General features: G+C 43.1%; 5 protein-coding genes across 14 annotated transcripts; 3 read left to right on the top strand and 2 right to left on the bottom strand.

The window, feature by feature from the left end:
* The first annotated feature begins 59,904 nt into the window (after positions 1-59,904).
* On the top strand, positions 59,905-364,901 carry LOC128902463 (urea transporter 2-like). Of its 4 annotated transcripts, none has more exons than XM_054185530.1 (13): positions 59,905-60,006; positions 64,434-64,549; positions 107,041-107,193; positions 236,820-236,925; positions 345,840-345,997; positions 350,570-350,735; positions 353,133-353,322; positions 353,806-353,934; positions 356,413-356,605; positions 357,462-357,609; positions 359,169-359,303; positions 362,602-362,651; positions 364,224-364,901. In XM_054185530.1, the coding sequence occupies exons 5-13, from the start codon at positions 345,920-345,922 to the stop codon at positions 364,491-364,493; spliced, it is 1,359 nt and encodes a 452-aa protein (XP_054041505.1). In that variant the 5' UTR covers positions 59,905-60,006; positions 64,434-64,549; positions 107,041-107,193; positions 236,820-236,925; positions 345,840-345,919; the 3' UTR covers positions 364,494-364,901. The 4 variants fall into 4 exon arrangements, with proteins under 4 accessions (XP_054041505.1, XP_054041507.1, XP_054041509.1 ...); XM_054185532.1 differs by having other exon boundaries at positions 107,091-107,193; XM_054185534.1 differs by lacking the exon at positions 345,840-345,997.
* A 12,595-nt stretch (positions 364,902-377,496) lies between these two features.
* On the top strand, positions 377,497-393,062 carry LOC128902464 (urea transporter 2-like). 2 transcript variants are annotated; one of them, XM_054185535.1, is made up of 9 exons: positions 377,497-377,612; positions 383,426-383,588; positions 384,309-384,498; positions 384,860-384,988; positions 386,154-386,346; positions 387,720-387,867; positions 388,481-388,615; positions 389,566-389,615; positions 390,335-393,062. In XM_054185535.1, exons 1-9 carry the CDS (start codon positions 377,502-377,504, stop codon positions 390,509-390,511), a joined length of 1,296 nt encoding a protein of 431 aa, XP_054041510.1. In that variant the 5' UTR covers positions 377,497-377,501; the 3' UTR covers positions 390,512-393,062. The 2 variants fall into 2 exon arrangements, with proteins under 2 accessions (XP_054041510.1, XP_054041511.1); XM_054185536.1 differs by lacking the exon at positions 383,426-383,588 and having other exon boundaries at positions 377,498-377,612.
* A 16,874-nt stretch (positions 393,063-409,936) lies between these two features.
* EPG5 (ectopic P-granules 5 autophagy tethering factor) lies at positions 409,937-481,584 on the bottom strand. Of its 5 annotated transcripts, none has more exons than XM_054185054.1 (44): positions 481,462-481,584; positions 477,226-478,164; positions 475,186-475,429; positions 474,186-474,322; positions 473,485-473,592; positions 472,386-472,459; positions 470,946-471,054; positions 470,286-470,400; positions 469,553-469,703; positions 468,407-468,562; positions 467,893-468,050; positions 463,666-463,820; positions 462,918-463,058; positions 462,535-462,699; positions 461,204-461,323; positions 459,371-459,630; positions 457,599-457,739; positions 456,719-456,863; positions 455,662-455,859; positions 455,024-455,134; positions 454,084-454,203; positions 452,272-452,438; positions 451,837-452,064; positions 449,863-449,986; positions 448,810-448,951; positions 447,588-447,759; positions 446,491-446,653; positions 445,748-445,890; positions 444,044-444,200; positions 443,022-443,216; positions 441,865-442,078; positions 440,921-441,081; positions 440,586-440,793; positions 439,832-439,907; positions 438,824-438,927; positions 437,548-437,723; positions 436,643-436,828; positions 431,783-431,992; positions 431,509-431,653; positions 428,725-428,967; positions 427,664-427,883; positions 425,902-426,117; positions 425,030-425,144; positions 409,940-423,758 (listed from the first exon to the last, which is right to left on the bottom strand). In XM_054185054.1, the coding sequence occupies exons 1-44, from the start codon at positions 481,513-481,515 to the stop codon at positions 423,576-423,578; spliced, it is 7,749 nt and encodes a 2,582-aa protein (XP_054041029.1). In that variant the 5' UTR covers positions 481,516-481,584; the 3' UTR covers positions 409,940-423,575. The 5 variants fall into 5 exon arrangements, with proteins under 5 accessions (XP_054041031.1, XP_054041029.1, XP_054041028.1 ...); XM_054185053.1 differs by having other exon boundaries at positions 409,941-423,758; positions 461,204-461,326; XM_054185056.1 differs by lacking the exon at positions 477,226-478,164 and having other exon boundaries at positions 409,937-423,758; positions 461,204-461,326; positions 481,462-481,565.
* SIGLEC15 (sialic acid binding Ig like lectin 15) lies at positions 410,156-419,252 on the top strand. The gene is made up of 5 exons (XM_054185058.1): positions 410,156-410,207; positions 412,925-413,308; positions 416,461-416,820; positions 417,855-417,885; positions 419,156-419,252. Exons 1-5 carry the CDS (start codon positions 410,156-410,158, stop codon positions 419,250-419,252), a joined length of 924 nt encoding a protein of 307 aa, XP_054041033.1.
* Positions 481,585-484,009: 2,425 nt separating the features above from the next.
* Positions 484,010-507,663, bottom strand: PSTPIP2 (proline-serine-threonine phosphatase interacting protein 2). 2 transcript variants are annotated; one of them, XM_054186618.1, is made up of 15 exons: positions 507,565-507,624; positions 497,293-497,393; positions 494,948-495,025; positions 493,962-493,996; positions 492,220-492,326; positions 491,458-491,520; positions 490,895-490,993; positions 490,648-490,693; positions 490,005-490,084; positions 488,337-488,435; positions 487,719-487,815; positions 487,325-487,406; positions 486,238-486,272; positions 485,648-485,705; positions 484,010-485,450 (listed from the first exon to the last, which is right to left on the bottom strand). In XM_054186618.1, the coding sequence occupies exons 1-14, from the start codon at positions 507,595-507,597 to the stop codon at positions 485,656-485,658; spliced, it is 1,005 nt and encodes a 334-aa protein (XP_054042593.1). In that variant the 5' UTR covers positions 507,598-507,624; the 3' UTR covers positions 484,010-485,450; positions 485,648-485,655. The 2 variants fall into 2 exon arrangements, with proteins under 2 accessions (XP_054042593.1, XP_054042592.1); XM_054186617.1 differs by lacking the exons at positions 484,010-485,450; positions 485,648-485,705 and having other exon boundaries at positions 485,722-486,272; positions 507,565-507,663.
* Between the last annotated feature and the right edge of the window lie 3,211 nt (positions 507,664-510,874).

Consider the following 510,874-nt stretch of genomic DNA (forward strand, 5'->3'; position numbering starts at 1 on the left):
TTTCCTGGAGAAGGCAGCGATGCTCAGGCAGGATAGATAACTTAGTGTCCTCTCATGTTAGTCCCTTCTGAATCTTTGCGTGGTGGGTTGGATTGGCGGGAACAACTCATCCAACTACAAAGATGACCCCTCTGACTCTGCTGTTACTCACTGTTACTGAAGTAGAGCTGCTCCAAGGATCTCAAACGTGAAGAGGCTTTTTTCTTTCTCCTCTTTCTCACTTTAACATATGCACGGCCTCAGCGTTTGACAACAGTTTGCAAAAGCGCTGACATCTTCGCTCACTGTTTTTATCCAGCTCTGTGATGTATAAGCCACTGGTCTCCAACTCTAACCACATTTTTGTAAAAGGCCTGTGGTAAGACTCCCTTGGAAGCATCTGCGAACTGTCAAGTTTCATGCTTGCCGCTGTAGTAGCTCAGGACTCATCCACCCTCCTGCCAGCTCTTTTCTGAGATTTACCTCCCACCACCACTGAGCTCTGCTGTACTTTTGTGGTGTCACCTTGCAGGCGTGATGGAGCAAGGCTGGGAGAGCAGCTGTTGTGAGACCGAGAGCCGGGGATGCCGGGTTTCTGTCATTCGGGGGCTGGATGGGTGAGGGACTCCATTTGTGAGTTTTTCATGCTTTTTTGCCGCTGATCTCTTTTTCACCAGGCCGTTGACACCACGTACAGCATCAGAGCACTATATTCCTCACCAGTCTCCTTCTGGACAGGGAGGAGTCTTTGATCAGCATCCCCATCCACTTTCCCAGGGTAAAGTCAGGCTCTTGCTAGGATCTCTGCAGCTGTTTCATCCCTGGTAACTGCTGCAGCACTGTCTGCTCCTATGGATTAAACCACCTCTGAGAAAAACCTTTGAAAGTCTTAGAAACAAAGTTTAGGAAATTCACAAGCGCTGGTAGGTTGTAACTTTTTTGACACGCTCTTTGTTCAATGGGATATTGTTCTCTTGTCTTATTTTGCATGAGTTCAGTGCTCTCCAAATTCACTTAGAATGCTTTCGTTATTAATCTCTGCCCTGAAATAATTGAAAATAATGAAAACACCAAATGTGTCAGAAACAGCTGTCATCAGAAATAATGTTCTTTTCTTATTATCCTCCTTTTTTTCTGAGCATCCTTTGCTCATGGAAGTAATGAAGCTCTGTTCAAGTCTTCTTTGGTCATACTCCATACTACTAGAAGGGATTTCGCACCCCATCCTCAAGGTACGTATGAGGAGATGGGTATTATCCCTTGGGGCAAACCATGATCTTAATTCACTTTTGATAGTGGAGGTTGCTCATGTCCTCTCGGATAAGAAGTCTGACCACGGTGACCTTAACTTACCCTCAGTTGGTGGAGAAAAGCCTCATCCTCAGCGTCACTCTCCCCCATGCTATCATTTGCAAGCTGTGTGAGCTCATGAGAGCATTATTGCTATTCCATAATACAAAGAGTGCACACAATTTTAGAACAATTCTACTGTTACTGACCAAGTAGAAAAAATTTCCAGTGACTTTGAGGGAATCAGTGACAGGACCCTACTCAAAGCCCTTCTGTACGTACCATCTGGAAAGTTCTAGAAAGCAAAGGGAAGCATGGATGTCAACTGAAAAAATGTATGTTTGGCCCTCTATGGGCAATTAATGAACCACATCACTAGTGCACTAACAGAGAGGTTTCAGAGCTAATAGAAAGTACGGAAAACACAGTGAAGTGCGGCTTATCAGACGATCTATGCATTTTTTACTGTGTACTGCAGGAATAACTGGTGTGAAAGCACCGCAGGAGTTGTAAGAGGAGTTTAACAGTATGTTAGAGCAATCATAAGTCATTTGATTATGACAATTAACTTTCTCTATAATACAGAGCAAGACCCACTGGTTCACATTCTTAGCTTACGCAGTTCAGCACTATCAGTTTCAAATGTGTTAAAGCAGTTTACAGGAGCAAAAGATCTGGTTTCATTTTCCTTAGGGAAAGTATTCATCCCTAAGTGGCTTTGGAGTGCTGCTAATAGTATGACGTAACACAAACTACTGTTGTTTTTTGCCAGGAAGAAATATCATATTGATAATATAGAACTTCATTAAAAAATCAAATGTTTGGAAAACTGGTTCGGCAGCACTTGTAGTCAGATCACCATGGTTTTATAAGAGCTGTGATGGAAAGTGGGAGGGAAAAGAAGTGGAGAGACTTCAAAAAAGGTGAGACAGTTTTCTGTGGATCGGGAAGATGTTCAAGTATTAGTATCTACTTCTTCTCAGGATTCCGTTGGGCTTCAAAAAAAATTCTGAAAAAACGTTCACCAAGACCCAGGTAGCAGGCAGTACGTCACCCCTGCCTAAATGAAGCTTATAGGAAGCCCAGTGTTTCCTCTGCAGTGCTGGAAACACATACAAGCTTGTGGCTTGTGTGGCATCTGTTTGCCTGGCGGGATTTATCCCCTTCTGGATCTCCCCCAGTCAGTGACGCAAAGCATAGAACAGGGACCCTATCATCTCTCTGTCCTCTTCTGGGTGACCTGCTCCAGATGAGGGGAAAAATCACTTCTATAATTGTTTGATTGGCCTTGAACATCTTTGAAAAGGTGTGAAAAATTTCTTGCCTGTCTCCCTCCTACTCCCACACATGCTCATATATCTGGCAGTTCTTAAACTGCCCCGCAAATGTTATTGGTAAACAAGGCTCCAATTGAATCCATAGAAGTTTTGTCCCTGACCCAAAAGGAACGAAATTCCCTGCTGCATCTCCCTGATTTAGCATGCTGCAATACTATTTGTGGACTCAAATAGCTCTTAGTGTCTTCTACTTGACTTGCCCAATATTCTGTTTATATACTCAAAGAACAAGCACGTCAAGCAGAAAATTAGTTAAAAAGGGCAAACGGAAAGCCTCTGCAAGGTAAAGGCAAGGAAGAGAGCACATGAGGAGCATCTGCGGGTGAGCATTTTCAGAGCATAGCAAGAACACAATTAGAAAAGGGATGAAAAGTGATCTCTGAAGGAAGCAAATGATGATGTGGCAGAGCTGTAACGAAGATAATGACAAAGGAGGGCACTCCTTAGTTTTCTATAAAACAGCAAAAAAAAAATAATAAAGCAGCACACTTGAAGGGGAAGCAATGAGTTCAGAAACACAAAAGGGCATTCATTGGAGGGAGGGAGGGAGAGGCTGGAGGATACGAAGATTTAGGTCATGGAGAGAGTATAAAAATGGATCTTGCGACAGAAGATGGAAGAGGCAGCCTGCTTGCTTACTGGGACTTTATTGCTGCTTTCTAAGCTGACACAGCACTCATCATTTATCCTCATTAAACAGCTCCCATCAGGGCATAGTTAGTGACCATTAGTCCTCATTTCTCTCTCTTTAAGCTGCAGATAAATAGACAGTTATTGCACGAATTAAAACTTTCCTTGCTTGAATTATTGATACTTACAGTTTCCCCAAATCCCCGTCAAGGATCAGCAAATGACAACAAAGGTCTGACAATAAAGGCTGCAGCTGTGCAGAAGTCTGCTTACAAAGATGGGAATTCAAGGAGATGCCCTCTCTGGCACGAATGGACTTAGCTTCATTTACTTTGAAGATACTATAATAATGTTTAAGTACTGCTCATCCCACAGCTTCTCATGGACAACTTATGCTGATTGAACATCTACTCCAAGTATCTGAGGGTCAGATACTTCCACCTGCTAGGAGTCTCAGCAACTTACTTTCTCATGGGGATGCAAGGTGCCCTGTTCCCAAGAACAAGCCATCATGCAATCCCTTTTGTTAAAAGAAGCAACTGAAATACTGAGAAAATGTGGCCCATACGATTCAAGTTGTCCAGTGCTGTCAGGTACTTCCATTTTGAAATACCATATGTAGCTCTGTGCTGCCTGAATATTTTAAAAAGAGGCCATGGAGGTAGTTGAGGGGCTTATTAGACGCAAATTTTCCAAGATGTGGATCTTGGTGACTTCTGTAAAACTGTGAATAAAATAAAAATGAAGAATTTGGCCTGAAGCCAGCTATTCGGTTTTTGCTCAGGATATTGCGAGAAGTTTTTTTGTTTTGCTTTGTTTTCAAATGGTGGTTCGCCAGAATGTTATCATCAGAATGACCAGGGTGACCCGGAGGGACCAGATCCTATCAGGCAAGAATGACTGTGCTTTTTCTTCCTGAAAAAAAATGGGGGGAGCAAGGTGACATAATCTCTCTGTGGCCTGAATCGCTGTCGTCTCAATTCAGAAAATCACATGAGCACACCCTTACGGAAATTCAGAGCATAATATAAACAAGAACTTTCATTTAACCTTTGGTTTAGTCCCACTGACATCAATACGATTTAAACACTTTTAAAATTAAGTAGATGATTAATTGCTGTTAGAACAATGAGCACTTACCTCACTTGCAATTCCGAAACCTTGTCCCAGTCGACCAAACTGAAGTTTAATTATTTCATTGAGTGGAAATAGGAATTGATCAACTGCTGTTTTACACAATCTCATACAGTGCTCCTAGCCCCAGGCCTCAGTTTACCACGAGTAGTGCTTGCATACATTGAAGGACTATTTGCCAAAAGCCTGTGAATCCCTTGCAGGAAAGGCGCAATTTGTACAAGCGAACATCCCTATCAAGACTTTCATGACAGAACATTCTTTCCAAGTCAGCTTTTTTCTTTATTTCTTTTAACCATGAAAAATGAGGCCATGTCATTTACACGGCAAAGTGAAAATGAATCTTTAAACCAGGGCAAGGGTTTCTTTGTCCTTCTTTACTGCATCCATATGTTTCTGTCCATCCTTCATTACCTCAAAAAATAACATGAAATACTTTCTTTTTTCAGCTTTCTATAATAGTTCTCAAGAACGTCTGCTCACATTGGGCGGGTGTCTGAAGATACTAGCTATGTAGTTTTGGATCAGTCGTTTATTTATATCTCCACTGATAAGGCTGTCCCAAAAACGATGGCTGCCTGGTCTGACTGCTTTGATATTTGGACCGCAGGCTGGGCAAAGACGCTGCGGGTGAATCACTGGAGGTGAAGCATAAGCGTGCTCCATCTGCCTCAGATCAGGAAAAAGCGTATGAATCCCCTGACACGGCAAGAGAATCCTGACTTCTTTCTCGCTGGGTTTCTAGATGTGCATGTCTGGGATCTTCTGAGAGTTATTGCATGCACATAAACCCAGTGGCCTTTTCCAGGCTTAGCCAACCTGTGTTTCTGCCCCCGTTCCAGGAAGTGGCAGCTCTGAAAGACCATATCAAACTAGTACATTGTGTTTCCTGCACATCCTGCTTTATTGGAGGTTAATTCCTTCTGACGCATGCAGTCTGCTGCTGCCAATTAAGTCAAATGTATTTTACGCTTTACTTTTCTGTTGCCTTACAGGCTTTTGTTGGAAAATATTTAATAAATAAAACTTGCCAAACATTGTTAAATGATATGGTCTGATGATTTGGAATAAGCACCCAGACTTTAATACATCAGAAGGGTTGAGAGAGGGGAGGAGGAAATTCTGGAACGACACCCAGCTGGATGCCAACCACACAGTATCCAGCCGCCAGCCACAGCGTTAATCTCCTGCTAGAGGACTGTTGCAAAAGCAGAAAAGGGGACCGCAGGTCAAGCAAGGCATATAGAGTTGTTTCTCACGAAGTGACACTGCAATGTCACTTGGTAGGGGAGGACAAAATCTGACTGCGCTGGAAGAGCGGTACAGACACAGGACTCTTCCATTGCAGTCCCAGCTCTGCCAGCTCACATTTTCCATCCATTTCTCATGGTTCCTGGGTTTATTCCTATTTTCTGTTTCTCTGTGGGAGAGTAGTCCAAGTAGTCTCTCTTTCAAGCTTTAGAGAAACAGCTGGGACTGCTCAGACTTAAGATCTGGTAAGAGAAAGTACATTCACTCAGGGTCAGCAGAGACACCAGAATAGCCAAAATAAGTGAAAACCCATCATATTTTCTGAATTAATTAGATTTATTTTGTTATTATCCAGTGATCCCACTCAACACAGGTACCGCTGTGATAGGAGACAGTCAGTTAAGTTCCTGGGTGACATTATATTCTAACTGGAAAAGATAGGCAGCAGGTCAGAAGCAGCAGAAATACAATCAGGACGATGAAGCATCCCAGTATAGTTGACACTGTCTATCAATGACACAGCTGAGAACACTATTTCAGGTTCCTAATGGCTCCACGGTTCCTTATCCCCGTTACATTACTTTACTGTAGAATTTTAGAGCAGCTTTCACATACAAAATCAAGACCAAGGGAAGAGAGCCTTCCGCTCCCTTTCTTAGGGAGCAAAAGAAAAACCTAGCACTTGGGATCTTCCTATACAGCAACTTGAATGTGCTTTACCCCAAATTACACTTTTAGATCTTCCATGGCATAAATCATGACTGCCAGAGGCACTAAACAGAGTGCCCAAAGCAGTTTAGCTTGATGAGAAAACAATGGTTAACTGGGCTCGGCTTGCAAATCCACACGAAGATCCTTCCAAGGAGTGTTCATAGCAAGAGTCTTCTTGAGAAAAAAATTATCACTGATGAAAGAGGGTTATATAGTTATGGGAAAATCCTTGACACAAGAAAAACAAAATTTTCATTTTGTAGCCAGAGACAGGGCTGATGCTCCAATTAGAACACAGCTTGGAGAAATTCAAGGCAAATGTATCATACTTGAATGACATAGTGTCAGTATCAACATAATTCATCAGCATCAGCTGGGGATCTCTGCATCATAGCTAAAGTTGATTTTTAAATTTAAACAAATTCTCTGTCAGGGAAGTACCTTCAGCAGTGGTTGGTACAGATTGGCACCTAACAATGAGGGAAAGAGACAATCAGCACTCCTTTTATCCAGAAAGCTTCTTTTTAAATCTTTACAAAATTGTATAAGACAGGGCTGAGATACTAACTCAGAAAACACATCTGTCCACTGCTTCCATGAAAAAAAGATAGATGATAGCATCCAACACATTGAGTGTGGCTAGCAGTACTGGATTGCATGTTTGTGATTACAACAGGAGGGGGAAGATTTTTTAGATAACACTGGGGTCCTGGTCAGTATTTTTCACTCTTTCTCTTTAACCACACTTGCCTGTAGATCTTCCTCACATGTTCGGATTTCCTGGGATTCTCAAATATATTCCGTTTGTGAAATAATTGAAGGGAAAACGCATGTGCTCTTTGACAACAGCAACAATAGTTACTGTAGATAATTTTTTTAATTCATTGACATTAACCCATTGAAACAAGGTGTCTTCTAAGTTATTCTGTACGTAGTTCACTTTGTTAAGTAACTAGGAATACATGATGAAATGGAAGCCACACGGCAAACATATGCTTGCTCTGCTGCAAAACTGTTTCTGGTTTTGGTAGACTGACAGACAAATTTTCGCTCAAATTCTCTTATATTTCCTTCTTATATAATTCTCTTGTATTTCCATCTTTCCCTCCAAATTCTTTTATGTATTAGTTAACAGCTTTTAATGTTATGTTTTAATGTAAAGGCTCACTATGGTAGTAAGCTCTGCCTGCTGCATCTCTGGACTCAGTTCATAGAACCATAGAATTGTCTAGGTTGGAAGGGACCTTTAAGATCATTGAGTCCAGCCATTAACCGAAACCACCACTAAACAGTGTCCCCCAGCACCACATCTACCCACCTTTTAAATAGCTCCAGGGATTTGAAAGACAAAAGATTGTCTTTTAGAAGGTTCTAAATAATTCCAGTGCAAAGGACAGCATATAAGTACAATACGATCTAGTTATCTGCATAGAGAGTCTTGTGAAATGACCCCAGGCTATGCATCAAGAGAGCTGGATCTGAAATGAGAAATGGTGTAATTATGTATTTAATTATGTCACCTAAGGGACAGACTCATGCAGTCTGGTTGTATTGTTGCTATCTAAACTAATATCTCTACACCAAGGTGTACTTGGGTTGACACCGTCTTGGAAGTTTTTGATCTTTGTTGTTAAAAAAACATATGTATATAACTTAGAAGCAGATTTTAGAGTTGTATTTTCTCTCATAGTTTATCTGTAAGACTAAATTGGACCTAGGACTAGAGGCCCATGATATCAATATACCTTTATAGTGTGCCATTGTTCTCCAATACTCTTATTTTTACTCTTCACTTCTTCCTTATGTTTATTCACATATCCAGTCTTGTCAATATTTCTTCCACCTCCTTTCATCCCTTTTACTAGCTCTAATTTCTCATTTTGATACTGGTGAAAAAAGCTGTAAAGCAATAGCAATTGGTTGTTCCCTCATTCTGGCCCACAAGTTGTGTTCCAGGTGCTTAAAGAAAGGTATTTATTTACTATAGTTGATCCCAGTTTTATCTTTCTTTTATGTTATCATCCATTTCTATAAGCAGGTTAGGTTTTTGGTAACATTTTTACAGAAGAAACATAATATTACTTGGGGGAATAACTTATGATCTTTGAGACTACTTTCTTTCTTGTTTTTTGAAGGAAAAATGAGGGATGTTCATGGGTGTAGAGGGAAGCAAAAAGTAAAATTTTTAGCTGTTTTCTGAGACTAAGTTGGTCACATAGGTGGTAGTGAGTCAAGAATGAATTATCATCAGGACACCAAGAAGTTTTTTATAAACATTTCTTTAACATTTAAGGTTGAAGTAACTAATGATAGTATTATGCCCTTTTTAAAATGGAGAACGGCCCTATGGTATATAGTTCAAAAATAGGTTCTCTGAAATATTTCTTATTAATCTGTGTAATTACTCCAATTATTGCAGTCAACAGCACATTGATTTCTGTCCTGTGCATCTGTACTGTGAGTTTTCTTATATCAGGTGCCCTTATCACTTCCCAAAACTTAGGCCATGAATCAGCACAATAGAGGTACAACAATTTGAGGGAAGGAGGAAGACTTTGAACAATTGCACTGATAAATCATGATATGCCTCTGTGCAGGGATGGCTACGGTGCTATACCTGTCACATCAACATCAAGAGACCTGAACAACATCCCAATCACGTAGATATACCTTGAGACAAAGCACGAGCTGAATCCCTGTAGAGTCTATTTTCTTCTGCTTCCGTGAAAGCTGAACAGAAGCTGCAAGGAAGATTAGGAGGCTAGCAATGACCCTGAAGGTGTAAGGGTGCTGCATACAAAGATGAACATTTTCCTGCGCGTGGAACATACAGAGATGTTCAGAGATGTGTCATATAAGTCAAGGGAAGAAAGAGGGCTAAACCTTTTTTTCGTTAAATGAAATTTAAGACTGTATGGCATGAGTGAACCGGGAGCCAGTTCCTCAGCCTCCTGTGTATCACTTAAGGATACCTGACAACACTCATTAAATTCTGAAATTAAATAATAGTGCTGAATCTGCAATTATATTGAAACCAGTAAATTCAATTAAACGGGAGGAATATACTTTATTTGAATGGCTCACTTGGTGGTTTTTTTTGGTACGTGTAAGTAAGTAGATAAAGAGAAAATGCCTGTTAAATAGCTTTTTGGTCAGATTATGCTGTGTCACGTGAAGGGCACACTCAGAACCTTGCACAGAATCACACAGTACAACAGAGTTCATAAAGAAAGAGCAAGCCCTCACAGAAGATATGGGGTTTTTTTGCTCCAGATTCGTAGCTTTTCTTTATTTCTCTGTCGTCATTTGCATAATTTGTATTAGTCTTTCCCAAACCACTTATCTTATGGTCTCATTATACTAGATAATGTGTAAATACATAGTCCTCCAAAGAGCAGCAATAAACTTAGACATATCAAGTAGCTGCATTTTAGAAGAGAAAGACTTAGGAAATGGGATGCTAGAAAACTAGGTTCCCTGCTCCACTCTTCCAGGGGGCAAATGATATAAACCTAGAGAAAATCTAGAGTAGTCCTGGGGTAGTCTTTGGCAAAGTGCAACCTCTTAATAGCCTTAAAAAGCCACACCCTCGCCCCAAAGTGGTGGTGGTTTCTTTCGATTTTAGAAGCTCCCCAGCTATGCAACACTGGATTTCAGCACATCCCCACCTGGCTGGTCAGTCTCCATCGACATTCACAGGTAAGGTCTTTCCCTCCCTGGTTTGTTGTAGTGGGTTTTGAGGTGATGGTTTTATTATATGTCTGTTAGAAAAGATGTCTGTCAGAGGAAGTTTCGTCTACTACTTTCTTTCAAAGCATGGTAGAGGCTTGGATGTTCTCCGGCATGTCAAGAAAGCGAGTGTGAGTCTGTCAGTTCTTTTTCCTGGCCAGAGAGCTGGTGTGCAAACACATGGCATCAGCTGCAGCTGCTGTTACCGCTTCCTTCTATTGTAAAGGAAAACAGTTTTCTTGGCTTCTTTCCACTGGAGGCTCTGGGCTTTGATCAGAGCACGGTGGGCGGCGTGTCCCCGAAGCTCCAACTAAGATAACTAAGACGTGAAGACTGCGGTGATTTTTCAGATGCGCACCAGCCCTTAGCAGGTTTGAAAGCTGCCTGTTTGGCAGGCTAACGTTAATCATCTCCTTGTTCTGCTTTTCGCAGTCAGTTGTATTTTGACTTGCCTGTGTCTTCCCATGCCTGCATTGGGAGTTTAGGTGCTCACTTTGAGGTTGCAGAGTTGGCTTCAGGAGGCAGATACTTTAAAAAGCTTTTACATTCTTAGCATCTGCTTAGCCATTTGCAGCTGCCATTTTACTGTGGGCCTTGAGGGTAGATTGGAAGGAAAAGAAAAATGGCTTTCAGGATGGATTAGTTTTGGGAAGAGTATTCTGTGCCAAGGGCAGTGCAGAAAGAAGTAAACATTCAAGCAGACAAGGATGACATCATTTATTCAGTGGAACTGACAGGGGCAATGTGAGAAGCTGTAAAAGCAGATAAGAGGACTGAGGTTTGAGGGCAAGGCATTAAAACTGGAGAAGGGAGAACTAAGCAGCCATGTGTGTCTTTCTGAGCAATCCTGTGTCTAATCTGTGCCGATCCCGGCTACACGCCCCCACTCGAAAGCATCTATCCATGCATTCATGTTGGAATATCACCTGAACTGTGTTTTTCGTAGGGTCTTTACTGGTTCATCTTGATACTCTGAGCTTTCAGAAGAGTGGAGCAGAAGGAAGAAACGTTCAGCTATACTTTTAGGAGAAAAAACTGCATGATAGGGATGTGGAATATTGAGGCACTGCTTTATTAGTTAAAATCAGAGGTGGAAAGAATTCTGATAAAGTGGGATGAATAAAGATACCTGAGTTTGGATTTGAAGGACGAAGTGACATTTTCAGAATATTTATGAGTTTAATATTTAATAATTTAAGAATATTTCATAATTTTCATGTCTCGTGCAAAAGAGGGATAACAAAAGATTGTCCAGGGAACTAGACTATGATGTTCTGAGAAATAAGGGTAGTTATTTTGCTTGTGGCTGTAATAAATTTCAAGTGCCAGCAAGATCAATAAGAGAAGCTGGAATGACACCAGCTGGAAGATGAGACCCAAATACGGAAAAACAAGAAGAAGGCTAATTCTGTAAATCATAGGTAATAGCTGTCATGAGTAAAATTAATCTCTGTGCAAGACTTGATATTTCTCATGGAAACCAGCTCACTTCAGTCCCCACTGTTCCAAGTAACGATACGTCCTCTTCTATATGTCCTACTTGTGCTGCAGTATAAGTGGTCTTTAAAACATTTTTTCCTTTCTTCTTTGACCTTGATCTTTTTTGATAAAGTGACTTCATTCATTTTTAGACTTTTATGTGCTTGATTCATATTGATTTAGATGTGCCTATTTATTTTTAGTGTATGTTCTAACTAAAATATTATTTGTATAATATCCTGTGGAAAAAAACATATAAGATCTCATGATTTCCCTAGTCCTTAAAAGGGAAATGAATTTGGCCTTATTTAATATTAGAGAGGTATCATGTTAAACTACCAGTAGTAGTACGAATAGTAGTAGTCGTGTTTTGTCCTTAACTATAGGGACTGAGATATTAAATTAAGGAGCAAAGTTGGCCTAGGAGCTCCATGGACTAGAAAGAAACTCTTCTGGATGCTGATTTAGAATCCTGGTGATCTGGATTGCTTATTGTTCTCATTGATTATAGGAGACATTTGGTCCAATATCTACCCCAAAAAGAAGGACAGTGATGTAGAGTTTGGGTATTCACAATCTTTGGCTGCTCTTCAAACTCAATAGCTCTGACATACTGCCGCCTTCTACAATCTATACATATATACCCAGTGCTACAATTAGTCATTATTTTACAGGGGAAAATAGTCACTTCTACAACAGATACATAATCCCCTACCCACTTTCTGCCTATAAATATTTTGCTGGTTGCACTGGGAAAGATGAAGAAGAGCGAAAGAAGTGACTCGCTGGATGCCTCACATACTTGAAGTACGCTTAACAGAGACAACCCCTGGGCAAAGGTCCTCTTTCCTGCCACAACCCTGAAAAAAGGGAGCACTGGTGAATTGGTACTTCTGCACGGAGGTTTTATCTAGCTTTTCATTAGAAAATTGTGTGCTTGGCTGAATTCAAAACAGGTTATAAACATGACTCATGAGATGTGCCTGTCGTTGTAGCCATTGGCTGCACATAGACTACTTCAGTCACGCTTTGTAAGGTATTTTTCTGGCTGGGTGGGTGGGGTTTTTTTGGTTTGAGTTTTTTTTTTTGGTTGGGGTTTTTTTTAAGCTATTATGAGAAAGGAGGAAGGATGAGGGTTCATGATCCTGTTGATATGCAAGTACCTAGAGAAATATGGTGTAAGTGTGCATGCAAACAGAGCAGATTAGTCCAGGAGATCTTCCTCAGTAGGCACAAGTGGTCATCCTCCACTGATTGTTTTCTATGCAACCAGGTCAGGTAGAGAAAGATCATTTTTTCACAAGTTTGTATGATATAATTTAAGTTATTTCATTTTTTGTGTTAATGCAAGATTAACCAAAACTAGAAATTAGGTGGTTTAGGATGTTGGTATACCTCTTACTGAGTAGCATTTGCTATTGCACTGGTTAGTTTACCACAACTGTCTGCTGTGGCTGGTTCAGTAAGGCTTTTATCACTGCAGTAAATATTCTTATCTGTGATTTAAAGAAATGGCAACAGCCCCTGTGTTTGTTTAGATTTTATGGCCCATTTATTGTTTCTCATTCTCCTAGCTGAGGATAATTATTTTTTAATTAATCATACGTAAACAAAACATATCATCTCTAAAAATGACTATTAAAAACCCCCACATTTATAATGGCAAGTGTGCATATGCTGAATTGCAAATCACATACTCTGATTATTTAGTTATATTGACCATATGTTAATTTTTTTTGCCTGTTATTTGTTAGGTGCGTTGAGGAAAGGAGAGAAAAGGTGTGCAAGGTATCAATTCAACATTGTTTTGTTCCTGTAGAAAAGGCCAGGGAAAAGAATCTGGCAACTTGCCTTGACATCAACCATCTGTAAATTCATCATTTTTTGGCTCCCTAGGTAATTTAGTTTCAGCCAAAACGAGCATTCTCAATGTTGACAAATGGTCTTGCTATATTTCCTCAACAAAAGTAGTTTTGTAGGAGATTTGACCTTATGGAACTCTTGTTTCCCTTGAAAAAACTAGAAGTACAAGAAAAAAATTCTATGATTAATTGCCGCTACTGCCACTTTTTCAGCTATTGGTTCAATTAAGAACATGACAATGTGTAGTTTCACAGCACTGCTATAGTTCAGTAACTGATTCGTAAACTCGAGAGAGTTCAAATATGCATTTTTATAGGAAAACTTTTCCTTGGTGAGGATCAAACAAGATTTCCTGACACCTTTCTTGGCTCTCCTGTTAATGTATGCATTACTTTTGTTCCATAACCACGTCATATCCCCAAAATATAGAAGAGTGACAAGCTATATTCATAGAGTCCTGGATCATATTCAGCTTCTACACTGTAGGGTATCCATCTTTGATCTAATGACTCACAGAAATTGTTAACTTCCGCTGAAAGGTTTCTCTTGCAGAGTGCCTGATTTCCCATTTCACCATTATAATTGTACAGTTGAGGGTAAAAAAAGCATCACAGAAAGACTGCATAGTCCATTCCCATGCCTTAAACAGAACTAAATCCATTATGTCATTCATGCAGATGTTTGCCTAACTTCTTATTGAAGACTTTCACAACATCCCCAGGTAATATAATACAATAATAAATCCCCTAATACTATTAGACTTTCAGAAATCTTGCTGCAATTCCAGCCCATTATTACTCATCCCACACCTAGGAAACAAGGGCAACAGCTCTTATTTTCCTTCATCCTCCTAACATAGTATTTTTTATGTGTTTGAAAATGGTTATGATATCTACCCCTGGTCTCTTTATAAATTAAATAGCTTCAGTTATGTCAGTTTTCCCCAGGTGTTCCAATCTCTAAACCTCCGACTGTTTCTGTTCCCCTCTCCTGAATTTCTTACAGCCTCCACTTGATTCCCAGCTTCCTTTGTTTGTGATGCTCAAAACAGAACAAATTTGTCCATTCAACAATGCTCGTTAGATATGCTCATTTCTTCTCTTTATGCATCCCAATAAGATAACTTCTTTTTTATCACCAATAATGATATTGATTTTGTTCAGCTTGGTATTTGCTATGACAGATCTTTTCTGCAGGGCTGGACCAGTCATTGTCCATCCTGAAATTTTACAGATTACTTTTTTTTACACAGTCATTGCCTATTTTTTTTGGCTGAAGTGTATCCTTTTTCTTCAGGTCATTACATCAGTTTTTACAAGATCAGCTTGAATTCTAAACCTCAGGGAGGCTCTCATCCTCCATTTCTCTTCAGCTTCACATCATTTGCAAGTTCAACAGGCATATCTTTTCTTCTATAATTCAGGTCATTAATTAAAATATTACAATGCTGGGCATATCCCTGCGAAACTTCACTAGCTATAAATCATTGATAACTTTTTGGTTCACTCACATCACAGAAGCTTTGTTTGGACTGTACATCCTTTAGTTGCCTTTAAAAAGTATCATGTTAGCGTCAAAGGTACAATCACACCTCATACCTGTCATATCCTGGTGCGTCACAGCGGTTAAGTGTAGACACAGTCTAGATCTCACAGAGAGTCAGACTTTGGAAGATAGGAAATTTCAATTTATTTCACTCTAGGATTAGCAGCTTTGACACAATTATAGACTGATGTGGCTGCTTCAAAGACATCTTAAATGATTTTTGTTGGAACGTTTTCCTACTCTTGTAGTGGAATGTATAGCAAAGTTGGCAATAAATTTATGGTTTGACACATTATCTAAATGAGTTCTGAGAAAACCTTGTATTCTAAGAAATTTTTTATGTGCTTGGCCATGTCTCCTTCCTGATCAGTTCTGTTGGATACGTTCTACAGAAGATTTGGTTTATGTGCTTCATTATCCAAGATGTATCTCTTTTCTTGTTCATCTGTCTTGCTTGTGTACTTTCCTTAACCTCACTGTTGGCCTGGTCTTACTATTTGGTGTCTCCTGCTTAAAAATCAAACATATATATTAGTCATAGTATTCGATGTAATGTTGAATCATTTTCATGTAGTTCATGCTTTGCTATGAACAGCTCAAAGACATTAATCCATAGATGTGTAAAGGAAGTTATTTTCAAACAAACAATCCTAAATATTTATTCTTTTTCTTTGGTCCACTGGCAGCTATTAAGCAAACCGGTCTCAATTCTATGTTTGGCCCAAAAAGTACCTTAGGAAGACGATTGCTTTTTTTTTCCTACGCTTTTTCCTTGGTCATCTGCTAGTAGGCACTGTTGGAGGATAATTAGTGGTTCACTCAATACCCAAATACAGCATATGGATTTGTAAACTGCTCTTCTCAGACTGTGCATCTCTTCATATGGCACCTGTGCCATTTCAAACAATAAACTGATTTTTCCAGCAACATGAAATTTCGGTAGAGAGTAAGTAATGAGTAAATTCCAAAGGGCTCTGATTTACAAATTCATTCTCAGTCTAAACGTGTTCCCTACTAACCAGCCCTTGTGATTAGGTACTTGGACTGGGGAAACAGAACTGGCCATGTCTGAATGCCACATCCTCCACTGTTGAGATGCAGATTAACATAGTGATCAGACCTCATCCGAGGTAGTCATCTAGGCAGAGAGGTGTTGTGGATTCGTTTTTATGCAAAATAAAACCAGCTATCTGATCATAGGAAAACTAAGCACCATTCTACTTCAGCAAAAATAGTGCATGGTACCTTAGTAATTTCCAAATCCTTCACCTTCCTTCTTTGAAGGGGACTGTTGGCTCTTTCAGATTCTTTTCTTGCTTGTAATTTTCTTTTTGTTCTGTGATTTTTTTCACAATATTCTTTGTCTCTTTGTATAAAGAGCTGCTCTTGGCCCTTCTCTTCCTGATGATGATTGTGTCTGGCTCTGACTTCGGGTGGGTGGTGTGGAACAGCAGTCATGGCCAGCAGAAAGAAAGACTTCTTTTACATGCTGTCCTGCTCAGCTATACCTTTGTGCTCACCTCTGCCACCAAAAATTCAGTTTAATACGAAATGAAGCATATTTCTAAAACACTGCACATTAGCTGCATAGTTAATGTTGCAAATCCATTTTCATTGTACACTCGGAAGAAATCAGTGCTATTAATTTCTTATTTTCCCCAAGCATTAAATTTACACAAGACCAAATTAACATTAAATTCCTCCTCAAAAGACTCTGTAATAAATGAATAGGAAAGTGCAGTTAAAAATTTGCCCATAATAACATTTTCACTATTTACAAAGGTCAGTCTTTACCCACAGCATGTTTAGGTAATTAACTACTGGAACACCTTGCCCAGAATGAAGGAGATTTTCCTCTCCTTTTTGGTTATTTCTCAATGTTTTGACAGCAGAATTTAGAACTTGATGTAAGAATTACTGAGTAACTCTCCACAGCCCATGGTAAGCAGGAAGGAGATGAATCCCATCATTCTGCCTCGCCTTGAAATTTATGACAATAGAACAATAACAGTGATTTTAAAAAAAAATTTATAGTGCAATTTTTCCATTTTGTTTTAAGGAATTTATTATCCAGAATAAGGATCCTGAAATGTAGGGAGCAGACCACAAATAAGCACATAAATTTCTATACAGGCACATCCCCTCTGCATTACGAACCTGCTGGCCACTTCTTTTTTCTCAGTCCCTAGGATGTCTCTGTGCCAACTGCTATAAATGCTTCCAGCAGAAAGTACCATTAAAAAGCTATAAGTGTTTTAGTTTTCCTTAAAACAACCTTAGAAGCTGGAAACAAACAGAATACTAATCAGCATTCAACGAGCCACCGCTCTGTGGGCTAGACGCGAATGCTCCTCCGACGATAGATTCCCATGGACTGCAGTCTATAAAGTTCCAAAGTGTCAGACATCATAAAATAATACCTTAGTTCCCCAGTAATTTCAGGGCTCCAAGTTACTTGGGCCGTGTATGATAACATCCAATTGTGACAGTCAGCTTCATTCATCTCTATTAGCTGTGGATTTAACCCATTATCACTGATTTTCAGCTTTCTCCTTAAGTCAGTTAAAGGAAGGGCTTAGCTATATAGAAGCATTAAAACCTACTACCTCGTGTTGAAAGGAAACAGTACCATCCTTAGTTAAGGCTGGCCACTGCTCTTAAATAGCTCAACCACAACATCCGAATGGGAAAGCAGGGAAGTGGCTCCATAAAGTATAAGAAACATCTAAGGAAAAACTAATTCATTTCAACCAGAAAAAAAGGAAAAGAAAAAAAAAAGAAAAAAAAAGAAGACAAAACCAAGGCATGAATCACAACTGGGGAAAATAACATTATTTTATTGAAATAGGCTTGGATAAGAAATAAAGCTTTATCTAAATTATGTTCTAGTGTTGCTAACACAACACTATGACCTTGTGACACAATTTGTGGGCTGCTTTCTGGGTTCATACAACTCTGTACTGGTTCTGGAAGAAATTCAAAATAAGTGCAAGCTTCCAGTTGGCAAAAATCAAACCCATGGAGAGCTAAGGCATAGAAATGCAGTATCCATGCAACCAGCTGGAGGTGTGAACGCACTGGAGTTTACACTAGCAAGTGCATTGTGAACACAGCTCAGGAAGTCTATTTAGAAACAGCCATTAATAAAAATAACTCAGGAAAATAAAACACAGCGATTTGATGCGAACCATGTGCCGGCCCTGGCCTGCGCCGCCGCTCGCCGCGCGGAGTCCAAGGCTACGGCTGCCGAGCCGCATGTGGCTCTTCATTGCTCAGCATGGGGCTCTCGCTCAGGTCTGAGCAGTCAGTGTTTCGCAGCCGCTGCCTGGAGGAAAACCAGGCAAACTCGAGGAAAGATTCAAAGAGACAGCCCGAGACCTGCGGAGGGGCACGGGAGGGTGGCAGTGAGCGATGCCGAGGGAGCCGGATGGAGCGAAGCCGGTAGCGGAATGATAATGCCATATCTCCAGGACAACAGGAACTGCCATCCAGCCCTGCTCTTGCAACCGCTGGACCTAGTAACCCAGTGGCAAGCCACGTTGGAAAGAGAAATACATCAGCCTCATGTTTCACTGCCGAATTCAGCCAGTTTTCACGCCAGTGGAATTAACACCGGCATGAAACGAGCCGTCCAGGCACGGTGAAGGCATGTGGGTCCGGAGCGGCCCTCGTAAACCTCCCTGCAGGACTTGGTTCAGCGCTGCTCAGCCGCACATCCGAACCAGGGGCGTGAAACGTGACCTGCTTGTTATTCCTGACTTGGCAAAGCAGCTAACCATGCACTTAAATTAGTTCGTGCTTTAACTTGCGCTCGACCGCTCGGCTGCACTGCGGGCTCGGCGGCGTCAGGAGTTGCAGTGTTTCCTCCAGAGGCCCCGCGCCATGTATCTGGAATGGTTGTGGGATTTCTTGGGGCTCCTGACTTGGAAGGGGCTCTCCTACCCGCTGCTCCCGAGCAAGCCACATGGCTGGATGTGAAAAACATTTGCAGGTTCGCGTGGAAGAAAGTTTGCTAGGTTTCTTCCCTCGGTCCCTAGGGGGACAGAGACCACCACTCCCCAGAGCTGCCACTTCACAGCAGCATCAAATTCACACTTTCAAAAGAGAGAGTGAGGGATAAGACAGAAATCAGGATTTTAGCACGCAGTAACGTTTGTTTGGTTTTTTTACTGCAATTACCGTAAGAGCATCTCTTACTCTCACTCTCTCCCCCAGTCTTTCTGCCTCCATGGGAGTTCCCCCCTCCATCTCCAGGCTGAGCCTTTGGGTCATGCTCCCTGCCAGGGTCTCCAACCTTCCATGGTCACAGGAGCCACAGCCAGATGGTCCTGCCAGTAAAGGCAATGAGATGCCGCCCACAGCATGAATGCTGCAGACAATATCCAGCGGTGCTGACCAGCCCTGTGCTCCCAGGGGTGATTTTCTGTAATATTTCTGTTTCTCTACTGTGCTCAAAGCATCTTGAAAGTGCATAATCACTGCTGTGGTAGTGAGCTGTCAGAATGGAAGTGGGATTTATAGCATGGGCATTTTGGGTAGAAGATTGCGATGGAGAAAGATCTCTTGGGTCACCACTGAAGGACTTAGTCTGGTGTTGGGGACCAAGGGGTTGGAGTCTTAGTAAGAGGCCAAAAAGTTTAATTTGCACCATCCCAATCAGCGTCAACCTGGAACACTAATACAGGCTGTTACCCCAGCTACCTTCAAAGAGAGACCCTTTAGAACATAATAAGAAGTTTTCTTTTACCAGCATGACATGTAAGTTACCTTGGCGTTCCTGCCTTCCCACCTCTGGGATTTGGGTTTCGCAAAGGACTTCTGAAGTAAAAAGTTGATTTTCTCTCCCTTATTACTCATTTGAGAAGTTTAATTATTAATGTGAGGTGTCTCTGAGCATACTGAAGCTGGTCTGCAACCAAAAATAAGATGAACACATCTGAAGGTATGAGCTAAGTTTATTTTTTCAGTGCTGCATCCAATTAAAATAGAAATCCAAATGACTTGCCTCCTTTCCCATTGAGAGCCTGCAGAGGCTCTGCATACAGAGGCACAGTGAGTAAATTGTGTGATTACTGCTTTTCCCAGAGAAATTGTTCGCTGTTAAGATGACATATTAAAGTCAGGGCCTGCTGTGCAGAAAACAGGCTGAAGCCAGCCAAGCTTTTCGATGTTCTGCGGTGGTTTGTATTATTTCCCAGCAATATTGTCATTCTAGCGGTGATTGCTAGTTGACAGGAAAGAAGCACTACCTACAAATATTTTTTGGGGAAGAGTTAGGAGTTTTATTAGTTACAACAAGAAAAGTAGAATTTTACTAAGAAACAGAACCCTTTGATCATTAGTCCATTGTGTATTTCAATTTTGCGGTGACTTTATTGTTCATGAAATTTGCCAAAGTGGCACTGCAGCCATTTCATCCTGGGCTCTCCGAAATATATTTGTACTCAGTGCACGTGCTGAGGGGGAGGGACTCACCCTGCAAGGCGGGAGCCTGGGAGAGCTGCTACCCTTGGGCTGGGGATGGGGACAAGCCACACAAAGCTGCACGCCATCACAGCAGCCCCTTCTCTCCCCGTTGATGCGGCTGGGCAAGTGACTCTGAGAGAGAAGCATGAAATGGTGATCAAATGAGTGGGCCTCATGCATAATGCATGAGTTGAAACAAACCTTTGTACCAGACAAGATCACCCATTGAATTTCTCTTCAATGGACCATTGCTCGGTTACACCACGCAAGATCCATCTCACTCCATACTGTCTGAATGGGAGCAGCACCAGCCTTTCTTACATTATTCTGAAACAATATGCTGATCTTTCTTTCAGTGGCAAGTAGGCAATTTGGGCTACAGAGCCCAATCAATCCCTACTTCTTCTTCTAAGGATGCCAGCAGAGAAGCTAATTACCACCTTCTCTTCAAGGGTAGGTTCATTGTCAGCTAGGGACCAGGATGAGACCTCTATTCACTCCCTAATATATTATGTTCAGGGACTAACCAGACTGACATTAGTCAGTACTGACTTACAGAAACTCTTTAACAGTCCTGGAACCAAAGACACGCTAATGCAGTGAGGATGGGGCCAAGGGGGAAATGTCCCACTGCTCATTAGAGAGGCCTGGTACGGTTCATTTCCCCAGCTCCCTCTCCAAAGAGAAACTGCTTATGGATCGAAGAGGGAAGAAGGAGAAAAAAAAGCAGGATAAAATATGGACTAGAAAGAAACACAATGATTTTATTCTAACACCTGAGTGAAAAGTCCAGTTCTGATTTGTAAAATAAACCACCTCCACAGACTCTTGAAGACTTCAGTTAAGTCACGGTTTCTGTTTCAAATGAAAATAAATTTATTTCCTTTTTGTTTTTTTTTTTCCCTAATCCTTCTTCTCTCAAAAAAAAAACAGAAAAAAGATTCAGCTATCCTATTTTTTCTTCAGACCTTTGTGCTCGGGTCACCACAGCCAACTGAAATGCAAGTCCAAATGATCTCATTAGAGACACCCAACGTGGAGCACAGAGTGGGGAGATGAAATCCCACATACACAAAAAGAGCAGCACCAAGCTGGTACACCAGAAGGAGGCACCTTAGAGAAGAAGAAAAGAAAATAACAACAACATCTTCAACCTGCCCTCCTGCCGTGAAGCTGTATCAGGGAACGAACAGTTTCCATGACGTGAGCCAGTCTTGCCGTAATGCAATCAGGTGGGGGCAACTCAGTGTAGAGAAAAACGTCTGAGCTGTTAATTAGCTGGATTTACTTTATTTTCTTTTCCCCAGGCAGAGAAAATAAACATTTTCTCACATTAGATCAGGAACCCTACACATTTATCATCTGTTCTCTGCTTGCAATAAAATGCCATTTATCTTTCCTTTTGTGCTCTGGTTGGGGTAAGAAAGGATTTGAAATCTGCAAGTCTACATGCACTTTCATGTTGCTGTTGTCTTATTGTATTTTCATTAATGTGTGTTCTTTAAAAGCTCCCGAGGCTAAAGGTCCAAGTCTCCTGTTGGGGCATGTTCACAGAGGTTAATGTAAATGTAATGCAATGTAAAATGTTGCCTCTGGTTTACACCAGCAGGGGATTTGGCCCATTCTACCTGAACGTCGTATTAAGCGTAGTGCAGGTTTTCAGGATCAAGCAGGATGCTGCTACAAAAGTTTCGGCAGGCTTCAGAGGCTCGTGGGGAAGTGGCAGGCAAGGGAAGCGAGGGTTTTTTTTGCTTTGCTGATGAAAGATGCTCCACTGGCAGCTCCGGACATTGAAGTCCTGAGTTTACCCAAAGAACACGCAGGGATTGATCAGAGGCAAAACTATACTTGCTCCCACCAGCCTGCCTGGCTTGGCAGGCCCCCAGCCAAAGTGCCCTCAACCCTGACCTGAACCCTTCCATGGGGGAGGAATGCTTGGTCTCCACATTCATTTTCATCTGGCCTCTCGGGTGAAGGCAGGCAGGTGATGGGTCAGCTCTTCGTGGTGTTTTTTTGTGGTCTGACAGCTGCCCAATGAGAGAGAAAATGAGGGAGAAAGCCAAACATCTCCCGAGCATTTTTCACTTCACTTCAAAGCCGTCTTACAGGCATGAGGTGGTGGCAACATATCCCTGGTAATACCCTGGGACAACCAGATGGAGTAGGCTAGAGGTCAGAGGTTGGGCAGACATCTTCTGTCCCTGAGGTGTGCCAGCTCTGGTACAATACTAGTGTCACCATTAGTGTTCTCACAAACAGACGAGTGTCCCAGGTTCTCCTAAGGGTCTTCAGGGAGTTATCGCGGATGCCTATTGAAAGGACCATTGCTTTACTTTGGTTAGAAAAGACAGAGAATATTAATTGTCCATTAAGAGTAAAATCCAAATATAAACTCAAGCGTCTGACTACAAAATCTCCTCACTTTGGAAAGTGGAAAGTATTACGTTCCCTCACCACTGTGCTTATGCTGTTTCACTAGTTGGTGATACCGGTGACGGCCTAAAGATTGAAATTTCTGTTTTTACTAATACCTTTTTCACCTTAAAAGTGAAAGGGCCTTTCATGATCTTTTTAAGCATAGGTGGAACCTTAATTTGGTGTCTCAGAAATAAATGGAAAAGAAGAAAACACTAAAAATAATATCCTTTAAAGGAAATACACTTTTGGGTCGGACAGGGTTGCCCTTTGCTGATCATCCTACACAGTTATCTGTGAGGTTCCTTGAATGAACAGGTCTGTAAAAATAGTCTTCAAAGTGATATGGGGAAATGTAATTTCTTAACCTCAGAAAATTTGTAACTTTGGTTCCATTAACCGAACTCACCCTCTGAACGTACAAGTTTATCCTTCAAACATTAAAAGGATATTCAGGAGCTGTTAGTAACACCATCTACTTATCAGCACAACATTTCTTCATTAAGGTGGTAATTAATTTGCATCTCCTGTATTTGGGAACATATGTATGTATCTCAAGACTAAAGACATTCAGGGCCAGCTCATATCTTCAGCCTTGCTTACAAAACTCTTAGCTGTAACAGCCAACGTACTATATGGCGGTATATAGGTACTGCACATAGCAACGGCCTGGCAAAAGCATGGGGAGAAGCTTGCATGACAGCTGGCTCTATCTAGTCACATTTGACTCATTTCATAACAACTGAAAAGCCTTATGTTGAAATATTTGTAATCAAACTCCCTGGTTTGTTAAAGCTAGTTAAAGACAGTGGCCGAAAGCTGAAGGAATAGCTCCGCTCAGCAACTCAGAAATCATAGAATCTTAGGATCACAGAATGGTTTGGGTTGGAAGCGACCTTAAAGACTATCTAGTTCCACCCCCCTGCCCTGGGCAGGGACACCTCCCACCAGACTAGGTTGCTCCAAGCCCCATCCAACCTGGCCTTGAACACCTCCAGGGATCAGACATCCAAAACTCACCACCCGCACAGTAAAGAATTTCTTCCTAACAACTAGTCGAAATCTCCCCTCTTTCAGTTTAAAACCATTCCCGCTTGTCCTTTCACTCCACTTTCTGATAAAAAGTCCCTCCCCATCCCTCCTGTAGGCACCCTTTAAGAACTGAAAGGCTGCTATAAGGTCTACCCAGAGCCTTCTCTTCTCCAGGCTGAACAACCCCAACTCTCTCAGCCTGTCCTCACAGCAGAGGGCCTCCAGCCCTCCCAGCATTTTCATGGCCCTCTGCTCAACTCACTCCAACGGGTGCATGTCCTTCTTTTGTTGGGGGCTCCAGAGCTGGGCAAAACCCCCAAACCTCATGATTCTTTGCAAACCAGCACATTTAATGTTTTGTGATATATCAGTTTGTTTCTTCGCATCCATACTTTTTCCAGCTGAGGGCACAAGCTGGACATTGCCATCCCCTGTCTTCCGCAGGCAGAATTATATGGCACAGTCAGTGCTGGGATGTCTCCTGGCAGACAGCAAGGCCACACACGCAACTGTCTCTGGCATTGAGGGAAAGGGTCTTTGCTTGGGTTTCTTCACAGATTGCATGAAACCGTCACTGTCTTGACTCCTTTGCTTTCTGGCCGTGACTAGAACATTCACAGTTGGCTTATGCTAACCACAGGTTGTAAAGCTTCATAATTTTTTTGTGATTTGGAGACACCAAGGTGTAACGGCCCGGCTCCGTTGAAACGATGGGGGAACTGCCAAATCGTGTTACATCTCTGTAGCTCCCGCTTGCTGGGGAGCCTGCCAAGGCAGCAACCCCAAGGGCTTCCCTCTGCACCCTTCACGGAGGCAGATCTCTGTGGAAACGGTAAGTGTTGAATGCTATTGCAGCTCGTAGAGTGGGATCCTTCTGTCATGGAAGGGGCCGGAGGAAAAAATCTCACTCTTCAGCAAGTAAATAACTAAGAGAAAAAAGACCACATTACAGCCTCCTGTCAGGATGTTCTTCTTGCCATTGTTTACAAACTGCAGGCATCTTTACTGCTAGTTTTCTCCTTAGAGATGACACCCGGGGACCTAAAAGTGTCAGACTAGATGTCTGGAAAATTTGCAGGCTGCTTCAGGACACTGATTTATATTCAACCCAGTCCTTTCCAAGAAATTGGTTCTTCTGAAAAGAATAAAGCTAAAGCTACCTCAACAACAATAAAAAAATGTCATTGTCACTAAACCAAAAAGAATGTGACTGAAGCTCCATGTCATCCTGGGAACTTTTGATGTATCACAAGCTTCTGTGGAGAGCTAACTACTCACTATTTCCCTCAGGCCGCACAAAAATAGGTTACCACAAAATAAAAAAAAAAAAAAAGAGAGAGAGGAAAAAAGCAGATAGTATCATCATCATATCATCTGGTTAGGAGTCACATAGGCTTACATTTTATTTGATTAGTATCTTTTGCATGTGATACAAGGAAAAACCTGAATGACACTCAAATAAAGCAAGGCTTTCTTCTGCTCTCTGAGCTCCAAAGTCACTATTTAAAAGAAATTATTGAGGGAGAGGGGAGTGCCAGTGTACAGTCATTGGCCTGATTTCCTTCCTTGTACCCACTGAGAGTAGAGTGTGGGGAAGGCAGCTGTAAAAACTTTTTAAATTTCTACAATAAGTATGCATGAAGCTCTTTCTACACCATGCAACTCCATGTCATAGAGACATATTTCTTTTTAGAATCCGCATAGATTTCAAAGCTTTTGTAGGTTCCTCATGCTTTGCTGCCCTTCTTTGAACTTGTGGGAGAAGGGGAGGAGCCATTTATGGCTCTCTCATCTGGGCCATCAGTGTTATGTTAGAGGTGCACTGGAGCCACCTTAACTTACAAAATTATAAGTTTCCCTGAGAAACCTTTCACCACTAGAAGATACTGACAAATGCATGGCTCCCATGGCTTCCCCTTTAGCTGAAGGTAAGACCAGAGAAGAGTATCAATCTTATCTTCTTCTAAAAATACACATATATATACTTTTAAGCTGAAAAACACTTGCTTTTGTAGAACTGAATTGTCTTTGTTACTGTCTGAATCAGTAACATAAAAAAATACTCTCAATAATATATTTACTAGTCTTCAGTTTTAGCATTTCTAACATCTTGAATTGGAGATCAGGTAAATCTACAATTCTACCTGCAGGGAAATACATATTGAAACTGTTTGTCCACTCCACCACAGATTTGGGGAACTTCCTGTTCTTTGTTTTTTGGGAAAACTAAGAACATCAGGAGTTCTGCTCCCATGGGCTCTGGCCCAATAACTAGGTAGTGCATCTATGTGAAAGCCAAGGACGTGCCACCCAGATACTCCAAATACTCTCAGAAAAGCCCCCTCCAGGGGTACGTTCTCCTCTGGCTTCTTGTCTCATGTCCCTCATCTCTTACTCTGTCTGTACACCGGACTCTATTGGGAGAGAAGAAATTCATGCATGCTGGAAGCAGCCAGTGTCTCCAAATTGTCTTTGCAGCCACAGAAAATAGCTCTTTCTCCCTGGACCTCAGCCACCCCCTTTGCTAGGCGAGGCTGGACCAGTCCAAACAGTGGCCAGAGGGAGAAGCTTCGCCTGGCTTCCCTTCCTGCAGAAAAAAGCATTGTTAACATTCAATACCGGCTCTGTTCCTGATGTGGTGATGGCTGATCTGACTCTCCACGCTTCTTCTAGGGGTAACCTAGAAGTGCTAGGATACTTCAGCCTAGGTGTTGCCTGCTCCTTCCCAAGGTCTTTGGCTCCACCTTGGAGATCACTTCCCGTGATCGCACCTCTTCTTCTACCATTGCTGCCTTTTAAGCAATACCTTTAAATCTGCCTGTCTTTTTTATTTCCACTAAGGGTCCTGTGTTTGTAAGACTATATAGAGGGTTGAGGGTTTTTTTTTATATAGAGAAATGTCTTTTATTGTTTCCTTTTGCTTTTCTATTGCAAAGCCTCTAATGTGTTGTGCTAAAGGTGGGTGGCTTTAAAAGAGGCTGGTTTCATTAGGTTTTTATTGTGTTTAAAATGTGGTTCCATTTATTGTGCTAAACACTTGGCAGCCTTTGTCACGCCATGTCTCATGAAGGCACTTGGAAACGAGCACACACATAGAAAGCTGCATCAATTTCCCCCTCGAGCAAGATAGGCAGGAGATCATGAAAGCTTTGTTTCTTTAGCTGGCAGTTAATCCTTCCAAACTTGGCCCCCTTTCTGAAATTAACTCATCGAATAATGGACATGCTCCATTAAAGTGATGAAGATAAAAACTCTGCCAGTGCCTGACTTAGTAAGAAAACCATCTCACTCCCAGGCCAAAAGAACACACTTGAGCTGTGACAAAGGATCTGTGTAATTGAGAGCCAAGACTCCCCTCCCGTTTATTTCCATGAGTTGGTATTCTTTGACTGTCCGCATTTCTTTTTGTACTTAGGAAATGGGTCATGCAATGCCGGTGGAAAGATTTAAAAAAAAAATTAAAAAAGAAATTACAGAAACTTCCAGATAGATTTTGCTTCATCCATCTTCAGACACGTATGTTTTTCACATATACGGTGCTATTAAGATTTTAGTTTACCAACAGTTGGTGCTTTGATTACAGATCTTGACAGGGAGTCAAGTTCACGTATGTTTGGTTCCCAACTCTGTGATTGACTTAATGTGTACTATGAGGCAAGACACTTATTCCTTGATTTCCATCCAAAAAAACAAGAATAGATCTTGTTCATGTGTCCTGGGAGCTGCAAAGAAAAATTCACTAATACCTGTCAGGAAGCATTATTATTGGTACACTACTGCAACAAGGTGCACGTATACAACAAAATGTCGCATTCAGTCCATATTAGGAAAAAAACCCAAACAACTACACCCCTTATGATTAAACAAGGGTTTTTTTGGGTGGAAACAGAAATAACGTGAAAAGTCTTTTGTTAACGCTTCTCAGTCTTTTTCCTGGGACACTGTCGTCATCTCACATCTCACCATTTAGAATTCTTCTTAAAACCCTAACAGAGATGAAAAAACCTCCTCCTTACTAGTCCAAGAAAGGAAAGATGGGCCTGATACCTATGTGTGATCCTTCTTCCCGAGAAGCCATGTATTAGAGCAACAGCCTCTGACCTGTGATTTGCAGTCTATATTCCGCCCAGGAGATGTCCTGACTTTCCTCATGGCCATAGAAAATTAAAACCCCTTAAAATTAAGGAGACTGTGGCTGTGGTCCAGGTTGGCAGTGAGAGCAGAGAAAGATTCTGCTCACATTACTCACTCATTACTTCTGCCTATGAGCCCACAAAGGCTGGGAGCTGCAAGGACAGAAAATCCAATAATGGAAGTGAAATAAGAGCCTGTGAATTAAAATGACCCCAAATACCAAAAGTCAGATATAGCAGATATCTTGCTAGGCATCTACAGGCACAAGAGTGTCCTCTGGAGTCATTTTATCGGTTTTTATACACTTTAAGGCCATAAAGGAGGATTATCTCATTGAGTCTGACCTCTGGCATAACGCAGGCAATAAAAAATGTATTCAGTTACTGCTTCATGGAGTCCAATAATTTGTGTTGACTAATGTAGTTCTTTTGGTAGAGCAGCCCTTCTTGGCCTTGAAGATTCAGTACTGGGAGAGGCCACTTCTCTGCTGAACAGACAACAACCTCTCAGCTTGGCCAACACACAGAATGGAATAAGTGCTCAGTTACAGCTACTTCCCCATGCACAACCCATACAGTGTAGGCGGAAGAGTAGTGCCTACTATTGGTGGATGTCTCTCTGTAGGCAGTATGATCTTCGGTCATAACTTCGTGTTCAACTTCAAGCCAGCGTGAGCTAATGCAGCAATTAAAGAGTAAGCCAAATCCTCCTCTGTCCCTGTGGCACCTCCTTCCATATGCCAACACAAGCATTGTGCAACCACATGCTGAACAGGTTAAGGGAGCTGGTTAAAACTAAATAATTCAATGCTTGGGTTTTTGTTGGCCAGATTGTACAGCCTGGGTAGGAATAAATGATGGGAGCTGTGACTACCTCTTTCAACAGCAGTGTTGGTTTAGGCCAGTTTAGACTGGCATATGTGAATCTGCTGGTTTGCATTATTTGGCCATTTCTAATGGTTTCAGGTCTTTTTGCACCTCCTGAGTGATGCAAAGAGGCTGAATCTCAAGAGGCAATGCCACCCAATGTTCATAAAGTATTACACTCAAGGTAAGTGCTATCAAATGTTAGCTATTTTAGGTATTATATGTGTAGGCTCACCAATCCATAAATAAACTATCCTGTATATTTTTATTAAACGAAAACACAATGTCTTGTCTACCTAATAGAAATATAAACCAAAATGATAATCAGAACACATACTGAAAATTCACTGTTTCTTCACATAATTTAAAATTGAGTATGATCGTCCCTTTCCCTCCTCCCCACTTGCGGGTCTTATGCAGTAACACGTTCTCAACTGTGTAATAGCCACATTTCCATGATATTCATAATTCATGCCGTGGGAATGGCCTGGAGGAATAAAAACTTCCTTTCTCATCAGATCCTCCTGAATAAAAAAAGTTCTTATGCTACCCGTTGCTGAAAGTAGAGCTATTGCCTCCATTTTCTCTTGCAGACACAGCCCAAGGCAAAACAATACAAGTGTCAAACTTGGTGTTCTTGTAGCATTAAAAAAGGCAAGGAAAGAAAGATGAAGATAAGGTAAACTCTATGCTACTTTGGCATCCAGGAGAGGGAGAAAATAAATACGATAACCCACGGCAGCACAGTAAAACAAGAAAGTATATCCCACCTTCTATTCCCCTTTCTATAATAGTTTTAATTAGGTACAAATACTTTTTTTTTTCCGCTCCATGACATGCCGCTGCCCCACCTCACAAGCTAATTGATCAAAAGTATAACTCATCTCACCACTGTATTTATTCATACAAAAGTCAAAGATTCAATCAGCTTTGAACCAGTCATCTCAGTTCCTTCCTCCATCAGCATGGAGAGACATCAGCGGGCGCTGGTTCTTTCCGCCAAGCCTCTTACCTATTTCAGGTAACTGCAACCCCTTCTCTCCTTCCCCATCCACCCTGGAGGATTTATCTAAAGCTCTTGGTTGTAGAAGATGGTCGTTTAGCTACCTCAGTTTAGGCACCTAACCTATGAGGTGGCTGAAGTTAGGTGAAACTAATCCCATTTGATCAGATCAATGACAAGCTTGACCAGGTACAAAAACCTTATCCAGAATTCATCAATACTATTGGAAACTGTACGATAGGTTTGGTATCAGGTTATCACATTAGAGTTTGGGGTTTTTTTTTAGACAGTAGAGATGGCTAAAATTTCATTCATTATGAGTTTTCAATTATACGTTTCATCAGGTTTTCATGATGGGAGAAAATTGGAATTTTTAGCAAATAAATAACTATGGGGTTCAATCAGCTGTGCAGGACAACAATTCACAGTAATATAAAACTTGCTGAATTCTTTTGTTTGCATTTTTATACGTTTAGTATCTGCTTTACCAAAATATAAGGATTACTTTATCATCATCATCATCATCATCATTATTGATCTTCTTTACCTTTGTGTATGTATTTGCAGAATAGAAATTAAGCATCAGGGACAGTGCTCTACCAGAACACAGAATGGTGTTTTTCATCCCTGAGACAAGAATCTTAATTGTACGATAAACTTTAAAATCCTATAATACTTTTTCTATAGGAAAAGATAATGCAGTGATCATGCCAATCCCTAAATTAAGTGCCTCATCTATTTTGTTCAAGAAATGTTGCCTTCATGATTAAACTTGACACTAATTCTTCATGTCCCTTTTTTCTGCTCTGAAAGGTTGAATTTAAACAATTTCTATTTTGGTGGTAATTTTGGTTTATAGCCTCTAAAGATCTTTGGGAATGTGGGATGAAAATAATGTTATCTTATCTTTTGCTTATTATTATTGAGTGGCGTCTGTTGAAGCATTATCCTAGATTATATCAACCTTCTGAATAGAGCTTTTCTTGGAAGAGGAATGTATTGCCCATTCATTAATTCCAGGTAAGGACTGATTTTGCAGGGCATTAAAGGGGATCCAAATCCTGCCGGTGTCATGCCATGTTCACCCACCACACCGCTCTCCTCTAATGCAAGCTGGCATGAGTCAACTTCAAACACGGCACTTCTCCCGACACTTGGATGTGAGTGGGATTTCCAGCACTCACTCGGTCACTCCCTCCGTATTCCAGGTGCACCTTTTCTGCTGGGCTGTGAGCCCTCAGTGTTCCTTTCGCGGTGGAGGACGTGATAGGCTCTGACACCTATCATCTCAGTAAAGAGCCGTCTCAAACAATATCAGAAGGCGTCACTTAGAGCCTGCCAGATAAACTGGATGGCACTGATGCAGAGGCCTATTTATATCAGACCAGTTATCTTAGAATCATAGAATCATAGAATCATTTAGGTTGGAAAAGACCCTTGGGATCATTGAGTTCAACCATCAACTCCACTCTACAAAGTTCTCCCTTACACCATATCCCTTAACACCACATCTAAACAAGTCTTAAACACATCCAGGGATGGTGACTCCACCACCTCCCTGGGCAGCCTATTCCAGTGTCTGACCACCCTTTCTGTGAAGAATTTTTTCCTAATGTCCAGCCTAAACCTACCCTGCTGCAGCTTGAACCCATTGCCTCTTGTTCTATCACTAATTACCTGTGAGAAGAGACCAGCACAAACCTCTCTACAATGTCCTTTCAAGTAGTTGTAGAGAGTGATGAGGTCTCCCCTCAGCCTCCTCTTCCTCAAACTAAACAGTCCCAGCTCCTTCAATCGCTCCTCATCAGATTTATTCTCGGGGCCCTTCACCAGCTTCGTTGCCCTCCTCTGCACTCGCTCCAGCACCTCGATATCTCTCTCGTATTGAGGTGCCCAGAACTGGACACAATACTCAAGGTGTGGCCTCACCAGTGCTGAGTACAGGGGGACAATCACCTCCCTCCTTCTGCTGGACACCCTATTTCTAATACAAGCCAGGATGGCATTGGCTTTCTTGGCCACCTGGGCACACTGCTGGCTCATGTTCAGCCGCGTGTCAATTAGAACCCCCAGGTCCTTTTCTGCCAGGCAGCTCTCCAGCCACACTTCCCCAAGCCCGTAGCGATGCATGGGGTTGCTGTGGCCCAAGTGCAGGACCTGGCACTCGGCCTTGTTGAAGCTCATACCGTTAGCATTGGCCCATCGATCCAACCTATCCAAGTCTCTCTGTAGAGCCTCCCTCTCCTCATGTAGATCAACACTCCCGCTTAGCTTGGTGTCATCTGCAAACTTGCTGATGATACACCCTATGTCCTTATCAAGATCATTAATAAAGATGTTAAACAGAAATGGTCCTGACACCGAGCCCTGAGGGACACTGCTTGTGACCGTCCGCCAGCTGGATTTAACACCATTGACCACCACTCTTTGGGACCGCCCATCCAGCTTGATCCAGCAGATCGTATGCTCATCCAGGCCATGAGACACCAGTTTTTCCATGAGAATCCCATGGGGGACAGTGTCAAATCCTTTTCAAAAGTCTAAGTAGACAATGTCCACAGCCTTTCCCTTATCCAATAATCTGGTCATCTTGTCATAGAAGGAAATCAGGTTGGTCAGGCAGGACCTGCCTTTCATAAACCCATGCTGACTAGGCCTGATCCCCTGGTTGTCCATTATATGACTTGTAACGGCACTCAAGATGATCTGCTCCATGACCTTCCCTGCTACCGAGGTCAGACTGACAGGCCTATAGTTTCCTGGATCCTCCTTTCTGCCTTTTTTGTAGATGGGCGCTACATTTGCTACCCTCCAGTCCATTGGGACCTCCCCAGTTAGCCATGACTTCAGGTAGATATTGTAAAGTGGCTTGGCGAGCACGTCTGCCAACTCTTTCAGCACTCTTGGATGTAACCCATCCGGTCCCATAGACCGGTGTGCATCCAAGCGGTGTAGCAGGTCACTGATCACTTCCTCTTTAATTGCGATGACCTCGTTCAGCTTCCCCTCCCTGTCTCCCAGCTCACGCGGCTGGGTGCCCAGGGAACAGCTCGTTCCACTGCTAAAGACTGAGGCAAAGTAGGCATTGAGCACCTCAGCCTTTTCCTCAGCCTTTGTGACTATGTTTCCCTCTGCATCCAGTAAGGGAGGGAGATTTTTCCCTAATCCTCCTTTTGTTGTTAATGAATTTATAGAAACATTTTTTGTTATCCTTAAGAGCTGTAGCTAGGTTGAGCTCTAGCTGCCCTTTGGCTCTCCTAATTTTCTCCCTGCATAGTTTCGCTATATCCTTATAGTCTTCATGAGAGAGCTGCCCCCTCTTCCAGAGGTCATGGACTCTCCTTTTGTTCTTGAGGTCCAGCCAAAGGTCCCTATTTAGCCAGGCCGGTCTCCTTCCCCGCCTACTTGTTTTTTGGACACAGGGGTACAGCCTGCTCCTGTGCCTTTAAGACTTCTCTCTTGAAGAATGTCCAGCCTTCCTGGGCTCCTATATCCTTCAGGGCAGCCTCCCAAGGGATTTTGTCCAGCAGTCTTCTGAACACGTCAAAGTTTGCCCTCGGGAAGTCTAAGGTGGCAGTTTTACTAACCCCTCTCCTTGTTTCCCCAAGAATCAGAAATTCGATCATCTCATGATCACTGTGCCCTAGACGGCCACCAACCTTTACTTCCCCCACAAGTTCTTCCCTGTTCACAAGAAGCGGGTCCAGGAGGGCACCTTCCCTGGTCGGCTCACTTACCAGCTGTGTGAGGAAGTTATCTTCCACACATTCCAGGAACCTCCTGGATTGTTCCCTCTCTGCTGTGTTGTATTCCCAGCAGATATCCGGGAGGTTAAAGTCCCCCACAAGAACAAAGGCAAGTGACCGCCAGATTTCCCCCAGCTGCTTACAGAAAGCTTCGTCCGCCTCACTGCTTTGGTTGGGAGGTCTATAGCAGACTCCCACAGCGATATCAGCTTTATCGGCCCTTAACCTAATCCAAACACTCTCCACCCCATCATCACTGCACTTGATTTCTGAGCTCTCATAGCATTCTCTAACATACAGGGCCACTCCTCCGTCTCTCCTTTCCAGTCTGTCCCTCCTGAAGAGCTTGTAGCCATCGATTGTGGCACTCCAGTCGTGTGAGGCACCCCACCACGTTTCTGTGATAGCCACTATGTCATAGTTTTCCTGGTGCATCATGGCTTCAAGCTCCCCCTGTTTGTTGCTTATACTGCATCCATTGGTATAGATGCACTTCAGATGAGCTAATGATTCCAACACCTTCTTGTGAGTGTGGGCCCCATTTCCCACCAGACCCCTTTCAGGTGCTTCCATGATTTCTAAACATCTATCCCTTCTCTCAAATGAAATGGCCGAGTGAGAGTCCTCGCTAGTCAACCATCCTTCAAGCCCTGGCATGCCTCCTTTGGGTTTATTCCTGACAGGCCCAGTTATCTCCCCTTCCCCCCTCATATCTAGTTTAAAGCCCTGTCAATGAGACTTGCTAACTCCTGCCCCAAAATTCTTTTCCCCTTCTGGGACAGGTGTGTCCCACCTGCCACCAGGTGACCCATGTTGAGTTCTCTGAAGTGCAAGCTATACCATGGGGCATGACGAGGGCTAAAAAAATTAAATTCTTTCGTAGTTAGGAGTATTTTTGCTTTCTTTGTAGTACAACTGTATGATTTTACATGATAGTACTGGAACATGGAACACTACTTTGTGAAGAAGGCTTCTTCTGCCCAGCCCAAAAATGAAACACATTGCTCATTTCTCATATGCCATGGACACAGCCCCATCCCTGGGCCTCCTCAGTCTGTGGTAAAGAAGTTAAGCTGTTTAACACCTAATCTGGTGACCTGACATATACCACCAAATGTGTCTGTTGCCCTGACTTTGTCTGCTTCCTCCTCCCTTGCATGCTTCAGCTGTTCTTCATAGCACATTAGAGGGTTGCTGTCTTTATTAGTCACCAATAGCACATTAATACATTCCTTCTCCTATTACCTCGGACACTAATTTGGTGGAATTGGATACTGACAGTACATTGATGTTGTTAAGGTTAATGACCCGGAGATTTACAAGAAAAGTCGCATTAGAAGTCAAATTGATTGTAATAATTGTTTCACTGAACAGTGTCAACATTAAGTACAGTATGTTGTGCTATGCCATCCAGGGAGGCTCTGTGGCCGTTACAATAACTACAACGCTGTCTACACACACTCCTTACAAGACAATTCACGCTGAAATATGTTTAGGTAAATGCAGCTCTAATAATGGATGCCTAAGATGTTCTAAGATATGAGACACTCTCTTCCTAGTCTCTGCACATTACTTTGCCTCCAAGCATGTTTTGTACTTGCATCCAATTCTAAGGAAATTGTTGCTTTTCTCAGGCAGGGATGAGCAGAAAGCAAAATTTGGTGGCTGTTGCCTCCTTTTGGCCTGAATTGTGAGGCAATGCAGAATATCTCTGCTGTTCAGTCCTAAATTTTGCTCAGACAAGTGGCTGTATGGCAGTTCCGATGCTCTGCAGTTAGGCTGCTTTAAATATTTAAGCTGCAATATACCGTATGAAATAATTTTTCTGTTAACATTGCCTTCATATTGACAGTGGAATGCAGAAATCACAGCTGAGATGCTATGGGAATCCCCCAGAAATGTCACGCTTGATGAAAAAGTTGCATGATTGTCTCTGCAACTATTTCTGCTCTTTCTCTCTCTTGCTCTCCTCCTTTCTCCACCTCTTCTTATTCAGCATATTGATCTTGCAGCTGAAGCGGTCACTGCTAAGTGCTGGGTGGCACCGTGAACAGTGAAATAAAAGGTGCTTGTCATGCAGGAGTCCTGTACAGTCACCTGTACACCCACAGGACTTGACTCACCCATTCCTGCTATCGTAGTGTCGGCTCTGACTGCAGGGTGCTCACGGCACTGCTGACGGTGGTGAGGTATGGCTAGAGCTGAAGGTCAGGAAATTAACCTCTCATACTTGTCACTGATGTTTTCTCCACAAGTCTTGTGTTGTTTCCTGACAGTATTTGTAATATCTCAAGACCTCAGCCAAACAATATATTTTCCAAGAAAATTTGAAACAAATTCTGTGGAACAAACATTCTGTGGAAAGAAAAGCTCTCAACAGAAAATTCCTGTTTTCTTTGGCTCTGATAATCATAGAATCATAGCATCATCTAGGTTGGAAAAGACCTTTGAGATCATTGAGTCCAATGGTTAACCCAGCACTGCCAAAACCACCACTAACCCATGTCCCTCAGCACCACGTCTTTTAAATACCTTCAGGGATGGTGACTCCACCACTGCCCTGGGCAGCCTGGTCCAATGCTTGATAACCCTTTTGGTGAAGGAATTTTTCCTAATATCCAACCTAAACTTCCCCTGGTGCACCTTGAGGCCATTTCCTCTTGTCCTATTGCTTGTTCCTTGGGAGAAGAGACCAACCCCCACCTTGCAGCAACCTCCTTTCAGGCAGTCGTAGAGAGCGAGAAGGTCTCCCCTCAGCCTCCTTTTCTCCAGGCTGAATGACCCTAGCTCCCTCAGCCGCCCCTCATAAGACTTGTGCTCCAGACCTCTCCACTCTCCCTTCTTTCTTTCTGCCAGTCCCAGTTTGCCTTCTTCCTCAACACATTTACGAACCATATGCTTACTTGGAGAGCTAAAATTTTAAGAAAGGACATAGAAAACACAGAGAGATTGGTACACTGGTGGGGTTCATGTGACTAAGTGAAGATACTTGAAGCATTGACATCTAAGCTAGTCACCTTTTGGCTCCTCTTACAAGCAGTGGGAAAAAGATAAAACCTTTTGGCATGATTACTCTCATCCTAGGGTGGATGGACTGCCGCCTAAAAGTAATGCAGATGCTGGGTTCACACCCTGGCCTTCTAGGTACCTGCAGCGCGGGACATATGGTTTATAGTGATCATAAAGGTAGCTGGGGTGAAAAGAATGCACTTCGTGCATGGACTCCTTGTGTAACAAGGTTGTATTATGCCTTCTCTTCTGTGTCACACGTACAGACATTTTGGTTTGAGGTACCAGGCGCAACATGGTGCGACCATGTGGTTGCACTCTGCTCCTGCCTAGAAAGGCTGAAGTGTTTGCCTGATGCAGTGGCAGGTTGTATTTATTTAATGGTGAAGGTCCACGGCTAAATCTTTCATCAAGCAGATACAGTACAGGCACCCAGATTTGAAGAATTGGCCTATAGATTTGGTTCATCTGTAAATACCATCACACATAAGAAGTAAACCCAAAAGTCAGCATATTTTGGATCTTACCACTGTTTATATATCACGTCAATAACATGCCAAACACTGTCTTTTGCTCTATACAGCATATTGTACAGCTTGCTCTTTACACTACCGGCTTGTTTTGGGGCTGATGTGTAAGCTGGGATATTACTTTTTAAATGTATTTTAGTGGCATCATGTATTCTACAACAGGCCTGTCAAAATACAGTGTCAAGCTCTCATATGTCACATAAAAACTGTTTGATGTTCTCCTCACTTGAACTCCTACTTTGCATTGTAATTAGGAGAGATCTTGACTGGGTGAACTTGTTAGCTTTTTACATGCACAAGCCTGAGGACACTTTAATTAAAGTCAGAGGGAAACTTGAAAGCATAGGCAGCAAGAAATAATAATAAGGCTAAAAATAACCCGTTTGAAACTGCCATAGAGAAGCCAAAGGGAGAGGACATGTCACAGAAAGGGAACATTATGAACTGGGGGATTCTAACCATTCTTTCCCCAACAGTAGCGCATGATAATTATAAATATAAATCATGCTTCACTTCTTGCAATATGACAGCACTGCCAAAACAGAATGACAACATTAGTGACCAGTAAAGCTGTCTGAGAAATAGAAAAGGCTTTTTTTTGTAAGATCAAGTTTTAACTCTTTTAGAGGGGAGGGTAGTTCCCCAAATCAGTGTGGAAACCCCCACCCCACCCCCCAACCTCCCAGCTTGTCTTCTTTTATTTTGTGGAAATAATCTTCCATAAATTACCTGTACAGGAAGTAAGAAACATCAGAACTGCCCTGAAAGAATATTGTAATTTTCATTTTTCCTTATTTTAGTTTCCTCATGGAAAAGCAGAGTTTTAGAGTAAATCTGAAATTTTCTCATAGAAAATATGGCTTTTATTCCCTTTTAAGAATATTTTAATAGGTCAGGGAGTAGACAATGATTTCCTGACTTTTTTCTGTTGGGTTGGTTTTGTTTTTGTTTTTGTTTTCCTGAAACCAATGTGAGCATTTTCCCTTTTTTTCTGATTTTTGGGCTGTGTTAATTTTTTAGTTCTTGCCTGGCTAGTTCTGTCTGCTTGAGTGCCCACATTCACAGTCTCTTTCTAAATAAATAGATTAGACGGTATCCATGCAAATTCTGTTTTCCAAAGCCACAGATACATACACCTCACACATTCTCTTTGTTCTGCTTTATTTCTTGTACTGTGCTCTATGACTCACAGACTAGTTGATAAGAAAGGCACCCTGCTGCGAGGCTTAAACGTCTGTATGTTCCTACTTGTACAAGTCCCACTTGCATGAGGAGTCTAGAGTTCAAACTAACCTCGGTATAATTGATTATTTAAAATGGGATTCAGATCACGGATTGAGACACCTGCCATTTAGGTGTCTACAAGTGAGATAAGTACCTGCAATCTCTGTACAATTCAAAGACCAATTCAGTGGACTGAAGGAATCAGACACCATCTTAAATTTTCAAGAATATAACATAGTCTCTAATTTTTGATCTAGAGGAACATGTATCTTCCATGGGTCATGTATCCATCCTGGGTCATATCTGCCGGACCCACAGAATGTCTCAAAAAATATAGGGCATCCCAGACGGCACAAAAAGCCCATATTTTGGTAACCGAATCAAGCCTCTCAGTGCACTAGGCTGAATAGAGACTGTTCAGGCAACCAGTGCAGCTGTACAATGAGCTGAATTTTATACCAGCTGAATTTTATACCAGTATATTGACTACATTGACTCCCTCTCCATTGACTTTAGTTTATTACTGATTGTTTAGTCACCTAACTCGCCTTCATATGATCACCAAAATTAAATCGTCTTAATGTGGGAGCTGTTCTCTCTCCCTTGAGTCCCCCCGAGCTGGTTACTCTTCCATTTCTCCCTATGCCACTCTTAGCTTTTTGACTGCCAATGACTTCACTTTATTCCTAAGCATAAGCTCTTCAAAATCTTCAGTTTTCAAGGATAGTACAGCAAATCTATAACCTTGTCCTTATTCAGAAACAGCACTGACCTCGTCATTCCCTGACTTCTCAGCTCTTTCAGACTGTAGCATTGAATTTGACAGCTCTGTTTCCTCTCTGTGCTTGCACACGTCTTCAGTTTCTCAGAGCGAATGTCTTGCTTTTACAGCACATTCTTGTGCACCAGGAGTTAGACCTGCTTATTTGCAGATTTAAGCAGGCACAGTTTGAGGTGTTTGTTTTCATCTTCTGTGCTCTGACTTGTTTGGACTATTCTTGGCTTTGTGGGTTCAGGATCCATTTCCATTTTCTATTTCTAAAGCTCTCCTTGGGGGTATGTTTTAGCTCTTAGTCTCTTTACCTTCTTTTGTCTGGAGGAAATAATGGGATATCATCTCACTGACAAGCAGTGCCAGAGTGTCCAAGAAGCAAAGGCATGCTTACACGAGCGATGTGATAAAGTGCTGCAAAGCTATACACAGTTTTGCAGATATGTCCCCCCCGGAGTCTTTGGCAATATCATGACATTACAACTTCTTTACCTTTGCTACAGAAATATTGCCATACCTCAGTTAAGTTCCTCCAACAGGTTCATCCCCGCTTCTTTCCATGACTGCGCAGGAAAACAGGCACTAGAAGCCCTGGCTGGGAGTTGTTCTGAATCACTCATCACTGTCTCCAGCTTAGCACTTATGTATGTATGTAAATCCACCTACATCCATGCATAGCCCACAGAGGCAGCGTGACAGAAGCTGTGGCAGGTCAAAATCACGACCCCATCTGTTTGCAAGAACGAGTCACCGAATACATTTGACATTGAATACAAACAATATTAAGACAAGGCTGCAACTGTCTGAGGTACCATAGATCGAACACTTCATCTGCTCCAACGGCTTCCAATACTCCCAAAATATAGAAGTGCTATAGCAAATATCTGCTCAGAAATACATTAAAATGATTATTACTATTACTACTGTTAGGATTTATAAAGTTAACATTTTCTAAGATTGTCAAATGTCTTTGGATCCTTGATACGTCAACTGGATAAAGGTGCTCCATAAAATGGTTACTTGATTCAGCTATCTCGTCTCAAAAAAGCTGCTGGCCGGCTATCCACGCTGAGGAGATGGTATGGAGAAAGATGCTACACGGAGTGGCTTGAATGAAGCATACATCATCGTTGCCTCCAGAGGACATCTGGTAAAATTTGTACAGATGTTACTGTGCCCGGCACAAAGGTGTGCCCTTTTCAGGGAAGGGAACCGTTTGAAATGAAAATGGTTAAAACTAATTTTCAGCATGAGTTCAGTGTGTGCTACTGTGTCTGCAGCATCACATGTAATGAAATGAGATGTATAAAGTTGGTTTCTCATCCAGAAAACTCTGCACATTGAAAATATGAAAATAAACTAGCAGATGAGATTCTCAACTGGAGGAAACTAAAGAAAACATGAAAAGATATGGAAATCCTCAGCCAAGCTGGCTGGTGTGTAAAAGATTTGATGATTATCTACCAAGAAATACATCCAGCTGTTGATGTACTATTCTCTTAGAGTTGACAGTCACACAGAAGAAGGCCAAGTCAACTCTCAGAAATGCTGGAAGCATCGTGATGTGTGAATAAAGGATACACAGTACCGTTGCAGATGTAGTCAGCTGAAATACGCACTGATCACTGAAAGCAGAGGCTATCTTGGGAATCCAAAACAGCAGTCTATAAAACCAGTATCCTGGCTAAATATGGCCAAGGACATCAGAAATCTGACTAGCATTGGTGTTGCGTGGGTGTCACATGGGCAAAAAGCAGGGCAAGAAAAGAAAAGAGAGAGGTGTAAAGTGCAAAGCCTCCCCAGAAAATGAACAGAAGCAGGGCAGGGAAGGGACCATTTCGTTCCAAGTTATTCGAAGTAGACTAATACTCAGACATCTGGGAAATACATGAACTGCTAGACATTACTACTGGGATACTGTAAGGCAAGCAATGTAGTACTTCAGAAACCAAAGCATCCCAAACTATTTAATTTCAGACTGCAATCCCAGTTTACTGGCAGAGAGCAATGTTATTTATATGAGAGTGGGAATTCGGTCACATCACATCATGTCCATACTTAAGCCATCAGCTTGACAGATCAAATTGCTAAACTGCTCATAAAGAAACTCACAAAAGTCTTTAACAGAAGCCTTGTCCAACACTCAATATTGGGTTGTAGAGACTTTTCCATGCCTATAGCTAGAAATTTTGTTAGGATTGACTTATTTCCCCAGGACAAACCACACATTGTGAAGCAAGCTAAACAGCTTGAACAGGTTAAAACTCAATCTTCTAACATGGTAATGGGCAGTAAGATTATTTAATCAAAGATTCCAACAAGTTCGTTCCCACCAAACCCAAGACTAAACCACAGGGAGTATAAACTTACAAAATGTACTTTCCCATGAGACGTGATGAACAGGACATTGAAAGTAGAGCATTTTTACGGTGACTCCAAATTACCTGAAAAGATCTCAATATCACCCTGCTCAGGAGGCATCTTGCTGTTGCAGGAAAAATTCCCACTTAAATCTACTTCAAGGTACACAGGACAAGTCTTTGATACTCAGGGAGGAAAAAACAGCCCTCCAAGCCTTGGAGAACTGTGTCTTAGATCTGAAGTTAAAATATACTAAAATGATTTGGTACTTTGTTGTCACTTTATTATTTATGCAAACACAGTCACACCTCTAAATTGATAGGAAATTTAATATGCATTTTAAATTTAATTGTCGGGATGTTATATTGTTTTCCCAGTGTTGTCATTACAATATGACAGTCTGTCAGGGAAAAACTCTGAAATTAGGACTTTGATACCCTGTCTTTGGTAAATCTCAGTCAAGTGGATTTGGACATTGGTGCCACTTAGCTGCCTGCCACAGCTCTGCCCTAGAAATGGTTATGCTGCAGCAAAGTTGGCAGGAGGAGTATCGGGCCATGAATCAGCGGTAGACCAAGCTTGCCTTCACTCTCCGGTTACATAGAATCATAGAATGGTTAGAGTTGGAAGGGACCTCCAAATCATCTATTTCCACCCCCCTACCATGGTCAGGGACACCTTCCACTATGAAGGTGGCTCTTTGTGTGTGGGAGATGCTGAAGAAAGGGAACCCATTTCCCATCTTCGTGGGGTGAACCAGAGACCTTGGAGAGTAAGAGGTGAAAACACAGGGATACCTGCTCCACTGTTGCACACACCAAAAAGCATCACGTGCATTCGAAATTCCCATGGCAGATAAGGTGAATGCAAGGGTTATGTACACTGCTTAGGTCACAGGAAGGTATATTACGACACTTAATTCCTTAGTAACTGTTTTCTTATTAACAGGTAAAGACCTGACAAGTCACGTCTGTTGTTGCATCAGAACCATCAATCGTAGGCCATCAGAAAGAGCCTGAGAGATAAAGTATGAATAGAGAAGTGGAAGAATCTAACTGTACAGCTTGTCAGCATGAAGATTGTATCACAAAAGTAGTTTATGGGACACTTTGCACACGCATTTATTATGCCAGGACAAGGAGTGGCCCCTGGGTTAGTTAAAAGTTGATCCTCTCTTAGATAGTTACATTCTGGCATTTACAAATCTATAACTGTCTGCTTATACCCAGAATTTGTAATAAATATGAAATTAAGTTCTGTCATTGTTCTGAGGATAATATTTTAGATCTGTGCTGCAAAAGTTATTGTGTCCAATATGAAAAAGAACGCTACGTATTTTATCTGGTTCAGAGTCAACATACAATCCATCCATTCAAAATGTTAAAGTAATGGTTAAAACTCCCAAATAAATCTTCAGTAGAGGTATCTGTTATGTTCAGGTTATAAAAACTACTGCTAAGGCCTTGTTTTATTTTCCAAGTCTTCTTCGAAAGGGTATTTTTTTGTTCATTGGTTTAATCCTTCCTCTTTTCTTGTTGTAACTTTACAGCCACAGAACAGAAAGCTGGAACTTTACTTTCCGCAGCAGCCTTTGACTCCTTTTAGCACTGACTTCATTCTGTCCTTTCATATTCTTGGTGACATGAAGTTGCCCCAGAATCCCATTGCAAAGACTTTTTGCAGCAAACAAATCATCATCAACCATAAATCTCCAAAGAGCCCCAGGAGACACATAAATTAATAGATAAACAGAAGACACTCTGGTAGATAAAAAGCGAAGAGTGAAGGATAGGACAGTGTAGTAGTGTGGTTTGCTCTCCATAAAGGTTCATCTAAGGGTGGAGAGGGAAGACAACCTGATGTGGCTGGATGTGGCAATCTCATATGGCACCAACAGTGATGGCTGCATGCTAGAGAGACAGAAAGAATGGGAAATGGGTTCCGCAACAAAAGCCTGCAATATTCTGATTTCTTTAGTGTGGTTCAGCTTATGTCCTTCACTAATACTGATGGATGCTGGGTCCTTCTTTTATTGGTTGTGGACTTGTGAGAAACAGATGGACTTAAAAGATTAATAGTGATCAATAGCCTTGGCACCTGAAGCACTGAAATTTGGATCCTTGTGAAAAGGGGAGCTCTGAACTCAGAAGTAAATCCATTGCACCTGTATCGTTAATTTTCATTGATATTCCTGATGTTCCCTTCTCTGGAATTCCTCAATCTAACTTTTATGATGATATTCACTGCTTCAATGAAAAAAAAAAAAAAAGCGTTTACCAATAATATCATCATTATATTTCTAAAGTCTTTTTGTGTGTGTGTAAGGAGGGAAGAGGAGTTATTGCGAGCTGTGAAGGTCAGTATGTCCATCTCTGGAAAACATGAACACTGACCCAGAAGGACTACTGAAAACATCAGTCCACTATTGCTATATCAATTTAGATCTTATTTTGCACGTGGGTCAGTAGCCATCAGGATATTCTTTCCCTACTTTGCGAGGTGATGGCAACACCAGGTTTAGATGTCCCTTGCGGGTACTTGGCAAAATAAAGAAAAGAAGTCTCATGCTCTGCTCTGAGGAGTCAAACATCAAACCAAATTGCCATGACTTACAGTTACCATAGAGTAACCACCCTTGTGTGTGGTGTTAGTCTACTGCTAGTGTGGGCTCCTCCATCTCGCCTTAGACTGCAATGAGGAGCAGTAAAATGACATGCATTATCTTCTGTTGGATGTGGGCTAAAAGGGTGCACACGGACAATAACCACAGCTCAGCTGACCCACACAAACTTGTTAAACTGTGGTAGCTCCCTTAAGTATCTGAGTCATAGAATTTAACCAAGATAGAAATTTCTGGGTTTTACCACACGTTTCCTGTGTGACTCAAGAATTTTAGTCCCGTTTCCAAGTTTTTAAAATTACTATGCAATTCTCTAGCTACAGCATTTTTTTTTCCATCTAAAGGTGTTTATATCCAGAATATAAAGTATTCTGTCCCAGAAGCTTCTTTTTAAAATATAATAACAAAAAAAAAAAAAAAATTCATTAAGGTCACAGTGTATTTACTTTCTTCGAAAGTCCAGAAATACTATGGTCATCAAATATAGCGCTGAAGTGGAGGAGCAACAGTGTCACTATATCTCATAATTTGATGCTAAACTGAATTAATTTTTATAGTCTTTCCCTAAATAATGTAAAAGTAGGGATTTGAAAAATGTTAGGGTGTAATCTGAATGTGTCTCTCTCCATTTAGTCATTTTATCAAAAGAGATATTTCATTCCAGCTGTCCATCTGTTTCTTAGCCTCATTATTGACTCTCTTGCTAGGACCTTGATTAGCAAGACTTGTACAACTTGTGATGGTTTCTTGTATCTAGCACAGCAAGGCAGAGATCATCTTGGCCATTTCTCCTGGCAGTTTATGAGAAAAAAGAATAAAAAGGTGTTACTGTTTTCAGATAGAAGTTGCATTAAAACATTTAATAAGTAAGTTTATTGGATTCCCACACATACGTAGAGACCAAGAAAGAGAAAGATTAATTATTTTGTCAGGAAATCCATAATTCTATATATGTACCTAAAGCGAGAGCAAGTTCAGCAAGTCAAAGGTTTTTATCAAAGTCAATAAAGCTTGAGAAATGGGATCTCAGTATCAGGGCCCTGCAACAACAGAAATGGAACTAGAGAGCGATTATCCATCCCCTTCCTCCCCCTTCTTCCAAGGAAATGAAATCTTCAAGGCAAAAGGATTAAAGTGAAAACTACTGGTACAGAAATGGAAATTTCTTCCTGAGGATGATTTGCATATTTTCCACATACACTTTATCGCGTCTGGAGGTTTTGGCACCTGTGTTCAAGGCTTTGATGTGGGTCAGCATGTGGCAGGGACCAAAAGACAACAACGCTGAAGACACTTTGACTCCTTGCAAGTGCATCAGACTCACATAAATGATCATAATCATATTAGAGCATGGTCGCATTGAAACGGTCACAGTTAAGTAAGTGCCGGGAAGTCACTGAGCCTAAAATGTCATCAACCACTTTTATAGTCAAGATTTCTACCTTTCAGCTTCATTCTCCCACGGGAGAGGGCCTAATCTGCATGACTGGTATTTGCCACCACATCTCTTAGTTTTATCTAAGTGATTAGTTTGATTTAAATCAACAGGATGACTTTCAAAGTTTGAGCATAAGTGTGTAAAACAATCTCTGCAAGATCTGCTCACTTTTAGCGATGGCTACAGATAGAAAAATTAATGTCTGAATCTGCATCAGATGCAGCCAGCCCTAAAATGCTTCTTCAATATTAATATTCTAGAGAAGCAACTTATTCTTTGTAACTTTCCATATTAATTATTATTATTATTATTATTATTATTATTATTATTATTATTATTATTATTATTATTATTATTATGTTATTTAGATTATAAAGCAATACCTAGTGGTATCTCTTTCTCTTTCTTTCTCCAGTATCTTTAAAAAATAATCAAATAGACAAAGTAGACAGGCCTAAACTTACAGGAAGATCACAAAACTAGAAAACAACACAAATGAAAAAATTTTTCTTCTCCTTCTTTAAGTCTTGCCTTACTTGAGTTCTCTTAAGAGTGCATGCCATATTGAAGTTCCTGGAGGACAATGTGTTTGTTATCTTGAAGGAGAAGGGAGTGAAGGAATGTGTGCCAGGGGGGAAAAAAAGAAGCTATTAAAGAGAAAACCTTTCATGAAAAAAATACCTTTGTTGTCTATAAAATATAAATACTTCAGGTGAACTAATTTGCAGTAATGTGTCATGCATAGAGGTGGCAAAAAACTGCATGAATGCTATTATCTTCATTATTTTCATCACAGTGCAGGATAAAAACTCAAAATCTCAAATACATTTGTAAATTGAAATACAAATGCATCAGTACCCCTCAAATGAAGAATTTTGTTTTAACAGCTCTAAAATTTGACCTTATATTGTTTTTAAGTACAAATATATCCAAATTTCAAAACACAAACGTAGGCTAGTAAAATTCAGAATATTTTCCTTTGCAAATGTTCAAAAATGTATTTTGACAATGGTCTAATATTTGACAAAAAAAACCTACCCCAATCTCAAACCAACTCCCAATCCTTTCAAGCTCCAAGGATAGGAAGATCTGTCAGCTGAGAAGATCCCAAATTCTCCCAGGCTCACAGGGTAGAATTGAATCTCCTTATAGTAAAATATTTTGATGTCTCTTTTACATATTATCTGCTTTTTTCAAGGCACCCCATAAAAATGATCAAGATGGGTCAGACTCTGCAACCGAGTCCGTTAATTCACACGCCCCTTTGGGCACCCTGCATTGCCACAGAGCCAAGACACAAGATTTGTCTGTTCAGAGATGACTCAGAATTATTTCACCCATCTACAAAGCAGACATGAATGGGAAGAGACAGTAGCCTAGGACAAAAAAGCCAAATATCAATGTGTTATGCTTTGCTTGTGCTAGATAATACCACACTGATAACATTTAATTGCTTTTGGTTCAGAAAAAATGCACTTGGTCATGAGAAGCCATATATAAAAGGTTGCTGGCAATTCTTTTTCATCAATGCCAAGTATTACTATTTAGTTCTGATTTTAATGTGCTCCTTAAAGTTATTATTTCTTAATCTAGTTTAAATGTAAGTGACTCAATGAGAAACAGAAAGAGACCTGTTTTTGCATTTTCCACCAGGTCTTTAGGGTAAGATGGTTTAATCATCACAACATAAGACAACTAAGGAAAAAGCAGCTCCTTATCAGTGCACCTCTGCTAATCTTCAAGGCTTGCAGCTGTAAGTTGATATGGCATAGGTAGATATGCAGGTGTGAGGGAACACAACTTCTCCCAAGTCTCTCCATCGAACCTGTCTGCTCCCAAATGAGAGAAGAAATAAGTGATAAATCTAACCTGACTTGGACTTCCAGACTGTATTTCTTTATCTAGTGCTAAAATAGGACAAAAAATGATTCATGCAGCCCACTCAGCCCGCAGACTTAAATAGAGGACTCTTGGCCATACCAGCGTTGGCTTTCCCCTTTGCTTTGTAGATTTTAACGGAGTAAGTGACTTTTACCTTTTTCTTTTTTTTTAATCCTTTCTGTGTGTTGCACTGTTGTCTGTGATAAACCATACTAATGACTCACTTGACTTTCTTTTTAATTAGAGTACTGCCGATATGCATTTGAAGCACAATAGCGCCCTTTCCAAGGTTGTATACAGCTATTATGCATTATCTTAGGTGAGGGAAGGAAACGGCACTGTCACGTATCATTCTCCCATCAAAAATTTGGCAAGCAGCACTGAATTGTCAGGGAAGAGGTCATCCTAATCTCTAGATAAATTCACCTCAGGGAATTGTATGCAGAAATAAAAACAGCCAAGATTATATTCCTGATATAGTCTTTCACAATGTATAATATAGGAAAAGGTAATTTTTATTAGCTGACTAAAAAACCCCCAAAAAACCAACCAACCAACCAAACATTAATGCTTATCTAAGATTAAAATTTAGACAACCAGTTTTCTTTTGATTTTGTTTTTGTTTTCATTTTCAATTGGGCATCTTTCTTTGTTTATTATATAATTTGAGGAAAGCCTTTGGCAGTCAGTGCAGGAAGTTAATTTTTCACATGGGGAATTTTTTACTGTAAAATGTATTGCACAGGAGACAGAATTCTATACATTACCTGAAAATGGAAAAACCTTGACAGAAAAGTTCCCAGACTTGCAGAATACTTACACGTCTGTTATGCATTTACAGACCAACCTCAGCAAAACATTGCAAATTTAAGCACCTGCACAATCAAGGCCTAAGTAGCAGATATAAATGTTTAGCTAAAGGATTTGCAAATCTCGAATTTCAGGACATAAGACGGGCTTCTTAGGAGGGAGATATGAATCATATCTATGTAACAGCACTTTCAGACACTGTAATCATTGTTCCTAGTAGAAAAATGCTTCTTAATTAGAGCCAGATGTTGAAAATTCTGAGTTATATGAAAATGTCACGAGCCAAGTCCCTCAAAGAAAGTAATAGGTTACTTGTTGGACTCTGTCTTTTTAGAAATAAAGAAACATGGAAATGATAAAATTACACTTAAAAATGTGTGTTTCTTTTCTGTATTCAGCAGTTTTGGTTGCTTTGAGCTGGGCTGCAGTCAAGAGTATAGGATTAAGTATAGTTTTGTGATAGTCGGGAATCCTCTCCTGGAAATATTAGCCTTATAACCAACTGAGCAACTGAAACAGACACTCACAAAAAGCAATTTCTCTCTAATATCTTGCCCTTTTACCACATTAAATCCATGCCATGTGCTCTCCCTTGCAACATAAAAGAAATAAGTTCTCTTTTTTCTATTAAAAGTCTCTCCTACATGGTCTTTGCAGACCTGGCCACTTCGGTTTGACTGCAGTGAAGTGCTGCAGCCCTGGAGCAGTCCCTTTGGAAGACACAACTCTGGTCTCTCTTCCCTGTCTTTTACCAGTCAATACCTTTAATCCCACTGTTTCTCCCCTCTTTTCCCCGAGGAAATGACCCCGTAGTCTTTAGAGTTCTTTAAATCTGTTTGGCAGAATACCAGAGAACCAATTTTAGGGTCCGGCTGATGTCATTCGTAATGCAACCAAGCCACACTGTGATGTCATTCTCTTTGTAGCATGACATCCCTATGTGTCAGTAGCTGTTAAACTACGGCCTAATGCAACCATTGTCGTTTATCCCACAGAGCAGTATTAAAACACATTTTACAGAGTTGAGATCTATGTACTGCAGTGCTTTCCAGGGTCATGGGAGGGAAGGGTCGTGTCTTCCCTACCACCTGCATCAACAGAATAACCATCCCTCTGTCCTGCTCCTCAGTAGATGTATGGCCATCCCCAAATTCAATATAAGTGACTGGCCTGGGAGATTTCATTCTCTTCCGTTTCAAATTTTAAGAGTCCTTTCCAAAATTATTTATTTTACAACTCGCAATTACCAAATCTTTTTTGTTTGTTGTTTTCTTTTTTTCACAGAAACATGGAGCTGCGGTTAGCTGTTTAGCAGCAACTGAATTTCACCTCATAAATGGTAATTTGAGCCCACTTAAATGTACAAATATACACAGAAAGTTTATAACTGATCCTGTGATCCATGAATGGCAGTCACTGGTGACCAGGAATAACTCTCAGTGGGAACTTGTCATCTAAATATGCTTGGATTGCGCTCTGCCAAGTGGTGATACCCTCATTTGGATTCAGTACTATATTTATTCAGAGTGTTTTCTAAGAGCAGAGGTGTGCTTGCTGCTTTCCATCCCAGCAAACTGGAGTTGTTTCTATCTGAAAACCTTGTTCTATTCCATGGTCTAGTAAAACATAGCATGAGAGACCCAAAACCTTCAGGTGGATGGTTTCATCTTGCCCAAGGAAAGACAAAGACTCCAGGCTCTTGTGGCTTCGTGATCCAAGTTAATTCTCAATTTTGTCAGCGTTGTTAGAAGGCTCGATTACCAGATTATTTTAACTACTTGAGGAAATAGTTCTGTTATTGCCAGAGGCTTATAGTTGTCCAGATTATCCATGAGTTATCCTCATGTTATCCAAGATGATCTTGTTTATAAAAAGACCCCTAGTAGCTGCGTACAAGGAATCTGGACAGAGAAATACCCTAGATGGCTGCTCTAGGGAGGCAGGTCTTTGGGAGAACCGCTGGGAAGGTGTGAGATAGGGACAAATATTGTTTTAGTGTTGAAAGAAAAAAAAAAAGATGAACATAAACATCTGATTAAATACTCTTCATTGAATGCTGGAGTTGCATCCTGGCCAATTAGTGATAATTACGGAACAATTTTTAGCCTGGTTTCTTCAGGAAATGAGGCTTGGATGATCATTGTGTCTGTCAGTCCCACTTAGTGACTGATGGATCCATTCATCAGCTGCAGCTCTGACAGAGGAGTGATGCTGTCAGAGCTGCCCAGTCCTCGCAGCATGCTTGAAAAGAGGCGTCTGGGTGGTGGAAAGTGACCAATTAATACTCCCCCAAAGGAAAAGAATTCAACAGATTAAATATTCAGACTTAAAAGAATTATTAACAACAACAAAGAAATATATATATGAGAGCATCAGAAATGCTTTAAACCCAAGACAGCGAAGAGGCCTTTTCTTAGTCAAGGAGATGGTGTGGATTCTCTGGTGTCTAGTAAGGGATGCATGCAGTACTCGGTATTCTTTAATCCAATGTGCATAAGACAAAAACTTTGGAGGCTGGAATTCATGAATTCTGATACTTGAACTATTCCTCATTCTTCTTAAACTATGTGATATTTTCATATGTATGTTACGTTGCAGACTACCTGTGTCTGACACAGAGGCAGGGTGTCTCAGCCACATTTCCATTAATTGCATCATGATTTCATAAATTAACGCAAACCGTGAAAGGAAGAAAGTCAGTTCTGACTGTTTATTTATTTTATTTATCTTTTCCTGTCAAAAAAAAGCATCCTTTAGCAAACTCTGGGTAACAGGAAGGGAATCAATGCTTTTATTTAATGTTAGTACCCAGCACCTTCTATTGGCAGCAGTTTTCTAACTTGGGTCCTGATATTGTCCCTGCTGTTGAATGTTACACACACTAAATTGAGTCATTTAGGAGCGTGGGCTAGTGGGTAAAACGAACACTGTGGAAAGCTGGTTAGCTGATTAATGTCTTCAGTGTCTGATTTTTGAGATCTTCATTAATTAAAGTGAATTTCTTCTCCTGCAGGAGCATATGTGTTACATATTCCTTCCCCCCTAGAGCAGATATAATAAGCTTTCTTCACATGGGAGTGTGAGCACCTCTTGTTTCGCTTTTTGGAGAGCTCCATGCAGACAAATTCCTTCATGGCATTTCCCAAACACTTTTGAAAGATTCCAGGCCAAAGAGAGAAAAAAAAAACACACATGAGTTTTTCAGTATATTCATCTTCTGCAACTTGCTCTGAGCAAATCCAGCAGCTCCTTTGTCAGGAAAAAGAATCCCTCTTCTCTCTTTTTCCTCATATATATATATAAAATATATATTATAATAATAATTTTTATATACGTAATTTATTGTTGTTGTTGTTATTATTGTTATTATTATTATTATTACCGCTCACTATGTGCGCACACCCATGTGTGCATTTGCCTCTCTTGCCAGATTAGCCAGAACCTCTCAAGCTACAGGATACTTCAGGAAATTCATGCATACTCCCATAGTAGTTTACAAATAAGTTTAGTCTTAAGGGTTTGTCTCACAAGTTAAGCAGGATAATTGGCCAGTAGGTCTTCACACTTCTTTCCTGCTTCCTAAAGCACTATGCCGAAAACAGTTCCTGCAATCTATGAGACAAAGCCACATTGGATGAAGTGGTCTGAGGTTGGATGTAGGAGTTTGGTGGCATGCTCCTCTCTAACAGAGAAATGAAAGAGCTCCATGTGCTTTTAAGAGTCACTCTAATAGTCACAGAAATTATGACGCTGATGAGCAGTTTGGTCACCAAACTGCTGCTCTGCTCAGTCCTTACACACAGCCAGCTCATGGTCCTACATCACCACACCAGATCCATTGCTGTTGACTCGCTTAAACTACATACACTATGTCTCCAAACTATGTGCAAAAGACTATGTGACAATTTCTCTATCTGTAGATAGTTTCTATCAACAATTTACGAATGTCTTATTTATGTAAAATTGCATACAAATAGCGTCTGTGAATTGGCCTGGGCACAGCAGGGGCTGCGTAAGATGGGACCATCTAAAATCCCCACTTGGGGAGCCACTGCACCAGTTAGTCAAATACCTTGTTGTGAAGGATAAGAGTTCAGTCAAGCACCTTGTCCCAAGTCAGTCCATCATCTCAAACCGGTCCTTTGTCTCACCTACTCAAAGAAAAGCTGGGAAGTTCCACAACCAGGTGGGGAATTCACGACAAAGTGCATTTGGTATGCTCTGAGGCACACACCTGATATCGAATTGCACCATAGTTATAACTACAGGGCAAGGCAAGACTTCTTCCTCCTGTTTTTTGGGGGTTTGTTTGTTTTGTTTTTTTTTTAACAGAGCTGTTCTCCCGAGTTAGCATTCATCAGACAAAGGACAGCAAGATCAGGAGTAACTTTCGCAGTCTATTTGACTCCCATTCAGGCTGCACTTCTGAGGGGAGCATTCTCTTTAAGCAATACGTGGCAGGAGAATCTTCTCATCAGTCGTCTTCTCTAACATCTAACAAATTGCCATACTTGTGACTGCCAGAAAGGCAGTGGAAAACCTTTGCATAGGAGCTTGTTCTTTCATACACGTGCTAGCACAATATATCCTTTGCCACTTCTGTGTCTAGACCAAAAGATTCTCATGTTACAAGAGGAAGCATTTGTGGTAAGTTGAGTCATTCTTTCAAAGTGCTGTAAAGTCTTGCTAGCAAGGTTGCCAACATCAGCTGGTAAAATATCTCCTTGTACCTGAAATTTGATACTCAAATTAGGAAGTTCCCTGATGCTCTGATGGTAGTGTCTCCGGGGAAATTAAGGCTAGATGCAGAGTAATGTGTTACTTCAAGTAAGAAAGATGACACAAGGCTTTTCAAGATGATCTCGTCCATCTCTTTTTCACAGACCTACCAAGCAGTTGCCACAACCACTCATACTTCTGAATGATTCTTTTTGACCCTATAATTTTCTTGGTTTAATTTGCAACAAGTAAGTTAAATGAAAGGCCACAGACCAGTGTTCTGGTATGCCCTTGCGGTCCCTCCACAGAGGTACAGATTCCAGCAGAAAGTACCTGCAGAGATGTTTGTGACCGAATAGCTGTGTGCACTTAGATCAAAAAACCCTTGAGCGAGGTGGAGGGGAGGATGCAACGTAGTGAAGGCTGTGCATGAACTATCGTATGTCACACTACTGACACTGAAGCCGTTTATCTATTGTCTCATCTTCCTACCAGAAGGAGGCCACGTGGCTGCTTTTTAATAAAATTAAAAAAAAAAAAAAGTTTTTCTTAATTCATCACAATTGCAGACTTTAGAAAGAGGGAGTTTGTTGTACAGGTCCCCCTGCTCCCAAGGGGTGGAGAGAGGCTCTATTGAAGAAGGTCTGAATCTCAAGTGGCTTCTCAAAGGTTTGTGTGAAGAAAGGATACTCCCTGCTGCTCTCTGAGGACCATAAGAGCAACACAACAAAAACTGCTCCGAGTGCAGGAGCTATTCTAGAGGGAGTAAAGAAACATCTTCTGCAGCACACACATTATAAACAGCAGCTCCAAAGGAAACATAGCTTCCACTTCAACATGCTCTCAGCTGTTTATTTCCCTTGCCTACTGAACTGAAAGATCGCGCTTGAAGTGAGAAGACGGCTGCCTTCCTGGTTTTCTCGTGAGCCTCTGTAGTTAGTGGATGCAGAAACAGAACAGCAAATAGAAATAAAAGTGTTTGTTCTAACTTTCTGTGAGGTGCTTGTATAGATTTCGTGACTGCCATCTCTTGCTCTAATTGATAGCTCTTCCCCAGCTTAATGACAGCTGCAGGTCTCCTGTTTTACAGACAGACAACGTAGGCAGAAGGAAGCTAGCCCTCGTAGTAGTATCCACGTAACAAGTACCTGCGATACAACAAGGTGCCAAACGCAGCTTCCCCAGGGCCCTCTGCTATAAACTCTCCATCCTTCCTTAGAGTCAAAAATAATGCGTCAGTCCCTGAAGTCAAAACTGTTAAAACAGTCAAGAAGAATTTTGCTGGAGGCTGAACAGAAAATAAAACCCTGCTGGTGCCAGACTCCCAGCCATACAGCTGAGATAGATACCAGCTGGGTTCAGCAAACTGTGGACTGAGAGGTTTTTTTGGTTAAAAACAGCCAGAGTTGTTTGTTTTAGGGCAAATGAAGTCAGATTTTGTTCCTTGAAGTCATCTATCACTGCATGAGTGTTATATTGGTACTACAGAGGCTAAATGAGAAGTAAAGAAAACAGAGACATTTATCTGAACGCCAACATAAAATAGAGCTTTTCTGGAAAATTGCGTACAGCTAATGGAATTTAGCTCATCTCCATGTTTTAGCAAAGCCTATTTTAATCACTATACATATTTAATTTGTACCAATTTCTCATACGGAGATAATATTTGTATTGATGTTTCACATGGAAAGTTTTTTAATTAAAATAAGTTTAGAAAAAAAAATTAGTTTCCTTGGGGAAGATTAAAAAAATTTTGGAAATTATTTGTGGGAGACATTGTCGCAGCCTGAGTGTATTGGTACTATTTTACCTAACATTTTCTGATGAAAAATCACGGAGAAGTGAAACACTGAAATATTCACTCACAGGTGGCTCCTAGAAAAGCATACTGGTTTTTGGTTACAATGTGAGGCTCCTTGTCTTTAGGGCTCATATTTCAGTGAAGGATTTTTGTGATGGAATTGCAAGGTGAGGAGAGCTACTGTGAAGCTGGTTGGAGTCAGAGATCCAATCACTCTGTACTCTTATATTTAGGCTGCTTCCTAGCTGTGAGTTTTATGTTGAGCTCTGTGAATTTAGGCACAGGGCAGCCAGAAAACTTGCATGAAAAATAGTAAGACAGGTACATAAAACTCTGTCACAGTAAGAGCGGAGCAAATTGTTTAAAGCAGGCTCCTCTTCCTCAAATAACAATGTTTCCACGGGGGGGGAAAAAAAAAAAAGATGAGCGCTGGGAGAGGCAGAAAATATTTTCCTTGCAGGGGCAGTGATTTTGAGATGATCTCTCGTTGCAGGACTGGTGTTACTGGGAAGCAGGAGAAGGTATTCAATGTCTCCTTACCCTGCTGACTGATCCCACAATGAACATTGTTTTGCTTTGTTTTATACAGAACAAAGGAATACAGCTCATAGGAGGCTGTGGGACAGAGGAGGGAGTGTCAGCGTGGAACATCTCTTCCAGTTTCGAGCTGCCACTCTGCCTGCTGGTAGTCTATAAAATTGAAAAATCTGTGATTTCCTCTGCTTCCTGCAACCTTGTCCCCAAGGTGTCTCACTGTCATTGTGTTCAGCCAAGAAAAATGGACATGAAAGAAACAGATCCGTGTGTTTTGTTCTTTTTCCCTGGCATCAACTGGCTCCAATGCATGGAGGTACCATGACCTGGTTTCTGACTTGAGTCAGTGTGACTCCTCTTGCTTGGCTTCCCCTACTCCATCCAGCATAATTCTTACAGCTGCAGCTATAGACCTGAGTGTTGTGGATTTAGACAAGATCAAGTTCATGACAACCCAGTATTTCAGAGTATTCAGACCACATGTGCAAAAGTCCTAAAGGACTGCAAATCTGTACTGAAGACTGTCCCCAAGCCTGTCTTCTCTCTGGAGCACATTTTGCAACTTGTGATGGATTGGCATCCCTGACTTCTTGTTAGACTGGACCTGAGAGAGCCATGTGAGCTCTACTGACCGGTCCTCCTGCAGAAATTGAGGATTGAACTCTCACAGGTGACAACGCGGATATATGGAGTTGCTATGATGGGCTGGAAAGAGTTTAGGATTTAAGAAGGATTTAAGGAAGGAAGGATTTAAGACTTCTTAGGAATGAAGGATTTAAGACTTCTTTTACCATAAACAGTATCCAAAATCACTGATGTCTGGGAAAGAAGCTATGGAACCCCACTCAAGCATGGGCTTAAGCAAGAATAATTACCTCTCTTTCTACTCCACGAGAATATTTCTCCCTATCTCCTTTTTCGTGACATGTAAACGCAGTCACTGGTCCGGCAGTCTTTCAGTCCCAATCTATATAACAGCAACATGCAGCATTTTTCAAAAATGGCACAAGCATCTTGCTTTTTGTCAGGCAGGAGGGACGATAGAAAGATCTTGTCCATATCTTTTTCCATAGCCTCAAGAGCATCAGATCCGGGAATGAGTCTGGTCTTTTGTGTCACATGGTGGAAGAGGGACCATCACAGCTTATGGGGATGATGATGTTTGATGAGACTTTTTCCAGGAAAGGTGGACCTCTGAGACAGAGGTCTGCTGCAATATATACTTCTTGTTATGTCCTTCCTTCCCAACATAATGAACTAGCACCTTCATTGTTGGGAAATACATGATGAATACCTATTTTGTATAGAAAACTAACAGTCAGGATGACAGATTTGATTCTTTTTTTCACTGGTAATAGAAGAATCAGAAGAGCTCTTGAATAAGCTTGAATTCATGTTTTCTGTGTGTCTGCCTTGTGAAGTCAGGCATGTCTGATGCAAGTCAAATTTGTGCACAGAATCTTGAAGAGAAGTAGGGAATAAAGTCAGGCTGATTTTCAGAGGTGACAGGTCCCCTTTGGCTGGCAATAGATTCCGAGGTAGTTGAGGTCGTAGCTGCTAGCTGTAAGTCAAATTTGCAATATTATGGGTTCCCCCAGTGTGATAATTATGACTTCAGGTCTGTGGCCAGGTTCAAAGAATGTTAGCCATAGCTTTTTTCTGGTGTTCTAAATAAGCTGCTGTGTGACTTCACTTATTTTCCCTGTCCCTCTTTTTAATTTCCCATCTCTAAAAATACCAGAGCACTGTGATAATTAATCTTTAAGATTTGCCTTCATACCCTAAAAGGACAGATCTGCAGAGGTTTGCAAGTCTAACCCTGCTAGAAAACATTCTTTGTTAGAGAGGACCCTTCTTTTAACAGTGTTTGTGTGTGTATGTGTAATTAGAGGGTCAGATATGCATGACAACCGCATGATTTTTCTTCTCAGCATCTAGTTTGTCACTGCAGATAATTCACCATGTCTGCATCCCTAATAGCAATGTCACTCAATGTATCTTCCCTGCAGAAACTACAAACTGGCCATACCTCTTCTAAATGAGTAGGTACTCAAATCTGACAAGAAGTCACAAGGCAAAATCTAGATATTTTTCGTGATTCCTTCTTTGCATAGTACAGAATCTAATTTGTACATTACCAAGCTGGCTTGTATATCAACACCTTACCTTGATATTGCAGTTTCTTAAATTATAGCCATGCGTACTTAAGGGCTGTGCTTCATCACCAAATTCCTCTTGTGGGAATGAGAAAATTACTATTGTTATGGAATAGAAAAATATAATTTTTTAAATCAAATATTGAGGGAAAAATTATGGACATTAAATGAATAATATGTTCTGTTCCTCAGTGCTTCTTTCCCTAAAGAGTAATTCTGTATATTAAAGACACTCAGTTTGGAGTTATGCATGATCAAGTAATCTCATCACAACTCTATTGTATCTGCTTGCTTTCTATCCTGTCCACTTTTCATGCCATTAGTGTAAGCTTTTCCAGATGATAATCCTTTTACCACATTCTGATGCTACTGTGTCCATTTACATCTCTCCAAAATTAAATCGTAGAAAACCACCTAGTACAAGACAACATTAGTGTGATGTAAGTTCCGGGAGGCTCAACCCCGGACAACAACTCACAGTATCAGGGGTCTTGGAAAGAGCAGATGAATCCACTGAACCACCCTGTCTTGTTAAGTCTCACATACCCCGCTTAATTATTGATCCATTTTATACTGATAAGCTCTAGGGTATCATATTTTGTGAGGATTTTTAATGCATTATAGAAGATTCTTGTTTCCAACATCTGTGTTTTACCCGCCTTGAGGGATTTCTGCGCTCTCCCCCTCATTAATGACTCTTACGTCTACCATGTAAATACAGTCCTGGAGTGATTTAAGGTTTTAATATTTGGTTATATTTACACAGTGGCAAACAGCCATCACCTCCAAAGAGCATCCCCTTCAACTGTATCATCTACCCTCTTTGTCTTTCTTCTTCCTTCCCCTTCTTCATGGCTTCAGCCCCACCTCATCTGTCCTGAACAGTTGTCCTATACCATCACCAAAAAAAGTAAAAATCCAGTTTGGCTACACTTCTTGGCACTTCCCACAGCAAAGGAGGTTCACATTTGTCCCCAGCCTTTCCTCCTGGTGTTTGGTTTCTTATATTTATGTAATTTCCCTAACTCCTTTGTTAAACTTATAGCCTAATGCTTGCTCTGTATGTGCTTTGTGTTGTGAAAGAGCAACACAAACAACATCAGGTAAAAGCTAGGTGCACTGTAATTCTGTTTGCATTTATGTCCAACTTTTGACTCTGTATCTCTGACTTTAGAAATACTCGTTGCAGGTGTATACATTTTTTTAAAAAAGACCAAAAAAAGGAAGGAAAATTTACATCACATTCAGGTGATGAGAACATAAGCTAGGGAAATCTAGCAAGATTTTTGTTTCAGCCCCCTCACCTTTTACAGAACTTTGAAGTCTGTGTTTATCTCCAGAGGCAGGTATTAAAGCATCAAATGCCCACATTGATCTGGTGACTACATAGCCTTAGCAAACAGTTTGGGAAATTCAAACAGGAATTCAGAGAAGGTCTTGGTGTAATGGCACTTTTGAGTTCTCAGAAATAATAAATACACAGCCGTAATGGTTTAAGAGCTTACCAGGAGTGGTTTGTAGGTAATGTTTTTCATCAGATGAGTTAGAAAACAGTAGACCGTGCTCATACCTCTCATGTTTATTTCATACCCTGTTGTGAAAAGAAGTTTTTGTTATGAAGTCACAAGGGACTGGAAGCACAACGTGTCCCTCAAATATAAAGGAGCTTCTTCTCCTTTCTACAGGCATGAAAAGCCTCACTAACTGCCCCAGATCTGGAATTCTCCGTCTTCTATTTGCTCTTTGACTGTAATCTGTGCATCTGAGGCAGTGTGCTGAACTTTTTCCTAGTAGTATTTGTATTTTTTTTTTGCTGCTGGTGGTAGGAGGTTAAGACCTAATTTTCATGCCAGGCAAGCAAGGTACAAGAGCTCTTATCTTCTATCAGACATATAACCCCTCATAAATTATTCCTGAGTACACAAACTTTGTAAAATTTTAACCTCTCTGAAATGAGTTTCCTCCTTTCTTGCAATATAGAAGGAATACGGCATTGCCCAGGTAGAACTTAAACTTATACCTGAGATCAGGTGCATCAAGATATAGAAAATGAGGGCTAAATTCCCAGCTGGTGCAGGTTAATACAGCTGCATGCTCTACAGGGGGGTTGTGGTTTTCTACTCCCACTGAAAAGCTGATTAGCTGCAGGAAGTACTGTAGCATCATGAAAAATGCCAATCAATCCACTTCATGGACATAGAAGATTTTCCCAAAGCAAGAACAACCTCTGGCCTATTAACATCCAGTCCTTTATCTGATTGTTCAAGTAGAACAGGATGTTAACATGACCATTGTGCAATTTGATAGGAAAGTACTTGAGACCCACTGTTTATGTGATGGGGTTTGTACCCGATTGCAAAACTTCATTTATTTTGTATCTGTAACCAAAAAAAAGACCATAAAAAAGTCGTATCTGACATTTTCTTTCAATGGGTTGACCAGAAAACAGACATCTGATGCAGACGTTTGGCTGTCTTTATATATATATGTGCAAAAGTGACTTCGTGATTCTTCCTCAAAGTTTTGTGAGCCAGCTGTGAGGTAAGGTGCATCCATCTAATTGTTCGGTTTCTATTTTGCAGATGCTTGAAAATAAACCTTTTTCTTGACCTTTCCACAGTAAACATGCTTTTTTAAGAGTTAGTCTATATTTATAGTATTTAAAATCAATTTCCAAATGCATATATAGCCTTCTTTATGATCAATGACATCTTGACAGAAACTGTTTTAAAACTAGGAACTTCAACTTTTAGTTTATTAGATTTTTTTTTTTTTTATTATCTTTGTATACTTATTGCTTCAAGAGCATTTTGGATTGTCACATAACTTTGTTATGGAAAAACTTATTCTGTAACCTGTCTAGATTATTTCTCCTTTCTCTTTTTTTTCTCTCTAGAAGGTTTACCTTCAAAAAATTACAAAAATCTCTGAGAACAAAAAAGTTTCACTTGTACATACAGATTATGCAGTTCTGAATATAAGACATTGAGGGGAAGTTTTTGTCTTTGTTTTCTCCCATCAAAGAGAACGAGTGTGTCAGACAGTCTAACACATGAATTTGTAACTTAGTGCTCGCGTATGCCAACAGTGCGGTTGTTTAGTGCATGCTTTGAGAGTTGATTTTAAAGGTCTTAAAGAGTCTGTTTTAATAATTCATATTGATTCAGTAGGGGATGAAGATGCTTGACATGTTAAATGATTAACATTTACATTATGAACATGTTAATTACTGTATTTTTAATGCCATTAGCTTTTATAAACCAAGATACGAATATTCTTAAAGGGACACCAGTAGATTTGCAACATTATGGAACGCAGTGTTGTACAAACCAGCCCTAGAAATATTTCTCCCTCTTTCTTTTCACTCCTGTCCCTCTCCTTTTACATTTCAGTAAGGATGTTTTATTTGTTTGGTTCTTGCACCTAAACACCGAGCTAAAATAAAATAAAATAAAAAAACAAACAGGAAGCAAAAGAGACTAGAAAGAAAGTATTTGGTCATTCAGTTTGCATTGATCTGTGATAACCCAGTGATGAATGGTGTTATAGCTTCCCTTACTTCCCCTTCTCGCACGGGAGAGGAGGCTGTTACGGCCACAGTCATGATGCTTTGGTTTTCAGCTTAACTTAAAAGCCTTTATCTGCTGCAGTGCCTGACTCACAATAGTGACTATCAACCAAGCAGAGTAAAACAATTTACAGATATGCTTCCCTCCTATTCTTTAAGAAAAATGGCTTAGCTTTCAGCAATCAAAGGTTGCCGCGCAGTAAAGCAAAAGGGAATTTCTTTTGAGTAATGCAGCTTGATATAACATTGTGTCACACACCAGAGAACTAATATTTTCCTATATCTCTGGGCCGTTTCAGCCACACCTGGATGCTGTATTGGCACATACTGCCTTGAGAAATCTCTCTGGGATTAGGGGAGGATGAAAACTTGCAGGATGTATTGAGTTAATGAGGCTGCAGCAGAGATAAGGCAATCAGTAAATAGAAGAAGCCTAACGATAGTGGTTAGGGACAGAAATCACGTAGCAAGATCTATATGTCAGTAAAGGAGATGGAGATAAGGGAAAATATCAGATAGAGGTCAAGAAACCCTCTCAGATCAGGCTGGGGTACCTCATCCTCATAATGTCTAACTCTTAAAGCTGTATTCCCAGAGCCATTAGTAAATCACTGGGATTACTGAATGGTCCCCATGGGCAAAGCACTGCAGGAACTATATTTAGAGGTTGGACAGGAAAGGGTACACTCTGAAGACAGAAATGAATCTGAGCTTTTTCTACACTTAGTCCTCTTCAACCTATTTCAGCTGCTGAAGAGCACTAACGCCGGTACAGATTTCACTTAAGAATTTTGCAATGACCTCTCTATATGTCCACATATTTTTTAAAAAAAAGTCTTAACATGAAAAGAGTAATCACAGTTCTCTTTTTTCTGGAGGGCTTCTTCAAACTGCTCCTGCATACTGCCTGAACAAGGCCTTATATTGCAATGGAGGCACATAATAGCGTCATTAATTAAAACTGGAGGAGTGAGGCAGCAAGGGAGGAGGCAGAGGGGAGCAGCCTGTGAGTTTCAAATTTAAAGGAAGATTTCTCAACTGCACAATCAAAGTAATCTTGGGGCTACACCTTCTAACAGCATGGCTGCACGTGTGTCTGGAGCTTTCATCCCTGACTTTTGGAGTTTGAAAGCCTGAGGCTCTAAGACATGCTTCTGCATATTCTTTCTTGTGGCCGCTCTTGCTATATCGTATCTGTAGGAGGGTGGAAAGAAGGAGGTGCTGAAAACCCCCAGGAAAGCAAAACATTTCTAATTCCTTCAATCCAACCAACTGATGGAAAATTCGCCAGAAAAATTTGTAGTGTGATTTTTCAAGCTTTCAGAAAACCACTGACTAACCCAATAATTTCTAAAATCATGAAAAGAAGTTCAGATCATGAGATATTTTATGACAAAGAACAGCTTTGGGTCTGCCTTGGTCTCTGCTAGCAAACTGTAAGGGCTGCTGCCTCAATTTTTTTTTTTTTTTTTTTTTTTTTATTGCAAACACTATAAGTAATTTTTATATAAGTAATTTTTTCGTTGTTTGGGTTTTTTGTTCATAATAAAACCAGATATTGTTTTGTCACCTGAATCCAGGTCTGTATGACAGGCACCAGGTATTCTGGAAGGTGCCAACACAGAAAATCCGTTTCACAGGGAATACGTATCCTGCTTCTTGGACTTGAGGAGCTCCAGTGTATAGAAATACTGAACTTTCGGGAAGTGTTATTGCCTAGTTCAGCAATAAAATGTTAATAGCCAAGTTTCCCTTCTTGTTGGTAACGTGTAACATGTGCATCCAGAGAGACATTGGGCCCAGAGGTGGGCCTGTGCAGACCTCATGAAGTTCAGCCAGGCCAAATTCAGGGTCCTTGGGGCAACCCCAAGCACAAATCCAGGCTGGGTAGAGAATGGATGGGGAGCAGCCCTGAGGAGAAGGACTTGGGGGTGTTGGTGGATGAGAAGCTCAACAAGAGCTGGCAATGTGTGCCCAAAGCCCAGAAACCCCCCGCAGCCTGGGCTGCATCCCCAGCAGTGTGGGCAGCAGGGCGAGGGGTGGATTCTGCCCCTCTGCTCCGCTCGGGGGAGACCCCCCTGCAGCGCTGCCTCCAGCGCTGGGGCACCAACAGCAGAAGGACACGGAGCTGTTGGAGCGGGGCCGGAGGAGGCCCCGGAGATGCTGGGAGGGCTGGAGCCCCTCTGCTGGGAGGACAGGCTGAGAGAGCTGGGGGGGTTCAGCCTGGAGAAGAGAAGGCTCCGGGGAGACCTTCCAGCCCCTGCCAGGCCCTCAAGGGGCTCCAGGAAAGCTGGGGAGGGACTCTGGAGCAGGGAGGGGAGCCACAGGGTGAGGGGGAACAGTTTTAAACTGGATGATCAGCTTTCCTGGTTGTTTTTTATTTCTCCGACCAGGTTTTTAGCCCAACACCTTTATTCTTGTCATCTTATGTGTGTTCCAAAGGACATTTCTCACACATCTCGAGAAGCCTATGAGTCAGTATTTTTAAACTCCAAATTAGGTTCCTAAAACTATATCCAGGAATATAAATACCGTCACAGTTTTGGAAAGTGTTAAATATCCTGTAAATGTCACCTAACCAGAGTTTTAAAATTAAATTAGCTTATAATATATAGCTAATTTCCATAAGGCATTTCTCTGAAAATATATAAGGGAGGAATGAAAAATCAGGAATCAGTAATCAAAAATAAAACTTTCAGTTGCCCAGATCTTCTACATCATCATTGTTGGGTGTGTTTTCTATGACTGTGTTTTGTTTTCTTTTCATCAAAGCAAAAACCCACATGAACAGTCTGACAAGCAATAAAAACGAATTTGTGTTCTTTTCCCAGTTTTTTTCTTCACAGAAAATGCTTTGCTTTTATAAATGTTTTTGACATGTTGAATACAAAAAAAAAAAATGCAAATTTGCAACACATGTCCCAGTGATGCAGTTTAAAAGAGGAGCTTTGGCTGTAAAGGTGTTTATGTGCTTTTCAATAACAAGCGATTACTTTAATTTTTGGTTTTGGTTTTGGAAACTTTTGGTTTCTTCTACAGCCCAATTCAGGAAATATCTGTACCCTGAACGACAATTCATAAACACATGCTTAGTGCAGACATGGTTTTCAATCACCTCCAAATGAACAGAAGCACAGTATTGAAGCCTGTATTAGACATTGCTCCTGGGGAAGGTTCTGATCAGGGGTGGATTTAAATACACACTGAAGTCATGTATTCACCCTGTCTCAGACCAGTGTGTGAAACTATAGTTCCCTTTTCCCAGGCTCTTGTACCTACGGGATGCAGTACAAAAATTTTAAAGTCTGCATATGCACTGATGTGATATGAATAAACTTAATACACCTCAACCTTAAAATGGGATGGGCAACTATCCCTAATCAATCTGCTCTTTCATTAGGTCCAAGCAGCTGCTCTGGGAGCTTTGTCCTGATCTGGATTTCTTATCCCCATCACCAAAGACCAGCTGAATCTCCTCACCATTTCGTCGTCGAAGTGAGATGCTCCAACTAGCCTGTGAGTAGGAGATAGAAATAAAACGTACTGATCAGATGAACGTGTCAGAGCCCCAGTGACCAGCAGGAGCTGCTGTAGATAACTCGGGGTCTTGCAGAGTCAAGGTGATGGATCTGGGTCTAAGGCTGAGTCGGGCTGAATGTGTTTTGATGTTTTTATATGGTCCCTTAAATATCAAGTAAAGCTTGTCCCCCTAAAAGCAGGAGGGCAACTCTTTCTAGCAATGTTTCTGTTCTCGCTTCCAGCCTCTCTTCCTCCTGTTTTGTTTAGTTCAGCCAAAAAGGAACTTAAAATGGGTATTGAAAATATCTAGGGTAAAAACTGTGGTTACAGAGTGACTTTCAATCTGCTGCTCTGCACTGCCAGAGGCAGGTGAGACAGGGGAGCAGAAAGGGTGCAGGACAGTAGCCCACAGCCAGGGAAAAGACGGTGCACCAAGTTTCTGGATTGTATTGTTATATTTGAGATCAAAGATGTATTCAGGGTAAATATTTTGAGTAAAGCACCTGCAGCAATGGTGATAAATTCTCCAGACCACGGACGGTAACTGAGAAGAGCTGAACCCGGTGTACATCACAGGGTTTGTTGTGTGTTCTTCTGCAACCTGGTTATGCTTTTACACACTTCTGTAACAAATGCCTGTTTTGTTGAAGTCTTGACCAGTGCTGCGTGCATCAACAGGCACGGATGCAGGCCACCCCTTGAGAAAATAAGGCCTCTCATATCTTAATTCTCCCTTTTCAAAATCCTGTATGCTAGGTAAACACCTAGCCTCAGACTCACTAAACGCTGCGTTTTTTGCCAAAATGATCCCTTAAAACAGAGCACATTTGTTTTTCAGGGCAGCTGTTGATATAATTCCTTGCTGCAGTGGGTTTTTTGGTTTCTTTTTTATCTTTTCTTCTAAATAAAGATAAATTTGCTAAATCCTGTACGGCACTGGGAAGTCATGGGTGCCCTGTCAACGAAGTAGTATCAGGTACCTCGAGAAAACCACCTTTTACAGAAAAAGCAAATAAGATTTATAGAAAATTATGATCCTTTCCTTTGAGTGTGATGTAACCACTCTGCAGTATACAGATCCCCTTTCCACAAGAAGAGGCACCTGAAAGGTAGGTATAATTTTCCAATCAGTGGATTTGTTCCGGTCTCTCTAAATAAGGTACAGAGATACGAAGTGATTTGTACAGAACTATCTGGCTTTTCGTTTAAACCCCACAAAACATTTCCAGAGGAGAAAACCTCAAATGCAAAAGTTTTCAGATACGTGTCTTGCTTACTTATAAGTTTCTCAAGATCATTTATTTAGTTTATCATTTAGTGGTAGCAAGTACTTTTTGAGTTTTTTACTCCTTTTTTTCTTTTTTCACCATTTGTTTCAGAATGAAATCTTGAATCACTTTTTTTTTTTTTTCCTCAGTTCACTACCTTTATAGTTAGCCCTTTTTTGGTTACAAATCTTGGGTACATTTACGCGTGCTCTGGGTACAGGGTGGGGTCAGCAGACTTCATCTGTGCTCATAAGTGCGAAATTTTGCCTATGGGATTATGGGAACAAAAATCCAGGTATAGACCCGTACATCGCAGCTGTAACAGCCAAAGGTGGGATCTGGTGGGGCTTCTCTTTGTGCACGACTCAAACTCTATGGATAATACTTGCAAAGCCGTTTCTTTTTTTCTTCGCCCACCCTAAACCATATCTGTCCTTGGCTTTATCTTCTGCTTCAATCTCTCCCTATACCAAGACAGTAAAGTTAAGACACAGGATGGCTTTGTTTTCAGGAGCATACTCAGACTAGTCTTCCAGACTAATTTTCTGCTTGGGTTACTTTCCTAATTATAATTTGTGTTCTCATCATGTCGTGGAAGAGTACATTTTAAATGAGCTTGCAATACACAGTGTAGAATACCAGCTTTATAGCACTGTTCGTAACCTAGAATACCAGTTTTTAATTTGTCATAATGCAAATGCCATAATGATTACAAGTTTTCAATCCTGATATCTATTTTTTTCCCCAGCTACTTGTAAGCTGAAGTCTCAGGTTTCATTTTGCCACTCCGTATGTAAGGCCATTGGTGCAGGATGTTGTCTGCCTCCAGACAATCAGAGCTGTGTATGTTATGCATCATGTTACAAAACACTGTAAAATATGTGGAAAGGGAAAAACAAATTACATTAATTATGCCTTCTTTAGCCTTCTTATGCTTCCTAATAGGTTTTAAATGGACTGTTTGGGGTTTTTTACTGATAACCACAAAAAAGTTATTCGTTCTCTAAATTAATACTAGAAATATTTCCTGGGAATGGAGAATTCATTTTTATTGAGTGATAGAAATACGATACCTGATTCTGGTGAGACTACAAGAAGATAAGGCTTCAACTCTTAATTACCCACCTATTCCTGGCAAAAAGTCTCATGCAAAATTTTCAGGAGCATCTAATTCTATTGAGTCCATTCAGTCTGGAGAGACACAAGAATGAGGCCTTGCACAAAAGCATGTGTTTGGGCGGCGGGGGGGGGGGGGGGGGGGGGGGGGGGAAGAAAAAAAATGTTTGATAAGTTTGACATGGATTGCTATACAAATGTATTTGAATATCTTTATTTGTACACCTTGCCTAGCCTGATTAACCCTATATTACATTCTACCTACATGTACATCATTAAGCTAGAATTTTATAGCAAGCTGGCCAATGTTGCCTATGTGGTGATGCTCTCATGAAAGCTGGGTTGTTTCCTGCTCTAAGGGATCGCATCCTGATGTTGGCCTACAACAGGATTAATGGCAATATCCTCTCAACTCCATTGGGTGTGCTAATTGTGATGTTAAGAGAGAGGAGCCCGGCTTCCACGTCTCCCTGGCCCCACTTTGCATCTGTTGGTCTGAACTTGTGTGCTTGGATCTGGTTAATCCCTGAATGGTGATATTTATTCCTCACCCTTTGTAGCCCTCTAGGCAAAATCTCAATGTAGCCCTGGTGGGTAATAGTTACAGGTCATTAATTGCAAGTCTAATTTGTTGTGAATGTATACAGTAGCATTGCCACTTCTTGTCCCAGCGCAGCCATACTCTTTTGAGGATTTTTGCGTGACAAGCAAGGGTGTTTTAGAACAGAATATGGGTGTTTTGGTTTGTGTTATGAAAGATCTTGGCCGTCTGTTTCCTAAGCACTACTTTCTCCTCCGTGGACATGAGAGGGGTGTTTCCCTCTTTGCAGAGGGCTTAGGAGAAGACTTGAGGAACACCTTCTTAGCCTACCCACTTTGGACAACAACCCATAGGAAGGACAACAAGTCCTGGGATCCTGCTGCTGTCCAAGGGAACAAGGGAAAGACAACTGTCCCTTCTTCTCTCAGTAACCGCAGGCTCTTTCCCCTCATCCAGGCTGCCAAAAACCACCCAGCTGATGCTAGAAATGAACTTGTCTGAGGGAGAGCATGTGAGGTCTCCCACCTCCAGGCATGGCAGGAGAGGGTTGTGCACAGGTCCCCAGGAAAGTGTAGCTCAGCGCTTCAATCATCTGCCCAGCCTCGAGCAGCTGAGCTGTGGAAATCACTTTGACGTAAATCTCTCAGCAGCTTTTTTGTCTGAAATAAATGGTGCATAAAGGAAATGCAAAATTGTTTGGTGGACAGGATTATCTATGTGTTTACTGCTCTCAGCACTTTCCTTTTGTCTTTTGACTGTGTAGTTCCCATTGGCGTGAATAGCTGTGCATGAAGCTAAAGCTTCTGAACATGAGCAGGGTGTAAGAGAGCTCTCCCTTTAAACCTGTGACAGCTATGCACTTGTGGTTGCAAGAAATGTCAAGTTAGAAGAATTACCAGGAGTAGAAAGTAATTATTTTTCATTACCAAGGTTCCCTGCTCAGTGTTAACCCAAATGTAAACTTTCCATAATTCTGCATCGTTATCATTCCCTTGGATGCATTACTTTCATTTCCATTTGTTATTTTACACATGCACCCTCACACATACTTGCACACAGTTGTGGCATCTCGTAATATTTTTTTTGTATTATTCCATCCCTTCGTGTCTATCTTGGTATGTGTTATTCTGTTGCCATAACATGTTGATGATATACAATATTTGTATGACGATTCAAATCAATGTTTATCACATCAGAGCACTATCATTCACAAGGAAAGCACAAATCAATAATTCATTAAGCAAGAGAGAAGTGAATGATTTGAAATTGTTGTACTTCTCCCCTTTAATACTTTCAAGAGAAATTGCATTGTTTAAATGAAATTTGATAACTTTTTAGGCTAAATGAGTCTGATTTAATGCGTCTGATGGTAGTCAGCATAGTATTCATATTGGATAAATAGTGGAAATGCAAAATTAGCATAGATGGTTTTCAGTTTGCTAAAACTTCTGATTCAATAAAAATACTGCGTGTTGTAAAAAGACTGGGGAGGGTATATGGTTTCCCAAGTTGAATAAAATAGCTTTTTTAGACATAAATAAAATTATTCATTTCATGTTGGAACCATTCATTTTCAGAAAGCTTTTCTCATAAAAAATGAATAGAGCTACTTCGAAATAGAGAAATTTTCTCTTTCAAAAAGGGATGTGTTCAATCTAGGTAGCGTAAGGAAGTGTAACACTTTGGGGAAAATTGCGGAAGTTTTGGGTTTGGGTTTTGATTTTTTGACTGAAACAGCCAGAGGAATAGACATAAATGTGTGACAGGTGATCCTGTCTTTCTTTTTCTGCACCTGTCCAAGCCCATGAGACAGCCAGGTGACCTCCTGCATTGGAAGATGGGCTAAATGAATGAGTCTGTGGAATTTAAATGCACCTTTAGCCCTGCTCATTTCCTAATTCACCAGCAATAAAGTGGTCATTGCTGATGACACAGGGAATTCCTTGTGGTTTTTAAAATACAATGACAGAGTATCCACCAGGAACCGCAGAGCATTAGCCGTTGCTTTCACTGGGGATGAGTGTCCTCTATTGATTGGTTTTCATTGCCTGAGCTCAATAAGGCTTTTATTTATGATGACATAGTTTATGATTGCTTATTTATCTGTTGTGCGTGAAAAGAGCTTGGAATCAAATTGCCATATTTACCAAAATCAAGTCCGGATTCTTGAAAAAAGCTGTTTTACTCCCAGGCATATGCCAAAATTGTATAGAGCAGTAAAAAAAATACCCACAACTAGCCTTGAATTTTCCTGATCCTTTTTCTTAGGTATCCCCAACTCTGAGGCAATAGCCTCCTCTCTGCTCAACTTTCGATCCATTCTGGTGGCCCTGTAAGGAATTTTATCTACAAATGTGAAGTTACAGTAGAGGCTGAGATCAGCACACACACATACACCCTCCCCCCCAGGTTATTTACTCAAAAGCTGACATGTAATCTAGACTGGGTCCAAGAAGTGATTAAACAAGCACAGGGGAGAAAAATACAGCAAAGACTGTTGGAGACAAAGATGTGCAGAGCTGGGTCAAGAGGTCCCTGAGCCACATCACCAAGATCATACAGGGGAAGGATGAATTTATGCCCCCCTTGTTGTTGTGTCTTCCCCAGGGCTTTCCTGCAGGGCTCTGTCGGCTGTGGGGTACTGAACTGGATGGACTTTTAGCACAGCGGTTTTCTTGTTCCTGATGAAAAAGGGTAGTTCCTACCTGAGTACTCACATAAACAGAACAGAAGTGGGCTTAGATTGTGGCAGCATTTACTGGGTGACAGTGAATTTAGGACGATCATGGGTAATCCATACGGACGGAAGCAAGGCAGGACCGTACCGCTGCTTGTACCGGTAGCCACTTTACAGGACTCTAGATAGGATCAAAGTAACTGCTCTATAAATTAAGCAACTGGTAATAACTAAAACTGGAAAAAAAAAAAAAAACTTTTAATTTTTTGACTCGTATCTTTAATCAATTGCAACATGGTGCAATTGCATTTTAGCTGTAGCTTTCCAATTGTTTGCTCAATAGAGATTGCTCCATTGCTTTTGATTGACACAATGTTATTGCATTTTTATTGACTTTTACGATAGTTTTTACAACATTCAAGGTGCATAAGTTAAACAGAAAAGTAACATAGTAACATTTCAAGATGGAAGGAGGCTATAAAGATGCAGAGCAGGTATAATTTACAATAACAGGAAATTACAAATTAAGGATAACTCCCTTGCTCCCATGCCTAGTTAGTCCCTCTGTACGTTTTTTCGGAATATGTCAGTAAAACATGAAGTGTTTGCATACCATAAAAAGTTAATGGATGATAGAGTTGGTAAATACTTTAGGATTATTATTAAGATTATTTTAGATATGATTAGGCTGAACTTCAGCTGAAAACAAGTACCTATAAAGGATTTTTGAGTTATAAAAATGTTAATTATTTGAAGAACTGGGTTTGATCTAAATCAAGGAAAGCCAATAAAAATGATGTGGAGTTTTAAGCACATGTAAGGAACATAAATATAATCTTGAAAACAGTTAAGCACGTTCCCTGAGAGCTCTGTACATGAGTTTTTTCAGACAAGCCATTGGGCTTCAGCAGAGCCTGTGCATGGCCGCTTTTTATGAAAGCGTAGTTATGTGGAAAACTTCAAAGCACATACTTGCCAAGATTTTTTTTTCCTTGTACTGCCCATGTAGTTATGGGCACTTACCCTCTAACTGCTACTGGTAACTGTGCCTTTTTGTTCAATGAATTCCATTAAACCCCTGTCTTTTAGGAGTCCCTCATCCTGCTTTTGGATTTATATTTCTTATGTCAATGGCCTTCTAACTAAAGAACCTCCACAGCAGAACTTTTTAATAATTATTATCAATTATTTCACAGTGCTCACCACGTCATCTTTTAATGTCTGTGTTTCACCACATATAAAATAGAACTGCATTACAGGATCTTTCTGAGTTCAGCTGGCCAATATTTGTAAGACTGTTACAGAGTTACAGTAATTTAATAAAATTTTGCTCAATTGTTCTTTTTCTGAAACAAAAAGAGTGGCTTTCTTATGAAATAAGGAGCTTTTGTGAGAATGTCTCATTTCACATAGAGACCCAAAAAAGATTTTGCAATCAGAAATGTAAAGGTTTGTGGGTTGTTTTTTTTTTTTTCACAATAAAATCCCTATAGTTTTGCTAACTACAGCAGTCATATTGCCCAAGTCTACCTAGGATATTGGGGAAAAAGAGGCAAAGTCATAATATAGAACACTCCTTTGTTATGATCTGAATAAATATAGTTGGCTTCTCGAACTAGTCCCTCTGTTTTCACTTTGTCATGAGGAAGAGGGTTGTTTTTAAAGATGATTCATACCATTCTAAATTAATCTTCTGATGTTGGTGAAATGAATTTCTACCGAATACGCTATTTCTCTTCACTAACCACAAAGAGGACCTAAGGGGACCAGCTCACATCTAGGTGAGATGAATTTCACCCTGGGACCAGCACAGCCCTGATCACAATCGACCTCTCTGTAACACTCAGCCTTTACCTGTTCCCCAAGGAATTTCTCCTAGAAATGTCACCAAGTGACCAAGAGTGTGTTAGTCTCACCAAGGTAGGATAAAGGAGGCTGTCCAAAGTTCTTGTCAGACTTAAGCTTTACAGTTTCCAAACTAAGCTTGTAGAGCGAGAGAAAAAAGCCCATGACATGCCGATATGACACCCCCATGGGAAAGACCATCCCTATGGCCAAGGGGACCACATAAAAAAGGTCTGCCTCCCCGTTAAATGGGCTACATATTAGATCCAGTAGCAAATAAGATTACTTTGGAGGATGCTTTAGCTATATAAAAAGCTTTGCCATGGATACAGTGTTTCCATTGCATTTCGATGATCTAGGCAGAAAGTAGAAATAATAGTGAAAGGAAGATTATAGTTGTCTATTAAATTCTGCAGAGCTTTCCCATAAAATGACAGTAAAGGCCTCTCTTCACAACAAGGCATTTTGCCAATTAGACATTATTGTGTTGTCTTTACAGATGGGACGCACTGCAGTTGTCGCGACCACTGGACTTTCTCTCAGACATCAGCCTACATCATATTATTATAATAAAAAATCCTCATCATTAATATCATTACATTGTTCTTGGTAACAGGATAAATTCATCAATGAATGATCTCTCCCTGTTTAATCTCATTTGTTTAGAATATTTCTTTTCTAGATATCCTTATCATGATCTTATCATCACAACCCTTGCGAAGTTCGGCCCCAACAGTGCTGTGATGCATGTGGTTGGTTTGTTGTTGGTTTTTTTTAATATTTCACAAGTTGATAAGAAAGGTAGCATTTAACCCCCAATTGCCTCTGATGAGACAAAGGAAAGTTCTGCAAATGACACAACAGATAACTGCATATTGTGAATTTCGATTGCTTCCCTTTGGTAGGACTTCCAATTTTAAAGAACTGCTGCTGTGTACCGACATTTCTCATAGGCTTCTAGATAGAGACATAATTTGCAGTGTGCTGAATGCTGACTATATCCCTGACTGTATCACTTTGTTTTGATAGAACCTGCTCAATTATACTGAGTTGTGCCTTTCCTCAGAACATAGTCAAAGTTTCAACTCTGAAAATATTATCTGAACTGCCAGCTAATATTGGATAAGCCTGAACTCCATCAATGACCTTTTTTTGGGAAAAAAACCCTACAGTTGTCTTCTCTGCATCTGATTTTCTCTTCCTGCAGATGTTCTAAAGTACAGAAATGCTTTCTTGTGACTGAATCCTTTCTTTCCGTAGCTGGTTTTTAAAAGGTAGGTAAAGAAGGAAAAGCTGTTGATGTTGCACATCCTTATAAATGAAGCTAGCAGTCCTAGTTGTTGGAGCACACGCCTCCATGTGAAGCCTAGGTTTGAGTTCACTTTTACCTGAACAGATTTCAAAATAGACCTCATGGCTCCTACAGGGATCTCAACAGGCACCGGATTACTCTACAGTAAATTTGCCATTTTTTGTAGAAACAGTGAAGCTGATGAGAAAATAATCCAAGATTTTTTTTGAGTCAAAGAGACATCAACTGACTGTAGAGCTCTCAAATGTAGCTTGGCAGTCTCTTGCTTTGGAAAGGAGATAGATTGGTGTGTTCATCTCTTTTTCAAAGGCTGTTTATGCATTTTTTCTAATGACCCCTTCATGTAAATTCTGCTTTCCCTCTGGGTTAGATTAGAGCCCTTGGAATAACAAAATGAGGTTAGGCGTACATGAATGAGTGGATTTACTTTTCTGGTCCTCTGAGATCTCATGAGATTATTCATGAGTATATGAATGACCACAGTCTGCTTCTGAATCTGTTTTCAGATCCGTTGTATTCCCCAAGTTAAGCTTTTCTAAATGTTTATGTGTCATTCATGGTTCAAGATTGGCCATTATACTTTAGTCATCCAGTCACTAATTACACTTTAACTGACCAGTCTGGGGACAGGAGCAATGCCATATGACTGAAGGAAAACATGATGCATAATGTACATTTCATGATGAGAAGAGGGCATTCATGAGTACCACATATTCCAAAAACTGTCAATGAATGTTTATGCATAAATAAATTTTCAGAAATCAATACTACCTTGCAAACTATTTCTGAGAATAAAAGTAGCTACACAAAGTATTGATAAAAACAATTCAGATAGCTCTGTGGACAAGACTCTCCTTGGACTTAAAAACCTGTTTGAACAGACACAGAAAATCATTCATGAGCTCAGTAATCCCCAGCAATTCAAATAAGCTGATTGCAGGCAACTTGTGCAGCTTTATGAGATAAACTTAATGTGGTTTACTGCTTAGTACGGTTGCACAGACCATTTGCTGTACATTTCCAGGACTCTTGTGGGTTTGTGTGGTCCAATACCACTACAGAGTCATTGCAGTAGTAAGTCTGGTCTCCTAATCCTCATGGTTTAGCCAGTTTTTGCCTTCACTGCTGTCAAGCCAATCTATTCAACTATCAACTATTAACGTACACTTCTGTGATATATACTTCTATACTTTACATTTCTTCTTTAATTCTCTCTTACACCCTTTCTCCTTTTCCTTTTCTTATTTTCCCTAGTCATAGTCCAAAGTCCTTCAGCTGTGGTCCATAGCTTCTTACGGAGTAATGTCACTAATGTTGTCCTTGGTCCTACCTTCCTTCCTTGTATCGTATGCCACCTCTCAGTAAGAAACTCTCATCTCTTCATAACTCCTTTAAACATTTATAGAAAACTCTTCCTCTCTTCTTCTCCTATGAAATTTAGCGCATTCCAGAAAATAAATGCAGTGACCACGCACCATTTAAAATCTTAATGCAATTTAATGTTGGGAACTAATGTGGTCCATATGCCTTTGGTGACCAATCAGTAACTCTCCTGTGTTGCACAATACCTTTACAACAGGCAGATGTTGGTCAAAACAGGGTGAAGTGTCAGCACTCCAGAAAGCTGTCAAATCCTTATCCAGCAACAGTTGCGTCCAAGAACTTTGTCCAAGAGCTAATAACTAACCACACGCATGAAGTCTCACTTGCGTGCATGAATACAGGTCAGCCATCAGTGTATATGAAATAGAGATTTTGGGAAAACAAAAGTTATGTGCAATTGATTGAATTTCTCTCTGGCAAGAAAAACCTTCTTTTGTTCCAATGAGTAAATGAATTTCCAACAATTATGTTGTGGGCAAAGATATAGCTCTAATTTGCCATGCTCAAGAGTCATTTACATTTCTGAAGTCCTGAGAAACCCTCCTGAATGAGGAGAATTTTGAATCCCGCATAGAGGTTGGGTCTGTAAGGGAGTATATCTCCAGATCAGGACTCTCTTCCATGAGGGAAATCATGCACACTTTGCTTGAGAATGGAAGATAAGATGGAGGGAACAGAAACATAGACAGTTGTCACCTGCGGGATCCGTTTCTGAATTAAATGTCAAAAACGTACAGCAGTAAGTATCCCTTTTTCCTTTGATATCTATCTTCTAGTAAAGAAGAAGAATAATTGCAACAAGGGGTCATTGTCCCATTATCCAGCACCTCAAAACACGTTACAAGGGTATCCAGAAAACTGTGGGGGTGTTCCTCCACAGTGTTTCAAGGAGCTGAGAACACGGGATGATGTTGCAAAATGAACATCTCCAGTGGGTTCCTGTCATACTGCAGGACAGGAGAGAAAACACCTTGACTTTGAGAACCTCCTGTGTGTTTGTAACAGGAGTCAAAGTGCTTTCTTGACCCCTGGATATGATCTGAAAGTGTAACAAAAAAGAAAAATGCTGTTGTTCTAGAAGTCATTCATCAGACAACACCAATGGACAACATCAGTACATTTTTTTAGATTTAATCTAATCTCTGTATTAACATACATTTAACATCCCTACAAACAGCTGACCTTTCCAGATGGAAGAGGAGCCACATAAAATAAATGAAGGCTTGTGTAAATTCTCTTCCTCTGAAAAAAAAAAAAAAGTATCAAAAATTTTGGGTGGTCATTTGTTAATTAGCTCTATTAATTACACTTCTACTAAACAAAAACAGATCAGTCAGGATTTAGGTTGAAATAGAGCGGTGTTCATTAAATGCACTCTCTGACCCCTGCGGCAGTCTGATGCATTCCTGGGAGCTGTTTATCCTGTAAAAGGCAGGAGTGTAACTTGTTCTCAGTAACAAGCCCAACAAAGATTAAAGGGGTAATTAAAGACCAAAACTTCATGCTATATACTATAAAAACCTTTTAACAATGTTGGCTATAGTGAAGGTTTGTATTATAAATAGACTGAAATGCTAGCTTGGCTTTCCGAGCACTCTATTTTCAGATATATTGCTGAACTGAGAGTTTTCATTGGATAATTAGTTGTGGTAGAAGAAATTTCTGCACCTTAGGTTGATTTAGCCCTTGGAGTCTCTGTCTGAGTTTCTGAGAACAGAAAGTATGTGTATAATTGCTCAGCAATCTGACTGGAGTGTTGTAAGGAACTACAAGTTAATACCCGTTAAGTGCGTTTGAAAAACCTTCTGTGTAGGTGAGCTAAGCGCGGAGATCAGTAGACGGGAGAACACGGAATATTTGTACTTCTGTTCGCTCATGGGGGACAGGCCACCACGCAAACAGCGCGACCCTGGGAGGAGAAGAAATTTATTTTCCCTGTTGTTCTGCTGCTATCTGGTGATTTTGGGGCAGGAAATGTTATCTGCTTTGTGCCAGAACTCCCGAGTGTATAAAATCAAGTTTACCTCCTGTCCCTGTGGGATTTTGGGGTGGGGAAACACGAAGCACCATCTCATACCCTGACCCTTGCACTTGCCTTCCAGTATCCAGTTCACTGGAGGCATGAACTGGCTACGGCCTCTTTGAAGCAGGGGATTTCCCTTGTTTAACTTTCAGGAAAATCAACCATTTGTGAATTCTATGACTTTAAAAACAGTATGCACAGACAGGGGCAAGTACTTAACCCCCCTCCCCACCAACCATACCATTGTCCTTCTACGAGCACAGGCAGAGAGCTATGGCATCATCTGCATCGGTCTGCGCGCAGACACGGATTTCAGAGGAAACACTTGCAATGTGTGAGATTCACCATGGGTGTGAAGCTTGGCATGGTCAGTGCCTTTGTTTGCAGTCTCCCAAAGTCAGGAAGGGAGAGGGAAAGGGAATCTGTCTTTTATTACAAAGGCACAACTGGGGGCAGTGCCATAATATACAATAAATAATAATAATAGTGTCAAAGTAGAAGTCTTCTATCTAACAGCCTGTTTGGGGGGCGAAATCCTTAATTTAAGCATTTATCTTCATGCAGGCATCTTTGAAAAGCCATTTTTAACATGAAATCTGACATCATTCATTCATCTTCCCCAATTTAATTTTACCGTTTAAGGGCTTACAATGCAAAATTACAGGGCTTTTTTTTTTTTATGCAGTAGGCCAGACTACAGAAGAACAGTGATCCCTTTTGACTCTAAAATGTAGGAAAGAGAATATTCTATATAAGTGTGGTGTCTTCTGTGACACAAAAGAGGTGTCTTATAGGATAAAACAGATGCAAAGCCCTATTTCTATCACTTAGAACAACATACCAACAAAAAGTAGTGATTTGTTAATTCAGGGCTAAAAATTGTATTTTCTAAATAGTTGTCAGTAAGGACCCAAACAGTGCTGTGGGACTATGTATGGCAAAGCCACTGTTACTAATAGGAATGTTGTTGTTACTGAGAAGAATGCTCTTTGTGGCAACTGCAATGACTGGTGACCACCTTATTCCCATAAATATCGATAAATTATGTAAAAGGTCACTGCTAAATCCCACTCAGATCAAAAGTATAATCCCAGCACAGAATCAGTGATAACTAGTGCTCTGGGACCATCAAATGCTGGAAACTGTTGTTACTGAGGAGGTTTTGTGCCTTTCCAGCTGCCTCATTTTCATACATTTATTTAATTTTATTTTAGAAGGGTGAAAAATATCTGGAAAGCTATCCTCGAACAAGAAGAACGTGTCTGAAACAGCCAAGGTGAGAGGAAGAAGCAGGGCCAATTCAAAAGTTCACCCAGGAGTTCATGTGCTCATTTTCATATCAGCTACGTGGAGCGTTGTGGGAGGCATGCGGATGCGGGAGGGCGAGATAGCCCCTAGCAAGCACCCCAGCATGCCTCTTGTTCTCTTGGATTCGGTGGAGAAAACTTGCCTGTACAACTATTTCCTTTGGCTTGAGGCTCTGCAGCGCTGAAACTTCTTCTGAAGGCGGGGGGAAAAAAAAAAAAAAAAAAAAAGAAAGAAAAAGAAGAGAAAGAAAGTATCCCTGAAGGCCTAGTTCCATGATTTGAAAGCCAATTTTTAACAGCACACATAACTTTCAAGATTAGATGCCCTGAAGCAAAGTAGAGTTCAGAAAGTTTGTTTTTTCACTCCACAGGAAATATTTGGAAGTTCCATGAAATTGTGTGCGGCAAGTCCTGGTGAGGGGCGGGTGGGGCAAGCCCCCAAGTACTGAAGTGCAAAGGGGGAAAAACTTTACAAAAATACGGTGTCAGGCAGCTGCCTTGGAGGAGAAACACGTTTCAGGTCTGAAAGTTTTGAGTGTTTGTCCCATTGTTTTAATCATGGAAAGGCTTCACACAACAGACCCCTTGCAGTGATATCCTGCCTCGTTCAGGTCTGTTTTACAGCTGTTTGGGGCAACGTGGGTCAATTCACTTAACGAAGCTCCTCCTGATTTGCATCATGCTAAGTACAGTTGGAAGGAAGCAGGGAGAGTAATTCTGGCAAAAGCAGTATCACATGATATTCCACTAACCTACATTCCCACAAAGATGCCGTCCCTTTCTTTTCTTCCTTTAATTTCTATTATTTTCAGTTCTCAATTGCGAGGCTGGAAGTTGGTTCATTCCTGTCTTCGCACTTCAGATAAATAACATAACAGATGTGTCACTGCGAAGCCCTACATGGATAGCTATTTTTCTCCCACTGAATTGCAACTTGGAAACAATGTTAGATGACAGTTGTGGACATTGAAAATTGCTTGAAATGCGAGGGGAATATTAAATTCTGAACTCAGTCCAGCCTTTAATAATGCGCCAGCCTTTGTCATCAGTTACTTAACAATAGATATGCATTCTACTAGAGAAAAATACCCCGTGGTATTATCTCAACATACACGCATTGCAAATTATCATACGGCACTACAGAACAATTGCACTTGGGTGCAACGTGGCCCCTTGTAATCATTTGGGTTTTGTCCACTGAAGCCTTATTTCTCTAATGAAACACAATTTGGTATCCAGTGGGGAAGAGGAGTTGCAAGGCACCCTCCACTTTACAGGTGATTGTCGTTATTACTCATGCAGTGCTATTGTGTTTGGTTTTTTTTTTGTTTGCGTTTTTTTGTTCAGTTTGGTTTGTTGGTTTGGATTGGTTTGGTTTGGTTTGTTTTTTTTTTTTAAGATGTATCCGTGTTACGGTAAGGCTGGACTTCATCGTTCTTTTGTGCTCGATGCTGCAAAATTCTTCCACAGCTATTGTAGTTCTCAACGGGGTTTCTCCTTACATGTAAATACATGGCCAATGGGTCATTAGAGATAGGAAGAACACAAAGAAACTGTGCGAAGTATAAGTGTCACAGAATTAAAGCTGGTTTGTGGTAAGCATCGCAAATGGAAATAGGACTTCTCCACATATATATGAAAGGGACAAAGGAAAGAGGTGATACAAAGATTCAAGAGAGGTCAGAATGCATCAAGGCACATGGAGAAGAAGTAACGCATCTGCTAAAAACAATTATTTCAATATTATTTCAATAACAACTGCTTCCATAGGAGAATTTCACCATGTAACCACGTGCAGAAAGCCTCTTTTGACAAGTACTGGTCTCTGAAGTCCTCAGGTCCTTGGCAAACTGGGTTAAACTGGTTTTCTGTGGCACATGAACCCCTTACAGAGGCGAATTTCTCTAGGTAAAAAAAAAAAATAAAATAATAATAATAATTGCAAAGACTTCATTTTGTAGAAACCATTTTGGAAAATTTTGGAAGTCATTGTGTACCAGGAGGCCTATTGTTGACTTCAGTGGGAGCAGAGGTAGGCATGTTCTGAAAGCAAACCAAAACTGTCTAAATGCCTTAGAGCCACCACATTACCTTACTCACACTGCAGGTTTCTTATAATGTTGAAACAATGACTTTCTAATGTTGAACTTGTCTTTTATAATTTATGTTGCTTGATTACTTTTGGCATCTCATTCAGTGAGAACAATGAGGAGGAGGCCAGTCAATTCTGTGTTTGTTTCTATTGATTGCTATTATTTATTCATTAGCTCGTTTATTTGTGTCTTGCCGGCAGTACGCACGATGCTATACAGACAGATAAGAAAGCATTGACAATCAACGTGCAAATGCAGAAAGGAAGTTGAAATTCAACATGAGTGACCTGACTAAGACAGTCTTGCTAACTGCATTATTTTTAAGAATTCTGTGGTTTGTCATTTTTTTTCTCCATCCTTTTTCTGACTGACGTCAGCAAGACACAGCTGGAGTTTCTGCACTGATACCAGTGTGACTCACTGACAGTCCTCGGGAAACTGGGGAAACGTATGGCTTAATAGGGATATTATGAAAAAGCGTTTGATGTGCTGGAAAAAGGAAACAAATACAGAATCTTCTCAGCCCCTTGAGGACTGGTAAAACAAGCAAGCAGTACAAGGAATGTAAAATTTTATAGAACTATAATAAATATTTAATATTTAGACACTGGGAGTACCTTAAAGTCCTGTTTGTGAATCACTGCTGTCATAGCTAGATCTTTGGGAACAATTTCTTGTTTTTTGCTTCAGCCACAGCACAAAATATGATTAAGTAAAATGCCATGACATTGCTTTTAATCACCCTGGAAATATGACTTCTTTGTTTTGTTTTTTTTTGGGGTTTTTTTTGTTCATTTGTAAATCAGTCACTTTTAACATACATTTAACATTTGGAAGGGAGCACTAAAATCACCAGAGGACTGGGTTGCCAAACCTGGCCTTTTGCAGCCTTTCCAGATTCCACAGTCCATTGTTTAAGACATAATTTTCTAAAGGTGTTGGAGATTCAAATTCAAGCTCATACTTTCAAAGAAAGAGGAAATTTAAACTCCAATCTCCTTCTTCCCAGATGATTACTCTGCTCATTTGGGCCGAGATGGAAAAGTACAAATTTCTTTGACACTTTTTTCTTAGACATGGTCATAGCGTCCAAATTCCTTTGTGGGTCTATCTCCTCAAATTTAAAATATTGTATTTAGTAATGTGTATTTTGGGCATTTCCAGCTGTCCTTCAACACTGCTTCCCAACTGACTCACTATGTGTAACACAAATATGTGAAAACTTTAAGCTGAAATGCTGCCTTCAGGAAATAAATGTTTTCCTGAAGAGAAACTATTCACCATGCTGTACTCTAGGCTCAGTGCTGCAATGATTTATGTCTACACTTAATTTTGCACCAGGGGTAGCTATACTGAAGTCAGTGGGATTGCTCAGAGTTCAGAAAGTTAAGCATATACATAAGATTTTGTGGGAGTGAGCCGATGAAGAAGGATTCTGCCATTAACAGGCAATACAACGAGATGAGCAGTTTGAGAAGGAGCCTGTTGAGTATATAGCATCCCTTAGTCTAGCCAACAAAATGTGGCTATTTCTTACATTTCTCGAGAGCCACAGCAATAGTCCTTAAAGGATCTGAAGTCCTTGAAATCCTTGGGGTTTCTGACTGATTGGATTTATGTTATAGCTGCACTTTCCTTATAAGTTACCTATGTGCATGCTCTGTGTTTGTGTGTTCACCCTGACGTAGTGGAGAGAGACCGCACTCCTGGAGAGGCCGAGCAGCTAATTTCTGGGACTTATTGCTTGGGCTTAGTATCCCAAAAAGGACACATGACACTCCAAAGCCATGAATTTCAAAACCTTCCCATGATTTCCAGATGTCTTCCAAAGCTCATCCATGAGAAAATGTGTGTGGTTACACTGGTGCTAGGAATACACGAAATAAATGAAAATTAAATTACTTCTGTTGCTCCTTAATCATAGAATCGTAGAATCATAGAATCATAGAAAATTAGAATCATAGAATCATAGAATCAATGATTCAGGTTGGAAGGGATGCAAAAGATCACCTAGTTTCAACCCCCCTGCCCTGGGCAGGGACACCTCCCACCAGACCAGGTTGCTCCACAGCCCCGTCCAGCCTGGCCTTGAACACCTCCAGGGATGGGGCAGCCACAGCTTCTCTGGGCAACCTGGGCCAGGGGCTCACCACCCTCACAGCAAACAATTTCTTCCCAATATCTCATCTCAATCTCCCCTCTTCCAGTTTGAAACCATTACCCCTCCTCCTATGGCTCCACTCCCTGATAAAAAGCCCCTCTCCAGCTTTCTTGGAAGCCCCCAGGCCTGTAGATTACTTTTATGATACTTTTGACTGAAGATCACGGGACCTAAGTCTGAAAGTAAACTCAGAGCCCAGGAAAAACAATGCCTTCTGTTACCTTCAGTCATGACCATCCACAAACTCTTCCTCTATGCATTAAAAGGTGACCTGAAGTTATCTTAACAACATCTGACATTTGCTTTTTCAATTCTTCAACTTCCAAATCAGAGGTATATGTCTATTTCTCACTTAGGAAAAAAACAAAAGCATAACCAAAAAGTACTTCTGTCCATTGTAATTTTGGTCCTTAGAGAAAAGGATTATTCAACAATCAGGAAAAGGATCGTCCTGAGGTTAGGAACTGATTACAGATCTAAGGTGGCTGCAGTTCAGCTGCTTCCCTGCCACGCATTTCCTCTATGAGCGCACAAGTCACCTGGACACAACTCCTCAACCTTCTAAGTTTTCCTTTGAAATCTACAGGATTTAACTATCAAAATGGTCTTGTGGATCTGGGCTTCAACCTGTTTGAGGTTTTGTTGAGGGAGAATAATTCTTCAGTACTCTTTAGAGGTGGTGTCAGATTAAAAAAGTGCACACTTAATGACAGTGAGAAGCTTAGGGTAGGAAATAGCAATAGCAATGGTAAAAATCCTTTATATATCTAAAAAGATGAAACTTTAATTTGGGCATTTGAACGTGGCTGGGACAAACTGCTCACATTTAATCACATAAAAGTCTTCTTTAAAACTAGATGAAAAAATATTATGTAGCCACTTGTCTATTAAAATATTCTTAACAGTTTGGTTAAATTCCTACCTAGTGTTTGTTTCCTAATGTATTGTATTAAATGAAGGGCAAAGATGGAAATCCATAATATGAAATCAATTCCGTTCAAGGCCAGTAAGCCCAAAGAGCATTAGGAGATTTGACTTATTTCCCCCTGCCCCCCACCATCTTATTTTTATTAAACAGAAATCTAACTGAGGCTTTATAGAATCTTTTGGGAATAAAAATGATCTGATGATTTTTCTTAGTGAACAGTAACACCTAGAAATTTGATTTCTGGCTGAGTCTTGTGCTTGGCATAGATGCTGTTTGTCAGGGAGCACTGCTTGCAGACTGATTCATTATAAGCTTTGAATTCACAGGTAAGAAATTAAACCAATATGTTTCCCACAAAACCAACTTTCTGTGCCTTGTGGATGAACCAGCTGATGGGAGGGGGATGTCAGGGAAGGAGGGCGAAGGAAAGAGACCATTGCAAACAGATGTGTGTTTGTAGAGAACAGCTTTGATTTCTAACTGGTGGTTGTGCGGTTTGTCTTAAAGCACTTATATAGTGCTTTGTATAAGCACGGTATCATTAGAGTTACTAAACCCCACGCCCCAAGAAACAAAAAGCACGGTACAGAGGTGATGCAAGACCAGAATTCCTAAAATGTATCTGTGTTAAATGCAGAGAAACTGTGGTACCTGCAGTAATGTTACCCTAGCAATGAACGTATAACCCAAGGGAAGGGTTTACTGACTGTGGACTGATGGGTGAAGTATCCTCAAAGTAGTCAGCTTTGAACACAGACAGCAGGTAGTACAACCTCTATAAAACCTCTAAAGAAGTTCTCCTCTTCTAGTTCTAAACCATATCCTTTTTCTTGACTTGCTGATTTCAACTATTGCATGCGTTGCTATTGAACTACCAGTTAGTAGCCATGGTTCACCTAGTGTATGGCTGCATTTCAGGAGCACTCTGATAGTTCTCTCTTTTGCATACATGCCTATAAATATACAGATGCTTTTTGAGAAAAGTTTAAGTTTTCCCCGTATTTGTTGCAAGGGAACACAAAGCGTGGGAACACAAATTCCATGAAAAAGTACAAAAAGAAGCCTTCAGGCACCTCTGAAAGTCAGTCTTGTCGTCCCAAGAGGATCAGTAGGTATAGTGACATGGTGTGCTATTCACAGGCAAGAAGACATGAGTACAGGAGTGCCAGAAATGACTAGTGATTTATATTGCTGAAAAAATCTCTGGAACTATTGAGCATGCTTCTGACAGTGAAATCCCACAAGCCCTTACATTCATGATGCAACTTTTGGCTAAAGTCCTTTTAAATTACCCCATTTCAGTTCCCATTTAGAGACTTCAGCTGCCATTTGGAGACTTCTGATAAACGATGACAGGCAAACATAGCCTTTAAGAATTACTGTTATTAATCATTCTTCTCCATCCTGTGACCTTTAAAACCCTTTGGGTATTTATGAGTAGAGAACCGTTACTTAGAAGCACTACATGAAGGGAGGAGATATGAAGCAGCACTTCTCTTCTGGAGAGGTTGTGTAGCCATCTAGCCGTGCATACATCACGTCCTGCAGTCTCCCTTCCCTACAATAGCCAGTCTTAGCAAGATACCTATGTCTACACTGCAATAAAACCACACACAAATATTGCATGCTTGATAGTGGCAGTATTATGTGAAATGTAAGGTCTTTTGAAGGTTTAGGTTAGAAGGGACCTTAAAGACCATCTAGTTCCAACCCCCTGCCCTGGGCAGGGACACCTCCCACCAGACCGGGTTGCTCAAAGCCCCATCCAGCCTGGTCTTGAACACCTCCAGGGTGTTCAAGGGATGGAGCAGCCACAGCTTCTTTGGGGAACCTGGGCCAGGGTCTCACCACCCTCACAATAAAGAATTTCTTCCTAATATCTCATCTAAATCTCCCCTCTTTCAGTTTAAAACTGTTACCCCTCATCCTATGGCCCCATCCCCTGATCCAGAGTCCCTCCCCACCTTTCCTGTAGTCCCACTTTAGGGACTGGAAGGGGCTCTAACTTCTTCCTGGAGCCTTCTCTTCTCCAGGTTGAACCCCCCCAACTCTCTCAGCCTCAAATTCTCAAGCATGTGTTTTGGCATTGCAATACCAAATATTGTTCAATATCGCACTCACTAACAGCATGAGGAACCTGGATTAGGTGGTCAGCCCAGAATCACATTTAGACCAGAATGAAAAATCCACTGTACAATAGACATCTAATCACTACACCCGGGGAAAAAATAGTTACCTAATGCTTCTTCTGTAATCAGTGGGCAAAGAAGCAAGTACCCATTAAATGTTGAATGTCCTTTTATCGGTGTCTATCTCTTGTTATTGAAGAGGTAACAAGCCTTGGTTTGCAGCCCAAAGGTGAGGCAGGATGAATTATTGTTTATTGTCAATGGATTGGCTTATTGTCAATGGACGAGAGTTACAGAAGCCCTCAGAGAGGGCATGAGGTAGCTTTTAGGAAACGTGAGGATAAGTCTTGAAGGTGAATGGTCCATGCAGGTGTGGATTACCTTGGTGGGAAAGGAAACAGAGGTCTACTCTCTTTCCCCTTAGCTCATATTTATGTGTTTGTACAGCAAAACTGGAATCCTGTATCTGGATCAGACACATTTTTTTTTTTTTTTTAAGTGAAAAACTGCCCATTTTAAAGCTGCAATTGCAGAAGAGCGAGCTGGCAAAAAATGCCTCCTAGTCAGACACTTTGGGAATACAATCTGCTTAATTTATCAAAAAGAATATCGAGAGTTAATTGATTACCTTCAGAGAAACTAAAAAACCAAAACTCTTAAAAACCAACGAGAAAGGTCTAAGAAGCCTAGAACCAGATGCCAGAAAAATTCAACTGAGAAATTAGGCACAGAGTTGTTGGTGGTTTTTTTTAAACTCTCGTTTACTTGTTTATTTTCTGTTTTTTTTCAACCAGGAAAGTCAAACTAACAAATGAAGCACTGACGCCACCGGCTCTTAGCCTGTAGATCACAACTGGATGCATTTCTGGAAGGCGTGTGTATATCAAACACAAATTATGCATTAGGCCAGACACTAGTTACATGGTTCAGCTCGGTTATCTCACTGCAGTGTGCGGTGAGCTGGTGGGGTCAGCAGCAGTGACCTTCTGCTGGCTCCTCCAAGCAACCTCTGGTTTGTCCAGCTGCCCTTTTCCATCTGTGATAGCCCTGGCACAGTCTGAATCCAGACAAATGGGAGCTAAGCTGGATGTATATTACCTGAGGGAATCTCCTGGGACTTTGGAAATCTTTGGCCAGCCATCCAGGGACCAAACAATAAGACCTAGATCTTGGGGAAAAATATTCTAAAAGAAAGGGAAGAAAATTCAACAGAGATCAGGAAAGAAGACAGAGGAGGAGTGGCATTAAATGCAGGAGCAATACTGAGGGGGTGACACTGGGGAGTCAGGATGGAAAGAAGAGCTGGAGGGAAGTGGAAACCAAGAAAATAATTTTACAAACCATGCTGGAGTCACTGGTTCCTACAGAGGGGTAATCCAAGGCCAGGCACACATTATAGCTGGGGAAAGTAAATAATGGCAATAAAGTCATAATTCCTGCAGTAATTGGAAGTGGTGCACAGGAACTTATTTTCAATTTGGTGACTATGTGAGACTTTCGATAGCTATTAGGAGGATAATTAGGGGTGAAATGAACATTAAATCAATGTTTGCAAGCTAAAGCTCTATGTGTGTGTGCATGAGCATGTCTATTTTTGCTTTCACTCGAAAACAGGACAAAATTTTCCCCTCAAAATCATTTTTTTTTCCCCTGCGAAAGTGCATTTTGTCTCATTTTCTGCACTAAAAACACATTATTTCCCTTTCAAAGCATTTTTCTTATTTCCCTTAATTCCCTATGGCTACCTTTGTGTAGGAAGGGAGCTCTGCTATATGACAGAAGGAGACTGGCTCACACACTGGCAAGCTGAAATCTTAGGGGTAAATCACTTACTGATGCAAATCAGAAACCTCCCAGGTCCAGACTGGAGCAGAGAGGGGCTTGGAGGCAAGGAACCGCACATATGCACGAGTCTGCTTACAATCAGCTGTGGCCGTACTGCACTTCTGGATAGACTTGTCTTTTAGTGGGCAAGCCTTTACTAGTAATGACCCCGGGCTCACCGAATTTTCAAAACCCCCTTTCAGAGGGCAGCATCATCTGCTGCATACGTTTCAATACTACCTCCTCACAGCGTGCATTTAAAAGAAAGCACCTTATTATAGCAAGCAGAGAAACCGGGTAGCACAGAGGTGCTTGGCTAAATGGAGCAGCTGCTTTTGGCCTGAATAGCTGCTCAGTTTAAATAAGCCGTGGCAGTTTTTCAATTGGGTTCGGAGCCGATGCAATAAGGCAAGAGAAGAACAAAACTAACCGGGTAATTAAGAAAAAAAAAATATAAAAATTTAAAAAATCGGGGAGGGGAGAGAGAGTTGTGATCTGTGAAATATCATAAAATAAAAAAAAAAGTCCCTCCTGGGTGTTCATTTGAGCAGGGTGGAGCGCATTTCCCCCCTCATACCGATGGTCTAAAGAAGATGTCTGTGCTGTCAGGGCCTGATGAAGTGCTTCCAAGCCACAGGGCAGGGCTTCACGCTGCCTTCACACGGGGAAAGTTTTCTGCGCTTGTCTATGCAGCAACACACATTCTCTCAGATTAATTCCAGCTGTGCAGTGCCTTGCTGGCAGAGTCGTTATGTATTAGTAATGCTATCCGATTTGAGCAAATGGTCTCCCCTTGCACAGCTCGCTCTCTCTCACCGATGCTTTCTCTCGCACATACATAGATACACAAGCCTTGATTATCTTCTTTTCATCTTCTTTTTTTTTTTTAAGAGACTAGATTATTTTTTTTAATTATAATTTTTTTTATTCTTTTTTTTATTTAAAAAGAGGCCAGAATTTTCCCTAGCTGCTTTCTTCAAGGAAGGGGTTTAAAACTCTTATTAATGCAAAATTAATTGAAGCTAGCAAAACTAGCTTCACCTGGAAGCAGCGCTGAGCAAGGCTTTTTCATTTACAGGCAGAAGACTGCAAGTACCGTCCTGATGGTGTAAATCAGGAGGAAAGTCACCATCAGGGGCTCTTCTGGGTGGAAACCCAGATGAGACGAGAAGTGTGCCAAGAGCACATAGCTGCAAAGCTTCAGGTTGTTCAACCCTGATCCTTAGTTTGCCAGCCTGTTTGGCACAACCATCAATTTACGCAGAGCTGGGCTCCTTAGACATCTACCTTTTGCATTTCTTAGCCATGCCTCCTGGTTTCGGCTGGGATAGAGTTAATTTTCTTTCTAGTAACTGCTGTGTTTTGGATTTGGTATGAGAATAATGTTGATAACACGTATTGCTTCAGCTGTTGCTAAGTAATGTTTACATTAGTCAAGGACTTTTTCAACTTCCCATAGAAGCTGAGAGGGAGCATAGACAGGACAAGTTGGCCAAAGTATTATTCCTTATCTCAGATGTGATGCTCAGGATATAAATGGGGGTTGGCTGGGGGGCAGAGACCCCCGGTTGCTGCTCAGGATGGGCTGGGCAACCCGATCATCGAGTGGTGAGAGCCACTTGTGCTGTATCATTTTCTTTTGTATATTCTTTTACCATTTCATTTTCCCCCCCCCCCATAGCTATTCTATTAAACTGCCTTTGTCTCAACCCATGAGATTTTTTTCCTCTCCTTTTCTCCCTCTTCTCCCTACCCTGCTGGGGAGGAGGGAGGTGGAGTGAGCGAGCGACTGCATGGTCCTATTTGCTGGCTGGGGTTAAACCACAACACCATGTCATTTTTACTGCTGGCTTCTTCTCACAGACTTATCTTCTACAGTGGTGGCACATGGTGGGTCACATCACGGTCAATTCATTTCCATGACAGGCATTCCATAGGTCTGAGACTGCCTTCCTCAGAGAACATTTCTAACGTTCGTGGTTTCAGACATACACACACACGCGTATATAAAAGGAAATTCCTGCAACTGCATCACTAGCGTGATGGTCATCCCACCACTCTCCTCTCCCATGCATTCACAGAGAGGCAGTGACTTGATTACCCTCCAAAACACTGAGCTAAAGTCTCCTGAGTTCCAGACTCAGCTTTGCTATATACAATATGCATTATTGCAGTCATACTGCTTTACATGTATATAGGCATATATGTATACGCGCACACTCCGTACGTAAGTGCTCTTCACCTATGCTAATGGTAGCAATAATACACACTAAATCTTATACCTGTGTCCCAAAGCACTTTACAATACATTGTAGGAACCTGTATGTTAAACTAAGATATACGTTTGGCGTGCCTTGCCACAAGGTATTTCTCAAGGTAGTTTCCCAGACAGCTTTCCAGCTTCATTCCTTTCTGAGTGTTGTATCAGTCTGTAAGCCAGTGTTTGGATAAGGTGGCTGTTTAATCAAGGAAAATACGATAAAATCCACTCAAAACCCAGTTAAATTCTAAGGCAGTAATTTTGCACATTACAGAATCATCTTTCAGCAAAGATTAACAGGGGCCTAGGGTTTAAAAAAAAGTGCCAAACTGTCAGTGCTCACCATTTCATTTGTTTTGTTCTCATTCCTTTGCTCATCCAGCATTCCCAGGTTGAAAAATGGGTAAATTTATTGCAATCCCCTACTTCCGAGTCCTGGCACTTCCCACCCCCGCCAAGGTTTGGGAGGACCACTTTGTTGAAACAAATTTTAGGAGTGATGATGGACAAACGAGCTCTCTGTGGATCCCCAAAGGCATTCGGAAGTCCTCTTACAGTTGACCTTCTAGTTGTTGGGTTCCCTGTGCTTAGTTTCCCATGTAAAATGGGGATTGCTGTATTGTCTTTCCTTGCAACTCAACTTTCCAGCACACCTGTTGGGGAATAGTCCGCTGCGTAATACAGTTGTAAGACCGACATACGCTAGGAGGTCCATAGCACACGTTTTTGCAGAATTAATGAATAGCAATAGTCTTTTGGAGATTTGTAGATATTTGCTGTCCTGATGGTATCTAAGTGCTTTCAGAGTCGGTAGCTTTAAGGCTGGAGGGCAAATCACCACGCAGCTCTATATGCTGGGTCTTTGTTATATGAGACTTCAGGAAATGCTACATTAGAGTGAAGGTGTGTGTGTAGAAAAGATGTGCTTGGACGGCGGAGAGCCATGTCACTCTGAGGGCAGCCGTGTGTGGTTCACAAATGCCTTAAGCATGTTTTAACTTTTGGAATAGGCATGTATCTCATATCGTACTTAAAATCCACCCCTGAATTTGTATAGTAGCAACAAACTGCTCAGGAAACCAGAAACATTGGATCATAACCATTGTGTAATGTGCCCTTATCCTGCCTCCTGTGAGCTCCTTCTGAAGACTCAGTTTGGAGTCAACATAGCTTCAGGCCATGCTGAGAAACCTTATCGTACTGTAGGGAATACAATAGAGGTGGTGGTGCTTTTGTGGGGGTTCCTGTGGCTCACATAGCTGCGACTTGCCAGCCATGTGGTTCTGGTTAACATTTAGGAGAACTCTCCAAAGGGGAAAAAAGCTATAAAAACACAGAATATTACTGAAGAGCTGCCCAGCTATTCTATCTTGTCTGTGCGACTGCTTTGGGTGGCTGATCTCCCATTGTTTTGGTCTACATGTCCCCCTCAGGGAAGTCAGCCCGCACATTTTATATCTGATGCTGGATGGGGCACTGCAGAACATCTATTTGTCTCAGAGGTTTCTCAGGTGCTGGGATAGGAGGTAACTGTTTGCCCACCCAGGCTGTGAAGTCAAGTATGTCTGCCCTATCCTCTTGTCTTTGTTCGAACCCCTTATATCTCCATGTATTTTAATATCCTTCTGGCAATATTTATCCCCCTTGACTGCTAGGTCTGGTCTATATCAGCATGTTGGTAAGGTCCATTGCTAAAGGTCTGACTGCATTTTAGCTTTGCCGCTGCAGGCGTGTTAAGTGCATGGACATTGCTCATGCTCAGTAACATTTAAAATCACAGATGTAAAACAATGTGTAAAATGGGATCAATTGCAATTGATGTTGATTTATTTAGCAGAATGGATGTTTGCAACTTTGTAATTTTCTTTGATCAGAGAGAGTTAATCTTCTTCCTCTGCCACGAGTAATAATATAAATTATGTTCATAACTGTTTTTGGGCAGAGTGATTAGGAAGAGGTATTTGATCCCTGATCCATCAATAGTTCTTTGCCTTTTTTGGAGTACATTGTAATGCCGCCCTGCTATTTAATTCTACAAGCATCCCTAAGACTCATTTCTCATGTGGGTAAGGGAGTCCTTTGTGAATGGTGTCCTTTGGTTTTGTTTCTGTCATACAGCTTTTGAGGAAATCAGAGCCAGAGAACTCTGTACCTCTGATAAGAGTCAATATACCTTAGTCCAGAAATGCATTTGAGCCAAAGCAATGGCATATGGAAAAATTAAAATAAATAAATCAGAAGCTCTTCAGTAGGTAAGAAAAAAGGAAAAACAGGTTTCTGGAGAATAAAATAACATTATGAGGTGCCAAGAGAGTGAGGCTGCACTGTCTAAAAATGGAAGGGGTGAAAACAGTGATAAAAGTAATAGTAAAATAAAGTTTTCCGACTTTATGACATTCTACTAGTCCAGAAATAATTTAGAAGACCACAAGAGGAGGAAGTACAAAGAGAACTAAAGGTGAAGAGTAAAGATAAGAATGATTCATAAATTGAAAGATGATATTTTTTTCCCCTTCTTCTTCTAAGGAATAATGCATCCAGTAATGTAACAAGTACTTCTTCAAGGGCACTGAAGGAGTGCTGCACTTTAGATATTGAAAATAGAAAAGCCAAGAAGAATGCAGACAAAATGCTTGAAGATGGGGGTAATAATATTTTATTTCTTTAGTAATTGCCATGTATTGAAGCTCAAATTGACTCTGAAGATGCATTCTTGGAAACAGGAACAAAGAATAAATAGAAGTAATCTACAGAAATGGGTTGGAGAGGAGTTTGCTCATAACTGTAGAAAAAGAAGAATGAAAATAGGAGTTACGTAGGAACATATCATTCATTCTCTCTAACCAGGCTTCGGGCATTTCCACCACTTTTAAAGATATGGCACCACTATAAAAAGAAATATAAAGGTTGTTGAAGGTAGTCATGAACTCATAGTCAAAACAAGTTTTATAGAGTAGTTTTATTATTTCTATGTTCATTAGAAGTGTTCATCCAGGACAGATCTTTGCAAGAGGACAGAAGATAAAATTAACACTTGATTGATCTTGAGTACAAATGGTTTCAAATTTTGCAAAACGTTTGGATTCAGAATTAGTTTTACAGAACATTGAAGGAGAATCAGTGCTGTGGTACTCAAGGCTTGGTTTAAGAGTCAAGCTTCCAGGATTTAGCCTAACCCTTCCATGCGTATCTGTGTTGGCTTGTTCAGAGTCCTCTTTGCATTTCATGTTTTGGCTTCTGTCCTGTCAAACAGGTTGTCCATCTCAGACCGCAGGGCTTTGGATTTTAGGGTTTCATGTTACAACCGACCAACTACTCTTAAACTCACTGCAGTTCATAATATCAAGGAGTATAATTTCATTATTGAGATAATCCAATTTATCCATCTCTCAAGTTGGACCTATATTCTCTTGATTTTTAATTTATAAACTTCACAGATAAAGTTCAGGAGAGAGCAATGTGCTAGGTAAGAACCAGGAGAGACAGCTTTTCAAAGACAAAAGTATCCATGTCTCCTTAGAAGCAAGTGGGAGAAAACATTTTCAAGTCCATGGAGTAAGAGACCTGACACGGCTCTGCAGATACTGTCTCAGGATCGCAAACTGAAAGTAAGAGAACTGTAGCCCTCTGTATGGTTTTCCATTATCTGGTGTACCCTGACTCACCAAAGCTCACAGAGACTAGACTTACTCCAGTTTGTCTCTTTGAAAGACTCCTTTTCCTCCTGGAATTAATTGTATAGAAATAGTAGACATTTTTTTTCCTCATTAGCCATACAAATTTGGGCATATTAGTTTGATCACAACATACTGCCATAGAGCAAAATCCTCCCCTTCTTCAAAAACTTAAAAAATAATGTGCAAATTGGCCCCTGAAAAACATTTCCTTTTGAATATTTGAGGTGCGATCATGATGGCATCAAGTTTTGTGTTTCTTCACCCCCCCAAGAATATAATTTTCATTATTTTTTTTGTCCCCTGGTACAATAGTTAAACTAAGAGTAATGGTGAAAAATAAATTCTTGGAGTGCTCTTCAAGAGAGAATTAGAAAACTTTATTGAGAAGGGTTGGTGAAGCAGTTGAAATAGCTGGACATGTAAGTTCAATGCCCTGCTTTGTTACAGATAAACTTTATGGTTTAGAGTGTTTTCCAATCATAATTACGACGTCCTGAGACACTGCGCAAACTGGAGACGATTGCCTCAGAAATACGTGTTTTCTTTGTGAGTAAAGATCTGTCCATTTCTAATCCAATGGTTCATATTTGATCAAGATGCAACAGTTTAGCAGGTAGAGCTTCAAACCAGGAGGCAAAGGAAAGAAACTTGTTCTCCACCTTGCTGATAGGCGAATAGAAGAATGTCACCTATTTTAAGAAATATTTTTCATAACCAGGTGATCTGTAAAATGTAAGTTTGAGATATGTGCCACCAAAAGGAGGTGTGAAAGAAGTGATAAGACATATGAAAAAAAATCAGCATAGAGTGGAGAGGTTAATTTACGTCGAAATGTATAAAAATGCAATTAGAAAATATATTAGGGACAAAACCCCCTCAGTCTTTGTCATTATTGATAAATCTGCATACAGTGACACCAGAAAGTGTTTTCTAGGATGTGTTAAAAATGTTTTAACTATAAAATACCTATTAAAACATACAGTTCCATCCTGTGAATGATGTGAAGCAGAAGAGGTATCCTCACGGATAAAGCAGCAAATAGAATAGAGTGATGGCCATCTGTTTTAGAGGAAAACATGAGTCACTGTTAAATAATCAGACATGTATATCTGATGTCCGGAGATCTAAAAGGAACTAGCTGATTGTCCTCCAAACCAGACTTTAACAAGCTTTTGTAAAGTTGAGGAAATTTCCTGAAGATTGGATGACTGCCAGTAAAATCCCAGCATTTGAATGCAGCAGAAGAGATGACTCAGTAAACTGGTTAGTCAGATGTCAGTCTGGCCAAACTATTGGAACAGTTAATTCAGGACTCTGTCAGCAAAGAATTAGATGATAAAAATTAATGCTAGTCAACATGTTTGCATGGAAAGAAGGGCTTGTCAAGCAAATGTGTTATATTTTTTTTGACAACATTACAGGTCTGGTTAATAAAGACAATGCTGTTGACATAATATACTTGGATTTCTCCAATGAATTTGATTTAGTACCACGTGACATTTAGATTAAAAAACCCTGACGTTATATAGAATTAACGGGGCACACGTTAGGTGGATTAAAACTCCCTATCTGACAGGTCTTGAAGCAGAGTTTTTAATGGGGAGAAATCAATCAGTTGAGTTGCTGCTAATGCAGTCTCCAAGGGATTAGGGTCTTAATCCAGCTCTCTTCAGCATTTGTATCAATGAGATAAATCTTTGCCAGTAAAATCTGAAGACACCACAATGGTTTTCAGATGACCAGTAATGAGTGCAGTAATTATTGTGTTTGGAATTGCCTGACCAAAGGTTCAAAATCTAATAGAGTAAGTTCATAAACCAAACAAAATGTGCCACACCCATCAACAGAGGCTACAGATCAAATTTACAAGATAGAAAACACTGTAATGAAAAATAAAAGCAACTGAAAATTAACCTCAAAAGTACAAAACGCGAGGTGATGACTATCTCAATGTGGGATTTTGGTGTGATACTCGAACAAATATGGTCTTAGAAAATATCAAAAAGTAAATATCAAGCAAAATATGTGATATTGTCACTGTATTATAATTATAGGGATAACACATGTTTTTTGAATTTCCAAACAAAATGACACTTAGAAACAAAAATGGCAATCTTTTCTTCAGAAAATGTCAACACAAAATATTAGATATTTCCAAATGTTCTTTCAGCTCTTTTGGCCACAAAGATTTATATCGATTTTGACCACACTTCATGAATAACTCCCATCCCTCTGGAACGGCATTTTGTTGTTGTTTTTTTGTTTTGTTTTGTTTTCCTAACGAATGTACTTATTAAAAAAAACAGTCATTCATCTCTCTTCATTACTGAGCATTGGTAAAAGGCTACTAAATTTCTTGTGGTTGCTTGAAATAAAATGGAGGAAAGAAAAATAAAAGGTTTCTGCAGATGGAAGGCAAGTATTATCAGTTTGTATGTGGAAAAAACAAACCCTAGGCTTTATGTGATTTGAGCACTGTGTATGGTTGCTGATAAATGGAAAACTTGTATAGCAGGGGACTGGGTATCTTAATTTTCCACACACAAGTATAAGAACATCCAAGAGCTAAAACTATGAGAAATTCAAACTTGAAATTACATCCAATGTTCTGCTAGTGGCAGATGCGTTATATTGGATCTGCTCATCAGCCAATATGGTGGATTCCTTGTGATTTGGAATGTTTAAGGCAAGGCTAGGTACGTTTCTAAAAAGTGTGTGATTTAATCCACCTTCAGGAAAAAAAAATATCAGGCAACAGACTGTGTATACAATAGATCATCATTGCCTGCCTTGTCATCCACAGAAGCTAGAAAATCAAATCAAATCAAACTAAATCATTCTCATCATCTAAAAAAAAAAAAAAAAGAAAAAAGAAAAAAAAAAGCCTTTTGGAACTGATGGACATTTTTAAAAAAGGTTTGAATTCCATCATTCATAATTATACTCTGAAGTCATGCTCAGACAATTTAGAATGCTTCATATTTCTTCTTAAAGACGAAATAGAGTAATTCATGACTGAACCTCTGAAACTCCCTCCAGAGCACCAGTGATGTTCAATCACTATTTCTCTCCCAGCAGCTGGGGTAAATCCCCTCTTTCTGCCTGCCAGACCCCTGCAAACCAACAGTCCCCTCCAACCTCAGCGTTATACTCCATATTTATTTTATCTCTTATTTCAGGTCACTGCTTGTGTTTAATTCCAAGTCATTTTTCTAAATGTATCCACGAGCACACACACCATGCATCCAATTTGGTCATCTTATTATGTATGCCTGATGCATTTGTATACATTCCTTTTAACTTGGATCCCAGCATGCGGCTCATTACTTCACTCTCCCTGCGCCTGACACATTAACTTATTTTCTTGCTCTGTAAGTCAGCATGGTATGTGGATAGAAAGTGATCTACTGAAACATGAAAAATTACTTTTTTTCTTTTGGTTTTTAAATACAAGACATCACAATGTAGAAGGATTTGGACACATTGCAATAGCCTATTCCAGTATTCTTTCAAACCTAAGTGTTACTGCTACTATCTGAAATATGTTGTGAATAGTTGGCAGGTACTTTTTTTTCTCCTTTTCCCTATTGTAAACATGGTGAGTTGTGGACTCGGAGGGTGACATTCTTGACAGATAAAAGTCCCATCAGACTCCATGCCTTGTATTTATAAATAGTGATGTTTTGATATAACTGGAAGAAGAAAGTCTGTGCGAAAGAATTTTTTACTGTAAACTACAGACAAAATTAGAGTGACAATCACCCAAATAAATCTTAATTTGGTGTATTTTTAAATACCTGTATACTCCCGTGATGGCTTAGAAAATCAGAGAAGCAAGGTAATTTTCTGCCCTATCCCTGTTCTCATACTGTTATATAATAGGGCATTCTGGTGAAAATCATGAAATTTTTTCAAAAATTATGTATACTAGCCATTTGTAATTCTTCCTGTCTGATGGTATTTTATAATTTTGGCTGTTCTTTGGCTGTTAGAAAATTGGTTGATCCACTTGCAAAACAAAATGTAAAGCAGCAAGACTGAGGCAAGTTGTTACTTGTGAAAAGTTCCTGAAATGTCTATGGGAAAGATCAAATCTTCTGAAAGTTCTTGAGGAAGTTTGAATTTTAAGAGCAGGGTGGGTTTTTTTTCTTCTTTTTCTTCCCAAATCTGGGAAATCTGGTTTTATAACATATGAAGCTATTTCACCTCTGCAGTGCAAATGCTGTCATCTTCCAGTGATGCTTCCATCTCACGCAGGACTATGCTCTGAGGCACAATATTACTGCTGCCGCAACTTTCTGTGGTAGTGGGAGTCCCAATGATTTCCATTGCATTGATTCCATTCTTAGAACCATGGAATGGTTAGAGTTGGAAGGGACCTTAAAGACCATCCAGGTCCATCCCCCCTGCCCTGGCCAGAGACACCTCCCACCAGACCAGGTTGCTCCACAGCCCGTCCAACCTGGCCTTGAACACCTCCAGGGATGGGGCAGCCACAGCTTCTCTGGGCAACCTGGGCCAGGGGCTCACCACCCTCAAAATAAAGAATTTCTTCCTCAGATCTCATCCAAATCTCCTCTCTTCCAGTTTAAAACCGTTCCTCCTTGTCCTATGGCTCCCCTCCCTGATCCAGAGTCCCTCACCAGCTTTCCTGGAGACCCTTGAGGGACTGGAAGGGGCTGGAAAGTCTCCCCGGAGCCTTCTCTTCTCCAGGCTGAACCCCCCCCCAACTCTCTCAGCCTGTCCTCACAGCTGAGGGGCTCCAGCCCTCTGAGCATCTTTGTAGCCTCCTCTGGACTTTGTCCAACAGGTCCATGTCCTTCTGAGATTGGGGGCCCTCTTGAAAATTCCGCTCGCTGCACAGTTCATGAGAAGAGGCCCATGGTGCCTGACTGAATCTGTCTTTCCAAGTGAACCAACCATTCACTTGTAGATGGGCATATCCCCTGTTGAGCGTCTGAGGTTAACCCTACCCCTTCTCTCCCAGTCGTGTGTCTCTCCCAACACACGTTGGTCAGATGCTAAGTTCACTTACCATTTCCTTGATTCTTTCCACTCCCAGTGCAGTGTGAGATCTGGGCTGGGCACAGCCCAAGTTGCTGTTACTCCCCTCTAGCCACTTTGTAAAGTCCTGTTCAGTTTTACTAATAACTTCCTATGCAACAACCTCACTCTTTACTTTTATTTTGTGACCATCAAATGGATCTTCTCCAGCTTTACATCAGCCAGTTGATCTCAAAAGTTCACTTTGCTTTGTGTCCTGAGCTGGACCAGTGCAGTGCAGAGGAAAGTAAGACAAGGCTGAGAAAAACCCTCATGCAAGACTACTGAAGTTATCTGCAATTCCTCCTTTCAAAGCAAGATCTGGTTAAAAAAAAGAAAAAAATAAAATCACATTAATTACCCCAGAGTCTGCATCAGGTAGGCAAGAACATTTCCCACTGAAATCAGTAAGTGTTTTTGAGACGTGAGGAAAACAGCCAGTCTAACCAGTATATGATTGCTAGGATATGTGTGTACCTTTGTGCTAATACTCTTCTATGTTTTTTCGGTTTCTTTTTGTTCTTTCCTGGCAAGGACAAGGTTCATCACGTGGTACCATGTGTGCTATGTTACATAATGATGTTTCACCCCCAAGAGATAGCAAAGGATTGGAAATGATGAAAAGGGTATGCCAAGTTAACAAGCACTGTACGTGCATTACAATGTGGCTGTGAGTTTCCAGATACATACCTGGGAAAAAAAAAAAAAAAAGAAAAAGGTAAAAAAAAAACAGATAGATGCATGTTGATTTATTGAACAGGTCGTCCAGTCTATGTGTAAAATCTTTGTGACAGCAGAGTACATCATGGCATCCTGCAGCTATCCCTTGGCTTACTCATCACCTACTGGGAAAGGTACTGTCCTTGTTCATTACCGCCTCCTCTTTCCGGAGATATGCATTTGCAAGTTGTCTTCCTTTTGTAAAAAAAAAAAAAAAAAAAAAATCAGGCATAAAATCCTTTGTCAGGTTTATTCCCTTGAATATAGCTTAATATATTCTTCCTCTGCATGTGCTCTGAGCTGTTTTCTCTCCTCTATGCATCGCAGCAGCTGTGTGCAAGGATTCAAAACTCGAAGCCGGGAATGTATCTTTTTCTGATAATGGGTTTCTTTGCTGGCTAAATAAGGACGCTGCAGGCTGTAAACACAGTGTAGACCAAAAATGCTGCCTGCTGCTTAAAGGGCCTTCTCATGGCAAAAAGGCTGTCCCTGGCCAAACTCATATGACTTGCTTCTCCTGACGAAGTGAGAGACAAGGGCAATTAAGCAGCGAGGCCTTAGCATCAAAAGCGTATCTCCAGATCTGCCGAGAGCTTTCCTAAAAGTGAATTCATTCAAAACAAGATTAGAAAAAAGAATGAAAGTGGCTTTCAGCCAGATGGAAGTGTCTGTTTATGACAATATTTTCCCAGTTTTCATCAGCTTTCATCATCAGTTTAGTTTATTTCTTGTCAGAAAACCTTTGAAAGAAAATGTTTTCACAAATGTGAAAACTTTCCATCTCTAGTTTTCATTGTCTTTCAAAAGTAAAAGGAAGAAAAAAAAAAAAGATGTTATTCCTTCTGCAACCTAGATAGTATGCTGGTCCTTACCTCACCTCCATTGAACCCAGCTCTCTATGGGCTCGGGGAACAAGTTCATTCCTATCACAAGGAACTGAAGAGGAGGGGATTCTTGGAGAAAAAGACCAAAAAAAAAAAAAAAAGAGAGAAAAAGGACGGTAATACGTTATAAACCAAGCAGAAAATCACTACCACTACCTCCCACATCCTCAGCCAGACACTTGTCCAGCCTCAGGGGCTCCTGTGTGATGGGGGTGGCCTTACTGGCACGTATGTGCACAAGTCTAACAACTCATCAAAACTCAGTTCCACCTCCTCCCGCCCCAATCAGATGTATGGGCTTAGCTGGAAGCTACAGGTAGTCTAACAAGTGTAATACTGCAAATAGGAAACAAAGTCACAGCTCAGCTGCAGTTTGTCGGCACGCTAGCGCAAAGCTCCTCATGAAGATCTCCTGCTGAAGAGCAGGATGTTTTCCACGTACCACAGATTGTACCCGGAGCGATGTTCTCAACTTGGTCTAGTGACAGTTGCAAAGACACTCACGAAAACAGTTTTACTTATGAAAATTGTGTTATAGACGTGGGCCGATCATCCGTGAAAGGAGCAGGAGCTCAACACCCAAACCACAGCAGGCAGCTCACTGCGCTGCTTCAACACCGCTGAAGCAATGCCTGGTGCTTCAGCGGTGAATCCCTCTTTCTTTCAGGTGAAAGAAAAGCAACAGGTCCGTTCTGTGAGTTCAAAGCAAAGTCGCTTGTTGCATAGACTTGGTCTTCCCTTCTTAGTTGCAACAGAAGGATTTATGACAATATGGATGCAGCGATGATCATACAGAGTTTCAGCTCATCTTGCATTTTCTAGAATGCAAAATTTACATTCCTGCCAGGAAGCATCTTATATTTCTAAAATATTGTTAGTGTAGCTGGTTATCCAGTGGTCATTTTGTATCTATTCTGCATGTGCAGAATTGTATTAAACCTACATAGTCCATACCATCTGTGTTGAGAGACAGGTAGCAAACATGTGAGGCTCATCTTCCTTCTATTTCTGTACATATTTATACTCTGTTCTGTACATGGCTCTGGCCAGAGGAAAGACAGTATTTTGCTTTCATCGGGAATGCTGTGAAGTCCACAAAGATTTATCTAACTAAGCTCCCATTATGCCACCAGAGCATTAATTAAATTGCCCACTCATATGCATTTGAGATGTCCTTCCCATCTGGCCTACACCTAACGCCTTAGAAGAGTATGTTTTTCTTAGTGGTCCTACTGCCAGCTCGGTGAGGGTCTTTTTACTATCCTGGGGGACATCAAATGGCACTAGGTACTAGAAGAGGATGGAGGTCTTGCTGGTGCAGGCAGCAGAGCCTACAGAGTTAGTCACCTTCGCCTGGGTTGGACTATAGTATAAATGAGCTTTATCTCCATTAAGAATTCTTATGGAACAGCTGTATGTAGGAACAGCTGTATGTATGTGTCCTCATCAGGGAACCAAGGAACTGTGTGCTGACTCCATCCTCTTTGGTTTTCTGGGTAAGAAGAGAATGAAAGAAAGCAAGGTGGACCCCTTATCAACACAGCTAATTTAGATTCTATTTTCTAAATTTATGCTTGCTGTCACTAAACCCTGCTCTTTTAAGTTGCTCAGTTTAGAGATCTGCTAGAGTTTTGCCTGCATGAAGTGTACACCGAGACAAATTTTGCTCTTACATTTACACATTTGTTGTTTTGTGGCTGCAATACCTATCACCCCAAAATATGAAGCCATTCACTTTGATTAAAAAAAAAAAAAAAAAAAGAATGGTCTTTCTAACAGCTTTGAATTTCTTTCAGTTGCTGGGCACTCAAATCCAGAGCTCCCTTTCACCCCACCATCTCTGTTCTTGCGTTCATGACCAGGGGTGAACAAAATGATGGAAGCTAGACTACATCTGTAATGGGATTAATGGAGTTTTTAATAGATAATTTATGGTTGATCAAATGCATTCGGATGGGATGCTGAACCAAAATGTTCTAGCAGACATATTTAAAGGAAAATAATAATGACAAAAAACTTTCATTTCCATTTATAATATACCTTTGCTTGACCTTAATTCAGTTAGTTTATGCAATATTCATATCAGCAAAAAATCTTTCCTATATCTTTTTTAAATAGTTCTACTGTAAGCCTGAGTGGATGGTAAAAGGAAATAGTAATAATGAATAGAGTCTTTTGAAATATTCATAGGGAAATTCAAAGGGCTCAGAATCTGATCTTTTTCCATTGCTTCAATTTTGCAAAATTGTTCTGGTTTGGCAGAATTTCCTGTTATATGTCATACTTTTTCATTCAGAAAATAAGACAACTTTCACTCTCAGCTCTGTTTTTTGAGCTGAAGTTGATCGTGATCAGTTTTCACATCACAACGTAATAAACATGACTCAAGGCACACAACATTTTATTTATTGGTAAAGTCATAAAAACAAGTATTCTAGGGATGCAGAAGTTACCAGTCTGAAATAGTAGTTTAGGAATACACTCATTTCTATGCAAAAAAAAAAGAAAAAAAAGTGCGACATTAAAAGCTACAGTTTGCAGAGTCCTTACAAACACGTTATAAACACTTTGGGGTACATAGACTCTAACTAAACTTTTATCTTCTCTGTTATTCTTGAACTTGTCACAGTATTTATTAATATCCTCAACTTTATTTAAGTGATCGCAGCCTAGATGAAGTCTGTGAAAATGAGACAGTTTACATCCACCAAAAATCTGGCCTTGAGCCTTCGATAAACATCTATACTCCTCAGTTAGCCTAATCTTTGCTATACTGGTATTTAGAGTGTTGTCACAACCACAGTGCTGAGCATGGCCAAGTCCATGAGGAGCAATCAGTTTGCAGGGCAGATACTTTCTGCAGTGCTCTGTTTTGCCAAGAAAGAGGGTAGGTTCAAAGTGGTGGTGGTTGTTGTAAGTTGTTGTCATTAGGTAAGTCATACAGAGCTAAGAATCTTATTTTCTCATCATTTTTCTATATTATGAGCTTATCATATTGGAGAAATCTCTGCATTGTCCGTCCGTCAGTCTCCTGAGAACTTTGTCTGGCTTTAAACGGAAGAGTAAAAACACATGTGCTTCAAGGAAAATGAAATTTCTAAAAGTGGTGAAAATCAAGTCCTGGAGAAAAGAAAAAGATCTGAATTATTACCCTTTTTGGGCAGAAGAAAGCAGACCTCACTGTCTATGCAGTTGGCATTCCCGCACTCACGTTGACACACGGTCATGTCATGCCTCTTTAACTGGGCATCCCCCGACCTGGCTCTAGCAGGGGGAAGGGGGCCTCTGGAAAAGTGTAAGAAGCTGAATTATGGATAGGTAGGGGAAATTTAGGGGGTAATCTACCTGACTCCATAGGAAACTGAACTCATGCTGCTCATGAAACAAGTTCTTGGCTGAAAGTTTCCACAGGAGGAAAGAATAATCCTGCCAGTCCTGCTGCCCAGGGGGAGGTCGGGGAGGTTCTCGCCTGGCTCGCTACATCCCAGCCACCAGAGCCCTGGGAAAAAGAGGCTTTGTTTTGATTTTTGCAGATTTTTAATTAAAGTGTTTATCATTCCACAGGAGATAAGAAGATGTACATAGAGTGAGGGGATTTTTTTTCCCCCTTATTCTTGTTTATTTTTCTTCAGTGCTTCCTCCCTTGTGAATAGCACCACTTCAAGTGAAATAAAATTCCCCCCTTGGTCAAACACACTGGAATTTTGTTGGAAACAAAGCATCTGAAGTTGTTTCCATCTTATTTCTTTCTCTCTAAATGGTTTGCCCATGCACTTTAGGAAGGCAATCCCTTTCATGTCGCATAGCACATCCTCACTGGCAGCTACAGTGTGTGCACTTTATTAGAGCATTTTTTCCCCCTAGATATAATGGCACCAATTAAATTACCTTGCAGCCTGACCTTAATCTGGCAGGAATGATTATTCCATGAAACAGTTAGGGCTCTAATTGACATGAAGTGCCTGCAAAATATGTCTTTTGCAGCAGACCCTGTCAAAGTCACATTGATATGCTAATACCTATAGCTGGCAGAATCACTTCATAAAGAGAGACACTGAAAATTGAATTATTTCAATTTCAGTACCTAGGAATCTAGTGATCTGTCTGTATATGTAACTAAGTAGGTGCAGTACTTTATATGGGTAAACAGCTGTACTAGGGCGTTGCTATGGAAACTGCTTGACTCATGACAATTGTGTTAGTGATGAAGTCATTAGTGGTGTGAAATGTACTTTGAGGTTGTCAAGTGTACACTCCAGGAATATTTCAACAGTATTAGTGGAGCCTTTTCATTTGCATAATTTAGGCTTTCACATATGATCTCGTTATGTTGCGGGGAAATGGCACGCCACAGCCATGGCGCGGCTGTGCTCAACACGGGAGGATTGCTCTTCTGCGGTTCAGCAGTGAAATGAATCGGTTCCTGCATGCAGAATAAAGCTCTTTTTATAACTGAACCTTCCTTTCCTTATCTTTCTTTTTTCCTTTTTTTTTTTTTTTTTTTAAAATAAAAAGTCTTTTGAGGCATAGCACTGTTCAAAGGATGAACTGCTTAAACTTTTATGGTGCCAAGTTGACTTTGAAGGTCTGGACCTCTGTTGTTTCTTTTTTCTACAATAGCTCCGGATTTGCTCCAGAGAAACCACAAGTAGGTTCAGGATCATAGGGGGGCTACTTTTTCCTCATCATAGCTTTTCACTATTTATCACAGTTAGTGTGATTTCCCCTGCTATAAAGCTGAATGATGGATCCCAGGACTTTTCTTGGAGTCATATGTCCTTTCTTCTGAGTATTTCAGACTATGGAAAGGGTGGGGTTTTTTCTGCCGGCAGGGGGATACAAAGAAGACCTTAGCAGGTCTTTGACAAGCCACCTAAAGGGACTCCTCTAGTTTTTAGGTTCCCTCTGGCAGTACGGTGCCAGCTAAGGCTGTGATGTTTATTTCTTTATAAGTTTTGCCCTTCTCATGGGCTGTCCCCGAGCTGGCAGGCAAGGAGGGAACACAGCTCGCAGGTCTGCTTGCTGGAGGCACATCATCTCTGCCATGGCAGTCACCGATCAGGCCCATTTCCGAAGAAATACTAGTGGTTCTCTGCGTGATGTAGCTAAAAATTAAATTCCGAAAAATTAAAGGGGAAAGAGTACCTATTTAGTCTGCACGTACACGTATAGGCGTACACGCACGCAGATGCAAAAGATGTCACCAGTAGCAGGAGATCAATGCAAGAGCTCAAGATTGTCACCACGATAAGCTCGCAGCCTGCTAATACCAGACCTTGTGAGTTGATCTTATTTCTTTACAGTGTCTGATCTACTGAAACGCAATCTAATGCTGTATGTTCACCCTATATGTTCAGACTAATACTGTATAATCACCAGCCTCTTATGTATTAATTACAGCTTAGCTTTACAATTGGGATGAGCAGAAAAGTAAGCATGAAATCAAAGCTGGATTTGATTAGCATACTTTGACAGGATCTTTACTAGTCAAGGGTATCTTTAATATTGTATTTAAAGTGTGTGCATCTGTGTGTGAGGTGGAGGAAGAGACATTTCAGCAGACTGGTAGAATAATAACAAACTGTTGCAAATCATTACCAGTTTGAAGAGATTTGAGCTATTCATAGAGTTCAATGGCTTTCTGAATCAATCTGTTTTCCTGACCAGTGTCCTCCATTCCACCTGAAAAAAAAATAATAAAAATATCTGCTTTTCCCCTTAGAAACAGATTATTTTTTTTTAATGATGGCAGAAAACTTATCTTTCTTCATTTTTGCTAAAAATTTAGGATGGTCTATTGGTGTAAGTAGGCTAACGGAAAAGTGAATAGGACAAGCAGACGAGACTCTTGTAATTTGACACAACCAACCACTCTATATTAAGGAGAAAGATTACACATCAAACTTCATCTTGAAATCCTGCATTTCTTTTCAACCTAGTTTACGAAGCCAGATCTCACACATTCTTAGTTGTTTTGGTTTGGTTTTTTTCCTAATCCACTGACCCTTTAGAAGTTTAATATTTTGGACTGGCCAAGATGGAGGATTTTGCATGGCTGATCCCTAAATTAGCTTCCTTCCATCACAGTATGGAAAAGCTGAAAGCATCCCCAGAAAGCTGACTGCAGAAATTAAAAATATCTTCATAATAAACTGTGAAAAAAAAAAAAAAAGTGCAATTTTGACATTATTCCATCCATGATTCCTCCGTGTTTTTTCTACCTTATTTTTTCAGCAGCAACAACACAGGCAGACATTTTTTGAGCTAGTCTTCAGGGCCCTATACCAACACAAGCAGTTAGCACGATTTCAGACCATGAGCTAGGTCTTTTGGTACAACACAGCCACACAGCACCCCTAAAGGCCATTTAACCTTGAGAACTTCTGTGCGGGGATAGGTGGAGCTGCTCGACCAGGCTCCAAATGCGCTGTCATGGGAGGGAGATCCTATTTATCCACGGCGCCTACATGCTCACACAAACACAGATGGCCTCCAAGCCATCAAGGATCCCTCGTTAGGATAAGATGGTCAGGAGATTGAACAGGCCCTTCCCTGGCCCAAAAGTGACTGTAATCCATATTTATCTTCTGGGTGTTTGAAATTGCATTGGGTATGCTTTCGGCCATGGACTGAGTTTATGTCTGAGTTGTGGCTGGTCCTAGTGAAGTTTTCATTATGGAAAACTGCACAGATAACTCCCACTTAGCTCTCGATTTCCTGTAAAGAAGGACAGCCCCATATTCATTGCTTGTGCACTGCCTGGCTGCTGAAGTTCCTTGACATCGTTACTGGGTAAAACAGATATTTATTTATTTTTTGGGTCACATCCTGAATTGAAGAATTGGAAGAAAATAAAAGGTAGATTTGAACACCTTCTACTGCCCATCTGGCCTTTTCAGATGGATTGAGCAAGATGTCCGGGGTTTTTTTTTCCATCACAGAATCCGGTGAAAAAGTCTGGTGCAAACCAGGGAGCAACTCAGTGCTAGTTTTGTGTAGCTAACACACCTGGTGTGCACCGAACCTACCCGCCAGTGGCTGCTCCTTACATGGATGCAGTGGGATCTGCTGCAGCTTCTTGCTGGCATCAGTTTCCTGGGGCAACATCATCCCCCAAGTCACATTTTTGCCTGAGAGATGTAACCGTAAACTCCTGCAGCCAGCCAAAACCTTTCTCGCTTTCTGGATTGCTGCTCTGTGGCGGGTGGGGATTTAGAGACTGTGGCTCTCCTCTCTTCCATCTGCAAATGGCATTTCTTGCAAAAGCTTTACAACATTTTAATTCATTCTTGCCCAGGTACACTGATGTTTGTTCACAAGGCCATTTTGAATTTGGCTTTGGTTTAGCACAGGGACAAACCAGGACGCAGCAAAGAGCAGAGGCGATGTGCAAAAGGGATGTTGCGATGGCAAAATAAGGGAAGTGCTCCAAACTGAAGACTTCAGGCAGGTATGAAATGACACTTCTGGCAGGTCCTTTTTCTTTTTTTAAGGCTTCCCCGTCAATGAAAGCCTGATGGGTGAGTGGAAGTGAGCAGAGGGAAGCTTGATCATCTTTGTTCAATCCTCCACAGGACAGATCCCCGTAGCACGGATGTGTTTTTTTCTCCCTAGAAGAAACAGCAGCAGAATGTTAACAAGCTTCATTTTCCGTTCCCAACAAGTAGGAAGCGACCTTTGACCGCTTCCCTGGCTGTTTGTGTTCTTGATGCTGATAGAGCCAGATTTTCACAAGACAGACCTGGGTAATTTTCATGGCAGCCACACTGTTGCAAACCAATTAGGCAAGCCAGCTTGATAGGGTAAGGTTGCAGAGATGCCCATGGCTACTTTAATAAAGTTTCTTGTGTATCAGTATGATACTATTGATTTTTCTCCCTTTGGACCAAAAGACTAAAGTTCAAGCTCTGTAGCAGATAAAGCGAAAACCGTGGAGATTCCATAGCATGTATACTAATTTAACCTTTTTGGGGAAAAAAAAAGACAGATCTTATATGCAGGTTTCCTTTTGCTTTTGCACACATTATTTAACATTAATGCAAATAAAGCTGTGGCTGCACTGATGATTCTGCTGGCCTAAAGGTCACCATGTATTACAGACCGAGCCACCAGCAGGGAGCTTGGCACTTTGCAGAAACACGTAGGAAAACAAGATTCCCACACGCAGAAGCAGACAGGGCAAGCATCAGAGGCAAAGGGATGTTGGAAGTATAAAAGCAATGAGGCTGAGGGCCCCTGTGCAAGTCACCGCTGCTAAATGAGTTCCTGCCCATCAGTTAAGTCAGAATAGACATTGCGCGGGCTCTTAGCCCACTGAGGGGTGGGTTTAAGCCACTTTGTCACCTTGTTGGCTTAAATCTCTTCCTGTGAGATATTCAGTACTTGGCTGCAAGAATGGTATTACGAGGAGAGTGATCCCAGCTGGACGGGGCGGAGAGACTGCATCACATCATTGTCATTTAACGTAATTGATTGTCTGGTTTTGCTGGAAAACAACTGGAAGTTGGCATTGGCTGAGCGGGGGAGGGGAGAGCATGCGACGCAGGAGCCCTCTGCCCCCCGTGAGCCAGCATTCCCCTGAGGCACCGACGAGGCTGGTGGTTCTGGGTTTCTGTGCCGGCTCCGCACGGACTCAGTTTCCGCCCCTCCACAGGATATTCAGCCCCACCAACCCCAAACATTCAAAAGCCGTGAGCCAGACCCCACAGGTTTTGAGAAAAAATGGAGGGAACAATAACAAGGGATTTTGTTTTGGAATTGGTGCTTCTAAGACAGCCCTTTGTCTTCATCTTTAATCTCCATTCATGAACATGGAATCTATAGTTTATCTTAAAGACAGAAAGAAAGGAAGAAAGGACAGATGAGAGCTTTGTTGCGATCTAGTGTTTTGATGACAGTTTGTGGGCTCCCTCCCAAAACAGGCTGAACCCCAAACCACATTTTCCTTCACTTCTTTTCAGTTGCAGAAATCCAAAGAAATCCAAAAGGGTGCTTGTTTTGGACAGAGGAACATTTTGTTTAGTGCGATACATTTATTTTTTTTTTATTCTGCTGTCTGAAAACTCACTTGCCTGAGCTTTTTTCCCAAGGAAGGGAATTAATCCTGTGTTCTAATGAGTGTTCCAGTAGGTAACTGGTTGGCAAAGTGCCAGTTTTACAATCTACAATGTACAGTATGCAGTGCTTTATACCATTAATAATAATCATGAACTCTGTGGATTTGGGTAATTCCTATAAGATATTGCTTCCATAAACAAAAGTCAAATTGACAGCTGCTGAGTAATCCTGCTCTATATATTTCATTCTACTTTGTGGCTGTTTGATGTGGATTACTTTCTCAAATTTTGAGGACAGAACGCCTCTCAGAGTGAATAAACTCATAAATTTGTATCTAACATGGTCTTGCTTTTGCCTCTGCTGCTTTAAGTTCAGAATTGTCAAAAGGAGAAAATTGGCTTCATTGACTTCATTTTACCTATGTTGAGACGTACAAAGTGAGAAGCATCTTCTGGCCTGTCCCCAGTCTCTACATTTGATGGGAGGCTGCTATTTACGAAAGCCAGTGGAGGCCTCTTTCATTTCTTTTATGAGACAGAGAGAAGGATTTTACAGCCTGTGGCATTTTGGTGAAGGGATTGCGCGCTGCCTGTGACGTGCCGCAGAGCTGTCTCTGCAACGAGACACGCTACGCTGGGAGTGCAGGAAAAACAGATAGGAGTCATTTATTTCACCGCCCTTACCTGCATGCAGTGTCAAAGCTGCCTGTAGCCTGGAATTTGTGGGATATACAGTATTAAGTGGATGTTTATAAAATAAAAAAACCATATACTCTCTGTATGTAAATCTAGGTATACTATTTTATACTGCATTCCTCCACTGAGGATACACGAACTAGGAGCAAGGTAGTTTCTTTCATATTTTACTGACCACGCTGGCGAGGTAGTATACGAAATGGCATATTACTCTAGATTTATTCTTTTGGTTTACAATCTCATCTCAGCCCCTGGGAAAGCCAGGAACCGGTGTGCTTGGCACAGGGTGAGCTCTCAGAGTGGAATGGGACACTGCCCAGGTCAACCTTGTTCTTTGTGTTGAACTTAATGTCTTCAAAGAAAAATCACTTGCCTCTGCACTAAGAACACAGAGGAAGGGAGTTTCCTGTCTATCACTTTGGATCTGACCCTATGCACAGAAATAAGTTTTGTTTTCAGGAATATTTCTGCATGAGTTCTGGTGTAGGGTGGCTGATCTGCTAATCCTCTCCAAAGAAAGCGCAGGAGGGTCTGATGAAATGTAGGGTCTGATGATGATGAAATGAATGTTCTGAAACAGCATTGAAAAGTCTTTATTTGTCAGGTTTCTCCTTTCCTGTTTCCAAGCATGGCATAAACTTTTACAGGTGTTTTTGTATTGTTAAAAGACACATAAAGCTGTAGTTGGACCACCTACAAATGGGAAAAGGAAATGCTTTGAGCTGAAAGAGAAGTAAATGGCTATGGTTCTTCCTAACCGTAACATAAACACATGGTGGCATTTGCTGACTGTTGGTCATGTCATAGTTAATGAATTTAGAGGGTGCACAAGAACAGCACGAATCCAGGAAGGCAGGACTTGCATGTCAACATGCCAACCAGCACCCTTGACATGAACAACCATTTACCCAGAGCACCACCTTTTGGTGCAGGTGATTTTTGCAATGAATATGGCAGTAGCATACCCATGTGGGAGGGATGAAATGGGAGACAGAGGTACAAGTCTTCCTTTTTTCTCCATTGTTACAGTATTCATCTATGGACAACAGTTATTTGGGTGTAATGAATATGAATGCACCATTTGACAGGGATTTAGGCTCACTGCCGGTTAGTGGTGCTTAGATGCTAGGAGAGAAGTTTAGACTGGTCTCATCATCCTGTGCTGTTTTGAGGCTGCTGATGGGCATCCTGGGAGAGTGCTCACCAAGAGCTATATGTCCTTCCAAAGTCCTGGGAAGTCAGCACAAAGACAGTAAAAGGCCCAGGAATGGTGCAGAAGGCCGCTAGAGATTGATGCAACTGTATTTGTGATCCATCATCCATCTTGTGCAAACAGTTACTGTGAAGTGTTTGGGGCTTTGCTGGCTGGTCTACTTTGACTAACAGAAAATTCAAATGGAGCGTCCAAATCACTAACAGCTCAAGGTATAGCCAAGGGAAGGTTTGCCTTTAGCAGTGTATATGTGACTTAGCTGTGTCACAAGGCAAATACCGTCTGGGGTGGCTCATTTCTCCTTGGTTTGCTACAAGCACCAGCAAATCTTTTAGAAAACATGAGCGTGTATTTTTATGTTCCTGGATTCTCCTCTTCCATCATCACAAATGATGGGGCAAGCTAGACAGGCGCAAAAAAAAAAAAAAAAGTCTGACAATGATAGAGAGAATAGAGAGTTCCTTGTGAAATCAACTGGAGATGGCAAACTTCAACATATCGGTTCCATTTATATTGTTGCTTTTTATTTTGCAAGTTTCTCAAAAGCAAATAAGACAGAAAGCAGTTTAACGTTCCAAGTCATAAAAAGAGCATAGATACATAGATAGCTTGGTCATTTTGCCAAGGCATGAAGCCTTCTATCAGCCTGGATCGAAGAGAATAATCGCTCAACGAATGGACTCCCGCCAGGAGGCTGATGCTACCAGAGCCGCAATGATGTGCGGCACAGGAAGACAGACAACATATGAGGTTTACAGAGACGGTGCTGGTGAGGTGCTTTCAGTCTGGTGCTCTACTCTGCAAGATTTAGTATAGGATGCATAGGGTTGTTCTCAGGACTCTGGATATTTCAGCACACGAGAACGCAGTATATGGGACTAAGCAAAAGGCAACAGGAAGAAAAAAATAAGAGCACCTCTTTTCTTCTCGCTCCCCAGATTTCTCAAATGTCTGAGCATTTCTGGGATGGAATTGTTCTCCAGACCTCAAAACGTAAATTTCTCAGCATGTCCTGGACAACTTTTTTGTTCTCATTGTATTTCCAGGCCAAGTTTGCAGGCTACCTTTGAATCCTGACTGTTCCTATGACCGAGTACGTTGGATGGGTGAAGCAACATAGAAATGACAAAAGCATCACACTGCGTGGAGCGAGGCAGGGCTGGTAACCCAGAAATCTCAGTTCCTTCCTCTGAAACTGCTTGAGCTGGGCAAACCACTTCCTCTGGGTCTTTCTAAAATTTTCCTTCTTTGTCCAGAAAGTAAACATACTAGAAGATCTTGAAAGTTTTTAGTGTTGCAAAGTTTTTTGTAGTCTTTTTAGTGTTGCTGTTACTCACAAGAAACTCCTTGTGAGTTCCCTCCCTCTTCCCTTGCACTTCTCACCAGGCTAGTTTCTTTGCCTATACCAAGGGCTTATTTCACGTGTGCCCATTAATGCTGCTCAAACCACCAGTCAGAGTGGGGTCCAGCGAACGTTTGACAAGGCAAGTGCTTTTGTCAGATTTTGTGTTCACAGGACACCTACCTGCTGCCCCTTTTGATCTAAGAACAATAATAGTGTATTGATCTCTTTTAGCACGGGCATTGTGCTTTGTCGTTGTACACGCCATACAGAAGGGAGCAATCCCTAGACAGGCATTACACCCCGACGAACACAGGCAGCACGGGCTGTTCTGAATTGAGACCTGGAGCATGTATAAATCATGGGAGCCCATATGAAATTAAACAGCTGACCTCTGAACATTTCAGAGACACAGTTCCCAGGCCCTGCCAATCCACCAAGATGGATTTCTGAGCTGTCACTCGAGTCCTTTGAAAACAACCTCTTTGACAGTTAAAACGAATTGGCAGAAGAGGCATATGGGGAGTGTAGCTTCCAGATTGATGAGGTATTTGAAAAAGAGCAAGTTACACGTGTAGGTTACTTATAAAGCCTTGCAACTCCACAGCTGACTCACATTTGATGCCTTCAGCTTTACGGGGTGCACAAGATTTGCGTGTTTGCTTTTCCACTTTGTAAAACCCCAAACTGAAGCACTAATTATGCAGACGTGATGATGAAGGGATACAAGTCTGAGCTCCATAAGAATGTATTGACAGAGAAAACAAGATGCACTTTTCCCCAGAGAGACCCTCCCTTATTTTGCTGTCAATGAAAATTCTCTGAGCTGCCTCTTATGTGTCACGGACTCAACCAGACAAGTTTATTGGTTTTGTTTGGTTGGTTTTTTTTATTTTAAAATAATAAAAAAATATGCGTCCCTTCATACCTCAAGCAGGTTAAAACTGAGCTCTCAAAACTGAGCACTGGGGAAAAGGATGCACAACTTATAAGGACAGAAATCCTTGTGCCAGCCCTGCCTTCACACACAGGTTGAGGTGAGGTTATAGCTTGTCTTTCCAGAGCTCTAAGGCAGTTTTCATTCTGACTTTGACCCTTGTCAGATTTGGAGCAGTGGGCACCCGTAGCCCACAGGAGAAGGAGGATCCAGTTCCACCTCCTGCAATGCGCTGACAGTACGAGTTTCTATTAACACTTTGGACTTCAGGAATTCTGTCTTGTCACATACAGGAAAAATAAAAATAATGATACAAAGCTCTTTTGAGGTCAGAAGAGAGCAAATGGTCTGCATGGCAACAAGGCCCTGAAGTGTTTCTTGTCCTGGGGGCCTTCTCTCCTCAGGACAATTTCAAGGTAGCTCTGGTCATTTCCAAAGCCCTGCATGGGATCAGCTCAAGCTGTTTGAGTGACGACCTCAGCTTGAGAGATCACATCCGTGAAAAATGCAGCTGTAAACTTGAAGCATACAGCTGCATGGAAAACAATTTTCCTCTCCCATGAAAATGTGAATATAAAAGCATTTTTTCCTGCAAAAATGAAGATAAAAAGTCAATCTAGGGATAGTTTCACGGACTGAAAATTTCAAAATGGTATTTCAGCGCAGGTCAGCTCAAACATTACCTCGTATTGATTTAGTTTTACCTTTTTCATTTTTGTTAATGCTGCCCCTTCTAAAAATTTAATTATACTAATGCTCTTTCCACTCAAGAGAGAAAGAAAAAAAAAAAAAAACCTGAAAAAATATTGCTATCTCTAGCTGAAAGGCAGACTTGTGTGGGCCAGGGAGAAAGCTTTCTTGGCAAACACCTAAGCTTGAACCTGCTTCCTGAAGGGAGCAGGTCAGCCACAGCATCTGGATGGAGCAAATATCTCCTTTTCTCTAGTCATTGCTTCGTTGGTAGGAGTTAGGATGTCTTTGGGGGAAGGATCTCTCCCTGTTTGCATACAAGGCCTGATATAATGAAGACGGGCTACATGACCGTGTCATAGAGGTGACACAAACATCCTCTGATTCTTCCTTTCCGAAATCTTGTTCTTATGGGTGAAACTGTAGCAACAATGACAAGAATAAAAGAGAAGAACCCAAAGTCAAAGGAAATTCTGCTATGGATTTCAGTTAGATTAGGGTTTCACCCTGTGCTTCTGTACATATCTATAAATGCTCAAGGCATCAAGGTAGCATTCATTATTCCCACGTCTGGAAAATTAGGCACATAAGGCATACATTTAATCCCTACCATGTACGACTTGGACCAAGGAATAAGGCATTCCTAGCGCAGAGATTTTTAATCTGTGACTGGCTTGAAAAAGCTGTTCAAAAATTTTTTGCCAAAGTCAGTAAGATAAGCTTGTGTTTCATTCACTGGCATCCTCCTCCTCCAAGCAACAATTTTCTTCTCTCATTTTGGGTAATTTCTTTTATTTCAGTAGTTAATTCCACATTTTTCTTTTTTCTTCTCTCTAGGCACTTAGTAATATCTCCACCCCCTGTTGTTTTGGGTAGAAATAGATAAAATATTTCTGTGAGATAAGTAATTATCTGAAAATTTGGTCCCCTACAACGTGTGCTTTTGGTATGAGACATTGAAAGATTTTTTTAAGTTAAAAAAAAAATATATTTCCAAAGCTGCAAAATGTGAGATTTAGTTTTACAACCTAGATTTTTTATTAAAATCAGTCAATTTAAAAGCAACCTGCTTTCCCTTTTAAAAAAGAAGAAAGATTAAGGTGATGACACAATGACACAATTAGGGAAAGGAAAAAAAATCTGAAACCATTTTTTCTCAAGAACTAGAAAAACTGCCTTGAATCTGAATAAATATTTTTTTCACCAAAACGTTTTTTCCCTAGGAATTTTGTTCAGTTTGGGTTTTTTGGGTTTTTTTTAGTCCACTAAGTAAGCCAAAGTACTTTGCTTTGGCTTGACTCAAGCTCTTTTATTTTTTCCTCCTGATTTTTCCTTAAATCTATCATTTCCAAGGTTCCTATTATGGGTTTTCAGAAGTAAAGAAGGATGTTAGGTTGACAACTGGGCAACATCTAATGTATGAGATGAGGCACCTTCTCTACAGGGTCCTTTTTTTGTACCCTCTTCTGACCAATCACGAAAACAAGTTAAAAGAAATAGTGGCTATCGGCTTATTCTGAATGTCACTAGGGTGTTGGTTTCATCAGTTTCTTTGGGTATTTTTTGGGGGAGAGGGGGTTCTCCAAAGTTTTTTTCAGCAAATTGCAATATCAGGGGGGATAGATGACCTTTTTTTTCCTTTCACTGACAAATGTCCCCTTCGCCTTATTATTGTTTCAAAGCTCTAAAGCATAAAACTGCATTTTTATGAGTCCAAATGACCTTCAAAATTCAAGACAAGGCTGACTTCTGCTTGACTTTAATATTTTGGATCATTAATTTCACTAGCGATATTCCAATTTGTAATTTTATTAAGTTTCAGAGCATAACCACATTTAATACTGTGTTTCTAAATATGATAGGCCGTATGCTTAACCGGCACAAGTCAGCATAGCTTTATCGACCACACCAGCTAAGACTATGGGTGTATGTTCTTTCTTTTGGTTTCAACCACTGTTTAACACCCAGAAATACTTCTTGCTGTGATGCGTATTAAACATCTCTAATAGTTGATTAAGATATTTTTGGTAGGAAAGACCAGACGGTTTAGTGGATGGCTTGTTATTATTATGCTTCTTGTCAGAATTGATTTGCAGAGCACTGGCAGCATATAACAACTTTACAAAATTATGGTGGGATCCTATGATCCTGTGTGTTTGTTCCACACTGGACTGGTCTCCAACGACTGCCCGTCCAACACCAGGGGGATCAGCTTTCAGTGGGATGTAACAAGCTACACCCTGCGCTCATTTTGCTTTCTGTGTTATTCCTACACAATTTAAACATTTCTAAAGCCTACAGCATTGTAGGCTCTGGCCACCACATAGTTTTCCCACAAGAGGTGGAAAACTGAGGGACGGAGAGTGTGAGAGACTTCTGAAAAGAGAGGGGAAAAAGTTCAAAGAAGGATTTGGATGAACGACTCCTACGTTTGCAGTGAATGTCCTAATCAGAGGTTGTGGGGCATGTGGAGGGCTGGCCTTTCATCGTCTCATCTGCTGTAGCCTTTGTGTCGTATTTCAATAGATGAACGGAGCCAGGGAGAGGCTGAATGACTCCGTGCCCTGGCAGTTCAATGCCGTCTGCGAGCCAGAGCGCTCCTGCGCCAGTCCCAGCGCCCACGATTAACTATTTATGCAACATAAAACAGCACCCGCAGTGGAAAGCTGGAGAATGTGGAGGAGGGACCAAGCATCTCGCCACCAGGCAACCCACAGAGCACCATAATTAATTCACTGACCTGGGATAGGCAAGTTCAAATCGTCAGCAGCAGAAAAGGAAATTGAATTAGACTTTTCACAGCATAGGTAAATATCCAAGCCCTTGGCCACGAGGTGATGGAGGACCATGCCTGTTGCCTACAGTTATGCTTGGTGAAGTTAACCTCCTCCCTGCACTGTTCCGCAAACTTGAATAAAACTAATGGATTTGAGCAAAAATTGCTAATTCTGAAAGAAAAGAAAACATTGTCTCATTGTAAATTTCTCAAACCCTGGCCCAAAACTTTTATTCTGTTCAGGATTCCTACACAATGTTTCTGTCTTTGCTGAAGCTGACACTTCTTAGCATTAATAAAGTATTTTTTCGTCTGATTTAAATGGCACTCCTGGACCTAATGGCTGCAAAGAAGCCTACAGAAATTAACATTATTGATATTGCTGTGACCGACACATTTCTCATGAAGACTATTCTTATAGTCTATTCTAATAGACTGTTCTTATAGAACAGCACTTTCCAGACTAGATTGTTTTTAAAATAGTCTAATGGGACATAATTCATAGTTTTCTGGAGCTGATGGCCTTCATACATAGGAGTGTTTCTTGGAAGAAAGCTGAGTGGTCATAGAAACTTTGCTAATCTGGTTGAACTGACCATTTTGGCCTAATGAACCAACGTCTAACTTTCAGGGCTGATGTGTTCTAACAACACAAAATTTCTCTCCCCTTTGTTTGTGTTACCCGGCTGTGGCACATTAACTTGCAGTGGTGCCTCCTGACCAGTGAAATGTCTTCATTTCTTCTCAAGGTACAGGGCTTCCCTCACCGAAAAAAGCAGAGGAAGCATTTCAAAGTGCAAATGCATTTCAAAGTGCAAATGCATTTCAAATAAGCTATGGTTTTGTACATTTACTGGATTTAAGAAAGGGATTTCTTTCCATCCGGGGATATTAAAGAACTTTCCACACGCTGTTGCAGGATCTCGTTACCAAAGTGGACACAAACAGCTAAAAAACTTTCCTTCTGAACACCCATAGGTAAGGGGGGTTGTGTGTTGGACTTAAAAAGCTTCCACAGTTGCTAAGGTTTCATGCGGGCCATAGTCTGTAGTGATGAAGAGTTTACAATAAAAGCTGATGATCTGGAAAATAAGGTGCAAATTCAAAACTACTTTGTCTGAAGAGAGTCTGAAATTACGAGAATTTTTAGTACCTGGTGTCTCGTTCCCCTTATCTCAACTGATCTTGGGTTAATCTGTGATTCTGCAAAGAGATTAATGTGAAACAAAATTTTTCTTTAAAAGCAGTGTCTCTGTGTCTATAACCAAATTGGTTAGAAGAGAAATTGTATAATTGGCTATAGGCAGTCATATTGTGAAATAAACTGAAATTCCAAGGTGGAAGAATTTGCAGCAGTTAAGAAAGAAGATAATACGATATTTTAAAGAATAAATGAAGTTTTCAGTTTACACCAACATTTACTAGACTAATAGGAATACAGAAATATTGACTGCAAGAGAACCAAAGAAACATTAGAGCAGAATTGGGACAGATAGGATCTGATTCTGCAAAACCATTGACAGTGTTTAAGGTGTAACAGACTGAATTGCTGAATGGTCCTTTCTTGCCAGCCCCCCCAGTCCTGTTCTTGCTGAGTAATCTCCCTCTGCCTGCACCACTGGTACTTTCTGGTTTGATATTTGAGTGGAGGGACCTCAGAAGTATGCCCAGCACATAACAGTTCCTCTGGGAAGCCATGATGAACTGCCTGCAACTCATAAATGATAAAAGGTGTGCATGCCACTAGTTCTCTAGACTTGATGAGAGCGCTCCAAAGAAAGTATGACTTTTGCCTGGTACAAATATTTGAGGGTCATTGGCTTTGGCCACATTTTTTGGGGGCAGATGTTTGCATAGCCCCTAGCTCGGTGTTATCTTTAGTTAATACACTCTTTGGCTCCCAAATTTAAGGCAGCCATTGTGGAGAGGGTCTAACTGAATGGGCAGGTGCTTCAAGCTCCCCAGAAGCGGACCGTCTCCAGTCCAGAAGCCATCAGGTTGCATTAGTCACTGATGGTGTGGAGATAAGTCGCACTGAAGAGGATGGCACAGCTCTGCCCCAAGGCGACTTGTCGACTGGAGCTGTGTCACGCCCAGCTGTGCACAGCATGGGTGAAGTCGTGCCGCTTTTTGCCTGTCTGACCAGGTGAATGCTGTAACAGAGTGTGACGTTTTAGCCTGCTGAAGTGAAGGGGACTGGGGGTAAGCATGTGGGGGAAAAGAGGAGGGTATCTAAGCTAAAAAAATGGCATTTGTACAGGAAGTAATAGTAACAAAGTGCTACAAGTAACTCTGAAATTGAGATTGTTAAGGGCCTATAAATCTCCTGGACCACTGAGTTTAACCTTAACTACTACAGGTATCTCATAATCCACTGCATAACCTTACCGAACTTCTCCTTACTAAGAGAAAGAGCTTAAAGATGGTTGATGTTTGCCTTGCAGTTGCAAGAATTCCTTTCTCTTATTACACTATAACTTCTTGCACACTTGCTCCATCTCTCTTGAACGTGTCTTCGGAGGACTTCTCACTAGTAGCACATAATTTTCTCCATTAGAAATAGCTCCCACTTTTGCAAACTACTAGATCATTATGTGACATTCCACAACTTCAGCCTGTGATTGGCTAGTGCCTCTAGGCCATCTCCTCCTCGATCGTTCCAAAGGATGAGCTCTGAAATTATCAGATTATCAAAATCTTGAGATACTTGCTTTCAGGATTCATGATTTTGCATTGCTCTGTTGAATGATATGGTATTGCTCCCAATCAAGTCTCCAAGCCCCTGCCAAGGGGCCTCCTTGCACCATCTTGTACCACCAAGCCTCCAAGTGCCACCTTCTGAGGTTCTGCATTAACAGTGAAAGAAGGTGCCCTCTGTCAGAGTGAGCAGAAAAGCAGAGTCTGCTCCTTACCCACTCCCTCTCCCACCCAAGGATTTCCTCTACAATTCTCCACCTTCACCAGGCAGCTAGATTGTGTCTCAGCTAGAACTTTATTGAATGTAAGAGCATCCCAACAAATGAGGCTTTTCACATCTCTTTTGTCTAGAAAGCCAGGTACCTTTCTATCAGGTACAACCTACTCTTTGTCAGATAGGTTTCCAAACCATTCAAACACCGAGCTTTTGCTACAGCCTTCATATTGGCACTCAGGGGAACATAATTTATTTAAGATGCTGTTTGATGCAATGGCAAAAAAACCTCGTTCTTTACAGAACATCATGAAGAATGTTATATTTCTGATAAAGATGATGAATTAATTGGCAATTCCAGTAACTTTTGTTGTTGTTGGGTTTATTTCTGACATTATCGAAAGTGTAAATATGCTTGGTGACCACAAAAATTGTCTGAAAGTTTATATATTAACAAATAAGAATCTGCATCCTCCTTTTCCTCTGGTTTTCCCCTAGTTATGTCTGGCCAGACTTCTAATTAACATAGCATATTGGATCTATTCTCAGTTGCTTTCCGCAGTGGCTAGCCATTTACATCTGTACACAGTGGGTGTTAAACAGTGCAGCTCTGATGTGCCGTATTTTTACAGTGACCTTTCACAGGTGCGAATGATTATACAAGGTACCAGAGACCTGAAAATCGGCCCATCTTTGGACAGTAGGCGGGTTAGCAGCTGGTATGTGTTTGAGTGGCCTCCTAAAGGAAAATGTCTGTACAGCATGAAACAGGATGGCATATAACATGATTGTTTTGGTGTGTCAGACGGTGGGTTCTCTCCCGCTTTTTGAAGATCTGTTTTTCAGGCTTCTGTATCAATACACACAGCCACGAAACTGCCACATGGATGTTCACAAGCTGCAAGCAACCAGGTTAGCACAGCATAAGCAGCTACTGATCAACACAGCAAGTGTCTTTGCTCTCATTTTGTATCACAAGATGGATGTGCTAAGTGAATCCATCCACATGACAGTAACTTAGCAGACACTAGCTCGATCTGGTGGCAGTCCAGGAGGTTCATCATGAGTCCCAGTGCTTGTCTCCACTGACTACCTTGCACCCCACTGGGGCTTAGCAAGCTTGGCAAGGCGGGGGGCGTTAATGCTAGGACCAGACAATGTGCTTCACCGTACAGAAACTACTTTGTATAAGCATTGCAATCTTTAAATAATTCCAGGGGGATAATCTTGTATCTCACAGTTATGCTAAGCTATTCCCAACTTTTTCAATGCCTAATCATAGACTTTGATGCTGTAGATGAGGATACAGATATCTTATTTGCTCTGGTCTGTCAGGGAATGAATTGACCTTCTGTTGCGTGTGTCCTGAGCTCATACTACTTTTTCCACCTTAATGTTGCCACCTACTGTGCCAACTGTTTGGGTCATCCTCTTGTTTGTGGCATCTGTCATAACAAAAATCTAACTGTTCATCACAACAGGTGAGCATGCGGTAGAGACAGCTCAGAGCTGGTCAAGTAGGGATGATCCCAAAGGAGGATCGCTTGATCATTGCCATGTGCCTACAAAACTAGTACGTGTAAAATTTCCTCAAAGAATGGAGCTTCTCCGTAGGAGATAGGGCTTTGGAGATGGCTTTTTTTGCAGTCTATAAGCTCTGCCAGAGGGAGAAGTTTTCATCCTAACCATTTCCTAAGATTTCTTGACAAACTGATCTCAAGCTTCAGTTTGGGGAGAAAGACAGAAACGTGTGTTGATCAGATTGGAGTTTTCATGAAAATGTTTATATACTGTTATTCAGCCTAACTAAGCTGATTGAAAAGATTGTTAGTAGAAAAGGTGGTCATAGACAGGTGAACTAGGAGTGCTCTCTAATATCAGCTGTCTGCAACTGTAATTCAAAGTAACTAGTAAAATGCACCAAGATTCACAAGGTATTTCTCTTCTGCTTCCCAAGCAGCTGGTCCATTTAAATAACTACTTCCAATCCATTTGGGGCGTTTCTCATTCTTCTGTGCTGTGCTTAGGCTTTTCTATCTCCATGCCTTTTTTGATATCCTTTTTGAGTATTTATTCCTGTTTGTCCTACTTTCAGGCTCACTGTGTTGATGCAACAAGCCAAGTCTTGCCAATTCACACTTTCCAGAATGTCCCCGCTGTATTTTAGTATTTTTTTTTAATCCATTGCTTATGGATCTCATCTGGAAATGGGTCAGTCACCTCTCTCTTTCTTGAATCTCTCACTGCATCAAGTGCACTGTCTTACTATGTCATTCAGGACACAGCAGTCAGTTGTTGCCCAAAGTGGTTGCCACACCTTCAATTTCTAAAGGAATTTATAATCAGTGAAGGATGGAATCTGCATTTCAGATTTTGCTTTTTGTTTCTTCAGGTAAAGGGGGAAAGCATTGCTGACTCTGTGAAATTTTAATTTAATTTTTGTCTGATATAAACCAGTAATTAATTAGCGTGACATTTCCAAATGTATTTAGAAACATCAACTCTTGCTTGATCTATTTTTTTCTGGATGAATCAATCGCTTAAGAAGCTAACCAAGGTAGCTAACCAAGTCTTGGAACTGGATATGGAATACAACTTACTTAAGGTGTTGGGGAACCTTTTCATCAACTTCTTTTGCTTTTTTTTAAGTGTTGCCCCAAGCTCCACTCATATTTTCAGCCTAGCAAATAGATACCTTTCTGGGTTAAACCCTTGGGTTTTTATGACATTAAAAACTGTGTCTATCCGTACTACTTGCGCCTTGAATCTTGCTTCATTCACATCTTTTAGCCTGTTTTTTCAACGGTTCTTGCTTCCAGCAGGCATGTTCCGTGTGAGTCAGTCAGGGCTTATTTTACCAAACAGCTACTGACAGCTATCACCACCACTATGAAAACTATCGTTTCATTTGTATCCCACCATGGGAGACAGCATCTTTGAAGTCCTGAAATTGTATATATTATTTACTTTTTGATTAGGTGAATAAATAACTTGATTGAAACACTAGTTGTAAAGGATTTGGAGACCTTGGCAGGCCTCCAGACCTAGGATGAGTCTATGTTTCGTGACCACATTGTGCTTCCAATAACAGGTAACCAAATACAGACTTATAGCAAGGAGAGCCTGGAATGTGATTTTTTGGGGAGCAGGGTGAAGTTTGTGTGAAAGCAAGAATTCCTTGGGAACTTTCTGGGCTGAGAAGTTGACAAGGTCTCACCACAAATTGTCTTCCCCCTCACTGTAGCGCAGTATGTCTTCCCATAGAGGGGAATTTTAAAGAAAGGCACTCTGAAATAACGTAGAAGCATAGGAAATATCTTCCCCATTTATCATTTTATTGTGCTTTCTGCTATCTTTGGACGTCTTCTTGGGCTGTCTTTTGTCTTCTGTCTTTGGTTTCTTCTGTACCTCTGCTGCAAAGACAGCTTCCACTATGCTATTTTCAAGCAGTCATTACAAACCACACACTCTCCACTTGGACTAGTCTAGATCCCTCTTCATCCTCTTGCTGCTTTGAAGCTGATCTTATTTATGCCCAAGGGTGTTGTTGCGGAAGCCAGATAAGAGATATAAGGGCACTGCAAGACTGCGTTTGGCTCATGCTCCCCTGCAGGGGAACTCATAGACACAAGACGTTACAGAGATTGAAAGAAATTGTGCAAAATTCAGCGACGAGGTCTCTCTACTGCTTATTATTGTCTGGATACCACTATCAGTAGGAAAAATTACACTACCCAAGCTCTGTTCTTATGCTGTCTCTTAAGTGCTCCTTACTGACTCTTTTTAGCAAAGGGAAAGTGGATTGCAGGTCCGTTCCCCCTGTTCAACGCAGAGCAGAGAAGCAGTGGAGGTTCCCTGTCAGCAGCTCTGCAGCCCTGATGCGGCACTAAGTAGCTCTGAGGACAGTGACTCTTTGTGACTGAGCCAAAATGTTCCCCCTCCCTCTTTGTTGTCTGCAGAACTCGCAAGAAATTGCGATCAGGAGAGTTTAATAAATTGCTGTTCACTAGTGTATGGGATGCCAAACATTTCCTCTGCACTTGGAACAGTAAATTAAGGTGGCAAGAGCTGTTTGGTGAATGACATTTTAACGGTAACCACCATCATTACAGGCATCATAACCTGTCAGCATCTTTAGTTTCATAAAGCAATTCAGCCATACCAATTTTACTAGTGCTCGGTCTGATTTCCATTCAAGTGTGAGAAGAAACCTCAATTAACTGCAGCTGTGGTAGACTTGCACTAAAGTTGGCCCAGGCTGGTCAGAGATGCTCTTGTCTGTGTGTGTGCGTGGGGTATCAGAGAGGCAACATCCCTGAGTAACTTGCAGATGTTAAATTCCATCCATAGGAATTGCGAGGATTAGGGTAAGGAGTTTGTTATTTATCCAAATACATGGGACTCAAACACAGACATGTCAGGTACGTACAAAGACTAACTTCAGACTACTTTGGCTAAAATCTTTTGTCTGTCGTGTAGGGAACACACACAATCACGGAACAGCTGAGGTTGGAAGATACCTGTAGAGATCATCTAAGTCCAACCCTTTGCTCAAGCATGGTCAGGCAGAGCAGGTTGCTCAGGGCTCTGTACGGTTATGTTTTGAGCATCTCCGGGGGGAAGTGCCTAGGGTTGTTCCTCCCCAGGGACACGAATTGTCACTTCCCTTTACTGAGCTTCACCGGGCTCCTGTGGACCCACTCCTCCAGGCTGCCAACAACCCTTTGAATAGCAGCACACCTATCCAGTTTGTCAGCCTCCCAGTTTTGTACCTTCTCCAGACTTGCTGGGTCCCATTGTCCAGTTCATTAATGACGATACTAAATAGTATTGCCCCCAGTATAAGTACTCCGGGGTACACCGCTAGCGACTGGCCTCCAGCTGGACTTTGTACCGCCGATTGCAACAACAAGGAGCAACAAGGTCTTGCAGAAGGTATTTCAGAGCTGGCATCTTGGAGGATCAATTTCTGGAGCTGCACAGCTTTCCTTGCGGAGGGATGGCAACCTCAGCCAGGTTATCACTTTTTGAGATTGCCGTAACATTTCACCCACTTCAAGCACCATTTCACCACAGCAAAAAGAGCGCCCAGATGAGGAAGGTACCCACACTCTCACTTTCAAAGCAGTGGTAGATCCTCTCCCCGGCGACGGGTCCTGCAAGTTACAGGGACAGCGAGGATGAGGGCAGACAATGTCTCCTGAGATAAGACCCAGCGTTGCTTCACTTTCCACTGACAGCAAGGCCGCCTCAAAGATCTTCTTCTCTTCCAACTTTTTCAAAATATATAGTCACACCGTATCACCAAGAAACCCACCCCCAAAAACCAGAAGATGAAATGTCTTTACTGCTGGAAAAGAAAGAAATAATTGAAGAAACCCTTTCACACTAAACTGGACACATTAGGAAAAAAAAACAAACCAACCAACAAACAAACAAAAAAACCAAACAAGCATATTTTATCTTCAGAAACATTTTATTTCTATTATTTTCTAATCAAAGGCAATTCTTTTAGTTTTGGGACATTCTTTGTTGCTCTCCAGGTGTCAAAAAAAGGAAAATAAAGCCTCAGAAGGAAGGCACAAATGCTGAGAAAAAATGTAGTTGGTGAATTTTTGGTGAAGCCATTTGTCACACTGCCTATTGGACCATGATGATGACCCCTCACGAGCAGAGTGACAGTGGGGTTGGCCAAGCAGCCACGTCTCGGTGGCCTCCTTACAGCTGGCAGAAAGGTGCAGGGTCCCATCCGCAGTGCACACCAGCACCCCCTCACTTTTCCTTTACTGCACACAGACAAATAAATATTCATATTTCGTTTTTGCCCCATCTTCATTCCCCCAGGAAGTAAATATCCCTTCTCTTATTCTCCCATGATTCACCCACAAACCTTCCCGCTTCTAAACTGTTTTATTTTGTCTTGTCTCGTACTTGTTTGTCTTGGGTGAAATCCTAACTTCACTGAAGTCAGTGGCAAAACTCCCATTGACTCAAACAGAGCCAGGATTTTTTCTTTTGTCTTGATTAGATTGTGGGTGTGTTTGCCTTGAATACACTTAATCTTGTCCTGGTTTAATTGTAGTTTTTGGATAAGGGCCATGCTGCATCTCTGTGCATTAAGCAGTGTGTAAGCATTTGCTGTTCTATGACTCTTACAGGATAATAATTAGTATGAAGGATTTACTGCAGCAACTCAGAAAGGTGTGGACGGAGGCAAATAAAGGAAATCAAACACCAGTTTCCATGTTTCAGCCCTAATACTTATTTACAATGAAGGCAGAGACCACAGAGAAGAAAACATTGCTCCTGTTATTTGAGGCTCAGGGCTTACAAAGCACAATCACAGGGTTATAGTACACTGCTACAGCTATCGCAGGGAAATGCTGAGGCCACAGAAAGCAAAAGGGACGGGGTGGCTGCAATGCAACAATAACTCAGACAGGCTTAATGCGAGGGAAAAGCAGCTCCCGTGCCAAAGAGCCAGCGCTTCCACCGTTCCAACGGCCGAGGAAAAAGTGCGGGTTGGCAACCGCAAAACAAAGCAAAGCAGCCCACTGAAATGCACGGAGACCAAGGCACAGGGCAGGAGGTCTGTGTTCAGATCTGCTCCCCTGCAGCACGTCCGCCTGGAGCGGAGCAGCCCGGCAGGGACAGCCCTGGCAGGCATTGCGGCCGTGGGGTCAAACGTGGTCGGTCAAGTGCCACGTGGGGTCAGCGGCCTCACCTTCCCTCCTGGCATCCTCTGTCCTCACAACAGGGGAGGCAGTGTCTTCGCTCCACACTTTATTTGTTTGGGATCAGGACTGCCTTTTTTCAAAGCTCCTTTCAGTGCAGGGAGGGACTTCCCAAAAGATAAGCACTTCTTCCATTGCCAAGACCATCCTTGAGGGAAACGGTAGAAATTTGTTTTCTTGAGGCCTCTGAAACTTGACTGAAGAGCACAGGGAGGGGAGCTGGGGGGAACAGCTAAAAATGTCTATTCTGTTTCTGTATGTAAGGATCTGCAAACTTCATAAACTGACAAACTGCACAGGGTGCTGCTGCCAACATCTGATAAGGTCTTCTGGAGTCAGAAACGTCTCTAAAACATTTACCCTCTGCATGCTCCAAGGTTGCTAGAAGTGAGCAGAGCCTGTCTTGGGACTTTTTTCCCAACAGTATCTGATGAAAAAGCCCTAAGTTGTTTATCTCCTGGGACAAGGCAGAGATTCTGTGATGTGTTAAGCACATCCTCCTGACACAGAGGAATAGACTGGGTATGTTTAGTGGAGTCAACACCTAAGAGCTTGGTTCTGCTTTGTGGCCAGCCTGACAGATATTTTTTGAAAGGTTTGTGTTTGAATTTATAATGGAATAAACGGGTGATAAAGACACCTGGTAGGGTGTGAAAGTGAAGCTCTTCAGTTATCACAGCCAGCATTAGTGGTACCAGAAGATGCAGGACTGACTGGATCAGGAAAAGATCTAGTACAGTTCTACTGGCCCAATTAATCCATTGCCTTTTTAATGAGATCATGCAGAAATATTCAGAATTGATGACTATTTCCTGCCAGAGGTTTAAACTCCTTTCTTTTTGTTCCACTTTTGCTCCATGCTTCACATTTACGTAAACGGACATACTTGCCAATCTCATCTGTGCTTTCCAGGTGTTGCCAAAAATACCAAGACACAAGAAGGCTCGATAGATAAAAGGCAAATCTACTGCATAGCTCACAAATATCAGTGCCAGATCAAAGCCCTGAACTGTGTTCCAGCAGATGGCAAGTCCTAGAGCTGTGGAAATAAATAATCGCTAGTAGCTTATTTGATACATTTAGACTTTTACATTTTTCTTTGACTTTCATTAGGAAACTAACATTATTTAACCGACTTAACATAATGAATTTTTTTTCCATCAAAAACCTCTTGAGCTTCTCTAGTCTTCAAAAATCCATTATCTATCATGAATATTTCAATTTCACATGTCTATTTATATATATTTATATACATACTGCTTGGTGGCATTTCTGTTCCCTATTAGATGGCTTCAGCAAGTAACTACCATACAGGGAGATTTTTCAAACTGCGTATTTAATGTAAAGTTTGCAAATGAAAGTTTGATCTCAAAAACCCAGTAATGCTGATTTCCGGCAATATTTATGGAAACTGAGCACAAAGAGGAAAGAGATTCCACCAAGGGGAAGCCATGAAATATTTCCTATTGACTATGCACAGAAAACCTTTTTGAGATGCATGGTCCATGCTACTCAGTGCTTTCAGTTACTAACAGCTAGGCAACCTTCAAACCTGCACTATCAAATCTCACATCAACTTCTGTTTACCTAGTACGGAAAAAAAAAAAAAACCCAAAAAAAAACCAACAAACAAACCAAAACCAAAAAGTTAAAAATTTCAGGTAGTCTATTACAAAACTAAGCACAAAGTGAAAATTTTTGTGCAATGTTTCAGATTTAGCAAGGAAAGGTATCCTTTTTAAACAGGATTTTTCAAACTTTGAACACAGAGGGGGAAGATAAGCAAAAATAAAATATGGTCTTTTGATTGAGATACCCAGGCTTGCGATACATCGGAGTATGTTTCAACACAATAACTTGATATATATTTACTAAATTGTTTGGCACATTCAGCACGTCCCCAGGGAACTGTTGGAGGGAACTAGCAGTACATTTTTCACTCCTTCCCTGTGCATTAGCAGACATAAGGTCACACTAGTATAGCAAAGATGGGTGCAGCCTCAGGCTCATTAGCTCTCAGCAAGCTAGCCAGATGAGGCTGCGTGGTGTTTTCCTTTCATCATTCAAGCTTGAAAGGAAACTGTCGGCAGCCACTTGCTCTTAAAACAATGAAAATTTAGGTGACAGCAATCTCATTAGCTGAAAGGTAGCATTCAGTGGAGATAAGGATTTCTAGGTAAAGATTTCCCTCTTCTGCAGCACATATGCACAAAGTTGTTAGCAAAACCATATGCCTTGAATGCAAAAATCCGTGTATGAGAAGGGCAAATATTGCTTGTTAAATTACAGCAACTGTGCATCAGTGAATTATATTTCTTGCAGGAAAATCAATGTCTGGATGACTGGCTTCCTTTCAGAATAATGCATACGTCTTAGATGTACATGCATATTTACAGAGCGGCAATTTAATCCGTAACCTTTGCCACAGAACTGATACTTTCCCTACAGATGCTTTCTTTGTCTTGCACAGAACTAAAATGCAGAAAATGCAAAGGGATATAAATGCTGTTATTCTCAGTTTTCCAGGCTTCAGCCATGATGTATGCTATGCTTCAAGATTAAATACCTTTTGCATTCCAATTACTGTATGTGAAAGCTTATTGATGATGTTTTATTGGTAATATTTCACTGCTGTAAGCTTTTAAGCTGAGTGGAGCTGTATGCTTATGTGTATTTCCTAAAGTCCAGGAGATCTGGCGTTGAAGACGTATTGACACTCAATTTCTTATTTTTCCTGTGTTTCGGTTCAAAACTGACCTAACGCTGAGATGTTTTCCTGCTTATGTTATATAGGAAGTGGGAACCTGATAGTCTTAATGATATTTTCTGATTTCCCTGTTGGAGACAAGAGGTTGTTTTGTGTTTTCCTTAGTGACGGTGTTGTTCCGAGGTGTTAGTAAACACTGGAGGAAGAGTACTTGCCCCAAGTCCAGCTGTCAGACATGAAGAGGCTGATCACCAGAGGTGTAAAAAAGCTACTAGACAGCAAGCTTCCTGAAAAAATTTGTGGCACTTCACTCCCTAGGACTGTTTTGAAAATCATAGATGTAAAGGACTTAGATTTGCCCCTCAAGTTTACATTTCAGCTTTTCATATATTTTCTTAGAATACCTCCCACTCACAGTGTTAACCTCCCTTTAATGACTCCCCACCTCAACTGTTGCCTTCCCATCTTTTATGATCTTCCCGATTCCTATCTTTCCCCAGCTCCGTAGGGCACGTTCTCTCTCCAGGAAGCAGGAATTCAATCAACCCTATTATTGCGATTGCAGTAGTGCTGACGAGCACAAACTGCCTGTCAGTGCAACCAGGAGGGGGTCTCCAGAAAACACCCCCATGTCCCAGCTGACGGTAATTTACTGCCTGAGGTCCAGTAGGGAAGTGCCAGGTGGTGGTCTCCAAACTCCTCGTAGATGACCTTACTTCGTCTCCTGGCCGCTTCTCAACCTATTGATCTGTGAATTCCCACAAGGCACGGAGGACTTGATTTTGTCCTCTGAGGCAAAATCTTTTCTTTAGCCCACAACAAATTCTCTCCCGGTTGCTTTCTCTTATCCTAACTTAGAAAGTGATGAGGACCAAACCTGCCAGCATCACTCTCTCAACCCTCTTCTTTGCATTGGGACTTTTGCCAGAGTTTGGACACAGGGCTGCATCCCATGGTACGGTCTGTTTTTTGCCTAAAATCACTTTTTCCTATTTTATTTTTTTGTGGTTTTTTTTTTAGCTTATTTATTAATTTTTTTAGAGATAATATACCAGCATATGACATAGTCCTTTTGTATAAACAATAACCAGCTTGGATGGAGTTTGCAACTAGGGAAAGTAGGTCAAAACAATGTGACTAAATCATTCCAAAGCAATCATCGAAAAGAATCAAATTCACACCCATGGGGTTTATGTGAACAGATTCAAACCTGCCAGGGCTTTGACATCTATCGCCATCTCTGGTACTTAAGGGCAGGATTCACCAAAGCTTTATGAGTCAAGGAAACAAAACAAAAAGTCCAAAGCTTAGAAACCAGTTTTCATCTGCTCTTTTAAGAAAGTTTATTTGATCTTCAGAGCAATTTACATTCAGTTCTGCTTACCAGGTTGAACTCAGTAGCCACATCAGCTTTTTAGTGTGGCTAGGGTTCAGCTCCTCTGGAGAGTCTCCAGAAAAGCAAAAGAGAAACGGGAACATGTCTTGATCATTGGTACTTCCCATTTTTTTGTAAACTAAGCAGAAACTCGGTATAGTTATCTGTTGAAAGCCCCTGTGAGACACGCATTCCCATTTATTAATTTCTCCAGAGAAATGCTAAGCCCAGAGCTGTCGGGCCACGCTCCAGTGGCCCACGGTGGCCACGCGGGGCACAGGGGAACCAACAACACTGGGTCTCATGACTGGTCTTTCACAGGGCAAGTTTCTGTCCTCATTTTCTCTCGATTAAGGCTCAACAGCAAAAAGATGTAATGTTCCCAAAACCAAACAAGTGTCTGTGGACCAGCCAGTTACCGGTTTTGCAAAGGCTAGTGTTTGCCTTCTCACCTGCTCCTCCTGCTGCCGTGCCCACAGACCTGTCTGCTGTGTCAGCAGCCTGAAAGCGTCAGCCAATGCACAACACAATTTTAGCCATTCTGCTTTTGACCTGTTTTCCAGTTTGAGGCCTCAAGAAGTGGAAACTTGTCCATCTTTCAGTCAGCATGAGTCTTTTGCATTTATACTAGACGGGAGCCTGAATCCAAAATAAAACAAAACAAAAACAAAAAAAAAACAAAAAAAAAAACAACAACCAGACAAAACCCCCACAAAGAACAGCTCTAGTTCCTAATTCCTTCCACCAAATTTGAGCCATTTCTATCATGATTTGGCACCAAACTTTGTGGTTGGCACCATTTTCTGCAAGGAGACAAAATAAAAACTTGGATACAAATACTCCCACACGTAGGAAAGTCTGAATCTGTAAATGTGTGACTTGTCCTAAATTTACACAGCACCTTTCCTCAGGAGATCTCTGCGGTGGCAACTCCACAGCACTGCGCTGTGGCAGCAGCCCGCAGGCAGGGAAACTGAGGCAAGTTGTCTAAAAGCAGAGAAAGGAAGAAAAGGAGACTTCAGTGACCCAAATCCTCCCTCACCAGAGAAGGCGGAGAGAATCCAAGATCTCCTTCATTTCTTCATCGGGCCCACTGGGTTCATGGAGTTCATGCTAACAATTGACTCATGCCAACCATCATTTTCACCTTTGAAAGAGCTGGTGAAGATGCCGCTTCAGAAAAAGCACTTCTCTAGACTCTTCACTTTTCCTAGGTGAGATATTTTCCAACCTGAAGTAACAAAAAGAAAGGAAAAAATTAAGGGAAAAGTGTATTGTTTTCTTTTTTTAAAAAGAAAGAGAGGAAAAAAAAAAAAAGCTACAGACCTTCTGTGAATCCCACCCTGTATTTCATATTTCTCCAATGAGGCTCGCATTCCTTTATTCAGATTCCAAAAGTAGAGATAATTTGTTCCAAATGTTTTCAAAGGCAATCAGCAGCATCGACTTACATTCTTTCCAGGGTTGGGAGAAAACTGTGAAATCTTCTAAACACTAATGGAGGAGTGAGCGAGGGGGAGGGACGGGGGAGATGGAAGAAAGTGAGAGGGGAAAGAAGAAGGAGAGGAATGCAAAAGAGGAAAAAAAATGCAGAAAGGAATATGCTGATGATCTATTTGCTTATATTGTTACAGTTATGACTCCTTCAGCAGATCTGGAGAGACTTTCTGCTTGCCAGCAACATATTTCCATTGGCAAGGTAGCTAGCAGTTCTTAGCATGGTATTATGTAGCAGAATATGATGGAGAAATAGGCCATAAAATTATATATTTATTGCAAGACAGTGAGATTTTTGCAGGGAAGCTGAACATATAACCCCCTGCCTGTTGCATGTCTATTTTGTCTGTTTGAGATCTTTACTGAACTACTCATCAGTCATTGTGCAGTCTTAGAAGTCTGGACAGATGTTACTAGTGCAAATAAAGACAAAAATGCTGCAATTTGTCTTCCATTTAAACATATACACAAGCCACAGGGTTGTTGAATGGCTGCCTTTAAGACGCAGTGTGGTCTGCGAGCTGCCTCTGAGAGCAGAGCGGGCTCACGGCGTCCTGCCTGCTTTGCCACTGGCTCTCTGTGTGGCCTTCGACAACTCATTTAATCCCCGGCTTCCCAAACCTATAAAGTACGAACAATAATTCTTGTGATGTTTCCTGCGCAGGGACAACTCTAGGGACTCATCCCAGGCAGCTGCTGCCTCCCCAGATCCTCGCCAGGTACGCGTCACCGTCATGCCGTTGGCTTAGGGAGATGAAGAGCTGGCCACCGAAACGCCAAGTGGCGTTGGTCCGCTGGTGGCCGCTCAGTGCCAAAGCCTCCCCCCACCTCCCTGCAAGCTCAAGCCCCATAGCGGATCCAACAGACAAGCTTACGCTCCTGGTGTTTCTGAGCTGGAGATATTTCTCCAAGCCTCCGCAAGGTCAAACATCTCCTCCTCCTTTCCCTGGCCTCTACCTGCCCTCCCAAGGCAGGCATGGTGCCACACACGTGATCTTTCCTCCTGAGACGGTCCCCACTAATGCAGCCCCACATCCCACATCGGCATGCCTGTGAGCACCGGCGGCTGGAGCTTATTGCTAGCAAACGGAGAGTAAATGATTGGTGGTTAGTGTTTAATGGGCACATATTAACTCTTAAGCTTTCAAAAGCTCTAATTAAGCCTGGCTTTCATTTGAAATCCACCCGAAGTGGGAGAGTAGGCCATTTGTTTTTACACAGCTGAGGAATGTGCGTTTAACTATCTCAGGAAGGAAAAAGAAATGAAAACCACTTGGAAAGCTGGTAAACTCAACCACCTGTACTCCTTCAGCCTGCTGGAAAGTCCCTCTCCCCACCGCAGATCAGGGCTTTTGAACAGCCACAAGAGACGTCTGGTGTAAAACTTGAATTTAATACAACATCCATTGCAAAAGGCAGCAGGGCTTGGAGAGTTTTAACCAGCATTTTGTCACTGTCCGCCCAGCGCCAACGATTTTATCCCCTCTGCAGTTGTGTATCATAATGCTTCTTTGCCTCTGCATTCCTGCTTCCCAGAGGTCCAGATCCCAAATAAGACAAGACATCTAGACAAAGCTGTGCAAACTCAGCTCCGTCTGACTAACTGTTTGGACAGGTTTGCTTTAATCATAAACAGTACAGTAAATTAACGCTAGCCATGCTGAATTGTTCTAATGCCTACATGCTTTCTGCTCCGTGCCCAAAATAGTGCTGTTTTGTCTGCTGCCAATTACACTGGCCTCTAGGACTTTCTCCTGCAGCTTGGAGAAACATATGTTTTGAGGGATGCTAAAAGGACCCCAATTTTAGGGCTCTGGAATGAGAAGCCTGTCAGTTAACCTGTGCCTGTGGTCAGATGAAGAGCGTTCAGACTGAATTGCTTACGGGCTCACTGGACTCTCCTCACTGGACCTGGGGAACCGGTGGTTGTGCACGAGGTATAAGGTTGTGAGACTTTTCTAGTACCCACACCAAAACCGCGGAAATACTTAGAGAGGTCTTGAAGTTAAAATATGAAATAAAGTTCGGTAATAATATGGAAGTGAGGATTTTTTCATCAAAATATCAGATTACAAACCAGAAGACACTGCTTGGTTTTCAGCAGCAACCGCAAAGATTATGTTTGGTTAAAAACAAAAAGGGAGGAAAAGAAATTGAAAATTGTTTATGGTTTATTTGTTGGAAAAAAAAAGAAATCAGCTAAACTAAAGGAAAAAAAAAAAAACCACTTTTGATGAAAAGAAGTTGTTTAGTCATGATACAGAAGGAAGTCTTGAGATTTGAAACTCCATGCTGAAAAATATCCTTCACAGGAAGGAATTGGAGACTCGGAGGAACAACAAAATGGATACTGAAATTAAACTGTCTTCTTCACTCTGAGATGCCTCCGCCTTGGCAAGAGTTTGATAAGTAATTAAACACTAGATGTACAACCTGCAAAAAAAAAAAAAAAAGTAAAAGAAAAAATTACTTGACTGAGATTCAGTGATAAGCTTTTCCTCCATCACTGCAGATGGGAGCCTCTATACCTGTTCCAGAGGCAAACTGCGCAAGCAGATTTTGCCTGAACAGATTAATTTCTCACTGTTTCCACCTAGCCAAGTGTAAAACATGTAAGGAAATTAATATACTCTGTTGCATTTTGTCTGCTGCTTGCACATCCTGCATAGAAATGTACGACTTGTCACCACCTTTGGAGGCTGGGGTTGTCTAGCGTGTTCCAGCACAAGACCCACCAGTAGACAGACAGCAGGGTGTTCTAGCAATAAATCAGAGATGATTAGGATGGGAAACAGAGGTCTGTAGAGCATCCACCTCCTTGCCAGTGACCTCTCAGTAGTCCAGAAGTTGTCCTCTAGTTTTCACACACAGTCTCCAGTGTGTTGCTCTTCAAGTGTCTCATTTTCTGCATCTTCACGCCAGCGGCAGAGCTTGCACGTACATTGAGTAGTGACCTGCAGGAAATAAGGTGGTTCCGGAAGGTCAGTATTTTCAAATTCTTTTCTAGCCATTCCATTTTGATACCAAATACCAAAACTCCTTTCCTACAGTCCTCTTCTGCAACCTCACTGTACTTTCTCTAACTAGTCAGAAAATTAAACAGAAGGGAAAAAAAAGGAAGAAGAAGAAACATTCAACTTCTCCCAAGTAGGCGCCTTCTCTGGAGCAACCAGTTCTTCCCGCTCCTGCCTGAGACAATGTTTACAATTAGCTTCCCAATAACACCATCTGGAAGAGCATCAGCCCTACTATGTTTTCACACCCAGGCCTCAATATGACCATGAAAGCAAAACAGGGCAATTTTTCCAACCACCTGGCAAGTTTCCCCAGGACTTCTGAATTAAAAGAGCCAATGCAAGAAACATTGGCCTGATCTAACCACAGCTATGCTGTCTTGCAGCCCATGGTGAAAATGGCCTAGAGATTTAACCACAACCAGATCTTCCTTTTGGGCAAGGTTTTTTTCCCAAGGTCTTTTCTTTGGAAATTTTTCTTCATATGGCACCACCACGCCAGGTCTATTGCACTTTGCCTCCAGTCCCTCAGCATTGCTGTCTCTGAGCAATATTGAAACTTTTGAAGCAAGGGGAGGGTAAGGCAGAAGCGGTCACTAGGGCCAAATGACCATCAACCCTCAAATAATTTCCCCTTTCTCATCCAGTCGCTGCAGCTATATTGCGGTCCTGGTAAACCAAGGGAACTTGTGATGCTTGGGAAGTTGCAGTGCGCTTCACCCTCATCTCATTTTAAATGACCTCAGGCCTCATCCTGCTGTGACAGTACTCCTCGCCTTGGTTTAGGTTCCAGCTGCACGTCCTTACATGTGGTTTCACACAGACATTGGGCCAGCTATTGCCTCCCGGTCAACACGTATTCTGAAGACTGAGCAGATTCTAGCACTTCGTCCTCTGTCTTTGAAAGAAAATCTGTTTCTGGTATGTATTTTAGCCAAATACCTGGTGAGATTCTGGGACTGGTTGAAGGCTAATTCATACTATGCTGATGTCTTCCCCCAGTGACTTGTTCGGTCTTCCATTTTTCGTACTGTGACATGATGGAGTAGCTGCTCAATATATGCTGCTGTGCCAACCTCCAGCTTGATCAGTGACATCCATATTTTCACTGAGTCCAAGATTAGAGCTCTGAAATTGAATCCAGAATGGTTTTAGGATATGCAGTTGCTTTATTATCACTATTAATATCATTAATCCTCAACACTTAGAAATCATGGCTTACTTAGCTGGCCTCTTTCAGGAACTTTTCTAAAGATTGAATTTGTCGGCCACGTCTGATATTTATGACACAATTACAACCAAAAATGAAATCAAACTATTTGCTCATGTGGACAAGCTTCTGAATGAATCCCAGCATCAAAGTTTTCCCCTGTGTTTTCCTGCCCTCCTGTCACTGTCTCCATCTGTGATGGCTTTGGGCTACGTTTTCTCTGGAGTTATGTGAAAACCAACTCGTGCAGTTTGGCTGGTCATTCCTGTGTCCTTCACAGACTTCTGTGTTTATTAGCAAAATTCCATGACTGGTTTTGCACTGCCCACATTTAAACACAGAGCCTTCTACCTCCAAAGCATATCTCCAGCTGGTGATCTACAAGCTTGCACAAGCAGCTGGGTGGTTCTCTCTGGGCAATGGTGAGCCTTTGTGCTGTCCAGACTTGGATTTATCAAAGTCTCTTTTGGTTGTGTCAGTATTTAACTAAATTGTTCCTGCAACTTTTCTTTTTCCAGTTGACCATTTCCTTCATTTATAGACCAAAGTTCCTTCTGTCCATCTACCACAGTTTTCATGAGCCGTGTTAAATGCCCTTACCCAACACACCTAAGCCATGTCTCCACATATTGCCATGCCTTATGGTGGGCCGTTTCCATTGCGAGTAGCCCCTTCTTCTTCTTCTGCACCAAGTAATTCTTCAGGATCTTTGGTAAATTCCAGAGTCTCTACTGCAGTCCTGGGTCTTATTTTGCTGATCTTAAATTGCCATCTGCAGTAGAGGTGAGTCTTTTTTCAACCGTCAGCTGCTCTGGGGATCTGGTGTTTGGGCATGCCAGGAGGACTAGTCTCCACAGGCTCTTTGCAGGTTCAGGTGGGGTCTCCTTGGGTGTGCACTGGCAGGCTGAGATGAGTCCCTGCCATCACATGCCAAAAAAAGTGCTTGTACCAGATTTGGATAATGCAGCCTCTTTCCTGGGGATACGGTGCTGCGATACCACTGAAGACGAACTAATCAAGTTGGCTGCCCGAAAATGCCCCCGTCCCTTCCCTCTGTCCCTCACACACTTTTTATCTAGTCTCCAAGTTTCTCACTTGGACTCTGAAATTAAACAGAAGCAAGAACTCCCAGGGAGCTTTTCCCACAAAAATAATTGGCTTCTGTGTTACTCAGACTGGGATAATCCAGTCTTTCTGTTCCAGGTCTCTGTTGGTTACAGACAATGTTGAAGATACATGTGCCCAGTCTTCCCAAATCTTCCAACTGGCCCAGTTCCTCATCCACTGACTCATCCAGACATGCTGGTCTGCAAGCCTTTTATTCCTTTCGGAAGCTGATGTTTTCAGCTCCCTGAATCCATGCTGCAGAGCATCTCAGGTAACAAATCGCAGATAGGGCCATAACTTTCTTCATGTCCTCAGCTTGCACCTCCCTGATCCTCCTAGCCAGGCTAGGATGGGACCTCTACCAGAAAGGTCCTGCTTCTGCTCAGACTTTTTGTAGCTTTTGTCCTAGCAAATATTTTTTTTCTCTCCAAATGCAGATCAACTCTAAGCTCTTTCAGGGATGTTTCCAGATATTATTTTAAAGCCTTCTTGTGTCATCTTCAGCCCTTATTTTGGTTCTTGTCTCAGATTATCCAATCTGTGTGATCGGTATTTTTGTTCCAGCTTGGATCAAGAGGAATTACCAGTCTGCGATTTCTCTCCCTGGGAACCTGATCCCGCTGCTGATACTAACATGACTCCTTATGTCATAAGCAATTAATCAGTATTCGGGGCCTCCAGGGTTGCTCTGTCAGGAGGCAGCGTTGTTACCATAGTCAAATAATGCATGAGTGCCATCCTTTTTAGTCATAAAGAATATATGTAAAAATACGCCTCATTTCCACACGCAGAGCAGGAGGCACCCAGAATGGTTTCCATGTTTCCAGACATCTTTTTGTGGGGCACTTCATCTTCTGGGCAGCTTTACATTGGCTTTTCTCATACCATCCTCTTTTTATTTCTCCCGTCTAAATAACCGCTGCCTAATCCCTCCCCAAAACTGCTATTGTATTTAACTGCATTTAGAAATCGAGGCCAAAATCAAAACCTTTGGACTGAAGGGCCTGATTTTCTAACGCCTTTTTGTACTGTCAGTGTCATGGATATTTTGTTACTGCTGTGTATTATTAGCCTTGACTGTAATTTATCAAAGATTAAAAAAAAAAAATCCTTGTATTTTTGCTGTTCTGAACTGACATGTTCCTGAAAAACTTTCCAAAGACCTGGCTTAAGTACCAAGTCATCTGATTTAGTTAAGTTTCCTCCTGCCTCAGGTATACTGGGTAATGAAGTGTTTTTCATTGCGTAGCAGTTTTACAGCAATTCCACTGTAATTACACTTAAAATATATATTTTAAACATGTATAATTACCCCTAAGTTTAAGTGTATAACTGGTATTATTAACTCTTTGTTCTTATGGAACAGAATTTAAACTGCAGTCGTACTAGAATTATTCTGACAGTTTTTGTAAAGATGTGTGTATATTAATGCACAATAAAACTTTTAAATAGTTACAGTGTAAGCTAAGTTGTGCACTGAGATTCTAAAAATAAAATTCTTTAATCACAAAAATCCATAACATAATTACCCTTAATAAGGTTTTTTATACTAAATATATTTGTCAAAATCTTTAACATCAAAGCAGTGACAGAGTAGTGTAATAAATCTCAAAGCTCTGCTAATATGGATGACCTTCCTTTTAGTATGAATTTGTAGCTATTATGGACATAAAAAAGTGGAACTGTTTCATAATTATGTAAGACATATGGTGAGATCACAGTCGAGTAATTATGCTGTAGATTTTGTCTTGTATTTAGATCTTCCTTTGGCCACTATATTTTTAATGAAAATTGTTCCTTGAGACCTGGGTTCAAGAGTGAAGACAAGAGGCAATTAAACATACTGTAGCCTAAAGTAAGTCAAGAATGACGTAAAAATTGCAGAAGCCGGAGTCAACACTCCATTACTTTTGCGCTGGCATGGTGTCTCTGATGTTGGTGGAGTTCGATGGGTGTAAAACTGGTCTGACAGACCGGATATCAAGCATTTTAAGAAAAAGGTTATGAGGCTTCGGGTATTTCCTACCTCTGGTCAAGACAGCTAAGAGTAGGCCTTTCTCATGACTAAGAGCTGTTCGCTGACAGAACTGATAAGGCTTTGATCTAGCTATCAGTCACAGCCATTAAATTCCCAGTCAAAACCAGAATTGGAAAAATGGGAGGAAATCCGAAAAATAATGAGGACAGAAACATCATTAGCCAGTCTCATTTGAACTGGAACAAAGTTATGTTCAGGCTTGGTCTGAGATAAGGGCAAGTGGCTGGGGACAATTTTTCTTGTAAAAGCTCTGTTTGAATGGTTGAAATTCTGCCATTCCTATTTATTCTTCTTTTCAAGCTCTAAAATATAATAACCTATAAAATAAGCAGCAGGTGACCAAAAAGAGAGATACGGGACATGCAGGAGAACTCCAAATGGAGTACAGATGCACACCTTAATAGCAAGGGTTTTTTGTTTCAAATTATTTTTGTTCAAAAGCTGTTTAATTACAGCGAAAATGGGGAAGTTAGAAGAGGAGAAGCATGTTAGATAAAGGGAAGTGTGTGAGATCTACTGTGTGACAATGTCCTAGATAATGAGTGACAGCTGCGAGGTTTTGGTCTCACTTTCATTTTAATGGCATCCTCCAGTGATATGCACTGGATTTCAAGCCTTTGTCGCACTGTCAGCTCCTGTGATGATCCACGGAATATGGGCATTTGACAGGTCTTTAATAAACAGTTTGCTGCTGGGATGAATTGAAGTTCAGCTGGATCTAGCTTGAGTTCAGCAGAACAGACAGTGTTGTTAACTCACCTTTATGCTACAAAAGAAAAAAGAGAAGGAAGGGGAAAAAAAATCCAGCCTTGGACACCTGCTATCTTTACAGACACTAATTATGAGAGACCTCATTTTTGCAGAGGATCAAAATGGAATTGCAACCTACAGTACTGTGTTGTCGCTCCAAGAATACTGCATCTATGAGCACTGGAAAACACTCTTTTATTTTTCCGTGGATTTTAACCTACCTGTAGTCTATTAAAAAACCCTTCAGGGGAACTCAGTTTGATGGCTTTTTGGCAGAGATGGGGTGCCAGGGTTGTGCTTTGTTTCTGTTGCATTGAAAGTCTCCTGGCCCTGAACAGAAACGATAATTTATTGCTGGACACAGTGTCCATGTCAGGGCAGGGGCAAGGCAGACAACCACCCTGGACATGACAGTCCCAAGAGAGAGGGAAGAGGACCAACCCAGTTGTGGCCCAACTGCGTATTTTAGACACTTCTTCTTCCTCCATGGAGGAAGAGGAGAGGGTTGGAGCTGGGCAATGGGGGGCAGCAACTGCCTCCGTCACTGTGATCCCTTCCTCATCACAGCAGAAATGGGAATTCCAGTTCTTTAGGACTTCTCCACCCTACTCAAATCTTCCTTTTCCCTTCCGCTTCCTTTTGCTTAAGTGACATGGTTTCACACTTTTCCTCCCTTTCCACCCCTCCCCCCCACTCCAAATTATTTTCCTTATTTGCTTTTTTATTCTTATTTAGATCATCTCTGATACAAGTGGTGCCGTAGTCTCAATGATAGCTGTGATTTAGCAAAAGAATAGCTTTTCTGGTGTCACTTCGGTACAATCAGTACAGCAGAAGGTGGATGTCAGGGAGCTTGTACCATTTACTGCAAGCTTTATTACATAGAAAAGCCTTTATTCCCCAGATTCGATTCTCCCAGACATGAATATTCTTGGGAACTGGACTGGGTGCAGATCATTTTATGTTGCATCCTGTGCGAATACGGAATTGAAGCCATACAGAGAAAACCTAAAGAATGTTGTTGGCATGGATAGGCGCAGTAAGGAATTGAGTCAAATTAGAAAGGGTGAGGTGATGTACTTGGACAAGACAGAACCTGATGTGGTAACTGTGATATCACTCAAGAAAGATCAGGCTTTGATATGCTGTTTTCTGTGTTGGTTGTTGAGTGCAACTGTTCACTCAATTATCATATCAAAAGAAGTTAATGGAAAATGTAGCAGTTAAGAACACTGGGACTAAAATGGAGGGAGTGAGGGGCTCTTTTTTCTCTTTTTTCTAGTGAGCGTTTTTTTGTTGTTGTTGTTGAAAGAGCAATATACACTAAAAATGTGACCTGTATAACATACAGAGCCTTCCTCAATGACATTTCTAGAATGAAAGTGTTGGGAAGGAAAATAAAATTCATGAACTCGGGTGTTTATTTGTACAATTTGAGGTCTCATTCTTTTTCTTACACACAAGGAAATACTAAAAGAAAACCAGGCATGCCAGAGGCATATACTCAAGAGACTGAACTTCTTAATGTGTATGTGCTTCTAATGTCCCCATTTATGCATAACTGGAAGGATGTTTGTCCTAACATGTCCTTTCCCCAAAATATCTGGACTGGATAACACATACAGTGAGTACAATTGAGAGTGACATGTTAGGAGGTTAATTAAGAATCACCTATGCTTAAATAGGAAAGAAAGCGAGTATTAAAGTAGCCCAATTGAGTAAAATTGGACAGCATATGCTATCATAAGTGACAGCTGACATGTTTTGGTCCCTGTTCTATTCAGGTCTGATAGCTGATTAGGACTATGTCGCCAGGATGTTTCCCCCGCTCTCTCATGGCATGCAGCAACCCCTTCTGCACGTCTCTGCCACGAGGGAGCTTGTGGTGGCCTTGGTGTCTCTCTGCCTGGACCCGTGAGGCTGAAAAGAGGAACGATGGGGTCCCATATCGGCTAGTTCCATAAGGAGGGGAGGTGAAACCTTCTTGTTGCACCGAGGACACTGAACCACCCTGCACTTCTCACTAGAGGTCTAGCAACATGTTTCCAGTTTTGTCTGTGTGTTGTTGCATGAGCCTGGGGAGGAGTGGATGGAGCTGGCTTGGAGCTTTGATTGCTTTGATTTAGGGGTGGTACTGGTGTTAGGTATTGGCCCCAACCTACAAATCTGCTCCTAGTACTACATCCAGCCAGAGTCAGAAAGCAGAGACATAAAAAGCTTCATTGAGATATAATCCAATGAAGGCTCAAAGACCTTTATCATTTTTCAATAGGAAAACAGAAGTGAATTGAGTTGTAACTGTACTTGTATTTTCCTCAAAACTGAATTAGCAGTTGTTTTAATTTCTAATAATACAGAATTCCTCACCTTACGGGATTGCTGTAAATATTTACCTCATCCATCGGGCTATTAAGATAATGATAGAAGCAATAATTTGCCTTTAATAGTATATTCTGCAGTAGCTAATCCTTACATTGCAAAAATGTCATGGCTTTGCTCTTGTTCTGGATTTTTCTTTATGTAGTTAATAGGCTTTTTTCTTATGACGCCCAAGGCTTTTGCACTGCTTCACTTACTGTTGTATATGGAGTTCACGTAATGTTAGGAGACTGGTTCTGAGGCTGACAGACATAACTTAGGGAGAAGGGGGGAAGCATAGACTGTATCCTGAGGGAACAGGGGGAATACAGGAAAATTCCACCTTGCCTTTTCCTCTCTCTTCCCTATTTTTACTGCCTCTCTCAAAATGTTGCGAAGCAAAGGCGTGGTGGAGGGGAGACTGCAGGGAGACAGGGGAGACTCCAGGTCTTCTGAGATCAAAGAGAAGACTTTGATCTCCACCACAGTGCAATGCAGGGTCCCTGAAAGTTCTTCCTGCCAAGAGTTCAGGAGGTGAGCTAGGCAAGGGAGAGGTACAAAAGCACATTAGGTGCTGAAAGTGGGGTCGAACTTTTGAGGAATGGTGCTTAGATTAACTTAAGTCAGGACAGGTTTTGCCAGATATTTGGGTGCATTTTGGGGGGTTTTTGTTGGGGCGGCAACACGTTTGCTGAAGAAGCAGAGAATGGAAAGACAGACAGAAAGTGTAAACCGTGGGGTGTGAAGTTTGTGTCGTACAAGAATGATGCCAGCCAGCAAACACATTCAGAGGGGGTGGATGCACAGCATTGTGCATGAGCAGCACAGGGAGGGCAGTTGTGAGCCTGACCACTGTGGAAAGGAACGAAAAGGGAGCATGAAGACACGAGCTGTTGCTGAAAGGAAATGAGCAACCTAAAAAGCCGGAAAGTTGGGTAATCCAGAAAGTAGAGTTTATTTAGAAAACCTGGATATTCTTCCCAACGTGTGACTTACTTGCTGTGAGACTTTTTAGCTTGGTACATAGTGGTCCCCAGTAATTGCAGATGTCAGGCTGCTCAAAGCAAGTAGAGCTGGTGGGTAACCAAGGCCCACAGACTCCAATGCCCAGAACCAGCAGCACTTCCCAGGTGCAGGTTCAGGTGTGCCCCACAGCCTTATCTCCTCTCCGAGATCTCATTATTATTTAAGTGAAAATAAAGCACAGCAATGAAAAGCAATATGCGTTGGAGATTCAGTATCTTCAAAGGCTGCTGTCTGTTGGCACTTTTTATTTATGTGGTTTAATTTGAATAAAGATGGTGAATACCAATGGCTCAGCATTCCTTAGGGCTCAGCTGACAACTCCCAAGAACACACATAGACTGAGGATAAGAAGTTATTAACATAATTGTCTTGTTCTCAACCACAATCTTTGCCTCTTGTGCTGCAGCACAGCTTTGCACCACTATTTGTTGGTGTTTACTTCAGATTCAGCAGATCCAGATGACTTTGTTCAGTAAACATCAAGAGACATGTGGCCTAATTGAAGACAGTTCAGAGAAGATCAGGAAGAATTATTAGAGGTCTTGAAAGCATTGCCTACAAAGGAGAACTGAAAAAAAAAAACCTGGGATTGCTTGGTTTGGAGGAGACTGAAGGTATAACAATCCCAAGATACATAAAAGACTGCTGCAAAGAAAAAAAATATTATTTGTTCTTCATGCCTCCCATCCACAATGAAAGTAATCGTGGGCTAAAAATGCAGCAAGGGAAATTTCACCTAGACGCTTGGTGTGGCAGTCACCTCCTTTGTTTTTTGGCGCCAGCCTGATGATATCGGTAAGAGGATGAATGATTGACTGAGCTGCAAAGATCCAGTTAGTCTTCTGTCCCATCAATTCTTTCTCAAAGTTTGAGAGGGATCAACAGGGTACCATGAGGGAAGGCTTCAGTGTCTTTCATGAATAATCTTTGGTCTTTAAATACACATAAGAATCCATCACCAGCTATTAGCGTAAGCTGAGAACTGCATGTAAAATGTACGCAAATGTTATTGGTTAGGAAAGTGAAACAGATAAGTACTATAAAGCCTTGCAGAAATGAAATAGCAAAATAAAATCAAGCACTTCCTTTTCCTAAACTCCTGGAGAGACCATTTTGTTTGACCATTGTTTTGAAAATGTTGCTTCTTTTTGTGTATCATTCCAAAGGTCCATCCCATTCTATTGCTTCAACACAAAGTTCTGTCTAAGACTTTTTATGTTCCATCTCCACCATGAATAATGCTTCCTTGCATATAATCAGTACGGCCATTCCCTACTCCCTCCTACTTGCAGTGCCAGAGTTATGACAGTTTTTATTAACTTTCATAAACAAGGTAATTTTTTTCTCCCATTCCCACAGTGGGTAGAAGGCATTCCTTGAAAACATTCTCCGAAGCTGCTCTGTTCACCTTCACCATTCTTTCCTTAAAATTCTTTCTCTTTGAGATCTGGAAAAAAAAATAAAAATGCTGTGCTTACTAGTGTAGGTGATTTTTACTGTGTCTGTGGCTAATCATACTGCCCAGAACCATCTCACTCTAAGTATGCATAATCTCTTATGTACTTCTGTTTGTAGTCCTTCTTGAACGATTTCTTGAGGACCATTGGCTGTCTTTTTTGACAGGTTTATTCTCACCTTTACTAGTTCTTTGTCTGAACTAGCAGGGAAATGGACACTCTAATGATAAAGCCCTTCTAGCCTAAATTAGCTACCTAAGCTAGGTCAGCTGAATCACCATTTGGTGATGATTTCCTCTCAGCTGTATCCAAAGAGACTTCTTGTCGATGAGGTCAGATCAGCCCACAGTCAATATCTAAAAATTTCTGGGACTAATTATCTCACCTATATGTCTGTCATATCAGGTCCCAAAAGGAACTTCTAGGAAGAGCTACAGAGCAGACTATAATGATAGCCTGTAGAAAACTTTACCATCATAATACTATAATGAAAATAGCATTGCAAAAAAAAGCCAGCCACCCGAAAACCCCAAACTCTGTGTCAATGATTCAGTGTCCACAAGCTGTAAGAAAATTCCTTTGGCAAATGACATCTATAATGTTCTTTGACTTGCTGCCATCTTTTATTGCTGCCTTATAATCAAGTTTGTTTTCAGACAGACTGTGCCTGATTCTTTCAAGATAAGAAGGGTGTGTATTTTAACAGAATTTAGGAGTAGATAGATCTGTAGCATGGGAAGGGCAAGAAAATAATTGAACAGAGTTACGTATATTTACGTAACACTTACAGCTGGTTCCCAGAAAGAGGGATTGCAAGTCTTTAGTGGTGGTGACAATAGTGTCTGTAATTACCTACTGGAAAAGGAAAGAGCCTGCGAGTTGGAACAACCTTTAGGGTGGAGAAGGAGGGGTACTATTGAAAGATACAGATGTCAATATGTCTCTCTACAACTCTGCTAATGGACGGTCAAGTTAGTTTAAAATAATTATAAAAAGGTAAAATTTTACTTGAAAATACTAGGTCTACATAAAAGCGTATGCTGAAGGTATTATAAATATCCTTAGAGTGGCAAAGGAGAGGGTTTATAGACTTTGATATAAAGAAGATGTAGATACAAACACAGATATAAACCAGACATAGGAAGAGATTATTTTTTCATCTTCAGTCCCTCTGGTATACACTGAGGTTCCTGTATAACCATTGATTTCAGAAATTTATCTGAAGTTTTGTATACTTACATTGCATTTTTTATTAGACCTAGAGGTAAAAGTGTTAAAAGTGACCATTTCAGTTATTTTATCTCTCCTTTCCCTAATGTCATTTTAAATTGCACAGAAAAATAAACAGTTCTCCAGCATGTCTTAGTATTACCAATTATTTCTGGAGGTCAATGATGTTTGACCTTTCTGACAGTGGAGGAGGATAAAACTATTCCCAAAAAGTAAGTCAGCTCTGTAGTATGCCGTAACAGGTCAAGCAGGGTATGAACTGGTCATGCTATGAGTGCAGAGACGGTCTGTGCCAGTTCACATCCAGCATGGTGCATTGCTGCGTCATTGGGACGTAGAAAGACGGGTACTCTCCTTTTGGCTTCAGAGTGGTTGTATGTGGAGGCAGGACAGGTGAGGCAGCAGCAGGCCAGAACACTGTAAAACCTGGCTGCCCTGTTCCAGACTCAAGCAAATAGACTTGACAGCTTGCATCACCGCTAATCTCAGGTTTAGCATCATAGTAAGCAACAACAGTGACCTTCCCTCCCCTTCCCTCCCCTTCCCCTCCCTTCCCTCCCCTTCCCCTCCCATCCCCTTCTCTTCCCTTCCCTCCCCTTCCCTCCCCTCCCCTTCCCTTCCCTTCCCCTCCCCTTCCCTTCCCTCCCCTTCCCTCCCCTTTCCCCACCCCACCAATTACACAGAAGTTTAATGTATGTCATCTCTATTTTTATTAGCTCCAGGTTATGCCTATCCATAGGAGAACTATCTCTGCGTCTGTATGGGTGCAAAAACACGTACATGTGTAGGTACAAGACAAAGTTTGTCTTTACAGTGCAAAAACCGGCACATGCCTTTAACTGCCACTAACACCAACGGATGAGACAGTAGCTAAATACAATATAGCAATGGTTTTGTGGGATCAACAACTACAACTACACCTTACTTTGTTTAAACCCCAGCCTCTTTCTCTCTTTAAAGAGGTGACCCTTTCTCAGTCCGTGCAGGCAGGGACGTCTGTCCTTCCTGAAGGATGCCTGAGGAGGAAGGGCAGGAGGAAGCTCCGTGTTTCCAGTGTAAGAGAAGGAGATTTCATTGTCTGCGTTGCAGACATATGGATTAAGGGAACATTTCTGCTCTGGGCAGGATCTTTATAGTATCCGTTATGGGCATGTTTATATATTTTCCTTGGAAGATCTAGCATTAACAACTTCACTGGATGGACCATCAAATCTGGTGTGGCTGTTTCTGTTTTGCTGCAGTCCTTCCAATAAAACTCCTTCAGGTCCATTAACAGGAGCTATAGAGTCAGGTGCAGGTCTGCTTTACAGTGACAGGTCTGAGAAAGTGCATCATTTAAAAGGTAAATAGTTTCCCCACAAACAGAGCCCAGCAGCAAAGGAATTTAATCCATGGTATATATCCTAACTCCAAAGTCTTGTCAGATGCTGGACTGCTCCCCCAAAGAAAGAGATTAAAACCACACACCTCAGCCTCAACTGTAGTTGGATACGTCAGGTGGCACGCTTCTGTACTCACAGGGGCTGAACAAGGAGGTTTGATAGAAAATCTCATTCTGGTGAGTGAAATCCCAACATCTTTGAAATCAGTGGGAGTTTTGCCAGTGGGTTTGCACCCTGATTTAAATGCCAGCATCCCATGGGTCTGGAGATACCACAAGATAAAGTTTACCAAACTGTTTTGAGAAATGCTTAGGCTCAGCTGGATTTAAATGTTGAGTCTTCCTGCATGCAAAGCACTTTTGCTTACCTTAGCATGGCTCAAAGGACTGCTGCATCCCATGCTTAGCAGGAAAGTTCTGCAAAGTTCAAATCATATTTCAAGCCAAACAAATTGGACTTTTCTAATTTAAAGTATCAAGAGGACTTTTGATCACCATGCTGCACATGAAAGAGCAGACTATAACTCCTTTTTTTCTCTACTGCCACAGCTTACAGAAATAACGATAATAATAAAGTATTCACAACAGACCCCCAGACAACGTGTCCTTTTGCTTATAGTAAGCCTTGGAAATAAAAGGTTACCCAACCCTTGGTAGCTGCTGTTGAGGGTTTTCACACTTTAAATAAAGCTGACAAGAGAGATGGGCAATTTAGTTTTGGCCACCTTCTAAATGTCAGTATCACCATTTACTACGTCTCAAAGTAATCAATTGCACTGGAGGTCCAGCAGCTCTCATTGGCTCTATTGACTGAAAACCAGAGCCGTGGTTCACGGTTCCTGTGTTTAAGACACCTTATATCCCTTTCTACAGTGACCTCTGCCTGTACGCATGTAGTGCTAGGGTTTTTGAAACATGTATCTAGTGAACACACATTCAGTGGCTTTTCCATCCAATTAAAATTTTTCACTATCATTCTCTTTTATCTAGCCTTTGTAATTGGATTCCCAGTTTCTCAATTTTCATGGCAGCAAGGGGGAAAACGATAGCAAGCCCCTGATAAAAAAAAAAAATAAATAAATTAAATGTTATGATTTAATTCTGTCTAAAGGGTTCATTCTTTCTTTAACTGAGTTTCTGAAGGGGAAAAAGGCTTCTACAATCATTTGGCCATCTGTGTTCTCCACTTAATAACTCTGGGATCTTTTTGGCCTGTGTCAGTAAGATTCGATGATGGGTTTATAACTCTCCTGTTACATCCTGGTGATACGATGTTCCTAAGAGGTACATGAGATGAGCAGCTGGGTAGAGAAGGAGATCCAATAGCCACACAGAGAAAAAGCCTGCGCTGTGTGAGTAGGTATCTATCCAGCCCCGGTACCCAGCAGTTGGTGGGGACATTCCCACGTCCCTGGCACCACACAGGCTGCTCTTTCCCAGGGGAGAGCTCTGGGATGCAAGGGGGGACGGAAGATGTTGCGGCTTTTCATCATACATGGTACAGGGTGAGGGAAAGGAAAGGAAACTAGAAGACTAAGCCACCCAAAATTGATAAAGAAAAATGCTTCATTAATGCCACTGCTCATGAAGTACTTTTTTTTTTTTTTTTTTGAGAGAGAGTATTACAATCTGGTGGGTTGTTTCCAAGGCTGCTTGTGTCCAAAGCATTTTCTGTTTCTGTGTTACTGGCAGATCGTGAAAATATGCTCTAGCAGCATGTTATACACCAAGATCAATATCAAAGACAGGTGAAATACATCACTTTCCAGAGATGCCTGCGGAGGGACTAGGTCAGTCTGCATGCATCTCTTCTACATGGCTGCCTTTAGGTGAGATGCGTCGAGGCTTAATTGACCAGGCTTTTGTTATTGTTAAAAACATGAAGATGAACAGAACAGAACATTTGTATTGACCCAAAACTTAGTGATTTAGTTCACATCGACCCTTCCAAACTGTTATTCCCTCTCTTCTGTAAAATTTTCTCATTGGGAGAACTTCAGAAATGTCTGAAAGCCAGTACTCTACAAACTGTGCCACAAATATTTAGAGTTACAGAAGTCATCCAGTAAGTCTGGTCTTACAGTTAACCTCAGATAGACTCTTCCTTGATTGATATTCCAAAGTCTTGGTCAAGAATCCTTAAATGACATCACCATTGTGGAGCAATAAGACAGCTATTTTGCTTTTTTTCTGTCATATAATGGAATAAAAAAGCTAATAAATCCTTGAAGTCAATAATAGTCAGCAGCAGCACACTCGTACATCAATTATGAAATTATTAAAAGGTCAAATCTTTTTGATAACCATCCACAGAATGCCAGGAACTAGGAGTTTCAAATGTGATGGAATACTTGTGACTATAATTGCAAGGAGGAGACAAATATTTTGCAAACCTAACCCATTATGCTTACAATAATATGAGTCATTCCAAATCTTTCTTTCCTATTAAGTAAGGTTCTGTGTAGCCTTTGGATAACAGGAAAGTCAATTTAATGGAACAGAAGGTTAAAACAACTAAATAACTGTAACTTGGCAAATAGGAATAGGGAACAAGATAATTGTCTGTAAGTATTTGAAGGGAAGGATAAGAATAGTCTCAAGTTGCTCAGGGGAGTGTAATTAGATATAATGGGATGAAATTAAGCAATGGAAAATATTAGGGAGGAAAATCCTAATGAAAACCTCATTCAAAACCTGGAATAGACTCCAAAGGAAGATCTATTGGAGAAAGACTTGGTTCTCCTGGTAAAAGTGAGTGGAAAGAAGAATTTTGAAAAAGCACTAACTGATTCTGGACTGGAAAAGAGATGGGGTGATCTTCAAAGGATTTTCTGGTTTTAGTTTAATCTAATCCCATATCTATTACCTTAGTATGCTCGTAAAATGAAAGGGATTTCTTTCAAGCCCTTTTTTTAGTGTCCTTTTAGCGGTCAGAACCACCATTATCTCATACAGGCTCTCTGAGCACTACATTTATGTTGGTTGGTCAAAAGTCTGTAATCAAAAGCAATATAGGTGATTTCTCCAGAATAGTGTCTCTGTTTCACTGAAATCTGCTGCCTACACTGTTTTATCAACAGTTTTTTTGTCCCTGGGAGGTAGCAAGGGCTCTCTCCTTTTCCTGTTAGCACTTTTTTTTTTGGAGGGTGGGGAGCATTCGCTTCCCACCCCTGCTTTTCTGGAAAGAAGATGAGGAAAGGGCTAATTTTCACTATTTGTATTCATAGGCTTGACCCATCATTGTGCACATCAATTCTTGTTGGATGGTTCATGTTTCTTATATCAATGTCATTCTCCTAAGCCCTATGCATTTTATATCTGGACTGTATTGCAGGACTAGGCACAGGGGAGTTGGCTTCTATGTATTTTTGATAGGTTGTTATTTACCTTGAACATAAGAATCCAGATTAAGTGGCCAAGCACTAATGAAGGTGTCCCTCCATTATGACATGCGTGGACTTCACTGCATTTATTTGGCTGGCTGATCAGAATGGTCTAACAAAAAGTGAAACTTTCACACTGGCAGGATTTTCAGCACAGACAGAGTGTTGTCCCTTCTTTCATTCAAATCAGGAAACAGTTTTTGTCATATCTACAATGCTCTAGGGTGATTAGCAAGAAATTTTTTTGCTGGGAGAAGTAGTAACATCTTTCTTCAGACCAAGGAATAGAGTTGTAAAAAAAAGCCACCTAGAGCACACAGCGCTGCTTCAGATCTGGGACAGAAGCAGTGATCTCCAAAGTATAAAGGTGAGAATAACCATTCTGAATGCAAGCAGACACAGGAACTGGAGAGTACACAGTAGGATTAAAAAAACCCCAATCCCAACAGTTTTGCCTTTCTGTTTCTGTAACCTGCGCTTCCTGGGTGTAACCTGCCTCCTGTTTTACCAAACCTATCTTATAAACATCTTAAATAAACTCAGTCCTTTTTTTTTTTTTCCACTTGTCTTTAGCTTCGAATATTTCTGCTTCTGTTTCAGACCTGAAGAGGGGCTTGTGTACCCCCAAAAGGTATCATTTTTCCCCAAACTGTGTCTGTTGGTCTTACAAAAGATTTCACTTTTCCCACAGAGGTTACCATGCTTGCAATTCCACCATGAATTTGTTATTCCCATGACACATAGGAGAAACATATAGGGAACCACAAAAACTTTCAGCTCAGTTTTGCTCAAATATCTTTTATTTTACCTGTTTATTTCCTGACACTACTGTTATTCCACTTTCAGTAGATGACATGAGTCGGTCCCACCACAACAAAGAAAATGCGTTCTTGAAGAGGGAGCTTAATTTTCTTCCCCACCTTATAATTTTCTGAAGACCAGGTCGTGCCCTTGGCTGGATTACAGGTTGGCCAAGGCTGAACTGTTTCTGGAAGCAAAAACTCCATTTTACCTTTTCGACTTCTGTGCAGCCACAGGAGAGAGCCGTGGAGAGCGCTACATGAGTGGGGCTCCAGCACAACCCCACTACCACACATCCTGGCTCTGCCTGTCGTTTCTATCGTGCGACAGCTGTGTAGGACAAATTGTGATGAGCAATCGTTGCAGGTAACACCTGCTTTCTCAAACCCGTTCTTCACCCAGTCATGGTCATGTTTTTGTGACCCAGTGACTCACTTACGGAGTTATGCGTCGTGCTTACAGTGTCAAGGGCAGGAGTTATTCCCATCTGACTACTTTTTGGAATACAAGACAGAGAAAATAATCTCAAACATATTAGGGAACAACAAAGAGCATTTGCCAGTTCTGTGCTCAGAACAGCCAACAAACCCAGGTTTGAAGGCAGCCATCCATTTAACTTAAGATGAATGCTTGCAATCACAATAACTGGATTTCATTATGACTTAACGTGTTCTAAGTACATTTTGCTTGCTAAAGGAGATTTTCTTAAGACGATTGCAGTGCAAGATGTTCTGACTGAATAGAAGCAAGAGGACACAGAACTATTTAAAATCCAAGATAACAATGTGGCACAGCCACGATGTATATTTATTCTTCACCATTTTCTGACACTGCAAAGTGTGTTCTTCACTCTTTAAAAACAGCAGTCTTTGTGTGTGGGCAGGGAGTTTTTCATTCACAGATTATTGCAACGTGCACGTTCGCAAATGTAAAAAAGTATTTAGATTCATTAGCTGCACTGTGTTTTATAACGATAGGGAGGTCTTTACTAGTTCTAAGTTTTTCCCTGTAGGGATGCGGATGCACCTTTCCACTGAACATAAGGAAACCATAGCAGCGATCAAGGTTTTGCCCCCAGTGCTTCCAAGCAGAGAGGCTAATCACAGCCTTACACTTCCCAAAATAATGAAGCCTTCTCTCTGGTCTCAGCTTCTCTGTACATCCATAATATGAACATCCACAAAATTCAGCCTTTTCTGCATCTGGACAATACAGCAGTAGCCCCCACCGACCACAGCTGTTTCATGAAGGCTCCTTCCAGTCCTTCCTGTCATTTTAAACACTACCCTGGTCTGGAGACCATTTCTTGGAGGTCACGGGTATAATTAGCATGAACACTTCCTAGACATTTTTGAAGCCCACCAGTTTCCTTCTTAACCGTCTTCTGACCACAGGCTCTTGGCAACTTGATGTCTGAGAGCAAGGCAGCTGCTTCCTAAGGCTGTGGTTCCCTGACTGCAGTAGAGTTACTTCCAGATGAGTGCCATGTAATTCTCCAATCAAGGTAATTGAATCTGAATACACTTAGAAAAAACATATCAAATCAGACAGCCCAGCGATAGAGTCAGATTAGTAGTTAGGACCTCTGGATAAAGGATTATATTATTGAGTTACTCTTTTATTTTGATGCCCCGTTTAGTTACCAATTTGTTCTACAGCATTTCAGTCAGGTCTACAGCAAGATCCCTGAAGGGTTTATTCTAATAAGTAATGCAATTTGAAAAGGTAGGAAATTGCCGAAAACTCGTTTAGTTTCACTCATTGTTACTAGTTTACCATTCTACATTGATTTTTCTCCTTCCTATTATACATGGACTACGTTCTCTAATGGGTTTACAAGTCTACTGATTAATGTGAGTAAAAATAATACTTGTTTTATTGCACGGGTAAATAACGTCTTAACTACTTTGAACCCTACAGCCCTTTCAGAGCACTAATCTGACATGGCACTATCACAATGACTTCACCTGCCTCTTTTCCAAACCCCTTAAAAGCCTTTTGCATTTGTTTTATTCTCATTTCCTCTGGATATTTGCTCAACACTTTTTTAATGGATTTGCTTTCACAGTGACTACACCTTTTGTGTGCAAACATTTCAATATCCACCTTATCCTGTTGGGAATATTTACAGAAAGGGAATTTTTAAGTCACTATACAAATATTTAAAGAGCGAATTTAAATTCAAGGCACAGATATTTGGACCAGAAGTGCTACTGACCTTATCTGTTGAAGGCACAGGAAAAAGTTGCTGGTGAATTTCTCAGTAAGTTTTTAATAAACCGTTTTGCTCCCACCACCCATCTGCTTTTGTTGGTCAGTGCTGACTTTTGCTTATTTCTCAGTGTTTTCTTGAACACCCCAATGACAGCTTTTCTGCCACGTTTCTATTTCCTTCAAATGATCTGGTTTATGTCACATACCAATACTTCGAGTTCCACTGATTATTTTAGCCAAGACCCTTGCACATGGACAATCCAGCTGGTTCCTAACTACCATAACCTCATCCTTTGTCTCTCCTTCATCCTCTTCCCAGCAGCAGACACTCCCTTAACATGAACATATACCTTTATTCTGAGACAACAGAATTTATATTTATTAATATAAAAAGGTAAAGGTTAACAGCAATATGAAAAATGAGGGGTTTTGGGTAGAACTGCAAAGAGTTTAGAGGTGACTAAGCTAGTTAAAAAAGGATTTATCTTGGGTGGTGGAAACAGCTTAGTTGTGGCAGTGATGAATTCCAGGCATGATAATTTATTTTGCTTCTCAGACTTTATAGAGCTTGGAGCCTCTAGTAACCAAACTAGGATGTTTACAGTAAAAGACAGCATCTCTGCATCATGACTATGCTGGAGGTGGCTTGCTTGCTTTAGCAACTGGAAGCTGGTCTCTAAACCAGAAACCAAATACCACAAACTCCATTCCCTGCTACTGCTACCCTGTCTCCTGAGAATGATACCGCACATATTTTCTGGCAGCCTTTTCTTCCTCTTAGGCCATCCACTCAGTCTTGAACCCAGTTCACACCAGAATTCTGGCAAACCCACCAACACTGTTCATTGTCAGTCTGAGCACCTACACTTTTTCTCCAACCGTTAAATCTACAGGGCAAATCAAGATTTTTCTCCTTTTATTTTCTTTTTTTTTTTTTTTCTTCTCAAGTGTCATAAGGAAAGATGGTATTTATACTGTTGTGAACTGACAAAAGGTTGGTATAGTTGAAACCAATATGAAGTAGCTGGAAAAATTTTCACACTTTTTTTTCCTGTTTTCACAATGTTTTAAGAATGTGTTGACAAATTTGACAAAAATCACTCAGAATTCTGAAATGTTTTATTAAATGTTTTCTTATTTCAGTTTAAAGTAATTTTTCATTTCAGTGCTTCCATAACATTATTTTAATTCAAAAAAAATAACAAATCAAACCCCAATACTATGCTAACAACTTTTTTTTCCTAAGAAAATCATTGCAGACGTTTTGGGAAACTGAGCTTATTTTGGGGTGTGTTTTTAGTAATTTTATGTTCATAAGAACTTCCGTTTCTGCTCCAAATAAAGGACAAAGAAAAAGAAACTAGACTTTTAGGCTGTGCTGACAAGCCATCTCCCTCCCAACACATCAGTCAATTAAAAAAGAATATTGATACATTGATACATAGTGAAGGTCTCAGAGATGCTCTCCTAGCATTTCTGAGCAAACATGCACTTGGTTGGAGGGCTTTAGCCCACTGCCTCCCTTTGAGCAAAAAGTATCATTGTGAGCATATGTGAGAATTCAAATTTAAGAAACAAAGATTTTTTAAGCGGCATTTCTTGATGAACTGCAAAAATGTTGATAGTGACAAGTAGCTGAATTATTTTACTCATCCTTCCACCTCTATAAATATATGGCGGGATACCAGGAGCAGAGTTCTCCTTCCTGATTCACCCTATTGATAACCAAGGTGAGAAAGCTGAAATATACCGATTGCTTTAGCAATGTAGGCAATGCGATCACGTAGTCACTATCCTGAAATCAGCGTGGCGTGTTGGTGTGACTGAAACAACGGACACCCCCTCCCAAAGCCCAGTCTTACATGCTTAGCCGAGGACAAATCAGCACAACTGCAGTCAATGGATATCTGTCTGCAGGAGATGAGGATTTAGCTCCCAAAATACCCTTGGTGAAAGAGCGCCACTTTCCTAAAGTGCCTTGGGATTAACATGTAGATTAGGGTGAAGGAAAAAAAGGGTGGCAAAACATAACTACTACTGGACTTCTCTTTATGTATTTAAAAATTCGATTAAGACCGAGATGCTGGGCAGGGCTGGGGTTGCAGAGGCAGCTGCAGTGTGTGTGGTGCAAGAGAAACGTGGCACGACGTGAAACAGCCGACAGAGCTGACCTGTCCCCTTTACCTTCACCGGGCAGGATGAAGAGCAAACACAGAGCGTAACTGCTGCAACGTCACCTGGTTTTCAAAATCCGTGCCTTCTTTTAGCAACTTGAAGATTTCAGGCAGATAGGAAGGGTCGTATTTTCTTGAAACGCTTTGAATGCTGAATGCGGTCTCTGTCTTGGCAATGTGCTTTTAAAGTCTGAGATCTAGTGTTCTGGATGTGCAAAGGAATGCATTTCAGACTTCTGCATTTCAGATTCTCTCTGAACAAACAAATAAAAAAGAAATCTTCCTGTTTGAATATGCATTCTGCTTACTGTGCCTCAGCCACAGGGTATTAGCAGCAGCACCAGTGATTCTGTTATCCCCTTTGGTGATGGGACATTTTTTTCTTTTTCTCTTTTTACCCTCCCCACAACTGTTTCCCAAAAAGGAAGAGGGAGAGAGGGTGTATTTCCAAAACCCATCTCGCAGCTTCTTTATTTTATACAGTCTCCCCTCCCCACCCAAAATATCTTGAATAGGCCTTTATCTAACTTCAATTAAAAAAAAAAATACAGCTGCTCCTCTGAAGCCATCCAAATCTAATTAACTACAGAAGCCGAAGTTATATTAAGCTTCTCACTTTCTTCGTCTTAGCATCTCCATTCATACCTTCATTCAATGTGTTCACAAAAAAAGGAATTTCTAATAATTGTATCTATAGTCTCGGAAAAAGAAAGCCACTAATCAGGAGGCCTGTGAAAGAGGAGAGATCGGAGCCTCGCTTGAACTTGGCAGTCTGGCCCCAAAAAACTTGCAGACAAAGGGGCGAAGGGAACCGAGGAGCTTAGCTCTACGTCTTAGGAAGCTGGTGAGAATTTGTTCAGCCTCTGAATAGAGATCTCCGTTTCAGTCCTAAATTGTGCTCGCACAGCTTCATTGAAATGCCTTCTCCGAAGGAAGAGGGGGCGGGAGGCAAGGGAGAGAGAAGGCAAGGAAAGTTTGTTGAATATAAATGAGGTTACGTGTGGCTGAAGAGCGAGATAGAAGCTCTGCAGAGATTTATTCCTGACTGACATACAGTAACACAAAGGCAATAAAACGTGTCCTTGGCAAGTGGCATTACCAGGCAGTAAACCTTAATCTTCAGAGAACTGAGATGACGCAACCCACCTCCGTGGAAAAATACTTTCTCATTTGTGGAGTGCATTATTTAAAATACATTTAGTCAGGTTTAAAGAAGGTGTAAATAGTTATCTTATTGACCTTGTGATTCAGGCTGTCTACAGAGCCACAAGACCAACTAGAGTAAGGACTCTTGACATTTTCTCACTGCGGAGCTCAGTGGTCTTCCTGTATGTTGTGTCTCATCTAGGGAAAACCCCAGAGTCTCTCTCACCCCTCTGCAGGACTTGGAGGAAATGAACGGGATAACACCTCAGTTGAGTTTTGTTGAAGAGCCTTTTATAGTTTTCAGCTAGCAAAAGATGTTTTTTCAGTCCAGCAGTCTCAGGGACATGTTCCAGTCTGGTTATTCACATTAATGTCTATATTCATATCTCCTGCTGCAAGGAGCACTCCTGAAACTGCCACATTACTCAATAAAAGTAAAGGAAGAGAAGTCTAGTCATTAAATTAAAACAATTGCCGCTACACAGCAGAGAGAGGAAACATTTGGTATGTTAAATTAAGTAAAATTAAGATACAAGAAAATATGTATGGTGCATAAAGACCCTTAGAGAAGCACAACCGGTCCCGAGCCAGACAAAAGGAGATTCATCCAAAATTACAGAGAATTAGTTTGTTCGCAGTCCTGACTGGATTTATCATTCATTTTCTACTTGACCACTGAACATTACTGATTAGGAACCAGGACAACCTGTTCCCAGCTTCTTGAGTTCTTGCTCTGAGACTCTGTAAAAAGGCTGAGAGTTGATTTCATAAGGTGGGGCAGGAAATGCTCATTAACAAGTGCTGGTTTCTAAGGAGGAGTAAAGTCACTTCCCCAGTCCCCCCTGCTCTTCTTAGGTTGGATAAGAGTTATTTTGGCGAAACGAAGAGTGGTCTTGTGTTAGGTCTTTATAAGGAGTGTTCGCTGGCCATTAGTCCAAGGCACTGCACTGAAGACCCCCTTTCCCTGCCCCTGAACTCAAAAACATCACATTGCTCGAGGCTGAGAGCAGCTTCCTAGTTGGCTTCATACTGTACAGTCACTCACATGATGAATGGAAAGTTATTTTTACTCTGCAGCTTAAACAAAAAGTAAACATTTTGTGAGGTTTATATACTGTCTGCTATCTCTTTCCCCATAAATTAAAAAGAAATTGCAACTTTCCCTCACCACTCATTTTGGAGCTGTTTTTAGCTCATCTGTGTCTGGATTTTCTGCTACGTAGCTAAGGACATTTACAACAGATACAAATTTCATTATCGGACTTAATTGCGTTTGTTTTGCCCTGCTTTGATGTTAAATATAAAGAACCCCCAGGCTACTTCATCTAACATATGATTGTTAGCGATGTCTCCTGCTAAGGGAAGGCAGAGTGCTGTATTTAGCCTAATCTGGAGTGATGATGTTTATCAGACAGCTGAACAAGTTCCTAAACGAATGAAGGCACCCTTCATGGGGTTATATACTGAACCCAGTACCGTGTATGCATTCATCGGGCCCCAAGATCTCTAAGCTCTTAAAACAACTCTGCATAGCAGAAAATGAGTGCATTTTATTTCTGCAAAAGCAAATTAAATGGAGAAGCAGAGTTGCTATTTCTTATGATTTTAAGGAGGGCCTTGTTCATGGAGACAGAAAGAAAATTTTGATCTTGATTATGAACGCTGAATGCTCCAAATCCATATAAACACACAAACAAGGAAAATATTTAACTCTGTTCTCTTAAGCTATATATCAATAAGTTTTTTGCCCTTCAAACATAAAAATAACCAGGGGGGGTCCCTTACATGGGAAAAAAAAGACTTGAACACATCTTTCAGAGGAGATACGAATGTGTGTCTCAAGTGTCAAAGTGCCAAGGAGGGAGAAAATAAAAAGTGTTGCAAGTAGAACAGAAGAAGCACGAACACCAAGAATGTCATGCGTAGACTACAGAGACTCTACAGCCTCCATCTTCCTTTTCCCAGAGCTGGACTGGAATCAAACCTGCAGTAATGTGGAGTAAATAAAATTGTGCTCATCTTTTCCTGTTTGCAATTTGCCCTGTACGTTGAATTTTACCAACACTGCCCGTGTAATCACAAGGACTTCCTGATCTGTCAGTACTTGAAATATCTGGGCCAGGCGTGTTAAATCAAATTACGTGTGGTGATAAAATAGCAGTGAAAACGTTGTTCTGCATGGGGTGTGTGTCTTGTCTGCAGGGCAGTGGAGAAAAATTGCGTTATTGGGAAACACCATTGGTTCAGGGGCCTTGTAGCTTCAGATAAAAATGCTCTTTTTGTGGCCGTGCCACAGCAGCGTCCAGCAGTGAAGCAGTTAAAGTGGATACCATCGCTCTGCTCCCATCTTATTCTCCAACATAACCACCAGCCACTCTTCCTCTGGGTTTAACTAAAGCAGCTGTTTTATAATGCCCCTAGATTCCACCACATGTTTTAATGCATATATCAGTAAGTATTGCATAGATTAAAACCAGTTTTTATTAGTATTACTTGCCAGTACAACATTTACTACCAAGCTAGTAAATATTTTGTCACTGGCCACACTAAGCTTGAGCCTAACTCTTGGTTTTACCACTTCAGGTGTGTGGTCTCTCCTTACTCACTCATGGGGAGAAGGGGGAATGTCCCCCGGATAGCAAAGGCATCACTGCAGCCAGAAATGTCGTGTGGCTTCATGGCCAGGTCAGCGTTGATCTCTTTTTGCCTACATTCATGCGCAAGAGCACCTGGAACAAAGTTTCCAGGCAAGAGGGAAATTCCCGTTCATGGGATCATGGAGGACACAGCCTGCCCTTTACGTGGCTGGTGGGACGCAGAGCCAGACAGGAGCGTATGGCATCTCCATGGCCAGGGGGTCTGAGTATGCCGCAGCTTGTGCCACCTACTCTGCTACCAGACACAGCTGTTAGACCCATTTTATAGATATGAAAATCAAGAGCACAGCGCTTAAAGCTGTGCATTAAGCTTCCTGCTATAGGTGCCTGGCTTAAGCATCCAGACGTCTACAGCTTCCCAGTTCAAGACAATAATGGGCAATTGAGAGTGGCCTCTCTCCCCATCTGCAGAGCAAGGCCACCACAACACTCAACATGAGGGACACGCACACGCGGTGATTTGCCTAATCCAGGCATTGTGGCTGCTGTTTTTCTTGGACTGCTTGACAGCAGTAGATGGTGTCTCGTCTGAACTGCTCTTTGCTTTCTGTTAGCTTGGTGTGGGGACTGCTGTGCCACCAGCACGCAGCCCGGAACAACCTTGGAAGGCCATGTAGGAGGTCTGTGGTGGCATGGGACCTTCCAATTGTCAGTATTACCTGCTTCGCTACAGTATTTCTCTTCTCCCCGCTCTGCAATTGCCATTGCAGAAGAGATTGCGACTTGGTTCTGCAGCTCATTCCCGTTATCTTTCACATGCTGATAAGTTGAATAAAATATAATTTCCTCAACCAGTCAGCATGTCTTTGTCACTCCGATTTCTGAAAGGAAGCGAAAGCCTCCCCATCACCCAGACCAATCCTCTCTGAGGAAGAGTTTGACTCCTGCGACTGATTGTGTATAAGGTCACTTCAATCACAGCCTCTGCCCAGGTACCCAGGCTCTGGGAGCACCAAGTGGTCAACTTCATTTCTGCCTTGAATGCAAGTCAGATCTGATTCTCGGTGGTGCTTAATTAGGGTGTATCGTTACAGCCAGAGCATGTGTTTTTGTGCTGAAATACTCAAAGCATCAGGAAAGAGTTGTGCAAACATTTTCCAGTCCTGACCTTTAGGATGCTTTCCTGCAGTCCTCATAAGAAAGCACTACGTCTAGGCCCCGGTCACAATTTGATTTTCCCTCCCAATTCAAAAGCTTTTCCTTAGGCCTCAGTACCTGGAATCCGGTTACCTGAGATTCCCAGAAGTAATTTTAAAAAGCTGGTAGTGAGGGGAAGTTTGAGACTCCTGCAGATACAACCAGCAAAAGATAAACAGGAACAAGACAAATTGCGAGTTTTTCAAGTCAGTCTCCTGACGTATTCTCCTTGGGGAGGGAGGATTTGAGCCACAACCCCTAGAAATGAGCACTTAGCGCTGGCAATTTGGCTATTTGAGATGATGAGACATGTGCAGCTGAGCACAGGCAGATTTGTCAGCACAATTTCCCTTTCTAGATGCAACCTGAAGAACTGAAAAACCCTGGTAGCTAAAGCCAAGGGGAACCGCAGAATTGCCTTGGTGTTCCCGGGGCAGCCAGGAAGACACCAAAGCTAAAACACAGTCCAAGACCAACCCCGGGATCTGCTCAGCGCCCCCCTTGCCTTTCCCAGCAATGCCATCTGAACACACCAGGGACTGACACCTCATGAGGGGGTGCACATACTATTCACCAGGTCATTTGCAAAATACAAAGGCTCGTTTCACTGCTCTTCTCTACACTTCCTGGGTGACCTTGTTGAGTCTCAAAGAGCGGTATTCATCTCAGGTGATTGCAGCTATACAGGATTATGGATGTAATCCTATAAAACATCAATCATCTGCCTTTATAAGTAGTGGGGAAGAACAGGCATACTCAAAAGGTAGCTCACCTGGCCTGTCTTAGATAAGTTCTGTGCCTCCGTTCCCCATTCCCCACCTGTAAAATGGGGATGGCAGCACTGTCCCACCTTCCTGGAGGTACTATGAGAGAGGGTTGAAATACTGGGATAATGCAGTTCTGATGTTACAGAAACATCTTCAATAGCCTGGAGTAACTGGAGAAAGAGGACACTCAGCCATTTAGCACATCCAGAGAGAGAAATTTTTGCCCTAGTTAATCATGGTGTTACTAGATTTCTGAATACAGGGTCTGGAATTTTTAAATATTTCTCCCTGAAAATCAGTGGCAGGGGTTTTTGGGGCGGTTGTTTTGTCTTTCCCCAGTGTAGCTAGGGCAATGAATGCTTTAGATAAATTAGACATTTGGAAAGGTCTGAGGCAAGTTGGGACTGATAGAGATAAAGTAAATCAAGTCACCAGTACTGTCTGCTCTGTGGGAGAGGAGGCTGGGGACATCTCCCGCTCTTTTCAGTTAACAGATGCAAGAGATGGTGAAAAGGTCAGAGATAAATGTAGTGCTCACTTCGTACCACATACTCACGGGGGCTGGACTAAAGAGAGGCCAGAAAAACACGTGTGTACTTTCAACCTTTCACTGCAGGCAGTAAAGAGCATTACAGAGATGGAAACAACAGACTATTTTTGTGCAAAGCCTGGAGACAGTCACTGTAGCAGAGTGGGACTAAAATAATAAAACCCCAACCGAAAAATAATTTCCCTCTCTGCTTTCATCCTCCCTGCCTCTCCCACACCCCTTCCCCTCTCACGCCTTGCAGAAGCTATAAATCTAGGCCATCAGAGAGAAGCTGGAGCAGCAGCGTATTATCTTGAGAAATCACTCCCAGAAGGGAGCAGAAAGTTCACAAGTAGAGTGCCAAAAAAGGAGAAATCGCAGCACTGTCATTGGATCCGGCTGCGGCTGGAAGGCGTCCAAGCTCCTCGCACTGCTGACATCCCTGCGCATAATCAGAAATTCCTTTCAATTATGTGGGAAAAGGAGCTTCACATTGTCAGCCCAAATGCCCCCGTGAAGGAATAGGCTGCCACAGCACCACCGTAGAAGGTCATGGTGGAGCAGCATCCATGCACGGCAGCTCACCGGGGAGAGGGAGGAGAAGCGTGTGGTGGCAGTCGCACCGTGTGCTTTTATAACATTTTGCTCTTCCACTAGCACATTTGATCTGAGGGTCTCTGAGTGCTTTTGTGAGCATCAGTTGGCTAAAGCTGATAGGAAATAAGTAGATGCTGTTAGATCCGTGTTATGGATGGCGTAGAAGAACACTCAGTTGTGATGCACAAGCTGCCCTTGAGTGTAGGGAGGCTGTTACTGCAGCTCCAACCCCCGTGGCCTCTTCTAACCACTGCAGGCAAGAGCCTTGAGGGTATGTGAGCTGGGAGAGCAGAGACTCAGCACACAGCTTGGGAAGTCCTCTGCACGGGCATCTGCACCACAGCCAGACCAAAGGCACAGACCAGCTTCGTGCTTAGCCAGCCCAACGCTGCGGTGGCTGGGGCTTCACAGTATCCTGCTTTAAATGTGGAGCACAGAGGTGTCTGAGAGGAGATGTCAACTTTATTGAAAAGCTGTGTGTTTTTCATTATTTTTCTTGAGTGTGTTTGGCTGAGACGTGTAAAGATATTCTTTTTCCTGTAAATGGATTCTCCCCTTTCCTCCCATTTTTTGGCCAATTTATATCTATTAATAAATTTAGTGGGCAACCTGACAAAGTCAGGCATCTGCGTGCTGCTCTTCCTGCTAGCTACAAGGGTGTTGCGAGAGGTTATTTTAGCCTAATGAACTTACTATCCCCAGACTCCCCCCTCTGTTGTCAGTCAAGAGAAATGGTTTCCATCAGGAGGAGGGAGATCTTGACTTGGACACTCTGAACCACTTCATGTGCAGGAGCCTTTCTCCTCCTGTTGGCAATGGAGGGAGCTTAGGGAGAGAGGTCCATTAGGCGAAAGGTGGTTATTCTCCCTCACTCTGCTCCGTGTGCTGACCAGGGATATTAATACCATATGACTTTTTGCCATCTGACTTAGGTGCTCTGTGTCACTCCCTGGAAGCATCTATTTCTTGGTCTATACAGAAAACTTAGGCTATGACTCACACTTAAAGTGGATACACCAAATAGTCTATAATAAGTGGTGTGAATGGCTGCTATTGTCTCAGTGGTGAGATCCCCACGCCAGGGACCATTGTTTCAGTGTTTGCACAGTGCTTAGCACAATGGAACATTTTAATTGCCTCCCCGCTACACCCGCTTGTCTCTGAGAGTGCATTTTTCGTAACGTTAATGATCTATCATGATGCTTCCTTCTTACAAAAGAATGGGAGGGAAAAGATTGAAAGAAGAAGAGTGAGCAGTGGGTTCTGGGCACTGGGCCAAATGGTTGCACAGTTTAGACACCTCAAGCCTACCCTGATGGTAACCTGGAGCTGTGAATTGCACTGCCAGGTCACTCCTGAGAACAAGTCCTAGGGTCTTAAATTGTTTGAAGGTTGGGGTAAAAAACACTGTTTTGTGTTTGCCCTAGCGATTCAAAAAATAGGGCCATCTGATGAGTGTAGTTGTGCCAGGGAACTCTTTAAAAGCCTGAGAATGATGAAAGACCACTGACAGCGAGAGCAGAAATTGCACCGTTGTTGCACATCTCATCAAAAACTAACTAGGCCTTGCGAATGCTCTGCCTTGTACTTTAACTCTGCAAGGTGCAGACAGCCTTCAGATTAGGACCAAGGAGGGTACAGGAGGTACGGGGAGGGGACGGCTCCTGTTGGCTCTGCCGTTCCCATTCCATGGCTTAGTGAAGGACCTCTTCACTCCACGGGGCTGTCACTCCAGCATCTTTCGCCAGCCCTGTCATTATTTTGAATGAATAAATACACAGGAGACTAGCTGCACACTGGAATGCCTGGAATGCCAATGCAGGACTCAGCTAATAATGGTTCTATAGTGTAAATCAGCAGCATAGCGGGTCCCGGTTTCACTTGGCTCTGCTCCATGAATAGCAGAAGAGACATTGAGTAACAGTGAATTGAAAATCAGTTTAAAAAGAGGAAGAGGATAAACCCTGAAAATACTCTCTGTTACGGTGTGAACTATTTTTATAAGCTGAGAATTAAATCTTTAAATGATTAACCCAGGGAAAGTATCTTGCTCTGTGAAGCAGTCATGTAGTTCTGGCAAGGAATATCTCTAAGTGAGCTGGTCCCAAGAAAAGAAGTTAGTGAAAGCACTTTCTCTTCGGTCTTATGTGACCTAGGATTGACCCAAGAGAGTCATATTCATCAGGGAGAACACTGGGTGCTGCTAAAATTAATTTACATCGTGACCTCTGATTGGAGCTCCTACTAGCACAAAGAGACAGCTGTTGACTTGCAATAAGTGGCTGGCAGATTGGTTCATTTATTTATTTTTAACTTTGCTGCATATCTGCGGCCAACAAGAACTTAGCAGAGAACTAGGGAACATCTTTTTTAATGACCATTCTGCGTGCCTCAGTGAGTGCATTTATGATGGGCTACTTGTTGTGAAGTCTATGCTATGAGATGTTGCTGGCATAGCTTCTTTGGCTAAGAACACGAAAAAAATCAGATGTACCCAGCCAACGTATCTTTGCCAACAAAATCCTACTGTAGACGCAGCTATGCTGTTCAATGAGGTTTTCACAACTACGCTGGCAGGATACTGGCTTCTGAGGGCTTTCACATTGTCTCTGCTAGGAGAGGGCCTGTGGTATAGCAGCAATGGAACAAAACCACCCTAGTAGGACCCTTCCCAAGGCTGGCATCGTTTCACCCAACTTCAGCTACTAAGCATAGGCCACTGCGTCAAGACCATACAAATCTTTGGTCCCTTACTAGACAATGAGGGTAGGGGAATGTGGCTCCTCTGGAGTGTGGATGGGATCTAAGTTTGGCTGAGTCACCTTTGAGAAGTGTCCTTTTCTCTTCTGTGATTGCAGAGGGTACATCAGTGCCTAGAAGCCATGAACACAGGTCCTAGGGTACCCAGGTCATTGGATCAAATCTGAGATGAAAGGAGACATACATGCTAAGATAATCTGAGAACATCACAAAAATCATATGATGCTGTCAGGGATATCTCCATAAGATGTTCACTCCTTTTTCCTCCAGCTGGTTTTATAGAGGTTTTGCTCAGACTGAGAAATTAGGAAGTTGTAAGAGACTTTTTAGCTTTGATTTGAAGAGAAGGGGGGAAATACATTCAGAAGACATTGAGGGTTGTAGTAGGAAGGCTGTAACACAGTCCTGAGGAAAATTGGGTCTCAAATCTGATATGCGTCTGCCTATAGGAATGAAGGGTTGTAAAATCTTATGTGCATGTTATTGCAAATATACTGTCTTGAGGGGTTTTGTACCTGCTGGTAAGTAAGTGCTGTTGTGCATGGACGGTGTTCCTCCTGTGCCACTGGCAATGAAGTGGCTAGTGCTAAAGCTGAGAGACTACCAGGTCTGCTGGCAGGTGCTTGGGCCCAGGCAGCGCACACAAGCGGAAAATCTTACTGCCTATTGAAAAAAAAGTCAAGTATGAGCTGGATCAGTCATTTCCATCTCAAAGAGGATGGGAGGGAGGAGTCTGTCTCTTGAAGTAGCTGCAAGCAAGAGGGTGGAAAAAGAGTCTCAGAAGAGGGAATCTTCTGCAGAGATCACAGCAAACCCTACAGCTCTTGCACTGTTTTGTCCCTTGGAAATTCAGTCAGCCAGGAAAAATACCTCAAATGAGGAGTGACTGAAGAGCATCAGGTAATCCTAGAGAGCACCCTGGCAGGTCTTGTCTGCCCAGCAGGGATCCCTACGTCAGGAGGTCTTCCTGGGATACCAGGGAGCTGGGCTGTCTCAGATTCTGGGCTGTCACTCTGTGGTAGGCAAAGCAAGTAAGATGCTGCTTACACAGATGACCAATACATTCATAGGTAAGAAACCTGGCCAAATTTAGCAGCCTGAAGAGTAAGATTTTATGACGGCTTGTAAAACTGGGTGGGAGGCACATCTCAGACTGGTAAAAGCAGATCGTTACCTCGATATTCAACGTGGGCAGGCCACAGACTCCCAGACAGCTTTCACCAGCCCTTAGCAGAGACATTACTCTTCCAAGGAAAAAAACTATGGGAAGTGACGCTGTGTATGTCCCTGGCAGTGAGAACTCCTGACTTACAGACTTCCCTCTATTTCCTTTTGCTTGTTAGTCAACATTGCATTACCTGTGAGATGCTGTAATAGCTGATTCAACACACGGGACCAGAGAGCTCCCACACTGCAGTCCAAAGACACACTAAAATCGGATTCCGAATTTAAATGTTCCTAAGATTTTAGGTGAAAGACCTCTTTTAATTTTGGTGCTAAATGAGTTACTAGTGCTCATTTGCTCAGAACTTTGCCAAAGCTTTCATGTGACCTGAGTTCTGAGTGTTTAACATAAATCCATGACCTGCGACCACAGGAGACTTCGCATGTCTTTCAGTGTGGCCTTTCCCACATCAGGTCTTCTCTAAAACTATTGTGATGGCTTTATCCACAGCAGCAGCAGACACAGCACAAGGTTGCCGAGCTGCCAAGTAACTGTTTGTATTTTAACTTTTCTATCCCCTAGGCTCTCTCTGACCAGGTGCTTTCAAGATGCGGTGGTTAAAATGTCATTTTCCACAAGAAAATGAGAAGCAGGACAGCCCAGTAGCTAACGCGCTGGCCCAAGCCCCTCCAAACTGGGTTCTGTTGCTGGCTCCCTCCGAGAGCAGCTGTCCCAGCAGCTGCGCAAGTCACTCCACATTTATTTTCTCTCCCACCCTTTATCTGTCTCTTCTATTTAGACTATAAGCCCTTTAGGGCAGGGACTGTCTGTAAGTACATGTTTATGCCACCGCGAGCACAATGGAGCCTTGATCTCAGCTGGGGACCCTAGACATTATTTGGACTTCAGTAATAACTGCAGTTTCCTCTATCTGGGACTGAATCAGTGCGATGGGAAAATCCGTCGGGGAGACAGGATAGTGTGGACACAGCCAAAGAGCTCCCAGTCTCTAGAGGTCAGGGAGTAAAACATGTTCAACAATTTCATAAGCTTCTGTGGCTCCTAGCCCTCTGGAAGGTGCCAGGCCATCTTCAGCACATACAAATTGCTGTTACATCCCAGAACTCACTGCCCCTGTGTTAGTGGATGTGGGAAAAAATGCCGGAGTTGTGTTTTCTGTGCTACACATGTTTAATTAGCTGACAATCGTTGTGTCAGTAGAAATAGACGTAGATACACATGTTACAAGTGGCCATGATTTAAATTAGCACCATATAATTTTCAATGGTTTAGAGGCATGATGGACTTTCCATATGAGAAGCTGCAAAGACTTGGATTATTTAACTTGGAAAGAAGGATAATTACACAGGCTTAATTGGCCTATTTAAGATGATGAATGGTATAAGAAAAGCTGATCATTCCTTCTCTTTACACTCCACAGTAATATGAGAACTGGGGCTCATATGTTAAAATAAATGGTAGGTAAATTTAAAACAAATAAAGGAAATACCCTACAGTGCAGTCTGCCTGTGGAATTCATTGCTATGGAGCATTAGATTTGAGAATGGATCTGAAACCAGGTGAGAAAATTTAACTTTTTCAGGACAGGATCAAAATCCTGCACTTACAGGTGCACACATGCTGTCTTTAGTAGCCCTGTCCGAGCCAGGGCTGCTGGCACCACATCAGATACTTTCAGACAGTTATGCAGCACTGCCTGAAGATCATAGGATCATAGAACGGTTTGGGTTGGAAGGGACCTTTAAAGGTCATCTAGTCCACCCCCCCTGCAATGAGCAGGGTCATCTTCAACTTCATCAGGTTGCTCAGAGTCCATCCAACCTTGAATGCTTCCAGGGATGGGGCATCTACCACTTCTCATGCATGGCTTAAGTTCAAGCCAGCTCTCCCAGTCAGGTTCTCCCAGTACATAGGTGGTACAAATAGTCAGGGAGCAATGGCTCATGTACTCGGTCTCCCCAGCCTAATGGGGCAGGTGGTCCTGCAGTGGCTGGTCCACGCAGAGACCAGGAGCTCCCTTTCCTGAGTAAAGAAAGGGGATGTTCAAATGAATCTTGCTCCACAGTGCTCCTCTGTGACTCTGGCTGGATTTCCAAAAGACGTAGGTGCTCAGCAGTAGGGCTGAGGTGGAAATGTCCCTTATCGCTGTGAGAGGACATGAGTATGTGAGACAAAAGACCCCTACAAGGTCTACTCCTGTCTCCCTGTTGCACTTCTCCAGTAGTGATATCTACCAAAATCAATCAAATACCTCCCAAAGACTAAGGAGTGAAGATGATGGTCTGATTTCTTCTCTAACAGGGGTAGCCTCCACCACGGGGTGTGAGTCTTAACGAATCTGTTATTTCATTAGCTGTTTCACATTCTGCTTTTCGTCCCCAGTGAGCCTCATGCTTAGGCTTTGGTTAGCTCTGAGTTAGTTCAGGAAAACTCTGGTCATTTCCACCGAAATCCTAAATGCTTGGTGAAAAATAAGCTCCCTACATCTCACCTAGATCTTCTCCAGCCCATGTTATCAGCAAATCATGGGGGCAAAGCAAAGCAGAAGTAGTTGGACGGCAGGAACATGAGCGTATTGTAATTGTTTCTCTTTGAGATGAAAAGAGAAGCTGCAAAATACCTGCACTGTGAAATATCTTCAGACATGTTAAACAGGCATGATAAACTTGCAGCATGTGGAGACGCTTGGGATAATTTATTCTTCTAATCATAAAGATCCATCCTGAAATGAGACATTACAGTATCTTTAAACTTCATTTGCGTTCAAATAGTTCACCATAAAAGCTTGATTAGTGCCAACAAAATTCAAGCCATGCAGAAAAAGTATTGCTGTGTCAGTCAGGAAGAGATTTTCACAGGTGAATAGACAGAACTTTTCTAACTGATAGAAATGAAGTTATCTGTTTTGTTCTGTTAGTTTTGTAGACCTTATATCCAAACAGCATTATTTGGTCACTTAGTCTTCCCTTCTACGGTATCTCAAACTATTACATTTCTCCTCAATTTTTCTGAGCTGATACTATTAAGCTGTGCTAGACAAAAGGCATTTCAGCCATCAAGAGACAAAATTACTGTGTGCAAGGAGCAGAGATCTCAAGACTAAAGCACCATTAACATCCACAACTGCAAAAGTGAATAATTGATTTGATAGAACATGTTCAAGTGACTCTTGAAGGTGATCCAGTAAAGGAAAGTGAGAAAAAGCTATTTCTAGACATATAACCTTTAAAAACTCGAGACAACACAGAAGCAGATACCTCTGTGATGCTGATGGCTTGGCTAGGAAATGCTGCAAAGTAACGCACAGCCATGTCTGGCAATGTAGAGGTGCGCATGCTACGTAAGGCCGTGCTGGAGGATGAGGTTCAGACCTCTTGACATTTCTCCTCTGAATTCATCCCTGCAAATCCCCTGAATGTTATACATTTTCTTAGAAATGGAAATAAGAGTCTCTCTCTCTCCATGCTGGTAGGTTGCTATTTCTTGTCATGTGTTGTATGGATTCTGCAGATTCAAAAAATGTCCTTGTCCCTATGGGGAAAAGGAGTAAAAGCACAGGTGATCATAGCAGATGTAAAGGCTGTGACTGTTGTTCTCCTTTGCCTTTTCCTGTGTATCTTGTCAAGAGGGTTTTCAAGCAAGCGTTCTGAAGTGTTACTATTGTTTTTATTTGAATTGTCCATCTTTTCCCACAAAGATTTGGTACTAGATTGTAAGAATCGCCAGACGTCTGATACTGAGATTTTTTGCAACAATTTAAGGTTAGTTAAGCCAAATATCTGCACTGGTCAAGAAAGCAAAATCCATAAATTAAGGGTTTGCAAGCTCAGTGACAGAGTTATGAGACTGAGTAGAATTTACTACAGATACATTTTTACTATGATATAAGTTCATTGGATTTAGTGGGGTTATAGCAGACATAAAATTTGAGGAAAATGGAGTCAGGAAAAGTTCTGTATGTTTTATAGCAGAAGATAGTGAACAAACTGCCCAGTATACCTTCCACTGAATGGACAACTGTGTTGTATTTAGACACTATTTCTTTGCCCCAAACATGCTGAATTCCATCTCTCTTCTCCCAAAGACTTTTTGTTTCTCAATGGCTTTCCATTTTCTGCTTCACAATGTTCGTGATCTCCGAGGCATAGTACCATTTCTAATTCCATTACCTGCTGACCTAGACACCGCTTTCTCTCCTTAGTGATGGAGTTCATTTATAATCCTTTCTCCTCAGGCGATCATAGCTGACTACCTGCAACCAGCAAGTCACTTGTTAGGAGAAAACCACAAAACACAGAATGTGGAAAAGCCGCTGTGTTGCTTCACTTCGGTAGTGCAGCCGGCTGATTACCCTTGGCATCCAAAAATGTATTGGCTGCACTACTGCTTGGATGTCCCTGTCAAGACTGATTGCGTGCTGTATTGGGCATTGACCTTGTACACGGTTAGATACTCTTCGTCCTGAAGAATGGTCAATCTGAACAGGGAATATGGAAGAAAGAGGAGAAAGCGACAAGCTCAGCTCCCACAGCGGACAAACATCCAGTGGGCAGACCCACCCCTGTTCACTTAAATCTCATAACCAATCCTCCAGCAATAGGAGAATCCAGGTTTTACCCTTTTACTCCACTTTTTGCTCTCCTCCCCTTTTTCGGTCACACAAAAATGGCACTTTCTTCTTGTCTCAGGTCATGCTTTAGGATGACAGGAGAGGCAGATACTCTACATACCTTTTTGTGAACAAGATGATGGTCTGCAGGATACAAGCTTCTGGGCTGGGCTGGGGTTGTCAGTGTAATGGATGGGGACCAGGCGTCTATAGGATGGTGTGATTAAACATACCTGGCTCTGCAATCACCCTCTGACAACCAGCTTTGTAAAATAGGCCACCATTTGATTCATCATTTATAAAGCATTTAAAGGTCATTTTAAAAATAAGCTAAATCTGGAAAAAGATGTGAAAAAAATTCACAATTTTCATCTTCATTTCACCAATAATTATGCTGACTTTACACAGGGTTCTCTGTGTTGGAGTAACGAAATGACTCTGCTGTATGCATTAAAAAATATTGGTTCAATTCCATCACGATACTCTCTTTTACGCATCCTCGCTTACAGTAAAAGTGTGACTTTTTCCTGTGTCTGAAAGTCTTGATTTCCTACTTGTCATTCATTAGACTGCTGAAAGATGGTGTCTTATTTGACCTTAAATCCTTGGAAAACTCTCTACATACTTCTTTCTTGGCTCATTTTGCTTCCCTCTTGAAGCAAATCCATTAGACTCAAAGAATTACTCATTTTGATCACTTCCATAAAGTGAGTTTCTGGCAGCAATTAGTTCTCGCACACAGAGTTACTTTTTCACACTGACAAATGAAGAAATTTTGGCAAAATTTGATCTATTTTACACACTGTGCTTCAAGTTTCTTACATAGATTGAACTTGAAAAACACAAACATTTGTAATAGGGGATCCAAGGTCTTTGACTTAGAGATTAGCACTTTCTTTTTTTAGAGATAAAGTAATTAATTCACTATTTACTCTGAAAAGCTGCTATCTTGAGTTTCAAATGGTAATCCCATAACAGGGACTGGCTGATCTGATGCAGATATGCTGTCTTAAAGTTAGACTCTTTTTTTGAAAAGAAGAAAGGTCATGCAAACTACTTTGGGGTTGGTGTGTTGGTATATACATACATAAATAACACAAATGTAGAGCAGTTTCACAGAAGCTAGACTGAGTTTAGGCTGAGACACATGATAAATTATGTACTATGCCTAAAACCAGGCAGCAAAAACCAGAAAAACCAAAGACTGGATCAAAGTTAACATTTGGACAAGACTTATGGTCCAGTGACAAGCTAAAGTCCAGGAAACAAGAAAGTCAAGGGGGATCCAAACCCGTGCAGTAAAGCAAGTCAGGCGTCAGAGGAGGGACAAAGTTCATCCTACACAGAAAGACAGGTAACAGCGTCTATTTTCAGAAGGCAGAGCTCCAAGTTCACATAACAAGATCGACACCAAGGCTCAGTTAGCTCCTGCTCCTTGTGGTAAATGTTAGAGCAAAAGAGTCCTCTCAACTCCAGTGCACCCAGGATGGTAAAATAAGATGGAGAATCATGAATTAGGGACAAAATAAATAGGATTGCCTTTGGAAACAGGCAATTTAGGAAGCAACATTGGCATTGACATTGTTGGTTGAGAATTGCACAGTCAAATCTACATCAGTGGACAAACGCCCAGTCTCAGGAGTGGATTTAGAGCTCTACCTGCATATAGCCTGGAAGTTCAGGTTTTGTGTTGGATAAACACCTAAATATAGCAATATTTTCCCAAGCAAACAGCTTTTTCCAGTTTGAAAATTTAGGCAAGATATCTGGGCTCATGTTTCTAACTTCTCTTAAGGTCCCAAATCCCACACAATCTGTTGTCCTCAAGGCATCACAAACCTTTTGTTTCCTGAGAAGGCAAAAGGTGCAAAAGTAAAAACTACAGTATGATGAAGGATGAAAACAAACTAAAATTTTTTGCCGCTCCAGAATCCTGTATTTAATTTGCATCTTACTATCCGTTTCTGGCAATGGCTGCAAAAAGAGTATTTTGTCCATAAAAATATACACCCCTTTAATTATAATAATGCATACTATAAAAATAATAAGCTATTACAGCAGCCAAAAAGAAAAAAATGAGGCTTGCAGGAGGATAGTCAATAATATGGGGTCAAAATAAAAATAATTTTATATCTTTCCTCATATGATCTACATTTCTAATTTGTCTTGGGGTTTTCTTGTGAATTAAAACTATGTTAAGAAACAGCGGGCTACTTTAAGTTATGAAAACAAACATGATCTGAAAACCATGTCTTTTCAAGCAATTGGTTTTCATTAATTGTTCCCTTCTTTAAGTTTCCAAGCAAGGAGTGAAAAAATATATATCTAGGCAGAAAGTCAAAATTCTTTTAAAATGTGGGGTGGATTTTTTTTTTTTATTTTGCTTTAATTTATTGCAAGCTAACTCCAGGAGGTAATTACAGCCAGTTTTTTGTATTATTTTTGACATTGAGCCTAAAGTTTAAACTGAGTCCTGTGAAGGATTTGACATCTGCAAAGCATAGTCAAAATGATGGTCTTTTCCTGCAGTAGGTTATGACGCTGGAAACCTTGTGAGAAACAAATTTCTAAGGGAGTTTGCTGTTCAACTGGGCTAAGAATGAGCGAGGATTCAGACCACAGGGCAACATTGTTGTCCTGGAATTAGGGCAGGTGACTAGAGGGAAACATTGGTCAGTTAAATGTTTCCGGGTGGCCATGAACTAATTTAAGAAAGAGCAAAATCGACTCTGATCTTGAGCATCTGTGTGTTCAGAAGTACAGGCTGACACATTCAATAATGCAATCCCTTCTGAAAAAAAAAGAAAAAAAATACATTCCCCAGATCTGTTCAGCTGAAGCTGTATAAGACTTGTTTTCATTAAGCTGTAAAATGGGTATATTTATGATCAAACAATGGTGATGGGTAAACAAATCTTGAAAAGGGAAGTATTATAAGAACTGTGTTAATAATGATTGCTTTTCCAGATTCAGAAACTCTCTTACTCTTAGGAATACCACTAAGTCAACAGCACCTTACCCAGAGGATCATCTTTCTTCTCAAAAAAATCCCATTTATAACTTGTTTTTCTAAGTTCCGTTTATATCAAGATTACGTTAGGGAATGTGATTACACAAGAGAAATCTTGTTAAAAGGCTGTTAAAAGGTTGAGAAAAGCCACAGTTCATTGCAGGCCCTTCCCATTGCCTGCTGGAGCAAGCGTCTTCTAGGGAAAGTTATGTTCCCCTCAACAGCGCGCTTGGAGATTTTGTTGCAAAAGAATTTGTTGTTCTCCTGCAGTCAGCAGGAGAGACAGCTATTCTGCTCATCTCTGGCAACACGTCGGGAAAAAAAGAGGCAAAAATATTGGTGGTTGTTCAGATCTGCGTAGAATGAAATATAGGTTACCATTCTCAACCCATCTGCCTGCTGACAACCTCACCATCACCTCTTGCAAGGACGCTCACAAGACGTGGGATGAGGTGTAGCAGCTCAAGACCATGGGATGGGTACACATGTACACAAAGGATGAATCATCTGCCCTCTGTCAGGTGGTGAAATGTTTCCCCCCTCCTTTGAAATACTATTTTTTCTTCGTTAGCTATAGGTAGAGACATGCTCAAATATCTACAAGGAGAGGAATGAGTCCCACCCTTACTGTTCTCTCCTACACTTCCTTCTCGCTGCCCTACATGTTGGCACAGGCTTCAGCTTGCAATGTGGACTAGATTACCTGTCATTATGTTAAAGACTGGACTTGATTGCAACTTATTCCATAGAATTTTTCTCTAATGTGACGAAGCACGAATGTATCAGTACCTCATCTGCTCATAGAAGACACCCATTTATTCCTTCCTAACCTGATAGGTCTCTGCCTGTGCAAGGGAATTTAGCTGGGACACAGCAAGAAGATACAACCAAAAATGGTCTTCATCTCACATTGGTGAGGAAAAGCCAAGTTAGCAGCCAGTTTCATGCTTCTGCCTCTCCATGCTCAGCTTTTGAACATTTTCATCCAAGCATCTTGGCCTCTCTCCCTCTGACCTGTATCCTTATGCAGATTTGAGGTCTGAGCTGTGGCCACAGAGGAGACAAGAAGCAATGAAGTGCTGCTGCAATGGAAAGGGCCATCTCATCAAGGTCAACCTCAAAGGAGTCTTGCTATATCCTTGTCTGATGCCCTCAACACGGTGCAGCATACAGCCTTGTGCAGAGAGGGACAGACCAACAGGGCCGGGTGCCGGGGAAATCTCAGCAGGGCTGTACGGCCCTTTTAAATATGAGCAGTTTGAAGCATTTTCAGCCTCTCATATAACACACAGGAAATTGCCTGGAAACGTGTCATCAGAACAGAACACTGTGCTCAATGAGGCTTGATCTTCAATCATAGGTCATCCAGGTGAGGCATTTAAATGATGGTTAACTATTAAAAATAGATAATTCAGAGAATTCAGGAGCTCTCTTTACACTGTAGCGCTGAATGCATTAGATTCCTACAGTCTTGGGAGGTAAAGGGGAGGGGAAAGAAATCTATATTCAGTTCCCTGAGAAAAATGTTCCTCTTCATAACCATCTATAAAATATTATTGTCTTCATATTATTTAATTATTCCATATGAAGTAATTAAAAGAGAATAATCAGCCAGTTCAGCAATGATAAATGTTTCAAGCGAGAACACAAAGGAGGCTAATAAAGGCACCACCAGTCCACATCATCCTTATTAGGATCCCTACATCTTTAATTTTCTCCTATTTTTATTGTTTTATTGTTCATTTCTCTTCTCAAGAAGCTCTACTGCAACTCTGCCACTCCTTGAGACTTTGCAGCCTGCGCCAGGCTAGCACTTGAACGCTCTGAGCGTCAGCAATTACAGTCTGCTAAGGAGGACTGTGGAGAAGCTGAGTCAGGACACTACTCCATTAGTAACACGCGTACCGTGTTCACCAGCACTGCTAGGAGCACACCGTTCTCCGTGTTAACGGTGACTTTGAGAACCTACTTGCAAGCGGAGAGATTTGGCCTTCGGAGTGGGATTTGAACGGATAAGGTGATCAGCCCTCATCCTCTTTTATCATCAGTACACGTGGCGCCAATACACTGGCCCTGCGTTAAACCGTTCTTAATAATACTGCCCAACTATGCCTATTGCCATATTAAAGCACTCAAATGCAGGAAATGAAACAAGGCTGAAAGCATCCACTTTGCCATGCTGTCCTTACATCTTGCAGTGTAGTTGTCAGAGAAGGCAGGAAACGTAAGATTTACTGGCATTTGAATACATCCTTCCACTTCTTATTCGCAGTACACATAATCCACGAGGCCGGCTGGAATTTTTTAAGTATCACCAAGGAAGTCTGCAGGATAATTCAAATTTGGGTAGCTTCCTAAGGGAAAGAAGCCTACTGCGTTTGGGTAGTACATTGTAGATGCAAAAGTCGCGGTCTGGGACCCAGGGAAGACAACTTCTGGCAGAATTTGACATTTAACATGTGGAATGATTTTGGGTGAGCAGCTCTCTACCTTGCAAATACACTTCCTCATTTGCAAATTCTAAGGAACAATAACATTGAAAATTAATATCTAACAATTGATATCATTGATATCATTTATGTAGGCAATTAGGTCTGGTTATTTGTGAATATACTAAAGGACTTTGAATCAAATTTTTAGTCTGTAAGTTGTAGTAACATCCAATAAAGGGAGATAGTGTTATTATTATCCAGCAAATAGATTATTAAAATTTAATGTAATTTTTTTTAAAACACATCAATGATTTTGGATGACAGAGGGGAGCCGTTTAGAAAAGCTGATGTTTTCCAAAAGTGGTCCCTACTGTATGAGAACCCAGATGCCCAAAATCCAGTTCTTTGACAATAATTCTTGGTCTATACTGCCCCATGCAGGTCCTGCAGCACTAAGTGAGCGTACGATTCATTTTTAAATCAATGGGTCCCTTATATTTCAAGGCGGTTGCACAGGATTCATATGTGTTCCTTCCCAACTGCACTTTCTGAAAATCCGTCTTCCACCTCAAAGCCCCATTTCATTGCATTTCCCTGTCATTCCACCTCATGTTTGCTTAGTAATTACAGGACACAAATTTCCAGTGATCAAATCAAACTGCATTAATACGTGCCTGTGTGCAGCTCAGTGTGAAAGAGCCTTCTTTCCGCCCTTTGGGAGCTCATTATTATATACACAATCTTCGTATTTTTATTAGTCGGCCTTATGATTTGTGGGGTAAGGGGGACTGGCAATATTGTTTCACATACATCAAAGGCTGAAGCGCAGTTTAACAAGAGCCAGCAGGTTACATACAAGCCCCAAAACACTTGTTATAGGTGTGACTCGCCCAAACCAAACTAGGCAGTGAGTGTTGGCAGCAATTATTCTGACTCTCCGCAGCAGTTAGATCAGCAGCTGTAAAATGGGAATTACTCATTTTTTAAACAGTACATTTCTAAAATATCATTAATGTAAGATCTGGGTCTAGCGCACTTCTTTTTTGGCTCTGCCTTATTGAGAGAAATGAGGCATGCTTGATGACTTATATAGTCCTTCCACAAATTTCAATCACTTATTCTCCTTCTAGGATTAGTCTGCCCATAAAAAGTCTTCCTATCTTCAAATTTGTCTTCCTAATTATTTTCAGAATATTGGAGGAAAAAGGAAAGAGGAAATGCTCTGTATGCAATTAAAAAGGAAGGGAAGGAAAAGGAAGAGCTTTTCTTTTTGCTGAGGAAGTCAGTCTTCTAAGCCTTCTTAAGCACATTAATTATAAACATTTTTATTGGGTTTTCTTTGCATGTTTTTTTTTTTTTTTTACTTATTTGCTTGCTTAGCACCACAGAAAAAATCTCCCACTTTACTCAAAGGACAACCCACATGTAGTCTTCCTCAAATCCTGTCCCAGGGGAACCCAGTTTTTCAGAAAATGTGTTGTAAGTTTCCCATAATTACCAGTGAGGTCATTTTTTTTCTCTGCCTTGGATAATTTATGGGGAGCAGAGACATTTGATCTGATGATTTTGCCATCCAGTGAATCAATACTGGGCTGTACTGAAGCAAAGCTCCCGTTGACTTCGTTGCAAGCAGATTCTGCAGACTGTGCCTCCCCATACTGTGTCTGTACAGGGCGCGATCACACCCCGCCACAGTCAGCCGTAGCCTTTCCATTGATCAAAATGGGTTTGGAGCAACCCCTTTAATGCACAGGCACATGTCTGCAAAGGTTCTGAGAAATGTTGACAGAAAGCAGGGATAGGACCATTGAGCCTAACCGAAGCTTGATGGGGAAGGAGATTGCTGTTCTGCAACATTTTTTCACAATTGAAAAAAAAATAAAAAATAAAGAAGTTTTAATTCATGATTTCTCTGAAAAAAAAATACAGTGTTTTCAAAAGAAAGCCAGGTGACTTTTCATAAATCTCCATCAACAGAACCACCCCTCAGGGTACAAGAGTCTACGTAGTATCCGAGTCCCTGTTTCACCTTGAATCAAAATCATCTGATTCTCATTTTGACTAGAAAAAAATATTTTGACCCTGATGAAACTTTCCTGACAGAAGTTTAACCGAAGCAAGCACATTCCAGCTGAGAAAATGTTGCTTTGTTCCCAATTTTCCACAGGATGGCTACTCTGTCAAACACTCCCAACCACCCCTCCATCTGAAAACCAGACAGAGGAGCCAACACCCCAGGTATCTAACCCCACCCCTGTGTCTGCTTTGCTAAAAGACTCATGTAAGTCTCTTAACTCTGGGCTCCTGATGGAAGAGCAAGATGGCTGTGCAGCTGCAATGTGCTGATGAAGGATGGGAGAGCCTGGACTGTCCCCGGGCAGCGGGAAGGATAATACTCCCTCCCTGCCATCTCACCACTGTAATTCCGCGCTTGGGAGGAAGGCAGCCAACGATATTTATCAAGGTCAATAATTGCAATGTTTGTTCAACTTCTTCAAAAGGTAAAAAGGTGGATGCTCACATGTAGCGATTTTATGATTCTCAAAGAACGGCCAAAATGGCCACATCTTTGTATAAAAATCCCACAAAGAACCACAGCGTCCCAACGGAAGGCGAAAATAAATGCTAAATCAATCAAAATAACTTTTTGACTCTCTTATCTCCCCTCTGAAGCCCTTATTTTTCTTTCTCCCTGTTTTTTCATAAGATAAAGCCTCTCCAGGGATCTTTCTGCCCTGAATGATGGCGGTGGGTAGGAAAGAGAAAAAAGGTTTTCCAAAGCTTCTGACAGCCTTCCTCAGAGCTGCTCCTCCAAGTGGCGGTGACTGGCAGTACCAGTCCCTGAATGAGTGCCAGAAGAGCCAAAGCAGAGGACCATGGGGCTTGTCAGTCATACTTCATGCTGTTGCCCTTCCCAGCCCACATTCCTGGAATGTGGACCAAAATTTTAAGGACCAGCTTGCAATCCTGTGGCAATAGTGCTAACAGCGTGTGCATGAGATTGCTGATCCCTGATCTTAACAAAAAAGGACCACCCTAAAAACATGCACAGCAACCCTCTCGTTTGGCTTTTTTTGAAGACATCCAAAAGTGGATTTTCTACTTCTTATAGTCTATGGGACCTTAGTAACTCTAATCAGCCAATACTTCTCCCTGCCACAAAAATAATCCTTGCTAAACTGTGATTCTTGCCTCTGTTCAGCTCCTCTGTAGATGCTGGAAACCATGCTACACGGTGTGACGGCTTTAGCTCAACCGCAGATGATTTGGCTTGATGCAAGAATTGCTGGGTGACATTTTATGACTCATGTTATGCAGGAGGTCAGGCTAGATGATCATAATGGCTTTAAAATTCATTAATCTGTGTGGAGAAATATCTGTGAAAGGATTAAATAGAAGTCCCAACATTTATTCTACATGACAAGTAAATTGGATTCAAACAAAGGTCTTTAAAGCTAAAATGTAAACACTAAGCTGCCAACTCCAAAGTTTGAAAGGTCACACTAGCAAGTCTTATCACCGAATGAGACTGACTTTAGCTAAATTGTTATTCTTTTCCTCAAAATTTCAAGGCACTTTCATTTAAATTTTTTTTAAAAAATGAAAATATTTCCATTTGAAAGAGCTTACCTTTTAAAAATTGAATTACGTTATAATAATAGATTAAGATGGCCAATTATTTCATATTTATCTAAGAGAATTTTTGACTGAACCAGAGAGATACTTTTTCACTTTGAAGATTTTTTTGTAAGATTCCAAGATTTTGTCTCTGTTCTGGATTTTTTTTTTTCAATAACATAAAAATATTCATGGGATAAGGAAATCACTGCCTTTTGAGCACTACCAACCGTCCAAACTTGGCCTTGTGATTTGAAATTTCAAAGCATCCATGTTGTTTGATCTAAACTGAACTCCAGACATAGAGAAATCAATCTGTGTAGCTCTGCCTACCTTGGTAGCTGCAGTCAATGTACTGTAAAGTCTTTGTTAAATATTTAATAATTAGCTGCGGTTTAATAATGTGTGTCTGAAGAAATGCTGAAGGCTGTGAGTGGATAATGAAAGAATGCTGTGTCCTGAAACAAATGCCTTGAGATATTATATATTGTGCTGTAGTGGTTTCCTCACTCAGCAAATTGAGTGACTTTGCTACTTGGGGGGAAATAGGCAATTGTGTCTAGCAGACATCTGCTTTTGTAACCTCCTGTTTCCCAGGGAGAATCCGTTTAGAGATCTGAGCAAAACCCTGCATGGTAATCCCAGGCCCAGAAATACTTCAGTGGAAAGAGTTTCCTTCAGACTACTCATGTTTCCACGGAATAAAGGCATCTTTTATACTATCCAGTAACAGAATGAAGCAAGACTTGTGCGCAGGCATGTCTGCCACTCCTGACATACAGACCATCCCATTAACATATAAAATTAAATCTTGTAGACTATGGAGGTTGAGGTAGACCGTTCAGGTAGACCCTATAGACTCTTTAACCTAGTGTGTGTTTTTTTCCAGCTCTAGAAGTAGTTTAGGTCCCTGACTTGTTTAAAACAGTGCCATTCGTGATGGTGAAGACCTCTTTGCAAAACAGCACTTGTTAACTCTTCTTCGGTTGGAGCGTTTTAAAGCCAGAGCTTGGATTCTGCTCCTGACCAAGGGCACAAGCTCAAAACCAGAGGAGTCGGGATATGTGGGCGTCTAACACTACGACCATATAGCTTTATGGAAAACCTTCCTCTGTTCCTGATGCTGTTTCATGTAAAGCAAAGCTAGCAGCTCCACACCGCCAGAGTGACTATGAAGCCGACCTCTTTGACATTTATAAAATGCTGTATGCGTCTGATACAAAGGACCTTAAGGGAATGCAAGAGGCGATAAATAAATAGATGAATAAAATCAGCTGAAACAAAGGCAGCATGGGGAGTTTTCTCTACAAGCCAGCTCTGTGCTGGCTGTGATTTGTATAGAGCCTTGGCAGGAGGGAGGGCATCAGAAAAGGAAACAAGGAAAAGGCACTTGCGGGTGTCTGGGTGTTGGAGGCTCTGCTTTTGTTACAGGACTGAAATGCCTGCACTGGGCACAGAGCATCCTTTTGCTCAGTTGCATCACGTGTTCAAAAGAAGCTGGTCCCTTCCCCAAAGAGTTTTCAGTCTTCACAGGCTGACTCTTCTTCATAAAATTCCGGTGCCTTTGTAATTTCTAAAGAGACAAGAGAGTGAAAGGTATTTTTAATTACTACTTCACACCGCGACGGATCTGGCTCCCCTTGCAGGAGTACTCTGAAAGGTGAAGGTGCCTCTCCTTCAGCTGAAAGTGTCTTTACAGGCCACAGAGGAAAGCATTTGTCCATAGCAGAGGACACACTGTTTTTCCTCAAAAGGGTGTGCTGCGCAGGGGTAGAGAGGATACGCGCACCATTCACTGCTTGGGAGATTCTGCAGCGCGCTCCCCCTGATGATTCATTAGGTGAACTGACCACCCCTTGCTCCGGTATAGAAGGACACGTTTCTTTGGCTTCACTTTCGGAGTATTACCTTGCTATTGCTTGATTAATTTATTTACAAGGGATAACAAGTTGATGATTCAAATGGGCATTTTGTGACAAGGCATAGGCATTTTTGATTTTGGAAGAATAATTTTTGCATGTGATGAAGGAAGAACAGTTTTTGCATATGACAAAGGAGTTCATTTTGTATAAGTAGGTTTATTCTAACTTCTTACTGGGTGGCAAATATCTTCGGCAAGAATCTGCTCTTTTTACTACCTAGTATAAAGTGAATAATCTCCCTCAATTCTATGGGACAAAGATCCCGCTCCAATCTCCAGAGCAATAAGGGAATGTTGCCCCTCGACTCCACAGTGCGGCCTTCTGGGTGCAGCAAAGAGTTCTGCAACTTTGCAAACCCCACAGCCTGCTCACAAAAATGTTACAGACTCAATAACAGAGCAGGGTCCTCCAACTTAGGTCTTCAGAGGGATATTTGGAGGAGTAACAAAGCCAAGGGCACTTTTAACCTTCCCATGGAAGTAAAGTCCGGGGGAACCGCTCACCAACTGAGGGCATCAGAATACAAGCCAGTGTGTCTAAAGAGCATGCAGCTCCAAAAAGTCATCTCCAAGTGTACCCGTAATAAACACACACCCATGCCCATATAGGAAATAAAGAAACACTGTACCAATAGATATAAAATAGTAAACTTGTAAAATATGGATATGACAAACATAAGAGGGCATAGACGCATATACAAATAGAAATAAGGAGTGCGTCATATAAATATTGTGCATCTATGGAATCATTATCTAGTGTAATCTGTCTATAACAAACTGAGAAAATGTATATATATTTAAATATATTATGGCATTTTAAACGTCTATTCAAAACCTCCTCACACTTACACAGGCACAGATATGGAAAAGTCACTTCACGTCTCCATTTACACCTATGCAGCTGGATTCCAAATCCAGCTCCCGGTACATGAGCCCTCCTGTCCCTTGACCTCTCTCTGACCCCCTTCTACCCTTGCTGGCGTGTGACTCCCATTAGCATTAATGGCACCACAGACACCACAGGGTAGAGCACATCTCTGAAAAACCACCAGCACGTAGGTGAACACATCACTCCTATTTTACAATCTTTACACCAACTCCCTGTAAAATTCTCTATTGATTTCAAGGTTTTACTGCTTATTTTTAAGGCGTTCAGTGGCTGTGGCCCAATATATCTGACAGATCTTTTGTCACTGTGTGTTCCTGAGGGTCAGAATCAGCAGGGTTATTAAGTCTGCCCAAGGAACAGTCCTAAACCTTTCTGGAGCTAAGGTTTTCTAGCAACAATAGGGTGTTACTGGAAGAATCATGTCAGAGTTGTTTCTGAACTGCTCTTCCTCTCATGGTGTGTAAGAATAAAGCAAAGTAAATGCATTTTGGTACGTTTTATCCTAGTTATACTCAAGTATCTTGTGACTTCTGTTGAAAGATGCATCATTGAGGTACTGTCAAAATTATAGATGCTGAAAACTCATTAAGTTATTCAAGGCCAGTAATCTACAGGTTGGTCAAATATTACTCCTTTCACCGCATTTTTTAGCACTTTATCCAACCAAACTTGAAGACGGACCAAGAAATGTTACCCACTTTTATGCCCATAAGCAAAAGATGCTTTCCAGGGTGCACTTTTTACCCCTATGAAATTTACCCTGATACCCATCCTACATTTTCAATTGTTAATTTCCATCCATTAAGGAATATCATTCAATCTTTTGAGACTTGCATTCGGTAGAATAGTAATAACTGACCCCGAGTGAATAATTTATCATAAATAAATTTAACCTTTCCATTCAGAGAGACACGTTCACTGAGACCTGAAGTCAGGTGAGACGAATTCAGGCTAGGAGGTCCAGAAGCAGAGTGTGATTCCTTCAAAATCAGGATTCAACATAACATTTGTTATTTTATCTTTTTAATGCTTTTGAACCGATAAGTGTCTCTGAGTGTTTAGAAATCAAGCTGGGTTGTTTAGCTTTAATGGCCCTGGAAGCTGCACGCTCCTGTTTCGTTTCCCCAACGAGCTGAGCACAGCTCATCGTGGACCGGGCCTCATGTAACTGATACGGATCCGAATATTTCAGAGGCAGTAATAATTGAGGAAACACAGCAGATAAGGTGGATTATAGAATTTAAAAAAAAAAAAAATTATAAACCTGTTTCCTTCTGGACTACTCATCCTTGCCCAAGGCATCATTCATTTAAAAAAATAAAAATAAAAATTAAGCTTCTTTAAGATTTATTAGCTGGGTGCAGTTTAATTTTATCTTGCCAGATTCAGGCTAAACAAGTGTCCTCGCTGTGGAGGTGGCAGTCAGATTCATGTCTGTCTTGTGTGACTGTCGCCGTGTCAGAACTCAGGCGGAGGCGATCCTGCTGATCCTGTTCCCCCGCTGTGCTAAGCAGCGTGATCCCATGCAGCTTCCAGCGCAAAGACTCGAGTTAGCGTGAGCCTAACTCTTGCTTTCCGCCTCAACTCATGCAAGAACACATTTGCTCACGGGAAACGGCCGGGAAAAAGTCTCACGCCCCACAGAAGCAATTGCAAGTCTCAGCGGGAGCGAAGGGGCACGGAGCACTTCTCCTGGATCTTGTGAAGCACTCGGGGTGGGTGCCACTGCTGTTTCGTGAGATACCCTCTGCAAAGCTCTCTTGTTTTTCTTCAGTCTTATTTACGGACTTAAATCCTCCTTTGTTTTCCTGAAGGACCACACGCACCTCATTGATCAGTCAATAGATGTTCAGTTTTACTTTGCTTGTTTGCTCTCCATTTCATGGCTTTCCCTGTTGTGCCCGTAGCCGTTTTCACTTAGATAATAATCACTAACTCATAAACTGGGCCTAGCTATTATACGGATGGGTAACATCAAAACGCTGCAAAAAGAAAATACCGGTATGATTTAATATTTGGATTTTTTCACCGCGGTGCCGCTGTTCAATAGGACACAGGTAGCGAGTGTTGTTTTGACAGCAGCGGCATCATTCAGAAGCCTTTCCTATTTATGATCATTGGCGAGCCCGTGGCGCTTTGTGTAATGCCTCTTTTCTGCACCATTCACATCACACTTCAATGAACGACTGGACAAAAAAAAAAAAAATAAATATTTCCCTGTATTTTCCATTGCTTTTTTTTGTGTGTCTGCGTGTCTGCAATAGTCTAACCCAGCCCAGGGAAGGGGGCAGCTCAGTCCCAGTCAAAGCAATCCCTGAGGCTGCGGACACACGGGCAGAGAGGCAAAGCTCGAGGCATAGACCCGGAGCATGTTGCAGGGTGGCAGCTGGGCACAAACCTGTGCCTGTGTGTCCGGGAGCGTGAGAAACCAGCAGCCAGGGAGTTGAAAAGCAGGCAGCAAAACGCATGGGAAAATTGCCCCTGACTCATCCAGGGAGGGGGGTAAATTTGCCATTCCTGGGGCCGGGCCAAGGCTCTTCTGGAGATTGTGACATCTGTTTGCAGCTTTTTAAAGGCAGGGCAGCTTGATTTGCGAGAGGTTAATCCATCCATGTGCCTGTAGCTGGAGTCGAGTTTGCAGAACATGTAGTGGAAGGCTTTTCAGATTAGAGGGAATATACCCAAACATAAAGACGTAAAACAAAAATGATCCTACCAGAAGTAATTACATTTCCTTTGACTTTGGTGCCACGGGGATATCAACCAAGATATAACTATCCTCCCTAATGGAAAGGATTACATGGAGATGTCTGACCATTACAAACAACGGTGCTTGCCCAAAAAGGCTCTTTCTCTCAGTTTTACATCTAACATCAGTTTCACATTTCTGTCATGGTCTCAGTGACTGGTAGATTTACATTCTCTTCTGCATATATCAGTGGCTCATAAAAAAAAAACGAGCGAAGCTGCCATCTGATTGTATTTCTTCAGATACTTTAAGAAAACAGTATGAAAAGCTGTCTGCCTCCAATCTTTCTTTAGTTCCCCCATCGTTTCACTGGAAGAGGGTAACTCTGGGTTTTCCTTTAGCTTGCTTTGTTCTAGAATTATTGAGGATAATTGTAAAGTGAGGTAATAAACTTTAATGTCTTATTAAAAAAAAAAGTCAAACCTATAAATCATTGATATTTTCAGATCACCAAACAGGAACTTGGAGAACTCTCAGTGGTATGTGTTGTTGGTCCAGACATCCTGTATTTTATTGTTTTAAGATGCTTCTCTTATTCATCTGGTAGTTTTTTAACATGCCTCATGTTAAATTTAACATGCTTCTTTCCTTCATCTGTAGCTTTTTCTGAGCTACCCTTTGATGATAAAATATGGACCGATGTAGTCAATAGTCTTTGGCTAGAAAGTGAAAGAAAGATGTTTCTTGCTAACATCTTCCCTCAGTGGCCTCCTGTGGGCCTCTCTTTAAGCTCACCTTTCACCTCCGCAGGGCCAGCAGAGAGAAGAAATTCAGTAAGCACCAGCATCCTCTGTCATCGAGGTTTAAAACATGAGACCTCTGCACTGACCGGAGCAGCTCCACTCCCAGCCTCCGTGACACCAAGTGGGATCACTGTCTTGAAAAACCTCCTTTCAGCTGCCTGGCAGTTTCACAGCAGAGCCTTTTTCAAAACAAATTCCCTCTGGTCACACAACTGGGCCATTTCTCCCTCTTGCCACGCAGAAATAAAGGATGTGAGAAACCACAGCGCTTTCTTCTTGCTTCCCCTTGCTTCAAGGGTCCCCGTTGCCACATACCAAGCATTTACTTTTCCCTTGAGAGGGAGAAAAAGACAGAATAACAAAATAGCCACTACTTGTTTCAGCAGAAACCCTTCAGAAGATGCAGCAGTCCATGTCCTACGGGCTCTGTGCAGGAAGCGCTGGTTCACACTATGTCTTTCCAGCTTCTCAGGAGAGAAGAGAGCAGAAGAGCTTGACCACTGTGTTCTGACTCTGTGTTCTGCATAAAACCTGTCTGGAAGTGCGCAACTGCTCACTTGATTGCTGTGTCATTAGGCTATAAGGACAGGCAAAAATCTTGTTCATCCTCCGTACGGTTGCTATGGCACGCTATGCATTGAAGCCATTGTCTCTTGATTGTGTCTGTCATGTAGGTGTTTACTTCTGCCTTAGTCACTCCGGGCTCCCTGTAGAGATCTTTCAGGATGTGATTCATCTCATCCTGAAATAGATCTAAAATCAGTTGGATGAATCGTGCCCCAAAAGTGTTTTTTCCACCCACCCACCCTTCCCCACCGCCCCGTTGACTACAAAGGGAGCCCAGGATCACCAGCTTGGGTTTTGCCATTTATGTGGTGGATATATGAAGTTAAACAAAGCTGGATCGCACTCCTGGGGACAGGACACATTTTATTACACTGTGTGAGGCCACATGCACTGAGACTTTCTGTTTTTTTTTTCTCTAAAAGTTGTCGGTAGGGGCAAAATAGAAGGTTTTCTCAATATAAACTGACAGTCCCTGTGGGAACACCCGGTTTCACTAAAATTATGGCAACACAGCAAGTTGGCATTTTAAAGGGTAGTGTTGCAAAATTAGCGTTTTTGGAAGAAGGAATCCTTGAGAAAGCAGTTACCTGAAGGCAGGAATATGTGAGACACAGATGTCACTGAGGCTTCAATGCTGGGTGAGAAAAGAAAGGATTTTCATGAGAGGTCAGTTTTACCTAGCTTAGGGAAAGGGTCCATGTTGAAAGGGTCTACACATGAACTAGTCCTCTAGACTTCTCTTATCAACAAAAAATAAAAGTAAATGGAAATTAGGAAGCAATTCATCTAACCAAGAGTCTACTTAAGAATGAAATTGATTTTGCCCTAATACCTATTAGCTGCCTCACCTAAGTCTCCCTGAGCATAGTGGGATACTAGATAACTGGCTCACATGTAGACATCTGCACTGTAGACACCTATGGTTAGCTTAGATTAGTCCTCTTTAGATCTTTTGATATCTAAATTTGAAGTAATCAACCCAACATCTCTGAGTTCCAACAGACAGGAATAAGCTTTTCCAGACAGTGATCATCGGACTGTGTTGAGGCTGGGATGAATCACCTTCCACAAGTGCCCATGTCAGGACATCCCATTTCTTGCCACTGAGGTTGTGCCTTTTATTCCTCCTTTTGTAATTTACACTATGCTTTTGAGTTTATCTGTGTAGCTAGATATTTATTTCTATGTCAAGAAGCCACAGAACAGCATTTCTGGACGAAAATAGCTGCAGTCATCCCTGGCAGATAAATGATATGTTATGTCATGTCAGTCTCACACGCTAGAAAACTTGGGGAAATCTTTTGCATATTTAGAAGTATCTTTTGTCTTCTTTGAAGCAGCTCCTTGCAAAAGGCCTGGCCATTGGAGCAGGAAGGTTATCCTGAACAGTATGCCCTCTTGTTCTGCACATGGGACTTCTTGGTTTGGTTATGACCAGAGTCCTTGACTTCTTAATATTTATGCGTCTGGAAGTAATAATAAATATCTGCATCCTCCAGAGGAGAGTCCTAAAAGCTTTGGAGGCATTAGGCACTCATCACACCCCATTTCACAGGTAGGTGGTTTGCAGCAGTGCAGATACAAGACAAAGCTGTTGCTGTTGTTACTTGGTGCCCATGTATTTCGTGCAGGTATAGCCTCTTATGGGTTAGAGGGGCACCAGTAGGAGCGGATTTCTACCAGGGCTGGTGGGAATGGTCCAGAGCTCCTCTCTTACTCTCTGCAAGTGGTTTTACTCTAAATTCTCCGTTCTTCCAGCCATCTTTTCTTTCTAAAGGGGGTGATAAGCTATTCCTGAGAATGGAAATAAGGCATCCCTGCTATACAGATAGGGAGGCCAAGGCATACAATTTAAGCAACCTGGCCAAACAGAAGGTTTTGATGACTTGGTTCCTAAACAGCCCTGGTGTCATTCTTCTTCACCCACTGTCTTTATCATCGCCAGACCAACCTTTTTTACCCACCAGAAATGAGTGGTCTTTTTGCCTTTCTCTTCATTTTTATTCTGTCTGTGAATGAGACAGAACGGTAGAGAAAGATAGATTCTTCTTATCCTGATGACTTTTTATGAAAAGGGGGGCATTTTGTTGTGACCTACTTGACAGGTGATTCAAGGTTTCATCTCACAATTTCTGGAACAAAAAAGAGCAAAATAAAAAAGAGGACTTTTGGGGTTGTTTCACTTACAGTCAGCTGTTTGCACGAGTAACAGAAAACAATCGATATACTTGAGCAGAGATTTTCAAGAGAGCTCTTTTTTTTCTTTCTCAGTATTAATGATGACCTGCACTTCCTACCATAATGATTCTCTTAAAAGTCTTTTTGGCTTTGAAGAGGTTGTCTCAGCTCTTGGAGTACTCTCCTTGCAAAGGAATATAATCCAAAGAAGTCTATTACCTTAGAACTCATTATTCCTCTTTCTATTTTTTTTTTTGAGACAGTCAATGCTGTAAATTAAACTGCTTGAGTTGGCTTTGTGTTTTTTTGCATACACAGCGAGGATAACTACACATCAGATTTATGGGCATCGTGCGCGGGTTGCTATGGCAACCCCTCCAGCCGCTGTACACCAAATAACCTTGTCATGTGAACGTTTATCACAAGCACATCAAGTACAGGATTGCTTGGTACGGTCTTTGGCTAAACAGCAGGATTTTTTCCAAATAATAATTGGTCGTGGCCTTTTATGCTATGAGTCAAAGTTAATCAACTCCTAGATTTGAAATTAACCATCAACACGACATAATCCGAGCACCATTCTTCATGACTGCAGTGCTAGGCGAGAGGCAACTTTGCAAGGAGCGCTGCTGCCTTCTCAGGGAAACCGTGGGTTGGTTTTTTTATTGCCTTTGTAACCTCACAAAACCCATATGTAAAATGACAGGCTGTGTCTGTGTGTGCGTATAACATATTATTGCGCTGTAAATGAAATGTGAATTTTAACTATCGAATCATTTGTGGGAAATAAAGCTTACTTTTCTTCTTTTTTTTTTTTTTTAAAGGAACTTCTAAAGCCAGAGCCACATTCTAATTCTTCGCTCCCAGTTTTAGTTATATTTTTTTAGGGGAAATTTGCAGGCTGCACACCTGGTCTTTCAATAGACCAGTTGAAAGGCTTCTTATGCATTTAAAGTCCTCCCTGCGCACCCACATTTTAAAGAAAATACAGGAATTTAAATATGTTTCTAATTTATAGTTTCAGAGGGAAAGATTAGTATGTGTGAGGAATTAGTGATCTGTGTAAATTACTCCAGTAATTTTTATACAATAGTTACATCATAGGTAAACTCCAGCTCATATGTATGAGTAGGAACATTATTTTTTTTTTCCAGAAGAAATAATATTCAGAAAGCTTCCATCTTTAGTGTATCGCTCATACTTAATGTTACTATAGGGCTTTTTTTAGCCAAATTGACTTAAACGCCCAGATCGGAAAAGAGTTTTGTAAGTGAGTTTACAAAATGAAACAGTAGAACAAGCAAATAGAATCATACAGTCTTGGAATAGTTTGGGTTGAAAGGGACCTTTCAAGGCCATCTAGTCCAACCCCCCTGCCATGAGCAGGGACATCTTCAACTAGACCGGATTGTTCAGAGCCCCGTCCAGCCTGGCCTGGAATGTTTCCAGGGATGGGGCAGCTCCCACCTCTCTGGGCAACCTAGGCCAGTGTCTCACCACCCTTCCTAGCCTTAATTGGTAAGATGATTAGTTGAAATAATGTATGGTCTTGACCCCACCTGGTTATTTTTTAAAATGGTGTTTCATTGTACTATAGGTTCTCATAACCACCACACCCGAATCAAAACTTACGGGACTTGTTAGAAAGACACAGTTGGCTTGAAATGGGCAGTGTTAGGAAATAGGCACCACTTCTGTAACCTGTTTTAAATGTTTACTGTAGATACTCTTTTCCCTATATTTACCTATTTTCAGACATAACTTTCAAGGGAGAACAGGGTGATTAGCTGAGAAGTAGACATACAAATTGCAGATGGCAATATTCAGCCAGATGAATTTTTGCTGGAGAACTTCAAATCAAGATCAAGTGCTTTACTGGAAATGCTTTGGTCAAGCAAAAGATTTTGTTTAGTCTAGGCATAATGAGGTGGTATTTTCCACCTTTTATTATGCAAAATGTCAGATTAGATGACTTAATTTCACAGATTTATCATATAGACCTCTCCCAATGTTTTATATCTCCTGAGAGGTAGGTTTCTGGATACAATTTGTGAACATTAAACGTTGACTTTGTGGTTTCCTTATGAAGAGCGCCTTCCTCACCACTACTCACAAACCATTGGCTGAATAAATAGAGTGGATTTCATGCACAAGTTCATGGATCTTTTGGAGTATTTTTTTTTTTCTATAGTCTACATGAACCTTTGCTAATTTCTCTGCTTATGATCTGCAGAAAACTTAGGGGATTTAAATACACAAACTCAACTCACCTTTTTTTTTGGGACCTTCATCCTTCATACGTTGCTTCTGTTGCAATACTCAAAATTCTCTTTATTAGTGATCAGATTTGGAGGAAGAAATAATATCAGCTAATATCACTAAAGATAGGTTCTATTTATTAAGCATATCAATATGTATAGGGAAAATAAGACAATTTTTTTTAGCCCTCCTTTGTGCCTGAAACAAAACCAGCAGTTTAGCCTCAGAAGTTTTCCTGAAGGGTCCACAGACAGCTGGCTCACACTTGCTTCATATAATTATTACATTTCATAAGGATGCTGATTTCTTGGTTCCCACTCTTATTGTGTGGGCACTAGTGACAAAGATAAAACTAAGGTACATAATGCTCAAGGTTGAAGATGAATCCACCTGGGGTCAGCTATGCATCGGATACCTTTGGTTTGTTAGACTCTTCTTAGCTTACAGCAGGTGAGTCATTTGCAAGAGCTCCTCATTTTTCTTTGCCTTTTCATCACCATTTGGCTCTAACAACAGGTGAAGGAACTGATCAAACATGAATTCACTTGTAGGAGGTACACTGGAGTTAAGTTCTTTATCTGTTGAATACGTTCACCAGACTGATGAAGGAGTGTTTCTAGTACAGTAGTCATTGTTCATGCACCTCGTTTCTTCAGAAACTGTGCCTAAGGGGACTGCAAGGTATCCATGCCTTAAACAGGAGAATTAGCTGGGAAAGAGGGTTTCTGCTGTGTGGGAAACTGAAGGGAGAACTACAGTTTAGATCATTCAGCTATAAAATCCTCATATGAGACTTCAGGCTATATTGTATGGTAATGAGAGCAGAACACAGTTCTTCCTCTCTGCCTGTCTACTTATGTGTATAGTAGTGGTTGCAATTCCATGACCAGTGAGATATACAAAAATACATGTTCCTTAAAGATGTTTTTTTTTCTTCTTTAAATATAAGGAAACAACCTTAACAATTTTATTTGGCAGCAGAATTCCTACCTATCCTCTCTGGTCAAGTATATCTCAGAAACAAATAAGAAAACTGTACTTTTTGTGCACAAATGGCAAGGCAAACCACCCTCAGCAATTTTGTCCCTCATTCAACTGTGGCCTTTTTGATGAGAACAGCAATTAGGCTAATTCTGATTGTATTTTTCTGATAGTGATGAGTAGCATCTGGACATGAAAGACATCCACTTTCTGTTCCCAGTACAAATGGAAGAAATGTCATAACATCAAGCAGCTGCGTGGCTTTCCTCTCTTATCAGATAAAACCTCCAAAAAATACATATGTGAAACTCCAATATCACCAAACCCAGACCCTATCCTAAGCGTGGAAAGCTAGTTCTTTCCAAAAGGAGATTGGTTGAAGTTTTTTTTTTAGACTCAGATGACCGTGCTGATATTGCTGAGGTGAAAGAAGGGTGTAGCGAGGTGCGTGTTGGTCTCTTCTCCCAAATAACAGGCAACAGACCAAGAGGAAAGAACCTCAAGTTGCACCATGGGAGGTTTAGATTGGATATTGGAAAATATTTCTTCACTGAAAGGGTTGTCAAGCATTGGAACAGGCTGCCCAGGGAAGTGGTGGAGTCACCGTCCCTGGAGGTATTTAAAAGATGTGTAGACGTGAGGCTGTGGGACATGGTTTTGTGGTGGAATTGGCAGTGTTAGGTTAACAGTTGGACTTGATGATCTTAAAAGCCCCTTCCAACGAAAACAATTCTATGATTCTATGATTTTCAGAAAGTGTCAAGACTCAGATTGAGGACAGAATTTTATCAGTTTTATGACTGGTTGATGGGTGTTAAGTACAGGCTGTTCTGTGGTACTTTCACAAAGGATCTGAAACTTCTTGAGCATCATGCGCCAATGCTGGACTCTGTAGGTCAACTCGTGGAAACATACTCCTCAGAGTCCTACATGACCTACCTGTCAAGACTCATCATAAGCCCGCAGGGTTGCCAAGAAGTCAGCAGCCTTCAGAGAGTTGTGCAGAACTTTAGAGCTGAAAAACTCCCAGAATTTTCAAGGTTTTCTACAGTTGTCACTGCAAAGTATTAAAAGTGCTGACCACAGCAGTGCAAATAGAGAGAAAATTATATCTATTTTCGTCTATAATGGGAAGAACACAGTTATTTTTCCAAGAAAAATTATGGTGAAATTCTTAGCCATATTAAAAAAAATTACTGGATTTTTACAATGTCACATTTTTCTGGATTGTTTTACAGTTCATGTGTTGCATAATCACATCCTTCTTGAAAACCAGTTGTTTGCATTGGTGATTGAAGCTCTAAAGAAACTGTATAAAAGATAGTTCTCTGGCAGTTTCTGGCAGTTTGTCTTCAGAAAATGGGTTTGAATAAATGTCGTGACTGGAAGAAAAGCTAAAAACGCATAGTTAAAAACTTACAGAATACTCAAAATCAAGAAATGCTAATAAGCAGAATGCATCGCAAGAACTCCATAATATTGAAATGCTTAGACAGGGACCAGATTTTAAGGAAAAGTTTTATACTGAGAAAGCAAGCTGAGGTTTAGGAGTGAAAACTATTTATTTGAAGTTATTTCTCTGCGATGAAGTAATTCATCCTATGCCTTATTTTCTAGAATTTTGATTTTTAGTAAGATTTATCAATAACTATGAATTTCTTGATAATTTATCAATTTGAATGAAAAGACTTTTTAAAAAGGTATTACTTTCCAATTTGAGCTAATAGCTTGACCTATATACTTTTTCAAATGATCCCAAATCATGGGAAGACATGGAAATTTTCTAGTTTATTACTAGACTTGCAAGATTCTTTCTCCATGTACTCTTGTGAAGAAACAGCTCAGTTAGGAGGTATTTTCAGATAGGAAAGATGCCACATGGAGCAAAAGTGAGATACTGAAGAAGAAAGCACAACTCTGACATGAGCTTATGCTGAAAAAGAGCGTTATGGTCCCTTTGTGATATCAGTTATGTTGGTATAAATTGGTGTCATCTCACTGACCTCCAGAGAATTTCACCAGCAAAAACTAAAGAACCCGACCTTTTCATGACTAAGTGGAGTACTGCAGAAACAGAGAGAATCAGCTAGAAGAGACTAGCAGGGAAAAAAAAAAACAGAGCTGGGGAGACATGGATAGAGAGCAAAGAAGGACATTGAGCCTGAGCTGGTAATTTTATCTTCAGAGTTCAGTTGCTTCATGGAAAACTGATTTTACAGGAGGTCACACTGTGTGTATTCTCAATTTAAGCATGTAGAAGAGTCATTAGTTCTTCTGCCAACATTATCAAAGAATCTATGTAAAGCATTGGAATTTTCTTTGTGTTAGACACAAGACACGGTTTTCAGTAAAAAGGACAATACTGGAAGAAAAAGCCTCCAGAAAAGTATGTACCAGAGTCTGAATTGACAAAAGATCCATCTGAGAAGTCATCAGCAAGGTCAAAGCATAGATGATGGGGAGATAACTAATATATTGCTGAGCAGTAGCAGATGTGAAAGCCTTGCAGGTCAGCTTCCTAGATGTGGAGAAATCATACTGCAAATACTTGCTCTATGGACTCATCATGTTGGGTGAGCTTGGCTGTTTATTTTCTGTCCTACAGTCTAGTATTGAGGTGGGTAAGCAGAACATGGGCAGTCCTCTCAAGGACCTCAGTCCAAGCAAAAAGATTTAGTTCTCAATTGTGTCTCAAAATCATTAGAGTAACTAAGGTAGAAAAGAAACTCTTTTGGTGCTTTCCCCAAAACACACAGTATCATGATATTGAAAACAAAACAGTTCTTGAGCCCAAACTTCAATGAAAGAAGTTTTAGGACTAAGAGCATAAGTGGTTAGGTCACTTCATATTCTAGCATTCATCATACTTTTTGGCCACAAGGTCCACAATTTGTTGGTGCACTCTGTAAAAACTACTTCCTTATGTTTCATTTTAGTATCTGACAGTGTCATCCGCTATTTCCTGCAGTGCGCAACGCATATACGCATGGACACATATAGCCTATAGTCTAAATGATCTCTTTCCTCTCCTTAATGACTTCACTTTTGTCTCTTATGTTCCTACCCTTTTCAATGAATCACCTACTCAATTTCCCTTGATAAAGGAGGAAAGAATTATCATGTCCACAAGGATCTCAAAGACTAGGGAAAATTTCAAAAGGATGAACAAAAACTAATGTCTGGCTTCCATTGAATTTCAGTGGAAATTTATCACTTCACCATCCTTTGCGCCTTTGAGAAACTTTGTAATAATTTCCTTGATGCCACTTGTTTATCTTGACTATCATTAAGCACATTATTGGAACAGAGCTTGCCTCATTCCTGCACCTATGTGGATACACTGCATAGCATGTGAATGAGCTGATCCTGTGGTGATCCTCATGGAAAGTAACAGGCTGATGGCTGTGTCCGCTCTGTGGCTCCCTTCCTTGCTAATTTCCTTGCATCCCTCACAGATGCCTTTTGGGTGAAGATGTCCATGGAGTTTTTATTGCTGGCAGCTGCAGATGAGTTGCAAAATGTCTCACTCAAGCTGGGCTCTTTGTCTTCCAAGACCTTGGCCCCAGTGCAGGGCAGGGGGAGGAAGAGAAAGCCCAAAAACTTATGAAAAGACCTCACATCTCCTTCCCTGTCCAAACTCTCCCATAGCGCCATGAGAAAGTTCCCACTGCCTTTGACAGCTCAGGCAGGTGTTTCCTTAGGGGAGGTTTTGATGTCAGCAAGCGGAAGAACGACTGAAAGGCAAGAATAGGCGTCCAGAGATACCTCTGTGGAAGGGGAAATGCTTTAACAGAAAGCAAGTTTTCATCATATGGTGACCTTTGACACTTCTTGTTAGAACCAGTTGGGAACTTGTCAAGTAACCAATTTATTTCCCATTGGAAACACCAATTTACCAAGCCTGAATCATGTGGACTGGAAGACTGTGTTCCTTGAGGGTTTGGTGGGGTGGGGACAGGATGGGATGGGCAGGAATATAATCTCTTTTTTTTACATCTTTAAAATGAAAGATGTTCTCAGAGAAGCTGTACCAGAAGAATGTAAAAAGGGCTGAAATTAAGGATAAATAACAGTGTTACCACAACCTTCAAGCTGTAGTTTTGTTTCACTCCTGGATAAGGAGATCTATTCTCACCTGAGGATGGTTTAGATTTATGGGCCTTTATCCTACTAATTTTACAATGGACGGTGCATGGGACTCACCATGTCTCAGAGCCAGGAGATATGTCCAGAATCCATGGGTCACCCATATCTCTGTTCTGCTGTAGTTTTGTGACCGTAAGTTACTTAATTTATGATAATTACTTATTTTAGGAAAATCAAGTGTGGTTTATTTGCTCTTAGATGCCCAGTAAGAATCAAGAATGCACCACAGCTTTCTGTAAGACCTCATGAGAATCCGTTCTCATAAACTTGGGGGAGAAAAAGTTGCCTTCACTCCAATTACAGCGATAAGCAGACTTTTGGGTACTGAGTCATTCAGCCACACAAGCCCCAAATGGTTTTGTCTGCTGGTTTTGTGGCACACAGACTCTGTCTGTTCCAGACAGAAGTTCAACCCATGGCAGGAGGTCAGAACCACGACAAATACAAACAGCTCAGAGACAAAGGTTTGCAAAGCTGCTTAGGGAAAAAAGAAGAATGTCTGCATATTGTCTCAGAGACCAATTTACCTAAAGAAAATATCCTAATCCAAAGGAAATTATATACTCTATGAGTCTGATGGCACCAGATTGTTTCCTCTATGGTGTAGGGGGATGGTTCTCCTAAAGCATTCATTTTACAAAAAACAAACTTTATAAGAGTGTTACACCTCCTAAAGGAAGAAAAATGTTGAACATATGAGCCTTCCTTTCGTCATTGTTTTCTTCATTTGTCTGCTTCTCATCCCACATTTTAACTGGTTACAATTGGAGCATGCTGGTTGATTTTAAAATATTGGTGACCCAAATAGCTTCACTTTTGGTAGGGGGGATCTAGTTTTTAAATCTGTATAACCTTTTGGAATTCTGTACCTTTCTGTTTATGGAGTCCTTAATTTTGTTAAAACACACTAATTCACCTTAATTCAATATTTTTTGGTAGGTCCAAAGAATTTCAGCAGGTTTGAAAGCAGCCTGTGGCACTTGTCTGTTCACACAGACCTTTCAGGATTTTTGGTACTGCAGTGAGGCCCACTGCTCTGCTATAACAAGAACTTCTTAAGATTTGCAGGATCTTCTTAAAGCTTCGCACATTTTCTACACTCCACTTCTCTTGGGGCAATATTAGGGGAAGAAGTATTTACAGGGAGGTGCCTGAGAGTGACAGGAACACCTGCAGATTTTCCTTAGATTCCATTAATCTTGCGTGGAAAAACCTAGACAAGCACTGAATGCTCTGAAGTTGGCACAGATCTGGTGGTGGGTTGACTTGATATTGAGTAGTGTATTCCCTGGTGTAGGAAACAATAAACCCACAACATCTCTCATGGCTCACTCCAATATTGCTTGAATGACAGCAGACTTGTCAAGCTGTTGATGACGTGGGTAATTCCTTTAGCAAGCACAGGTTTCTGTTTCAGAAATACTAGTCCCTGTCTACTTACTTCAGCTGATCTCAGTGGCCTGTTGTGCCCTGAAGGATCCTGACTGATGATGAGCATCTCCATCACCTATGGATAAGCATTGCTTTCTAATCTCATGATTTGCTTTTCCTCAGCTCTGTACAGTTACAGCAGCGATGCAGAGCTCGCATACAAAACCTCCATTTATTCCTCATACCATTAATGATCTGTCAACTGCATGCATTTGAGTCTTTTAATCTCTCCTACAACCGTATGAGGGTTTTATCAATGAATTTTGTCAGTCATGTGACTAGCATCCTTATGGACAAGTTGGCATGGAAGATGGCAATGTAGTTATTTCTCTGTGTTACTCATGAGGTTCTTTAAAAGGCTGCTTTAAAACAAGAAAACAAATAAAAAATACCAGAGCATGCCCTAATAATCTTGCCTTGCTTTCCAAGACTCCTTCTGTCCCCTCAGCTCAGAGGGGATGGGGGTTTGATCCCAGAGCATGGCACAGGAAAAGAAGGATGGTTTCCCATACTATTGCTCCTGAAGACAAAACTCTGTAGTAAGGTTAGATGTCTGATGGTGGCTAAAAAATGGGAGGACGAATCTGTGAACATTGACTATTCAAGGCAGAAATAGCAAGCCCTGAGAACTGCAGAGTGTTTTATTTCTTAAAGCCTTTTAAATTTTATAGCTCATTTATGTTCCAGTAGAATTAAATATGTGATAATGTAGTGTTCTTAATTGCAGTCTTCAGAGTAAATCCTGCCCTTTCTAAAGAAGTATGCCTTTGATACAGAAATAATTAATGGAAGAATTCTAATTTAGAAAAGACCATCATGGCCATCTAATCTGATGTGCATAACACCAGACCACAAAACCTTGGTAGTTGTGTCTGCACCAAGCACTTAATTGAATTTAAATAATAGTTTATCTTTACCTCATTTCCAGGTGAAGGAAGGTATTCCATATACATAGTTAAACTGCTTCAATGGTTAATTATCTTCACAGTGAAAAAATGTATGCCACATTCCTATTCTGAGTTCACTGTAGCTTTGTTTCAAACTACCAAATCTCATTAAGCCTTGCCCTACTCAACTTAAGAATTGTCTACTTTCAAAAGCCTCTTCCTAACATAGATATTTGTAGACTATGATCAATCCACCCCTTAATCTACTCCTGGATAAATAGATTGAACTCCTTAAATCTCTCATGGTGACACAGGTTTTTCCTACTCTAAATCATGCTTGTAATTCTTTGCTGAATGCTTTCTGGTTCACTCACGTCCCCTTTTGAAGTGTGGAAACCAGCACTGGGATGCCATCTTCCACTAATGGTTTCATAACACACCAAGAAACCTTGCTTCCCTGCTGTATTTGACAATTCCCCTGCTTAGGTGTTCAGGATTGCATTTGCCCTCTTAATGGCTGGCAACATTGGATACCTTTAAGCACTTGACTATCTACATGACCACAATGTTTTTTTCAGGACACCTGCTGTGGCGTCCCTATACCCTTATGATCTACGATACAGTCATCCTAGTACAACTTTCCGTCGTATGATACTGCATTCCCAAATGTCCATTTCATGACATCTTATGGGCACTAGGTTTGCAGAAACTTGCAGTCAAATGCAGCCTGAGGAATTCTCCCCTCTTTATCTATCTATCTGTTTGTGCTGGGGGCTCTTCACCAGGGAAGCCAGTAATGCCCTGAGCCACATTTTCCAGCCAGCGGCTCCAGAGTCTCAGCAGGCACTTGGTTAGACTCAAGAGTTTAGGAATCCTGATCTCCCATCCTTTGAGGCCACCTCGCATCTCCAGGACTTCTACAAGGTGTGTGCCTACAGAGCACGCTGCAGGGTTGTGATACCCTACCTAGCTTTCAAAGCTTTCCAATTCACTGCAGACGCTGATTGTAAAGCAGCAGCAGGAGGTAAATTCAGTAACATAAAGTCACCTTCTGAATTCTTCTTTCTCTCCCTGAAGAGATTATTCTTGCCAACAGAAGTACTCTGCGAGAGCTAAGTATTTACTGTTCTTTCGAGACCCAATTCTACTTCAGCTGACCCTGTTTACATGTCCCTCCTCATGCCCATTTATCTGGCAAATTTCCCAAATTCTGTTGCAGTAGAATAAAGGCATCTGTTCCTCTTGACTGAGCAATTGTTGAAATTCTGCAAAAATGCAAGGAGGAGTGGACAAAAGAAAGGGTGAGAAGAGAATTGAGGTTTAGGACATTTCATGAAAGCCCTCCACTATTTAGTGTCATTACTAACTCTACAACCTGAGGCAATTTATTAAGACTTTGAAAAAGCAGCTTATAGAGCAGGATGTGAAGATTTCCATTGGAAATAGATGACTACTTTAAAGGTTGCAATTGGTTTCTAAAGAACAGGCTAGATGAAAATTGCAAGAGGTGAATAGCTACTGAAATCTGTGGGCTGGGGGAGGGGAAGAAAATTGCCACCTACTTGAAATAAATAGCTCTTCTAAAATAATGGGTTTTAAACTTTAAAATTGTTTTGTTCCATGACATATAGAAGGATGTATTTAGAGTTGTTTTCGACTTCTCCAAACAGGCGACATTTGCCTGGAAAATAATTTCCATATAAAAATATGATCATGTAATTATTTTAACTGGTATTTTCTATCACTTGATGCCGTATTCATAAAAATCTCTCATATTTTGCAGCAGTGTTAACTATCCGTATGAACTCCATCTGTGCTACAAGACAAAGAGGACTTTAATAGAAAATGAGCCACTACTCTACTTTTCCACTTGTTTTTGCTTTAAATTGATGCAATGAAACCTTGCCAGAAATGCCAGAAATCAAAAAAAGATATGGGTGTTAATATTATTAGTGGTAATTCGGTTGATTGATTCATCCAAACAGCAGGATTTTTTAAGTGTTGTGTCTAGAGATGTTAGACTGTTTTTCACTCTCCATAAGGTAGAGATTTGGGTATAAATAACATTTTTGCTGTACAGCCATGGTTACTCTTTATACCTGGGTCTCACAGATCTTGGTTCCTTGCCAGATCAGTGACTTAGTAATTTCTTGTTTTGTGAAAGCCTACATTTCACCTCCAATGCCACCTGAGGCAAGTGAAATTGTTGAGTGAAACTAAAACATTCCCAAGGCACGTTTAGTGATCTCGAATCAACATTTTTCAGTGGAGAACCCTTCTTCTGGAAAATACTTGAACAGCTTGAGTATATATCTTGTCCTCCTGTTTCATGTCCTGCCCCATCAGGACTGGCAAAATCCCTCCAGGTTATTGTGCCATTCCCAATCTCCTCCCTTACCAAGTGTCATCCGACCTATCAACTCAGACCTGTGGCCTCTGCAGTGAAATATTAATATCCTAATCATTGAAAGCACGCAGGTCTGTGTCAAAGTGGCTGAACAGGACATTCTGGGCTGTGGGATAGGAGTGCAGAAGCCAGTCTCCTCCCTGGTAGGTTGATAATTACTTAGAAAAAATAAAGGATGAGCTAAGGGAAGGATATTTGATATGGGGTAATTTTTTTTTCCATCTCCAAGCAAATCCTTACCCTCGAATACCAATTTCCAGTCAGCTTGAAGGCTGAGGACAGAGTGGTGTAATTAGCAATGTTTTACCTATTTGAGTTCCTAATGATAATGATGCTAAACAGGACTTTTAGTATGTCCTCGTTACATCTCATTTTCAGGACATTTAAGTCATTTGTGGTCTTGCTTGTACAGTTACAATCATAGAATCATAGAATTGTTAGGGTTGGAAGGGACGTTAAAGATCACCCAGTTCCAACCCCCCTGCCATGGGCAGGGACACCTCCCACTAGATCAGGTTGCTCAGAGCCCCATCCAGCCTGGCCTTAAAAACTTCCAGGGATGGGGCTTCCACTACCTCTCTGGGCATCCTGTTCCAGTGTTTCACCACCCTCATGGGGAAGAACTTCTTCCTAACGTCCAGTCTGAATCGTCCCATCTCTAGCTTTAATCCATTCCCTCTAGTCCTACCATTACCCAACATCCTAAAAAGTCCCTCACCAGCTTTCTTGTAGGCCCCCTTAAGATACTGGTAGGACACTAGAAGGTCTCCTCGGAGTCTTCTTTTCTCCAGACTGAACAACCCCAACTCTCTCAGTCTGTCCTCATAGGAGAGGTGCTCCAGCCCTCTGATCATCCTCGTGGCCCTTCTCTGGACCCGTTCCAGCACGTCCATATCTCTCTTGTAGTAGGGGCTCCAGAACTGGACGCAGTACTCCAGGTGGGATCTCACGAGAGTGGAGTAGAGGGGGAGAATCACCTCCCTCGACCTGCTGGCCACATTTCTCCTGATGCAGCCCAGGATACGATTGGCTTTCTGGGCTGCTAGTGCACACTGAGGGCTCACGTTGAGCCTCTCGTCCACCAGCACCCCCAAGTCCTTTTCTACAGGGCTGCTCTCAAGCCAGTCACTGCCCAGCCCATATCGGTGCTTGGGATTGCCCCGACCCAGATGGAGGACCCTGCACTTGGTCTTGTTGAACTTCCTGAGGTTGGCATGGGCCCACCTCTCCAGCCTGTCAAGGTCCCTCTGGATGGCATCCCTTCCCTCCAGCTTGCCAGCCGCCCCACACAGCTTGGTGTCATTGGCAAACTTGCTGAGGGTGCACTCTATGCCACTGTCCACGTCGCTGACGAAGATGTTAAACAAGACCAGTCCCAGTACTGATCCTTGAGGGACTCCACTTGTCACTGGCCTCCGCTTGGACATGGACCCACTGACAGCCACTCTTTAGGTGTGGCCGTCAAGCCAGTTCTTTATCCACTGAATTGTCAGTCCATCAAACCCATATTTTATCAGCTTGGAGACCAGGATGTCATGCGGGACAGTGTCAAAGGCTTTGCTCAGGTCCAGGTAAATGACGTCAGTTGCTCTCCCCTTGTCTATTGATGTTGTGACCTTCTCATAGAAGGCCACCAGGTGTGTCAGGCACGATTTGCCCTTGGTGAAGCCATGTTGATTGTACCCAATCACCTCTTCGTTATTCTTCTGCCTCAGCAGTGCCTCCAGGAGGATCTGCTCCGTAATCTTACCAGGCACGGAGGTGAGACTGACTGGCCTCTAGTTCCCTGGTTCCTCCTTCTTTCCCTTTTTGAAAATGGGGATTATGTTTCCCCTTTTACAGTCAGTGGGGACTTCACCAGGCTGCCATGACTCTTGCAATATAATAGGGAGCGGTTTAGCAACCTCATCCACCAGTTCCCTCAGTACCCGTGGGTGTATCCCATCAGGTCCCATGGACTCATTCACTTTCAGGTTCATCAGATGGTCACGAACCTGATCTTCACTTGCGATGGGCAGTTCTGTCCAGCCCCTGCCATTGTCTTCTGTGACTCCAGGAGTGTGGCTGGAGCCCTTGCCAGTGAAGGCTGAGGAAAAGAAGTTGTTGAGAACCTCGGCCTTCTCCATATCACTTGTCACCAGCTCCCCTGTTTCCTTTCTGAGGGAGCCCACACCTTCCCTAGTGTTCTTTTTATCATTAAGGTACCTATAGAAATTTTTTCTGTTTCCCTTGATCTCCTTGGCTAGATTTAATTCTACCTGAGCTTTAGCTTTTCTCACCAGGTCTCTTGCTGTCAGTATAATTTGCTCCTGGAGACAGAGAAGGTGATCCGTGAATACTGACCAGCTGTCCTGGGCCTCCCTTCCCTCTAGAGCTTTGCAGGAGTTGCAGGAGGTATGTTTGTTTAAGTACAAGTGGAAGAAGATAAGAAAGGGAACATACTCCAGGGATGCCTTCCAGATTGCCTTAGCCTCTAAGCTGAGGTGCCAAAAGTAGGAGTGTAGCCACTGTAGGCTCCTCTTGGTTAATGGAGAGAGGGAGAGAACAGACGCTCCAGATCTGATTATGATTCAGAAATTAAATGGGCTGTTTCAGTCTCTTTACTTCTCCCATTAGGAAAGTGAATTCTGGCTAAATATCTTCAAATAGTTGCTATTCAAAGCAAAGAAATATCAGAGAGATCAGCTGGTGGCGTGCACTTGGAAGTATTTTCTCATGCAAAATATGGTTCCTGATTTCTCTTTCATTCTTCCTCATACCCCAACAATTTCTCCAAACATTTTTTGGTTTCACCTTTCTTTTCTTTCCATCACCCTAGAATAGATACATCAAACATGAGGTACAATTTTAATAACAAAACAAAGAAAAATATCAGGGGAAACCATATATTCTGGTGGATGTACTATTAATTTAGCTAAATCAATAGAAGAGTCCAAAAAAAGCAAGATTACTCAGAACAATACATCCAACTTGAGATGGACACAGGGAGTGAAGAAATCAAATCAAGCCAAAATATCATTGATTGGTGACAGAACAGCTTTATATCTCCATAAAGCATTCTTGTTTTTCTGAGGTTTATTTTCCTGGAAGGCTTAGCAAAATATAATCCTCCACCATATGCATATGAACAGTGCCATGCAATCATTGTTGCCTTTCTTTTTCCACTCAGTCCTTCTACTGAAATAGGTTAAACCTAATGAGTGGAAAGTACAACTATTAAACTTATTGTTTGTTTGTTTATTTGCTTTACAAACACAGCAATAGAAGGATACTGGGGAGGTAATCTGTGTGTCTGAAGTTATAAAAACCTGAAATAGCATCTGTAGCAGTAATTGCATCACCTGGATATAGCAGAAGGAAAATTATAAAGCTGTAGAGCTGCATTGGCAGAAGGAGAAAGAACAAATCCTACCTCTACTAGCACCTGGGCTTCAAAATGTGGACAGCCTTTCTGTGTCTGAGCCAAAAAGTTGACCCCCACTTTACCTGCCCATCTTCTCAGAAATTATTGTCATCAAACTCCTTATTTTCGTAACTGAAGGTATAAGGAAAATGATTGCTGGCTGAAATGTGAAAGACATACATGATGCCAGCCGTCACAGCTTTGGCGTCCGCTGTCTGAAAAACCAAACCCTTGGTCTGCTGTTGCAACTCTTCCTCTAGAGAGAAGGAACAACAGTGAGAACCATACTTGGGGTGCCGAAGCTCTAGCTCCTGCTGGCCCTGGTAACCCGACTTTATAGAGAGAACTGGTTGGGAATTTTGTGACTTCCAAAGAGAAAACACTACTTTCTAAAACTGAGGCTTTTCAGTTTTCAAAAATTTCTTCAGCTCCCAAATGGATTTTCTGGTGTGAAAGGAAAAACCTGATAAAGACTACTGGATAGGAGCTAGGTGATCAATGGAAGCAGCCACTGCTTCAATATCTCGAGTCCATTTTTGGTCCTCAGAATAAGAATTGAACCAAAAGTGAAGCAGGCAAAGAAAAAAAAATAAAAATGGGGCAACTGGAGAGGGATGAAGACCTGAGTGTAAACATCGTGTCTCTCCAGCTATGGACCTCTGAAAGCAGCTGACCTTGATGGGGCTCTTCCCAGTCTTTGCTACCGCGTTTCCAGAATGGAGGGGTCTGTGAGAAAGTGCTCCCTCCATCAAAAGCAGGAGGACAGGAGAGGAAAGTGAAGTTACACCCCGGTCCTGTGTCCACACAGAACTGGGAAGAAAACTGCACCCTGCAAAGCAGAGATATAGTCCCATTTACTGCAGGCGAGCACTTCTTCTGCATTGGTCTTAGCATAGCTTTTGGATGTTTCTTAAAAAATCTGGAAGATCTCTATGTGAAAACAAACAGGAAACTTCAGATTTCTAGTGAAGGAAATAGTCATTTTTCAGCTTGGTCTTTGTGAAAAGTTATGATACCCCATGAGGTGTTACTCATCACATCTGAATTTAGCCCAAAGTGGGAGGTTCATCTCCCCAGATTCTACGTAAAGAGGATCTCTTTACAGATCCTCTTTTACAGGACCTCTTTCTAAGAGGAAAAAGTGAGATGATCTCTCTTGAAGGGAATTCAGAGAAGTCGTCTATAATCATACCAGATAAATGTCTATTAGAGGTTTACTCCTTTTCGGGCCCAGAAACCAGGAGGAAAAGTGAGAAGGGAGAAGATAAGTGAGTAGGTGGCAAGTTCTGGTTTTGCCGTACAGATTGGATACTGGTGGTGGCATATCACAGAGGAAGGTCCAAGTGGCACTCGCCACCAAGGAATGAACAGGATTGAAGAGGCTAGAGGACAACGATTAATCCTAGGAGTTCAACTCTCCACGGTGATTGAGGCACTTAAGATCAAAAAGGGTAATAAGACAGGCCAAGGGAAAGAAAGCCAAAGTAGGTGTGGAGAGGCAACAAGCAGGAAAATAAATTCTGCTGATTCCTGCAATGTGAAATTCACAGCCTGATGTAAACACATGCTAACAACCCCTGCCCTTTGGAGAATGTTAAGCAGACAGTAAAGAAAAAAAATATATGGTCAGCAGTATTTTAAAGATAGAAAGTCCTTACTCAGAAGTACATAGTAAATCTGTGGAAGAACACGAATTTGAATCCACAGCCTTGAACAAAACTGTGTCTACGTCATTTGACATCTCTAAAAGGCACATTTCAGACAAGCTTGAAGTCAGACATTAGGAGTATCCTTTTATCAGCACTCAAGACCTGCTACTAAAGACTGTATTTACTAGAGATCTGCAAAAACAAGCTGGGTAGCTATTAAAATTTGGTAATTCAAGGAACTGGGATGCTAAGAAAAGGGTCATTCTCCTTAAAACCAAAAGGATCATTGTGGCTCTTGAACAGACATAAAAGCTTATCTGGATGCATAAATACTGTACATTTTTGTCAAGAAAGATAAATTGACTACAAATTGCTGTATAAAGCTGTTACAGTCAGCCACATAACCTGCCATCCAAGTCTTAAACCAACACCGCTCCAGACCTGATTCTTTTCTCTTTAATAGTAAAACCACTGTTGTAGAAAAGAAATTCACTGTGGGGCAATTTGTTCTCTTGCCACACGTATTTCGGCTACAACGTAGTCAGCGGCACTTAGACATTAGAAAGACTCCAGAGAAAGTTAACACACACGATTAGCCCTAAAGGAGCTGTAAGATGATGAGAAGCTGAGTGAATTAAATTTATTTCCCTCAGTGCGAATCGGTGGAGTTATGTTGAGGTTTACAATATTTGTGTTCAGAGATCTCACCGCATCTGTATAATGGGAGGGATGTTGGGTGATTAGTTTGGACAGACAGCAAATTGCAGGGCCGGGGGGTGGGGGACAAGGGACAAGAGGATATATGAGGTCTTTTTATTCCGTTTTTCTTTTTCACTGCTAGCTGATTAAGGAAAGCAAGGGCATCTAGGATTCTGCATTGAAAGGCTGCTAGATGACTGCAAGAAACATTAGGCTGCTTGGAAATGTCAGCACTTTACACTTTATGTAGGACTGAGCTGATTGCTACGGTGAAGAGAACATAAGTGATTCAAAGGTGAACCAGAGGTCTCCGTGTTAGAGATGTGAATATGAGCAGGATGGGGGAAGGGAGCCTGGCTCCGGAAAATGCTGAATTCATTCTTATCTCGGAGCAGGGTCTATAGAGATTTGATACATATTGCATTTTTGTACGAATTAGTGAGTGACGTGTTATCAATGAAGATGCCTTTAATTTGGAATCAGATCTGGAAACAGAGATAACATTGTCCAGCAGCTTCTTTCGGTAGCTTCCAAATCTGGGACAAAAATCTGGCTAAAGAGCAAAACAGGTCATGAGAAGCTAACTCATGGCAACTAACACAGGGTCAAATGCTAATGTAGGACAAGCTTCTTTCCTGTCCTGGGCATTAATAGGTTAATAATCATCCCGTTGATTTCCCATTATTTGCCTTGATCTGCTGAAGCACAATAAGCTACAAATTAGAATTTTTTTTTTTTTTTTTTGCGTGAATTTTACAATGGGCAGGATTCGTCTTGATTAATTTAAGTAGTCTCAGACACTCCACTCTAAAGCACTGGGGTCCCTCTACTGGGTTGGGCCATTGCAATGGGAAAACTATCCTGCTTGTCCCAGCTATACACGTTAGGATACATTGCATTGCCTTTTGGAGGTGCTTTTCTTCGCTGGCCACAGACAAATAGACAACAGAACCTATCCACTAGACATTTGGTGCAAAAAATCCCACCTGACCTCTTAGTTAATCACTGGGAAACAGTGCACACTTTCTTTGTGTGGATTTACTAAATGCAGAATAACATCTTTAAAATAATGTGCTTGCAATTGGGATGCATTGGGTGACTTTATTTTTCAGAAATCTTACTTCCAAACACCTGGCAGGTTAAAGAACCTGTACTTGGCCCGTACTGGCAGCTAGAAAAATAAAAGGCAAGGGCATACTCTGAAGAAAATAAGTCTTTTCACCTGGTTGGTAAAAGGAGCCTATGGTCAATTTAATATTTCTCTTCAGTCCTCCATTTCTGGAGACTATTTTTTTTTTCAAACAGCTTAAAAGCCAAGGGCTAAAACAAAGCACTGTGTTGAGAACATCCATTAAAAACCTCACGATGCTTGAGACTATAGATTTGTAGAAGAGGAAACATGATCATAATTTAATAGGTGTAATTATTCTCTCTTTTTTTGGATCATTTCCTCTCCCAGGACTCAAGTTAAAGCTTTTTGAGGACCTATATACAGCCTAGTTTTCCATCATCCGGAGCAGCAGACCACTTAATGAAAACGCTAGCTTCAGGTGCTGTAAGGGGTGCTCAATGCCTCTGTTCCTCGGTTTATCCCAGGGACGGATTGTGCCCTTTACTCCTGCCTACGATCCTCATTGCTCACCACATGCTTGGATGGTGTTACCTGCACTGGTTATGTGTCTGGCTGAGATCTAAGCATTGACCATGGCACTATACTTTGCAATGGCATCTCTGAAAGGAAAACATCTCTGTGGAGGGATCAGGCCAGGGTTTCCCTGCGAAATTGATAAGTCCCAGAGTACGCGCTTATCCAAGGTCCCAGCAGTTAGGCCTTAGAAGGTTCTGTGGATGAAGGGCTGATGGACCAAGACCTGGAGAATCCAATCAGTGCAGTCCTGTCCTGGCCTGATGCCCTCATAAAAACCACTTAGGCTTGACATTTCCAGATTGATTTCAGACAGTGGATCGGTGGTAATTATTGCTCAGCTAGCACCAGATTGCCAGCTCAGCTCCAGGACAATAATACCAAATTGCAGGAGGAGGGCTTATCCATGGGATAGGTCTTTCCAGTCATGAGGTGGTAATCTTCCCAGCCCTGAACCAGGTCCTCTGGACTCACTAATCCGGACTGTTTCTGCTTTGAGGATTTCTGTGAAAAAGAGAGAGAAAGACAGAGGGGAAAAAGAAAGAAAGATGGAAAGAGAAGCTGCTCTGCTTTCTCTCATTGAAAGTAATTAGGACTTTCCTTCCTAGCAAGTTACACCTCACCTTGCTGGGGAGGTTAGGACAGGCACATGAGGAAGGTGTTGGAAAAGCTTTATGTTAGGGATGAGAGTTGTTCAAGACAGAAAAAAATCTACCATCTGGGGAACTGAGCCCTGCTGAGGAACACACTAACTTCCAGAGGCTCTGCTGTGTAGCAGCAAGTACAGGGTAGCTCAGCGCATGGGAGGCCATCAAAGAGAAGGCTTTTAAAAAATCTTTTTGAAATGAATTTACTACTCAGACCTCTAGGGCATTAATCGGTTCCACTTTTACTGTTTCCCATCAACTAACCATCTGCAGGCGACACCTTTTAACAACTTGCTGTAATACATTTACTGGACATTTTGTCATTGTAGTATATTTGAGAAATCAAAAAACAGCTGGTAGAAAGCCATAAACAAAGACTTTATTACATATTGTTTATCGTCACTTTAGTTTTGGAAGGCTAACCAAGAACGTTAATGCACAGCAACACTGAGATGCATCTTTATTGTTGCCAGGGAGGCTAAAGGTTACTTCACTAATAATATGCAAATGAAGCCTTTACTGCACATAATGAATAATCACTTCAGATTAAAGCAGAAATTTCCTTTAGTAGTACTTGCAATAAAACCTTTTGCATGGATTTAATAATTAATTTAAGGAATTATCACTTCATTGGGCCTGAATATATTATTTATTAAATGTAATTGAAGTATTTATTAGGCAAGTAATAAATGATGGACAACAGCAATGGGTGGCTTCACTGTTTTATATAATAACCTCAGTCTGTGTTTACAAGCAGGGATGGTAGCCTTCCTGTAGTGTTATAACAGATTAATTATCTTCAGAAAAATGCATATAATTGCTCGCATTACTTGGTGGATTTTCCTTACCATTTAGGTCTTCCCCTTGGATGTAAGAAATAGGGAGTCGGAATATTGTTACCAGAGACTACATTACACTGACAGTCTAAGCTCATTTTTTTTATTCTAGACTCAATAAAATTCAGGTTGCAAGTGTGTCTGTCCAGCATTTGACAATCTCAACCTATACATAAAGTCAGAGCACCATTATGAAGTAAATTGGACATCAGAGTCTTCAGATGAGAATAGCATTGACTTACACTGACAGTAACAACAGTAGAGCTACTGAACAATTCCATCTTAAAATGAATTCTTTAGAATATTATCAATTTAATAACAGGAGGATAAAGCACCAGAACAGCAATAACAGCTGCCCATTTCTATTTCTGGAAGAGTCTAAAACATAACTATTGGTTAAATTGTTTAAAGACAGCAAGACTGAAGTTGGTCCAAGAACCTCTGAGCATCATCGTGGGGCTTAGGAAGCCAAGGTAGCTCTCTGTGATGGTAACTACTTCATTTACTATATGTCATTGACGACTATAGGCCAAGATGACAATTTTGATATTCATTGTTACTAAATAGATCCATTAATTAAGATATTTTATTTTCTTCCCATTCAACAGTCTACAAGCAAGTTGCAGTAGGATTGTGTAATGAACAGTAATGATTTTAGGAGATATTCTTTGTCTGTGGAAAAAAAAAAAAAAAATTTCTAGATTTCCTTTCATCAAGGTTGTCCAAACTGTCTAAGTTAATGTGGAAAGTTATTATACTTTCTGGGTTAGTTTTCATTTGTTCTACAAAACGCTGCAGCTTTTCAGTTTTAACATCCAGTTTCCATTCTAGTGTTGGTGAAAAAGCCTTGACTCCTTGATATACCTGTAAAGGATAGTATTTGCTGTATGAAAGACAACAGCATATGTGTTCTTCTCTGAGTGCATTCCACCTGCCTGTCCCACCACGTGTTTCCACATGGTCAAGAAACAGGTGAAAGGGTGACCTTAGCTGAAATGCATTGCTTTCTAGATGCACCCAACATGCTCTCTCCAATCTAGAAACAAAACCCAGAGCTTGAAGAGGATCACATAAATACTTAAAATCAGGTGGGATGAATTTGGGCTCATGTCCCAAGAGTTCTGAGGAGAAACTCCAAAGTTCACTAAGAAGAAAAGCGTTCCAAAATTATTAAACATTTGTGCTTTCTTCCTATATCAGGGAATGATAGCACAACAATGAAGATTGGAAGAGTGTTTCTTTAATGCAAAAAGTTCTCTCCCCACCTAAGGCGTAGAGTATTTTCTTGCCTTCAAATCTATATGGCTTTAAAACAGTACATCTAACCATACTTTAATCTATTTTCCTTTAACAAGTATGAAGTAAAGAATAAGTTAGTATACCATACCACCAAACCAGAATTTTAGCAATACCCTGAATCACTCATGGATCATTTTGTCATAAATTAAATGAAAGTCACAAAATTGTCTCCATAAAACTTCTCTGTCATAACTTGTCCGTCTGTATTTTAAATACACTGTCCCAGATAACTATAAGCTATCAATATTGCTGTGGGCATCAAGATGGTGCACTGCAGAGATTTAGGAACTCAGTCTGCTCCTCTTAACAGCAATAAGGTTCTTTGAGCACCTTAATATCGAAAAGGCATATGCTGTGAGAAGCCTTCCAGTCTTGTGGGCACACGCATACCAAGTGATGACAAGACCTAGTGCCTAAAAGTTAAAATTAGATACTGGAAGTGATCACTAAAGAAAGTGGCAAAGTTGCTCATTCTGGTGCTTTTGTAATAAGGCTGGACATCTTCATATGAGTCATCATGTTATTTGCACCCTAGAAGAACAACTGTGGTGTCTATATAGAGACCTACTGAAAGTCTTACTAATTGGTTTTGGTGTTGCAGTCTATGACGTTCCTTTTAATTCCTCTGATGATTCTTAAGGAGCAATTAGAATAATTCTGAATAATTAAAAATGGGGACTGTAGTGGGAGAAAAGGAGAATGAAGATGTGGCAACCGGATGGCAATCACTCTAATTGTCCTTAGAAAATGGGTCTTTTGTTACTCCGTGTAAGTAGCCACTAGGGTGGCTGGGGTCAGCTCTCTAAGGAGCTCAGCTTTTTTCTGCCAGAGTGTTTCCATGGCATTTTGTTGTTGTTGTTGCTGTAATTACAGTGTAATAGATTGAGATATTTTATTATGAAAGGGTTACATAGCTGCTTCAAAGCTAATTGCCTTTACCTCACAAAGCTTGTTAGATGTTGGGTGTGAAGACTTCTTCCCACCAACAGTTGCAAAAGGCAGAGAAGAGTGCTGGGAAAACTTTTCCCTCAGTTTTCACTGCAAAATCTTTCAACCAGATTAATTGATTTTCACACTTGACTGTGTATTACAAGTGTTTGATGTGATAAGTTTATACTTGTCTGTAAAAGTGAAAAAGTGATACACAAGAGACACTTGTGACTCGTGGACCATTATCATGATTATTAACTTCTCCAAACTCCTGTAATGAACAATCTGTCATTTACAAGCTAGTAATACATCATCACTTAATGTGCTGAATACTTCTGTATTGTTAAAAAGCTAAGTAATAATCCATTAAGTAGCCTGTCCCACAATAACAGATCTTTACCGGTCTTGGAGGGAGGGTTAACAGGAACCTCTTGAGCTTTCTGCATGTCTCTGGGACTCTGTTTCTTGTAATAAAGTGTCCTCACGCACTGAACGCCTTGGCACAATAGCTTGTGTCCAGCTCACTTGTGTATTTATGTGTTACAGGTGTCTGCCATGCCTATCTTCTGTCATACTTTGGCACATTACTGTAATTTGTTGTCTGGAAAATTCATTTCTGCTTACGTGTTTGAACTCGTGTTTTCAGCTGTATGTTTGAGGATTATTTTAAGGGTTTTTCTCACATGGCTTAGCGGTTTATGTTTTACTTTTCTAGTGGCATTCAGTTGTGGAAATGTTTAGTACCTGAGTTAAATTAACTTTAAATGCTTCCTCTTACACCTTCCTACGCTGAGTATCTGTAAGTAGTCCTGAAAATACTCCTGCTGTAAGAAACATCCTACCAGGCCTATTTTTTCCATTCTGTGACCATTTTCAGGAGTCTAGCTGATCTTTCCATATTGGTGCCTACAGAGTGGTTTTCGGTAGTTTAAATTTGTTACTCTCAGCCAGATTTCAAAGACATTTCATTGCAAGAAAAAAATTGCCCAGTGAACGCTTTGAGAACTTTATGTATCAGAGGGAACTTCTCGTATGCTATTCATATGAACAAAAAATTTTTATTAAAGGCACATACATAAATAATTTACCAAGGGCTACAAAATTATTAAAAGTCAATAACCTGATTGTTACCAACCCAAACAAATAAATAGATGGTATACTGTAGATAACGTATTTTATTGATATGCTTATCTCCATCTTTATCAGAAGTAACTTCTATCAGTAGCGAGCTTAAAATATCGACTTATCATTTGTGAATCTTTTAGTAGCATTTTTTATGAGCATCTTTAAAAAATATTGACCTATTCAGTAATATACCTTTTCTACAGTCCAATAAACACTTCTAAAATCGTCTGCACTTGCTTCCTCTGGGATATTTAGAAAGAAACTTATTCCAGTATGTCAAACTCTGTGAAAGACTTTTCCTTAAAGCAGACAAAACAATGCGGTTTTGTCATGTAAACTCACATATCAGTTTTAACTTCAGGTTGCCATTAATTCTTTTATGCACATTCAAAGTGATTAAACTGCATCAATAATCTCAACTACAAAAGGTGTATCTGTCATCTTCTGGTTCTGTGTTTGGAAAAGTAACAACATGTTGCTTTAGATAACGGGACAATTCCCATCCAGCTGGATTTTTAAAAAGTTTTTATGCTATATTCAAGCATATATTTAAATTATGTACAAATATGGGGAAGATACATGGGTGGACTTAAGCATATATGGCACACATGTTCACTTATTGATAATTTCCATTAACTCTGTGTGTGTGTGTGGCTGCATCTAAATAGCCCAAAGCGAAATATATATTTAAGGATAACTCAGGCAAGTTTTGAAGAAAGCTTTAAAAATTGTGGTTCTTAAAGTACTAGGATATGATGCAGAGTCAACACTGATGGAGGCTGGCAAAAAATATCAGCCCACAAAGTACAGCGTAAAAAAAATTATTAGCAACCTCCCAGCCTTGAAATAAAAATAAAAACAACAGTGATTCATAAAACAGGCAGGCCTTCTTTGGCTCCAAAATAAATACCAGCTTGTCAGACTGTTTGACTATATGAAGCACCTGGCATGCTCTTGATACTACCCAGGTTGTAAATCATAATGAGAAAATATCACAGATCTGGGCTCAGTGATCCATGTGGTTCTCTTCATCTCTGTGTTCCTGTGATTAACTATTTAAACAAGATCTACAGAACCTGGTCTAACTGATCTGCTTATCTTTAGATGGTCAGGAATACCTCCCCATCTGTTTTCTATGTATCCATCCCTGTGGCACCTGGGATAATTAAGCATTAAAAGTGCAGGCAAGACTTCAGTCAGCCTGCTTGATCTATTGCAACCTGAGCTTCGGTTCAGACCCAAATCTTTCGATGTATTTAGGGCTGGGACTCTGCCTTTAATAAAGCTTCTAGCTTCGCCTGATTTTCAGATGTTGAACCACTTTAAGGTGTCTGAAGTTAGTGGAGAAGATCTGCCTCCAGGACCTTTCAAAGAGTCAAGCAGGTCGCCACCTAGGTCTTGAGAGGGTTTCTTTGTTATGACTCTCCAATTTAGGCACAAGTTAGGTGTTCAGACATCTTAATCCCTAAATCAATTGAAAGACAGATGTCTAAACACCAGAGCGGATCAAAATCCCAGGTGCCTAAATTCATATAAAGTTCATCACTTTTGTTATTGTAGAAGACACCTCCTCCATCAAATTTACATTGTTTTTTGTAGTGAAAATTTTCTCTTTGCAAAGCACGCACACAAAAACCCCTTGAGCCAAAAGGCTAGGGAGTGCAGGAGGTAGGTTGCCAACTGGGAAGCAGCCAATTAAGAAGACCTTCACACTTTGGTTTTTGCTTTTCTTCTTTACACTTCAGAAAAGGCATTTGTTGAAGAATACTTATTGCATCTATTGAATAAAACAGCTATGTTTATAGAATTTTTCACCTGCTTTATTAAAAATTCCCTTCCTATTCTACTGCCTTGTGTTCACATTCCACTGCTCTGCCTGGTTTTCTTCACTTAATTCTCTAAATGTTTGTCACTAGGTTATTTGAAAAAGAAAAAAGAAAATAAAAGAAAAAGAAAAAAAAAAGAGAGAGGTCCATAAGGTTTTCAGGAAGAAAAGGCTTAAACAGGCTGAGAATTAGTTTATACATTGATTTGTCTTTTATGCTCTTTAGAAGGCTTTAACTGTGAGACAGAATTTTTTGTCATATATCATGCACACTCTCACACTGAAGCAGCCTTTATTTGACCTCTTAATCAATCTGAGTGCCAGTGCAGGGGAAAAAGAGGGAGATACAAGATAGCTTATACAAACGCCAAGTTGGCTGTGTTCCTCTGAACCATCTGCACTTCCAGCCATGGTCAGACTAAATGTCTGCTAATGGCCCCCTTCTTCTATGATCCATTTATATGTCCCTCTTTCTGCTTTTTCTTTTTTTTTTTTTTCAAGTGGAAAACAAATGGCATTATTGGACCTGCTCCGCTTCAATGCAGCTGTGAATTGCAGGCCTAGAAACGCAGCCAAGGAGAAGTCAGACAGCAAAGCCTTTCTGCTTAGAGAAGCAAGGCCAAAACTGCTGATTTGGCTTCATTTTGATACATGATATATATTTTTTTAATCTATAAATTTTAATGTGGTCCTTAGAGGACGTATTTTGAGCTGATGCTTTTTCCATTTCTTTTCTTCTTCCCCCATCCTTTTGAAGCAAAGAGGTTTGCTGGACTTCTTCTAGGTTATAATTACTGGACCTTGCAGTTTGTTAATCCGCCTGCAGGTAGGATGAAAGTTGAAGTCAAGGAAAACGATATGTGTCTGATAAGACAGTGGCCAGAACTGGTTTCCTGAAGGACTAGGCCTGGCCATAAAACAATAATTCTCAGTAGTGCTTTGGTACCAGTGGAAGGTGTATTTTGTGAGAAGCAGGAGAGGGGAAGCAGAGAGGAGCCTGCAAAACGAGTCCCTGAGTCCAGCTGGGATCTCCAGGTACACCTGTGTTGTAAATAACAATTAATTATTGTTGTCTAAAGCTGAATATGAATCTTTAGAGCTTCCTCTCAGAGCCTGGCTTTTTGCAACAGGCCATCTTTATGATTCCGATTTTCCCTATGGTCATAAGACTTCAGTAGTCAAGCATTGACTCATTGTCAAGAGCATTGACCCATTGTCAACAGGTTCAACGCGCATCTATCAGGATATGTACCCAGGCTTTTCCCAGACTGTCTGAGCAAGACCCTGCTCTGATCTGGAAACCCCATAGTTGGGTTAGCGTAGCGTTGGGCCAGGATCCTGTGTTAGGAGGTGTTAGGAGCTGGGAACAGCTTGTCATTCACAATGCCATGAGGTTTTGGACCCAAACCTGGCTCACACTCTGTGAGGTCGCTTGGCACGCTGAACCCTTCCCTGTAATTCTTCCTTTTGCTCATGGTATAAAAGCAGCCAGCAGCAAGTGACTTAGGAAAATACTGAGAGCAGAGCTGAAAGGCTGAAGTGTCGGGATCTGTGTAAGCCTCCTGAGGGTGTACAGCACACATTTTGTCTACTGACGAGGTGCTCCTCCCGCACACAACAATCCATCCCTCTTCCCACCGTTCTCCATTGCTCTGTCAGGAAAAGGAAATAACACAGGGGAAGCAAATGCCTGTTTAAATGAAACCAGTGCACTGATGCGTCACACTTCATGCAAAAAAGGATACTAAGCTCCATCAAAAAGGCATTATGGAAAAATGAGCTTACAGAGTTCCTCTTAGTGTCTTTAAACTGTAAAATAACATGTACATGTGAACAACCTCTCCTAAAATCTACCCAGGGCCCACGGCTGATTTAATACGGTGATGTAATCACACCGCCGTAATTTTCCCACCAGTAAAGTTGAGGGCTGGGACCTTCAAGGGTACCAAGGTTTTCATTGAAAATCAATGGCAGTTGGGTTTCTAAATACCTTGGACAATCTTGACTGAGAGTCTTGAATTAGACCCCCACAGGTCCATATTTCGCCACCTACACATGGATTCTCATTTTCAAAGGTGCCCAGCACTTAGTAGTCCTTGGTGATGTCAGCAGAGGGAGTGATGCTCCCAGTGCTCCTGAAACGGAAAGTTGCAGTGGGTACTGAGCCCTGCCTGACGATTACAAAAATCAGCTCTCCCATGTGTTGCACTCCTTCCTGCTGCATGGTTATTTTGAGCACATCGTCTTTTCCCCTCCAAACAAATCATGAACGGAGGCATTCAGCACAAGGGGCTGTCCTCAGAGGAAGTTCACCTTATAGTCAATTAACCTTGCAGAAAAGAATATTTTTTCCCTCCACCTCCTTTTCCCATGAGACATCTCTGCAAGTGTGTGTGTGCGTGTGTGACCTTTTGGAGGGTCTTACTTTCTGGGCAAGAAGCCAAATGCTACGCTTTCTTCCCAGCCCTAGGCTGTTTCAGGCCTTGGTGAAGACAAGCAGGTTAGATCAATTCTTTGTGTCAGGACGGGCTCTGTCATTCTTGGCACGGGGGAGACTTTGCGTTTGGAGTTTCTTAAAATTAAAAATAAAAACAAGGAGGAATGCAGTGAATGGAGGCTGCCTTCACCTCTTCACGGGTTAAGCCCTGATTAGTAGCGGGCGAGGAAGGGTTCCCAGACATGTTGCAAATGAGGCTTGTTGAGCCGGCGCTAATCGTGCTTTTCTGTGGCAGGTGCGCATTTCCCGGCAGACCCCAGCCTGCCGTCTATTCATGAGCTGCTCTCCCCACAACCTTGCCTTTGAGGCCCCCAAGGCCAGGTTTCAAAATTGCTTCCTTCAATTTAATCCTGAGTTCAATAGAACTAAAACAACAATGGAAATCTCAGCGGTGGAAAGTGCAAAAGTAAATTGCCGGTATAGCTTAGAAGTTAGAGATGAGCTGTGCCTCCTCTTCCTCTGTTCTCCTGAAACTGCGGGGGCTGATTTATATGTATGGGCAGATCTCTACTCAGGAGCAAAATCACGCAAGCTCACGTCGCCAGGAATAACACCATTACTTTTAATGGAAATAAGCCATTCATGACCCAAAGCTCTGAAATAGTTCCTCACAATGTGTTGAATACATAAAGTCTAAGGTTTCCTTCTAAAGAAATATGCTGGGGATTTTTTTGTCCCAATCAAAAAAAAAAAAAAAAAAAAGCCAAAGAAAAGAAAAGGAAAAAAAAAGAGAGAGAGAAATATTGTGTTAGGTTTTCTCTTCCCTGTGAAAATATTCCTCTTGGAGGCAGCAGGTGCTGATTATAAAAGTAGTAAAAATTAGTAGCGAATAAAACTGTGAACAACACAGGAAGGATAACGCTTGTCAACAGATAATAGTAATTATTGCAAAGTTCAGTTCACAGATAAGTAGAGTCACTGTAGAAATAACCAAGATCGTCAGCCAGTCGCTGGGTTTAGTTACTGCAAATGATTAATTATGATGGCTCCCCTATTTCATTTTAAATAATCCACCCAACTGCCAGGGTTATAGGTCATGTGCTCACAGAAGAGCAAACTGTTAAAACCATGAGTCTTCTGTTTCATAAAGAAATGTTTGAACAGGATCTCTTACAAAAACATGGGAATAGGACTAAAACCATGAGCCCTGTCTGTATGTGTTAGATACACTTTGGCCCTGATCTTATGCCACTGAAGTCAATAAGAATATATCTAAGCCACTTGTGTGGAATAGGTTCTTGGCTGGGTTTTATATATTTCCTTTTACTTTCTAATATTCTTGTCCAAAGCTCCATGCTATGAGATTTGTAATTGCAACGAAGAGGCTTAGTTTAATATCGATTTCGCATCTGTGTCATTAGATGTCTCTCAAAATTTAAGAATAACCTACTACTTGGATCAAATTCTGAGGTACATATAAATCAGTGCGGAGCAGCCCAGAGAATATCAGAAGTGCTACCATACGAAGTGTAATGAAGAGTAATAGAGGGACGAGTGTAGCCAAAAAAAAAAAGTGTGTGTCATGGCACACATTGAAGGAAGCATTTGTTGTTTTTAAATGACATCTCCTTGCCCCCTACTGTGTAATTCATACAGCCTTATAATTGCACACCCAGTGATATGAATAAATAAATGGCTGCCAACAGAACTGACTTTTGGAAAAGAGGTTCTGTAGACAACCCCTCAATAATTTTTTTTTTAGAAACTCCTCCAAAGTATCCCATAAACTCGTATACTGGTGTCAAATGAGGACGGCATCCCATGTCAAAACAAGAGAAAGAGGAACAAAGATAAAAGTTTCCTAATCTGACCACACTGAATACCTAGGGCACCTTAACGAGGACGCGAGTAACTGAAACACAGATATCTGTACAGGGCCTACTGTTAAGTACCAAAATATTGGTTCCTTCTTCCACGAATGGCTGATCCCATAGTTTAGAATAAAGTAAGCGTCATAGGTTTGTGGCCAACTGCCGAATTCATAATCCTGTTTGATGAAGAAAAGGATCAAAACATTACATTTCACAACATCTGAGCACCTATTTCTATAAATGAGATTGTCTGCTGCTGAAAATCACGCTGCTGTTACCGCACTTGTAGTTACAACTCAATATGGAAAAAATGAACTGATTAGATGATTTTACCTTTCAGTTGTTTCTTTCAATTTTTTTTTTATTTCTTTTTATACCAAAGATAACTTACATTCTAAGGATTCATCTCATCTTTATAGAATGAAAGAAGGTGAAAAAATAGACACATAAAAAGGGCAGGAGAATTTAGCCCTCCGAAACTCCTGATGATGCGTTTACATCAGTGATCCTAAGCTTCTCTAGACTAGGAAGCATAGTATGAATGGTTCCTTGTATTACAGTACTTCCCAGTCGCAAATGTGTTGGCTGTACTCAATATACACTTAGATTTGCTCTTTCTCTTATGAGCTCATGGTCTAAATGAAGAAGATAATGAATAAGGGGAGAAAATTCCCAGCAGGTCCTTTGTTTTAGAAATTAAATATGGATCTCCCAGTCCAATGTGGACTGGATCCATCAGCCCTGCTTTCAGCTGTGTGGCGAAGATACTTGGAGACCTTATAGATATGGTTGCGTACTCAGCTTATCACTGAGATCGCTACCAAATTCTTCACAGCCTGTTAGGTGTTCACGTACTATGGTAATTAGCTCACTCTAAAATCCTCACCAAATAAAAAAGACCGACAGAATGACCTTTAAATCCCCTTGCCTTCATTTTGGCATCTTATCAGCATTTTACAGTTCCTTCTTAATGTGTGACAGTGTAGAGAGCTTCATAGTTCATTTCGGCTGTTGAATCCAAATATGAAATTACTGGAGAAACACTCACAGCCACTTCATCCAGACAAATTTGTGTTTTGAGGCCTGAAATGGGTTCATCCATGGCAACCATTTCTAATGACTCAGATGGTATCAAGATCACAATGAGCAGAGTGCTTCATTCCCAGCAGAATATAGCGTACAGTGTAGCTAAACCATTCTTAAAATTACTGTCTGCAATTTAAGATGAGTCAGAGACAAGCTCTTCTCCTTCTGTCAAAATCAACATCCGAATCCTTTTCAAATAGCCTTCGTGTTCTTTGGACTGAGTCCTCTCCTCCCACAGGGTTTGTTGGCAATTCAGCGAGTTTAAAGCGCTTTGGGTAAGGTCCCCCTGTAGTGTTCTTACTCACAGGGATGTGGTCTGTCCTCAGAAACACTCTTCACAGAACAGAGAGATGAGCAGAAGACATGTCATGTGGTGGGAGTAAAAGAAAGCAATCCCGATAGCTCTTCTTTGGAGATTTGATCTTTATTTCTCCACGCACCAGAGTCTCACCCTGTCGACCTTGAAGGGGGTGAAAACTGGAGCTATTTCACCAGGGCTGCTAGATTTGAGCCTTTAACTTGAATTAAAATTTCTAAATGTTGAGCAATATCAACATTTGTAGGGTCGTAGAACCAAGAGGTCTTGCCTTTGCTCTTTACGGGAATTTCCTGTACTTTTTTTGACATGTATTTTTTTCCACAGAAGACCTGTTCTCTCATTTAAGGTGATTAGTGATCAGTCCAGTAAAAACTTTTTTAGCAATAACCATGAGCAAGAGCCACCTGCAAAGTTGTCGACGAAAACTAAACAAACCCAGTCTGAATCAGTAGAGGTTACTCACCTCTCTTTCAAGAAATCCTTTGACTTGAGCTACACCCACCTACTTGTGGAGGTACCATCCTACTGTAGCGCTGAAAGTATCTGAAGTAATAAGGCTGTCTAAAACCTCAGGTTACCTCAAAGTCTCAAACTTTAGATGCAGCCTCCTCCTGAATGTAATCACTGTCTAGCATTGTCTCCACCAATGGTGGAGAGCCCACGGCGTTGTTTAGTTCTGGTGTCGAGTTAACCTCTACCAGCCAGCCAGGGATGTGGACAGAACTAGTATTGCAGGTTGTCTTCAATAGCAAAAAATAAATATTATTTCAGTTCTAAACAAATTATTGTGTGGTATAATATTGCCATTGCATTGCAATTAAACTGTTGGGCCTGAAATCTCTGGGCATATGCGCTGTGGATTTCACCTGCTTGTAGACAGATACCTTTTTCCTGGAACCTAGTTACAGCAATGAGAGATAGATACTCTTGTGATTTATATCACAGCTGCCACCACGGTGTGTGATCACTTGTGGTGGGAGATATGGATGCCAGTAATCTAAGAGTTACTTAGATTCCAAATCCTATAATGTGTTGGCAAAAATCTTATGACTCCATTAAGTTGTGTTATACTGTATGGAAAATAGACATATCAATCATCTTCGGTTACATATTTAGAACTCATGTGATATTTAAAAGAACAATGATCTTTAAGGTATAAAAATAGTATACTCAATTAATCTATTCTGCTCTCTAACAGACTTAGCTCGAGTTACATAGCAAGTGAAATTGTCCCAGTGATTTAAAGCCACAGCAGGGAGTACTAAAATTAACGTTGTACTGAGGGTTGGGTGAGAATAACGTGCACGCATGATGGAGCTGTGATCTGTCCCAGAGCTTTGTGCAGCCTACCAGAAACAAAGACGAAGTAAGGGGGTGCTGGGTCATGCAGTATGAAAAGGGGTGATGTTATGGGTGCCCATGTCTTTCTCTCCAAATGGGTATCCACAACTGGAGGTTTGAAACCCAAGAGCTGAACTTTTCATTGCAGTTAGGGAAATCAAGGCAGTTAGGCAAGCGAAGGGGACTGGACAGCATGGGGATGCAGAGAGAATTGTGGTAAATGCAGAATTTTGGAACACGTGGCTATAGAACGGATGATACAGAGGAGGAAAACGGCAACGGTCATTTGTCCTGGAGGATTCTAGCTCCAGAGGCATCATGGTGCGGGGTAGTGTTATTTTCTGTTCATCTCCACCATTCTGTACATAAAATTAGGTGTTCAGGGACAAGGAGAACACAGCAGGAAAAGCAACTTTCTTTTCTCCTGTAATGTTGGACTTCTGGTAAAAGGGGTGGGGGGGTGGGGGGAAAAAAAACGAGGGGGAGGGCCAGAATGAAGTAGGAAGTGCCAGACTGAATCAGGCACATGGACTAGCTAGTACATGTCCAGTCTCCAGCAGCCGCCTGGGCCAGATGCCTCCGAGGAATGTGTACTAAGCCTGCAGAAGGCAGATGTTGGGTAATCTGTTCTCAGCAAATGTTTCATCCTAAATCATAACAGCTACAGATTGGTCTAAATCCTGAAACATGAAGTCTTATATCCCTTTCACAAAGATTTTGTTAGCATTATCTATGATCATTCTGGATATTCCTGTTATGTATGCAAATCTTACTAATTTTTTAGTCCAATGGCATCTTGTGGTGAGGAGTTCCACCGCCTAGTGCCAGGATTTCAGCCTTTTACTGGTTTTGAATTTCTTGCCTTTCCATTTATCCAAGTTTTTCTACTTCTAGTTGTTTTGCATAAATGTACATAGTTCACATTTTGTTCTTGGTTTTCATCTTGGTATATGGCCCAGAACTAGACAGGTGTCATGGGGTGGACTAAACGTCTCTACCCATCCACAAAGTCATAAGGTCACACAGACACATGTCTGCCTGTGCAGTTGGTGATTGTCATAGCAAACTTCATTTCATCTATTTCTGGCAACTAGGAGTTTTACTCTTTCCTGCGTCACTTATCTGGATTCTGTCATATCTCTAAGGGTGGACACAGTTCCCATGTACAGTGATCCCAGACCTTCCGGTTTTGCTTTGCATGAAAGAATGAAGAATTCAGATCGTTCAGAAGAAGAAATTTAGGTTGGTTATTTCAATGTATTGCTAAAAGACATTTTAATACCAGAAGAAAACCAAACAAAAACCAAAAACAAAACTAAAAGGCATAGCACAGGAGCCCAACTTTCTCCTCCTATTTCTGCAGAACTTGTAGTTGCAAAGGTGGAAACAGAATTGCTCATCCAGGGAAAGACTAAGGTGGCAGCTTTGGACTACCAAAGAGGATTTGCAGGGGTGACAGACCCAGGCTCTGCTCAGAGATGATCACCAGATGCAGCAAAAGAAATACCCACTGGATATAAGTACATTTCTTTCACTTGGAGAGTGGTTATATGTGGCAGCAGGTTGTTCAGATCTCCTTCCTCAGGGATTTTCAGGACTCCACTGAAAAATTCCCTGAGCAACTAGGTCTAATTTTGAAGCCAGACGTGCTCTGAGTGGGAGGTTGTACCAGATTGTCTTCAGAGGTCTCCTTCCAGCCTGAGCTATTGTATATATTTGTGATACTGTATGATTCCTACCTGCGATTAAGGTACCTGAAATTCATACAGGGTGCAAAATTTAGGATTACGCTTTTTAAAGACCCAATTCAGGCCTTTAGCTTCAAAATCAAACTTTCTCTCAAGAGAATTAAATGTTTCAGAGGAAAGAAAAAATAAATTGATTTTAGGAAGATTTTGCCCTCCCGCAAACATTGTCCAATACTAATTAAATTCTGTCTTTGATCTTCAGTCTCTGCTCAGTGATGAACCTGCTGCCATGATAGCCTGACAGTTATTTGGATTTATGACTATGAGGAAATTTAAAGCTGCGGAGAGATCAAACCAAACTAAGTAAAGTAAAAATAAACACCAACACTGTACTTTGACTATAAATTTCAAGGATCAGAAGAAAGAACTCAGATTTGATGAGTTTGGTTACACCAGCTGATCTGAAGCAATAGAGTAATTCTATAATTATGTCTGTCCCACACGACATCGTGGTCTCTAAATTGGAAAAGCATGGATTTGATAGATGGATCACTCGGTGGATAAGAAACTGGCTAGATGGCTGCACTCAAAGGGTTGCAGTCAATGGCTCAATGTCCACATGGAAACCGGTGACGAGTGGCATTCCTCAGGGGTCAATACTGGGACCAGCGCTGTTTAACATCTTTGTCGGTGACATGGACAGTGAGATCGAGTGCACCCTCAGCAAGTTTGCCAATGACACCAAGCTGTGTGGCGCGGTCGACATGCTGGAGGGAAGGGATATCATCCAGAGGAACCTTGACAGGCTGCAGAGGTGGGCCTGTACGAACCTCATGAAGTTCAACCAGGCCAAGGGAAAGGTCCTGCACCTGGGTCATGGCAATCCCAGGCACAAATACAGGTTGGGCGGAGACATGAGCCAGCAATGCACACTTGCAGCCCAGAGAGCCAACTGCATCCTGGGCTGCATTAAAAGAAGCATGGCCAGCAGGTCGAGGGAGGTGATTCTACCCCTCTACTCTGCTCTGGTGAGACCCCACCTCAAGTACTGCATCCAGCTCTGGAGTCCTCACCACAAGAAGGACATGGACCTGTGGAGCAGGTCCAGCAGAGGGCCATGAAGATGATCAGAGCGCTGGAGCCCCTCTGCTATGAGGACAGGCTGAGAGAGTTGGGGTTGTTCAGCCTGGAGAAGAGAAGGCTCCGAGGAGACCTTATAGCAGCCTTCCTGTCCCTAAAGGGGGCCTACAGGAAGTATGGGGAGGGACTCTTTATCAGGGAATGTAATGATAGGACACAGGGTAACGGCCTCAAGTTGAGAGAGGGTAGGTTTAGATTGGATATCAGGAAGAAATTCTTTGCTGTGAGGGTGGTGAGGCACTGGAACAGGTTGCCCAGGGAAGTTGTCAACGGCCCATCCCTGGAGGTGTTCAAGGCCAGGCTGGATGAGGCTTTGAGCAGCCTGGTCTGGTGGGAGGTGTCCCTGCCCAGGGCAAGGGTTGGAACTAGGTGATCTTGAAGGTCCCTTCCAACCCAAATCATCCTGTGATTCTGTGATAATTATACCTATATCTCCTCTACTTTTGATCAGAAAACAGTGCTTTGGCACTGATTAAAACCTCCTCCCTGATAACTAACAGAGAAAAAAAAAGGTTTGAGATATTTTTTTGCACAAAATCCAGTTGAGAAACTCAGAAATTGTCTACACCAGTTAATGCAGCATGGTTCAAAGATCGCAGAGCCAGCACTCTCATGCAGTGTGTGCACCCACACAACATAGCTCCGAGGTGATAAGGGTGTGTTAGGTGTACACACAGGGAATGCATCCACAGTGCAGATCTGCTTCACATCCTCCCAGCGGGGATTGTTAACAGTGAGGTTCGTTATGGAGTAGACCTGGGCAAGGGCATCCTCAACACCTCTGCTTTATGCTCCTTTGACTCTCTGATCATACCCCTCAGTCTTAGTGTTGTCACTAATCTGCAAAACATGATGGCATGGGGACATCTAATGCTGTTGTTCCCTGGTGAAACAAGTTCAGGTCACTACATCCCTTGGAGACTCGGTGAAGAGCATTGCAGAGAGCAACACTGACGATGAATGGATAGAGTGACGGTGTAATTAAATCTGACACATGTTGTTATAAATCAAAACTGACAGAAGTCCCAGAATTATTTTGGAAAGCTCTGTGCAGACTTTCAAGCAAAACATAGAACCCAAATCCTGACCCTTCTGGTCTTTAATAAGCGTACAACCATATTTTAAATAACTGAGCTGAGCATGTGAGGACTGAGGGCAAAGCATTTCTTGATCAAGGGCAGGAAGATACACATTAAAAATAATGGGTAGAACAAGGCTTTCCCTCTCCTAAGGATGATAATATAAAGCTTTCATCTAAAAAGCGACTCTCAGCATTAAGTGTGTAATGCTGGCACCTGGACTTACTTCTGTGATCCCAGAAACAACATAAGAGGATGCTGATCAGATCTTTCAAAAATATCCCCCCTTCCAAAAAAAAAAAAGGGAAAAATATTCTAGCCCCTTCTAGGACTTTTATCTCAGACAGTTGGAAAACCTGGAGACCCTGTGAAATCTGGTAGGGACTTTGTTGTTGTTGCTGGTTGTCCATTAAAGCTGTTCAGATTCTGTGCTGAAAACTGTGAGAATAAAATTCATAGGCAGGCAGGCTGTCTGGAAGTTGAAACATGACCTCCTTTCTGCCCTGATTTCCCCACAGTTTTGATTGGAAATAAGATTATACCGTGCTTCCTGCTCTGACGGGAGGGTTGGATTTGGTGACCTCCAGAGGTCCCTTCCACAAAATTACGGCAAGATTCCACGATTCCCTCCTAAACAGTTGTGTAATAGCAAGAAGCATCCATCATACTTGGCCATAATTCAGTTTGTGCTTTTTTTTTTATTTTTTCCTAGCAAAGTTTGAACTAAAGAATGATACAATTTTGCATTTAAAATAAGAAGATTTAATTAAATTGTGTTCTCTCCTGAGACTACACAATCTTTGAGTTACCAGTGCCAATATTTCATGTTCACACACCACAGGGATTTTATTCTTAGAATTTTTTGTGATTCTAGTTCTAAATGTTCCATAAGAAAGGAGTGGCTTCAAAGTGAGATTTCTATGTTTCCTAAAGTTTTCATGTACTAAGATCTCCAAGCACTTATTAGCTACAAGAGGTGAAAACAGGAATGGCAAGATTTATAAAATCCACTGAACGTTGACTTGCAGAATATTAGTAGTCCATCAATCAAAAGTGTTTCCTCAGGATGTATATGCCTTCCTTTAGTCACTTCACCCATTTTCCCATGATGACCAGAAAAGCTACAATATCTTCTTGTCTTTTATAACGCTTCTTTTAACTAAGCAAGGCAGTGGTTTACAAACTTTGTCTCTTTCCATTGAAGCCATGAAGACCCATCCTGTCACTTTCCTCTAACAAACTGATCATCTTCCTGAGTTGGCAGGAGCTGGGTATTTTTTACCAGGCCTGCCTGTGTAACTGCCTTACAAAGTACTCAGGATTGGGTATCAGTCAAAACAAGCATATGTGAAAATTTACCATTTTAGCAGATGGAGTCAGAACAGCTCACTTGCATACAGTAAAAACCTTAATATTTCCACAGCTGGCAGGTTTCCTGTGGTCTAAAGGACCGGAGCATTTTCTTTTTAAGGCAGAAGAACTAAATCAAGCTTTGATTCAGAAAACATTTTGTGTTTAAAATCTCAAGATACTTTAGTAGACTCCCCACAGACACAGAAGACAAAACCAAAAGGTTAGGCTATTTGGGGGGAAAACTGTAAATTTCCTCCTCTGCCCCATCCATCCTGAAGTGAAAGCAGTGATATGGTAAAAACTCAGTTCTGGCTTCTGTGCCTTTTTTTTTACAGTCAGACTTTTCTGGATGCTGCTCTTTGGCCAGAGATCTCACCTCTTGCCTCTCCTGACCCGTATAATTGTGTCGACAGAAGTCTGCAGTACAGAGGAGATCAGCTTCTGAATTTTATTGTGTTGCTTCTGTGAAGTCCAGTGTAACAGAAGAGTGTGTTACGACACCAGCCATTAATATTACACAGTTATGAGTCACTTACTGTACAGTGATTTTATCAAGAGCAAAAACCCTTTCTTGGAAACACCTTCTGTTGGAAAGCTAACTATTTCTGATAACATATTTTTAAACTAGACTTGTCTTGTCCATGAGAAAGTCAGCATCCTTTTATGACACCATGTAAATTGAGGCCTGTTTGTTCACACATTTCTTGACAGTCAGAACATTTTTGAACCAGAAGAAACTTTAGCACAGCTGAAAACTGTTATGGGGCTGCAAGAATTTCAAAGGAGGTTTCAAAGGAAGGGCCAATGCCTCACCCTCTCTGCGTGGCTTGGTGGTGTAGGCACTGACGTGGGGTTTGCAACTGTGGGCTTTGAGCTTTTGCCCTGGCACAGAGGTGGATGAAGAATGGACAAATCCTGTTCGGAATCAGGCAGAACAAAGTCGTGAAAATTTACTCAGTCCCTGTGTTTTAGCTACAGGGTACAACCTCCCCTTAAACTGTAAGGTTCGGCTTGCATTTGGAAAGGGCATGTTGCCACCTCCACCCTGAAGAAGTCAAACGTCACGTTGTCTTCCCAACAATATCTTCATCTGAAGCAGACAAATACCGAAATTGAGAAGTTGCCTTGAAATGAATGTGCCGCTACTTGAGTATGACCTGCTCGTTAAGTACAGAGGTGGGCTGGACGTCTCGGATTCTGGTTCCAGCAGTTATCGCAATGATGTTTGGCCTGCTACAAAAAAAAGTGACACCACAATTCCCCACTTCTTATGGCCAGTAGAGCTAAGTGTTGTTCAGAGTGTACTTTGACACTTCCAGTTGTACGTTTTGTTATTCAAAAGCAGCATTTCAAAGCAAAATTACTTTCAGTTGTCCGTCTTCCCTGTTTTCTACAGGCTGCTGCTGTTCTGCTGCAATGCCCTGTAAAATCTCTGGTCATACTGCTCTCCAACTAAATGAAAAAGATTCCTCCCACTGACTGGATGTTGAAGCTACATTTGTAGGATTGGTTGACCAAAGTCTAGCCATATTCAGGGAAATAAGTGACTGGGTTTCACGTATGCTACCCATGTATACACTCACGGTCTAGATACGGTAGTTAATTCTTTTTTAAAAATAGTGACTAAAGAAACACCCAACATGGATCTGTGTGTTTAGTCTAATGCACTAAGTACTTTACACCATCTATGCAAGTTCACGCTTTTGGCCCTCTATATAGATAGTAGCTTGTGAAAGCTTTGGAAATATTAATCACTTCTCTCTCCAGCAACCCAGCTGACACACTTGCTAGGGCTCATGACGTGAAGATTCAAGGCTCCCAATGGGTTCAAATCTTGCTTTTTTACTATCCCAGCCATCTAAATCATACTGATTGCCTGGTCCCAGCTGGACAGCGAAGATGGTGCCTTTCATCCTAAATTGCATGGGTGTGAATGAGCCGTGTATTCAGATCTATTGTGTCACATGTCTGCTTCACCTTCAGTACTCACGCTGTACTCAGTTTTGCCAATATTTTCCATTTAATAGGGGAATATTAAAAACAAAGCCACAAAACGAAATTGATTTTACATTTCTTCTTAGCAAAAGGAGGCTGAAATAAAAAAAAAAAACAACAAAAAAAAAAACTGAATAGCTGAGTCCCCTCCCTGCTGAACCAGGACCACCTGCCTTCATCCTAGATTCACTCTGGCCACTCCAGCTTTCCTACTGCCTCTTGCTAATAATGTTAGAAATCAGACACCTTCCTAAATTTCCAAAGACCTCCAATTTCTCTTCTTTAAAGAAAGCACCCATTGATGCAGACAACATTTTTCCCTCTGGCTAGATAACACAGGACACAAGGGTGAACCTCCAGAGAGCACTGGGTTTGAGAGGGAGCTGGTTCCTCGTACAATTTTTTTGAGACAAACATGCAAGGAAAACAACAAGGACGGTTACCCAGTATAATGAAAGCTCAGTGATTTAAAAAGCAGCAGTGTGTGCGTGAGGGAAGGCAGGGAGGCTGGGGGATGGGATGGCAGATTTCACTTGCCAGACCAGGGGGTGACAAAAAATTATCCCGATCCAATAGACCATGTGAAAGGATATTACCAGGGTATGAAAAATTCTTTTAGGGGGACAGAATGTATTTTTTCTGCCCTTTCGCTAAAGCCCTGTTATTTTGCTGTTCTTTGCTTGCATCTGTTAAATGCTGGAATGTCTGCAGGGACGTTTTGAAAAGCTGCACAATGTCAATTAAATTTGCCGAGCAGTATATCTTTTTGGAGTACGTGTGACCTTTTCTGTTTGTCATTTCCTGGGCATCACACCAAGTGATCCTCTTAGGATGCTGGCTTTGTGGAGCAGGCCCACAGCAGCAGGACTGCAGGAACTGCAGGTTTCTGGGACCGCTGCCAACCTCCGGATAATTGCCATCAGCAGGAAAGAGCTAGAAAAGCTTGGCTGAGTCCATCTTTTACAGATAGATTGACCCCTTTCTGCCACTGCAGAATCACAGTCAGAGAGAAACACATATCCAAAAAGAGAGAGAGAAGGGAGGGGAGGAGGGGAAGAGACGAATGATTACAGCAGGAAGGCTACATCTGATCCGAACAGGGGAGATTTGGAGGTTACGCTCGCTGCTTCGCCATTGCCAATATTTTTAGCATCTTCTGTTTTAAGACAGAAAAAGCTGAGAACGAAGCTTGAATGCTGAGCTCTGTTATAATAAAACTGGTGCTTCTCTGTGAGAGCAGAGTCAGCGCTCTGAGACAGGGGTGGGAAGGGCAGGAATTCAATACCTCCACGCGATACATCTGCTGGGAAATAACAACTTGAACGTACAGGCAGCAAGCAAAAGGGAGAGAATGAATGCATGCTGAAAGCCACTGCAGGTGCTTGGAAAGGAGATGGGGGACAGCAAAAGGAAGGAGACTGCATGGCCACATTTCAGTAGCTAAGCTGAGATGTTTTGAAAAACAGTGAGAGCCACAATCGCACCTTAGGAAAGCTGGGAGTGGAAAGCAGCGCCCTTAATATCCCTGTGTCCAGCAGGTGGTTGACTGGGGTAAGTGGTGGTGAGGTGGCCAGGCGGCAATTTCAGCAACCAGGACTTCAGATGCATGGCCTCCTCGGCAGGCTCTTCCACCTCAGTGCTACATGCAGGGCTCCGTGTCGATGCCGCTAACGAATACCAGCAGCAACCGCCGTACAGGAGCCCACAAGCTCAGCTTGGGAGTTTCCAGACGAGTGTTGGGATCCCCATCCCAAGCCCCACGCCCTGGCGTATCTCAGTAGAGCTGGGGCAGGCAATGGTCCAAGCCCGGCTGAAACATCAAGCCTGCCCTAGGCAATCCCAAACCATGAGGTCCAATTCCAGTAAGGAATGGAAAGAGGCGAGTGGGTTAAAGAGCTAAGCAGTTGTCCCCTCGCTGCAATTGTGTGCCCTGCTAGGCAGGGGCACTGTGATTCTCCATCCTTTCTCCTCTCCTGGAAGAAAATCCTTCCATCGCTCACTGAAGTGCAGCTGTCTCGTAGAAAAGAGCCAGTTTGAGCCACAAAATATACAAAATATGTGTAAGCTCTGCAAATCAAGACCTCAAGACCAGGAAAATAAAGGTCCTGGGCCAGAATCTCTCTGCTGTGTGTTTAGGTCAACGCACTTTCTATTACTATTAAGATGTTTGATGTTATAAAGGATATAACACTCAAATTGGTTCACTAGCAATGCTTCTTTTTCTCTTTCCTCACCCATGATCTATGTCTCAGTTGCCAACATAAATAATACTTGGGTTACAGTAATGTCCTGTGGCTCCAGACTGGGGGAGCTTCAATGCATAAGGTGCTGAGCAAACATGTATGGAGGCATAATCCTGTCAAATGTTATCCAGGTCATATAATCCGCAGCTATATTCCTCCCTCTAGAGAACACACACAGCTCGGCAAATGCTTGGCCTGCTTCTGTGTGTGACACTCAGTGTCAGTGAGCGACGTCTCGCAGATGACACTTTATTGGTAGAGCAGGTGCTGGTGGCGAGAGCTGTATTTAAAAAGCAGAGGACTAAAAATGGCTTTGCAAGGCTCTGTGCTTAACAGGTCTCAGTCATTTCCAGATCACATTTGACTCTTTCACAAGACCTTTCTCCCCTTCCTCCACCGCTCACAGACTTACCAGAATGAGAAAGCCAAGCTCCCCTGGATCACCATCAGAAAAGCCATGCAGTCTGGGTTACAAAATCCGTATCATTCATATGAAAGAATATGTGCATGTTTCCAGAGCCATACATTCCAGGGCATTTCTTAAACATACAAGAAGGCAAACTCCCTGTAAGGTTAGCATTGCGGTAGCTTCTGTTTGCCGTAGCCCCAAAGTAACTGTGGACAAAGGCAGAAGAACACATGGCCATGAACTAAGCAACAGTGTGCATTTTTGGCACGTCACCCACTCTGTGGTAGCTCTGCCTATGTATACAGCTAATCCTAAGGAAAATGTGGGAGAACCTGTTGCTGGACTGGTACGAGCAAGAGCTTGTGTATGGTGCTTTCTGGAGGACAACGGGATTACCATGGGTTCACTTGTCTGTTTGCCCTTGTCCTGCCACATTTTTACTCATAAGCCCCCTAAACTGTCAAAGCAGTTTGCCATTCCAGGCAAAAGGGTTGTTTCTAGGAGCCAGCGGGTAATTTAGGGCTGTTCAAATGATGTCCAACCACCAGCTCACCATCTGCAATGTTTAGGAATTGATTGAAAACTGCACTTCTGTATGAAGGTCTTTCCAACTGTTAAGACCCAACACCATGTTCAGAGGTTAAGTATGGGAGTACACAGAGAGCACCCTAAACAAGGCAGGAAAGAAGTTTAGGCCTTTTATTTTGTACCCAGAATGCAATTTTGAATTTATTCTGGAGGTAGCCTCCATTTGATCCACCCGTGGGTATGTTCTGGGGCAAGAAAAGGTGATGAGATGCTGGTCTGCTGGCCACAAAAACTGGTGTGCTCTGCTCAAGTTAACGTGAAAAGCATTGCCAGACCTCAGCTTATAAAATGTTATTCAATTACGCTTTCCACGTGCTGCTTTAGAGTAATCCTAGTCTGAGTGTGGTCCTTGATAAATATGAGGGAACAAACTTGAAATTTAAGATATCTGGAAACCCATTTCATTATTCCTTGGAAATTAGACTTTTTTTTTTTTTTTTTAATAAATATGCATTAAGAAACTATATATCATGGCTGAAGGAACTGTCAGCATCAACAAAGTCATTCACTTCTGTGGGTGACACGTGAAGGAAAACACCTCTATATTTCATTTGCTTCCCGTTTTCCACCTCCATTTACAGCTGAGGCATGTAAATGATTTGAATCGTCTTACTGAAATCAGGAGGACAACTGATGGGCTTACAGGGAGGCACGTGATGGGGGCTTTACCAAATCATCTCCAACACCAGATGCTGGAAGACGCAGTGTTGGTAGCTGTTGGCAGCTGACCTGAAGAACTTAAGCTTAGCAGTGAACGGAGCCCCCAGGCTCTGCAGCTCAGCTTCGTTTCCTCTCTTTAGCACAAAATATTTTAAAAGAAACTGAGACCAACAGCTTTTCCCAAGCCAACAAAAATAAAACGGCTTGCAGCAGGTGAGGTGCAGCACGCCTGCCTAACTCCAGGCTGCTCTGCCAGGAAATCGGGGGGCTGGATGGTGGATCGACAGCAATTGAGAGGTGGGCACAGAGGCAACAGCACCGTGGCTGAGGTTCAAACCCAGAGCAGCGAGGCACCCACGAGAACGACTGCAGTTGTCGACAGTGGAGAAATTTAGCTCGTGGTTTGCAAATGCAGCCTAGCTCCTTAAAATAAAATAAAAAAATGCCACGCACAAGCAAATCCCCCAGCTCTGTTAGCTACCTGGCCAGTGAACGGCTGCCTGTGAGCCAGCAATATAATGTTGATATACACCCCACAGCTCGGTCAAGGTCCCCTGGATGGGTTTGATTAAGGACTAGTGCATCTTTATGAGTGTGAGTCAACTGGACACAGATGTTTTCATTCTTTGGTGTTGTAGAAGCAAAAGTCTCTCCCCTCCCTCCTCTTTCCGCCTCCTCCTATCTTCAGCTACATTTTTAATACTTTTTTTCATCTCGTTTTATTTGCATGTATTAAAGGAGGCCTGCTGCAGACTCCTAAACTGGGTGGGGGGAGAAGAAAGAGAGGAAATGCCAACACTTCAGCCCACAAATAGCCAAGACGCTTACAAACTTGCTCATAAATAAACTGCTCTCGGAAAACTTCCTTGCTCAGTGGAAATCCCAGGCTCACCCACTTAAGTCCTTCCCAAAAGCAATGCAGTTTGCACTGCATTCTGCTTGTGTTAACAAATTTAGGTTGTTCTAGGCCAAGAAAGAGGTGGGGGGGAAAGCAACAACCCTTGCAGCTCTTTGGAGAAAGTGTCCCTCTTGGACCTCCCTCATTGTCAAGAGAGGGTGACTCATTCTAGAGACACTTGAGTTACACTCTGCTGCTGCAGGGAAGTCTGGCATACGGCCCACCCCTGAGACAGGGAGAAGTCATCCGGGATGATTTTCTTTTTTAAAATATTTAGGAGAAAAAGTTCCCCCCTCTCCTTGCTATTCTTTGTCAGGTTCCTCCCTGAAAGACCATCCAGACAAGAAACACCAACCAACCCCGCAGCCCCTACCGCTCTGGTCCTCTTCTTGGGATAGGTGTCAAATATGACGTTCTCCCAAGCTGGTTTCTGCCCACTTACCCAATCTACCTGAGATACTCAATCACACACAGTGAATCTGCTTTAGCACCCTGCTTACATCTAATTCTCCATAGTCACTTCTGCAGATCCACCAGTACCATCAACTGCTGACATTACACCCACCAATATCCAGGATGACAAGTCACTCACTCCTGTCCATCTGAATTCCTCCTTACTACTCACACTGTCATTATTTTTTTCACCAAAGGAAGGAAATGAAGGATCATCCTGTTTTTTTCACTGTCCTACATCGCTCTTCCACCTCTCTCTCTTTTCATAACATATCGCGTAATTTCACACACAGTAAGGAAGATGCTCCCAAAACCAACACAGAAAAAGAAATCTACTGACTTCTGCTCCACTGATTTTCAGGTGCTTCTTCTGGAGCACTTTTGGAAAGCCCAACTGCTCAAAAGATCAAGTACCCTATATTCTGCAAACCAAGTGCCTTGCAGACCTGGCATGTTGATAGTGCCAGAGCTGAGACACTCAACATCACCAGTTACTTTGCAAGAGCTCCACCAGTAGCAACGATACCCACACATCTTCCCTTTCCAGTACACAGGCTCCCGCTTTGTGCAAATGGTTGTTTCAACTTTTAACTCAACGTAGGTGCTGAGCTGTATGTGTGAGCAGAGCATCACTTATGGGTTTGGACTCTGCATGTTTTGAGGCAGAGCTGCACGGATGTCCAGGAGCACAGGAAGCTATGATGGGTTGTATCTGGTATATTTTCTTATTGTAAGTTATGGTCATGCAAGAGACGCTCCTAGAGAGAAAAAAAAAAAACAACTGCTTATTTGCATTTTTCCCAGATGCTGCAGAAAGAGAAATGTGGGAGGTAAGGGAGGCTGTGAACCTCCTTGAGGAGCTTGGACCATGTTCCTCTGTGAGATCTGAAGTGCAGGGGCAGACATGAATGACCCAGCAAGAAAGAGGTCTGCAGAAATAGCCGGGTCTAGGCAGAACATCAGGCTTCAGATGTGAAGAACAGGAAAAGGCTTGTGCTAGGGTCTGGCAGGGCTGATGCAGAGTTTTTCACCACTCAGGAGGCCACTGACACTGGCTGGATTGAGAAAACGCTCATGTGTGACAATTTGTTAAAGAGCCCTTTTGTTACAAAGAAAAATTATTATGAAGAATTACAATGTGTGACCTATTCCCACAACTAACTCCATCCTGCTTCTCGTGCCACCACTTGTGTCTGACACTGGGATGAAATTATTCTCACAGCCCTGTATACACACAAGTTATCCATAGCTCTGACTCGAGTCAGTTCCCTGGAAATCAGTTAGAAGAGATCTGTGAGTGCTCAGGAAACTTTTGATGAGTTTACATTGACCTTCAAGGTTACAAGGAAACCAGAAATCAAGCAAGTCATTTGTGACTTTTGCAGAAATCTCCTATTCTCTCCACTTTTTTTTCTCTTTTGAATATGACAAATACAAACAAATTATCATTTTATTCGTTCTTCTCAAGGGATCTGGATGAGGGATAACTGAATTAATTTACAAAATATTGCGATGTTTCTTTCTCACTCATCCTGGGCTAAGTGTGAAGATCTTACCTTCTTGTTCTCAACTACGCAGGTACCTCCTCTCCTCATGCAATGAATGAACAAACAAGAAACCTACCTGCTACCTCTGTCCCCTTTGAATTTCCCCGGAATTTAGGAGAGGCAAACAATGAGCTACTGCAAAAGCGAGAAATAAATTATAGCTAAAATGGCAAAAGCGAAATATTTCTCATCGAAACATGTTGTTTTTTGCTTTGTATGTCTTGGCAGCCTAACCCTCTGAAAACACACACCTGAATTCTCTGCACTCAACAGAGCAGCCCAAGGATAAACCCTCCAGTAAATCCTACGTGACTGAAGCTATAGGAGCCCGACTGTAAGTAAAAAACATTTTAAATATAATTGCTATACCTGTTAGTAACCAAAGAGCCCTTTTGGACCAAATAATTTCCTTGGAAACATCTGAATCCAATCATCTAAGCCTGGGAGCCCGCATCTATGTAATACCACTGCTCTTGTCTCCACATTGTCCGTCCCCTGCCTCAAAAGAAAAGAGTTTACCCTGTCCGTCTATCATTTAAATGGTAATGAGCTAAATGAATTCCACCTCACTTCTGAGCTTCCGAGCAAGCTTGGGTTTATTTATTCATTTAAAGGCACGGGAACGAGTTTGACATTGCTGAACATGTCCCAGATTTATGGAAAATAAAACTGTACTAATCTGGTGCGTTTATTAGCTTTTCTGTCGGATGCCTCCATGAGTATCCAGAGATGTGAGTTTGCCCCGCAGTTCTGTTCTGACTGGAACAGCATCTCCTGAAATGTAAATGTTATCTTAAGGTCATATGCTGATGAAAACCACTGTTTTGCCAAACTCTAATTTCTTGGTCATTTGACAAAGCAGCTGCCGTGCAGTTATATGGCACAAAGAAAGCTATTAAAGATGGATGAGTTACGTGTTTGATTTGGCATATATTATACCGCTTCTAAAGATAAAAATGAAGACAGACGATTATTTTTCCTGATGTAACTGAATAAACAAAAGACCTCTCACAAATACACACACTGGAATGATACTTCTAAATTAAATTGTTCGTCTACACCTTATGTAGTCCTCCGAGTGCTTCTGTGCATGCATTTTAAAGGAACAAAGCAAATATCCTAATGCCTGATATAATTAATTCGTAGCATCATAGATCATATCAAGAAAAATTCCTGATTTGGAGAAAAATACAGAGGTTAGACAATTGTATATGTCATGTGACAGTAAGCGCCGCAGCTGGTGTACATTAACGAAAATAAAAATTACAAGGTTTAGGTAATCAACAGCTGGTGTCAGCTGGTGCAGTACCACATCAGTGCCTCCAAGGTCTGTGAAGATTATTTTTTACCATCTGGAGGATATCTAGCATTGGCCAATGTCAGAAGTACGATACTGGATGCTTCTGCCGCTGCTTTGGCAAACCAGTACGAACGCTCACTTATACGAGTGGGGAACACGCCGTGTGGAGTCAAGAAAGACAATACTATGACATGTTTTAGGAGGTGGTGCTGTCATAGCTAGTCATTCAAGGCTTTTTTAGCGTGTGAGAAAGTGCTGACAGGGAAATTGTGCTGCAGGGATGTAAGTTTTGGGTTACACGAGTATCCGTGTCCAGGAAGAGCTGGAGTGTTGGAGCTGTAGAAGGGTTTGGTCTCCACATTTGAGCTCTGAGAAGCCGGTTCTGGAAGCAGAGATGTTCCTGGGAGCTCAATGTCTGGTGACGGATGGAGAAGGAAGTGTTGCCCTGCACATTGTTTGACCTTCATCTTGCAACGAGAAAGGTTGATTATTCTCAGAAAAATATCAATAATGTTTTCGCTCACTAAAAATTGCTCTAGTTCAGGAATACTTTTGGTACTTTACAACAAAGAATTAAAAAAACTAGATTTTAGGATTTCCATGGTATCTTCTCTTCTGTTTCATTTTCCTCCCTTTATAGTTATGAAGTTCAGATAAGTTCCATATGAGGAAGATAATTTAGCACTGATGATAAGACTTTACTTGTGCAGTGCATCCAGCATTCACTTACACATTAACTCTTGCCTAGTCAAGGAGGTAGGAAATTTTTTCTGGTGAGAAATAACTATAAGCAATAAAATTGCATTCAGTGCAGAAATCTGAAGTAGAAAGAAGGAGACTCATCAATATTCAAGCCAATGAAAGATATGTTTCTCTAAAAATATAGCTACAAGGCTGGCTTGCTGTAGTTACTCCGGTTTACTGACAACTTTGGTAGGTCACATCTCAAAATTTATCTTCCAGATCAAGATCTGGGATCAAAAAGGCCTTTTGGATATATTTTAAAGAGAAGGGACGAGTGAGTGTGGAGCACCTTGTGTTTAGTGATTTCACCATACATTGCAGGAGTGTGTGGTCCACCCAAACAGCTGCGGACAAGGAGGGATTTCCCTACTTTCAGACAAAAGAGACTTTTTCTTCTAGGCGTCGTGCAGGAATTCATTATTTCTCAAGGAACTCTGCTCCATTTGCTTGTGACTGCCATTAGCATACTAAGAGACCTCAGTAATACAAACACCTTGCCGTGTGCCTCAGTTTCCTAAAACAGGGTTGTTTGCCTTCCTTATAAGCCACTTTTTGGTTTACCAAAGAAAGCTATTTATTAATATGTTTTTACATATTCTTAATTGCAGCGCTGGCTGTCAGCCCAGGCCGTTGAGCTGCTGCAGCCTCCATGGGATGGGAACAGTCTTGCATAGCATTGCCTGTGTGTGTTGCCTGGTGGGGCAGCTCCTTATCTCGGTAGAGACCTCTACCACAAAGAGAACATATTGCAATTTGCATGTCTCTTACAAAAATTTCCACATGCTGACGTTTCCTGCTCTTGCGATTTACTTCTTTGAATTAGCTAAGATACCTCCCTATGACACATAATTCTTGTGAAACTTGTTAGCTCTCCTTATAATAAGTAAATAAATAAATAGGCAGCCTGGAATTCATTACTGAACTCGAGTAACAGCCCAGCAGAAAATTCAACAATAAAACATCCATGTCGTAAAATATCAATATTTGCAATAAACCATGAGCTGAGAGAAGGCATGGTAGAATAGCCTCTTCCACTCATGAAATACCATTCCTCACGACAAAAAAAAACACAGCAGGACACAAACAAAGCTAAAAGGGAATTACCAGGGCTGCAAGGAATTACCTGCATGGCACCTTGTCCTTGCTGAATGGAACTCCCCTTTGGGCAGAGAACTTTCCTTCCCCAGAGCTCAAGGCATGGGAAGGAGGGATCATAAAAGCAGCCGAGTAATGCAGTATGGCTTGTGTGCGTCTATTCTGTCTACCAAGGCTTTATGCCACCCTTGTGGTCCCAAAACACCCACTTAACATCCATTTAGGTGTAACATGGTTAGGTTAATGACATTTAGGTGTAAAAAATGAACGACATAGCACTCCTCGTCCTAGATGCTTAGACCTAATTACTCTGCCCCTCCAGTATTTACACCCTGCTTATGTTTCCATTGCTATATAGAGCTCTGCTCTTCACCGTCCCCAAGATGCAGGCATATTAAGGCCAAAGGATCATCTTGCTTAGATCACCTGTGTCACAGATTATTAAGTTTCACCCAGCTGCCCCCAGGATTGATGCCAGTAATAGATGTTCAGTGAAAATTCTCTTCCAGAGAGACACCCAGCCTTGATTTGTAGGAAGGGAGAAACAGAGAACCCGCTGCTTTCCTTAGCAGTTTGTTCTGGCTTGTAATCCTCCTCAGCAAAAAGTTAATCTCACTCTAAATCACACTGGTCCTTCTCATGCCTTCCCCTGTCTGATTAAAGAGCCCTTTTCCAAACAGGTTCTTCTCTCCACACGAATATTTCTCCAGTAGTCAAATTACCTCTCCATCTTCTCCTTGTCCAAGTAAACAGGATGAGTTTCAAAAGTCTCTCATTCTCAGATAGAATCCTCCTCTCTTGCAGGAATTTTCTCCTGCTCTTTTCTCTTGTCTGAGATTTCTCCTTTTTTTTTTTTTAATGTTCTTGAAGGAAAGCAAACTGGGGTACTTGCAACATTACCATTTCACTCACCTTGATTTCATACCCAGGTGCAAGGCTGCAATCCGATTCTATTGAAGTGGGAATATGCATGTCAGAAAGGACTGTGACTTTTAACATTAAAGGCCCTGAAGTGCAGTATATGGAGTATATATATGGAACATACATACAGTTAAATACCTAAAGATTTAGATGCTTCTTGACTCTGCAGACTGACAGCCATAGACATAATTATTCTGTAGTAGTGTGGGTTGTGCCTTCAGGTTAGTTTAGCTGATTAATGTCAGGAAGGGAAAAACAGGTGGAAAGAAGTCAGAAGCAGGGTGTGTCAGAAACAAGAAATGAATCAGGGTCTTGCATAAGCGGGGGGAGTGTGGTAAGCTTGGCCACTAATAACACATTAGGTAGATTTGCTTGCCTTATCTAGACCTAAATTAATGTTTGTAGAATCATAGAACCATAGAATGGTTTGGGTTGGAAGGGACCTTAAAGATCATCCAGTTCCACCCCCCTGCCCTGGGCAGGGACACCTCCCACCAGACCAGGCTGCACAACGCCCCGATCAACCTGGCCTTGAACACCTCCAGGGGTGTTTGGCTCTTAGTGGAGACCTCCTGCCCTGAACTCATGGTTAGACAGAAGTTCATGTCTGCTCCGTGATCTTGGCTGAAAACTGTGTCTCTGAATCACATGCACTCAGCAAAACTCAGTTCCAAGCAGGCTGGGCTTCTTAGTAGTAGCTATAGCGTAGACTTTAATTCTTTGTAAACTGTGTCATCTGTATCTTCTGAGCAGTATCACCCATACTCATCCATTTAGGAATTCATTTTGTTATATTGATGTCACGTTCCTTGTTTGCTGACTGTATCATTTAGTCAAGATTTTAATTAAAATACTTTCAAATGTCTTGCTATGAAAGCACAACTTCTTTGACTTGAGCTCCTCAGCTCTCACTTCCCAGCTGGTGTCTGGAGGACAAGAGGCTTTTCATGACACAGCACTACCAGCGGTGGTGGGAGGGTGAAAGATACCCCTCGGACCAAGATCAGCCACCTCTGCTGGGACCTCCCTCCTGCCATTCGCAGCAGTCATCTCTCTCCATTCAGGGATCTCTACGTGTCCTGGAACAACCAGGAATGCTGAGTGGCTCAGCAGGACACGGAGCTCAGGTTGAGTTACTCACCCATCATGACCTCTCCCGCATAAACATCCCTCACATTCCTTGCCAGCAGGAAGGTTGTCCTTTTCCTCGGTATGAAATTTCATAACTATGTGATAGGAACAAAGTCTGCATTCTGTGCTCCTGCATGGACTGCAATTGCATTTGGCTGTATTAAAACATGTTTTCCCCTGAATAAGCCAAGCTTCACCAGTGATCTAGCTTACACTGTCCCTGCAGTTATTTATACTTCTACTAATCTTCATCAACTGCAAATTCTATCAGTGGTGACTTTATATCTAATTCTAGATTACTGATGAAAACATCCGGTAGCCCCAAGCATAGGACTGATTCTGTGGAGACACTGCTCAGAGTGCCCCTAGTTGATGATGATTTATCTGAATTTTTGGACCTGTCATTTATCCTTTTGGCAGCTGATATCATCCTATGTGGCTTTTTCTCCCGTTGTCTTCCCTTGCCTTTCCCTTTGAAAACTAAAACTGTGATATTCAGCAATGTTCTTTTCTGTATCAGCTTGCTGGCAGCTCTGTTAGGAGTAGTGGGTTCTTATCCATGGGAAAGCATGTGATTATGTTGAGCCACAATGTAAATTGAAAGGTAGAGGCCATTTCCTATGTTCTTACATAAATACAATCCATGAGAATAAAATGTAAATACACACACATATGTTGTTAGTTCATAAAAACTTGTCAGTTCCTTTTACAAGTTCTGGATATACATTGCAGATAGGTTTGGGCTTATGTTTGTTTTATTTTTTATGCTGTTCTTAAATGAATGGATTGGTTACATCTTTGTGTTTTGCTTTAGCAGTGTGGTGTTAAACACATCCAAAATGTTTCAGTCAAGTAAAAAGATTTAACTTTGTCCAAAAAAAACCCCAACCCACAGAACTGTAGAAACAGCCAGGCATTGTAGCCATTCCCCAAATAGAGTGTTAGGATTTGGCTATAAACCTAATCTGTTTAATATGGTTTGGGTTTATGCAGTAGGTCATGGTGGTTAATGTTTAGTGAGCTGAAACAAGAATGGAAGAAAATGATAATGGAAAAGCTTGGATTTTAAAAAATAGCTCTTCATAGATGGCTATAAGGGGGATGATTGGACTCGTGGTGTGTATCACACATATTTTGGCTAAGCTGGGCTTTGAAAGACTTTCAGCTGAGATAAGCATGATCATCAGAGCAGGACTTTTTAGCTCAAAAACACTCCTAATGTTGGACTATTGGCATGAGGTGATGACAGCTGCAGAAGACAGAGGGGGAGAAAGCCGTAGCATTATGTCTTTGTTAGGGAGAAGAGCAGCACAAGAGAAGCAGCATCGCCTAAATCAGCCTTGTGTGATTTGGGGAGTGGAGTCAGGATGGCACGGTCCAATTCTGACCACAAGTCCTCAGCACCAGAACCCCTCCTTCTCCTCACTCTGCATCCACATTCTTACCTGCTGCCATCCGGCAGTTTTTTACCCTGTCCACCTTTCAGAGCCAGGACCACCAGGGTCCTCTCTCCACCATGCCAAGACACCAGCTTTGGGTCTGAAGAGCATGAGAGGGCAGTATGGTGATGTGAGCAGAGTAATTGACCCCAGGGCACTAATTAGCTCAGAAGCAGCTGCTGTTTCTGGAGCTACTTTTGTTCCTCTCTGTAACAACCTCCAAAAGGCCCTTATGTAGACAGGTGCTAGAAACAGTGCACCAGGGGTTTTTTTTGTTCATAAAGCCTCTAAGAGCATTCAGCCTTCTTAGTCCTCCTTTAGACAGCCCATGGAAGCCTTCTCTCTAGTCTTAATGTAGAAATAAGTGTGTTTTACAGACAACCCTGAGGGCTTGCTTATGGCGGAGAACCCAAACCATTGTCCCTGTATAAAATGCAGAGAAGATGTGACTTAAATGGTGATATACATGTGTGCAAAGAAATCTAGGGTAATTCTCCTAGGCTTTCATGTGCCCGTCTGTCATCATATCAGCTGCTCTCTTCTCATGTGCCTTTGGATGTTCCATGTGCCAACGGTTGTGTGAGGTGGTCAGGAAACAATCTGCTCCCAGATACTGCCATGAGCTTTACCCCTGCCTTCATGGGGCCCTCCAGGAGGTCTTGTGGTGGAAAAGGGGCTGAACGGCAAGGGTGGGACTGACCTAAATGCTCACTAGGTGGATGGAGGACTGGGTTTGAGCTGGGGTGGACTCCAGTCAGGTCTCAGATTTGGTGATGAGTTGGGAGAGGTTGAAAAAAGGAGCCTTGTGAATTCAAGTGCGTAAAATTTGTGAGGAACAACAAATGTGAAATCCCCTTTTAAGTTACTTTCAGAGCAAACTGCCTGCCAAAGAAACAGCATTCTTATATTCCGATGTCATCTCCATGCAAAAGCTTTTCCGCAGACTGTTTTCTGCTGGAGGGAGGACCTCAGGGGAAAACACCTGAGAAAGTGGAAGAATCACTTCCTCTGACTCCATCTTCTGCACTGGCACTTATGTGCTAAATTCCCTCCAAGCACAACAGAATTTGTTTCAAGCCTCTCGAGAAAAGCATTATTTTTAACACAGTCAGTGCCTGCTCATCACATCCCCTTCAAATGTGCTTTTCATCTCGTACCTGGAACACCTAACAGGGAGGTGAGTGATTTTGAATAATACCCTTAGTTAATGGTCTAACCAAGACCCGATGTGCTAGACCTGAGATAACACCTGACTTCTTTGAGGTACAGATGCATGTTGAGTTCCACAAGTGTCTGGGTTTATATTTTTTCCTAACAAACCTTGTCATCCCCTGACATGGTGCAAGTAGGAACTGGTTTCCCTTCTGTGGTTTGTCATGAGGCCTCCTTCTGCTCTAGAAATCACTCAGAGAGCTGTTATTAAAAAGCAGCACCCCAACCAGTGGTGAAGACACAGCTCCCACTTCCTTCAAATCCCCTTTCTACCTTCCCTTCCTTATTCGCTCTGACAGCATTTGACTATGTCAAAAGCCCAAGTTTTAGCTACACAATTTTCTTTCCCCTTGAATATTTCAGTGCAGGAACAGCTTTGCTTTTATGAAGACATGCAGTTTAGTCTTCAAGCCATTGAGAAACGTCATCAGCATCTCAGCGGCGGCATCCCCCCTCCAAGCCAGCAGCAATGTGTTGGAGAGGCTGTTAGCCCACCGTATGTTCCTTGATGTTCTGGACTCGTGCTCTCTGGGGAACCCATTAGCATTTACACTTGCAGGCAGTTGTCTCCACCCCTGTTAATAATTATCCAGGGAGGGGATAATTAAAATAGGTTCTCAGGCTATGAAGGACCTCTGTCCGCTTTCCCTACTTACGGAACCAAATGAGAACTTTAATGTAGATTTGGAGATAACTCCTGAAGGGTTTTGCACCTTTGCCATGTTCTTGTTGTCATTAAGCACGGTCTAATCCTCCATTTCATTTCATTAACCTGAACAGGGGCAAATTTTGAAATGCGACTGCAACACAGCACCAGTAAAATTTCCCTAGGCACCTGAGAAAGCTCTATCAGTATAAAATGGATAATTTCACCGGGGTGGACAAGAACACAGGAATTAGGGGCTGGTTAGCACAGATTTCCTACATGATTCTGTCCAGACCATTGAGTTCCTGTATCTTGATTTTATAATATCAAATAAAAAGGCCTTTTTCATTTAGTCTCTGAATAGGTGATGTTTTCAGAAGGGAAGCGGCCTCTTCCAGTGCTTTTGGAGCTCTATAGCCTAGCGCTGTTGTCTGTGGAAGGCAGGAATGTGTGCATGCTAATGAGTTGGATGAGATCTATTTCAGCAAGACTCACTGGACTGAGGGCCATCACAGCACTGCTCGTTACTGCATGGCTTGAGCGTGCCCGTGGTGATCTCTGCTGTTGGCCTCTCGACACTCCCGCCAAATAACACTCACAGCCAGCCTCACCGGTACACACGCCTTGCTGCAAGAGTGGTGTCGGAAGTCTCGTCCAATTTTAGGAAGAGCTTATTTAAATGACTGTGGCTCCAAGAGCTTCGCCGTCTGTCCTCCTCTAAATCCTCTCATCTGAGGTGACTTGCGCTGGGTTTGTGCTGCCAACTGCTCTCTCACAGGGCGCCCGGGATCCGCAACGGGAGCGAGGGGGCACACACGACGCCCTGCGCACAGTCCGGCCCCTGGATTGGAAATCTTTGCCCTGTCTCCCTTAACGGCTGTCATTCAGTTTGCCTTAAAAAAAAAAAAAAAAAAAAAAAGCAGATGAAGCAATGGAAAATAAATATGCCTCCCATTTTTCAAAACTTGATGTTTTTTAACTAAACCCTATATTATTCATATGCTGTATATTTTATTACCGTTAGTTTCAAAGCTGTTGGAAATCACAGATCAGTTCCTCAACCACAATGTCTTTATTATGCATACATAAATCATGCATGGAAGAGCCCTGACAGTTGACGATGTAAACTCTCAGGAAGCAAAGCCCCTAAGCCATGTAAAAATGTATGTCACAGGCAAAGAAGTATGTCATCTCTATTTCCTTTTTATTGATAGTCTTGTCTTGTCATTATCGAGGAAGACTTTTTTTTCCCTTTATTTCCTATTTAAATGTAGTTAGCACAGAGGTAATTTGCAATGGTATTTCAATGAGACAAATGGAGTACACTTCCCCACATCTGCCTGCATCTGCAAGGATAAGTGTGTTGTAGTTATACTGTTCCGGTTTCATTAACTGCTCTGCTATACCCAATATGCTTCATAAGTATTCTGGTGAAATGCACAACAAAGTTCATTGAATTGTCAGGAGCGTCTGGGTGATATAGGACTCACGTAAATTACCTTAGAATTGGGTTGTTTTGAAACCACAGGTTTGTTACAAGTGTTGGTGAGAATTTATTTTAGGGGAAAAGAATTAATAGACAAGGCTTCCTCATTGTTCTACAGTCGAAAATGAGGAAAAAAAAATGCTCAAAAGTGGAAATACTCAGCTAAGAATGGCAAAAAAAATAAAAGCAGTTGAATTTGCAGTTGGCATTTTCAGTTTCTCAATCAAAGGTGGTCTTCTTCTCATTTGCTCGATTCTTTGTTTGGGGTAGCCATTCAGTGAATTTGCCTCTTCAAGAAAAAACATCTTTTTGACAAGAAGTTTTGGTTGGTCATAAATAGCAAATTGTAGCAGATAAAAACTGAAGAAAATCTTTTGGACAGAAAATAAAGAACAACCATCTGAAACAGCAAATTGGAGAAAGCGGGCCTCATAGACCTCCGGACAATGAACTCTTGTCTGTATATCCTGGGCTAAGGGACAACTCTGCGACAGACCAAAAAAATAGTTGACTCCTTCCTGCTAGGCTGAGCTTGCAAAAGCCGGGCACTGCAGGTAGACCGGTGAGCCCACATTTCATCCCCCGGGGAGCAGTCAGCATCTAAGAGCTACCCACCCTTGTTGCTATATGTACTGAAGACAGCCATGCAAATCAGCCTAGCTGTTGTGCTGCGTGTTGTCATGGACTGTGGAAAAAAAAAAGTGGCCTTTTTTCCTCAAGCAACAAATCCGCTTTGAGCTGATCTTCTTGCGCGTCCTCCTCTGTTCACATCCATCTTCCAGATTTACTGCTGTGTGATGCCTCCCATTTATTGAGCAACTGAGACTAATTTACTCTAGCTGCAGGACAAGACAGGCACGTACATACACATCGACAGGGGAAAAGAAAAAAAAAAAGCTCATCCTTCCTCCTTCATTCCCTCTCAACGGCTTGTGACATTGCTGATATCTCCTCCACGGTTCCTCCTCCTTGCTCCAGCGCCCTGTGGTCACAATGGGCCTTCGTCAGAGCAAACTTTAGCTGAGCTAAATAGCTCTTGTGAGGCCACAGCTCGTCTTATTTCAGGCCTTTACTTCTGACGAAGTCCCTCTTTCTCTGCAGTAGCTCAGCTCTAGAGGCTTCTGCTCGGAGAAGTCCCACCTACCGCGCTTCAGCTCATTGGGGAATCCTCCTTTTGCCGGGCACAACTTGGGATGCCACTAAAAAGAGCCAAGAGCGGCGAGCGAACAGCGTGCTGTCTGCTTCCTGAGAGAAACACACGCAGAAAGGAACAGCAGATACATAATTCTGACTGTGGGGGAAATTCAGAACCAGCTGAGATGTTTGTTACTGCTTTTATCCTCTCACCTATGCAAATTAGCGGCGTTCAGAGTGAAATGTAAATGCGTTAACAGGAAACCTGAAAGTGGCATCTGGTTCGTACTCTAGCTCTGCTCTTTTCCTTTGGAAAGACACCTGTGGCTACATTTTCATTAATAATTTCATCGAATCATAGAATCATAGAATTGCTGAGGTTGGAAGGGACCTTTAAGATCATCGAGTCCAACCTTTAACCTACCCTGACAAAAGCCACTTCTAAACCATGTCCCTAAGTGCCCCATCTACCCTTTTTTTAAACACCTCCAGGGATGGTGAATCCACCACCTCCCTGGGCAGCCTACTCCAATGTTTAATAACCCTTTCAGTGAAAAAATATTTCCTAATATCCAATCTAAACCTCCCCTGACGTAACTTGAACCCGTTTCCTCTCGTCCTATCACTTGTCACCTGGGAGAAGAGGTCAGCCCCCATCTCTCTACAACCTCCTTTCAGGTAGTTGTAGAGGGTGATAAGGTCTCCCCTCAGCCTCCTCTTCTCCAGGCTAAACAACCCCAGATCCCTCTGTCGTTCTTCATAAGGTTTGTCCTCCAGACCCCTCACCAGCTTTGTAGCCCTTCTCTGGACACGCTCCAACACCTCAATGTCCCTCTTGTAGCGAGGGGCCCAAAACTGAACGCAGTACTCGAGGTGGGGCCTCACCAGTGCCAAGTACAGGGGGATGATCACTTCCCTAGTCCGGCTCACCACACTGTTCCTGATACAGGCCAGGATGCTGTTGGCTTTCTTGGCCACCTGGGCACACTGCTGGCTCATGTTCAGCCGGCTCATGTTCAGCCGGCTGATGTTCAGCCGGCTGTCAACCAGCACACCCAGGTCCTTTTCTGTCGGGCTGCTTTCGAGCCACTCTGCCCCAGTCCTGTAGCGCTGCATGGGGTTGTTGTGACCCAAGTGCAGGACCCGGCACTCGGCCTTGTTGAACCTCATACCATTGGTCTCAGCCCATCGGTCCAGCCTGTCCAGATCCCTCTGCAGACCCAACCTACCCTCAAGCAGATCAACACACCCGCCCAGTTTAGTGTCATCTGCGAACTTACTGAGGGTGCATTCGATCCCTTCATCCAGATCATTGATAAAGATATTAAAGAGAACCGGCCCCAGCACCGAACCCTGGGGGACACCACTTGTGACCGGACACCAACTGGATTTAACTCCATTTACCATCACTCTCTGGGCACGGCCATCCATTTCGCCCTACCTCTTCTCTGATGTAAATTTACAAGCAAGAAGCAGAAAAAAAAAGGCCAAATCAAATGTTGCAGGCTGACTGGTATGATAATTAGCATATGATGAATAGAAAAGAAGAATCCTAAGAAGCAAAACTTGAAGTGCTTGTATCTATTTGTGACGGTATTTGGGGGAAGTTTCAATTCACTAAGGATCAGCTGTGTTTGCATTTTGCTCTCTCCTTCTCTCACTTAGTGAATCTCTCCTAGGAATGCCCTTTTTCCATGAGCTTTCTAACTGATGAAGTAGCTGCAGGAAAGAGGAAAGAAAAGCAACCTAAAAATAGATAAGCTGCTTATCTCTTCAGCTGACTTGAATTTGCTGCTGTGTGGAGGAGGATGCTATCAAAAACAGAAGTTCAGAAGTTTGTAATGCTGGAAAAGTTTCTAGCTGTGCATCACCAGTACATAACTCATGCTGGATGTTATTCTGTAAGTTGCTTATAAATCACTGCTAGAGATAAGATTTATCCAGGTACATCGAATTTTGTTTTTCAAAGGTTAATCACAGTCTTTAGCCTGAGAAAACAAGGCTCGTGTGATCATGCTTTGTGCCTGTCCAGCCATCTGTCAGTCTCTTTCAATAACCTGTAAACCCACTGATCAACTTTGACAGAAGGGTAGAGGTCTTGAAGATATTAAATTCCAGTGTTTTTCGTGAAAATCAGTAGCTTTTCTGTTTGGTCTTAGCTGCCAGCTGGCCTTTATGCATGAGGCCACTGGTCACTAATCAGCATGTGCATGCCTAAGAGCCACAAGTGCTGCTTCTCGCTAATTGAGACTCAGAGGAAGGATCAGAGAGCGTCCACAAGGGCAGGAATTGGGGATGCACACGGGGATTGCATCCCCTCGGCAGCACCTGGGGGACAGGACCAGCTCGGACAGCTGAGGTGATCCCAGTGGGGTGGAAGAAAAACAAGACACAAATCCAGAAGAAACTGCATTTTTTAATTCTTCACTTCATTGAACAACTTCTTTTTTTTTCTGAGGCATTTGATTCAAGACCTGTGATTATTAAAGGAAATATTCCCATTGATTTCTGGGGGGAATTTCTGGGATCTGATCAAGACTGGGAAAGACTTATGAAAGCAGCAACGATTCATAAAATAAGAATTTTGAGAGCTGCTCGGTGCTGACATTTTTGTTTAGCGTATTGTACAAGTAGGTAGTTATTTGCAAAAGGCAGCTGTTGTTGGACTTCAACAGAAAACAAAATACTGTATTTAGAGCAGACAAGATACATACCAGCTTCCTGTCACAGCCAAACTTAAATAGCATATATTATATTTTAATGATCCTTACTTTAAATAGGGTCTTTTATTTGGTGTCTTTCTGTATTTTTCTATGGCTTTACAAAAGAAAATCCGTTTTAGAAGACAAAAGACCACTTACTGTGATTTGAATAGAGATGAGATCCAACACTAACCTATTGCCTTCCAAGAGTGACTATACTGTTTGTATGAACAGTAACACAATATCTGCCTAAATCTTCCACTTCTGCTTGGCCGTTCCTAGTGGTTTTCATGTTAAACTCCAATTTCTTCTACCCTTGACAGCAGATCCAGCTCCTCTCGTACTCTGCTGGAAGTGAGCTGAACCAACCTCATTCTTTCTGACCACGAATCTTGAATTCTTTCCTACACCACTTTTACAAACTAGTGGTTTCGCCAGTTTCCTGAGAGGTCAGAAACAGGGATTTGACACCCTCACGGAGGGAAAGGGTTGGGTGTGGATATTCCCTTTGTGCGTGAGTGCTGTTGCATGAACAAAGGGTCTCCCTTCTGGTGTTTTAAAAAACGGCAAAAGTCAAAACCCCCAGCCTCAGAGGTAACCTGAGAAAACCCGTTGGCTTATGCTCTCGGGGGAGAAAACCAAAGTCATTGACAATTTCTGGAAATTTACTGTGAGTGAGAAAAAACTTCAGGCATCTGGAAAAATTAAGCATAAAAACCTGAGGTGCTCTTGAAATGTAACTGCCTGTGGGGCTAAATAACAGCTGAATCAGCATCATGATTTTGGATTTAGGCACTTAAAAATTGTACTTGAAGCACCTCCAACTTTTCCCAGGCTCTGGCCTTTCTGCTCTATGACAGCAGAGGTAGCTACAGCCCATTTCGTGAGCACCAACCATCTGCACCGAGGCAGCACGCAGGAGATCCTGGGCTGTAAATCCTCCCGCCCCTGGTCTTGCTGCACATTACCTTCCTTGCGCAAAAGGGTTTTAAAAGTAGACAACTTGAGTTCCCACACAGCCTCCCCGATCTCATTCTGCTCCATAGCTGTCTTTCTCCTGGTTTTGGACTCTTGTTTTTTATGCGGGAAGTGTTTATCACTGTGCTATGATTCATGGGTTTTAAGGCTAGAAGATCATCTAAGTCTGACCTGCTGCACAATGCAGACCATACATTTCACCCAGTGATTCTTGCATCCAGCTCAACAAACCAGGGTTGTGAATCTGTGGTATATTTATTGCATGGGAAAGGTGTCAGGGTGATGGCGTTGGCTATAGAAAATCTCTACGCAGCCACCCAGCAGGGGGACCACTGTGGAGAAAGGTCTCTCCCAGCACAACCCACTGTCCCAGTTATCTCAGATAATAAGATTTGGTTGCTGTCAATTTGATATGCCTTTAAAAGGAAAGAAGGTTTTGGCACCCATCATTAATCATCTGAGACATAAATTTCTCATCCAGTCTTTATTTCATTTTTATATTTTTGTGCCCTTTGTGTCATGCTGGAGGCTATTGGGTGCGCGAAGTCTGGCTCTAAAACAGTGTCAGTATTGCTTCTTTCATGCCAACTTCAGTCTGCTTCAAATTTCATATACTGAAATTTTGGAAATATTAGGGTGCCTTAAAATATGATCCACCTTTTGAGACAGTTAATTTTTCAAGGTGCTCTCGGTCATGTCCTTCCCTCTTTCTACAGTGTAAATACCTCAGTTCTCTCCTAAAATATTTTCCTGTCTCTATGTTGAAATTTTGTCCTTAAAGAATCCTTGTTCTCACTGCTCAGTAGAGGGACTTGACATTGGGCAAGAGGAATGTTCTGAACCTGTCAGTTCAGACTCAGTGGTGTGCTACTTTGGCGATGCCCAAAGTTGGTACGCCCCAGTGAGTTTGTGTCTGCCTCACGTCACTGTTACATCTCAGAAGATGCAGCCCTGACCAACGCAGGTAACTCTTTGCATGACTGCACTGCAAATGAGCTGTAATTGCAGTTCTTATAAATGTACTCACTGCTTCAAATTAGTTCATTTGAGTAACAGCAGCAGAGCAGACAGCCAGCTCAGCCTTTGCCCAAAATCCTGGGTCAACCTCTAAGCAGTCAGTTCACGCGGAGTCAACCAAACTGTGGTGGTCTTCAACGTCGAGCCAATCCCACTATTCCCACACAAGGCACCATCCCACTTTTGCCCACAGTGCAGACTTGTCTTCTGAACCTGTGAGAGCCCTTGTTTGTTTTTTAACAATGCCTGTATGGTTCACAGAATACCCATTGAATTTGAGGAAGCAGGGGTTTTGCTACCGTCACCTAAAGACCTTTGCTGATCCTTCAGAAAGGTCACCGACCTCTAGTTGATGTTTTCCTGGTCTATGGAAGTCATGTGTGACTTAGGAGACATAAGCAAAACACACAAATGGAAACACACAGGTCCGAAAAGTGTCAACTTCATTAGAGTTTCAGCCTATCCAGGTTCCAGAAAGCACAATTAGCCTTTGCTATGTCTTTCATATCAGGCAGCAGGCACGCCAGTCCCATCCTTGCTCTTTCCACAAGAAAACATCTTTGTCTCCTCTGAATGCTCTGTGCTATTTCATAAATCCTGTGCCATGGGAAGTGTCGGCACTCTGTAGCCCAAAAAAACCCTGCCCACTTCCCCACTTCTACTGGGAACAGTGGCCAGCGGTCCAAGAAGGAGACAACCTGTTGAAATTTAGCCCCTTGAGAAGTACTGCAAGGAAGAAATCAAAAGCAACTGCTTCTCCCCTCCACCTCCCTCCCAGGCCCAGCCAAGTTTTTCAGGCAGCTGGGGGCCCGTTTTCACTTGGAAAACGCTTCAGTTCAGGAACAATCAGTGAAAGTGGACTGCAAAAGGAAGATGCAAACTACAATCTCACCCCAAGCTGGATATTCTCCGTGAGCTGGCCCCATGCAGCCTGTGGCAGCGATTCCAGCTCTGCACGCACACACCATCCAAGAAATAAAAGGAAGCCCAGCTCCTGAGCTCAGCCCTCACATGGCCCATTTCTGAAACACGCTTTTTCCTGTGCTTCTTGTTTAACCACGGCCAGGCATACTGCGAAAGGAAGCAAGAGAAATGCTGTCCTGGAGGCTCAGCTCACCATCCTCCCCACCCCTTCGCTCAGCTTCCCTGACGCTTTCCTCCCCTCCCCACAAATGGAAAACCTCTCCATGGACTTCTGCACTCCCCCTCCAGCCGTGGTTGACACCGAATTGTCCCCATGAGCATAACACTAAGGAAGCAAGCCTTGGACTGTATCTGTCCATGGGACCACTCATGGCCTTCTGTTGAGCTTTCCCCATCAAGCAAACACGATACACCCGTGTTACAAAAGCCAACCAGTATGAGCATCCTCCTGCAGGAGCCTGTAGGCGGGAAGTATTTTTTACAGCAAGTTCACTGTTCACCCAGAGATTGGATACTGGCCAGCAAGTCTTCCCCAAGACCCATCGCTGCTCCTCTCGTCCTCTGTGCCTATTTCCATGGAGCATCCTATGCATCGGTGGTGGTGATAGGCCTGGTGATGGTCACAGGGTGGTGAGCAGAAAAAGGGAGGGAGAGGAGGGAAGGGCAGAAAAAGCAGCAGGAGAGGAAAGAAGGGGAAAAAAGGTCAAGAGAAAGCAGAACTGTTCTGTACACATAAATGAAACAGAAGGATACACGCACTGGAAAAAAAGAAGAGGTGGCAAATACTTTGAGGAGAAAACTGCAGGAAAGGAAACACTAAAAAAAAAAAATAGAAAGACAAACACAGCTGGGTGGGTTTTTTTTTTTATAGTTTAATACCAAAAATGTGCAAACAAAGCAGCGTAAAGGCTGCTGTGATATTTGAGTACATAATGGCAGCAGCTGTTGGAAGGAGTCAGGTCCTCACCTGCAGCGAGCGCGCACAGCCCCAGCGGCGCAATACAGCCCTCACCCCCCCAGGGAACCCATTCAGTTACAAAACCGGTAAGTGATATATAAAGAATTATGAACTTGAGCAGGTGAGGTATTTTCCAAATTCAGGCTGACATTTCTGCCTAGTTGAGCACCCGTCAAAACACCCCAAAAAAATACCCAAAAACCCTGACCTGAAAAGGCATTTTGGTAAAGAGTTTGGTTGCACAGCTTGGATGGATAGACCCTGTGTGTAACAAGTAGCTCCCTGGCTTTGTTCACGGTGCGCACAGCAACAAGGTGGTTTTGATTTTGGTGAAATAAAGGAAAACTGGGGCGGGGGCAGGGGGTGGGGTCGAGGTCCAGATTTGTACATTTCCAGGAAAAATACTGTTATTTTTCATTCTTGGAGTTGGAAAAACGTGGTTTGGGTTGGATAGATAAGGATCTGCTTGGACAGCTTCATTTTTTTGCAAATGAATTTATATTCTTGGGGGTAAAAGGTTTTTTTCAGCACTAATAACATAGACACACATGTGCATTAGTGGATTTCACTTGTTTTTTGAAACAAGTTCTTCTTTCCTTACACCACCTGTCTTTTCTTTTATCCTTTAGAAATAGCTTACCTGGGAAAACAGATACAGCTTTTCATGTGAAATCAGGATTATTTATGTGAAATTTCCTAGACCTTTATAGCCAAATTTTTTACGTTTGGACTCTGAAACTACCGTCTCCTGACATCACCGTTAGAAACAAGGAAACTCTGTGTAGTTTTTAGATATTTTAGTGTAACATATGTGTCCTCTCTTCATCAACTTTTGACTTCTCAGTGCAAATCTGATGGCATTTATTGAAATTAATGCTCAAGAGAGCAGCGCAGAGCTACCGTTTCAGACTCTCAGCAAACTCAGGCAGACTTAGTTAAACCGATGATATCTCTTTCATGTTTTGAAAATATTTTTTGCTCGCCTAGGAGAGATACAGGACTGCGAAACTGCCAATTTAATAAGGATTTGGGGGACTTTTGCCATAATAGCATAATAACTATGCTATTTTTATTTTTTTAATATAACTATGCTATTTTTTTTTTTTTTTATCTAAGCTAATATAACTATGCTATTTTTTATTTTTTGCCATTTTTAGCATAACCCATGCGGGGCTTTCGTTGTCACATAATCAGGACAAAATGAGCTGCATGAGGGCATGTTAAATGAGGAGTGAAAGACAGACTGTCCTAGACTCCCTTTCTGACAATAAACTTGTTGTGAACTGTGGAACAGATAAATGCCCTTATTTCTTGCACCAACCCCACTTCAAATTCTGCAAAGATAAGCTGTGTATAGCAAGTTAGCAGCAGTTTTAAATTTAAATTTGCACCCAGTACATGCACAATTTAGGACTGTGCTAGCTCTTGATGACTAACACTACCCCTGTCTCTCAGGCTTAATTTAATGGATATTGAGCAGAGCTCTTGCAAAATGTACGATAGTTTGCCATGCTAAGCCATTGCAGATTTCTGGTAGGCAATGTCTCTCCAGCTTCAGTGGGCCTTTCTTGGCACAAGAAGGCATACAAGCACTGCCAAAATATAGAACACCTCTGCCCTTTCTTAAAGTAAAAGCCAACATACTTGGAGGACTGCCACTCATTTAACTAGACTCCCCAGTTGCATCATTAATTGCAATTTATGGAATTCATTTATTGCTGGGAGATAGGGACAATAAGTTTTCACAGTTCGTTTGTAGTACAGTGTCTCTCCACAATCTGTAACTCTAAGTAAAAGCGTCTCCAGAGAAGAATATAATAGTCCATCCTGTGTTTAACAAACAAACGAAAGCTTAAAGGGCTTAATTCTCAACAGTGCATGAGAACTGAAAAGGAAACTACTGCTCCTGGAGCATATCGAGGGTTTCAACCGTTATTCCAGTATTTTAGTCTGGAAAGTTATTTTCCCAGGGGCGAGGGGATGATCTCTTAGGAGTGCTCTGACATCTCTGCCGCGCTGGGGGAGGTAACCAGCAGACCTCCCCGGCTAAGCCTGGGTAAACTTCATGAGTAGGTAGATGGCTGATGCTGGTGCTGGTGATTCAGTCGCTGGATCTCTTCCACCCGGCTCAGTGCTGTGCCAGTACCCACACGTATGCCGCTGGAGGGGCCATCTCTCAGAAGAGCAGAAAGCCCAGATTACTAAATTCTCAGAGTCATTACAGGTTTCCCGGGCATTTTTGCGTCGTTGGAGGAGTTTATAGGCGTCTGTGCAAAGTAAAGCCCGGGTCAGTAGTGTTTTATTTGAACCGCATCGAGAGTCGACAGGATTATGACGGTTCCCAGTGAGAGGCAGAGCACTGAAGCCAGGACAAGAAACTCAGTTCTGATTGTAGACAAAGGGTGTGCAGCATGGAGGAGGAAAATTATTTTAGGTGTTTTTTCCAAGCTTTGTTGCCCTCATCAGGAGGGAGTCCTGGCTCCGTGACACACACTGTCCATAGGATTGTAGAGTGTACACACCAACACGCAACCACACATTTGTTCTTCGTTTCCTTCTAACCAGTCTCCTCGGAGCAGAGTAACTTATTTTCGCTGCAGGCAGTCAAGGGTCCTGGGGGAAAGAAAAAAAAAAAACAAAAAAAACACCACCATGAGTTTTAAGCCTTGCCACAATTTGGATTCTGAGTTAGCAGCTTTCAAACCTGCTGAATAGCAGACGGCAACTAGTTTGAGGGAGGCTCATTAGCAAAATGGTGGTAAAATCCCATGCCACGGTCTCAGCTCTCCCATTTCAAGGTTATTTCTTTTTTAGCTGCTCTCGGCAGTTAGCGGTGTTTTTATTGTGAGGGTCATGTAGTAAGTACAGAGGCATGGAATGATTGCCACGCTACATGGCAGCTTGGCCGTGCATTAAAGCTGGTTGTTAATCAAGATCCTAACAAGACCGGTAGCTCTGCTCTCTCCAATAGGCCAAACATACGTCGAACGAAGGAAGTGTCAAATGAAGACAGTGTCTCAAGTGTCAAGGCTCCAGTATTGACTGTCACATTTATGAGCTGCATTCAAAAATGCAGCACTCAAGAGTGTGATTTGGTTAAAATTTACCTGGGATCTGTTTTTCTGTGAAGCTGATGCTCAAGATGCGGGAAGAGAGGGAGGTTTAAATGGCTACTCCTTACTGAAATATCATTTTATTTTTCCCCAAAATCTATCTCCACGGATTTTAGGGAAAATCTCCGCTGACAGGAATGTCTGTGACTTTACCATGGTTTCAAATGAATCATCCTCCTCTGCAAAGAAAGGATATTTTGCCCTTGAGCACACATAGAAAAGGGGCCTACGATGGCCTGAGCCAGGAGAGTCAAGAACCCAAATAAGGCCCTAATGCCGTCTCCCCATTTAACTGGAATTTCAGATGCATTTAAAATAGGTTTGACGGCTCAAGCTTAGTTGTGGCCTAATGTGTGACTGGATGGACCCCAGACCCAAGGAGGCACTTCTCTGAACCAAACCACCTTTCAGGTCTGGGGCTGCTCGTGAAAGGAAGCTTCAGGCTGTCTGTATCCATCAGCATAAATCCATAATGAGACTCTCCACAGAAACTTCTTCCCTAGGAGTACGATTCTTTCTCTCTCTTTTGTTCTCCTTTTTATTTATCTTCCTTTCCTCCATTCTGTGGATATCACTTGGGCTGGACAAAGAATTGACTCTTCAGTTTGGCTGGAACAGCAGAAAACACAAAATAAAAGTAGCAGAGCTATAAACAAAGTAAAGCTTCTCACTTTTTCTCAACAAAACAGAGAAATCCCCCAAAGATGCTGTTTCAGCCAGGGTCTGTTTTCAGCTGGCTCTACCAGAAGCCCAGAAAACAAAGAGCTAAACTCACAAAACAGCATCAACATCTGCTCCTGGTCCCCTCTCTCCCAGCAGCCTGCTCAGGAGGGGTCTGGGTGTGGTGATCTCCTTTCCCCAGGGATCTGAAGGCATTTACGTGGAGACACCTTATTTCAGATCAGTTCCATCTAAGCGACACGAGAGAGAGGAGTGAAAACCTTTCACCCTTTCAGGGCAGGCTCCTCACCACCAACTGTGCAGCATGCAGGGGGATGAGCGTTCCAGTGAGGCAAGACTGAGGTTAAATGTACTGCAGAAAGAGACCTTCTGGGGTAACTAGAGCATGCACTTCCTCAGTCCCTGACTGAAACCAGATGAAATTATTATATTGGTGAAAAGTCATTTCAGCAACAGAGAAACATCACATTACTCAGTGGATGTTGTATTCCCTTTTAGGTTCAAGAGTCTACAGTCATGTCACTAACTTCTTTATATCTTTTTGAAAGTCTCCTCGTTTTCTCCTTCTATCACTCTCTTTTATTATGAACGAAAATATTTTCTTCAGAGATACGTTTGGAGGTGGTGACATCTGATTGCGACAGAAAATAACAATTCATAGCCAAAGAGACAAGAAGACATTTGTAGGGAAATGAAGATAAAGCTGAGTGTATGTCACACGCCAGCTCCGGCAAAATAGAGGTAAAAATCAATCTTATAACAGAGATAGAGCTCTTCTTCGGCTGTGGTCCTTCTTCCTTAGGAATGTCTTCATGACAACCAGATACTTTCTCCGTCTTTGTTTATCTTTCTTACTGGATTAGTATGTGCAACAGCATCCACAATATGGGAGTGGTCACTATTCGCGTAGGCATTAACGTGTCTTGCCTAATAACCAATGTCCTGCTTCTCTCTGACCTAATTCGAGGTGAATATCACTAATTTGCTGGGAAAAGAAAACCCACGTTTCTTATAAAAATAGGGTGATGGATTCTCACAGTCTGCTTAAGGCAGTGCTTAAGCCACGGACATTGCAGAAGCTGTAGGACAAATTCCAAATATGACTACCAATAGGTTTATCCATCTCTAATTGTTATTGTTAAGCTAATAATAATCCTTGACAAGATAACAGAAGATACTAATAGTATGTCAAGCCAGTTATTCACCAGATTTTGTGGATTAGCAGTCTGGTGTCCAACAAAGACAGTCCTTCTCAGAAGCATCTTGAGATGTCAAAGCTTTCACTAATTTGATAATGAAGCCTTCGGGGTTCCTGGCTGCATTATGAGCTGTCTGGAAAGAGTCAGCTGGTCCCACAGGTTGATTCGCTATGTTAATAGCCGAGCTGAGACTGAGTCTGTCTGTCTGCATTGCCTTTGACAACTGCACTTGTTATTTTTATCTAACAATCATGTGGCCAAGGGCAGTGTGGGCTCAGACTCACTGGGTCATATTTTAAATTCCACTGGGATGGACTAATCCTGCCTAACTTTAGACATCAACGATATAGATGCCTACATCTGAGCTAGTTCTCTAGACTCCCAAAAAAGGTGTTGGAAAGAAATAACACTTCTGGGACATGATTCATCTTATCTGCGGTAGGCACCTAAAGCAGGTCAGTTGAATTCTGCCTTACAAGTGTTACATGTACTAGCTATAAAAGGAGCTGGGAGCTACAGAGCGGGCTATGCCTTCGGTACAGGGATATGTTGTAAATGACTGCAGCAGATGATCACCTTGGCCTCACCTGAGATGGGGTAACTCACCCAGATGTACGCACTGAGCCTGTGCTGGAAGTGAAGAGACATTTTAACTTTCAGCAAAAGGGCACTCACGCAGGCATTTATGGCTCACTTGCGGCGTGCTCCCGGGCCGCTACAACCTGAAGGTGAGTTGGGTTCCTCTGGCCAGTGTAGGGTGAAGACTGAAACGTGCATCACTTTCTACTCCAAAGAACCATCAGAGAGCAGCAGCTGTCTTTCAAGACCAGTGTAGACTAGATCAGCAAAGTGAGCATTCACTGGAGATGAAGGTGTGAAACTGTGGCTAAACAACACCCTCCTGTTCCTCTTGATTTTATCTGAAAATCATACACACATTTAACACTTCTAAAAATCACAGCTCAGACTGCTACATTTCATTTTGAGTGTTCTAAATCAGGATGTCGTTTCCTCGTAGATTAATTCTTTCTGAATTTTTTAAAGAAGTTTAGGTAGATTTGGAAATTTTATTACCACCTATTTGAATGGGTTTAGAAAAATAAGTTTGGGTGACCACACTTAAGATAATTCACACCTACAAGAGCCAAACACTGGCTCTTAAGTATTGTCTTGTTATATCTGTTTGCAGTGGAGCACTTTTAGGAAATAGGTGAAAAATAACCATCATGATTTCGTAGTTGGAGACGCTCAAATGGCTTTTGCAATGAGAGGTCTTCAATTACCGAAGTATCCACTCAGTGGGAAGCATTTCACCCCTGGGACATGTGAGAGCATGCCAGCTCATGCCAAGTCTTCCATACATCATCATGACACGGAGCCAAGGTGCCACATCACCACTGCTTCTTGAGAGAACAGCGAGAAGTCTACTCCCAAAAAAACCCACTTGATCTGGATCAAAACCCTGTAGTTTGAGTGGCCCTGCCTTATATTTTTTGCAAAGGAGTTTAAAATGAAGCCTCTTTAAGGATTTTAGGTTCTCATGATAAATTTTGCACAACTGAATCTGTGCTACTCTACCTCAGTAGGTTTTTACCTCTTTTCCAGCGCTCCCTGATACACCACACTGTGTTATTACCAGCTGACATTTCACAAAAGCCATTCTTCACATCTGGATTCAGCACTCCTTCTGCAGTAAGCTAGCGTTCAGAGACGTTCATCTGTGGATCGGTAAAGTTGTACAACATTCAAAATATTCCCTGATCTTTAGTTGTGCCTTGTACCGATTTAACAATTGTCTTAGAAAGGTTGGGGAGGGGGTTATTCTTATGCAATCACAGAATCCCAGACTGGCAGGGGCTGGAAGGGACCTTTGGAGATCACCTAATCCATCCCCCTGACAGAGCAGTGTCACCCAGAGCAGGTTGCACAGGAACGTGTCCAGGCGGGTTTGGAATATCTCAGAGAAGGAGACTCCACAGCCTCTCTGGGCAGCCTCTTCCAGGGCTCTGCCACCCTCAAAGGAAAGGAGTTTTTCCTCATGTTCAGACAGAATTTCCTGAGTTCTAGCTTGTTCCCGTTGCCCCTTGTCCTGTCGCCAGGAACACCGAAAAGAGCCTGGGACTACCCTCTTGACCCCCACCCTTTAGATACTGATCACAATTGATGAGATCCCCTCTGTCTGCTCTTCTCCAGGCTTAACAGCCCGAGGGCTCTCAGCTTTTCCTCAACAGAGAGATGCTCCAGTCCCTGGATCATCTTGGTAGCCTCCACTGGACTCTCTCTAGGAGTTCCTTTTCTTTCTTGAACTGGGGAGCCCAGAACTGGAGCCAGTACTCCAGATGTGGCCTCACCAGGGCAGAGTATAGCGGTGCTTTTTATTTTCCTATTAGGATTCTGGATAAATTGTATTCCCATACAAAGAGAGAAACGTATTTTCTTGACTGAAGGGTAAAATCTTTAGCAAAGTTTTGAAATCTCAAGGGAGGGGGGCATATTTTCCTTTTTGAGGAGAGACTGTATCAGCAGAGACCTAAATAGTGTCTGGTAGACCATCATACCCACTCCTACCATTTGTGATCAAAAGGCAATTGTTTCTGAGAGGTGCACAAAAAGGCCAACAGGAGTCTGAGTCCCGGCTGAGGAGATGTCCAAGGATTTCTCATAACCAGCTTAAGGATTTGATCTGTGAGCCCATACACAAGGTTGATACTGGAGGACCTTTTGTCAACCAGTCAAGCATCTTCCTGAAATATTGCTAAATACATATATCTACTGAATGGACCAGCAGAAATATCTATTGAGTAGACTGGTAGATTGTCAAGCATTTTGTGCATAACGGGCCTAGTTAAAACTTCCAGGAAAGGCTGCCGTTTACCCGTGAGTAGACTTCAATACAGATTATCAGATTTCCTTCGTTTACTTAATTCTCCTTCAGTTTAAGCATGCAAGCTACTGGGTTTTGCCTTCACTGCTACAAAATAAGTTCTTAGAAACTCCTCTGACATACCATGTCACGTTGCATCAACATCACCATGTAATCATGAGATTACGCCGTCTAAGAGAAAAACCTGGTGAGACCAGCAAGGAAATTTGGAAGTGCTTTTCCATGCAGAGCTCAGCCATACTAATTGCAGAGGGAAAGGCCTCATGCTCTTTAAGGAGGCAGATTTCAGCTGCTTTAAAGCCACGGCTTTTCAGTCACGGGCTCCAAAAAGGTTAGGCAAACTTTACTTACTGAATTCTTATAATCAGAGGAATTTTTGGAACAAAATGTTTTGTCATCAACAGCTATTAGTTTGATAGAAACAAAATTGTTCAGAGAACCACATACGGTTTAATTTTATTTTTTTTTTCTCAAAAGGGGTTTCCAATCAATGGGACAGCTACAGAAAAGAAGGCTCCTCCCAAGCACCTAAAACTGTGGGCTTTGTAATGCTGTGAAGTCCCATATTTTAACCTAAGAGTGAGGTAACTGGCTGTTTTGAGGACAGGTCTCTCCTATTTCCCATGAACTTTTCCAAAGATCTCAACTTGGAATGTAACGAGTGGGTTTTTTTAATATCAGTTTCTTAGTCTAGGGAAAAAATGCTTCCCACGCAACTCTAGTTATATCATCCCAATAGACGTGATTCCCCCGTGCCAAAGAAAGACATTTTAGTCATGGGAGGTTTACACAGTCCAGGGGAAGTGACAAAAATAGAAGCCACAACCAGAATGCCCTCTGTGCTCTGTCTGTCTGTCTGTCTGCTGTGTAATCTGAAAACCAAAGGAGGTGAGAGATCCCATTTCAGTAGCAGGTTCCAGTCCAGAACATCTGGAAAAATCTGGGGCAAAACAATTAATTTCTCCTTTTTCAGTAAAACATTTAAAACAGAACTTGATCTTCGGCTGGCACAAATCAGTTCAGCCACATTAACCTCGCCAGACCTGTACTAATCTATACTGATTGAGGGCCATAAGAATATCCACAATATCTCATGATGAATTATAATCCTTAGGCTTTAGGAAAAGAGTTTTGGTTAACCCCACATTACTCATGCATTCTCCATTTAGCAAACATTCAACAAAGTTTAGAAAAAAAACAAAGGTAGAGCAAATCTCATGTTTGAGCTGCAGCTTCCCAGCTTGCTGGGAAATTCAGCACGGCTCTTCCAAGCTGTCATTCAAGCGAGGTTGCGTGTGTGTTTTGTTTGGTCCAATTCCCAGCTGACTTTTGCAAATTGTCCATCAACTCAGCCTCTCCAAGGGTGCCTGTTCGTCACTGACGAATTCTTCTTCTTACATTTGAATTTCACATGGCTCCCATGAGTAGTTTCTAGGCCACGAGGTAGCTTGTTTCCAGCTAGGCTGGCTTTGTGCTGAGCTGTGGAGACGAGCAGAAGTTCCCTTTTCCTCTCGCAAACATTTCCGTGATAACACACAAATGAAAATCATGTGATTGACTCTTTTCCCAATCTGCATAGTCTTCCCCCCACCATACAGGATCACCCTGAAGCTTATTATAGAGAGATGATCTCTGTGAGAAACAACATTTTCCAGCCGTACTATCTTTGAAACAGGCTGTTCTTCGCTGGGTTTGGCCCATTCTCTTCTAGACTTTAAGTAAACAGAAAAAAGTATATTACACCCTGTCAATCCCCCACAGTTTATGCAGAACTGTCCAAGTCAGCACAATCTCGCACATCATATTTTTGGGAAGAGCCATCTGTCATAAACAAAACGTGGCCATGTGTGGCTCACTACCATGCACTACAATGTGGAATCCCAGAGCAGGATTTCTAATGACTCTAGTGCTTCAACCACCAGGTTTTGGGGTGAGCAATCAGTGCAGGATGAGGAGCAGGTGGTCCCCAGCCAGGAACTCCAGGTAGTTGGATTCTCCTCCGCCTGTAGCTTATCATAATTGTTCATATCTGTGTGTAAAATGTAATCTTGCTGACTTAGCATATTTTTTCTAGAATTCAACAAGTTTAACTCGTGATTGAAATTGCAAATTCAGAGTCAGTCAGGAAGATATGCATGGCAAAGGATAGCACTGGGTCAGATTGCAACTGGACATAGCTGAGAATCTGGACCTAATGTACACAAATTTGACTGTAATTGGCTTTATCTGTGGCTGTTTTGACCAACGAATACGTAGAATTGGGTTGGTACTACAACTGTCCAGAAATTCAAACTTTTGTGAGTGCTCTGAACACGCTGAAATCATGTTTGCAGGCTGAACTGGAGGAAAAATTTGAAACTTTTAAAGAGAAACTTTCAGAGAACCGAAATGTTGAAAATCCTCATGGGCGAATGTTGATGTACTATTTTGGAAAAGTAAAAATACCTCATTGTTATAATGTTGAAAAGCACTGTAATGAAATATTGAATATAGTACACTATATTACACCACATGATGAAATCAGTAGTTGGTATAAGTCAAAACAAAACAATATAGTAAACTCAAAAATGCATTTTTTCTTTTGTCAAAACAAACCACTTCTACATTAGTGGCACAAACAAGAAAATCAAAGCGATATGATGAGACATTTTTCCCATAGAAAATGTCATCGAAATAGTCATGTTCCTACAAAATATTCCAGTTTCAATGAGCCTTCATTTTAAACATAAAATTGTTCTATCAAAAATATTTTTGCTGGATTTGCTCCGCATATATTATAGGTTATGAAGTTTATATTTTGATTTTGCTTTTTGTATGGTGTTCTGAGACAGGTTAGTGAAAGAAACACATATTAGCAAGCTGTTACAAAGTCAAGGGACAGATTTTTGAGCAGTGTAAATACACAAGACCATACCAGCAGAGTAATTGGTTTGTGTTTTGAGTTATTGTCATATAAAATTTAGCTTCAACACATCTGATATAGATGAAATCCATAGTATTAAAAATACAATGTTTGGCATTCCATAGGGCCCACTCTGTATTAAACACGAAGAACCAGCAGGGTGGCTAAGCACGTTATTTAGTTGTGTGAAAAATCTCACCGAAGGCCCTGAGATAACTCCAATACTGAAGGCAGTTGTGTGCTTTAGTATCTCCCTGAACCATGTCTGCACACTTTGGGAAGGCACAATTGCTGCCCTTTTAGGGGTTGACCCAAAGCTTAGTGAAGACAGTGAAAGTTTTCCATTTAGTTCAGAGGTCTGTGGATGAGGCCCAAAGAAGACAAGTAATGTACGAAAACGGCAGAGGGAAAGTTGGTATGTATTGCTCTTGTTTATTTTATCCTCGGGAATATCTACAGGATAGATCTACAGATACAATCTCCCCGTATTTCTTCATCTTTAACAATATTTGCTGCTGATTTCTTATAAGCTTTACTGTAGAACAGTGTTGACTATTGGGAATCTAACTGTTCCATTGAACATACCCATCAAGCACCAGTAGGTTAAATAAAGTTGATAGTAACTTAAATCAGCCTGGAGGACAAGTGTGTGGATTCGAGTAGCAAAGTCAGTAAACCGGGAGCCGAACACTTGGTTCAAAGGTGTATGAACACAGGGCGGATTTATCACAAGATAAAGGGCAAAGGGTTTAAGGCAGTCATTCCCGAGACAGAGTAACTCTCTAGCAACATGAAAAGTAAAATTTAGTTTGGAACTCAGTCCCTCACACTGAGATCTATTAGGTAATAAAATCGTCTCTCAAGGGAAGTGAGTGGAGCCTCGCTGTTTTGAGACATTAAATGCTTGACCGGAGAGAGCCTCAGAAACTATGTTGGAGGGAACAATTCTACAGTTATAAAAGAGAAACAAGGATTTCCTAATAGATGTCTTCTACCTCTCATATCCATGATTTAGTGATAAACCTATGCCTGACCTTACCAAGAGCACAGGGGGAAGGCAGTAGTTTCACTGTTATCTATCAGGACTAATCAGATTCATAATATTTTCTCTCTCTTTTTTTTTTTTTTTTAACTGCACAGCATTGTGAGCAAAATGAGATTATAATTAAAAAGTCTTTTGGATAACTTCTAGTTAGCCATTTCTTTTAATTCGTTTCCTTAGCGTAACTCTTTATATGCTGTAAGAGGATGCCTTGATCATTTCTGCCTGATTGGAAGCTTTGACCGTGTAGTGTTTTAACAAGCAGGCTTTTAGCATGTGAATATGTATGTTTAATATCGGGGGGGGGGGGGTTATGGGAAATTAGTAAGAGAGAAGCACATGTTCCATTTTGAAACTCAGTAATTGATTAGAGAGATAAGTTTTCTTAAGTGCAGTAACTCTCAGAGCTCTGAGTGGTAACATAAAATTTACATGTATCTGTCTCACTTTCCAGCTAAAACTGGTTCTGTATTTAACTTACAAAGTTTTCCTTAGAGAATAAAAATGATCACACATAATTTCTTTTCCCCAAGCAGTTTTTGGTTAGAGTTACATCATGTGTTCCTTCTGGGCACTAGAGGACAACATGTAGAGGAGAAATTCAAAGTCCTGCAATTATGATTGATTGTATGGTGAGTCATTTATGGTTTTGAAGGCAGCCCATTTGAATATATTTACTGAAAGCAAATGACATTGTGAATTTTAATGCTATGTGGAGGAGCCCAGAGCTTTGGATGAACGCCTGTTATTGTTAAAAATTCAATGAGAGAAAGGAAATAAATGAGTAGCCAAGACCAATGTGACCTTTACTAGTATTCAAAAGGAAAACAGTGCACAAAGTCTGAGTACAAAAATGCTCCTCAAACTGGCATGTAGCAAATACTTGTGTTTGCCAGCTAAGAAACTAGATAGAGCTCTACATCACTGTGGTTTTGCTCCAGGTTACTTATTTTGGTGTCAGATGTGGAACATTAGAATAAATCCTGGGAGATTCCTTAAGGTTTCCACTGAAGATTAGCTATCAGTCCCTGCAGACAGTTATGCATCATCCCACCAGCACTGGTGGGACATGAGCTGGCTTTAGAGCAGTGGCTTTTTTGGTATGTTGGACCTGGTTCATGACAGTCAGGAGTATGGATATGACCAGAAAACTGACTGTATGACTATGGCCAGAAAAACCCCAAAATCACTGCAAAATACTAGATTCACCCACCTGCAGGACTATAACACTGAATTCAAGTCACCTGAGCACACGAATACCCTCACTGCAAAAATAGCCACAGGGAGGGTTTTGTAGTTGCATCTTGGTTTTTGATTGATCTTATAGAATCACGGAATCACAGAATCGTCTTGGTTGGAAGAGACCTTTAAGATCATCAAGTCCAAACGTTGGCCTTTCAGTGCATGTCAGCCACTAAATAAGGAAGAGTTCTAGGAAAAAAAGAAAACTCAAATTAGGTTCATTGCCCCATGTGATATAATTAGTGTCACTAACACACATGCATGGGAACCAGCTAGAATCGACGGAGCTCCACATGGGGAAGGACGAGTTCGTTGAGAGTGTATGGGTTAAGATTAAAAGGAAGATAGGGGAAGGCGATGTTACAGTAGGGGTCTGCTACAGGCCACCTGACCAGCAGAGCCAAGCAGATGAGACCCTGAATAGGCAGATAGAATTGGCTTCTCGTTCACAGGCCCTGGTCCTCGTGGGGGATTTCAACCACCCTGACATCTGCTGGAGGGACAACACAGCAAGGCACCAGCAATCCAGGGTGCTCCTGGAATGCATTGATGACAACTTCCTCCTCCAAATGGTAGAGGAACCAACAAGAAAAGGTGCTATGCTGGACCTCGTTCTCACCAACAGGGAAGGGCTGGTGACCAATGGGAGGCTCAGGGATAACCTTGGCTGCAGTGACCACGAAGCAACAGAATTTAAGATCCTCAGGGCAACTAGAAGGATATATTCCAAGTTTACGACCCTGGACTTCAGGCATGCAGACTTTGATCACTTCAACGATCTGCTGGCCAAAGTGCCGTGGGACAAAGCTCTAGAGGGAAGGGGGGCCCAGAACAGCTGGTCAGTATTCAAGGATCACCTTCTCTGTGTCCAGGAGCAAACTATACCGACAAAGAGGAAGGCAGGAAAGAAAGCTAGGAGACCTGCCTGGATGAACAGGGAGCTCCTGGACATACTGTCACACAAAAATAAACTTTATAAAGAATAGAAGAAAGGACAGCTGGAATGGGGGACATATAAGGAAGCAGTTCAAACAGAAAAGACCTGGTGAGAAAAGCTAAAGTTCAGGTAGAATTAAATCTAGACAAGGAGATCAAGGGAAACAGAAAAAATTTCTATAGGTATATTAATGGTAAGAAGAACACTAGGGAAGGTGTGGGCTCCCTCAGAAAGGAAACAGGGGAGCTGGTGACAAGTAATATGGAGAAGGCCGAGGTTCTCAACAACTTCTTTTCCTCAGCCTTCACTGGCAAGGGCTCCAGCCACACTCCTGGAGTTACAGAAGACAATGGCAGGGGTTGGACAGAACTGCCCATGGCAAGTGAAGATCAGGTTCGTGACCATCTGATGAACCCGAAAGTGAACAAGTCCATGGGACCTGATGGGATACACCCACGGGTACTGAAGGGACTGGTGGATGAGGTTGCTAAACTGCTCCCTATTATATTGCAAGAGTCATGGAAGCCTGGTGAAGTCCCCACTGACTGTAAAAGGGGAACCATAATCCCCATTTTCAAAAAGGGAAAGAAGGAGGAACCAGGGAACTAGAGGCCAGTCAGTCTCACCTCCGTGCCTGGTAAGATTACGGAGCAGATCCTCCTGGAGGCACTGCTGAGGCAGAAGAATAACGAAGAGGTGATTGGGTACAATCAACATGGCTTCACCAAGGGCAAATCGTGCCTGACGCACCTGGTGGCCTTCTATGAGAAGGTCACAACATCAATAGACAAGGGGAGAGCAACTGATGTCATTTACCTGGACCTGAGCAAAGCCTTTGACACTGTCCCGCATGACATCCTGGTCTCCAAGCTGATAAAATAGGGGTTTGATGGACTGACAATTCAGTGGATAAAGAACTGGCTTGATGGCTGCACCCAAAGAGTGGCTGTCAATGGGTCCATGTCCAAGCGGAGGCCAGTGACAAGTGGTGTCCCTCAAGGATCAGTACTGGGACCGGTCTTGTTTAACATCTTCGTCAGTGACATGGACGCTGGCATAGAGTGCACCCTCATCAAGTTTGATGATGACATCAAGCTGTGTGGCGCGGCTGGCACACTGGAGGGAAGGGATGCCATCCAGAGGGACCTTGACAGGCTGGAGAGGTGGGACCATGCCAACCTCAGGAAGTTCAACAAGACCAAGTGCAAGGTCCTGCATCTGGGTCGGGGCAATCCCAAGCACCGATACGGGCTGGGCAGTGACTGGCTTGAGAGCAGCCCTGAAGAAAAGGACTTGGGGGTGCTGGTGGACGAGAGGCTCAACATGAGCCCTCAGTGTGCACTAGCAGCCCAGAAAGGCAATCGTATCCTCGGCTGCATCAGGAGAAGCGTGGCCAGCAGGTCGAGGGAGGTGATTCTCCCCCTCTACTCCACTCTCGTGAGACCCCACCTGGAGTACTGCATCCAGTTCTGGAGCCCCTACTACAAGAGAGATATGGAGGTGCTGGAATGTGTCCAGAGAAGGGCCACGAGGATGATCAGAGGGTTGGAGCACCTCTCCTATGAGGACAGACTGAGGGAGTAGGGGTTGTTCAGTCTGGAGAAAAGAAGGCTCCAAGGAGACCTTCTAGTGTCTTACCAGGATCTTAAGGGGGCCTACAAGAAAGCTGGGGAGGGACTTTTCAGGATGTCGGGTAATGGTAGGACTAGAGGGAATGGATTAAAGCTAGAGATGGGTCGATTCAGACTGGACGTTAGGAAGAAGTTCTTCCCCATGAGGGTGGTGAGACACTGGAACAAGTTGCCCAGAGAGGTGGTGGAAGCCCCATCCCTGGAAGTTTTTAAGGCCAGGCTGGATGGGGCTCTGAGCAACCTGATCTAGTGGGAAGTGTCCCTGGCCATGGCAGGGGGGTTGGAACTAGATGATCTTTAAGTTCCCTTCCAACCCTGACAATTCTATGATTCTATGATTCTATGAACTAGGAAGAGATCTCTCACGTTGGGAGGTGTTAAACTCCCAGCTGCAACTTTCAGGAATGATTTCTTCTAACTTCCTTTTGGAGATAGGATTAGAAATTAAACGGATAGCTGGGCTTTTCTGATCAGCCATCCTTTCCTGCAGTCCCACTTGTAGAGAAAATATCATTTGGAAGGGCACCAGCTCCATTCCAGGTGATCACATCAGAAAATTTAGGCACACTGAGCAACACCAGAATGATTAACATTTCTGTATTGCATTCTGTGGCTGAGGAATGACAAGTACTGGAGTAAAATAAATTACCTCTTTTGTCAGCTTCTATGTAGGATCCTGTGGTTTTTTAGTGTTTGTGTGTCTCCAATTCTAAAACATTCCTATGCTTAGCTGGACAGAGACAAGATCATGGCTTCAACTTTGGCAGGTAGCCAGGTAATAATGAGGTATCCTAAAGATACTCTTTGATTTTGTATTAAGGCTCAATAATCTTTGGGTGGTGTGCTGTACTTTGTTATGAAGGCCTACTAGCTTATAAACCATTCTAGCGGTTCTTGGGTGTTTAGGGGACATTGTTATACTCCACAGAGTACAATCACGCTTGCTAAACAGGGAAGAGTTTCGCAGAGATGCATAGCTTATTTTCAGCAACCTGTTACATGGGCTTTTCATGCCCACTTCCAGTTGTTTAGCCACTGTCGTCAACACGCACAATTGCGCAATCACCATCGAAACATTTTCCTTGCTGACTCCGGCCCTGACTGCAATACACAGTACACCACCATGCAGAAGTCACAACCAAGCTAGTACTGCAGCCAAAAGCATTTGTGCTGTATCAGCTTAGTGATAATTAATCCCGCTGAAAGGCCGGGCTAATTAGCAGGTTTCTCAGCCCAGACCACTGCACAACGCTGCTTCCAGGACCTCAGCTGCTGCCTTTGCATGATGGCAGGAGCTGTGCAGATGAGACGTACCCCATGATGGGAGCAAGCTCAGGTTTCTTCACCTCAGGTGTGGCACAAACACTTATGACTTGGATGGTTTGCTTTGTTTCGCACTACTCTTCCCACTGGCTAAATATTAGTGCGGATGAGTCTTCCTAGCAAGATGAACTTTGCTTTTGAATCTGTAAGCAGTAAATATAATCTTATTTTACTAAATGGCCACCAGAAGGCAAATCCCCGGGGAGCGACACTGACCAAGGTGGAAGGGAACAACACGAAGCAGAAGCAGGGCTGAAGCACCCATGAGCTACCCGGCCTGGGGAAGGACATGCCACCTCTCCAGTCTCTGCTTCCTTTTCTTTGAAGGCTTTTTACCAGGCGCGTGATCCAACTATATGCTTGTATTTGAGTTATCCTCTTTGGGCTGCCAGACATGAAGCCAGCTTTATGGGAGACTTGACTCATTGTGGCATCTGGAGACCAGACGTGAAACCCCTCAGTGCCTAAAACACGAAGGTAGCTGTGATTGAGCAACTGAATCCCACCACAGATGTCCATACGGCTACCAGCACAGTGGGCCAGTTTAATGGTTTTTTTTCGGATCTGTGTTAAAAGTGGCTGTAATTATTTACCAGTAGAAAATCCCAAACAGAAAGAGTTTTGCTGTCAACACAGAAATGCTGACAGCATTTAAAAGTTAGAATTCAATGAATCAGCAGCCATTGATTCTCTGTGCAGAGTGGGATTCATCTCCCCCATTTTAGCTATCTACAATTTATAGTCTTGCTTAAGCTTTTTTTCTAGGTTTCCTAAATGGAGAGAGAGTCAGAGAGAGAGAGAGAAGCACCTCCAGGAAATGATTCATCTTTTCCTAAGATAGATGTCTGTAATATGTGGGATGAATCACAGTTGAAAGGGGATTATCTTTCTTCTTTGGCATAAAGGGGAACTAGATGACCTGCAGAAACCTGCTGAAGCACACAGTCCCACCATCAGGGACTTCAGCTGTGTTTTCTAGCTAAAGCCTGAAAAAATATAGGACTACAAAAAATGGCTAAAGGACCAGTTGTGGATTAATTCTCATTTTGGAGTTAACTCTCAAGGAGACATTGTTTTTGGTGGGAGCAGATATAGGGCAACAAGGGCTGCTTTTGAAAAATATGCTTCATAAAGGCCTGAGTTCGGGAAGAAAACCCTCACTGAAGACTATGCGGGCTGCTGATAGTTCAGTGCTTTTTTAAAAAAAAACAAAAAAAAACAAAAAAAACAATCATTTATCTAGATGGCTAAATACACACTTAGAAGTGCAACTTTGGCCACCTTTACTCAGAAACATCAGCCAGTGCTATGAGGTCTGCAGAGAAAATTGACAAGAGCATCCCTGTTCGCTCCAGGGGAAATGGGAGGGAGAGAAAGATGCCCACCCCAAGAGCAGCAATAGATGCCAAACTGGAAGGCATCCAGCTCAGTGGCATGCAAGAAATATAATACATTATTTCCATGCGAGCATTTGGGTTTATTTGGGGAATCAATTAACAATAAGTGCATACATCCATTTACAAAACGGTAGTGTACCAGACACATACACACACGAGTTGTAATTGAAAACTGAAATAACACCAGGAGGAATAATCATTAAAGCAAAACAAAAAACATCTCCAAAAAGCCAAGAATAATATTTAATAAAATAAAATAATTCATCCATCTGCAGTTATATCCTTAGGGGGAGGCCACAGACTAACAAGCAAACAAATCTAGATAGAAATGAAAACAATGCTGTGAAGGCAATGGAAGGAACAAGGGAGAGATTTCTTTGCAGATTAGCTGCTTATGAACCAAAAGTATTTCAATTTGATCACTTGTTTGTAGATATGTTTATCAGAGGATGGGGAATTCCATCATATGTTCCTACCATCCTGAAGAGTAATTATTCTTCTTCTCTTCAGACATTTTACTATCACTATTTATTGGCACAGTCATAGAATTCAGGAGCTCTCGTCAAAGATACCAGCTGAGGTCTCAAGAGCCTACTTTCTTTCCTTGAACCATAGGAATCCCAAAGGTTAATCAAATGTGGTTCTCTTCATCTTTGCTGTGCATGTATGCCGTCTGAGACACCTAAAAGCCCAGGTACCGGAGAGCCACTTAGCAGCATCTGATGGGCACCTAACACCCCCAGAGAAGTTGGGTGCTCGGTGAACCTTGAGATGTGTCGGTCTCTAAGTCAGGTCCCTTAATATTACCTTGTATGCTGGGATTTATAGTCTTTAATTATAGATTTTCAAATTATTAAAAAAAAAAAAAAAGGAGGAAAAAGCAATTCTGGCTTCTGTAAATCTGGACATATGTTACACAGCCAAATAGGCCTCAGTGGAGGAAGTCTCAGGGGGCCCTATAATTAAGGCAGTGGTTTTGGGGGAGATGTTCATTGACTATCAACCACTGCACTTCCATTAGCTGCCGACAGGTAGGCTAGCCTGCAAAACAGCCAGCACACTACAGCTTTCTGCTTTTGTTTGGATTTTTCTCCTTTTCCCAAGAATGCCATTCATAGAAATTACACTTCTGTTCTTATTGAAATGCATATAACTTGCAGGAGATATGATTTTTTTCCATACCATATGAGTCATAAATGGAAAAGATTTAGTAAGATATAGGAAGACTGGAGCTGGATCCGATTAGCAATGCTTTTAATCCAGTATCCTTCTTCCAAGGGTTCCTCAGAGAAAGACACAAGATTCCCCTTTGAGCAACTATGGACTAACTTTGCCATATAAGCCTGTCAGCAGTTAATGATTGTATACACTAAAGTATAAGAGTTTACATTACATTGTATTTCCATTATGCATCTATCCTCTGCGAGATAACTCAGAGTATTCCCAACTATATCTTCCTCCTGTTAAATTGCATGCCCAGTAATACTTCATAGTAGTGAGTTCTAGAGATCAATTAAGCATAGTAGGAGGAAAAAAATGTCTTTGTTTACAGTAATGAAAATTGTTTCTCCTTATTGCCCAGTATCTGACTTACTCTTTCCTTATCAGGCCTTTTCCATGGTCTCTCTCAATTGCATGGCGGTACTTAAACTCACCAAGGCACCTCACCGCCTTACCTAAGTAACTTTGTCAACTTCAAACCCTGCCTCTTTCTTTTCCACAGTCCACTGCTTTCTTAGAAGACACATTAAATTAATTCATCTTTTGCCAAGCCCTTCTTGAACTTTGTCCCATTAGAAGCCAATCACCTTCTCTTTGGTGGTTTGCATGGCTCCTGGTCACAGATGAGGGGTGAGTGAGGGATGCCCTGGGGCAATCTGTCAACCTGCCCTCTATCATGTCACCCTTTGCACAATGTATAAAGGGCTCTAGCAGACTGGATAGATGTGTTTTTCCTTTACCAAAGCTAGGCATACAGGGTTTCAAATTGTTTCACATGTTTTGACCAACTTATTTGGCCACCAACCAGTTCCTAAAAGCAGAATTTTCCCCCTGCTGTAATAGAGTACTTCAAGTATTGCATAGCCCTGCCTTGCTTCCCCTTGCAATTAATCTCTGTTGACTGGTGGTTTAATTCTAGGTGTTGATCTTTTTAATTCCTCGTTCCCTCCCCCTCTCAGATCTTTCTGTGATTTTCCTGTCTCTCCAGTCACGTATCCTTCCATCCTGGCACGCAGTTGTAGTCCTGATGGCTCATCTGATTGCTCAGCATTCAAGTTCCTCTCCCATTTCTGGAAGAATTAAGAGGGAAGGGAAAAAAGAAGGAGAAAAAGTCAAGCTATAGGATTTGGCACTGACCCCTGGCCCAGGCTGGGCCCAGTTAATCCCCATGCAGTCAGAGCAGGAGGTTAGAAGCTTTTTTAGCAATCCTTGGCAAAGCTTAGGGTCCGGGGCACTGCTTGACTAGGTCACCGTAGTCATGGCAGGGGAAGAAGCAATACTAAGGAGAGATGCAGGTAGCACTGTATCTGGGGAGACAGCTCAAGAAAAAAGAGTGAAAACATGGCACCAGCTTCCATAATGCTGAGAAAAGCAAGGGACAATATGTGAAGGGTCCTTCACAGCATGAGGGCTAATCTCAAAGAGACCTTGGACTGGATCTGAGAAGCCCCACAGCCTGTCCTTCCCTTCCCTTCCCTTCCCTTCCCTTCCCTTCCCTTCCCTTCCCTTCCCTTCCCTTCCCTTCCCTTCCCTTCCCTTCCCTTCCCTTCCCTTCCCTTCCCTTCCCTTCTCCTTCAGGCTCCTGTGGTCTGGTGGTGAATCTCTGGTGAGATACAACTCACTCCATCAAGGTTATCCATGCTGGTGCACCCCACTCAGGCTTTCCACGCCTTGGTTTTATTATATCCACCAGTTCATTTGGAGTTGGGTCTCGAGCCAACAAGCCTTCCATGATCCAACTGGCCAAACTACCTCAGTTTTGTCTGAAGCAATGGTCACTGCCTGATCATCATCACAGCCACTCTTAGCACTTGCTCCTGTTGGAAACCCAGGCAAGGTTCATTTCTTTCTTATATTAGGACTTTCAATACAGGAAATACATTCACTGAACAATCCCAGGATCACAGTTTACCTTCTAATTTTTTTGGGTTTTTTTCCCATATAGTGGCAGATCAGAGGTCTCCACGCATAAGAGCACGAGCTGCCCTTCCTTCCTCCCTCCCCAAGGATGCCACCAGCTTGCAGAAATTTTATTATTTTCCTCTAAAGCCAGATGTGATTCATTTTGCAATATCTAGATGAGTACAGTTCATGCATCTGCAGCTGACACAGACTCCTTATGGTGTCCCTACCATCAAGAGTTAGTAATAGCTGCTCTTATTGTAAAGTCCTTTAGCTGTATCTTAGGTATCTATTTTAGGAAGACATGGATAGTATCTTTAAAGTGCTTTGTCACTACTAACATTAAAGAGAATTCGCCGTGAGTAACTCCTCCATAGAAATTTACATTTAGTCAGATGACTGCCACCATAGGTGGACAGCCTACATTTTGTACTACTGAACCTTGCCAAATTTCTGTGACTCACGATTTTCCATTGCATTGATAGTGTTTTCTAATTTCATGTCACCAGCAGATTTCATCAGTGTACTCCTGCTTTGAGTACATATGAAATCAGTTCAGTGAGATGAGAAATCCCACCAGTAGCTTCCCTCCATGCAAACAATCAACCTCTCACTGAGACCCGATGCAATTTCCCATGCACCCAGATTCTCGGTCATCTGTCAGTTCCCACATCTCCACTTTAATGAATACATTTTTAAGTAGCAACATGCAAAATGTTTGACTGCAGCTGAGATTTTTATTTTTTAAGGACTTTATTCTAAGACAAGAGGCTAACAACTCTCTGTTCCTCCAGGTAGCTAAAACACAGCAGTATTCATTGTCTGCAGAGCTGTTTCATATAAACGGGCAATTGATTATGTGTGTTTAACAGATGCTTTGTGATATCAATCCCTTCCATGCATGTGTTTTATCTTCTATTTTTTCTCCTGTTGCCTGATTCTTGGCTCCGTTTCACCGTACTGTAAGCATGCTCAGATCACAGCAAACAAAAATGGTATCAGCAGGAGTGACAGTTGCACCTTGAGATCGTCAGGACTGAAGCACATACCGCTGAGGCCACCTGGTGTACAGAGCAGAGCTGCAGTCCGCTCCGCCTGCTCCTTCCGCAGAGCCTATCATAGATAATTAAACAAAAAGAAAAAAAAAAGGAAAAAGGAAAAAAGGAAAGGAAGAAAAAAAACTCACACTGTTTAATAAGAGCTTGGTTTGACTTCTCAAAGGCAGAGCTGAAGCTAGCTGTCCTTGCTCTGCAGAGGAATGTGTGTGGTTGCACCGATGAGCCTGAAGAGGCTGGTGCGGGAGGGAGCAGACCTATAAAGCTCACAGGGCACCACAGTGGAAAAGGCTCGTTTTGTGAAACGGATTGCCTCTGCAGTGCCTTGCTCTTGTGTCCCACACGTCCTCATGTGGGGCATGGAGAAAGCCTTCCTTCAGTGTAGGGTCCTTGCCTGACGCCCACTTCCCGCCACTGGTGGATAAATTTGAGTGTCGTGTTCTTTTATTATTTTTTTTTTCCTTTCCCTTTTTTCCAACCATCTTGAAAGGTATTTTGTCTGGCCGCTTGGGTGTGAGAACAGCTTCGGTAAAGAGAGAACAAATTGTGCCATGAAATTAGGATTTGGAATGATCATATGTAACTTGAGCTTGAAAGGGTTTCTCTGCCCTTGGCTTATACACATCTTACAGACATATGTAGCTGAATTTCAGGGCCCAGGACCATACAACTCTTCAGACAGATGTGGCTTACAGGCCTCTCGGTGCCTCTCATGCCTATGGGTATGTAAAACTCCATGCCCAGGCTCACGTCCTGAGTGATCGTAGCACATCAGAGTATTACTGTTGGGTGACTGACACACAAATGTTGTGTCTGACACACAAATGTTGACTAACAGTCCCTGTGCACTCAGATCCACTGCTCTGTGTGGGTCGTAGAGTCCTCTATGAACAAGCCTGGGTTGTTCTCCAGGTTGAGTTGGTGGTTGCACACCCAGGGACTGTGCCCTCCCTCAGGAACCCACTCTACAGACTCTAGTGCTGCTCTGAAAATGCATGCAACACCACAGGGCTGGCCAAGGGAGAGGGAATGGGCATCAAATATATAAGGCTCTCCCTGATCGAACAAAAATTAGCACAGTCAAGTTACAAATTATTTGAAATATAACCAGAGCCCTTAGAGAAGTAAGCCAGCGTAGAAACTTCATGGGAAAACCATGCAGTCTCCATGAACGTGAAGTAGATTATTTTTGTTAAATCAGAGTGCTGTATTTGTCACCCATCTGCTGCAGTCTGGCTTGTACAAAAAATCCTGTCCATACACCTTTCATACGTTAGGAGGCAGTTTGGGTGTCTGAAGGTTGGTCATGGAGATAAGAGAGAAATGCGGTGTCATCTCCAACTAGGACACGACTGCTCCCTGCAACACATTCCATAGCAGAAACAGATATTTTTTTTTCGACTTTTTTTTCTGTTCAGTGGCTTAGAAGAAACACGAGAGAAAATCCTGGGCAGGTCTACTAGAAAATATGTTCAGGATTTCCAGCTAGGCAAAAAAAAAAACACATAATAACCAACTTCATTTAGGGTCAACTTGAAGGAATTTGTTCACTCCAAAAATAAACATCTTCTTATGTCCTGAGAGTATTTAGAGATTTTTTTATTTAACCTTTTTTTCCCTTTTCACTCTAGTCAATTTTTAAATAAAAAAAAAAATGTTTTGAAACAAAAGTCAAAATATTTCTTAAAAAAATACTGACATGAATGTCTTTGGCATTTCCTGGACTGAAACATTTCATGTGGAAAAGCATTTCAGTGTGAAATGCTTTCAAAAATTGTGCCTTTTTTGGATAAGAAGATTTGCTGAAATGCGCCCAGATTCTTAAACAGTTTGAGGTCTCCCCCAGAACTCCATCGCTTTACCTACATGTAATGTTAATTGGGGTATCTAAAAAGCCCCCCATTTATGTTGCAACTGCTGCACAGAAAATCTTGTTGTTAAGAATTGTATTTCACCTGAATCCCTCTGGCTTGATTTTCTCATTCCCTGAGAATATCTTTACCAGTTTTACAACAGAGACTCTCTGCTGACACAGCCGCTTTCAAGCATCCCAGTGCCTAATAGCACAATCGACGCAGGAACGGCTTTCTAGGGGCCAAATATTGTGCAAGCGGAAAATATGTCAACAGCTTTTACTCCCCCATGATCAGATGCTAGAAAAAATTTAAACAGGGGGAGAGAGTGACTTCTGCAGTGTCCCGCCTGTGTAAATCCAGGGTACCGTTATACCCTGAGCCTCCGCTGGGGCTGGGGCTGGTCTGGAGGCAGTGCTGAGTCTAGATGGGCTGTTATCCTGACTCCGCAGCGACAGCCAAGGCAGGTGTGTTTGTGGGCGGCGTTGATTTCTGCATGTTTGTCATAGCGTGCAGCCATTTACTGCAGAAGTGTAACAACTGACCCACCGAAGAGAAATGAACCACAAAATCCTAGTCATTATTAAAGGGACTTATACTGTAGAACCCATCATGCATCAGGAAGCGGAATTCAAAATTACAGAATTTAGATGGAGAAGAAACCAGTCAGAGCATCCAGGCTATTTTCTGGCTCTTGTGAGAGTTATCTCCAGAATATTTGCTGATGTTCTGTTTTGCCTGGCTTAAAGTCTTTCTTTTGAGGGATTCCAAATTATTCCATACCCCCATAGGTCTCTTTCTCAGAAAATTTTCCTGTAAGGTCTGCCCAAATTTCACATTTTCTCTGTCTTAATTGAATCCTCTTGCTGCTAGCGTTACCCTGGGTATCACGCCAAATAATTGCTGTTCTCCCTCTGTGTTAACAATCTCTTGAAGTTTGGCTTTTCGTAACTCCTCTTAATTGCCTCTTCCACTGTATGCATATAGATACGATTCTTTTAATTTTCCCTATAAACCCATGCCTCCAGCCTTCTGATCAGAGGAGAGCAACCAAAATGAAGCGATTCTGCTCCTCAACAGCTTGCTGGCAACACTGAGCTATTAATCAAACACAGTTTTCCAGCTGCAGTTGAATCATGTGTAAACGGAGACAGACTGTGCAGGTCAGAGCTGCACTGATTTATTTTGGCACGCTCACCTATCTTAACACTTCTAGAAATTAGACGTCTAATCTACATTAGGCATCTGGCCTTCTTTTAAAAACACGAGAGGGAGATATGAAGCTCTGGATGTCTTGCAGGCAGCTTTGAAACATCCTGTAAGGGAAGAACATTTCTTTCTCCACGCAGGAAAGTCGGACAAGTCCCTTAGGTACAAAGTGAAGGTGCTGCCATTTAGGGGCGCATAGGTAGGTGTCTACACGTGAATTGGATGTCTATGCTCCCAGCCAGCAGAAGCTTTCTGAGTTTCGTCAATGCAGCCTAAAGAGGGATCCATCTGACCGTGCGCAGATGTGTGGGAAGAGCAGAACTGGTGTCTGCCATCCCTTCAGTGCATTACCTGGGTGGCTGCTGACTGCAATGGGAACTGAGAGGTACACGGGTGAATTCTTTAATTTTGGTGTTCTGCTGTGCAAGCTGAATCCCGTTGTAGGTGTCCAGTTTTCAGACAGCCAATACTGGGAGAAAAGTAGCCTCTCCTAACCACTTTTTCAACTTCAGAGACGAGGAAGGGTGTCCATCTAACTGCTGAAAGTGCTTGGTTCCGAATGACAAAAAGACCATGATTCCATCTTTATTCCCAGTTTTATAGGTCAAGTTCTTCTCTTGGTAGTGTTGTCAGATGTTGTCCCATGGTGTCAAAGGAAAACTTGGGTTCATGTAGGTTTAACTTAGAGATCCTTGTATCTCAAAGGGTTTTCATTTACATTCACCAGAATGTTAGAACTAAATGTAGCTACTATTTTGCAGAATAAACTTAATTTGAGTTCGCTAAGGATTGCCTTGTATGGATACTTACCTAACCATTGAGATTATTTCTGTGGGTGAGATCATAACACTGGTGTTTCCAGAATGTAAAAAATCTGATTCTTTAATGAAGGGCTGTATTCAGAGGAAAATGAGGTAGCTCTTTCTGCTTCCTTATGGTTGCATAAGCCACGCTTTCAGAGTTCAAGCCTTTTGATGATAGTCGATGGTTACCTTTCTTGTCTGCTCAACCTGAAACATTTAAACGGCGCCTGATTTGGGGGTTGGACTAGATGATCTGCAGAGGTCCCTTCCAACCCCTACCATTCTGTGATTCTGTGATTTACAGAAGATATTCACATCCTTTCTGCTGAAAATCAGGCTGCTCTGATGAAAGGTGTAATAGAAGTCTCCCTGTATTAGCGTTACTTGACATATTTCGTGGACTTATGCAAACTTTAGCCCGATGACCTTTATGACCTCTGAAGAACTAGTTTTTTTCTGTAGCCAGGTTCCTATGGAGATTATGTCACGTTGTGAAAGGGGAGGTCTTCCAACCAGGCAAAGACACATTTGGATAACAGAGCCCTGAGGAGCAGACAGCCTTCTCTGGGGGGTGTGGCAATTAAAATCTGGAGTCCCCTCAGTGAACAAAGATAATTTCAAAACTGAGATTTATCATCAACATCATCATCATCATCTACTGCTATAAACAGTTTTCCTTAACCTAATCCAGGCATTGCCGTTATTTCAGTGGGAGTAAAAGTTGGGTAGCTTTGCTCCTGAGAAACAAGCACTTGTTTATTCAAATAAAATCCCAGAATCTTGTAGAGCTGCATTAGGTGCTACCCTAAGGGTTAGACATGAGAGTTTTTTTCTTAGTTAGCTCATTGTCCATATGTTGCTTTGGGGCTCTTAAGTTTCTGGCTGGCTCCCCCTTATCACAGACCCAGGTCTGTGTCGGCTGAGCAGGACCTTTGACGCAGCAGAGTAGCAGGCTGCTCCTGTGAAATGCTCCCATCCAAGGCAGGAGTCAGCAGACGTACATTCACCAGATGTATACAGGATAACATATAGAAATTGTCTGACCAGCCAACTTCTACCAATTACATGCATCTATTCCAGCAGTATTTCAGAACAGAAACACTCCGCAGGAGGCGAGAAGGACATCAGTGCCTGAGCAACGCCGCTGTGCAATCAGACCACTGCAGTCTGATCCCTCTCCTGACTGTTTAGTTAAAGGCAAGACTTTGGCAGCTCAGCCTGTTTTTTCTTTGTCTGGGAAAGAAGCAGAGACTCATAGGATCTGCCAAGGTGCATTTATCTCACTAATGAGTCCTCTTAATACTCTATAAAACTCCGTTCTATTCTCTGTCCTAAGGGCACTCCAACCCCACTTTAGATTGCAGAGAGGGAGCAGTTTCCTTGGACTCCTACAGCTAGCTCAGATGGTCCCGGAACACAGGAACATTGGTGGGGCATGCTGGACAGACAATGGACCAAAGCATTCATTTCTGAGAGAAGTTAAAACTCCCAAAGTTTGCCAACCCAGAACATCTCACCCAAAGCTACAAAGGTCCTGTTAGCATCATGGGTTTCTTGCTAAATAACATCAACTATTTCCTTTCCAAGACACTCTGTCAAGAGGGGCACTTGTCTGTGTTTCCATGTTCCCTGTGTTCCCTGCTGACAGACCTTTCTCTGTCTTAACACCGATTTCTTGTAGCATCAGGAATTATTTTGAAAATCTGGCAGTGCTGGGAATTAGCCTGGGGAAAGTAACTGTGAATTGCTTCCCGGAGACTGACAAGTCATCAGGAGTGTAAGCTGTCCCCCAGGTCATCTGTTCACTTTCTTAAAACAGTTTCGTAGAGTTAGTTTTCAAAATGTACTGACTTCCAGCAACAACCACCATATCAGAATCTGTTACCTGTATCAGAGCCTCCCACATGTGGAAGTATGGAGCTCAATGGTTTTGTTTCATGGGACTGTTGAGTGAAGTTTATGAGTTGAGTTGAGTTGAGTTGAGTTGAGTATGTTGTTTTGTTTTCCTCCTTGCCTGGCACTGAATCCCATTTCTGTTGGAGCATCTAGCTATGATACCCCAGTCTGAAATCCAGGACTTTTTGCAGCATGGAAGCTGCTACTTTTCAGAGACAGCTCGGCAAGAGTCAACTAACAGATAATCAGGGCAGTGCCCATGGCCCCTGCGTCCACCTCCTTGTAGTGTCTCAAAATGTGTGTCTTAAAGCCAACACATTGCTGCAAGTAAACCCCATAACAAAGGTAAACATGGTGGATTTGGTAGACTTTGGACAAAGGCAGCAAAACATCCTGGTCTTGATTGGGACTCTCAAAAGTCTCTCTTATCTCCAGCTTGCTTAAAGATGCCCAAAACTCATGTGTACTTTTGGAATAATAGCTTAGGTTTTTGACTGTGTTAATTGTGTCAGCCTCCTCAGTAGTAATACCTCTGTGGTGTTTGCTTCTCAGCCTGTGCCTCCTCTGGCAGTACATTGCCTAAGATCTTTCCAATGCTGCATCTAGACAATATCACACTCATTATCAATAAAAAGTAATAGATAGATATAGAGCCTGGCCTTAGAGACAAGAGGTAAGACCATCTAGTTTGACTTCCTTTATAATAACAGCACTGCAACCTCCATTTGAGTTGTAACATCTCCATCTAAATCTAAGGGATTTTAAGGATGGAGAAGCCATTGTAGCCTCACATAAGGTGTTCCTGCCTTCATGGTTACAAATTTGATCATTTTTATTTCCTAACCTAAATTTGTCTAATTTCAGCTTCTGATTAGGTGACTTAAAGAGTGAAACAGATTGACTGTTAAACTACTAGGCAACTCCTGCAGTACAGGCATCTCTCAACCTTTTTCTGGGTAAATGGCTGGATATTCTTAAACCCACTGCAGTACAAATAATAAATGATAGCCCAAGTATTATAATTCTGATTTGCCACTGCTTTGATTTGCCTGAGACTCTATAAGTTCATGCATATTCTGAAGAGAAAACCAAAATAAAAGATAAGTCTATGTTAAGCAGAAACCTAAATAACCTAAATTTTCAGAGCACTTTTCATTAGCATTTAAAGCAGTACCTGGAAATGAGGCCATGTATTTGCATCCCAGATTTCATTTATCATGTCTATCCTTTAGGCATTGCTAGTTCTGGTTCCTTAAATTAAGGCCAATACTGGCCATTTTGTTTAATGCTAAAGAAGGACCAAAACTGATAATCTGTCTGATTCCTAGACATAAAATAAGCATGCATGAAGCGCACAGGGTTTTGTAGAAAGTGACGGACATGCATCATACCTGGGCATGCCTTAACCACATGTCAGATGATAAATGCATTGGTAGCCTTCAATACAAACTCTGTATCCATAGCAAAGTCTCTTAACTGTTCTACCACCACACCCCAGCTGAGATTCAAGTCCACTGATGCCGGCCTGCTTAGGACAGAGGAATGGATTTGGACACGTGCCTTTTCCTGAAAGTCATTAGATGGGAATGTTCTTGGTTGGTGTTTTGTTTTGTTTATTTCTTTTGGAGAAAAATGGGTCAAAGCATTCAGTTTAGGAAAAACAAGCCCATCCTGCAGAGCCAGTGAGCAAGCACTGGAGATTGATGCTGATGTTCTCCAAGTGCTGGAATTCATTTTGCAGAGTTTGTCACTTTTCTAATTGAAAAAGCTGTCTCTCCAACATTTAGCAACTAAAAATACAGAGTGACGAAGTACAAGGTTTGAGGGGGGGGGAAGCCAAGCACTCAGCAGCAGACATCTGCCACCCTGAGTTCCCCGCCTTACAGCAAGGGCACTGAGAAATGGAGCGCTGAGGCATCCCCATCGGCACATCTCCAGGAGCAATGTGTCCTGGAGTGGGGCACATATTTTTTCAACAAAGAAAAACAAGCAAAATCTTATAATCAGCAATTGACTGTAGGTGTGGGAATAAAGGTTTGCTTAACACCAATGTTAATTCTGTATCCAAATGATAGGCAGCTAGACCCAAGACTGAAGATCTTAAACGTGTCATAATTGATAAAGACGGGTGCAGGCTCAAAACTGAATTCTGCACCTGTGCCTCTTCCCTCCTGATCCGCCTCTGGTTTCATGGCGAAATTTGTGGACAAACAGCTCTGGGAATCAGGATATCTGTTCACTTCTCGCAGGACAGGAAATATCAGGTTCCAAATCTTCAAAAGTTATTCCAAAAACCAACTGAAGTCACAAAATGGGGTTAGTGCCTATTTTTTCACTACAGCATTTGGGTTTCGGGGGTGGGGGTCTTGCATTTTTTTGGCTGGTTGGTGGTTGGTTTTGGGTTTTTGGTGCTTGTGTGTGTGTGCGCGTGTGTGTGGAAGAAGGATCTGCTAAATGAAAGCTTCAGCACCAACATTTCTAATTGGGAAAAAGTCTACCTGAACGAGAACATGGACCTGAACCCAAGTTTCCCAGCCTTCAGGGCTAAAGGTCTGTTAGCTACTCTGAGCTCTTTTTTACACCCATTACTCTTATGACAAGTTTGGAAATCTGTCCAGTTCATTCTGATGCAGGATTGCCAGAAATTTCTGAAGCTTTATATGTCTCATGAAACAAATTTTTTACCTTCTGGCAAAGTTGGTAGTCAAGAGACAAGTTTCTCATTTCCCTTAATGAGAACAGTCAGTAACTTAGCAATGAAAATTGTACTTAAGGAATCTTTAAATGTTTAAAGATTAAAGAATCTTTAAAAAGTTCAGCTGATGCCAAAAATATTCCAGCATATCGAAGTAGCACTATTTGTGACCTGATTGTCCATTATACCTTACAAACAGAATAGAAACACTTCTGCATCCACGAATTTTTAATGCCACCCTAATTTTAACCATGTAAAAGCTGAGGATTAAGCTAAACTACTTGAGGTCTTCTTGTAGTAGAAGTAGAGAAAGACTGCCCAGAGAACCATGCAGAGCATTTGGGATAGTTGTCCAAGACGAATAATACAATTAACCAGAAGATGCCTGACTGTTACCTGTAAAAGGAGTCAAGACACTTAGCACACATTAAAACATCTACATTTTACATCACTAAACTGAGGCCACAGAAATTCTACTCTTGGGACCTCAAATTGCTCTTAGCGGTTTTTGGAAACTGGCACTGTTTTTGGATGGGTTTCGAAGTGAGAAATGTAGCTGTGATGCTTCACCATTATCAACACCAAAGCACAAAATGCTGACCACTAACAAGACCTTGACAGCATTTCTGTAAACAGATACCTGACTATACAGAGAAGCAAACAAAATTGAAGTCTAAAAGGAGCTGCAATTTATCTCCTGACGTCAATGATCTAAGACAGGATGACCCCAAAATTTCCAGATAAATTTGTGATAGACCTCAGAGACCTCATACATAGAAAAAAGTATCATTCCCTAACTGCGGTTAGAAACTGGAGCTGAGGACATTGCATCCAACAGAAAAGTAATGTAGCTGAAACACACTGGTGTAACCGTTCTGCCCAGCCCTGCAATACCAGGCACACTTCAGGAAAATTCCAGTTCTGTAGGAATTTAGGAAAATGCTCTATCCCTCATAGGGCTTCACTGAACTTTTGCCCCCACCAAGCCACAACCACTGAGCTCAGGAGCTTAGAACACCTTCTTCTCCTCTGTCTCTGCTCTTGTCCTGAAGAATTTCAACCAGACATCTGAACGCCACCTCACGCACAGAAACCAAACCCTGCAAAATTTTCCAAAAAGACTTAGAGGCACGGAAGCCTGCGTAGCATCATTAATCATAAGAGTGTAAGAGCACTACAATATAAAAACCTCTTTGCACCTCCGTTACCTCTGGCCAGGCTCCTTAGCCTAACTCAAATGATGCCTCTTCTCATTACTGTAAATAATGATAACAAGGCCTCCTTTCTCCTCGAACATATGAATTTTGATCAAAATGCCCAAGCTTGTCTGAAAAACACACGCATGGCCAATGTTGTCTCTGCGCTGCATCTACTGCCACAGAAGATTCTGTCTGGCCTCCAAAGCCCAGGGTGGACCATTGATCTGATGCAGTGGAACTTTAGCATGGTCTATATAGAGCAAGATAGCACCTGCCACAGAAATGCTTTGCCTTTCCGACACCAAAGTTGAATTCAGAGAACGAATTCAGTCTAACTACAAGGTGGTTAGCTCTGCATTTACTTTAGTCTCCTTAAAGAGATAATTTACTGCAGTTCATGTCAGCCACTGCTCATTACTGATAAGATATGTCTCTGATAAGAAAGTCTCAGACTGGTTGAGGAAATGGACACTGTAATGAAAAAGAAGGAGAGTAGGAAACAAGGCAGCATGGAAATCTGCATGCCTAGGACTTTGGCCACAAAAATAATATTTTCCCTTCATCCTCCCTGTCATTGCTAACATTTTGTTTCGTTAACTTATTCTCTCTGCTACGCTCACTAAAATTAGGCAATAGCAGACGGCTTGATGCAAACTGAGCCAACTCATCCCTCAGAAAACAACCTGACAGGTAGGTTGGCAAGGGCAGGGTCCGCACAAGACCAGACCCGTGGTCCTGTTTGCCTGCGCCCGCTGCCCTCCCCAGCACGAGCTCCCAGCTGCAAACGAGCCAGCGCTGCTCACGCTCCAGGGCTTGCTCCGAGGTTTTTGCCGGGAGCAGCATGGCTTGGCTGGATGCTTGCTCCTGTGATCTACAGCCAGCACCATCACTCGCCCGAGGATCCAGGCTGAAAAAGAGCATAGGAGTTGTCACACCGGATCAATCTAACGGTCCATCAAGCCAGCCCTTGGTTTCTGGGAACAGTTGCTAACAGGCACTTCAAAGGAGCTGCAATGGGCTGGGATGCAGTTGTCTGCCCACAGGGGAGGTTTTCCAGTCCCAGGTAGCTGTGGGCTGGCTTGTGTCCTGCAATGTGGAAGCTTAACATCCTCTCTAAGAGAGAAAATGTCCCAGATCCTCACCCAGGCTGGCCTGGGCTGCGCAGTTGCTTTGAATCCATGGGGTTTGCGTCCAAATTGAGATCACCTCCTTCCATCCAGCTGCAAATGTTCCCACCACACATGTAAACCTCGAACTTCTGCTGTCTGCCGGGTAGAGCAAATGACGTATTGAACACAATGACACCTTGCTGTCACTCTTGACTTCAGTTTATTTTTCTGATTTTTGGTGGCCGTGAGCCACATATTGGCGGTGAGCCGTCTTGTGCGCTTTGGTGGGTCCTTCCAACCCATTGGCAGCAATGATAGCTTGAATTTCATATGTTAGTCCTACGCTAGGGACAACAAATCCTTTACATGCATTTGAAGATGTGCTGTCTTCACATTGCATCGCCTTTCCCCTGTTCCCATGACTATAAGAAAACAGATAATCCTAAACTCCTACAAGAGATCACAAAAGAACCCAAGTTTTGCAAATCTCATAGGAAATTCATGCCCCACCGTTAGGTCACTTTTGGGGATAAAAGGGAGGGAAAAGGAGTATTTTCTCCTCCCTATGGTATCTAATCCATGTCAGAGATGCCATCACGGAATTTGCTTGTATTATTGTTCAGTGTGGACATCAAATTCGTCTGCTGAAGCTCATGATGGCATCCTAGCAAAGCGGATGTCCCTGGAAATCAACAACGCTGCCATTAAAATATGTAATAGAAAGCAGCATCAAGAAACCTGCAGACTTGGCAGCGCTGCCAGTGCTGTGCGGAGCCCCAAAAGCTAACAATGGCCATGGCTTTGAAATACTGCTGATTCCTCCATTTCCCATTTCCCCCCGTCCCAGTGGTGTCATTTGGAAATACATTACAGCTGAAAGACTTTGGGATGTTTTAATTACATGTGACTAAAACTTGCTGTTGCTAGAATTAGTGCGCCTATGTTTACGATTTATAGGTCTCTGTTTCGACACTAGTGAGGTCATAAATAATGTGAAATGGGCCCTTTAGTATTAGAAAATTCAGCGCTCCTCTCTAAGCCTTGACACACACACACACTCTGAAACCCTCGTACGGCTTGTGGCGAGCATGGTATGAAATATAATACAACGGCTCAGTGTGGGGGATAGGAGCACGATAATAAATAATTTATCTGTAGAGTACGAACACTGAATCCTCGGGTAAGGGCGTCCCGTTGTTCCACTGTGGGGGGATGGACTCGCTTGCAACTGTGTGTTGGTGTGGATGCTTAATGGGGGATTATTTCTGTAGCGCGTGGACTCCACTTGCATTTATATCTCAGAGCCACGTATTACAGGCACCTCCAATTTTAAATGTGCTGATGTTGACAGTACGTTGGCCGAGGAAACATGCATGTGGTACGGGGTCACGCAAGGTAATGGAGAACTGGCTCCTGGGCTCTCCTCCTGACTTGCATCCCTCTAGCAAAGGGGCTTTGGGAAAAAAATAATGAAGGCTTATTCTTCAAATCAATGAAGTCTGGTGAGGATTTCACGCTACAGATAGATAGTCTCCAGTGCCGCAGCATCCACACCACCCCCAAACTCAGCTGATCTATAGGGGCAGGATGGGAAAAAAGCCTTACCTAGCTCAGGATAGAGACACCTGAGCTGTGTCTCCGGCATGATTTTATCTCCGCAGACAGATGGTCTGGGATTACTCTCAGGAAAATGCTTTCAGATCTTTCCATTACAGGCACCAGAGAAGGGCAAAGTTTTGACATGAGAGGAATAATTATGTGATTTTTCACTTTTTTTCTGCTTTTAGGGGACACTTATGCTTTCTGGCTCTTGCTGCTCTCTCATTTCTTACCTCAGTAGTTTCTGCATGTAGAAGTCTATATTTTGTTCATGAGAAACACACTTTAACAATTTAGTGTCTGAATTTCAAACTTTACATGGGCATTTTTATCTTGACACACAGCTTTTCCCAAGCCATTGTTTCTGTTCACCAGCGAGCATGAGTTTGAGAATAAGGTGAGAGAACCTGAGTTATGAATCCGGCATTTTGTTTTACTGTTTGTAATATTTTCTATTATTTCCTAGAATAGTTGGTACATTCGCTCATTATTAAAAAAGGGCTTCTATTAAAAAAACAATGACATAAAGACAAAAAGACACTCATGAATGTTCCACTTGCAAGACAGAATAATAGTTTCGCTACTAGGGCTGAAAAGGTGACTGCCAAAGAACTGGTATTGACAAAAATTAGTCTCAGAGCAGCCAAAAATTTGAGGCACAGGACTAATTCAGACAGGAATGTTCAAGGAGATGCAATCTCTTGTTGTATTGCTTTTGTAGAAAATACGGACTTTTCAGGAAAACAGCAAAGACAAAGATGTTGCAGACGAAAAAAAAAAAGAAAACAAAAACAAGCTATAACAGAGAGTTTTGTTTCATCCTGTTCCCATTCCCTTGGAAAGGGCAGGATATCTGGTTACGTATATCTTCCCGTTCTGTTTTGCTCCCTTCATGGTGAAACCTGTACCAGGGCAGTCTCTGGCTAAGCTGCAGCATGAAATAGTATAGGACAGAGGAAAATTAGAGTATAAGGAAACAGAAAAAACATCATGAAAACATGTTCCAGTCTCAGTGTTTCTGGGGTTCTGCATATGGTTTGGAAGGAAAAGACCATTTTCTCGGCAGAAAGCAAGGATCATAATGCCAATAATCACTGACAACAAAAAAAAGGTTAAAAATATGCTTCATAGCCCTCAAGTACATGTTTGAACCCTATTTGCAACACAAAATACATAACATTGCACATCCATTAGCATCAGCTTGTAGCAAATCCTGCCACATAATGTTCATAGAAACAAAGAATCACAGAATGGTTTGGGTTGGAAGGGACCTTTAAAGACCATCTAGTCCAACCCAATGAGCAGGGACATCTTCAACTAGACCAGGTTGCTCAGAGCGCCGTCCAACCTGGACTTGAATGTTTCCAGGGATGGGGCATCTCCCACCTCTCTGGGCAACCCAGGTCAGTGTCTCACCACCCTCAGAGTAAAAAATTTCTTCATTATATCTAGTTTAAATCTCCCCTCTTTTAGTTTAAAACCATTAGCCCTCATCCTATGGCAACAGGCCCTGCTAAAAAGTCTGTCCCCGTCTTTCTTATAAGCCCCCTTTAAGTACTGAAAGGCTGCAATAAGGTCTCCCCAGAGCCTTCTCTTCTCCAGGCTGAACCCCCCCAGCTCTCTCAGCCTGTCCTCCCAGCAGAGGGGCTCCAGCCCTCCCAGCATCTCCGGGGCCTCCTCTGGCTCCGCTCCAACAGCTCCGTGTCCTTCTGCTGTTGGTGCCCCAGAGCTGGAGGCAGCGCTGCAGGGGGGTCTCCCCCGAGCGGAGCAGAGGGGCAGAATCCACCCCTCGCCCTGCTGCCCACGTTGCCAGCGCACATTGCTGGCTCATGTCCAGCTTTTCATCCACCAACACCTCCAAGTCTTTCTCAGTAGTCCTTCTGCTCTCAATCCCTTCATCTTCCAGCCTGTGTTGATACTGGGGCTTGTCCTGACCAGCTGCAGGACCCTGCACTTGGCCTTGTTGAACCTCATGATGTTCACAGGGGCCCACTTCTCAAGCTTGTCGAGGTCCCTCTGGATGGCATCCATTCCCTCAGGCATGTCAACTGCACCATTCAGCTTGGTGTTGTCTGCATGTTTTACTGACCCTTGAAAACTTTAGACTATATCCCACAGCTTTTTTCTTGACCCTAGTCACAGTTTCTTCTTGATGCTCCTGCGTACAATACCCCTATTATCATGACTACAAACTCTGTCTAGAAGGGACTTTGAGATTATTTATCTATCTGAGTAATTTTGCCATCTACAATCCAGTCCTACTTGTAGCTTGCACCAGCTGTATTTATTTAAGATCTTCGTCTATAAACTCCTTAATAAAAATCCACGGCAGTGTCAAAGAGTAGTTTTGCACTGTAAAAATGATCCCTGGTGAGATTATCATTTATATTTTTAAACTGAAACCCATTGTCTGAGTCGTAAATTTTTTTACTATGGAAATCCATGCAGTTCTCATGATTGCAGAGGTTATTCTCGACTTCGCTTTTTCCTTCCTTCTTAAGCCAAAAATACTGTATTTTTAAAAAAAAATAAATAACAAGAATAATACAGAAATGTTCAAGGGTGTCTTTATATGTAGAGGTAATAGTTTGCCAAGTTTGTTAAAATACAAGCAAGGGGAAGAGAAAAGATAAACCAAAAGTGGTTTTGGAGAAACTTGACAAGGTCGCTGGAAACATGGACTGAGTTCCTGACTCAGCCACGTACCCCTTGTGTTACCTGAGATAATTCACTCAGCTGTTGGTCTAGGAAGCAGTTAAATAAGTTTTACACACATGCTCAGGGTCCACAGACGCTAACAGAACTTAAACAAGTTCACCCACTTCCTGAGGTATAAGCTGTTTCCTGAATCAGGAAGTATCTTAGCTCCTTATCTCAACCAGGAATGTAATAACATTGCTTCCTCTTATCCTTTTTTTTTTAATCTTATTTTTCTGAATTGTAAAGTCCTCAGCAAAGGCCATTTCTTAGACACATTTGCACAACACCCGAAATACTGGGACCTGTTTTATCAGCAATATATTCAGGATAATTAAACATTTCTTGAGGAGGCACGTTGAAGAGAGGGATTTGAGGAGCTGTGAAAAATATTATGTTGGCATGAGCTGTGCAGGGGGAGGTTCCTGTTGAAACAGGAACAGGGATTTGGGGAACAGACAAGAAATCAAAGGAGTGTTAGGTGAGGGCAAAGTGCAGAAAGAAAGAAAGAAAGAGGATTATGGAATGAACAAATGTAGAGACGCCCTACTAAAACATGGCAGTGGGAGGGCTGCACAGCATCCATTTCAGGTGAAAGCAGTAGACTTTTTAGTGTTCTTTGTGCTCATGAAAAAAAAGTGTTAGTGGCCTTGCCTGGACAAGGTACACAGAATCACAGAATCACAGAATGGTTTGGGTTGGAAAGGACCTTAAAGATCATCCAGTTCCAACCCCCTGCCCCGGGCAGGGACACCTCCCACTAGACAAAGCTGCTCAAAGCCTCATCCAGCCTGGCCTTGAACCCCTCCAGGGATAGTTTTAACATTGACAACTTCCCTGAGCAACCTGTTCCAGTGCCTCACCACCCTTACCGTAAAGAATTTCCTCCTGATATCCAATCTAAGTTCATCAAAACCAGCTTCCAGACATGTCTTCCGTGCTGCTCCCCAATCTCATTTCTAACACGCCCCCAGTCTCCACTGCCCTTTTCTTTCCATCTCCATCCCACCCCCAAAAAATTCTGCAGATTTGTGCTGGAGCCTCAGATGGTGATTTTGATCAGGTGTGACCACCAGACATGCAACAGTCACAGCTGAAAAATGTTCTAGAGAAAACTCTGGCAATAACACAGGTAGGCATCTATGTGCATGAGAAGGCCGTGACTCAGAGGGAGTAACAGGCAAACGTACAGTCCAGCTGACTTATAGATAGTTTTTTACATTAGTAGAGACATAGCACTTGGTAAAACTAACCAGCTTCTCAGCAATAATAGTATCATCCCATGAGGAAGAATCAAAACCTGGGCAAGGTCTCAAAATGGACTTTGCTGCTGTCAAGGTCGCATGAAAGACACTATCCAAGGCTATGAAAGGTTTCTAAATTTAAAACAGACCCACTTACCATGGCAGGCAGTTGAAACTGTTTATCCACTTTGAACATATAGAGTTACCTAATCCTTCTATGATTACAGGCTAGTGAAGTTAAGCTAATTCTGTTTCTGCAGGCGCTGCTGCCTTTGATAGAAGCAGCTCGTCTCAAGGAACGGCCTGCTGGTGTGGTGGCAAAACAAATAGTTTTGTCCTTTTGAGCTAAGGAAAAAAAATTTACTATTGATTTTGGCTTAAGAGCAGTAAGTGCTTTCTTTACGATTCTCATCATGGCTAGAGAGCTATTATTTTGGGCATTAGCCTCACATACCTTGCTGTGGAAGACTGCTGCAATACAGCGTCTTGCAGGAATTTACCAAGGGGATCCCTAGGTCTCTCCAGGTTTTGGTTTTCCAGCCAGGAAAAGAGGACTGAGTATATGGAACAGACTCTCTACTGGCGCAGAGTTTAATAGGCTCGACAGCCCACGGATATTGATTCTGTTGGGAGAAAGGTCAAGAGAACACAAGAGCCTTGCTGTTTTCCTACCTACGACTGGAGGTTTGGTTTATCATGAAAGACCACAAAACTGTTGTCTAAACTCCCCTTTAAAACCAACTGCCTCGCAGGGCTTTCAGGCAGATGACAAAGGCCAACAGTTACTGTCTAAAGTAGCATACAAGTCGAAAAGGATTGAGGCAGCAAGACCGTCCCTGCAGATTGGCAAGGCTCGTACAATGCTGCCGCAGTGAGCAGCACTGGGAATACGATCAGAAATGCAGGGGAGGCGGGAAGGCAGCTTTGAAGATGAGCTTGGTAAAGAGCAGGTCTTGAAAAGGGTCCTTCCACTCAGATAGACCTCCCTGCACTTTGCAAAAATGAAGGAGTGCTTGAGCAAGTAATAAATCTCCACCTCTTGTGGCCAAGGGGCACAAAGATCTGCTGTTTTTTTCTGTGTCAGTCTGCTGCATAACTGGGACAAAATCATTTAACTTGCCCTTTTCAGATGAGTGTAAAATAAAATACTCCCCTTATAGCCATTAGTTACATTAATTGAGTTGAAGAAAATCCTTTATAGAGAAGAGCAGCTCTATACAAGTACAGTATGGCAGATCCTGAGATCAGGTCTAAAAAGTGGAAGTTGAGCAAGTCAAAAAACTTTTTTTTTTTTCTTCCTGAAAAAAAAAAAAAGTGTCATTGAAAAAGAAAAATCCTAGATGTATGCTTTAAAAAAATTCACTTGCTTGAGCAGTTTCCAAGGAAAAAAAGAAAAATTATCCCAGGTTATGTTTCAAAACAATATGATGTTTTCTTTTGAAATGTGGGGGGTTATTTTCTTGAAAAGAAAAAAAAAGACAGTTTAGGTTGTACCATAATACAGTATTTCATCTTGTTTTGAAATGATCACTCAAAACAATTTTTTTCCTTTTGAATTTCTCACCCGGAAAGTTTTGTGTCTGCATGTATGTGTAGCTGACATTCTCTTGCCAAAAATTAGGTTTTACAAAACTGTATTTTTTGGCAGAAACTCTTTCTTTCTGAAATTTCAATAAGCCTTAACTTTAAACAGATATGTTCAAACAGAAGGGACAGAAGAAAAGCAAGAGATCTTGGGCTAGATACTGGGATAGCAGAGGTGCTGGGTCAGCTGGAGAGCAGAGTAAAAAAGAGTAAAAAAGAAGTAAAAAAGCATCGGAAAGGCTCACTGCTGAAAAGAACTGTTGATGAATTGTGCGTCAGCGAGTATCTTCAGCTATGAACCTTGGTCATGTGTGAATGTCTGGGTGTGGGAGGGTTGTGAATGAAGGATTGTTCGTGAAAGCACAATAAATTAATGTTGTTGATGAATTTTTGCCACGGAGCACATAAAGGCACGGTTAGAACAAAGTGTTATAACAGAAGATTGTTATTCCTTCTCCCATGTCCAGCTACAAGTGCTTTCCCACCTACCAAGACAAATGCCATGGTAAGAAAGGCGCTTTCTTTTGTCTAGAAAGTGTTGCCTACCAGGGCTGCTCTGGCCAATGACTTCCACCTACTGTGAGAGAAGACTGCTGCAGCTGCATTATCAGGCTGATAATGTCACATGCAGAGAGGCCGTTATTTATGTAACAGGGCTCACCATATAATCCAACAGAAAGTCAAACGGAAGTTCACCGCACTGGGCTCCAAATCATGCATCCAGCCATGATCAATGCTTGCTGAAGTTGTCAGAGACGCTGCACTAGGCAGTGATTTAACACCTGGAGGAGCCACTTTGGCAACAGTACCATCAAAAAAGAGGTGCTCACACTGCCCATTCCTAGGCACCAATCCTTGGTGTCCCGAAGAAACTTCTTGGGGAATCCTCTGCTCTTTCCCATCTATGAAACTGAGCTTGGGATGTAGCTGCTCAACTTTACAGGTCTCAAATGTAAAAGGCAGCCTACTCTTCACTGGAAGCACTCCAAAGGACAATTCCTCTAATCTGATTATTCAGAATTCCTCTTCCTCCACTGACTATGGACCAAAATGAACCAAAGATGAACAGCTCAAATGGAGACATCTTACCTTTCAGCTAGGCAATATAAGTTCCCTTAGGTTCCTTCAGTGTGGTACCTAAAGTAGTCTGAGAAAAATGTATAAATATTCCTCTTAATCAAAATCTATAGACCAAACGTCTGTCCATAAAATGCATGCAGAGGGGTTAATGGGGAATTTTACAACACAACAATCTGAAGGACATCGTAGGACGTTAAGGTACTACATAGCAGTCTGATATGAGTCTCTCTGCCTCAATTCCCCTGCTGCAAGCAACATGCTCGCCTCGTCCAATATGACCTTCTTGTTCTCATAACTAAGTCAACAAAGGGCTTGAACAGGCTCATCAGCCTTAGAAGTGTATGGCTCATGTCCTGCCAGCTCAGCACACAGGCGGTGGGAGATTGCATCAATCTGAAATACTTCATAGAAATATCCCATGCAAAGACAGAGGGATTTATGGAAAAATCTTGATGACATTCTCTTCTGCTCTTGTTAGACCATGTAATACCATCCCATTGGCACTTGCTCATTTGAAGATGGCCTGCTTCCGTGAAGGAGTGCAGAGCCTGGGGCTACAAGTGTCACAGTCAATGTCCTAAAGTAGAAAAGGAGTAGAGACAAAGTCCTTTCTGTTGAGTCACTAGACATTTGTGCACTTTTTACACAAATATACACACACAGATGCATCCAGAGGGGACACCGTCACTCAAGCAAAGTGTGTCCCATCCGTCTCTCATCTCCCTTAAGTGTTTCGTTGTCATCCATATGTTATATGCTAACAAGATGTTGATTTTTGCTTTACCAAATGTGAGACCTGAATAATAGAATTAAAACCACTTCTCTGTTGGTACAAGAACGCTCTTCCAATGCACAAGCAAGTCAAGATGTTTTAGATATAGGCTCCTCCTTTGACACGATTTTCAAATCTGTCTTCCACCCTGTAACTCCTGCATGGACAGGGTATGCTATATACCCACCAGATTTACAAAGCTGACCGGCTTTTGTTGGGTAAGTAAATGGGGATTTAGGGGCTTAATTTTCACCTCCCTTTTTCCTGACTGTAGCTCTGACACTTAAGCTATATAATTACATTGTATTATTAAGCCATTTCATTCAGCTGGCAAAGTCTCCAGCCGTACCTTCATTAGCAGTGATCCTGGGGGCAGCCTACATGAACATTACATCTATATGACACCACAAGCACCTTGTGTTATCACAAGACTCCTTATTAATAACACACAGTTTGTTTCTAAGGTAGCACCTACACAGTGCTGAAAAGCCTGGGAAAGGCACAGGTGAGGTTTGGCCATGATGTCCAGCTCGTTGCTCAGTTCCTTGTTAATGGCAGGCATTAACCCTGGACTGCAGAAAATTGTTCATGAGTTACTTTCCAGAACAGAGCTGCAGCTTAAATAAACCTGTAGTAAGGCCTTCAAGTGTTTGTGGAAAGTAGCTTATGAGATATATACTCATGAACCACGCTGCTGTAGACTTAAGCAATGGAGCGGTTTTCAACATGTGTTCTCTAGGACATACAGGAACTACAGCTAAGGAGGTGGCAAAAGAAAAGTTGACCAAGGAAAGAAAACCTGTTGTCTGAAACTTTGCAAGATAGCAACCTACATCCTCATTGAAAAAAAAGAAAAAAAAAAAACAAAACAACAATAAGGTGATAGAAAATCACTGGCAAATTCACCAAAACGGACTCAAGAATGTCTATTTACTTTCCTCAAGCATAAGGAGCTCCTCCACAAGAACCCATGGGAATCACCTACATGGTACCCTTAGGAAGTAGAGATAAGTTTCCTCTTCGTGCTCACAGTCATTCGTGCCTGTACAGCAATGTGGTAACAGTCAATTAGACCCACCATAGTTTGGTGAACATGCAAGAAACCGTTCAGCATTCCTCCAACCTGGTGGTGCAAGAGGATATATACACTTCAGGAGGCATTTATTTCAAGTACATGAGGTTTTCCAGGAAAAGCACCAAAGTGGGTCAGATGTGTAGACCTCCTTTCAGCATACAAAGCAAAATATATATCTGTTACAAAAATGTGGACTCACCTGACCAGAGAGTTTTCAGGTTGGGGCTCCTCTTCTCTGGCTCCTGGCAGCGTTCTGGTTCTCCACACTTTATATTGCTATGGAGGAAAGCCAAATTCTGAATTCAGCTGTCAAAAGGAAAGTTGAGTTTTGGGGCACAACTGTAAGGTGGTAAGCATGGTTGGATCTGTGACTCCATATTTTTAATCTCCAGGAATATGGGCCATGGTCAAGCGTTGGAGCAGACTGTAGGGTAGTCCATAGGTAGGGATTGCTTATTGGGTCCACAGACTTGTGCGTGATGGAGCAAAGTGTCACATGATAAATTTTTAAACTCTGTTCTGCTAATGTCAGGGGGTTTTTTATTTTATTTTTGAAGAGCGCTAAAGCACTTGCTGTGAGGGTTAGGCTGTTATTATTCACTTCAAGGCTGTAAGTGATGTCTTCTGCTGGTCTTCTTTCATAAAACTGTATCTCAGCCAAGAATCATAAGGATGTGTAAGTAAAAAAGGAGAAAACCACACTGGAACTATATAAACACCTATTTAAAAATTACATTGTTAAAATAACAAAAATACGGGACCAAATTCAGTTCTAGCAGTGTGTACATATCTCTACCAATATCAATGAAATTGAGGCCATTAACACCAGCAGAACATGTGATTCATAACTATAAGTTCTGGTCACACCAGAAGAGTTCCAGGAGGCAAATGTTTGACTTGGTAAAAGAATATGTGGTGTCTGATTACGCATCCAAATTCAAAACATGAGATTGCCATTTCCATGATATGTAAGTTTGCAAGGCATCCACAGAGTACTCGAATATACAATTCAGAAAAATGAGCATTATTCAACAAACAGGTACTCAATACTACTCAAAAACCATCCAACACATTAATTTACAAAGATTGCATTTCTTTGTCACTTTCTTGACCTTTAAAGCAAAGCCTAATTCCAATTAGTTCAGTTATAAAGTCCATAACTCTTGTAGGTCCTGCAGTGTGCAACACATTATCATTTTACAATGTTCTCCCTGATTTGCAGCACAAAACATGCACTCCTTATGGGAATTTGTTGGCAGGCATTTAGGGCAGCTGGAAGTGATCATGAAGTGCAATTACTGTCTATGCATATCCACATCTGGAAAACAGTTCTTTGCAGATTTTAAAATAGCCCTAATGAAGAATGGAACCTTGTACTTGAATAGATGGAAAGGGTGAAGGGGTCTCAACGCCAAATTTGTTAGAGAGCTAGAATGAAAAGAACACACTGTACAGAAATAGAAAATAATTAACAGAAAATTAATTATTGTCAGAAATGTTTGCAATCATTCTTCACGAAGGGCGAAATATCATTCTTGGGCCGGGGTGAAGGGAAGTTCTCCATCAAATAAAATATTTAACATTTGCCATTAAGGATTTAACAGTGATGATATTGGCCAAGTGAAGTATGTTAGGTGAGATTATCTCACGAAGTCTCGTGGCCTGGGAGACACCAATTGGTGCGAGAACTGCTAAGAGGTTTACTGAAAAAGGTCCCGGGGCAAAATGGAGGCAACCCAAGAAATACCAGCGTTATTGGGAAGAGGTTGCCACAACGGGTTCCTTGTGACGGGAGCTGCTACACGACGTGCTGGGTCCAGCCCTTCCATCGCCTGGGAGAATCTCCTGTGTGCAGGCTCAAATAAACTTCGCAGTATTTATTGCTACTTCTCTGTGATCTTGGCCAGACTGGCCACATTCCTAGTCGCTTTGGGACGGTGGGGAGATGAGGATGGTCACATTGCAAAACGTTGCAAAACGCTGCATGTATCTGTTAATCAGGGGGCACGAGAGCCCTCCTCTGGAAATGTCCCCAGCTCAGCCACGCTGGGCTCAATCATCCTCAGCGTATTGACATCCCTCAACTTGAGCTCGAAGCAGTGGATGCCGCTGCTCCTCAGCACCTCCAAAATTTGGGCAAATTAAACATAACAATATGCAGAGCAGAACACACAGCAGTTAAGACACACGTTTCCCACATTTAAATGTATCCCAAGACCTCTTTAAAATTAGTTAAATCTTTAATTTTAGCTTATGGAACTACCTAAAGCTTTCCCCCTTTTGCTCGCCCGTAGAGCAGGGAATGTCTTTTTCTCCTTTCTGTGATCGGTGGTCAGGCTTTAATCCTCCCCCGCACACCCTTTGCGGGGAGGCATAAAGCGACAGCTCTGCGCGCTCGCAGCCCTCGCAGGTCTCAGAGCAGGGCGCCCCTCCCGCGGTCTCGCACGCGGGAAATCATCTCCCGTAAAGTTTCTCTGCGTTCCTCCCTCGCCGGGTTTAGTTATCGGTGCTGCTAAATAGCTCCTGCTTCCCGCCCTGCAGTTAGGTGCACCATTTTGTCCCAGTCTAATAAACTGGATGTGCAATTTGCAAAATGTTTTTTGACGCCCCCCCCCCCGTTGAAACAATCTTTAACGGATGCACTTGGGCATTTCAGGTTCCCCCCTTTTTTTCTCGGGAGGCCTGTCTGAATCACGGAGTTTCACTCCTTTCAGCAAAAGCTGGATCATGTCCTGTGTGAGTGTTTCTATACATACAATATTAATTACCATTATGAAGCTAAACTATACAAGTAGTTAACACAAATATAAACAGACCTCGGTGAATACAAAAGATCATAGAGACAAAGGTTTTGCAACCTTTTTTTTTCCCTGAGGGAGGAAAACTAAGGCAACAAAAGCTTCGGGGGGGGAGTGTAGCAGGTAAAAGGCGGAAGGCTAGCAAAGACAGAACAGCTGAAGTGGGAACAGTGAATTTCTGCTGTCTTGAACTAATCCTGCCGCCCCCACGGGAGCAGGCTGGCCGGGTCACCATGCAGGATGCTACCTTAACTACCTTACAAGTGCGTGCCACAGCTGACACACTGCCCGCAGCAGGGAATGCCCCCGGATTTCCTCACTGGCTGCAGCCTCCAACTGGCTTTTCTGCGCGGTGGGGCAAAAAGGAAAAGAACAAGCTGTTTCTCCAGCAGGCTGTGGTTTTGTTCATCACGCCTGAGCCTGCGGGGTCAGCTCACCTCGACGCTCCTGGGGCACAGGCAGGACCCTGCCTGTAAAGCAGAGCTGGGCAGCGGGTCTTCCTAATGGAGCGGCTCTCCAAGATGCTCTTAGTGCAGCCAGATTTCATCAGAACAAAGCCAACGCTGATGCAAGGCTATGTCCCTCTAATGGTGTTTTATTATGAGTAAACACTGGGCTAAGCACAGCTGTATTAAGTGGATTTTTCATTCTTTAGTTGGGAAGGAACCATTGGGAGCATCTGTCCCTACGTTAGCATCACAGCAAGCATGAGGTTTCACGGGGTAATTCCTGCAGCAAGCCAATAATTTCTGGTAGAAGCCAGAGGATCTCAGGGAACGCTTTGAGGGGCTTTGCTTGCGGTGCTCCTGAGGTATTCTATTGTCCCGGGAATCTCTGCCATGAAATGACCCAGCCAAATTCCCTGGGCATTGCATGCCCAAGGGCACCCTCGCCCTCTCCATTAGATCCAAGGGACCCAGGAGGGAGAACTAAAATCTCCATTCATGGTCTGCCTGTTGTGGGTAAAGTCTGCTCTGAAGTACATCTCAGGCAAAGGAGCATCATCATCATCATCATCATCATCATTATTATTATTATTATTATTATTATTATTATTTCTTATAGCAGGGCATAGAGTCAGCCAACAGATGCAAAACCAAAAAGCATCTCCCTCATAGCATTCACAATATAAAAATACTGAAAATTATAAGCAATGTATTACTGTCAATAGTGCCATGTTTGCATTTTCTCTGGAAGCTTCTTTTCCGCAAAGATTTTGTTACTACTTTTATACTAGAAAGACTACCAACACACAAAAAAAAAATCCAAATATTTTTGGCTAAAGAAGTGTCACGAAGGCCTCGGGGGTGAATTTTGCTGCCTGCAGTGCCATTCTCACCTGGAAGCTGGACTCATCAGCAAGACAAACTTTATGAAGAACGACTGAGGGAGCTGGGGTTGTTTAGCCTGGAGAAGAGGAGGCTGAGGGGAGACTTTATCACCCTCTACAACTACCTGAAAGGAGGTTGTAGAGAGATGGGGGCTGACCTCTTCTCCCGGGTGACAAGTGATAGGACGAGAGGAAACGGGTTCAAGTTACGTCAGGGGAGGTTTAGATTGGATATTAGGAAATATTTTTTCACTGAAAGGGTTATTAAACATTGGAATAGGCTGCCCAGGGAGGTGGTGGATTCACCATCCCTGGAGGTGTTTAAAAAAAGGGTAGATGGGGCACTTAGGGACATAGTTTAGAAGTGGCTTTTGTCAGGGTAGGTTAAAGGTTGGACTCGATGATCTTAAAGGTCCCTTCCAACCTCAGCAATTCCATGATTCTATGATTCTATATGACTACATCTCCCCTAACACTTCACTGTCTGAGATTTCCCAAATGTTCAACTCTCCTTCAATAAGAAAAGAAACCATGATGTATTACGGAAGGTTTAGCAGCAAACTCCAATTTCCCTGTGGCACAATATTCAAAATATTTTGGGGACTGAATTAATTTAAAATGAGATGTTAGAAGGAAAATCATAATAAAGCTGAAATCCCACCAATGTACCCCCACCCCGGAAAATTATGCAGAAAGAAATTTCTGTCCAGATTTAGTTTTCCCACTTCTCAGATGGAAAGAAGAGCACAGGGAAAGTAGATGCATTTTCCAATAAATACATACTGAGCCTGTGACGAGGTATAAACTTAACATCAACACATCATTCCTAGCACTGTACAGATTTCTCTCTGCTGGAAGCAAGAGTACAATTACACATAGGCCTCCAGACAGCTGGCCTGCAGTAGGAATTTTTCAACACTTTGAATTTGAGATAGATGAGAAAAAGAAAAAGCATCTATGCCACAAACCTGGTGGGAGAAGTTTTGCCTGCGGGGAGTTGATGAATATTCAAATCACAGCTTCCACGAAATACCATAGCACCTTAGTCAAATAGAGTTTGTAACAAAATCGTTCCTCAACCATTTTGGGTCTGGTCCACAAATCAAAGCGTTTCAGTTTAAAACAACAAAAATCAAAACTACAATATATTTTTTTCCCTAATTAAAATACAATACTTGAGCAAATCATTATTTTTTTTCTCAAATCCCTCTCTTTTCTGAAGCCAATGTTCAGTGTAATTTACATTCTCTGTCTTCATCTTGCAAACAAGGATCTTTAGCCATATGCAGGTTAAAAGATTCGCCTAAGGGCATCCCTCGTGCCATTAGTCCTAATTAAGTATCTCACACACACTCACACTCTCCCCTCTCCTGTCCTGTGGCAGTGAGTCCCGTAGTTTATCCTTGCACTGGAAAAGAAAGACTCGCACGAATAAATAAAGCCTGACAAATGCTTGAGAGGAGAAATTTATTTATTGTATCAAATATTTCGCCTTCTTGTACAGAAGGTGTAAACACGAATAAATTAGCAGCCATGAATTTAATGATAACTGTAAATTACTGAGGTTCTTAACTCCTACTGAATGTATCCTGAACAACAAATAAGAAGAAAATGTATTTGGAGATAAGGAAGACCTCATAAAAATAGTAAATTAAATTAGGGAGTTCAGGAGAGTCTGGAACAAATATATGAGTAGGTCCATGTGATAAGCGGTAGTTGATAAGAGAATTGCTCCCAGTCTTTCATGATGACCCCCAGTGCACAATGACCAGTATTTCTCATGAGTCACAGGAGCAGAGCTGGGCTGGAAACACAGTGGAATTATTCAAACACGAGAAGAAAAACAACATTGCCCATTATCCCCCTTTTTAGGTGCTGGGCAGGTACCTAGAGCAGTGTATGAACAACTCAGGGGTAACAATGGAGAGCCATAGGCTCTTTCCAAGCATAACAGACAAAAGTTGTCACGTAGGGAATAAGCCCCTCGAATAATAAGAGTCATAGCACTTTGCATGTTCAAAGACGCCTTGAGAAGTGCGGGAAGGGTCTGTGTTAGTACTCACCTTTTGCAAACAGAGAAAATAAGACCCTGAAGCCCATTTTTATTTCAATGACCTTCCAGTTGCTCCAACGCATGTCAGGGCTGGGTTCTCCTATGCCAAGAGCAACTGAAAGACCCCCTCAGCCATAATTCACATCCTATGCTGCCCAATTTCCCCTCCAGACAGTAAACCAGTGGCAAAGGAAAGGTGTGGATCCCAGCCATGACTACTGCTAGCTTGGAGGTCTTTCACCCTTGTCCCTGCGTCTGTCATCCCTGAGGACCAAATCCTGCTCTGGCTCGTAGGGCAAGGACACCTGGACACAGGCAGCTTCGACAGCCCAAGAATCATAGAATCATAGAATGTGTTGGGTTGGAAGGGACCTTTAAAGGTCATCTAGTCCAACCCCCCTGCAGTGAGCAGGGACAAAGAAAAAAACAAGAAAAGCGGACCCTTCTGGAAAGAAAGAAAATAATTTTCCTGGATTTCTGGGGCTAGGATGAGGGGTAACGGTTTTAAACTGAAAGAGGGGAGATTTAGATGAGATATTGGGAAGAAACTCTTTGCTGTGAGGGTGGTGAGCCCCTGGCCCAGGTTGCCCAGAGAAGCTGTGGCTGCCCCATCCCTGGAGGGGTTCAAGGCCAGGTTGGACGGGGCTTGGAGCAACCTGGGCTGGTGGGAGGTGTCCCTGCCCAGGGCAGGGGGTTGGAACTAGATGATCTTTAAAGTCGCTTCCAACCCAAACCATTCTGTGATTCTATGATTTTTTTCACTCCATGAAGGGATGGGGGAGTGATGCCGAGGGACTTCAGATCCAACCCCTTTCAGATCCAGCCAAGGAGTCCAGCCAAGCTATGTAACTTTCCCCAAATGCTGCCCCTTCCTAATTCTGCTTTCTAAGAGATTTGCTTACAGCATCTCTGGCTTCCCTCTCCCCACCTGCCACTCAATCAGAGCTAAATGTCAAATGCCTTTGCCATCAGCCATGCCAGGCATGCTATAAAAAGCAGCTGTCTTCCTGACAAACTGTGCTCTCTGGAAGTCCTGTCTTCAACTTTACTGTAATGTGCAGTCTTCCTTTAATTTTATTTTTAACACTCTCTCTCCCCAGCGGTCTGTTTGTCTCCCTGGGATCACTCTGTGGCAAGGGCATCCCAAAGGAGCACGCTCCCCTCCGCAACGCCCTGCAGGAGCAAAGGCGGGTGGGAATACCTGAATCCCTGCGGACCCAGGGATAAACCGAGCAGCACAATCATCCCGTGGCCTGCTTAAATCATCCTGGGAGGGAGACGCTCACAGGGGGACTCCTCAGTGACAGGTCCCATCACGACCACGCTCCATACACTTGAGGCATGGCTTAAAGGCATCCTCACACCCTGCCTTTCCCCGTGGGCTCTGACACCATGAGCAGGCAGCAGAAGGCAGAGCAGGTTTGGAGCTGCCCACGGTGACTTTGGGGACCAGCTGTAAGGAGGGGTGAGGAGGTTTTACCCAAGCACGGTCGTCTAACAGGGTACCTGCAGTGCAGTCGCTGTTGACTTTCTTGAACAACTTGAAGCTGTTGACTTTCTGACAGAAAACTGCATATTCTGTACTGTTTTCCAGAGGAGTAGCATTGTGGGGATTTATAAGGCATCCACCCATTTCCAAAATTACTTAGTTGAAAAAGGGTTTTTTTTAGAGCAGAAGGGTAGTATTTCTCTTCCCTTTCCCACCATAAAAATTTGCCAGCTGGCTGCGCCGGGGCCACTCAGCATTTCACCTCCGCCCAGCGCAGAGGGGTACGGTCAGATCCCACCCTGCCCACTGCCCCCAGCCCAGCCACCACCAGTGCACGCACTCCCCCTGATCACTGCTTTTTCTGGATTTAGCACCCTTCAACATGCCACTTGCTGAAGCATCAGGAGCTCTGGTAGGAAACAAAAGCCCCTTTTTTCAGCTGGAGTTGGCCCGGGATCCCACTGCTGTCCTTCCTTTCTCCCCCTGTCATTACCCAGCCCCGTTTCCATCCCCACACGCTCTTCACCGGTGAGTCACCTGTGATGTCTCCTGCGAGACGTCGCTGTCGGCACCAGCGAATTTTGCAGCAAACACAGCATTTTACCCTCCCTCGTGAACCCAGCCCGTCCTGCTTGCTTTGAACTTACGGTTCGATTCCGAAAAGGGATTTTTCAGAGAAAATGTCCATATTGACTACCATGCTTAGCTGACCCCTACGACATCCACTCTTCTGTGTCGCTGAGCAGGAAAGGCATTTTTAGCCTGACCGTCAGCCCCACAAATAGTCCAGAAATTCAGAATTTGTTCCTCCCGTCTTACCTTGTAGCCACCAGTAAAAATTTTGCAACTGGAGGCACACTCACGGTGTGAAGCGTTTGCCACGAGAGAGTCCAGCCCTTATTCCCAGGGACACATCAGCCCCGCAGTGATACCAAGCAAAACACGGCAAACCTGCCGTGTTTGCACAAAAGAAGACAGGACTGAAATCCAAAACCATGTATATAACACACAGATAAGAAGGGACTAGCAGTAAAAAGGAGTCGCTTTTAATTCTTCCTTTACAGGATTCGCTCTGTCACCTCTCCCAGTGCTTATATGTGTAGAAGAGGTATTGAAACTTCAGGGTGAATTCAACTGAGAAGTATTTGATGATGGAGTTTATTTAAAATACTGCTGAGGCAGGTCCATACTTGGGTGACATGCTCTCGGAGGATTCCTTTCTGTTATGGGATATTAAAAGTATGCGTGGAGTCAAGAAAACTGACTATATGCTGAGAGTTTGGTATACCAGACAGGCTTTACTAGTTCATTTCAGCTACATCTGCGCCACGTGCCCTTCACCTGCTCTCTCTTCTTCCCTGTTAATTCCTACAGTCGCTTGCAGAGGCTTCATTGGGAAACTATAAATCGACTCAGAAAATAATAGTGTGTCCTGATGTGGAAGCAAAATTAATCTCATTTTAAACCGAGACCCTGCCCAAAAGCTTGAGAAAGCCCAGTTCAGCAAAGTCTGTAAGCAGATGCTTAAATTCATCCCTATTAAACACAACACATTAGTGCTTCCCTAAAGATTTCGCAGATTTGGGGCTCCTGCCTAGTTTGTAAATGGTGAGTGGCTTTGATATTAGTGTGTCAAAGGAGTTCGAACGCAATTTAATTTTCATAATGAGAATCTTTCCGCCAACAAAAGACAAGTGGTTCTAAGTAGGTCTTTTTGCTGTCTATTTAAATTAGATTAAATAAGATTATGGTATTATTAGCATTATTAGGGTTATTATTAGGAAATTACTATTCACAGCACTTTTATTGTCATATTCCACAATAAGGAAAGCAAACCTATTAAAATGATTGAACATCAATACATAAACTCAATAATCCAATGGTATCAATGAGTTCATCTCAATTCAGTTGCAAAAGTCATCGTTTGCTAGTTAATATCCGATTGTTCATTAGAAGATATTCTCTGAAACTCAGCAGCTCTCTAATGATGATGCATACTCATTACATTTCAGTCAACCTATTCTTAGTACAGCCGTTGGATGGCATTTAGTTGCTGCTATTTTATTATTACAATTGGCACATAATAATGACGTCATGACCCAGACCACCACCTCAGACTTTTATCTTGTCACACATTTTAAACCACGCCAATGCGATGTGGCTAGTGCTCCAACTGGGGTTTTTAAGGAACACGCTGCATAGAGTTGATGGGTACGTTGCATTGCTCATTCCTCTGACTCAGGGCTGAACAGTAACTCTAGCAGGTCCCAGGCAGCACAGTAATGGCATATATCAGAAGAGAAGTAATAGCTGTGCATGAAATTGGAAAAGGGCAGATTGAGATTACTAGGAAGAAATTCTTTGCTGTGGGGGTGGTGAGCCCATGGCCCAGGTTGCCCAGAGAAGCTGTGGCTGCCCCATCCCTGGAGGTGTTCAAGGCCAGGTTGGACGGGGCTTGGAGCAACCTGGGCTGGTGGGAGGTGTCCCTGCCCAGGGCAGGGGGTTGGAACTGAATGATCTTTAATGTCCCTTCCAACTCGAACCATTCCATGATTCTATGATTCTATGTACTTGCTGTCTATGAACTACCTGTTATGGTATGAGGCATGAGGTATCTCTTTTTTTTCAACATAACAACCTCCAGATTAAGTAAAATCAATGTGAGTACAATACAGATTCTTAGAAATCACTGTGTTTTTTCCTGCGTAAAACTAGTCAGTTTTATCTGACTATAACTATCCTAAAAAAGCTCCAGGAAAGGTGGTTTCCACAGTTCAAGGAGGATGGTGATTTTGCACCTGTCTCAAAATTCAGGCTATTTAGATCCTATGTTTAAATTGCAGTTGTTGTTTTACACATTTAAACGGTCGTATCGTTTTGAGCAACATGCATGGGCCAAACCCCCCTGTCATCAGTGCAATTTTGGCTAGAATTTAGATGGAGAGCTTCAGGTGGGCAAAGAGGGTCCTAGGGGAAGGCTTTCAGTGTACATTTAATATGGAGCACATGCTTCTGTGCGTTGCTCATCAGAGGTGGATTTAAACACAGAGTTAAATTCTCTGCTGAATGGGACTTGGAAAGTGAGAATGACTGCAGCTAGATAGGGCTAGTTGTGGACCTAAGGGAGAAAGAAGCACACAACTTTGTTTCTTAAATACTCTGAACTGCTTCAGAATCATTTCTAGAGATTACTTTTCTCCCATTTATTCTGCAGGAGTGCTTACAGCATGATGGCTTAAACCGTAAAGTAACCCCAGCTCATACTCTCCTGGCGTAAACTAATGGTTTCTATCCTGCCTTTGCAATCCTTTTATTGCCTATTCTGTCTTTAAAGAGAAATAAACAATCCCTTTTTTTAGAGAAGTGAGATATCCATTTAACCTACGTGCATGATAGCTGTTGGTAGACAGGGAACGTCTGTTCTTCACAAGAGAGACCAACATGGGTGGGTGTGAGCGTTGCCGTTTGCGGGCAGCCCCATCACCGATCGCATTAGGCTCGCTGGGTTTGGTTGGAACACCTTTGGGACCAGCTACAGGGCAACCCCACTACTGAGGTATTTCCAAAGGAAATACCAACAGCACCTACAATTCAGAAGTCGACAGGGTTAGCAGTCTTCTCTACTGTGGCTGGATACTGCATGCTGGCCCAGATCTTTTCTCTCTCTAGTCCGTCTTCCCACTGATCCCATCTGGGCATACAAGATGTTCTAGGGTCCTTCTTAGGACCTTCACTGCCTCCCAGGAATTGTACAGAGGAGGAGCACTCTGGTTCCAGTTCCAGTGCAGTCCCCCTACAAATCTGCCATTTTTCCTGCTGGTTGCATGATGAAACAGTATGTGATGTTATGGTTTGTGCATGAAAGCCTGCTATGTGTCAGAAAGGCTCAACCCTGATTTGACACATGAGAGAGCGATTAGGGAGACAAGAGAAGCCCAATGTCTCAAGAAGAAAGATGAAAAACTGTGGGATCTGGCTAATTCCAGAGGCAACACCACTTATGTGATTACTTGATGCCAGTAGTTACAAAAATAGTAACTATGCTCCTTAACCCACAGTGATTCTCTCAAATCGGCTGAGAACTGTCATATCACTAGCAGAATAATTGTTTCATGTGTCTGGAACAAACAGTGTACAAGGAATGCAGGAGATATCACAAGTAGGTCGCTACTCATCCATGTGCATGTCCCAGAGAACCACAGCATGCATGTGAGCTAGCCGTGTTGGTAAGGCTGAGACTGCCTCGCTGGGACAATAGTCTGGCAAACAGAAAAAGATCCAAGCCATTGACAGCGCAAGACTGCAGTTGGCTTCAAGACCGATGTGGAAGCTGATATAACATCATCTCAGAGAAGTGACAAAGGTTTGCTATGTCTCATCTGCTCCCCACTGGGAAGAAACAGTTGTCAGCAAGGAACAACCAAGGAAAACGTTTGAATGCTGAGCACACAAGTGCAGAATGAGGTGACACCTATGTAGGAACAGATTTATATAGTCAAAGATCCTGGATTCCCATCACTAAGCTGTCAGGCAAGCAAAGACCAATGCCAAGAACAGAGGATAACTGAGATCTGTGTCCAAGCTATGAAGTTGAATCCAATCCAAGATGCCCTACGGCTGTTTAACTAACTAGGAAAACTTAAACAATCTCCCACAGTCAGTTTCAATCTTCTCCACTCATAAGAGCTCAACAATTCCTCTTGCCACGATAAAGGCTGTCAAGAAACAAATACACAATATCTGCAAGGAAGGTTTTGAGCCAGTCAGTAATGATTTCTATCCACGTCTTCGAACTCAGCAAGAATGTGGGGTGGGAATGCGCCGTTTTATGCACATTCCAGCTGCAAAATATTAAAATCTTCTACAAACGTCATGACCTAACTCATGATTTTGGCAGCTACCACTCTCTGAGGGATCATCTACCTATGTCAGATTCCTTACTTCATTTAAGAGACATGTTTTCAAACAACTGTCACATGCAATTTCCTCTGCACCTGAGATTTCTCCTCCAAGGACGAGCCAACTGCAGTAGCCTCGTGGTGGGACACTGACCCTATGTGTACCCCTACTGCAGTCACTTGCAAGAGCAGGACACATCCTTGAGCGGAGACAGTTCCTATGCCAGCAGCTGTAAGGAGAGCAGATTGAGACCATTTGTAGAATTGGATATTGACAAAAATTTTAGCCTGGTTAGGGGCAGTTTTATCCAGTGCCGGCTGGCTTCTGATAATGCCCCAGTTAGTTAGTGTATATCATCTCTAATAAAAAGAATGGCAACCTGAAGAGCAAAAACAGGGAAGGACTGGGAAGACCATGGTCAAGTGAAGTGAACATGTCTGATGTACAGACTTTTTTATCCACCTTAATATTAAAGGATGCTAGTCTAAGATGGGCCACTGGGGTCATTCATCATAAATCACCGCCCCACAGTTTCATCTGGGTATCTAGTTGCTCTCTGGATGCTATAAGATTTCTACCAAAATACCCTTGGGTGGGCTAAGACAATCAGTTGTAAACCCCAAAACAAGAAAGCCATTTCTTAAGTAAATTGAGACAAAAAATTTTTATAAATGAAAAAAAAAAAAAAACCAACTCAAAACAAAACAAAAAAAAACCTACAAAAACATTCTCACATATGCACAAACAGCCTTATTTGTGCTAATAAGTCCAGCTTAATGCATCTCCCAGTCAAAAGGGATGTAAATATTAGTGGTCTCACATGTAGCAATTAGAACCCCCCTGACATCCTCTTCTTTCTGCTCCTTCCCCCTCTCCAGTATTCAAAAGACTTCAGCTCCTAAAAACACTCACCCTCATATCCCATTCCCCTTCATGTCAGCATCAGCCACATTGCCCTCTTCCTTACCTTCTTTAAGTCTTCAAAGGTAATTTTAAAGAACACTTCATTTAGCTTTCATTTTACTGAGATTCTGCCTGCCCATAAATCAGAGCTGAAGGGGAACTGGAGAGGGTCTCAGCTAATCAAAGCTCCAATCTCTAAAATGTTTAAATATAAATCAAAATAGTTGAAGGCTCTCCAAAGCTTCAATTTTCTTTGAAAGCCCTAGTTCTTATTTTTTCTGCGCTTAGCTCTCAATTTCATCCTCATCCCTTGAAGGTATTTTTCTAAGTATTTTTTAGTCGTTTTCACCAAGACATTGAGCTGCCTGGTTCAAGAATTATATTAAATTTTGACCTGTGAGTGAGTTACTATTGCTCCCAAGTAGAAGCACTTTGTCCAAATTAAGGTTTTAGGGTTCAGCTCCTAAATTGAAGTTTACTAATGACTTTAAGGCTAAAAATGTTCCTAGAATCTATTGAAAACATGACTTTGATCATCCATTCCATATTGCAGTCAGTACTACATGCTCCATATGTCAGAAATGATAAAATGTTCTTGCCTCCCTCTTTTGCTTCAGAAGTCTGGAAGTCTGCTAAATTAATCTGCTTACCTGTCTTTACCACATCTTATAGTTCTGGAATGCAATATGGGTTAGGAAAGTTAAGAATATAAGCTTATTTCTCTCTCTTCCTCCCTCCTCTCCTTCCTGTGCTAAAGTTATTGCGAAAAAGGAAAAAATTACACATTGTAAAAGATATTTTTGTCCTTGGGTTTAATCATTCAAGCATGTGAGTTTACCTAAAGAGTTCTCATAGAAAAGCCAATCCTTTCATTCTGCCCAATATGTGGAGTATCAGCATGTCTTATCAGTGCATTTCATTTTGGTAAAATAACCAGTCTTTCAGAAACCTCCCTTGTAAGAATTTAAAATGGGAAATGTGCGGTGTACGAATATTCGGGCAGTTGTTTGGCTGCGTGGTGCCGTTGCACGAACAACGATGTGTGAAAGAGTTTCTGTGCAAAAATACACCAGGTATTTCTTAACAGATGACGTAGGCATAGTTTGGATTTGGTGTATTGACAGCAGGCACACAAGGTTATGCAAATCAGGATTTAAGAATATGTCTTGTAGCATACCAGAATGATGCCTGCCCTATCTAACAGGGCTATTTTAGGGAACGGCTCTTCAACAAGAGGGGTGACCTTTTCAGATATCCCTTCTAGATGCCTGAGCTAGGGCAGATGAACCTCAATATAAATACTGACGTACGTGCAAGGGTTGGTAGGTTGTTGGGCAAAAATTTCCTTGTAACATGCATTTTTGCTTACTTCCATCACGAAACAAATTTCTCTAGGTTTAAAACAGAATTTTGAAACTGGATTGGTTTCAATTGCCTCGCACAACAAGAAATTTCTTTGTGAAGTGTTTCTGTCATTCAGAAAGTACACTTTCTGCCAACAACAAAATATTTGACAAATCTTTATCTGCACGTAAGTAAGGGTCTCTCCAAACTCTGTTTTGCCCCCATACAAAATAAGTAAGCAGAACAGCTAGCTCTGAAATGCAGGACATTAACAGACTGAATGGGTCAGTGCTCCCTGGGAGCAACTCCTATATAGGAAGAAAAAGGAAAGGAAAGGGAAAGGGAAAGGGAAAGGGAAAGGGAAAGGGAAAGGGAAAGGGAAAGGGAAAGGGGAAAAGGGAAAGGGAAAGGGAAAAAAAGGAAAGGGAAAAGAGAAGAGGAAGGGAACAGGAAAGAAAGAGAAAAAGATACTTAATTCACATATCTCCACATAAAATAGCATAAAAATTCCAGGATCCTTAGGCCAACTGACAATCAACTTCACCCTTAGAAGATATTTGTTACAAATCTCTTATAAAATTTTACCTGACCTCATAGGTAGCTCTCACATTTTCTCTCTGGAGAAACCAAGTTGGAAAATGTACCATTTCTCAGTGGCTGTTCTCCTTCTATGGGAAGAACCTCCCAGAAAGTAATGGAAAAATTGCTTCCTAGCATATGAAATGTTCTGCTTCACATTCTCTTGTCTTTCACGTCATCATCCAACACAAAACCAGGGGAAATCAAAACAGAGAAGCAGCAAATAAATTACTATAGACTATTTTGGACCTTGCTTTGATACCCTTCTGAAACAAAATCTCACTAATACCAAGCAACTTTTGCAAAGTGTTAGCACTTGGACGAAGACACTTCCACAGGTGAGAAATCATTCAGCTAGACTTTTCTGAGCCCACTAAAATGCAAAGGAGAAAGAAAATATATTTTTTGAAGAGTTCCAACCCCAAGTCTGGCACAAGGCATGTACACACACAGTGCGTACATACACAAAAAAATTTTTACTTAAAAATACAGACTAAAACGGTTGTCAAAGTTCATAAGAACCAGGTAAACAGAAAAGTAATATAAAGTAAAGAGCAATATTGCCAAAATAAAGGAGGAGTTTAAAGTCTCCAAGATTATATTTAGCCTGGAAATGAGGAGGCCATTTCTATGCACAAAGGAAAATAGGTCCTGGGATCTCCATGGTGGCAAAAGGGCAGGGAGGGGAGAAACTCAAGCTACTTTTGACACGATACTCCATGAGCTTCTGAGCAGAGCAATGTGACTCAGGACAGTCAGTAGTGGGGAACTGGGCTCAATGACTCAGTTTCTGCTGCCCCAGGTTTCCACAGGACTGGAGAAAACCATGCCCATCCTGCGCAGAACCAGCAGAGTGCCATTTGAAATCTCTTTGGAAAACTGAAGGAAAGGCAGAAAAAAAAATTGCGTCCTTTCCTTCAATAAGCAAAGGCCCTTTCCTTTCTTTCATGTTGTGAGCCCGCCTGACAGCTAGCCGTACTGCAGGTGTCACTTGCCAACGTGCAAATGAATGGCTATATAAATATTACTAATCAATGGCAGGTATCAAGACTGTAATTTTCTCAGGACTTTGTAAGACCTAAGTAAACTGCAAATCAGGTGTGGAGCTGCTGACAGACAGACAATACAGACCATTGTATTGCTTTTACACAAGGACCTGTGGCATGGGAATATATTAATTTTTAATGGAAAATGTTATTCTTTACGGTCAGCTCTTTCAGCAGAATCATTTATCAAAACTGACATCAACCAGATACGCTGAACATTGCTAAGCATTGATGTTAGAGTGGAGAGGGAGAGAACGGGGAGACCTAGTATTTACAAATGGCACGTTTTTTAAAACACCAGTGCTTAGAATCAGGTGCAACTACAGTGCATTTAAGTGAGTATCAAAGTATTTGTATTGCCAGTTTGCAAATTCAGCATCTTGAGAAGCCCGAATGGATTTTCACGTAATTATTGTCATTAACTCACAGGAGTAAATGCTCAGCAGAGAGTCTGCTTTTTTTTTTAAAAAAAAAAAAAAAAAAAAAAGCAAGTGCATAAATGTATCATTAAATGGCACCTTCGTGCTTAATTCCTCATGTGATCTTCTAAAATATACACCTCATAACCACTGAGTACCTCAGCGACATAGCACAAGCTCCCTGTCTGCATAGCATTAGCGTCAGGGAAGCTATATTTGGGGTCTTCTGAGAAGTTTCCCTTAGGAATGTGACATTGAGAAATATTCTTTCCCCGCAGCCCTATTTATCTGATTTTCTTGCTAATGCCTGCCTTTGTCTACAAGCGCTATGCACAGAAATCACTCCTGCATGTTCTTACTCTCAAAACTGTCACAAGTTTCCCTAATTGTTAGTCCCTTATTCTGGAAATAACCAGTACCGTGTGTTCCACACACCAAATCTCAATGAAAATTACCCATAGATTTCCATCTCCTGTTAGGTTTGAATATGTTGAGGGAGAGATGGGTTTTAACATCTGGTCACTAGGAGAGACTAGAAATAGCTGGTAAACTTGGGCCGAAAAATGAAGAGATGCTGTCCTCGTCGGCAGCGTGAGGAAGAGTTTCTGGGTTTGACTCCATCAGCGCCTCAGCACGTGGCCTCGGCTAATCCTCCAACCCTCCATTTTCAATGGCAAAATGGGGATAGGAACACTTATCTTTGTGAGATGTTCTCACCATCCTTCAGTGAAAGACGATATGAAAGTTTAAATCGTTGACCAATTCCAACAGTAGCGTGTGGTGCATTATAATAGAAAACCTTCCGCCTACCCCTTAAAAATTGACAGCATGAGACTGTGAATGGTATAGAACTGTCCTACGGCTAGTTGGGTTCTGGACCAAGGTGGACTTTGGATAAATCAGTAGGAAGGGACAGCAGATGTTTTCAGCATTGGCTGAAACAACACGAGCAAACAACAGACAAAGTATTAAAACAAACCAAAAAGAAGATTACATTAGCCTAGCTACAATGAGGATCCAATTTTAGGCTGGGAAGTCTGTCGGGAATCCTGTCTCTACATAACAAACCTCCATCTCAAGGTGGACGTTGAATAGTTACTAGTAACAACAAACAATACGGCATCCAGCTCTCTTCTAGAGATTGCAAACATTTTACCCACGATAAAATTATTCTGCCCAACTAATAATGACTTCAGGCAATGTTCTGAGCGAGAAACTGCTTTCACCAAGCCGCCTGTGATGCCTCCATGCACATTCTCAGCACTTGCCCCATTGCCAGACGAGGAACGTTTTCTCTCATGACTGCCACAAGCAGGTCCTTGTTCCACCCGGATGTCATACGTGCTCTCAGACTGACGCATGACCTCAATTTCAACCGCTACAAGAGCAACTCCAAACTCAGAAATGTCAGCGTGTCAAGCGGGGCTTTGCTTTATAAACATTCCTTTGTTAATGAAATTGGAAAAGTTCAGAGAAGGAATTTTCCATGAGTAATCATTCCTCAAGTAAACACCACTTAAAAGTCCCTTTCCCCAAATCCGCTTTGACAGCTGCTTTGGAAATAATAATAATAATAATAAAAAATCTTAGTCTTATTGTTATATCAACAGAATGAATGTCTGCAGGTTCTAGCACTGGAACTCAAATTTCTGGGTCTTCATCCAACAGGGTGGTCTCTGTTACTTTGTGGTTGGAGTATACTCACCCAGTTAGGGCAGAAGACTCAGGCTGGTGGTCCACTTCTGGAGACCATTGCTTTCAGAGGACACCAAGCAAACTCTGATGCCATTAGCAAAAGCAAAGCAGTCAGACTTTGTAGCGTCTGCCTATTTCCCGGATCATAAAAGTCTTTTTCTCTCCTCGCTGCCGTCCACAGGCTGATTCCACCTCCTGCCTCTTATCTTAGAAGCAGATTGCCATCTCTTGGGGAAAGGGGGCTGGATCTTCGTTATGTGTTTCTACGGCACCCTGTGAAATGGTGATGGGATCTCCAGGGATTTCTGAAGTACAGATAATGAATCTGACAGACGACGCTACGGAGGGGCTGTCAATCAACAGCGAGATATTCACATCCCCTCTGTCAGGCTCCCATCACTCCACCGCGATCTGTTGCCAGGGTTTCGGCAGATAGAGCAGAGGGGAGCGGAAACAGCCCAGGGCCAGGTGGTACAGCAGGGGCCAGCTCTCAGCACGGGCAAAGGAGGCAGTCGCCTGGGGCAGGTTATTGCTGCAAGGGGGCTGGAGGAGAATGAAAGACAGGGACAAAAAATAGATACAGCCCTGCAGCCTTTGCACCTTGGAAAATTTCAGTATAAGGTGTCAACTCCAAGCTGCAGTTCCTGCCTGCATCTCCCACACTTCCCAAAGCTCTTCACCCCCCAACCAGTCGCTGGCTCTCCTGCCCTGCCTTTCTCCCTCTCCTGACATCAGTGGCTCAGGACAAATCCTCACCTGGCTTTGGGGTCTGGAGCTTAGGCGTTGATGGATGCTCTAATTTTAGGCTCATAGCCTGAAGGCTATTGAGGATATTCAGTAAGGCACCGGAGCTGTGGGTACCTACCTCCCTACTGCCCTGACCTGTCCTGCTGGATTGCTGTGTAAATCCGTTCATGAACCAAAGAACATAGGACATGTGAAACATAGAAGCCAGTGAGAGGTTTGTGCATTGCTGTAGCTTTTTGAGAGGTAACATAGCAAGTGCAAAAACACTACAGAATAGAGAGAATATCAAATAAACCAAAAAACCTCAGGAGTGTAAGGAACAAAGTAGGGGAGAAGCGAGTGTTGATGAATGATAGCGTCCTACTGGTTAGCATGAGGCCGGCCCTTTTCCTGCTGACTGAGAATTCTCCACGTGCACAGGCACCATGAGAAACAGTGGGTGAAAAAGGCTGAGAAATACACGAATGTCCACATCAGAAAACCAGTGTGCTGCTTGAACCAGCAATGTTCAAACTGGATACTGAAGAATTGTGAGTTATGCAAAAAAAAAAAAAAACAAACAAGGTTTGTTTCCCTGAACTACAGTTATAAGGCTTTACAAGAGGTAAATATTCCTACTGGGGAGAGCGATCTTTAAGGCTGTAGTTACATCCCCCCCTTGAAAAATAAGGTTAAAGCACTGGAGAGCTGTTAGCACTGCCTTGTGCTGGCTCCTTTGATTTCAACACTATAAATATTTCCCCTGTCACTGGTACTGGCCACAACAAGAACTGGTTAAACTCTCTGTGAAAATCAAAAGAGCAGAAATAATGAGGAGTAGAGTTGGGCTTTACAATTCACCTAGGACACATGGCGATTCGAGGTCCTGCTCCTAGGAAGAATGACCTGTTTAAAATCACAACAATAGTGTTGGCCATCACTTCTGACTCTTGAATTAGTGTAGACTAGACAAAAAGAAAAAAACAAATCTCATTAGGCCTTGACTAGACTTCTTCTTGGGTTGATACATTCAAAACCTTCCACCATTCCTCCAGGTAAGAAAGAGGACCTGTAAGAGGTAAAAAGAGCCTGCATCATTGGTCTGTCTTTCTTTCTTTCTTTTGCATAAATAAAACTGGGTTTTTTTGAAGAGCTTATTTTTTATTTTCACTTTGGCAATATAGGTTGTGTCTAGGACTGTCTGATCACAGACGGTCTACTAAAATGAAGAAGAGTAAGGTAAGAAAAAGCAAAGTAACTGAAAGGGGAACTTCAGTTAACTATTTATTTAACATCAGTGCTTAAACCTTAGTCTTCAGAAAACCCGTGTTAAAATTTAAACACTGGCACTTGAATTGATTTACACGGTCTTTGTGAAACAGCTCAAAGATTCTCCACTAAAAGTCTCAGCAAGAACAAGCAGCAAAATACTAGAAGTGAAAATGTAAAAGCCTTTTGATGAGCTTTTTGTTCATCAAAAGGAAGCACAACAAGCATTTAGAAAACTTGTAAAAGGAAGAGGGACAATTGTTGAAAATCCTTGGCAGGTTACCTTTAAACACTCCTTCCCCTATAGGTCATAAATCACACAGAGGAGAGAAGCCAAGCTGCATCTCTTTACAAGATAGAAAAGAGTGTAAAGATTTCCATAAATAGCCATTTTCTGCATTAAAATCTGCCTGTGGAGAATATTTCTGTCCTGGTTTCCAAATAAAATAAGGACTTACATGATCCAAGTTATGTGTGTATCAGCTCATCCCTTTGTGTCCTCCTGACAACTTTTGAACTTGTTTCAACAAAATTTTTTAGAATTGTACAGGTTTCATGAACATTTATAGCCTGGGGGAAGACAGGGACATGATTAGTTGCACCAGCCAGAATAAGACAGGCTCCAGTTACCCTTTATCAGACACTGGAGAATCCATGTTGGGGAGAGACATTATTCATATCACACCTATGGGAAGAGTTTAAGTTGGCACTCTTGTTTAACCAGAAAGTTCAAGCCTGAGACACACACCCACAAGAAACATGGTTTCATTAATTTTGCTGTTCATGGAACAACTTGTTTCCACTAACATCTCTTGTTGAAGATATTAGCAAAGATGATATTTCTTCCATTAACACTGTTGTTTCTGGTACTCATCAACAGATGACACTGTTGACAGCAAAACAAGCCTAATTTTAGAGACTTTTTGGGCTGGTGGCTCTTCTGGACCATGTATGCAAACAAACTCTTTATACAAGCATTTTGTGTTGAAATATGAGTGGTGAGCATGTGGGTCAGCTACAATTTAGAGTTCCTCTTAGTGTGGTCTGGGTGTCTTAGAATCATAGAATTGTCTAGGTTGGAAGGGACCTTCCAGATCATCAAGTCCAACCATCAACCTAACTCTGACAAAATACATCGCTAAACCATATCACTAAGCACTACGTCTACCCATCTACTCCAGGGATACCTATTCTATCGCTTCCCTGGGTGGCCTGTTCCATGCTTGAGAATGCTTTCAGTGTAAAAATTTTTCCCGATATCTAATCTAAACCTGCTCTGGCACAACTTGAGGAGGTGGTGCATCTTGTAGGAGCATGGGGAGAGTAATCAAGGTCTCTGGCTTTGTGTTAACTCTGAAAGACTTTTTACAAGCCCAGCAGAAAAGACCTATTTTCTGTTCACCACCTGGGGACAGATCTGCCATACCATCAGTGCCCATAGTGGTTCCAGTGACCGGGTCATTGGGCCAGGGACCCTTGGGGCTAACCACAGCCCTTTTACACCTAGACAAGGTGTTCGTACGTCGCTATTTATATGTCACCTTATACTTACTGATAGCTCTTGCTCTATGGCCCTCTGGGATTTCAGGCTCCTGTATCCCCTTGTTTTAGGACAACAACAGCAGGAGCCATCTCCATTTCCCAGAACACTGCAGGCTGAAGTAGACACGCTCTACTCTGCAACTGAAAGAGAACAAGATCACCCCACATCCTGCTAGTGAGTCCAGGCTCCTTGAGTGTGTGTGCACTCTCCTTTCTGTCACGAAAGTCTCTCATCTGAGTATGGTGGTTGGCTCTCATCAAGGCCAGACACTTTCATTCAGGCTGGAAACTCACTTACTTTGCAGAGAAGGCACAGTTTCTTGCCAGATGCCTTTCAAAGTAGTTGCTCAATTGCACAGGGGAAGGACAACCAACCATGCAGATGTGTTGGAGGACACCTTGGCAGCACACCAGGTGGGAGATCCTCACTGGGTCTTTGCAGCGCTGTGCACACATTCAGGCTATAGTAAGCCACTCAGTCTACCCTGTAGTCCAGACACCCCTAAGGGTCACTCTCAGGATGTTTTAAGGAGTAATTGCTTTTCCAGATGACAACCTTTTTAGTTCATTGCAGGATATACATGAAGATGGGATGGTTTAAGACCTATACTCTAAGTAAAAAGCCACCCACGACACCGGTGGTGGCTTGGGTGTCACCACATCCTCACTGCAATTGCCGCTTGGAGTAACCAGGGTTGAGCATACTCACAGATTAAGTTGCCCATGATAGCATTGCCAGCCACTCTTGACATGGTTTAAGCTCTAAAAAAATCGAACAGGACACAGGCATCAAGGCTATTCCCTTCAGCATTGATTCTGTGAATGGTCTAACACACGGCCTTTCAGGAGAAAGGGCTTCACCTGGTACCGTCAGTCCCCAGGGAGGGAATACGGCCCCACTTATTGGGCACTGGCAGTGAGAGATCCCAGTTTGTGGATGGTAACGGTCACGCCTCGCATGTGGATTTTTTTGAGAAAAGGCCATGCCTAATGAAGGTACTCTGGGTGTTAATGTGAACATAGATAGTATAATACTGTAACCCAGCCCCTTCCCTTTCTTCCAAATAAAATGTCAGAAAAGTCAAGAAGGTGTAACTTAGATTACAAACTGTAAGTACTAGCCGATTTTGAGCTGGTTGCTATGAGCTAGGAATCATGTTAAAAATTTCTTATAATTTGGAAATACATTTAATTTGCCCTTGCATGATGGCAGCCATGGAAATTTTGCTCAGATTTTCCAAGGTGATTCACTTTCTGGCTCGTAGCAAACATGGTTAGCACCAGGTGCCAAAAATTTCCTTCAAAAAGCATTTTGAGCTAGAATGAAAGTTCCAGTCCCAACAGTAACTTTAATAATTGTTCATGCTACTGCATTTCTATTTTGGGCCTTTTCAAGAAGCCTGCACAAAAAATACATGCTTTGGTAGATATCTTCGGTACTTTTTCAAACTCTTAGGGGAAATGTCAATGATGCAATTTTGATTTTGAAGGTCATCTTGGGGCTTGAACTTCACAGCTGTTGAAGATGTCCTGCTTTTTCCTATTCATTCCTTCCAACACTGCAACACAGAGGCAACACTTACAACATTTTTAACGTCTTTTTAACTGCTCTAAATTGCCCTGTCTTAAAACAATTTGAGCAAAGGTCATGATTTTTGGAACATGCTAGCTGTCTTCCTCCTGAAACTGGCCTGCAGATTGGAAGTCCAAAGACTGAGGCACATAAAAAAGTCCAATGCCTTTTGCATCACTGAAGGGCAAAATCCACTAACTCTGGCGATCAACCAAAGCAGCTGAATTCTGGTCTGCGTGTGAATGCAGACTCACTCCCTCTAGAGAGAGGAGCAGCTTTGCCTTTTCGCTTCCCAGTAAGTACAAGAGCCCGGCAGAGCTCTGTGTGCTCTCTTTACGGATTCCAAGCCATGTGCACTTGGCTTATTAATTAAAACATATTCTTTACTGCTTTCAATACATTAAATTGAATGCGTCTAATGAATATCCAGCTGCACTTTTCCATCTTTATACACAATAATTTAGAATCATAAATTACACTCGTTCCAAGCCAGGAACATTTTGCCCATTATATGGCTGGTGGTGATAATGTATCAGACAGCAATAATGATGCTTGATTTTCATAAGCTGCACTAAATGGGAAGCGCTCAGAGCTACATGTTTTGATTAGCAGACTAAGCAAACCATGACATGACAATCATTATTTACACGGAATACCAAAGCTTCTTTCACAAAGTGATTTATTTGGTCAGAGGGACACAGGTCAGTGTACCTGACCTGCCTTAGCTGAGATCTAGATCATCTCAAGGTGGACATCTTTGAGGCACAAAGCACTTGAAGGATTGGCTAGTCTAAGGTAGATATGCAAAATTATATGCTAAAATTCATTCTGTAGGTGATTTACCAAGAAAAATAGTGTCTTTTTTAATGCTGCATATGTAGAAGTTGAATCAAATGCAGAATATATTCTGGGGAGGCATATAGACCAAAAACAGATAATATTTTGTCCTAGATTAAAATTTCTACACCTTCCATTCCATTTCTAATGCTCCTCCACCTTTCTCCGCAACAGTCTTGTGTCCTTCATGCCCTCCCTTCACTGTACAGCTGCACTTCTGTCATTTCACACACACAACGCCTTCCTGATATACCAAAAAAAAGGAAACAAACCCATATATACATTCACTTGTGTGCTCTGTGTTGTTCCTTCAGCTTCACCTGTTGATGTCCTAAAAAATGAGTGATTGGGACAGCACGCACACGGGTGACCCACGGCCCTGACAAGGCTGTAGTTTAGCAGGTTGAGGGATGCGACTAATCTCTGTGGGTTCAGGACAAGCAATCAGACAAAGCTGCACTCTACCACGTTTAAATGGAAATTCTTCTTTGGACCGCGGCAGAAACCTGTGCTTTAGCTAAGCAAAGTTGAATTCAAGCCAACCCAAAGGAAGAATGACCATCATTACCTTACCCCAGATGGCCTCGTTTCAAGTCTGACACAAAGCCTACTAAGTCAGTGGAGGCAATCAGGATAAACTACAGAGAAGTGAAGAAATGCAAATGAAAGAGCACGTACCTCGTTATTTGCGTGGTGAGTGCACAAGACTCCTCATTGACCTAAGTGAATGAAGAGTTCAAGGAAAACCTGATACAGTGAGCTGTGAAAGAAGGATGGTAACGAGCAAGTTAGCATAGTTGGGCAGTCTGGAAGATGAGCAATAAACTCAATTTGTTTCTCTACGTGATGGTTGGGGTTATATTTTTCCCTCTCTTCATTGTGAAAGGCCTTTGTGGGCCAGTGGACACTAATCACAAATCTGTAAAATGTCAAATTGTCAAGCTCTTTTTTGTCACCTTTGCAAAGCTCTAAGTGGAGGAGATACATGGGGAAGAGAAAGGCTAAACAGTGGGGGAGCATCTGGCAGGCATCGAACAACCTGCCGCAAGGTCCTCTTCACCTGAGCCCCATGCCATGTGCAACCACACTTCAGTGCTCTTTCTCTGGGAAGACTATGTTCACCACAACACAGCTGGTAGGCTGGAACCTCCATGCCTGGCCTTTCTTGGAGGTCAAGGTTTCTGATTCTGGAAGAGCTGGTCCAGGACATGAGATGGGCAGAAGAGCAGGCTCGTGCAGGGCAGGGAGCACTGGGCCATACGAAACCTGAGCTCTCCTTTGGCTCAAACCAGTACTAGTGCTTGACCTCAGTTGGAAAACATCTTTCTAGGTCTATGTCTGCCCTACCATCCTTCATGCTTTTCTAAACTCCCATTTAAGGGGCTGTGTCAGATAATATCCATTTTACCTGGAGCTGCATGCACCCAAATAATTGATAGCGAATAAGGACACAGTGGAGAGAGGTTCAATGTCCAGCAATGCTACATCGCACCAGTCCACACCGGGCAAGTATCACCTAGCGGTCAGCCAGAGGTGCAGTGGTAGTGGAGGACTTCAGAGAGTTGCTCTGAAACACTGAAATGATTCATACTTTTAAATAACTTCTTGGTCTTTGGTTGGAAGGAACTTGTGAAGTGTTAAATAACATTATGAACAAGGACTTGGAAACTTTTCTCCAGTGATATATTTTGGTTAAGGTTGGTTTGGTAAGTGTCCCAAACTACTGAATGTGCCTCTATAAGCGTTACTGGAGATGACTCTGAGTGCTGTTTGCATTCAGAGATGCACTCCCAGCTCTGCAGGTCTCCAGGCATTATCTGAACCCTCCCAGCCTACAAACAGACGCTGTCAGTCACGCAGAAATAGGCATTTCCATCACCTCTGGTAGAAATATCTTGACAACAGCCTCTCCATATCTTAGCACTTCTGGTACAAGAAACTAGAGATGAAAGCAGAGGGAGAGAGTAGAGGTATTTTATTTCCTGACTTTAACGAAAGTTTTTGGTTGGAGACATCCAACACAGTCAGATTGAGCAGCTTATCCATCATGGGAACTGATGGGCAGCATTACTGTTTTTATCTTCTCTCTTATGTAGCTGAAGTTTATAAAGTAACTTGGAAAACCGTTCTGGAGATAATCTGTCACCTGGAAGGTTTACAGCCTTGCTTCTGCTCTGCAGTACCTAAAGAGGGAAAGGAGGCGGCCAAATTCATCCCCGTGTAACTCAGCTGGGCTGAGGGGAGTTAGCACGGGGAACCAACCTGGCCTGCAGTTTGCCGTATCTGATATGAGTTATGTGATCTGATAGGACGTGATCCAGCTCAAGGCTTTGCAACAGCATAGGCACAAATTGCATGTAGGCATCTCAGGAATGAGGGGCAGAGCCGAGACAGAAAGTCTTGCAGAGGCGGGGGCGGAGGAGGGGGGGGGAAACCCTGGAGAACTGGATTTGTAGCTCCTCCTGCTGCCGCAAGAATTGACTGCTCTTCCTATGAGGGCTTGACATCTCCTGGGAGGAGATACCACCCCAGACACCCCAGTCTCTCCCGAGCAGCAGTGGCAGCAGCCAGAGAGTCTGGCAAAAGCTGAACAGGCAGGGACCAGTTGCCATCCAACCACTTGCTATCGTGCCCACAGAGCATGCTGTTTCCAGCCATCTATTTGCTTTATATCTGGCCCCGTAGTGCCTGCAGCTTGAAACCGCTACGTCTCTGCTCACTGCTTCCCTGCTTTGAACGGCTCCGTCAGCGTGTAGCCGCGGGAGACACATTTTATGCCGAGCCGCTGCAGTCCATAAAGGAGACACGTCCACACCCTGGGCTCTTTGACGGAGATTTTTGCTCATTCTTGCGCTTGTTTCTCTGGACCTAGCACAAAAGCGGTTCCAACCGAGAGGCTTGTTTGAGTGGGAGAAGAGGCAGGAGATGCTCAGACTGCCGGAGGGAGCGTGGGCTGAGGACAGGCAACGTCTCCTGCCCCGGAGAGATGAGCCGGGAGGGAGCAGCCCTCCCGCACGTCACACGCGGGCTAAAAGATGTGTCTGCGTCTGCCTGCAAAGCCTGGCCAAGGCAGCGCTCAGATACCTGAAGTCAAAAACACCAGATAAGGCTTGTCATTTTAAATAGTCACGGGGAGGACGGGGCCGGGGGGGGTCCCAGGGCGCTCTGCAAGGGGAAAACCACGCAGCCTGCACCGTTGGTTGGCGTCCAAAACCGCGCGGCCTCTTTATACATGAGTCATGAGTCTGTGGACTCGTTCCATGGCCCCACACTATTTCTGTATCGTTTTCACACACATTTAGGAAACCAGTGCATAATCCTTACAGCTGTATATTTGCACCGTAAATTTGCCGGCTGGTTCATTACCCCCCCCCCGCCACCTCCACAAACACACACAGACACACGTGTGTGTATCTGTTCACGCACGGTCGATGCCAAGCCGTGCCTGAAATTAACATGCAAAAACCTAATCCTCTACCCTCGACTTTCTGCACTGTAATAGACAACTGCCCCATGGGTCAGGTACAATGCATTTTCATGTAGGAACGAGCTGTGAGGGTTTGGGGTTTTTTTTGGCAGGGTGGGGGGGAACACAGCACATATTCCAGGAAGCTGCTATCAGAAAGATGTTCAAAACAGCCAGCCATCTCGCTAACCTCCGGTCCTTACCATTCCCCTTCCCCCATCATCTCCAAGTTATTATCTGTTTACCACATTTTTAAACTATAACAAAGAAAACAGAATAAAATCAATAGCCCTCTTTACAGCTAGGAGGACAAAAGCGTTCAGCTCCCTCGTGGGAAAAATGGTTCTTTCTTTCTTCCTTTCTTTCTTTCTTTCTTTCCTTCTAATTTTAAACTTCACTTAAGGTTCAGTGATTGAACAAAAGCAGACAAAAAAATATTGCAGTTATCTGACGTACAGAAGTGTAACACGAAGTCTGCTCATTATGGATAATATTTATGGCAGATCATAACATTAAATTACAACTCAGCCGCCTCAGCCAGAAATTTGTAACACCACACATGTGCTTCTAATTAAGGGCTTTTGAAGTTGCCCTGGATATTTATTTTCAAGGGATTTAGTGCACAGAACGATTAAAGTTTGCTCTTGTTAGGGGTTCTGCAATCTAAAAAAAAAAAAAAAAAAAAAAAGAGAGATTGCAAATGGACCTCAAACTAATATATACATTCATTTTCGCATGAGTGTATACGTGCACATCTGTTTATATATATCTATAAAAAAATAAAAATGTGTGTGTTAACATAGACAAAATAATATATTAAAAAGAGGGAGACAAAGGGCCCTTTGTTTCAAATGTGGTCCGAGTCCAAAATTTGTGACCGTAATTTTGTTTATAGGAAATCCTTTATAATGCTAGTTTAGTGTTTCCATATGGAATTCTCATAGGACTCTTTTTTTCCCCCTCCCTTTTTTATTTGGATAAGGCAAGAGAAAAGTGAATGTACATTCCAAAGATGCATAGTCATTCCGGATCAAATTCAATGGATTCTGGCAAGAGTTGAAAAACACAGATGCAGTGTTTTAGGTCTCCTGCTGTGCAGCCTCCAGCCGCGAGTGTCTGGTTGAAGCACTTTGTAAAATCATGAAAACCCTATTAAATTCATGAAATATGATATACTGCATTTTCGAGCTAACTTTCCATTGAACTGTCCACGAAGATGGAATTTGGCTGGCTTTGCTTGTGCAGCGAGTGTGCACAAACACACGCGTGCACACACACACACACACACGCACACACACACACTCTAGATACCACCCGGAGCTGCTGCGATCATTCGGAGGGATCTTTTCCCTCTGCTTCTGCAGCTGAATCTTCCTCTCCAAACGACCAAAGTTCAGGAAAAAGCTCCCATCCAGCCTGCTCTACCGTTGCACAGCTCACCCAAAGACCTCTGTACAACTAAAGCGCTGAAGAATTCCTGATGTTTTAGGCAAAGGGAAGCTAGCCTCCGACACAGCTGCCCCTCTTCCAACTTAAAACAAAATCCCTTGGTAGGAAACTACCCAACTGAAAGCAGTCCGATATTCTTACTTCATTTCCCATTGAGTTTCACATAATAAAACCATCATATGTTTAGGCTTGGGTTTCTTTTCTCCTTTTTTTTAAATGAAAAAGCGAGAGCGGTCCCCTGAGGAGGACGGTCTTGCTGTTAAAATTGTCCGTGAGACACAGGCAATTGCAGCCCCTTGCACGCCTGTCAGGGTGAGAGAAATACGTATTTTAGTAAAAACGGTCTGCCCTTGCTTATTTATGTCTAGGTACCCACTTGGCTGAAAGTTTAATAAAATGTATATATACCTAAGCTCGCTGTACAGCTGCGTGAGGTTTTCTTTACCTCCGCGTAAGGCAGATGGAGCTCTCCCATAAAATACGTTGTACTTCCAGTTGCGTCTTTTATTCAAGGATCTGTAGGCACTTTACAAACACTGAAATTCATAAATGTTCGGGCCAGAAGGGACATCTCCGCATTAAGCCCATGTAACAGAGACTGTAAATTTCATCCTGTAGCTGCTGTATGGCGCGTAGTAATGTCGACTTCCAGGTTTGAGATGAAGGCTTCAAGAGAAGAGGAATCCATTGCTCTCCCTGGTAGCTTGCCCCAACACCTGAACAGCCCTTCTGTTCAAAACATTGCCAGCAATAAATAACCCATGAGGTTTAAGATCATATTGCTAACAGGAGGATTTAAGTTGTGTATCTGTGATTAAGCCTGTCCATGGGAGTCTTAACTCCACTCTTTTTGAGCAAAAATTACAATAATGTGTTTCCTTTACCCTCCACGTTCTCCACCAAGGCCTGCTCCACCACATCCACAGATAACATTCAAGATTTTGTGTAGAAATGCGTGGTGGTGATACTTAAATACCTCTTCATGCTTTTGGTACAATCTTTCCTATTTCTGCTGTGTAAGTTTTCTACCAGTGAAGGTCTGATGCTTATTAAGTGGGCTCACTCACATCTTTTGATGAAAGGTATTATTGCAAGCACTAAAGCAATTCAAAACTGGAAGTCGCTTTGCAAAAGAAACATCCAGAAGTTTTGGCGCTTACTAAAAATTCCCAGATCCCTTTGGACTGAAAATAAAGGCTTAAATTTCAGGACCACAGTGCATGTTTGACACATTCACTGGCCTCAGATATGCCAAAACAGAGACAATAGGCTGTCTGCTATTTCCCATTCAAAATAAGAAGGGCAAAGGAATGCCACAAGTCTGCTAAGTACTCACTTTTTTTTGGAAATAAAGTCTTAAACTTGAGCTTGTTGCAACATTGTTGTTTGAGTAAGGGTTAGATGTGAATTCTCTTAGGTTGTGATCAGATTAATTACCTTCTGGAGCTGCCTGTGTATCTCCATTGACTAAAAAGAAAGTCTAGTGTCTCTCAGTCAGACCTCCATGTCTTTTAGACATTTATTTTGGGTAAGAATCCCATTTTTTCCTTAAGAAAACACATTAAAGTGAAGACAATTGCCAAAGTGTTACTACAGCTGTGATCATCTAAGAATATAAACAGAAAATGGAGATAGCAGAGATAAGACCTCCTTTTTTGGTTGATTAGAGGTTACAGAGGGGTATATTTCTGTATCGTGCCATGAGCGTCAAGGAGTCAGCTAAGTTATTTTACATGTCTTTAAATGTTATTGATATTGTGATTCATAATACAATACACTGTGGTCTTTCAATTTCCCTTAAAACACTGAATCACACATTCACAGATCCTAAAGGAATATTAATTAATGAGGTTTATGTTAACAGACATCTTGAGAGGATTAACGTGCAAAAATTAGATAACTAAGTGCATGCCATTTAGGCTTAAAGTGCAACTCCTGCTGTGTTGTGTGAAAATTTTATGCAGAAAAGCACCTGTATTCTCCATAGTGCAACAAAATAATGGGGGACTTATTAAGCTTTACTAATTCAATATATAAAGTGGCAGCTACAGGACGCATGTATTTACCGCTTTCTGCATTTTGTCAAGGAAGGGAGTTCAAAGGGAACAAACAAAAAGGGTTCTGGGAATATTTTACTGGGCGTCCAGTGAGCAAGGTGAGAGAAAAGAAAATCTGGGATACCCTTGCCTTCGTCCTAACCTCTCCACTCCCACCCTTGCTGGTTACAGCCATCAACACCGGGTGCAGACCCTTTTGACATGGACACACCGGTGGACATGCCCTCTGCAGGGCTACCTTTGGTGACATTGACCAACGTGCATGCATTTGGGTCCTTGACCTTCCAAAGCCTCCTCAGACAGTAGGAAACGTGAATTGGAGGTAACGTCAGGCTCCTTGGAGCGCTAGTTACCACCTCTGACCAAGAGCTCACATCCTGCCACGCAGCGCAAGCGTTCCCAAATTCCCCAACCATGTGAGCTGTCTCAGACCAGAGTCTCATGAGCACAGATTTACAGATTGCTTCCAGAGATGTCATCAAGGTGAGGAATGCAATCCATAGACCTTGCAAAGGTCTCTAACCTGCTGCTCTTTACTTATAGAACAAAACAAACAGAAAGCTCAGATAAAAGAATGGCATTACACACTTCTGTGTCCCAGCTCCCTCACTGTTTCTGCGTGGTTTGAACTTGGACCAAAGTCTTTTTGCAAAGCAAGATCCTACTTACCTCTGAGAAGATGATCTCTTGTTTCTTCTTCCTATTTCTGAAATGGCTGGTGAGATATTTCCCATCTGTAGCCTCTTCCTTTCTGTCAGGTTACCCTCTGGTCAGGCCCATCAGATGATCACATTTCTCCTTAGTTACCCACTAATCTAGAATATTGCTTCTTCAGAAGATCCTACTCTTTACTTGACTAGTATTTCCAAGTAAGTAGAAGATCACGAAAACATAACAGGTGTTTACAGTATTCCCTGTGCTGCTGCTTCTTCTTTTTTTTTTTTAATTTCAGAAATTTCAAAAATAAATCACTCCTACATTCAGAAGAGAGCTCAAGATTTTATGATACCCATAGTTAGTAATTTCAAAATAAAATTACCAAACCACTTTTCCCAGTTGAACCCTTAATTTATTTCACATGGACCTATTCAACAGACCGTCCTTCTTTTTTGGTCCCCTGTCTAGCTTTACATAGCCACATACAGTAATTGCTCTTAGTATACTTTAACTGTAAACTCTTTGGAAAAGGAATTCTATTTAATTCTGCTTTCATACAGTGTCTTCCAGCACATCCAGCTCCACACAAAATGCTACCACCAAGCAAATAACATTACCTGGCAAAACACTTACCATTAGGATTGGCAGCAATAGTCAATGGCTCCATAAATTCTCACTTCCGATAACCACAGCTACTCATTACTTCAAATCCCATTTAAGGGGCTTTTGGATCACAATCTCTCTTCTCCCTCTCCAACAATAGGACTGTTAAAAATGAACATTGTGCTCATTGCTTAAATGTAACAAAATGTTTTGTCCACCACAGAAGGACCTAGATCCTAAAGCCTTCCCTGCTTCCTCAGGCAAAATTCCAGCAAGACAATTCAAAACGACCACATCGTTACTGGCATCCTGCTTAATACGCATGGCGGGGGGGGTGTCACTATGGAGCAGCAAGGGGTGGGCATAGTTCAACAGTTATTTCCTAAAAATCCTGTTTAGAAAATTTATAAGTGGAAATGCTAGTTTGTTGAAATATAGTTCCCTGTGACTTGCAAATCCCAGTGACAAATAAACAAACAAAAAAATCACTTTAATATATTTTGAACATCTCTCTTGCTTGTGGCATTCTATTTTTAGGTATAGGATTTGTATTAGATATTCTATGGCAAGTTCGACTATACTGCCTAGTGGTATTCTTATTATTCTTATTATTCATATTGTGTTCCTTATGGAAGCCTTAATCATAAATCCCACTGGGCTGGATGTTGAGCATACTCAACCCAAAAAGATGGCCCTGCTCCAAAATAGTTTTGGACTGAAACATGAAACAAAAGAAAAGATTGATACAGACAAACAGATGGGAAAACATGAGCACAATACAAGGCAATACTGGTCAGCTGAATAGGCAAGAGCTCAACACACCAGAAGCCTGATCGTTACCAAATGCTGCATTTTCACTGTTCAGACCACTGGGCTAATTTCATCCAGTTCAGTTACTTCTAACAAGGCAATTAGGCTCACCACCGCCACCACCCCATTTTTCCAGTGAGCCTGGAGAAGGCCGTCAGACAGAACAAGAGAAAATAGGAAAGAACAGATTAACATCACATTCAGCAAAGTTCTAGAACAGCCTTCCCATGGAAACACCCAGGGAGAGACCTGGCTGCTTCTCAGATGCACAAAGGCAGGTCTGTGTATGGGGTTATGAGATGGGTTGCCTGGTGGCAACCAGGAGGTGGACTTGATGACCCAGGACTAGTTGTGTATACATAGTGGGGTTTTTAGTGTTAGGCTCAAAGGAAAAATACATAGATATATGTTTCAGAACACCAAAATGACATGAAGAAAATAAAGGTTATTAAAACCAGAATCTATACACACTAAAAAAGGGGTTTATGGAGAACAGAGGCCACGTACAGTTGAAAAGTACTGGTTAATTTTATAAACAGTAATCACACTTTTATTGCAGATATACAAATTAAATTCCTATTTCTGCAAATAGACACACTCTTTGCTTAGTTCTTTGAAAGATTCCCCATAAGAAAAAGCTATCATATCCTTTTCCATCTCTCAGAAGGGTAATTTATCCTGTCCAGAGCTCTGTACTATTGCAGGCAGGCTACTTCTGGCCCAGATATTTCTTGCCATACTATCCGTAAGACATTTCTCCTATGCCTAAAGAGAGACCTTCAGATAAGACAGCATATGTTGGACACATTCTAAGATTATATTGACTACACTTGCTGTTCAGAAGTTACTTTTTTACATATAATATCTACCCTGCTTACAAAGCACAAAAGATCGGTGTTCCTCTATGGTCAAAATGGAACCTGCTCTAGAACCAAGATCAGGACAGAGCGGAGAGGGGCAGGACCCCCCACCCTTTCCATCCATTGAAAGGGAACTCAGACTTGAATGTCTCTTAAGCACCCCAGAAAAGTCAACTGATCCTGGTGAGACATCTCACAGCCGAAGCATTGAGCAGACTCCACAAATCAATCAAAATAACAGAATGAACATACCCGTGATCTCAGTCCACGCTGGCATTCGTGAAACCATAAAGCAAAGCCATGTGGCCCAAACTTATCTCTTGTGGGAAGAAGGCATTCGACCATCTTATTTTTGCCAACGGTTCAAAGCAGTAGACATTTCAATCCAATTCTTAGTTGGGGAAGTAACCAGAAACCTTCATGAGCAAAGAGGAGCATCTAAGTGTGGGTAAGCTGGAGACTCAGCTGTCCCTCATACTGAGTTACTCACATGTTCATTGTGGCTGTACCCTGTTCCTCTCTTGTCCCAGCCCTACCCACTTTGGATGTAGTAGATATCCAGGATAGAGTGGACTCTGCATCGCCACAGATCCTTATTTTTAGACCAATCATCTTCCTAGGTGCAACATTACAGCTCAGATAGAAGTTTTGGGCTTTTCCTACTCTGGCTAGCTCAAGCCCACTTCAGCCAGGCATCAACAGGACTTTCTCCAGCAATTAAAAATATATAAATCCATCCTTTAACTACAGTACAACAGCTACCAAATCACAGAGTTGTCCATAAACATGTCTGTCTCGCTCCATCTCTCTCTCCAGACAGCAAATCTCGTTGTGATAGGAGCAATAACAAGTATCCACAGCTGTTTGACTAGGCACAAAATTTCCCTGACATTGGCACGGGTGACTGTGTTTGGACACATGCTAGCTGTGGCCCTCAGGCTTCCCAGTGACTCTGTTTTGTCCTCTTATCTCATCCTCTCATCACTTCAACTTGCTGGTTTTCGTAAGCAGATTTCTCTTCCTCCACAACCGCACTTTCCACCCACGGGTCTCACAGCATGTTTGGGAACGTGCATCAGTTGAGGTTGACTGTGATAACCATTGGCTGAACATTGCGTAGCCCCTGAAAAGGCTGTACCTGCTGTGGTGGCAAAGGCCCTGCCCAAGAACGCACTGAAGTCAAGAGAAAGACTGAAAGTTTACTTCAGTGGGGTTTGCATCTAGCTCGTGAGGATTTGATTTCTAAGGCTGTTGGTCTGTTGTCTTTCATGAGCACTAATTTTACTAATGTATTTTTCAAGGCAGTTCAGCTATCGCTCGGATAATTTCAAATCTGCCAAGTCAGATGGATGTGTTGCATGCCATGGTCCATAAAAACGAAAGGTCAGCTATTAATTGGCTTCAGTTTAAGCTTAGCGACTTCAGAAAAGGCCTTTGCACAGCCACAACATTTAATTTATGGATAGAGGTATTTGGATCTATTTATTTGAAGAACAAAATTATCTGGTTTGCAGCCATTGATTTTATAAAAGAGATAATAAAAACGTAATGAGTATGGAGATGCAAAAGTGGAAATGACATGGAGAAAGTAATAATCATTAAAATAAAAATATAAACAAGTCTATAAACTAAACCCTCAAGACATTTGCCATGTGTAATGTAACTTTTATACCTCTTACTTCATAACACATAACTTTCAAAGAAAATTCATTTAATTCTTTTGCTAACCTTACCCAACCCCAATCAAGTAATAGGTAGCAAGAAAAGCAATAATATGCACACACTGTAAGCTTTCATTTAGTTCAAGTGGTGATTCAAGTATTTTCATTGCATAATAAAGATCTGAAACCCATTTTCCCAGTAGCAACACTGAAATCCCAGAAACCCTGTCTTTTATGTGAGACTGCTTGGATACTTAAGGCCCGCTTACGCTTCCAAAACAGGGCTTTTGCGGGACCCTTACCTGTGCTGGCCTCTCTAAATTTCATCAGGTATTTTAGCCATGATCCAGAAATAAGCTATAAATATGGCAGGAGGGACAGAGCTTAGGGCCAAAGTATGCTGGTTGTCCAACACCCAATAATGACAGAGAGAAGGACCTCTGGACCCCAGTCTGAGTGGGAAGAGAGGACTGACCCTCATCAGCCCACCCCAGGTAGGACCACCCATGGCAGAGGGCTTAGCCACGGCAGCTCGTGCTGTGAGCCCGACCCCACAGCTCGATGTGATGATGCATCAGAGCTAAGCCCCTCTTGGGACGCCCAACGGGCACCATGCCGTCCGTGTGATGGCAGGCAGGAGGCACCTCCTGGATGTGCAGCAAGGACAGAAGCAAAAGTTTGAAATGCTCTTTAATCTCTCACCTCTCTCCCTGAGGTCCCGTGCCGAGCTCCCAGTAGTGTGATTGCTCCTTCACTGCAGAAGGAAGAACTGAATCACTGAGATATTGAAGTGGGTAGGTTGAAACTGGGGCCTTTGGTTCATACATCTACCCAGAGACATATGGCTTGATTTTTCCTGTTGTGAAGCCTTCCTGCCTCCTGCCGCCTTCAACAGACCTCAGACTGCACACACGCAGATTAGAAAACCACACTGGCTGTTAAGATGTGTGATTATGGATATCTCCATAATCACAGGCAAACATGTCAGCCTTAAATGGTCCTACTCTCAGGTTCCCCACCTGTAAAACAGAAAACAAGGCACTTTACACACCTTTCCAAGGCTATTTCTAGAGCCCACTGAGGCCTTAGACAATGGAAGTCAAGTGATGATCAGAAAGTCCAGAGATAAAAGAAATATATACTGCAGAAAATACTATGCAGATGCTTTCAGAAGCAGGGAAAGTTGCTATGTACTAATAAATCCCTGAAGGTTTTGCTGCCTTTGAGTTCAGTGACATGGCTGACTTATCTGCAGTCATATAAAGATTGCAATTCTGTAAGCAGCTTTGTTGATTGCCAAAGGCAAGATCAACAAACCAATCATTATCATGATTCATATCAATTAGTTTTTAAAACTGGTAAAAAGCCAAAGCTTCAGCTCAGTAGGTGGCCTGTTCCAGTGGCTGAGCCGCAGGGGATGGCAGAGCAATCCATGTGTCCTCTGACTTCACCGGGGCTTGAACAGTGACCCAACGCTTTAGAGTCATAAGCAAACTTGGGAGCTTTGGACAGATCATAGAATCACAGAATGGTTTGGGTTGGAAGGGACATTAAAGACCATCCAGTCCCACCCCCCTGCCCTGGGCAGGGACACCTCCCACCACACCAGGTTGCTCCAAGCCCCGTCCAACCTGGCCTTGAACCCCTCCAGGGATGGGGCAGCCACAGCTTCTCTGGGCAACCTGGGCTAGTGTCTCACCACCATCACAGTAAAGAATTTCTTCCTAACATGTCATCTAAATCTCCCCTCTTCCAGTTTGAAGTCATTACCCCTCGTCCTATCGCAACATGCCCTTGTAAAAACTTCCTCTACAGCTTTCTTGTAGGCCCCCCTTCTCTTCTCCAGGCTGCACAACCCCAACTCTCTCAGCCTGTCCTCACAGCACAGGTGCTCCAGCCCTCAGAGCATCTGTGTGGCCTCCTCTGGCCCCACTCCAACAGGTCCATGTCCTTCTTGTGCTCAGGATTCTGAAGCTGGATGCAGTACTCCAGGTGGGGTCTCCCCAGAGCAGTGCAGAGGGGCAGAACCACCTCCCTTGACCTGCTGGTCACGCTTCCTTTGATGTAGCCCAGGATATGGTTGGCCTTCTCCTGAGCTTCAACCAACCCTGTGGGTACCAGAGTCCTCAGGCACTCACATTTCTGCAAGAAAGCATGAATTTAATGCAGGTGTGATAACATCGTTCTTCCTTCCTCCTCCCTCATTTTCAGCTCAGTTAACAAACAAGGCGTTCTTCCATCTTTGGCTGGAAAGAAGTATTTTTCTGAGTAGGTCTCATCCCAGGACAACAGCATGCAAGAGCCAGCTGCCCGCAGAGCTGGAGCAGCTTGTCCAGCTGCAGCTCGTTGCTTGTGCCCCGGGACAAGAGTTGGGGAGAGGCAGCTGCCAGCTTGGATGAATATTTTGGCAGGCTGAATGCAATCCGCAGGATGAACATTTCTGGCTGAGCCGGACTCTCACTTGCTCTCTGCCTCGTGCATGTCCATTCTCCAACAAAGCAAAGGTCTCTCGCCCCAAGTCATGACCCGGGTGCATGTCTGAGGACAGTAAGCTCCAGCATGAGGCAAGGTACTTACAAGGCAGGAACAGCGATACCCAAGGTCCTCTCACGTCGTCCCACGTATCTGGCTATAAATGACTGCTGAACTTCAAAACTAATTCCTTTTTCCAGATTCCCAGCTTCTTAAGCATTTACAACTTAAAATACTTATCTCTCCCATTACCTCAACCAACTTGTTGATATGTTAAATGAGGAACATGTTGGCAAATTGGCTGCAAACGTTTCTTGTCCTTCCCCTACCCTGTCCAAAACATACAGATTACGCCATCCTGAACTCACATAAACTCCCAACTGTGTTTATTTCAGAGCTGTAAAGCTGATTTGACTGTTCAAATTGATACAAGGAAATAGAAACAAATCACTTCACAGCCTCCAAGTTGGCTTCTGCTGCCCAAACATCTTTGCGCCTCGGGCCTCAACAATTCTCCACCAAACGGGTCTGAGCATAAGCCATGTAGATGAGTTAGCTCTCACACATGGTTTTTAGGGCTTTTCACACTCAAATCTTTTTTTTTTTTTTTTCCCTCCAGTTAATTTCCAAATATCCGGTTTTCTTTAATCATTCACACACTTACTAAGGACCTTGCCAATGTCCGTTTAAACAAACGATGCCTTCTTGAATGGTACTGTGTTAGGCCAACCAGAAAGCTATCTTACAACTTTTTCCTCTAGTATAATCTATAATGAGAACTGTGTGAATAACTGATTTTTTTTGTTTTAATGCTTGAACTGAAAAACTAAGAAAAAAATTAGTATTGGATGCGTCTTAAACTGCTTCATTTTTCCCAAAGGAATGAAAACAAGCACAAAAACACAATAAATGTTTTATTGCAGTACTTTTTTCCTTTGAAAAATTATCGCCGAATTTAGCTAAACTAGGCTTTAAAACATCCAGACTGTAACTCTTTGATTTTCCCTTCCTGCATTTGATCTTTTTTATTTTCTTCTGACAAAGCACTCTGCTAAATACAGCTGTTATTGCTAGATGTGGAGTGACCTGAAACTGCTTTTTTAGCAGTAAAATGCATCGTTCTCTCAAAAGTTATTCTTCTATATCCAGACAGAGAAAGATCTAACCTTTTCCTCTGTTATAGCCCATAACTAAGTGATACATTATTCTTCCATGATTTTTTTTTTTATTTTTTTTTTTTTGCCAAGGTGCTCTAAAATCTTGACTGAAATCTCTCTGGTAGCTTCTGAGGTAGCTTCTGCTTTATCATCCCTAATGGCAAAATGGGAAGGGATGGGGAGAGGAACTCGAGCGCCCTGCCTAGAAAGCGGTATTTACCCATGATGGGACAGGGGGATCAGCCACGGGACTTCGCTGATACTGTAGACATGGAAAACATAAACCGTGGCCCAGAGATGACATATCTGATGTCAAAGGCAACATTATTTATAGTGTGTTTCTTTCATTGACTGTGTCACCATAGCATTTCAGCTCTTCCTAGAAACACAGGAAATCCCAGAGCAGCCTTGTAGAGAGTTATTTTAGTCTATAACAGGGACCCCTGGGTGCATGTTGACCCCAAGGCTAACCCCAACTTTGGCTCCAGAAGAGGTGTTCAGGCTAAGGGATTCAAACCAAGTGGAAGCAGCCCTGGGCTCTTCTCTTTGCAGCTGGCAAACTTCAGCCAAACCCTTGGCTTTCCAAGTCAACTTTTCACGACCTTCCAAACTAATCCCAACCTTTGCACTGGACTCAGTACAACTGGCAAATTTATATTATTAGCCTCATTATACATCCTTTAGTCTCATAAAACCTATAATACCCAAGCATTGGCCATGGAGAAGGCACTCAAAGCCACACAATCCTAAGAGTATGGCGTTTAAATAAGCTGACACTAGTTAGATGTTTCCTCCACATAACTGGAAGCCTTCATTGAAACAAAATGTTGCATTTTGAGCATTACAATAGAATCTAGCGCTAAACCTAACCTTGGCTATAGATAAGGTATATTCTTCTGCGTGAAAATTCACTGTGAGTAAAACAAGCTGATGCAAACTCTGTATTTTCCTTCACAGTCGTGCCAAAGTTCAGCTTTAAGCTTGGGTCTGCAATGCGTCTTTCAAATCCTGTAAAAGTAACTTGAACAATAATATAGGGAACAAGAAAGGCATAAAGCACCACAAGAAACCTGAGCTTAAGGTATCCAAGTAAAGTGATACCAATATTCTCCACCACAGAACTTGCAAATTTGAAAATAACTGTAGCTCTGCAGTCACCAGTTTCACAGAAGCTGTCGCTAGTCTAAGCCCAGCCTGTGCCAGGAAAATGTATTGAGCAAAAGTTCAGAAAATTCAGAATAAGGCAACCAAATCAACTGAGAGCAACACACAGCTTTCCGCCACAGGGCCAACAAAATTCAAACCTAACCATCATTCGGCAGCAATTTTTTGCATGATCATAACCCTACCTGAACACTAGCTTCTTACACACTGCTAACCAAAAATTAGGAATACAGCATTTTTAAAATCATGAACATAACTGGCCGGAATAAATTCTAAAATTCAAATATTTTTAAAATTTATTAAAAAAAAATAACAAATATATTTAAATTTTAAATTCCCAAGACCTGCCTGTATGTTCTTGCAAATCACTTCCGCACCTGACACTAACCTTAAACCTCAGGCAACCCACATTGCTCACCCTAAACCTGTGCCCCAAACTGTCTCACCCACCCAGCTGTGAGAGCGAACCCAGTGATATTCATGTACACGGGATGAAATTGGGGATATATCACACAGAGACACCAATAGCACATTTCCACCTTTTTCCACTTGAATAACTAAGTGCGAATTGCAGAAACTGGCCATGACTTTGGCTCTGCTTCCCTGTTTCACAGACCCTAACTCTAATCTTGTCCCTAAGTCCCCCTCCCTCCTTCCCTTTCCTTTGGACGAGTTGGACATTGACCTAATCTTGGCTCTCCAGTCTTTCTTCTCTGGAAGCTCAACCTGAACACATCTCCACCCCTTGGCTGGGCTATTTACAGTACTCACACTTGCAAATGAACTGCAGAAGGAGGTCTGGCAAATGCTCTTTCTTTTTTCTCTCCCTTCCCTTTCCTCACAAACATCAATGTTTCAGCTAAAATATGTCACAGCACAGACTTTAGTCTCATTTATCCCCTGTACCATGGGCACTAACGCCACTCCCAATGTTAGCTATGGACTAGGCATCCCAGCTCCCACCGTAGCTAAGGCATACGGGTAAAAAATGCCCATTGCATGAAAAAAATAGACCAATGAACTGGGATGTGCTGTGTTGAATTGCACTAATATTAACCCTGACCCTACTTCTAAGACCATAACTCAGTCAGTCTCCAGAAAACAAAAGGCAGATTCTGGCGTTAGTTGAAGTCCTCGACCAGGAACGTGTTGGGAACCATGAGATAACATCACCTGCATCCATGGGGAAGTCCGAACCTCAGGCAACACTTTACACAACCCAAAGCAGCCTCAGCACGAGCCAACAATATCTCCTTTGCCCACTCAGCACACAGGGCACACTTAAGTCATGGTGTCCAGAGCGGGTCACCTGGGAAAAGTCATCTACCTCGGATCTTAGGTGTGACAGACACTTAGGTACATCTTTCCAGATCTAGGCACACAGGAAGGCACAAAGAACCAAGAAATTGGTCTGGGATGGAGCAGACAGAGAAATGGAGGTGAAAATTATAAGAAAGGAAGCAAATCCCAACATGAACTGAGCCACCACAGCTCCAGCCTGCATTGGGCCAAGCTTGGTGGCGGGCCCTCACCGAAGGCATAGCAGGTCTGCTGAGCTATGCAACACAGTCTCCCGCATGCAAGTGGCCTACAAATCCCACCAAAATGAATTCTGCCCAACCCATAAGCATGCCAGGAAAATAAGCAATTGCACACTTGTACTTTCGCCTTTCAGCATTAGGGATGTGATGTTATCTCAGTAACTCGCAGTGCCTTTCAGAGGAGGCCCTCACAAAATATCTTCTTACTTGCCCAGGAAACAATTTCCCTGGCGTTTCTGCTGGGGGAGTGAAAATTTCCTTTGCCTTGCTCCACAAATTCCCCTTTTAATAACTGTGCCACAGCAGTCAAAGCTCCTGGACCACGTTCCCCTACTCGTATTAGAATTAGGATTGAACTAATTTATGCATGTAATCTGACCCTCTTAGTTCTCAAATTTAATTTAAAAACTTTTTGAATTTCTGATAAATAATACCCGCCTCTAATTAGAAACGTTATTTAACCAGGTTTTATATGCTTTCAACCTGATTAGATCTTTGTCACAACCCCGTGTATGATTTGAGCATCCCACTTGAAAACAAACATGTTGGCCACCAACACAGGCCAAAGATGTCTTCTGATGGGAGGAGGTATTTGATGTTTCAGTTACGTGATATAGTTCCCACAGCACAGTAACAAAGCACCAGGGGGGAAAATTGTAGCCACAAAACAAAGAACTTCACAGAAATCTCAGGAGACGGCGATTTGCTCCTGAAAGTCTCTAAGTGCTACTCAACCTCTAGTGTTCCAGTTTCCACCTTGAAACCTCACTTTGCTTCACCTGTAAGTTGATACTGCAGATATACCATATTGCAATTTTTCAAGAGTAAAGCAAAACTAAATTTTTTGAAAAATCCACCCTTGAAAAATAATAGCTGCTTTAACTTTTTCTTGTTAGAAATTTTTGTAAAGGAGGGGGGTTGTTGTTCCGCGCGCCCTTTCAAAACTGCTAAATCCTTCACGAAGTAGCATTCCAGCCCTTCACGAAGCTCTCAAGCTATAAATAGATAGGCTTTGCAGCGTAGGTGTAGGGTATAGACGTAGTCACCAGCGCGAGGCGGCGCAGACCTGCCCTGGGACCGGCCCCGATTCGGTAGCAGGCAGGAACCTCGCTCACTCCTGTAGCGAACGAGCCCCCATTTGCAAACAGTGCCAGAAACAACTTTTATGTAACAAACGGCACAAATCCAGAGCAGCTCCACTGAGGCTGATGGATATGACCCTTCTCTCGCTTGTAGTAGTGCTATTCTATTAACTGCAGAGGAATAAAACCTGAGATGAAAACCAGACTCCACCAAGCCAACTCTGGGCTTGAGCTGCCGCTAGAAAAGGAAGCCCGGGACGTGGAGCGGTGCCAGGCTCTGCCCAGAGTCTCGGCAGCTGAGAACTGCAGCTCTCGCTCCTCGCCGCTTCACGTGGGTGTGGATACACATCGTGGAATCGCAGAATGTGTTGGGTTGGAAGGAACTTTGAAGGTCACCTCGTCCAACCCCCCTGCAGTACGCAGGGACGTCTTCCACTAGATCAGGCTGCTGATCCCCCTATCCTGAAACATGCCGTACTTTTTTGTTTTGTTGTAGTCAGGAAGTCCCAGTGCTGTTAGCAAGGCGGGAAATTTGGCCTGTCGTCTGTAATCTTTGAAGTGCAAACTTCAGGCTCATGCAGAACAGAGAGCAGAAGCGATGTCTGTGTTTTCAGGTGAGCAAAGCTGCAGACTTCAAAGGTTCGTGCATTAGTCTGTGAAGCTTCTTAAAGATTGTCACCTGAGTTTCTCAAAAGCTGGCTGAAAATGCATCCGTACATCCAGATAAACGTGTTCTTTGATCTGAGTGATAAAAACAACTGTTTTTCTACATGTAAACTCCTTTTTTGTAAATGTTTATGAACTGTGGGAAATTATGTCTCTGCCAGAATTTAAAATAAAGTGATTCAATGGGTTTGCTTTACATTTACCATTCATTACGCTCACTAACATTGCAGGAATCCCAATGGAGTTTTCAAGGAAGGTTCGCAGTGTTGTAGTTACCAGGGAAACACACAATAAATTGTTGCTATCTAAAAAAGAAAATCCCCTTTAACTTTCTATTAAAGAGCAAGCGATGTGAACTATACGGAGAAATGCCTTTATGGTTACCCTATTAAAGTGCTGTATGTTTTGTTTCAAGATTTAACCAAATATTGGCCAAGCTCTGACATTTTTATTCATTGTGAACAGCACCTAGCGCTGTACAGTCTGTGGTTTACCATGCGTTGTTAAAGACAGTCCAGTATTGAGCTGGGCCAGCCCAGGAATAGCAGACACCGCCTGATCGTTACTGCCGTTAAAACATTTACAGGCAAAGTTTTGTTGGAGAGCGGCTTGATTCCTTCACGCTAAGCTAGCCAAACCGGAGGTGTATTTCACACCAAAATGAAGGGGGTTTGCCAGCCCCCGTGGCTTGTTCAAGATATTGAATCCCAGTAAAAGAGTTTACAGGTTGAGCAACCAACTAGCTCTGCATGGTACAGACGAGGTTTCTCAGCATATGCCTAGATTCATTTTTCGGACTTGAACTACAATGGCGTGTACACAAGTGTCGCAGGTCACAGATAACCTTGGCTCTACGGATCAATGGTGGAGAGACGGACCCTGGTGCTCCAGGGAGCAAGAACAGCGGTTGTTCAGCCTGGAGAAGAGAAGGCTTCGGGGAGACCTCATTGCAGCCTTTCACTAATTAAAAGGGGCAACAGAAAAGGTGGGGACAAACTTTTTAGTACGCCATGTTGCGATAGGACAAGGGGTAATGGTTTTAAACTGAAAAAGGGGATATTTAGACTAGATATAAGGAAGAAATTGTTTACAATAAAGGTGGCGAAACACTGGAACGTGTTGCCCAGCAAGACTGTAGATGCCCCATCCCTGGAAACATTCCAGGTCAGGTTGGACGGGGCTCTGAGCGACCTGATCTAGTTGAAGATGTCCCTGCTTATGGCAAGGGGCTTGGACTAGATGGCCTTGAAAGGTCCCTTCCAACCCAAACCATTCTATGATTCTGTGATTCTATGAATACTACATGACATTACCTAAGCAGCCACACTGAGATGCAAAAAAAATTTCCTTGATCAAGCCCTCTTTGACCTCTTGCAGATCAGGTGAGCAGTTTGAGAAGTAATCATCTCACTCAACCACCACCTCTCAAAGGGAGCTGATGTCCTCAGCCCAGCCTTTGAAACTGACCAGAAGAGCTGCTCCAACCGTACTGCAACACGAATAGGCTGCCTGAAAGCACCTTCAGCAGAAGCTAAATTAAATCTGCCTTCTTCCACACTAAAATGTCCTAAAAGCACATTTCCTTCCCTGTCCTCTCTTTCACACCCATCAGTTACGGTATCTCAGCCAGGCAGAGGGTAGCTTCCAATAAAGAACAGTAATTTCTCTAGCTGCTCCAACCTGATTCACATTTGTCTGCCCATGTCTGTCACACTCCAGCCTTACAGAGTCCCTGAATCACTAGAGTGAGTAAAAGGGATTATTCTCATTTAAGAGGTCACCCCTGAATTGATGAGAGACATTCAGTAGCTGACTTCCCCAAGTTTCCACCGTGAATTAACAAGACAGCAGAGATACCGTCCAGTTTCTTGCTGTATTATTCCTGCCTTGCTACTCTCTGGAATAAAGGAAGGAATTTATTTCATCGGAGCTCATGTTAGGGCATCCAAGCTTTGTACCACAGGAGAGGACCTTTAGAAATATTTCTGGCAAATGGAGGTAGCGTTATGGGTCAGCTGAACATAGAAATTAATTTTTCCCTCCTAATGAGACAGATCAATGACTGGCTCTGAAAGGGAAGACATGCAGCTCACGGTCAATGTGAAGGAGAAAGAGGGTCATGACAAAGTGAGAGTTGGGAAGATGGCGATACTACAGGGCAGGAATGACAGATGCTGTGCTAAAGAAGCAGTGATATGATGGGAGCTCAGGTGAGGGCTTTAGCTTCTTGGATGAAAATCAGGTTTCAAAAGATATCACGCAGAAAGGATCTGCAAGAAAGATCTGCAAGAAAGGAACTGATTTGGACACAGTCTGGACCTGAGGCTCTAGACCAAACTGAAAGAGGAGTGAGAGCTGCAGGCAGGGTAGGGGTGGTGACGGAGAGCAACAGGAAAGAAGGTGGAACGGGAAGACACAGTGAGCCCAGGAGCGCTATGGTCAGGGCTTTTCCTTGGCACATCTGTGGACCCATTCCTGCTCCAGGTCGGACAGGGTGGCCCTCTGAAAATGTCTCACGCTTCTCCTGTCCCTTCTCTTGTAAGAAAAGGCTGATCCTGCTGATGGTCACATCTCTAAGGCCATAACACCCAAGGGGAGTGAGGGAAATTGGGTTCTCTCTGGAGGCAGGGCACAAGTCCCACCTCCCTTAGCTCCCAGGTCACCTTGCTGGTTCCCCTGAACACCCAACGCCCAGTGCATTGTAACAGAGACGAAGCACTTCTTTGGTCGGACATTTGCCATTGTGCAGCTTCACACCGTGGATTTAGCCTTAGCTTTAAATCAATGTCACCAAGACATAAAATGATGGAATGAAAGTCTCATTTTGGTCAGCTGGACTAAGCTGCTGACCTGTTTTATTTTTCCTCTCCTTATTTTTACTCTTACTGGTCTATTTCTTAAGTCCATTCCCAAAACAGGCAAACCTTTTTTGTTTCCATTTGCAGAGGATTAAAAAAAAAAAAAAAAAAGAGTGAGAGAGAGAGACACAGACACACAAAGCCAAAAAGAAACAGAGAATCCAAGTGGAGAGGTATGTGTTATTGGACAAGTGTTTAATTTATGGAACTTGGCCGGCAGAACAAGAGTTTGAATTGTACTTCAATAAGTGGAGCTCTTAGAATAAATGTGGCTTGTAAAGTTGTTTTACAGTCTGCTTTGCCGAGCAGCCAACACCTCATGGAAACCTTTGAAAAACATTCTGTTTAGAAGTGATGGTTTTTATATTTCATATTTTCTCTATTTGTTTTCCCCTCTGGTTTTATAACCAAAACCATATGCAGGAAAACAGGAATTTTGTGTCTTAAAATATCTACCTGGTCTGACTACTTTTATTATTAAAAAAACAGTTAGCATTTTGAAAATTCTTCATGTGTTAGGCACTTTGTTCAAACATTAACGTGTCCTTGTTTGATACCCCAGTCAGCTACAGATGTCCCGAATGACCTTGGGATAGTCACTCAGCTGAGCTCCATCACCCCTCTCCCTGCGCGTACGTGGTGCAGCTCTGTGCGTCTGAGCTGTCTGTCTCTCCCGTTACAGACACCAAATGCAACAGAGTTTAGGACATGATTCATCTGTGTAGGATGGCAGGAGATGAATCATGCTCTAGATCCATATATTGACCAGCTCCTCTCTGGAAGTCAAGGCAAGATGCTCAGATACAGACACTTAAACTGGCGATGCCCACAGTGAGCCACACGAGCCCCTTCTTCACCTCTCTGTGCCACTAAGGGGATGAGACAGACCCCTGGGGAAGGAAATCTGTCCCAACCCAAGAACGATATCTGACCACCTGCGTGAACTGCCCAGAGATGATACCAATCAGTCTACCTTGGCCATAGAGAGCGCCAAAACTGTAAGCCTTTAAGTGGCTAAAGGGAGCCAAGAGGAATCCCTCTCTACGAACATCATTCGGGTCACCCATGGTAAGGAAGGCAAACCCTCCTTCTCCACAGTTACACACACTTACATGTATACAAATACAATCCATACACGACCGGTATCGGCATAACTCCTGTGCAAGACACTAGGACAAACCACTAAATAAGCTCTGTGTCTCCATTTGGCAGATCGGGAGATACTGCTGCAAGAGAGGGAATCGAAGAAGCAGTAAAGTATCGCCTTGGAGCAAAGCAACGTGTTGCGTTACATGCTACACAGACCGGGAAAGGAAAGCGCAGAAAGACTCCAAGACCACATCGTAAACGCCAAGTATCTAAATAAGGATGTAAGAGTCATATTTAGCCCCATAAGTTAAACTATCCTGATTACTAACTATTGTGTGGTAGTCTTGTTTGTACAGGTATGACAGAGCTGCTCTGGAACGTGGCTTCATTTAATGCCTGCGATAGGAAACAAGTTTACTTGAGCGTTTTTTTTTCCTTTAGGGTGGCTTTTTTTTTTTTTTTAATTTTTTTTTAGTTTAAAGGTCTGTGGCTAAGTGTTTCATACCTGCTCTCTGCAATTGTGTTGCATTCAACCTCAGCAACTGTTCTGAAATGCTCTGCTTTGTTCATTTGTTTTTGGTGTCACGGGTCGACCCCTGGTAGAGCTTTGCTTGGTGAAGTCATTACAACTCAGCCAAGCATTCTGTCACCGTCCCAAAGCTTTGCCCTCTAGCTGTACACTGTATTTCTTTTCTATTTCTTCATGGTTGCTTATGAGAGCAACGTGCTTTTACAAACTGCTTCTTTTCAAGGCCCTTGTGAGGCCACGTCCCTTGAAGTCCGTGCTTTTCTGATCACCTCTGTGCCTTCATAGAGGAGGAAAGAGCAATCCCCCAGGCTTGGCTTCAGGTGTCTTAGCATAAGGCTAAACTCCCTACACAAACAGCAGCCCCGTAAAAGCCGGCTCAAGTGTTACGCATCGCCCACCAACCTGCTCAGGCACCATCCCACTGTTCACAGCCCACCCGAGGAGCTTTTCTTTCGCGGGGCCACCAGCTCGCTGCAGGCTGCTGCCCTCTGAACGCTTTCTCGAGTGGCGCAAGCCAAAAAGAAACCCGGTGCTTGCTCTGGGAGGCTTAAAAATACAAGGCGCTGTGCTATCGGGATGCTGCGCCTCGAAAGCGTGGTACAACAGCCGTCTGTTTGGGAACGAGCGGGCACCAGTAGGTCTAGGGATGAGCCCTAACCACCAGGCATTACCCTGCAGTCTGGCAAATGTTCGTAAGGAGCAGGACAGATCATTACCACACTGACGAATCAGTGTTTGCTGACAAAAGGCCCTTTTCTCAAGGAATTCCCCATCAGCCCTTAGGTGTGCCATAAGTGATTCAGGCTCTCATTAGCCCTAATTAGCTAATTGTTCAAATGATTTCTCTATTATTCATGGAGCCCCCACCGCTGCGCGCAAGCCTATCGACTGACAGGTGCTCGCTGCGAAGAAATTGTGTTTTTCCGGTTTGATGCTCCTACGGGGACCACTGTGACCATCACCACCCTCCAGGATCTTCTCCAGCTGCTGCAGCGCCTTGGGCTCCTCTGCTGTAAAGCCCCCCCCATTCACCGCTGTGGCAGTATAGAGAATTTCAGCATTCCCACATCTCTTTTTTGCGCTACTCCTTCCCCCCCAAAACTGGTCATGTCCTAGGTTGCCTTCCCATCTGAGGCGGGTGAGTGTGCTCCCTTCCAAGCAGAGATTTAGCTGCCTTCTGATACGCAGGGAGAGAGCAAACAGGAATCATAGGAAGAGACTGGATTATTTTTTTCTTAGCCCCAGAGCTTTGATGCCCTTCTTGATGCAGATTACAGGCCTGTTACAGACGGCTCAGTGATTTAAAGCACTTGCCTGGGACTCCAGATCCCACTTCCATAAACTTCAAGGTTGACCTTGGCAAAATCTCTTAGGCTGGAATTTCTCTTGCCTGAAAATAGCCCTCTAAAAGCTCAGCAATCAGGCTCCCTCTGCAGCCGCTGGAAAAAGAGAGACAGACACCCTTTTTTTTTTTAATCTCAGATAGGTATGTAAGAAAAGGGGCATGAATCACTCTCTGGAGATACTAGTCTCTCTCTGTATTGACTGCAAAGGGTTCTCACATGACTACTTTGCACTTAACCCCTGAAAGTTGAATTATGTGAGCAAGGACAAGAATTTTAAAAATATACAGGTCCCACATCTCAATTGCAGAGGGAATTGAGCAGTGCAGTCTTGTAAATACAGGCTTCAGAAGCTCTGCGCTGATGTTTCTGCTTTGTAAAACCCAACCGTAATTTTTCCTGGTGAGGTTTAAAATGAATGTGAGATTCTCAGGTGCTAAGAAGACATAGAGACAAACACACAGCATTTATTCTCCCTGCCAGTAACAGCTGCACTTGGTTGCTAGTGGTAGATATTGTTCACAGCAAACAGGCCACCAACCTATCTCTACTGATGCGTTCCCGAGACTTCAAGATCCTAAGAGATGCTCCAGTCTCCTTTATGTGGATCCACTGCAGCTGTTGGAGCCCAACCCAACTCTTGAAACTCTTTGGAGAGGTCTTCTGGAAGGAACATGAGCAAACAAGACAAAGAAAGAGGCAACAATGAATATCTCTGATACCAGCCAACACCTGCTAAATATGAACGTTATGCTCTGGAGGGAAAGCAACCTCTAGGACAGCCAGGTGGTAGCTTGGCATTGCTCTGGAGTCTCTCCTCTGCATGTGCTGTTGACCTCAGACCCTGTGTCCCTCCCAAAAAACACTGGGTGTTTGACTGCAGCACCCAGGTGAAGGTGTCAAAAAGAAGAAACAGGAGCTTTCAGGGGGCAGCTCTGAGCTGAGATGGGCTAATTTCCACCTGAAGGTTCCCAAAGGTACACTGATGACCAGGAAGCCCGGAGCAATGACACATCTTATGCAGCCCAAAGTCTATGGGATGAATTCAGGAACAAATACCTGATTTTCCAGTAGGACTTGTCCCTTTCCTGCCTCAGAGGGATAGAAATTCACAATAGCTGACTGTAGCAAGTTCCCTCAGCCTAGAGGACACAGAGGAGGAGAAACGGGACTCCTGCTCCGTGCTCCCTGCACCAATATCCTCCTGGATAACCACAAGAAACTAGCCAAAAAATGACAGTCACCAAGGCTGCCTTAAACTGAAAACAGGGATAGGACTCAGCTTCTGGCCAGAATCAGCTTACAGATAGAAAAAAAGAAAAAAAAAATAAAAAGAAGAGGGACAATAAACCCACCCCACCTCTTTTTCTCCTCGCTTCTTCCTGCAGCTGGGCAGAACCTGGGAACCTCCTTGCTCTCAACTCCACGAGGCACTCGTGAGCAAGGTTTCGGGGGTGCCCGCTCCTTGCACAACCACATTCGTTGCTTTAGGCCACTCCATGTCCCCCTGTCATCCTCCTCCGCCTTGGGACCAAGCAAACTGAGTGCTGGTTAGGTTTATTTTTTACAGTCGCACCTAACAACGCGTCTGGCCCGCACCTCCAGCCCCAGGCTGACGCCTGTGCGCCGAGGTCGCCCCGAAGGCTCTGGCTGCAGCAGGGAGAGCCGAAGCACCAGACAACCAGCGCCGCGCCAACGCGTTTCGCAGGGCTGCACGCCGGGGGTGAAGGGAAAGCATCCTTTCGATGCTCAGGGACCTTCTTATCAGGGCGTTCGGGGCGGCGGGTGTTTTTACCATCCGCCTGTCGTTGGTCCTCGCTGCAAAACAGCCTTCCCTCCATCCATCCCTTCCCAGCCCTGTCCCGCTGCTGCTGCAGGCGGTAGCACCGACAGCCGGCCGGCTTGAGCTACCAAAAAACAGGCTCCCGCCAGAAGGTGGTGCCCATGTCCCGCGAAACACGGGGCAAGGGGCTTCTCAAACGCGCTCCGCTTCGGGGCAGCGCCTGGAAACCCGGGGGCGCCCCCCCGAAACGCTCAGAGCCAAACCAGCCGGTGCCGGGCTCCCTCCGAGACGGGGGACGCATTTTGGAGGTGTAACTAACCTGCAGGGTAGCTCGCCGGGGTGTCGTGCGGTGTATTTTCTCTTACGCGTTTATACCTTAATGGACTTTTTAATGAACAGAGCCCTGCAACTGTAATTAGGAGTTTAATAAAGCCCTAATCCTGCCTGGATAGTCGCTTGCTGTTTAAAGAGCTCACGGCCCTGAACCAAGGTGCTTATCTTTGTCTAAAGCCACACGTGGATCCTGATTTCTGAGCAATACTTTGATGCTGCCCCAGTTTGCTCTTGATGGTCTATCAAAGGCAGATGTGGAATGAGGAGCAAGGAAAGGTCACAGATTTGCTTTGATATATGAAGGCACCAGCTAAAAACACCAAGAGAGATACAAGCTCCAGCCAGTCCTCCAGCATTTTCTTGTCTCCCGCTGTCTGCTACTGTACTGGCAATTTGCATTTCTTCCCTCCAGCTTGCTGCTAGCCAGACATCAGCGGGCTCCCTCCTCAGTAGCTGCAGCAGCGTGCAGGTACCGCTCGCTTACTTGGCAAAGGTTACGTCCCCTCTCCAACCAGCAGCTTGTCACACACTGCACCAGGATCTGGAGTGAGGGTGGGATGCTGCAGGGCACCTACGTCACATCCCTCTTTCCCTCTGCAGCTCTGTGCCACAGCTCCATGGCAGCAGTGGGTCACTTCACGGTCCTCATCCCCCAGAGGAGACACCACTGCCCTAGGCAGCAGTGCACATCACTCTCAGCAGTGGTTCAGGCAGGTCCCTTCTCTGTCAAACATCCCCTCTTTGCAAAAGGGTATCACCACGGGGCTCTGAAGTACAGCAGAAAGTTGCCAGGGCACAATCCAAAATGTTTTCTAACACATGGGCTTTGTGATTTACAGTTACCTCTTCTTACCACCCAAAACAGATGGAGCTTGGAGAGATCGTTGTGGCTGACCATCCCAGCGAGAGGCAGTTGTACACGGAGCAGAAGCCAAGAGCCTACGACCTGCTGGGCAGAAGCGTAAATCGGATCCACCAAGTTTTCGGGTATCTCACAGGAGAAATGAAGGAATACGGAGAGTGGATGAAAAGTAAGCAGAGGGATATGTTTGGGACTCTCTGTCTATGAAGAGCTAGCTGGGGACACCTACACTGCCCACAGCACTTTCAGTGGTGGGGCAGGAACCGAAGGGACCTCCTGAGGCAGAGCAGAGGCAGTGTGGTCTGAGCTCACTGCAAACTTCTGGCCTTTGAACCCAGATCATTTTATTCTCAGCAGCGGGATCTCACTGCATCCTCTTGCCATTACCATGGCTGCAGGCATAATTCAGCACAGGCAAAAAACATCTTTTACGCTTAATCAGTTAGGTGTCATTAGCATCACGCTCCTCATAGCAGCGCCTGGAATCACACATCAGGGCTGGGGGTTTGGTCCTGTTTGGAAGTGCTTTGGACCAGCGACCGTCTCCTCGTCTGTGTGTGGGCTGAAGAAGGGGACTTGACTGCTAATCGTGTGGGCAAAGGCTCTTGTATTACCAGCCCTGGGGGAGCAATAAGCACCGTGGCTGTTCTGTTCTGTTGCTATAAAATACAAAGCAAGTACTGATCTCAAAGGTTTACTGTCCAGACAGGAACAATACATGAGCAGATGGTCCGCGTTACCCAGAATTATTAGGGATTTGGGGCTTTGAGAGGCTATGTAAGACTGTGGGTCCTCTGTCAAGGCTAGGTTCGTTAGCAGTACCACTCCAGCAACGGGAGAGAGATAAGAGACAGCCGTGCACACACACAGGCTGTGCCGTGGCTATCGGTGGTGGAGGATGAGGGCTGAGATGCCTCCGGGCAGGGAGCTCAGCAGGCTGGCACTGTGGTCCCCAGCCACCGGGGATCGTCTCCTTCTGCTTTCTCTTTGCTCTAGTGGTCCACGCTTGGTAGACAGCTCTTCTTATTCAATGTCCTGAAAAGCTCTGGCCGCTGCTCACTGGTTATATTTGAATACTTATAGTTAATACTTGTGTCTAAAACCAAGAGCATTGCTGATACATTTTATAGCTCAACACGGAATATTATTAGTAATTATTCCAGAAAAGCCTGATTATTTTTCTCTAAGGAACTCATTCCTCCCGGGTTGTAACTGCCTGGCTCCCCAACACCACACAGCCTGAGGGATGCTTGGCAGCCGTCCCTCAACTTAGAATCACGGAATCGCCCAGGTTGGAAGGGACCATTCAGATCCTCTAGTCCAACCATCGACCTAACTCTGACAAAAACCACCACATGCGCTCCAGCTTCTTGGGAGGGCTCCCCAATGCTGCTGAAGAGATGCGGAGTGGTACCCAGCCTTTCAAAGGGCCTCTATTTAAGCTAATCTCACCAGAAAGCAAAACATGAGAGTTTACTGTAATTACCACACAGGGAAGTGGGAAGGGAGGGAGTGCGGAAGAGAGGAGTTTTTAGGAGTAAGTCATTGCCCAGCTTCAAAAAGTAGTCTGGCACTTCATGCTGTGTCTAATTAACAATCTAAACTAATTGCATTAATTTTAAACGCTTACGAAGATGAAAGCTACACATACACATTGCATGAACATATTGCACGTGTAAGCAGACCCTCTTTCTCATTTATTCTCCTTGCATCACGTTTAATCACGCACAGCAGAACAGAAATGGTTATGGCTCTCCCAGAAGCGTGGCAGAAAAAGACCTTAAGTCAATTTGCAGTAGAAGAGCCAGCAGCGAAAAGTTACTGCAGTGCTACAAGACCCTTCTCTGCCCATGGAGGTCGCTAGCACGTGCATAGATGTACATGAGCACGTACATTCGACCACTGTACACAGATACCCTCAGACCCTGCACTCACCTGAGGTACCCGAGCTTGGTTCCCGTTTGCTCGGCCCAGGTTCAATAGTCTTCTCCAAAGAGCAACGGCTCTTTGTCCTTTGGAAATGCCTCTTTCCCCTGAGCACAGTCCATGCTACAGTAACTATTTTCTTAATTTAGGTTCTTCGGTTCCCAAAGTACTTTCTAGACACCTTTGACAGCTTGACCCCATCCCCTATATACACTGTACTTCCATGTTCCGGTCCCTGCAACAGCAAAAGTGCATCCTTTTCACATTTCCCTATCTACGTACAAAGTAGTTTCAGTCTTTGCTTAAGTCACTCTCTACGTCTGAATTATCCACCAAAAAGGGACTACCTCGTCACTAAATTTATAGCAGAATCTTAAGCAATCTACCATGCAAGAAAGACTATTCAAGCCCTTTTTTATGAATCCCTCCATGAACTTTACAGCAGTGCCCAGTCCATCCCTATCAGCTTTTCAAGTGCGAGATGCAAAATACGCTCAGACAGCAATAAATCAGAGACCGGTTTTGTTGATACATCGCCTCTGTTCCGTGGCCAGAAAGCGACTGTAGAGATGAGCATGCTTTGAGGGAGTCCTGCTGAAACGACGCCTTATCGCCAGCATTTTTATTTGATCTCCTCCAGATAAGCCCCTAATGGTCCAGCTGGTGGACTGGATCTTGCGAGGGACCTCTCAGGTGATGTTTGTCAACAACCCTCTCAGCGGGCTGATCATTTTAGTGGGGATCTTCATCCAGAGCCCCTGGTGGATGCTGACGGGCTGTATTGGAACGATCCTGTCCACATTAACTGCGCTGGCCCTCAGTCAGGACAGGTAGGTGGTACCTTGCATCCCGGCACTTAATAAAAAGTGAGCTTTATGGTATCAGGAACCTGCTGATGGGTCATAGCCCCACATTTGAGTACATTAGAGACAGCAGATTGGAATTCCTTACGGATGGTTTGGAAGCAGTTAGGTGAGGACAGAGCTGTGGTCCAGGGAGAACAGGCCTGTGCCCACAGTTGGCTGTCTTTGTAAGAGCAGACAGTTATCGCTCTCTGATAGCCATTGTCACAACCATGTGGGTCCTTTGGGTCACGAAGAGCTCCCTATACCATCATCGTTCAACATTCTCCACACTCTCCCCTTCCACACACCAGTCAATGCAATATGGCAGCAACCTCACTGCTTTTTCATCCCTCACCTCCACTCCCTTCACCAGGAGCAGGACCTTTATAAATTGCATTTCAGTGGGTCCCTGTGAGCGGTCACCATCGGCACAGCTGGCTACCTTGCAAACATTTCTTTCCACTGCAGATCAGCCATTGCAGCTGGGCTGCACGGCTATAACGGGATCCTGGTGGGATTGCTCATGGCCGTCTTCTCTGACAAAGGCGATTACTACTGGTGGCTCCTTCCTCCTGTGGCGGTTATATCGATGGCCTGGTAAGTGTCACTTCTCCTCCCAGGGACAGTTCTCAGAGAATGAGGAGTCCTGCTATATACAGCTTAAACACAGTGGAAGTCCCCACTACACCAGCATCTCCAGCCACGGTGTCACCAGAAAGCGGCATCCATTGGTGCACGGAGCTCGTGAGGCACGTTGGTGGGAGGTGGAGCGCGCAGACAACACTGATTACAGCACACGGACACAGCAGCCCCACTCACACGCTCTGCAAATGGCCCTCATCAAGCAGGGCTCACCCAGGGAGGGTGTCATTGTCCCCAGCGCCGCAGCGGTTCTTCCTCATGCAGGTGCTGGAGCCACCCCGTGCTCTCCCACAGGGTGAATTCGATATTCCCCCTCTCAGATACGCAGCCACTCACGTGCAAAATTAATTCCTCCAAGTAACTCCGAACGCCAGGCAACGTCCTTTCAGCATTAAATTTACCATTTCTAAATACGGACGGCACTGCAGAATCCATTTAACAGCCTTAACTGAAATTAATTCAAGAGGCACGTTTTAATCACCGTTAGCGATACGACGCAAGTCATTACTGCATTTCACTGCTTTTAAGATCAGATTTTTTTTTTTCATATTTTATTTCTTTAGTCACTCTCAGCCAAGGTAGTTTTGTAACAACCTCTCAAAACCCAGGACATGTTGCAATGATGTTTATTTTGTCTTGTCTGCCAGAATTCTTTGAGCCTTTTTATTCAAACTTTTCCTCCTCCTTTTAGTTCACCAGTCTTGAGAGTAGAGATGAAAGATTTTAAAACTAGACGTTTCAATGATTTTTTCAACTGATACTTTGAATTTCAGCTTTAGAAGTCAGCATTTCTTTAATTGTTCCTTTTTTTTTTTCTGAGAAGATACATAACTGGCAGAAGCTTTGTATTTCAGCACAGAAATTAGGACGCCGTTTTCACCAAAGTGCTGATTTTTTTCCTACAGCTACAAGCAATAAAATATGTAAACTGCTCTGGGAACCAAATTTTTCATAAAGAATAGACTTCATCTGAGATCATACAGGGAGAACAAAGCATTTTTTCCACTGGTAGTATCTACACAACAGGACACAAGATGTTGCTTTTGAAATGCCAAATAGTTTGAGTAGGTTTTGGGTTTTTTTATTAGAACCAGCTTAATGACTTTCTAAGACTCAAATGCAGCTTGTTGAAAAATTCAAGTCTTTAAAATGAATTTTTGTAAACTGTGAGATGTCCACTGCTACTTGGAGGTTGACCATAAGAGCTGCTCAGCTCACTCGTATCAGGAAAGCTCAGCTAGGAGCGGCAGAGCACAGTCTGTTTTCATCAAGGACAGGACCTCGCCTTTCACTCTCTTCCATAAGCTTTCTGGGCCCCATAAAAGCCAGATATTATCTTGCCAATATGACCCCACAAAGGCATTCATGCGGGACATTCACTTAAAGTGGAAATAAGGCAGCCTGGAAATGTCCTGAGGAAAGCAGATCTGGTGAAGTTTGTAACTCCAGTTCTACAGCTAAGAACTTTAGGGACAGTCATGCTATCTCAAGGTTTGCAGGCTTTTTAGTATTCAGCCTCTCATTATTTTGAGGACCACACCAAACACTTCACGTGTTAAATATAGTCAACCATGTTTCTTAAGAAGGAAGCTCAGTTTTCAGAAAATGCCATATGATTTTTGGCTGGTACCACAGTAACATCAGTCTCATTGACATAAGCAGGAACATCAGTCAAGGGCTGGGTCACGGCTGGCACAATGCCTTTCATAGCTCTGCTATAGTGGTGACTTTGTCTTATGCTCTGTCAGGCTCCATATGTCCTAAAGACTCATTTCCCCAAAACAGTGTGTAACACAGTAAATATTTTACATCTTTCTTAAGGGAGGGTTTTCCGTACTCTTTGATCACCTCTTCTGCTTTATTTCTCCTCTAGAACTCTCTTCTGGTGTCTCTAGGATTCTCTCCTGGTATCCTTCAAACTATTTAACGCATGAAAAGCCAATTACACCATTTCCAACTCCCTCTTGCCTCATCAAGACAGGAGCTTTTTTAACCATCTAGAGCTCCCCAAAGTTCTTCAGGCAGCATTCCCAAAATTCTGTTTCTTATTAGATTTTTCTACAGAATAAGAAGCCAGATCGCCTTTCCCCATCCATGTCTCGATGCTGTAGGGATGCATTTCTTCCTTGGCTCCCTGAGCATATCCCAGCTAGCAGAGCACTTGCACACTAGCCAACTCTCCTGAGAGAAGGGTGTGGAGTTTTTGCCACCCATGAATGGATGTGATAGTTGCTGCAAAAAGATTAACAGCGTTCTGCAACTATTTGTCCAATGCAGGATAATATATAAGGGTGTTCACTACCTGATGTTTCTAAAAGGAATGGCATTGGCTTGCATTTACCAGAGCTTACGGCCAAAGTGGTAGGCTATAGTTTCACCACTGTAATTGTTATGAATAAATTGTACTTGTTTCTCTTCTCCTTCTGCTCTCAGTCCAATCCTATCCAGTGCTTTGGGATCCATCCTCAGTAAATGGGACCTTCCTGTTCTCACTCTGCCCTTCAATATTGCGGTGACTTTGTACTTGGCAGCCACAGGACACTACAACCCCTTCTTCCCTACAACCCTCATCAAGCCTGTAGCCTCGGCGCCCAATATCACCTGGTCTGCAATCAATGTGCCACTGGTAAGCTTCACCCCAACAAGTTTATGCCCTTTCATTAAAAAGGTGAGTGTGAAGGCATTCAGCTTGGGATAACAATTTCACATGGGTCAGAATGGCTATACATGTACAGCCAGCAGCAATTCACGCAAATATATGGCTCGGTTCAGCCTGTAGAGGACAGTGCCACAAAATCCCCAGGGAAAGTCCTGGCTGATCCAGCAGAAAGGCTGATTGAGCCTCAGGGGAAAAAGCTGCTGCACCTAAAACTGGACTGCCCCAAAACAAGTCTTCAGTGCTGGCAATACAGAAGCACATCTGAATACGCACTCCCACTGTCCAGATGTGGTTAAAAGAACACCAGCAAGACAGTCAGTGACAATGTGAAAAGACAGAAGAAACATCAAAATCCTGAAAGAACAGAAACTCATTTATACTCAGTCCCCTCAGGTCTAGCTTTAGCTCTGGACAATCACCTTCCCAAAGCAGCAGAATATGCTTCATATAATATACAATACATTCAAGTCAACCAGGCCCACCATAGTATTTTTGGCTAGGAAGGTTTCCGTTTTTCTCCCTCACTAAAGTTACCTAAGGAAAAAAAAACACACACACACAAAAAAAAAAAAAAAAATCCAACTCCTATCCACCATATTACCATCCCAAAAGATATAAAATTCCATCTTGGACTGATGAAGCTCAAACCAAATAGTGAACTAACTCTGCTTTCAAGGGCACGAGAGCCCACATTTACCCATTGGTCCCACTCAGAGCCAGGGTTGCTTCCTTTCTTTCTGACAATTTGCTTGGACAAAATAACTGCTGTGTCCTCTTGAGTACAAAGATACAACAACGTGCCCTTTTCCACTGGCTGCTGCAGCTCTTGCAGTCCATCCCCATCGGTGCCGGGCAAGTGTACGGTTGTGGAAACCCCTGGACTGGAGGCATCATCCTTGTTGCTTTATTCATCTCCTCCCCACTTATTTGTTTACACGCTGCAATTGGATCAACAGTGGGGATGTTTGCAGGTAAGAAATTTTTACCAAAGTTAATTTTTTAACCAGGATATCTTGACACTAAACCATTTTATGACTCTGTCCAGACTTTGGAGTTGCATGGGCTTGGATGTACATGGGACAACACTCCCATTTTTGAAACTGCTTCTAAATTTGGAAGGTCTTACTGAGGGTCACACAGCATGGTGAGGGCAAGAACAAAAGCAGATTTTCTTTAAACTTTTAATTTGTTATTACATTTGTAACTCGGACCGGTGGTTTGTTCCACCTTGCTTAACCCTCCTGCCATTGGGTATGATGAATCCCATGGAGATGTTGATAAGGAAACCTAGAGGAATAGTTTCAGAACTGACCCCTTGCCACCACAAGTGTTTTAAATTACTACCACATGCCGATGTCTACCTCAGAGCTCATCAGCCAATGAAAAGAAACAGCCTTTTCCGGGATGTAGTTCATTCTACCCTGCTGCAGATTTGTAAAAATAGCTAAAGAATACCACTCAAAATGGCCTGTGTCTCCAGTAACAAGAGAAACAACCTTAAGTTAAGAGAGATGAATCCGACCCTTGAAGTTAGGCAAGATTAATGCCACTTATGTGACTGATTGTAGTAAAAAAATATGATGGCATAAGTGTAGTCTGAGACTACAACCTCGGAAAAGGCACAGTCAGCCAACGCTAAGGTCTTTGTGCTCTGACGCACTTTGTACAAGATGTGAGCTGCCTTACCTTTGCATTTTTAAACAAAACTATCCATGATTTCTGTGGTAAAGAACATTTCGCAAGTTTTGTACAGGCCTGATATTTAATCTACAAGAGGAAGTTCAGGGGAAAGTATCTGGGGATAAGCACGGCAATGAAACAGAAGGCAAATGCGGCCATTATACTAGGAAATGTATTAATATTAAGAGTGACACAAAGGTGGCCTGTGCATGACATATTGTGCTCTTCTTTTTACTGGTACTCCTGAAGCCTTTGACAAATCCTGTAGAAGTACCTATGGGGTCAGGTTTGGAGCAGACCCTCAGCTCCCAAGCCAGTGGGAGAATTCCCACAGCAGTGACAGAGTGACCACCTCTAGTATCTAGACCACAGCTAGCAAAGGTCACTAGGAAGAGACAGAAAACGCCGCTTACTCCCACAAATGACACTCGGCTGCGCCTCTGATATTCAAGATCAGGGTATGTATGAGGTTTAAACAGCATGTTTGAGTGCAGGTTTCTGCGAGAAGGACACCCAGTTGAGAAGGTCTTCCTACACTCTGGCCGGATCCTCCACCTGGGGGAGATCTGTGGGACTAACTGCAACACACTCAGTGCCTGCGCAGAAAGTTTTGCCTGAAAGAAACCTTTGAGACTGGGCCTAATTCCAACCCTAGGGACATTATCAGAGCTCAAAAATAATGATCTCCAATTAATTTCATCCTTTTTTCTGCATGTGCATCGTACGCAAGTGTTAACACGGTGAAATTTGTCTAGATGTCACAGGGAAGAGGTGACGGATTTCCAGCAAGTGACGGGTCCTGCAGATACCTCTCACACCTGACCTGACAGCCTTGCCTTTTGTCTTGCAGCGCTGAGCATTGCATCACCCTTTGACAGCATCTACCTTGGCTTACACAACTACAACTGCGCGCTGGCGTGCGTTGCGATTGGGGGCATGTTCTATGCCCTCACCTGGCAGATTCATTTGCTGTCACTTGCCTGCGGTACGTGTCTTTTACATAAAGGAAAGATGAAAATGTATGCAGCCAGGCACTCTATGGGCAGTACGGGTTTAAGAGTCAAATACTGCTCTGCTGCAAAACTAGGTCCTATGCAAGAGCTATTTCTGTGACGGCGTCACAGTTGAGATTGGATGTGCAAGCTGCAAGCGCAGACAGAAGGGCCTGAAAGCATCTAGGAAGGGTGGAAGTGCTGTTTGTGAAAGGAGCACAAGCTCTGCCAGGTGCAGAAGGTTAACAAATTAGCAACCCAACAGATTCATAGAAGCTGCCTTTTCATAACTATATGTAGCATTAGAGGAATTGTCTCACAAGAAGAGAGCTGTTGCACAAGATCAGTTTAAAATACAACTACCCCATGACTCCATCTCCAACAACAGCCAAAACCAGACTCTATGGGAAGAGCTTAGAAAGTGTGTAGCATATATAAAATCCCCGTGAAGGTTCACTCCAACCATTTGCATTTCAGTAGTTTCCTGTCCCGAGCACAGTTTCTGGGTTGCTCCGTAGCTTTCCCTTCGTCAGCTTTGTCCTTGGGTGCCTTATCTCCTGCTTTGCCACCTCTGACCTCCTGCAGCCAGCAGGCCCATGGCTAACTGCTCATGGTTTGAAGGCACAGGACAGACACTGGTGTAGAATTTCTGTAATGCCCCACTGCACACAGGTCAAGTTGTGCCAACTGATAACAGAAATACCACCACCAGCTGCTGCTGACAAAAACACGTTCTTCGTTCACCATCCATCTCCGCAGAGCAGATGGGACCCAATGCAGTCATAGAATCACGGAATTATAGAATCATAGGGTTGGAAGGGACCTCTGGAGATCATCTAGTCCAACCCCTGCCAGAGCAGGGTCCCCTAGGGCAGGTTGCACAGGAATGCGTCCAGGCGGGTTTTGAATGTCTCCAGAGTTGGAGGCTCTACCACCTCTCTGGGCAGCCTCTTCCAGGGCTTTGCCACCCTCAAAGTAAAGAAGTTCTTCCTCATGTTTAGGTGGAACTTCCTATGCTCAAGTTTGTGCCCGTTACCTCTTGTCCTGTCACTGGGCACCACTGAAAAGAGCCTGGCCCCATCCTCCTGACACCCACCCTATAAGTATTTATAAGTGTTGATAAGGTCCCCCCTCAGTCGTCTTTTTTCCAGACTAAAAAGACCCAAATCCCTCAGCCTTTCTTCATAAGAGAGGTGTTCCAGTCCCCTAATCATCTAGGGGTAGCCCTTTGCTGCACCCTCTCCAGCAGTTCCCTGTCCCTCTTGAGCCAGGGAGCCCAGAACTGGACACAGTACTCCAGGTGCAGCCTCACCACGGCAGAGTAGAGGGGGAGGATGACCTCCCTCCACCTGCTGGCCACACTCTTTTTGATGCACCCCAGGATGCCATTGGCCTTCTTGGCCACAAGGGCACATTGCTGGCTCATGGTCATCCTGTTGTCCACCAGGACTCCCGGGTCTCTTTCAGCTGAGCTCCTCTCCAGCAGGTCAGCCCCCAACCTGTACTGGTGCATGGGGTTATTCCTCGCCAGGTGCAGCACCCGACACTTGCCCTTCTTGAATTTCATAAGGTTCCTCTCTGCCCAACTCTCCAGCCTGTCCGGGTCTCTCTGTATGGCAGCACAGCCTTCTGCTGTGTCAGCCACCCCCCCAGCTTTGTGTCATCAGCAAACTTGCTGAGGGTTCACTCTATCCCCTCATCCAGGTCATTGATGAATATATTGAAGAGGACTGGACCCAGTACTGACCCCTGGGGAACACCACTCGTCACTGACCTCCAACTAGACTCTGTGCCCCTAATCATGACCCTCTGAGCTCTGTCTTTCAACCAGTTATCTGTCCACCTTACTGTCCATTCATCAAGCCCACTCTTCCTAAGCTTCCCTATGAGGATGCTGTGGGAGACCGTGTCGAACGCCTTGCTTAAGTCAAGGTAGACCACATCTACCGCCCTCCCCTCATCTATCCATCCAGTCATGCCATCATAGAAGGCTATCAGATTAGTCAGACATGATTTCCCCTTGGTGGATCCATGTTGAGTACTTCTGATAGCTTTCTTTTCCTCCACATGCCTTGAGATGACGCCCAGAACAAGCTGTTCCATTTCTTTCCAGGGATGGAGGTGAGGCTGACCGGCCTGTAGTTCCCCAGATCCTCCTCTTTGCCCTTTTTGAAGACTGGAGTGACATTGGCTTTCCTCCAGTCCTCAGGCACCTTGCCTGTTCTCCAGGACCTTTCAAAGATGATGGAGAGCAGCCCAGCAATGACTTCCGCCAGCTCCCTCAGCACTCTCAGGTGCATCCCATCAGGGCCCATGGACTTCTGAATATCTAATTGATCCCTCACTCAATCCTCCTCAACCCAAGGGAAGTCTTCTTCTTTCCCCGTTACTTCCCCCAATGCCTGAGACTCCTGAGGGCTGGGCCAAGCAGTAAAGACCGAAGCAAAGAAGGCATTCAGTAACTCCGCCTTTTCCACATCCTCCACCATCATGGCTCCTGTTTCACTTAACAGTGGGCCCACAACTTCTCTGGTCTTCCTTTTGCCTGCAATATACTTGTAGAAACCCTTACTGTTGAGCTTGACATCCCTGGCCAGGTTTAATTCCAGGGCAGCCTTGGCTTTCCTTGTTTCATCCCTGCACGCCCTGGCAGCATTCTTGTAATCCTCCCAAGGGGTCAGTCCCTTCTTCCACTTATTGTAGACTTCCTTCTTCCACTTGAGCTTTTTCAGAAGCTCCTTGCTCAACCATGCAGGTCTCCTGCGTCCCTTGGCTGATTTCTTTCTCCTAGGGATGCACCGATCCTGAGCTTGGAGGAAGTGGTCTTTGAATATCAACCAGCTTTCTTGAGCCCCTTTGCCTTCCAGAGCCCTAGCCCACGGGATCTCTCCAAGCAGTTTCTTGAAGAGGTCGAAGTTAGCCCTCCTGAAATCCAAGGTTGTAATTTTACTTCTCGATGTTTTGTGCGTGCTACCCATGATCCTGAACTCTATCATTTCATGATCACTACAACCTAGGGTGCCCCCAACCTTAATGTCCTCCACCAGTCCCACTGTGTTTGTCAGTACCAGGTCCAGAAGTGCTCCTCTCCTTGTTGGCTCAGTCCACACAGCCAGATGCAGCAGTGGGGCATTTTAACTAATAGCTGAATTCTAACATTAGTCTTGACATCAGGTAGCTGCGAGAATATTTCATTGTGCATTTGGACAATATTACTATTTCTGATAATTTCTTTGGAGAGATGAACGATATTTTCCTCATCTTGAGCTGTCTTTGGTCTTCTTTTCTCAGCATTGTTTTGTGCCTACTCCGGAGCAGCTCTTGCTAATGCCCTGTCTGTGGTAAGTTTTTGGGTGGGGATTTATGAGGGTTCTTCTTTGTTTGCTTTAACTGTATTTTGATTTGTTATGATACAATGTTAAGGAAGCACCTCAAAATTCTCCATGTCAGCTTTGACAGCATTGAAATGAGAATGCTGCAGCCAATCGCAGGTCTTGCACAGATTCTCTGCCCGTTGAATTCTGCACTTGCAGACTCCGACAATAAGATTTCAATAACCTTTGGAGCGAGTCATCCGCAGCAGGATTGTGCATGTATATGTGAATTCCAGCAGCAGCGAGCGATTTGAGATGCAACACTTAGTTGCAGGCAATGTTTTTGAATCATTCCCAGTGGTCCAAATTTTTCCTTGCTTCTTCCAAGATCCTTCTCCCACCCTACTCACAGATATTGTTTCAGTTTGATTTGTATATGAGAAGTAAAGTAGCGGGGGGGGAGAGTCTTCTCTTAAATACAAAATTATCGTATCTGGAAAGATCAAGAAAGAGTTGAAGCCAGAAATGCCAAGATTTGTCTCTTCTTTAAGATCTGAGAGATTAAAGCAAAACCATATTTTAATAAAATTGATTTAGTAACTGAAAAGGAAAAAAAAAATTAGAACTAGCAGCTTCGTGCATTAGATGTATGCATCTGGCATCCACTCGGTACCGTGCCGGTCTCTGCAGATGGGTTGCTTTGTTAAGCACACCTGCTTTTGGGATGCCTCAGAAAAAAAGAACATATACTTTGTCTCCTTGTGGTCTTGTCTTTTGGCAGACCCCAGGTCAGGTAAAGAGGTAGGGCCACAGAGCAGGACTGAGGGCCAGTAGCACGTGGGCACTGAGTACAGTGAATGTGTGTGAATAGTTCTCTCAGTACACGACATTTTACGGGACAGGGAGGGTAGGATTCAGCTCTTTTATTAGACAATTTAAATGTCTACGTGTGAGCTGGGTGTCTTGGCTTTCATTACAGCCAGCAGAGCTCTGGAGCCTGATTCAGTTGCTTCAATATTGGTGCCAAGTGCCACTCTGGCCAACGGCTGCATCTCCAAAAGGACTGAGGTTTCCAATGTGGGATGCCTTACACATCCCCATACATTTCAGATAAACCAGATACCTCTGGGTGAGCAGCTGAATCGGCATTTGGTAGCAGAGGAGCTTCCCAGACCTCCAGTGACCAGCAGGCACCTAGCTCGCATGTAGCCCCCATGCAGGCTCCTGCATCTGGGCATCCTCCTCTGGATCCGAATGGGGGATGCTGCATGGTGAGGTTCAGGAATCATAGAATCACAGAATGGTTTGGGTTGGAGGGGACCTTTCAAGGCCATCTAGTCCAACCCCCCTGCCGAGAGCAGGGACATCTTCAACTAGATCAGGTTGCTCAGAGCCCCGTCCAACCTGACCTGGAATGTTTCCAGGGATGGGGCATCTCCCACCTCCCTGGGTGGTCCCGCGTCACACTGTCCTCAGGGAAAGCACAGGCTCTCCCAGCTTCTCAAATGCAAGAATTTAACAACGGGCAGAAGTAAGCAAAGGCAACATGCAAAAAGAGGTACCAAAAGGCACTTGTGTGTCTGTCCTTTCCCCTTCCAGCTTGGGCTGCCACTCTGCACCTGGCCCTTTTGCTTCTCCGCACTTCTCTTTTTGCTGATAAATTCAGACAACCCAGCCATCTACAAAATCCCTCTCTGCAAAGTCACCTACCCTGAAGCCAACCGGATCTACTACCTGAGAATGAAGAGAAGAGCATCCGAGAGCAGGAGAGAAGAGCAGAAACGCAAGCAGCAGAAACCCTCCGGCGACTCAAAGATAAGCACAGGAGGCACTCCCCTGTGCACCCCCAAAGCCCGCCACGCTTACTGATTTCAAATGCTCATGCGTGTACAGTTTTGGGGTGGTTTTTCAGATGCTAGCTGAGCACCTCACAGCCACAAACACCACCTTCAGCGGTGGTCTGCAGGCTGGGGATTCGTCACCCCACGCTCTGGAGGAAACACGATTTGCCCTTGAGCTAAGCTTTCCAAAAAGCACTCAGGTAACATAATGATGACTGCCTTATCAATCCACATGCTGTTAACTTGAAAGTCACCTCTTATCAATAGTAATTACAAGAATAGGCAGAAGAACATTAACGCTGGCATTTAATTTCAGGCAAGTAATTTAACAAAATAAATATGCTGAGAAGGCACTGATGTCTAATAATAATAAATAATGTAAGAACTACGTCAAGAGCTGCACTTCAAATTAAGAACATGTATATTTGAAAGTGGAATAAACAGACTGATCTCTTCCTTTCTTGTGTCCCATCAATGTCTAACCCTCTTAATCCCTCTTAACAGCTACAACATGCACAGGTAAATATTCCTACAGAGTGCGCACTATTTTTGGTGCCATCTCCTGACTCCTCGTTAAGTGACAAGACAATGAAGGTATGAATATATATGCTTTAATCAGACTAGAAAAATGACTAGCTAGCAATGATCAAACACTTTTTCTTGCATCATTTTCTGTCTTACAAACAGATCTCTCTCCTGCTGAATGCAGGATAGCAGGTCTGAATCCCTACACATATCCAGTGGGAAACAGGAAAACTTCATGTGAAGAATGAGATAAATATTTACTGCTGATGGCAGTTACTGCAGTTCTTTCTCTCCTCTTCCTACGGGAACAGTTCCCCTGCACTAAGCCACGAGCAATGAACAAGTCACAGGCTCCCCTTGATGTTTGTTGGGACCTTCTCTTGGGTCTTCAGTACCTGACCTGCCCCACAGAAACCTCAGGAGGCATCATCAGAGTTAATGGTGGGAAACGGAGGACCCTCCTGCCAATGTTCTACCCAGGGGCTGGTTTCTAACAGGCATAAGGTGTGAGGACATGGCCACTTTATACATCCTCCGGGTCCTTAAAACAGGGAAGGGCCAACTGCCCTACAAAGGACTTTTCGTGGGAGCCTTTCCCAAAATCTCAGCAAAACAAGCCTGATGACTGATAGAAAAGCTTCCACATTCTAAAGTCATGTCACATGGTCAGTTTAAAATCACAGATCCAAAGGATTTGAGGATTTCATATGCAAAGAGACTATGCAACCACAAACATACAGACCACTCTCCTTTCTACCTTTTGGTGCGGGGTTGTTTTGCAGATTCGTTTGAGGGTCTTTGAGCAGGTCTCACCCAGTTCTCACCCGGCGCATGGACCTTTTTAAAAATGGGTGAGCCTGGGTCCTGCTCACGGGACTGTTTATGCCTTTATGAGCAAAAGACCAGCAGCACCAGCAACTGCCAGCTCCTCTAATGTCCCCTAGAAGGAGCACCCAAGATTGACGTCAAACTGGGAGACAAAACTATGATGCCATATAAGTATGTTGAGATGCTTTTTAAACAGGTTAGGCCATTCCAGGGACCTCAATAAAATTTAGGTCCTACTTCCTCCCCTATCTGGATGATGACAGATTTGAGATTCCACCTGGCAGGACACCCTCACACATGCAGATAAGTCCACATTTCAGTAGCCAAGATAACCCTGTCATTGAAAATTTAGGGATTCACTGAGCTTTGTAGCCGTTATAACCTGGTCCACTCTCAGACTTGAGGACCTGTGTCTCACCTCTGCACCATTTCAGGAAAGCCCTCCAGGAAAGCACCAAGGGAACGAGCTGGCATTCCCACATGCCACAAGTCGTCTTGGAGATAAATAAAAGACTGATATGTTAGCCATGAGACTTTTGTCGGCCCAGGGCAAACTAAGAGGGATGGGACTGAGCACAGCTCAATACCTGACCTATCTCTATTAGAGGGAGGAAGATCTGACAGACGTACAACTGCAGCAAGCAGAAAAGCAAATGCGCTACAGTGGTCAAGACCTCCCATGCAAATCCCAGCAGCCTCCTGGAGCTGTTGAGCTCTGACAAGCAGCAGGAGCCCCAGGGCACAGCTGTATTTCTGTAACACAAGAGCAAGAGATGAGAACCACTAAAGTAGGAGAAACCAATTCTTTGCAAAAAGCAACCCGTGACCCAGCCACTGCACAAAGGCGGTTAAGCCTTAAAGCTGTCACAGAGGACTGCTGCAAATGGATCTGTGATCTCAGACAGCGCTAAAGGGCATTTGTAGGCTGCATGTGCAACTGCTTATTCCCGCATGGTGAGGCCAGAAAAAGCAAAGGCACCACCGGAATCATAGAATAGAATCAGAGAATCGCTTTGGTTGGAAGAAGATCGTCAAGTCCAGCCGTTAACCTAGCACTGCCAAGTTACCACAGAACCATGTCCCTCAGCACCACATCTACAGAAGAGGTGTCGGCAGGCAGGGAAGGAAGTGGAGAGCTGGAGCAGAACAAGGCTGCAGAGCTGCCCTTTGAGCCATGATGCCAGCAACCCACCACCAGTAAAGAAGCAGTCTCGTATGGTCCCTAGGGACTGCAAGATCAGGGACATCCCAATGTTACTGCTGCTGTAGAGAAACAAAGAAAGGGAGAAGAACATACGAGGCAACACATAGCCAGCAGGACCCATTCATAGAATCACAGAATCATGGTTTGGGTTGGAAGGGACCTTTCAAGGCCATCTAGTCCAACCCCCTGCCATGAGCAGGGACATCTTCAACTAGATCAGGTCGCTCAGAGCCCTGTCCAGCCTGACCTTGAATGTTTCCAGGGATGGAGCATCTCCCACCTCTCCGGGCAACCTGGGCCAGTGTCTCACCACCCTCAGCATAAAAAAGATTTCTTTCTTATATCCAATCATCCGCTTTGCACAGTTCAATTTAGCTCATACACAATCCAGCATTAGAGAAAGATTAGAATGGTAACAACATAAAATTACAAAAATACTATATAATAACGCTGGAACTATATTTTTGAAGAAAAACCTCGACGGTGGTTAGTTATGCCAAGCATATTATTTGTTTTCTTATAAATAAGAATGAAGTCCAAGCACATTATGGCTATTGGAAAGAATTTGTCATATAAAAGCCACCGAAGACATTAATTCCTCAGCCACAAGCAAATCCATCCTAAAATCAATTAGTAAAGCAATTTCAGGAGTTGAAGCCATCCATAAAAAATAGGGTATAAACAGCTTTAAGTCTCCATCTAATCAAAAGATCTGAGTAACTATAGCCAGTACTAATAATTCTTGAAAACAACCAAGACAAATCAAGTGTCTTCTGGAAGAAAACAGTAGACAATAAAAGCAGTAACCAAAGTTATCAATGGTAGCCCCAACAGCCTGCTGTCTATCAAGTTCTACAGAAAATATTCACTAACAGAAAGAAAATGCACAGTTTTCAATGGGACTAATTATTTTTAGACAGTTCCCAGAGATCTAACATAAAACAAATGTGCCCATAAAAAACAGAAAAGCCTAAAAACCAAAGCCACTTCTGTAGCTACAGCGGTCACTCCACTCAGCTCAAATGAAATAAATATTCCTGTACAAATCAATGCCTGGCCTAGCAGTTGCATCTATAAAAACAACCTCCTGAGAATTTGCCTTCAAAATCTGAACTTCAGTGGCAAATGGGAGCAGACTAAGGAATACGAAGGAATTGCAAGAGAACTCCCCAGTCAACAGACGTGACCGTCTAGGGCAATCGTGTAATATCACGACATATACCATGTGGCTCTAAGAAAAATGCTTACTTTATTGCTCCAAATGTCATTTTTCTTACTGTTCTATCTGCTCCATACCCCCTAAAAGAACCCAAAAAAAACCCCAAAGAACCCAACAACAACAAAAATAAAAACCCAATTTGTCTCTTTGATAGGGCATTCACAGCTCTTCTCACACAGACATAGGTGCTTCTGTCAGTAAGATCAGTCACAGAACCTCCTACAGAAAAAGCTGAGCGAAATGCTTTAGATGTCCTGGCTTGGGTACTGATGACTGCAGAACGACTTATCCGTTAATTACTCTTCATGAACAATTAGCAAAGCTGTGCTGAGGGAATGTGGAGGGGAAGGATTTGTCTTCTCCATGGACATTAGTCTTGGCAGAGGTCTGCCGTCCACACCTGAGCATCCTAGTTGCCAAAGTGTGGTGTTTACCACCTGATTCCTTCACCTGGTGACCTTTTTTGAGGCCCCCTCATGTACTACCGGGGTCCAGAGCAGACAGAAACAGCAGTACAGAGGGAGAGCACTACAGGAGATGGTGACACCTCTCAGCTCAGGGAGGACACCCAAAGATGTAGGCCTGGAAAATGCGCTACCCTGTTTTCAAACGGCGATGGAGCGATGCATCTGCAGCCCTGTATGGGAAGCAAGAGGCAGCGAAGTGCAACGGGTTAAAGTCTGCTGCCACTGAGCAGGTTTCCTCATTGGCCTCCACTCTTAATTAAGCTGCCCGAGCCGCTCTGCAGCAGAGCCCGGGCCTTTCCCTCCTGGCTCTGTTCAATACTGCTCTGAGCTTAAAACAAGGATTGCCATGTTTCAGCCCTTCTGCAATGTCAACACCTCTTCTTCCCATACCTCCAACTACAGATCGGTGCAAACAGGATGGTGAAATTGTCAGACACGGGGAGAGCAGGTGGGTCCCTCCCAAACCGCCAGCAGCCAGCGCATGGAGCCAGCCAGCACCAGCTGTCAGCCACCAGCCAACATCAGGGAGGGCTTTATGCTCCAGAGGGGTACTCCAGCAACACAGGACCTCACCACAGGCTGAAAACCACCAAATTTTACAACATGTAAGGCCAGGTTGGACGGGGCTGTGAGTAACCTGGTCTAGTGGGAGGTGTCGCTGCCCATAGCAGGGGGGTTGGAACTAGACCATCTTCAAGGTCCCTTCCAACTCTAACCAACCTATGATTAGATGTCCAAATAAGAGAAGCCCCCAAAATCTCTAGCTGCTGGGAAGTTGCGCTGTGTTTTGTCCATGCCGAATATATCCAGTCTGCAATGACAGACGCGTTCCCCAGCACTGTAGACTGACTCGGGATTTTGTGGATCACATTTGCCAGGGTTACAGAAATGGCACCACTCTGAGGGTGAGATCTGTTCGACAAACACTGCCCCATAGAGTCCCCTTCAACAGACAGGTGTGTTTTAATTTGGAAGAAGGAAGGAGTTCAAACAGGAAACAAACCCTTGATTGCAGTTGATTTTACAGTTCTCAGGGGGTCTTTTACAAACTCCTGCAGCTGTTGCTACAGCTGGAATTCACACATCCCGACGGCGCAATGAGAAGACATGGGTTAACTCTGTGGGAAGAGCTGTGGTTCTTCCACCACATTTTCCCTGGGAATGAGTTTGGGCACCTCTGACTACAGCTCAGCAGCTCCTGAGCACACTCAATTACTGAATTTAGTAGCTTAAGCTGTCGTAGAGCTGCATCTTCACATCATAGAATCATAGAATCCCCCAGGTTGGAATGGACTTTTCAGATCATCAAGTCCAACCATCAACCTAACTCTGACAAAAACCACCACTAAACCATATCGCTAAGCACCATGCCTACTGGTCTTTTAAATACCTCCAGGGATGGTGACTCAACCACTGCCCTGGGCAGCCTGTTCCAAGGCTTAATAACCCTTTCAGTGTAAACATTTTTCCTAACACCCAGTCTAAATCTCCCCTGGTGCAACTTAAGGCCGCTTGTCCTATCTCTTGCTCCTTGGGAGCAGAGACCAACCCCCCCCGGCTACCCCCTCCTTTCAGGGAGCTGTAGAGAGCGAGAAGGTCTCCCCTCAGCCTCCTCTTCTCCAGGCTGAACACCCCCAGCTCCCTCAGCCGCTCCTCACCAGACTTGTGCTCCAGACCCCTCACAGCACAGTCCTTTGCATAGAGAGTTGAGGGAGACCCAAATTCATGGTCCCAAAACATTCAGCTTCACTCAGCACAGCAGAGGTGAAGCACCAAGTACGTGTGGATCCCTTCCAAAAACATCCAGCTACCTCACCCACCCAAAATGAGCACATCTCTGCCGCTGCAAATCCAATTGTGCTGTGCACTGAACTGGGAAAGGCAAAGACAGAGAGACAGAGACACCCCTGACACATGCAACTAGGATGACCTGGAGTCTGTTTCCCTTCCCTCCAGGGCAGCCCAGCCTGCACCTGACCCCACTGCACAGCCCTCCTTTCAACTGAGGGATGACAGCTCTGTCGCTCCGCCATCCACAGATCTCTTCTCTGCAAAACCACTCAGCCAGAAACCGGGCAGCGACTTCCTGGCTGTGGAGAAAAACAGAAAGGCAAAGACAACGACAAACTATCAGCCAGTGATGGTTTCTTACTGTAGATGAGTGAGTTTATTTCACTTGTGTAAATTAAATCCTGTTTAGGACATTTTCCATTCCCAAAAATTGAGTTATCCAGCAGACATTACATATTTTTTATTTTCCTTTCATCTTTCCTTTCCTTTTCAGCGTCCATAAAAATGCTGGTCTGTAGCACTGCATCACAAAACCCCACAGCCAGAGGTAACTCTACCGCTGTCCATTGCACTGATTATTCATTTTTTGGTTCTTACTAGCGTCTGCTGTTTCATTTCTGGATGCTGCCAGTCCTCTTTCTCTTGTTGATCAGAGCCGCAACCCATCTTAGGTACAGCAACTTCCACTTCTACTAAGAACTACCTGGCAAGAAAATAGTAATTGCTGGGATTCACATGCTGAAAGAGTTTCTTGTTGGAACTATTATAGCATTCTGCTCTTTGCTAATACCCAACACATTCATCTCCTATAATGTATAGGTTTGTGAGAGTGAGTTATTTCCTTGAAAGCAGGGATGCCCTGGGTGAGACTCATACCCCTACCATCAAGGCAAAGGAAGGGGAAAGGGTGTGAGACTCTACTAAGCTGAGATGAGACGCAGGGAAGTTAAGTGAGCTGACTCTGAAATTGCAAAAAGTGGGTGAAGCCGCAGAAAAACACCTTGCCTTCTAGCATAAAAATGTGTCAAGTTTGGCCAGCGATGTCATTCTTATGAGGATCCTGCTGTCTTGATGTAGGTCTGGAAAATAAGCCTCTTCTTTGGATTTGGGCTTTTCCCTGGAGCCAAGAAAACAGTAGAGGACTTTGAAGCTGAAATTTAGAATTGTTTGAGTTGCAATTTCCTCTCCGGTCCTGAAATACAGTGATACAGTTAACCTCAGGCTTCCAAAACCTTCTAATATTTCAGGATGTTTCAATACAGCTGATCCAGTCTACAACACTGCAGATGAGCAGAAAAACAAGCAGCCTTGAGGTGCAGACTCATGGCGTGAGGCGGAGAGCTTTGCAGAAGAGCCAGGCAGAACTGGTACCCCCTTCTCCAGCACAGATGCACGCAACAGGGAGAGAGGAGGGGATTTGAAGGTGTCTGAAGCTGAAGACAACCATACCAGAGGCCAGTGATTTCCAGACAAAGTGCAGATTATCTTGGGAGCCAGCTGGCCATAGTAAGTAATTGGCACTAGGATCATGATGGTGAAAAGAATGATTTCCAGTGGAGGTCCCATAGATGCTTGCGACTCAATCTCATTTCCACAGGCATTCAGGCCAGCCAAGAGAAATGGCCATTGTTGATAAGAAAAGCGATAGTGCAGAGTGAAAAAAGGGCAGGGAACACAAATCCAAACAAGGGGACCCAGCCAGATGAATGCACTTGGCTTTTCTTTGACCTTCTTTTTCATTGGGTTTTGTAACAGATATAACTACCTGGCATTTCTCGAGGCCTCAGAGACATTTCCTATGCTGGACACCAATGGCCACCTCTACACTACTGAATGGAATTATGCCAGACGGCAACTCATCATCATGGTCCTTGGTATGTATTGCCTTGGCCAGCTAGTTCACTTCCAAGCATTTCTTCACGCCTAATAGCAGCAACGTTTTAAACCAGTATCTTGAAAAATTTGCAACTGAAAGAGATGAGCTGTTTGCTACCCAGTGCTCCAGCATTCAGAGCATCCACCTACAGAAAGAGAGTCTAAACTTGTGCCTAAACTTGGCACCTAATTTCCATGTCGGTGTAGAGCTTTTTTTACACCCTACTCTACCCACCAACCATTTACAACCTGCTCTTCACAAACTCCTGCTCCACTCCTATCCCAGTGGGTTTCCAGATAGAAGTTCTGCACTCTTGCAGTTGCATAAACTGAGAAGATGACCCTTGGGAGCAGGTCAGGCTGGATAGAAAAGACAGTGGGGCTCCAGAGCAGGTGGGCAGGGGAGGGGAGTGATGTGTGTGCATTGGAGGAACCATTAATTTTGGGAGCGTACATCATCAGCAGTATCCAAAGCCTTACACAAGCTCAGGGCACAGGGAGTTTTGATTATGTCAGGGCCGGGGAACTGCTGTTTATGAGCCCTCTAACAATTGGCATCTGAATATTTGCTCTGATTTCTGTAACTGCACATGTGCCGAACACATACCACGAGAGGGAGCTGGACACCGGAGCTGGACACCTCTCCAGCCATCTCCACAGCCAGTAGCTAGAGGAACTGCCACCCATTTGTCACACAGAGGAATGTCAAAGAGCAGCTCTTCCTCGAGAATTTTTACAGGCCAGAACGAAGGGATAGAAGATGGTCCACTCTGTATAAGCCCAAAACTACCTCCTTCACAAACAAGCGCAAGATTGTGACAGACCCCTTGGTGCTCTGTGCTGAAACAGATTTTTCCACTCTCCGTTTGCTCTTGACAAAAAGCCACGTGGCCACAGACGCCAACAGGCACAGACCTGCAGATGTTGCTCCTCCAGGCGCCCTGCCTCTGGGGCAGCTCAGCCCTTGCCTGGCCAAAGGAGATGCCTCCTCAGACAGCGCATGGGCTGAGCATCACTCTCCCTCAGCACACCGCGGGGTTATCTCCCCCCTCCACCCACAACCCCATTTCCACTGCTGCCTCTCTGCGCTGCTCCAGAGAAACCACAGACTGCGGAAAATTCTGGGAGTGAAACAGTGGATTCCATCACAGTCAGCCTTACAGCAGGAGGCTAGACCAGGTGACAGAGGTCCCTTATGCTACAGTCCTAAGTCACTGGAGCAATTTTGGAGCATCACTGGGTTTTGACATCATCTTCCCATAACATCCTTATAGACAAGTTAATAAAATACAGGCTAGAGAAGTGGACGGTGAGGTGGACTGAAAACTGGATGAATGGAAGGGCCCAGAGAGTTGTAACCAGTGGCACAAAGTCCAACCAGAGGCCAGTTGCTAGTGGTACAACCCAGGGGTAATATACACTGGGGCTAAAAATGTTTAACGTCTTAATTAATTACCTAGGTGATGGTAGAGTGCACCCTCAGTGAATATGGAGAAGATAAAAAACTGGGAGGAGTAATTGATATGCCATCCCTAGAGTCCTCAATGGGATGGAAAAATGAGCTGACAAGAGCCTCATGAAGTTCGACAAGGAGAAGTGCAAAGTCCTGCACCTGGGGAGGAAAAATTCCATGCACCAGTAAATGCTGGGGGCCACCCAGCTGGCAGAAAAGGCCCTGAGGGTCCTGATGGGCACCAAGTTGACCATGATCCAACAATGTGCCCTTGCAGCAAAGGCAGCCAACAGCCTCCTGGGCTGCATTAGGAGGAACGCTGCCAGCAGGTCGAGGGAGGAGATCATTTATTTCCTTTCCCTTTACTATACACTGGTGAGACATGTCTGGGACACTGTGTCCAGTTTTGGGCTCCCCAGTACAGGAGAAACGAGGACATACTGAGTGAGACCAGTAAAGGGACACAAGGATGATTAAAGGATTAGAGCATCTGTCATACAAGGAGAGGTTGAGAGAGCTGGGACTGTTCAACCTGGACAAGTGAAGGCTCAGGGGTATCTTACCAATGCACATAAATATCTGATGGGGAGAGTAAAGGGAGAGCCAGACTCGTCTCAGTGGTGGCCAGTGTCAGCTCTGTCAGTGTCAGGTGTCCCAGCTCAGCTCGTGGGAATGATTTCTCCACCAATGAGTGATGACAAGGAGCCCACAAATATTGGCTACATTTCACACATCCACAGCCCAGCCTAGCAGAGGCAGAGCAGGACTTGAGTTTTTGCAATCTGCAGAGCTCCATACATGGATTTACATCAGTTTAAAGTACCTGTTGGAGTCCAAGAGCTGATGCAGCTCCCTGTACAGACCTAATCCCTGCAGAGCAACCTGAGCTGAGGAACACAGCCAAAAACAGCAGTATAACATGAACCTGCTACCAAGTGGTTTTCAGTGCACCTCTTGAAGGCCACTGAGCCTTGAGGGAGGTGCGGAGATAGAGTGCGTGACGCTGGATTAGGGCCATAAGAGTCTTTCCTGTCAGAGCTGGTGAGTTCAAGCACTGTACCCAGCTAACACAGCTAGGCAGCTCCAGCTTGGCAAGGTAACACAGTCAGACATCATTCAGGCATTTCTCCAGGACAACTCAGGTACTAAGTCTCCTTGGGATCCAACCACCAACCCCTCTTCTGACCGTGTCAGCCACTGGGCTCGGTCCAAGGGGCGTTCTCAGAGCCGCCTTCCCACAGAGCACAGCAGGCAGAAGAAATGCATCAACCAGCTTCACCAGCAGAGAGCTGATGAGTTAAGCCATGGATTCATCTCTCCTAAATGATGTGAGATTTACATGCCAGGTATCAACCCCAGCTGCCTTGTCCTCAGCACCAAATGGTCTTCATACATCCCTAAGCTCAAGAGGCAACTTGCTAGCCACCTCTTGCCTGTTACCTGCATTTTGAGTTTGCACGTCATTACATGGTTACCCAGAGCTCAGGGGCAGACAACTACGCCCTTGAGTGCTCAGCATTGGAGGTTAGTGGTGAGCACTTAACTTGACATGGATTGAGTTACACCTGGGAGGTTTTCCACCATTCCCACCCTTCCGCAACAATCCTATAGGGACTCTCAGTCCTCAGGCAACCAGGAGTGCTTTGGCTGTCATGCAGCCACGGGCAGGCATTCCTGCACCTGACCCCAGCACTCTGTTTGAGATCTGTCCCAGACCTTTTCAGAAGGTAGTTGTTGGGAATTTGGAACAGGTTGCCCAGAGAAGCTGTGGCTGCCCCATCCCTGGAGGGGTTCAGGGCCAGGTTGGACGGGGCTTGGAGCAACCTGGTCTGGTGGGAGGTGTCCCTGCCCAGGGCAGGGGGGTGGAATGAGATGATCTTTAAGGTCCCTTCTAACCCAAACCATTCCATGATTCTATGAGTCTATGAAATTTAGGGATTCCCTAAGGTGATTGCTGCAGTAGTGAAACCCTCTCCGTGGTTGGCTGCACCTATGATCCAGTGAACCCATCACATGGCAGAGGACAACATCACTCCTCTGCCTCTAGTTCACAGAGCAGGCTGCTGCCAGGGACCTCATTCCCACGTAGGTATCAGCAGACTGTGACCCTGTTACTTATTAACCAGCTCTTTGATAAGCTAAACAAAGCATCATTCCAAGACATCCATCACAGACCTGCAATTCGGTGGCTTTTTTGTGAATCCCTTCCAACATGTCAACCTCTTTAAAGCACCAGAACTGGACAGAGCGGTCCTGAATCTGGTTCCCTGGAGGAAAGAGCCACTCAACCGCTACACAGATGGAGGCAGCACAGCCCAACAGCAAATCCTGTCTGCCCCCTGCGCTGCGTCCCTTTCACGTAGAGCAGAAAAGATGCTGTTTTAGATGACTTGAGGCCAGGCCTGAGTATCCTTGAAACGTGAGAGATGTGAAGTCTAAAATTCAGCGTGATCAGATTCCCTATGAGGATCACCCATCCAAATTACCCAATGCATTTCCCTTCTCTTGAGATGCAAGGAGAAATTCACAGTAAAGGGAAAAAAATTTTCTGCGCTGGAGTGAAGCAGCTTCGCCTGCAAAACTTCACGTAACATGTACTATTTGGGTGCAAAGTCAGTGGATGGCAGCTCGCGGCTCACTCACAACGGCTGGTGGCTGTTTGGTTAGAAGAAGCCTTGGCTCACGCAGCAATGCTAAGCTGACAACCTCTAACAGATACTTTATCCTTAGGTGGGGTGGGGGAGAAATCCAGTCTCCTGTTAAAAACATCTCCATCAAAGGGAGGCACCCTGGGAACGAGCGCAGTGAGAATAACATCACTGCAGCTCACGCAGATGCAGAGGCTGTTTCCAGAGGGCTGGAGGAAGCAAAGCCATAAAGCTAGATGGGTTCTGGTTCAGCAATGAACCGTTTGCTCCAGTGAGCGTCCTAAAGCAAATTAAACCGTGGTTTAAATTGGCCAGATTCCTTAAGTTTACTAGCTTTTTCTGTGCCTTTTCTCGTATAATTCATTCTCTCAAGACTTCCCTCTCCAGTCTCTTCTCTGCCTTTCACAGGGTTTTCACAGCCTTATAAACCTCTCAAATATGCCACACTTCTGATATTCCAAATTCCTCCCAGCGAGCTAGGGAGGTCAGGTTAATAAAAGAAGATGGAAAAATACCCCTTGAATTTCTCAAATAACTGATAAAAAGCAATTTAACAATGGAAAGTCACCAGGTCCTTTGCTCCGGTGTGTTAGCAGGATAGTGCCTCCCAAAACTACCCAGAAACAGGAAAACTCGACAGCCTGCTGGATGCAACACACTGTGATGGACATTCCTGGCTCAGTGTTTAGAGAGGGAAGGATGCGGAGCTGCCTTGCATAAAGAGGAAAACGCTAGAGAGGTTGAGCTCAGGTATACCGAGAGTCTGCTTTGAAGCCTTGAGTCCTTTTAAGTGGTGGCGGAGGAGAAAGGACAGAGTTAAAGGAGAGTTAGTTAAAAAACAAAAACCAAAAAAAAAAAAGAAAAAAAAACGGCAGGGAGAGGACATTTGGAGAGGCTGCTGGCAAGAGACCAAGGACAGAGCAAGAGGAAAGGTGGAGAATTCAAGAGGGAACCTTCCTGACATTTGCTTGGAGCTCACCAAGTGGGAGGAGAAACAAAATAATTAGTAGTATCAGGACAGGAGCCATGCTAGCCTATATAAGCTGGTGGGGCATTTTCTTTTCCCCAGTCTCTGGGTCCTGCTTTCCTTCTGTCCTAGACAGCAAAGCAACAGTTACCCCTCAACTCGACGGAGAGGTAAGAGGACTTTCTTCGTTCCTTTTCATACACAGCAATAAATGTGCACCCTGTTACTGACTTACCTGGATCTTTCTTCTCCTCCAAAACGCCCAACGAACAGCATTTGAACAGTCCTCCTGAGCTCACCCCCCTCAACACAGGGGTTGGGGAATGTCACGAGGATTTCGGTTATTGAGAGTTTTCTAGCAGCGCGAGGATTTATTAGTACTGCTTAGCCCAGTTGGCTGAACCTTTGAGAGGAAAAAAAAAAAAAAACTAGGGTCCTGGAACTCTTTAACATCTTCTTTTATCGCCTTTCTATTCTGCAAAATAAAAAATGCCCAGATAGTAATAATACGCAGCTAATGTGATAGTATCTCTGGATTTCTCTGTCCCCGAGAGACAGATCTCTGAAAATTGAACTGCGAATGGGCTTAATGAATATTTGAATCTGAGGGATGAGCGTTTTTGGTGGGTTTTTTTTGGAACAAATGCTTTGAAATGTGTCTTCTGTGGGAAAACGTGAACATTTTTTTCAGTGAGGGTCAGGTGCGTTATGATCTCTCTCTGTTTTGAGGGGTGCGCTTGTGCACGCGTGTGTTCCTACACATAACGCTCCACTTATCCGGCTTCACTAAACCCCCGGGTTAACTAAACATTACACGGGCTGTGCTGGAATCAGAGTGGCTGAGAATCTGGCCCTTTCCTCCTATTGTACTTGGATGCAGGAATTCCTCTAAAAACATGCTGCACACAGAGCTGGCTGCCCGCACACTTCACAGCAACAATTCAGAGAATGCGAGATACAAAGACTGTAATTGTGCGGTAGCAGTTCCTTGGACAAACAAATACCACATGGTAATTTAAATCCTCTTGATTTACAGACTGACTTGAATTTTGGCAGGGAGAGAGGAAAATTCCAGAAAGAAGAGAAAGTACTAGATAATTTTGCTGCATTTTCAGAGCCCAACACCTAGCAACACAGGCACCAGCTTGGAAATAACTATTACCTGGGAGTATTAAAACAAGTAGTCAAATAAAAGCCACTTTTTTTCCCAGCTGCAAGCACAGCAACACTTTTAGCATGTACAAAACACGACGACTGTGTGACCAGGCTTGTCTCCATTTTAGCACATGAATAAAAAAAAGTATTTGCGGGCCAGATGCTGCAGGAGCACAGCACCAGCCCGGAGCCTGCTACGCTGCAGCTTTAACGAGGCATTACTGAGATGCCGTAGGTATGGCGTGACAGGGAAGAAGTGTACACAAGTGGAAGAGAAATTGATTTAGGGAGACATGAAGTTGCATAACATCAGTGCTTTGCTACAGGACATTCATTAACTCTGAATAGACGATTGAAAAAAACCACCCAGTAGATTAGCTTTTTGGCCCTGCGATGATCTCATTTTCATGCAAGATAAACATCTTTTTTCTTTTCTATTCACATGGGTTCCATTTCACAGCCGATACAAAAGTATTTAGATACTTTTAGCTGCAAAACTTGTCTTCTTGCTTACGTGAGCATCTTCAGCGAGGATGACAGAGAGATATTATCCAACAGCTCAAAGATAACTAGGCAAGCAAACATCTGGAATCACTGGGGAAAAGCAGCAGTGCCCCAGATCTAGCTCTCCCTTTCCATGGTACACCATGGGAAAAGAGTTTTAAAGAGTTCCTCTGCACTCGCAGCAGAGCACAAATCGGTCCTTGCATCACAGAGATGAGAATCACATTCAGACTGGCTCCGCTGGGGTCCTGCTGCTGCTCCTGGTCACACCAGTTACACACCAGCATCGGGAGCCCGCACGGCTTTTCCTACCAAACGCTCGGCTGGAGCGGCTCTCCAGAGCACACATGAGATCAGGCAGCGCACTTCAAGCTGTGCGTCTGAGAGCAGGACCTACAGTCTTTAGTTAAGATTCTGAGATCAAAAAACACTCTCCCAGACTAACAGAAATAAGAAATAAATGAAAAAATTAAAAATCCTTCACCCCTACAGAAGCCAGCCAGTCTGCCCTAGCAGAACAGTTCTTTCACAATTATTTCCATTTTCTTCCTTCGTGCACCAAACAAAAAAAAACCCACTTTGACTGAAAATTAAGTTAATTAAGTTAACGCATGTTAACTTAGCTTCAAAAGACCTGCTTGTAGGCTGGCCTTCATACAATCCCTGTCAAAAAACACACATACTTTTTGTCTTCTGTCCTTTCTTAAATAGCTATCACCTACTCCCTAAAACAAGGTATGTGTTAGCAGACCGTTAATCTGAGCATATATGGCAGATACTGCTGCTTATAATGCCAAAAATTATTTAAAATGCCCCCAAAAAATCTATGGTGGTATGGGTTTCCAAGTGGTTCGCTTATACTTTCTTTGGACAACTAAGTAGAAGTAGTGCAAGTCCTCCACACTGCATTTCTGGAGAGATGGGACCAGAACCATGGCTGCGGTGATAACCAAACCATCGTACGCAGGAGGCAGCCGACAGGGCTGGATCTGGGTCTTCACAGCATCACGAAGACCCCACCTGAAACCAAGGGTGCTCTTAGCATACCCATTATGTACCAGGCTGCTCTGCAGGTGCTGGCGTGTTTCATAATGATTTCCTTCACCTTTAGCGTATATAAACTGATAGGAAAGATGAACTGAAGTTCATGTGATTCGTCTCTAGAGAGACACACCACTTGAAGGACAGGGAAACAATGAACATGAGTTTGACCCCTGGCCAGAAGGTGCCCGTGATCACCCCCCAAGCACTCTGATTTTGAATATTCTGGAAGAACAGGTATGCAGGGCATTGACGCAGCCTTCATTGGGGGTGAAGTTCAAGCCAGGTTGGTGGAAGTGACTCACCTGGTCACCTGGTTCTTTTTGCTGTGCCAAGTGCATCAAGCTGACTTCACTTCTGCCCATGAAAACCCAGAGCAAAGGAGTTGTGCAGTCTCAGGCTTACACCGTGCAGTACTACCTTAGGCATGCACTTAAGTGCCTCCCTATGGCAAAGCAACTCAAAGTGTTGATGAGGTAGGGCCTCCAACGTGACCCATCCTATTCTCCACTGCGTGAGTCAATCAGACAGTGACTCAGCGCCTCTTTCTTACATCGTTATTACAGCACATTACATCCCACGCTGCAGAACACCTCCAGGCTGCTGCGGAGCAATCAGCAAACAAGGAAACACATCGGGCATGCTAGCACGGGACACACAACATCGCTCTGCACAGGCAAACGCAACAGCCCTTGACTTTATGGATTAGCAACAGAGAAAGCCTTAGTCACATAAAGAGGAGGATTCTTTAAATTGAAAATGTAAATGCACTTTCACCAAATGAAGAGCACTTATCTTGGCTGGAAATTTTGATTTAACTGAAAGTGCATCCAATTCACTTATTCCATTATTTCAGAATAAAATATGAGAAAAGCGAAGGTTAATGAATCAAGGTAATGAATTATAACTGAGCCAGGAAAAAGCCTTCCAGCACCGACACACCATCCCTAGCAACACTCTTATCCTTTTCTTTTCTTCCTCTTCTAGTAAAGCTCCTTCCCTTCATGTCCTACACAAAGTCAAATTCAACACTTTTCTTCATACTGGTCCTGTCTTCAGCCTCTTGGATGCGGAACCTAACCTTGTGTTAGCACGGCCCTCCAGAAGGCAGAAAATGTCTATTTATTATTTGTTCAAATATTTACTACTTCCTGAAGTGTCACCATCATCCTTCCAAGAACATACACTAAGAAACTGGCCAGGATGTACATTAACCAGCTGTTCCCGGAGCAAAGGCTCAGAGCTGCTTAACCAAATGTCGGGGTCTGCAAGTGTAATTCCCACGGGTGAGGCTGCTTCAGCTTAAGTCCTCAGCACCTGTAGCTCTGAAGTATGGATTCTCTTCCCCAGCTGCCAAGAAGGCTTTTACTGAAGTGCGAGTCAAGGACTAACTCCAATAATTACATGCTTGTATCATCTTATTTAGATTATTAACTCACAACTTAAATTCTTTACTTCTGGCACAAGCTGTTACTCACCACTGAGACATGAAGCAGCTCTGGTTCTGTATTCGCTCAGCAACGTACCCTGGCTTGTGTTTCTTTGTCTTGACAGTTACCAAGGATTAGTCCCACTCTTCAGGAAACTGAATACACTCCAGGGAAAGGTTTGGCTGTTTTAAATTTGCTGAATTCATGTTGAGAATAGGCCCTTAAACAAGGGCAATGGAGCTGGAGAGGGGTCTGGAGCACAAGTCTTGTGAGGAGTGGCTGAGGGAGCTGGGGGTGTTCAGCCTGGAGAAAAGGAGGCTGAGGGGAGACCTTCTCGCTCTCTGCAGCTCCTTCAGGGAGGAGGACGTTGTTGCAAGGTGAGGGTCGGTCTCTTCTCCCAGGTAACAAGCAATAGGACAAGAGAAAACAGCCTCAAGTTTTACCAGGGGAGGTTCAGGATGGATACTAGGAAAAAGTTCTTCACTGAAAGGTTTGTCAAGCATTGGAAGAGGCTGCCCAGGGAAGTGGTGGAATCACCATCCCTGGAGGTATTTAAAAGCTGGGCAGACATGGTGCTGAGGGACATGGTTGACTGGTGGTTTTGTCAGTGTTAAGTTGATGGTTGGAGTCAATGATCTTAAAGGTCCCTTCCAACCTAGATGATTCTATGAACAAATAATGAATTGACTATAGGACATCGGTTTTAAACTCCAGTGTTTACAGTTAGGTGTAAGTCTCTGATCCACGTGCCTGAATGAAGCTGTCTAGAGCTGTATAAGGTGCCAAAGGGTATTCCTCTTAATCCAAAGGGCATGTCTCCCATAGGGCACTCCATCTCTACCAGCCCTCTGTGGATGTGCCAAACACCTTACTTAGGCCTAAAAACCTCTGTTTGGCTTATAAAACTCCCCTACTTTATTTAAGGCTCGATACAGTGCCTGATTAATTTAATAAGAGTCTTTTCATTAGTCCCTGAGGATTTCTTACCACAGGTCGCAATACGTGGTCACCTATCTTGTCTTATGCTGAAGAGCATGGCAGAGAGAAGAAGCCAACAAGACTAAGGCAAATCGAAAGCAAGCACTCTGAATTTGGCCTTTAAGCCCTTAAATCAGTGCGGGATACTTCTAAAGATGGGCATCTAAAATTAAAATTCAACACAGAAAAAAAGAAATGTATGTATGTACGTGAGTAATGGAGTGAGCTACCATGAACAACACTCAAGCCAAGGACAAGCTCATAAGAAAGGCTGAGCTGATCCCAGTAGGTGACTGTATAGAGATGCATAAACCTAACCGAGAAGCACCTACTATTGATGGCTGATGGATAAATTCAAACTGGAAATACGGGTTAAGCAGCAGGCGAAACTTAATCATTGAAGCAGCTTCCTAGATTGTGGTTCAACTTCTACTAACTTCTGTGTTCAGCTTCTATTAATTTGAATCCTGAGGTAAGCTTTAACTTCTGTGAAGCCAGTGTCCTCTCATGCTGTCTTGCTCTTCTTGAAGTCACCCTTTAAACCAAGAGCTGCTTGATTTCTAGAAAACATGATATAGCTGAGCAGGGTGTTAAAATCAGGTAAAATACTATGACACCAGCCTCACGGATTTCTTACGGTGTTCAAATCTATGACTCCATGAAAGCTGCAAGGACAGCACAGGGTCCCAAAAACACCTGACGAAGAAAAGTGCTTATGGAGAAATGAGAATCAGGTGTTCAGAGTAAGGATTTTTCTCTTTCTGGCTCCAAGATACCATGTGGTGAGCAATAATATGTGGTAGAGAGAGTAAACAGAAATCAATAAGAGGCATTGTAATGATCTTTTTTTTTTTTCCCATTGAATTTTACTAAAGGGTCAGAACATAAACATGGAAAACAGTGTCGATGTCAAGATAGAAACCAAAGGGGAAAGAAAGCCAATAAAGCAGAATCCACTGAGTGAAGCTGGGAAGAGAGTCTGCAGGGCTTTTGGGTACATCACTGGAGACATGAAGGAATTTGGAGCCTGGCTAAAAGGTAAAGCTACTTCATCATGACTAATTAGGGGATTCCAAAGAAGAATTACATCAAAGGAGTCACAAGTAACTTCTCAGTGACATGATTCAAGTTGAAGTATTACAGAAACTACCTCTGCCCTGATTTATTTCCATTTCGTAGGAAAAAATCAGCTTTGTACAGAGATCTACGTATTGCTTAAATCTTGAGGATGACTGAGATGACATTTACCTCCCAATATACCATGTACAAAGCAAATTTAGTCCCATAGAACATAACCCAGGATGGTTGTTCGGTGTTCTGCCATTCTTCATAACGCTCCCTGTCCTTTCAGCTGAGCAGTTTCTGTCAAGCCTAATGCCACTGTGAAGTTAAATTACACATAGGTAGGTGTGTTAGGTCCCCATAATAAATCAGCAATGGGATACACAGACGATTTCCCATCTGAGGCACAGACATCATAAATTAGCCAGTTCATATGAAACCAGTTCAGGGTGCTTTATAACAGGGGACTCTGGCAACCACCCTGTTCATCTCAGCTTTCCAGCTGCAAGACTTCAGTATAGACCATAATAAATCCCAGTCAGGTTTTACAGTCTTGTTGATTCATTACTTCAGTCGCGCTGCCAAGTTCCACTGCCAAAATTCTTCCTGAGTTTCAAAAAAAACCCATCCTGAATCAGTATCATCTGTGCATTTTGTTTTGGTTTTTTTGTTATTGTTCAATTCGATCTCTTCCAGATAAGCCTCTCATGATCCAGTTTATTGACTGGGTGCTGCGTGGGATATCCCAGGTGATGTTTGTCAACAATCCCCTCAGTGGGCTTATCGTGGTTGCTGGTTTCCTGGTGCAGAACCCATGGTGGACACTCACAGGCTGTTTAGGAACGGTTGTCTCAACTTTAACAGCGCTTGTTCTGGGTCAGGACAGGTAAGTCCATCCTTTTGCCATTCAAAACCAGACTGTGACTTCAATGCTGTCTTACACATTAAACAAGCAACATGGATGAAAAGCATGTATGTAGCCTTCATTGGCTAGGTATCTGCTCCGGTAGGACCAGACAGATCTTCCCACCATCCTGCGTCTAGTGCAAAAGGGACACTGGACATAACTGCAGAAGGGGTAGTTGCTGGGAGGACCTGGGACTCAAGCATGTGAAACTGAAAGTTGATGCATGAGCCTTGGCAGATTGTCATCACACGGAGTCATGACTGCAAGGGGAGAGAGGGCATGATGCGAGCAAAGCACCCGCAGTGGAGAAGATTTCAAGATGGTTGTTTCCTTCATGCAGATCCGCCGTAGCAGCAGGCCTGTATGGCTATAACGGGGTCTTGGTGGGATTGCTCATGGCCATCTTCTCTGCTAAGGGAGACTACCACTGGTGGCTTCTGCTGCCAGTAGTGCTGGTGTCCATGACCTGGTAAGTCAGATGGCTCCTCTGCTTCCTATTCCAGCCCCAGTGTCCCCACACTGAGACCGAGCCGTTGTATTTTTATGCACTATACAGACCACAATGTGAAAGAAACACAACTGGCACATATGGGCTACTAAATCTGAATCATTATTTGCACTTTTAAACTCAAATGTAATCCCAGAACAAATAAAATACCCACATAATCACAAATAAACCCAATGGGGAAAAAGAAGATTGATGGCTGATCGTATGTAATTCAATGCCCTAAATGTTAGCCATATTGCTGCGATGCATCAATTCATTTTTGTCTCAAGAGGAACGTTATTTTAACCATTCCCTACCACCATCAACCACAAGTGTTTCATCTATTTAAGCCACCATATAAAAATGTCATGAAAATTTACCTCTCCAGGCACAGAAGCTGTTCAGTGGTCCCAAGACGTGACAGTTGATGCTAATCAAAACAAACAACTAATAATACTTTACTCATATATATGACACCATAACCTGCTAGGTATTCGGACAGCAGAAATTTTGAAAGATGTTCTTTCACCCCCAAATGTCTAGTTGGAGATTGCTAAATCACACATATCATCTCTCTGCCTGAAGTTCACGTCGTGTTATACTCACTTTAATAAGCACAACTTTGATGTTAGCCTTTACTTCTGATCCATGAGCTTAAACAGGACACACAGCCACCTTCACAGGTCACTCAGACCTGGTTGTCCTAAATTCAGTCCACTTCAAGTAATAAAAAAAAAAAAAAAAAAAGCAAAACCCCAAACACTGAGACTGAGCTGTGGAATAACTCTATTAAAAACACTGGGTCCTCCATATGAGTGGAGGATCTTGGCTCCTTCGTGGTCACCATCTATGCACCCAATTCACCTCATATATTGCATAATGTGACAAGAATCTGTACATTGCTAACCGCCCTGAGAAGGGTAGGAAATTTACTGAGTGACCCTAGCATTTCTCTGATTTTATCAGAAAGACTGAGGAAATTAAACAGCTTTTTTAAAAAAAAAACAAAAACAAACAAAAAAAAAAACCAAAAAAAAACCACCCGAGTGAATTTCCTGCAGTTGTTTTTTATGTTGGGTTTTTCTTTTATATTTTTTTTTTGCCTACCTGACAAGCTCCTAGTGAGACCATTTTGTTCTTCTTTCAGCCCTGTTCTCACCAGCGCTTTAGGCTCAGTCTTCCGCAAGTGGGATCTGCCTGTTTTCACCTTGCCTTTTAACTTGGCCTTGACTTTATACCTGGCTGCATCAGGACCCCATAACCTCTTCTTCCCTACAACTGTCACTCAGCCTGCAACAGCAACACCAAACATCACCTGGACGGATGCCGAAATGCCAATGGTAGGATGCCCTAGGGATAACAGCCTCCTCCATTTACAAAGAAAACCACTATATAATGATATTATCTTCCTTTATGTTACTGCACTACCGCCTGGAAATACAAAATTGCATTTATAAGATAGCTATTATCCAAAATGTAAACGTTTACTCTAGGAACTGACATTTTTGAGAGCTTGAAAATAAGAATCTTTTTGGTATCTGGAATCTTTCATTTACAGTTGGATCTAAACTATAATCTTCAAAGACCCTCTCTAATCTAATTACCCATTACTGTGCACATACTGATTGGTGCCCCATAGATAAGGTTGTGCTGAGACTACCAGTTAACTCACAGGTTAATTTTAGTTTCCACGTACAGAGAGCTGTCGTTTTAAAATTGCACCTCTCCGATTAGAAATGAGCAGGCAGATATTACTATGGAAGAATAGTTACAAATTTGGGTGCAGGCACGTGCTCACATATCTTTAATTAATATTCAAGGGGGACCTTTCCAAAGAAACATTTTACTCTCCTGCATAGCGCCGTAAACAATACAGGTACTAGAGTAATAACTTTCCCCTAATGCTCTGTGGACTAGTTTTGAGGGGTTCCCAGGGAGCGATTAAGAAAAGGAAGTTAATTGACACTAAGTACCAATCCACACAAATGAAATTTCTCAAAAAAACGTTTACTATGGAGTGTAATTTTAAGGGGACCATAAATGGGCTCCTCCACGTGGAGGAGCACAACATTTTGAGGAAAAGTGTCTCGATACCATCTCTAAGCTGTGACCAAGTTGGGCCCTGTCCCACGAACCCAGCAACTCTCATTCATATTCCTACTGAATCCCAAGGGAGTTTCAGGTATATAAGCAGATCAGGGTTTACCTGAGTAAAGCCTCGTAATTCTGGCCAAGCCATTATTGGCCATTCCACCCTCGGATCTGCCCACTCAGAGGCAAATGTCTTCTCAAATGCATCATCTACCTGAGCGCTTCCATTTCCTAGATTCACTGTTGTGCTCCACAACACCGTGTAAAAATGTCCAAGTCAGCAGCACATGTAAAGATGATGAGCAAACCCTTCAAAGTCCTTTCACAAAAGACATTTACCTTTGATATTAGAGCAAAAACCCGCCAGAGGAGCTCATGGCTAGGGAAAAGGCATGACTCATTTTCATCGAAGGGGAAACCCTGTGGAAATGCCCTGCTGTCTCCCGAGCAGTGTCCAAACTTTCCACTTACAGCCCAGAAAGAGAGACTGCAGCCAACAAATGCCAAACACGAAGCTGGCGAAGAAAAAAGTTTGTTTTTTTTTTTTTTTTTTTTAAAATATTACAAAGCCAATAACAAATCACCTTCTTTTTCTTTTTTTCTTTTTTTAAAATTCCTGCAGCTCCTTCAATCCATTCCAGTTGGGGTGGGTCAGGTTTATGGCTGCGATAACCCCTGGACTGGGGGAATTTTCCTGATTGCCTTATTTATCTCTTCTCCGCTCATTTGTCTGCATGCGGCAATTGGATCGGCAGTGGGGATGCTGGCAGGTAAGGATTTGACTTGTGTCACAGATTTATATAAAAGCATGGAGAATAAAAGAGGAACTGCAATGAGTGGAGCATTTACAGTCACAAACGTTTCTTCCACTGGAGAATGACTGCTTGAAAAAAAAAAAAAATATATGTTGCTAGGTTATAAGAATTCTTTTGATTGACTTGCCCATTCTCTTACCTCATTTTATATTGGTGGAAATCTTCAGAAGAAAGAAGCGTATTTTTGGCTGAAATGAATTTTTATCATTAAATACTTCATTTCTGAATATATTCTGATGGTTTTAGGAGCAGCCTAATAAAAGCCAGAGTCATCACTCTGAACGCGCAGGCCTCGGGGATGCATTCAGAGTTCACATGCACACTCATTCACTCATACATCTTCCGCTGAGACTGTTACAGCCAAATTCAGCTCAGCAGCACCAGGGAAATTCTGACGTGACTGCATTAGATTAAAGCGGCTTTAGTCTTAGACCGTAGCAACATGACTACAAAGTAGGAACCCAGTGTACCTATGCACGCTAGAGCCCTAAAAAGCTGAATTCATGACGTTTCTAGCTGCTTTTATCTCTTTAGCCAAGGAATGACACTTCTTTGACTTATTTTCCAGCACTGAGCTTAGCAACACCATTTAGCAAAGTCTACTCCGGCTTGTGGGGCTACAACAGCTCCCTCTCCTGCATTGCCATCGGAGGCATGTTCTACGCTTTCACCTGGCAGACACATTTGCTGGCAATTGCCTGCGGTACGTACCCCATGGATTTTTCACTACTGCCACGTTTCCTTTTGAAGTGAGACAAGATGCATTGATACCCGAGGTGGGCTGAAGCCAGATGGCCACCTCCAGATGGACTTAGGCGAGACTGACGAATGATGGAGACGGATGTCGGAGCCGTTGCTCCAACGTCCCCTGACAAAATAAAAGCATTGCTTTCGCTTTCAGCCAAGAGTTGTGTTCAAAGGAAAAGAGGCGATCAGTGGACGCTGATTAACTAAGGTCTTTGAAATTAGATGCCTAGTTTTGAGGTGTTAATTGTGTTTGTTCAACATTGCTGGATGAATCATACTCGTTTTTACAATCATAAATAGCAGCTCAAATTCCTTCTTCAGAGCATCCCCTAAACTTTGAGAAAACTGGAGCTCAAGATCAGTCTGCATCTGTAGTTAGGCAGTACAGTTTCCCCAGTCTATTGAAATGGATACAAAAGGCATGAGCTAGGCAACACAGAATGATTGAAAAATTATTTATAAGGCAATTCCATATGAAATTTCAATATCAGAGTGAGCTGGGAGTGAAACTATTGCTCATTCAGTGCTCATATAAAAAAGATTTAGCTTTGGATCTCATTGACCCACCTTCTAGCCCTAGAGGCAGGAGAGATGGGGGTGGAAGGGCTATTTTCCTATTTAACCCCATCCATCAAGGTACATACTTGCCATATCAGTGCATTTTTCAAAAGCCTCTGTTTCCATAGCCACATTTTTCATCACTCCAGTTCTTTTTTTGTTTTGCCCTTTCCCTGAGCTCCAGGATGGAGGGGACACAGTGCAAAGGAAAGAGCTTTAAGAGGGGGTTATCCAGGCATGGACATAAACATTGGCTGAGCTGCCCAAGGCAGTGTGAGAGATGTTTGTCCTTGCTGGTCTTCTCCACGAGCAACTGAACTCACCTGGAACTACCTTTCTTTTTCACAGCCCTCTTCAGTGCCTACCTGGGAGCAACAGTGACCAACATGCTGTCTGCGGTAAGTACTGTATTTGCTAAGGTCTTTTTTCCAAAGACAGGTTTTGAACATTGTATATTTTCCTGGCTTCTGAGGCAAAACACAAAAACTCAGATAACGTTTCAGCCAAAGGCAGAACTGGTCTGGGAGAGGGGACACAGCCTGCCCAGAAGGTTGGCGTGGTTGTCACTGAAACAGGCCACCAACAATCATCACCACTTTTCATCCTCAGAGCCTGCATAACCTTCCACAGCTCTTGTCAACACCTCTGAGACAATGATATGTCTGTACTTTTTGTCTATATTGCCTACACTTTTTGCCTGAAGGAATTGAGAAAAGGGCCCTCCACATGTGTAAAGAAACCTCAAATTCGGTTTAACTGTTTTGCCTGAATGCCTAAAGGTAGTCAGTACAACAGCCCAGGGAAACGCTGAACACTTCTGGTATCCGCTCCTGTCTCACCTCCATCTGCTCCTACCTCATCTCCATCCAAGACCACTGCAGGCGCACAAAGAGAAGGAAGTCTCACCAGAGCTGGTAGTCGTTGCAGGTTTATGCACAATGTCAAGATCTCATAAAGAAATCCTGCCTCCCCAGGGAGAGACTCCACAAAAATCAAGTCAAGACTTCCTTGAGAAAGCTTATTCCAAGCTGCCCGACTCTGAGTCTTGTTCAAGGGCTGGGGGATCAAATGAATGAAAGACACACAGTAAACAGGTTGGTTGTGTTTTTCTTTGCAGTTTGGGTTGCCATCAGGAACCTGGTCTTTTTGCTTGTCTGCACTGACCTTCCTGTTAATAACCACGAACAACTCTGCCATCTACAAGCTTCCACTCTCCAAAGTCACCTACCCAGAAGCCAATCGAGCTTACTATTTGAAGATGAAGAAACATCAGAGGTCCTGCTGTGAGGTATAAAGACACAAGAAAAGAGATACTTTGCAGATTTTAAGGCAAGCGCGCAAGATGTTTCCCAAAAAAATGTGATTTGCGGGCTACAAAGTCAAAAGACAAAAATGCCACCCTCTGAGTGGAGAGACTTTTTCCACCATATTTGTTTTTTCTATTCTGATTAGATAGGACTGTGCCGGAGGGACCTTTCCCAAGACCAACCCGTAATGATTTAAAAGCACATACACCTGAAAAGACACTTGAATTTTAAGCAGTGGGGAAATGACTTAGCAGTTGAAAAGAAAAATCTGTTTGTCAAATCCAAGTCACAGCAATCGGACGTAAAGCAATAAAGTGCAGAGCATCTCTCAGCATCTGATGGGACTCCTAATTAATGGTTAAAACCAGATTACGACAGCAATAGGATACGTCTTAGGGAGCTTCATAATAAAAGAAAAGTGGAATAAAGAGTACCCTTTGCGAAGCAGAAAATAGGTGGTGAAGAATTCTGCCTGGAGGATCTCTCAAGCCCGCTGGAGATGTGTATTAGCAATCATCACACACAAGATCGACAAAACTAAATTGCAGGCAGCGTTGCTAACACCTGCAAGACTTGTCGTAAAGATCACAATAACAGCAGGGAGCGGGTGTCTATCAGCCACAGCTTTTGGATGTTTTAGTTTGCACTGGGCTCTAATATTTCATGAAAAAAATTGTTTCAGGCCTACCCAGTTGCAGAGAAAAGTCTGTAAACCCAAGGCCAAGAAAACAGGTCCCACTGAAAATAATCTTTTTCTGCAGAAAAAAAGAAAAAAAAAAGTAATAAGTTTCATGATTTTATGTTAACCTCATGATTTTTCTAAATACTTGAACTTGGTCATGGGTTAGGAGAGGACAACAGCAAAGTCATTGCTGTCCATTTCCTATGCAATAAAATGGCTCTGTTCAGTCTGTGCACAAGTAGAACTAATTTGAGCCGATCTTCTTGACCTCTCTCCCTACACCGTCCCCCTCAGCCCTTGTGCCACCTCTGCACAGGCTACCGGGGTCTGCAGGTAGGGAAGGAGGATGCTGACCTAGCACCCAACAGGCTGGTCACCTCAGTGGGTGTTAACTCAGCCACCTTTCTGCCTGGCTTATCGAGATACTTCATCTCACGATGAAACTGACATCTTCATCACAACTACTCCATATGCTCCGGTCCTTCGGTTGGCATTAGCCTACGTGCAGTAATGTCACAGAATCATAGAATGGCTTGCCTTGGAAAGGACCTTTAAAGGTCATCTAGTCCAACCCCCCCGCCATGAGCAGGGACATCTTCAACTGAGTCAGGTTGTTGTTCCTGGGAAAGTAGACTAAAACCTGTTCCTCTTCTGGCAGAGGAAATAAAAAGTAGCCTGTGAATAGTGCTACTGCTGATTTTTGAGGTTGGGAAAAAAAACGTGTCTTTTTACGATCACCAAAAAGATCTGAGTGAAAAATATTTGGGATGAACTGCTGGCAGTATTTTCTGGTGAAGTGTTAGATTTTCAGATGTTTGACAGTATTTCTGTATAACTGACACTCCAGAGATCACTTGTAAAAATGTATCATTTCCTGTGTTTTACTTGGTAAATATCTATATAATGTTGTGTGGAGTTAATTTTTAAAACAAATATTCATACTTTTTTGAGTTTGATACGAGTTTTCCTCTATTTATCATCACTAAGTTCTTCCAAAGACAGATTGTCACTTAAATAAGTAGTCTAAAAGACACTGGAAAATAAAATTATGGAATCAGCATATGGGGGATATTTAGGAAACTTCTAACTTCTGCTCTTTGTACTTCTGACATTTTGCTGCATCAACACCTTCTTAATTGTGCAAGTGCAAAGTCTGCTTCTGTACAAGCGGCACGATCAGCCGAAGGCAGAGCTACAATTGGGGCTGGAAACCTCCTCAAGACCAGATGAGGACTTGTTCCTAGGGGAGATGCTGGATGGGCCCCCACATTGGGGTTAGAGGAGGTCATTTTCTGTCCAGAGGATGCACCTCTCCACATGTCAAACTGGGATGGAAAACGCTATCTTTTGGTGTCTGAACTGACATCTCCCCACCCAGCACCACGTGTGCCCCAGAGAGGCAAACCTACAAAGGCTAGCTTTCAACCTTCTGTCAAAATCTACACTCGGTAAAGAGTGCAGGCTTTATGGCCAGCGTAAATCAGCAGATTGCGTCCGACTGGTGCTATTTCAGCTTGCTGTTGCTGAGCAACAGGGACATTTTGGCAGTACTGTAAAGAAACCATATGCACAGAACAGAAAAACAAGAAAAGATGAAGGCCGGGTCTCAGCCATTAGAAAGATTTTGCACGTCATTCAGAATTAATTCTTCATTTGACGCTATTCAGAGAATTCATTCTTCCCATCACCCCATGCAAAATAACAGTTATTTGGTAATTTGACTTGTATATCAGTCAGAATATGCATATCATGCTTTTTCCCGTTACCATTCATAACACAGTCTTTGCTAAGAGAACTGATTTATCTTATTATTGAAACTGTTCTTTTTTTCTTTACGTCAAATAAACGCTATTCAAGTCACTTTTTTTTTTTTTTCAAGTGTTCTGTTTGCATTCTTGTTTCTGACACACGAGTGATATCAGACTCGTAAGAAACTTTCATGCTGGGCAGGAGTTTTGGGGCTCTTCCCTGGATTACTTCCCTCCCAGTGCCAGCATAACATAGCAAAAGAGATGTCACTGCATTTAACATTTTTTAAAAATAAATAATAATAATAATTAATAAAAAACACAACACCAAACCCCTTGAAAACACCTGCTTGGAATCAGGTTTCATCCAACTCAAATGAACTGCCTCACTGCCATGTCCTAAAACACTCTCATTGCTTCCATCCGATGTGTGTAATTCCCTCCAAGACTCCCAGTTCCATGTCAGGCAACTGTCCCAGTCTCCACCGTTTAACACCAGTGTCTCTCCTGCGCCCCAATCTTTTCTGCTGTGGTTCAGGTGCCCAGTAGCCCTGGCTGTAGCCACACACTTCCTAGTCCTGCAGGCGGTTTGCTGTCAGAGGTACGGGGAGGGAATGCAAGAATAAACAACTTAAGATAAGAAATCGTGGGATGCTGAGTGAGGACCAGCAGATTTTTGTCAGCTCCTTTCCCTTCCCAAAGGAGTGCTGCTTCCTCAGGGAGCCCAGGGCATGCTGACAGAACCAGCAGCAGTACCAAGACATGGGCTACAGCCCTCATTTCCCCTTCCCCCAGCAAACCAGTGTCCGGGCAAGTGTAGAAGAGGCCAACATTTGGCCATGCAGCAAAGATGCTACACCCTTGATGATGTCAGGGGAGGTTTAGATTGGATATTAGGAAACATTTTTTCACTGAAAGGGTTATTAAACATTGGAGTAGGCTGCCCAGGGAGGTGGTGGATTCACCATCCCTGGAGGTGTTTAAAAAAAGGGTAGATGGGGCACTTAGGGACATGGTTTAGAAGTGGCTTTTGTCAGGGTAGGTTAAAGGTTGGACTTGATGATCTTAAAGGTCCCTTCCAACCTCAGCAATTCCATGATTCTATGCTGAACTGGGAGAAAGGAACATTCAGCCTAGGTTACCGGAGGACCAGACCCAAGAGTCGGTTGCAGAAGCAGAACCGAAAGCAGGAGGTATAACTGCAGCACACCACCACTTTAGATGCTCAAATCTGGGGATATGCGATAATACAATCCCCTTTATCTGATTCTCCAGGACTGTCGCAGGTTTTGTTTGGTTTTACCATGTGGTACACGAAATATAAACAGTATGAAGAATGCTCGTGTTGATAATTAGCTAATCTTTTGAATCTTGACATTTAGTGTAAAGGGTAGAATTGGCACAGAATTTGGTCATAGCTAGGAATAATTCACCCGCTAAGACAGATGCTAGCCATAAGGAAGCAGGGATGTGCATTCAAAAGAAATACTTGATTATTTCCCCCTGCAATGTCTAAGCATTGCAAAGACCACTATGGCAAGTGAATCGTTAGACACAAAATGAACACCTTTCTGATGCTTTCTCTTTGTCTTGCCATGGAAACCTGCCTTCAGGTGGTAAAGCCTTTTTTGTTCCCAGCTGTTTGGCTTACTCAGGACTTTGAATGAGATGGGGAAACAGTATAACTCTCAAACCAAAAACACCCCAATGACATAAGACCCTCACTCTGTTTATTCTCAAAGGCACAGATAGACCAAGATAAATAGTTTCTCGTGCATAGAAATGGGAAGTGTTTAAATAGGAGTTTGAAGCCTTACTATTTCATAGACCTGAGCCAGAAGACTTGGGCTTAGGTCCCCATGGGCCACGTCCATGCTGGTAAATGAAAAGGACCAGGTGCTGGCACACAGACACCCACGCTGCTCGACATGCCCTGGCACACCCCCAGCCTTTGTCAACCAACACCCCCCAGACAGTGCCTAGACACAGCGCAGCAGGCAGCGTGGACCTCTCCTGGCTCCCCAGCACTTCCTACACCAGCTAATATTTAACGATGTTTCACTGGCAAAGGGGCTCTGAAGGTAATTACCTACCTTGAGGCTGAGCCCTCCTGACTTGCTAGTGCATTTCAACGCAAAGTAGAACTCTGCTGCATAACGCTCCTGCATTTTTTATCAGCGACAGCCCTTTCATGCCCAACCCTTTGCAAGTGCAGCCTCTTGGTCCTGCACGGGCTGGGGTTTAGCTCCTGCGCTGTGGGGCTGCTGCCCACACTGCCCCGATCATTGGGGCCAAAGATGTTTAATATTTCATAAGTGATCTGGATGATGGGATGAAGTGTTCTCTGACAAAGCGTGTTGACGATACCAAACTGAGTGGGGAAGTGGACACTTCAGAAGGGAGAGCCACCCTGCAGGAAGATCTGGATAGGCTGGAAGAGTGGGCTAACAAAAACATTGCGAAGTTCAACAAGGACAAGCGTAAGGTCTTGCACTTGAGAAAATGTAATCCAGGAGTGCAGCACAAGCTGGGATCTACCCGGCTGGCGAGCAGCTCCATGGAAGGGGACCTGCGGGCTCTGGCGGACAACAGGCTCGATACGAGTGAACAGTGTGCTGCTGCTGCTGTGGCAAACAAAGCCAACAGGATGCTGGGCTGCATCAACAAGGGCATCACCAGCAGAGATAAAGAAGTCGTTATCCCACTCTACTCAGCGCTGGTCAGGCCACTCCTGGAAAACTGTGCTCAGTTTTGGTCCCCGCTATACAAAAGATGTGGACAGGTTGGAGAGGGTCCAGAGAAGGGCCACCAAGATGATCAAAGGACAGGGAAGTCTGACGTATGAGGAAAGGCTGAGAGAACTGGGTTTGCTCAGCCTTGAGAAAAGACGGCTTAGGGAAAACCTTATCATCAGGTTCCAGTATTGAAAGGGTGGCTACAAAGAACATGCTGACTGCCTTTTTACATGGAGTCACATGGAAAAGACGAGGGGTAATGGGTACAAGTTGTTCCTGGGGAGATTCCAATCAGACAGAAGAGGAAAATTTTCACAATGGGAACAATGAGCCATTGGAATAATCTCCCTAAGGAAGTGGTAGATTCTCCAACATTGGGCACAAGTAAGATTCAGCTGGACGGGGTGCTGGGGTATCATGTCTAGACCATGCTTTTTCCAAGAAAGGTTGGACCAGATGAGTCTTGATGTCCCTTCCAATCTGGTATTCTATGATTCTACATCCTTGGCACACACGAGGGGAAGACCACAGGAGACAGCAGCATTGAAGCACTGCCCTTTGCCTGACACAGGAGCACTCACCTAGGGTAGAAAGAGGAACAGAAATAAAGAAGGAGAGGGAACACAAGTAGCTCTGTGACCTGGTGGTTCTGGGCATCACCGAAGGGTATCGTGAAGAAGGATGTCACCGCGAACCAGTGAAAGGGAGCTTGAAAGGGCGAACATGTGAGAGAGGAGCTCACATTGCGTCATGTGCTATGGTAAGAGCCTCCGGGACTGGGAGAACAAGATCCAGCCTGAGGCCAGATGAAATCCTGCCCACCATACCAGTATTTCAAACTGCCCTAGAAGCGATGCAGCTGGAAAGCTGGCCCCAAATGTGGAGCACATTCAACCGCCATGAGAAGGATTTCTCACAACAAATTCAAATGCTCAGAAGTAAGCAATGAAATCAGTCCTGTGATCAAACAAAGTACCAGCATGGGGAAAATACGGCTCAGTCACACTTGTAACATGAGAGCAATTGCTTACGCTTTTAGGCCCAGTGAGGTCAATGAGATTATTTTTTTGAATAAAATAAAACCACATCTGCACATGATTGCAAAATTGGGAGTCCAAATGCAAACACTTTCTACGAAAATCTGTCTTTTCCTTTCTTTTGCTTACCATGAAAATATAGAGATTAGAAAATGGATGGGGACCACGGGCTTGGAAAACTGGCAAACTACAAATCCCCTCACTTTAGATTAAACATTCTTGCACCGGTCATCAGTTTAATCAGAAAAGGCTGAGATCTTTTAGCCTCTTAGGAGGTTAAGGATCAGATTTTCTAATTAGTATAATTAAAGAAATCATACTAGGAAAAGAGTGCCCCTGGCATGGCGCACTGGGAAGGAAAAGGAGGAATTTTTTGAAGTGGAATTTTCCAGCAAACTGTCCCTGTGCCGCAGCCATAAGGCAGCTATAAAACACATTGTAGTATATCGTTTTTGTGGGGGAGGAAGTGATACTCCATAGGAAAGTCAGCCACTCGGGACCCCATTGCTGCACAAAGGATTTGCTTCAGGTGAAGGCACTATTCCCAGCTTTATACTGCACTGACCGCCCTCTCATACCACACAGACATACCGAAGTGTAGGACAACCTAGAAGAACAGTTTTCAGCTTTATAGAAAAATCTTTTGATGTGTCTTCTCACAATAGCTTTTTTTATTATTAATGTAAAACAAATTAAATGAAGGCAAGTAAGGGTCGTGTCTAACAGAAAAGAAAGTTCAAACACAAACAGCCACTCTAATAAAGCCATGCTACCTTCCCTTTCCATATTCACCGCTTATAAGACACACAGGAAGAGTAGGTTACTTAAAGGGATAACAAAACTGGAATAGCGTTTCTAAGAAACGGAGAGGGAAGTTACAGGCTGATGTGAGTAGAAATAACCTCCCTGGTCCCTTCCTGCACCGCCATTGCAAGTTGTGCTGGAATTCGCTCTCACACACAGGGCGGGATGTTCTGCCTTGATGGCAGGTTACGTTCTGCATGCGTGTGGCAGAGGGTGCAAGGTCTATGGAAGGCCTTACCCATGCCAGTCAAATGTGCAGGGCAAGGCAATTACACGTGTCTAGAAAAAAGAACAGGGAAGAGCAGATACATCTCTAGATTTCAGGAAAATTGGTTCAGAACACCAGTGAGCGACAAATTTAGCAGCCTGGCTATCATTAAGGATCTGTGCATAAAGATCTAGGACTTAACACAGAAAAAAAGTCAGGATGGGAACATGAATACCCTGCATAAGAATCCAACACATGGATGTGTCAGAGTGCCTCTGACTACACACTCACCGGGTAAACCCTATGTGTTTTTCTTTCTCAACTCTAAAAGGAAGATACAACAACCTCTTTTTTAACTTGCCTTGCCTGTCTTTACCCTTCTTTAGATTTCTCTGTGGTCAGGCGACACTTGAATCCTGCTGTGCTCTCTGTGACAGCGGTGCCTGGCGCCCACCAAATGCTGCCCCAGTAAGGCCCAGATATGACCCCTTTGACTTCAGAGACTCCTGGTGAAACGCCAGACTTTGTAGCCTGGTAGCTACAAATACTTTAGACAATTCATGGGGAGAGAGAGGGATTCAAGGCAGAGAGAGAAGCACTTCGGTAAAATAAATACCATCCTCTATGAAATAGCTAAGAAGGAGCGGCTTATCTTTCTCTGTTGACCACAGAAGGGGCTGAGGGCAACTAGACACCCATTTTCATGACAACCAAGTTAGGTGGGACAAATCTAGGCTGTGAGTGCAGGTCCACAAAGGGTCTAGGCCCACAATGAAACAGCTCCCAGGAGATACCGCGTGACTCTGGTCATCTTAGGCCTAAATTCAAGATTAGATCCTAAAAACCCCTGCCTAACTGTGCTTTACCCGCAAATCATTCATCTCATTAGCCACCCTGATGCTGAGTACCTCTTGTGTGGGTAAAAAGTTAGATGAGGTTTTGTTAGTGATGACAAACAGGCCACATAAGTAGTAGCTTGTGTTACATCTGTCTCGCCTCACCTGAACCTTCTTTCATCTGCAGGACAAGAAAATAAGAAAACTTCCTGTGCCTGGAATTTCTATGTACTTTTCATTACACGTTCCCAGCTCATCCCCGTCTTCCCTTTGCTCTCTGTGGTTTTCCTCTACTCGCATGACAGAGAACACCTACAGCAAGTGGCATCATCTGACAGAAAATGCAGGATGCTCAGTCACCTCCTGCTGCCTGTGATGTCCTGGCTTTACTCTCAGCCCGAGGAAAATACAACCCTTCCCTGCGTTCATGCACTCCCTGCACACAAAGCAGCAGTTTTCAACTGAATAGGAAAATCCAGAATGATAACCCCCTTGACACTTCTCTCTGATTCACTTCACCGAAAACCCAACAGATCACTTATCTTCAGCTTACCCTTGTCTAAACTGCGTAGGTGACTCAACCCTACCTACGCACAGAATACCTTCAAAATACAAACTCTCCCTCCTTGGAGAGAGAAATCCCACTTAGAAGCAAATGTTATGCAGTGGTGGCTTAGCAACAAGATGCACCCCTGTGTGTAACTCTTCTGCCAGGCACCGTGAGTAGCTAGCAAGCCCACTACGTGTAACAAACCCAAGTTTTATCCAAGAGACAAGGAACACGGCAATAATTTGGAAGAATTGCAAGCCCAAAAAAAATCCCCTAAGGAGATATTGAACTTCCATCCTTCGCTCCAAGAAACTCCTTCCCTTTTTGGCCATCCCACCATGAATGGCCCTTTGAGGCTTCGCTCCCTTTTACACGTCCCCATTCCTGGTTTGCTCGCGGTGTGTGGTTCATGATGGACATGGTCATCAACCCCTCTGAGGAAGCGTTATTGCTTCTCCAACACCAAACACTTCAGATTCACTAACCCTTGAATATCCTTAGTCACGACACCCTCCAGTTGCTACCAGAGCTCATTCTGGGGCTCCCTGCACCCATATTGCTGTCACAGCAGTGTCCATCCATAGGCATCCATGGGCAGAACCCTCGCTGGAGTTCACTCAAACCTTGCTGCCCTCAGCAGCTTATTGGAAAGTACATACCATTCATTTCTCTCCTGAAACACCTAAAGGCATAGGATTTCATCTCTGTGGGGTGGATAATGACGAAAGACATGTGACCTGGCAAGAGCGTCCACAGCACCAGAGACTTGCTCTGTCCACGTACAAGAGCAGCATTCCCAGAGGGCTAGGACAGCAACACAACTATTACAGAGGCACTCAGTAAAGGTTTCATGCGGGCAGATTACATACCATTTGATCACCCTTCAGCCACAAGATGCCAAAGACACCGTTTGATTTCATTAGTTTAACCAGAAAAGACAAAAGAATGGATTCAGGAAAGAGGATCCACACATCGATGCAGCAGACAGACCAGCCCTCCAAAACATAGCGGGGACTTTACGTAAGGGAGCATGAGATTACATTTAGCCAAAACATGAGTGATACAGCTTTGGGATGAATTTGCCATGTTGTAATTACTTATTTTACTAAGCCAAAGCTGATATGAAGAGAGAAGCACTAGGTTAGCAAATGCCCTCTGACACACCAAATGATACGTTGTGAACTGAGCATCGTGCTGGCAATTAAGAGCAGAATGGCAGGAATAGAACAGAAAAGGAGACCTATCCTTATCCCTGAGATGTTTGCAGATGTGCAGAAAAGAAGCGGAGGTGTCTAACAGAAATAATTTACACCAAATGTGCTTGAGAAATGGGCCCAGGTGGATTGAGACCTCCAGGCTTTCTCTACTGAATATCAAACATTTTGGGTGGGTTTTTTTCAGTACAAAAATGTTAATTGTTTTATATTTTGCCTGCAACGAAAATTCCAGAAGAAAACCTTTCCCCTGACAGATACCTCCTGGAAGCTGACGTCGCCTCTCATCTTCAACGCAAACAAGGCTCAGGAGCAGCAGGTGCCAAAGAAGGAATTACACAGGAGGGATGCAGTATTCATAGCTCCAGCCTAAACTCTGCTGGGACCTTGTGGAATGGTCCTTCTCAGCAAGTCAAACCACCCATCAGCTCCCTTCCAGTATAGCTGAAAATCACAGCTGTAAGCATTTCACTGCCTCCCAGGGTGGCAATTCTGCAAACAAGCAGGAATCCACAAGACTCATGTAGACCAGCCAGGCAAAACCAGTGTCACCCTTCCTTCAAGCTAGAGCACATGGCAGGCCAAGGAATTTGGAAGCCTACAATAGGAGAGAAGGAATATCAGCAAGAATGCTGTGCAGGAAAGGCACATTGTCCCTACAACACTCCTTCTCCCAGAGGAGGCTGCTACCCTGCATGTTGCAGATTTACGTAATAAAGCCAAGGAGGTAACAGAGGCCCCATTTGCGACGTGACCGATAATCACGCCGTCGAGTTCTGCACATTCATTTGTTCCATTGTCCTTTCAAAGAATGATGGCTATTTGTAAGACTTGCAGAAACCTGTGCTTTTAGATGAAGCTGTGAGCAAGTAATGAAAGAAATGCACCCAAACAGCTCTGACTTCAGACACGTGGGGTTGTCCACGTTCTCCTCAAATACACATAGCCACATTTCTCCTGATGATGGGAGAGGTAACCACATACTGGTGCCGAGAAGACAGCTGCTTGCAGACATGTCACGAAGCCATGCAGGATTTAAGTTCTTCTGGGAACCCATCCAAAAGCTTTCAAAGGATAACTGAGAATCATTTATGCACACAGAGAAAAAGGGCCAAAGGCCTGATTACTCAAAATAATCAAGCCAGACAGGCAACTGAGTGATTGCACCTCAGAGGACACACATGTCTGTTCTTCCTTCTCTGGCTAAATCACGGACTAATCTTTCTACAGTATGATTATTTGTAACAAATTAATGCCTTTTGCCTACAAAAACTTGTCTCTGTTTCATCAACGTGGGCCAGATCAAAACCTGTCTGACAACACTGGCCCAGGTTGCCCAGAGAGGTGGTAGATGCCCCATCCCTGGAGGTGTTCAAGGCCAGGTTGGCTGGGGGTCTGAGCAACCTGGTCTAGCTGAAAATGTCCCTGCCCATGGCAGGGGGTTGGACTAGATGGTCTTTAAAGGTACCTTCCAACCCAAACCATTCTGTGATCCTATGATAAAGTCACCTGCAGTCTACTCCTTGAAAGCCTACACCTGTAGGTGGCCTCAGTCACTCAGCTCCCTAACAGAAAGAGAAACCTCCTTTCCCCTCTTACTGCTGGAAACCACAAAGTGGGCAATCGAGGATCACGTATGTTTTAACTCTTTAGGTACTTAAGGACATGCTGCAATAAGGCACAATGATTTTCAAATTCATCACGATAAGCTCACACCCAACCTTACGGATTGTGGAAACCCAAGGAAGAGGCTGCCTTCAGGGACTGCAGAACCTTTCTAGTTAACTCAGCTAAGGTCTCTGAGGAGGTCACGTGAGAAGCAGAGATTTGTGAGAAAGCCACCTGCCCCACATGCCAAGAAGTGCCATTAACTGCTCCTTCCATTCATCACATCCACTCCTAACCAGCACATTCCCCTCCCCACCTGCTTTACCTGATTCCCAGCTTTAGACTACCAGTATTTTATTTGCCCTGCAGCATAACCAAATTTCATCTTGCTGATGCCCTGGCTGCATCCTACTGTGCTTTAAGGCAATCTCTTTGCAAAAGGGACCATGACCAAAGGTGACTACCAATAAAGGGGGTTCAAGATTGGAAAGGAGAGAAATGACTGTATGAAAACGTCCACCTCACGGAAAGGCCATCCTCCCCTCATCCCTCAAACTCGGCTGTTCTCCAACACTGTAGCATTGTCTTTGCCCAACCCTAAGTTGCTTCTCTTCTTCACCTGACTTTTCCACTACGCCTCCTCAGCTTCCCTCACTTTGCCGCTTCTGGGTCAAGCAGCTTCACTCTTCTGGTGCAACTTCACTTTCTAATCTTGCCTGAACAAGAACAACAAGGTCCTGCCAGTGAGTTGACAGCAGAGCACAACCCTGCACACAGGGTTGTGAGTAGGGTGTATTATGTGATGTAAATTGATCTATTGTTTGCTTCAACCCCGCGTGTGGTGAGAACTGATAAGAACAATGCACTCCCCATAACGCTTCTCCTCCACGTTATCAGCCTCTGATCTTAATCCCAGGAGTCAATGTCATAATCCGTCACTGTTAATGAGTGTGAGCTCCCCTAGGTAGGGGCCTTATCTCACTTGGTATCTAAAGGGCCATATGAGATTATGGCAATCGTGCAATTAAGTAAAGGTTACATTGGCCTGAAAGTGTTAGCACTGGCTCTTTAGAAACACTTTTATGTTATCAGAGACCAGAGGAAGTAAAAGTAAATGCCTTTATATGCTACAACTCACATGCCTCTTCCTGGCACTTCCATCGCTGGGACCTTCCAACCCAGCAGATCCCAGTACCAACAACACAGAAAGAGAAATTGCCAGCTCTGGGCACCTACCAGCAGAGACACATGCAAGTTTGAAGGCAGGATTGAGCAGGCTGGAAATGTGCTCAAAACAGTTTGCCATTTATTGGCACCAAATGTTCCGTTTACTACCAGAAATGTTTCCTGAGGTGAAGGTAGAAGGCAAACACGCAGGCAGTGATACTTTATCAGTATGTCCTATTTCGCCCCGTTGCCTGCATCGATCAAAGTATCACACCCATTAAGCAAACTGAACTCTAGAAGAAAACCCCATATAAGATAAAAAAGCAACACAATCCCATCTTCAACCCGCCTTCTTGGGAACCTCTGCCACAGACAGCAAAAATTATTCCTTCTCCTGGCTCTTCCAGAGGCAGGTCACTCCACCAGGGCAAGGAAAGTTGCTGCCTTCATCTCACCTAATTCCTGCCCCAGCTAGAAAAGAGCTGATCTTGCACTGACAGGCTCTGCCAATAGCACCTACACTGTCTGCCCTTCATAGAATCACAGAATTGTCTAGGTTGGAAGGGACCTTTAACCATCAACCTAACACTGACAAAAATCATGAATAAACCATGTCACTGAACACCACATCTAACTGTCTTTTAAACACCCCCAGGGATGGTGATTCCACCACTTCCCTGGGCAGCCTGATCCAATGCTTGATAACCCTTTCGGTGTAGAAATTTTTCCCAATATCCAATCTAAACCTCCCCTGGTGCAACTTGAGGCCATTTCCTCTTGTCCTGTCACCTGTTCCTTGGGAGAAGAGACCGACCCCCCCCCGGCTACACCCTTCTTTCGGGGAGCTGTAGAGGGTGATAAGGTCTCCCTTCAGCCTCCTTTTCTCCACGATGAACAACCCCAGCTCCCTCAGCCAGGTCATACAGGTCATGAACTACATACTAAAATTATCTGCAGTGGTCCCCTTAAAGGCAAAAGTGTCTATAATGCCCGTAAAACACACTTTCCTCAAGTCCCTTGGTCAAACACAAGTTTTGGTACTCAGTTGGGAAGCAAGCGGATGAAAACTATCCATGTTATACTACAAGTACCAGGTCAGATGAGATGGTGCAGTGGTCTCCTCTGGCCATTCCACCCACCATCACTTTCAAAGCACATCACTTTCAAACACATGTTGGGCTATATTTAAGAGAAAGCATGATGGCTAGTTACCTATGCAGGATGGAAAACCTATGGTTGACACAGGTGGATGGGCTGAGGAGCAGTCAAAGTGCTTCTGGAGCTGTAGAGCAGTAGATAATGCCAAGAAGAGAAATTCAGCTGAGGTTTGCCAGTGAGCAAGGGGCAATGGTTTAACAGTCTAGGCTTTAATCACATTACAGATGCATGACAGCTTGGGGCACCACAGTTAAAAAAAAAAACCACACAAAAAACAAACAAACAAAAAATACAACAAAAACAACATTATGTCTACATTTTGATGTCTATGATTTTGCATTTGGAGCAACGAAACACTACAGAGTATCAGACATCAGGAAGGGCAAACGACAATAGAATGGTATGTTTCTTGGAGAAGATGCCACACTAAAGATCAGTCTAGAGAGGCTGGGTGCAGAGTATGAGCGAAAACAAGAGGCAGAGAGGTATCCTCCAGAGGCACATCCTCGAGAGGTGCATTTCTATTCATTGAAGCAGATCTAAGTCTAAGTGCTTTTGAATCTGCTTTGAGTCTGCAACATGAGACAGCGCAGTGGCGGTGGTGGCAGCCAGAGCTTAGAGCATTCATCAGCCCTACTGCTTCACTGGCCAAGAGTCTTGTGTTAAACAAAGCTCAAGACCTGCTTTAGATATCGTATGGACTGACGGCTATAACCAGCCCATGCTCCTTCCCAAGCTGCAGTATAAGGGAGTGCCTCTCTCATCCCAGAGAAGGGCTACGAAATCTACAGCTAAAGGAGCGTAAATCTCTTAAATCACCAGCTGCGCTCATTCAGCAGGGGAAGACAGAGCACATAAATCTTCACAGGCTCACTTTCAGTAGGAAGGGTGGGCAGGGACTTCTTTTCTGGTGGCACTTCAAGCGCCTTTAATCAGACACGTCATTAGGACTAGGCTAAAGGACAGATTTAGCTTCTTCATTTTGCCCGCTGGCTCACCCCCTTGCTCAGGCTAATCCCAGCGTTGAAGAGAGACCAGACCTTCAGCACTTATTGGGATGACAGGATGGCCAGGGTAGGGGACGACAGTCAGTGGTTGGTAAGCTCACTTGGGTCTGAGGAGCTAAAACTTTCCATTGCTATCATTAAGCGAGTCCATATGTATCCCTTGTGAGTCAAAGGTCTCCTAGGGCTGTCATTCTGAATGGCAACATCAGGCATTTCGGGGCAAAGCTGTGATGAAATCAGGTGTATCTACACTGTTGATCAAGCTGGGGACCAAGCCCAGTGCTGAGATGAGATAACCCCACTGTAAAGCCGATAATAAACAGTCGCCCGATCCTGAGCCCCAGCGCTGCCTGGAGAAGGCAGGCACTAGCATTATCGTGGCCCCAGGCTCATTCTCTCAATGGCTTTGACCCCCACCTTGGTGTGGGCAAAGTCGAGTACACAACATCCCTGACTGTCCGCACGTGTCCCAAACCCAGTTCTTCCTGGTCACAGCAGAGGCTTTTGTAAAGGCAGCAGCAGGGACAGAAACACACGTCTGGGAGATCGGACCTGTTCTTCATCTCAATATATAGACGTGACATAGAACCCAACAGACAACAAGTTACTAGAGAGACACTCCTTTGTTCTCCTTCCATCCATGATGCTCTGCCCATCATCAGATGCAAGTTATGTTTTTCATACAGTAATGGCCCACTGGGAGAAAACTACCCAAAAATGCATTCAACTTTCTTTAGCTGATTTCACCAGAGGCAACAAGGGCTCACCAGCACCCCTGTTGCTGCTCCATCAATTCGCTGCTTCAGCTTTCGTGATGGAACAGCCCAAGATCTTGCAGCAATGATATGGCAGGCAGGAGAGTTTCCCAGGTCGGAGCATTTTTAAGGGGGTAAGCAAACACCTCAGGCGAGCTACTGAACCTGTAGACTTTCAAATTGGATCAGCAGAAGCTTGACACAGCAGTGACCATGTTCTGCAGGAGCACTCAATGCCAGGAAGAAGGATCAGTGTCACCTACAGGAATGGTGTCTCATTTAGACACCCTCCATCCCTCCCACCCCTTCTGTTTTCCTTGCGCTGTAGGAAGCGCAAGGAATAACTGCGGTTATTTTTTCCCCTCCAGCTCAGTGAGGATGAAGTGGAGATTGGAAGGAGATTGGCAGCCCACAGCGGCTCCTCAAGAAGCTCAGGCCAGCTCAGCTTGTCCTGCCCAGCTGGCAGAGAGCAGGCAGAGGGAAAATTCCTCAGGCCTCCCAGCTACTTCCCAGACCCAATCCCTTCAGGGAACAGTGCCAGATTAGACAAAACGTAAGGCTTTTGCGTCGAACATGTGCAGACTGGCACATTCGAAGGATTAGGGGCGGGATTTACACGTGCCACTGAAGTAATTGAAACAGAAAACCTTGGAGCTGGAATCAAGACCCAGAGAGAGGGAGGGAGAACTACTGGCTCCGCTCTGGTCCTTGAATAAGCAGGTGCATTATCAGCACAGGTACAGTCACACAGAAAAGCTCACTGGGGAGATCCTCAGCGACAAACATGGGACCAGAAGGCATGAGCTCTGCCGTGCCCATCTCCAGCTACGCGTTGCAACCTGGGTGCACATCACCACCCACCAGGACCAGACGGACGCTCAGATCACAGCAGTTTAACACGGCGGTCAGTGGAGAAGCATGCAAGGTGGCATGGAGCAGCTCCTGACAGGTCCAAAGGGCTCGGTTATCAGGTTGCTGTCTGCCCACGCATGTGGTGCAAGGGTTATCACTGACCGGAGGGCATCTGCTAAGAAATCATCCTGGCATGCTTCTGGGTCGCCCTGCAAATTTCATCAGCTGTCTGTCACAAAACACTGCGGGAGGTGAACACTCTACGAAAGTGCTAACCTCTACAAGAAGTCAGCCAACTAGGAAAGGTTAAAAGCAGATGGGAAATACTGCTGGCCCTGTAAAACACTCATATTAGCAAGATACAGCTGCTGACCACCTCGATCAGTTTATTTCCACGCCATTCTCCCTTTTTCTGTGCATTTTCCATCAGATCATGCCTTTAAATTGCAACCTGTATGGTATGGTATGGTATATAGGTATGGTATGCTAGGTAACCGGCGCCACTAGCACATGGTTACTGTAGTCAAAGCAACACCCGGACACTTTCTCAGCACCTCATGAGGCCATCGCCTAGATTCAGGGCAGACAGAGGAGGCAAAGTCGAGGGAGCAAAGGCTGATATTGGCCTTCAAAGCCCCAGGACTGTTATTCACAGGACCAGACGTGGCCGTGAAGGTGATGGGGACATGAGATACTCCCCTTCAGCTGCCAAGGAGTATGCCACGAACAGGCCATACCATTGGCAGGATGGGCAGATGTCTCCCTATCCTTAGCTGAAAACTTGTCTCTGGCCTATATTCAGTCTCTACGTACTTGGATTTACAGGTTTCCCTAGTTTTTACTTACAGGTTCTTTTTTTCCTCATACATTTTCTGAGCGGGAAAACGCATACATTTCCATTCTCTTCTCTTTCTCCAGATTCCACGTATTTTCATAACACAAGAAAGCACCAGGAACTGGGGTGTCTCTGGGACCAGACCTGTGATTGTTGCTTCTGTACAAGCACTGAGGGAAGATAATAAAGTATCATAAAAATTGCTATCATTTCACCCTTAAAAGAGATTTACCAGGAAGAAAAACTGAATTTGATGAACGTGGAAGGCATCCTGGTTTTAGTGTTGGACCAGAAGCAGCCCTCCTTACAGGAATCTTAAGACACTATTTAAACACAGAACTGGGGAAAAAAAGGTCACAGATAACTGAGTCTGTGAATCTTATAACCCATGGATGGTTTTGTTCACAAGATTTTTTGGCCGATTCAAATACTTTGCAAACATTTTCAGCTACACATTTTCAACTCTGCATTTTCAAACATTAAAATACTTATTTTCAAATAGCTATCTGATGGTCTGATAATAAAATCAGTTTAGAGATAAAACCTGAAGGATTCATACTTCTGTATTGATTTACCAGATACTTGTCTAGGAGATGCTAGAGAGAAACATCAGAGAGGGAGAGGTTCAAACTAAGCGTTAAGCACAGCTATTCTTTACATTAATCATTTATGCTTCACTGTAACAACTTGTTTTTAACATGGATTTCACTTTAATCTTTCACTTCGATCCACTGAGTCCCACTGTGCTATGAGTAGTACATGCTTAAAAACAGTCACAACACCAAAAAATTTACATCAGAAATAGATAAAATCAAATAGCATATGGAGGAAAATGGGGAAGGTATACAGAAAAGGCACACAACACAGATGGGATAAGGATACAGGTCTCTTATTTGCTGCTTCCACCACTCGTACCCTCAAGTTTCTCTGCTGACAATGGCATGTATTACTTTTCACAGATACTAAGGACTGTTTGCAAAGTAGTGAGAGCACTGGGTCCTGATCCTCCTGTTCCCTGCGTAGGGACTGAGCAGGGGTCTAAGTCATTAGTTGACATAATACCACCCTCTGATGATCAGCAACAGGTCCAAGCCACCGTTAATAATCGCTAGGTACTCTCAGAGCCTCCTCCAAAAAGTCTGGGAAAACAGAAATCCCTCCTTTCACAGACGCTCTAACTTTGGACAGAAAAGGGATCAGAAAGCAGTGAACAGTCTTAACGCTACCAAATCTCCAAGTCTCTCCTCTGCGAGGTACCGAGCAGCAAGCTGAGACGGGAACACGCACAGAGAGTTTCAGGAGAAGGTGAGGAGCAAAGGGGAGCCCTGGCACCGCTGCTGGGGGAAGGCGCTGGCTCCAGGCACAGCGAAAGTGGCAGCAGCTACTCAACAGCATCATCTTATCTTGGCTCTGGGAGCCCTCCAGTGGCTGCGCACCCCTCGCTGCCTGCAAGAGGAATGGTGTGGGTGCTGCTGTCCTCGTCCCCAAAGAGGAGAGAGGCAGCGGGACCCTAAAGTGCCGAGACGAGAAGAGGGAGTTGGACACCATCAGCCTTTCCTCCAGTTTAAAGCAAAAGCAGCAAACCTCAAGCTGAGCCTCGATAGGGAATACACGCTCCAAGGTTAAACTCAACAATACCATGGGATCACTGCATGGGAGATGACGTGGAAGGGAGCATGGTCAGCTCTCCACCAGCCCCGAGTTCTGCAGATTAGCAAATTACAGAGTAAACTTGCTAAAGCTAAACACAGAAGGAAAGAGCAAGCATTTGCACAAGGATCCTGGGCAAAGGCCAGTGCTCAGCTTATTTCAAACACAGGCTAACAGTTAACAACAAGGAGGAGAACAACTCGCGACTCATCAGGGACAGGGAGACCGGAGAGAGCAGGGTACCAGGGGACATCAGAGCACTCTTCCACCACTGAACCTTGGCACAAGTGCTCAGATGATTTCAAAAGCAGAGGGGTTTGGGTTGTTAGGTTTTTTTACACCTAGGCATGACAACAACCAGTGAGCATGAGGGGTAAAGCACAGCTGGCTTGCAGGCTCCAGGTTCAGGAGGAGGAACTGCCTCAAGCCACCTCCTTTGGCAGATTGCAAGACCTTCCTCAGGAGCACTTGCAAACCATCCCCTTTTGCCCCATCACAGGCATGGAGTGGGTGTCCACAGCCCCAACCCGTGGTCCCCTTCCTTTAGATGGAAAAGGGTAATGCTCTGATTCCCTCTGTTGCATTTTTCACATGACTGACCACAAAACTATTAATATCTGAATCCAGAGCTGGTTCAGCCAGACAACTCATTCCCTCCAAGGAGAGGAAAACCACAACTTCTTCCGTCCCTGGAAAAACCTTTTGTGACTGCAAGACCAGCAGCTCAGATGTAGTAAGGACAGTTCTGGTTTGCTGATACACCTCAGTGGAGAACGTCAACCAGCATGAGAGAGCTCGGCTTGTTTCTTCTGTGCCTCCTTCGCATCTCCAGGAAGGGTGAGTTCTGAGCTTGCTGCGAAACCTTGTCTGACCAGGGCTTTTCCTCTCACTCTAGTCGAAGTGCCAGGGAAAATGCTTGGCACAATGAACTCTCCAAGAATTGCACTACCCATCGCAATGCTTAAAAGGATCATGAAATTCCAGGTGCATGTGGTAATACTGGAAAAAACTCACAGGCTTGACTCTGCAATTGTCAGAAGTCTTTGGTATAGTGTTTTTTGCATTTTTTGCCTTTTTAACTTGTGCAGGGAGTTATTCTTCATCTAACCTTTCCCCTGCATTGTCAGTTGGATGTAGCATGTCCATCACCACCCAGAAGTGCTCTTTCATGTTCCTGGGGGTTATTACGCAACGGATGCAATTTACTCCAGTTCCACTGAGCACTTAAGCTCATGTTTAACTTCAAGTATGCACTTAAGTCCTGTTAAACTCAATGGATTTGTTTAGATATACTATCAAATAGTGTTTGCTAGAGCAAGGCTAGTGTCTGTGGTGGCCTCCAGCTTTTGATCTTGTTATTGTGTTCATGACCTCAAATCACTTCCACTGACAACGAGCAGATACACGGACCTGACAGCTCCTTTCAGGAGTTACCTGGTGTAAGGTGTGTAGGCTATTTGCCTACGACCTTCAATCCCATGAACAAATGAAGGCTGGATATTAGCAAGAGGAAGCCATGGAAGATGTCCCATGCTGAAGCTTTAAGGTTAAATTATACACAAGATGCTGACAACTCCCTCCACTCATAACCAAGGCAAACTGTGTTTCCACAGAAATGGGTGGAGCTGATGACATTAGAAGTACTTATTTTTAACATTACTTCTCATGTGGAAGGCAAGAGGATGTTTATGTGCTAAAAAGAATGTTCTTTGCTTAAGATTTTTTAAAAAAGGGCAAACCAAAAAGGTAGCGGTAAAAGCAAATCATGTACTCAGAAGCACATGATCGGCAGCTCTCCAAAAGTAAGGGTCACGGCAGTGACATGCTGCCAAATAACACAGAATAAACTAGAAAGCAATAGCATTTCCTGTTTTCACTGATAGGTGTTTGCGCTCACAGTCCATGAGCTTGCTGGAGCTCGCGTGACCATGTAGCCTTGTACATGAGATTACCTGGGCTGCAAAACGTACTCATCTAGTTATAATGAATGACAAGGCAGCCCGACTCCAGATCTCAGTTATCAAAATACTGGCTTGGCCCTGATTCCACATAAATAACTGAACAGCAGAGAACCGGTCCCATGTTGGCCTTTCTCCATTGTGCAGCACACAATAGATTAATACAAGCTGCACTGCCACTGCGGTATTTGCCAAATATTATGGAGAATAGATATAAGAACAAGCAAAAAATCTTATCTTAGAGTTTACTCGATTAACCTGACAGCTGAATGCCCACAGATCGCAGCGAAGACAGACAGACCAGGGAGGGGTGGCAATTACCCACAGGATGCCTTTACATTTTTTGCAGTTATTCTTAGCTATTGAGGGGAAAGCTCCTGATTTAATGAAGCCATCAAGTGAGTTTTATAAGACAGGAATCTATCCACAGATGTTCCTGAAGCCACAATCTGCTGCTACAGCTGTACAATTAGCAAGATAGTAGATAGATACACGTATCTATATGGAAAGCACTGCCTACAGGTGCTGTTTGTTGATGCTGTTGGTTCCTGGGGAAGAGACATGGATGAGACATTGAGTCTCCCTTATAGACTTCAGAGATGCGGAGTGCCCAGTTAGGTGAAGGCTGTTTTCATCATCAGACAGAAACAATCAGACTGGGTCTGGTGGCGACAAGGTTCACTCCCCCTAGACTATGCTAGGATTTACTGTGACTAAATTTGGCCAGGAGAAAAAAAATCCCAACCATTTGTGACATCTCAGCTGGAAAACTCAGAATTTCCCCTGCCGTGACAGCAGGACAAGGCCTGTCTGGGAAGATACCAGCAGCTAGAGTCCACGCAGTGAAAGCCTGCTCTGCTGACGGGGAGATGTTCTCCCCACTGTCAAGGGCATCCTCCTTCCAATACAGGGAACTTGCCTCTTCTTACCAGCCCGTGTAAGATGAGTATCTCCAAGTCTTTATTCAGATGCTGTCACAGCTTAGGAGTAAGATGCTCCTTTTGTGATGATAGCAGCATTGAGCACTGGAAACATCAGCTGTTGCTACCTTCCCCAGGGGTAATGCCACCACCAAAGGATTTGTGGAACAAATACTGCAACGCAGGAGCGTGTGTGCCCGTGCACTCAAAGACGGGGCTGCTGCACTCACTGCACTTCAGTGCCTAAAGGCACCAGATCTCTGAACACGTGCAAAACTTCTCTTTTTAGATATTTTATTTTTGAAAACAAAAAGTAAAAAGAGGCTTGTTCCTACAAGCACACAAATGTCTGTTAACTACAAAAGACTGTTACACAGCTTAAGCTGCTATTGTCCTCTGGACAAACAGGAGGCCTGCTTAAGCATTAAGTCACTTGTAACATGAGCTAGTCAGTCCCCATAGCTCTGCTGCAGACTGATACCAAATCCAGCCACCGAAACTGGTCTGCATAACCACCCACGAGTCCTCAGCAAGAACACCAAGCAGCGCAGGGCTCACCACAGGAACAGACCACCCATTTTCTGAGCAACAAGAGAGCAGATGCAGGAAGAATGCCCAGTTTCCCTCTTAAACACTCCAGATAAATCAGTCTTGATCATCTCTTTTTTGCTTCTAGGTGTGCAGTCCAACAGCTGGTCTGTTCATGTCCCATCTGATGTTACGGGTGAACTTGGGAAGATGGCGATCCTGCCCTGTACTTTCACACACCCCTACAAAACGTTTGACCGGACCCTCACTGCCATTTGGAGGATCAAGGAACCTTACAACGGCACGATCGTTTTCAAGTGCATTAGTCAGAGTGCCAGTGAGCTCTGTAAGACTGCCATCAGCTACAAGAACAAATACAAACTGCTTGGCAACCCCCGGCACAAGGACCTTTCCATCAGGATTGACAATCTGACCTGGAGTGACAGCGAGAGATACTTCTGCCGGGTGGAGTTGTCCGGAGATATCCACGACAAGTATGAAAGCAGGAATGGGATAAAGCTGCATTTGATTGGTAAGAGGGCATGAGAGTGCCAAAGGAGGCAAAGCCACCCTGAAGCGAGAGCCATAAGATGTGGAAACTAGTGAGGTGGTAACAGAAGTTGACCTAAGATGGTCTTCCAAAGGGTTGGCTTTTCCGGCTCTGGGGTTAATTTATAACATTTGGTCAGGGAATACTCATTGCCTTCTGCAGTCTTTCAGTATGAGGTGATGTGTACAATGCAGGGAAGAGAACAGGAGCAAAACCGGTAAGGAAATAGCCAGGCTCTGGCTGCTGGGGTAAGAGACAGCCAAGTCCTGGGCATTCATGCCCATGGCAGGGGGCTTGAACTAGAACACCTTTAAAGGTCCCTTCCAACCCAAACCATTCTATAATTCTATGATCCCACTTTGCCCCTGCAGCACAGGATCTGTGCAGGCAGCAGAGAAGCAAGCAGGGGGTCAGCTGCCCATGGGATGAGGTAAAAGAGGTCCTTGTTATCAGGATTTAAACTGGAGACCCTGGCTGCTGAGTGTGCGTTAGCGAATGCAAGGACAAACAAGCCTGGATGGTCACAGGGGCCTGGGAAGACAAGATACCCAGCATTCATGTGCCATAGGTCCAAACTCCTCTGGAGAAGGAAAAGTTTAGTACAAACAGCCTGAAAACCATCTCTGATTAACAAATGTCCAATTTGGGTAGCTGGCAGTGTCTATTAACACCTAAAACTACACCCAGATTAGAGGATTAGAGGACACAAGGGGGAGTTTCATGTCCTCTTGAAGGTTCTTACTATCTCCAGCTTAGGCTGAAACACTGTTTTGAATCCTGAGCAAGAAAAAAAGCCCTGAGCTCTTACCCATACCTGGCTGAAAGCATCTTCAGCTGCCATGGTCACACTTAGCTAAGCACACCCAATCCTGTCCCTCTGGACAGCACATAGTCCCAGGTTCCTCCAGTTTTAGCCAGAGGATCACTTAGAAACCACATGGGCAAGAGCCACAAGACAAAGCGTCTTTGAGGCAACACTAGACAACAGTCACACAAGGTGAGAAGTCCAGCCAGTGGGTGGCCATTGCATGGAAGTGACACTTGGATCCCCAAATGAGCCTGGGACCCCTTGTGATAGCTGTTGGACGGACATACGCAGCGCACTGCTCCTTCCTGCGGAGCCTGTAGACTAAATAGACACAGGGAAGGAGAGAAATGCAGAAAGGCGAACCACACTGCAGCCAAATCTGAGTCTCAAAGTCAGACACTGCCCATCAGCTCCCACTGAAGCCCACATGCTGTTCATAGTACGGAAACCCAACACAAGAGCCCACCGCTGCAGTGGGGCTGGTTTGCTCCGTCAGGTGAATTATATAGCTGAAAAACACCTCCTTTTAGAGCTGCTCATCACAGCAGAGACACAGCACAGGTGAATCTCCATTACCGACCACACAGCCCTGGCTGTGCCCCTCCATGCCCAGGGTTCCCACACTGCCTGTGCCAAATGCACCCCCGGGCTGCGACGTGCTTTGTTCACACCCAGCATTCAGTTATAAGGAGACCTCGTTCAGGAAAGTGCTAATCCCACCTCCCCGGGTGTGCTCACAGATCGAGGGAGCACGAGGAGACCCAAGTGGCTTTGGGAACAGATTCAGACCTTGCTCAGGAGTGTAGAAGTGCTGCGTGTTGGACGATTTTGCTGGTGAAGTGATACTGCCTTACGCCTGCTGTGCACCGCCGGCATCCGGATGGGACCTGAGGATGAGCTCAGTTACTTCTTGGGAAGTTCTGCGTAGTCAAGGCTCTCCTTCACTTGGAGCAGCTCCTAAACACCCACACACAGAGCATGACCAGGGCAGGATGGCAGCAAAATCTGTCTCTCACGGGCTGCCTGGATTTTAACATCAGAGGAATGATAACGTAAGCAGAAAAGGCACCCAGGCTGCACCCCACTTTGGGAGTGGGCCCCCGCAGTATGAATGGGAAGAGTTAAATAATGCTTAAAAGGCTAATTTAAACACCAAAACACACAGACATGTGACAAATAACACAGCCAGCTTTCTCACAGATCAGTCCTCCAGCCTCAGACCCCTCCTGCATTACATAGCCAAGGGGCAAGACGTGCTGTAGGCAGTTGCAAGCTATGCATTTGCTGTCCAGCCTGACAAAAAGGTGAGGTAAATATTGAACTCCTGCTTTTCCTCCGTGAAGACATTCATTTAGTTCCCTTCAAGTTTTCACAATGCTTTTAGGAACCAAATGCAAGAAATGGGCCAACAGGTCCAACAGGAAAGGATCAAAGGGTAAGACAAGCTTGGTCATATCAGCTACGGTTCCTTAGCAGACTAGACCAAAGATGACATGTTCAACAGCATCTGTCTTAACATTTTGCATCCCCCAAACGATCTTTACCACTGTTCATTCGGTCACACAATCGCATGTGCTACAAACATAGGATACAAAATTAGTGGCCTTATCTTGGGATCGCTGTGATACCCCAAAGCAACCAGGAACCTACAAGAGCTGTTGGATGGTCACTACGGGGTTGGAGGAAAACATCAAAAATAGGTTGTATCAAAAAATGGAAATGTTCCCTTTCAATAATTTGCCAAACCTGGCAAGTTTCAGGCACCAAGCAATGGACTTGCACAAACAGATCCCTCTATGTGTGCTCTGGAGGTCAGAGACCAAGGGAACAACCATGAGACACTTACAGGAGAGCACCATGGTTGCCTTGTCCTGGACCACGTGCAGATGCAGGCAGTCCAAAAAGGTCACCAACTGCAGTTATGCCTGTATCACAGATAGAACCGGGCTGTGATTCACGGTGCAACTGCAGAAAGCAACACATCTTCATGGATTATTGCCCTACTACAGTACAGGGCCTCTGCCTTCTGCCACCACAGGTCACAGCAACTCAAAAAACTGTATAAGGCTTTACAGGGATAAAACACAAATAGAGTACACATTCTTGCATGCAGGCTTTGCTGGGCAAATCCCTTTGTCCCTCTATCCAATACAGGCAGGGTGGGGAAATCTAGGGAAAGACAGTGCTGAGAAAAACAAGGGAGGTTTGATCCCAACGTGATATAACACACTGAGGGTCCAAGACCAAGAGCTCATTCCAGGGGTTTTGCATTAGACCTGCCTTTGAAACCTGATGCGCTTTACCTCCCCTGTGGTGGTTTCTGCAGCTGCCCCCAGGATCATCAACATCACCGTCAGCTCCAACGGGGATCGCACCTTCCAGGCACGCTGCACCGCCGAGGGGGAGCCAGTGCCTGCTCTGACCTGGACTGGACCACCCTACAGCAACCTGACCTCCATCACCAGCCTGAATCACCGCATCACCAAGGAGCTCCGGTACCTGACCCACGATGGAAAATACACCTGTACTGCTGTCAACAGCCACGGGAGAGCAGAGGGGGCTGTGTACTTCTATAAATTCAAAGCATCCAACAGCTCCTTCTTCCTGATCCTGATCTTTGTGCCACTGGGAATTAAAGTGCTCATTTTGCTGGTGATACTGGGCTTCACCGTTTTCTCAAGAGGAGGTACGTATCGCTGTTTCCCTCGGTAGTCTTCCGCCACCAGACCGGTAACCAGCGACTGAATGAGGCAGATAAAGTCAGGCAGGAGGATTTGGTTGTGTTTTGTTTTCTTCTTAAATGATTATATGATTTTCCACCCTGGGAGAAGGACATTTCTAATGGAAAAATTTAAGAACAAGTCAGAGGAACCTCCTGGCTCACTGCTCGCAGCCTGCAGACAGGAGGTCTCCTTCAGGAAGGGACCTTTGAAATGACAGAGGGAACAGGAGTTTCCCTGTGCCGAGGAGAAAGGTTAATAAACTAACAGATGGGCAACTAGCAGAGAACCTGTTGCCTGCACAACCAGATTTCTAATTATTTTTTTTCTTGAAACAGACTAATTACTACCTCTTCCCCTGTAGCCTGTGGGTAGGATTTATCTTTGCTGCACCCCACGCAACAGTTTAATCTCCTGTGGTGGGCATCCTCATTTTACAGACCACCCCTCTCTGTCCCCTGGGCCTCGCTACCCAAGTACTTCCCCACCGTTGGTGAAATCCCACCTCCCAGACACAGCAAGCCCAGGAGAGCAGGGAAATCCCAGCTCATAGGAGATGAGAATCAGCTCATGGACTAAGGGATGAGACCTCCCCAAGAAGCCTGGAGGCCACTGGCCCCCAGCCCACCACCCTGCTGTGCAATGGCACGGGGAGGAAGGGAGAGGAGGGACTCCAGGCTCTGCCTCTCAGGCTGGACGAGATGTCACATCACCATGACTCATCTGTAGACAGTCTGATGTCAACATCTTGCAAAAGCCACCGCTTGCCTCAAACTGTAGAAATTGTAAGACAAATCAGAAACGCTTTGCTCCTTATAATCCAGTGCCCAATTCCCACCATCTTGAAGAGGATGACATGTGTGACAAAAGGTCTTCTCCACATTCACTGGGGTCTCACCACCACCCTCCAGTGCAGCCTCCTGACAGCTCTAGGTCAGTCCTGGCTCTGCAGCTCACTGCAACCACATTGCTAACCCATGTCCTCCTTCCCACTTCACAGGTCCCTCCTCTGCCCCATCCAGCCTGGCCCGGTAAGGACGTCCTGCCTTCTACTCATGTTATGCAGCAGGAGGGTGGAGATGGCTAAGGAGAGAAACGCAACATGTCCTTGGTCTTGGCAACAACCTTCTGGCCTGAGAGCAGGCTCCTGGAACAAGGACAGGGTTGGGCTGATCGCCAGGCGAGCTGGTGTGAGGGACCAAGGCTTGGGCACTGCTGGGAGGAGGCTCTGGCTTTGGTAGGGCTGAGAAGAGACCCCACTGATGCGAGGACATGGGTTTAGGGCAGCAGGTTAGAGAGACCGTGGCACATGGATGCTGTAGCAGTAAGGCGCTAGCAGAAGTTTAGGTGGGCCATAGGCCCAGAGTGTGGTAGGAAGCCATATTAAGCTATCAAAAGAACCCCTCACTCAAGGGACAGATGAGGGGAACAGGCTGGGATGGCATCTGCAGTAGGCTGATGAATGATGAACGAGAGAGCGAAACTGTGCAACAGAAACCTTCCCCCCTCTCTGCGCCCCAGTCTCTAATGGAGCAGAAAAAGGGCTCAGATTAAAGCTGATGAGCTCTGCTGAGTCTAGAACATACAGAGATGCCAAACAGCCCACCTCAGAGCCAGCTCAGGTGTGGCAGGGCCCAATCCTCTGTCTAGCATCCATACCATGCTCCCACAGCACCCACGGCGTTTACCATTATCCAGCACAAGACTGTTCTTAGACACCCCTGACAGCTGCGGTGGCCAAGCTAGGAAGGGATGGGGAAAAAAACCCCACCACCTTACCCCACCTACCCAAGAAAGATGGCCATTTCAGCACGACAGTGAAGCGTACAGCATTAGGACACAGACAAGCAACAGGGAATTTAATCCTACAGTTAAATTTGTAATAATTACTTGCAAAAGCATAGTTTAGCTGATTTAAGTGTCCAAACGATACTGCACCCTTGATTGTATTTGCACAGATACATGCATAGATAGATGAAGCTTAAAACCCAAGATCCTCCACACTCTACGTAAGACAATCCTTCGCAGGAGAGGTTTGCTCAATCTCCTGAGGCTTTGAGGAGCAGGACAGTAGTAGGAGTTAATGCTAATGGTGCAGGAGATCATTCTGGATGCTTTAAGATGTAAAACATTAGTATTTAAGCATCTGAGTTGCATCTACCTGCTGCAGAGGGCAGGATCCATATCAAACAGTATTGCAGACACTTACTCCTACACTCCTTAGCTATTAGCTGAAGCCACCTGGGAAGTCTACAGCAGCCAGAAATGTGTCTTCACCATATTCACTTCTTCCCCTGCCAGGCCACAGCTGCAAGACTCCACCTATGAGAACTTTGACCGCAGACTTGGCGGCAGCCAGACTTTGCCGACAGAAAGAACAGCGTCGAGACGCAGCTGAGGACCTGGGCAATCTCATCCGCACCCGCTTGCACCGTTCGAATTCCTGCCTGCTCTGTACAAGCGTGCCTTTCACAGCGAACGTAAGACTGACGTTGACTGATGTGCAGAAGGTCAAACAGACCTTGCAGGTGCATGTTTTCCATCTCTGATGCTGCTTACAAGAAGGAGAAGCCTTTAAAAGGAAGACAGAAGAACGAAAAAAAGAAAACAAAGAGGGATGGACCTCGAAGAGCAGAAGAGGATCTATGTAAGACATCAGTTCTAACCAACCTGTGTGTTTCTAGCCCGTATCAGACAGTCTTTAGCAAGCAGATAACTACCATTTTCTCACATCTTTTTGCTTTGGCATTTTTCAAACGTTACTTCAAAAAGCAGTTTCCACCGCTCCACTTGTCAAACCACATACAGCTTCCTAGAGCCAGCAAGTGAAGTATTTTCATGTTTCAAATACCAGCTGTAAAAAAAAAATGCTACTGGAATTTCTGCTGGGATTTACCATTATTATTATCATCATCATCACTATCATCATCATCATTATTCCTTAACTTCCAGAAGAGTTTATTTAAGACCTTAAAGAAAATCTTAATTTTTAAGAGGAGTCCAAGCGAAAAAGAGGTTTTCTGAAAGCTGGTAGAGCTGAAAGACAGACGTGCAAAGGGTGGTCTGTATTGTAACTCTATTGCAGCTCCTAGTGCTCACATGCACAGACAAGCAGATTCTCAGAGCTTTGTGATAAATATGCTGTGAAAATATTTCAATAAACTAAACTGGGTTTTCTTAAAAAAAAAAAAGGAAAATTATTTCTAAAAAGTCTTCATCTCTGTGTTACACAAAAGTTCTTTTAAGGCTTGACTTCATCTCTTAAATTCTTCTGAGATGAAGTCAGCATTACAAAGTCACTGGCCACCCACAGACATGTCTATAACCCGACTGTGAACATGCTCCAATAACAAGGGAACAGACCCAGCTGATGGCACCGGATGATGCAAGTCAACTCGGAGTCTTGGTCAGGCAAAGGTCCAGGAGAGGGCTGTCAAGAGCAACGAGTTGGCATAGAGGAGGAGGAGGAGAAAAAATGGAAAAAGGAGTGACAACAACCTACTTTCAGGTTTGTATCACTGAATTCAATGCTCTGTGCAATCATTCCAGTGGAGCTGCTTCAAAACTCTTCTCCTAATGATCCTGCTTCTGGTAGCAACCACCACTGGCCGGGAGCCTGAGCTGCTACTGAATTACCATCAAGCCTGTGGTTCTGCTTGCAAGCTCATCCCCAGCCTGGGAATTATTATTTTAAAGTTGACTTCTTCATAACAACTGCACTGGGAAAGTGAAGTGCAACTTTATATGGTGTTGCCAGAATAACAAGGAAAAAAAAGAAAGAAAAAATTCTCCAACTAAACCGCACTAATTGTCCAAAACGCACACTTCTTATTAAGTAGCTGACATTCCAATTTCATCTCTTGCTACTGCAATCTACAATGCTGAAAACAACACAAATCTCAGTTTTCCTTCTGAGATTGCCTGGTCATATTTATGTGAACAAGACCATTGCAGTTTAGGGTAGGAGGGAGGGTGGAAGATGCTGGGAACATGAAAGTCTTTCCATAAAAACTAGAAGAAACAAAAGCCCATCTGTTGGTCAGCATTTAAAGAGTAAGAGCCCAAGCTCTGGATTTCACATTTGTGACAGAGAACTGCCAGAGGACCTCTTAGTTCATAAAACTGCTCCCCTGCATTTGAGGAAAGCACAGGTTCAGACTTCTACCCCTACGATGCCCTCCAAGAAGCCAGAAGATTGGTTTGTGGGTGACGCATACAGCAAAAGCAGCAGCTCATGGTCAATCCTCCCTACTTCTTAGGGCCTACCATAGCATTATTCAGAAAGTACTTTAACCATGATAAAAAAAAAATAATTTTCATCACAATTAGACCAAGAAAAGGGAAAAAAAAGTCAACAGCATCATTTCTATTACATTTTAAGCAGTAAGTTGTTAAATAAGCTGTTTCAATGGTCAAGACAAATGGACAGGATGGTGTCAATGGTGATAGCACTGACCCCAGCCTGGTCCAGCCCTGCCCACCAGGAAAGCTCTCGGGAGAAACGACATACCACCAGCACTGGAGGCAAAATTTTCCCCTACTTCCCTCCACACCACCAGTTTTCCCATCATTTTGGAGAAATATCAAATTCCACAGTCTGACTCAGTTGTGACTGATGAAAGAACAGAACCAGTACATCACCCTACGGTCACATTACCACAGAGGTTTGGGGGATTTTGCCAGGACAGAGAAGCATTATTTCTGCTATTACATATAGATCAACTTTCTCCTGGGCTCTGGGCACAAAAAACAGGCTGTTGTATCACAGGTATGTTAAATTCACGATGCAAAGGAGAAGAGTCTCTAGACCTGCATCAACTGAGCAACTGCATGGCATTCCCTCATCATACTTTCATCTCCAAGAACAGTCATGTACTACCTGATGTGGACACTTCCAGCAAGTTGAAAATACGATGGTGTTTGTGACAAATTACTTGATTTTTCATTTTTATTTTGCGTGGTCCTTGCAGACATAGTATGTTATAAATACAATTGTAAGAACTCAACAGCTGAAACGATATCTCATTTTAAAGGTGCACATCAAACACACATATTTCTGGCTTCTTCACATTTTTATGCAACTGCTCAACAACACTGAATCTACTAAAAACAGTGCTTTTAAGTCTTTGCGGGGGAAGGGTGGTGGGGGGGGGTGGGGAGGAGAGGCAGCAGAATGTATTCTTCCAGGCGTGAATTTTCCAAAACAGTCTGTTAAAAAATATGCTGCATCAATATCTGGTTAATATACAGAGGGATGTCCATATGTGTACATATATATATGTATATGTATTTATAGGCTTACAGATAGAGCAAAGAACTCTAAGACCACGTTAAGATGAAGGTGATCTAATGAGCCAGCTGGCATAGTTAGCAGAATCTGTTGAGAAGAAAAAAAGGTGATTTGTTCTCCAGCACCGGAACCACTTCAAAGCATTATTGACCAGACAGTAGGTAGCACATTTCCTTCCCCTAGTGACCAGAACTGATGTTTTAACATGTAATCACGTTCCAAACACAAAGGCACAATTAATGGAGGATGAGAAGAAGCGATCACTGTTCCTTCACAGAGGTGCACAGATTGGGACTGCAGGACCTTGGGCCACCTCAGACAGCTCAGTGATAAAAGGGACATCAGACAAGCAACTGGGGAAACTCACTTTCTGCTTTCCCTGAACAAAAGTGCATCTTATAATCAGACAAGGCAACAAAAACAGTGATCATTCAGTTGAAATAACAGATTTACAGGCTCATGGTTCATGTTTTGGCAACAGAATTTTAACAAGCGATCACCAAATTTAATACAAGAAAAATACCTGTTCACAGTGTCATCTAAAATACTGTCACATCATGCCTAGCTAGGCAGAAAAGAATAAACTTAAATGTTGGGTGTCTATTTGTTAAGTCAGTATTTCCTAAACAACCAGGACTTTCAGAATTAAGGAATCCTTTCTAACATGAACATAACTGACTGCTCCCCTCCCAGACACTGGGCATCCAGAAAATCCATCTCTGGATTTAAATCGCCTGACCTAAAAAGAACTTGGCTAGAAGTTACTTGCATTTAATCAAGCAATACAGATGCAGAGTCATTAATATTTAGAAAATAGGAAATAACAAAGTTCTTTAGTTCAATTTTTACTTTGCTTTTACAGAAGCGGGAAAAGATTGTAGGCATGCCTTTCAACTACAGTGTTCTGTGAGACAGAAAAAAAAAAAGTCAAAATTTTAAATAGTATCTTTCCAAGTACAAGGATTTCACAAGTCTCCAGACACACACTCACACAAGATTCAGGGACATCACAGTTAAGAAAGTCAAAAGCTCTTTTATACACAATCCCCTACTCACTCTGAACTGGCCTGAGCAATGACACGTTGGAAAACAAAAAAGGCACAAAGCAAAAACTTAACATGCTACAGTGTAAGCTTTGCTGTCTAATGATTTGTACATCTGTTCTCAGGTATCCCCCTCTCAGATGTGCACCATACACAGGAAGATATTCAAGTGCTTTCAGTCAACAAAAAATAAGCAATTCCAGAGGCCTACAAATCAAAAGAAAAGAAAAAAAAAAACTCAAAGAGGTGAAAACTTGCCAGTGTGCGATCCCCATTCACATTTCTGACTTAAAGTGGAACTCTGAAAGGTAAAAGTTACTTGTGCAATAACAACATTAAGTGTAAACCACAGCAATCAACCTTGCATGATTCTGAAAGCTCAGAGCTGCTACCGTATGCTGTCCAAATAATGCACTTCTGGGTACAGAGTGTTAATAAGGAGAGCCAAGAGATTATTGCCATCTCGAAGACAATGTTCTGGATGCTTGATGAACTGAGAAGCCTGGGAGAGCTGCTCTTGATAATCCATATATTGTTTGTTTGATGCCATAGATTCAAGAGCATTCAGTGCCTATAGATATAAGGGAAAATTCTGTTAGCTGCGCGTGCCTCTGTCCATAACAAACCAGTTCATGAGCCACCACATGCACAATTCCAATAGAAGATCCTTATCTACCAGAGAATCTGCAGTATTCAGAACAAAACATTTGTAAAATACAATCACATAACAGTGTTTCACGTCAACTCATATTTTTCAAGCTGTTCTCTCCCCGAGATCAACAGAACTGTTCTATCAAGGCTCACTAGGAGTCTGTAACCCAAATATTGTCAAATATTTACTTCATAGACTCAAGATGTGGCTTCAAGGAAATTACGCCGAATGACAAACTGCAACACACTTAACTATTATTTTGAGGTTGATCCTATGAACATCTTGACTTTCATAAAAGTATTATTTTATTCCCATTAGTAATATTACAGAGACAACATCAAGCCAGAAAATATACGTGAAAGAGTCTATGCTGGTAGTACCAGCCAGGGCAAATGCTGCAATTAGTCTGATAAAGTTTCATTTACTCCTTAGAGAAGAGAAACAGGTTGTACCAAGTAAGTTACTTTGCTTTGGTTTCTAATCAACTCCTCCTTCCTCTTCTCATGCGCTTACTGAAATAATAATAATGGTCAGTGCACATGCTAAAGAAGGAATGTTTATAGTCATAGGGCTTTTAAGCCCTGATCTTGCATAAACAAATGTTAGTATGAATGTAGCCCTGCTTTATCACTGAAAAGCAGCGCAATCACAGCAGAACTGTTTCTTCCTGTTTGTTTTAAGCTCTTTCTACCTGATATGTTCCAAACTTTCTGAATTCAGAGTTTACAGGCATAAGTTCATCTTTTCAGTGTTTAAGATTAGAAACAGATGCCTTCATATTAATACAGAACGCTGTATAGACAAGTTTTACCTAGGATCACTTTAGGTTAGCGCTCAGACGCACAGTCCTGCTACCAGAGCTCAGCAAAATCACATCATCACCTGGCCTTGTCTCTGGCAAATCCCAAGACGCTTTTTTGATGCAAAATAGCAGACAAGTTTGTGATATACTCCCCTCCCCGAGAAGGCAAATGAGAGCAACAAGCTATTTCTGAAATTCAGAATTTAGAGCCAGATGTCAAGCAGTAGCAAGAAACAGACAGAGGACACAGCGCCAAATAAAATCAAGAAGCTGAGAGCAGGATTTAGCTTGAAGAAATGCCTGCAGTGACTCTTACAAGCTTCACCCCACAAGCTGAGCAAGCACGCAAAGAGGGCGCATCACGAAGCCAGCAACTGGCACACACTACCTGCTGGGCCTTCTGCGACAGCTTCGGCTCTGACCCTGCTTTCAGGCGGACCTGGTTCTCTGCAGGAATCTGCACCAAGAGGAAGGCAGACAAGCTGCGGGCAACCACCCGAAACCTTGCACAGCAACAAGGACAGAGAGAGAAGGTGGTATCAAATTCGCAAGTCCTCAACAGCAGATAAACTAGAAATTCTAACCTATGAAATATCTCTTCCATGAGGAACACAGTAAAGGCTTTAGAGGACCTTTTTCAATGCATTAGAAGAAAATAAATCACTTTCTCATAAATATAATAGGATATCATACATACTAGAGGATAATATAATACCATACATATGAAATGTTACATCTGTTCCAAGCTTAGATGAAGCCTTGAGGTCACATCTGAAATATTGCTTCATTTCACAGCCTCTGAAACATCCTTATCATCAAAATCAAAGGATGAGTTGAACAAAAGGTAAGATTTCAGAGCAATTTCAACAGAATTGCATCCCAGAAGGTCTTTATAAACACAAAATTATGTTTAGGTACTGTGTTGAATTAGCGTTCCACAAACATTTACGTATTTTTTTCTGGGCGTTCTTTCTACAGTGAACTTGATTTTAATACCTAACAACCAAACTTGGTCTCTCTCTTTAGAGGGGAACGTGAATACCAATGAAGCACATACTTCTTTTAACATTTCCAACACCTCAAGGTTAAGATGGAAGAGGCAACAAACACGTGATGACGCAAAATTCTTGTGACGTCAACAAGAACAGTCTTCTACAGACCAGGTGAAAGTATCTTCCTCTCATGAACAGTCTCCCTATGAACTTCACTGGAGGTGAACTTTAAGCCAGAATCACAATTTACCGCACCTTCAACACTTACCTGGGTGACAAAGGAGACCTCCTGCCTAGCCCAATAGCACCAAGTATTCCAGAACTCAGTCTCTCCTCAGCCAGCTGACTTTGCCTGCCCTGGATTGACAGCAGCGTCTGAATGACAGATTCAATCAGAATGGTGTCATCTTGCTCGAGCTGAATCAAGGATAATTGCATGGCTTTGTGCCACCAAAGAAACAGCTTTGCCTCTTCCTTTGCTGAGCTTTAGGTAACATTTAAAAAATAAAATAAAACAAAATACAAATTTTAAAAAAGTGGTCAGATGCATAGGTTAAGAAGTCTGTATTTCTCCCCGTTAGGCTCACCAAGAATTCAGGTGGTTAATTAATGACAGACAATCTTACTATATCAGGACAGCATAAGTATGCTACCCCACCAGTTATTATACCGCTGTAACTGCTGTTGTTATGGACTTGATGCAAACAGCGGCTAGCAGGTGTTAAGGGCCTGTAAGAGGACAGAAAGCAATGCCTGCTGTTAAGCTTTACCACTGAAAATAAATGATACTGCAGCCATTAAACTTGTCTAAGACTTGGTATAAAAGGAATGAAGCTGTATCTCTACTTTTTTTTTTTTCTTTACTTACCAATAAAACACTTTAGGAAGCACTAGGTATCGTTTCCACAACAATTTAGACTTTTAATATGATCTTCTAGAAAAGGAAACACTGAAGTTTTTTGTTGAGCAAAGCACAAAGTGAAGTTCCCCCTATGATATTTTTAACCTTTCCCCAAACAGTTTGCAGTTTAAGTTAACAAGTTCAGATTTTCCACATGAAGCATCAGCACGAGTTTCCTGCATCAGACTATCCTCAGATTACTCCGCCCAGTCATTTCCCATCCCAGGCACCCTCAGCTTTGATGTTTAACACAAGGTTTAATCTGTTGTATATGGTGGCTTCGCTGTCGCCTTTACACTTTGGTGTGATCAAATTCCATGTAACCATAGTAATGATTAGTAATAGTAATACATCGTAATCAATTACTATGGCACCTATAACAATTCAAATTGTTCAAATTCATATTCTTCAAATTTCAAGAAACAGTGTGAATGTACATTTTCCTAAAACGTTCTTTCACAGAAAATAGGAACATTATCAACATGGAAAAATATTCACGTTTGCTAAATTCTGGCAATTTCAGCAGCAACTGTATATACAGTTGTGACGTACTTTAAGTATGTATTACCCTTTTAACCCGAAAAGCTATCCATCCTTTCTCCCCAGAACCCTGTTATCCAATTAAGTTGTTTCACAGCGATACAAGCCCCTAACTCTGTGTGCCCCATCACATTCACTCGGTTCAAATTTGGTTCAGAGCTGCTGACAGTCGCCGTTGAGCAGCTTTGAACACCAGCTCTCAGTATCAAACAATATTTAGCACATAACTCATCCCACCTAGTGGAAGTTCTGGGAAGTGTAATCCACGGTGATTGAGGGTTTGCTTTAAGTAATTTTAATTGAGCGCAAAGCCAGACATTGAAATCAAGCTTCTCTGACTGAAAACTGTCCAAAACTGCACCAGAAGTGTTCAAGTACATAACATTTTGTCTGCTATGTATCCAAAACAACTATTAGTGTTGGCACTGGGGCTGGGAATACTCCGTAATAGTGGATATGGAAGGTTTGGCCATTTCATCCAGCAGCCTGGTGAATTAACCTCATTAACCTGGCCACTCAATTATACCAGCCATACAACTACAGCCTTATTTAAAAGTCGAGGCAGATTCAGAAGCCTTGAGTTTCATACCTTGGGTACACTTGCTCCAGCCATTTGCCGATGGTTAGCAAAATTTTCATTTCATTATTAAAAGTTTGGTCAGTGTTTAGGCATTGCAGCAGGTAGACATAGAGCGTCAAGTAGCTTCCTAAAGACAGACACTCCTGCAGGAATTCTTCCATGGTTAGCTCAGGAACTTGCAGGGAGGCGAGTATTGGGCCCCAGCCTAAATCCTGGTGGTGAGGACAGTCTATAAAGAAAACAAAAGGACAGAACAAAGGGCATGTGAGTAAGCAGCACTTGGTAAAACATGAGAACTGGAATTACTTCACCACGCTCCTTTAAATTACAGAATTTGAGCTAGTTTAGCTGTTTTCTGGGTGAGCAATTTGTCATGCAACTCTGACTGACAGAAAAGAAAAACTCTGCTGTCACAGAGCATCTCCTCGAGGCCAAAGGAAGATATTTTCCCAGCATTTAGTCAGGATTAAATTTGAAAATTTTAGCAATAGAGTTTTAAGTATTTCTTGCAGGTGTACTAAAATCTGATTACATAAAATGTGGAAAAAAACCAGTATGTAGTCCCACAAGGATTACGTAAAAAGAAACACACACCATCCCCCAAAACAACCCACAGAATTTCAGAGTTCTACCAATTAATAGTATTTTTTCCTTAAATTAGCCTACAGAATACTACAGGAGGGGACATAAATATCTGTTCTGTTTTCTTGGGATGATTCTTTTTTAAATGTCCTCTCCTTTAGCTGGAAAAATGGCAACCGTTAGCACAGAGCAAATCAGTCTTCACAAATACAGATATAGCTCTTCAGAAAATACACAACCAGAGCAGCTGAAGAGCCCAAATCACAATGGCCTAACTCTTCTATCTGTAGATACTACCGTACATACACGTGCCACAGTTGGGAGCCATCAAATACAAAAAGAGCTCTGATTACAGAAACCAGATTAAAACCCAGTTCCAGCACCGGGCATCGTGAAGCTGTACAGGTTCCAGAGAGTTCGTATTTAACGGGCATCCGAAGACAGATCAATGTTTTTGAGACAAGCAACAGAACAGGACAGGCTCCTACCTTCATTGAAGTAAGCAGTGATGCAGGCTTCCGTCGTCTCTGCCATGTGTCGCACAGACGCCAGGCTCTGACACGCTGCTGTGAGCAGGGGCATCGCTAGCAACCCGTGCATTTTGCCGTCGATCCACTTCCGTAAGCTCCCCCGCAGCGACTCGGCTGTTGTCACGCTCGAATTGTTCATCATCATCAGCGTTTCTGTAAAGAGACTGCTGAGGGCCATATGACGTGTTTGCAGATCCATGTCTGAAAGTCAGAAATGAGAGAGCCATTTCAGAAAACAGACGCTGGAACCCAAGTTCAACTTCACCACTGAACCTGTTCTGTAGATACTGGGAAAAGCCTCTTGCTTTTTACACATCTCAATTCTTTGTCTGTACTTATGAAACTGCAACGAGACACCCGTTCCTGGCAGTCTCTTCCCTTGATGAGATAGTTCATCATTCATTAAACAGAGAGACAACTGATACAGCAGAGTACACCAGAGCTCATCTTTCACTTAGAGTCTTTTACCATGACTGCAGCACAAATAAATTGAATGATAAAGCATGCTTACAGTCCCCAAGAAAACCTGGTATTAAGACACGATTTAAAGCACAGCTTAGAGTGAAACAATCAAGATTTTAGATGATTCAATTTGAAATATGACTGAGGTGAGCCCTGAAATATCGCGATCCCTTCATGCATTTCCAGGCTCCTAGATTTCCTACTAATCCCAGTGTTCAGCCACAGAATATTTTTTTGAAACCATCTCTTGGCATTGCCTGAACATGTTACCATGGCCCACCTGTAACAGCACCCTCACAGCACAAATGTTTCCTGTGCTTAGCTCTTAAAAGTCTAAGTACAGAGTAGACCTTTGAACATACTGATGAAAAAAAAAAAAAACCCTAATATTGTTAGAAGAGGAAATTTTCAAGCAATATCAGGCATTGTAGAAGGAAGAATTTCTCTTTCTTCTTGTTAAGAAGAAAAGGTGTGCACAAAGAGGGATTAATCACTGGAAAAACATCATGCAAAGAGGCTGAGACCTCCACACTTGCAGATATTTGGAAGCTCACCGGACAAGGCCTTGAACAACCTGATTTAATTTTGAAGCGAGTCCTGGTTTGAGGAGGAGGTTGGACTACAGGCCTCCAGAGGTCCCTTCCAAACTAAGCTATTCTGTTTGTATCATCTACCTACTAATAAAAAAATTAAAAAAGTAAAAAAGCCCCAACAGTCATCTGTCATAGCACAGCTCTCCGTTAAAGTAAACATCTTATCACAGACTAAACAAGATAGATAATGTTATAGGAGGTCAGGAGGTTAAAATAGGAGGTTAACTGGTCACAACTAGTTTTACAGCCAAGTCCCCCACACAGGCTGCAGGCCACTGAGCAGAACCACCACCAGACACCTGACCTGGTGGCAGAGCCCTGGCACAGGCTGCCCAGAGAGGCTGTGGAGTCTCCGTCTCTGGAGACATTCAAAACCCACCTGGACGCGTTCCTGTGCAACCTGCTCTGGGTGACCCTGTTCTGGCAGGGGGCTGGACTGGATGATCTCCAGAGGTCCCTTCTGACCCCTGCCAGTCTGTGATTCTGTGACCTCAGGGCCCACCACATCCCCCTGGGACAATTCCTGGCACCAGTCCTGGCAAAGTGCTCATGCAAGAAGTCCAGCTTCCTCCTCTCCAGCTGTTGCCAAGCGAAGGTGCTACCCTGGAGGCTCTTCCAGAAACCTCCACTAGCCCCCTCCAAACCTGATAGAGAAGCTAAATCTGATAGACATCATCACTTTGCAGCCTCTCCACAGCAGTGATCCTCCTGTACTCCACAGCCTGGTTGAGAAACACAAAGCATTCTCCTTCTTTCAGCTCTTTAACATATACAAGTACGCACAGGGGTTCATGAAACAGAGCTACTCCTCATATACTGGAGCTCCTGTCTCCTCCAAAATTTCTCAGCTACAAGGAGCGTTGGCAGTAAGACGCAAGCCTTCACTTCTCTTCTACACACAAAGAATTTTGCAGGCTATGGGGCTGTTCTACAGAGTTTGCCCAAGAAGCAATAAAAGTACCGAGAGACAGTTACCAGTCACACAGATTTTTGGACACTTTCTGTTCATTCTTGCTAGCACAACAGTGTGGGTCATGGGCAGCAAGAGACACGACTCATGACAAGTATTTCTGTGTAGTACAGTGAGATGACTGATTTCACCTGAAGTCTTAGTTTGATAGAGGAAGCTCATGATGGTACTAGTACTAACATTGAGATAATACAAATGCTGTGGGTGTGGACACACAATACTACTAGTGTACATCAGTATAATTCCCCTACTTCAATACAGTTAGTTTTCCCCATGACACAACAGTTTAGAATCCTTTCTTAGAACCTGATCCCTCAGGACCAAGACAGTATATTTCTGTCATTCTTCCTTTTAAAAAAGATGCAAAAGCCAAATAAGAAAAAAAAAAAAAAGCTGTGGGGGGGTAAAAAACTAGACAGCGAAGAAAAGAATCCCTCAAGCTCCTGTATATCAGTCAGTTTTACTCACAACATAACCTCTGTTTTTTCTATTGGTCCTGTCACTCTTGACAGCTCTAGGGGGTAATGTTTGTATTTTTGGTTTGTGCTAATACACAGCCTATATATACATCAATCAAAGCAACATGCCTTGCAGCCCATAAGGGAGACATTAAAGCAATGCAAGTAAATTACATAGTCATAGATGCTTAACAGTCCATGCAGTACAATAAAGGACCCTGACAATTTTAAAGTAATTTGCCACTTCTTTAACACAAACCTGGAGGACTGAAGATGACTACATCATCTAGCAACTTGGACATTTCTTGTTCCAAAGCTGCAAGAGTAATCTTTCCGCTTTGTTCTAAGGTGCTGAGAAATTGAACCACCTGGCGAATGTACGCTTGGCACTTCAGTGTTGCATCCTGTTAATCAAGATCAATTAGAAAAAAGAGTCACGCCTAGAACTTTTTCCACACTCCATAATATACAAAAGCAGAACACTGCAAGCAACAAGAACAATTCAGAGACACTGCAAAACCAGCTCAACTTACAAGGTGGATGTGACTATCTGAAGATGCACCAAAGCCTGCTGAGATTTTCAGGAGCTTCACTATCAGTTCAGCTGCAGTATTCTTTGCAAGGATAACAGAGGGAGGGTAGTGACTGTTGCAGTAGCTGATGATGCTTTGATAAGACGAAATGCCCACGAGCTGCCATGGAAGGGAGCTGGTCTGTCCAAGAAGATTTATGAGTGGCGATTCCTGAAGATTTAAAGACATTAGTCTAAGCTCCACCTTCTTTGCTGTTTTGAATTAATATTCACAGTACACAGTATCGGAAGAAAGCCAAGACTCCAAAATTTGATGTAGACGAACAGAAACAGACGACCTCTGGGAGTCTGTCTGGAAAGCAGCTCCTCAATTCAAGCAGCAAGCCAACACGTGGACATATTCTCTAGCATTCACATAACAGTACTCAGACTGCTGCAGCAGCCCTAACCAAGTACTAAACTCAGTGGGAGACATTAAGATTTGACATGTAAACATGTAAAGACAGCTAGAAAGAAATGAAGACCCTACAAGGTAAAGTCACTTCAGTAGAGGTTTAAGAAAAGCATTAAAAATATATTACCTGAGCTCACAGTAGATGAGGGACAGAAGTCAGGTGCCTCAATTTTCCATTCAGTGAATCATCTACCAACCTGGGGGACTAGCCAAGTGCTTGTTTTCATAAATACCATCCTAAACAGTACAGCAGCCTACAGTGTCCACAGATAGTGGACTCATACAGGCAGTGCAAGAACGCAGATGGAAGAGTCTCTCTGTCTGCAAGCAGCAGAAAGCCTAGCTTCAGCTGCCGCAATCCTCCTCTCAAGGGTTTGTATACATCTGCAATACAAAAGGTCACCCCTAGACACTGCGAAGCACCACATTTCTACACATTATAGAATGAACAAATCTTGGAATTGTGCTGATGGCCAACACAACCTAAAAACTGTAAGGATCCAGAACTAACCCAAATGAGGTTACCGAGCTGTGTCCAGCTCTGGGGCCACCAACAGCAGAAGGACATGGACCTGTTGGAGCGAGTCCAGAGGAGGCCACAAAGGTGCTCCAAGGGCTGGAGCCCCTCTGCTGGGAGGACAGGCTGAGAGAGTTGGGGGCGTTCAGCCTGGAGAAGAGAAGGCTCCGGGGAGACCTTAGAGCCCCTTCCAGTCCCTAAAGGGGCTCCAGGAAAGCTGGGGAGGGACTCTGGAGCAGGGAGGGGAGCCATAGGACGAGGGGGAACAGTTTTAAACTGGAAGAGGGGAGATTTAGATGAGATATTGGGAAGAAATTGTTTGCTGTGAGGGTGGTGAGCCCGTGGCCCAGGTTGCCCAGAGAAGCTGTGGCTGCCCCATCCCTGGAGGGGTTCAAGGCCAGGCTGGACGGGGCTTGGAGCAACCTGGGCTGGTGGGAGGTGTCCCTGCCCAGGGCAGGGGGGTGGAACTAGACGGTCTTTAAGGTCCCTTCCAACCCAAATAATTCTGTGATTCTATGATTGTACATCAAGAAGAATGTGACACTGTACTACACCGACTACTTTTCAAGTTGCTCATGCACTAGAACATAGGACAGTGAAATAAAGAGTTTGAGATTTAAGTCAAGGTGTCACAGGAGCATTCTGGGAAGTAAAACAAGAGTGACATTGTGTCACTTTAACACATTGCTGGAGGTTAGGAGGTAATTCCCGAGGCTGATTCATACAATGTACAAACAGGTATCTTTTGAAGCTTGCGAAACTTCTGATAAGCAAATACATTCAGGTTGATGCATATGAACTCCGGTAATTTTCCAAAACCGGAATACAATGTTGATCAAAGGCTGCCAGTGCCATCTTGACACAGCACCTCGTAATGCCTCAGAGGAAATGGAAAACGGAAGACGCTGCAAGCAGGATAAAGCTGGTAGATGGGGCTTCTTGAAGATAACCCAGCCCCTCTGGAAGAGTCCTTCAGAAGCAATGGATTGAATGAAACTGTGCTAGATATACCCACACAGAGCTCTTAGCAAAAGCAGTGTTTTGGAAAGCTTATCCTAACATCCAGTATTTGTCTTTCCTGTTCCAAGAATTCAGAAATACTGGAATGCATCCATAAACGGGAAAAGCGCTGAGAAATAAGAGATGGCCAAATCCTCCTTCAGAGCAAGGGAACGAGAAAAATCAACCTAAAATTCAACAGATGAAGTAATCTGTACCCAGTAACTCACCAGAAACAGACAGTGACAAGCTTCTTAAAGACGTATCTGGTCTTCAAGATTTTGTTACATCATTGTGCCTTGTCATCACATCACATGAAGTTAGGAGGGGAGCATTTTATGGTAAGAAATAAATACCTGCAAAAGCAGTTCTGACTAAAGACTGAACAACACTTATTTATAACTCCTGCGAAAACATGTTCAAGCAGACAAGTATTTTCCTTTAAGACAACTATGAAAAAAAACTACGCTCAGATCAAGAGCTGCTCCTAACCTCAGAGGGACTAATCCCATTGCTGAGTTGTGCTTAACACGATCAACGTAAAGTGTGACCAGTACCAAATATCAGGCTGGAAAACATCGCGAAAATGCACAGTGAGACAGAGCCAGGCATAAGCTTTTCATAAACGAGCAATTCCTTACCATCCCTCCACACACTTCTGTTCGCCACTCAGAAAAGCAGCAAGGAGCAGTGGAGATTTACATGACTGGCCATGACAGAATAAACGTGACTCAGTGAGCCTCCCAAAGTCTTCTCACAGCACCACAGGTACAAACACCAGTCAAAGCTGCTCCTGCACTCATACTGACAGACTGCCTGAATCGAACTGGGCAGACGCTAGACACTCTTTTCCCTCAGGCTGTCAGAAAAAGCTTCACCTTAAGTTATATACAATATTGCGTATGCATATATTACGTATAACAGCTGGACCTGAACTTGGGAAGGGACACAAAGAATAGTAAGGTGAGCTTCTACAAGTATATCAGCCAGAAAAGGAAGGTCAAAGAAAGTGCGACACCCCCAATGAACACAACTGGCAAACTGGTAACAGTGGATGAGAAAGCTGAGGTACTCAACAACTTTTCTGCCTCAGTCTTCACCGGCAACCTCTCTCCCCACATGTCTTGAGTGGATGAGCCACACGGCAGGGACTGGGGGATCAGGTTTGTGACCACCTGAGGAACCTGAACATACGTAAGTCCATGACCGTGTCAGTTCAGGATCTGACAAGACGCATTCCAGAATCCTGAGGGAATTGGCTGATGTAGTTGTCAAGCCACCCTCCATCATATTTGAAAAGTCATGGCAGTCAGGTGAAGTCCTCAGTGGCTGGAAAAAGGGAAACATTGCACTCATTTTTAAGAAGGGCAGGAAGGAGGACCCTGGGAACTACCAACCTGTCAGCCTCACCTCTCTGCCTGGGAAGATCATGGAGCAGATCCTCCTTGAAGCTATGCTAAGGCACATGGAGGACAGGGAGGTGATTCAAGACAGCCAGTACTGTCTTCATCAAAGGCAAGTCCTGCCTGACCAACCTAGTGGCCTTCTATGATGGAGTGACTACATCAGTGGACAAGGGAAGAGCTATGGGTGTTGTCTATCTGGACTTCTCTAAGGCCTTTGATACAGTCCCCCACAACATCCTTCTAGAAGCACGGGCAGCAGGTCAAGGGAGGTGATTCTACCCCTCTGCTCTGCTCTGGTGAGACTCCACCTGGAGTACTGCATCCAGCTTTGGAGTCCTCAGCAAAAGAAGGACATGGACCTGTTGAAGCATGTCCAGAGGAGGCCACAAAGATGCTCGGAGGGCGGAAGCCCCTCTGCTGTGAGGACAGGCTGAGAGAGCTGGGGGGGTTCAGCCTGGAGAAGAGAAGGCTCCGGGGAGACCTTACTGTGGCCTTTCAGTACTTAAAGGGGGCTCAGAAGAAAGACGGGGACAAACTTTTCAGCAGGGCCTGTTGTGACAGGACAAGGTGTAACAGTTTTAATCTAAAAGACGGTAGATTAATATAAGGAAGAAAATTTTTTTTACACTGAGGGGGGTGAGACACCGGCCCAGGTTGCCCAGAGAGGCAGGAGATGCCCCATCCCCGGAAACATCCAAGGTCAGGGTGATGGGGCTCTGGGATGCAGCTCTGAGCAACCTGATCTAGTCGAAGATGTCCCTGCCCACAGCAGGGGGTTTGGGCTAGATGGCCTTTAAAGGTCCCTTCTAACCCAAACCATTCTGTGGTTCTATGATTCTACATGCATGCACAATACATATGCACCTATACACAAGTGCACATAACATTTGCATACATATATATGCACATGTATTATAGGTGCATATGTAAATTCTTGCTAATACTACCTCTACTTTGCCTGTACTTATAACTAAGGCTCTCCAAAACCAGGAAAGAGAAAAGGAAACAGAGATTTTAATTAAGGGCTGGCCTAAGAGACAAGAAAGCTATACTATGCAGCATTGCATACTTAACTACGAGAGGAAAAACAACTGCACAGTAGCTTCATATAACAACAATAATTTTTTAAACACTAATGAAACTAATGTACATATCTGATCTTTCCAAAACCCCGACTGTCATTTTGTAGGTCCAGGAAACTGTCTGTATTTATTTGTTTACTCTTTACAACACTACTGGATCGCAGCACCTACAGAAGCTTCTTAAAATGAAGAGCAGCTCTTCTTTTTTCAGTTATACAAAATGCCCCACATAAGGAATCAGTCTTGGCCATCTCTAGAATGCTATTTGGGGTATTTTACCTATGCAAAAAACAATTCTGAGTTAATCATTCTGCAAGTGAGAAAGGAGTTGCATCCTGTGCCCTCGCTAGCAAAGGATTATTCTTTTCTAAGACAGACAGGTATGCACCTTTCCAAAAATTACCTCTTTGCCTATAAGTTGTTCCTCCTTCGCCAACAGGACCATCATAAACAGCAAACAGACAATCATGTTGTAAGTCTGAGGATGAGGGTTGGGATTCCAGGCATCAGAGAGGACACTGACCCAGTTTATTTCACATAAAACATAACCCAGGAATAAGAAGCAACTCTTGGGGCTGCCTCTTTCAATCTAGGAAGGAGAAAGCAAAAAAAGGCATATAAAACAATGTAAGATATAAATAATTTCATAATTGTCAGTTCCTTACATAGCCATAAATCCACAGCAGCATTTTAAGTCAACAGAGGAGTAGACAGATACCACCTCTCCATCATTTTACACGCCCCGCTAGAAGAGCTGCACATATAATATTCTAAGCCTCTCACGCACTACAGAATACCAAGCTACTGCAAACAGGAAAGAAATAATCTATTACAAACTCCAAGGTGTGTGACTGCATCCATTTCTCTTCACTCTAAGAGAAACTAAGAAACTCTGAGCCTGTTCAGAACTGCATGAAGAACTCATCCCAAACAGACAAGCAGTAAATCCTGGGGCATTTCCACACCTATCTGCAGGTTTACCTTGTCTCAGACAACTTAGAAGTAAGTACCACATGGCAATAGTAAAATATATTAACTCTAAGTACATAATAAATACATAAGCAATAAATGAGACATTCAGAGAGCGCAATGACAGGTTACAAACACTGCCAGCTTTAAAGCTCCCTGTAACTTTGGCTAAGACTGAATAGCACTGCTTCACAAAAATCAATCACAAAATGAGCAGCCTGTGAATTCTACAAACAAACTTCTAAAGCTTACTTGCCAGAAGAACTGCCTCCAGTTCTCCAATTATTTTCAAGGGCAACATTGATCATGAACTTAATTGAACAGATGCCATGTACTCACTTTAAAGAACTCTTCCATAAGCATCTGGTCTGGATGCATTTCCTTCCATGGAAGCCTTCTGAACTCAGTATGGAAAGTATAGAGAATAAACTCTGGCATTTTGGGGGCGGTGCAACATTCACAGTAATGCATTAGATGCAACCAGAGAGCCCCATGGTGACTTGGCAACAGCTTATCTAGAATCAAAGAAAATAGCTGAATTAAAAACAGAAAAAAATCAAGGAAAGCTTGATTACAGAAGCAAGTCCAATTTTGAAGATGAAAAACCATAAATGCAAATTACACTAAAATATCTTCATCAAAGGGAAAAAAGATTGCAGATTAAGCTTTTAGATTTTTTTTTTTCTCCAAATCAAAAAGTGGGGAATCTTACAATTTCATGCCCTTCCTCGATCATTTGAAGAGTTGCTGGACAATAATCTGAAGTTATAAAATACTCATTCCATGTAGAACTTCATTGCTTTTACATTGGGTTGGGGTTTGGGTTTTTTTTTTTTGTTGGGTTTGTTTGTTTTGGTTTTTTTTTTAAAAAAGATCTTATGTATCTCAAATTAGTTGTGGCCTCCGCATCCCTGGAGGTGTTCAAGGCCAGGCTGGATGGGGTTTTGAGCAACCTGGGCTGGTGGGAGGTGTCCCTGCCCAGGGCAGGGGGGTGGAACTAGATGATCTTTAAGGTCCCTCCCAACCCAAACCATTCTTGGATTCTATGAAGTCTATAAAACACATGATAATACATTATTTTTGTTTATTTATTTTTACAAGATAAGTTTGAATCTAGTTCATCAGAGTTATTATGAAACTAATTTTTTCCATTCCTATCTCTAACTACACATTGGGCACGACAAGCAACGCTAAGTAAGAGCTCAAAATGATCCATCCTGGAGATTAAATTACTCCCAAGACAGCTGTTGAGACACATGTATCGGTTATTGTGACATACTAGTGCATACGTTGTTCCATACAACACTGACCTGGAATGAAGTCATGCAATTCTCATGACAGCTCATTTTGTTTTGCTTTCCTTCACATTAACTTTGTTATCTGACAGATATGCATTTATGGAACATTTTATCTCCCTTGCCCAGGAAGAAAAAAAAGAGCCGTTTTTCAAGGATGAAATAAAGAAATGCTCCTGATACCACTGCAGTGATCATCTTGGCTAAAAGTTCCTGACAAACAAAACCCCTTCATGTACCTTATCTCAATAAAAAAAGTCTTTTTTGGTCTGAAAGAATAGAAAGCGCCACTACAATAAAACAGCACAGACTTCACTTACCTTTAAAGCTCTCATGCAAAAGCTTGATGCAATCTGTAAACAAAGAGACCGTGGTGGATGCTTCAGGAGTGTCACTCTCTAACCAAGGGTAGCAGGGCTGGTTACTTAAAAGAAGGAGTGAAGCAACACAAATTTCAGTGTTGAGTTACCAGACTTTAAACACGTAAACAATATTCTAAAGCACAGTAAATCAATATAGCAAATAGCATACAGTAAATCAATGTAGCAGGTATCAGCAGTCCTTTTATTCAAACTCAGCTCTTTAGAACTGCCTTTTTCTTCCTTAGAAGAGCTACATACTTTAAAGTCACACTGAAGATCCACAATACCATTGAGTAAGAAGAGATTACTTGTTTGATATTTCATAACTGAATTAAATACCAAAACACAGGAATTTCTGAATGACAACACATACCACTCACAGTCAGCCTTCTAATTAAATGCTGGAGATGTGCTCAGAGCTCAAAAAGTTTTTGGTTTCATAAGAAAGCCAAATTTAAGTGTATAACATTACAAATAACTCTCCAGGTGAAGACAGACGAACACAAGACAGTAGATCATCATAAGACTGATTTGGTCCAAGGTTTCTTTACATCCCAGTGGCATTTGGGGTTGTATTTGTTTGGTTTTTATATTTTGTTTTAAGTTAAAGAGTTATCAGTATTATAGAAAATAAAAAAAGGAATCTAAAATTTAATTTTTTTGTGTTTACGGAACTAAGCGCGTTTCATACTTTTCTCATCTCTGCTTCCTCACCAGAGCTTGGTCATATTTCTTGTATCCAAAACAATTACTCAGTCCAAGTATTGGAAAACTTGACTTAAGAAACTCATGAATTAGTTCTGTAATTGTTAAGGATATCACACAAGTCAGAGCTACTTAATAGAAGGTCACAATACAGCTGTGAATTAGAAAAAAAAAAAATCAGGTAACAACAAAAGTCAGTCTTATAGGCTGAAAGTCTTTACTTGAAGAAAAACACTTTTTATTTTAAAATGCAGTATATACCTTGCATCTTCCTTATCCAAGACAAGTATCCATGGTTTAAAGAGTCCAGCAATGATTGAATACAAGGACTGCAATGCTAGAAGAAAGTAAAACATAGAAGTTGCTTTTTTTTCCCCTCAAACTAGCATCAGTGAACACATTACACTTCTCCAAACTTGAATACAATCTCCTTTGCTTATTCCAACATTTTATCAGTTCTTCCCAGTCAAATAAAAATGTAAAATACAATATGCTTATTAGTAACTCTAGTTAACAATACGATTGTTTTAACAAAAATCATAAGCCTTTTGCACTGTTTAGATGTTTCATTAATATCTCTTTAACATATCTGAGATTATGAGGTTAACGATGACTCACACTTTAAACCTGCTTATATTAAAGTAAAAGGTGTTTTGGCAATTTTCTCCAAATCAAAAATCACATCATGAGGAAATTCAGTGATCCCTCATTCCCAAACCCCTGCTCTGTGCAAAAGACTGTGTTTTTCTTTGAAGAAAGTATGATCTCTTCATAAAGTAATTTTAAAGCAAACTCAAATATATACAAGCTTCTTCCAACAAGCATAAAGATAAAGCATAAAGTCCCACATTTGTCATGAAGTGGCATCAACATTTCCCATCTGTATTTTAACATTCCATTCATTGTACAAGTGCAGAATAAGAAGATTTTACTGTATATTTAAATGGTCTTTAACAGAGGAAATTACAGAAATTGAGTGTCTGTTCCTAAGTAATCTGCTTACAAGACACATTACCTGCTAGAACTCTGTTACTGCCAAGGGGCTCTTGGGCTAAATTGTCAACTTCAGTGTCAATAAGTTGTTTAATAAGATACTCCAGAAATGTATTCACTTCAGGAACATATGGACGCCATTTTGAAAACAGGCCAAAAGTCCTGAAGTCCATCGAAGCCAGTCGGAGTTTGCAGAAAGATGTGGAAAGCCATTCTATTGTCTCTCTAACCTGTAAAAAGAAGGAAACTATGAATCAGCTACAGGAAGACTGCGCAGCAGTGTTATTTGTCACCGGTGGGCATGTGGGCATCTGTTTCCGCTGAAAAACATAATAAATCACCCAAAGAGGCACCCACCTGTTCTGCAGAGAGGAGAATTTTTGCAGCATCCCGCAATACAGGACTTTCCGTAGAATCACTTTTCTTGAAGCTTCCCTGTTCAGTCACTGGTGAACCACATCCCAAAGCTTTAAGTGACGCCTTCCAGCAGTCAGGGCTTAGAAGTTGCTCTGATGAACCTTAGGAGAAAGCACAGGGAATGCATTTGTGAAAATCAGGACAAGGATATTAGTCCCCTTCCCAGTACGAGTCAGGAAAGGTTGAAATTCGAGCTCCCTACTGCATTAAAAAAAAAAAAACCACGCCCCAAGTTTAAGAGTGAGAGATCTCTCTAATTCCCAAACATAAGCCATTTAACATTCCCTTTTGGCATCTACATGGTCTCTTCTTAGAGAGTTTCCCAGGCACTTAGTACATCCTTGGTTACAAACACATATTATGAGACAGTTGCTGCCTCAGCACGTATTGTTTGACAGAAAGGAAGTACTTTTGTTCTCCTTTTAGAGGTACATCAGATTACAGGTAGTATCTAATGTTAACCAGGACATTTTCAGCAGGTTTCAATATCAGTCCCAGGTCTCCATAATTGTAGTTCTCAGTTTGACATTGAAGGGTGCTCAAGAACAAGGATGCTGCATTACAGGCTGTGGCATAATTACAATTAGTAAGTGCTTCCATTAATAGAAAGCTCTCCTCCATCCTTCTTCGGTAATATGGGCTGAAAATCTGTTGTCACTGGTGTGTTTACTTTGGTCCACGGGAGAATGTCTCCCTTCTAGTAGAGCTAAAATATCTAATAAAAACATATCACACAGCATGCACAAAGAAGTGCAAACAGAAACTTAATACAGTTTAAATCATTCCATGTTTGTTGCTATTTAATTCTACTGCACGCAGTTTGTATTTTTAAGCCAGAAGAGCTCTGTACAAAAGGCTTAGTGTGCATTGATTCAGATACTCACTTTGCATGAATAATCTTAGGAAATCACTATAGTGATCAGGGAACTGATACTGGAGAAGGTTAGTCCAATGCTTGCAGAAGATATTAAAGGGCATCAAAATATCTTCTTCAGGTTCAAGGCCACATGCAGTGAGAGCCAAGTGAATAGACTCCAGAAGCTTGGTACGTTCAGACAGAGGTGGCTTGGCAATACTTAACCATTGTGTAAGGTCAAACTAGAAGAGAGGAGAGGAAGCATTTGTAAGTAGGAGCTTTAACAGCCCCAACACCTTTAGGAGAAGGGAGAAACTGTCAGGGGGGAAAAAAATCCTGAAGTGTTTATATATTTAAGAAAAAAATAATGAATTTGCACCTAATTATCCCTAACTCAAAACCAAGGTAATGCTCTCCAAAGGTTATGATTTAGCATAACGCAGAAGTCCCTGAATTTATAAAACAACCCTTGGCAGGGGTACTCAGATTCATAAAGATGTGTATGAATTTCCACGCTTCAGTACCACTGCCAAACAAACATTTACAAGCATTAGACTGGGCTAATCTCCATAGTCCATAAATTTTAAGATGGAGGTGCAAAGCTCTTGTAGGCTCGAGGCCATCTGTTCAGACCAAGGTCAGCAGGGACAATGCTGATCATTGCCACTCAGTCATGCCCAAAACAGACTGCCTGCTATTCACAGCTGTCAAACCCTGTCTCTGTGTAACTAATTAAGAGAAACAGAGTGATATGAAAGTCCGTAATAGTAATTTCTCCACTGACAATAACAGGTTGACTGTATCATGCAGTCCTGCAACAAGAAATATGCAAATCACTTGATGAATGCCTCTACAGACATCAGGCAGAAGAAGCCATCAAGAGCCTGCTTTAATTTCATATCAAAAGTAAGAGTGCACTGAAGCGTAAGCCCTAGGAAGCACATACTATCTGGGCTAGGAAAGGGTAGTTTAAGCTTCCTATTGGCTTTTGCCTCCAGCCCCTCGAGCTGAAATACAACACATACCATTCAGGATAAGCAACACAGATCTATGGAAACTGTCAATGTTATTTTAAAGTACCAGATTGGCACCTCTTTCTTCCTTAGCCTAAAGTCACAGTCTTCAGGGAAAGAACACCCACAAAAACAACTCACAAGCCAGACACAGTATTCATGAGTACTTTACCTTTGTCAGCAGCATGAAGACAACATCACTGTTATCCTCGCTCAGAAAGGCCACAACGTTTTTGTACAAAGTCACAAATTCATTGGGAGAGGCAACAGGAGTGAAGTAAGGAGAAAGAAGAGTGCAGAGCCTTCGATTCTGCAGAATCGTCTGAAGGAGACGTTTGCACTCTGACTTGGTCCCACTGATGAACACCTAAGGAAAATCGGGAATGGTGAGAAAAACGGCCCAGTATGAATCTATTGGAAAACACACCTCTTACAGCTTTTTGTTGAGACAAGCACAATTGTGGTCTTTTTTTGTAGAGACAAGAACATTTTGTCTGATGGGATAGCAACAGAAAATGAATTCAGATTTCAGAAGCCCTGGCTGACACTGGGAAAAATCTAAACAGAACTACAGCTATGAAGCACTTCAGCTGTTTAAGGCACCTAAGGACAGCTGCACATGGAAATTTTATCTAAGAGAGGAAAATAAATACCTGGACCCAAAGCATAGGCTAATGCTTTTTCTCACAGCACCCATGTAATGTGTTCCTCACAGCAACCTTTACCACCAACAATAAGCACTTACTTTCTCTACTAGCAAACTTGTGGCTAACTTTCTACACAAAGAATACTGTAAGGCTGTAGAACAGAGGTGTCTAAATACAGAAGCTGACAAGATATACACCAGCTAGGAAGTAATGGGTAACAGCAAAATACGTGCCAAAACACTTTTACACACTGTAAGTACTCAAACTTTAGTTACCTGTCCAAAAATCCATCCTACCTTAGCTTTTAACCAACACAGTGAGCATTTATTAGCACTAAGAAGGCACCTCAGAGCATGTGAGTTTTTATTTTGCTTATATGCAAGCTTAAACTCTGCTAAAGACTGTATGTGTCATACAACGAGTTGAAAGAAAAACAGGACAGAAGCTTGAGAAGTCAATTTTCAGGCTTCTGAATGTATTAGACCCCCAATATCAGCAGGCAATTGGAATAAGCATTAAGCATCCAAAAATCAGAGAATAAACTCACTTGGCCTAGGATCTCAATGCAGGACGTGAAGAACTGCCTTGTGGGAGGATTGCGTTGAGTTTCATCGCACACATATTCCACTAATGTAAAAAACAAACTAATTCCAACTTCCTTAATTGCAGGCATAGGCTGCACCTTGTAGATATTTATTAAGGCCCTGGGAAAAAAAAAGTTAAAATTTACATATGGAAAATAATCTGTGTCAATAAAGAAAGGTTTCTTGACAATATATTGCCTTGAGATGGGTATTTCTGGTTTACAAGATAATCAAGCATGGTTGAGGCTGGTAGGGACCTCTGGAGGACATGTGGGCTAACTCCCTTGGCTCAAGCGGGGCCACCTACAGATAGTTCCCGGGAGTATGTCCAGATGGCTTTTGAGCATCTCGGAGGATGGAAACTCTACAACCTCTCTGGGCAGCCTCTCTCACCCCTCGCAGTGAAAAAGTGTTTCCTGATGTTTAGAGGGAACCTCCTGTGCCTCAGTTTGTGCCAAAAGAGCCTGGCTCCATCTTCTTCACACCCTCACACCTTCACACCCTATTTCTATACATTGGTGAGAACGCCCTGAGCCTTCTCATATCCAGGCTGAACTGTTCCAGGTCTACCTCAAGGAACTTTGCTGCCTGAAATGGGTACCTCCAAACCTTAGAAAGTCTCCATAACCAGAGTCAGAAAGTGATCATCAGAAGATTTTTCACAGCATAGTTCCAACAGATTATTTCTCCCTCAAATCACGTGTTCATCATGTTAAGCTATCTCAACTACATTTGTACTGCAAGAAAGTTTACTTCATTTTACTTAACAGGCTCAGCAGTAAAAGAATTGAAACAGAATCAATCTTTTCTTGTGTTTTGCCAAATAAATGTTTGATTGAGCTCAAAACCCCATCTTCACTGAGTCTGAATTAAAACATTCGAAGAACATGCAGTTCCACAGATTAAGCTCAAGAACTAGCTCATCCACAGAATTTTTCAGATTAACGATCAAGAGAGAACATGTAGCAATAGTAACCAAACATTTTTACTTGTACAGTGAGTACACTCTGTAGGAAACCAACTACACTAGAAGAATCCCAGCAGAAATGTAGGAAATTGAGAAGAATGGATCTCTGGGATGAAGTCTAGAAAGCCTTCAAGACGAAGGCAGCCTCGGACTAATGCATTTATTCACCCCAGTAAAAGAATTGCTATTATATAGTCCTCATCCACTGCACAATTTTTTTTCATATATTGAAAAGCTACTTCAAATCATAACTCTCTATCAAAGAACTATGCCCTGCACTATAACAGGGAAAAACCTAGAGAGAGAGCTATTAGAAACACACATTTTAGCCTATGGCCGGGACAGCTGTGGTACAAGTTTGCCATCTCCTGAAGTTTAACTTACTACCCCGTCATCACTCAATGTGCTTTTGCAGGGTTAGAAGGGCTATTCTAATTCAGAATACAATAAATCAAAAGAGAAAACAATACTGTGTGCCCTCTTGAGGCTGAATGACGAGCAGTTAGCTCTTCTGATAATACAGGGTTGTTCTTTAGAGGTCTGTGTCACAAACAAACAGGTGTCAGGATTCCAGCTCTGTTGATGACCCAAGCTGACAAGCATTAGGAAAACCCCACAAACAGTTTCCACATTTTAACTCTAACACACAGAAAAAGAAATATCAAACATCACTACCTAAAACAGCGTCTGAACAACCTACGTTATAAAATTTTCCACATGTACTGCTGCTTCCACAACACCCAGAGAAGGTGGCTTCGTAGCTTCTGCCTGCAGTTGTCTCACTTCTTTACACAAAGCATGAAGCTGCTGGCTCACTGCTTCATTTTTATGTTTCCCTTCAAACTAAATGACAAAAAGACACACATTCATTTCAGAATATTATCTTTTGCTAAAATTCTTTGATGTTGCACCTGTTTGTAAAAATGAAGCAGAGCCCAGTAAGAGAACTCTGAATATAGATGGTTTTACCCTGAGAGTTTTGATCAGATTTAGTACATCATGCCCAAGCACACATCCTTGGTCACGCTCCTATTTAATTATCACACACTAACATAATTCATGTCTTTTATGTAAGACTTTTAATCCACAGGGACTGAAACTTAGAGGGGATAAGGGAATCCATATACCAAGCAACATGGGAACATTTCTACAAACATTATCATGCTTCTATTCCTATCAGTGAGCATATTGCTATGTTCACACATTGGGAAGCAGTTTAGATTGGACACGATGGGCAAAACAAATTTTACGCAACAATTTATTCTTCAGCTTTTGATCTGCATCTCCTTTTGAGCATTACGTATTAGGTATTTCAGGTAACTATTACGTGTGTATGGATTTATTTGGTCAATTGCTACTACCATTCTTGTAACCGTTCAGTCATTTCACTTTCATTATCCATGCCCAACAGCCCCAAAACAGAAGTGACGCCCTGTCTCTAACCTGGATTGTTAGTCGAGCTGCTCCCTGGCAGCTTTTATTTGACGTTCCCCGGCACTCCACATGGAGGGTGATCTGCTCTTCCCGATTGACATACAGCTTAGGTACTGTGTCCAGGATTTCACTATTGAGAGCAACATGCTGACATTCCCAGAGATCTGCAGTTCTGAAAAGCATTTAGTAATAAAGTTACAAAAATCTTTACTGAAAACAGTAATACTAAGAATTTATAAGCAAGAGATGAGACTTCAATTTAAGGCGCTGTATGAAGACTTGTGACACTTTCTTAGAAAACATAAAAGGTTATTAAATGGAGTTAAAACTTCAAAGTAATAGCACTTCAAAGTAATAAAGAAATAGGTTCACAAGACCAAAACTACTCAAGTCCGCATGAGTTCTTTTGAATTATTCTATATGACAACACGGAAGGAAATTAAATAGATCACCCTCTGTAGGGAACGTAATTTTCCACCAGACAAAAAAAAAAAAAAAGCTGAACCGTGGGATGATTCAGTCAACCACCTAAAACTGCTGCTGGAATTGTTTAGACACATCCTCTCTTGGGCTTAGCAAGTTTTGTTTTGTTCTATAATATTGTTATTAAATGACTACACGGGGCAAGAACAGCTATAGATTCATCAGCTGTGTTTGAAAATAATTCAGATGGATTCTCTTAGCAGGAATATTAAAAACAGAAATTCTCTTTCACTCACACAGCTAATACTCCCAGCAATCACATTTCTCTCTTGGAGTGCTTCATATTTCAGCTACTACATTAGTGCAAGGGGGTTAACTAACTCACTGTCAACAAATAGAGGCTAAAGAGAGGCTTTATTTTAAGAAGTATGCCAAACGAGAAAAGAAGCAATAGAAGTTAGATATCACCTGATGTAATCTCAGTTATTAGATAAAGACAATTAGTCTTATCTTAAAGGAGTGGAATAGTAACATGATAGCTGAGGGAAAAAAAAAAAAAACTGGGACAAGAAGCAGAAGTTGAGTACTGACAGTCTTGTGCCAACACCACAAATGAGGCTGCTGTAAAGGGCACCCGAAGACTAGGCACGCCAGTGAGGCAGAGGAAAACAGCTATGTCTTACTTGGCATGCCGCTGCAAGATGTTAAGGTCCATACGCATGAGCTGAATTGCTTCCTTCTGACTTACTAGACTGGCAGAGGAAATAACTGGCACAGGAGCTTTCATTGTCTGGAGCGGAAGAAGGGGCTTGGGAGTATCAAACTTCTTCAAATTATTCATTATCCTCTCTTTGGCTAGGAAAGAAAGCAGAAGCAAGTTTTGTCAACAACAAGTTGAGGGGAGACTGGACAAAACCACTTTTTTTTGCATGAAACATTTTTTACCACCAGGCAAACATTTCTCAGGATCTCAGGATTCCTCTCTTTTATAAAAATAATAATAGAAAAAAAAAATCACTTCACTAATCTTCCTATTTTTGTTGACAAAGTTTATTTCCGACAGCTAATCTTCATGACCAGCTGCACCACACAACATTGAGATCCAAGGTCACATTGCTTTCCTTGTTTCCCCCAGCCACTTCTACCTTCTACTCTTCCAGTTTTCCTCTTATCACCCCATTTATTCCCCTCATCTGACAGAGGCTCCCAGACCCAGGCTGCTAAGCTAAATTCATCTTTGTCTCTAGTCTTGTCAGCTCCAATTCCTCCCCAAAGTACAACTTCTCTCCAGGTCAGCTCTATCCTCCTGCTGATTCCTGCTCAGTTTCTTTGCCCGAACAATGCCAATTCGCCTATGAAACCATTTCAATTTCCTTCTATTGCCTCCCTCCCCTTTTTCAATCAGCCTCCAAAAAAATCCAATCTCACCACATCCTTAAAATACCCACCATGACTATTCTCCCCTCCTGTGCTAGAACAACCCTTTCACCATGCCAGAATTCCAGGGAAAGGCACTGGGAGGAGACAACCTTTGTGTTTCCAGTTACAGCGGTTTTTGCCTTTGCTTGCAGCTCTCTATCTACACTTCAGGAAGACTCAGCCTGTCTGGAGCATGCTCTGTGCAGAGGAATCTTTGGGGAGCTCACCCATGAAGCTCTAGGCACAACATCACCTGCTAGTCTGTGATGTGGCAAACTAAACCAAAAACATTGATGTTAGCCTCTCACACGGGCATCGTAGTGAGTACACCATGAAAACTTCAAACAAAATACTATACCCATAGAAAACAAACTGCATTAACATCTTTATTCACAGACTTCATTATGTTCCTAAAGAAACCAAGGCTTCAACATGCTCACAATTCTTTCTGATCTAGTTTTATTAACAAATATTCTTATCTCCTACCTGATAGAGGGCTGGTGAAATCCGTTTGCCCTGTGGAAACACAGGTTGTATGTGATTCAAGCTGAACCTGCAGCCAAAGGTTTAGAGCTTCCTGAAACTCATGGTCTATGAGCTCAGCATTGACATACTCCATCCACAAATCCTAAAGCACAAAAAATTAAATTATCATTCCCATTTTGGTCAGTACCATATACCGTGCACCTATCCTAGCAGCTGGGGGAACCAAAATAAGGTAAAAAAAACTAGACTCTGCAGTTTAAGTTGTAGGAAAATATTACTAGGAAAGAACATCTAAACTGAAGAAAAAAAGCTGCAGAATTTTTATCACATAAACAGATAAGCCACCGAAAACCACTGATGACATTTACAGAAGAAATCTGACATGAACACAGTACAATTTCTAACAAATTAGAGATAAAGGGTACAGATTATTAAAACTCAATTCCTAAAAAAGGAACACAGAGGAAACCGTGATATCCAAAACATCATGCCATGATTAGCTGCAATCAGGATAAGGCAAGCTGCATTTCCAGTAGTCACATGCACTGGAGGAATAAAAATAAAGCAGGCACAAGGAAATGCCCTTCCAAAAATCTCCCTCTTGCAGATGTTTTAACTGTAATAACTCCTTAGGCTTACTGGACAGAATAATATACATCTCCCACTCACTAACTTCTATTTGAATCCGACATATTACAGACTACTAACATGAGCAGATTTTGGCTTCCAGTTTTTTGTCATTTAAAGTTCCAACTTCAATAATTCTCTAAAATTACCCTAGAACACAAAAATAATTATTGAACAGCACAGAATAAGGACTGTGTTCTCATTAAGATATGCAAGAAATCTACTCACAAGTCCTTGTTAAATAAAGGAAGGCAGTTTGGGATAGCACAGGATTTCTAGGAAAAAAGTGAGAGCTGTGAAGGTATCATATGTGCTGTAGACATATTAAAGACCAGCGACACAACATCTCTCACTACTTTAGAGGACTCATTTTAACAAGTGAAGTGAATTCTGGATCCCAGATTACCAGTGTCATTAGCACTTCACCTGTTGATTCTGCATGACTTTAGCAAGTCTATGTGCATCATATTGCTTCGGTAGAGAAGGAATGTATGTGTCTCCTTTATGGAAACTCTCTTCTTCCAACCACAAAATAAAAACATTACAAAGCCTGAGGAGAAAAAGGAGAAAAGCAAATCAACGTGAATTGTATGCATAGCACGTACTACACAGCAGTCTCTTTCTGGGGTTTAGAGTTAAGGCAACAAATTATGCCTCAAGGTGACACAACTCAAAACGTAGATGTTTCAGATGATTTGTGACTAGCGTACTAAGTGTCAGTTCCAAGATCAGTAGTGGAAAGAAGCTATTTAGAAAAATATGAAGGGCAATAACCAAGAGTAACAGCACAAATTTTGAAAAGGAAAACATTTATGCAAATAAGCAAACATGACCCAAGACTGGAAGTGTCTCTTACGTCAGGGAATCATATTGACAAATTCAAAAAGACCAATGAAGAAGAAAAGAGTATGCCTGAGCAAGTTTGGCTTCTCACTCCATGAATTCTCTAGAATGCCTGCTCTAAAAGCTTGCACCCAAGTTACATTTTTTAATTTCTTGTCAGACTCAAATCTATGGCTAGTTTATTCCCATTTCTTTCTCCGCTAACACTGTACTTTAACATAAGCATACTTCATTCTTCAACCAACATCACTCTACTGAGGGGTACCCTTTTTATAATTGCATCATCCAACCTTTCCTGAGGCAGAACTAGAATATCATTAAATCTTTGCACTGTGGCATTAAACATCACTAGCAAACTCCTGTTTTCTGTATCAGTGTCATTGGTGAAAAAATTAAAGCAGTCTAGTTCTAAGAGTCAGCCCTTATGAACTGTACCAGCATTTTCCCTCCTGCCTAGGTGGTCATTAAACTTCCTGAGCGTAAGATCTACTTGGCTGTAGAGCAGTCCGGTTTTGTGTTGGAGTGGGGAACTCCTTTGAAATGAAAGGCTGACAAGGTATTAATCAAGTTCCACCCAGTGAGCAACCTCTGGATTGTTTTTCATATATGACCAAGGAGGATTTATGAGCTCCCCTGTTTGTTTGTACAATGTCTATTGATTGATGGGGGGGAAGCACTTAAAAGAAGCTCAGATCCTGTATGCTGAAACCCCCTGAACAAGGAGCTCTCTCCTCAAATAATTCTTCAAACTATAGTTTCTAGGAAAAACCAAGATACCGCAATACTGCAAATATTTCTTAAGGTAGACCTCTCAAACCAAAAGTCTCTATATCAGAGAACCACGGATTTCTTAATGGTGTATTACATCAGTTCCAGTGTGCGTGAGATATGTGGCTCTTAGACATTACCACCTCTTCCAAAAATGAGCATTCGTCAGCTGAGTTGCAGCAACTGATCATGCACATCTCCTCACCCTACTCCAACACAAGGAGACGGTCTTGTGCTGACATTTTTCTAAAGACACATCGAACTTTGCAGCTGGCACAGCACACACTTGTCACAGCTCAACTTTAGCAGGACAACTGGGTAAACTGCACTAATTAAATCATGTGCTGAAATATGCAGTAAATTCCCTGAAGATGTAATCTTATTCAGACTTAAGTTTGGGCCCTAGTCTGTGACAAACAGATGCGTATACACACAAAATAGCACTTTACATGTATAGCTGGTAATGTACATAGCAGTAGCAGGTATATCTAAACAACAAATATTTTACCACTATGGGGATGTAATTAATTAAAAGCAAAGTTGTCCCCTAAGCACAATTCTATCAACAACGTTTTATTTTTAGTAGTAAAATCAGCATGCCCTCAAACAAAACAAGTTGTATCAACAGAGGAACGGATTTCGCCACCACATCCACAAAGCGCCTGTGGTACATTTACGTCAGCCAAGGGTCACATCCCTTCATGTCTCCCACAACTAAGGCTGTGCTCTAGTAGCTGCTCAGGTGGTTGCACTGAGTAAGATTGAACGGGGCAGGTTTTTTTTTTTTACCTGACAAGTTCCTTATGCAGTTCTGGTGAAGTCAGGTAACCTGACGAGCAGCTCGCCTTCTCTGGTGATCTCTCGCTGCCCTCTGCGGGAGTCTCCACTCTCAGTGCTTTACTGGCAGCATGGTGGAAGTCCGCTACCTCTATTAAGCGCTGCTTCATTTCATTCAGTAAGCTAGTATGAGCTGCACTTTGGAAAAAAAGTCTTCCAATACAGCCATCTACAGGTAATCTAAAAATGAACAAAAAAGCACAATAAAGTCTTGTTGCAAGTGTCAAATCAGGATCTCTGCAAACAAATTGACTCTTGAGAGAAGTTGCTAGTACTCACTGCTTTTGGATACAGTCTTAGTGTGAGCCACTTACTAATCCAATCTCGCTTGTGGTGCAGACTTCTTCGTGCTTGCTATTCTGCTAGAACTCTTATGATCAGACTCACCCATATTGCGGTCCTGGTCGGTGAAGGTAAAGGAGGAAGAATTTCTGCCAGATTAGTGGCATGAGAGGGTGATCAGCAGGAGTAGCAAGGGCCTGGTGAGCCCAGCGGTAAATCATGAGCCTCTGAAGGGAAGGTACGATGGGCAGCTTCAGCTGTGTTTGTGCTTTCTGTAAAAAGAGCATTTTCAGACAAGTGTTCCACTGCAGCTCCCTGTAACAGGCTGTCACAGCTTAACCCAACACATTAGCACAGTGTGAAAATTCAGCAATTACAGAGAAGAAAACTTCTGAAACATTCACACATGTGTTACAGGTCTTGGTGGAAGAGCCGCCCAGCTCACAGTTGTGCTGGGCAGCTGTTAAAGAGCAGTGCTACACCTCTGATGCTTAAAAAAAAAAAAAAAAAAAAAAAAAAAGAAATAGCATGAACAGACCGGCTAGCATGATGCAAGGCCAACACGTGGGCCACTGATGTTAATTACACTTAATTACTGATCTTCCTCACAGAGGCAGGTGTTCCTGTTTTAGGCATCCGTAAGACTGGTGGTGTTGCAGAACAAAGCAGTGGCAGTGAAGCACACAAGCAAGTTCCAACCAGCAAAAACAACAGTCTTAAGCCACGTGAGGACACAGAATCCTACACCCTGCAACCACTTTTCACTTTTTCCAGACTATGCAGCACTATTGAAAATCTACAGTCTAAAGTAAAACCAACATGATGAAAGAATAGAGAAGGAAAAAATAAATTATTTCTCTTTTTGCAAAAGCAGAACACAGGCAACGCAACGTACAAGCAGCAGCACTCTGTATTAGCAACACAGACCGCTGCTCCATGGACCCACTAAATCATTACAGTCACACACCAAGCTCACACGGACTCCGAAGCAGGGGAACGGGAGGCTTTTCTGAGTTCCCACATCTCAGCGCAGACCCTGGCACCACCTCATTCCCCACACTGGACCTTAGGAACCCTCAGCGCCCATTTCCACACACTCTCCACGTGCTATCTCAGTGTTTTCCACGTAAATCAAGACATGCAAGCCAAGGCAAAAAATGTTCTCTAGACTAGCCTCCAAGGATGCAAGACACATACCAGTCTGCACACAGCCAAAGCAAGCCTATTTTCATAAAGCTTCTAGACTACCTTCTTCATTAAAACACACTGAAACAGCTGAGATGAAGGAGAGGCCAAAAGTTACACTTCGAGACTGGATTGCTTTGGTTTCCACTTGCTTCATTCCAGAATTTCTAAATGAATTTGGGCAAAGAACCTGGAAAATGCTGCAACATGGCTTAAAGCACACCTGGCTAAGTGTCTTGTTCAGGGAAAGACCTAAACTGCTCTGAAAGTCTTGGAAAACAATTCAGCAAATACAGAGAAATGTAAAGCCCAAACTTCTGCAAAATTCAGGTCATCTGAGAAACGCTCTTTGAAATATAGACATATTTTCCACCTGTAAAATAAAGATTATCTGCACTCCCCATCTCAGTGGTATAGAATAAATCCACTGAAGATCATGAGGCATTGAGACAATCCGGACAACCATGAAGAGCACTAATTAGTGACTGAAGTTTTCTGTAAATAGTGGTATATTAAAACACAGACATTTGCATGGTAGTTTTTAAACATTCAACTCAAAATGTAAAGGAAAATTTCCTTGTGGTGCATTCTCTCCTGGAAAGCCAATCATATAAAGCATTAGTTATGCTTTTGTCTTGGTAAGAAAAAGTACATGAGAGAAAAACTAAACGACACTAGAGAACACTTTTCTCCAGTAGTCCTCTCTAAAAAGCAGATGAACAGTTCTCTTACCTTCAAAGCTTGATCAGGAGTTAAAGCATTAATAACCAACTCCCTCTCCACAACTCTGCGAAGCTGTGAATCTTCTTCAAATATGGACTCCATATTTAACACCACCCATGAAAACCAGACCTGCACAACACAGTAATAACAGAAATATTGATAACAACATGGCAGGGGTAAAATCAGGAAGCTTTCGGTTTTCTTAAGAGGAATGCATCTTTTCCAGATTCTCATAACAAAGTTGCAAAAGTAGTATCATATCTCAATAAGATATGAAAACCAGTTTCATCCTTATCAACCTCCAAAATTCCCCTTTGTATTTTGTACAATCATGGGAACGAAGGGGGAAACCAAGGACAAGCGACAGATTTATCCACAGAGGAGGAAACAACCTACTCAAAACCAGTAAAATAAGATCTCCCCTCTGCCACCTGCACATATCTCCAGTTGGGGCACTGCAGGTTTTTTGTTTGGGTTTTTTTGGGGGTTTTTTGGGGGGTTTTTTGTTGTTTTTTTTTTCTTTTTGCTTTTCTTTGAACTTGTTTAAGCAGAGAGAAAGCAACTAGTATTCAAAATATTTATCTGATAAAGATTGATCTGACAGAGAAGTCAGGTTTTACGTATTTTCTCTCATGAAATATATCTAGAGCAATTGAAGATTAAAATAAATCTTAACTAATGAATCCTATTATATAAATTCTTGAACACAGATCAGACAAGCTCTCTCTGTGCAAAATGTCCACGTTCCTTTTAGTGTAATAAACCCACAGCGTTTTCTTAAACTGAATTAGGATTTGATCACAAGAAGACTCACAAACACTGGGACAGAAAGAAAATCGGAACACGAGAAAATCTGCAAAGAACTGCGAAAGCAGGAAGAAAAACAAACCTAGGCACCTGTATATTGCTTATCCCAGGGTTGTTCCCCCAACACCATCATACCACTTACCTGAGAGGAACTGGCATTGCCCTCAACAAAGGAGGGTGTCACGTTGCCTGCCACAATCCAGCTGACAAGAGAAGACAGCAGACCTTTGTCACAATGATAGCCCAAAGCATTCTGCAAGGAAACACAACACATTTGGGGTTTGTTTTGTAAGCAGTGTAACAGATGATTTGCAAGCTACAGGTATGTCGCTCCACCTTCATCCAGGTTCCTTTCTGCCTCATGTTGCTACTTCCCAACCTTAGTTCAGCCAGGCACCACTGCAATGTCTGCTTGTACTTTACTTCTTTTTCAGTGAAAAGATTCTGTTATTGTGACAGTGTCTGTTTTTTCAGGAGAGGAAACTCTATTTTTGTTCTAAACACATTACCGAACATTTGAAATGCAAAGACTAAAATACTACGGTAGAACTCACACGAATGAAACGTGTTTCAAATAGGTTTTAATTATTATTTTTATCCTTAAAATATCAGACATTTCATTAATCTGCTCAGAAACAAATCAGATAACCCCATTACCACTCATGATCATGACCATTCTTGTTTCATTTCAGGAAGACATATTCACATTAAAATTAGAATGAGCAACACGTGAACTGACCATTTACTCAACAGCCACACCATTATACCACACCCATTTACCTTGTGTTGCTGGTAAAGCACCTTTTGTACACAGTCTTCTTGACTGTACTGAAAAGCAGCTCTACATAAGTCGTCCAGCAAGAAGAGTGTTGCCCGGTCCCTATGCCACAGCTGCTGGCTGGTGAGGACCTGAACCCAGAACTCCAGTACTGCAGCCGGCCCCACTCCGTTCGGCTGGTCACTCAGAAAAATGTGGGTCTGACAAATTAAAGGGTAAAATTATTCAAGAGATTGCCGCTTCAATTAAAGCTTAAGAATTAACTGAAGAACTGTTTAATTTGCGTAAGACTGTGGGCCTATCCTTAAAATAAATAATTTACAATGATGCTCTCTGTGGCTATGTAAAAACAGCTTTGTCACCTCCAACCTCCAAAGGAGATTCTGCCACCTGGAAAATGGAGCATCTTGCGCAATCGGCAAAAACAAGACACAAAAGCCGTTAAGTTGGACCCCTGTGGCCTGCAGGCATAAATGGCACCTATTTCTGAAGCACAGCCTGCTGTTCCTGCAGAAGGACTTCCCAGAGTAGGTATGCTTCCTTTTAGTCCTTATCTCCCTCTCTAGTCTTAGTGAGCCTTGGTTCCTGACCTCTCTGCACTTGGAAAAAATACTAGTTTCCTAACACAGGAACATTTTTTCACAGCATAGCCATAAATCAATGGTCAAAAGCAAAGCTTTCAAACATTAGTGTATCTGCTACATTCCTCAACTAACACAAGCAAGAAAGAAGTGCTGTGTATCCTATTTCCTTTTTAGGCAGAGTTTTGACCTGGTATTAAAAAAAAAAAAAAAATCCATTTTCCAAGAAGTCTGGAAGGCACATATTGTTATGTCCAGTGTCACATGCATTGCCAGCTTTAGGAAAATTTAAGCAGAAACATTTCAGGAAACCAAACCCAATGATTTGTTGGGTTTGCTTGACGCAGGGTACTCTGTGGCTGCAGAGCTGCCAGACTGAGTATCCTGTCTAACCTTAAGGGCTAAACTCAGTCAAAAAAGTCTACTTGTTTTTAAAAATCTTCCCTCCCGTTTTTTTTTTTTTAAATAATCTTCTTACCTGTATCATACTACTGAGCAGCTTAACATTTTCTCCATAGCTCACCCCTGTTAAATGCTGTGTTACTTTATGGGTAACCTGCTGGGTCATGCCTTGAGGGACTCCACTATCCAGATGAAGGAACAGCTGGACGTAAGATAAAAACCTAGGGATGTTAACAAATTAAATTAATTCTAAAGTTTCTTGTACAGTGTAATATACAGAAAACCTGCTTCTAGACAATTCAAAGTCAGCTCAACAGCACCGGCTGACACTTAAATAGAAGGCTTTTCATTCACAACCACGGTGCAGATCTAGTTGCTCCACGCTAACTGTATCATAGGTACAGCATGAGCAATTCACAGCAGACAAACTCCAGGCGGCCCATCAGGACTGAATACAGGTCTTGATCCACATCAGCCCCCAAATCTAGTCCAGGAATTGTTTGGGAGACTGCCAGGTGGTCCGAGCCAGAAGCACCCCAGGGACCACATTACTAATTTACCAGGACAGACACGGAGGTCCAGCACTCGAGTACACTCCCAGCTGCTCAACTTCCCAGTAAGAACACAGCTAAATAGTACTGCCTGCTTGTCTTTCTCGCTCATCTAAACACAACAGCTACTTGTCAATAGCGCTGTCTGAAGACCACTTCTGTGGCACAGCAGCAGCATCAGTGACGACTGTACACGTGAGGTCAGCAGGAGACACCTCTACAACTTCCTCAACCGTAGCCAATCCCAGAGTAACTCGGTAAATAAGCCAGACCTATTTCCCCATCATCTGCGTCACATTCTCACTGGATGCAAAACCCAGAATGACGCCTGATAAATTTAACGGTCAAGATTAACTTTCATATTGCTCTTTATCAATAAGCGTATTAGAAACATATAATGCTTACTGTTCATTCTTCAGGAGATAATACTGGCAAGAGTAAAAGAAGGGTAAAATTTTATCCAGCACATGGACCACTGTTCTCAGGTATCTAGAATGGATGAGTACACCCAAAAGAGGGATCCCTTCAGCACAGAACTTCTCAATACTGTCAAAACAAAATAAATAAGGAAAAACATATTGACTATCAGTAGAAAGGGACACATGCTGATTATTTTTTTTTGTGAACTCATATGTAAAGACATTCACGTCTTTACACTTAATCTTTGAAATCCTAAACAGCTAAATCCACACTTTTATATTCAGCTGTAGAAGTTACTCAATCGTGGACAGATTTGGTAAGTTTCTCAAGCCCTTCCAGGGTTTCTGTCCCGGCTTCCAAAAGTCACTGAAGATGCGGGTCTTCATCAAGTTTCATTCCATTTAAAGATCAAGGTTCTTGCCTAACCTAGCAAACAGAGGGAGTTTCACATTATATACCTCCGATGTCTCCTGAGGACGGATGATGCTCTGAACATCTTTCTTCACTACCTATAGATGGAGCTCAGGCAGTTTCCTTACAGTAGGTACTTAGATGGTTGCAGTCAGCTGAGATGAACCCTACTTTTATTGTCCAGAAAACTCACCAGCAGCAACTTACTTAGTACATTATTCTGCATCAGGTTTTGCTGAGAACTGTCGCACATTAGGAAAATACGTAAAACGTTAACCTTGTGTATGCTCTGAGGTCATGAAAATGAAATATTGTATTAAGTCACTAGCATACGGTACAGCACTTTGTTTCTTCTGCCCCTTAACATATCTGTCCGTGAATTTTTGTGTGTGATAAATATCACTTGTTTAGATAGGAGACAGATATCAAGTAGTTCTTTGTAAGGACAGAGAGTTTTGGGGGGTGGGGGTGGGTGGGATGGAAAAAACACTCAGAAGTAAAGAGGTTCCTTGTTTTTCATTCCATCCTTAAAGTCACAAGAAAACTTCCACTCTCAAGCTAAAATACCTTCCTATCAGTCTCAAATTACTCTAGTCCTTTGAAGAAGCACATATGTATCCATAGCATAACCTTAGCATCAAGCAATGGCTGGGGGACGGAAAAGAAAGCCGAGACAATTGCTCTTTAAAGAGTAAAGCAATATTACATGCAGAAAACAACTTACTCAAAATTTTGAATATGAGTAAGAGATAACTAAAGAGATGACAGATTCAAGGAATACAGACCTGGGAGACTACAATTAATCTACACCTGGCTCTGTACTTTAATCAACTAGTACATTTGACCATGCCCAAAAGCATTACCTACAAACCAGCTGAAAGCACTGGAAAAGACTGTGCTGAAACATAGTCAGGGCTAGGAGGTTCAGTATCAAGGTTGTAAGACTATTTATCATTACCAGTCTGAGTGGGTTTTTTCTCCTCACTATTTTCCGAATGCTCTGCTGCAGCCCCGCTAAAAAAAGTTACCTGAAGAACCCTCTCAGTTAAGTGTGGTAAAAAGTTATTCCTGTCCATAGCAACCATGCTAACCTCTCAGTTTCAATGTTACTTCTAATTACTATTTTGGCCCTAACACGCAGAAGCCAAAAAACAGTATTGGCAAAATAAAGGAAATGGCATGATTTTTTGAAACTACAGTCCCTGAAAGACTGCTCAATCCCTTGCATCAGAAGTCCTTTACTCTTTAAATATGCATTAAGCATGTCCATAGCCCTCTGTTCATCATTAGGTAGGCTGCTTAGTCACTGGGGTAATCCCCAAGGCAAAGACGAGAAAGCAGATTACCTGTGACCTAGCGTGGTCATTGCCAGTGCCAGGTAACAGCCGATAGGGATGCTTGCTTTAACAGCCTTCAGGAGGGGGTGAAGCGTGACTGACTCCGTCATTTCGAGCACACTGTCAGACACGGGTACCGCAGGCCAGCCATGCTGCATGCCACAGTCATTTCTGTGAAGCTTTAACCTCAAAATCAAACTCCATGCCCACTGATTAAAGGAAGTCTCTGGTGTTTCTCCGTATCGAACAATGCTGGCTAAGTAGGAGACCTGGAATAAAGCAGCAGGAACAGGAATGAGAAGAAGCACAGCCATGCTCCAGCACGTTTGGCACTAGTCTAGGACTTGGGTCAGTCTGGATGAGTTTCGTCTTCTATCGCAATACTGTGACACAGAAATTGGAGCAACAGTAATTTTTCAGACACACCATGTAGCACCACCGATTAAGTTGATCTGAAATCTCTTTCTGTGGCCTTGACTTCCACAACCGCTCTCCCTCCACCCATCCCATTTGGTCAAGGCTACCAACCTACACTGTTTGGCTACAGTTTTCCAAATTAGACATTGGTCTCAGATTAAATTTGGTTTTTACCATTTAAAAAAAAAAAAAAACCAAACAACCACACACAATCTTCAATAATGTTTAAGACTGCTAGCAAAAGGAAAGCTAAAAATATGTATACAAAAAATAACATCTGTCAACAAAAAAGCCTAAAACCTGTCAGTCTTTCCTTGGAAAGAAGTCTGTAATGTGGACAGGCAGAGTCTGTGCCATGTAAATGTCACCATTACCACAAAAAGCCTCTCTAGATCACAGATAATTATAAAACTTTGGGGAAAATATTGCACATGCTCTGACAGATCAGCGTAAATTGGAGAGCTGGGAGTCAACAGAGATATTTCATCCTATCGGAGTAGGGGTACAAGAACCTAAGCATTATTTTATCTCAAGTTCTAGTTACAAGCTCATGCACTTCAGGACAGATTCACCAACTCAGGTGGCAACCAAGGATGAAATAGGTTTAAAAAGAGAACTCATCTAACTGGCACAAGACAACAAACCGTGATTAAATAGTGCAGAGAAGCAAGTCAGAAAAGAGCCGAGACAATAAGGCACATTCAAAGTGTAGGAAGAAAAGACTGGGGAAAAAAAAAAACCACAGGGGAGCAGAAAGCACTGTACAATAAATACTGAGACGACAAAGCACAAAACAATGCTATAAAGCTCTAAATAAATAAATAGAAGCATCTTGGATTGAATATCCAAAAAAGGGATTTTTTTAACCTTGATATTTCTATCCTTCCATTCCCCTTCTGTAACTTGGAGCCATACCTTCCTCAGTCATCAATGTGCTGCAAAATCAATATAATAAATGTTTGTAGGGTGTCCAGGGAACACAGCACCGATCACTACTGAAAAGCTCCTAAAATCTTGAGTCTTTAAATGAGGTAGACTAAGAGCTGGAGACGCAGGAAGGATGCCTCTTATGTTCACCAATAATACTAAATAGCCTTTCACTGAGGAAGTACCAGCCAATTCTGCATGAGTAAAGGATGTTTTGCAAGAACAGTTTGCAACTGTCCCACTACAGGCTGGATAATAATGTAAACCTGCAGGTGGGACAAATTTAGAATTTCTATGTCCCATATAGATGTTCAATGTAAGTCCAGTGGTATCTTCAAATAGGTCTGTGGGTGCACAAATGCTGGGATTCAGTATATTATGATGTTCTAGTAGTATCAAGATAGCATAGCTTTTAAAAAGAAAAATAGGTCTCGGCCTGCAGTTTTTCTATCTATCACTATCAATAAATTATTCCCTAGAATTCTGAAGAAGGATTACCTGTTTTATGCTTTCAGAAAGCAGCCCGGCATATGGTTTCTGCGAGAGGTATTTCTGATATGCCTCCAGGACCATCAATGCAACTTCAGAATGGACAGGGGGATCCAGATGAAGAGTATTCTGCTAAAAATAGAATCATACCACAAAACTTTGCATCATTTAAAAGGTCTCTACGACTGTATCACTCAGTTGCGCTACAGAGAAATAAACCTTGACTTGAACAGCCAAAAAGAGATTAAGTATTGTAATACCTAGGCAAAAATCTTGGCCGGTAAGAAAAATTTTGGCCCAACATTGAAGAATAATGAGCTCACACTGGGCAATACAATGCTCAACAGTTAGATTATTTCCAGAAAAAAGTGACCATGATCACTTTTCATGTGCATTTGGTGGATTTATAGCAATTAATCCAAAGACCCATAGATAGCATTTTAAATTACATAGTACAGGCCCTGGAAGTCTTGCCAAAACCAAAAAACATGGTATGTTTTTTTGTATCAAAACACAGTAATTATTCTTATTGGATGCCACAGTAAAGAATGATATTTCCCCATATCAAAGGGTACAGACATGACACTGTTATTGCACAGCAAAGACCTCACAGTTAACTTTCCCTACCGTTGCTTTGATTCCTTGATTGTCATCAAGAAACAGGGAGAAAAAAGTAAGGCCATCTTCATGTACAGGCATCAGCACAGCAAAAAGAAGAGTCAGTACAACCAAACGCACCGATGCTAAAATGGATCACTGAAGACAGGCAACAGAATTTTTCCTCCTATCTATTTCTGTTTCCCTTTGAAAAAGCATTCACCCTCGACTGGATCCTGAACCGATGGTGCTCCTAGAGTAGCCCATTCTATGGAATATTTTCCAATCATTTAAATAACGCTCACGGTTTTGAAATCTCTAATTTCCAATCATTAGTTTTATTGCATTGTGAAAAATACACCTGGATACCAGCCTGCAAACCAGAGACACACCTGTCTCATACACACTTCTTGGAGGATTCCTCTATTTCTGCAACCACAGATAATCAAGTGAGTCACAAAAATTGTCCTGTCAGCTGTTTCCTCTTGTTTAGAGAGAGGAAACTCCTGCTTAAATCTCTCTTTTAATCTCAGCTGCAACCCTACAAAAAAGCAACACAAGCAAATCCTCAGGCAGAACGCTGCAACATTATTGTGAAGGTCCCATCCTATGCCGTCAGGTGTACAGCCATCATATAAAAGCATGCATTTAACTGTTTTCAAATTCAGTTATAGTCTCAGGTTGAGTAACGCTGTTATTCTGTAAAACTGACCAAGCTCAGGCCACTTGCTCTTAATACATACATGCTCACCAAATCCCCAGTTTAGCCCTTCCAAGATAATGCAGGCTAGTTTATTCTCCACTGTTGTTAGACTGTAATTTAATAACCAGTCACGAATCAATGCTATCTCAGATGAAGAAGGCTTCCACAGGTGCAACGGCAGTTCTTTAAACAGATATAAAGAAACCTTTGAGGGCAGAAAAGGAAAAGGCTAATCAGTATTCAGTACAGAACAATAATCAGCATTATGACCTTCTACCTTACAGAGTGATATGATCAAAAAAAGCCATGGACAGATTTTTAAACACAACCCATTCATACCAAGCCATATCTTATAAAACAGACTGGTATGGCCTCTAATTTTAACTGGGTGCCCGCTTTAAACGATGGGACGTTAGCACTTACCATCCCAACTTTCTCGATGGTCTCTCTAACTCGATCCAGCAGTACAGAAATAATCTGTGTATGGATGCTGGCGATTGCTCCCAAGAGTTCTCGACCCACTTTTGAAAATGTCTCTCTTGTGGAAAGGCTAACATAAGAAACCTGAAAAGATGAGCAGAGAGAAGTTACTGGTTATGTCTGACCTTCAATGACACAACAACAAAACATCTTTTGGAAAATACAGAACTAAATTGCTCTTGCTGATCCTGGACAAAGTTGATAAATGCCAATATTAAAACTGAAACTGATTGCTCTAGATGATGTGGAAATTACTACTTCTCAGTGACAAAAAAAAGTCCAAAACTAAACACAGGAACATCATCACCACATACACACTAAACAAACAAACAAAAAAAAAAAAAAAAAAAACACAAAAGCAAAAAAAACCCACCCACAACAAACCAAAAACCACACCACAACAGCAAAAACACCACACAAGGAATTTCAGAGCTATGAGTTAGATCTGTGCAAGAAAAATAAAGCAAAACAAAGATATTTTTGTTCATTTGTTTCATTCAGCCTTGGTCTACAGAAAAACATGCCCTTCAGGATATTTTAATTCAGTACTAGATTATAAACCTCAGAAGCAGCACTGTTCCTTAGTTCCATGGTAGAAGAAACTACAGAAGCCATGAATGTTTCACACCTTCCACTTAAAGAAAAAGAGCACATTCATCCTTTTCCTGAAAGGACCATTAATATTACTTGCCTCATATATCTCCAGAACAATGATTTTGATAAAATCCTCATCAACATCAGCGCGTTTGGTTTGTGCCATCTGAGCAAATGTAGTGAGCAGACAAATTTCTTCCGAGCAGTTCATTGATTTAAGATACTTTTCGAAATTTTCAAGGTGCTCTGGGTCTAGGAAAAAAGTCACATGAAAGAAACATGATAAAAGAAGTGCTAAAAGACATACAACGTCAACATTTATTCACAATCCAATCCCAGAGAAAGCATCAGTGACAAAGGAATTATCATCACCCAAGGCTTGTAAATTATCATCCTCTCTTCAGGAGTGGTTGATACCAGCTGCTTTAGAACAAGGTGCAAGAAACACCATAATAAGCAATGAGCGCATATGATTCATTAAATGTGCTAGTAATTCGTAATGAAAACTAAAACTGTTTCAAGAACAGCTGGAATTCAATTTTTAATATTATTTTAATTATGCAACCTCAGTCATCCACAGGAAGAACTGCTTGAATCTTTTTGCTTTTTAAAAATGTTATCACGGTTTTGGCTTCCATTACATACTGGAGGAATTAATTCCATAGCTTAAGCCTAAATTATATGAAAAGATTCTAGTTTTAATCAGCACATAGTCAAGAGAAGATTAAGACTAACCCCATCCAAGCACAGCAGAGAGGTTTTGATCAAGTTGAGAGACTGCCGTGATCTCAAGCATATACTGTGATCTCAAGCTGCAATTAAACTGGGAAGATCATTCTATGCTGATTACAAATAAAAGTACTTCAGGCATCTAGTCCTGGGCGTAGATTGTGCCCAAGAGTTGCAAGGAGAGATCAGTTTCAGTTTCTCAAACTCAACAGAAGAAAGTTACAGAGTTCACTCGTTTGGAAAATATCCCTGAAAACAGAGAATTGAAGTTGCACAGGACAGGAAGCCTAAGAGATGCTTTCACTTGAATTCAAGGCAGGCTTCCTCTTCAAACCAAATAGTGAGATGCTGCCAAAAGCAAATAAACATTTCATTCATCAAGGTGGGGGACAACGGGAAGGTAAGGGTACAAAGAAAACTGAACAGGACTTCAAAAAAATTGTTATTTCTTCCAAATAATTTTAAATAGAGTCTGTGCAGCAAAACAAGCACTGAAAGCTGCATTTGAGCTGTAAAATGGCTTGTAGAGCGGTCTGCTTCCTCTGAAGCATAACATGCCAGTAAACACTATGATCTTATCATAGCAGTTGAACATACTAAAAAAGCACTCATTGTGCCACTCAACTTCTTAATCTGCACAGGCATATGCTCAGCATGCTTGTGATTAAACACTTGCACTTAGGTTACATTCTATTTTAAGGGCTTTCAAGAATTTTGCAACTGTACTTCAACCTGAGAAGGTCAGACTTGCACAGCCAAAACATCTCACAAACAGTGCGCTACAGGATTGTGCAATTTAAGTAAAGATTTTTTTCCATATAGTAAGATAAACAACACTCCTGATAGATACAACAGACATACGGGGGATTCTCATCCATTTTCCTAACGCTAACTTTTGTGCTTGTAGTAGAAGTTACAAAGCACTGAAGTTTTCATTCTTTGTGTGTTTGTTTTTGTTTTTTAAGGTAATGCAGAAGAAATAAAAGAAAGGAGAAAAAGGACTATGCCATTAATATATATAAAGGTGTAACAGAATGACCCACAGCATGACGAAGAGGTAGGACATGCAAATAAGGAACGACAGACAGCAGTATTAGCATTGTCATGTTGGCGTTTGTGTTTCATTTGGTATAGACCAACTGACCAACAAAGAGGGGATTTGGAGGGGGACAGAAGGGAAAAAAATGGATCTGGTAAAGTTAACAACAAAGACCATAAAAGGAAGGAGGAGGGCTGGTGCCAGCTGCTGAGCACATGTGCACTGGACCTTCTCTGCTAGAGAAGCAATCTCCCAGCTTCCTGCTTCACCTGCACCTTCCTCTTCACTGCACCTGGGGTCACCCCACACCAACATCACACCCACACCAGGGCATAGCTTGAGACTGAAGGATGGGGACAAGGAAAAAGGGAAGAAGAGAGACTTCATCTAAATTCTATCATCTCACAGTGGAGCAATGGCATGGCCACCACACAGTTGCTCCTTGACCCAATTCACTGCCTCCTCTGCACATTTGATCACACTACAATTCAACTTCAGAAAGACCCTAAAAATAGTGGCTCCTCAAATCTTAATAATGGTGGCAAAGAAACTGTAACCAGAAGTGTTGTTCAGCAAGTTCTCATTGCCAACTGTAACGGAAGCAAAGACAATGTTTGTACTCACACAGGCTTCCAACATCACGAAGAAACTACTAGATCATTGCTTGTCAGTGAAAATGCATGTTCCACAGTAAATTTATTAACGTTTAGTCCACACAAGAATACATCAAGTAACCAGACTTCCCATATTTCCCCAGGGCATTACTTTATATCTGGTAGCTCTCATAGTTCAGAGGTTGTCATAGTGAGCAAAGCTCCATCACCACCTATCCCTTAAAAGCGACTGTGCTCTCACCTCTGTATGTGCAGGACTATAGCTTTCATCAGTTACCAAGGCTTGCTACCACCTTAACATTCAACACCGTTTAACAATCCTCAAATTTAATTTGGGAAGGGAAATCAACAAAAAAAGGTTCTCTCCGAAGAGAATGTTAATGCCATGGTCTTCTAAGGTATGAATTACAGGAAATTAAGTCAGCATTACACTGGTAAGTATCAGTCAAAAGAAGCTAATTCAGAAGATTAGATGGGTTTCACTGAAAGAACTGCTGATATTCCCTGTCTAGACTTTTGTGAAAAATAGTATTGTGCTGACATAGTGCATAGAGGAGAATGAAGAGGATAAAAATATCCTGCATCAGCATACCAGAGACTTTAAAACATAAAAGTTAGCTAGAAGCAGAACAAAACCTCAACAAAACAAATAAACAAACAAACAAAAACAATCAGTGTTTGTTACTTTCAGAGACACAACCCACCACATCATATTACATTCTCTTTGTTTGAGATGCAGTAGAAATTTCTTGCTAAAACAAAAATAAAGTCTTACTGAAAGGGAGTAACTGTTACTGGTTTGTCTAGGAAGCCAAATCAGACCAGCACATCATAAAGGGCACATGGCTACAGCCTTGTTATCTCTCTCCCAGTCTGTGCAAACTGCCTTAAATGTTAGCTGAGCTTGCACAGAGTCAAGACGCTCAGTAACCTCTCAGGATCATCATTTTCTTCAGCTTCTCCATGAAAAGACTTGGTTGATGTGGTAACAGCTATCTGAGCTACCAGCTAGTTGAGAAGTAAAACTGCCAGAGTGAGATCTGCTCTCCCTGAAGACAGCAGAGAGGCTGTGAAGCAGGGGGTTACTGCTTTTTTTACCTGCCTCCCTGTCAATCAAGTCCTGAAATATTTTCCATGAAGGCAGCAGCAAAGGGAAAGTGGCATTCCAGCTGGCTTCTAAACAACTCTGCTGTAGCTAAAGCCACCACAATCACTGTGGAGATCAACACAGGACAGAAGTCAACGGGAAGCAGAAAGAAAAGGTAGCATATAGGACAAGAAAAACATCAAAAGACGGCTTGAGAGAAGGGTAACATCGGTAATTGTGGAAGATAAGCAGATCTCCTACAATGTAATTTACCGAAGCCAAAACAAGTAGCAAATTGAGGGCCAGGGGTGGAGGCGAAGGAAGACTGAGGTATTTATACAAATATCCACAACTCAGTTGACAACAGTCAACAGCTCACAAAAAGCCTTCGGGACACAAAATTCCTTATTTCAGAATTTAAATCTTGCACTCTTTATACAAATATCCACAGCTCAGTTGACAACAGTCAACAGCTCACAAAAAGCCTTCGGGACACAAAATTCCTTATTTCAGAATTTAAATCTTGCACTCCAAACACTATCAAAGGCCAAGATGGGATCTGATACAAGAACGAACAAGATGTACCTACTGCATGGCATTTTTACAGCTCTCTGAAGCAACCAGCAGCAGTCACTGTCAGAGAGGAAACTAAAAGGGCAGTAGACCCAACAATTCCTGTTAAAATGAGAGTTTGGGCAAACATGAAGACCACAAACTGCCCAAGACACTAAGACCTCTGGACCAGTCATGCTGCTGAGGTTGTATTTAACAATGGAACCTGCAAGGAATTAAACCTGTAGCTGATGCAGCAGTAGCCGAACCTATGAGAATTGGTTCCAAGTGTAGGAATTCTACCTTTGAGCCTTTGTTTGCAGTCATCAGGTTGCAGAGTAGAGCAGAGCTTTTCCAGGTGCTCGCCCTCTGCACAGTGCATGACAAAGAAGAGCCTCCAAAGCATGCTGCTGGATAAGGTTCCGTAAGGCATCTCGGACATGAACAACCAGACTCCCAACCTGTTGGATTTGAAGAGGCAGACAGAAGTATTTTCACCCTGATAAATCCCGACATTTGAAAAGGAGACATATGCCCGCATCTCTGCCATGTAACGGAATCCGGAATGTGAGGATGCATCACAGCATCCCGGATTCTGAGTTAACCTCATTCTGAACTGAACAAGTGCCAAGAGCTTCTATCAGGTACCAGAATTCAAGGCATTATTCCTCCCCATCTTGATGCTACCAATGTGCTGAAAAATCCTGCATATTACAGTCGTTTAAACCATTAAGTACTTAAAGCTCCTCTGAATACCAGTTCCAAATATCTAACTCCTCTGAGACGAAGCCAGTACCAATCACACAGGGCAGCATACCTTTTTGCCTTCAGAACATGTAGAACAGCTCTAAAAAACAGCTCATCGAACTCCAGCTGCAATTTTTCTAGAGAGTAGGGATGCGCTACTGATCCATATTGTTTATTGCTGCTAACGTATTGGGCCCAGTGGTCACTCACATGACAAAGCGTCATCCTACACAACAGAACAAACAAGTTGAAGAAGGATCATTAAGTATGTCATCACCATATAAAAACGCAGGCAAGTGCAACTGGATCAGAGTCTTGTCACAAGAGACATGTTCAACCCTTTGTCCTCTGGTTTCCAGAGATTCCTCTATAAATAGCATTTCCTTCCCCTCTTCCAACAGGGTTAGTCTAAAATTCCTCCCTAGTGTTAGCCCTCCTTGGTTTTGCAAGCAAACAATGCATAATATTCTGTTATACCGAATTAGTTTGTGTATGAACTTGAGAGCCTTAAGGTAATCCTTTATGATGAAATGGCAAGACATGCAAAAAGCTTATACAGGAATAATAATGTTGAGAAAGATACTGCTCTAATAACACAAAGAAACACATGAATTTTTTTCCTTATTTAACTGTATCCTCCCCTTGAAAACACACTTACAAAGCCATGTAAAGTGACTGCTAGAGAATTAAAAATAAGAGCAACATTTAGGTCCCAATTAGATTTGCTTACAGCAACAGTATGATGATTTTCAAGGAGCAAGCTAAAAACCCTAAAACAATTCTGGATAACAACAGAAAGCAAGCAGTAACACTGCTTATAAACAGGGGTGATTTGAGAAACTGTTTGTTAGATTTCAGTGACTTTCTAAGCACATCCCCGATAGAAGTCAGCCTAGTGCTCCCCAGCTCACCCAGTTCCTTTGTATCCACAGCATTTAGTTTCTGCAATTCCCCAATTCAAGGCAGCTTTAGAGTCAAGGACTCTGGGATTTCAGGTTCACAGCTCAACTAACCCTAAACCGACCAACTCTCAGAGCAAAATCTACCTAAGAACTGTTTGGGTGTTTTGTTTTGTTTGTTTTGGTTGATGGGATTTGGTTTTATTTGTTTGTTTGGTGGTTTGTTGCCATTGTGGTTTTTTGGTTTTAGAAGTTCTGAACTTTAAACCAGACTGTATGAAAAAGATTTAATGATATCAGAGAATATATTTTCTTACTTGATCAGCTGACCAATTCGCTTCACAAATTGTCGGTACCGTGCTCTGTTAAATGTTTCCAACCCTGCAGACAGAAGTTCCACTAAGGAGTTTGCAAAAGCAAAAATCTTCATCATCTCCTGGGGAGTTGTTTTTTCAGGAAAATAAGCACCTAAGACCAAGACAGAAGAGTAAGTCTCAAAAAAGGGTAAATCTGGATTTTTTTTTTTAACTTCACAAGCACTGAAAGCAACAATTCACCATATAGCCGGCAAACAGTTCATTGTTACAGTGAACTGAAATGAACAATAAATACCTGTTAAGTATGAAAGTACAAATAAACTATGCAGGTCATAAGATGTCTAGCAAGTAATTATCTTAATGTACTTGTCCAGAGATTTACCGAAATAAAGAATGAATAAATAATTAGAGAAAAATCACAGTAACATTACACCTAAGAGGCAAAGGGGAAAAATCAGTTCAGAAAGCACACTTGTGAGTATAACTACCAAGCAGATGAAAACTAAGGGAAAGGATGCTAACATTTTTGCATGCTAGTATTGCTGTAAGTTTTTTAAGTTATACCATACACATGGCATACACTTCCATCTCATCTATTTTGTCTGTGAGCTGTTGCACAGATTCATTACTTTGCTCAGAGACTCTTATAATGCAGTAGCATTCTTCACAGTTTTAGTCATTAATACAATTAGCGTAAGCAAAATGGAGAATAACTCCTTAGCAGCCGATTTACCTCCAGACTTAAACCCAAGGAACTGCTGAAAGAGTTCATGAAACGGGAACTGTGACAATAGGGCAATCAAGTCATCTTCCAAAAGCAGAATCCAGCTTGTTTCAGGATCCTCATCCTACAGACAAATACAGTCACTTTTAGTAGCTTTACAATAAAATGCATGGTAAAAGGGCTTCACCATTGTACTAATTACAGTTTGACTGTAAGAGGAAAACAAAGTACAAATGAACTTTCCTTCCCACACCCTCAAGCTCCTAAATTCTTCTTTTGTGTGTGTTTCTAGACAAAAGCCCTCATCAGCTAGGAACCAAAACTAAAGGCAACGCTATGTTAGTCCAACCAAGATAAAGGGAAGCACCTATTCAAACATAGGTCTACTCCCATTCTTCTTTTGCATGCGATAGCTCAAATGTTTAGTTAGTTTAAGTTTTTTTATCTGTTAATACTCATTCCTAGAAACTCCGATATATATAGCCATATCTCAGAGATAAAAGGAGAATAAAATAGACCTAAGTTTCAAACAATGCTTTTTAACTGAAAAAGTTAGCTTTTCTTCCTCTACTTCACAAAAATGAGTACAATAAGCTTAAGCAAAACCACAAAGGGAACAAAAGGGGAAAAAAAAAAAAGAAAAGAAAAAAAAGAAGTCATTTGCTGTACCTCCTCTCCTCCTTCATCGACCAGGGTCCAGTTTCCAGATTCTTTCCCAGATGAAGAGGAACTTTTCCTTTCACTTGGTTTCATATGGCACATGAAATCCGCCCGATTTCTGATTTTAAGTGAGAAATCAAGTTTACAAAAAATTAGAAAATTAAAAATTCTGAATGAAGCCCTCTTTTATTTAAGGGAAAATATTAAAATACCAGATACAAGAACACGAAATTAACAAGTATGTCAGAAAGCTGCCTGGCAGAAAAAGGTGTTGGTCGACAGCGGCTGAGAATGAGCCAGCAGTGTGCCCAGGTGGCCAAGGAGGCCAACAGCATCCTGGCCTGTGTCAGGAACAGTGTGGCCAGCAGGACTGGGGCAGTGACCGCCCCCTGTCCTCAGCACTGGGGAGGCCCCACCTCGAGGGCTGTGTCCAGTTTTGGGCCCCTCACCACAAGAAAGACCTTGAGGGGCTGGAGCGTGTCCAGAGAAGGGCAACGGAGCTGGTGAGGGGTCTGGAGCACAAGTCTGGTGAGGAGCGGCTGAGGGAGCTGGGGGTGTTCAGCCTGGAGAAAAGGAGGCTGAGGGGAGACCTTCTCGCTCTCTGCAGCTCCCTGAAAGGAGGGGGTAGCCGGGGGGGTCGGTCTCTGCTCCAAAGGAACAGGCAATGGGACAAGAGGAAACAGCCTGGAGTTGTACCAGGGGAGGTTTAGATTGGGCATTAGGAAAAATTTCTTCACTGAAAGCGTTATCAAGCATTGGAAGAGGCTGCCCAGGGCAGTGATTGAGTCACCATCCCTGGAGGTATCTAAAAGCCGGGCAGACATCGTGCTGAGGGACATGGTTTAACGGTAACTTGGCAGTGTTAACAGCTGGACTCAATGATTTTAAAGGTCTTTTCCAATCTATACAATTCTGTGATTAAAATCTGGACAGGTGGGAGGCACATTATATATTTTATCTGAAGCACACTGAATTTTTCACTAATTACTGATTTCATTAACTAGCTTCTCCAAGCACCATGTACTCCTTCTAGATAAAAAAATGGATGAAAAATAAATTAAGAAACCCAACCAGTGTATAAACCAACTTAGCAAACCCTTTACTCAAGAGCTTCTGTTGCAGAGACAGTATAACAAACAGGCCATTGTGCAAGGCAAGAACTCTTATTTCACAAGTCACAGTAATAGAACATGTGGGTGTGTCAGCCTTCAAAAGCTGCTTGACAGCTGAAAGCAAGCTGCATTGTACTGTGCGCAGCAGGAGAACGTACTTCCAAGGTTGTATTTTAAGATGAATGAGTAAAAAGAGTTTGAATTAAACTGTGAATCTCTTATTTGTGCCTGCTTTTATGACTTTGCCTGCAATGAACTTTCAGTTTTACAAGTAGATCGTGTGTCATGTTTTCCACTTAAATAACCAAAACATTTATAAAATCGTGTTCACACTTACTTGACAGGAGACATAAGCAGGGCAAGAGACTGCATGAAATGAAAGACACCTGATGGGTTATCCAAGACTTTGATCTGGAATTAAATGCAAAAATCTAAGTAAATCTAAATAAATAAAAGAAAGGGCAAATTAGTATTATCAAAGAAATTCAAATTCCAAGTTTCACGTTTTTCACCAGAAAGTGTCCATAAAAGGCAGTACCCACACCCTGGAGAATGTGTAGCTATGGCAAAATATTGGAAGTTGTCCAAAAGAAGTACTTATAGAAATTAGAGGAGAGGGAAAAACACATCAAAAGCTCCACAAAAAAGACTTTTATCTTTGTTTCATGCGTACTTTGTACTTCTGGGCACCAGGGGGAATTGGTATGTCAAGCACAAGGGAAGTTAGGAACCTACCATGTTAAGTTAACGGTTGGATTGATGATTTTAAAGGTCTTTTCCAACCTAAATTATTCTATTCTATCCTTTTCACTGCTTGCCTTTCCCCTGTTAGTGTATAATTGCAATCCTTTTCCTATGGCTAGATTTCCAACATCTTCCCCTCTTGGAGGAGCAAAAACATTCTTTGCAAGAATGCCCTGGTGTCTTTGGATACCTGCACCTCCTCTGATCTCTACAGATTGAGCCTCTTCCCCTGCCCTTGAAATTACCTAACCAATAAACTTTCCAGGGAAACCAGTCCCATTTCAACACGCAGGATATAAAAATCTGTTCTTCCTCATGCCTTATCCTTCACACCATCTCACAGTCTCATATACAGTTGCTGCTTCAAGTCTAAATATTCTTTCCATTTCCTGGAAAGCACTCCCAAAACCTGCTGCTGCACAAGGCCTTCTGAGGCACGCTGCAAGTTCTTGACTCCCTTTCATGGAGTCTCTCCAGCCAAGAATGAGAAGTGTGTTTCCCTGTTAACCTGCTCGTGGTTGGGCTAGCATGGGTAAACACATGCCTTGACAAATCCCTCACCTTTACCGTGATTTCACACACCTGTAAACAGTGTCCATCATGAAGGATTGACTAGGCACAAGACACTCTCCTCTCCTACCCACTCCACTCCCACTCTGGCTTTCCAACAAGAAAGAATTAAACATTCACACCTGAATTAAAGGACAAGCCCACGCACTGATCCCAGCTGGACACCGAAGGATGTGGTTGAAGAGAAAGAGATGGTCACCCGGACACCCAATTCTTTGCAACACAGACACCTAAAGGGAAGTATACTGGAATCTTGTAAACAACTTCAGGATTTATTCCTTTATATAGTCTTGCTAACTAGAGTAATACTGTTTGTTTTTTTTTTCATTTTTCTTCCTATGTTTTCTAAAAATCCTCGATTTTCAGAACAAGTTACACGAGAACAATATTTAAAAATCTGCTTGCTTGGCTTACGAGCCACAAACTGTTTTCTTTGGTGTAGAAAAATTAATTACTTCACAATTGCATTAAAAACTAATTTATTTAGAAATCAGCAAGAATAGAAGTTTCTCAAAAGTGACACGTCTGAACAGTTTTAGTTTCAGAATAAGTAAAGGCACAATGAGTTTTAAGTCCACTTTGAGCAGTGTTTACTGCTCAGGTGCCAGTCCTTAATGCTGCTGACCTCCACTGACTTCACCAGCCAAGGGAATTCATTCTAAAGATTCACTAACAGATTCTGTTCCTCAAGTAGAACAAACCCCAGAAAAAAATCACCACATGCAGGACAGTGAAAGAAACAGTAACACTTTCAGAAATTACTCCCAAATTCATCCCATCTATTGGATCAAACAAACAGATATATCCACAGTTACCCCCTCACCAGTCTCTGCAGCCACATGAGAAGGTCACTCTGAAACTGAGGATCTTCAATAACTCTGCGAGTGAAACTGAAAAGGACACTGATACATTCCTTCAAGTGGCCCAGGTCTGAAGAAAGATTTTCTGAAGGCTTTGAAACTGTAAATTAAAAACAGAATTAAGGTTTGACGAGCGGCTCTCAGTAGTAGCATAAGTAGTGGTTTTGGTGCCATATAGAAAACTTGCTCTCCGTATTTATAGATGCCAAGGTACTTCAACACAGCTGCTTGCTAAATCTGACAGAGAAGAACACTTTATTTAGAGTACTTTATTTCATCTTATAATTAAGCACTGGACGCTAATTACAAGAATAATATACTATGGTTACTCTCAAAAAAGGCGCTCCATCAACATAAACTTTGTAAGAGCCACCATTTACTATGCATATAAACTATGTGGTAGCCAAAGGGAGGAGGACTAGGAAGGATAAATATCTGGGGCAGGAGGAATACTTTAGCTAAAAGATAATATTGATATAAACCCAAGTAAGTGAAACACCTAGGATGAAAACCAAAAAGATTTCTAACGATTAGGGCTGCAAGATTTCAAATGGTCTTCCAAGAGGAATTAAAGCAGGAAAAATATCCAGCTGATTTTAGAATTGTGCATAATCCATTTGGAAAAGGGAATGAATTACACATTGCCTTTGACAACAGAAGATTGGAGTCCAGCTGTCCCATCCCACCCGGTGTTCCTCTACAGCAATCAGTGGCAGTATGCAGCTTAGACAGAAGAAGGTACTCCTGCACTCAGCTTCCACTCTCCAGGTGATAAGTTAAGAGAAATGGAGTTTTTCCTGGGACAAAAAAGTTTCACTGATCCCTGCATAAGATCAGCAGGTTTTAGTATCAGAGGAGAAACACTCCAGCACACAAATTCCACCACAAGACTCCAAAACTGCAAGTGAACAACGCGCTGGGCACCCTAAACAGCATGAGGAGTGTTCCAGACCAGCAACACACCTTGGTCTTGCTGCTGAAGAGCCACTGATCTCAGCAGGGACGAGCTGCTGAGCAACCTGTAGATATATGACTCCACTTGCAACCGGGACAACACCGAAGTGTATGAGTGCAGCGCCAGCGTCTGATGCACATGCTCTGCTTTGGCTTCAAACAGCTTTTTCAGTTCCCCCAGCACACTTTCATTCAGCTCCACTGTCTGGTAGCGATGGTAACCTGTCACTTTGCACTGATCTGCACAGAGACCCTGAAAAGAGAGCAATTATTTTATTTAAGTGGTTTTGTTATTTTGTTGGGTCAAGCGTGTTTATAGAAATTAACCTTGACATAACCCTCCCCTCAAAAGATTTCAAAGCTTTCATAAAAGGGGCCATTTCACATTTGGAAAAGACAAATGTGTCAGAACATCCTACATACTTTTTAGACCTGCTGATTACTAAAGATTCATATCCCTGACTTCTGAAGAAATTCCTCTATAAACCCTCAATAACTCAGATTTAGAAACGGACATGAAGTGACTTGTCTGCGTCACTGAGATGTGAGCAAAATCAGGTCTCTCTACCCTCAGTGAGCGCAACCGCTTCTCAGTTTATGGACTTCCATAAATACTTAGATCTGCCATTTTAAAGCTAAAATATGTACTGAAACAAGATAAATGTTTTTCTAAGCTCCCAGAACTGAATGTCTATAGCAATTCCCCATTGTACATTTAAAATTTTCAGAAATGAACTGTACTCTAACTTTTTCCCAAACTGAAATTAAAAGCTGAGGCCAGTCTTCCTCTGTCATATCTCTAAAAGAAAACCACAATACAGAATATTCCTGTTAACTCTTTTATGCAACCAGGAAGCATGCTTCAGAGACAGCACTTTGGAAGCTTAGCTTGAAAGTATCCCTGTGTTTCCAAAGTTAGTAGAATAAGAATTTTAAACTGGTATAAAGACAATTATTCTGGACATACAATAAATACATCGTGAATTGGGATGGAATAAAGCAAGCAGCAAGCTTAGAGAACTATGATGCCCAGTGGGGATGTAAGAGTGAAGCCAAAATTGCTTTCAGCGCAGAAAGCAATCAACACAAAACTAAGAGTCCAATGAGGTTCGGTGTTATTCCCCAGGAAAAGATTCAAATCTGTTCAGCGGATGGCTCTCAATGTCTCAGCTCTGAGGAACTGCACAGGAGAGGCACTGCACTCACGGAAACAACAGTAAAAGCCACCACATACACAGGTACTTAGCACCTTTGAACAATTTTGATGATGTGTTGGCTATAAACACCATCAGAGCACCAGAACAATTTTATTCACTCCCACTGTAACATCCAGATCCAAAAACAAGTTACACAGAATGAGTTTGCGGGAACACTTTTCTGATGCACGCACCAAAGAGTTCTCCAGATGTGTCTGATTTTCAGACTGAAATGCTACAAGAGTACCACGACCACCCTGGAAGCAGGTAAAACCACAGGTACACGTATGGAGCAACAGTTACTGGAAGCAGGCGGACCTCATGCTCCTTCTGCTTTGAGCAACAGGGTCACCCGCAAGCATGACTTGAGCTCCTCTGCAGCTGCCGCCTCTGGCAGCAGGACAGTCAGGAGTGATGTCAATGAAAACTGTCACTCTGGGCAGCAGGCCAGACAGGACATCACCGCTATGGTCATTCTGAAGTCCTCCACCACCACGTATTCCCTGCATCTATGGGGAGTACTGTGATACAAACTTCACCCAACGCTACAGGCCGAACTGGCTGTAGACAGCTCATTCTGACTACAGACATGAGTCAGACTCCAAAAGACATCACTAACAGAGATCCCACTACCCTACACTCATCAGAGTTTAAAAATCAAACAGCAAACTGGCTTAAATCTCAAAAGAATGATACTCCAAAGTACTGGGGGTCAGTGAGAGACAGAAAGCAAAGGCAATCATGTTTTTTAAAACAACACAGCTTAAATAAAAGAAACCTGACAGCAAGTAAAATTAATGTCTGGAATCACGTCCAAATAGTTTGAGTTCAAAAGTAGCTTCAGCAACAGCACCTGCACAGTCTTCTGTTCTTCTTTAAAAGTCCATAATCTCCCCTTAACATTTTGGCAGTCTGTCGTCATAGCCTGCAGCTCTGCCTCAGCCAGCAACAGCTGCTTCCTGCACCGCATGTAGTTCAGGAGCAGTTCATAAAATTCATGTCTGTCCTGATGAGCAACACTTTCAAATTCCTCCGCATAGGAGTCAACATTCTCCAACCATGAACATGGCTCAAAAATTTTCAGCTGTTCTCTGGTAAATGGCACCAGTTCTGGCTCAGTTGGGAGCTCTGGATACAGCCTTTCATTGTGTAACAGCGGTTTAACTGCCATTATGGTTGGTCTCTCATAGGACAATTCAGCCGACAAGTCTGGATAAACCGGTTTCAATCCCGAACGCTGAATACGTGTTTTGGATTTTTCAGAGAACTGCGAGATACTAAGAGGAAGCTTCTCTGAAGAATGGAAAAGAGGATTTTTAACATCCTGTACATTTTCAGTTTCTTTGTCCTGTACAAAGCCGACTACTGTCTGACAGCCAGCAGCACTGGAATGAAAGGTACTACTCGATAAATCAGAGTTTTCTGATCTGCCAGCAACCGCCTCCACGGGGCTGTCCAGTTTGTCTGACTTGCTTTCTCCACTCTTCTCAACATCCCCCTCACATTCCTTATGGGAAGGATCAGCTTTGAACTCTTCTCTATCTGTGGGATGCTCTAGAGTTACTGCCGAAGACCCTTCATTTGCTGAAGATAAATTACTCTGGGGGATGTCGCACACATCATTTATAGTTTTTCCATCCTCCGCTTCATCACTGAGATGAATTTCTATAAATTCTCCAGGATGTTTCACTTGCACTTTACTGGCTTGAGAAGACACTTCTGCCACAGGAGGGAGGAAGACATCATCAGGCTCTTGTATCTGGGACTCCTCACTACCTTTTTTCTTTTTTTCCTAGGAAAAAAAAAATTAACAGCATGTCACTACCAAATAAATCGCTCTCCCTTGCATCTCAAGTCCCACCATCACCAAAACCATCATTTGTCAACATCACGACTCCAAAAGCCCCTCTTAACACATTAATTTTCATAATATTAAAGGTGAAAACAAATGCACCAAACAGATCCTTTTTATTTAGTTGCCCTTTGACGACTTTCCATCAGTTCACTTCTTGAACAATGCTTCAACATCTCTACGTAAAAAGCTATAAACATCCCAGGACAGAATGTTTCATTAACCTATAAAATATATAAAAAATAAAAAATATAAAAAATAACAAGACCCTGAACTCTTAAAAAGAGTCCCTAGATTTTACCAAACTACAAAAACTTATGTTGAAATTCACTTTAAGTTTTACAGAAATATTTTAATGAACAGAAAATTACTTTTAAAGTAGTACTTTCAGAACATAGAAAGTCTGGAGCGCATCCCTTAATTACATTCTGAAACAATCACAAAGTCTGCATAAATACCGAAATACCTATTGAAAATAGGTATTACACACTATAGATGTAGAAAAACTTAGTAGGGACCTTAAGATGATCCACTTTTAAATTAACACCAGTTTGGAAGTAAACAGCTCCCATAAACTAAATCTAAATTGCAGATTAACCTCCTTCTCAAAGCACAGCATGGGAAATAATGCTGCACAGGAAGTCAACAGAGATTTTGTCAATTCATAAATCATTTGCCAATTTGTAAGTTGTTTGTGTATACCTAGCAGTTGAAAGTGAAACTGAAAAGAGATGGGTTACAATGCTCCAGTTTTGGATGACCCAGATAACATAACAAAGAACACAGCTGAAATTAGGAAAAGCTCTCAACATTCCTCTATGACTGGGGAAAAGATGATCGTTTTGGAAACTTGAATCACATATACTTTCACTAAACATCTGACATGACTTTGCCTTATGAAAGGTCACACATGAAAACAGATCAAATCAAGGCCCTAGCTAACCTTGATCTCAAGCTTAATTTTACTTCATAAATATGCTCACAGCTCCTTTACAAAAATGGCAATACATTGGCTTTGCTTTCAGACTGTGTTTTCCAGTATATTGAAACCTGTACACACTTCTTATCACACAAAACACTTCAGACACACTCCAAGGCTTGCTAAAGCTACGGGTGAGAGGTGAAAAATAGATCGGCACAATTGTTTAAACTAGAACTTACAGCTATAATAAAAAACTCCTGCCAATTAACTCAAAGTCAGTAAGTTCCACAGGATACTATATCACTAGATCATATTTTTGACAGTGCGATCTGCATACTTTACAAACATATGGTGGTCCTTTCTTCTCTACAATCTCGAAGTTCCTCCTTGCAGTCCTCATGCAGAAGAAACTCCCTTTATCTTTCAGTAGCATTCTGTATTCCTCCTAAACACTACTGTAAGATAAAATAGTTGCTTCTAAAAATGTATCAAGTGTCTTTCAGTTCTTGTTTTCCAAACAAAAAAAAGATGCCATAATCAGGGATTTCATCTGAGAAAGGATGACAGAAATCAGATTCTGAATTAACATGAAAGCAAAACCTGCTGTTCTCTCTTCTGAGGGTTTAGCCTTTAAGGCATAGATGATGCCACTACTTGGCAGCTCTGCAGCTGAGCCAGCCTTTCTCCCAGATCACATGAATTTCAGCTTTTTCATCCTTTTTCAAAGGATCACGGCTGTTTCTGATGCATGGGAAAAGTCCTTGATGTGACAGGGCCCCAAACTGCATTCTCAAACACTCCTGCATATTAACAGAGCTGAGCACAATAATAGAAACAAAAATATCAGGAATGGGTCATGCATAACACTGAAGGATTCTGGATGCTCACATGTGACATTGACAGTGAATTGTTTCACAGTGAATTACACCTGGAAGGGATGGCCAAAGACAGCAGCCAGTGGAGTCATGGTTCACATGTTGTTAATTAACTGCTAGCATCATCTGTGACTCACTGCCTTCCTGCAGGGAACCGATTCTCTTAAGCAGCAGTCTCTAGAGTTAACTGCCTTGATGATGCCATGGGGCTAAATCGAAACAAAAACAATGACCCACTTACTCTCGTGGGATTGCTTTTCCCTCCAATTTTTACTTGCCTTGAGTTCACAGTCACAGTTGATACATGGATCTAACCCTTGTTTTACAACACAGTGGTCAATTAATCCATGAATTTATTTTCAAAGGGCTTTGGCAACCATAACTTCAATGACTTTGCTCTATGCAGTGCAGTTCACAAAGTGTAGAGCTTAAGCAATTAAGGGAAACATTTCCATTTTGACTCAGCTCTGAGGTAGTAAAGTTCTGAACTGATATATCTCATGAACTACTGAAATTCTGCATAGCACAGCTGCAAGGAACGCAAAGCCTTCAGAAAGCTGTTAGTACTAACATCCTGAACAAGGAATATACTTCCAACAGGATTAAAACCTAGGAAGAATTGTACTTAACAACTGTAGCACCAACTAAGGAAGAAGAAACACTGTCACATGCTATACACGGTCTCACATTTTGAGCATTTCAAGGCCAAACCTGTATGTACGAGATGGAATAAGACTATCATCTCACACTATACTAAAACACTGCTACATGCTGATAAATTCTATTGCTCTGTGGCTTCACCACAGACGCAACTCCAGCTACCTTGCTATGCAGAGCTATTCGAAAACACCATACACCATAAATAAATTTTAAAAAAATAAACCCAAAAAGCTTATTTACACCGTTCTACAGCACAGGAACTCTCATGCCCTTCACTTGTCTGCCAATTACTCTAAGTCTTCTTACATCGCTTTGGAAAAACGCTGACATTCAGAAGCCTTTTGAGAAAAACACACCCCCGTCGCCCTGTTTTCAGCAGAAGAGAAAGAACAAACATGGATATAAGCGCCACCCAGAGCAGCCACCCGTTCCATTGCTTTAAAAACAAACATAAAAGAGGAGTAACCCCAAATCCGAGCCAAATCCCTTGACCGAAGTCCCACAGTGTGTAATAACCCACTGCTACACACACACATACACACACGCCCCCCCGTCGCACTAAACCCACCCCGCTGCTGCAACCGCCGCTACAGGCGTGAGGCGGCCGTGACAGACCCCCACGCTGGGCCGTGACAGACCCCCACGCTGGGCCGTGACAGACCCCCACGCTGGGCCGTGACAGACCCCCACGCTGGGCCGCGTCCCCCCGTACCCTCCCCTGGACGGCAGAACGAGGTCCCGAGCCGCTCCCCGCCACCCACCGTCCCCGTCCCGCCCTACCTTGGGCCTGCTCTTGCCGCGAGCCTTGCGGGGACCCCTCACGACCTCGGCCATGGCCCCGCGCTGCACCCCGACCCGTACGCGGCGACTCGGGGCGGTGGCGGAAGGGGCGGTCCCGGCCACGCCCCCCCCGGCGCGCTCGGCCAATCAGGGGCGCGGCGGGGACGGGAGGGACGGAGGGACAAACCGAGTCGCGGTGCGGCGCCTCAGCAGGAGCCGGGGAGGAGGCCGGGTTCCCCCACAGGGGCCTAGGAGGAGGTGAAGGTCCGGTATAGCGATCTGTGGGGCGGCCAGGCCCCCCCTGTAAGGACCTACGGGGAGGTCAGGCTCCTCCACAGAGGCCTGGGAGGGGGCCAGGCTCCCCTGTGAGGACCTGTGGGGAGACCAGGTTCTTCCATAGGAGCCTGAGAAGAGGCGAGGCTCCTCTATAAGGACCTGTGAGGGGATCAGACTCTTCCATAGGAGCCTGGGTGGAGGCCAAGCTCCCCTGTAAGGGTCTGTAGGGAGGCCAGGTTCCTCTATAGGAGCATGGGAAAAGGCCAGGCTCCCCTAGAAGGGGGAGTGGATTTATGGGGAAGTCAGGCTTCTCCATAGGGGCCTGGGAGGAAGCCAGGCTGCCCTATAAGGACCTCTGGGGAGGTTATGCTCCTCAATAGGAGCCTTGGAGGAGGCCAGGCTCCTCTAGAGGGGTCTGTTGGGAGATCAGACTCCCCTATAAGGATTTATGGGGAGGTCAGGTTTCTCTACAGGGGCCTGGGAGGAGGCCAGGCTCCCCTGTAAGGACTGGTGGGGTGTTAGACCCCTCAATACGAGCCTGGGAGGAGGTCAGGCTCCCCTGTAAGGAACTATGGGGAGGTCAGGATTCTCCATAAGGGCCTGGGAGGATGCCAGGCTCCCCTATAAGGATCTATGGGGAGGTCAGGCTCCTACGTAGGAGCCTGGGAAGAGGCCAGGCTCCCTTATAAGGACAAGCGGGGAGGCCAGACTGCTGCTAGAGGGAATGTGGGAAGCCAAGCCCCTACTATTGAAGATGGGGAGTGTGAGATCTCTTCTGCCTGCACTGTAGCAGGACCTGGAAGCGCCGTTGGAGTGGGACAGCCTGTCCTGCAGCGGCTGAGGGTCCTCCAGCCACAGCAGAGCTGCTAGCTTAGCCTGAGTGCCAGGCACCGCCGCCCCTTCAGATCCTGCCCCTGGCACCCAGCCGTCCCCAGGGAGCTGCAGCTGAAGCCGAGTCCAAGCCCCACTGTGAGCAGAAATGACTTCTCCCCGTCCTCAGATAGATGAACCCCCACAGAGCTCAGGCCCTTGCGGAAGACATCGTAGCTGAGGAGTTAATGATCTTGAACAGGCCATATCTGCTCTATTGGACGTTGTACTCAGGGCCTAGGAAGCATGGTACCCCATGGCATCAGTCCTTACCACACCTGTGTGGCCTTGCGTATATCTGGAAATGCAGCAAGACGTTCTCGTCTGAACGTCTTTTAGGAATAGAACTGTTTTCTTCTAAGTAAGTAATTTATATATTACCTCGAAGGACCAAAAAAGGGAGAGCTCTGTTGGATTCTGCCTGAAGGTGGGGTATCCAGCATCTGAAGGGATGTAGGATTTACTCACTACCTGTATTCCTCTTCTTATTCTGTCTCACTAAAGCAGTTGTCTTATTAAGTCGTTATCTCTGTCTCCCTGTGGAGCACCCCGGGGAGGGACAGCAGGAGCTGCGCAGACGACACTGCTCCAAGAAGCTGGCACAGCATGTTATCAGGGTCTGTAGGGAGGCCAGGCTCCTCCAGAAGGGCCCAGGAGGAGGCCAAAATCCTCTGTACCACTTGGAAGACAAGCAGCCAAGGGAAGTTACTGAACAGAAAAAGCCAATTCAGCACTCATGGGCACACAGACGTTCTTCCCAGTAGCTCCGTGTCTGGACATTCCTCTTCCAAGCCAGGGTTTGCTGGGCTTTAGGTCTATTCAAAGAGTTGGTGAATTCAGAGTTAGAACCAGCACCCGTATTTTGGGATTACTTCTGTGCATTTAGTGAATGTGCAAGCCAAGTTTCAGCCTCAGTGGGGACATCTGCATCCAGAAAGCCTAACACCATCTATTCTGCTCAGTCAGATGAAAAATCCCAATAAAGAAACTGTGCAATGTATTTTAGAGTAGATACTCTTCCAGGGGAAACAACCCTGCGTGGTCTGCAGTTTATGGCTAATCACATGGACTTGTTCTCATGCCAGCCTTTCTTGGTGTGTACTCTCGCACATCTGTCATGGTACTGAGCAAGTACCGAAATAAAGGCTGAGGAAGGATATGGTTTTTTAGAATCATAGAATCATAGAATGTGTTGGGTTGGAAGGGACCTTTAAAGGTCATCTAGTTCAACCCCGCAAAGGCTTCCTTTCAGGAGAGGCAACTCACACCACCCAAACATCCTAGGGTGCTTTGAGGGTGTACTCTTCCCAGCCCTGACAGAAAGTGAACGTGACAACCTTTAAAAAACAAAAAAAACCCAACAAACATATCCATCACAACGAGTCTCAAAACTTATTTTTAAAATATGTATTTAAAGAACTAAGACTACAGCAGGCTGCTTCAGAAGAATGTTCGTACACTTGGTCTTTCAGAAAAAAAATAGGATAACTGATTCCTCGAGGTGCACTTTGTACAGTTCGTTCTAATGCAGTAGGACAGATGTTAAAGTTTACCATGATCTTCTCTGCACAAGGATATACAGTAAAAGCCCTGGAGACTGGTGGACTTATGCACACACTGAAGTCATGCAGATTCAAGTTGAAGAATTAGCAACTCCTGTTGCTCCAAAGTTAGTCACCTGGCACCAGGTTTAGACAGCAAAACTGTGTCCTAGTCCCCATGTCCTGCATGCCTGTGTCCAGTGTCATAAAGCAGTGAGGAGCTGTTAAGCAACACTTCACACGGGGACTTCGGAGAGACTGGCAGTCCCAAGGCATGGGAGCTTCTGAAGCAAAGCCATAATCATATATACGGTAACAAGAAGGGCATGAACTTTGAGGAGACCTGGTCAGGAAACAAGTTTCATGGCTCCAGGCCAACATCAGTAGCTAAGTTTGTTTCCAGTGGTGCATAGACAGAATGAGTCCAAGTTCAGTGATTCCCAGAGGTTAATCAAATGGAGGTCTCCGGAGGCTACCAGGGACAAGCTATATCATGAGCCTAAAACACCCCAAGCCCCTCATCGGAGAGGTGGTTGGAAGAGCTGACCGACTGTGGAATAATTACTTTTCACGCAGCACCGACTTCTTCAGATCCCCAGTAACGCTGTAGAGTGCAGGATTTCCCAGCAGGTTTCTGGCAGCACAGCATCTCGCTTGGTAGCTGTGCTGTGGACCAGGCAGGATGCAAACTAGCTTCCAGTAGCAGCGCCTAAGCTTGGAGCACATCTACAGCTAAGCCAGACACATGATGTAACCATTGGTGCTCCTCTAAATAAGCTCCCTGCGACATATGACTGAAATTAAATCTAAATTACAAGTTTAATCACCATTAATGAAAGACTTTAGAAACAGGCAAAATGTGTAACCTGAGATCTGCATGAGATACATATGCCCTGAACACAAGCCAGCGTGCCCAAAGCATTGCGTGGTGCTCCCCTTGGCACATAGGACTTCTCTAGTTATTTGGGGCATGGGAGACTCCAGCCTCTCCCAGACGGCTTCACTTTAGAAGAAATTCAAATTAAAAACTTTTTCTGACACAGAAGATCCCCCTGTGTTGGGGTCCATCGCTTACATTACTTTTTCTTCCCCTGAGGGTGAAGATGGGATATCCGTCCAAGGAGTTTGCTGATCAAAGGCACAGATTTTTAGCAGGCACTTTCTGAATGTACGAGTAATTATCAGAGTCCGCAAATACTTTCTTAAAATGGAGAAGCACTTCAGCTCTGTGTGGCCGGGAGTAACTGGAAATGCCAACTCTGCCACGCTGGCCAGACTGACCGTGTCTTCTGCATGGAGAACCTACAGAACAGGATTGACAACGTCTAAACCACAGCTCCAGCTCAGACCAGCGATGGGAGGGCTGACATGATCACCACTCCCAGTTGGTCACCTCAAGGTGTCATCCCTTAACTGGTGGTCTTTGTTTCTCCACTGTCCCTGTTCTGTGCAGCTGCATCTCATATTAAATGGTTTCTTCATCAAATAGGAGTACTTACTGTGGCTGTTAGTGATGTATCAAGCTGTAGCCATCAACTGTGGCATAATCAGGCTCACCTGAAACATGGAGCACAAAAAATTAGGTCTGCTCATGAGAAGTGCTCATTATGAGACTTTATGCAGGACAGAAACACCATGCACTGGCTACCCATATTAAAGGGATGGGAGGCGGGCGTGAATGAAGCTCAAAGAGATGGCTCGATTTGCCAAGGAGCCAAAGTAGGACCTCATTTTACTGAGTCCCACTGGAGTATCCCATCACTGCCGTGGCACTGGCAATGACACAGCGCATGCTGCTGAAGTAGAGAAGGGCCCAAACTGCAGAGACTGGTGGGATCCCAAGCTTAGACATCCTTAAGCTTGAGAAATGCCTACACAGAGTGCTTTGATCACAGCTTCTCCTGCGTGAAACCTTGCCTCCAAAGTCAGCACCCAACTTCCCAGCATCTTTCAGTGGGGACCGGACTTACAGCAGGAGCTTCACCTAAAGCAATCCCTTTAGAGAGCTAAAGCTCATGACCTGATTGTGAAGAGCAAGAGGAGAGAGATCCTCTGTGGGACCAGAGGCCCCATAAAGCAAATAACTCACCTGGCGCACTGGTCGGGGTGGGTAGAGGTCCCCTCCTGCACAGAAGGAAACACAGAGCTGAGGATCTGTGTGGCCACGGGACTCCTGTTACCCTGTCTCTGTGATCCCCAGCTGCCTCCCAGAGATGGTGGAAGGGCAAGAGGTTTGGCCAGCCTGGGCTTTATGGAGGCCTGATACGAAGGCATGTCATGGTGGGCTCACCACTGACACCCTGCTTGGCAAACACAGGAGTTGAAGCTGATACGGTAGGCGAGAGGAAAAAATAACCAAAGAGCACTAAGTTGTGGAAACATTCACAAGTGAGCCTCAGGGCATGCCTTTTTACACGTCTCTGCACAGAGTGAGACATCAGGAAGCCATAATTGGACATGACTCCTTTCCCAGTGTGACAGCCAAAGCGGCACACTCATCTTTAGCATAAGTCTTTAGCCCTGAATCCTCATCTTCCCCCCGGCAGAAGCATCCTTCACCCTGTCCTTCCTGCCCTGTCCCAGAGGAGTGAACTCAGCTCTACTGTTCCTTACTCTACCCACGCATGCTTTTAACAGATCCATCTCTCCTCAGGCAGAGAGACGACATGGAGAACCATGCAGGGAAGCCCAGAAGGTTTCATCTTGGTATCAACGGCTGCTCTAAAAGGGAGCTCAGACTGTTCCTAGAGAGAGCAAGACATGAAATTCAGTATTCCCCAGGCTATCTTGCTTTTCTGCTGAGTACTGCAGCTCCTCACCTCCATGCAAAGGACTTCTCAAAGCAGCTTGGTACAAGAAAAAATGAGCACACCCTCACCACAAGCACTTTCAGAATAATATTGCCACCCACGAGAAGGAAGAAATCACCCCACAAGGGGGAGCAAAAACTTCTGACTGGGCTTGAAGGAGTCCTTGAGGACCTTATAATAGGCAGCACGTTGGCATAACTCCATCTGCGGAGAGTGTCAGACTACATAGCATGGGAAATATTTTCCTCTCATACTCCCAAGTCAAGCTTCCAACAGACTGAAAGCAACAAAATATGCTGCTGCTTTTCTTTTTTGGAGAGCATCATTTGCAGTGGCAATTGCAATTGTACATGTTACGTGCCTTACCTTGATATAGCTGCAGGAACTGGGCTTCTCACAGGAGTTGCATTTCTCTGTGCATTATAGTAGTTTTCATAAACAACAGGAGCTAGGAAAAGTTAACAATAGTAAAGCACAGACCTTCTGTAAGCATAAACCACTTGTAAAGACTACCATTCAGATGCTAAGTCTTTCCTCTCTGTGGGAAAATGCCTGATCAGGAAATTAAAAGTTACAGAAAGGGGAGATTATCTTCAGGAGCTGGTGATAAGTGGCAGAGACTAGTGCTGCATGCCAGAGAATGAAAGGAGGGATGTTGCAAAATCAATGTTTTTTGCATCCAAACTGATGCTGATCAGAGCAGCAGCTCCATGAGGAATGCAAGTCAGCACTACTTTGTGAGATAGTACTGAGCTCTTACCTGGGGCCAGACTTCCAGTTTTGCGTAAATTTACGTAAAAATCAATATCCTTCTCAATGCTGCACATTTCTAAACTCTTGCGAATCTCCTCATATTTCTGCAACAGGGAAATAAAAATCATTTCTGTACATCAGGTCAAAAACCAAGAGGTTTTTTTCCCAATTGTTTATCACATGTGGGGTGAAAGGCCAGTGCTCACCCAGGACACAAGCCTCGATAGTGGGAGAATCAGAGAATCACAGAATGCTTTGGGTTGGAAGGGACCTTTCAAGGCCATCTAGTCCAACTCCCCCGCCATGAGCAGGAACATCTTCCACTAGATCAGGTTGCTCAGAGCCCCGTCCAGCCTGACCTTGAATGTTTCCAGGGATGGGGCACCTACCACCACTCTGGGCAACCTGGGCCAGGGTTTCACCACCCTCAAAAAATGTGGGAATCCCAGAGGAAACCTCATCTGCAAGAGCTCTGGCCCAAACCTTCTGCCTGCACGCTCATGCTGGTGTCCGGTGGCCAATCGAAGGCCACAGCCCAACTCAAACATAACACAACTCAGTGCACAGGAAAACAAATTGGGTTCTGCTTTCCAAAAAGAAAAATTAAGATTTTCATCTGACGTACTTCATCATTCTGGACACAGTCCTGGGAGAGCTGGTTGACATGAAGCCAGAGGGCATTGCGGAAGTAGTTGATCCGCTCGCACTCCTGAGTCTCAAAGAACTGTAACGACACAGACAAAACAGCCCTAATGTCTTTAAAATGAGAGCAAATCTCTTTTATCCTGAATGTTTCTTATCCACGAGTACCGCTACAAAGATGGCTGTCCTCAGCAAGGAGCAGGTGGTGGTGGTCCCCTCTAGGGAACATGGAAACCACAAGTCCTCCAGCTTGTCCAGAGAAGAAATCACCCCTCTATGCAACCAGGTATTTCAAAGATGAGTGTTCAGCTTGGGAAGGTCTTCAGGACCAACGTGGAAGGGGTCATTTGGCAAAACACTCCCTCTGGGGAGATCAAGCCAGCTTCTAAAGGCAGTCCATGTTCCCTAGGTTCCAGTTCACCTCCCTCCCACAGGTATGGAGTGATAAAAAAGCACTGGGGATGTATGAAAACAGAGGTGCATTGACTGGTTGGTCTTCTCCCTCCTTCCTGCCCAGCCCTTTTCCAAGCAGGTTTAAACCCAAGCCTTTTGAAATCTGCTGTCCGGTATACCTCAATTTCATGTGCCTTTATGCATTTCCATGAAAGATAATATTTCATCCCGAGTGTACATATGCACTTATTATCAGTTATGACCTCTGCAACACCCCAAGGGGAAAACCTCCACGTGATCCATCTGTGGAACTGAAACTACTCCTTCCCACCCCCCACCTTCAGAGAGGCTTTTGGAGACGCCAGGCACGAAAAGCACACCAGCACCGGCACACCAACGCATACCACACAAAACAGACAGCAAATTCCATTGCAAAAGGAAAAAGTAAAATAGAGGCCTCAGGAGAAATAGCTTAGGAAGGGATCAGCACAGCTGGGAATGGGAAGGTTGTCTGCAAGCTTGCAGCAGACCTGGGGTAAAACCTGGATCTCTGCAGTCCCTGTCCATCCCTTGGTCACAGATCACAGGTTGCTGCATGACAGGTCAGAAGCAGAGCAGCTGCATGTTACTCTCACCACCAGCTCTGAACTTCCCCAGCTCATGTTAGAAATCCTTACTAGACTACTTGGCTATGAGCCAGCCTGCTTTAGGCCAATACCACCACTTGGAGGGTTCCCACGCTAATGTGAGATACGAGGCAAAGGGCTCCCGGTGCGTGGGGATGGCTTCCCCCAACCTGTGTCACCAGCCCACCACCAGCCTCTGCTGCAAAGTCTTTTGAAGTCTTTCAGAGTTTCAGAGACTGATGGGTGGTGTTGCAGCTATAGCACGTATTGGCCTCGAGTCACCAGCTCTGCAGAGGTGACCATGACCGTGACTGTTCAAGAGGATGGCCACACTGAGCGTGCAGGCAGGTAATGTGCAAAAACGACAGTACTTAGCACAATGATTCTGTCAATTTTAAAAGGTGATGGAAGAAAAAAATAAAAGTAAAAAAATAGTGGACACCCTGAAGTGGTGGGACCTTGAATCCAGAAGCCAAGTGTGAGACACACATAGGGTTAGCTGCAACGCATCCTGCTGCTTCCCTGCCAGGGGAATACAGAGGGGGCAAATCTGCACTATCCCTGACCCCCGCAGCGAGGGATGGACATCCAGAGGACCACATTGCCACCTGAAGGTGTTTCAGGGCATTTACCTCGCAAGCTTTGATGTGCTCCTTCTGCCATTCTTCCCGGATCTTCTCCAGTGTGGTAACGCTCTGCTGGTAACTCCTGTCTGCGAGAGGAATCAAGTTGTCATCTGATTAACGTTAATTAAAAAAACTTCTTTGCTAGAAGGTGACGTGTGAAGTCTGAAATGGACGTCAGGGAGAAAGCAGCAATGCATGAGCTTGACTGTGGGTAGGCATTGCAAGGGGACACAGAGCAGCACACACAAAGTGGAGGGTCATGCTGCAGGGAAATGGTGGGAGTAGCATTGGTGGAGCCATGCAGGCTTCTCCAGGGCAAGTGCCCACCTCCGTTATCTTGGGGATGCAGTCATAGAATCATAGACTAATGGTTTGGGTTGGAGGGAACCTTGAAGATCACCTAGTTCCAACTCCCCTGCCCTGGGCAGGGACACCTCCCACCAGCCCAGGTTGCTCCAAGCCCCGGCCAACCTGGCCTTGAACCCCTCCAGGGATGGGGCAGCCACAGCTTCTCTGGGCAACCTGGGCCAGTGTGTCACGTGCCTCACCCAAGAGCTGGAGCTTGCCCAAGAGTCATGCCATGGCTTCACAAACCCCTGCCCCAGGAAACACTCCCCTCGCCCTCCAAATGCTGCATTTCCACACTCACCTGAGTCCTCTAGAGCCGATTTTGTCTGAGCCAGCTTCAGGAACAGCTGCCAAAAATGGGAGAGAGAAGAAAGGTAGAGGAGAGCCTTGGTGCATCACCGACGGCACTGCAGCCCAACTGCGGAACTTCACCAGCCCTCCCATCTCACCTCAAAACACAGAGCTGGGAGAAGAGCCACAGGACAGGAGAGCTGCAGGAAGAGACCTCCCCTTGAACCCTTGCCCCACGGCCACCTGCCTCTCCGTACCTTCTCCTGCTGCTTCTGAGTCACCAGGTTTGCGTTGCGGTGCACAGCCTGTTCCGCCTCGTCCTTATCCCTGCAGCGCTGCTCATAGAGACGCTTGGCCTAGGAGAGCCACCGAACAGGGCAGGAGCATGTCAGCACACAACGAGATGGAAATACAGATCACGCAGGAGACTTGGGAGGAAAGCACAGCCTACGAGTGAAGAGGTGGAGGCAGGCTGCCAGCAGGGCAGCGGATGGCACACAAAGTCCCAGATGCCCTACTGCGTGGGCAAAACCAACCTCACAAGACAAGCTAATCTTCATTTGGGATGAAGAGTTCATGGCAATCGAGTCCATGACGACTAAATCACTCGTATCCAACCCTGCAAGGCTAGCCCTGTCCATGTCCCTGGTATAGTCTTCAGATTTTCTGAGCACACCCTGCACACCCCTTGTGCAGACACAACATCGAGAGTTGCAGCAGAGGAGGAAGGCCCTTGTATTTAAGTCTTCCCCAGCACTACACGTGTGTGTGTTGGCAGCATTAACCCCCACGGCAAGAAACAGCAGCACGTTTGCTTTACCTCCATGGTCTTCTTGTACTGCAGATTCCTGTTTTTGTGAATCGCCTCCATTATCAGCTCTATCTGTGAAGGCAACAGACCCAGAGTCAGCACGTCACTGACCATCAAAGCCCCAGGGTGGACTACGTGGCTTAGGAAAGGAAGAGGCTCAGGCCAGATTGAGATGGGTTTAAGGACTTTCATCCACCAAAAGCATCTTCACAAAACCCACCTTATGTTATTCTATCATCTAAGCCTCCACTTGTGTATGCAAAGGAGCTCTACAAATGGAAGCCTAGCAGTATATAGTACCATATCAGATCCATAGGGCCTGGCAAAATTGGGAAGCCCACTCTGCTCTGCTAAGTCCAAATGGGACGCTCACTCTAGCAGTTGTCCCTCGTTTTCCAGACAAAGGAATCTCAAGGCAGAAGTTAAAAAATTTTAGCAGACCCTATGGAAATCATCCAGCATTATACATATGCTTTAAAAACATCCCTGGCTGAGGCTGGCACCCCTGGGGCTGAGCCACTGCTGTAACTGGCCCCAAGATGCACCCAAAGGAGAAGACGCGGCAGTGAGAAGAAGGAAGCTGGAGGTTGCTGCATGGTTCACCAACATGGTTGCAACACATAGGAAGGAACTAGGGACTTCCCGGCAGCGGCAGGCACCGGGGGCACAGAGGGGGCTGGGGCACGGTGGGAGGCACTGGCCAGGAGCAGCCCATCGCCGGGGCGGGATCAACACCCTGCAGCGAAGACACACGCTCCCGCAGCGCCTGACCTTTTTCCGATGCAGTTTTTGCTTTTCCCTGAAGTCCTCCATTTTCTTCGCTTCCTCCCGAAGGGTTTGCGCCAGCTGGATGTGACCTTGGCCCACGTTGTCTACCTCTGCAAAGAAAAATAAATAAATAAATAAATAAATATATACGTTCTTAAAAAGACTCTGTTGCTCAAGTCAACTGTTGTAGCTGACATCAAACTGACCCCACATCATACGTTCCCTATCAGAAACATAGAAAAGTGGCAGCACTTTTGAAGTGGCCTCCAGGCAGCGCTTGCCTGTGTAAGGAGCTATTCAGAACCAGCCCTGCTGGGGCCTGCCCTTCAGTTTAAGAAAAGCCCCATCAAGAGAAGTTATTCAAATGAGCAGAGTCACATCTCTCCCCTCATCCAGATGAATTCGGGCACGTGAAAACACATCGCACCCTGCAGCAGCTGGCTGAAGGAAGCGTTGGCCCAGGCTACCAGACAACCAACTTGGGACACAGAAAAACTAATGCTAAAAAAAACTCAGGCTCGTCTTGTTGAAGGTGAGCGGCCATACCATGAAACACCACCCCAGCAAGTTCATCAAAGGAGCTAAGCCAAACTGCAGCTCACGATTCAACCCCAAGAGCTGTTTCAAACCCGCAGCTATTAATAGTCAGCTGCTGCAAGGGCTGAGCCTCGTTAGGGAGGTCCACCAAGGGACAGGACAGCAGACAAACCTGGCTGGGGTGGAGGGTCGACTCAGCCCAGGACAGCAGAGCACTTGCCCTCGAGGTCCGGATGCTGCCTGCCTGTACCCCGGCGGGCTGTGACACATGGCAATGAAGGGGCAATGTAAAGTGGCCAAAGCACCATCTTTTAGATGCTCCGATTAAAATCATAGACTCATAGAATCATTTAATTTGGAAAAGACCTTTAAGATCATCAAGTCCAACCATTAATCTAACAGTGCCAAGTCCACCACTAAACCATGTCCCTCAGCACCACGTCTACCCGGCTTTTAAATACCTCCAGGGGTGGTGACTCCACCACTGCCCTGGGCAGCCTCTTCCAATGTCTGATAACCCTTTCAGTGTAAAATTTTTTCCTAATGCCCAATCTAAACCTCCCCTGGTGCAGCTTAAGGCCATTTCCTCTTGTCCCATTGCCTGTTCCTTTGGAGAAGAGACCGACCCCCCCTGGCTACCCCCTCCTTTCAGGCAGCTGCAGAGAGCGAGAAGGTCTCCCCTCAGCCTCCTTTTCTCCAGGCTGAACACCCCCAGCTCCCTCAGCCGCTCCTCACCAGACTTGTGCTCCAGACCCCTCACCAGCTCCGTTGCCCTTCTCTGGACATGCTCCAGCACCTCAAGGTCTTTCTTGTGGTGAGGGGCCCAAAACTGGACATAGTATTTGAGGTGCGAATTACTTTGTATGTGTGTGAAGAGGGCAAGGCAAGCCAGTCAAATGAACTCCAGATGAACTTCCCATGCACAGCTTCTGATGTGTAACACAAGCGCAACTTCTGAGCTGCAGCCAGCACCAAAAGCCCAAGAGATCCCCACAGGGATGCCCCATGGGTCTCCTCTCCCACCCATGCCCTGGAGCACCCCATCCCAAACCCCATGTGCTGAACCGAGATGGGCCAGGAGGACACCCTGTGCCTGACCCCAGCATCACACTGTTTTGAAGGTTTCTCTGCTATTTTCTTCCCCAGCAGTTGCCTCCAGGCTTTGGTGCTGCCAAGTGTCCTGACACCCACAAAGAAGAATTACTTACGTTGCTTGAAAACATCCAGGGATCTCTTCAGCGTGCTGAAAAACAGGCAGAGCATTAAAGAGTGGGAAAGCACAGCCCGGTGCAGGCATCATCAGAGCACCTCTCCCAATCCAGACAGCAAGTCTCTCACTCAATGCCAGACAAAGCAGATCGAAGCAGGTTTATTTCCCTTCCTTACACCTCCGTCTTTTTCCCTCTCAGTAAGTATAACACACCTCACTTGGTTTGAGATCTACTTTACATCTTTCTGAATATTGGATGCTGTTAAAAATTCTAAGTTTCATGACAAATGTTTCAGTCAACCTCCTGAAAGTATCATTTGGGACGCATGAACACCTTCTACATGGTGCATTGGCCAGTGGTTGAAAATGTAAAGGGCTTTTCTCCCTATTAATATTGCACACTAAAGATTTCAGAAATATCTTACGTGACATCTCAGTATAAAACTGTAAATAAATGATCAGAGAATATCAGACCGGGCACGTACAAAGTATAGAAATGAAGCAGAAAGCAAAAGGCACCAAGGGTCACTGAGGAGGTGGAAACCCACTCATGGAACCAACCTCAGCAGCTGCAGCACCCCTGCAAGGTGGTAACACACTGGACTTTGAAGATTTGCTTAGTTTGAGTCAAGGAAGTACCTGTACTTCCCTCCAGCCACAAAGACAGTCAGGAGAGAGCCCAAGGTCTCATGATCCTTAGCTCTCTGCTGAACCACCAACCCATATCTTGCCTGAGCGTCTACAATGCTGTGGTTAGTCTATGGGTGGTGAGGACTTGGTGGAGTCCAACTCAATTATTGGCAAAGGTCAACACAACTGTGCATTGTTCATTCACAAAACCAATTTCAGATCATCTTCTGGTAGCATCCCAATTACATTTCAACACTGTTTTGTCTCTCACAGCCTCCTTCCTTCTCCTCCTCCTTCGTTGCCCCAAGTAAGGACACCCGTGAAAGCAAAATGCACACAGGACTGTGAACTTACTTCAGCTCCGTCTGCCCACAAGGCTTCTTCTTCGACAAGTTAATGAGCTCTTTGCCATATTTTTCTTCTATAATTGCCCTGTTGAGGAAAGAGAGAAATGAGAGGAAATTCTCACTTCAGAAACTGATACTTGTTTGCAGCAGAGGCCAGGACTCGCTCTTAACATCCTGCCTATCTTCTGACCTGCTGCAAACCAACTGTGGATGGTTGGCTGAAGGAAGACTGTTGTTTGCAGTTACCCAACAGCCTTTCTAGTGAAAAGACTTTGTTTTGGTGTTTCTGTGGTCCTGATGCATTGCTCTCCCCATTTCCCCATGGCCAATGGGTGCAATCTCCTCAGCAGGAGATAGAGGACTAAGCAGCCAGTGCAGCTGGTGGCTAGATACAGCCAGGCGAGTCACCCGAGTAGTTTTTAGCTCAGTTTCCTGTGGGAACAAGGCTTGTGCGATCACACGTTTTCTGCTTCTCAGCCATCAGCGTCTGCCAGTCCACCCGCACAAAGTACCTTTGAACCTGATTTGGCTGATTTAAACCAAATGTGACAGAAGGGACCCACCAAAGACGACTCAGCCACCATACATGTGTGGCTAAGCTGGGCCATTTCAGCTTTTCAGGACTTTTTAAAATGAGGCAACCTGCCTCATTTTAATCTCTCCTGCCCACCTTTCGTCCTTAGGGAGAATGCCTGAGGAAGAGGCCACATCTTATGGGGTAACATAAATAACACCTTTGAGAAATCATATTGTTCTCCCCTCTTGGAAGAAAGAGAGGGGGCAGAAAGAAAGCCTCTGTGTTGCAGTCTAAGAACAACCAGCTTTCTGCCGTTGCTTTGAAATCCATACAGACAACCGGGGCCAGACTCGCATGGCCAAATGTAGATATCTCCATCTGGGCAAGCCACCCCAGCTGTCTGCAGTCAATGGAGAGAAACAAATACTGTTAGAGTATTTGTTTATTAGAGTATTAGAGCATTAGAAGGTCTACTGGATAAAATAACTAGTTTCCTAAAATGCCTGTATCTCTAACACAGATGCAGATGCCTATGTTGTTGGTTTCTAGAGTTTGGCAGTGGGGTTCACCTAACTTAACTTTAAAAACTCCAAAAGCTTGTAGGGAAATGGCAAAAATCAACATTATGATTTTTTTTTTTTTCCTCTGTCTAACAACATTGCCATGAACTTCCTTTTGAGACAAAGCATCAAATCCAACAGGCGTGTTCTCCGCGGATGGAACCGTGTAACAGCTGTGCTGTACACGGATAACAGGGCCATGTTCAGAGGGGGGTGCCAGTAGCAAGTCCAGGTCCAGCCTCTAATCTCCTCATGGCTAGACACATCAGTGGGAACCTACACCTTCTTCAACAGTAAAGAGGAATGGGGGACATGGTTTGGAAGAGGCTTTTTGCACTCTCTCTTTTGCCACGGATGAGTGGGACACAGTTCTCAGGGTTCAGCAGGTGGTTCGTCGGGCAGATGGAAATCCCAGATTTTCCTGGAACGTGGGCTTACGGCCTAGACAGGTGTAGGTGCATTGGAGACTTAACTACAGGTTCTCCTCCTCTTCTTCCCCATTACATTTGCCCCAGGCTGGTTTATACCAAGTCTTGTATTCAGAGGTTTGTTTTCTCCAGTTCTCTATACCAAAATTACGTTAACTGAGGGTTGTTCTGCAACGCTTTTCATATTTAGCCATTGCTAACGAGGTGAACCATAAAGTCAAAATACATGGCCAGACCATCTCAGTTGTGCCTTTGTAGCCACAAAATCTCTAGTTAGGTCATATCCTCTGATTAAGAAACACACTATCTAATTCTACTACTTCTTTTTAACATAAAATCCGTGGGCTGTCCATAATATACAAAGATAAATTAAGGACAAAGCCATGCCTCTCCTCTGCCAAGGTCTTCACCTGATCTTCTGCAAGCTGAACTGCAAGGTGAACTTCATGGGACAGCGTGTGGCCTGGGCAGGCCACTAACAGCTGCAAACACATCAGTATAGATGTCTGGCAACATGTAAGACTGAATTATTAAACTGCTCCTGATTCCTCATTCTTTTTAACAGACAGTTCAAAATGCGAGCATCAAGCCCTGGGCACCATCACTGCCTCGCAGCTGAGGATTCCTGGGCATGGACTTCATACCACAGCACCAGCCACGCAAGGAAAGGACAGGGTAAGAAAGCGAGTTCCTCATCAGTCAAAAGTCAAAGGTGTTTTAACATAGTGGACAGTTAAATGCAACAGAAAACTACACATTCCCAAACTGGGAATACAAGGAATAGAAGTAGTGCCACCACCTCACTTCCCACGTTCAACCCAACCCACTCTCAGAGGCAGCTCCATACCTTTCCTTCAGGAAGTCTTCAAACTCTTTGCAGTTCTTCCTGCCATCATTCAGATGTTGAATGATGCTGTCGTAGCCAACTGTGCTCGTCAGATCCGTACTCTGAAAACACAAGAACAGGAGTCACATCCTCATCAGTGAAGTCCATGGCCACTGCCACCTCCAGTGGCATTTGCACAAGCAATGGCTCAGCTGGGAGCAAGTGTGCAAGTGACATTTTATGAAATAAGATCTTTTTCTTTTAGGCATGGGAGAGGCTCCAGAATGAGAACAATGGTGGCAATTTGGGACAAGGCACTTCCATGACTCTCAGAAAAACAGAAGAGCTCAGTCCTACCACATCGTATTGCTCCACCCTGGCCTAAGTACAGCTGGCCCCACGGCATATGGCATGTCCTCCTAGGAGCTTAGCTGTCAGCTCTAATGTAATGAAATCAATCACTAAAAGTGCCCGAAGTCTCTAGGTATAGCCAGCCTCACTGGCTGCTCCTCAGAGTTTCTGCAGACATGGAGATGGATTTTTGGTTAATGTTGACTTGCACTGTTCCGGGCATCACCCTCATGTCTGGCGGTAGGAGCCTACATCTGGGCTGGGGGTGAATTTATCAGACCTTTCTGCACAGGAACGATGAGGTGCGGGTTTCTCTCTACTGCCTTCACAGTAATGTAAGGATGCACTTAATGACCGCTGCTGCAACAGCCTTCTCTTTGGCCTTGCAAAAAGCAACACTGTCCCACACATTGATTCAAAACAGCACTGCAAAGATCATTTCCCTAGGTACCAGCCCCTCCCCCACCACTGCCGTATGCCCCCAACACATCACGTACAGCCAGCTTCTTCACTGCCACCAAAACATCACAGCCATGGAGAGGTCCTGCCTCCACCATCTATGCAGCCAAGCCCCATCTTCCAAACTAGGGCTCTCAGCCCTGCAGTGCCACTCACACTTCCCACAGACTTCTGCAGGATCGCTGCTTTCCTTCAAATTACTTCTTAAAAACATATATTGTACTGATGCTTACTAAAAAAAAAAAAATGATGCACGCAGCAATGATGTAGTGGACTGGGATAAAAATTGACTAACTCTACCCTATTCTTTCCTCATACCTGTGCATGCAAGCACCTTAGGACGAAAAAAGGATTTTTGCCCTACGATTATTGAGTATTTACCACCCTGACGAGCTGGGCCAAGAGCGGGGCTCCTAAGTGTTATGGCAATACAAAGAGATGCTCTGACCATGAGCTCTCCTTCTCTGGAAGAAGCCTGAAGCGGATGCAGGGAGCTGAGCAGAAGGTGCTACCTATCATCTTCTGCAAAGAGGAGCAGTTGGTGTTGCATGGAACAGCACATACGGGAGCAAAAAAATACAGGGAAAGAGACTGCAGAAAGGAAGCAATGGTAGGAGCAGATATGAAACTCAGGGCAAGGAAGCAAAAGCCACAAATAGTTATTAAGAAGCTTGAAGAGGAATAATGGCAGGATGGAGAGATTCAGGAAAAGGTTTGAAGCCAACATGAGACTACACAGAGAACTGGTGTGAAAGTGTGGGTGACGGGGCGGGGGGGATTTCTCAGGAGTTTATACCCAGCACAAAAGATGAGGAACAGAGATGGTATTTGTGATAAACGAAGGATTTAATCATGTGGACTTCCCCGCTCAGTCAAGGACTTGAATGTCGGTGGCCAGAAAACAAGTGAAGTGGAGATATGGTGGAATGGGACCGGCAGGAAATCCCCGGGTGTCCCAGACCAGCTTCGCTCCGCCTGTGGCATGCATGGGAAAAGAGGACTGTGAGAAGGACCTAAGCAGAAACCAAAAGCACAAACGTCCCTCCAAAATGGGCTTATTATTGATAATCCCACAACCAGTTCTCAGTTCGCGTTGTGTCTTTGCTAATCGGGTCTGTGAAAAAGGAAACACGCTTGCACTGAAACCAGTCTTCATGAGAGTTGCAAAACATGGGAACACCCTAACTTGACTTTCTATCCCCGGTTTCAAGGAAATAGCATGGATTCAGAGAACAACTGCTGGTGGCTGAAAGCCCAGGCAGGACGGAGCGGTCAGACCCACATGGCTGCGTCTCAGGGGGCACCTGAAGGCTCCTGCATCCTGCTCTGCTGCCTGGGACACTTGGGCTCACTGTGCCAGGCAGAAGTGCCAGGGGAAAAATTGGGAGCATCCATCCAAAATGTGCACTAAGCTCTTTATTTTATCACTCTTCTTCCTCCAGTAGAAGGATTTCATTCCAGCATGTATGTGTTTCCTAAGCGCCCAAGGCTGGACCAGACCTCACAGTGCAAGGTGTTATACGAAACATAGAATCATAGAATCATAGAATCTTCATGGTTGGAAAGGGCCTTTGAGATCAACCATACACACACAAAAAAAACCAAACCCCTACAATCTCTGCCACTAGAGCATGCCCTGAAGTGCCACATCTAGACGTTTCTTAAACACCTCTAGGGATGGTGACTCAACCACCTCCCTGGGCAGGCTGTTCCAGTGCCTGACCACTCTTTCAGTAAAGTAATTCTTCCTAACATCTAATCTAAACCTCCCCTGCCGCAGCTTCAGACCATTTCCTCTGGTCCTGTCATTATTCACCTGGCAGAAGAGGCCAACACCCACCTCTCTACACCCTCCTTTCAGGGAGTTGTAGAGGGCAATGAGGTCTCCCCTCGGCCTCCTCTTCTCCAAGCTAAACATGCCCAGCTCCCTCAGCCTCTCCTCATATGACCTGGTCTCCAGACCCCTCACCAGCCTGGTCGCCCTCCTCTGGACATGGTCCAGCACTTTAATGTCCCTCTTGTACAGAGGGGCCCAGAACTGAACACGGTACTTGAGTGAGGCCTCACCAGTGCTGAGTACAGAGGAGGTAACAGAGACGGTGGAGGTTTCCAAAAGAGCTGCTGCCAGGCAGGAGGACCTCCTGGCCCAGGAGGAGCTGGGCAGGGTTGCATGCCGTGAAACCTGCCTTTGCAGCACCCTTCTGGGCAGATGTTGGCATAGAAAGAATAAAAAGGACCAACGTGACTGCCTGTGGGACATCCCAAAGGCAGGGCTGGCAGGGAGCAATGAAAGAGGAAGGGCAACATGGCCAGCACAGAGCCATGGGCGCAGAGGACAAGATTTAAAGACGTAATAAACTAAGGCAAAGACAGGTATGGAGGACGGGGAGTGTTGCACCAAGATCTGCCCAACCAGAGGGGTGCAGGAGGATGAGCATCTCTCCTCCCACCCTGCAGCACGTGGCTGTCCTGGTCCTCCCTACTGGGCAGAGCTCTGAGCCCGCGTGCTGTTTAGAAGGCAACCCATGGAAACTACAAACAGATGATTTCAAGGTGACAAAGCAGCAGCTGATGCTTCCTGAGGCCACAGGGCTCAGAAGACGTGCTCCCCCTTCCCAACCCGCTGCCCGGGTTTTACCATCCTCCTGTGAGGGGAGGAATTTGTGTGCTTGTTGTGATGCTTTAGGTTTTGTTTGCACTTTTAGCCAAGAAGAGGGGCTAAAATGCTCTAGAGTGGACCTGAAGTCTTGTTATGAGCTCTGTGAGTCACAGCTGAAAGGAAAGCTGCTGAGCTTGACATTTCCATCTCCAACCCAACTTTACATGGAAAAGCCCCTCCAGACACACACCCTATGAAGCCAATGACATGGCAGAATCATAGAATCCTTTAGGTTGGAAAAGACCTTTCAGACCATTGAGTCCACCCATTAATCTAACAGTGCCAAGTCCACCACTAACCTGTGTCCTTCAGCACCATGTCTGCCCAGCTTTTAAATACCTACAGGAATGGTGACTCTACCACTGCCCTGGGCAGCCTCTTCCAATGCTTGACAACCCTTTCAGTGTTAAAATTTTTCCTAATGCCCAATCTAAACCTCCCCTGGCGCACCTTGAGGCTGTTTCCTCTTGTCCCATCGCCTGTTCCTTTGGAGCAGAGACCAACCCCCCCTGGCTACCCCCTCCTTTCAGGGAGCTGCAGAGAGCGAGAAGGTCTCCCCTCAGCCTCCTCTTCTCCAGGCTGAACACCCCCAGCTCCCTCAGCTGCTCCTCACCAGACTTGTGCTCCAGACCCCTCACCAGCTCCGTTGCCCTTCTCTGGACACGCTCCAGCCCCTCAAGGTCTTTCCTGTGGTGAGGGGCCCAAAACTGGACACAGCCCTCGAGGTGGGGCCTCCCCAGTGCTGAGGACAGGGGGACGTTCACTGCCCCAGTCCTGCTGGCCACACTGTTCCTGACACAGGCCAGGATGCTGGTGGCCTCCTTGGTCACCTGGGCACACTGCTGGCTCATTCTCAGCCGCTGTCGACCAACACCCCCAGGTCCTTGTCTGCCGGGCAGCTCTCCAGCCGCTCTGCCCCAGGCCTGGAGCGTCCATGGGGTTGGTGTGACCCACGTGCAGGACCGGGCACTTGGCCTTGGTGAACCTCACGCCATTGGCCTTGGCCCATTGATACAGCCTGGCGAGCCTCCAGATCCCTCTGCAGAGCCATCCTGCCCTCAAGCAGTCTGTCCCAGCCTTCCCCAAAATGAAAGGTTTCGGGCATTGCACTGCTCAGGGCCACAGCTCAAAAGATCTTTATTTACTTAGAGCTCTTAGTGTCTCTCCTCAGTCTTATATGCTTAGAGAAACACAGCAGAAGCTGGATGGCTATTTTAGGAGTTGGAAACACCGTGCAAGAATAAATAGCTGTGCTATTCCTGCTCATCGTCAGTACAGCCTCAGAACCACTCAGGGTCCTGCAGTGGTTGCTGACCCACCACAAGAAAAATGCTTGGGGCGATACCTGCAGGAAGCACACTGAGGAGGGCAGGAGATGCTGCAAGGGGCTGCAGCTCCTCCACAACCCATAACTGGCTGGGTACAACAGAACAGGCAAAACTCATTCCAGGGAGGAAAAGGACTCACTGCAAATTCACCCACCTGAGAACAGCAGCCTGCAAAAAGCAGCTTTTTTATTAATAATTTTTCATTTCAAGTTTCCTCCCCCCTGTGCCAACACCACCTATCCTGCTCATCCCACAGATGCAGAAAACAATCACAGAATCACAAAATGGTTCCAGTTAGAAGGGACCTTAAAGCCCATCCAGTTCCACCCCCCTGCCCTGGGCAGGGACACCTCCCACCAGCCCAGGTTGCTCCAAGCCCCGGCCAACCTGGCCTTGAACCCCTCCAGGGATGGGGCAGCCACAGCTTCTCTGGGCAACCTGGGCCAGGGGCTCACCACCCTCACAGCAAAGAATTTCTTCCCAATATCTCATCTAAATCTCCCCTCTTCCAATTTGAGACTGTTCCCCCTCGTCCCATGGCTCCCCTCCCTGATCCAGAGTCCTTCCCCAGCTTTCCTGGAGCCCCTTGAGGGACTGGAAGGGGCTGGAAGGTCTCCCCGGAGCCTTCTCTTCTCCAGGCTGAACCCCCCCAGCTCTCTCAGCCTGTCCTCCCAGCAGAGGGGCTCCAGCCCTCCCAGCATCTCTGGGGCCTCCTCTGGCCCCGCTCCAACAGCTCTGTGTCCTTCTTGTGCTGGGGGCCCCAGCAGTGGGCCATCCTGCCTACACGCAACTGCTTCTGCCCGCAAACCGCACCTTGTTCCTTTCAAACAACAACCTGAGGGTTTCATAACGCTGCTGATAAACTCCACCGAGCCCGTCTCCGTTTCGAGAAGGACCAGACGGAGTAAGGGGAAGTGAAATGGCCCGACCAGTGTCACATTGAGAGTCAGCAGCCAGGGAATGGACCCAGGAGCCCGGGGCTGGCAGTCCCCTCTGTCCCCAGGCACTGGGGACGCAGAATAAAGGAGTTTATCCCCAACCAGCCACATGAGGCTAAAAAAAAAAATCACGTCGATGAAGAAGAAATACAGCCCTGACAAAATACCACAGCAGAGGGTTCCTTTGCAGGCACCGGTGCTCCCTTCCTCTGCAGCGAGGGGCAAAGCATTTCTCACCCCCCTCGCTTCCTTTGTGCCATTGCAAAAGAGATGCAATAGCTCCTTCCTACGTGTTGGGGGGGAAATAAGTGTTTTCAGACACTTTGCCACGTCCTTTCTTAGAAAATTAAATCTGCCAGCGCGGCTTTTACCACAGAGGACTTGGCTGAGCCATGGGTTGTTTTAACAGCATCGCTTTTATGGGGGCTAAAAAATAAATATTTGGGAGTGCCTAAAATATTTAGATACGAAAGTCTTATTTTCAAAAATCACTTGACCAGACCAGAGTCTCAGTCTTCAGCATTATTTGCTTATTGTTTTAATGTTTTAAGAAGTGGTTCATTTTAATGCGCTCTGGAACACAACGCAGGGAGTGGAGCATTGCTGTTCTCTTATTAAATGCAAAATGGCCAAGAATGGCCAAGAATCCACCCTCCAGGTTGCGAGCTGTCAGCCAATGGATCAGATTTAAAGCGTTCTTTAGCATTATCGCAATTTCTATTTTTCCCACAGTGTTCTACAGGACCAAAGTGTTCTGATGACACCCAAAGCTTTGCTGTTAGGTTACCCGAAATACCGTGCATGGCTTGGGGAGAACCAGGCACTTACCGAGAAAATTATTAAAGTGAAAGAAGAGACCTCGTGTAGTGAAAGAAGAAGAGCAGGTTGCAAAAACAAATGAAAACAAAAGCCCACACTTGCTCAACTCATGGCAATCACTACAGGCAGGACGAGAGGAAACAAATACGATCTTTGACGTATTTTTATTTTTGCACAGCTCTTTATTTTTATTTTGTGCAGTTCTTTTGCAGGCAGCACAGGCTGCGAGAGGAAGCGCCAACACGAGCTGGGGCATTCGGGGCAATGCATGTGCGGCATTGGGCATCTCCAGCTTTTGGACCCTGGGCAAGAAGGAGCTGTGGTAGGATGCAAAATAGCAACCCCTTTATTTAAGGAAATATAGAGACGTAGAATGGTTTGGGTTGGAAGGGACCTTAAAGACTATCCAGTTCCAACCCCCCTGCCCTGGGCAGGGACACCTCCCACCACACCAGGTTGCTCCAAGCCCCGGCCAACCTGGTCTTGAACCCCTCCAGGGATGGGGCAGCCACAGCTTCTCTGGGCAACCTGGGCCAGGGGCTCACCACCCTCACAGGAAAGGTTTCCTTCCTAGTATCTTGAGTGCTGTGTCCAGTTTTGGGCCCTCACCACAAGAAAGACCTTGAGGTGCTGGAGCATGTCCAGAGAAGGGCAACGGAGCTGGTGAGGGGTCTGGAGCACAAGTCTGGTGAGGAGCGGCTGAGGGAGCTGGGGGTGTTCAGCCTGGAGAAGAGGAGGCCGAGGGGAGACCTTCTCGCTCTCTGCAGCTCCCTGAAAGGAGGGGGTAGCCAGGGAGGGTCGGGCTCTTCTCCAAAGGAACAGGCGATAGGACAAGAGCAAACAGCCTCAAGCTGCACCAGGGGAGGTTTAGATTGGGCATTAGGAAAAATTTTAACACTGAAAGGGTTGTCAAGCATTGGAACCAGCTACCCAGGGCAGTGGTGGAGTCACCATTCCTGTAGGTATTTAAAAGCTGGGTAGACACGGTGCTGAGGGACATGGTTTAGTGGTGGTTTTGTCAGAGTCAGGTTAATGGTTGGACTTGATGATCTGAAAGGCCCCTTCCAACCTAGACAATTCTATGGTTCTATTCTATTGTCTAAATCTCCCCTCTTCCAGTTTGAAGGCACTACTCCTCGTCCCATGGCTCCCCTCCCTGATCCAGAGTCCCTCCCCAGCTTTCCTGGAGCCCCTTGAGGGACTGGAAGGGGCTGGAAGGTCTCCCCGGAGCCTTCTCTTCTCCAGGCTGAACCCCCTGAGCTCTCTCAGCCTGTCCTCCCAGCAGAGGGGCTCCAGCCCTCCCAGCATCTCCGGGGCCTCCTCTGGCCCCGCTCCAACAGCTCCGTGTCCTTCTGCTGTTGGTGCCCCAGAGCTGGAGGCAGCACTGCAGGGGGGTCTCCCCCGAGCGGAGCAGAGGGGCAGAATCCCCCCCCTCGCCCTGCTGCCCACTCTGCTGGGGATGCAGCCCAGGCTGCGGGGGGTTTCTGGGCTTTGGGCACACATTGCCAGCTCTTGTTGGGCTTCTCATCCACCAACACCCCCAAGTCCTTCTCCTCAGGGCTGCTCCCCATCCATTCATCTCAATCCATTACCATCTTGTGCTGAGAGCTAAGAGCACAAGCAAACCCGCACGCAGGGAGCGGAGCCGCAGTGTGCTTTCCCGGCATCATGAGCATCCCACCGTGAACTTCGGTGAGGACCAGCTTCCAGTGCAGGAAAGGACAGACACGGCACCCCACCAAAGAAACCAAAACTGCCAGGGTTTAAAGAGAAATCATTGCCCAGATGAGGCTTGAGGCACAGCCCCACCACCCCAGCAGAGCAAGGTGGGGCTGCAGCTCATCCCCATAAAGAAATTCGGCAGTCGCCATTTACGACCACCCGTATTTCAAAGCTGGAAGATGCAATTCCAAAAATGACCCAGCTTTTTTTGGGGGGGGGTTGGTTATTTTTTAGACTTTGTCCCATGAGTTGGAGCATCCCTCCCCTGGAGCCCTCCGTAGATCTCCCCTTTCTCACCCGGCTGGCCTCACCACTGCTTTGGCAAATCACTTGCTTTGGCAAAGCAGAGTTCCCCTTCCCTTTCTGGCTTAAGCAAAGTCATTTGAGAGGAAAAAATTGCAGGAGGAAGTTTGCGCTTTCTCACAGCACTCAACAGCAAACCGAAGACGGACAAGCACCTTGTCTAAATTTGGGGTTTTTTCTGCCTGTCTCTCATTCCCCCCCTCCCTCCCCAGCCCTCGCAGCTGATGCACAGTCACCAGTACGTGGCGTGGAGACTTCCTGGGGCGGTACCTGCCTTTTCCATGGGCCAAACGAGGGCGGCAGGGCCACGATCTCTCCACTGAGTCACGTCCATCACGCTCCCACCCAACCTCCACCCCGGCCACCTGCCCCAGGCACGTTTCCTCAGTCCGGGGACGGGGGAGGTGAAGCACTCAGGCTTCGGAAAGAAAAAAGCCAAGCAAAATCCCTGGCACCGCCAACAGATTTGGGCTCAGCAGGCACTGGGGATTGTCCAGTAAATAGCCGTGTTTGCAACGCGGGGAGGTCGGGCAGGAGCGAGCGCCGAGCGCCCCATGCGATGCCCCGGCTCCTCCTCACTTTGGGGGCTTGGGGCTGCTCCTGCCCCCGTGTTTTCTCCCACTGAGCCCCCTCCTCCTTCAAACAGCACCACGTTGCAGCGGGAGAGGAGCAAACCGGGCCGCGCTAGCCAGCGCCGGCCCCGCGGCGAGGTCCTCTTCGTCAGTCCGATGTGCCACTGGAGCAGGACAAACCAGGTCCACTCAGCTCCCCTGGTGTCACCGTTGTCCCCCCCCCAGCCCGGGAGACGCTGCCACCACCCTCACATCCCTCCCCTCCAGCACGTTTGCAAAGCAAAAAGGAGCAATTTGCCAAAACTTCTTGGCAGCAAGTAGCTGAGAGACGGCTGCCAGATGCGCGGCTGGCTTTATTTTCCAAGCCAGGTTCGATACCTATGTGGGACGTACATATCTGACGGCGCTAATGATGCCGGGCGAGCCCAGTGCTCGGCACTTGCCCTTCTCATTCCACAACACACAGGACCCCCAAACCCGGCGCCCGCTCCTCCTGGGAGCCCACACACCTTCCCCCCACCCTGCCGCTCCCCAGGCACCGGCTCGGAAACCCGGAGCGCCATTCCCAGACGGGGATTTTCAGCCCCAAAAGGCAAAATTTTGCCCCTTATTTTGCCGGTGCCTGGAACAAAAGCCCGGCACGCCAAGAGGAACCGAGCAGCCGGTGCTCTGCAGCAGATAAGGGTCCCTTCAGCACTTCTCCATTGCCAAAAAGCACAGCTCAGACTCAAAAGAATAAATGGCAGTTTTCCCCAAACCGCGTTTTTCCCTCTGCAGCTGGGCAGCGGCACGCCGAGGGTCTCGCTCCTACTCCGGGAGCAGCTCGACATCAGAGGACCCTTTCTGGCCGTGGTGGCTCCAAGCAAGTTCCATCAGTGGCCAATTAATATTATCAAACCCTCAGCCCGACACTGATTTCCTCCAGGGCAGCAGCAGTAGCTCGCCCTGCCATATTTCGGCTGCACAGGGCAGCAAAGCTCGTGGTTGGGCCAGGGGATGCTCAGACCCACCCCAGGACCACGGAGGTGGCTCTGAGGCCAACTCTGGTCGGGGTGACCCCCCCCCCCCCGCACCCAGAGCCGGCTGTGACTCCCCGCCTCCAGCTGTGACGCCCCCCCAGGTCCTTCTGTGTCCCCGCTCACCCAAAAGTGGTCCCTGAACCGTGCCTCCCGCATGCTGCCACCGCCACCGCGCTGGGACACCGCTGCCACCACTCCCGCGCCGCTCCCGCTGACGCCCCGTCCCGCCCCACACGGCACGGCCCACCCCGCGACGTGACATCCCCACCCCGGCACACCACACACACACACACACACACAGACCCAAAAGAGCATGGTGACACCCAGCCCACACGCCACCGGGGCCTCCGTGGGTTGGGGGGACCGGGGAGCGCGGCTGCAGGTGGGTGAGGGCGGCGGGAATGCCATCCACGGGGACAAACCCACCGGTGACAAGCAGGCAGGGCGGGGGGGGGATTCTGCCCCTCTGCTCCGCTCGGGGGAGACCCCCCTGCAGCGCTGCCTCCAGCTCTGGGGCACCAACAGCAGAAGGACACGGAGCTGTTGGAGCGGGGCCAGAGGAGGCCCCGGAGATGCTGGGAGGGCTGGAGCCCCTCTGCTGGGAGGACAGGCTGAGAGAGCTGGGGGGGTTCAGCCTGGAGAAGAGAAGGCTCCGGGGAGACCTTCCAGCCCCTTCCAGTCCCTCAAGGGGCTCCAGGAAAGCTGGGGAGGGACTCTGGATCAGGGAGGGGAGCCATGGGATGAGGGGGAACAGCTTTAAACTGCAAGAGGGGAGATTTAGATGAGATATTGGGAAGAAATTCTTTGCTGTGAGGGTGGTGAGCCCCTGGCCCAGGTTGCCCAGAGAAGCTGTGGCTGCCCCATCCCTGGAGGTGCTCAAGGCCAGGTTGGACGGGGCTTGGAGCAACCTGGTGTGGTGGGAGGTGTCCCTGCCCAGGGCAGGGGGGTGGCACTGGATGGTCTTTAAGGTCCCTTCCAACCCAAACCATTCTCCGATTGCGTGAGGTAGGACACTGTGCTGGAAACCCTGAATCATACTGGCTGCTCTAACCTGCTGCCTCTGCTTTAACCCAGGGACAGCTAAAGCAGTCCAGCAATGTAAAAAAAGGCATTTTCCACTTAATTAATTAAGCGACCTGTGAGGCCACTGCCACTCGGCAAACATTTCTGAGGTTTATACTGAAGAAACCAGGTTTGCAGGGATTTTCCTTTTGGTGTTACTGGCTGCCCTGGCAGCAGAGGTCGTGTCACATCTCCTTTTCAGATCTGAAAGGTTTCAGTCAAAGCTCTGAAGAGGTTTTTAGCAACTTATCTGAACCTCTGTCATCTGAGGAACAATCCATCCAGCTGCAAGCACACCAAAAACTCCAAAGGGTGGACTCTGGAGCAAATTTCCAAGTTTTCTCCGTTGTATCTGGCTGCACTGGAAGGGGCCAGCAGATAAGCCCAAGTGGGGCTGAGACCCACAGCAAGGAGAGAGCAGCGTGTGCAATGGCCACCATCAGCCCTGCCGCAACGGCCACAGTGTCACCTGCACAGGGCGGGTGTTAGCGCAGCGCTGGCAGCCACATGTCACAGGACACCGCGCTGAAGCCGTGTGTTTCTGGGATTTCTGGGATTTTCTGAATCAGCCCTTCAGCTGATTTAGCGGGATGAGCCTGTGGACACTCCCAGCGGAAGAGGCCACAAGCCCACAGCACGAACCCAACACCACCAAGACCCATTCTCTTTTTCTCAGCTTTCCAGCACCACCCCATGGCCAGGACAGCCCACAGCACCTCCGGGACTTGTCACTCATCCGTCCAAATCAGCCCCACCTCCGCTTCTATCTGACGGCACTCATTTACGTACCATGCTTTCCTTTCATGAGGAAAATTACCACCTTCCAAAGCCACAGCAGCGACAAGGCAGAAATCAGAACCTTGGAATCACAGAATGGTTTGGGTTGGAAGGGACCTTAAAGATCATCCAGTTCCAACCCCCTGCCCTGGGCAGGGACACCTCCCACCAGACCAGGTTGCTCCAAGCCCCGTCCAACCTGGCCTTGAACCCCTCCAGGGATGGGGCAGCCACAACTTATATATATATATTTATCTATTACTTACCTGTTACCAGAAATACATCTTTGGGCAATTTTGGACTATGACACCCTCCCAAGCTCAGTGCCTTCTAACTTACAGCAGCATGCAAGTAAAACATGACACCGCAACACCAACAAGTAGCTGGTGTTTGGTCACTGTGTTGGGGGTTACAACTCCAACAGCTAAAGGTGCAGCTGCCCCGAGACAAGGACAGCCAGTTCTGAAAGCACCCACCTTTCGACGGCCAGGCACCAGGACGGGTTGGTCGGCAATTCTACAGAAGACTGTCACGGCATCAGACCGTTAAAGAACACTGTGAGGTCCAACTAGTTACCACTCATGATGAGACAGCGCATGCTGCTTCCCCGCCTGTGTGTCCTTCGAGATCAGCTGTCTACTGGAAAGGGTAAAAACCACAAGAGTGACCTGGACGAGGGCCTCAAGCGAACCCTCAGTAAAGTTCCCAGATGACACCAAGTTGGGCAGGAGTGTTGATCTGCTTGAGGGCAGGATGGCTCTGCAGAGGGATCTGGAGGCTCGCCAGGCTGTATCAATGGGCCAAGGCCAATGGCGTGAGGTTCACCAAGGCCAAGTGCCAGGTCCTGCACTTGGGTCACACCAGCCCCATGGACGCTCCAGGCCTGGGGCAGAGCGGCTGGAGAGCTGCCCGGCGGACAAGGACCTGGGGGTGTTGGTCAACAGCGGCTGAGAATGAGCCAGCAGTGTGCCCAGGTGGCCAAGGAGGCCACCACCATCCTGGCCTGTGTCAGGAACAGTGTGGCCAGCAGGACTGGGGCAGTGACCGTCCCCCTTTACTTGGCACTGTTGAGGCCCCACCTCGAGGGCTGTGTCCAGTTTTGGGCCCCTCACCACAGGAAAGACCTTGAGGGGCTGGAGCGTGTCCAGAGAAGGGCAACAGAGCTGGTGAGGGGTCTGGAGCACAAGTCTGGTGAGGAGCGGCTGAGGGAGCTGGGGGTGTTCAGCCTGGAGAAAAGGAGGCTGAGGGGAGACCTTCTCGCTCTCTGCAGCTCCCTGAAAGGAGGGGGTAGCCAGGGGGGGTCGGTCTCTGCTCCCAAGGAACAGGTGATAGGACAAGAGGAAACAGCCTCAGGTAGCACCAGGGGAGGTTTAGATTGGGCATTAGGAAAAATTTTTACACTGAAAGCGTTATCAGACATTGGAAGAGGCTGCCCAGGGCAGTGGTGGAGTCACCATCCCTGGAGGTATTTAAAAGCTGCACAGACGTGATGCTGAAGGACACGGGTTAGTGGTGGTTTTGGCAGTGATGGGTTAATGGTTGGACTCAATGTGGTCCCTTCCAACCTAGACAACTCTATGATTCTGTGACCCTC

The sequence above is a fragment of the Rissa tridactyla genome, chromosome Z, assembly GCF_028500815.1.
Source record: "Rissa tridactyla isolate bRisTri1 chromosome Z, bRisTri1.patW.cur.20221130, whole genome shotgun sequence".
NCBI classification, from domain to species: Eukaryota; Metazoa; Chordata; class Aves; order Charadriiformes; family Laridae; genus Rissa; species Rissa tridactyla.

Excerpts from the sequence above, each read along its gene's own strand:
- LOC128902463 (XM_054185530.1), top strand. The coding sequence starts at position 345,920 with ATGCTACACAGACCGGGAAAGGAAAGCGCAGAAAGACTCCAAGACCAC. Across the intron at positions 345,998-350,569 it reads CCAAGTATCTAAATAAGGAT|ATGGAGCTTGGAGAGATCGT; the intron begins GTAAGAGTCATA and ends CACCCAAAACAG. Across the intron at positions 353,935-356,412 it reads GCGGTTATATCGATGGCCTG|TCCAATCCTATCCAGTGCTT; the intron begins GTAAGTGTCACT and ends TTCTGCTCTCAG.
- LOC128902464 (XM_054185535.1), top strand. The coding sequence starts at position 377,502 with ATGCTAGCCTATATAAGCTGGTGGGGCATTTTCTTTTCCCCAGTCTCT. Across the intron at positions 377,613-383,425 it reads CCCCTCAACTCGACGGAGAG|GGTCAGAACATAAACATGGA; the intron begins GTAAGAGGACTT and ends ATTTTACTAAAG. Across the intron at positions 386,347-387,719 it reads CGGATGCCGAAATGCCAATG|CTCCTTCAATCCATTCCAGT; the intron begins GTAGGATGCCCT and ends AAATTCCTGCAG.
- SIGLEC15 (XM_054185058.1), top strand. The coding sequence starts at position 410,156 with ATGAGAGAGCTCGGCTTGTTTCTTCTGTGCCTCCTTCGCATCTCCAGG. Across the intron at positions 413,309-416,460 it reads GATAAAGCTGCATTTGATTG|CTGCCCCCAGGATCATCAAC; the intron begins GTAAGAGGGCAT and ends TGGTTTCTGCAG. Across the intron at positions 416,821-417,854 it reads CACCGTTTTCTCAAGAGGAG|GTCCCTCCTCTGCCCCATCC; the intron begins GTACGTATCGCT and ends CCCACTTCACAG.
- EPG5 (XM_054185053.1), bottom strand. The coding sequence starts at position 481,515 with ATGGCCGAGGTCGTGAGGGGTCCCCGCAAGGCTCGCGGCAAGAGCAGG. Across the intron at positions 447,760-448,809 it reads TTTCACCAGCCCTCTATCAG|CCAAAGAGAGGATAATGAAT; the intron begins GTAGGAGATAAG and ends TTTCTTTCCTAG. Across the intron at positions 444,201-445,747 it reads CATGTGGAAAATTTTATAAC|GGCCTTAATAAATATCTACA; the intron begins GTAGGTTGTTCA and ends TTTTTTTCCCAG.
- PSTPIP2 (XM_054186617.1), bottom strand. The coding sequence starts at position 507,597 with ATGCGGGAGGCACGGTTCAGGGACCACTTTTGG. Across the intron at positions 493,997-494,947 it reads TGTGGGCAGACGGAGCTGAA|CACGCTGAAGAGATCCCTGG; the intron begins GTAAGTTCACAG and ends CCTGTTTTTCAG. Across the intron at positions 490,694-490,894 it reads CTCAGAAGCAGCAGGAGAAG|CTGTTCCTGAAGCTGGCTCA; the intron begins GTACGGAGAGGC and ends CATTTTTGGCAG.